This window comes from Acomys russatus, chromosome X (genome assembly GCF_903995435.1).
Source record: "Acomys russatus chromosome X, mAcoRus1.1, whole genome shotgun sequence".
NCBI lineage: Eukaryota > Metazoa > Chordata > Mammalia > Rodentia > Muridae > Acomys > Acomys russatus.
In genome coordinates this window covers 49,315,983-49,865,575 of record NC_067169.1, presented here as the reverse complement: position 1 = coordinate 49,865,575, position 549,593 = coordinate 49,315,983, and the positions used below count along the sequence as shown (strand labels likewise).

Here is a 549,593-nt window from a genome sequence, read left to right as displayed (position 1 = left end):
GTGGGCCATGCCAGGAAAGGACTGGGGGGGGGGGGGGCGGGCACATCCTGCACAGGAAGAACAAGAAAAGTGTGAAGGGGGAAGTCTGTGGCCTTGGACATCCTTCAGACAGGAGCTCTGAGCCCTGCATCAGCATGTTCAATTTCCAGACCAGTTCTAACGCCAGCAGTCTTGCCTCAGTCTGGCACCCTACAGAGGGCACAGCCTTCTGGGTCTCAGTGTTCCCAACTGTACAGTGAAAGGCAAGGCTAGGGGGTTTCACTGTGTCATGAATTTGACTCCTGTTATGGAGTTAGGTACAAGGCAAGACTGGAAAAACCCTATTGTGGACAAGAACATATCTCAGAATTCCTGAGCTGCCCCTGAGAGTCTACAGAAATTCAGACCACACCCCCCCCCCCCCCCCCCCCCAGACAGCAAATGTCATTTCATCCACCCGCCTGCCTCAGGACAGAGCAGCTCTTCCCCAGCTCACATAGATTGGGTGTATACATTTTAATGAACAGCTTCTGAAGAAATGATGACTTCCTTCCTTTATCTGTACCCATGCCAAGAGCCCGTCAAGTCCTAAAATCTAAACTTGAGCCCTCTAGATAGTATGAAGTCAGTTCTATTAGCAGAAATAGAGCAGTGGGCAGTTCTGGAGGCTTTCTGGGCAGGAAGCCATTTAGAAAACAGTGATCTTTCCACAGGGCACCCACCCTTCCCTAGACCTCAGAAGGCAGGGTGCCATGGCTGGTGTCCAGAGGCTCCCGGAGACCCCATGACAAAGAGCCAGACTTAGGTCTCTGGGGAGCGGGGTGTGTGTCACCATGAGGCCCAGAATAACTTACTCCCCGTGGCCTCACTTCCCTTTCAGAGGCTAAGTTGGCCTGGCAAAGGGCCAAGTTCTGAGACCCTGAAAGATCCCAAGCCTGCTTTGAGCAAGCCTCTGCCTGCCTTTGAGGACTTTCCTCATCAGTGGTTTTTGCCTTGAAATTTATTCAGAGAGTCTGCTCCTATATCTGTTTATAACTTACTCTATGACCCTCAGTTTCCCCATTTATACCCCAAGGAGGTTACAGAACTCTTTTTTTCCCCCACCTTTTCCCTAACTGGTTTGAGAGTTATCTTACATGGGGCCTGGTCAGAAAGATAACCAAAGCTAAGGCAAATGGCTCCTTCTCGGCCACCTCCAGTTGAGTCCAGGCTTAAAGCAAGAAGCTCCTCTACATGACATGGCAAGCAATGACAGAGAAAGCATTTCTTTGACTGTGTACCCTCTGTCCCTTTGTCGAGAAGCCTGGGCACAAACAAGTATGCAGCAACTGCTATGGGATAGAGTGTGGCTGCTCTCAATGACTGCATAGTCTCTTGCTCCCTGGAGTTTATCTCTGTCTTTGGAACCAGCCCCTGGGAGGAAGTACATCCTCTGCAGCTTTGGGTATTCACTCAGCAAGCAATAGTGCACAACATTCCACACTGGCCTTGGAAAGCCACAGATTTCCATTTCAACCCTGACCTTCCACACGGGTATAGCCTTGAAGTGGCCAAGTCCGTGAGCTCCAGACATAGACTGCCTAGATTCCAAACCAGTTCTGTTACTCTCTAACTGGGTGGCCATCTGTACAGCAAGAGATAATAAGAGCACCTGTTTCGTTGGGGAGGTAAACTGAATGGGGTACAGGATTTAGAGCTATGTCTAGCGTAATTTAAGCTCTTTACCAATGTTATTTGCCGTTTGTGAAGAAACAGATGCTTTGGAGCCTGGCCGACTTAAATCTTGAGTTTATCTTGTGGCAACGTGCCTTTATCACAGCCCCATCCCTCTCTAAGCCTGGCTGTGGCTTGTCACTTTGCTGTTAGGAGCTCATGAGATAACGTGCTTGGGTTCCACTGAACATTCTTTACATGTTAGTCCCTGCCTCCTTTTTCTGTCCTAGATGCTCCTGATTCCTTGCCTCTGGAAGAACAAGGTTAGCCTTGATTTGGCATCGTCCTTAAGTGAGTTCAAATCTAATCCTTGTTTACTTTGGGTTGTGTGATCACCCTAGGACGAAGCCTTATGTTTTCTGGCCATCCTGGGAGCATGCAAATCTCTAACCATTTCCCAGGGGTGTCATCATTATGAACAGGGAACAAGTAGACTTAATGTGAAGTCGGGGGAGGGGTGTCTCTAACCATACAAGATCTCTGTTCTTTTTCTCCTCTCTACACACAAGAGGGCTCTAAATTCAAGTGGGCTTCCTTACCTGACAAAAAGGCCTGCCATGATGGGTCAGCAGCATGGCCAGTTAGCCTTCATTTTTAGGGTGAGCAGTTTTGCAGAATGTAACCATTAAGGAAGGTAGACTGGAGTGGCTGGACAGCTGTGCACAGGCAGCCAAGGAGGCAGCTTCATCTAGCACTCATCTTTCCCGCTGCCTTATGTTGTCTTCCAATGACTGGCACTGCAGTCTCTGGATAAGATACAATGGGGTATCCTGTCTAGTGTCCCAATGACTATTTTATGTCAAGAAAGCCAAGTAAAGGAAGGCCCACTATAGCCAAAGGTGGAGAAGACGAAAGAGAGGTCTTGTTTCCAAGGTAACTGTGTGCAGGCTCTTGATCAGATCAGAACTGTGGCACTAGGGAGTGGGTGGAATAGAATACAACAGGATGTCAGAGAAATGCAAAAGCAAGACTGCTTTACACTACTAAAAATGAAGGGCTCCAAGGAATTGTATTTGGCTTGTATCTAGCAGCATTTATCATTCTATGAATCAAGATGAAAACACTTAAAGAATATTGACTGACTTTTTAAACATATTTGAAATTCTTTTTTTTGTTGTTGTTTTGTTTTTTGTTTTTTGTTTTTGTTTTTGTTTTTGTTTTTTTGTTTTTTGTTTTTTGTTTTTTTTTTTTTTTTTTTTTTTTTGAGACAGGGTCTCGCTGTGTAGCCTCGGCTGTCCTAGACTCGCTCTGTAGACCAGGCTGGCCTCAAACACACAGAGATCCGCCTGCCTCTGCCTCCCGAGTGCTGGGATTAAAGGCATGTGCCACCACTGCCCGGCTTATTTGAAATTCTTAAATACTAACATAAATATTAGAGCATATCTTATATAATCTATACATAATGATATTTACAGGACAAAGATAAAGCTACTGAGCATCATTGTTTTACATTTCTGAATTTAGTATCTTACATATAGATTCTCATAGCAGCTTCTGCATTCAACCCATTGACAATGTGGTTTAGATTAAAATATATGAAGAACTCCTGCATTCTGCAGATAAGTAATTTACAATGGGAGACCTCAGTGTTCCTTAAGACGTTCCCAGATCCTCTGGTTCTTTCAATCTTTCTGCCCCTTCACAATGTTCCTTGAGCCTTAGGTGTGAGAGTACTTTGTAGATGTATCCATCGGGACTGGGGTCCACAATTCTGTATACAGAATGCTGTGAGATTGTGTCTCATAGTAACATCAGAAGCTCCACCAGCAAAGTTCTACCCATGGCCGCCCAAACGTGAACTGAGCAGGAGGACAGCAATGAACATATGAATCTGCATGAGGAAAGGCCCATGAGGCCTCAAAAGCACACAACGAACTACAGGCAACTGAGTAAAAATGACAGCAGGGAGAGGTGGCCCTCTCCAGGAAAGAGCACATTAGTTGGTTTTCCAGTGCCCAGTGGTCAGCCTTGAAGCCGTACATGCAAGTAACATTATATGGACTCAACTGCTTATATTTGGGGATACATGGATATATAAATACATATAAGCACACAATAGCCATTGATTTAAAAAAAAAAAAAAGACCATGAATTTGAAGGCAAACAGGAAAGGACATATGGCAAGCTTTGGGGGGAAGAAGGGAAGGAAGAAATGTTGAATTTAAAACACAATCTCAAAAAGAGGGAGAGAGGAAGAGAAATGAGGAGGTTTTGTAAAGAAAGGGCTTCCAGAGATTCTTGAGCCACACTCAGAGAAACACTGTATTAGAAGATCCAAATTAAACCACATCAGAGCATCCTGGAACATCTGAGCTATAACTCTTTCAGAGCAACCAGTTTGAAAGCTCTTATTGTACAAAATGGGAACACATGACCCGACTGAGGAAAGGGGTTACCCAGTTGCACACAGCAGGCCAGTGGCAGAGCTCAAGCTTGGCTGGATCTAGGTCTCCCGCTTCCTAGGAAAGTTGTTTTCTGACTGCTTTTTAATGAAATAAACCTTTTAATTCTGTGGGTGAAATCTGTGGCATGGTGGAGAGTCCTGCATTCTGCTGACAGAGAGGCTTGGATACCAGCACCATGTCTGTAACCGATGAAGCAGTTACAGCTTTATAAATCATCAAAAGATCAAAGCACAAGCTTCAACATAAAAAGAGAGAGTAAAGTTGGAGGCAGTGAGAAGGCTCAGTAGGTAAAGGTGCTTGTCACCGAGCATGACAACCTGACTTCTGTCCCTGGGACTGGCATGGAGGGAGGAGAGAAGCAGCCCCTGCAAGCTATCTTCTGACCTACCACTGCTGTGGCACTGAGCAAGCCCTAAACTACACAACCAAGTCAGTAACTGCGATTACATGTTTAAAGAAAAAGTAAAAGTAAAAGCTACATTTCATTAAAAACATTTATCTATTTATCTATTTACTCCCTATCTTTTATTTTATCTTTTATTGTAATTCACACCATAAATATTTATTTGACACCTACAGTGTATTAGGCAAGGTCTGTTGTATGAAAGAAGAAACTTTTGAAAGGTTAGATTTCCTTTTCTGACCATTGCTGGAGGACTAGAAATGTACAAGTGCTTCTACAAGACAAACATTTGTGCTACAATCTCCAAACAACAGCTTTCCTTCTCTGGAGAGAAGCTATAATAGCTATGCTATTACAGACAGATGCTCAAAGGCAGGAAATTCTCCTTTGAGAACAGCTGTCCAGTGTACATGCATCTTCAATAGGAAACTACTCAGATTGGCATCCAGTACATTCTATCAACAGATGACATGATCTTATATCCAGACCCATTGCTTTTAGTCATTAATTCATCTGGTAGGACTTAGTGTTCAATACCTTGAAGATACAGAGATGATGATTTGTGTTGCATGAACTTTCCTGGAAAGTTAAATTCCAGCAGCAGTCTAAACTTACCATTCCATCCAAACCTAGCTTGGAGAACCAGTGAATTTACTAGACTTTCTTACGAAAACATGGCTGAAGGGATGGTGACAAAACTGTGGGCATACCCAAAGTAGCCACATAACTAAATTATGACGCCCAGCATGGATGATGAGTTCCTCATAACTGCATAGAGTGAGCTCCTGCTCCAGTGAATGCTTCCCTCCTTAAATCCACTAGCACCTCCTGAGACCATGTGCAATGGAACGCGTTTTAATTCCTTTTCTATTGCCGTGACAAAAACCCCATGACCTAGACAACTGCTGTAATATGTGTCCCTTCTATATGACATGGAAGCTGCACCCATGAAATCTCAAGAATATGATCACTTAAACAAAACATGAGCAATGACACAAGTTGACACACAAATATGTATGGAAGAGATATAACAAGGCCCTACCCCTAGATTAAGAGCTACAAGCAATTAATAATTGTTGAAAGAAGGAGAATCAGTCTTTGGGATGAACCCATTAACTGGTTATCCAGTACCAAGTGGTCAGCCCTAAAACATATACATACATTAAATGAACTCAACATGTTGTACCTAAAATATATATATTTAAGTACATATATATGCACTCATATATATGTTTACTCGTATATATACACATATACATATATACATACACATATATAATAATTAAATAAAAAGAAGTCATGAATTTAAGAGGGAATAGGAGGACTTGAGAGAAGTTAGAGAGAAAAATACAGTAGAAATATGTAAAATTTAAAAATAAAAATTATTAACCAGGCAGTGTTAGAACACCACTTTAATTCTGGCACTTGGGAGGCAGAGGCAGGCAGATCTCTGTGAGTTTGGAGCCAGACTGGTCTACAAAGCAAGTCCAGGACAGCTAAGGCTACACAGAGAAACCATGTCTCCAAAAAAAAAAAAAGTGTTTATGTATAAAAACAAAAATCCATTTTAACAGGCAAAAAAAATTATGTGAATAAATTTTGTAATTAAAAATACACAAAAATATATAACACCTAAAATATAGATATACATGCATATGTTTATACAGTAGTGTGTAATTGCAGATATCCATATTGGAAGAAAGAAAAACTGTACAGGAAAGTTTGTTTCTAAAAATATGAGTGTAACCAGAGATTAACGTATTAGCTAAGTAAATCAGACTGGGAAAAACAAACAGCAGGGCTGGAGAGATGGCTCAGAGGTTAAGAACACTGGCTGCTCTTCCAAAGGTCCTGAGTTCAATTCCCAGCAACCACATGGTGGCTCACAACCGTCTATATGAGATGTGGTGCCCTCTTCTGGCCTGAAGGAGTTATATGCAAGTAGAACACTGTATATGTAATAAATAAAATTTAAAAAGCAAAACTATAACAACAACAAAAAACAACAAAGAGTGCACAGCGGCCGTTAAGCACAGAGGGCAGCATTTCACAACCATTTGTAACAACATTCAACATTTCTTGAGCACTTACTTTATGTATATTACTTCTGGTCTAAAATACCATCAAAAACCTATTTGGTTTTGAAAAGCAACTCTATACAGAAACTATTCTTAGAATTGCCACTTTACAGATGAGGAAAGTGAGTTTAGAAGAGGTCATAATTGTGTTGTTATATTACAGCACAGTTTATTCATTTACTTGCTGGTGGACACTTGAGGTTTCTTTCTTTTTCAACTTTTATATATGAGAGCTGTTATGAACATGATTTTACTACTCACAGATAAGTACCTAAAAGGATAATTGTTGGATCAGAGACGAAATAAAGACATGTTTACCATTAAAAAAAAAAACTGAAGGTGGCGAGTTTTATCCATTGTCACATAGACAAGTTACAGGCCAGAGTACACATAAAGGCCCCTGGAATCCAGAACTCGGTGCTGTTACACTTCACCCTCTGCTCAGATGCGACCCCTGCAAGAGTAAAGGGCTGGCTCTTGTTCCATGGGAGAGTTAAACCAAGTAGACAAAACTTTGATCTAAAACTAGAAGCCAGGAACATGGAAGTAGAGAGATGTGAAGGGTGTTCTCAGAGCCTAGGTGCAGGGCTGTTCAAAGGATTTAAAAGACTTAAGGGAAGATGTGATATTTGGGTTCAAAGACAGGTAGAATTAGGGAAATAATGATATAAGTAGTCCAGACAGAGGGAATAGCATTTTCAAAGATCTAAAAGGAGGAATTACATAGTTACATATGAGAAACTTGACTTAGGTGCTGTATTGAACAAATAAAACTATAGGATTGCCAGTTAAATTTGAATTCTAGAAAGGTAACATATCCATTCTTAATGGGTCTGAAACTCAGTTTAACTAGTTTCCTTTGTTTTCTATGCCAACTCCAAGGGTGCATAAATGGCATGGTAAAATGAAAAAATTTAGTTCAGAAACAGATTGTAGTAGGCCTCCAATGTCAAGAGAAGTGGGAGTCAACTTGACCTTGAAAGCATGTCTCCCTGATCCTGGTTTCCCCCTCCCCCATCTGTAAATGTGAGAACACTAGACTATACCAGTACTTCCTACATATAGTGCATACTTCTTTGAACAATATACTTGTTGCAATGATTAATATTGCCAGCTTGGTAGGATATAGAATCACAAAGGTGACAAGTGTCTGGGCAAAGCTGTGAGAGTTTATACAGATTAGGTTAATTGAGGTAGGAAGACCCACTGTAAATGTGGGAGACACCATTCCATGGGTGGGGATCCCAGACTGCACAAAAAGGAGAAAAACTGCTGAGCACAGGCGTTCATTCACCACTTTCTGCTTCCACAGTGTGGACAGAGCATGGCGAGCTGTGTCCGGCTGCCCGACCTTCTCTGCCAAGATGACGTACACTCCTGGAAACTGTTAACCCAAACAAGCTGATTTTCTTATTCTGGCTTCTCTTCAGGTCATGTAAATATCTTGCCTTTTAAAAGTTGTTTTTGCCAGGAATTTTGTTATAGCAATGAGAAAAATAACTAAGACAGAGAAAATGGATATGAAGAGTGGGGCCATTGAGGCGATGATCCTGAACTTGTGGTTCTTAGGTTTGTGGAAATGGTTTGTGAGAGGAATGTAGAAAAGTTGAGGCTTTGGGGGTAGAAAAGCCCTTGACGCTGTAAGTAGAGGCTAATGGGCCATTGTGATGGTAATTCAGAAGAGCTGAATATGTAGAGAAATTCACACCATGGCAGCCCAGCTCACAAGGCTCAGAAGGGAATGAGTCAGGTTCAAAAGAAGAGATCATTTTTTAAATTTAATTGTATTTATTATTATTATGCATCTGATGTGTGTGTGTGTGTGTGTGTGTGGTGTGCATGACCACGTGACACAGCATCTGTGTGGAAGTTACCGGACAATGTTGGGGAATTGGTGCTTTTCTTCTACTGTGAGTTATAGGGATTAAACTCAGATCCTCAAGCTTGTGTGGCAAGCATTTTTATCCACTAAGTGTGCTTACTGGCCTCAAAGTAGCTGTAACTGTTACAGACATTAGCTTTGTTAAAGAGAAGCCTTAGAGCAGCTGCTCCGCTGGTAAAGGCATGTGCTGAACAAGCCTGGAGACCTGAGTTCAATCTCCAGAATTTAGGTAAAGGTGGATGGAGAGAATCAACTTCCCAGCGTTTTCATCTGACCTCCGTATGCACTCTGTGACACATATACTCGTGTACACAGATGCACAGACCCACACAATAATCAATCAATTAATTAATTAAAGAAAAAGAAAGAGAAACCTGGACTAGGCACTGAGACAGTAGGAAAAGTGCCCTGGAGAGATATTCATGGGACCTTTATCTTGTGAAAATGCAAATTTAGTTGATAAGAGAGTCTAAACTGAGAACTGCAGTAGTTCCCTGCTTAAAACAAAACAAAACAAAATTCTCTTGACAGTATCTCCTGCCTTACAGAAGCTTCTCAGCCTCATGAGGTCCCATTTATTAATTGTTGACATTAAGGCCTGGGCTGTTGTGGTGGCACTCAGAGGAAGGATAGCAGGCTACCAAGAAGAGACTTGATACCCTATGAGCATATAAAGGGGGAGGAAGTCCCCCTCAGTCACAGTCGTAGGGGAGGGGAGTAAGGGGGAAATGGGAGGGAGGGAGGAATGGGAGGATACAAGGGATGGGATAACCATTGAGATGTAATAAGAATAAATTAATAAAAAATAAATTAAAAAAAAACAAAAAACAAAACAAAAAACCAACAAGCTGGACATAACGACACACACTTTTAATCCCAGCACTCAGGGTGCAGAGGCAGGTACATCTGTGTGAGTTTGAGGCCAGCTTAGTCTACATAGTGAATTCTAGGACAACCAGAGCTACACAGAAAATCCTTTTCTGAGGGAAAAATAAACTAGGAAGATGTTTCTCTAGGGTTGGCACACAGAGACTGCATCAATTAAGGCCTAAGAGGGTCAGGTTGCATCTGAAGCTGTCAGCAGAGCTCAGCAGGACCACCCATATGTGCTGGTTTTATAGACATGAAAGATGAAAGAATGAGGACATCATGCAGGTCTGTGTCAAGGTTCCTGAAGGCTACTGGGGCAAGGCAATGTGAGCGGGGTCGGGTTCCCTATAGGAAGCTGTGAATGCTAAACCAAGGTTCAAATGGAGACCCCAAGATGATGGAGATGCCAAACCCACCCAATGTCTCCTGAAAAAAATTGGAGATAGAGTAGGGCTGGCCTAAAGAAGAGGCTAATGATGCACCAGGCAGCAGAGATGGAAAGGTGGGGCTACTCAAACCATTTGAAACTCAGATGATTTCATCACAATTCCCAGATGCTGGGCATAGAGATGTAGGATTTGGTGTCACCCTGCTGGATTTTGGTCTTGCTTTAGTCCAATTTTTCCTTGTTATATCCCCCTTTCCTCTCTTTTGAATTGGGGTTGTTTATTCTGTGCTATTGTATATTGGAACTATGTAACTTATTTTTTATTTTATAGGTACTCACAGCTAAGAAATGGCCTTGTGTCTCAGATGATACTTGGACTTTTCAACAGTTGTGGAACTGTTAAAGACTATAGGGACTTTTGAGGTTGAACTGCTTTTATTTTGCATTGTGAGATGGACAAGGGCATAGGAAGGAAAGGGGTGGGAAGTTATGGATCATAAGTGATGATCTTGGGTGTCAACTTGTGACAGTTCATATTGTCTGTTGGACAGAATCTAGAACAACAGAACAGATAAGCCTCTGCGCATGTCTGTGAGGGCCTTTCTGAATTAGGCTGAGGGGCCAAACCCCACTGCAACTGTGGCCAGCACCATTCTGTGGGCTGTGGTCATAAACTGAATAAAATTAAGAAAGCTAACATAGGGAAAACATTACTCATCACTCTTTGCTTACAAACTGTGGGTGCGATGTGATCAGCTGATCATCTCCTTCTCCTCTTGTCACCCCTCCCCTGCCACGATAGAATTTATCTCCTAGAGCTATAAGCCAAGATAAACCTTCCTCCTACTTAAGTTGGTTTTGTTGGGTATTCTCTTGGAGCAAAACAATTTACAAATACAGGTGCCTAATGCACTCCTCATATAGTCTTAGTGAGAGCCTTGAGTATAGTTTGACTCTGGTGATTCTGGTGAATAGATGAGTTTCCAAACCAGCCAGTTGACCCTAAGAGCCCTTCTAGTCCAACTGTGCTTTGCTACTAAGTCAAGACTTGATTATATAAGGGATCGATGACACCTTTACTCAAATAACTCCATAAGTCTCTTCTGCCCCCTTTTCACCAATGACTTTGGAACTCCCTTTTATTTGTCTCCCAGGTCCTAGAGGTCACCATGTTAAATCTTCCCAGCAGGGTAACTTCTGGCATCTGGGAAGCAGCCAATCACTTCCTTTCTGCAAAATGTCCCTTTCCTGCCCTCTGCCACAGTTGAATGTTGACCAGCAAGTCCTCCCCCAGCAGCTCTTTTCTCAGCTGTGAGAGAGCCAGTACATTGAAAGGTAGAGGCAGAGCAGGTGCTAGAAGGCCCACAGTTCAAGTTCTTCTGCGGTTCCTTGCGAGGCTCAGGAGCCCGGTACCATGAGCGCTCCTCGGAGACACAGCTATCTCTGTGAACTCTCAGAAAGGGTTGGGTGGAGGGGGCAGCAGTGTCTGAGTGTCATGCAGGGATACATGCTAGGCATCCCACACAATGAAGTTCAGCCCAGGAGGATGCCTGCCTTCCCGGTGACTGACACAAACCAGCTCACAGAGCAGACACAGATCCTGCCACGGGGCGGGGGGAGGGGGGAGGGCAGAGGGGGCGGGGACCGAAATAAGGCTCTCTGGAGCCTTGAGCGTCATGAAAGCAAGGCCCGCATTCAGACGGATGTCCTTCAGTGCGAGCCTCGAGATCTAGGATAAGGCACTTTTGTGATTCTGTGCCACTATTGCCCTATCTACTAGGGATGCACAGTTTGGGGAAGCAAAAATACCTGGAATACATAGAAGAATAAAAATATAAACAACAATAACTGTGATAAAGATGGCAAAAATCTGATAGCAATAAGGAGAGAATATAATGAACAACCACAGCTGTGGCTACTATGCACTGAGCACTTACAATGCTTACAATGAACGCATTTTATGGACTGCCTCTTTTAACACTCACACAAATCTTGTGGCTTATGTAGTGATGAGAAGTTTAAGGAGGTTCCAAGAGCTTTGCCCCAACCCATACGGTTGCTATGTAGTAGGGCCAGGCTTCTAATTCTGGTAGGCTTGATTCTGAATCAACATAAGCAGCCTTCATGCTCAACTGCCTCTTGCAGGGAAGTTCTTTTAAAAAAGAAATGTAAATCAAGCCCCTTGTAGTTCTTCTTTTGAGAGGTCCCCATTCAGATCACTTGCCAGTTTTTATAAGAGACTGCATGACTCACAGATTCTGTTGCTTTTGAAAGTTTTGAATTCTGTATACATGCTGGGAATCAGTGATATTATCAGACGAAGAGCTGGCAAATATTTTTCCCATTCTTTAGGGTGTCTCCTTTTGCTCTACTTGCTTCTTTTGCTTTCCTGCTCTCATCCCAGTTAGAATATCTACTTCCTCTTCAAATAAAATGCTGGCAAAAGTGTCAAAAAGGAACTCATATCTTGGTAATGAAAATTAAATTAGTATTGCCATTATGGAAAACAATATGAAGGGCCCTCTGAAATAAAGATGAACTGCTTGTTCGTTGGCTACAGTGCTTTCTTTTTCAAGCATTAGTGCCCGAGTTTAGATCTCCAGCACCAACACATACCCAAAATTACAGTACTGGGAAGTGAAAACAGAGGATCCATAAAGTCACTAGCCGGAAATTCTAGCCGATCAGTGAGCTCGAAATTCAGTGAGAGACTGTCTCAAAAATGAGAAGAAGACCGATAGAAGAAAATAGCAACATCAATCTCTGACCTCCACAGACATCCCCAGAGGTACACACACACAGACACACACAGACACACACAGACACACACACACACACACACACACACACACACACACACACACACACACACTACAAGGCCTGGAAAGATAGCTTATTAGTTAAACTATCTTAACTAATTGGTAGTTGAATGAAAAAATGTCCTCATAATTTCAGGCGTTTGAACACTTGGTCCCCAGTTGGCGGAGTTGTTTGTGGAGGATGTGGGGTCTTTGGGAGTTGCAGTCTTTGTGGAGGAAGTATGTTACCAGGGTTGGTTTTGGGTGTCTTATCACTCCCCTTCCTGTTGTTTTCTGCTTCGTGTGTGGGTTTGAAGATGTGAGCTCCCAGCTTCCAGTTCCTGTAGCTATGCTTGCCTCTTAAAGCTGTGTCTACCTACCATGATGGACTCTTAACCTTCAGGATCTATCTATAAGCCTAACTAAACTCTTCATTCTATAAGCCCCTTTGGTCCTGCTGTTTTTACCACACCAATAGAAGCATAATACAGAGTGCTCACTGCTCTTACAGAAGACCTAATTCAGTTCCCAGCACCCACGTTTGGCCTCTTAGAAATCCTGTAACACCAATTCTAGGCGATTGAACATCTTATTCTGACCTCCCTGGCTTCTGGTACACATGCGCACATATGTACACAGACACTCACAAACATACACATAAACAAAAATAAAAAGAAATTTAAAAAAACCCTTCCAAATGTTTCAGAGATCCTATTACTGGAGAAATATCCAAAGGAATCAAAACTAGTATGTCAAATAGATGCTTATACTTTCATGTTCATTGCAGTGCTATTCACAATAGCTGAAAAAATGGAAACAATCTAAGTGTCTATCAAATGATACATTGAAAAAAAGAAAATGTGGTAGGTGTAATACTATTCAGCCAAGAAAAGAAGGAAATTTGGTTATTTGCAGCAAACTGGGAGGAACTGAAAGGTATAACATTAATAAAGTAAGATAGACATAGAATGATTGGTAATAAATGTCTCATCTTTTATTCACAATCTAAAAAGAATCTACTTGAAAGTATAATCATTCTGGCCAGTGGTGGCACATGCCTTTGATCCCAACACTCTGTAGGCAGAGGCAAGCAAAACTCTGCGAGTTTGAGGCCAGCCTAGTCTACAGAGTGAGTTCCAGGATAACCAAGACTACACAGAGAGACCCTATCTCAAAAACAAAACAAAAACAAAGAAACAGAAAAATATAATAACATTTCATATTTTGGACTGGAGAGATGCTCAGCACTTAAGAGCACTGTTTGATCTTCCAGAGGTCTTGAGTTCAATTCCTGACAACCACATAGTGGTTCACAACCATCTATATTAGGATCTGATGTCCTCTTCCGGCATGCAGGTGTAAATGCAGATAGGGCACTCACACTACACCACACACACACACACACACACACACACACACACACACACACACACACATTTTTTAAAGGAGAAAGTAAAATCGAGAATACTAGAGGTTAGGAAGAAGAGGATGAAGGACAAAAGGAGGTTGGATTTAATCAATGCACTTTGCATGCATGCACATAAAGTCACACTGAATATTAATATATACAATTAACACATCATTTTCCAAGTCCCCAGATACCTCTGCTAATTCATTTTCAATTCATTGGAGTGTCTCCAATAGTGGGGATAGGCTAGTCATGACGCACACTTTCTTCAGTCTCCTAGACTACTGAATGGCCTTAGCCAACCAGCTATGAGGGTGCAGCTTGTGGCTAAGGACAAGGCCTTCTGGGGACAACTTAAGACTATGGCAATTGCAATTGGCTTCTTGGTACAGATCCTGTACACTACATAAAATATTCTTTCTAGTATCCTGGATACCTAGTGTTCAGATGTAATGTTAAACTTTGATTCCAGGGGAGCAGAGATCACTGCCATGAGAGCCAGGACAAAGAGCAAAATGGGGTCCAGTGTAAATAAACACAAATCTCTCTTTCCCTCTTCTCTCTATCCTCTTCTTCCTCTCTCTTACAAAGTCTCACAATGTAGCCCAGGCTGGCCTTGAATTTGAGATTCTACTGTTGTAGCCTACTGAGTGCTGGTATTGTACCTATGATCTACAACCTTGAGCTCTAGTCATGGAATTCAGGACCAATCTCTTTGTGTATCTTGAGTTCCCCATTTGTGCATTTTATTTATGCAAGGAGCCAATATTTATCCTCATAGCCAGTCACTTTTCTAATCACTAGCAACACAATAGTAATTGGTCTGGGTACAGTTCCTGCCCTCCTGGAGTTTGTATTCTAGTGGACAGGATAAGCAAGAAGTAACTGAATCTATAGTAAAAACAAAAGTACAGATGATAAAGGCCATACAAGATGTGGCAGTGGAAGAAGATGACAAAGATCAGACTAGTGGCCTGCTTCAGTGAGGATGTCTTTAGGAAAGCCGAGCCTAGCAATCTGGGGATGATGGCCCCTGCCTCGCCTTGCTGTGGTCAAGATTGGACTATCAAGTGCTGAAGACTGAAAATTGGAAAGAATGAATCTTACTTCTAGCCCTAGTGCCTAGAAAGACCTCTTTTGCCTTTGCTTTTTTAAAGATTTAATTTCTTTAATGGGGTGGGGGCCTGGCAGGTGCCCAGAGAAATCAGAGGTATAAGTCACCTCTGGAGCCCAGGATTAACAGCTTATATGAACTGACCAACGTGGGTGATGCCAATCAAACTCCCAGTCCCCTGGAAGAGCTCTTAACTGCTGAGCAGTCAGTGTCTTTAGTCCTACCTTTTGTGGTTTTGTCTCTATGGAGGACTCCCCCCTTCTTCCAGCCCCTGCCTTAAGGATACTTCCCTTCCTCTGTTAGTTCTGCCTGGTAGTTCCTCTTTACACAAAGGACACTTCCCGAGGAAGAAGGCAGAGCAGATACCAGAGGCCTGAGTGTGCGGTCCTTGTGCCAAGGAAGTGGCACTTCTGGAGCCCCATGCTTCCACCCAGGAAAGCCAGAGAACCAGTCCAGAGAGGGTGGGGGGAGCTGCAAGGATTGTCCCTAGACAGCTAGGAGGCACTCCTAGGAGGAGAGTAAGAGTGATTCTTAGAGGCCATTAGACTAGAAAATGACCATCAGCTCCCTTGCTTAGTATTGCCCATGGAGAAGCAGGGAAAGACCCCAGTGATGGTCCAGCCTAGCGGTTCATAAATACCAGAGTTCAGCAGGCAGCACCAAGAACTGGATGCAAAGACACAGCTGTGATCCTGCCTCCTGAGGTTCTGCCCCCTTAGACTGGGTGTGGGATCTGGGCATCCTGTGTTTGCAAAGAAGCTTCTCATAGTATGCTAATAAGCAGCCCTGGCTATCAGCCATTGCTTTGAACTAACAAGGCCCATGCAGCAGGAAGGGAAACTGAGAGAGCAATAGATGTGTGTTTGAAGTCACAGACATCAAGGCCTCAGGGCTAGAATTAGAGCCCCAGTATATTACAGCTCAGCTGAAGCTTCCTTTGATGCCATCCAACTGTCTCTTTCACCTCCTGTCTTTCTTTTCACCAGCCCCTCCAGAATCCCTATGTTCCAGCATCTCCTAGCAAACCCAGGGTACAGGATACATGCTGAGTAGGTTCTGCCATAGGCAACATCCTCTTAACTACCTATTAGAAACAGCACTTGTACTTCCTTTCCCTGCATCCCACTCTTTTGCTGACCTCTAGTGGCAGGACCAGGTAATGAGCAGAGAGGCTAGTTTTCTTAGAAGTTCTAGGAACTTCCATAGTCTTGGACAAAGCTCCACATCCTCTATGCCTCAAATCTAGATGGAGTCTCTGTCCTTCCCACACCCTAGAGCAGCTGTTCTCAACTTGTGGGTCGCGACCCCCCCAGGGAGTCCTTTCACAGGGGTCGTCTAAGACACAGATATTTGCATTACCATTCAGAACATTTGCAAAATTACAGTCAGGAAGTAGGAACAAAAATTGATTTATGGTTGGGGCTCACCACGACATGACGAACTGAATTAAAGAGTTGCAGCATTAGGAGGGTTCAGAACCCCCTAGAGTTATTCATAAAAGTAAATGATAGGAAGGAAGCGAGGAGAAGCTGTAAAGTGCCACACAGTTGGAAGGGGCTCTGTGGAGCAGGGTGTGGGGACACAAGGAGAGTGTTGTACTTGTCACCCCATTTCCACCTTTGTCATACAAAGAGAACTCTAACTCCAGGATGCCTGTAATCCCAGCCTGTAGTTCCAGGCGGAGGCAGGCAGGTCTCTGTGAGTTCGAGGCCAGCTTGGTCTACAAAGAGAGTTCCAGGACAGCCAGGGCTACACAGAGAAACCCTGTCTCAAAAAGCCAAATCAAGCCGGGCATGGTGGCACATGGCTTTAATCCCAGTACTCGGGAGACAGAGGCAGGTGGATTGATGTGAGTTGGAGGCCAGCCTGGTTTACAAAGTGAGTCCAGGACATCCAGGGCTACACAGAGAAACCCTGTCTTGAAAAAACAAAAAACAAAACAAAGCAAACAAACAAACCCAACCAACCAACCAAACCAAACAAAACCAACCAAACAAGCAAAGAGAACTCTAGAAATCCAGCTCGGCTTGCACATAACCATTTGCCAAGGGAGACGTGTAAATTAAATGCAAACTGATGCAGGATTTTAAAAAAACACATGAGCTCCCCAAGAAGACCAACAAGGACGACTAACCTGAGACCAGGGGGGCTTGTGGAGACTGAATGGACAGGACCCAGGCCCCCTACACAGATGTAGCCGATGGAGGCTTCATGTAGGTCCACTACTGAGAAGAGTGGGGACTGTCTCTGACATGGACTCTGTTGCCTGCTTTTTGATCACTTCCCTCTGGTGGGCCTGCCTTGCCAGGCCACAGGGGAAGAGGACCTGTTCAGTCCTGACTTCACTTGCTGTGTTGGGGTGAGTTAATAAGGGAGTGCACCCCTTTCTGAAAGGGAAGGGAGGGGGAAGTCAGGAAGTAGGAGGAAGGATAGGAGGGTAGGAGAGTGGGACTGAGAGGATATGAGGGAGGGGGCTACGATTAGAATGTAAAGTGAATAAGTAAATTAATTAATTAAAATTTTAAAATAAATAATAAAAATATACAAACACCTATGTTCAATCTAAGGCAGGTCTTGGTGACCTTCACCAAGAAATAAACAAGTTAATAGACATGAAATGGTTTCTGCAAGTTGGAAACACCATGACAGTGTGTTACTATTATCAAATGTAGATCACATTACATCTCCTTCTATAACCTTCTAACTTTGGATTCTTCAGTGAGGCCTGACTATCTAGAAGATAAAGGCTTCTGACATTAAAAAAAAAAAAAATGAGCATATATTGCCACACGGTGAATGAGTTCCTTCGGTCTTCCTGAGGTCCTCAAAGGATACCATGCTGCACCATGGTCCAGCCTAGGTGGAAAGGGGCCTCATAGCTTTCCCATACCCTCGGGAGGACAAAGACTTAACGTGGCAGCCCAAAGAAAATGATCCAGGGCTAGAGAGATGGCTCAGTATGGAAAGTGCTTGCCATGGAAGAAAGGATCTAAGTCCAAATTCCCAGAAATTATGTAGAGTGGGACATAGCAGTTCATATCAGTAACCCAGGGTCCTGATGCTGAGATGGAAGGCAGAGGCAGGAAGACTCCCAGGAAGCTTGCAGGCCTGCCTCTCTACTATAGACTGCAGTGTTGTTTTTATTTCCTGGTGGTAGTTGACCTTATGTGATTCAGGAACTACTTTACTATCAAGAAGATGCTATGGACAAATCATGAATAATAGAGCAGAAAGACAGTGCTTGGATCCAAACTGTTCTTAAAGCCTATGTCTTGAATGCTTGGTCCTCAAGGCACCAGAATTGAGAGATGGGGCAGCAGGGAGATGACTGGCTCATGAGGACTCCAGTCACATGAATGAGTTCATCCATCTATGCATTCATAGCTCATTGGACCACTGAAAACTTTAGGAAGTAGGGTCAAATTGGAGGATGTGGATCATTAGGGATGTGTCCTTCAATTAGATATTGGGTTTTGTTTGTGGGTTTGTGTTGCCTTTCTGTTTTGCTTTAAAGTCTTACTATATCGATCAAGTCAGCTTGGAACTTGCTACCTAGCCAGGCTTTGAACTTTAAAGAATATATTTTCTACCTCCCTCCCTCTCCTCTCCCCCCTGTCTCGTCTTCCTTTCCTTCCTCCCTCCCGACTTCCAGGCTGCCAGGAACTAAGCTGTCTTGACTCCATTGCAGCTCTTCACAGTCAATCCTGAACTGAAACTGTGGGCCACAATAAACCTCTTCTTCTTTAAGCTGATTTTCTCAGATACATTATTACAGTAAAATAAACCTGAGTGATGTAAACAAGAAGGCTCCAGGCCCTTGATGCCATTACTGAGTCACTGGACCTGTATGGGAAGCATTTTTGTTTGGACATCCTGCCATGAGCCAACTTTTACTCATGATCTCTTTAGTTGGGAATTCACTTACTTGCAGTTGAAAACACCTTAACTAGTTAATATATACGGTATTCTAGCAAATATCATCAAAGGTGATATTTGGCCAAATCCCTTGTAGTACTATTTGGTTCCTGATATGTATGAGGATGAAGAAGGAGAGGTGGAAGAAGAAGAAGAAGAAGAAGAAGAAGAAGAAGAAGAAGAAGAAGAAGAAGAGGAGGAGGAGGAGGAGGAGGAGGAGGAGGGGGAGGAAAGGTTGGAAGATACTGAGGAAGAAGGGGGTGAAGATGAAGGTGAAGAAGATGAAGATGATGATGAAGGAGAGGAAGGAGAGGAGGATGAAGGTGAGGAGGACTGATGGATTCAAACATTTTTTATTTTTTAAAATTTTCTCCAGTCTTTGAGAGCAAGTTGCAGTCATTTCCCTCCCCCTCTTGTGCCCAGTCGCCCCATTTCGAGGTCCCTCTTAACACCATGGTTCTCAATTTGTTTGGGGGAAAATACCTTGAGCAAAATACAACAGGAAAAGAACCTCCACTTTTCTGTTTTTAATTCATTTTTATCCTTTCTTGTCTCAAAAACTGTGGATTCAATATTAGTACTATGCTGTGTGGGAAAAAGAGAAGCCCTCCAGCTCTTTGTCTCCACTGGAGGGTGGTAGACCCCTGTGTAGTAGTGAAAGAATTCTAGCTCTTTTTCTTTCTCTGTATACTGGGCTCAGAGATTTCACTGTGTCTCTATGCGAATTCAGACAGTTAGCATTCACCAACATTTATTTCCTACTTTCTCTTGTTTAATAAAAAATAAAATAAAATAAAAAAGGGGGTATAGAAGGTCAGCAGAATCTGTCGGGTTTTATTTTGAGTTGACATTTTCTGTTGTAACTTTATTTTGAATTTTTTATTTAAAATTTTTTTCAGTGGAATGAAAAAGCTCATTTTAAATGTTGAAGTGTACAAGTTGCTTTGTTACAATAAAACCAGTGTGTACACAAATAAACAAAATAAAAGGCAATATACTGACTTGGAAGTTGTTTGTGGGCCTGCTTCTTCCATTAGACTGTGAGTCCCATGGGGGCTAAGGCTATATATGATTCCTTTCTGAATGAATGTGCTCACTACAATGCTTGGCACGAAGTAGAGCCTGAGTGTGTTTGGTTCAATGGATTGGTGAATGAGTGAAGAAATGAATGGCCAGGAAAAGCCAGCTAGATGGGTAGCTAGCCATTTCTCTGAGTCCTGATTCATCTCACACTAGATGGTTTGAACTCTCAAAGTTCAAGGGAACAAAGAGAGTCTTTGTCTAGGACTTCAGCTCACTCATGTTGTAGCTCTACCACTGTTACCCTGGTCAGATTAGGCCTCTGTCCCCATTCTCCTCACTCTCAGGCTCTATCTTCGACTCAAAGTAAAGAAACAAAGGTGTGGGGCTGGAGAGATGGCTCTGAGGTTCAGAGCACTGGCTGCTCCTCCAGAGGTCCTGAGTTCAATTCCTAGCAACGACATGGTGGCTCACAACTAGCTATAATGTGATCTGATGCCCTCTTCTGGCCTGCAGGTGTATATTCGGGCAGAGCACAGTATACATAATAGATAAATAAGTAAGCAAATAAACAAATCTAGAAAGAAACAAAGGTGGCCACATGGTCAAAGGAGAAGTAATTATCTCAAGGTTCTTGACCTTTTCTCCTCCTCTGCCTCCTACCTTTGGATAATGATATAAATTCTTAGCTATTTACTCTAGTGTCATACCTGCCTGTCAGCTTCTCTGCTCCCTGAATGATGGTCATGGACTTACCCTTTGACATTGAAACTGTAAAATCTTTCTTCTCTAAGTTACCTTGGTCAGGGTACCTTATCACAGCCATAAAAAGCAACTAGGAGACCAACACCCTGACCAATCAGGATGTAGTCCAAAGAATGTGTACCTGCTAAATAGCATGTTTAAGCATAAGGGTATTCCTGCAACAGCGAATCTTTCCCTAAGCCCATGCTCTTTGACTCCATCGTTACATCTTACAAATGACCTCTGAAAGGTTGCACAGCTTTCTTATAGTCACAACAGCTAGGGAGTAATGCAACTAGAATTTCAACCCATTTTTACCATTTTAAATGCATAGTCATTCTATTAATTCTGTTACTCTAGAGCACTGCTTCTCAACCTGTGGGTCATGGCCCCTTTGGAGGTTGCATATCAGGTATCCTGCATGTCAGACTGTGATTCATAGCTGGCTGTGCCTTTAATCCCAGCACTCAAGAGGCAGAGGCAAGAGGATCTCTGTGCATTTGAGGCCAGCCTGGCCTACAAAGTGAGTTCATGACAGCCAGGGCTGTTACACACAGAAAACCTGTCTTGAGAAACCTAAAAAAGAAAAAAAAGAATAACCCCAACAACAGACCCCAACAACAAAAACCAGATTATGATTCATAGCAGTAGCAAAATTATAGTTACGAAGTAGCAACAAAAGTAATAGTTTTATAGTTGGGGTCACCACAACATGAAGAACAGTATTAAAGGGTCGCAGCATTAGAAAGGTTGAGAACCACTGTTGTAGAGCAAACTAATGAATGTCTGTCTGGTTAGCTTTTTATCAACTTGACACAAGATGAAGTTATTTGAGAAGAAGGACCCTCAACTGAGAAAAAAAATGCCTCCATCATATTACTAGTAGGCAAATTTCTAGGGCATTTTCTTGATTAATGATTGATGTGGGAGTGCCCATCTCAGTAGGAGTGGTGTCATCCCCTGGCAGGTAGGTAGTCCTAGGTTCATTAAGAGAGCAGGCTATGCCAGACATGGTGGTGCACACCTTTAATCCCAGCACTCGGGAGGCAGAGACAGGTAGATCACTGTGAGTTCAAGGCCAGCTTGTTCTACAAAGTGAGTCCAGGACAGCCAGGGATATTACACAGAGAAACCTTGTCTCAAAAAAAAAAAAAAAAAAAAAAAAAGACAGAAAGAAAGGCTGAGCAAGCCAGGGTAAGCAAGCTAATAAGGATCGTGTGTGTGTATGTGTGTGTGTGTGTGTGTGTGTGTGTGTGTGTGTGTGTGTGTGTGTGGTGTGTGTGTGTGTGTGGCCTCTGCTTCTAGGTTCCTGCTTTGGCATTTCCTTGTACACCAAATAAACCCTTTCCTCCCCAAATTGTTTTTGGCGATGGAGTTTTATCATAGAAATAGAAACTCTATCTAAGGCCAAGCCTAATTCTTCCCATTTGAAATAGGAAAACGAGATATTCTTCATAGTATCCTTGACAGTTTCACACTCACACAATATATATTTTTATTATATTAACTACCTAGTACCCTTTGTTATCTTTCCTTTTCTGCCTGAGTCCCTCCTTCTCAACTAGTCTCCCAGGGAATGCACCATTGAAGAAAATGATATCCCATCTCACAGCAACTATTAACAATCGATAGCTTCTCAGGAAGGGGTGGGGCTTCATGGCCATGGTCTCTGTCCATGATGGAACATTGAAGGGCCTAATATTGTAAAGGTACCCACAGCTGCTGTGTGTTCAGGATCGCAATAGCTATGTAATATCTGAATGGCAGTATTTCATGGCACTCTGCCCCATCTTTCAGCTCTTCGATTGTTTCCTCCTCTTCTTCCATGACGTTCCCTAGTGGTAGTGGTGGAGGTGCTGTGTGTTCATGTTATAGCTGTCTCATTTAAGGCTTACCATTCTGCAGTCACTCACTCACAGCACTTTGTCCAAAGATAAATCTCTGTATTGAATGTCACCTACTGCAAAAGTAGCTTCTCTGCCCTGGGGTTTTATTGGGGTTACTTACAGGAATATGGATGAGGAATTGCTTACAAGAGCAGAAATGACTCAAAGACAGAGCTGCATCACCAAAACCCATCCCAGTGTGGCGACGGCTCACAAAGCTGAAAACCAGGAGCACAGCCTGCAGGAAGCTCAACAAGTTGGAGAGTGTCCTTTTCCAGGCGCCTCCCTTGGTCCAAAACTCTTCCAGGAAGCTCAGCTGGTTTCTTCCTCTTGCAAACAGCCATTCTGGTCTCAGAGTCTTCTTTGCAGCTTTTCTCCTCCACGAGTCATTTATCCCTCTTTTCTACACTTTGTATCCCGCTGCTGATATCCCTGAATTATTTGCCTCCATGGCAAAGAGTAGTGAAAGTCTTCCTGGTAGCAGGCCTTTACCTTCCCTTTGTGTATGTATGTATGTATGTATGTATGTATGTATGTGTGTGTGTATGTATGCAGTGGTATCCTCTAGAGGGCAGTGGGGGGACATTCTGTCCCTATCCCAGTTCTCCTTTAGAAAGGTCTGGGTCTTTCTTGGATCTGGTCACCTGAAAGGACTTGGGCATTGAGAAGTCCTTTGCTCATCTGCCCATGTGATATGATGACCTTTGGCCATGTCAGTAGCTTCTAAATAGATGTTTCTCTCACTGCAAATGAAAACACAAGGAGCACAGCATCACCCAGTGATCATGAGCATCCTGGAGACACATCTGAAGTTCTCTGAGCATTTTCTTGTCCATGAAATGAGTAAATGTACAAGTAATAAGTGCACTATGAAATGCAGAGCCTTTGGAGTTGGCAGTAATGTACCGTACATGAACAACAGCTGTTAAATTGAGAATAGTTTAACACAGTAACAGGGACTAATATACTATCTAAGTGCCAGTTACCCACATTTAACAAATATTTCCCAATTTTCCTTAGCCATTTTTACATCATTTTTTTCTCCCCTTGCCCATGTATTACCTTGATATTAGTTTACAAAGTATCATTTTCTTGGAAGATAAGCTATCTCTATTTTTTTCCTTTTTTTTTCTTTTTTCTTTTTGTTTTGTTTTGTTGGTTTTTTTTTTTTTTTGAGACAGGATCTCTCTGTGTAGATCAGACTGGCCTCCAACTTACAGCAATCCACCTGCCTCTGCCTCCTGAGTGCTGGGATTAAAGGCGTGCGCCACCACCACCCAGCCCTCTATCTCTATTTCAATTAACAGCATTTAGGGATTTTGAACATGTTCATGTTATATTTGTCAAAATATTAATTAGATTACAGCGTGTAAATGTTTATTGTGCATACAAAAGACCAGCTCCTGAACCAGGAGACTTTGAAGACAAAGTGGTCAGAAGCACTCCGTAGCCAGCCCAGCATACTTTCTAAAGCATAAAGGAGGATGTATTTTGACCTATTTCCTATTACATATTATACATTAAGATTCTTCGAGGCAAGTAGAACAAGGCACTATTGTTCAGGCTGATTGGTTTAACTTCACTCAGGAATGCAATACTTACCTTTTGTGTTTTGATTATGACTGGAGTTATCGTTTTGGGGAAGTCATGATGACTTCTCTTAGGGTTATATGATTGTGGACTGCTAGCCTTGCACTATGGCTAAATTATGGCCTCCACTGTTATTTTGAACACTTCCTCCTAGTTTTTCCCCTTCCATGTAGAGAAATCCAGTTTCACAATTTAAAAATGCAACATAAATACACCATTGTATAAATATATTGCAACTTATTTTCTATACTAATTATTGGATGATTTAATATTTCCCACAAATGCTTTGACAATGGAAAAATTTGCACTCATATCCTTATACACAGATTTATCTTCTGAGATATACCTAGAATTGACTGTACTAGGCCTTAGATATATGCATTTTCAACTTCACTGAATGTCGTATACCCATTTTCTCTGAATTGAAACACTCCCTCCAGGAGGGAGAAGAGGGGGGCTGTGCCTTAGAAGACTCCTGAAACCTAGTGAACCTTAGAAGCTCAGAAGCAGCCAGGCTTGGTGGCATATACCTTTAATCCCAGCACTTGGGAGGCAGAGACAGGGGGATCGTTGTGAGTTTGAGGCCAGCCTGGTCTACAGAGTGAGTCCGGGAGAACAGCCAAGGCTAACAAGGAGAAACCCTATCTCAGGAGAAGAAGAAGAAGAAGAAGAAGAAGAAGAAGAAGAAGAAGAAGAAGAAGAAGAAGAAGAAGAAGAAGATTGACAAGTTCTCTCCCTCTGCACAGTTATGTAAGCCACAAGGAGTTGCTGGGGAACAGTAGAATGGCACTGCCAGCCAGTTATGCAGGGTGCTCCAGAGACCAGCCAGTTATGCAGGGTGCTCCAGAGACCAGCCAGTTATGCAGGGTGCTCCAGAGACCAGTCAGTTATGCAGGGTGCTCCAGAGACCAGCCAGTTAGGCAGGATGCTCCAGAGACCAGCCAGTTAGGCAGGGTGCTCCAGAGACCAGCCAGTTAGGCAAGGTGCTCCAGAGACCAGCCAGTTATGCAGGGTGCTCCAGAAGTACAGTTTTGTTAGGGTGAACTGTTGAGGCTGCAGCTGCCTTTGAGTCACATATGCTCCTGTGACTAACCCTGTAAGTAACCTCAGTGAACTCACTGGTTCACCTAAGCAGACACGGATGAATGTATTTCTGTGCCATTAATCAATGTCCTACCCAGAGTGAATAGACATTAATTCACATCTTCCCAAAAAAAGTCAGTCATGTATCAAATATTTTCAAAGCAGTCTTCAAAATATTTCTACCAGCTTGTATTAGGGGTGGATGGGGGCTTCTATTTCACTATATCATGCTTGGCATTATCAAATATTTCAAAGAATTTTTTAAATTTTATTTTTATTTTATGTGCATTGGTGTTTTGCCTGCATGTATGACTATGTGAGAGTGTCAGATCTTGGAGTTACAGGCAGATGTGAGCCACCATGTGGTTGCTGGGAATTGAAGCCAGGTCCTTTAGAAGAGCAGTCAGTGCTCTTAACCACTGAGCCATCTCTCCAGCCCTTCAAATAATTTTTTTAATGTAATGGACATACATAACATTAAAGATAAATAGTCCATATGAGCTTTAATGAATTGAAAACTCTGCCTCTCCATGCCCCTATTCTAACTTCCCAAACATGTAGTTTTTCTATTTCTTTCAGTTACATCTTTTGAGCATTGCTATGTATGTTGTTATACATTTAAACATCATCCACTTAGCTCCTGCTAGGATCTCATTCACTGATACTGGTCCTCCACCTCTATTTCCCTTCACTGGCTAGTCTCGCCTTTTGGCACTGTGGGTGTTGGCACAAAACCTCATCTCCAGAACTGGCAACGTGCTTTAGTTGGGAAAGTGCTTGTCTAACATGCACAAAGCCTTGGATTGAAGCCTCAGCACCACCTGAAGCCAGGGTGGTAGCACTTGCCCATAATCCCAGCACTCTGGCAAGAGGCAGGAGGATCAGGTGTCCAAGGTCATTCTTGGTTACATAGGGAGTTTGAGGTCAGAGTGGGCTACAGGAGATCCTGTCTCAAAAAAAAAAAAAAAAAAAAAAAAAAAAAAAAGAATAAATAAATCTGACCTCCAGAGGATTGCTCTCGGGTGAAGGTGAGGGCACTGAAATTGTGCCCCTGCCCCCTTCCCCTGCCTCTGCAATGGAATTCCTGCTCTAGCGCTGCTGGGGGATCCACTGGAACCTTGTCTCTAGCCGAAGTCACATCTTCATTCAACTTCCTTCTGCCTTCTCCCTTTTCTCTCCTTCCCTTTTGCCCGAAAATACTCCCATGCTTCTTCTTTTCTTTTTTTTTCCAAGGGGCTAGGGATAGGCTTGGTCTACCCTGGGTGAGTGTGCACTATCTGTGCAGACTTTAGAGAGAAAATTAGGCCTCGGGTAAGCCTAACGTGCCCAGTGCCCTGTGTTCAAACCCCACTGGCAAGCAAGCCAGTCTTGGTTTTACTATTGCCTACCACATGGCAGCAATTCTAAATGATGAAAAAAAAAAATCACTCCTCAAGCAACAAAAGCTTGTATTATTCTAAAATGTAAAGCCTTAGACACAACAACGGTTGCAGCCGCTGCTGTGTTTTATTAATGTACGCACAAGTATCAAATTAACATGATTTGTTTTGCTTTTCTTGAGAAGGGCTCTCACTTACGTAGGGCAGGCTGCTCTGAAACTAAAAAATGCCAGGATTAAAGTATAGGCTCCTTCTCCTGGTTCAAATTACACATGTTTGTTGGAGATCCTTTCATGAGAAACATTGTGCTGTACATGGAAGTCAGTTTTAAGAATTCCATTTTGTTAGTGAGCCTTCAATGAGCTGCTTCAGCAGCATGGATCAGAAGGACTCAGAAGTGTCTGCTCACCATTTACCATGTCCCCTGGAGGGGGAGACCTGGTGGCACTCAGAGGAAGGACAGCAGGTAGCCAAGAAGAGACTTGATACCCTATGAGCATATACAGGGGGAGGTAATCCCCCTCAGGCGCAGTCATAGGGGAGGGGAATAAGGGGGAAATGGGGGGGAGGAATGGGAGGATACAAGGGATGGGATAAACATTGAGATGTAACAAGAATAAATTAATAAAAAAAAAAGTGTCTGCGTCCGCTTTAGACACAGTTTATGTTCGCGACTCCTATAGTTCATTCATAAGGAACATCTGAAAAGCTGTCATATCACTATGACTATCAATAAAATGCCATGAAACAGAGAGTTCATTGCTTCCTTCCCAGCTACCATCAGGATTGCTAATGAAAATAATTTAAATAATTGTTCATATAGCGGAGAAGGTATGAAGAAATGATTCTCTGCCAGCTGCATATGGGGTATATGCCTGCAATCCCAGCACTCCCGAGGTAGAGGAAGGATGATGTTATGTTCAAGGCCAACCTGGGCTACATAGAGAGACCCCATCAGGGAAAAAAAATTCTCACCTCTTTCTTACCCATGGGTGTTATTTTGTTATTGTTCTTTTAAAGACTCAGAGACAGTTGTTTAACCTTGGAGGCTTAAGAAAACAAATGGCAAGCTGGGCACAGAGGCACAGGCCTGTAAATCCCAGCACTTGGGAGGCAGAGGCAGAGGCAGAGGCAGGCAGATCTCTGTGAGTCAAGTCCAGCCTGATCTACAAAGCAAGTCCAGGACAGCCAAGGCTACACAGAGAAACCCTGTCTCAGAAAAAAAGGGAGGAGGGACTTGAGAGATGGCTCAGTGGTTAAGAGCACTGTTTGCTTTCCCAGAGGTCCTGAGTTCAATTCCTGGTAACCACGTGGTGGCTCACAACTATCTTTACTGGTATCTGATGCCCCCTTCTGGCCTGCAGATGTATGTGCTGCTAGAGCACTCATACATAAAATAAATACATTTTTTTTTTAAATGGCACAAACACAGGCCTAACTTAAGGTCTTTCTGAATATGCATAAGGCTTTCATCATGCTTACATTGTATGCGTATACAGAATCTTCTAGCTTCTCAGGAACTGTCAGAGCTCCTCCAAGGTCCTTATGCACATCTCATTCTCAAGGTTTTCATAATGAGAAACAAAGTGCAGCTGTGTGCTACAGCTGGCACATTAGCCTCAAAGGCACAAATATGTTGAAAGTAAAATGATTGTGTGTGTGTGTGTGTGTGTATGTGTGTGTGTGTGTGTATGTGTGTGTGTGTGTGTATAATGTAAGCACTAGTCAAAAGAGCTTCAGTGACTATAGTAATATCAGAAAAAAATAGCTATGACAAAAATTGTTACCATTACTCACTTAGTGTACGGTAGCTCTTTGGCATTCAATAAGCATGCTACAATCTATATAACCATAGAAGTTAGGTATATAGTAAGGGACTAGTCAGGAACGGGAAGACTAGATAGTTATGGATGAATGGGGCACTGGAATGGGAGGATCAAACAAGGAGAAAGAGAGAGGAGAGGGTGAGGGAGGGAGTATGGGAAGGAACAGCTAAAACTAAAGGCCACCTGATGGGTCATATCTAGATGAATGAAATTAGGTCCTTGAATCATACTATGTTTAAAAGCCAACTTGAAATTGAGCAAAAACTCAAACACAAGACCTGAAACCATAAAAGTATTACAAGAAAACATGGGAGTGTGTTTTGTGACAATACTTTTCCTAGGAAGACATATACAGGATACAGGCTTTTGATATATAGCCCAGGATGGCCTCAAATTTGGGATTCTCCTGCCTCATCCCCTGAGTTCTTGTATTGCGTATATGTACCACCACACTCATTTCCCTGTTTTCTACTCACAATAGCATATCATCTACAAATAGTTATACTTTCACTTTCTTCTTGATCTGGACAGCTTTCACTTCTTTTTCCTATAGAAGTGTTAAAAATATTTTAACCTTTTTCTTAGGATTTTTTTTCTGTTAGACAATTCATAGGAATCTTCTAACAGGTTAAAGAAGTTCCCTTCTAGTCTTAGTTTGGTGAACTTTCTAGTAAAACAATGGTAAATGTGTTTTTCTATTTGGAGACATTGATATGATTTCAGTTCTGTCATGTTATATTACATCAGTGGTTGGGTGGGGTTGTTTTCGTATCTTGACTCAGCCTTGTATCCTGGGATAGTACACTCTTTCATGGTCAATCAGTCTTTTTTATGTTATTGGCCCAGTATGTTAGTATCCTGTTGATTTGTGTTTGTATTCTTAAGATACCTTGGTGCTAGATTTTTTTCCCTATGATGTAATTTTCTATTTATTGTAACTGAATAATAAACATCTTATTCTTTCTTCTTTCATTTACTTGGAAACCCCTGTTAAAAATTCATGCTACTATTTGATAGAATTCATTATTGGAGCCATTTTGGCCCTGGGCCTTTCTTTGTAGAATGTTTCTTAATATTTTAAAAAATTGTCTTACTTGTGGCTTATTCATATCTTCTCTTTCTTTTTTGGTCATTTTTGGTACTTATGTAGGTTTGGAAATTTATCTAATTCATCTAAGCTATTTAATATATATGAAATATATATGTGCATATAGTCTTTTTTTTTCTGTAAGACTACTAATAATGTCCTGAAGGTTCCCTTCTAATCTCCACACATGCACTGGGGCATGTGAGTGCCCTACTTCCCTCAATAATAATAAGATAAAAATTTAAAAAGTAGAATTGTACCAGATGCTGGTGGTGCATGCTTTTAATCCCAGCACTCTGGAGGCACAAGAAGGTGGATTTCTATGAGTTTGGGGCCAGCCTGGTCTATTGAGTGAGTTCCAGGACATCCAGAGCTACACAAAGAAATACTATATCAAAAAATAAAAATATAAAAAAATAGAAATGCGCTACCTAATTTATATGCAGTAATTACTAATATCAATCCATTATTATTGCTGAAGATATTTTATATGATTTTTCAGGCTTTTAAGTTTATTGAAAATTTGAAAACTTTTCTTGCATTTCAATCTACCCTGGTCAACAGTCCAAGTTCAACTGATATAAATAGGTATTCTGCTTTAGTTGTGTGTGTATAATATAAATATAGTATTATTCAACTTTTCTATTTTCTTTTTATTAACTTATTTATTCACTTCACATCCAGTCATATCCCCTTCCCTCCTCTCCTCCCACTTCCACGTTCCCTCCCTCATGCCCCCTCCCCATATTCCTCTGTAAAGGGGAGCCTCCCTACCCATGCACCCCAGCTCATCAAGTTGCATCAGGACCGAGTTCATCCTCTTTCCCTGTGACTTGGAAGGAGTCCCTACAGGGGGAAGTGATCAAAAAGCAGGCAACAGAGTCCATGTCAGAGGCAGCCTCCTCCCCTTACTAGTGGACCCACACAAAGCCTGAGCTGCCCATCAGCTACATCTATGTAGAGGACCTAGGTCCAACCCATGCATGGTCCTTGTTTGGTACTTCAGACTCCACAGGCCCCTCTGGGCCCTGGTTAGTTGGATCTGCTGATCTTCTTGTGGAGCTCTTGTCACCTCTAAGTCCTCTTATCCTCCCCCCACTTTCCCACTAGACTCCCAATGTTTCATGCTATGTTTGGCTCTGAGTCTCAGCATGTTTCAAACAGCTGCTGGGTGGAGCCTCTCAGAGGACAACTCTGCTAGGGTCCTGTCTGCAAGCATAGCAGAATATAGGTAATAGTGTCAGGGCTCTCTTCCATGGGGTGGGTCTCAGGATGGGTCAAGCATTGGTTGGACATTCCCTCGATCTCAGCTCTATCTCTTCTATCTTTATCCCTGCACATCTTATTGGTAGAGTGAGTTTTCTTTTCTTTCTTTCTTTCTTTCTTTCTTTCTTTCTTTCTTTCTTTCTTTCTTTCTTTCTTTGTTTTTTTGAGACAGGATTTCCTTGTGTAGCCCTGGTTGTCCTGGACTCACTTTGTAGACCAGGCTGGTCTTGAACTCACAGCAATCTGCCTGCCTCTGCCTCCACCTCCCGCGTGCTGGAATTAAAGGCATGCACCACCACACCTTGCTAGTTTTATTTTCTTATTAAACTTTCATTTAGCTGTTATATCCACAATTGAAAACGTGGTATTGGCCTCTCCAACCTTACTGTTAAATCGTCTATTTATCTTTTCAATTCTGGAATTTTTGTTATCTATATGTTGGGGTTATTTGTCAGGAGCACAGGGCTTAGAATAAGAAACTACAGAGAGCGATGTAAGAGAATCAAGGTGCCAGCAATAAAGTTTTCCATTTATGGTCAATTGATTTTAGACAAAAGCGACAGTGCAATTAAACAAGGGGAAGAATAATCTTGTCCACACATGTTCCAGCACAAATGGATATTCAGATGCACCAGAATTAAACATTTACTGCACATATACACAAGAATTTAACTCAAAATAAGCCAAGGACGTCAAAGTCAAACCTATAAAACTCTGAGAAGAATACATCGGTATTCTTCTTTCATTTCACTCAGGCACTGATTTCTAATGCATGCTATCAAACACCTGTCATCTCAGCACTCAGGGTGGGAGAGGCAGGCAGATGGCTGTGAGTTCAAGACCAGCCTGGTCTACAAAGAAAGTCCAGGACAGCCAAGGCTACACAGAGAAACCCCGTTTTGAAAAAAAAAAAAAAAAAAAAAACAGTAAACAAAGCACTAGCAACCGCATAAAAATAACAAATTTGGCTTCATCAAAGCTAAAAATATGTGTATTGAAGAACTGTATCAATACAGTGACACGACAGCTCACAGAATGGCAGAAAATATTTACCAATCATATCTCTAAGGGCCTCATACACAGAATACGTAAAGAAATTTAACAACACAAAGAAAAATTAACCTAATATGAGAATGGGAAGAATCTAAATGGGTGTTTCTCCAAAGAAAATATCTGAATAAATGGCCAATAAACTTAGAAAGATGTTCAGCATCAGCAGTCCTTAGGGAGATACAAATCAGAGCAGATATGCTTCACACCTATGAGAATGGTGAGGAAGAAAAGACTGTTGACACTTGATTTTTAAACTCTATTTTATTTGGGCTATTGATCCCTCTACCTCCCTTCCTCCAACCCCTTAACCCTGAGTATGAGAAAGAATGTTAGTGGGGAGAGAGGTATAGACCTCTTTAGTTCTCCCAGCTGTTTAGGGTCAAATTGAGTTCTTTTGGGGCAATATCAATCTCCATCAACAGCAAATGCAGCAAGCAGTCTCCTTCGAACCGCTGTGTCGAAACGTTTCACTCCATCCGCCATACTGGTCTCTGGTCTCTCCAAACTGTTATAGGCCTCACACCACTACCTCATACCACACTTTCTCCACACTTCCTCAGAATCCCAGACCATGCCCTTCTCTGAGCCGAAAGAGGCAGGCTGTCACCAGCTGCAAAGACCAAGCCCCACACGAGACAATTATCAGGTGTGGACAAACTAAAGCCCAAACTGAAATCCCACACTTGGGATTAAAACAAAAACATATTTACATAGGATAACTGAGTTTACAAAGAAACCAAAACTTCCATTACAAAAGATAGCCTGTTGACTCTGTTTCTTAGCAATTAAACTTTATTATGCAACCCAACTAGCTTATACAAGAAGGAAAAAGATTAAAGGGACAAAAGAGTGAACCTTCCGGTAGCCGTTCCACCGGATGGGTCCTTAGGTGTCTCTCTGGCCTGCGTGCTGGTCCAGCTCCCCCCCCCCCCACGCTCTCTCTGCCACCGACTTTGTTATTCTCTCTTCCCCAACTCCTTCAGTCACGTGGGAAGGACCGGCTCCTTCTCCCGGTGAGGGTCCATTAGAAAGACAATAGTCCAGGTGGGGTTCCCAGGTCTGCTTCCTGAATTCCAGACCCAGGATGGGGTATTCATGGGGTGCCCCAAGGGTAAAGCCCGCCAAGACTGCTCCCACCTGTGACAAAGCTTAATCCTTCCCACAATAGCCAATGAGAAAAGTGTAACAAATGTGTGGGAATATCAGAATCCTTAGCCATGGCTGGTGGTGAATTAGTGCAAGTACCATATCCAGGTGAAGGAAATTAGGTCCTTGTGTCATACTATGTGTAAAAACAAACTTGAAATTGAGTAAATTGAACCCACGACCTGAACCTATAAAGCAACTAGAAGAAAATATGGGTATGCTTTGTGACAATACTTTCCTGGGGAGACTCAACACAAGTATCTACTCACCCAGATAGGAAACCTGTGCCAGACCAACGTGTGGATACCTCCTAAGTCCAACTTGGTGAACCAACTTGGTTTTATTGGGGTTATTTATAGGAATATGGGTGAGAGGTTACTTACAGGAGCAAAAATGACTCAAAGACAGCTGTGTCACCAAAGCCCATCTGGTATGCGTGACACAACTCACAAAGCTGAAAGCCTGGAGCACACTGCACAGGCTGCAGGCAGCTCAACATGCTGGAGAGTGTCCTTCCCAGGTAGCTTGGTTAGGCTAAACTTCTTCCATGCACTTCAGTTGGCTTTTGCTTCTCTCAGGCTGCTTTGCTTCTCTCAGAGTCTTGGCTTTGCCACTTGGTTTGTCTGAGACTGACTGTTAGACATCTTCATTGTTTACTCTTGGAATGGAGAACCCTACTACATCTGGTTAATTTCAGTGACTTCCTGAAACTGTCGGAGTGCTTTATCTTATGTCTTCAGGCACTTCCTTCAAGAATAAAGTGTTTCGGTCGTAGAGAAATCTTCTATACAAGGGGAACCTCTATGTTGTTGATCTAGACACTGATATTTTTCTATTATCCCTAAAGCACCAGCAACAAAGGCAAAGATAAATTACATCAAATAAAAGCTTCTTCAGAAAACAGGCAGCAAGCAACAGAAGGAAGAGACAACCTACAGGTGGGGAGGATTTATTCACAAACTATATGTGATAAGGGATTAATATCCAAAATATACATCATCATCTAACAGGGAGATTCAAAGTAAAATCACAATGATATACCTCACCTTTGTAAGAATGGGCATTTTCTAAATGAGTAAGAGTTAAAGTAGAGCCCAGTGTGAGGTCCAATATGTACTTGGAAGGTTTTGACAAAAGTATTGTGATTTCAAGCTTAACATGTGCTACAGAGTGAAACCCTGTGTAAAAACATACACTGCAAATGCTGATGAAAATGTGGAGAACATTGAATTCTCACACACGTGTGTGTGTGTGTGTGTGTGTGTGTGTGTGTGTGTGTGTGTGTGTGAGAGAGAGAGAGAGAGAGAGAGAGAGAGAGAGAGATATTGAGGGGGGGGTCAGGCAGACAGACAGACAGACAGAGACAGAGAAAAAGGTGATGTGAGGGCTCATGGCCCATGGTATGGAGTCAGTTTTCTCTTTCTATCTTTATGTGTGTTCCAAGGATATTGAACTCAAGTTGTCAGGTTTGTATAACAAGCACCTTTATCCCCAGAAGCATCTTATTAGGCCCATCTCATACACTTTTGATGGGAATGGGCAGTAGAACTGCCTTAATACAGCCAGCATGGAAGTAATTCACAAAATTAAAAGTAGAACTAACCATATGCTCTAGTAATCTCATTATTGGGTATATATTCAAAGGATATATAAAATGTCTGTATCAAATAGCTACTCTGTGTTAATTGGAGATTATTATAAATAACAAAAATATGGAATCAACTTGCTTGTTTATCAACAGGCCAAGTTAAAATTGTATACTCTTTCTTTTTTGATATTTTATCATTTAGTTTTACTTGTGTGTGTGTGTGTGGGGCGGTATTTTGCTTTTGTTCATGTCTGTGCACCACTTACATGCCTGGTGTCCAAGGTGGCTAAAGAAGAGATTTTCAGGTACTTGTGCACCATCATGTGGGTGCTAGGGATTGAACCCTGCGTTCTCTGGAAGAGCAACCAGTGCTCTTAAAAGCTAAGTCATCTCTCCAGATGCTAGTGTGCTAGTTAACATTGGGGATGTAGTATTTAGAGTCTTGCTTTTTGTTTGCTTGTTTCTTTTTTTTTCTTTTTTTTTTTTTTTTTTGGTTTTGGGTTTTTTTTTGTTTTGTTGTTACTGATTACTAATGCACAATGCCTGAATCCACCAATTTTTTTGGAGTTCCCATTGGAAATAGCTATACCTTAATAATAATAACTATTTTTCATTTTTGGCTAGATAAGAAAAAATGCTCCTATACTTATTATTTGCATGCCCTCTGCATATTAGGTAAAGAAGGACAAGAACCCTTTAGTTTTCAAAATAAGTTAGATTCATTGCTATTCACTAATGGTAACTAACATCTACTAACACATATGATCTTAGCTAGACTAGTCAGTAGATCTCGATCTCTCTCTCTCTCTCTCTCTCTCTCTCTCTCTCTCTCTCTCTCTCCCTCTCCCTCTCCCTCTCCCTCTCCCTCTCTCCCTCTCCCTCTCAGATGTCTATGTTTGTTCCTCTCCAGCAGGCAGTAGGAGGAGAACAGCATCACACGTCAAAACTCTTTCCTACATATCCATATTTGAATAAAAAGGTGCAGTTTTCATTTATGTTTGAAAATAGGCCATCCTAAGGAGCACAGGATGACCCCATGTTACCTCATTATACTGTCAAGGTGATTCCAGTGGGATCTGAAGACAATACAGCCATGGGTAACTATAAGCATGGTCTAGAAGAGTCAGCATTACTGTTATGAAAGCTAGTTTAAAACATGACACAAGGAAAGAAATGAAAGTATTACAAACTGAAGCACCAACCAAGGACAATGTATGCAAAGAACCTATATGCCCTGTTCAGATGTAGCCAATGAACAGCTCACTCTTCATGGTGGGCATAGGGAGAGAGCGGGAACTGCTTCTAACATGAACTCTGGTGCCTGTTATTTGAACACTTCCTCTTGGTAGGGAGGCCTTGTGCGCACACAGAGGAAGGGATGCAGGCTATCAGAATGAGACCTGAGGTCTGTGGTCAGCTAGAGGAGAGGGAGTATCTCTCTCCCCCTGCCACCCCCCACAGGAAAGGGGAATAGAGAGAGGGAGGGAGGGTGGGAATAGAAAGATAAGAGCAAGGGGATAACAGTTGGAATGTAATGTGGATAAATTGTAATAAATAAATTTAATTATTTTAAAAAAATGAAAGTATTAAAAAGCTGATCCAACCTGGGGAGGGAAGGGTTTATTTGGCTTACATATCACTGAGGGATGCCAAGTCAGGAGTTCAAACTGGGCAGGAATCTAGAAAAAACAGCTGATACTTAAATCATGATGGAGTGCTGCTTATTGCCTTGCTTCTTATGGCTTGCTCAGCCTACTTTCTTATAGAACCCAGGACCACAAGCCTAGGCACGTGCCATCACTTCTTAGCTGAAAAAAAAAAACTATTTTCAATAAGAATAGTAACAACAAAAGACATTTTAAAAGAAGATGCCCTACAGGCTTGTCTACAGCCAGATCTTATGAAGGCATTTTCAGATGACTTTAGCTTGTGTCAAGTTGACATGAATCTAGCCAGTAGAGAAAATATGGGAGTTTCAATGTGCCATCCAGCTCAAAGAATGATATGGAATCTAGAAAATAAATAGAGGCCATTTAGGTTCACTTATTCCTCCACTTTCAGGCTCTTGCTGGGTTCAGACCACAGACTCTATCCATCACCCTGGAGAGTGATGATGATGGTGTGTGTTGGAGGACTATTAGTGTGCTTTTTGTTTGTTTGGTTTTTTCGAGACAGGGTTTCTCTGTGTAGCCTTGGTTGTCCTGGACTCTCTTCGTAGACCTGGCTGGCCTTGAACTCATAGCGATCCACCTGCCTCTGCCTTCTGAATGCTGGGATTAAAGGCGTATGCCAGCACACCTGGCATCTCTTGGTGTACTTTAAAAATCTATTTTTATTTCAGTTTCTTATATCTCTTTTCCCTTCTCTACCCCAATCCCTTTCAACACTAGGTAGGAGAGAAAGGCGTAGGTTTCTTTAGCTACTTCCTGCTATTTAAAGGTCATTGGGTTCCTTGGAGCACTACCAATCTTCATTTCCAAATATCTCCAACTTCTGCATCACTTCTGCAACACTTCATCAACAGCAACTAGGAGCAGCAGGGAGGAGCAGCAGCATTCATCTTCCTTCTCTGAGGGCCCTGTCTCTCTCTGGGCTCTGACATTTACTCCCTCTCCAGAGTCTTCAGAATTAAACTAAATGCATCTGGCAAAGACCACACTCTTTTCAGAGCCACATGAGGCAAATAGTCTGCTGTTGTGGACAATCTCATATCCCATACCTAGGATTAAAACAAAAACATGTTTACAAAACATAACTGAGAAACCAAAATTTCCATAACAGAGGACAGCTGTGAAGTTGATGATATCATGCTTGGATCATGGTCATCATCTAAAGCAGACTTGATAGGTATTGTTTATGGATTACTTGTGGAGTTTAAAGAAAATAAGAATTCAAAGATGCCTTTGAATTTTTTGTCTTTGTTTTGTTAAGAGTCCCAGGAACCAGGCTCTAGAGGATGGCTCCACATACACAAATTGGAAGACCAATTGTAGTCCATAGGTTATTATTTATTGCGTTTTTGTACAAGGCAGCCTCTATACTAGTTTGTGATTATAAAGTAATTAGGGACAGAGTTTACAATTATATCTTTTTTATTTTTTAAAGATTTATTTATTTATTTTATATGAGTGCTCTATATGCATGTATACATGAATGCCAGAAGAGGGCATCAGATCACATTATTGATGGTTGTGAGCCACCATGTGGTTGCTGGGAATTGAACTCAGGACCTCTGGAAGAGCAGCCAGTGCTCTTAACTGCTGAGCCATCTCTCCAGCCCCTTATTTTTTTATTATTTTTGCTTTTTAGATTTAGATTTTCTCTGTGTAGCATTGGTTGTCCTGGGCTCTCTTTGTAGACCAGGCTAGCTTCAAACTCACAGCAATTTGCCTGCCTCTACCTCCCTGAGTGCTGGGATTACAGGCATGTGCCACTGTGCCCGGCTTGTATTTAGTTTTTATTCCATTCTATGTCCCATTTCTCCCTTGGTCCACTACTTTCAAAATAAGTCTGTGGGAGTTGTAAAAAAAAAATGAAATGAATGAATGAATGAATAAGAGTTGAGAACATCGAACCAAGAAGATAAAAGGAGAGCTGTTTGTATAGCAGATGACTGGAGAGTTCTTGGTACTTGACTTGTGGTATAGAGAAGTGTAGATGTTGTAGGATCCCATTATGTTTTAGGTGGTTTTTCCTCCCAATTCTTAGCTCCCGGAATAACAACTTATGAGACTCACTAAATGTTATACAAATACTTAGGCCATATAGCTAGGCTCTTCTCTGACTAGCTCATCGCTTTAAATAGCCCATTATACTAATCTACATTCTGCCACGTAGCTGGTTGCCTATGCTCAGACAACATCCATCCATCCTCTTCACATCTTTATGGCTGAATCTTGCATACCTACCTCTATCCCAGAATCCCTTCTGCCTACCAGATGTCTCACCCCTATTTCCTGCCTAAGGTATAGGCCAGAGGTTTTTTTAATTGACAGGTGTTGCATCCATACAATACACAAGAGATTCCTTCTACACATAGAGGTATGGTCAAGCAGACAGAAAAACAGTTATGGTTGCACAAGAATGAAATAATTTGTTTATAGGAGTGACATCTTTGAATTGAGAGTAGGATATGAGGTCCAGTGCACAGTAGGGAGATAGAGCTATGCTAAGGGCACAGTGGGCTCAAACTTTGTACAAGAAAAGGCAAAGAGAATGAGAACAGATGGTGGTAGAGTCATGGGTTTGGTGGTGGGGAAATGGGCCTCATACTGTTTCTTTTTGGACAAAACTCCAAGAAGTGAAATCATTTCTAAAAGCAAATAAGAGAATGGTAGATATAGAGGCATTTAGAGCCCCGAAAAGGTAATGGCCTGTGTAGTAATAAAAATCTTGGAGTTTCTTCCTGTGGTACCTCAGATAATCAAGAATATATGGCATAATATGTAGGAATCTGTTCTTACAATCTTTATAAACTGGCTCTGAGTGGTCTGGTATTCCTCCTATTCCTCATGCACACTGGTCTGTTCATGTCTCAAGCTGTTGCTGACTTGTTCTTTCTTCTTTTAAACCCCTTTCCCCATGGTCACTATTTCACTATAGTCAGGCCTTCATTAAAATGTCAGCTTCTCATCTGTGCTTGCACACATCTGTAATCAGTCCTCAGGAAACAAAAGAATCAGAAGTTGGCCAGGTGGGTGTGGTGGTGAGTACCTTTAATCCCAGCACCCAGGGAGACAGAGGCAGGAGGATCTCTGTGAGTTCAAGGTCAGCCTGGTCTACAAAGTGAGTCGACCACAGCCAGGGCTGTTACACAGAGAAAACCAATATCAAAAAAAAAAAAAAAAAAAAAAATCAGGAGTTGGAAGACAGCCTGGGATATTTGAAAGATGTTTTTCAAAGAAACAAACAAACAAGAATTTCAGAGAAGCTTTTCCTGACCACTCTAAACCAGAAACCACTCTTTTTCTCGCTTGCTGTCGCCTTACTATGCCTTCTAAAACAGCTTTGTTGAAGTACAATTGATATACAAAATCATATATGGTATACAATTTGAGGAGTTTCCCAATACTTGTGACACCATCAACACAATCAAAGTAATAAATGTATCAACTATCTCCCAAAGTTTCCTTTTGTCCGTGTGTGTGTGTGTGTGTGTGTGTGTGTGTAAAGAAAAGAAAAGAGGAGGGCCAGCCTGCCAAAAAGGAAGTCTTACCTAGCAAATATGCTAACTACTTCACGCTCTCCAAGAGCTGAGGCCTGGTTTCTGTAGAGCCTTTCACTGTGTGATGAAGACTACTTCATCCAAAACCATTTGGGCAGTAGCAACGGAGATGCTATGGTACCTGGAGGAAGGAAGGATCAGCCAGCAGAGATGCAACAGGGCAGTAGAATGTCCCTTTGATCCCATTGCTATATTCAGTATCTATTACTGGGTAACAACTGACCACCCTAAGCCAAAACATCTTTGGGGGCGGGTTGAGACAGGGTTTCTCTGTGTAACAGCCTTGGCTGTCCTGGACTCACTTTGTGGACCAGGCTGGCCTTGAACCCATAGAGATCTGCCTGCCTCTGCCTCCTGAGTGCTGGAATTAAAGGCGTGCACCACCACACCCAGCCCCTATACTAAATATCTTTAGAAAACATTATATGGGTAAAAAAAATCAGGAGCAGCTTAGCTGGGAGGTCATGACTCAAGTCTCGTGTATGCTGGACTCAAGCTGGATTTGGCAAGAACTATAGGCACTTAAAGGCTTGAATGGAGCTGGAGGATCTGTTTTCTTGATGGCCCAGCCATATTGTTGTTGCCAGAAAACCCCAGGCCCTCACCATGTAGACCTCCACAAGTTACTCAGATGTCATCATGGCATCCTGAGGTGTGATGGCAGGTGTTTGCAATCCCAGGACATAGATAGTAGAGGCAAAAACATCAAGAATTCTTAAGCATCCTGGGTTACAGAATAAAGCCCTGTCTCAAACAAACAAACAACATGTCTCCAAACATACTCTGGAGTGAAACATCTAATGCAGGGTACACAGCAGCCTGCACGACCTTCTTCATGAACCCCACTGCACCCCACCCTCATTCTCTGAAATCAGAGTCAAATAGGCTGCCCCAGCTGTCTTTAGCACATTCATCAGACGCAAGATGTTCCGATTCCTCACATCCAAGAGGAGAGAAATTGGTGTCTGCCTTTGGAAGGAAGGAATGAGAAAGAAATTGGGGACATGTTTTCTAAAGCCCTGCAGTCCTCCCATCACAGCGGTAGGGCAAAGACTCCCATCATCTCCAGCAGGGCAGGCACAAATCTCAACCCGATGACCTATGAACAAATTATCAGCCCCAGGCCATGGCCAGCGTGGGACAGTAGGGGACCAGAAGATAACTTCACTGGGTATTAGTGAACAAAATGAGGTGGGAAGCTGGGCACCGTGGAACACACCTCTAATCCCAACACCAGGGAGGAGGTTCTGGACTTTGAGATCAGCCTAGCATGTGTAAGACCCTTGGTTTCACTCTCCACCCCCCCCCCCCAAATGAACCATTGTTGGGCTGCAGAGAAGGCCCAGTGGTTAAGAGCCCTTAACACTTGTTGCTCTTGCGGAGGACCTGACTTCAGTGCCCACCACCTACATCAGGTGGCCCACAACTGCCTATGAGTCCAGTTCTGAAGGACCTGATGCCTTCGTCTGGCCTCTGTGGATACCCAGACACACGTGTGATGCATATTCACACATAAATAAAATAAAGCACTTTTTAAAAGGAGCCATAGTTGCAGAAACAATTCTGAAAAGTACATGGGGGAAATGTTAAGTTCTGGGTCAGGTTGTTCTTTGCCACTCGCCTGGAAATAATTAGCCACCTGATTCCTGATTCTGGCCTCTGGGCTCTTGGGTCCATCCTCTGGCTCATTTTTCTTTCCAAGTGACAGAACATCAGTGTTTGTGTTCACAGCAGCATGGGATTATTTCAGCTCTCTTCTTACCAGTAGAGGTTGAAGGGCCCAAGGTCTATTCTTGTTTTCTACCGTCTCTATCCCTTTTGGTCCATGCTGGAGCACTTTTCTAAGTATACTTGTCTTTAAAACTCTATGAATCGCATTAAGGTTTATTCCATTACACCAAAGCTTCATTGAAAAAAAGAAAAAGATCTTTGAGCTAAGCTCCTCCTCACCTGAGGCTTTGGCAGATACCACTGAACAGTAAAGTGCCTAAGCTTCTTAAGCACCCCGCTGACTGAGTCTTAGAGGCAGGACCTTGGATCCTCTTATGGTCTTAGTGGTAAAGATTTTACAGTCTGACCTTTAGCTTTAGTTTTAGAGCATACTTTCCTAAGAGTGCCCTGAATTTGATGTTTCTTTTTTTTCTTCCCAAAGCCATTTCTTATTTTAGCACTGTTCACCATCTAGGAATGAATCTTCAGAGCCAGTGCTTCCGGACTCTCAGCTTAACAGTCCTCCATTCACTTTATCTCTGTCCTTGCACATTTTGCTCTCCGCAGCAAGAAGAGACCAGGCAGCACCTTACATGCAGTTGGTGGGAAGTTTCTGTAACTGGATCATCCATCTCATCAGACACATTTCCTATGTTCTAAGAAGTTTCCGGTAACAACATTGTTAAACTTTCTGTCACTAAGTAACAGCATTCTTTTGTTTTCCAATAGTTTTTGCTTATATGTATACCCTTATCGGCTGCCTCCCCCAAAGCTCAGACTGCTACTAACTGTATGTTCACAAAATTGTAACCTTTCATTAACTCTGTCCTGAAAGGCCTTCCAGCTTCTGCCAGCATCCCAATTCTAGGGAGCCCTGTGTAATAGATGACTCCAAAATTCAGTGGCTGATAACAACAAACACATATTTGCTTTGTTGTATTTTTTTTTTAATTTATTTATTATTATGTATACACTGCATGTACACCTGATTGCCAGAAGAGGGCATCAGATCACATTATAAATGGTTGTGACACTATGTGGTTGCTGGGAATTGAACTTAGGACTTCTGGAGCAGCAGCCAGTGCTCTTAACCACTGAGCCATCTCTCCAGCCCCTGTTGTGTTTTACCTGCATGTTTGTGCACCTTGTATATATGCCAGAGGAGAGAGTATCAGATGCCCTGGAACTAGAGTTATGGATGGTTGTGGGCTGCCAGGTAGCTGCTGGGAACTGAATCTAGATCCTCTGCAAAAGGAGAAAATGCTCTTAAGCACTGAATCATCTCCTCAATGCTTGTGTTTTTGTTTTTGTTTTGTTTTTGTTTTTCACAGTGCTGGAAATTTAATCCAGGGCCTGGCACATGCTATCCAAGCATTGCATCATTGAGCTCCACCCTCACTTCGAATTGTAAATGCTATCTCAATAGTTTCTGTTAGTTAAGAATTTGGAAGTGGCTTAGCTGGGAATTTTGTCTAAGGGTCTGTCACATGGGTGCTTGAATGGTGATGGAGGATCTGCTTCCAGAAAGACTCCTTTCCATGTTGTTGACACGAAGTCCTCACTGCATAGTCCTGTCTTCGGGCAGGTGTAGGATCCCTATGACATGGCAAATAACTTCCTTCTAGAAAAGAAAGCTTGAAACAAGCCAGCCTGCCTCTAAAAACCTACTCTTTGAAATTGCACACTTTCACTTCTGTTTTAAGCATCATTAGGAGCAATTCTGAAAGAAAACGGAATGTAGGTTTCACCTCTTGAAAGGAAGAGTGTCAAAATGTTTGCAGCAGAAGAGGGCTTCTTTCCCCCTTTTTATTCATTTTACACTTAATTATAGCCCCTCCCTCCTCTTCTCCCAGTCCCACCCTCACACCCCCTTCTCCATTCCCCTATCCCTTTATCCTCAGAGAAGGTGGGGCCCCCATGGGTACCACCACACCCTGGCACATCAACTCACAGCAGGACTAGGCGCATTCTCTCCCACTGAGGCCTGGCCAGGCTGCCCAGCTATGTGGAAGGGATCCAAAGGCAGAGAACAGAGTCAGAGGCAGCCCCTGCTCAAACTGTTTGGGGACCCACATGAAGAACAAGCTACACACTTGCTACATATGTGCAAGGGTTCTAGGTCCAGCCCATGCATGTTCTTTGGTTGCTGGTTCAGTCTCTGTGAGCCCTCATGGGCCCAGGTTAGTTTACTCTGTAGGTCTTGTGGTAGCCTTGGCCCCTCTGAATCACTCAATCATTCCTCCCACTCTTCCACAGAACTCCACGAGCTTGGTCTATTGCTTGGTGGTGGGTCTCTGAAGCTGCTGGATGAAGGAAGAGCATCAAAATTTTGCAGCAAAGGAGAGCTTTTTTTTTTCCTAAATAGATGCCTCACTATGTACGCAACTCTCTTGTCTCTCTACCTCTTCAGTGCTGGAATTACAGGTGTGTACCAATGGCCCCTGCTGTTTTCTCCCAGGTGTTATGGCCAGAGCCGGTCTGCAGAATTCTCTAGTCTAAACAGGGTCGGCATGGGGTGTGGAGGGAGTAAAGGCTCAGAGAAGTTGGTTTTTTTTTTTTTTTTTTTTTTTTGGTTTTTTGAGACAGGGTTTCTCTGTGTAGCCTTGGCCATCCTGGACTCACTTTGTAGACCAGGCTGGCCTCGAACTCACAGCGATCCGCCTGCCTCTGCCTCCCAAGTGCTGGGATTAAAGGCGTGAGCCACCATGCCCGGCTTCAGAGAAGTTGTTTTGATTGAGAAATCATAATAATTTTCATGACTCAGTAAAGCTAGGTGCAGTGGCTCATGCCTATAACTTCAGTGTTTGGGAGCAAGACCCTGTCTCAAAGCAACAAGAACAGAAACAAATAAACAACAACAAATTACCAAACCACAGCAAGCAAAGTCAGCAGAGTTTTCAGCTCAGGTATGACTAAAGGTTGCCAAAGGAGAAAAGATGGGACTCAGGTGATGCTATGTCATGGAGGAGTAATTCTCTGCAACATCACTTGTCCTCTTACCCAGAAAATAACTCATTTATACCAAGTGCCAGTGTCACCCAATATTTTGCATACATCAGCCTAGTTAAGATGCATGACACTGTTTGCATTAAAGGGTTGTATATTATCACTTTCGTATGTATGATATATATAGATCATAGGAAGTGTGGTAGACTGAATGAAAATGGCCCCCATAAACTCATAGGGAGTAGCATTATTGAAGATGTAGCCTTATTGGAGGAAGTGTATAATTCGGGGTGGACTTTGCTGCCTGTGGATTTGAATGTAGAACTCTCAGCTACCTCTATAAACACACACACACACACACACACACACACACACACACACACACACACACACACACACGTTCCTACCCCTCCAAATCCTACCCTATCCACCCTTCTTCCCCCAACTTTATTTTTTTTTACATTTATTTTGTTGGTATGTACATGCATATGTGTGGGATGGGTGTGCCATGGAATGCATATGGAGGTCAGATGACAACCCTTGGGAGTCAATTGTCTCCTGCCACCATGGATCAACTTTAGGCCTTCAGGCTTGACATCAGGCATCTTTACCCACTGACCCATCACACCAGCCTAGCCCTTAGAAACATATTTTAAAGATGCAGAAGCACAGGGGGCTGATCTGACTTGCTCAAAACGGTCCTGTGTGGTTCTGAAACGTGGGACCACACTAGTGAGTTTTTATGAGATCAAAATTGACCTGGTGATTAAGAGAGCATTGGAAGCCAGGCAGTTGTGGCGCAGGCCTTAATCCCAGCACTTAGGAGGCAGAGGCAGGTGGATCTCTGTGAGTTCAAGGCCAGCCTGGTTTACAAAGTGGGTCCAGGACAGCCAGAGCTGTTACACAGAGAAACCCTGTTTCGAAACAAAAACAAACAAAAAAACAGAGAGAGAGAGAGAGACAGAGAGAGAGAGAGAGAGACAGAGAGAGAGAGAGGAGAAGAGGAGAAGAGAGAGAGAGACAAGAGAGAGAGAGAGAGAGAGAGAGAGGACAGGGAAGAGAGGAACAAGGAGGGGAGAGAGAGGGACAGGAGAGAGAGAGAGAGAGAGCAGAGAAGAGGAGAGAAGAGAGAGAAGAAGGGAAGAAGAGTAGAGAGGAGAGAGAGAACAAGAGAGAGAGGGGGAGACAGAAGGAGAGAAGGGGAGAGGAGCAGGAGAGATAGAAACAGGGGAAGAGGAAGGAGAGAGAGACAGACGAGAGAGAGAGAGACGAGAGAGAGAGACGGAGAGAGAGAGAGAGAGACGGGAGAAATAGAGGCAGAGAAGAGAGACAAAAGACGAGAGAGAGAGAAGAGACCGAGAGACAGAAACAGAGAGAGAGAGACAGAGAAGGAGAGAGAAGAGACAGAGAGAGAGACAGGGGACAGAGAGAGGGAGAGACAGAGAGAGAGGACAGAAAGAGAGACGAGAGAGAGACGAGAGAGACAGAGAGAGAGAGAGACAAGACGGAGAGACCACGAGAGAGGAGAGACAGAGAGAGAGAGGGAGACGATAGAGAGGCGAGAAGACAGAGATGGGGACGAGAGAGACGAGAGACGAGAGGGACAGAGAGAGAGAGACAAGAGAAGAGACAGAGAGAGAGAGACAGAGAGAGAGAGACCAGAGATGAGACAGATGAGAGAGCCAGCGAGGCATCGAGCCTCTCAGGAGACTATCCGGCAGAGAGCCGCAAGCTCCGCTCCGCGACAGAGAGAGAGCATGCACTCACTCTCGCACGATCTCCGAATCGAGAGAGATACAAGAGGGATACATCCGAGCTAGAGACTAGCCCGCAGCTACCTGCTTCAGCTCTCCGACATCGAGCAGGGAATCCGAGAGAGACCACGATCAGCACACGGCCTAGTCTCCGAAGAGAGACAGAGAGAGAGAGAGAGCACTGAAAGGTGTTTTCAGTCAATTAGCCAAGGCTGCTCCTCTGTGCATCTAGAGGATGGACTGAGCTTCCTCACAGAATTTCACTTGAGTCAAGAGTAGCTTGCTTTTGCAGAGCATGGTGGCACTTGCCTTTAATCCTGGCACTCAGGAGGCAAAGGTAGGCGGATGTCTGTGAGTTCGAGGCCAACCTGGTCTACAGAGAGAGTTCCAAGACAGCCAGGGCTATTACACATAGAAACCGTGTCTCAGGAAGAAAAAGAAAAAGAAAAAAAGAATAGCTGGTGAAGGAGAGATAGACCTGGTTTTTAGGATCCCAAGCGCAGGATTGGAACAGGTGAGGTTAGTTCACTAGACAAGCAACCACCTCGTGCAGGAGCTTAATTGTTGCCAGCTGAAAAGAGCCCATGAACTGACTCTGGGAGGATATATATAAATGAGCCCAAAACTGGAGGCGAGGCTTTTTGGAGACTTGGGATACATTTGACTGTTCATCGCTGCACTTCAAGATGCTCCTAGAGAAAACTGCTGGAGGAGAAGGCTTCGTGGCTCTGGCTCCTGCTGAGGTTCTGGGTTCTGGTTACCCCAGGTTCCAGCAGAAGAAATACTGCGGCTCACGCCCAAAGATTCGTTCCCCAGAACTGATATCCTTAAAGTTTTGTCATTGTGTCCATTAATCCTCATTTCCTATTGTTTTGGTTAGTCGGGTTATAAGTGACATATGCTCAGTCACTAAGTTGTTAATAAAATATATTGGTTAAGAAAATTGAGCCTACAAACTGGCTTTTAAGCAGAGGGGAAATGGGGCTGCAGAGATGGTTCAGAGGTTAAGAGCACTGGTTTATTCCTCCAAAGGTGCTGAGTTCAATTCCCAGCAACCACATGGCGGCTCACAACCATCTACAGTGACATCTTGTGCCCTCTTCTGGGGTGCAGACATGTAACTAAATCTTTTAAAAATTGATTTCAGTGAAGCACAGTAAGAAAGTGGACCGGCTGCAACCAATATCCAGTCCTCCTTAAGAGCAGCATCCAACTTGATGTGGAGCAGTGATATATATAGGCAAGAGTGTGTTTTCAAGCCTGTCTCTACAGCCAGAGATGCCCCAAATACATCTCCTTAGCAAACAGACCCTCTCTGTCAGCGTCTAAGAAGGTAATTCAGCCACACACACACACAAAAAAGCTGCCTGTTTGTTGTCTTTATGTGTTTAAGCATTGTGTGGGTACAACAAATTAGGCTCCTGCAGCCTGCAGCAATCTTGGTCTGTGCCACATCTAGGAGGGAAACTGGAAATGATGACACAAAGAATTGAAATTTGGGTTCTAGATGATACCAGGGAACTGCCAGAGCTGTTTGTAACTTGTCATCTTTAGTTTTTTTTTTTTTTTTAAAAAGAGTTTACTCTGCCTGCATGTAGGTATGTCAATTACGTACGTGCCTGATGGCTAGGGATGTCCTGTTTCTGATCCAGTTCCTGGATCCCCTGGAAATGGAGTTACAGGATGTTTGTTTTTGGGTTTTTCAAGACAGGGTTTTTCTGTGTATCCTTGGCTGTCCTGGACTAACTTTGTAGACCAGGCTGGCCTTGAATTCACAGCCTCTGCCTCCCAAGTGCGGGGAATAAAGGCGTGCACCACCACTCCCAGCTTTAGAGCTTTTTTTGATGAGAAATAAGCCTTTAGATCACCCACTTCTGATTCAGAACATCCTCCTTGTGAGTTGAACCTTGTGATGTATATGCCTTGTAATCTCAATATTCAGGAGGCCAAAGCAAAGAATGCCTCAAAATACTAAGGGTCAGGGATACAGCTCAGTGGTGGAGTGCTTGTTTACCATGCACAAGGCCCTGAGTTTGACCCTCAGCACTGTAAGATAGCAGCATCCTTATGGGGTTAAGTGTTAGATGAAAACATGTGAAACCGAGGTATATAATATACTTCTAGTTCTTCACTCTTGCCCTTTGATGCCACTCACGCATCACAATGGTCCAAGATAGCATGCTCCTTCAACACTGACACCTGTAAGCTATGGTTACTACCCGGCAGGCTTGTATCTGCAGTATCAAAAAAACATCACTTTGCCAGCCAGAGGAAGCACCTACTCAGCTGTTCTCAGAAGCACACATTCTTCTATGCTTCCAGCTTCCAAATTTTACAGGGACTTTCCCCTACCCCCACTTTCCTCTTAATCCAATTGTTCTCCATGTACTTGTATATTGCTTTGAAGCTACTTTCAGCAAGTTATTATGCTGAAGGACGTCTACTTCCTAGCAAACTCCATTTCTATACTCTCATAAATTTTTAAAATTCAGTTTACATCTGATTGTTGCCCCTCCCTCCTTTCCTCCAGGTCCCAATCTCCCTCCCTCTTCCCCCATCATACCTCCCCCACTCCTCAGAAAAGGGGACCCCCACTCCCCAACTCACCCTAGCACATCAAGTCACATGATGGAGAGCATCCTCTTCCCCTGTGGCCCAGTGAGGCAGCCCCATGGGGAGGGAGAGTGGGAGGTTAGTGATAGAAAAGCAGGCAACAGAGTCCATGTCAGAGACAGTCCCTGCTCCCCTTACTAGCGAACCCACCTGAAGCCCTAGCTTCAGGGATCATTTCTATAATTTGTTACTACTCCCTAAGTTTTCAATGACTATTTGCTCCAAGAAATCTTTTTTCACTCTTTGATGTCCTAGTTGTTCTTATGGGCTTGGCACTGCATTTGATTACAAAAAAGCTGTTATGAATACAGGAGATACAACGTATTAAGGGTTAATATAGAGCCTGACATACCATATTTGCTCAACAAATGTGACCTCCTTTAAACTTGTTCCACAGTTCTACACATTTGATATTGTTTCTTTAGAATACATGTATCACCTTGCCATCAAAAGTGCAAGTATTTCTGTGCCTTCAGTACACAGGCAGACACCAATTTCCCTTTTCTAATGTTTTTATTGCCATGTACAACATTCATAAACCATTTTACAGGTTTCTTTGCACAGGTCTATTGTTCATAGAAAAGATCAGGATTAGAGTACCAAAGATGACCAGAAATGAACAAGCATCATTAAGGCAAAATCTTTATTCTCATCACATCTATCCAAATAGAAAGGCATTCAGTTCTCCAATGACTTTAATTTTAAATCCCAGAAATATAGCCAGTACCCTATGTAATGACTTACACCCTTAGACTATAAACACCTGAAGAGATGGTACATTTTGAGGCATTAACCATCGCTTTAGAAAATTAAAAGCAGTAGTTGAGTCTTCAAACTTTAAGAGAAACAGACTATGTATAGGTGGAATGGAACTTTTAAAGTAGTAGTTTGATTCTTCACACTTAAAAAGAAAAACAGATTATGTGTGTGTGAAAAGAGGAAAAGGAGAAAAAGGAGGAGTAAGGGCAGCAAAGCTGTCTAAGTCTGCCTGCTTTCCGTGCTCAGATGCCAGAGTTCCGTAACTCTGGAAAAAAAAAAAAAGAACAAGATATATCTGCCTGCATTCTGTTCTAGGGAGCAAAGGGTAGTAAGAGGAGACACGCCCTAGGAAGGACCGTGTTCATTCCATGTGCCTAACAGTACAACACAAACTGCATCTCATCTAATGTGCTCTTACCATCCGTTCACTCCTGTATGACCTTGCGCAACCACTTAACATTTCTGTGCCTCGGTTTTCTACTGTAAAATGAGAATTACAGCACTTTATGTTGAGGAGTAGGGGAACTAGAGCAAGCCTTAAGACCAGTGCCTGGCCAGATGAGCAGATAGAAAGCAGACCAGTGGTTGGCAAGAACTGAAGGGGATTAGAGAACAGGAATGACTGGGTTCTCTACAGAGTGATAAAGATGGACATTCTCAAATTAGATAGTGGTGACAGTTGTGTTATTCTGTGAACATAGTAAGAACTGCGAAGTTGCACACTTTGAAAGGATGAATTTTCATGGTACTGTGTACTTTAATAAAGCTATTACAAAACATCTTTTTAAATTATAATGGTAAATTGGCATACAGTGAATTCCCAATTACTGTTAGCTACTAATAATCGGAGTGCTAGCTATTAATAATCATAAAATTATTATCCCTGTCAGTCCCATATTTATAACAAAAGCACACAGAATCTAGAGAAGGATCTCTAATTTACATCCAGGGATCCGTCAACATTCATACATTTACTTCCATCCAGCCATCTCAGAAACTGGCAGTCTAGTTAAGGATCAATTCAGTGCTCAAACCATACTAGAACATCAACCAGTATGACTTGATGGTACCCAAAAATACCAACTGAAAATTTTTCATTTTCATCTCCAGAAATAAGCAGGCAGATCAAATGCAGAAAGTCACAGATTATATTACATCTCCAAGTACAGGCTTATTAGTTTTATAATCACATTTTGGGGAGTACTATTTATAAGACAGAGTCAACAGTAAAATGCTTATCAGTCTCATGCTATGTAAGTTTGCCCAACAAAAGATCCCATAATGAAAAGGTCAAATTCAACTTACATAACTTTGAGGACAGAGAGACAGACAGACACACACACACACACACCCTTACTGATGACTTTTAAGAAACACATACAACATTCAAATATGTTGTTATCAGTAGAGTTCTTGTAATCTGAATGCCAATTAAATCAAATCTTTACCCTTCCTATTGCTAAGACAGGTAATAACAGTGTCACACGGTCTCAGATGTAGAAGCTGCAGGTGGTCATCCGAGCTGGCTATGATACCCACGCACATTCTGCAGGGATACTCAAAAGCTGGAATTCACCAGAAGCATGAAACTTCTCCATCTTAGACTAGGAGTTCCTCTGCTGGATGTTTCTGCCCTTCCAGTCTTCATTTCTACAATCAACCATGTGCCTTTGCAGCAAACCAGGAAAAGCTATATTACAATTTCCAGAGTCAGGACTTCACTTGTCACAGAAAGCAACACACTTTTTGCATATATTAAAAATATTTATACCCTTTGATCATTCATTCAATTCCAGAAAAATGTAACGAAGCCTACAGTTTATCCACTTTTTTTCTTTTTTGGCAATGCCAAGGATTGAACCTAGAGTGCTGTGCATGCCTGGCAAATGCTCTACGGCTTCAGGCCTACAGTTCCCTTTCACACCACATAAAACCACTCATCAAATCACTCAAGAGCGACGATTAACACACAGGGTCAATGTGCCTTCTATTGAATGTGTCTAACCCCCCCCCCCCAAAACCATTAGAGTTTGTGGTCTTAGGAATTTTAGAGTAAATGTTTCACCTGAGTAAAATCCAGTAAAGATTAAATTTCCTTTGAGAAGTATGGTCACTTTTTTATTATAATTACTTGGGCAGATTGGAAAACAACTTAGGAAAGATATTTCAGTAGAATATTTAAAATTTGCAGATAATGGAAAGAGATAATTTATGACAAATTTCAAAAATTAGGCTTAGTTTTAAATTTTTCCTTTACTAACTCAAGAGTGAAACACCAGATTTATCCTCACAGGGTTTATACTTTAGAAGATAAATTACAACGAATTCATAAACCCCCAAACCATTAGACAAGGCTGGGACAAGGAGGATAAACTCAGTAATGCTTCGTAACTTGTCCCATGAACACATTTGGCCTAGTGTTGCTCATTTGGTTACTCTGAGAATGGGAGAAATTATGTTTTTAGAATTATATATTATATGAAGATAGTCTTTAAATACCAAAATTAATAAATATTTAAATTCTATGATAAAGAAAACACATGGAATAAGAAATTCTATCTCGGTAAGTAACTGTGTATTTACAATGAATGTTCTCTGACTCCTAATCTTTGTCTATTAGAGTTCTTCAATGTGAAACATATAGAAGGCATCAGTTCTTATACAGGAGTCCTGTTTAGCTGAGAATCAGCCTGTCTCAGATGTTCTGTTCCCTGAAAAACCTTCACACTTGTGTGCATATATATGACAGTACAGGTAGGTGCACATGTGCAAAATGTACATATCTAAAGGGGAGCTTATCGGCTTTACAAATAAAGTCTAAAACACACAAAATAAATTGCTATTCCTCAGCCCCCCCCAAAAAACTCCTCCATATGTAATGAAAAAAGCCGCTTAGCCTACTACAGAAGGGCAGCAGCTGTAAACTCAACTCACCTTTCGTCATGTATATAAGTGTCCTTCTGCTACCCAGCCTTCAGAACACTAGATTCTCTATGTTCATTTGGTAAATGCACTTCTGATGTACCCTTCCTTTCTAGCTGAGGCTGGACCATACAAAATAATAGGTATAATGTTATACATTACCTTATATATTAGCTATACCTTAAAAGAAGGCATCCACATGACAATATGCATTACAAACCATGAACCTAGATGTCTACGATCTTCTGCTACTTAGAAAAGCTCAAACATTGGCCCATTGAGAACTTCAAAAGACAGTTGCATATCTGACTGCTAACATTGTATTTTCATGATGTGGAAGAAAAATTAAAAACTAGAATGTAAAAACTGGGCGTGGTAGTGCACCCCTTTAATCTCAGCACTCGAGAGGCAGAGGCCGGCGGATAGCTATGAGTTCGAGGCCAGCCTGAACAACAAAACAAGCCCAGGACAGCCAAGGCTAACACAGAGAGACCCTGTCTCATAAAACCCAAACCAAACCAAACCAAAAAAACCCAAACCAAACCAAAACTAGAATGTTAGCCAAGGTCCTATTACACATGACAGAAAGCTGAGTCCTTAGATGTCGTTTGCTTAAAAACAAACCAAGTATAGCAGTACCTCTGATCAAAATCTGAAAATTAGTTAATGCATGGTTTTTCCTCCCACATCTACAAACCTCATTCCTAACCTTTGCCGTTGCCTTCTCATATTTAGGGGAGAAAAGAAAAAAGTGGATACAGACTATTATTTATGAAAAGAGGCATATTCTAACAGTCATAAGGCAATGTGTTTTAGAGCTGCACCTGAACAAATATTCTCCAAGCTGAAAGATGGTCACCAACTCTTTTGAATTTGTAGAGTGGATCTACTTGCTCAAGTCACTGGTTGTCACACAAATGAACCAGTGACATTATCCTTCCTGCCTTAAGGAGGCATGTTACTATGTGTGATATGCACAAGTATTTGAAAGTAATAACATTAAGAGGAAAAGGACAGCCTTGCAAATATCCGTTCCTTATGTAAATGACAACAGTGCTATATGGCTCCCTTTTAAAACCTCAAACACTGAACAAGAGAGTGGGGAAGTTGCTGTTGGTAAACCATTATCTTTCAGGTGAGCCTTCAGTTCATTGGGTTTCAGTGTGCGGATTCGGACTTATGGAGTGAATGTGAGTATCATCCAACTGATGACGAAGTAGAATAAAAAGACTGGATACACAGCCAGAGCTTTGCGGTTTGGAGGTTGGCTATCAGCGAGAAAGGCTGTAGATGCTAAAGAAAACAAAACAAAAAAAAAGAGTATTTAATATAATCATATTATCAGAACTACTACTATTTACTAAACTGCAATGTGATTGGTGTAATCAGGATCAAAGAAGTACACTAGAAGTTCAGTGTCATTTGTGGCCCCTCAGAGAAGAATTCAAGTTCAGTTACGGAGCAGGAGTGTGTGGCTCAATGGGAGAGCACTTACTTAGCATGGGTAAGGCCCTAGGTTCCATCTATAAGGACACATACATAAGCAGAGTTCACAGATCTGTCATCTTACAATAGCCGAGGGCAGCTTCTTTCAAATACTAAAGCTACAAAAGTTTTTTTTTTGACTATTTTGAATAGAAACGCTTCTTAAGCAGGTCTCTTGACCTATTCTGGAAAGATGCTGAGGTATGCTTAGCAGCTTTAAATATATGTAAGGTTATTTGCTCCTATGCTAAATGGTCTTATACTGTTCCCTTCATTTTTGTGAGCTAATTGGGGGGGGGGGGTCTGTTTTGTTACTGTTGCTATTGTCATTCTTTTTCAAACAAGGTCCTGAACATACTAGGTAGCTGAAGGTGACCTTGGACTCATAATCCTCCTGCTTCTACCTCCCAAGTGCCTGCAAGTTATCATTTCTCTTTAAAGTGCTATCATTCTATCCATCCACGAAAAGCCTACTCATCTCCTTACTCAAGAATAAGCCTATAGGCTAGACAGAGTGGCACAGGCCTGAAATCCCAACAATTTGGGAGGCCAAGGCTAGCCTGAGTAACACAGAGATTCTGTCTCAAAAATTGTGGCTATGTGCATCTGTTCATTTTGTTTAGTTCGGTAGTACAGTATCTTGAGCCCAGGGCCCAGAGATAGTAGGTAAGCACTCTATCACAAGGACGTAAGGATCACTTTATTCTCAGCGTTTGTTTTCAAGTTTTCATTCTGAGACAGCGTATTGCTAAACTGTCCAGGCTGGCCTTGAACTTGCAATTGTTTTGCCCCAGTCTCCAAAGTAGCTGGGATTATAAATGCACACCACCATACCTAGTGACTTTCCACATCTACTAAGTTCAGACAGCCAACTCACAACACATGGACACCATCACCTTCAATCTTTATTTAGAACCTAGTGTACTACTTTCATTTGACAGCAGCATTTCACTGTTCAGACTTGGCTCTTTAACTTTTTTTTTTCAGTGTTTTAGAACTATACATTTAAGCACATACTCACCAATCACAGACCAACTAAACATCACCAATACCACAAAAAGCCGAATCATGAAGTTTACTGGTCCTTGCCCTGCCAAAAGCAGCAGGCGGCAAATCAGCATTGCAACAGTCAAAGGAAGTATACAGTATCCCAGCACACAGAGGCTCTGAAAGAAGGAACTACAAACAACACACATGCACAGATCATGAGTATCATTGAGTAGTATCAAGACATAGCTTACTGTACAGATGTCTTATAGGTTCTATGGACTATTGCCTCCTTCCTGATTTCCTTTATCCTAAATGGTAACTTCATGTCTCCTGTATCATACACTTTCATTTTCTCTATACTCTTCCTGTTCCCCTAGGCCCCTTTAAGAGTCAACTTTTGTCTGGGCATGGTGGAGCACGCCTTTAATCCCAGCGCTTGGGAGGCAGAAGCAGGCAGAGCACAGTGAGATGGAGGCCAGCCTCCTCTACAAAGAGAGTTCCAGGACAGCCAGGGCTACACAGAGAAATCCTGTCTCAAAAAATGGAACCAAACCAAACCAAACGAGCCAAAAACAAAACAAAACAAACAAATAAAAAGAAAAACAAGAGTCAACATTCTATTATCAGATGATATATTTTTAATTCCTAGAGATATTCCATTGATCCTCTAATATAGTTCTAAATCTGTTCTAGTTAGAGATCAATTTGAGAATGTGTTTTTACCATAGGTTCCTCCCAAAAGTATGTATCTTCTTAGAATAATTTTGCCTATAACTTCAAAGTTTAGAGAGAAAATCTGAAGCTTACCAGTGAACTCCAAAATTTATTTCAATTGAAGTGTCTCTCTATTCTAGTGGTATTAAGGTAACTTTTTATTTGGTCCTTAAGTCAAATTTTCTTTAAAAAAAAATCAAAACAGCACTGTTTCCCTAAAATCCATGATATGTTACCTAGCAAAGGGGGGAAAAGGTGATACACATGATACTTGCATGTTTCCGCCAAGAAGTTTTGAATTGAGTGTGATGGTGACTGCTCCAAACCAGACGACAACAAATACTTCTGCAAACTGTGGTCCTCCATCTTTTTCTCCATCCATAGAATTTTTCTGTAGCATCCTAAGAAAACAACATGAAAACTACATAACCTTTTATAGAAAGCAACAAAGGCATGCATTCTTGCCAGATTGCTATGGTATACGTCATTAGAACATCCATACTCTATCTGTCCTGTAATGTGTACTTTGTGTAGTAAGGAAAACACTAACAGAATCTGGCAAGGTCTCCTTATTTAAACATCCAAATGCTCTTTGACCATTCTGGAATGTTTAACTGGCTTACTTCAGCCCAAGCAGAAGTTACTGAACTTAAGGGCCAATTGCTGTTGTTGTTCATATAACCTGTAAAGTAGCTTAAAATTTAGTTTGACAGTATCTTTAAGTTGGGATGCTTCACCTAAGACTATGTATTTCTGAAGATGGGTTTGGTGGTCTGTATCATATTCCCAATACTGGGAAGGTTGGAGCCAGAAGGTTCTTGAGTTAAAAAAAAATGTACGTTTCTGGTCAGGATTAGCTCGGTGGTATAGTATCTACCTAGCATCTCTGAGGCCCTGGGTTACATTCCCAAGCAAAACAAAAAGGAATCTGTATTTATGTGAAGTGGGATTTTTTTTTCACATGTGACCTCCATCCCAACACAGCGTTGGGTGTAGCTGGCATAGCAGTAAGGCCTTTCTAGCCATCAGAGCAATATTCTGTGTGCTTAGGTTACTTTTCTAGCTGTTAGCAAATCTGAATGTCTGTTTACATGCTTGTTTTTTAAATAAGGTCTGTCTTTATGGCCTAGGCCGAGCCTCTAACTTGTCATCTTGCTGCCTCAGCTTCTTGAGTACAGGATTACAGGCAGCATCCTCAGCTATGAACTTCCAATTCCTGTATTAAGGTTTTAGAGCGCATACTCAGTAACAGATAGTCATGAAACGTATTTAGTTGCTGAGTTTTAAAAATCAGAATGTAAATATCATTACTAAAGGATTTTGCTTTGAAAACTGAGCAAATACTGAAGTATCACTTAAATATTCTATGTCTAAGAATTTAATAGATGTAAAATGTTTTGAATTCTGAACTTAGAATACTTAAAATTTGGTATGTTTTCATTGAAACCTAATATTTTAAAAAAGTCCATAACCCCTTACTACATAGGAAAGAGAAGTCATATATTAAAACTTATCTGGCTAAGTGGCCTGCAAGAATGTGGAGGCTTTTGTTTTCTTTGGCTATGTGTATTCCATTTCAAATCCTGACCATCAAGTGCAAAGAATGAGCTGTAAATCTTTGTTGTCTATTACTTGAGCATGGTATGCTGAAAATAAAACAAAACAAAACAACTAATATGGGAGGCAGGTGACCCAGACACTGATCCTAGTTCTGTCACTTGACATGTCACTCAATTTCATTTCAGGCCTACTGTTTTCTCTGCAAATAAGTGTAGTAAAACTACATAAGCGCCAAGGTTGATCTTTCAAAATCTATATATATGTATATATGTTCATTCAAGAGCCCTTAACATATCCTCTCAAGGCACAGAATTAATTCCTTTAATATGATTATGATTATTAAAAGTACAAAAAAGCGATACTGCATTATAATCTAAATGAGTATATGAGCCAGGCGTGATGGCGCACACCTTTAATGCCAGCACTCAGGAGGCAGAGGCAGGAGGATCTCTGTGAGGTTCAAGGCCAGCCTGGTCTAAAAGAGAGTTCGAGGACAGCAAGGACTACAAGAGAAACCCTGCCTTGGAAAAAAAAAGTTTTGGTATGGTGGTACATACTTATAACTGTAGCACTCAGAAGGCAAAGGTAGGAGAAGCACAAGCTTGAGGCCAGCCTGGGCTACTCAGAAAGTTCCAGAATATTGTGGGCTACATAGCACAGCTCATGTCTTAAAAAAAATAAATGGATGAATAAATTAATAGAAAGATAGACAGACAGACAGACAGACAGAGGCTCTAAAGGCCTAGTCAAAATTTTCCTTAATTCTGGAACTGCATTAAAAAAAAAGTCTAGCTCAGCTGGGCAGTGGTGGCACATGCCTGTATTCCCAGCACTCAGAAGCTGAGGCAGGCAGATCTCTATGAGTTCAAGGAAAGCCAAGGTCACACAGAGAAATCCTGTCTCAAGAAGACCAAAAATAAAAAATAAAAAAAATAAAAAAATGCCTAGCTCAAATGAGAAAGGAAATGTAAATACTTACAACGCAAGTGTTACGCAGAGTATTAATGGGCCCCACAAATCCCCTACAAGGAAATGAAAGACAAGCTGCTAAAAAACGAAAATGCCATATTTCCTATCTTTATCCTAAGACTTACCTTTCAGAATTCTAGTAGCAAGTTTTACCTAAGCCTTCGCCATCTTTGTCTCCCTACCTGTCTTCACCTACCCTTTAAGGTTTGTTTCCTTCATAAATTACCTTGTCTTAGTTTCCTAATCCCCATTCCAGCACATTGAAGGCTATGGACAATCTGTCCCCAACACGGACATAATATTCAAATAAAAATTCTGCCTGTGCCTTCAGGGCCTGAGGAGAATCTGAAGCTCATCAAAGGACTTAGGCGACAATCACCTCAAATTCCCAACTAGAGTCGAATCATATTACCAAGTTCAGCTATGACTATTTTTTAAGTTCACATTTATTGATGAACTTAATATAAGGAGCCAAGTCTTTCAACTTATAAAATCCCATTGTAAACTCTGCCGAAAATTTCATTTATACAACTGCTGCTTCCGGTAAAACAGCATCAGCTTTACTACTTTTGCCTTTGCTTTATAAAGTGATATGAAGCAAATCCTTCAAAACCTCATATACTCACAATCTCTTAATAGAGCATTGCTTTTCCTTGGATATAAAACGTGCATAAATTTCTTTCCCACAGCTTTCAGATCACGCATCTGAAAGAGAAAAACAACTCAATGTGCTGTACCAATCAAAGTTACCACAAAGTCCCCTCCATTTGCCAAGAAGACGGCAACAACTCACTCAGAGGGAGAATCTTACATTTCAATTGAAAAATATATGAAAACTCAAAGAACCAACCAAAACCATCTCAAAGTATTAGTAGCTATTTCCTCCCATACCGCTGAAGGGCTCTTTCAACGAGTGCAACTTACGATGGTATGGCGGACAGATTCATTTAGTGTGGAGCTGTTCCGTTCGTGAGCACGAGCACTCACTGGGATAGTAATCTCGCCTTCTATTGGGATGTCTTGGGAAATTGATATATCCGAAAGGCCAGCAAACTGAGAAAAGATGGGGGAAAGACAATTAGGCTTATAATTGCAAAGTGTCTCGAAAGCATCACCGTTGCCTAGCGTTGGGGCAGGATATTTCTTTAGGGCTTTGCATAATAGCTAAAAGTAAATGTCAGCTCAACTGACATCAAGTACTACAGTTAATTCTCAAGCACCCCCTTTAAATGAAAGGTGGTAGAATAAAATGAAAAAAAAAAACACTGAAAGTAAATGCCAGACTCTTGCCTTCAAATATTGTTTCTTTCAGGCATGAGTTCTGGGCCAGCCTGGTTAACACAGTTAGGCCCTGTCTATACATACATATAAACATTCATACATACATACAAGCATACCTATTTAGAGTCGGACGTGGTGGCGCACGCCTTTAATCCCAGCACTCGGGAGGCAGAGGCAGGCGAATCGCTGTGAGTTCGAGGCCAGCCTGGTCTACAAAGTGAGTCCAGGATGGCCAAGGCTACACAGAGAAACCCTGTCTCGAAAAACCAAAAAAAAAAAAAAAAAAAAAAAAACCTATTTACATCCATCATAGGCTTCACAGAAATGAAAACAGCCTGGAGTCAAGAGAAACTAAAAACAGCGAGGTTACCTGTATACCTGTAACTACGTCACAGTAAGCATACTGTCTGCATTGGTTTGTGGACTTTTGCCTATTCTGTGATGAGTTTCATCATTTTCCAAATTAGTAAACTGGGGTTCAGAATGATTTTACTCACGGTCCCAATTGATACATAAGATGACCCAAATTAACTTGTCCCTTCAGCGCTAGGGATCAGACCTATAGGGTCTCGCATGCAAAGCAATCATGTTATCACAGAGCTACAATCCCCAAACTCAATACAATCTTTGACAGTTTCATTCCTGGGGCCTAAAGACTGCCTGGAACACAGCAGATGCTCAATAAATATTTTTGCTGAATAAAGAAATGAACAAGTAGTGTGCGTAAGCAGCAGAGCTGGGACTAGAATCAAGATCACTTTGCTCTCAGTTCATTTCTCTACTGTTAAGCTGCCAATTCGAAGCAAAGGAAATGGAATCATTTATTGAGCAAACACTGTATAAGCAAATACCGTTTGGGAGGTAGACCAGGTATAACACGGACTTCCTTATATTCCTCCATTCATATAAGTTATGTCCTTTCCGCTTCCTGAAAAGTCTTAAAGGCAGATATCTTCGTTTTAGTTTAAGAGATAAACACCCTTCGCTGAAATGAATTGCTCAAACTCACACACGCTTCAGTGTGAAAGGACTCTAGTACACGTAAGTTTGACTGTAAAGCTCTGCGTTCTTAAATAATATGCGTTGTGGCTCTTACTCTCGTATGTCTTGAAAAAGATGACAACGACTTGGAAATATTAACTAGCCTGCGAGGGCCACTGAACAAGTAATGATTCAAGTTAAAACCAATAAAAAGACAAGGTCCTGTGGGAAGCAGTTTCTCATTACTTCTGTAGTACTTGACAATGGCTGGTGACAAGTCTGGATAAAGTAACAGTGGGAGAAAAAAAAAACTTCAGAAAGCACCCAACATTGAACACAATGGAGGAGTCAAGGAATCCCTGGAGTGTGCAAGGGCAGGAGAGATTCACAAAAAGTCGCGGAAGGACCGCGGAAGGAGCGGGAAGGCAGTTAACCGAGAGAACAGGTGCTGTTGTAATGACTGGTTGTAGAAGCAAGGGCCTGCAGGGACAAGAAGCTCCAGCTCTCTCAAGCCTCGCCCCGTTCCCGACTTCCATACAGAGAGCTCTGCCTCACCCTCGGTCCCTTCTGTCACAGTTCTCTAGCTCACCAAAGGCTTAGATGGTGATGTTTCCTGTTCTCCAGGAGACTCCTCCGCTTCCGCCATCTTGACACGCCTTCGTCCCGGGTGCTCCCATGCGTCTTTGCGAAACCTGAGACGTGGAGACCAGGGCTGGTCGGCACGCTATTGCGTGAAGAAGGCGTCACCGAAGCGCCTGAGCCTGGCTGCTGTAGCTCAAGGCTGACCCCTATGGGCTGGTAGCCTCTGAGCTCAAGGCCGAGCTCCTCGTTGCTCACTTTTGGGGGCCAGTACCGCTAGATGGCGCTCCGCCTTACGAGCTCGACTGCCCGAAGCGTCCAGGGTAGTCCAGCCAAACACGAGCCCAGCGGCACACAGCTGAACCTAGCCGAGCCCACTCGGGCACAGCTGAACAGAATCGAGCCCAGAAGCTCCCAACCGAACCTAGCCGAGCTCGGTGGCGCACAGCTGAACCTAAAGGAATGCAGCAGCCGAACCCAGTAGCGCATAGCCGAACCTAGCCGAACGCAGCCGAGTCCAGCGGCACACAGCCGAACACAGTCGACCACAGAAGCTCCCAGCCGAACCTAGCCGAACACAGCCGGTCCTAGCCGAACGCAGCCGAGCCCAGCGGCACACAGCCGAATACAGTCGACCCCGGAAGCTCCCAGCCGAACCTAGCCTAACACAGCCGAGCCCAGCAGCGCACAGCCGAACCTAGCCGAACACAGCCGAGCCCAGCAGCGCACAGCCGATCCTAGCCGAACGCAGCCGAGCCCAGAGGCTCACAGCCGAACACAGTCGATCCCAGAAGCTCCCAGCCGAACCTAGTCGAGCCCAGTGCGCACAGCCAAACATAGTCGATCCCAGAAGCTCCCAGCCAAGCCTAGCCCAGCAGAGCACAGATGAACCTAGTTGGCTCACAGCCTATCCTAGCCGAATGCAGCAAAGCTCAGCGACGCACAGCCAAACACAATGGATCCCAGAGGCTCCCACCCGAACGTAGCCGAGCCCAAAGGTGCACAGCCGAACGTAGCCGAACTCAGCCAAGCCAGGCAGCACACTGCCGAACGCAGTCTAAGGCAGAGGCTTCCCGCCAAGCGCCAAAGATACAATCTCCCTTCCTCTCCCTAAAGTGTTAGGGACCCGAGCGCTTTCCCAATATGTTCATTCAAGCCTTCAAAACAAGGTAATTCCCACACTGTATAAAATGTTCTTAGAGAAAAGAAAAGGGATGTTTACACATTCATTTCAGGAATCTAGTATAAATGTGGTATCAAGCCTGATAAAAAAATATAATTTAAAAGTTTTCTATCAGTCTCCTTTTTAAATGTATGCACAAATATAGAATTAGCAAATAAAGTCTGGCAGAAATATAATGCAATAATTTTCCTTGAACAGATTGTGTGTGTGTGTGTGTGTGTGTGTGTGTGTGTGTGTGTGTGTGTGTGTATAAAAGTGTTTGTGCGTGTATTGAGGCCAGAAGTCAAGGTAGGTGTCTTTCTCAAGCGTTCTCTACCTTATTTTGAGAAAGGGTATCTTATTAAAGCCAGAGCTAATTAGCTGGCTGGTGAAGGGTTACTGTAAGACTCTGGTCTGGAGAGTCTATACCGGGAAGCATCAAATGAGAGAGGGGGAGATCGGTCAATGCAAAAGCAAGAGGTTTATTGCCGCAGCGCGCTGGGGTCCACTTGCACACAGGAGTCAGGCGACCCCGAACAGAAGAATTTAAGGGCAGATTTTGGTCACAGTTCCTGGAGGGGAAGGTTAGGTGAGGCTGTGGAAACTTCCTTAGGCAGGTTGGGTGGAGACTGAGTCTCCAGGGAAGTCGTTTTATCTCTCAGTTAATCTCTCCGGTGGAGTTTCTGGAAACTGCTAGCAGGTCTAGTTTATGGCAGTGCGTGGTCATTCCCGGAACGCAGGAAGACGTGAAGTCACCTGGAGACAAGTTCTCATACAGAACATGGTATTAAATGCAGGATATAAATTACATATAGGATATGGCATTAATGTTGCCCCTACAGTCCCAGCGCTCCACCTGGCCCTGGCCTAACACTGGGATTATAGATTTGGACACTGGAGCTGGGGAGTCCAAATTAAAGCCCTCATGCTTGTGCGGCAGGACCTTCTCCCCAGGCTCATTTAGATTTGTTTTTCTCAGAAATATAAAGTGGACTCCAAAGCAGGAAATGCAGTAGTAATAACTGATCATTTAGAAGGTAAAAGGAAAAAAAAAAAACTCCTTATCTTGATATCTTGATGCTGAAAATATAACTTTTTTTTTCTCGTGCTGAGAATTAATTCGAGGACTTTATGAATCTTCCGGCAGATGATCCACTACCTAGTTACATCTTCACTTCTCTCTTTCCTAGAAACAAGAATGTTAATGCAATAGGAATAAGAATAAAAATTTAACATAACAAAGGATAATCTGTCTCCAAAGCAAAACCAACATCTTGGTAGACCTGACTTTCACCGGAAAGCCACAAACAAGTAGAAAATGCCTGTTATCACAACTGTTATCATACTGGAAATGAAGGCCCAAAGGTACAGACGTCAACGTGTTTTCCAGACTAAAAATAATATGAAAGTTTTTGTTTGTTTGTTTCTTTTTGCTTTGTTTTCCAAGACAAGGTCTCTCTGTGTAGCCTTGGCTGTCCTGGACTCACTCTGTAGACCAGGCTGGCCTCGAACTCACAAAGATCTGCCTGCCTCTGCCTTCCGAGTGCTGGGATGAAAGGCGTGCGCCGCCACCACCCAGCTATAATATGAAAGTCTTAATAAAGAATATGCACTCTAGAGCTGCCAGGCAAGATGTGCCCACTAATGCAATCGTGACTGTTAGTCTGTAACTGATTATTTGCTGATAGGATTTGAGACCTGCCCCACAGGAGGGAATTCCTGGCTGATACCATACAGCTAGGAAACCTGCTCAGCAGGTCACAGGCCTTAGAGGGGAACCTGAAAGGATGTAATTTTAAGATTCAGCCACAGATCAGGCAGCCCCATCCCCACTTTATCCCTGACTTACTTAGTAGTTAGACCCAGATGATACCCACTGTTCCTTAAGTCTCCTCCTCTACCCCTTTTACCTGTAAAATCATTCCTTTATTTATTTATTTTTTTTACAATAGAAACAAAAGGCTGGACTATAAGGATGTAGCGTTAATAGCCAGCCATGCTCAAGCCACAATATCTGTAGCAGCTATTTCCTTCTCAGCGGTAAGGACAGGCATCCAACTGAGACACTGAGCTTCTCTAACACACTAGGGCCACAGCTTGTCACCAGAGGAAGTGACTTTGCATCAAAGGAGCTGTAGGTGTCTACACACACATCCATCCTCTTGCCTGTCTTTGCCTGGGGATCAGAGAGCCTGACTCCAGGCCTGAAACTGACCTCACTTCTGCCATGCAGCCTCTCATCCATCTCTTCAGAGACCGCCCCCCACCTCCCCCCACCCCCCCCACCTCCACTCCTCACCCCTCCCCTACCCCCCACCATGAGGTTTCTGGTTTGAGGAGCTGCATTCTCCTCAAAGCCTGTCCACCATGCTGTTGCCTGTCCTTCCATGGGGTTAAAGTATTTTCTAAGAAACACCTTACTTCCCAGTAATCCTTCTCAGCGTCCCTCTTGAGTACAACCTCTGGAACCTTTCAGGACCTCCAAGTGTTATTTTGCTAAACAAACATAGTGATCCCAAGAAACTCCCTTCTGTATATTCTGTTTATGCCTGCAGCTGAGTGATGCCTCAGCTTGGGTTAGAGACGTTTTTCTTTTCTTAATGATTTTTCGTTACCGGAGAGACTCATAACCAGTCGAATTGCAGTGACTAAGTGCCTGTTGGATGCTAGGCCCTATATAGAGCATGGAGATCGCGCTCCTGAGGCTCAGGGAATATCCCAGAAGGGGCAGAAAGAATGTGAGGCTGAGGGAAGGAGGGAGGAGGTCTGTAGAGTTATGTCTTCTGGGAAGAGCAGGGCTAGTATACTCATGAACTCCCAGTAGCGGGGATTACCTGCATAAGACCTGCACAGGATTGGACCTCTTAACAGTCCATCATAGATAAGGAATGCTTCACAAGGCCCCACCCCTCCCTGAAGAGCTATTGGCAATTAGTGGTTGGTGGGGGCAGGGAGAGACAGCTTCCTCGGTGGTATAATCGCTGGTAAATTGCTCCTGTTCCTGTATATAACCCCTCATTCATGCTCACACAAACTGCCCTAGTTAATCTCGCTGAAAACCATCAACAAAAAGCCATGCAAACAGAAGGGGGATTGGTTGTGAAGAAGAAAAGGATAAAAGGGAGTGATAGGGAACAAAGAGTGGGGTGTAGTGAATATGACAAAAAATTATATATATATATATATATATATATATATATATATATATATATATATATATATATATTGGTTTTGACAGCATTTATAAGACAAGTTCAATTCAGACAAATTCCCAGTGTGAGCAAGGCAGTGCTGGCACATGCTTGTAATCCCAGTACTCGAGAGGCAGAGGCCAGTTGATCTCTGTGAGTTTGAGGTCAGCCTGGTGTACAGAGTGAGTTCCTGGACAAACAAACAAACAGACAAACAACGAAATTTCCCAGTGTGATGGTGGGTGGATATGAAGTCCTACCCCTAGCTGGAAAGATTAAACCACATTAGAATAATAGTTTTAAAAGGGGGAAAGGGATAAAAACACTACAAAATCAACAAAGTGATATAAACCAACCTTTAACTAATATCTCTATCTTTTTTCTAAACAGGGTTTCTCTATGTAAATTTGGCTGTCCTGGACTCATTTTGTAGACCAGGCTGGCCTCAAATTCACAGGGATCCACCTGCCTCTGCCTCCCAAGTGCTGGGATTAAAGGTATGCGCCATCACACCAGGTTGATATCTCTGAATATTCTCAGCCTCAATTCTCTAATAAAAAGACACAGACTAGTAGATTGAATAAAAACAAAAACTGAACAGGAACCAATTATCTGCTGTCTCTACGGAGCACATCGAACCACAAAAGATGATACTACTTTAGAGTAAAGGCATAGAAAGGAGTATTCCACACAAATGGATTTAGGAAGCAAGCGGGTGTCACTATTATAATATATGACAATGTAAACTTAAAGCTAAAATTAGTGAGAAAAGATAATGAAGGTCATCTCATACAGATGAAAGGAACATCCTACTGATCAAAAGAACATTATGATTCTAAACATACATGCCCCAAATACAAGTGTACCCAATTTCATAAAAGAAATGCTACAGGAAGTAAAGTCACAGATTAACTACAACACTGTAGTAGTGGAAGACTTTAATATCCCATGCTCACAAACTGACAGGTCATATCTACAAAAAATGGAGAAATAGGTTAATTAAATGACATTATAGATCAAATGGATTTAACAAGCATTTACAAAATAACCCATCCAAACGCTGCAAAATAGACATTTTTCTCAGCAGCCCATGGAGCTTTCTCCCAATAGATAATATATTAGGATACAGAGAAAGTGCCAGAAAACACAGGAAGTTGAAGTAATTGATCATAACGCTATCTCTGGTGGGACTCTCTTCTTTGCAGCTGTGAACCTAAATCTCCTTACAGCTGTGTTCCTACATTTTAAATCTGTTTCTTCAAGGAAATTTATGACCCTGAGATAGGCACTGTGGCCATACATGGTTCCGCCAGCCCATCAGGCAACGTGGACTTTGGCCATAGTTTCAATGGCCATCCAGGTGGGTTGCTAGGGTATCATGTTAGCTCAGGAGAGAACACAGCCCTGGTTACTCCCTGGGTCTGCCTAAGTGCTTGTCTCTTATACCGAGAGTTTAGCCATTTAAAAAAACTTTTAGGCCTCTCAGAACTCACAGCGATCCACCTGCCTTTGCTTCCTATGTGCTGGGATTAAAGGTGTGTGGCACCATGCTTGGCTGAAACTATATTCTTGTCTCTCACTCTGCACAAAGTCAGCTCCAGTGGATCAAGGTATTCAACATAAGACCTGAAACCTAAACTAAGGACTATGAAAAGCCTATGGAAACCCAGTAATCTGTAAACTAATTTTTATTATTATTATTTTTTTTACAATTTTAAAAATTAATTTATTCTTGTTAACATCTCAATGTGTAAACTAATTTTTAAAAGCAGCTTAAATGGAGGTACCCTGCATGGGTGATAAAGGTGCTTCCCAGAAGCACAGGTTATTAAATAAATATTCTAGGGCCAAGTGTGGGACATTTCTCTATGAGTTGTTAATTATAAAGGTCCCAAAAATCCCCAGAATGATACAGGCTATTATTGCTCTTGATCGCCCACCAGAGCTAGATGATGAGACCCTATTGCTGAAGGTACTATATACTTTGGTGGCATAACATGGAGAAACCAAACTGGAACTAACCAGGAAACTTCCTTACTTCCGGCTAGGTTTAACACTGCGGGCTTCTGGGAGACAAATTGTCAGGAGCTGTTTGTAAAGGCTCTCTGTCCATAAGCATTGCTCTCATGCTCTCTGCTCTAGCATAAGAATCACAGCCAGGCATGGTGGCACACGCCTTTAATCCCAGCACTTGGGAGGTAGAGGCAGGTGGATCGCTGTGAGTTTGAGGCCAGCCTGGTCTATTAAGCGAGTCCAGGACAGCCAGAGCTGTTACACAGAGAAACACTGTCTCGGGGGAAAAAAAAAAAAAAAAGAATCACATAGATTACTGAGACTGTGATTAAGCAAACAAGATGTTCTGACAAGTATACACTCAAGGTCTTCAGACTATCAGAAAAAGTACACTATTGCCTCAAGGATGAGAGTCGATTGAGATTACACCCCTTTTCCTGTGAGAATGTCCATATAATCTCCTGAGAGCGACCTTCTGCTTTGTTTTCCCCATGCCTGAGATGTGTATAAATTGAACTGGTGAATAAAACTGAGGTGTCATGTGGTTTTGACTGCAGGCTTTCTCGAGCCTATCCTGTGTTCCCAACTATTTCTTGCCTCAGTTTCTTATTTCTGTTCTTTTATTTCTCAATCCTCATTCCCTGGTCTAGGATCTGTTCGCTATTGTCCAGAGTGGGCTCTGGCAACAAGTCATCACTGTTCTTACCCAGTTGTGGACCCCGAATGTTACGATACTGACTGATAGGTAAGAGGCATCCATTCATTAATGAAATAGTGGCATGAATGTTATAGAGAGAATTAACCAGGTTCAGATTAGATTTCACTTGCTTCACAGGAGGGTACTCATGTCTGGTACTGTAAATCTGGTCAAAAGGCCATGGCTGGGAAAGTCATAAGCCTTAGGAGTGGGAACTATTTACTTTTATCTTGCTAATTGGATATGTTGTCACACCAACATCTAAGTATTTTACATTTATACCTGTGGGTATCAGTTTATACCACCTGCTCTCAACTTTGGCCAGAGATGCTTCTTTGAGTAGTGGCCAGAGGTTAATATAGAGACTCATAATTAGTCAAAGTGTTGAAAATAAATGACTGCTGAGTGCTCAGTCCTAAGTGGAGCAACTGTATCACCCTTCCAAGGCTCAGGGAACATTTTGAAAGAGGTGTGGAAAAAGTGGAAAAGGAAGAGGACTGGAAGAAGGGCTGTAAAAGTATTTTCTGTACATGACATGGCCATTGTCTTCATAAACGTGAAGCATCTGTGGTTATCTATACAAGACCTGAACAAAATTGAATCCTTCAGCATTCCATTCCTGATTGTTGAGGAGCTCATGACACTCCCCACACCCCTGCCACCCAGATGAGGTGGCAGTTAATGGCTGTTGCAGGAGGGGAGTAATTCTTCAGGTTGTTGGAGGAGGAGGGTAACTTTTTCCTTACTGGTAAGTTGTCCACGATGCAGTCAGCGGCCCTACAGTTGTGCAAATACAAGCCAAATAAGAGTACCAGAGAGTGGGAAGGGAGAAAGAGAAGGAAATGGTAATGAGTATGACCCAAATGCATTATATGAATATGTATATATACACACACACACATATATATTTATATGAAATTGTCCAAGGACAAATAAAAAAGAAATGTTCCTTAGAGATAGGATTTTGAAGTGAATGTTGGGACCCATCCCTTCCTTTCTCTTTTGTTGGCTATTCATACCAACTCAAGCAAAAGCCTTCCCTGCTCTGGGTACATACTCCCTTTGTAAACTTTGTATGCTTTATAAACTTTATAAACCTTCAGGCACACAAATGGCCAGGCCCTGCCCCCAGACTTCCCTAATGGTCCTAACAGCCTTTCCCTAATGGTAGTAATGGCCATTTCCAGTCCCAAGATGGAAAAGTGGCCAGGCCCTACCCTACAGGAAAAAAAAAATCTGTCAGTCCCTGAACTTGTGCCAAAATCAGGCCCGGTAATTCCTCCAACCCCAGACCACCATAGAGAGCTCTACCCCTTACCTCTCACCCCAAAACCTATAGGAACCCTGTGTTCTGCCAAGCTCTCTGCTGCTTTTTGCTCAGGTGGAGGCAGTCACCCTCCTGGGCTTTTCCCTCCCAATAAATCTCTTGCATGAGTTTGTTTTGTTTTGTTTTGTTTTGGCACAGTGTGACTCTGTGGTATCCCTTGGCTCCTGATTTCCAGGATACCTTTCTATCTGAACTGTAACACGTCTTTCACTTTCTGGCTGCCATTAGGTGAGCAGCTTCCTCTGCTATGTGCTTCCACTGTCATATACTGCTTCACTACAGGCCCCAAAGCAATGGGACTACCAACTGTGCTTGAAACATCTGGAACTGTGAAACAAAGTCAACATCTCCTTCCAGGCCTATACATACCTGTAATGGTGGTTGCTAACAAGGCTGAAGCAGTAGGTTGCTTGTTCAAGGCCTGCCTAGGCAACTTAGAACATGCCTCAAAATAAAACTTTTTTTTCCAGACAGGGTGTCTCTGTGTAACCTTGGCTGTCCTGGACTGGATTTGTAGACCAGGCTGGCCTTGAACTCACAGAGATCTGCCTGCCTCTGCCTCCCAAGTGCTGGGACTAAAGGTGTGTGCCACCACGCCCGGCAAATAAAACATTTTTAAAAGGACCAGATATGATGGTACATACTTCTGATGCCCACCACTCAGGAGGCAGATGCAGGTGGATCTCTGTGAGTTCAAGCCTGTCTTGTCTACATAGAGAGCTCTAAGCTAGCCAGGACAACATAGTTAGAGTCTATCTTGAAAAAGGAAAAAAGTTAAAAGAGGGGGGACCTGAGATGTAACTCGTTGGTAGGTTATTTGGTTAGTATGTACAAGGCCCTGGATTCTATCCTCAGTACCACAAAAGTCAATTAGTGAAGTAAACATTTCTTCCTTTTACGTTGCTTGTCTTAAGTATTTTGTTTCAGTATGGAAGACGGAGCAGTATAAATCTTCATAAAAGAAATAAAAAGTTGTATACTGTAACTCATTCCGTTGTTCTACAGAACATTAGGATTCATTGCCTTTGCCTAATCATCTTTCTCTTTCCCTCTTCTAAACTCTGAGTTTTAAAAAATTATTTTCTATGTATACGAATGCTTTGCCTGTATGTTATGTCTCTGTACCATGTGTGTGCAGTGCCTTTGGAGGCCAGGAGAGGGAGTCAGATCCCCAGGGACTGGAGTTAAGGATGGTTATGAGTCACCATGTGGGTGCTGGGAATTGAATCTAGGTCCTCTGGAAGGGCAGCTGCCACTCCCCAAGACCAGCTCCAGGAACGGTGAAGAGGAGAGAAGAGAGGTGGATCCGAGGTAGAGAGATTGAGCAGGCGGTGAATGGCTGGTTAAGGAAAACAAACCGTTGGTTGAACAACTAGCTAGAGGAAGCAGTTGTTGAGGAGAGGTTGAGGAACAGGGAAAAGAAATACTCGGAGACTCAGGCATATGCAGTACAAGCTGAAGGTCTTAAAGCCCAGGAGAACCTCACTTCCTGTCTGTCTGTCTGTCTCTGTCCGGCTTGCTGTCTGTCTGACTCCTTGCTCCTTGTTTGCTTACTTGCTTCTTGTCTTTCTATCTATCTTCTTGCTTGCTGTTGCTCATCTTCCTATCTCTCTTACTGTTCTCCATCTCATTCTAGCTTACTCTCTCATGCCTGTTACATGTTTGCTCCTGTTCTCCTTGGGCCAACCCCAGTATTTTATTGAAATGAAGTTCAATTTTTTTCATTACAGATTACATCATGACTTTTTTTTTTAACAATCACTAGGGCAATCAAAAATCAGTAACAAGGAAATACAAAAAGTTCTGTAACCTACAATAAAGCATATAACAAAAATCAATCAATTTTCAAGCAATGGTCAGCATAACCTGATTTTTAAATAATACACGAGAAAGTTTAATCATAAATTTCCCTGCGCTAAAGCCAGTGTGTTTACAAGATGCTCATAGCAACATAGCTTGAGCTAGATCTTCTCTAAAGAAAAAACTTGACCTACTTCCTGTTCCAGACCAAGAGGTGTGCTATTTAAGTCTAGGCTAACTGCCAAGGGGGTCCTCTATTGTTAAATATCTGTAAAACATGACGTTTCAAGTCCACTTTCTATTGCTCTCAACACAGATTCTAAGGAAACATTTCTACAGGTAATAGTATCTTTGTGAGTTCGAGGCCAGCCTGGCCTACAAAGTGAGCCCAGGACAGCCAGGGCTACACAGAGAAACCCTGTCTTGAAAAACAAAACAAAAAACAAACAAACAAATAAAAAAGGATTGAAGGAGTAAACATGTTGCTTTACATGAAAATCCCAAATGTTCTATTTACCAATGAAGACTCAGGAGCCAGATGCTGGGGTGAAAACCTGGTAGCTCAGAGAGGCAGAGAAAGTACCCAGCTGACCTTCCTACTCAGCTCATGTCCCAATTGGAAAACAACAACAACAACAACAACAACAACAAAACCCCAAAAGGTTCGCTAGCTCAGCTGACAGCCCAGGAGGAAGAGGCCAAAGGCTTGCTAGCTCAAAGTCCAAAAACCAAAGGCTAAGGAGCTGAAGAGCTCAAAAGCTAAAGAGCTCAAAAGCTCTTTCTGATTCTACATGCTGTCCTAAATACCCCTCAACTCTTTAATCCCTGTCAGATGGTTTCTTGCTCTACCTCTTGACCTAGGGTTAACTTTATTAAATCCTGTGTACAGGTAGCTCTTGGATTAAAGGTCTGTGTAAGGCTGGCTGAACCTCACCTTAATCGCCTATTTACAATAAACAGAAAGGTCGTGGACTAAAGGTGTGTGCCAGGGCTCAACCACAAGAAACAGGGATTTACAGTTCAACCTCAGGGGTCACAATGGGCTCAGAGACCTGCAAAATAAGCGGGCTCTTCACATAAACAGAAAATCATCTGGAAACTTCTGCCGCTTTGGAAGGACTCACTAAGGTTCTACTTGATTTCATGATAGTGTTACTTAGTAAATTAAATAATTTGTCACGTCAGCACTGCAGGAAAATTTTGGTTTGGGAGCAGAAGTTTGTCGGTGTCTACTGACAGGTACTGTCAGTTAGCATTTATACTACAGTGGGAGCATCCCTAACCTCAGGAGTCAAAATCCAAAATGCTGCAAAATCTGACACCTGTGTCCAGACATTCTGCCCAAAGTGGAAAATTCCACATCTGATCTTGTCATGGGCTGCAGACAAAACACAGACACATTAAAATGTTATGAAAAATTACCTTCAAGCGATGAGAAATGTAAATGATTTTTTTGTTTAGACTTACAGCTCATCTTCAAAATATTATGTAAATACTCTAAAATCTGTGGAAAATATTACTAACCCCAAGCATTTACTTTGAAGCACTCAGTAACTAATGGGATGTGTTCATTAACCTTAAGCCTCGCCTCAAGGCTTAAGGAACTATGCAGAAGAGGAGGTGAAAAGACTGTAAGAGCCAGAGGTGGTAGATGGTATCCACGAAACAATGTCTTCCACACAGAACAGGATTAGTGCACATATGAACTTGGAGACTGTGGCAGCACACAGAGGGCCTACAAAGGTTCAAGTCAGAAGGGCCCAGGCACTGAAAGTGGGAAGTGGCTATGTGCTCTCACCCCTAACAAACAAGCTATCTGTAACTAATACCTGTTTGCAAAGGAAAATCAGTTTTCTCCAATGGAATCGCTCTGGATATGCTGTGTCCAGGAATAGATGGCCAACACAAAGCAAATGGTATTCTTGTCTTATATTGTTTTGTTTGGGCTTTATTTTTGTTTGTTTAATTGGCCCTTTGATTGTATACTTTGGTTTCTGCACGTGTGTGATTGTGTATGTGCCTGCGTGTGTGTGTGTCTTGTTTGGGTTTTTGTCTTTTTTTTTTAGGGAGGGAGGGTTAGAAGGGAGAGAAAGAGAGAGAGAGAATTAAGTTGGGTGGGTAGGGAGGTAGGGAGGATCTGGGGGAGGAAAAATCATGATCAAAATATATTGTAGGAAAAAAATCTTTCAATTACAAAAGTAATCTGAATGCCAGGCGAGGTGGTACATGCCCATAATCTCAGCACTCAGAGAGGCAGAGGCAGGTGGATCTAGGCCAGCCTGCTATACAAAGCAAGTCCAGGACAGCCAAGGCTACACAGAGAAACCGTGTCTTGAAAAAATAAAACAAAACCCAAAAACAAAACAAGTCATTTGAACCTTAGGCTTGAGTCAGAAGGTTATGAGAAAGCCAAAGTCTTGGTTCCACAGGCAGGTTCCTCAAAGGGCCAGATCCTGTTTGCTCTTCCCTGAAAATAAAGATGATAATAATGCTAGTAAAAAAAAATTATTTACTCAACCTGTAGTAAAATTTCTTTAAAACTGACAGTCTTTGTCATTTTGGCACTTCTGTACTTAGTGAAACACATCGTATGAAGAAAAATAGCTTTAGATTATAAATCTTATTCAAATGGTGGTTCAAAAATAGGGATCAGTTCTGGACAGAGGATATTAGGAATGTAAAAAAATACCTTCTGAGGTGAAAACTTTATTTGGCTTGAAATATACAGTTTGTTTGTTGTTGTATTTGAAACGCATTGTCTCTACATAGCCCTGGCTGTCCTGGAAATTACCATGTAGACCAGGCTGGCCATGAACTCAGAGAGATCTGCCTGACTTTGCCTCCCCAAGTGCTGGGATTAAAGGATAAAATATACAGTATATTAATAGTGATTTTAAAATTCTTATTTCATAATTCTTGGAATGGAAGCATTACTGACTTTTTTTTTGCTTTTTGTTTTTTGGTTTTTTGAGACAGGGTTTCCCTGTGTAGCCTTGGCTGTTCTGGCCTCACTTTGTAGACTAGGCTGGCCAGGAACTCACAGAGATCCCCCTGCCTCTGCCTTCCAAGTGCTGGGATTAAAGGTGTGTGCCACTAAGCCCAGGCATTACTGACTTTCTTAAAGGAAGAGTATAATTAAGGAGTGTGCCTATTTGCATTTTTCTGACCTTAGCCTCCTGGCAATTGGCAATTATCAAGATTTCTTGCATTTTTATTTATTTTTTATTTTTAAATTTTTTATTAATTTATTCTTGTTACATCTCAATGTTTATCCCATCCCTTGTATCCTCCCATTCTTCCCCCCCCCCCATTTTCCCATTATTCCCCTCCCCTATGACTGTTCCTGAGGGGCATTACCTCCCCCTGTATATGCTCATAGGGTATCAAGTCTCTTCTTGGCAACCTGCTGTCCTTCCTCTGAGTGCCACCAGGTCTCCCCCTCCAGGGGACATGGTCAAATGTGAGGCACCAGAGTACGTCAGAAAGTCATATCCCACTCTCCACTGAACTGTGGAGAATGTTCTGATCGTTGGCTAGATCTGGGTAGGGGCTTAAAGTTTACCGCCTGTATTGTCCTTGGCTGGTGCCTTAGTTGGAGCGGGACCCCTGGGCCCAAATCTGCCTATCCTAATGTTCTACTTGTAGGTTTCTAGGACCCTCTGGATCCTTCTACTTTGCTATTCTCCCATGCTTCTCTCATTTAGAGTCCCAACAGGATGTCCTCCCCTCTGTCCCAGTTTCCTGGTAAGTGAAGGCTTTCGTGGGACATGCCCCTTGGGCTAGTATGCAGATATAAGTGAGTATATACCATTTGATTCTTTCTGCTTCTGGGTTAACTCACTCATTATGATCATTTCTAACTCAATCCATTTATCCACAAATTTCGGGAATTCCTTGTTTTTAATAGCTGAGTAGTATTCCATATTGTATATGTACCACAGTTTCTTTATCCATTCTTCTACTGAGGGACACTTAGGCTGTTTCCATGTTCTGGCTATTATGAATAAGGCTGCTATGAACATGGTTGAGCAAATTTTCTTGTTCTGTGCTGGAGCATCTTCTGGGTATATTCCAAGGAGTGGAATAGCTGGGTCTTGAGGAAGGCCTATTCCCATTTTTCTGAGATAGCACCAGACAGATTTCCAAAGTGGCTGTACTAGTTTGCATTCCCACCAGCAATGAAGGAGTGTTCCTCTCTCCCCACATCCTCGCCAGCATGTGGTGTCTCTTGAATTTTTGATCTTAGCCATTCTGATAGGTGTAAGATGGAATCTCAGAGTTGTTTTGATTTGCATTTCCCTGATGACTAAGGAGGTTGAGCATTTCTTTAAGTGTTTCTCAGCCATTTGATATTCCTCTGTTGAGAATTCTCTGTTTAGTTCCAAGCCCCATTTCTCAATTGGGTTATTTGGTTTGGTGGTGTTTAATTTCTTGAGTTCTTTATATATTTTGGATATTAGACCTTTGTTAGATGTAGGGTTGGTGAAGATCTTTTCCCAGTCTGTAGGCTGTCGCTTTGTTCTCTTGACAGTGTCTCCTGCCTTACAGAAGCTTCTCTGCCTCATGAGGTCCCATTTATTAATGGTTGACATTAAGGCCTGGGACGTTGCTGTTCTGTTTAGGAAGTTGTCTCCTGTGCCAATATGTTCCAGGCTCTTCCCCACTTTTTCCTCTAAGTGACTTAGTGTCTCTGGTTTTATGTTGAGGTCTTTAATCCACTTGGATTTGAGTTTTGTGCAAGGTGACAAATATGGGTCCAGTTGCATTTTTTTACACATAGACCTCCAGTTAGACCAGCACCATTTGTTGAAGATGCTATCCTTTTCCATTGAATGGATTTGGCTTCTTTGTCAAAAATCAAGTGACCATATGTGTGTGGATTCATATCTTGGTCTTCGATTCGATTCCACTGATCAACCAGCCTGTTGCTGTGCCAGTACCATGCTGTTTTAATTACTATTGCTTTATAGTACAGTTTGAGATCAGGTATGGAGATTCCTCCGGAGCACCTTTTATTGTACAAGATTGTTTTAGCTATTCTGGGTTTTTTGTTTTTCCATATGAAGTTCAGAATTGAACTTTCAATGTCTTTAAAAAATTGTGTAGTTATTTTGATAGGGATTGCATTGAATCTGTAGATTACTTTTGGTAGGATGGCCATTTTTACTATGTTAATTCTCCCGATCCATGAGCAAGGAAGATCATTCCATCTTCTCAGGTCATCTTCAATCTCTTTCTTCAGAGTTTTGAAATTTTTTTCAAACAAGTCCTTCACTTGCTTAGTTAGGGTAACTCCTAGATATTTTATATTGCTTGTCGCTAATGTGAAGGGTGTGGTTTTCCTACTTTCTTCCTCTGCAAGCTTGTCATTTGTGTATAGGAAGGCTACAGACTTTTTTGAGTTAATTTTGTATCCAGACAATTTGCTGAAGGTGTTTATCAGCTTTAGGAGTTCTCTGGTTGAATTTTGAGGGTCACTCATGTACACTATCATATCATCTGCAAATAGAGATAATTTGACTTCCTCCTTTCCCATTTGGATACCCTTGATCTCCTTTTGTTGTCTTATTGCTCTGGCTAGAACTTCGAGTACTATATTGAAGAGATATGGAGAGAGTGGGCAGCCTTGCCTTGTTCCCGATTTGAGAGGAATTTCCTTGAGTATCTCACCATTTACTTTGATTTTGGCTATTGGCTTGCTGTATATAGCCTTTATTATGTTGAGGAAAGTGCCTTGTATCCCCGATCTCTCTAAAACTTTAAAACATGAATGGGTGTTGAATTTTATCAAATGCTTTCTCTGCATCCAAGGAGATGATCATGTGGTTTTTTATTTTCAGTTTGTTTATATGATGGATTACATTGATGGATTTCCGTATATTAAACCATCCCTGCATGCCTGGAATGAAGCCTACTTGGTCATGATGAATGATATCTTTGATGTGCTCCTGTATTCGTTTTGCAAGTATTTTATTTAGTATTTTTGCATCTATGTTCATAAGAGAAATTGGTCTGAAATTCTCTTTCTTTGTTGAGTCTTTGTGAGGTTTAGGGATCAATGAGACTATGGCCTCATAGAATGAAGTTGGTAATTTTCCATCCATTTCTATCTTTTGGAGTAGCTTGAAGAGTATCGGTATTAGCTCGCCCTTAAAGGTCTGGTAGAATTCTGCACTGAAACCATCTGGCCCTGGGCTTTTTTTGGTTGGGAGACCATCGATGATTGCTTCTATTTCTGTAGGGGAAATGGGACTATTTAGCTTGTTTATCTGTTCTTCACTCAACTTTGGCAAGTGAACTTGATCAAGAAAATCGTCCATTTCCCTTAGATTTTCAAATTTTGTGGCGTATATGCCTTCAAAGTAGGATCTTATGATTCTTTGAATTTCTTCAGTGTCTGTTGTTATGTCTCCCTTTTCATTTCTGATTTTGTTGATTTCAATACTGTCTCTCTGCCTTTTAGTTAGTTTGGCTATCGGTCTGTCTATCTTGTTGATTTTCTCAAAGAACCAGCTCTTGGTTTTGTTGATTCTTTGTACTGTTTTCTTAGTTTCTAATTTGTTAATTTCAGCCCTGAGTTTGATTATTTCCAGGCATCTACTCCTCTTGGGTGTTTCTGCTTCTTTTTTTTCTAGAGCTTCCAGTTGTGTCGTTAAGATGCTTATGTGTGATGTTTCCAATTTCTTTTTAAAGGCACTTAGTGCTATGAATTTTCCTCTTAGCACTGCTTTCAATGTATCCCATAAATTTGGGTATGTTGTTCCTTCATTTTCATTGAATTTCAGAAACTCCTTGATTTCTTTCTTTGTTTCTTCCCTGACCCAGGTGTCATTTAGCAGAGAGTTGTTTAGTTTCCACGTACGTGTAGGCTTTTTGTTATTTCTGTTGTTGTTGAATTGCAGCCTAAGAGCATGGTGATCTGATAGGATACAAGGTATTATTTCAATCCTCTTGTATCTATCGAGGCTTGCTTTGTGACCTACAATGTGATCAATTTTGGAGAAGGTTCCATGGGGTGCAGAGAAGAAGGTATATTCTTTCTTGTTTGGGTAAAAGGTTGTATAGATATCTGTTAGATCCATTTGACCCATGGCATTGGTTAATGATGTTATTTCTCGGCTTAGTTTCTGTTTCAATGACTTATCCTTCAGTGAGAGTGGGGTGTTGAAGTCTCCCACTATTATTGTGTGGGGATCGATGTGTGGTTTAAGCTTTTTTAGCAGAACCTTTACAAATGTGGGTGCCCTTGTATTGGGAGCATAGATGTTCAGAATTGTGATGTCATCTTGGTTGACTTTACCTTTGATGAGTATGAAGTGTCCTTCCTCATCCCTTTTGATTAATTTTGGTTGAAAGTCTATTTTGTTCGATACTAAAATGGCTATGCCTGCTTGCTTCTTGTGACCATTTGCTTGGAATATTTTTTTCCAACCTTTTACCCTGAGGTAATGCCTATCATTATGGGTGAGATGTGTTTCTTGAATGCAGAAGAATGTTGGATCTTGTTTATGCACCCATTCAGTTAGTCTGTGTCTTTTTATCAGAGAATTGAGACCATTGATGTTGAGAGATATTAATGACCAATGACTATAAAGAGTCTTAGTTTTGATGTTGGTTCCAGTCGAGCGTTTGTGTAGTTGTGTTTTTGCCATGGGATAGTTATCTATTTCCTGGGGAGTTTTGGTTGTAGCTTGACCCTTTGGGATGGAGTTTTCCTTCTAGTACCTTCTGTAAAGCTGGATTTGTGGATAGGTACTGTGTGAATTTGTTTTTGTCATGGAATATTTTGTTTTCTCCATCAATGGTTATTGATAGTTTTGCTGGGTAAAGTAGTCTGGCCTGGCATCTGTGTTCTCTTAGGGTTTGCAGGATGTCTGTCCAGGCCCTTCTGGCTTTTATGGTCTCTGCTAAGAAGTCATGTGTAATTCTGATAGGTTTGCCATTAAATGTTATTTGGCCCTTTTACATTGCAGCTTTTAATATTTTTATTTGTTCTGTATGTTTTGTGTTTTGATTATTATGTGACAGGAAGTTTTTCTTTTCTGGTCAATTCTATTTGGTGTGCTGTAGGCCTCTTGTATGTTTATAGGCATCTCCTTCTTTAGATTGGGGAAATTTTCTTCTATGATTTTGTTGAGAATAGTTTCTGGGCCTTGGAGTCTGATATCTTCTTTCTTCAATGCCTATTATCCTCAAATTTCTTCTTTTCATGTTGTCCTTAGTCTCTTGGGTGTTTTGTGTCAGGAGTTTTCCAGATTTGGCATTTTCTTTAATGGTTGCTTCAAGATCTGTGATTGTATCTTCTAGACCTCAGATTCATTCTTCCATCTCTTGGATTCTGTTAGAAAAGCTCACCTCTGTGTTGCTCGCCTTCTTCTCTGAGGTCTCACGTTCTCGTTTTTCTTCTGTCTGTGTGTTTATCATTGACTCCATTTTCATTTTCAGATCTTGAACTGACTTTTTGATTTCTTTCATCTGATTGTTTGTATATTCCTGAGTTTCTCTTCCATTGCCTCTTATAGGTCTTCAGAGCGTGAACCGTTTTCTTTCTTTCTTTCATCTGGTTGTTTGCATTTTCCTGCAGTTTTTCCAGTTCCACTCTATGTGCTTCTTTTATGTCTCTCACCTGTTTGGCTGCATCTTCCTGCATTTGATTACGAATCTTATTTGTTTCCTCCATTACCATCCTCATTACTAAGGATTTGAGGCCATTTTCTTGTATTTCCGTTGTATTTGAGTTCTCTGGGTTGTTTTCTTTGGGATAGCTGGAAACTGGAGACGTCGTGTTGTTTTGGGGTTTTTTGCATATGCTTTTTCGCTGTCCTTTAGACATCTTGCCGTCTTTGATTTTGTTGGGTAGCTTCCAGAGTTGGATGGAGGGAGTCTGATGATAGATTCAGTTGTTTTCTCACGATTTCCCTAGGCTGGGAGCTCTAATGCTTCACTGGTGTGGATGTTAGGAGGTTAGCCCTGTTGTTTTGGACTCTTACAGCCAGTGATCTTCAGCTCCCCTGTGCTGTGGGTCCTACAATCATTCTGGGTCTCCGAATGAGCGTTGGGTCAGGCCAAGGTATCCACAGCCTTCTGTGTCCCTTGCCAAGTCCAGCCAGGAACACTGGGCCCAAACCACGGGCTGAACTCAGCTAGATTCTCAGGGCCTGAACTGTCTGCCGAGCTCTGCTAGGGATTCTGGGCCCAAAAATGCACACAGGGTCCAGCCAGAATTTTTGGGCTGGGACTACGCACCAAGCTCAGCTAGAGGCTTTTGGCCCAAAGTGCGTGCTGTGGTCAGTTATTGACTCAGGGCCCGAACTGTCTGCCAAGCTCAGCCAGGAATTCTGGATTCAAACTGCACACTGTGTCCAACCAGAATCTTAGAGCCGGTGGAACTGAGCACTCCGCCCAGGCTGCATCACAGCAGGAGAACTGCGGCTGCGCTGAGTTAGCGCCGGTGGTGGAACTGAGTGCTCTGCCCAGCCTGCATCACAGCAGGAGAACTGTGGCTCGGCTGAGTTAGCGCCGGTGGTGGAACCGAGCGCTCCGCCCAGACTGCATCCCCGCAGGGGAGCTGCTGCTGAGCTGAGGTGGTGCCTAAGGTGGAACTGAGCACTCCGCTAAGCCTGCACCACAGCAGGGGAGCTGTGGCTGCACTGAGTTAGTGCCTTAGGCAGAATTGCTTGCTGGGCTGAGCCAGAACCCGGGACTCTGGGGCCGAACTGTCCGCCGAGTCCAGTCTGGGTCCCAAGGCACCACGTGACCGAAATCCTGCCCAGAGTACCCTCTCTCACAGCACACCACACCAATCGCCTCCACCGGAAGGCTATGAGGTGCAAACCTCAGCCACCACTGCTGATGATGCTAGTGCCGCTGGTGCCGCTGCTGCTGCTGCCTCTGCCGCTGCCACTCCGGTCCGAGAAAATCCACGCTCCTCCTGTGTGCAGGGGCACGCAGGTCCTCTGCACCCTGGTCCCTCCGAACCATGGAGCACTCCCGCTGCCGTGGTGTGGGGACCTCGGTGTTCCTGGCTCAGAAATCTGTGCAATTCTCTGATTTGTTCACTGGAGCCTCCAAATACGGTCCACACTGCTCGCCGCCATCTTGGATCCAAAAACTCTTGCATTTTTAAAACCCAATTTTACAAGTTTACTGCACGTATTTTCCTTGGCTTCTAAAATTAGGTTCTCAAAATGCAAGAAGTCATGATAATTGCCAATTGCCACGAGAAAGATTGTCATTCTTTTGACCATACAAAACATTACCTACTGGACTGAATAGTTTCCAGACTGAGCACTGCCACTTTCTTAAGGGAGTTGCTAAGGAGAGTACTGTGCTTTAAAGTGGACTGTGAAAAGGCCAAGTGCCGTTCCTATCTTGGGTTCAGTTTTTTCTTGTATCACTAGACACACTAGAATGGTGAACCTGCTGTGTATCACTGATAACTTACTGATGACGTAGCTACTGCTTAGGTTTTTATTCCATCTGTTTGCAACTCATATGGTAGAGACATCATGGAAAACTGGAAATTAAAATTTCAAATTTATGAAGTCACACTTCATAACTGATAAAGGTTTAAATTTGAAAAAACAATGCATTCAGTATCAATGGCAGGAACTGAATAAAATGTCAAAAGTGCAGAGCTAAAGATCTTTCAGTGGTAAAATGGACTTCAGACTATTAAACACAGCTTTTCTAAATTCGTGGTCCAGTAGCTTTATTCACTGCAGAGATTTAATTGCTTATTAACGTTTTCTGCTCCCTGGTATTTAATTTAAGTTACAGGAACTGTCAAATAATCTTAATTAAAAATGAAACTAAGTATTGAAATAAATGTGACACTCTTTTATAAATAGTTCTTTAAAAAATGCTAGAGTGCTCTGTCTGCATGTACATATACATGCCAGAAGAGGGCATCAGATCCCTTTATAGATGGTCTTGAGCCATCATGTGGTTATTTTGACTTTAACTCAGAAGCTCTGGAAGAGCAGTTAGTGTTCTTAACTGCTGAGCCATCTCACCAGTCCAATTTGACACTTTTTTTAATTAAAAAAAAAAAGAATATGTAAGTATATAAAATATTTATTTGAAGTTTTTGTATGTATGTGAGTATTTGTCTGTGAGTATGTATGTGGACCATGTATGTGGCTGGTGCCTGTGAAGGTCAGAAGAGGGTGCTAGAGGCCCTGGGACTGGAGTTATAGATGGTTGTAAGCCACCATATAGGTGCTGGGTACTGAACCTGGGTCCTCTGCAAAAGCAATACATACTCTTAATTGCTCAGCCATCTCTCTAGCCCTGCCTCTCCTATTATTTTTAATCAGTTAGTTAATTATACAGTGCTCTGTCTGCATGTGCACCTGCTGGCCAGAAGACGGCATCAGATCACATTATAGATGGTTGTGAGCCACTATGTGGTTGCTGGGAGTTGAATTCAGGGTCTTTGGAAGAGCACACAGTGCTCTTTTGTTGTTGTTGTTTTCAGGTTTTTAAATTTAAGTAATTTATTCAGATTACATCTCAATTGTTTCCCCACACAGTGCTCTTAAGCTCTGAGCCATCCCAGGGCCTTATGCATGCTAGACAGTTGTTCTACCACTGAACTAAAACCCATGCTCTCTACTATTTTACAGGCTAATTTCATATACATTGATGCTAAGTTCTATTAGTATTTCTATTTCATAAAAAGTGGGAATCAAAAGAGATAAATGGTTTGCTCTATATTATAAAGAAATGATGCTAGTGACAAAAGTGAAATTAAAACTTAGGTCATGAAAAAGAGACACTGAACAAAAAGAAAAAGAGATACTGAAGTGGTTTTGTTTTGTTTTGTTGATAGAGAATTCTCTGTTGTGGTCCTGGCTGTCCTTGATTCACTCTCACTAGACCAGGCTGGCCTCAAACTCACAGCGATCCACCTGCCTCTGCCTCCCGAGTGCTGGGATTAAAGGCATGCACCACCATGGCCTGGCAGTGGTTTCTATTTTTAATCTACAACAGAGTAGAAAGAACTCAAACTCAAGAAAGTGAGTCATGGTCAGGCCTATAATCCCACCACTCAGGAGGCTGAGGTACGAGGATTATCATAAAAACAAAGCCATCCTGGGCTACATAGTGAGGTCTGACGTGAACAAACACACCCAGAAATTCAATAACAAAAATGTAAATAAATCAGTTTTTAAAGGGGGCAAAGGAAAGGCTGGAGAGATGGCTCGTGGCTTAAAAGCACTAGCTGCTCTTCCAGAGGACCAGGCGTTATTTTCCAGCATCCACATGGCAGCTCAAAACCATCTGTAACTTCAGTTCTGGGAGGTTCTTCATGAAAATAGAAAAGATCTTAATTTTTGCTTTTATTTTTGTTTTTGTTTTGAGGCAGGGTCTCCCTATGTAGCCCTGACTGTCCTAGAATTCACTGTGAAGACCAGGCTGGCCTTGAACTCACAGAGATCTGCCCTGTCTCTGCTTCTGAAGTGCTGGGATAAAGGTGTGTGCCACCATTCCCAGCTCTAGAAAAGATATTTAAAAATTTGTTCAAAAGCACAAAAGATCGATGATAGCCAACAAACCATAAATAAAAAGTATAATGTTATAAGTATCATCATACTTGAGTCCAAATTACACTACAATACAGAGCCATTGCAATAAAACAAAGATGCTATTGACACAAAAGCATACACATCAATGTATCAATGCATTGGTGTAGTAAAACAGAGGGCCACAAATAAGCTCAAGCAACTCCAGCTAACTCATTTTTGAGCAACCGTCTCCAAAATATACATTGGAGAGAAGACAGCAAATAGTGCTGGGAAAACTGAAAATCCACATGTAGAAGAATTTAAAGTAGATTCCTATGTCATAACTAGAAATAGATCAACGACATTAATGTAAGACTAGAAATTCTGAAGCTGCTAGAATTAGGGGAAACACTTAAAAACATAGGTATAGGCAAAGACTTTCTCAAAAAGATTCTAATCACTCAGGAGATAAGGAGAACAATGGACACACATAATCTGGTGAAAATAAAAAGTGTCTATACATTAAAGGTCGCAGTTAACTGAATAAAGAGATAACCTACAGAATAGGAGAAAATTCTTGCTATCTATACATCTGACAAAGAACTCATATTTCAAATCCACAAAAACATTACAAACTTAAACAAAGAATCAATCAACTTGATCAATAAATGGGCTAACAAAATGAATAGGCACCTATCAACAGATAAATTTCAGCAGGGCATGGTGGTGCACACCTTTAATCCCAGCGTTTGGCAGGCAGAGGCAGGTGTATTGCTGTGAGTTCAAGGCCAGCCTAGTCTACAAAGAGAGTCCAGGATAGCCGGGGCTACACAGAGAAACCCTGTCTCAAAAACAAAAACAAAAACAAGAAACAAAAACAGATAAATTTCATATGGCAAGTAAACATGAAACATTCAACTTTACTAGCCATCAGATAAATGAGAAAGAAAAAAAAATTATCAGTACAGTTATACCTTGCTCCAGTCAGTCATTAAGAAAACAAGTAACAATAAGTGCTGGTGAAAATGCAGACAGAACCCTATATACACTACTAGCAATAATGTAAACTCATTCCGAAACTACAGAAGTCCACATGAAGGTTTGCTCTTTATTTATTTATTTATTTAATCTCTTTATAACTTGATCCTAGCCTCTCCCTCCTTTCCTCTCAGTGCCATCCTTAAGGCCCCTCCCCCCATTCCCGCCTCTTCTCAGAGAAAGGAAGACCCCTAAGGGGCACCAACCCACTCTGGCACTTTAAGTTGCAGCAGGACTAAGTACATCCTCTCCCACTGGGGCCTGACAAGGCAGCCCAGTTAGGGGAAAAGGATCCAAAAGGCAGGCAACAGAGTCGGAGACAGCCCCTACTCCCATTGTTGGGGGACCCACAAGTTGACTAAGCTGCACATCTGCTACATATGTGTAGGGGGTCTAGGTCCGGCCCATGCATGCTCTTTGGTTGGTGGTTCAGTCTCTGTGAGCCCCCATGGGCCCAGGTTAGTTGATTCTGTAGGTCTTCTTGTGATGTTCATGACCCCTCCAGCTCCCTCAATCCTTCCTCTCACTTTTCCACAGAACTCCATGAGCTCGGCCTGCTGTTTGGCTGTGGGTCTCTGCATCTGTTTCCATTAGCTGCTGGATGAAGCCTTTCAGAAGACAGCTATGCTAGGCACTTATCCAGTCCCCTCTCTCCATGTACTTCAGATGTCAATTTTATTTCCTGTTCTGAGTGAGATTCAAGCATCCTCCCTGGGCCCTCCTTGGCTTCTTTGGGTCTGTGGATTATAACATGGTTCTCCCATACATTATTGCCACTATCCACTTATAAGTGAGTACATACCATGTGTGTCTTCCTGGATCTGGGCTACCTCACTCAGGATGACTTTTTTCTAGTTCCGTCCATTTGCCTGCAAATTTTATGATGTCTTTGTTCTTTTTTTGTTTTGGTTTTTTGTTTTTTTTTTGTTTGTTTGTTTGTTTTTTTTTTTTTTTTTTGTTTTTCGAGACAGGATTTCTCTGTGTAGCCTTGGCCATCCTGGACTCACTTTGTAGACCAGGCTGGCCTCGAACTCACAACGATCTGCCTGCCTCTGCCTCTCGAGTGCTGGGATTAAAGGCGTGCGCCACCACGCCCGGCGATGTCTTTGTTCTTAATAGCCGAGTAGTATTCCATTGTGTAAATATTTCTTTCTTAAGCTCAAGATAATTATTAGAGTTTAAAAAGGAAGGCCCAGCAAGCTGTAAATCATACAGCTGCCAGAAGGAGGAGCATGGAGATCATGAGCTTTTAAGTCAGTCACTTGGCATAAGGAAGCCCAAAGCATTAGTTAGGGAGTTACAAATCATGTGTAAGCTTTGGCCAGCACCCAAAAGAGAAGAAAATAAGTTATGCCTTTTGGAGTTGAAACGCAAAGAGTAGGTGTACCTAGTAGAAGCTTCTGGCAGTTCAGCTCATAGAAGCAGAATGGTTTCTTTTAAAATTAAAAAAAGATCTTACATTTGATTCAGAAAAGCCATCCCTGAGTATTTTTCCCAAGGCTCCCCGTCAACATACCCCAGAGATGCTTGCACATCAATGTTTACTGCTGCAGTATTCACAATAGGTAAGTTATGGAACCAATCAAGGTACCTACCAATAGAGGAATGGATAAGGAAAATATAGACATAAGGGAATTTTCTTTCGGCCAAAAAGAACAAGGGCCTGCCATTTGTAGTAAGTGAATGCAACTGGAGATAATTATGTTAAGTAAATCAAGCCATTCTCAGAAACAAAAATATCACACAGATATATAAAGTCGTATATATATATATATATATATATATATATATATATATATATATATATATATATATATATGTATGACATGAAAATAGAAATAAAACTGTGAAAACAGAGAAGACTAATGGAATGGAGGGGAGAAAGGAGAGAAAGAGAGCTCAAATTCGATATATATGAACAGAAGTTTAAATATTTGAAGAGGGGGAGGAGAAAAGGAAGGCACAGAGAAACCTACTACTTTGTAGACTAACAAAGAATTTAAAGAAGAAGAAAATATATAGTTGTTACAAGCTGCTTTCTCACAACCTCACCAAACAGGAAAGACTAACTCACAGGGGACAAAAGGCCACAAGCCTTATTGTGGGGCCTCCTACCTGAGAGCAAATTACTCTTTGTTTCCTGGGTGCATGCTCCCCCTCACCTTCCCACAGCTTCTCACTCGCTGTCATCTGTCCACCTCAAATTCCATGCCTTTCTTTTATTTTGTAGCTCAGAATGTTACTTAGGCCTCAAACATTTTGGCTTCTTTTTAAGCCTCTTGTTTCATCAGATTTTTGTGCGTGCATGCATGCGTGCATGTGGGGGAGGGTGGAACCTTTAAACAGTATGAGGAGAGTCCTTTCTCTTCTTTATGTCTTACCTTATCTTCTTTCTTTGTGCTCTCTCTCTCTCTCTCTCTCTCTCTCTCTCTCTCTCTCTGTCTCTGTCTCTCTCTCCCCCTTCCTATTTTCCATTGGATTTTTGAAACTCTGGCATGCCTGGTACTCGGCTGGCCTCAATGTCTTGGCACTCCTCCTGCCTCGGCCTCCTGAGTGCTGAAACTACAGGTATGTGTGAACATACTTGGCCATTTATTTTCTTTATCCTCTATTTTTAGTTCACAATAGTTTCAAGATTATATAAACATTAGAAGTACAATGCAGGCCAGGTATGGTGGCAAAAGCCTTTACCCAGCACTTGGGAGGCAGTGGTGGGTGGATCTCTGTGAATTCTTGCCTGTCCTGGTCTACATAGCAAGTTCCTGGCCAGCCAAAGCTACATAGTGAGACCCTGTCTCAAAAAAAAAAAGTTTAGTTCAAAGCTTTTTCTGATCTATGTGGGATTAGGTTCCAAGCAAGAAGCCCCATCGGAGGTGGGCAGGGTTTTACACTGTATAATCCTTCTTCCTTTGTAAAGAATGGGGTTTTTGTTAGTACATACTGTATACATATTCCATCACTTATTAAAGTTCAATTTTGTCTTTCAATATGTCCACGTATAGTAATAATCTGAACCACAAAACTTTTGCTTTAAGAACATAAGAAAACAGCATATTCTGAGCTTCAAATGTGTAACCATGGCCCAAGGAAATAGATTCGAGTTACAGGGAACAGAACCTTACAACATGAAAAATGTTATATTAACTTTAATGCTCACAGAAAAGAAATCCATGTATCGATGTGTTTACAGAATTTTTAGGTAGAGTCACAGCAGGTAAGTGGGCTAAGCAACGTGGGAGAATCCATGATATGTGGAAGTTGTCTTTATAGCATCCTTGATTCTAAGTTTAACAGAGGCTGGAGATGCATCAATCTATATGATATATCTGCAGGAATTTTATCTAAAAATGGATGTTAGGTCACATTCAGAGGTTGATAGGCTGTGTCTGTTAAAAATGTCTAAAGGCTGAGTGTGGTAATGTAGGCTTGTAATCCCAGTAAAGAAGGGGGGCTGCTGAGGCTGGAAGATCATAAGTTATAGGGCAGACTCTCTCTCTTTAAACAAATGTGTTAGAGTCTAAGATATTTTGACCTGCAACCTTCCATCTCTACACCATCACCAAAGGTCAAAAAGTTTGCAGCTACTTCAGAGAACTTCAGTTCACAAATATAAACTTGGCTTCAAAGTGTCCAGTTTCACCCAATGGGACTCTGTTCTGTATCATTTGCTTTACTAATAAGATTCTGCTAGACTTAGCTAATGGGGACCTCTTTAATGTAGTTCCAGTGTTTTCTCTACTTTTTATTATTTATTATTTATTATTCTCTACTTTACTATATATTTGATCCCTATTACACTAGGGATCAAAATCTGGGTCTCATGGATTAAGTGAGTCACACCCACTGAACTATGCTCCCAGCCTACTCTGACCTTTTAACCAGATTCCTTCATTATTCAATTAATTTTTGCTTTCTGAAATAAGAAATATTCTCTATTCATATTTTCCCTGTTCCAGCTGCAAGATCAGTTATTTATCCAGGATTCCTGCATCTTTTTGATGATATTTAGAAGCTGAAGAGAGGTATTAATCCTCTCAGCCATCCCAGTGGACATATCTAGATAATTTCCATTTCTCATATGATATCTGGGACTCAACCCTCTGGACCTGGTGAGTATGCACCAAACACATCTGGGACACTGTGACCATCCATACCCTGGTTACTGTCATTTAGATCAGGGTCAGAAACGCAGCCTCCGGTCACCCTGAAACTTACCCTTCTTAATTCCTTTGGATCTAATTATTCTGGAAGGAAAAATAGAAAATGGAATGTGGTGGGTGGAGTAAGGAAGGCAAATGACAAAGAAGAATGTATAAAATGGCAAGCGGAAGTGAAAGATTTAAAGGAAGCAGTAGAGGAAAATTCTTTGCATTCTTAATTTCAGTTAGTACTTTTTGTTCTGTTATTTGGACCTATCTTTCAAATTTGACATTTTTCCTTTTTAATATTTATTATGGAAAAAGTCTAGCAAATAAGAAATGTCTAGAAAATAGGAGAATGAGCCTCTGTTTTGTTTGTTTTTCAAGACAGTGTTTTCTCTGTGTAGCCTTGGCTGTTCTGGAACTCAGTCTGTAGAACAGGCTGCCTGTGAAGTCAGCCTGCCTCTGCCTCTGAGTGCTGAGATAAAAATCATGTGACACCACACCTGGCTGAATGAGCTTTTTTAGACCCATTGTCATTTTTATTAATTTACAACTCATGGTCACTTTTACTTAATTTATTTTCCCTACTCTTTTTGTCTTGGATGATTTTATACCAATTGCAGATACCATATTTTTTTAAAAAGTATACATTTATTTTATACCAATGTTAGATTTATAGAAAAAATAAAAGGATAGCACCAAAGGTTTCGATATACTCAATGCCTATTTTTCTTTATCATTGAGATCTTATATTTATTTATTTATTATTATTTTTATTTTGGTTTTTCGAGACAGGGTTTCTCTGTGTAGCCTTGGCCATCCTGGACTCACTTTGTAGACCAGGCTGGCCTCGAACTCACAGCGATCCGCCTGCCTCTGCCTCCCGAGTGCTGGGATTAAAGGCGTGCGCCACCACGCCTGGCTTGAGATCTTATATTTATTAATACAGTACATTGTTTTTCCCAAATGGCATCATTGGCACGAATCATGTGGAAAGATAGGTTGAGTTGGTATAAACATTAATCCTCTTATTTGCCCTTAGCTGAACAGTATATGTGAAGGGGATAAGTTCAGAATTTTGTCCTGCCATGGTACTGCCTGGGCAAGGAGCCAGATCTAATGACTTATATAAAGATGATAATTGAATATCTGGAAACCTGGGTTCCATCCAGGGTATAACTACTACCACCAGTGAACCATGTGGTTGCTGGGAATTGAACTCAGTACCTTTGGAAAAGCAGTCAGTGCTCTTAACCTCTGAGCCTTCTCTCTAGCCCACAGAAAAGCTCTTTAAAAAGCTTTTTTCAAAAAAATTAATTCTAATTTTTGCCACACCCAGAGCCATCTGATACTCATTCATAAGGTCAGCCTGTAGGCCCTGTCAGTCAAACTGACAGAGTTACTCTTTCTCCATGGGGTCCTCAATTCAGAAACAGAGTTAGATGTAATCGTTGATCCTTTGGGACATGATGTTCCTGAGACTTTTGGTATTGGTGAAAGAGGGGTAGTTTCTCTTTCACTGTCTTTTTATTTGCAATGTTGGCATGGACCAGGTTGCGAGGTGGTGGTGGTGGTGGTGGTGGTGTGTGTGTGTATGTGTGGAATTTGACATTTTCTTTTTTTTCTTTTTTTGTTTTAATTTTTTATTAATTTATTCTTGTTACATCTCAATGGTTATCCCCTCCCTTGTATCTTCCCATTCTTCCCTCCCTCCCATTTTCCCCTTATTCCCCTCCCCTATGACTGTTCCTGAGGAGGATTTCCTCCCCCTGTATATGCTCATAGGGTATCAAGTCTCTTCTTGGTAACCTGCTATCCTTCTTCTGAGTGCCACCAGGTGAATTTGTCATTTTCAAGTGTCATGATGTTATTAACAGCCTGGTGAAATATTCATGAGGCAGGAAAAAAAGATCTCAATTTATGGTTGGTATACACAGTAGATTCAGGGTAGGGCCCAACACAGTCATGGAACAACAGCACTGCCATCTACTGGGTCTATCACTTGTCAAATTCCTTCTTAGTCTGCAAGGCCTTCTCCAGGTTATAAAACACCTTGAAGACCATATCTAGTCAAGTGAGAAAATGATCTTGGGGTTCTTTATCTAGTTTTTGACATTTTTGTCAGATGAAATGGACTAAAAGAATAGCGAGGCCTTTGGGATACTCTGGGAACTAGTTAGTGTATTTATGAATACCTTCAGTAAGTCTAGAGCCAAACAGGTGTGGGTTCTCAGCTGGGCCTGCATTGTCCCTATGAGGCACCTTCCACAGGTCACAAGCATAGACCTTATTGGCCACTGCTTGACCGGTGACCAAATGCACATCTTTTCTGTAAGAGTATAGAAGATAATTATAATATAGTTATATTATGAGAACAATACAATAGAATGCAATATAATAATATAACTATCTTCTATATCCTTAAATAGATAATATATTATTATATACTTAAATTAAGTCAAAGAAGATAATGAGGGTCCAAAATTATTTTGTGTGGGGGGGGGGTTGCTTTGAGACAGGGTTTCTTTTTTTGTGTAACTGCCGTGGCTATCCTGGAACTTGCTCTATAGACCAGGCTGGCCTCATCCACCTGTGTCTGTGTCTGTCGTCCCCCCACCTCTGCACAGTGCTCGGATTAAAAACGTGTGCTCCCCCACTCTCTATCCTGCTTCATTATTCTTTAATAAAGGTGCAAAGATTTCTGCTGTAATACTCAAATTTGGCTTCCAGCTGGCTAATTCCAGACTCAGAAAGGGACTGTGGACTGGTTAGCTTTCAACTCTTCACCAGCTACCTCAGGGTTGGAATATAGGCCTTCCTTAGCAACAGAAAGTGTTTGTTTCCTAAAGGTATTCCCAGAAGTGAGTGAGAGCGGAAGAGAGAACACCAGGGCCACCAGGAGAGGGGACAGGGGATCAGTAAGATAAGGTGGGACAAAAGAAGACCATTCAGGAGATCTTTATCTAATAATGAAGATCTCAAGATTCTGGCCAACCATGTATAACAGGTTTCTCTCAGATTTGGATCATGAAAAAAGAACACAAAAACCTGAGCAGGGAGAAGGAAGGGTTCAAACTGCTGGGATGTAACTCAGCTGGGAGAGTGTAGGCCTAGAATGCCGAGGGCCCTGGGTTTCTTCTCCAGAACTGCATTAACCAGGATGTGGTGGAACACAAGTCTGCAATCCTAGCACTTCAGAGGTGGAAGCAGGCCAATGAGGAGGTTCAGGTCACCACACTGTACCTGTAGAAATAGAGAACAGCTTTGGTACACTGATTCTCTCCTTTAACCATCTGAGTCCCAGGTACCAACTCCAGTCACCAAGCATGGCGGCACTCACCTTTACCCACTGATCCAGTTAGATCCATTTAGCAGCAGTCTTTCCTCCATCCCTCCCTTCCTCAGTCTTTTCCCTTCCCTTTGTTTTTTTTTTTTTCTTTTCTTTTTGAAACAGGTCTCATGGTAACCCAGGATGGCTTCAAAATCCCTTATGTACCTAAGGATGATATTCCTTGTAAGCTCCTTGAGACTTGAGAGTGGTCTGGCCCTGTAACAGTTCAGGCTGGCCTAGCCCCTTGGAGGTGCTCTTGAGTGACCAGCCTTCACCGCCCCTCTCCCCAGACTATACTCTGCCTTAATAGCCATTTCCATCCCTTCATGATGCAAGAGACTAAGCTCTGCCCTACAGAGAGAGGAAAAAAAGCCCAAGATTGGTTACAAAATCCCATCAATCCAAGGCCACCTTGGAAAGCCATTGCCCTCCCCAAGAAACCCTGCAGAAGACCTGCCTCCTCCTCACTTCTTTGTTTCTTCTTGCAGGAGTCTTTCCCAATAAGTCTCTTGTGTGCGGTTTGTTGTATAGCGTGACTTTTTGCCACTCCTTGGCTCCCAACTGCCTGGACACTTTCCCTTCAGAGCTGTAATGCATGTATTGGGGATGCCTTTTTCTTCAGAGCTGTAAAGCTTGCCCTGCTGCCTTCACTTCTCAAGTACTGGGAAACAAGCATGTGTCACCTGCTCAACTTTACTCCAGTTCTTTAGCATATATCCCAGTGGGAAGTCTGCAAGGGTGGATAGGGAGCATTTCTTTTTTCTCTTTTGTAAAAATTCTTTTTCAGTGGTTTTGAAAATTTATTTCTGAGTACAGATCTTAATGCTTAATGTGTTGTTGTTGTTGTTTTCTTTTTAGACGTTTATTTACTTTGGTGTTAGGAGTCAGACTTAGGGCCTTCTGTATATAAAGAATGCACTTTTTAACTATAAGACCTCTGGCTCCTGAGTTTGTCTTTTGCAGATAGTGTTGTATGACAGACATTTCTTGAAAAGACCCAACACACACACACACACACACACACACAAACACAAACACAAACACACACATACATAAACACACACACACGCAAACACACACATACATAAACACACACACACACAAACACACACATACATAAACACACACACACACACACACACACACACACACACACACACACACACACACACATCACAGAAAGGGAGCTCACAAAAGGCCAATAAGAATTTCATCAATGGCTGGGCGTGGTGGCTCATGCCTTTAATCGTAGCACTCGGGAGGCAGAGGCAGGTGGATTGCTGTGAATTCAAGGCCAGCCCGGTCTACAAAGCGAGTCTAGGATGGCCAAGGCTACACAGAGAAACCCTGTCTTGAAAAAACAAATAAACAAACAAATAAAAAGAATTTCATCAATGCCCAATTTGGTAAAGCACAAGTTTTTTTCTTGGGGTGGGTGAAGGGCAACTTAGCAGAAACAGGGATGACTGGAAAGCAGCTCCATAGACAGAAAGCCCTCTGCAAACTGCAAGAGGACTCCTGAAAACTGTAGCTCTTGGCTCTGAACATCTTTCTGCAATTGTGCTGGTCAGAGCCTCCATCCACAGCAACTGTGACTTCCTTTATTCTTTGCCTAAGGGCCCTCCAGCATCTTCCAAGCTTCTAGTCTTTCTAGATAATGTGACCATAAGTTTAGCTCCTGCTTACCCATGAGGCTAGTGAGCCTCCCCTTCCTTCCAAAGGCAAATGTTTCAATTTGAAAGGAATGTTGCATTTCTAAGGAGCATGCCATACACAGGCACCTGACAATTTCTTACTTTCTTATGAAGTTTTTATGATTTTTCAAACAATGGCTTTATTTTTCTCCACATTTGTGCTCCCCCTACAGTAGCAGGAATGGAGCCTAGGGCCTTTTCTTTATGAACGTATCTTGGCTAAAAAAGCTTTTTACTAAGCTAAAATCCTAGCTCCTAAAACACATTTTTCTTTTGAAACAGGCTCTACCAATGCAGCTCAGTAAGGACTTGAACTTGAATTACTCTTGCCTTAGCCTCCAGAGTGCTGGCATTGTAGGTATGTGTCCCAATCTTGGCTCTAATTTTAAGTCTGTTTTCAGAGTAAGGCAACACTCTTTTTTTTTTCTTTCCTAAAAAAAAATCCACTTTTTGGCTAGACTTAATGGCATAAACCTACAATCCTAGCACTTAGGAGACTGACACAGAAGGATTTCCATAAGTTTGAGGTCAGCATGGGCTAAAGAGTAGATATATCTCAAAATGATAAGAAAAAATATCCTTTTTCTCTTGACTAATAAGAGCACATTTATGTTTATTACAATATTAATCTTCTGTATCCACACTTTCACTTGTAAACTATTTTGTGCCATCTATTTGGATTTTATTCGTAATTGTATTTGTTTGTTTGGTTTTGGTCTGTTTTATATTCCTGCGCTCGAGGGACCCTCCTGGCTCAGCCTCAGCAGCAGGGAAGAGCACTATTGCTTACTACCTCACTCAGCCTAAGGTTTGGTCAATAGAAGGTGTTGAATTTTCTTGTATTGACAGAGATAATCTCATGGCTTTCCTGATTTAATCTCATAATGTGATAATTATTATTAGAAGATTTTCTCCTATGAATTGACCCTTGCATTCCTGGAGTAGAATGGTTCAGTAAAGCAGTGTAAAGTAAGGATTATGGTGGGGGGTTGTTTTACCTTTCTCTGGAGTTGTGCTTCTGTTTCTCAGTGCTTTTCCACTGTCCTGCCACCATTTCTAGGTTTTTAAAAAATTGTTTTTGTCTTTTCTTCGTGGGAGAGGAAAGGATTTATTGCATCATGTTACCATCTATCATAGAAGGAAGTAAGATCAGGAACTTAAGGCAAGAACCTGGAGACAGCAACTGAGGCAGAGGCCATAGAGGAATGCTCTTTACTGCCTTGCTCCCCATGGCTTACTCAGCCTGTTTCTTCCTTTCTTTTTTTTTTTTTTCTTTTTTAACTTTTTATTGATTCTTTATGAGTTTCACATCATGCACTCCAGTCCTGCTCATTTCCGTGTCCCCTCATATCTGCTCTTTGATCTTGCAACCTCTCCCCCCAAAGTAAACACACACACAAAACAAACAAACAAACAAACAAAACAAAGCATAGAACACATCTCATCGTGGAAGCTGTAGTATGATACAGCGTGCCTCAGAATGTACTCCTCAATGCACACATCTTCACTTACAGATGTTCATTGCAATGAGTCACACTGGTCTGGTTCGAGGTCTCTGGCTTCTGTGACACCATCAGTATTGGATCCTCCCCAGGATTCTTCCTAGTTATCTAGTTGGCCTGTGTCATAAAGATCCTGCAGCTTTGGATCAGCAGGACCGGCCCTTTCATGAATCCCAACTGTTCACAAATGATACAGATTTTGGGGTAGGCCAGCACAGCTCTGGACTTGGGCCTGTGTGGTAGCTGAGTAGGTCAGTGCTCTGCCTGGCTCTCCCTTATTGGCACCACCAGGGCAAACTCTCCAGCACTGCTAGGCCACACAATGCCACCACTGACAGGAGAAGGAGTCAGCGCTCCTTTTCTCCTGCCCTTGGGCCGGCTCACCTGCACCCATGCCTCTAGAGCCAGCTCCACTGTGCTGCCCAGTCAAGACCCAGGGCCTACTCTCCAAAGTGCTGAAGCTTGACCAACAAGGGCTGGGACAACCTCTCCTGTTCTCACACCCTCAGAACTGGTTCACCCCTGCCTTTGCTATCAGGCCTAGTTCCACTGTGTCACCCAGAGGAGGTGCAAGGCCTGCTCTCAGGAGTGCTACAGCCAGTGAAAGGGCAGGGCTACCTCTCCCACTCTCATACCCCTGGTACTCCAGATTACCACAGGTGACCAGAGGAAACATGGGAGGGCATCAACCCTGCCCTCACAGCAGATGAGTGGCGGGACCATCTCTCCTGGCCTCTTGCCCTTGGGGGCAGCTCACGAGGGCCCTCGCCACCAGGGTCAGCTCTGCTGTCCACGTGAGGTGCAGGGCCTGCTCTCCCGAATGCTACAGCTGGAAAGGGGGAAGGAATAACTCTTCTGAGCTCGTGAGCCTGTGGGCAGCTTTCCCCACTGCCCGAGTAAGCTCTCCCACACTCAAGCCCTTGAGGCTGGGACACCTATGCATACCCCTGTCACCAGGGCTAGTTCCACTGTGTTGCCTGGGCAAGGTGTGCAGGGACTGCTCTCCCAAGGGCTGTCTTGGGAGAGAGGTGGGGCTTGCTATCCAGAACAGCTTAGCCAGTGAGGGGCGGGGCCAGTTATGTACAGCCCCTGAACATCCACGTGGTCCTTAGTGGCTGCCCCTGACCAAGGAAGTCCCCATGTTCTCTAATAGTAATATGAGCTACAACCCCAGATGCTGTGTAGCTGCAGACCTCAGACATGGCCCTCAGCAGCTTGGGCTGGGGCCTCACCATGTCACCAGATGGCAGGGCTAGACACTCACAACAGGCTACTCTGGTCTATCCTTGAGTTTCTAGTTCCATCTCTCTTCTTTTGTTTTTTTTTTTTTTTCTTTAAAAAATTATTTATAATTTATATATTCACTTTGCATCCCAATTGTGCCCCTTCCCTCCTCTTGTCCTGGCCTCTCCCTTCTGCCCTCTTCCTTCTCTCCCCTCTCCCCTTCTCCTCAGAAAAGGGGAGACTGCGCCCCACCAATCCACCCCAGCACATCAAGTCACAAATAGGACTGAGCTCCTCCTCATCCACTGAGGCCCGACAAGGCAGCCCTGTTAGGGCAAAATGATTGAAAGCAGGCAACAAGAGTCCATGTCATAGACAGCAACTGTTCAACTTACTAAGGTACCCCACATGAAGATCAAACTGCCCATTGGTTACATATGTGTAAGAGGCCTAGGTCCAATTCATGCTCTTTGGTTGGTGCTTCTGTCTCTGTAAGCCCCCATGGGTCTAGGTTAGTTGACCCTTGGTCTTCTTAAACTCACAGATAGAAGGACCTGGAGGGAAGGGAACAAGAATGCTGTAACTGATGGGCAGTCTACATAGTGAGTTCCAGGACAGCCAGAGCTACATAGTGAGACCCTGTCCAAAAGAATAATTTCTTAAAGCTTTTCCCAATTAAAATGGCATTTCAGTACAGAGACAGACTAGCACAAAACTAGGAATGAGATTTTTGCTGAACCTGGTGGTTTAGGCCTGTAATCCCAGCCACTCAGGAAGCCTAGGTAGGAGGGCCATGAGTCCAAGGTCTGCCTGGACTACTGGGTGAGTTCAAGGTTAGTTAAAACAACTTTGCACAAGTCTTCTTAAAATGAAAACCAAACTGGTTGGTGGTGTAGGTCAGAGGACACTTGTTTAGCATATACAAAGTCTTGGGTTTTATCTCCAGTACCACTGGGTGTAGAAAAAGATGCTCTTCTTGCTCAGAGCTATTGGGGCAGATTCTAAGTGTACTTGGATGTGTTGTTTCCTCTATCTGACTTCAGTTTCCTCATCTGGAGAATAAGAATGATATGAATGCATCCTCATAGTTATAGAGACCACGTAGATACCTCTGACATAGCAAATGTCACTGTTTGGATTTAGTTTCCTTGTATTATTAACATTATTAACTTAAAGTTCAATTTGCTTTGAGGCAGGATCTCTATGGCCGAGGCCAGCCTGGAGCTCAGGATGCAGATCAAGCTAATCTCAAATTTATGACAACCTTCCTCTTCTGCTCAAAATTGTCCCAGAGAAATCTAAAAATAAGTAGCTCAACTTGGTGGCCTAATCAAGCTCTCTGATGGTTGAAATGCAAATTCACTGACCATTCTTAGCAAGGCTGGGTGAAGCCAGTTTCCTTCCTGTGGTTACTGTCAGTACTATAGGGAAAGCACATGATAGGGCAAGCATGACAGGCACTTATTGAGGCTTTGCCAGGATGCCTTGCTGTGCGTTTGACCCCCCTTTGTGGAGCTTTGGAGGTTCCCTAGACCTCATGAATGTTAGTAGCCACCCTGACACTGAGTTATACTTTTTGCCTTTCTTGTGCCAGCGTCCAGCACCTGTGCAGTGTGTCCACTGCTTGTGTGTTGTGTGTTGTTCACTACGTGTTGAGTGTGCTCTGTCTATGTGGAATGCATATACTGTCTGGTTGTGTATGCACTACCTGTGTGTTGTGTATGCACTGACTATGTGGTATTTTGTCCACTGCTTTGTGGTGGGTGTTTGCTGACTGTGTTATGTTTATACTGTGTGTGTGTGTGTGTGTGTGTGTGTGTGTGTGTGTGTGTTGTGTGTTATGTGCTCACTGCCTGTGTGCTGTGTTTTCCACTCCTTAAGTGATGTGTTTCTACTAACTTAGGTAGAATGTCATCTTGTAAAATTTCTGGCATAAAACTTACTTGTAAATTTTTAAAAAAGAGCTGTTAATACTGCCTTAGAACTGTATGTTAAATTGATTTTTTTTTGAAACAGGTTCTTTCTTAGGAGCTCAAGACTGTCTTGACCTCAGTATGTATCCTATGATGCCTCAGACCTTGTGCATTTGTCCTGCCTTACTCAGCCTTCTATGTGCTGGGAGTTCAGTCAGCAGCTGTTATACCTTTTGTTGTTATTGTTGTTGTTTTGTTTGCTTTTTGTTTTTCAAGACAGGGTTTCTCTGTGTAATAGCCCTGGCTGTCCTGGACTCTCTTTGTAGATCTGGCTGGCCTTGAACTCACAGAGATCCACCTGCCTCTGCCTCCTGAGTGCTGGGATTTAAAGGCCTGCACCACCACGCCAGGCTTATACCCAGCCTTTTTAAAAAGTATAATTTATTCATATTATACTCCGGTTGTTATCCCCTCACTCTTATCTTCCCATAAGCTTTTTATTTCATTAAAAATGTTCTGGTTCTGAGGATCAAACTCTCTCTGCCACTGAGATGCACTCCTACCTTTCTGGCCATTGAGATATCCTGTCAACAGGCTGTTCACTCAGTCTACTCTTGGACTTAGGATCCTCCTCTCTCAGCCTCCTGAGTAGCAGGGATGTGGGTCTGCACCATCATGCCAAGCCTTTGAATTTTGTATCTTGGTATTTTACTGTGAGCATAACTGCACATTAGTTTGCAACCAGTGTGACATATTATTCTGAGCATGTCTTTTTGTTGTAAAAGGAAGAGAATTAGAGTTAGAAAGTAGTTGGGAAACAATTCAGCTATTTTTCTGATGCTATCTTTCTAGTCATTCTGTTAGTCACAGGCAATATGTTATGTGACATAAATGAAAATGACCTCATATAAAGCACTGTGTAAATGCTAGTTATTGAATTGCAATTGATTTCATTATTAGGCTTAAATCAGACAAAAGATGGAATTAGTATGAAAATAGAAAACCCAAATGGGTAATGGAAATTGTCACTCAAGTCATTAATGAAAACCATTGTTGTGTGAGGACTATAATGTCTCAACAAGTTTTAAGTGGATTAAGGCCTACCTTAATATGTGAACCTGGATACTGGTATTGTGAATTCCTCTATTTTTGTTTTGTTGTTGTTTTGGTTTTGTTTTGTTTTGTTTTGTTTTTTGGTTTTTCAAGACAGGGTGTCTCTGTGTAATAGCCCTGGATGTCCTGGACTCACTTTGTAGACCAGGCTGGCCTAGAGCTCACTGCGGTCTACCTGCCTCTGCCTCCCAAGTGCTGGGATTAAAGGGCTGTGTCACCAGGCCTGGCTGTGAATTCCTCTATTAAAATCACCTTTGGAACTTAGTGCAAATGTAAAGGTTTAGGGCTGGGATGTAGCCCTCAATGGGATGTAGAGTACTTCCTTGACATGTGTGAAGTCCATCCCTAGCAGTGCAAGAAAAAAAGTAAATGAAATAAAAATTCAGATTTTCCAAGGCTTTCCCCAGACGTCCCTTCCCACACATGGGTTCTCTATCTCTCCTCTCCTCCCCTTCACTTCCTTCCCCCTTCTCTTCCTCTTTGTCTTCCTCTTCCACAAATTGCCCAGGCTGGCCTGTAACTTGTGACCCTCTTGCTTCCTGCTCTGCTATAGCAAGAATTTTATGTTCCAGCCACCTGCCAGTCACCTCCTATTTAATTGTTCCTCATTATTTTCAGGTCCAAGCCCACATCTCAAACAACATTATAGTGTGCATTCCAGTAAACACCAGATGCAAAGTGAAGCGCAAGGATCATTAGTAGAATATTAAAACCTAGATTGTGCTCAGTTTGTAGTCAGTCAGTAGGTCTGTCTCCCCTCCATTCCTCCTCTTCGCCATCTTCTTTTCTTTTTTGAGAGAGAGTCTTACTATGTAGTGGCCTCAAAACTCTGACCTCCCCATCTCCACCTTTCTACTAGTGGGATTACAGCTGTGTACTACTACATCTGGCTCTACCTTTTGAAATAGTGTAAAATGGAGTCTCATGCTGAGCTGTAATGAAATGGCAGGTATTGATACCTTCTTCAAGGTTGGAAAGGTTACAAAACATTCAAAAGTAATATAACTGTGTCTTTATCACCCCCATAAAGCTTCTTAGAACCAATGCAACTTCCCCCTCCCTCTAAACTCTTGCTAACTGGGAAACAGATTGAACAGAAAATACTCAGGTCTTAAGCAATAAGTGGTTTTGACATGGCTCTGCTGATGTGAAAGTGTACCAAAACGGAAGAATCAAATGAATTTTTCAAAATGCTGGAGAAGCTGGGAGGTGGTGGTACATGCCTTTGATCCCAGCACTCAGGAGGCATAGACAGGCAGATCTCTGTGAGCTCGAGGCCTGCCTGGTCTGCAGAGTGAGTTCCAGGACAGCCAGGGCTACACACAGAGAAACCTTGTCTCAAAAAACTAAAAAAAGAAAAAAATATGCTGGCTAAAGGTGCTTTCTGCACATGCTTGGCCACTTGAGTTTGATTTCTGGAACCCACATAAAAGTGAAAGGAAAGAAGCAATTCCGCAGAGTCATCCTCTGACCTCTACATGTATGTTAGTGTGTGCCTCTGTGTGTGTACATGTGATCATGTGATTGATGTGTGTGTGCTTCAGTGATACAATGCTTTCCTGGTATGTGCAAGGGCCTGGGTTTAATCCCCCAAACCACAAAGAACAAAGCAACAAACACACAAAATATCTCCCCAGAGTTTTGGTTACTATGTATTAAACTGTGTTAGTAAAAGCAGGGTCTTGCTATGCTGCCCAGGCTGATCTTGAACTTCTGGCCTCAAGTGAGCCTTCTTCCTCAGCCTCCTCATAAAATAGATACATTTAAAAACTACAAGCAGAAAACTTTTCCCCCACCAAGAAATACTGAAGAGGGGTACAGATAAGAGAATAAGTGGAGACTTGCATGTGCAGAAAATCTGAAAGAGAATTTCTCTTTCCTTGGAATATTTGCTGCGTGTAGGCTCCTAAAGTTTTTCAGTCTTGGCTTAAGCTAAGGAAAGAAACTAGGCCAACTCAAGTTAAGGCAGGGAACAGATCAGCGCCAAGACTGGACTGGGCATGGTGCCAATGGTAGTAAAGGCTTTAAGCCAGGCTGGAACTAAGGGCAAAGCTAGCAGTGTGGTGGGGCTGCAAACAGGCACAGTGTTTTATGGCCTGCTCTGTTCGAGGCTGGAAATTCTAGAATTGAACATGTGGTCATGGGAGTTAGTCTGTCACAGCTCTTCAGCTTTGTTAATCCTCAACATTGGATAACTTTGAATCATTTTCTATAGTCACCAGCAAGAGAGCAAAAGCTACTCCCCCCTCCCCCCATATTGACATTCCATGTATGATCATCCCCCAAAACTTGAGGGGCTGGAGACTAGATGCTTATGTGTTAGCCTGGATTCTTTGAGATTGGATTATTCTCTGGTAACCCAAGCCAACTGGTTTAATGCCTGATTTTCAGGTGTTTGTATGTAAAATGAAATTGACAACAGGACCATCTTCATAAAATTGTTGCAAAAAGAAAATTAGACCTTTTTTTCAGAAAGTACTTGACACGAGATATCAGTTTTTGTCAGGCCCCCTTTCCTTTATCACTTATGTTTTCACACCAGTTTTTGTTACACATAAACTTAACAGAAGCCAGATAACATTCTTAGCTACTTTATTAGCTTGTAATAGAGGGCTTGAATATTCCAGAACACAGACCTTTAGATTCTTTAAGTATAGAGACTAGAAAACACTATTTTATGTGTCCAAGACACATTCTTTTAAAACATACTTAATATTACTGAAGCAGAAAAAATGTGATTTGGAAATTTACCTTTTTTTCCAGAGTCCCAGACAAGTTTTTTTCTTTTAGTTCCTTTCATTTTTTTATATACAGAGAAGAGTGAACAACTAATAAGCATTGTAAATAAATATTTTAATGAAGCTAACCATGGTCTTAAATGGAGAAATGAATCAGAAGCCCACACAGGTAACACAGTTTGCCTTTCTTTGGAAAGGCAATGTCTCTTTCCTAAAGCCCTATTACATCTGGCTTCTTTGTTGTTTGGGTGTTTTAAAAGTGAGTGTCTAGGTAAGACTCAGCTGGCTTGGAGTTTGTGATCCTCCTGTTTCAGCATCTTGAGAGAGTGCTGACATTAGAAGTATGCCTGTCTTTCGATATGCAATCCACATAACCACAGAGGTTATGTGTAGAGTAAGAGACTGGGAGGAAAGAGGACGCTTCACTTAGGAAGGGGAAATAGAATAGTTAGTTATGGAGAGATGGGCATGGAGTGGGAGGAGGCTGGAACAGGAGAATTAAATGGAGAGGAGGAGGAAAGAGGGAGAGAATGGAGGGAATATGGGCAGGGACAGCTAAAACTAAGGGCCATCTCAGGAGCCAAATAGAAATCTACTACAGTAAACATTTCTTAACATGTATGTGTTAAGAATATGTATATTTAACACATATATTATAATATATATGAATATATGAAATAAATCTAAATAGAATCACCAGATAATGGGATGACAAAGCCCAACTAGACACCTCCACCAAATGAAACCTCCATTTCTAGGAAAAGGTTACTGCTAATCGAGTTATTGGCCAAAGGAAATGGAAACTCCCACCTAACTCAGGCTATTGCCAAGGCTATCGATTGCTCTCCAAAAACTGACTGTAAGGCCCTATTGCTGAAAAACAACACCTACAGAACTCATTGAACACGGAGAAGTTGAGTTGGTGATGACCTAGAGCCTTTACCCCTACTCACTAAAGTTCATGGTATTGGAAGATACTCTGCATGACACCAGAAGAGAAAGATTACACCAGCCATAATCCTTTCAATCTACAATGGTGACCTCCCTCCATGATATGCTGGTACAATACTGGCACAAAAGTTGTGGGAGTAACCAACCACTACCTGACTGAATCTAAGGCTCAGTCCATGAGATGGAATCCATGTCCGACACTGCTCAGGTAGCCAGGAAGCTGAGAGTAGATAGACTGTGGGCTTAGACAAAAACCAAATACTATTTTTCTGCCAAAGAAATGTAACCATATAATGATTCCTAGCAACATTCTGCTATACCTATAGATCAATGTCTTGCTCAGCCATCATCAGAGAAACTTCCACTTACAGTGAATGGGAAAAAAATACAGAAACCTGCAACTGGGCAATGTGGAGAGAGTGAGAGACCTTGGAATATCCAGTCCCAAATGGGATGTCTCCATCAAACCTATCCCCTCAGGGCTCAAGGAACTTTGCAGAAGAAGAGGAAGAATGTAAGAGCCAGTGGGACTGGAGGACACCAAAGAAACAAGGCCTTCTTAACACAGCAGGACTGACACACATATAAACTCACAGAGGCTAACATTGGTCTGTGCCTGCCAGATGGGGTCTCAGAGCTGAGAAGAGATGTGGACACAAGCTCCATTCTTAACTCATAAGCTATTTTCAATTGATAACCACTAACAAAGGAAAGATTATTTTTCTCCAATGGAGTTTCACTGGTTATATAAATCATACTGAAGGACAGGCCCCCATGCCCAAGCAACTAAAAAATGAACTCAATGGTATTTTGAGGGATGTTTATTTCACAATCCTTTGTCTGGGCATTTAATTTTTTTACCCTACTGTTCTTTTGCTTATATGTTATGGCTTCCAAATTGGAGTGTTTTTTCTTTTTTATTTATTCTTCTCTCACATGTTACATCCCAACTGCAGTTTCCCCTCCTGTTTTTATGTTCCCCTCGCCCCCGTATGTGTGTGAGTGGATGTGTCTGTATGTTCATGTAGTGTGTGAGTGGATGTGTCTGTATGTTCATGTAGTTTCCTTGTTTCTTCTTTCTTTTTCTGTTTGTTTTATTCTATTATGTTATGTTTGTTTTCTAAAGAAATGAAGAGGCATGGAGTTGGGTTGTGGGGGGTAAGGGAGGAGGATCTGGGAAGAGATGAGGGACTGGAATCTGTGATCAGAATATAGTGTATGAAAAAATTCTGTTTTCAATAAAAAAGAGACAATAAATAAATAAAATCAAAATTTAACAACAACAACAACAACAACAACAAAGAAGTGTGCTTGTGTTCATATGCCACCACAGCAGGCTTCACATCTGGTTTCCTTGTTTCTATTTCTTTCAAGTTGTCAAAATATTATGCAATGGCAAGAGGCTGATCCTGACCCAGATGACTGCTTCATTAAGTCAAATGGTTTTGCTTCTGATTCCAGCAGAAATGGCAGATACACAGATGGTCACAACAAACTGATAAACATCAAGGTCCAGCTGGATAGACCAGGTCAAAGAGCATGAAGTCTTGATGACATCCTGCAATTCCACATTGGAGTGGTCTGCTACTATGAATGACTCCAGGGTTTCAGGTTCTGGTTCTTTAACCCCAGAGGGGGTAGTGACTTCACACTCTACGAACATGCAGGAAGTTGAAAGAACATATTAAACCAGCACAAACCAGGTTAGGGGATTAGAAACTCTGTAGGGAATTGAATCTATAGCCTTGGATGTACCAGGCAAGCCTCTAATCCCAGACTAAAACTTTTAAAAAATTCACTTTAAAGCCTGATCACAGCCACTCTTCCTCCTCTCCTCCCAGTCTCACTCTCACACTCTCATTCTCCATCCCTTTATCCTCAGAGAAGGGGATGCTTCCAGTGGGTACTAACTCACCCTGGCACATCAAGTTGCAGCAGGACTAGGCACATCCTCTACCACTGAGACCAGGCAAAGCAACACAGCTAGGGATAAGGGATCCAAAGGCAGAGAACAGAGTAAGAGGCAGCCCCTGCTCAAATTGTTTGGGGGTCCACACAAAGATCAAGCTGCACATCTGTTACATATGTGTAGGGGACCTAGAATCAGTCCATGTACATACTTTGGTTGGTAGTTCAGTCTCTGTGAGCCCCCATGGCCCCAGCTTAATTTACTCTTAAGTCTTCTTGAGGTGGTCTAAACCCCTCCAACTCCCTCAAGACTCCCTAAAGTTTGGCTGTGAGTCTCCACATCTGTTTCCATTAGCTGCTGGATGAAGCCTCTCAGAAATCAGTTATGCTAGGCTCCTGTCTGCATGTATAGCAGAGTATCATTAATAGTGTCAGGGCTTGGCTCTCACCCCATGGGTAAGTCTCAAGTTGGGTCAGTCATTGGCTGGCCAATCCCTCAACCTCTACTCCAATTTATTGTACGGAGGACAGATTTTGGGTCAAAGGATTTGTGGGTCGGTTGGTGTCCCTACCCCATCCACTGGAATTCCAGCCTTGTTACAGAGGGTGGCCTCTTCAGGCTTCCCAGCTGGTGGAAGTCTCAGCTAGGCTTACCCCCATAGACTCCTGGAAGCCTCCCCTGTCCCAGAGATCCCCTCCCACTGATTTCCATTTTTAAAAGATTTATTACATATACAGTGTTCTGCCTGCATGTGTGCCTGCACACCAGAAGAGGGCACCAGATCTCATTATAAATGGTTGTGAGCCATCACGTGGTTGCTGGGAATTGAACTCAGGACCTCTGGAAAAGCAGACAGTGCTCTTAACCCCCGAAATCTCTCCAGCCCCTGATTTCCATTTATTTGAGTCAAAATGTACATTTTTTTCTGGAGAAGAATGACTTTTAGTTGTCTTATGATGATAATGAAGGGTGTCATTTTGTATGTGCGTGCGCGCAAGCATGTGTGTGTGTTTTATCATTAGGAATATTTTCCTAAGACTATCATTGTGACTAATCTGATGGCTTTCTGCCTTTAGTGTTATTCATCCGAACAAGAAGCATGGAAGAGTACTTAGAGATAACTCATATAAGGACTGTTTATGTACTATTTGTGCCTGCATATTTTATCTATAACTTCATCTTTAGAATTAAAAATGATTTATTTTATTATTTTTAATTATGTATATGTGTGTGTTTGCATGGGGACGGGTCCCCAAGGAGACCAAAGGCCCCCAAGGAGATGTCCTAGAATCGGCATTTCAGATAGTTGTGAACTGTCTGTCCTCTGTGGGTATTGAGCACCAAAGTCCATTCTTTTGCAAGAATAATATGTGCACTTAACTTCTTCTTTTTTCTTTTCTTTTCGCTTTTCGAGACATGGTTTCTCTGTGTAACCTTGGCTGTCCTGGACTCACTTTGTGGGCCAGGCTGGCCTCGAACTCATAGAGATCCACCTGCCTCTGCCTCCCTAGTGCTGGGATTAAAGGCATGTGCCACCATGCCCAGCTGATGTGCTCTTAATTTCTGATGAATATTTAAGCCCTTTCTTAGAAACTTTGTTGTGTGGTGCTGGGAATGAAACTGAGAGATTGGTGCATAAAATTCCTTAGAAAGTGTTTGAAGGAGGGATTATTCCAAATTATGTGATTAGGTGACATCACTACATAGGGATGGCGCTACACTTGAATTTAAGCCTGTATTGCTACACACTGGGTTCTGCCGACACTATCACAGCTGCAATAAACTCAGGAACCACACTAGCCTTTATTAAGATCATGGGCATAGTGTTTCTTCAGCACGAGGGAACTGAGATTAACAACCAACCAACCATGAGTCTCTCTGTGTATCCCTGGCTAGTGTCAAATTATCCATCCTCTTGCCTCAGTGAGTAGTGGGATTATAGGTGTGGACCACCGTGTCTGGAGAGAAATGTTAATTTTTCCCTCTAATGTTTAATTATGAAAAAATTAAGCTTATAGCAACACTGAAATACTTTATTTCATATATTTCCTCTAACATCTTTTGATCATTTCAGAGTAAAATACAGCTGTGCCTGGTTGCATATACCTATAAACTTAGCATTTGGAAAGAGGATTCTAGAGGCTACCAAAAATGAGATCCTGTCTCAAAAAACTAAAACTGACCAAACAACAACAAAACATTCCAACTAAAAAAGATGGGAGGGATTCATTTTGCTTCCTTTGTCAAACGGTGGCAAATCCTCTTGCCATGTTCATCCACACTGGTATTCATTTTGTTGCCACAGATTCCTATCACTAGTATGTAGTGGAGCAGATAAGCCTGCACTGGCTGTCAGAGACTGGACCATCACTGAGGTCTTTGGAGCATCCCATTCCTCATGTAATACGTTTGGTTATTGTCTTTATCTTGGGTATGCCTGTGTGTATCAGTTCATATGGGTGGCTATGACAAAATATCATAGAAAAGAGTGACTCCTAACTAACAAAGATGTATTTTATATGTTCCTGGATGCCAAGAAGCCAGTATTAATGCATTTGGAAGCCATCTGTAGGACTACTGTTCTGTTTGGTTTTTTTTTTCCTTCCTCTGTGGTAGAAAGAAAAAAGGATACTTACTCATCCTATTCATTAAGAAGCTTGTCCCATGACCTAATCATATTCCAAACTTCCCACTTCTTAATACCATCACTAGGAAGTTAGTAATTTAACACATTGTAACAGAACATTATGGGTTCATGGTGTCTTGGTAAGTGCAAAGTTCATAAGTAAGGCCAGGACGTAAATGAATGGATAACAGTTTATTATTATAGAAGCAAGTACAAGAGCACTGGGAATAATTACCAAGGCAGTATCTTCCCAAGCAAACCAAGGAAGAAGAGTCTTAGGTGCCTTGCCAGTAATCAGAGCACTCAGGAGACCAGGTAGGAAGATTGTTAGTTCATGTTCAGCACCGGCTATATAGGTAGACTTTGTCTCAAAGGTGCTTAAAAAATTCCAAGTGGCATTTGTTGGAGAAATTTACATTTATTCATACAGGTATGTAGGAAAATTTGTTGTCACATGTAGGGGTGGGGACATTTGATTCCTATAGAGCATGCTTTTAAAAGGGGTGATGAAAATGTCTCTCCTAGGGGTTGGATTTAATGTTGAGAGACCTGAAGGAGTTCACTCTATGGAAGCAGGAGGAAAGGGGCAGGTGGGTTCAGTCCTTGTGGCTGGTTCTGGGTGAGTTTCTCTGATGGGCCTTATTAGCAACAGAAAACAACTCCAGAGACATAGCTCTTAATTTTACAAACAGAGGTGATTGTCCCTGACAACACATGCCTAGAGGCTAACAATAAGAATTTGGGAAGCTGCATATATTCATTCCACAGCTAAGTACGTCTTCCAAGGACTATGGGGTCTGAAAGAGAACCGATTTCCACATCTACAAATTACTTTGGAGGTAACTTCCCCAAGAACGTCTCTCCTGGTTTGCCTCCCTACCTCCCTTCTTAAACCCTTCAAAGGGAAAACATGGCCTCCACAGCTCAAGAATCTTACAAACTGCCCATGTGCAAAAGTCTTCGAGTTGAACAGACTAACCGATACTTCCAATATTGAGGTTAAAAAAATTAAGGCTCTTTTTAGAGGATTCTTGTTTAACTCAAGGTTGTGTAGCCTACAACTTCCCCACCTTTCTTATAGGAGTTACATTTCCAAACATTTCGTTTAGTAGCAGCAGTAGTAATAACTATGTATGATATTTTAGAATTTTATATGCATAATTGAAATTATAATAATTCAATTCAGAAGACTTTTTTTCTTTTTCTTTTTTCTTTTTTTGGTTTTTCAAGACAGGGTTTCTCTGTATTGCCCTGGATGTCCTGGAACTCAATTTGTAGACCAGGCTGGCCTTGAACTCACAGAAATCCATGTGCCTTTGCCTCCTGAGTGCTGGGATTAATGGCATGTGCCACCATGCCTGGCTCCAAGAGACTTTTATTTATGGGAGCCTTATAGCCATCACAAGGAAATAATTTAATTTGTATTTTTGTCATATTTTTTGTTGGCAAGAAATTCAATATGGTAATCAATAGCAGACTTTTAAGTACAAAAATATATTATGAGAGGACAAAATTCTTTGAGGAATATGTAATATAAAATGTCAAATAGAAATCAAATGGCAGAACAATGTAAAAATTTTCAGGGTTATGTGAAAATTTTCATTTTGTTTTGCTTTGAATGTTAGAAGCTCTACCCACAGTGCATTTAAAGTCTACTTTGGGTACTGTCTCAGAAAGATAACATTTCATTCCCTATGTTTGCTGTTTTGCTTTGCAGTACTGGAGACCAAACTCAGCCAAGTGGCACATACGTATAATCACAGTTCTAGGGACACAGAGGCAGAAAGATTGTCATGAGATTCAGGCTCTTAAAAAATCCAACAAAACAGGAGGCAGAGGCAGGCAGATCACTGTGAGTTTGAGGCCAGCCTGGTCTACAAAGTGAGTAAGTGAGTCCAGGACAGCCAAGACTGCACAGAGAAAGCCTGTCTTAAAAAACAAAAACAAAAACAAAACAAAACAAAAAAACAAACAAAAAACAACCAACAAAAGGGGCAAGAGTGGTGGCACATGCCTTTAATCCCAGCACTTGGGAGGCAGAGGCAGGTGTATCTCTCTGAGTTCAACGCCAGCCTGGTCTACAAAGTGAGTTCTAGAATAGCCAGGGCTACACAGAGAGACCCTATCCTGAAAAGTAAAAGAAAATAAAATCTTGGTCATCTGAGGTGAGTGATTTACAAACCAAGTTTAATCCTTGGAACTTGTAACCTTTAAAACAATAACAGTAGGAAATAGGGCTGGGGATGGAGATGACTTCTTAGAACAGTTACCTAGTATTAGCAAGATACTAGCTTGGACTCTGGTGCTGCAAAACAAAGAAACAGAAAAGTACAAAACCTGGTGAGCATTCAGTGCTCTAGGACTGCAGTTGGAAAGTGTGGAGGCCTCGCGGCCATAGCTTTTCATTTTGTACACCCCATGATTCCTCCCTGTGGTCTCTCCACCACCCTTTGGGATGGCTGCTCCTCCAGATCTACTTCTCTGGGATGTGACCATTTCTTAATTTTCGGAGGAAGATCTCTCCCCGGTTTCCTCATTCTGAGATATGTTAGTGCTTGTAAACACCATCTCTAAAAACCCAGCCAGGCAAGGTACTTCTAGCATGGTCACTTATTAACTAGCTATTTGTTCTTGGGCAAGTCAACTTCTCTTTGCCTCAATTTCTCCAACTGTAAGTGGGTATAATCATACCAACCACACAGGCGTGGTTTGAAGACTTGTGAGGTGTTTTGTTGTCATTGTTTTAATTTTGTGTTTCTTTGAGACAATGTCTCCCCTGGCTGGACTGGAGCTTGATGTGTAGAGCAGGCTGAGCTTAAACTCACAGATCAGCCTGCCTCAGCCTCTTGAATGCTGGGACTAAAGTGGTGTATCATCACCTTGAGCCACTTCGGAGATGGTTTATAGGATTTTACATCAATCGATTGGCAGGCCAACCAATGGCCTTCCAGGGTATCCATGTCTAAATTCTTAGAACCTATGAAGATGTTACCTTACATGACAAAAAGGACTATGTAGATGTGGTGAAATTAAGGATCATGTGATAAAGTGGTGATCCTGGATTATCCTATGAATTTAATGTAATTCCAAGAGTTCTGAAAAGGAAAAGGGAAGGCAAGGGAGTCTGGGTAACACTAATGTGGCATGAGAAAGGACCTGGCAAACCATTGCTGCCTTTGAAGACTGACAAAAAGGTTTGAGGTCAGCTTTTAGAAGCTGCAGAAGGCAAGGAAATGGATTCTTATCTAGAACATTCTGGCATCTTGGCTTTAGCTTAGTGACGTAAATTTCCAATTCTCACTCCCACAACTGTAAAAGAACACATTTATGTTAATTTAGCCACCAAGTTGGTGGTAATTTGTTTCAGAAGTAACCAGACATTAATACAGGCAGATTAGCTAGTATTACTGTATTCCCCACTTTTTGTTCTGGTTTTTACTGATATAATTTAATGTAGATACTGCTGCAAAATCAAAACGGATCTTTTTGCTCAAGTGCATGGTATTTCTAACTGCAGCTGCTTTTTTTTTTTTTTTTTTTTTTGGTGTTTCGAGACAGGATTTCTCTGTTACACAGAGCCCTGGCTGTCCTGGACTCTCTTTGTAGAGCAGGCTGGCCTCGAACTCACACAGATCAGCCTGCCTCGGCCTCCCAAGTGCTGGGATTAAAGGCATGTACCACCATGCCTGGCTCTGCAGCTACTCTTAGTTTGAGAGATGTCTTTTAGAGGAGCCCAGGTCCCCCTACAATAGACATAGGACAAGGCCTTTTGGACTGCAAGGCAATTTATAGTAACTTCTTTTTAGATTCTCTATTAACAGACAGGAAATCATATGCTTTAGTTATCAGCCTGTGCATTGACTTGGGTCACAGAAACCATTCTCTGAGTCCCTAGTCAGAAAGAAGTTCAAATCTAGTTAAGGCCTGTTTCTTCAGCATGGGGTTCTGAGCCTAACAGAGATCCTACAGTAGGAGCCAAACCCCATGAGAATTACTGATTTATACTAGGAGACACAGGAAAAGGAGGAAAAGAGTTGGGTCAGAGGAAGACTAAAAGAGGAAGGATAAGAAAGGCTAGTCCAACCAAATACTGGTGAGAGAGACAGCCTCCCATTATCCATCACTTTGGGTTTTTGCTGCAGGTGAGGAAGCTTTGCAAGCACCCTCAGGGTCCCAGGCAGTACACCTGCCCCTTCAGGATTGCTGTGCCTGGAGCAGGTTTAGGGAAGTAGACCTGGGAAAGCAGCCACCCTGGAGGGGCGGTGGGAGACCGAGGGTGGAGTCATGGGACTTGCAAACGGAAAGACTACATATCCCAGGCCGCCACGCTTTCCAGATGGAGTCCTAGGGCGCTGACTGCTCCCCAGTTTCCGTAGGGAAGCGCCTGGCTACTACTGCTTTTGTGCGTAGCGCCTTCGCCCTTCTCTTCCCACTGCCGCTGCCCTGTTGTTGAGAGGAAAGCTACATTTCCTTGCTGCTAGGCTTAACCATTTAAGTGCCGAACTCCACAGCGTGCCGGCTCCCAGGAACAAGTAGGCGGTCTCTGCAGCTACCGAATTGTGGGCGACAAGCCCCGAAGACCCAAGGAAGACAACCGAAGGGAGCCTGTGCTGTCGATCGGTTTCGGAGTTGGGGCTCGGCCCGCGGGAAGCGGCGGCATTGGCTTTAAGAAGGGGGAGGGGGAGGCGCGGTCCTCCGCTGGGGAGCCGGGTAAGGAAGCCCAGACGAGCTCGAGAGCGCTGAGAGGCGGCCCCCGCGTCCGCGCTTTCCCTGCCTCCACCCTGGGCCGCCCGGAACGCTGCGCTGCGCTTTGGGGAGGCGCTGACCAGGGGGCGTGCTGCTTGCTAGGTTGCACCCTGCCGGCGTCTGTCTGCGTTGGTAAGCACTCCTGGTCACCCGCAGCCACCGCCGCCGGACTACGAGCTCCTGCTATACACCAGCGGGCGCTCCCAAGAGTTTCATTGGAACAGGTACCTGTTCTCCCAAAGGAAGTGGGGCTAAGAGTAGCTTAAAAGCGGATCCTGAACACAAGCCACTAGGTCTATTTTGCTGATTATGCCACTGATGCTCTCGCTCTTTGTCTCTAATCTCTAGCCCCTCTGCTATCACAACCATGGGGCATCCCCCGCTGGAGTTCAGCGACTGCTACCTCGACAGCCCGGATTTCCGCGAGAGGCTCAAGTGCTATGAACAGGAGCTGGAGAGGACCAATAAATTCATCAAAGATGTGATTAAAGACGGCAGCGCGCTTATCAGTGCTATGAGAAGTAAGTGGAAAGCTTCCATGAGCTACTTCTCTGAGTAGGTGGTTCTGGCCTTTAAACCTTTCCATACCACAGGGGGAAGGGAGGATCTGCAATGACTCTCAGTCCAGATCGCAGAGTCTTGTGGGTTTCTGAATATTCGAGAGTGGGGTCAGTAGAAGTGGAAAGTGGTGAGGACAAGCAGAACTTTGGGCCTTTCCCGTTAGTGGCCCTGTCTTTGTAAGACTTAAACTGTGACTTGGACAGGGACACCCCCCCCCCCCCGGCTTTGCAATTACTCTTACTTAGCAGATCCTTATTGAAAAAGACAATCTTCCTAACTTGTCAGACATGGCCAGCATCCCTGTTTGGTACATGCTGAGCAAGGAACTACCCCAGCACCCCCTAAGGAACTGGGAATTAAGGCTCAGAAGAGCTCTAGGGTAATGATATTTGTCCTAGGCGCTGCTTAGTGCAGAAAAGTGTGGGACAGTAAAACTTTACTCTTCCCAAATCATATTCTAAGGATTATTGGTTGGCTTCACATACCACTGAATCCTGCTTTGGTGTGGAACAAAGACCTATCTAGTTCATGGTTCAAGGGGCCCAGCTCCCCTGGGTATAAAAGACGGGGCTAGGTGTGGGACTGCTGCACAGAAAAAGGCATTACCTAGCTTCGCTTTTTCGGTGGTCAGAGCTTCCTCACTTGTGGGACTGTTTTTCCGTCCTCTGTTTGTGTGTTTTTATTTCTGCTGGTTGTCAGGAGGCTCGGAGAAAAAGAAAGAACAATAAACATCCCCAAACGAGAGCATAAGCAAGCCAACTGTCTGTGCCAAAATATATACCCAGAAGAATGGAGGGTAATTATTAAGTAGAGTGATGATGAATTAAAATTTCTCTCCTTGGCTGGAAGATAGTTGGGAAAGGTAAAGTCATTGTGAAGGAGTCTCTCTATGCCTAGAACTTTGTTTTGAATGGGTTTCCCCTCACCCCATCCCATGTCTAGTTTGTGTGGTCCCTTGTGCCAGGCTACTACAGCCAAGCAAGAGTGGAGGGAGACCTGCAAGCTTTGGTGCCTGGAGACCTGCTGCAAGCCAGTCTTTCTTGTGTAGCAGTTCCAGTTTGTGATTGTCTGATTTGTTGTTGTCTGGCCCTTGGGTCACACTCCATAAACTCTTCAAGTTCCTTTGAGTTCTTTAATTTGAGTTTGATCATTTAATGCTTTGTTGTCTTGTCCCCTGGTCAATAGTAAGCTTGTGTTAGCACCTTAGAAATGGAATATTTAAAATGCTGATCCTTGCAGACTTGTAGGCCAGGCTTTTGGGTGTGTCTCCTCTTAATAGAATTCATTGAGAGGTTGAGGATATGGAGGTTGTGCCACAGAAATAGAAACTTGAGGACTCTGTGAAAGGAAAAGGGGGACTGTTTGCATTGTGGATTTCTTCTTATTGTGAATTCTTGGTGTAGTAGTCACCATTAAAGATGTGCTGGATAGGAGGTAGTTTTGTGACATGTACGGAAAACTGAAATTGTGTTAAAAATGGTCAACTAAGCTATATCCGGGTGATTAAGCTGTGTAAGAAAAATATCAGTTCAACAGAATATTGTGGCAAAGGAAAAATGAATTTCCTCCAGTGCTTTGTATGCGCTAGCTACATACACAGGTCTTGGTTTTGGGAGACAGAGTCCTAATATGAAGGTTGGGTTGGCCTTGAATTACTGATCTTTTTTGCTTTAGCTTCTCAAGTGATGGTTTACAAGCATGCCATGGCATGCTTTGTATGTTGAGCAAATGTTTTGTAAATTAAGAGACACATAGTGGGTTTTCTTCTCTCAATGTTTTCTGGGACTTAGAGTGGAAAGAGTTAGCAATCATGCAGGCTTAAATCTTTGCACATGGGTTACAGATCTGAAAGCTATTCTAGGATAGAGGGGGATCTTTGACATTTGTGGTGATTTTCTATTTCAGACTCAATGCAGCTCAAAATAGGATGGGGAGATATTAAAACCCCCATGAATACTAACCCTTGCGCCAGTGCTTTTCTTTTTCTTTCTTTCTTTTTTCTTTTTTTCGAGACAGGGTTTCTCTATGTAGCCTTGGCTGCCCTGGACTCACTCTGTAGACCAGGCTGGCCTCGAACTCACAGCAATCTACCTGCCTCTGCCTCCCGAGGTCCGGGATTTAAAGGTGTGTGCCACCACGCCCTGCCTGCCATTGCTTTTCTTTAAACTCCGCAGGTTGTAAATACCTGAGTAGCCGGAGGCAAAGATGGGATGTTTCCTACTATCTTTACCACAGTAATATTTGTCCCCCACACGCTGCTTCTTCACGCTGTGACAGCTCAGCAACTGTTTTTTCAGGGTAGCTAGGGTGGTTGCAAAACACAGGTGTGCTCCTCCTAAGTGAAGGAAAGAGGAATTTATCTCACTGGGATTGTATTTAGAAGACCTGGGTTACAGTCATGGTTTTCCTGTTTTGGGATCTGGCACAAACTGTTTCAACCATGAAATGTAATTCAAAAATTAAGAAAAATATCTTTAAGGAGAGAGAGATGTTAAGCTATCCTATTTTGGTAAACACTGGATAACTTTATGGTAATGTACAATAATGTATTTGTACAACATGAAATTGATGGTGGGCTTGGCATGTAGCTCAGTGGTAGAATGTTTGCCTATCATGTGCAAGGCCCTACATTCCATCCATAGTACTGGAATAAAAAAAAAAAGCTGTTGCCATAATAATGGTGGTAGTGATGTACGAGTCACAGTGTACTTGTGAGGCTCAAGAAAATTAATTCTAAAAGGGTTTTGTAAAGTAGAAATGGCTAAATCAAGTACATTGTTGGTAGTATATCTTTTGGTCACGAAAGCAGCTGTTGATGAATGTATAGTTTCCGGTAAAGTTCAGAAAGGAAGTACATAAATAGAAGTAGTTGAAAACAGTCTTTTTCCCTGTTACCATGTTGGAAAAGGCCACTCATCTGGGCACACACAGCTCAGCAACGAGTTTTGTATTCATGCTCAGGGATCCATCTTAGCATCTGGAACCTGGCACTAAAAGGCAGGACAGTGATTGACACTTAACTAACTTGGCTATCAGGCCAAATAGCTAGCATTCCTGCAAACCCTGAGACATGGCATGTTGAGCTGCAAAACCCAACTGTAATTTTCCTTCAAGTTGTTAACCCAGGTGAAACTTGAGGTCAGTACTTTTTCACTCTGTGTGATTTTGCATAGAGCTCTGGATAAAGCTTTAAGCAATAAACATGTGTGACTATTAGTGCATTAAATGGTGTCCTGCTTGAATACTGTGCTGGATATGGATAAGGGGTGTGGTGTGTGTGTGTGTGTGTGTGTGTGTGTGTGTGTATGTGTGTATGTGTGTGTGTGTGCCAACTTGACACAGCCAGAGTTGTCTTAAAAGAGGGAAAGCCAACTTGTCTGTAGACAAGTCTGTGGTGTTATTTTCTTGGTTGATATGTAGGAGGTCACAGCCTAAGTGCTACATCTGTGCACTTGGTACAGGGTGATGTAAAAAAGCAACCCAGGGGGAAAAAACCCACAACATGCAAGGCGTGGTGGCTCACGCCTTTAATCCCAGCACTCGGAGGCAGAGACTGGAAGATCGCTATGAGTTCGTGGCCAGCCTGGTCTACAAAGCAAGTCCAGGACAGCTAAGACAAACCCTGTCTCAAAAAACAAAACAAAACCAAAACCAACCAACCAACAAACAAAAAACCAACCAACCAACTAACCAACCAACCAACCAAACAAACAAAAAACCAAAAAAGAAAAGAAAAGAAAAGAAACCCAGAAAGCAGCATTCTTTCCATTATCCTGTTTCGCTTCAGTTCCTGCTTCCAGGTTCCTGCCTTGAGTTCTTGCCCTCACTGGTGGATTATGACTTGGCAATTATAAGCAGAAAGAAACTTTGCTCTGCAAGTTGTTTTGACCAATGGCTTTTTGTTATTGTTGTTGTTTGTTTGTTTGTTTTATCACAACAACAGAAAGCAAACTAGGACAGATACTTGGGTTTATTTAATTCAGTGCCTAGAGGTAATTGATGTTCCAAAGAGAACCAGCCTGCCTCTTTTGATGGATACTTCATCCCCCCTTAAATGTCATGAATTTATAATATTTAGAGCATATGACAATTATAACTTTAATAGAAAACAAATCATCATCACTCTGAAATACGATGGTAGGATTGTCTGCTTTTCTGTGGTCCTTTGCTGCTGCTCTCTCTCTCTCTCTCTGTGTGTGTGTGTGTGTGTGTGTGTGTGTGTGTGTGTGTGTGTGCGCGCGCGTGTGCACGCGCGTGCTCACATATGTGCTGGGGATAGAATACAGGACCTTGTTCGCCGTGGACAAGGCCTTTTCTACTAATCAGTAAACCCATGCCTCTCCTTTTATTTCCTTGTTGACAGTTTTAGTCCTTTTGATGCTATTGAATATTTACTAAACACTGAGGATAGGCATTGTTCAGTATAAATGACATGGCTCATTGCTTATAGCTCCCAGAAACCTGAGACACTTCATGTAGACTATATATAGCTCCTGGGCCACATGCCATTCATTCAGTAAATACCTGTGCACATTCTATGTCCTAATCTTTGCTCAGATGGCTGTTGTATACACAGAGTGAGTCACAGATGGATATTGACCTCAAGAAGTTCCAAGACTAGTAGGGGAGATATAGGACAGAGAATTTACTGCTATATGACTTACTAAAGTTCAGAGCTTTCCAGTTGGATGGTGGACATGATTGTATGTGACATTAGAGAGCTCATTTCTGGATGGAAGACAGAGGAAGCAAAGGAGGAAATAGTATCGGAAGCTTGCCAAAATTAACAGCACATTGACTTATTAAGCAGTTCATGAATGCCAGTGATTCCTTAATTAAAAATGTTTTTAAATGTTATACTTTATGAACAGGCTATGCCAAAAGAAAGTTTGGCTATGCAAGAGTGTAGTTTTAGTAAGATCCACTGAAAGATTATCAAGCAGAAGGAGTTAACACCCTCACACAAATGTTTGTGTCTTTTTAAATTTTTAGATGGGTCTCATTATGTAGCTGGGGCTTACTTTGAATTCACTATGTAACTCAGGCTGGCCTTGACTTCATTCCCTTTCTTTGTTAGTTTCTTAAGGGCTGTGATTACAAGGGCGTGCAGCAAACTCCACTGTATTTGCGACATTTAACAGGTTTTCCTTTGTTTTTTAAAAGACAGGATCTCTTTTCTTTAACCCAGCCTTTGCCTAGAATATGCTAAGTAGCCCAGGCTGACTTCAGACTTTTTTCCTGCTTCAGTTTCCTGAGTGCTGGGTATACATTCAGCAACGACATCCAATTTTAGAGTATAATATTTGAGGTAATCTCTCTCTATTGCTCAGGCAGGCTCCCACCTCAGCCTCCTGAGTGCTGGGATAATAGGTCTGTATTACATCCCTGTCTATATTTTTTATATGGCTCAGGAGCAATAAACTTTGTCTGTAAAGAGTCATATTAATCATATTTTAGGCTTCAAGATCATGTATTCATTCACAATTAACTCTGCTGTTGTACGAAAGCAGCCATAGAGAAAGTGTCAGTGAAAGAAGCATTCTAGGAAAGCTTATTAACATTGAAATGAGATTTTTCAAACACTTTTCACATGGTGTCATGGTGTTTTATTCCTTAGAGTTTTGTCAAACGCTAAAAATAACACTAGTGGAGGCATGTGCCATGTGCCTATAACATAGCACTCAGGAGATAAAGGCAGGAAAATGGAGAGTTCAAAGCAAGCCTGGGTCAGAGTGAATTGTAGGGCATCCTGGGCTGTAACAGAGAGATCCTGTGCCTAAAAAAAAATCAAAAGAAAACTTCCCTAAAAATATGAAAACAATTTTCAGTGCTGGCGGGGGGGGGGGGCGCGGTGTGACATATAAAAATACTAATCCGGACTTGTTTTACCAGCTGCAGACCTTTGGTAAAACTATTTCCATTAAGTGAATTTTTACTGGCAACCCAGCAAAAGTAATTATTGACAGACTATGATGTCATATCTCATATTATCTAGTAAATAATTCTATTTTGGTGTGCTACAGATTAGATCTGCTCTGGATTCATGGATCCCAGGTTCAAAGGAGAAACGAAAGAAGTATGAACCTGCTGGAAGTGGGTTAATAGGGCTGGAGTGTCTAGGGGAAAATTTAACAGTCTCACCACCTTCAAAAGGCATTCTTAGTTAATTATTTTTAAGTGTTCATTTTCAGGTCATTGTCATCTTCTTCTTCTTCTTCTTCTTCTTCTTCTTCTTCTTCTTCTTCTTCTTCTTCTTCTTCTTCTTCTTCTTCTTCTTCTTCCTCCTCCTCCTCCTCCTCCTCCTCCTCCTCCTCCTCCTCCTCCTCTTTCTCCTCTTCATCTTCTTTGTCTTTGTCTTCTTTTTGGTGTGACAAAGTCTTCCTATATAACCCAGGCTGGCCTTGAAGTTGTGGCAATCTTGCTGTAGCCTTCTAAGTTCTGGGATTATAGGTATGTACCATAACACCCACATATTCTGTCTTTATTGTTATAGCTAAAGAAACTTTCTTTTTCCTTTTGGCCATGCTACAAATTGAACCTAGGGCCTCACACATGCTCTAGAAGTCCTCTGCTACTGAGCTACGTCTCCAGCACAATCAAATGTTCTTTGTAGGCATGAATTGTAGTCTTTGAGCAAAATAATCTAGCTTTATTAGCCAACAAGCCTTAGCCTCTTCTATACTAGAGAAAAGAAGCATGACTGTCTTTAGGGAGAAAGGTTTTTGAGGACTAGAACCTGTTTTTGCTTTAGCAGATGGAGGACTATAGCATAATGGTAAAGGATACTAGACAGAGCATCCAGATAGTTTGGGTATGATGTGGTTTGTCTCAACAAAAATGGAGAAGGAGTAGCTTTATATTTTAAAATTTCATTATGTCTTGTAGCTTAACAATCTTAGAAAAGAATGATTAAACTAATTATGTAAATCACATTTACATCAATTTTCACAAAAACTATTTTTGTGCATATGACAGTATTTAAGAAAAATAAATAAAATTGAGTCTTTCAAAACTAAGGATAATACCATGTATATATAAAACAGGTGTCAGAAAACACTCATAACTGTTATGCATATGTTGGTTTGGGTTAATGAAAGTCCTGTTTTTAAGAATCCAAAATACCTGGGTATGGCCTGTATCACCATCCCTGTCTATATTTTCTTTGTATAGCTTAGGAGCAATAAACCTTGTCTGTAAAGTATAGTACACATATTTTAGGCTTCAAGGTCATGCATTCACTCACAAGTAACTCTGCTGTTGTGTGAAAGCAGCCATGGAGAAAGAGTCAGTGAAAGAAGCATTCTGGGAAAACTTACTAGCATTACTTATGCCTATAATCCCAGTTGGTGGCAGGAGGATCAAGAATTCAAGGTCATCCTCAGGTACATAGTTTGAGACTAGCCTGTGATTCATGAGCCCCTGCCTTAGAAAACCAAAACCAAAGCCAACCAAACAAATAAATTGGGGACTCTAGCCTGGGGTAGTGACACAAATATGTCATCCCAGTACTTGTGAGGCAGAGGCAAGCTTATAAGGAGCTCAAGGTCATCCTTGGCTATGCATAATTTGAGGCCAGCCTAGGCTACATGAGACTTTGTCTTAAGGGGAAAAAAAAGTTCTAAAGACACTATCTTAGTCTTCTCATGTTGCTGTGATAAAATACTTAGGCAAAATTAACTTAAGGGCGAAAGGGTTTCTTTTAGCTATGACACAGTCCATCATGGGGAGGGAAGTCAAGGCAGAAGCAGCTGGGCACATTGCACTAATAATCAGGAAACAGTGCTGAATGTGAAGTGCTGCTCAGGTCCTTTTCTCCACTGCCCATGGATGCTCCTGTCTACAATTCAGATGAATCTTTCTGAATCACTTAAGATAAACCAAGATAACTCACCTCAGGCATGCAGAGTAGCTGGACCATGGGCACTGTGGGAACGATGATGGAAAAAATGGGACAACTTTAGGGGCGGGGGAGTAGTGGGGCAGTAGGGTACTAATGATTTTAGCTTGACTTGCCTGTTAAAGAAAGTTTTCCAATCAGGCTTAAGGATGATGAAGGAAAATTACTTTCCGATATAGCCCATACCATTTGCTCAGTCTGGCATCTGCTTCTCTAATCAGCACCATAGAATTTTCCAAAAAGCACACGAGGATCTGGAAAGAGACACAGTTTTCCAGGGGAGTACCCGGCACATCTCAAGCTGTTTTTTTTCCCCCTAGTCAGCCAGAGGATCCTTATGAGGCTCTACCAGGCTTACATCAGGTCCTAGACCTTGGGCAGTGTAAAGGCAATTAAGTTTAATTCAACAAGGATTTATTAATCACCTACTATGTGTCACTACTGCCCTAGAGATTAGGGATACAGTAGTGAATACCGCTGCTGTAGACTCTGCTCTCTTGGAGCACACAAATTAATATCTATATATGTTGTTCCAGTTTTGAGAAGGGATATGAAGTGGAAGTTCAGGGTTACTTATTTAGTCTGTCATATCCTTTGAAGTTGAGATTTGTGGGGTAAGAAAAAGGAAATTGACTATGGTACTGTATTACCTATTAGCAAGAAGAAGAAACCAAGGAGGAAGAGTACTTAAGTCAAACAGACCCATATTCCACCACTTTGATAACAGCCTTGGTAACGGGCAAGCCATTATTAAAACTCTTTTTTTCTCTCTTGATGTTTTAAGACAAAGTCTTACCATGTAGATCAGGCTGGCTGTCAACTTAAATATTTTTTTTCTGTATGCATCTGTGTTATGTACCTGTTTGTGTGCATATCTCCTTATTTTTAAAAATTATTACATGTTAATTTATTTGGTGTGTATGTGTGACTGGATGGACATGAGCTTGGCACAGAACACATGTGGAGATCAGGCGACAGTTGCAGGAGTTCATTTTCTCCTTCCACACGTGGGTCCTGAGGATTGAGCTCAGATCATTGGTCTGGGTGGCTACGGCTTTATCCACAGAGCCATCTCAGTGCCCACCATGTTAGTTTTTGAGAAAGGGTCTCCCTCTGAACTGATGCTCAACAATTTTGCTAACCTGTCTGGCTGATGACCTTGCGGGATTCTTCAGGCGCTGCCCCCTCAGGGCTGGTGACACAGATGCACACTGCCACATCTCACTTTTTTTTTCTTGTTTTGTTTTTGATTTTTCAAGACAGGGTTTTTCTGTGTAACAGCTTTGGCGCCTGTCCTAGACCCACTTTGTAGACCAGGCTGGCCTCAAACTCACAGCGATCTACCTGCCTCTGCCTCCCGAGTGCTGGCATTAAAGGCCTGCACCACCACTGCCCGGCCACACCTCACTTTTTATGTGACTGCTGGGGATCTGAACTCAGGTCCTCGGGCATGTGTGACTGTCACTTTAATGACAGTCCCTGGTCTCCAACTTCTGTTTATCTTGCTTCAGTTTCTAAAGTGTCGAGACTGCAGATATAAGCACCACACAGTGTTTCTTTTTCCTCCTTCTGTGTTGGAGTTCCCCAATTTTTCACCCTAGAGGCAGGCAGTGCTGATAGTTAGTCTATTCTCTGAAAGATGACTTTATTATAGTACTCCTTTCAATTTCTTCTTCTCTAGGAGTGGGGTCCATGATAGGCAAACCTTAGCCACTCTGGGACAAGCTTTCTTCAATATTGTATCTGAGTGAGATGAAGCATCAAGGTTCATGCCTGTAATGTCAGTACCTGGGGACTGTAAGTTTGAGGCTAACCTGGGCTACATAGTAAGATCCCATCATCTTATTTAAAAAAAAATTCCCCCCCCCCCCGGGATGGGCTGTAGACTAAAGAAGCCTCCAAAGCCACTTCTGCCTAGAAGCAAATGGACACTGTCCTTGCACAAGCAAGGTCAAATAAAAGATTTCACAACCCTAGATATCTATTAGAGGCAAAAATATATGCAGTGGTTTGTTGAAGAAAAACTGCCGACTCTCTCTAACAGCTGTGTTGTAGCCTCCCATTACCTCCTCCTTAGCTTTAGTGTGGTACTGAAAACAGAAGGTTCATAGCAATGGCAGCTTTGCAGCATCTGAGGAAGTAAGACAGGATTTTGGCTCCCTAGAAAGTCTCATACCCAGAGCCTTGTCATATTACCTCACTTTTCACGCGCTGCTTATCACTGCACTGCGCATAGTTTGCTTGGTGAGACCAGCTCGAGCTACAGGGTGTTAACATCACAGCTACCTGAGACTTCTGTAGCAGCGAGGGCAAGAAAGAGCTTGACTCAGAACATGAAAGAAGTAATTGAGAGTTCCAACCTGTATGATATGCCATATCATTATTCTAATTTGACAAGGCAGTTGGGCAGGAAAAGTAAATAAAGAGCATTCAGATGGAAGAAAGTGCTAAAGCCATCTTGGTCATCATAAGACCCAATACTGTGTAGTCCAGTGGTCCTCAGCTTCTCTAATGCTGTGACCCTTTAATATAGTTCCTCAGGTTGTGGTGACCACCAAATCAAAAATTATTTTGTTGCTACTCTGTAACTGTAATTTTGCTACTGTTATGAACTGTAATGTCAATATCTGGTATACAGGATATCTGATATGTGACTCCTGGGAAAGGAGACCCACATTTTGAGAACTGCTGGTGTATATAGACAGTCCTAGGGAGTTTGCAGAGGATTACTCAAGAAAAGTGTAGCAGGGTTGTAGGATGTAAGCGCAGTATACAAAAATCAGTCATTTTTTCCTATGTTGACTGATCTGAATTCACAAGAGCACCAAAATAAAAGCTTTATAAATGAAAATTAAATTTTTTTAATTCATTTATATATGTGTTTATGAGTGTGCGTGCACACACAGGTCAGAGAACAAGATGTGGAAGTCAGTTCTTTCCTTCTACGATGTGTGTCTTGGGGATTGAACTCAGATCTTTAGGCCTGGCAGTAAGTGTCTTTATGCACTGAGCCATTTTGTTGGCTTAATTACAAATAAATTTAAAAGACTTATAGTACCTTTACTCTGAAAATTACAAAATATCTTTGAGAGCTAGGGGATAAAGTATAGTGGTAAGAGGGCTTGCCTAACATGAACAAGGCCTCAGGTTTGATTCCCAGCCCCCTAAAAAAAAAAAATCACTGAAAGAGATTAAGACCTACTGAAGGGGAAGACTCCATGGTTGTGAATTAAAAGGCTAATTTGAGATGGAAGACACCGAGCAAACAAGGTTTTCTGGATACAACAGGACTGATGCACATATGAGCTCAGAGACTGCGGCAGCATGCACAGGGCTAAGCCAGATGGGGTCCCAGTGGTATGATGGGAAATAGACACAAGCCCCTGTCCCTAACCCAGAAGCAATCTCCAGTTGATAAGTGTTTGCAAAGTAAAAATTGGTTTTCTCTGGTGGAGTATCACTGGGCATACAAACCACACTTAAGGCCAGGTTTAATGACCAGCAGTACATGGCCAACAGAAACCAAACTCAATGGTATCTTTGGAGATTTTTGTGTCACAGTGCTTTTTCTGGGCATTTTTATTTTTATTTTTTTGCCTTACAGATTTTTATTTGATCATATTCTGTGGTGGTTTGAATAGTTTGACCTGTATAGACTCATGTGTTTGAATGTTTGGCCCACAGGGAGTGGCACTATTCAGAGGTGTGGCCTTGTTGGAGTAGCTGTGGCCATGTAGGAGAAATTGTGTCACTGTGGGGGTGGGCTTTGAGGTCTCCAAGTCTCAAGCTCCACCCAGTGTGGAATGAGAGCCTCTTGCTGGCTGGCTGTGGAAGCCAGTCTCCTCCTGGCTGCCTTTGGATCAATATGTAGAACTCTTGGCTCCTCCAGTACTAGGTCTGCCTGGATGTGCCATGCTTCCTTTCATGATGATAATGGACTAAGCCTCTGGAACTTTAAGCCAGCCCCAATGAAATGTTGTCTTTTGTAAGAGTTGCCTTGGTCTCAATGTCTCTACACAGCAATGGAAACTCTAAGACATATAGTATGTGTTTTGATGGTTTTTCTGTGTATGCCATGTGTGTGTCTCACCATCTGCATGTGTTTCTCATGCTTTTCCTTTGGCTCCCCCCCCCCCCAGCCATTTGTTTGTGTGTTTTGTCCTATTCTGGTTTGATTTTATTGTATTTTATTTTCTTATTCTTTTGTTTTGTTTTTTCAAGACAGGGTTTTTCTGTGTAACCTTGTTTGGCCTGGCCCTGCTTTGTAGCCCTGGCTGGCCTCCAACTCACAGAGATCCACCTGCCTCTGCCTCCCAAGTGCTGGGATTACAGGCATGCGCCACTGTACCTGGCTTGTTATTCTTAAAAAACAAAAAACAAAAAAACGGTTCATTTTTGTTTCATGTGCATTCATGTTTTGCCTGAATTTATATCTGTGTGAAGGTGTCAGATCCCTTGAAGTTAGTTAGAGTTACAGGCAGTTGTGAGTTGCCATGTGGGTGCTGGGAATTGAACCTGGATACTTTGGGAAAGCAGCCAGTGCTCTTAACTGCTGAGCCGTCTCTCCGGCCCCTTTTATCCTTTTTAGATGACTTTGTTTTCTAATTAGAGAAGGAAAGGGTGTGGATTTTTTGTGGTGAGGAAGTGGGGAGGATCTAGGAGGAGTTGGGGGAAGAGAAACAATAATTATATTGTATGGAAAAATTGTTTTATATTTTTAGAGGACAATATTTGTTTTTCTTATTTTTTCTATTTTATTATTTTTATTTTATTTTATTTTATTTGGTTTTCTGAGACAGGGTTTCTCTGTGTAGCCATGGCTATTCTGGATTTCACTCTGTGAACCAGGCTGACCTCAAACTCAGAAATCCTCCTGTCTCTGCCTCCCAAGTGCTACTACCACCACACTGGGCTAAAAAAAAAAAAAAAAAAAAAGACAATATTTGTCATGATGGCCATATAACCCACCTGATCTATAGATTTAACACTGTCTCTTGCAAAGATAGCTTTCCTGTAGAAGTTCATTAGCATCTTATAACATAGCCATGGCTATTCTGGAACTCATTCCGTAGACCAGGCTGGCCTCAAATCCAGAGATCCTCCTGGCTTGAGTCTTTAATCCTGGCACTATTTGTTAATGCAGAATCAGGTGGATCTTTGTGAGTTCACGGCTAGCCTTGCTTACAAAGGGAGTTCAGGACTGCCAGGGTTCTGTTACACAGAGAAACCCTGTCTCAAAAAACACAACACAACAAAAACAACCCAAAGAACCCAAAGCAACCCCCCCCCCACACACAGAGAGAGAGAGAGAGAGAGAGAGAGAGAGAGAGAGAGAGAGAGAGAGAGATATGAATAAATAAATGCAATAAAATGGAAACAAACAGTAACAAAGACAAACATTTGACCAGTTGAGTCCAGTGAAAGGGTGCTTGTAGCCAAGCCTAAAGACCTGTATTTGATCCCCAGAACCCACATAGTGGAAGGAAAGAATCCACTTTTGCACCCTTAAGCTTGGCTTAAAATCATTTTTTTTTCTGGCAAGTGCAAATAAAAACCACAATATCACATCTTATCCACTAGTATGGCTATAATAACAAGATGAGGTATTATTGGAGAATTTACAACTGTTATTTATTGTTGCACGCATAGCATGTTGTAGCCACTTGGAAATTTTAGCTGCTAGTATTTGGCAAATCTTCAAAAATGATTAAGCAATTAGCCCATAAATGAACAATTCTACTATATCCTCCTCCTCCTCCTCCTCCTCCTCCTCCTCCTCCTCCTTCTTCTTCTTCTTCTCTCTCTCTCCCTCTCTCTCTCTCTCTCTCTCTCTCTCTCTCTCTCTCTCTCTCTCTCTCACACACACACACACACACACAGAATTGTTATTATCTATAATTGCCAAAGATTGGAAATAACCTAAATGTCCATTAACTGAGAGGTGAATAAATATACAATGGAAAGCCATTTATAAAAGACTACATATTATTTATGATTTCATTCATATGGAATATCCAGGAAGCCAACCTACTAAATTAGTACCAGGCTAATGTTTGCTCAGGGTTGGTGGGGGTGGGGGGCTGGGGGAGGGTGGGGGGTGGGGTTAGAATGTGTTGTGATTGCCAATAGGTGAGGAGTATATTGTTTAGAGTTGTGAAGATTTCTCACTTGCAGTATGATGGTGGCTGTACAGTTCGTGAGTATACTAAAACCCACCTAGTTGTACACTGGATGAATTTTATGGCACATAAGTAGTATCATGAGCTGTGTGTAAAACACACAGTGACTTGTGTTTGGAAAAAACAAAAGTCTTTTAAACTTACATCTGTCTTCAGCTCTCCCGTCTATCAGACTATCAAGTTTGTTTTGAAAGAGTCCCATCTGTAGCATTGCCTGCATAGCCAGGGAAGGAAGCCAAGAGAGAGAATCACTCCTTCAGTGACCAGGAGCTAGAGCTCAATTAGGGCGTAGCATTGGATTTTCTGGTTTCCCATTCCAGGCACATTCTGCACTGTACCCTGAAGCTGGTACCTTGCTTCAGTCTGCCTGGATGCCCTTTGTTGGGGCTGGGAGTGTTTGTTTGAAATGACCATTTGGCAGTGAGATATCGTGTTCTTTATTCTTTGCCTGTATGTATCATGGCTGAGATCAGGTGTTTCCTCTGTTGAGCAGTCTCACTCCACTCTAATTAGCATCTGATGGTGTTTTCTTTCCTTGTTATAGAAGAACGATAATAGAGTTTGGTGGTGTGACACCTGCCCTTTTTGTTCCTTCCCTCAGAGTCTAGAGCAGATGCTAGGGGCCTCCCATCTTCTCTGCTCATCAATTGACTTAAGGCAAACAGCTGCCTTTTGTGTAGTGTGTAGTATACACTGGGAAATGTGTGGCGTTACTCATGGGTGACAAATTCCTCTCTCCGCCATACCTTATTTTTGTCTTAGGGCAGCGTGGAATTTCTCACAACTGGTGAGCAGTTGTAGGCTCAACAGTACAGTACCATATTAGGAACTTCACAAAAGGCGGTTGTTTTGCAAAAGGTTTTCATTAAGGACTTCCCAGAAGCAGGAGGACCACACTTCAGCTTCCAAATCTCTTTCCAGAGCTAGGCTGTCGTGGAAATGCTTTTCTCAGTGAGTGGAAAAAGATGTATTATGCATGTGGCAGTGGACAGCTGGAGACTAATGCCGAATTCTCCCATCCCTAATTTGTTAGGTGGGGGAAGGGGAGGGCAGTAAGTAACAACAGTCTACAGAGGTGCTTTGCAGTTGACCCTTACAATTATCTTTAGAGCAGAAAAATCAGAAACAGAGTTGTAAGGTGAATCCCTGCAGAGTTGACATGTTGAATTTCTCCCCCCTCTCATAGTTTAATGTATTTTAATAGCAAACTTATAGGAACAGCACAGAATACAGACAACATTAAAAACATGTACTTGCATGTAGGACAACTCAGTTAGAAAAGTATAGTGAATGGATGGAGTCTGCTGTATGATAAAAATGCTACAGACACCATTCAGTTGCTGTCAATAAGAAATGTACTTATTAAAAATAAAAACAAAAACAAAAAGCAAAAAAAAAAAAAACAAAAACAAAAACAAAACTAATGCTGGCATTAGCCAGAAAATTTTAACAGGTTTATTTAGAATTGCTATAAAGTTCAACTGTTGAAATGTGTTCACAGAAACATTTTGCTTGCATTAATGCTTTACATCTTGCATTTATATTAAAAATTCACACACAAATGAAAATGGAAAAACTGCCAATACCTGATTTCTGTCCCCCATTTTTCCACTCGCAGTCATATACTTAGGTACCTTTTGACCCCATGGAAAAAATACCTAATATTCAGAACTGCTGATGATAGGAAGAGGAAAAAAAATTTTTTTTGAAAATGAAATGTTTTCCCTCATAGTGGACTCTTAAGCACGTTCTCTGCGTATGCAGCATGCTAGCTGGATATCTTTTGGCATAATTGTTACACGTTTGGCATGGATATCACACAGGTTGATGTCTTCAAAAAGGCCAACCAGATAGGCCTCGCTTGCCTCCTGCAGAACACTGATAGCTGCACTCTGGAAGCGCAGATCTGTTCTGAATTCCTGAGCAATTTCTTGCACCAGAAGCTGGAAGGGGAGCTTGAGAATGAGAAGTTCAGTAGACTTCTCTGATAGCGACTGATTTCATGGAGTGCCACAGCACCAGGCCTGTAACGATGAGGTTTCTCTACCCCTCCAGTAGAGGGCGCACTCTTGAGAGCGGCTTTTGTAGCCAGTTGTTTCCTAGGTGCTTTACCATCGGTGGATTTGCAGGCACCTTTGTAAGAGCCATGGTAAGGGCACTTCCTAATTACCTGTCTTTTCCTTTAGCTGGCACTCGGCAAGCGAGAGGCAGCGCTGGTGTTAGCGGTGGCGGTGGCAGCATGGCGGTGGTGGCGCACGCCTTTCATCCCAGCACCCGGGAGGCAGAGGCAGGCAGATAGCTGTGAGTTTGAGGCCAGCCTGGTCTACAAAGCGAGTCCAGGACAGTCAAGGCTACACAGAGAAGCCCTGTCTTGAAAAAAAAAAAATAAAGAAAAAGAAAAGAAAAGAAAGAAACACCAGGATGGCCATCTCCCATTCAGTTGATCTGGTGAAGCCATCCTCAGAAGTGCATGCCTGACTTTTCGAGCTCTGTGGGATCTTATGAATGGTATTAGATGGGACATTGTATTAGTTGGCAGGTGACTCAGCCAGGGCTTGCACAGTTTTGCTGGTAGAATAAAAACGCAAAGGAAGATGAGGTTTCTTGGCATTTTGTTTGCTTTTCCTTTGTGAAAAAAGATGCCGTTTAACCATTTTCATTCTTTCTTTAAAAAAAAAAAAATTATTTTGAGATGAGAATCTCATCATATTGCCCAGGCTGGTTTCTCCATCAGTCCTCTCACCTTAGCATCCTGAATAGCTGGGATGTAGGGGCCACTGTCTCTGACTGCCTCCCCTCCCCTTCCCCTTCCTTCTCTTTCCTTCACTTCCTTTTCCTCCCCCTTCCTTTTCTCACAGTGTCTTACTGGGTAACCCAGTAATGCCTCAACCTCCTGAGCCTTGTGCTATTACAGGCCTGTATCACCATGCCCCCTTCCCCTAGTTTTTCCACCAATGGGCAGTGTCTTGCCAGAAATAACCACATGCAGTGCAAATGGCCTTTGTGACACTTCATTAAACTCTTACATATTAAGAGTCTTACAACTCTTACAACTGTTACAACTGTTACAACTCTTACAACTAAGAGTCAACACATACCCTAGAGCCAGTTAATTGCAGAGTCAGTACTGAACCTGCTAACCTGTCCCATGGCCACGCTCTGCGTCCAGCCTTGCACACTGGAAGTGTCTGCTCTTCGCCCGCTTCTCTTTTGCTGAGCTGCATTTTTATTTTTAGAATGATTTTCACTTTGTGAGAGTTTCTTTGGTTGCTTCTAGCCAAGAATGCACTTCCAGTGTGGGCCTGCGTACAACCACACATTTTACAGCTCTGTGGGGATGGAGTGGAGGAAGGTTCAATGAGCCTGAAGTTAAAGCTGGAGGGTTTTCTTTCTTTTCTTTTTCTTTTTGTTTTTAGGTTGATTGTTGCATGCCAAACCCAGTTTGATAGATGACGCAGAGAACTTCTCTAACTGACCACTCCCAGTCCGTAAGGGAGGGAGAAAGAATTCTAATATAGGCCAGTTAGAGTGTATGCATAACAATGTTTGTTTTGGGTAACCAAGTTCAAAGAGTGTGTTGATTTGTGTGTGTGCTATCCTGCATGTGTTTTTATTTTTCCGAGACAGGGTTTCTCTGTGTAGCCTTGGCTGTCCTGACACTCACTTTGTAGACCAGGCTGGCCTCGAACTCAAAGTGATCAGCCTCCTGAGTGCTGGGATTAAAGGTATGTGCCACCCCGCCCGGCTCCTGCATGTGGATTTTGATGTAGCTCAGAGTGTAATCTACTATTTGCAAGGTATTTTATAATGCTGTATAATTATATTTATAATTGGAAAACTTTAAATGATGTTTTTAGTCATTCTTTGAGAATTTCATACGATGTATTTTGATCATATTCTTTTTTCCTTGTCCCCCAACTTCGTCAAGCCCCCCCCCCCCCACCTCCCTACCCATCTAACTTCACGTTCTCTCTGATAAGGTCACTTAACATACATTCTTCTCTTTCACCTGAGAAGGAAGTGTTATCACCTGTAGTTCATAGATGAGGAAGCTAGTGTTTTGTGACCTTAAGTGTGTCTTTAAGATTGCTGCACGAGCCAGTATCACTTTTTTTGAACATTTCCACTGTGTGCAAATTGTTTAGCTTGGGGATTAATATACATTGCTTGAAATCAAGTCTATCTTTAGATGGGTTTGTGGCTCTATTTATGCCACACACAACAGTGACTCATAAAATTAAGAATAGGAGCTGGGTGGTGTTGGTGCATACCTTAAATCCCAGCACTTGGGAGGCAGAGGCAGATGGATGGATCTCTGTGAGTTCGAGGCCAGCCTGGTCTACAGAGTGAGTTCCAGGACAGCCAGAGCTGTTGCACAGAGAGACCCTGTTTCAAAAAGTTAAAAAAAAAAAAAAAAAAAGAATAAGAATAAAGTCACAATGGTGCACACAGGAAGCAGAGGCCGGCGGATCTCTGAGTTCAAGGTCAACCTGATATACAGAGCGAGTCCAGGACAGCCAAGGTTACACAGAGAAACCCTGTCGCTAAGATCTACCTCTCCCCCCCCCCCCCAAAAAAAAGAAAAGAAAAAATAAGAACAGGCTTCTGGGATGTAGCTCAGTGGTAGCACATGTGCTGAGGGCCTGTGTGTTATCTCCTGCACCACACAAAGCCCATGTTTCTTTCGAGTATTTTCCAGTTCAGTGGAGTTTCACCTGTGATCTCCCAACCATATTAGTTAATCAGGCAGGGCATTATGTTGCTGCCCAGGTAAAGTAACCCAGAGCAAAAGTCCCCGTTTTTATTGATGATGAAATTAAAGTTGAGTCATTTGCTCAGAGTTACTCAGGGCAGCAGTCTGGGCTCTAAACCCTAATCTGGATTCTGAGGGCTTTATTTTTTTGCCTCCTAAGTCATTCTGTGTTAGGAGTCAGCAGTTATGCCTTGTTCAAGTTTGTGACAGCTTTGTCTTTGTCCTGTATAATACCTTGTTATTGTAGTTACTAGATTTCTCCCAGGTCTCTCTGACTTTGTTTCACACTCAGTCTTCTGCTCCTTGAGCCCAGTCTCCTCATAGCATCTCCTTAGGCAGCTTTCACACTTCTGGCACTCCCATCAGGGTATTCTGCTGTCAGGCCTGCTCCCTGCAAGCCCCATAGGAGGCCCTTTTAGGCGCCTTGCCTTACTGTGCCTTGGGTTTTCATGTGCTCCCTTGGGCACTGCCTTGGTTTGACAGTTTATCTGCCCTACTTCAAACTGTGATTTCAAGTCTTTCAGACATTTTGCTGCCACATGACAGGCTTCCATGCAAAGAGCTTATAACTATCTGCCAGCCTTAGAGGTATTTAGGACTGTTCTTTGCTTCCCTCTTACCCATGTGCTTTTGATCAGTTCCTGCTTCCTTGGCACTAGGGGGATAATTGGCATGGCTTTGGAGCAGCGCCCACTGCAGTAGGCAGCTTTGTGCTAGCGAGCCTATGCCTGGCATCATTACTGAGGCAATTGGTGCTTTTGGGTCAGGTCTAACAAGTCCAGCAAGATCTGCCTGATTGAAGCATTCAGTTGCTCACTGGGCAAGGTGCACTTGCTTGGTTTGTCTTCTCTCCAGGGAGAATTTTGAGGAGAGAAAGAGAGGTGGGGGAAGTGTGTGTGTGTGTGTGTGTGTGTGTGTGTGTGTGTGTGAGAGAGAGAGAGAGAGAGAGAGAGAGAGAGAGAGAGAGAGAGAGAGAGAGAGAGAGAGAGAGAGATGTGTGCTGATCTCACTTTTAAGTCGTTAACTGCTGTTGCTAATGTGTGAACCTTCCGTAGCTTCTGGGTATTCTGGAAAATTCTGGTCATTTGTGGCTCTCAAGTTTCTCATGGCATGCATCTGAGTTCATGGGCCAGGCAAGAGTTAATAACATGATGTTTAATTTTTACTTTTCAATTAACATGTAAGAACATGTATTTATGGGCTACAGCGTGATAGTTCATTCCATAGATACAGAACACACTGATCAAATAAGGGTAAGTTTCATTGCGTTACAATATTTGCTATTTGGAGACACTGAGTACTGGCTTCTAGTTTGCTATAACATATGTCATAACACTGTGAGCTATAGTCACCTCAATGTACGGCAGAACAGTACGTATTCCCCTTGTCTGTATTTTGATGTTCATCATCTGACTTCCCCCATTTTCCTTCCCCTCATAGTTTCTAGTAATTAGTCTTCTGTTCCCTTCATTTAGAGGCAAACTTTTTAGCTTTTATGGGCTTGTTTTCTTGTGCATGGCTTATTTCATGCAGTATATTGACCTCCAGTTCCATTAATTTTGTCACAAGTTATATAGCACTTTGTCTTTTATGACTGAATAATAATCCATTGCATACAGTTTTCTAAATACCCTGATGCTCAAAAGACAGATATGGTGGAGCATGCCTATATTTCTAGTGCTAGAGGGGCAGAGGTAGGGGGATTGCAGCAAAGTGGAGGCCAGTCTGGGCTACATAGCAAGTTTCAGGCTAACCGGCGGTATGGAGTGAGACTCTGTCCCCAGATAATCAAGAAAAAATGGTTAGTATAAAAAAATCCTATCGTCCAATGGCTTTGTTCTCCCCACTGAACCTGTGAAGATTATTGTTTTCTAAGGGTGATGAGAAACTGCATCTTTGCCATTCATTAGCTTTGAAATGTTCTGTAGCTTTTTCTCTTTGGGGATAATTGGTTGAGGGAAACGTCCTAGCTTTTTGTTGTTCCTCTTTTGCTCCTTGTTGAAAGTCATGCGAATAAAGGAGAAGGGGTAGAGTTGTCAGATTTTTTTCCCCTGGAGGTCCTTTTTCTCTTTTCGTACTAAAACAGGAGTCAGCATGATATAACATGTGGCCAAATCTTTTTTTTAATCTTTATTTTATTTTATTTTTTAATAGAAGAACATTTATTGAGGTTTTGCTTATAGTTTCAGAGAGTCCATGACCATCATGGTGGGGATCATGGCGGCAGGCAGAAAGTCATGGCTGTAGAACAGTAGCTGAAAACTTACACTTAAAGACAACAGCTATAAGTCAAGCAGAGAGAGAGAGAGCCAACTGGTAGTGGACTTTGGGAACTTCAAAGCCCATTTCCAGTGACACATCTCTCCAATAGGGCCGACGTGTGGCCAAATCTTACCCAACACCCATTTTTATAAATAACATCTACTTTTTTAGAAAACAATTTTTAATGTATAAGCTTACTCCTCTGATTTTATATCATTGGTGGTTGATATGGCAGAATGCAGAATTAGTCCATTGAATCCAAGAAACAGTAGCACTCACAAGACTGAAACAAATGGAGCAATGTTGACTGACTGTGGCTGGGTCTGGCAAGGCATCTAATTCCTTGAATGTGTCTGGTGTTAGCTGGGCTTGTGTAGTGAGGTGTGCAAGGGAGTGCTTCTGGAAATAGCCTACTTCCTCATACAATATGAATGTTTGGTATCCAGATGACACTCGTAGGTGTTTTGCCATTTGAATGGGCGAAGTGTTTGCCCCTAAGCAATGTTTTCCAAGTTCCCACCCTGAGGCATAACACAGTGTCAGTTCTTAGTTCTGAAAAATAAAAGGAGTTTTGTTTTCCCTAGTGCCCACTCAAAATCACAATGGTTCTTTAGTATAAAAGTGTTTTCTTTCTTTCTTTTCTTTCCTTCTCTCTCTCCTTCCATCTTTTCTTTCTTTTGGATATAGTTTAGTTATGTAGTCCAGGCTCTTCTCGAATTTGCAGTCCTTTTGCCTATCATGATCTGTCTTTGGGTATTTGGGATCATTTATGAGGGTCCTTTTGTATGTATCTGTTGCTTTGGAACTTTGAGCTCTGGGATGAACTGTCTGGTTAAAGTGATATAGAAACAACCTGCCTCTCTGCTCTTTAATGTTACACCCTCTTTTGTCATAAGCTACCAGGGGCTCTTTTGTCTCTTTGATAAGTTTGGGAGCTTCTGGTTCATTAAGGGGCCAGGCAGTAGCTCCCTTTATAGTTAACAATGATGTAATATACCAAGAAGTGAAGGCGATGTGACAGGAACCACAGAAGTCACCACAGGGCACACTGCCCAGGCAGGCTGTTTGCAACTGGCCAGATAATATTTCACTGAGGCCTAAAGCAAAGGAATGCCATTGGTAACCTTTCAGTTTCTTCAGATCCTATTTATTCCTTGTGTTTGACTGTATAGTTTTTATTTCAGTGGAGTTATTTTGGTATGATTTGATAAGGATTTTCTCTTGAAGTGTGGCAACTTATGTTATTTTTGATAACTTTACCTATGGGGTGAGCTGGACTCTAAAGATTAGCTTGAGGGAATAATCACAGGTTCTTCTTTGTAAGCAGAGCAGAGAGAGTGGACAACTGATTTTAGAAGTGGTTCTGGGAGGTCACAGAGTCAAGCCTTCTTCCCAGCTTCAGAGCTGGAGAAGTCATAGAGTTAGATTGTTGCCTTGTAGATTTTTTTCCTTCAGTAGCTTCTGTACTTGGAGAGCACTGGAAACTATTTGGCTAGGGGATTTCTAACTTTTAAACCTCAAGGCCTTATGTAAGTCTTCAATTTTTGTCATCTCCTGTACTTATAGGACATTTGGGATAGAAGTTATTTGAAGACATGGTATTGGCTAAAGGTGAGGGTCTAATCTTCTATTTCAGCATATTTGCTATCTAGGAAATTAATCTTATCAGCAAGGAATGAATGACATGGTTTAGCATAATAGCCTTGCAGAAATTAAGATTTCCTTTGGAGGCCTGCAGACCTGGGCTTTGGGTTTGCCTGGTGACAGTTGATTAGCTATGTACTGTGTGTGTGTGTGTGTGTGTGTGTGTGTGTGTTCACATATGTACATGTGTGCTTGTGGGTGTGTGGATGCCAAGTATCTCACTCAATTAGTTCCCACTTTGTTTTTTGAGACAGCGTCTTTCTTTGAACCTGGACACCAATCTATTTGGAGCTAACTCTTCTTTTGTTGTTTTGAGACAGAGTCTAACACATACCAGGTGGGCCTGGACCTGGATGAGGATGAGGATGCAACCTCATATATTTGGCTAGGCCTGCTGCCTTTCCCCTCCCCCAGTACTGTGGATCCAGATGTGTGCCACTATGACTAGGCTTTGCATGGGTACTGGGGATCCAAACTCAGGTTTCTGTGCTTGCATTGTAAGCACTTTACCCATTGGAATACCTCCCTAACTTCCATCGGTTTCTTAAAGTCACAGTTTTCTTAGGTATAACTGGAGATAGTAGTACCAGCTTCAGTTACTGAATATGTACATGAGATAATGCAGTTGAAAATAATATCCCCTCAGCCCTGCATCACTGCATTTCTGCTGGGGACTGAATCCAGCACCGTGCACGTGCTAGACAATTGTCGAACTATATCCTCAGACCTAAAAGTTCTTAACAAACTATTTAAGTATTTACACATGTATTTATGGTAGTGTTTATGTTATAAATTTAAATGTGTAGCATTGGGATCATAACGGCTGGAGTTATATGTGCATCATTCTTTGAAAATTCCAGAGTACATTTTAGGAAGTGACAAGCAAAGGAACATGAGTGTAAATATCATACTGCCATAGGGCCCTATGATACTTGAGTGACAGTGAAATAGGAACTGATGAGAGCGCCTTCCTAGGGCTCCACATCAAGGCAGCCTTATCCTCACACAAGGTATTGATTTTGTGTTTTCTTTCCTGTAAGCCCCGCCCCACCATTTGTAGTGGGCTAGTATGGTACCAGTGTGGTCCCGAGAACAGGAACACTCTTTGGGTGTTGACAAAGTTCCTAACACAGTGCCTGGCCCTTAGCATTCTTTATTTTATTTGAATGCATTAGAGAGGGAACCTTTGAAAGACTCTAAGTTGAGACCCCAAACAGTTAAGTGGCTTGTCAAAGGATTTGCAGAGACAGTAGCCATGTTCATAACAGGATGGGGCTGTCTGCTTTGCTTCTTAAGCATTATCCTTCCTTTTCTAGGCTTTTGATCCTGTCTCTTCAAGAGAGAGATTTCCTTCCCCCTCATCCGCTGATGGCTTGCTCTTCTTAAACTGGGAGATTGGCTTAAAAACCGCAATAGGAGTGGCATGTAGTGGGATTGCTTAGTTAATGAAAGAAATAGTAACGATCTGTTCACAGTAATTTTTAGGGGGGGAAAAAGCTAGTAAACCCAGGAATAGTTGACCAAGAAGAAACCAAAGGAAGGAGATCACATCAAAATTTTGCCTAGTGCATTAGAGCTGAAGTTGAACCAAAGTGCCTTGGTGTGGTCAGGGAAGGGTACAGAGCTGGGGTGTGGATTTTCCAGGCAGGTGCTGGTGTCTGGGAGGAAGCGCATATTAGCAGTAGTGTGTGCTGTGGGTATAGAGGGAATGAGACCTCCCCCAGCGCGCCGTCTTTGAATCTGCCTACATTCTCCAAGGATGTGATATTATCTTGCAGTTGCTTTTCCTGATAAAGCCATAGGGCTGGGCTAGTAGACACTAAATGCAGTGTGCAGAGAACTTCTTTCAAAGAATAGACAGACACCATCTCTAGAAAGCTGGCCTCTTTGTGAAGGTTTTTTTTTTTTAAACCATGTCCCAGTTGTTATAGAAGTCATTTAAAACACCAGAAAGAGAGTCATAAACATCTATTCTGCGCTAGACCTAAACATGCTGGAGACGAGTGACTTCACTCTGATGGAAGACTGTTTCGCTTGCTTGTCTCTCCCTTTGCTTCTTGCCTGGCTTAGAATCCTTGCAGCAGCAGTTCTTCCTAGTGGTGGGGCACAGTGGCCAAAGTGTGATTTTCAACTAGGAATATTCATTCCTTGCCTACTATCAGAAATGCTGCAAAAGGTTATACTATTAGACAGTAAAAATAAACCCTTTCAAATGAAAGTCCATATCAAGTTTCCACTTTCTCTTTTCAGGTCTCAAGTACATAGTTCAGATGGGACTCTTGTTTGCCTCTTTGTTTGAATGACGTTAAGCAAATTCTCCTCAGTTTTGAAACAGTCTTTTTGTGGAGAGAGAAGAGGCTATGTTAAACAGTGTCTGATAAATAGCTGTTTTGTTTATTGAGTCAGGGTCTCATGGTAGCCCCGGCTAGTCTGGAACTCACTATGTAGCCATGAGTGGCCTAGAACTCCTGATCCTTCTGGCTCCGTCTCCCATGTTTTGATTTATAGGTGTGTGCCGCCAAGCCCCATTCCTCCTCTTCCTTCTCTTCCCCTTCTTCCTCCTCTTCCTTGTCTTCTTTTGGAGATGGAGGTTCATTGTGTAGCACAGTCTGCATCTGTTTGTTGATTTTCCTGCCCTTGGAGTGCTGGGATTATAGGCATGGGCCACTATGCCAAGCTGATAAATAGTTTTTAAAGTGTGTCAAAATAGATACAACGTGAAAGGTACTGTCTTCGCCATTTTTTCTCCCCAGCCCAATGATGGGTCTGAAACTCATCTAGTACATGCTACTGACCTGTGTCAGATCCATTTTCAAGTGTATAGGTTCAGGGGCATTAAATACATCCACAGTGCTGTGCAGCTATCAATATGATGACTTGTCTAGAACACTTTTCACCTCATAAAGTCAAACCTACCCTCATTGAACAAATGGTTCTGGTTGCCCTCTTCCCTGGGCTTCTGACAGCTGCAGTTCTATTTTGTCACTAAGAATTTGACTAAGAGTAGCTCATATAAGGAGAACTATGCAGTATTTGCCTTTCTTTCTTTCTTTCTTTCTTTCTTTCTTTCTTTCTTTCTTTCTTTCTTTCTTTCGTTCGTTCTTTTCTTTCTTTCGCTTACAATAATATTGTAACCTGTGTTAGATTTTTGTTCCTTTTGAAGGCTGAATTGTGTGCACATACAAAATTGTAATTCTTCATTCACAAGAAAAAAAAATGCTGCTGTGAGAGCATGGATATGCAAATGTCTCCATCATTTATTTTGGGTGTTTGCCCTGCTGTGATATGAATGTGTCCCTTAAAATTCATATGGTGGATACTTAACTTTTTAAAGCAATAGTACTGAGAGGTATGGCCTTTGAGGAGGCATTCAGACCTTAAGGTTCTTGATGGGCAATGTCTCCCCCTTTCCCTTGTGCTTTCTGCAGCATGAGGACAGAGCGTTTTGTCCTTCTGGAGGATACAGGCTTAAAGATGCTGTCCTCAAAGTAGAGCCAGACACCACTCCAGTACCAGCATTTTTTACTTCCCAGAGTCTAGATTTTTTTTCCGTTTTTTTTTTTTTTTTTTGAGATAAGGTTTCACTGTGTAGCCTTGGCTGTCTTGGACTCACTTTGTAGACCAGGCTGGCCTCGAACTCACAGTGATTCACCTGCCTCTGCTTCCCAAGTGCTGGGATTAAAGGTGTACACCACCACTCCTGGTGAGAGTCTAGAATTTTTCGTTTGGGTTTTTTGAGACAGGGTCCTACCTCTAATCCAGGCTGGCTTAATGAAGTCATGACAAACTGTGTGTCTTAGGTTTCAAAGTGTTGGGACTCTAGGTGTAAACCACTACAACTGTCGCATGCCTGGATTTTTTTTTTTTTTGTCAGTGTCTAGAATTGTAAGAAATTGATTTCTTAGAAAATATAACTATTTTGAGGTCAGTACTATGTAGTCAAGGTTGGCCTTGAATTCACCATCCTCTTGACTCTACTTTCTGAATTATTAGATCTCAAGCATGTGCTAATAGGCGTGGCCCAAAGAATTAAAATAAACTCCCGTGTTTGTTGTCTTTGGTATAGTAGCATAAATGTACTAAGGCATACCTCAGAATTCCAACTGTTGTCTAATACAGTAATTCCATTCTAACTTTTTTGAAGAACTTGGTGCATAATTTTAACAGTTTCTACAGAATTCATATAACATATGTAAATGATCTCATAAAAGCCCTGGATTTGTGATTTAGAGACTGAAGATCCATTTAGCCAGACATTTCTGTATTGGACAATGATATTAAGAAATAATTTATCAGTTGAGTGGAGAGTGTGATACGACTTTCTCACGTACTCTGGTGCCTCACATTTGACCATGTCCCCTGGAGGGGGAGACCTGGTGGCACTCAGAGGAAGGACAGCAAATAGCCAAGAAGAGACTTGATACCCTATGAGAATATATAGGGGGACGTAATCCCCCTCAGGAACGGTCATAGGGGAGGGGAATAATGGGAAAATGGGGGGGGGGAGGAATGGGAGGATACAAGGGATGGGATAAACATTGAGATGTAACAAGAATAAATTAATAAAAATAAATAAATAAATAAATAAATAAATCTTAAAAAAAAAAAAAAGAAATAATTTATAAGCTGGGTGTGGTGGCGGGCGCCTTTAATCCCAGCACTTGGGAGACAGAGGCAGGCGGATCGCTGTGAGTTTGAGGGCAGCCTGGACTATAAAGTGAGTCTAAGACAGCTAGGGATACATAGTGAAACCTTGTCTCAAAAAACAAAAAACAAAAAACGTAATTTATAGCTATACAGAGAAACCTTGTCGCGAATCTCTCCAAAAGAAATATTTTATGGAAAAGAGTGATATTAATTTCCACAGTGGTAAGACACGAAGAAGTCCTCATTTCTTTATGTCCTGATCTCATATTAGTTTTTTTCTAAGCCTATCTTAAATTTATTTATAATTCTAACTGAAGTAACATGGAGTAAAGAGTACTCTATATTGGCTTCATGAAATTATGGCATTGCTTAATTTTTTGTTGTTATTTTTGCTTTTTAAATTTTGTATGTGGTATGCATGCATGTGTATCTGTGTGTGTGTATGTGTGTGTGTGCGCGCGCACATGTGTGTGTGTGGAAGCCAGAGGTTGATGCCACCTTATGTTCCCCACCTTATGTTTTGAGACAGGGTCTCTCACAGAACTTGGAGCTGACTGATTCAACTAGACTGTTGGCCAGCAAGTCCCAGAGTTCCTTTTGTTTTTGTGTTCCCAATGCTAAAATTACAGGCATGTGTAATGGTGCCTTCCCAACTCCTTTTAGGTGCAGGAATTGAACCTAGGTCCTTGTACATACTAAAACAAGCGAACCAAGCTTTGTTCCTCACTGCCAGGGATCCAAACACAGGACCATTTGTGTAGTAAGAACTTTCCTGACTGAGCTGTCTCCCCAGGTCCCAACATGCTTACATATATTTTAAAAAACAATTATTTGAGACTTCAAGAAGGTATTTTTTCAAGGTCTGTGCTAAAAGAAGTGACCTCATTTCCACTTAACCTTGTATGGTTTTAAGCATTTCTGTTTTCAGTCTTTAGTCCTCATGTTTTTATGTGAAAGAATCTTTTTTTTTTTTTCAGTTCATTTTCACACTCTCCTTTTGGTGGATCTGTGTTTTAAAAATAATTCAATCATTTTTTGTTTTTCGTAAGCGTTTGATGTTTTGCCTGCATTTCTATCTGTGTGAAGGTGTCAGATCTCCTGGAACTGGAGTTGCAGATAGGTGTGAGCTGCCACGTGGGTGCTGGGAAATGAACCTGCTGAGTCATGTCTCCAGCCCCATGTGGATCTGTTGTTATTGTTTTTGTCCTCCAGCAATACCTTCAGTGGTCTCAGGGCATTGCTGTCATGTCTATAAAGTTTATAATACTCTACCTAGTGATGGTTGTCATTTTGCTGCACATCTAGTTTTTGGAATCAGTCCCTATGTCCTTCTTTCCTGGGTTGTAGACAATCCAAATGTTCTCAGGGAATACTGTGTTGCCCACATGGAGACATCTAGGGCGAGGCTGTGGCTCAGCAGAGAGAACATCCAGATCTCTGCTAGCCAGGGGACCTTAAGTACAACTCACCCTTTACAGCTCCTGTTTTGCGTACTTGAAATTAGATCAAGAACGCTTTCCTTGAACTAGGTGTGGTAGTACATGCCTGGAATCTCAGCACATGGGAAGCTGAGGCAAGAAGAGCTTCCTGAGTTCCAAGACAGCTTAGGGTGCAGACTTGAGACATTGTCTAACACACACACACACACACACACACACACACACACACACACCAGCTCAAGCACCATATAATGAAGCAGCAGCAACAAATAATGATGATGAAGCAACAGGAGTGGCTATGGTGTGGTAGTACATGCCTGCAATCCCAGCATGAGAGAGGGCGGGGGGAGGGGGCAGGCGGAAAGAGACAGAGACAGGCAGAGAGAGGCAGAGACAGGCAGAGAGAGGTAGAAACAGACAGGAAGAGAGAGAGACAGGCAGAGAGAGACAGAGACAGGCAGAGAGAGACAGAAACAGACAGGAAGAGAGAGAGAGAGAGAGAGAGAGAGAGAGAGAGAGAGAGAGAGAGAGAGAGGGAGAGAGAGGCAGAGAGATTGAGTTTCAGGTTGTTCTGAATTGCACAGTGAGATTTTTGTCTCAGAAACAAAGAATCTTTCTGAGAATCTAACAAGATAATAAAAGATTTTAAGTTGGTAAGTCTGGAGTGGTGGCATATTCCTGTAATTCCAGCACTTGTGGGGGCAGAAGGACCCAGAGCTCAGGGTCGTACTTGACTACATAGTGATGTTGAGGCCAGTCTAAATGTATGAGACACCATCTACAAAGCAAAAGCAAAAGTTATTTCTTAATTTTGATGTGCCTGTGGAAAATCATAGTTGAGATTTTAAAACTGTAGTAGGTCTCAAATAATTGTTTCCCTGGCTTAATTTCATCTTATTTATAAGTCGTGGATTAGTTGCCACTTTGAATAGCTAATTTAGTCTGCCTAAGAAATGTACTCTTCCTGCTGTATTTGCTATATTATGGGAAGGCTATTATATATTCGTCTGGTAATGTAGTTCAGTTGTAGAGTGTCTAGCATGGACAAGGTCCTTGATTTGTTTTTTAAAATATTTTATTAATTTATTCGTATTACATCTAAATTGTTAGCCCATCCCTTGTATCCTCCCATTCCTCCCTCCCTCCCGCTTTCCCCTTACTCCTCTCCCCTATGTCTGTGACTGAGGGGGACCTCCTCCCCCTGTATATGCTCATAGGGTATCAAGTCTCTTCTTGGTAGCCTGCTATCCTTCCTCTGAGTGCCACCAGGTCTCCCCATCCAGGGGACGTGGTCAAATATGGAGCATCAGAGTTCGTGTGAAAGTCAGACCCCACTCTCCCCTCAACTGTGGAGAATGACCTATCCCTTGGCTAGATCTGGGTAGGGGTTCGAAGTTTACTTCCAGTATTGTCTTTGGCTGGTGCCATAGTTTGAGCAGGAAGGTCCTTGATTTGATCCCCAGTTTAAAAAAGAAAGAAAGAAAGAAAGAAAGAAAGAAAGACAGACTTCTAAATCTTACCATAGAGAATAATAATGGAGAATTTTGAAGTTGGTTTCTCAAAACATTTCTAAATAGCTAAAGTGGTCCTAGGCATTCTCCCAGGGAGAGGATGATGTCCTAAGTCTGTTGGCTCTTAATAAATACCTGATGAATGCGGTTTCTACTTCTGAGAGATTTAGAGGCAACTAGCTTGATTGCCAGCAATTCTGGCTTTGGGGAAGCCTAGGGAAAGGGTCAAGAGTTGGAGGCTAGTGTGGGTTACATATTGAGATGCTGTCTCAGAACAACCAACAAGCCTTTAGAAGCAGAAACTAGATATGAAGAAGAAACTAGAAACAATTTGATAAGAAAAGGAAGTGGCGCTTGAAAACAAAGCAAAACAAAACAAACCAGAAACAGGAAAGGAACCTGCAAGTATCTGTGTATAAAAGCTGACTTAACATCTGCAAAGACAGCCAGGCATGATGGTGCACGCCTTTAATCGCACCACTCGAGAGGCAGAGGCAAGCCGATCGCTGTGAGTTTGAGGTCAGCCTGATCTACAATGCAAGCCCAGGACAGCCAAGGCTACACAGAGAAACCCTGTCTTGAAAAAAAAAAAAAAGATCTGCAAAACCTGGACCTTTAGAGCCATTTTATGTAGGGGTCAGTAGTACTATGTAGCTGACTATTTCACAATGGTCTGAGATGGTTGATGGCATCAGAATGTTGGAACTGAGTCACCGTCAACAGTCTAAGAAGGGAGGCAGGAAGTTCTTAAATGTAACTGATCTACTTAAGCAGTTGAATTACAACATTGTCAGTGTTGAAAGGCATAACATGCTTATTTAAATTGGAAATTAGCCTAAATTATTACCTGATAATTCTGGAGCAGAGGCGGGCACTATTAATACTTTGTTGACTAGTAGATTACCAAAGTATTGTTACTGGTTTTGCCATTAGATAGTTTTATATTCTTATACCTAATTTATGTGTAAGAGGTCATGGACAAGGTGCTGTTTTGCCAAATTTTTAATGTCATTTGGAGATTAATACTTGATTCTGACCTTTGGTTATGTCACCAAGCATGACATTTTCATGACTACATCTATGTGTATCTTTCATTTTCAGTGCTGGGAATTGAACCGAGGGCCTAGTACATTCTAGGCAAGCATTGTACCAGAGAAGTAAATCATCAGCCTTTGAGATCCAGACATTTGATAGGTCTTTCCTGTAGCTTTTGTGTCATTATTATTTCTATGATGAGATAAAGTATTTTTGCCCCCATTTATAGATGGAAATACTGAGGCTTGTGACAGGGTCAAGGGACAATAAATAGATTGATGTCAGTAAAAGGAAATGGATTTAAATCAATAGATCTTTCTAGTATAAAGCAGTGGTCTTGACCTTCCTAATGCTGTGACCCTTTATCACAGTTCTTCATGTTGTGGTAATCCTGCCCCCCCGCCATAAAATTATTTTTGTTGCTACTTTATAACTGTAATTTTGCTACTGTTATGAATTCTAATGTAAACATCTGATATACAGGCTATCCGATATGTGACACCCAAAGGGGTTGCTACCCATAGGTTGAGAACCGCTGCTCCAAAGCCTTGGTTTTCTCCAGGTCTTCAATATGGGTATCGTCATTCTTCCTTGCATTTTGCAACAATTGTGGAAGCAGCTAGGCCATATAGACATCATCACCTTTGATTCCCATTTTACCATGTTAATTTAAGTGAAAAAATGTCAGATGACTATCTCAAGGGACACCGATGGCCAACACAGGAGAAAAGCATTTCACATGGGATGATGGAAAAATAAGTACTGTATATTTATGTAGCACTGTACATTTGTGTATATTTATGTAGTGTGTATCAGCTCTATGACTATGTTTGCATCTCATACCAATTCATTTTATTTTATTTTTAAGTGTGTGTGTATGTATGTGTGTGTGTGTCCATGTGCACCTACATTTGTGCATGGATGAGAGCTGATGCTTGTGAAGGTCAGAAAAAAAAAATTCATTCTCTAGAACTGGAGTTACAGGTGGTTGTAAGCCACTCAGTGCGGGTCCTTGAAATTTAACTCAGGTCCTCTACAAGAGCAGCACACAGTCGTCACCACTGAGCTCTCTTTCTAGTCCCACCAGTTCCCTTTTAATGATGGTAAATTTCTTACTGTGACAATTCAAGTAGTATTAAGCATACAGTTCAGTAGCATAAATATAGTCAGTCCCCACAGCGTTTGCATCTTGCAGTACTGAAACACTGTCCTTCCTAATACTAATAATCTCTCCCCTTCAGGCCTTTGTAAGTTTCTTTCTGTTTTCCATTTATGTTGTTTTTACTATTTTATTTACTTTATGTGAGTAGAATGATACAATATTTGCCCTTTTGTGACTGGTGTATTCTGCTTAGCATAAAGTCTTCAAAGCTCATTCACGTTATAGTGCATGTCAAAATGTCATTCAATTTAAAGGTTGCATGTATCCTTTCATGTATGTGCCACGTTTTGTTTATTGGCTTGTGGACATTTGAGTTGTTTCTGCCTTTTAGCTATTGTGAATGGATTAATACTGCAGTGAACTGGGATATGTGAATACCCCTCTGAAGTTTGGGTTCAAATTCCATTGCCTAATATGGGTTAGCTAATAGTTATATTTAAAATTTTTAAGTAAACATGATACTGTTTTCCATAATCACTGCACCATTTTTTTTTTTTTTTTGGTTTTTCGAGACAGGGTTTCTCTGTGTAGCCTTGGCCATCCTGGACTCACTTTGTCGACCAGGCTGGCCTCGAACTCACAGCGATCTGCCTGCCTCTGCCTCCCGAGTGCTGGCTCCACTGCACCATTTTGACACCTCTTGGCAATTCTTTGAAATCGGTAATCTGTTACTTGTATAAGTAAGTCATTTGGCTTCTTTATCTGTACAAAAATCTTAATGGTAACAGTCTTCCCTATCAAAAACAAACTGCTGTGGAAACTCACAGAGTGGTGCCAACTGGGAGTTTTGCCATGTGTGCCTTGTGTGCAATGCTAGGCTTAAGGAAACTGGTGAAGTGAAGTTCTGGGGGCATATAAGCATTTTCCTTGCACCTTGGTGGTACAGCTGATCCATTTGCTCAGGCCACTCCTGGCCCACCAAGCAGTGTGTAACATGCGTTACCCAGAGCTTTACTTAGAATTCTGAAGGCTGCCTCTTGGGATTAATCATTGCTCCTTTGACTTGTTCTGCTGAGCCCAGGGTCACACACAAGGCACACAAGAAAGAGTCAGTTGGCACCGCTTTGTGAGTTTCCACAGCAGTGCATCTGTGATAGGAAACTCTTTAGAAACATGTTTATTTATTTAGATTTGTGATAAGGTTTTACTAATGTAAGCCCAAGCTGGTCTTAAAGTAATGACACTTTTGCCCACATTCTAGGCCCTGAGATGATGGCCTTGCTGCAGCCCCACCCAACTTGATCTATTTATTTTAAGTTGAAAGGCATGGTTCCTCTTGAGTCAGGTAGTGAGTAAGGTGCTCCCCTGAGCCTGGATCACTGCAGATTGGAAAGATTTCTGCAGACTGGAAATGGATGATCAGTTCAACATCAACCCCTTTGAAAAGAAAGCATGCTCACATGGGTGTAAGACATTGCTGCTCTGGAGGGAAACTCTTGCTTTTAAAAGGGCTTTCACATTCAGCTCTAATAAACACTACACTTCTTTAAGAATGCTTCTTTCCGGGAGTTGTGTCCCCCTGATTTTCATTTGTTTTTTAAGTAGCAATTTATTATATAGCCCAAGCTATCCTCAATTTTACAGAAATCCTTCTGCCTTTGTCTCTTGACTGATAGGATTACAATTTCTGGCATGTATTACAACTGCTATGTTGCCACTCTTGCATGGCAGGGCTTTTTTTTCCCCTCAGAATATCCCTATCCTGTGCCTTATTTGGGAGTGTTTAACTTGGGTTTTTAATGTGCCTCTCTTCTTCCTTCATTAAAGATTGCCTTGCCGTTTGATTCTCTGTCGCTCACGGGTTCTCTATCTGGATTCTGAGGCTTGTGGTCTGAAGACTTCCAAAACAAACTCCTCAGCGCATAGGTTCCTAACTAGACTGCTGAAGTCTGTGAGCCTGAAACGTTGAGGAGTTGGCTTCCTTTCCCCCAGAGCGCACAGCAATGCTTGGCAGCAGGCAGTGCATCTTTGGCTTTCATTTCTTCCCTCATCTTCTCACCTCACTGCCTATCATTTAGTGTTGGCTTCTGTGGTTCTTTCTAGGCAGGCTGCTTTGGATGCTCCTGTACAATTACAATTCTTTCATAGGCATTCTGTGATTTACAGTTATCTCGTATTGTTTCTTTATCTCAGAGAAAAAGCATATATGGTGTTGGCGTTCAGCTACCAGTGGCAAAACTCCCCCTGGTCCTGTTTGGAATCCATCTTGACTCTTTTTATTATGAAAATGAATGAAGTCGGTTGGCACTTTGCCAGCATGCTTCTGAGTACATCCTCAGGCTTATTTCTAGTTCTTTTTGTGATGAACATGCACTGTGCCATATGTAGTACCACATGTGAGTCTTGCTGGGCTGTTTGACGAGAACAGGCCACAAAGCCTTTCTACAGAAGATATGTGACAGGATTTATTTACACTTGGGTTTTAATTGTTGCATCCATTCTGGCATTTGGTCGTTTTCTTTCCTTTGCTTTGAGCAAAAACCCAGCTAAGCATTTTTCTCCCATCCCACTGACTTCCTTATTTTGGTTTCTGGTATTGCTAGCCAGACGTGAAACTTAAAAGACGGCCTGTCCATTAATCCTCCCCTCTTCTGTCCCTCCCGACTTCCTTCCTGTCTTTTGCCCTGACATCTCATATGCAGTAGAAGGCCACATCTGGTAGTTTTCCCTTCAGCAGTTTTTTTTTTTTTTTTACAATTATCTCTATTTTCTCTTGCCCACTTGCCTCCTGCTGCTTTTCAAACCCTGGTTACTTTTATCTGAGAAAACAGCAGTTCACTACTATTTTCCCTTTTTAATTAATCCGATACAGCCTGTAGATGAAGTGCTCCAAATCAAAGAATGGAGCACTCAGCACGCAGCTTTCAGAAATACTCCATGACCTCTCACACTGTTGACTTCTTCAGGAAAGTAATTGCCCCATCCTCATGATTTTCCACAATAAGCCCAGCTGCCTTTGCAGTTAGCTTGGGAAAATTTGAATATGTTAAAAATCAGAGAAGACTAAAATTAACCTGTGTGTACTCATATCCAGTGTCAACAATTAACTAATTTCTGTTCAGCCTGCTTTATTGATATCTATTACCTAGTACCTTCGCCTTGGGTTTGGATTATTTTGAAACAATTCTCAGATATCATTTAATTTATGAGTACTTTCCATTAAATGCATTTGTTCAGCTGGGCATAGTGGCACACACCTTTCATCCCAGCACTTGGGAGGCAGAGACAGGAGGATCAAGGCTAGCCTGGTCTACAAAGTGAGTCCAGGACAGCCAGAGCTATCACAAAACCAAAAAAAAGTATTTGTTCATATATATGTGTACTTCTGGGGACTAAGTCCAGGACCTTGTGCAGGCTGGGCAAGAACTTTATTGTTGAACTCCAGTCACAGCTCTGAAAACAAATTTTATACTATTAAATTGTAGCAATGGTATCATAGTGACTGATTCCAGCCACTGTGGAAATGAACACTGAGAGACAACTTGGAAAATAAGCAGAGCTGATGACCTCACTTGGGCTGGGGAAAACATAATTGGGCATCTATCATCAACAGGGATAATAAATGTTGGTAAGAGTGTAAGTCAGTGGTAGAATGCTTTGTCAGTGGTGGTGCAGTGGAAGATCCAGTCCAGCACTGTCACTACCAGCATAAAGAGTTCCCTTAGGTTTTAGGGACCTACACTCCTGTAAGTCTGGATCCTTGACTTCACCACACCCAGTTTATGCAGTGCTGATGGTCAAACCCCAGGCTTATTAAATGCTCTACTAACTGACTCTCATCCCCTTGCCTCTGTGTTGGAATTCTTGCTTCTCTGCTGGTGCTGGGCTTTGATGAGGCTCCTAAATGAGTGGCTATCCCCCCCCCCCAACCCCGCCAAACTTTCCTGTGTTTTTACCTTGCCTCATTCATTCCTGTGCTGTTTGATGATTTTCATGAGAATTTGTAAAGAAATGTTTGTTCACTCCAGGCCAGGAGGGCATCATCATGTTGTGGGGTCCACTTAAAGCCAACATAACTTAAACACCAGGTCAATACAGATGACAAACATTTATTGTAATCAAGCCGCTACTGATCAATCAGAGCTGCAGAAAACAGACTTAAGAACTGAACTACGGCCCTGAAAGGACATTGTACAGCATATTTAAAGGATGAAACTGTAGAGCTAGGGGAAGTAGGGTGGGTTGTAGCATGGTCCAGTCATATTTTGACATAAAGGGTTGAGCAAGGAGTTTCTATAAATCAGGATAAGAGTAGGTTCCTGGGCCTGGGAACATGAACTTAGTTTGACTCTGTAAGCAAGATGGAGAAATTGTTCGTGAGTTGTCTGGACTCAGGCAGCTGTCTCCTTACAAGTTGTCCCTGAGATGGCTGGACTCAGACAACTGTTTCCTTACAACAGATGCTGTTCAGCTATAGGGAAGTCCCCAGATCCCCTATGGCTTGGGACCTTGAACTTAGTTTCTTCCTATGATTAAATGGAGTCTGAAAATGAAATGCTAACACTAAGAATAAATTTCTTTTGCTGTGTTCCCAACAAACAGACCAAAGGTTACATCCATGCCCGGCTTGGTGAATCAATGTGCTTTATTCAGGTTACTCCCAGGAACATGTGTGAGGGGTTGTTTGCAAGAATCTGAGTAACTCAAAGGTATTTCTATCCAACTCTTTTAGTCTCTCCAAGACCACTGGAGCTGAGGTCAGTAAAGAGTGGTGACTAGATTTTCAGGGAAGTATCTAGTACCTCCCCATGCTCTCCTTCTAGGAGAAAATGTTAATTTTCCTTACCAGGGACTTAGATTTAGCTACATTCTTCTCCTTATTTCACTGTCATGATTGTAGAGCAGTGTATTTTGGAGGTCACTACAGTACCTCTGCCTTTATATTGGCTTATGGTCATGTCGCACATGAAGGAAATAGCTACACTACAATGATCTGCTGGGCATGTGTGACACCTCTGCCTTCTCCCCTCCCAAAATGTTAACAGTTTTAGCTCTTATAACTTTGATCATTTTTCTTTCAGCAGTACTGAAGATCAAATGCAGAGTTTCACACATGCCAAGCAAATGCTCTACCAGTGAGCTCTGCAGCCAGCTCCTTTGAACCATTTGAATTATTATTATTTTTGCATATGGTAAGGCTTCAGCTTCATTCTTTGGTATGGAGATGGCCAGTTTTTTCCAGTACTACATTTTGGGAAGATTGCCCTTTCCCCATAGAACGATCTTGGGATATTTGTTGAAAATTAATTACCCATACTCTGTGGTTTGTTCCATTTGTTTATATGTCTGTCATTATGCCAGTACCACATTGTTCTGATTAGCATAGCATTTTAGTAAGTTTTGAAATCAGATGTGTGATTCCTTCAGTGTTGTTCTACTTTTTAAGGTCGTTCTGTTTATTTAGGGCCTCTTGAGATTACATGTGAAGTTTAGAACTTTTTTCATTCCTGAGCAAAGCACTTAGGGCTTGCCTCGAGTCTAGGGTGGGTGTTGTCCTCCTACAACATTACTTCTAATCCATGACATGCTTTTAATTTTATTTTTCAACACAGGGTTTCTCTGTGTAGCCCTGGCTGTCCTGGACTTGCTTTGTAGACCAGGTCTGCCTTTGCCTCCCTGAGTGCTAGGAATAATGGTGTGCATCACCACACCAGGCTGTCTTTAATTTCTTAAAACAGTGTTTTGTGCTTCTTCTTAAATGTGTTTTTACATCTCCTACTTTAAATTTACTTGTTTTTGTTTAATGCTGTAGTGAGTGAAATTATTTTCTTTATTACTGAAGGATCTTGCAGTTTTGCTGAGTTTATTAGCTGTGACATTTTCTAGTATAGACTCTTTAGAGATTTTTTTTTAAATAAAAGATTGTTATTTTGTGTACACAGATGATTTTCAAGTTTCTTTTTATTCCTTAATTGCTCTGGCTAAAACTCTGTATATGTGGAATAGGCAAAGGTGAGCATCCTGGTCTTACTGCTAATCTTATATTTTTGGTTGTGAGCCTAGCCTTTAACGGCTGAGCCATCTCTCCAGCCCCTTACTGCTAATCTTAAGGGCCAAAATGTTCAAATGTTCTTGATTGAGAATGATATCATCCATAGATTTTTTTCAAAGATTTATTTATTTTCTTTGCTGCAAATGAGTGTTTTGCCTCCATGTATGCCAGAAGAGGGCATTTTATCTTCTCAAACTGGAGTCATAGGTGGGGGATGGTCTGATGTATTTTGATGCTAATTAATAAAAGGCCATCACACCTGGGCAGGGCAAATGAGATAGGCATGGCTAAGGTTCCTTGGCGTGGGGAGACAGAGAGAATCCTGGGAAGAAGAGAGTTTGGAGAAGACAGAAGAAAACTGCCATGGGTTAGATGGAAGAGAAGAAGCACATGGCCGGCATGGATGGAGATTTGGCCCAGATGAAGAACATTAGCAAATATTTGGGATTATGGATGGGAGGTAGCTTGATAGAAGGTATTAGAAGCAGATGCCATGGGATTGGAGCAAGGATCCCAAGCCTGCCCCACTATGGGAAGTAGTATAGGGGATTAATGTCTGCCTTGCCCCAGGTTAACTAAGGCTATTTTAAAATATAACAGGCATCTGTGTCTTGATTGATTGCTAGCGGGTGAGAAAATACTGCCGTAATAATAGTTATAGGTGTAATAATAAATGTTATTAGGTCATACTGGTAAATTAACAGCAGCACCCACAACCATGTGGTTGCTGGGAATCTAACACAGGTCCTTTGCAAGAGCAGCCAGCATTGTTAACCACTGAGCCATGTCTCCTCCTGTTACCTCTTCACTTTTCCGCTTTCATTTTGTTCCCAGACAATTTTCGTTACCTGTGAAATTTGGAAATGATGTAGTGAACACACATCCCTTGGCCTCTTTGGAACAATGGGACCGGAGGCAAGGTGGTATGGGTAGTGGGCGTTGTTGTTGCCGGAAAGGAGGGAGAGACTATATTATAAACAGGTCCTTTGAGTTGTTCCTATGAGTTGTGTTGCTTTTGGAGTCAATCGCTTTAAAACAGGAATTCACGACTTTCATCCTGAGATGTTAGATTCAGGACTTCTGGGGTGGGGCCAGGAATCTATGCTGTTTAAAAAAAATCTCCCAAGTGAATTTGCAAGCAGATTTCTAAATTACCTGACCTCTCTTTTGTTTCTTTAGTACTCCACTGCCCCCCTCTACCCCCTGCCCCGGCCGGCAGGTCTAACAATCCTCCTGCCTTAGACTTCCAAGGCATATAACACACTGTACAACAGCACACCTGCTTCTTGTGGCACAGTCGCCTCTGTTGCCTAGCTTATTATCTTGAAGATCAATCTGATCAAACAACACATGCATTTTGATGGATGAGTCTCTTCACTTCCCTCTCAAAGTGCACTCAACTCTTTTGCATTAATTTTCTTGTTTCTGTCACAAAACACTTGAGAAAACAACCCAAGAAGAGTTTATTTGGGTTCGCAATTTGAGGGTAAAATCCATCCTGGCGGGCTGGAGAGAGATGGCTCAGAGGCTAAGAGCGCTGTCTGCTCTTCCAGAGGTCCTGAGTTCAATTCCCAGCAACCACATGGTGGCTTACAACCATCTGTACCTTCTAATGCCCTCTTCTGGCATTCAGGTGTATATGTGGATACGGCACTCATATACATAAATAAATAAATAAAATATTTTAAAAAATCCATTCTGGCAGAGGAGCCATATTGACAAGAGAAATTCTTAGCTGTGGGGCCGTAGGAGCAGCGGGAAACTGGTCACATTACACCCATAGTCAGGAAAGAGAGATGAATGCTGGTGCTTGTTCGTCTCCCTTTCTTTCTTAAAAAATAAAGTCCAGCCCAGGACATAGTATCATCCACACTCAGGATGGGCAGAGAATTGGTAGTTACACTTGAGTTAAACCTCTCTGGAAACACCTGCACAGACATTTGTCTCCTAGGTGATTTTAAATCTAGTGATATTGACAGTGAAGATTCATCCTCTCATACTACTATTATCTGCAAGTAAATTAAATGTTAAAATTTATCATTATTAATTTTTTGTGTTGCCAGGGCCTTGGCCATGCTAGATAAGTATTGTATCAATGAGCTATACCTCATAATCCCTAATTCCAAAGTGTCATATTATGGAGCCCTGGGCAGGTTTGTGTCTACTCTGCAGCCTTGACTGGCCTCAAACTAGCTCTGTAACTGTGGTTGAACTTGAGCGGTCGCTTCACTTGATGACACCTTCTGGGTGCTGGGATTATATGCCTGGGCTATCATTGCTGCCTTATGTGGCTCTGAGGATCCAACCCAGGCCATTGTTGACCTTAGTGAAGCCCTCTATCATATCCCTAGCACCTTCATGTACTTCCTAAGTCAGGAAACTTTGCTTTTTATTCAAGATCCATTTTAAGTAATTTGTTCTCATCTGGGGAGCTCTTTGCACCTCACTCCCAGCACTTTATCTTGTATTCTACTCTTTTAAAGTGCCAGATGGAATCAAGAAGCTTTTTTCTTCTTACTCAATTTGTGAAATGCCTTTACTTCTTTATTAACAAGTTAATTACATAAAGCAGTGTGCCTTATGGTGACATTTTCTTATTTGTATATAAGATGCTTGATTATATTTACCCACCTTATACTAGTGGATTTCAACAAAGGTTAGGTAGATTCATGAAAGTTAATAACAGTTGTAGAAATGTTAACTGGAAGAAGTCAGCTGGTGGGTGGTAGGGAAAATAAAGGCTTCATCCGAGCCAAATATGGATATTAGTTCCCCTGGCATATATGAGAATTTTCTGGTAGCAAAAGATTATTAGAAATAAAACACTGCTGAACAATAAGGAAGGTTGTGCAATATTGGGTTTGGCCTTCTTTTGAAATATTAGACCGTAGAGTTTGGATAACAGCCCAGTGAAGCCATTGGCAACAGTGCAGATTCAGGATTTTTAAATTTCTGGAACTTTAGGCTATATTCTGGGAGACTGCTGCCAAAGTGGGGCTGGCCACAGAAGCCTGTCGTTACTGCCATAAAATGACTGGCTTTTGCAACACATCCTTAAAAGGAATTGGTTTATTCACTGTAGCCTCTCAATTTCAGGAAGGGTTAATGTTAGCTTTGGTTAGCAATGGTTTTGGATAGTGTTATCAATATTTGTGCCCAGAAAAATCAGTAAAACCATTTTTTCCTTAAAGCCATATTCTAAAAGACTCTATGTAGATGCTGTTATTTCCCATAGACATGGATGTATTCTCTGCGTGCTCGTATCAGGAAGTTTATTGCTTCTGCACTGAATTTTGTAGTTAACTCCTTGGAAGTCGATTCTTCATTCTGACTGATTTACCTTCAATTTGACAAGTAGTAGAAACAAAGACCTCATTGTTTTTAATTTCTGAAACAGTTCACACTGAGATTTGTAGGGGGAATTTCAGAGCAGGCATTAAAATTAGTAAATGAAATGATGAAGCAAAGTTTCCTCAACCCCACCCTTTTGCCTCCTGGGATGAAGCTGATGAACAACCACACATGTTCTTATATTGGGGTGTGGAGAAGGGACAGTTCTACATCTCCCCAACCTTTTCTTATGTGCTCCCAACTCAGTTTTTCTTGGATTTCAAATGTGAACAACAGAGTCTAGTGGAATTTACTCTTTTGTATGGACTTTTAAATGAATAGTCATTAAGAAACATCTGGTTGCAGTTGCAAAAGTTTCTCTCTCTCTCTCTCTCTCTCTCTCTCTCTCTCTCTCTCTCTCTCTCTCTCTCTGAGAGTAAGGTTCTCAGATCAATTCTTAGTCTCAAAGTGCAGAATTTTACTAGAGATTTTCTTTTTCCCTTCCCTTCCCTCCCTCTCCCTCCCTCCCTCTGTCCTATCTTTTGAGACAGAGCTTCTCTGTGTAGCCCTGACTGTCTCACTCTGTAGACCAGGCTGGCCTAGAACTCAGAGATCCATCTGCCTCTGCTGGGATTAAAAGTGTGTGTAACTATACCTGGGTAAGAAAGAGATTTTCTTAAGCAGGCATTTTAGGTAATAAAGTACACAATTCTTTTTTTTCTTTTATTGTCTTCTGTTCATTTATTGGATTTAATGATGCTTTTTATTTCATACCTAGAACTTTGTACATCCTCTACCACTGAGTCACACCTCTAGCCCTCACTGTGTAGAATTAATAAGACAAAAGATAAAGTATTTTCCTTTTATTTGTTTACAACACAAATTTTTAGAGCTTGATGAGATCTTAAGTATTTTGTTCAGTTTTTTTCCTTTGGGGGGAGCAAAAGTAATATGCTCTTGGTATTGGGCAAGCTGTGTTCTCCTAGTGATTTTTCTGGGCGTTGCTATTCATCTTGTGTGTCTAGATGTTAGATCTACACTGTGATCAATCCTGGTAGTTGTCTAGGAGCAGTAATACTTTGAGAACTTCTGATCTAGTCTAAACCTCTCCAATTTCATAGATAGAAACTGAGGACTTTTGAAGAGCCTACTCAGGATTGCGCAGCTTGAAAGAGGACTCTCTTGAATTCAACCTTAGTGTCTTTTGTGGTAATATATTTAGAGGGGCCCATTGAATTGCTGAAGTACAATGGGAGAGTCAAGATTTCTGTGATCCTGACTACTGGGAAGGTCTTGGCTAGGCATAAGTATAGTCAAATGGTAGACTGTGGAATTTAAGTAAAGAACAATATAGGCTTTTTTGCTGATTCATGTTTTATTGAACAGTGGAAGGATAGGAGAAATGGAGTTATTTCAATTCTTTTGTATTTGTTAAGTTTGTTTTATGGCCCAGCACATGATCTATTTTGTACAAGCTTCCATGTGCTGCTGAATAGAATATGTAGCTTTTAGATTTTGTATTGATTCTTTGTGAATGTTACATCATGCACGCCAACACCACTCATCACCCAGGCACCTCATGCCTGCCTCCCACTCTTGCAACCTCCTCCCCAACCAATAGACTCTTAATTTTACTAATTCAGGAAATATACTACATATGCCGTGTGACAGAATGGGGGAAATGCTACTTCTCATTAGGCTGCTTTCAATTCTATTTAATAATTTTTGGAACAATGTCTTAACTTAGCCCAACTCACTATGTAACTGATGCTGTCTTTTTGTTGTTGTTGTTGTTTGTTTGTTTTTTGAGACGGAGTTTCTCTGTATAATATTTCTGGCTGTCCTGGAACTCCCTCTGTAGTCCAGGCTGGCCTCAAACTCATGGAGATCTACCTGCCTCTGCCTCTGCCTCTGCCTCTGCCTTTGCCTCTGCCTTCCAAGTGCTGGGATTCAAGGTGTGCACAACCACCGCCCGGCTTTGATGCTGTCTTTTAACTCACAATAATTATCTGGCTTTAGCCTCCTGAATATTGGTACTCTATAGGCCTTTGCTTTTTAAAGAATATATCAGAGGAGATGGTGGTAGGAATGAAATTAAGGATCTAGAGCAGGCGTTCTCATCCTGTGGGGTGTGACCCCTGTGGGGTTTGAATGACCCTTTCACAGGGGTCACATTTGAGATATCCTGCATATCAGATATTTACATTATAATTCATAGCAGTAGCAAAATTACAGTTATAAAGTAGCAACATAAATAATTTTATGGTTGGGGGTTACCACAACATGAGGAGCTGTATTGAAGGGTCACAGCATTAGGAAGGTTGAAAGTCACTGTTCTGGAAGGGTGACTGTTACAGTAAGCTGAAATGCGATGAAATCCTTGCAACCTCTTCTGTTCCAACTGTGCCCTAATAGTCACTAGGAGTAAAGTAAATGACCAGCTTTTCTATTTGTAATTGCAATTCTCCCCAGTAGTTGTCGATGACATAGAAATTTAGCTTCACTTACCAGTTAGTGTTGCTCAGCGTGGGTGGTGCCTGGTAGATTTGTCCTTAGGGAACTCATTAGGAACCTACGCCTTGCTTAAGGTGGAGTCAGTGCTCAGCTCTGTTACCAGCAAGGCTGAGGGAGAGGAATCAACAAAGAAATCTGTGCCATGGGGCTTCTTCTGCCCGAGAGTAACAAATGTGATGAGGAAAAGCGTTGAGAGAACAAGTTGGAGCCCTCTGAGGATCCCTGGAGATTCGCCCTCTTTAGGACAGTTTGTTGTTTTCCAGTTATTTTCCCTTGTTTTTCGAGCTGAGCTTCCCTTGGAGGATTCTCCTGCAGCACTGCCTGTGGAATTTCTTTTTGATTGGACCAGGATGTGTTTTGAGTAGACCTAGGCGTGTTGTACTTGGTCTGACATGAGAGGTGATCTGCTTTTCTCCCCCTCCATCCCTGATGCTGATTAATATCATTTTTAATGCAAGCTCCATGCTTAGCGAGATACCGTCACCCTCCTCTCGGGTGGCCCAAATGCTGCATCATCTTGCCTATCCCAACGAATGAAAGTGAACTTTGTGTATTCTAATAAGCTTTGGGAAAATATTACTCACGGTTTGCCTTTGTAGAGAGACCTATTTTTGGTGGATGTTCTGCAGTCTATTTTAACTTACTCATAGATAAGCCTTAATTTTTAGTTAGAGTAAAAAATACTTGGGTTCGCTGACGTCTGCTTACACATATTGCTGGATGTGGCTTATGTTTTCCTCCATTGTCACTTCTTTGGATCCCCTAACTTCTTTGGATCCCCTTCGCCCTCTCAGTGACTCCCTCTCCTACAGTTCCTGCTTCTGCTTTTCAGGACATATGCATATACACAAACACGTTTTGCATATTAAAGACAATGTGATATATATTGTCTTTCTTCCCCACATTGCCCTTTCTTATTCCTCCTCCTTCCCTTTCGATCCCATCCTTTCCCCACTGAGAGGAAGATAAAAGTGGGTGTCTTCTGCCTTCAGAGATCTTTTCTTGTTTTAAAATATTTTCCTGATGACATAGCTTGGTATTTTATGCATGTTTCATATTAGTATGTCTTCTAAGAGATTGTTGCACAAGTCTCAGTAACGCCCAGTCACTCAAAACAAAACCCCAAACGCCTTCCATTCTCCCTGTATGTAGAAGATCCTGGTACTGTTATTCAATATTTGTGGAGGTTTTTGCTTCTGGCAGTCACTGAGTGGTTGGTTTTCCATCTCTCTAACTTTGGCTTTTCTAAAGACTTGTATAAAAAGAATCACGGAACATGTGACCTTTCGAGATAAATTTTTCCCACTCAGCATAATTCCCTTATGACCCATATAAATATGTCAATAGTTCATTCTTTTTTATTGTTTAATAGTATTCCTGCCTGTGTTTGCACCAGTTTGTTCACCCATTCCCCTTGAAGGATATTTGGATCGATTCCAGGTTTTTCTTTTTTCTTTTCTTTCTTTTTTTTTTTTTTTTTTTTGGTAATTACAAATGCAGCTGCTGTCTTTTTGTGACTATTTCTATAAAGAAATTGGCTGTGGATTCTGGGCTAATACACAAGAAACTACCAAACTGTTGTCCAAAGTTAGTTGTTTTATGTTACCACTTGTATTGTATAAGAGTTGTAGTTTCAGTCGTGCTAGTTGGTGTGTAGTGAGTGGAGTAATATCTAAGTTTTCATTTGCTTCGTTTGTGTATTTTTCTGTGTATTTTCTTTGATCAAATACTTTTCCCATTATATAATTGAGTTGTTTTCTTACTTTAGAGTTTAGTGAGTGCTTTATATATTCTGAATATGGATTTCTTGTCAGACGTATGACTTGTCAGTATTTTCTAACAGCTTATCTTTCAAAAAAATCCCCTCAATGGCATATTTCACAGAGCAAAACATTTGTAATTCATGTTTTGTTGTATTTTTATGTATGAGTGCTTTGCCTGCATGTATGTATATGGAGGTCAGATCTCCTGGAACTGGAGTTATAGACAGTTGTGAGCCACCATGTGGATGCTGGGAACCAACTGAGTCCACAGCAAGAGCAACAAATGCTCTTTACCCACTGAGCTCCGGATTTGTGATTTTGATGAACTCAATTTGTTTCCATTTCCATTAGTGGACTGTGTATGAAGTAATGTTTAAGGACACTTCGCCTAGCTGTAGGTCACAGTGAATTTATGTTATCTTTAATTTTTACTGGTCAGGTTCATTCTCAGGCCCTCACACATGCCAAGTAAGCTTTGACTTTTGTCTAGAATTTTATAGGTTTAGATTTTTAATTTCAATGTGTTATTTACGTTGAGTTGACAAATTTGGAAAGACTGAGATTTAAATGAAAGTTTTTTGAAGCCTGAGTCATTTAACTTTGAGATCTTAGAAGTCACTTAAACCTTCATTGTTCTCACGTTTATCCACTCTAAAATGAGGATAAGGCAGACTTAGTATTATATAATCCTCTGGTCCCAGGTCCTCAGAATGCTGAGTTGAGGAGCCCAAGAATTTGAGGTCAATTTGAGATACATATGGAGACCCTGCCTCGAAATAAAACCCAAAAAATGAAAGGCTGATAGGATCTGCCTATTAAGGTTTGGGTAGTATTCGCAGCTATAGGTATACTCCTAGCTCGCAGTAGCCACCGCGCTTTAGACTTTCACATTATGAAGCTTGGTAAGATATACTACATTGTCCCTTTTCATCCCTTCCAAGGTCATTGGGGCATATAGGCCAGGGCTGAGGTCAGAACCTGGCAGTTGGAGGCTTGGGATGATGACTGTCTCCACTTATCAGCAGGAAGAAATAGCAGTTTCTAATTAGGGCACCTGAGGCCAGGGAGAGTTGGACACAAGGCAAGAATGTGTTGCCCAAAACAAAATGTAAAAGGAAATTTGATGTCATTGAACAAAGGGGTAAAAGCAACAGAGTTCAGGGCCATGACTAGGAAGGAACTGGGTGTCAAGCCCCCTTTTATGGACTGCTATCCTGTGTAAAGTGATTGGCCTGGCGCTTGCCCTTCAGAACGCCCTTTCATAGCTATGATTGGTGTTTGGAGCACTTACCCTTTGTTCTCTGAAGAGAGTCAGGCTAAGATGTGTTTTGCTGTGAGCGCTACTACTTTCAGGACAGAGCCTGGCAATGTACCGGGACCCCTGTTGGGAAGCTTTCTAATACTTCTGAGCAGGGTGAAAAGGCTGAAGAACCCTCTCCGGAAGCTGACTGTGTGGGTCTGTGGTGGGTCTTGTCTGGGAGCCATTTCAAAGGCTGGATGTCACAGCCACTTTATTGATCCTCACCATGTTTCCTGGCACTTTATGCCACGTAAGCTCCCTGGAAACTCTTCTTGTTTCCTCAGAGCAAGAACTGGCAGCTACAATGTTTTTTTTCCTTTCTCTTTGTTCAGTGTTTTGCCAACCTAGGTGAATAAATCTTTTGTGTCCACATGTTCATGATACACTGTAAGGAAGTGCTCTTAACGGGAAGCCATCAACCGTTTAAGCAGAACTCTTTGTTTATCAAGTGAAATGTTTAATGTGCACTGAGTGGCATCACTGAAAATTGTCCCTACAACTGAAACGGTCATTCAGCTAAGAGGCACAACAAGACCAATGCATTTTATTGCCTAGGATTAAGGAAATAAATACTATGGTGTTCATATGCAAACCTCCAAGACAATTATGACACATGACTTCAACATGTTGCATACTAAAAAGTTCTGTCATGTTTTCTATTTTATTTGATCTGAGAACAAGAATGGTAGCAGTAGGGCAGGTATATATAAGCTCTTAGGTGCAGTTGAAGGGTGCTGTGATGCTGCACATAGTGGTTGATAGAATAGACTTTAAAGAGACTGAGTGTATTTGACATTTTTGGATTAAATATATATGGTATTAATTTGGGATTTTCTCTATGTGTATGTATACTATTCACTGACATTATTTGAATTTATAATATAAAACTATCAATGCTATTTTTGAAACTTTTCATTATCCCCAACAGAAACTATAAGCAATTAAACAATTCCCCCTTCCCTTCAGATTCTAGTAACCCCAAATCTACTCAGCTGTCTGTGTGTTTGTTGATTCTAGATATTTAATAAAATTAAAATAACATTTTCCAGGTTTATCCAAGTTGTATGTATGTAAAATGCCATTTAATGTTTTTCTTTTGTCTGTTCCTCCTCCTTTTTAAAAATAGTCCTGGATATCCTCAAACCCTCTATGTAGCCAAATTGGCATTAAACATACAGAAATCCTGCTTCTGCTTCCTGAGCATTGGGATTAAAGGTGTGCACCACCATGCCCTGCCTTTCTTTCTTTCTTTTTTTTTTAATGCTGGGGATTGAACCTTAGGTCTTCATGTATGCTAGGCAAGTGCTGTCTCTCTCCCCCCGACCCCCGCCGCCCCTCTTTTCCTTTCTGCTCTCCTCTTACATTTTCTTGGGCTAGATTTGTTTTTTTATTAAAGTTAAAAAAAATTCACATTAAATAGTCAAAACACTAAGAATGTAACTTTTATATAATTCCTGATTGTGTCATGGTTCTTCTTGCCATAGGTAATATATTGTATATATGTGTAATAATATAAATGTATATGTACAAAAATAAAATAATTTTAAAAATCCCTTATAATTTTTTTTCATATTATTTCTACTATATTTACATCACCTTTTCTCTCCTCCTTCTCATTCCGAGTTCTTCCGTGCCCTGCCCCACATGCTCCCCCTCAAATTCATGTTCTCTTTTTCTTTAATTATTATTTTTATATACATATAAACATATAATATATACATATACATGAATAAATATACAAATACAACTGTTTGAGCCCATTTAATGTATTTGTTGTTAGGGTTGACCATGTCGATTGCCTATAGCTGGTCATGTAGGGGTGGGGTCCCGTGACATTTCCTCCACCCATGTTGGCATGTCAACTGGTGTTGTCATCATTCGTATCTTTTTTAGACAGCCATTTTGTTGCTATTTCATGGGGGATGCTTCCTTGTCATATATAGAAGATACAGTCTCATAGCTGACATCTAGGCCCTCTGGCTTGTGGAACCTTTCCACCTCCTCTTCCATGATGTTCCCTAACCCTTAGGTATAGATGGGATTTAGATGTATAAATTGGTTCTGGGCACCCCACAGTCCGTTGGTCTCTATATTCTGACCAGTTGTATGGCTTTCTGTAATTGTCGCTTTCTGCTGCAAAAAGAAGTTTCTTTGATGAGAGGCGAGTCACATTTATCTGCAAGTATAAGGATACATATTTAGAATGCATCCTTAGGGGGCTGGAGAGCTGGCTCAGAGGATAAGAGCACTGTCTGTTCTTCCAAAGGTCCTGAGTTCAATTCCCAGCAACCACATGGTTGCTCATGACCATCTACAATGTGATCTGGTGCCCTCTTCTGGGGTGCAGGCACACTTGCAGGCAGAACATATACACAATAAACAAACAAACAAATAAACAAATATTTTAAAAAAGAATGTATCCCTATGTGTTTGGATTTTGACAGTCCATTTATAGTATGTTTTAGCTTGTAAATTTTGAGTTATTTGGGATTTGTTGTGCTTCTTGGTCTCCTCCTTTTCTTCTTGGGCTTTTTCAATACAAGGATTCCCTGTGTACCCCTGGCTATCCTAGAACTCACTCTGTAGGTCAAGCTGCTCGCAAACTCAGATATCCTTCTTTTCAGCTTCCAGAGTGCTGTAATTAAATTCATACATTCATGCTTAAAAATTAATTTTGGCATCATTATTATTATCCCATTCTTTCTTCAGATCTTTTTATACCTTTCTTAAGTTTTGATTTCTAAAAGTTCTATAATATGCATTCTGTTCTGATTAATGATGCTCCTTAGACTTGCTATTCTTTATCATATATATAATATTGTTCTCATTTTGTTCATGTGTCATTTTCCTGATTCCCTTTAGTTCTGTGTATTTGTCATTAGCTCTTTTTATATACTGAAGACATTTTGACATCTTTGTTTTATAAGTGTAGTAACTGGACTTTCTCAGGGGTGAGTTTTTGGTTTTTGTTAATTTATTCCTTTGATTTGACCATACTTGTTTCTTTTTGTGATGTGTAATATTTTTGTCATTAATTTTTAAAGATGTAGATCATTATAGACTCAGGATAGTCTAAAGGAAAATCTGCACATACCACCACACAAATATGCCATAAAGTCAAGATCATGATCTTTATAGAGGTTTTCTCTGATCTTTTTACAAGGCAAACACCATCTCTCTGCCATCATCAGAAAATGGCTTGAATTATATTTCTACTTAATATTATTTACCAGAGCTGTGTTTATGGCTTGTTGTCCTAATCCATCCCAGGATGAACACAGTGGAGGCTATTAATTTTATTTTGAAATAGTTATTTTTGTTCAATATATTCTGAACACTGTTTCTCCCCACCTCATCACCTTCCAGATCCTCCTTACCTCCTTACCCATTCAAATCCAAGCCTTCTTTTTCTCCATTAAGAAAACAAACAGGTGCCAGGAGTGGTCACACATACCTTTAATCTTGAGGCAGAGGCAGAGGCAGAGGCAGAGGCAGAGAGGCAGAGGCAGAGAGGCAGAGGCAGAGAGGCAGAGGCAGAGAGGCAGAGAGGCTGAGAGGCTGAGAGGCTGAGAGGCAGAGAGGCTTAGAGGCAGAGAGGCAGAGGCAGAGAGGCAGAGGCAGAGAGGCAGAGGCAGAGAGGCTGGGAGGCAGAGAGGCAGAGGCAGAGAGGCAGAGGCAGAGAGGCTGGGAGGCAGAGAGGCAGAGGCAGAGAGGCTGGGAGGCAGAGAGGCAGAGGCAGAGAGGCAGAGGCAGAGAGGCTGGGAGGCAGAGAGGCAGAGGCAGAGAGGCTGGGAGGCAGAGAGGCAGAGGCAGAGAGGCAGAGGGCAGAAGCAGAGGCACTTGTATCATAAAACTGATGCAGTATCATCATCATTTAGTTTCAGACTTTGTATTTTGCTTGAGAGTACCCAGAACCCAGAGAGGGCAAGTGACTTGCTTACGGATATATAGGAAGTTATGCTGTAACCTAATTTTGAATGCATCTCCCTGTTGCTTGTTGTATAGTTCGTGATTATCAGGGGCCTAGTTCTCTCTCTGATATAGTAGTTTGCCTTACAAATACTGTCTTGCTAAGTTCTTCCTGTTGCATGTATCAGATATATGCTAATAATGTGCTCTCAATGGGAAGAAAAGGAGGGAATAATGTGTGTGTGTGTGTGTGTGTGTGTGTGTGTGTGTGTGCATGCGCGTGCTATTTTGTTTTATTTTTTGCTGGTTCTGGGAATCAAACCAAGGCCTTACACATGCTAAGTAAACATTCTAACAGTGAAACGTACCCTGTCTCTTGAGGTTTTTTTGTTTTTTTTTTTAAAGAAGATTTTACTCAAATTGGACAGGATGAATTGGATGGGTATAGGATTCAAAATCAATTAGTCACTTTCTTGCCATGAGATTTTTGGGAAGTCATTTTAATTCTCTGAGCAGAATAGTTTTAGAAATAAAAAAATAGAAGTGAATTTTGTTTCATAAAGCCATTTTAGCAGCTTTATGATATGAAATTATATTCCCTCTAAGTGTAGTGATGAGTACATGGCAGGGTTGCACCAAATACTATGCTTTGATTTAAATTTTTATGATATTCTTTGTGCAGAATAGTTTTAGAAATATAATAAATGGAAATAATTTTTATCTCATAGAGCTGATTTAGAGTAAGAAATGTTATCTAAGTATAGTGATGGGTACATGGGGGGATAAATTTGTACCAATATTACTTTTTTCTACTTTATTTTTATTTTGTTTGCTCATGTCTGTATTGGAGGGTGTGGGTCAAACATCAGCTTGTTGGTTCTCTCCTTACACTACATGGATCTGGGGAGTCAAAGTTATGTCATTAGGCTTGGCTCCAAGTACCTTTCCATGCAGAGCCACGTATCCAGCCCTCTTTTCTACTTTTTTTTTTTTTTTTTTTTTGTGAGTGGTCCACTGATACTCTTCCGTTCTCAGCTTAAGCCTTGCTTGTAATTATGGTGTATAAAATTAGAACAACACTGGTCTCTGGGGTGAGTTTGTGACTGAGGGAAAGGTAGCAGCTGGAAGCTGTAATTGTCCAGGCAGGCATTCCTGATGCCTGACTGAGAGCTGTTTGTGAAAAATGAAGCGATAGCTTCCTGTCAGCTTGTACATTCTGAGATGCTTGCTTCCTGTTGGTGGGTCCTTCAGAGACTGTAGTAAGCATGCCCTGCTCATGTACCATACTGATCTCGTGCTAACCTTTCCAACATGCTAGACTCTTTAGTCCTTCTCCACATTGAAGTTTTATTGTTTCTGCCTGGAACATTTTCTTGATTGCCATGCCTGGAAACATGCTGACCTAGCCTTTAGCTCTGTGCTCACATGTCACTCTCTTGGAAGGTCTTGTGTGGGATCCTTCAGCAGATGGAAGGAGGACTCTCTCTGGAATAGCATGTGATAACCGAGTTTAAATCCTGTTTTTCTCTAGTAGAGGTCATTGGAGGGCAGTGGTTAGTGAAGGGAGCACATTGACTTATGCTTTGTACTATAAAAGTCTTGCCTGTGGAGAAGTACTGAACATGGAGGCGGCTGAAGTCCGTCGTGGGATGCGTGACCTTACTAATCAGCATCCTTACAGGTTTCCACGGTGGGAGTTAGAGAGAACATAGGTAAATCAGTTGTGGGTAGTTGAGAAGCTTGGAGTAGAAAATTCTTCTGAATTCCAAAGATCATGGTCCCATCCACAATACAGGCCTAGTATGCTGTAGACCAGTAAGACTTTTGGTAATTGTGGAAGTGTTGTCTATGGGTTCCAATTAGCTACGCGTGATTGTTTAGCTCTTGAAATGGGGCTAATGTGACTTAAGAAGTGAATTTTTAATGCTTTTTTAAAAAACATTTTTCTTTATTAATTTATTTATTTGTTCATTGGACATCCCAATTGCAATCCTACTCCCTCTCCCTCCTTCCTACTCTCCCACCTACTTCCTCCATATTCCCGCCCCCCGCCCCCGACCCCTCTCACCAACCCAACTTGACACTATTAATGATACTTTGCTATCCTTGCAAACAGGAACCTAACACAACTGTCCTCTGTGAATATTTTTAAATGTTAATGAATTTCTGTTTAAATAACATGTAAAAAACTAAACTCCCATCCTTAAGCAAATGCCTAGGGATTCTCTTTTGATTTTAAGTTAATTGATCCCTCAAATGCTCTTATTGTTCTAATTAACTGTTATTACATGTGAAACTTCAGGCAAATTTGATTTAGCACTTATTTGAGCAAGGAGTGATTCATAAATCAGGTATTGCTTAACCAGGAGAGGTTCAGAGAACTCCACCCAGCAATGTGGGCAGACATTGTTTATAGAAAGAAGCAAAGAGGTGACATTACAGAAACAGCTGCTTGGTTAAGGATGTGGAGAGGTGTTTACTTTAAGTGGACTGGTCTGATCCATTTGCAACCTGTGATTGCCGAAGCTTAGCTGCTGTGGTTGGCCGAAACTCAACTACCTGTTACAAAAATAAAACCTAACTTTAGGTTACAAGTTGTTTCCGTACTAAATTAGGTTGCAGTTCTCTGCTTATGAAGGCAGAGTTAAATACAATGTAATTGAACATAGTTAGAGAATATGAAATCCATCTGGATGGAAACAGGAAAATGAACTCTTATCTGGGCATGGTGACTCAGAGCCTGTAGTCCGAGCACTTCGAAGGCAGAAGTAGAAGGGTTACTATGAGTTCAAAGTCTGGACTACATAACAAGGGACTTGCTTCCCTCCGCCCCCCAAAAAAGTCAAGTAAAAATTTCAACTCTTCCTTTAAATAATATTCATTTGATTTCACATGCACGAATGTTTTGGCTGCATGTATGTAAGAGTGCCACATGGGTGCCTGATGCCCAAGAAGGCCAGAAAAGGGAGTCAGATCCCTTGGAAACTAGTTCAACACAGTTGTAAGCTGCTCTGGGCGGTGCCGGGAATTGACCTCCAGTCTTTTGAAAGAGCAATATGTACTCTAATGGCTGAATCACCACTCCAGCCCTCAGATGAACTTTTTTTCTTCCTCTTTCTTTCTCTCTCTCTCTTTCTTTCTTTCTTTTTCTTCTTTCTTTCTTTCTTTCTTTCTTTCTTTCTTTCTTTCTTTCTTTCTTTTCTTTCTTTCTTTCTTTCTTTTTTTCCGTTTTTCAAGACAGGGGTTCTCTGTGCAGCCTTGGCTGTCCTGGACTTGCTTTTTAGACCAGGCTGGCCTCCAACTTACAGAGATCCACCTGCCTCTGCCTCCCCTAGTGATGGGATTACAGACATGTGCCACTGTGCTGGGCTCCAGATCAACTTTTCCAAAGACAGTTAATATGTATATATGTACACATATATCTCCAGCACTGGATATCATTATTTATATTTGGTAAGGTTATAGACATTACAAAAGTTGAAAGGTTAAATAGAACCAGTGCTTGTTATCATTATTTTTAAAATTGAATTTTCCGCAATAAAAGATGAAACAGATTTTGATAAATGGTGGAAGGAAAATGTTATTGCTGTGGCTAAGACACAAATATGTTAAAATAATGATCACAAAGGAAGTTGAAACTCATAGGAATATTACAGTCTGGAAATCATCTCATTGAAGACATTTGCTATTGGACTGAAGGCATAAGAGATTACAAAAGCACTCAGTAGCCAAAGTGACTATTAGCATGTCAAGAAGTCCCAAAGAATATCCATGACAATTGTTTTATGAATGGATGTTAGAGATCAGTAAAAGGATAATTTATGGTTGTATTTGTTTTGGGTGACGGAAATTAAATCTGTGGTCTTAAATATGCCAAGAAAGATCTTATATATGTTAAAGTTTTGAATACTTCAGTATGCCTCTGTGAGGACTCTTTTATTGTAGAAGATAGGTAATTTTATTACAGAATAACAAAATACACTCTCAAGAGCAAGAGTGGGTAATGGACAAAGGGGATGTGCAGAGGAAAACACTGTCACAGAGCAAAAGTACACCATTGCATAGACCTACATTTACTCTTTATTTTAATCTCTTGAGTAGACGGCTGTAATCCCAGCACTCTGGAAGGCAGAGGCAGGTGGATCTCTGAAAGTTTGAGGACAGCTTGGTCTACAAAGTGAGTCCAGGACCATGTCTCGAAGAACAAACAAACAAACAAAACCACAAAAAGAAAAAAAAAAAAAAAAGAAATCTAGGGATTCAATTCCAAAGCTGTTTGTCAAAGGGACAGTGGTGTGTGAAGTGGTTTGAATTGGGTTTTGTAGATCATGTATAAAGCAGATGAGGCATTAGCATACTTTCAGAAATACATATTGCACTTAACCTTGATTAAATATCCTCCAGTCCTTTAGAGGGAACAAAAATGGATGGTAGACGGTCATACCATTGGAAAACACTGAATTCAGTGATGTACTTTAGGCAATTTAGCACGGTAGTTCAGAACTCTTATCTTGAATATATGAAGGCAGAAACAAAACTGGCTTAGAACCAAAGACAGACATGAGACAGGAGCAAACAGTAAACCCGTGTGCCTGCTCCTGTTTCATGGATAGGTAAGGTCACGTCTGTGTTTATTTTCCTATGGGCCAATGTTTCCAGTGTTTAACTCAGGAGTGCTGACTTCAGCTGGCAATTCCTGGGAACTTTCTGCTGGCAGGAGAAGACAGCATGGTGCAGTGGGGGAAAAGGGCCTTTCCAGAGAGACACTAATTGGTGGTTCTGAGGGCCCTGGAGGTAAGTTTTAATTAGTGTCTCTGTTGCCTTACAGAAGAAGAGGTCTATCTCATTTTCCCAATGGACTAGGCAGCCTTTGTAACCCATAATCTTTGATAATCTGCTCACCTTCATTGAGTCTAGGGGCAAATCGTCTTAGAGACTGGCTTTCCTCATCTGGAAACAAATATGAATATAGAAAAAAATGACATCCATAAATTATCCATCTCAGAAGTGCTGAGAGCTGAATGCCTGCCTTCCGAGGGAGATGAGTCTCTGGATGCAGCTCTTTAACAGGTTATTTTTGCATCTGATTTACACATTCCGTTTTTCTGGAGGGCTGTGGGCAGGAACAGTAATGGAGGTAATATTTACTTCCCAGAGAGTTAACTACAGAGTTAGTAGTCTGGGAGACAATCAAAAGGAGGAAAGATCATTACAACTTTGAAAAGATCTCAGGAGGCCATATCAGGGAATGACTTTAGTGGCTGCCACGATCAAGTAGAAAGCTCATTGTACTACCTGTGGCTTCAAGCTATGCCTGTGGCTCTCCCATCAATGATGACAGTGATGGTCAAGATGGAGGTCAGCTTGGCCTGAGGACTTCTTCATTCCAGAGAGAGAAAGGAAGAGGAAAAGGAAGAGGAGAGGCTGCAGGGGAGGGAAGAAGGGCCATCTGAGGCTCTGATATGGGAGTTCTATCTTTTGGCTTTGTAAGCCCTCTTGCACCTGGTATCCTACCTTGTCCCTTTAGGGGCAAGGAATCTTAGAAGTAGGCTTGCTATTTGGGTAGTTTTTTTCCTCACTGAAAACTTGCCAGCAGATACAGCATTTTATTGGCCAGTCTAAAAGGAAACAGCTGGGGATTTTGAGTCGCCCTACAAGGCTACAGGAAACTAGCATAGGCACCCATAGCTTTAGCTTCCTTTTTGTCTCTTCTGTTCCTTCTGTAGGTCCCAGTTACAGAAAACTAAATGTTCTATATGCAAGAGGGGAGATACTTGTCTGTTTTCCAGTGATAGTGGGAAAATGGCTAGTTTTTTTCATTTACCAGAGGGAATCCCCTATAGGTATTCTTTGTAGTCAGATTCCTTGGATAGAATCATATGCTTTCTTCTTTAGCCTATTGACAGGATGGTTTGCATTGATTTTTAAGTGATAAACCAGCCCTACATACCTGACATATATAGCACACTTGGTTGTGGTATGTACTTTGTTTTGCACTTTGTTTGATTCAGCTACTAATATTTTGATAGTATTTTTTGATATTTTGACATTTTTGCTAGTAATTTTGCATTTGTATTCATGCGACCTATTGGAGTTCTCTCTCTCTCTCTCTCTCTCTCTCTCTCTCTCTCTCTCTCTCTCTCTCTCTTCTCTCTCTCTCCTCCCTCCCTCTCCCTTTTCCTCCCTCCTTCCCTCTGTCCTTCCCCCCTTTTGTCTCTGCATGTCTCCCTCCCTCCCTCCATCCTCCCCCACTTTCTGACAGGGACTTAATGTCTAGATCAATCTGGCCTTGAACTCATACTTATCCTGCTTCAACCTTTCACGTTCTGGGATTGTTGCTGTATACTTGTAAATCTAGTAAAGTAGACTAATTTCCCTGTCCTGTAATGCTTCCCAAACTGTCTTTTTCTACCTCAGGTCACTCCTTTTAAGAGTGTTGAGTTGATTTACATAATGCTACTGGACTAGTTTGTAAACGTCAAGTACTTAATGTATATATGCACAGAGATAATCGTTCTAATCACTTTATCAATGTTAACTTATTTATTTATTTATTTTTTTCTGAGGCAGGGTTTCTCTCTGTAGCCTTGGCTGTCCTGGACTCTGTAGGCAAGGCTGGCCTCAAACTCACAGGGATCTGCCTGCCTCTGCCTCCCAAGCACTGGGACTAAAGGCGTGCGGCACCAAGCCTGGCCATATTACTTTATTTAATACTCACAAGAAAACCTTTAAGATTGGTGCTATTTGGACAGTAAACTGTGCCAGGAGGCTTGTGTCCCAGGAGGACCTGGGAAATGATTATACGTAAGAGGGTAACCATTGCTGAACAGAAAGGGTGTCTCAGTTTTTCTTTTTAAAAGCAGAAATGTTGTGTTAGTCAGGGTCCTTTTAAGGAACTGAACTAATGGAATAAAAAATGGGAGTTGTTAGACTGGTTTAGAAGAAATGGTCTGAGAAATCCAACAATGGTGGTCATAGGGCATGAAGGCTGGGAATCTGGTAGTTGTTCAGTCCATGAGGCTGGGTGTCTCTCTGGCACTGAAGTCTGAGAGGATTTCTGGAGAGCTGCTAGTCTTTAGGGACATTGGAATCCTGAAGAAATTGGCAGCCATAGGATAGGCGGACTTGCCAGCGAGAGTGAGGGCAAGCAAGCAAAAGGCAGAAGGTTCTTCTTTCATGTCCTTTGATGTGGGCTGCCCCCAGAAAGTGTGGCCCCGATTTATGGAGGGTCTTTCTTCAGATAATATGATTAGGAAACTCCTTCACAGGACTGCCTAGCGGCTTGGGTCCCAGATATTCGAAATGTACTTATGTTGACAACCAAGGTTGGCCAGCACAGATGTGTTTGAATTGAACCTTGGGTTAAACAGTGAAACCCTTTGAGGTGAAGAAATGGCTCAGCATGTAAGAGTTATTGCCGTGCATATATATGAAGACCTGAGTTCAGATCCTAAGAATCCATATAAAAAGCCAGGTGTGTACAAAACAGTGTGGTGTGCAGACAGGAGGATTGTTGGGGATGGATGGCCACTAGCCTATCTCTAAATTTAGTGACGAGACCCTGTTTCAAAAGAATACGATTAAGGGTGGTAAGATGGACACTTGCCGTCTTTCTTTGTTCTCTGCACACATGTATGCATATCACACACACACACACACACACACACACACACACACACACACACACATACACGAACTTGCTTGCACATGCAAACAAAAAGGAAAGCTTGGAAGAGCCAAAAGGGCACACTACTTAGTGCTGCGGCTCATCATGCCTCTAATTTCAACATTAGGGAGTCTGAGGTAGAAAGATTTCTGGGAGTTTGATTCCAGCCTGAGTTACATAGTGAATTCCAGGGCAGTCAGGGCTACAGAATTATACCATGACTCCAAAACTGAGAAGAAAAAGTCACAAAAGGGGTTGTTACCCTATCAAATCTTCCAAATGAAAAACTTTCTTCCAAACCGCAGCCCATGACTGCTATTATTAGATAATAGGAAAAGAAATGGAGGCGGCCTGTAAGTGAAACACTATCATAGATAGCTTTTGACAGTGGTATTTTTAGATTCACATTGTATTTCTACTACACAATAATCGTGCGACTTAGGATAAGTTAACTTATTTTCTCTAAGCATTACTTTCTTAACCTGAAAAGTGAAATTCTGTCTTCTTAAATGGGCAAATTGCAGGAGCCATTTAGATTTAGATTCTAGATCTCTTTTAGCTATTGTTTTGTTGAGGCAGAGTCTCACTATAGGGACCAGGCTGGGCTGGAGCTTTTTGTGTAACTCAAGTGGGCCCCAAACTATGGATCCTCCTGTCACTGCCTTCTGAGCGCAAGAATTGCACTAGTTTACTACCATACCTAGCTTATAAAAATGTAATATTTATTTCTGAGGTAGTCTCACTGTCTAGTTTGTATAGTTCTGGGTAATCTGAAATGTGCCACATTAAACCTACAAAATTCCTACAAAATAATTCTCCTACAAAATAAAACACAGAATAAACAAAGACTGACACTTTGGTAGCATGAATTCATAAATGTGATTATGCTCATAAAAGTGTCTGACACTAAAGTAAATATGGTATAGTAAGAATCCTATAAGAGCGTAGAGTTTAGTGTTAGTATTATAGAAAGCTGTGACATAGTAATTGCCTGACTCTTCTGTTCTATTCCTCTAGCCAGGCAAAGTTTGAAATTCACAATTTTCCTGGATTATCAACCACATTTATAAAGAGGATACATTTGAGAAAAGAGTACACGATCTCCGAAGGTAGATAGTCTTGAAGACAATGATTTATGGGTAATGACAGAAACAATGCACACTACTCCTGTGTTTTACCACTCAGCCACATCTCCAGCCAAATTATTTCTTAATGTAAGTAACTAATGATCGCTTATTATTGCTTAGGTCTTGGAATAGTATATATATATATTTCAGAATAACCGAGTTGTCACCTGATTTTTAAATGCATCCATCTCAATAGAAGTATCCCTACTAAGTCAGTAGCCATACAAGAAAGATAAAAAACATCCACTTTGCTGAGAGGTTAAAGAAAGCTATAAAAACATAGAAGTAGCTGTGAAAAAATACAATATACACATATTTAGATATAATTCATATGAAACAAGTCACCCATCAAAACTGTGCAATTCCATGGCTTTTAGTATATTCACAAATTTTTACAACCATTTACTACAATCAGTTTTAGAGCATCTGATACCCAATAAGAAGTCACTTTTCAATTAGCAGTCTCCCTCTCCCCTCCCTCCTTTTCTCCCTTCCTTCTGCCTCTCTTTCCTTTCACTGTTCTTTTTCCTGTTTCTGTCCAACACCCTTCCCTGCTTCTTCCCCTCGCTTAGAGATCAAACCTTAGGGTTTGATCAAATGCTAGGCAAACTTTCAAACTCCAGGCAAGCTCTCACTCTAACCTTTCCATTTTATTGAAATAGGAAAATACTTCATCCTGAAAGCATTTGGCCCCTTGTTCTTGCCATAGATAGCTTAACAATCAAATACGAACAGGAGAGAGAGAGAGAGACAGACAGAGAGAGAGAGAGAGAGAGAGAGAGAGAGAGAGAGAGAGAGAGAGAGAGAGAGAGAGAGATATTAAGCCATGTTTATCAGCTAGAAACTCAAGTTATTGAATGTCAGGAGCATGTTCGGATTTTATTGGTCTGCATTCCATAGCTGACACATGCCTTCCACTCCAGAACTGCCCTCTATCTTGCCTCTGTCTTCTGCAGTTTCCACTGCTGGTTTCTTAAAATGAGTTCACATTCTTGCAGGCCCCAGATGCAGTTGCCAGATTTTCTGATGCGGTTAGAAAGGTTTTCCACTTTCTCTAGTTACTGCCATGCAAGATTTAGACCTTTCAGAGTTTAGGTGGATTTCTGCAGAGCTTGAATAGACCCAGGCTGAATAATCCATAGGGAAAAGTGTTCACTCAGATTCTTCCGCGTGATTCTGGTGACAGATTCAGCTCCTGGGGCCCAGGATCAGGGTGTGTGTAGATAAGGTCAGGCTCCAGACTCATAATTATACGCCCTAGGTTTTGACAGAATGGTTTATTAGAGGTAGGAAATACTAAGGATAGCTTGAAGTTTTGTTTGTACTTTGAGATAGACATCTGGTGTTCTACTTCATTGTTGCTTTTGAAACTTTAGTTATCCCTGCCTTGGCTATAGGCATTGTTCATTGTTTAGGTCATTGTAGTGGGGTTTGTTTGTTTGTTTTTGTTTTTGTTTTTTTGTCAAAAGTGATATATTTGCTTTGTTTGAATAATCATGAATTTAAAATATCTACAAGTGAATCATAAAGAAACAGGAGGCTTTGTAATCATATAATTTCATTAATGTTCTTAATAATTTGCATGTTTGTTTGATAGCTATGTAGGGTTTTGCTATGTATCTGGTCTGAAACGCGATCCTCCTGTCTCAGGCTCCTGGGTGCCATAATGCTTGGCAAATTCTTTGTCATTGACATCTATTTTGCTGATTTCTCAATCACAGTGTTCTGGAATGATATCTTAAGTTATATCACTTGTGATGCAACTAGAGACAATAACATTAGGTATATTACTTCAGTCTCAAAAGAAAAAAATCACATGTCCTCTCATTTGTGGGTCCTAGATGTTATGAGTTCTTAAACTCATGTAGGTACTGATGAGATGAAAATAGAAGTGAAACTGTTTGTGGATCAAAGTGGAATAATGGGAGGGGAAAAGGTGGATAGAGAGATATGGAAGATATGTTCAAAGTACATTATATGTGTGCTTGATAGTGGCCTTATGTGACTGTGTATAATAAAAGAAAATATTGAAAGAGTGGGCTGTATCCAGCCCCATTGGTTGGCCTGGGCATATATAGTGTCTTAGTTAGGGTTTCTATTACTATGAAGGACACCATGACTATGGCAACTCTTATTTTTCATTTTTATTTTTATTTTTTTTGACTATGGCAACTCTTATAAAGGAAAACATTTAGCTGGGGCTGGCTTACAGTTGAAAGACTTAGTCCATTATCATTATGGTGGAAAGCAAGCATGGTGGTGTGCTGGCCAACATGGTGCTGGAGAAGGGGCTGAGAGTTCTACATCTGGATCTACAGGCAGCAGAAGGGGACTGTGAGTTATACTGGGCATAGCTTGAGCATGTCTGACCTCAAAGTTCACCTCCACAGTGACACACTTCCTTTAAGAAGGCTACACCTCCTAATGATACCACTCCCTAAGGCTAAGCATTCAAACACATGAATTTATGGGCCTCATTTCTTTCTTTCTTTTTTTTTTAAATTTTTTTTATTAATTTATTCTTGTTACATCTCAATGTTTATCCCATCCCTTGTATCCTCCCATTCCAACCCCCCCATTTTCCCATTATTCCCCTCCCCTATGACTGTTCCTGAGGGGGATTACGTCCCCCTATATATTCTCATAGGGTATCAAGTCTCTTCTTGGCTACCTGCTGTCCTTCCTCTGAGTGCCACCAGGTCTCCCTCTCCAGGGGACATGGTCAAATGTGAGGCACCAGAGTACGTGAGAAAGTCATATCACACTCTCCACTCAACTGTGGAGAATGTTCTGACCATTGGCTAGATCTGGGTAGGGGTTTAAAGTTTATCTTCTGTATTGTCCTTGGTTGGTGCCTTAGTTTGAGCGGGACCCCTGGGCCCAAATCTGCCTATCATAATATTCTACTTGTAGGTTTCTAGGACCCTCTGGATCCTTCTACTTTGCTATTCTCCCATGCTTCTCTCATCTAGAGTCCCAGTAGGATGTCCTCATGGGGCTCATTTCTAATCAACCCACCATACATAGTAACTACATGGTTGTATCGCTGTAAGGATAGAAACTGCTTCTTTGAAGTGATGTCTTTCAGATGCTTGTGGCTTTTTAGATATGTGTACCTTTGGGGACTTGGGAAGTTTTATGAGTAGTTAAAGTGAACACAAACCCAACTCAAAGATAATGCATGCTTTTTCCTAATATATGGAATATAGATTTTTATATATGTATATATGACATGAAAGTAAAAGGGAATAATTTGAGAGTAGAAAGGGAAACAATAGGAGGAGGAAGAAAAAACCAAGAGAGGGTAATGAGGAGGGGATAAAAGAGCAATATACGTGATTTGTATGTAATAAAGTGCCATAATAAAATCTGTCATTTTGTATAATGTATATATACTAATAAGAAATAACTTTTTCACAAAACTTTGCTGAGTATGTTGGTGTATACCTGTGACTCCAGATTTTGGGAGACTATGGCCGTAGGTCACACATTTGAGGCTAGCCTGGACTACATAGACAAGCCCTGTCTCAAGAAACTGAGAGAATGGTGACATGTTAAATCTATAAGGAAGGGTTGTTGAACTTTTATTCTTCTCTCATCCATTACATGCTGACCGCAGTTTTGCCTCCCTCCACTCCTTTTAGTCTCTCCCTTCCTATACCTCCTCTGTCCCCTAGATCCATTCCTCCTCTGTTTCCCTTCAGAAAAAAAAAAAAAGAAGAAGAAGAGAAAAGAAAGATCAGGCCTCACAGGGGTCTCCACTGAACATGGCCTAACAAGATACAATAAGACTGGGCACAAATCCTCATATCATGGCTGGACAGGGTAACCTAGTGGGAGGAAAAGGGTCCCGAAGTGTAGGCAAAAGAGTCCGAGGTACCCCCACTCCCACTGTTGGGAGTTCCACAAGAAGGCCAAGCTATGCAACCACAATATATATGCAGATGACCTAGCTCTTATCCATACAGGTTCTGTGTTCGTGGTTTTAGTCTCTGTGAGCCCCTATGAACCCTGCTTATTTGATTCTATGGCCTGTGTTTTCATGGTGTCTTTGATTCTTCTGGCTCCTATAATCCTTTCTCCTCCCTCTTTTGCTGGGTTGCCCTGGCTCCACCTAATGTTTGGCTGTGTGTATCTGCATTTGTTCCCATAAGGTGCTGGATGAAGCCTCTCTGATGACAGTTGAGCTAGGCACCAATATGTGTGTATAGCAGACTATCATTAGGAATCATTTCATTGACTTCTTTTTCCCCCTCAGCCATGTTTGGTCTATCCTCAGTCTCTGAGCTATCCAGCTTCTGGGTCCTGGCCATGTAGGCAGTATCAGACATGGCCTCCCTCTCGTCCTCTCGTGGTGTGGGCCTCAAGTTGGACCAGTTTTTGGTTGGTCACTCCCATAAGTTCTGTGCCACCATTACCCCAGAACATGTTGCAGCCAGGACAAATCGTAGGTCGAAGGTTTTGTGCTTGGGTTGATGTCTGAGTCCCACTGCTAGGAGCCTTGTGTAGTGAGAGAAGATGGCCACTTCAGGCTCTGTATCCTCCAGTAATAGGAGACTGCACTAGGGTCACTCTCGTGGATTCAAGAGTTTCCACTGCGCTAAGTTTCTACATTGCCCACAAATGTCTCCCAGTTTCTGTTGTTTTTCCCAGTACTCACTGCCTCCATTTCTTCCCCCAACCTGGCCTGATCCCTCCTGTTCCCATCCCTACCCACTTTCAGTCTACCTACAAAATCTATTGTTTTTCCTCTGCCCAGGGAGATTCAAGCACACACAGTCCCTTTGGGCCCTCCTTGTTACTTAGCCTCTCTGGGTCTGTGGATTGTAGCATGACTGTCCTTTACTTAACAGGTAATATCCACTTATAAGGGAGTACATACCATGTGTGTCTTTTTGAGTCTGGGTTATCTCAATCAGGATTGTCTTTTCTAGTTCCATCCATTTGCCTGTAAATTGCACAATGCCATTTTAAAAACAGCTATAAGGGAGTTTTAATAGTAAATACTCTTCTTAAACAAGCCACAGAGAGCAAAACCAGAAAAGGCAGAGGACAGGCTCGTGAAGTACGTGCACTGTTATATTTGGAGGCATTCCAGATGAAAGAAAATAGGAATAGAGTTCTCTGAGCACTGAATAAAAAGCGCAGTTCTCAGCAATGATTAGCTGGCGAGAGAGGTGACCAAGAAGACAAAACTCTGTTAATAGGAGGCTGGATCAAAGAACAATAGAGTCCACTGAGAAATGAACTGGCAGAGAAACAGCAGTAAAATGATAGAGAAAACAAAGACATCTGCATAAATGGAAGCACAGCATGTTCATCAGTCTACTCAATAAACATTCTGACTAGGGCTGGAATGTGGCTCAGTTGTAGAGAGCTTGTGCAGCAGTAGGCAGGCACTAAGAGAATGGAAGCCTCTCAGGGTCATCTCAGAAGGATGCTAAATGCGCCCTTTGAAATTAGCAGATCAATGCAGGACAGGAATCAGTGTAATGTGTGACTTTACATAAGAAGAAACTGAAGCCAAGAAAGGGACTATGGCCTTATTGAAGCTGTATCCCAGGCCAGAACTTTTACTGTCAACCTCAGATGCTTTCTCCAAAATTCTCTCTATATACTATACATGGTATTAGTTGCACAAGAAAAAATCTGATGTCCCCACCATTAAATTCTAAATTGTGTTAATCACAAACAGCTGGCAATATAAGCTTAACATCTCTCTCACTGTTATTAATTTATATGCACCAACAACCTTTCAGGGTGTTTTTCAGTGCTAAGTGTGGTAATGTATACTTCCAGTTCAAGTACTAAAAGATTGATGTAGGAGGATTATGAGTTTCAGGTAGCCTAGGTTATAAAGTAAATAACTCCCTGTCTTAAAAATATATTTAAAGGTATACCTGCTTAATCTAGTGTATTTAAGGAATGGTATCAGTATAATTTGGGGGGAAATTACTAAGCTTAAGCATCTCCAGTAAGCGGTTTTACTTTCTGGATAGTCAGTTTGAGTTAACATTTATTTGGTAGCCATCAAGAGGTTGTATTACTTACAGGGAATATAAATGATGTTCATTTCTGCCCATTTTCCGGAAAATGGCAGAATTTCATTCTTTGTGTCAGAGAGCATTAACTGTCAAATACAAGGTAATTCTAAAAGTTCTATAATTAATAGTGTGTGAAAAGAATTTTACCTGACGAAATAAAATTTATTCTAAGTGATACTGAAGTTACATGTTATGAATATAAATATCTTTTGGTGCAATACACCAATCTTATCTGCATATAGCAAATTAAGACTGTATATAAAGTAATATTTTCACTGTAATTAATAGTATGCAAAAAGAATATTTACTTTATTAACTAAAATATAGCCTAAGTTAACCTAAAATCACAGTCCAGGAACTTCAAGGTTTTCTGGTACAATACACCAGTCATATTTACAATTAGCAAACCTAGATTTTTTATAAATAATTTTCACCCAGCAACAAGAACCAGTTAATCCTTAATAGGGTGAGACAGATTTAAAACACACTAGAACTAACTTTTAACTTTGCCACTCACACTTAAGCTACTCGGTTATGCACTGGTACTACAGTTTAAAGTCTCTTAAAAAGACAGAGGTTTCTTCATGTAAACTGGGTATAAACTGGACATATATAACAAAGGGCAAGCCAGCCAATATTTCAACATGAACTCTAAGTGCATGTTGAGATGTTTTTTTAAAACCAGAAATATTTTTTCCTAAAAGCTCCCCCCTTTTATTGTTTTAGAATTTCCCATTCTTAGGGTATTTTTTACCTCTTTTCCTGGAGACAAAATAAATGTCTCAGATCTTTACATATCTCTGTTTAGAAGGGGATTGGATCCTGGCTAATATCCCCTTAGACTCTTTGTTCTGAAAGGAAAATAAGTAAAGAAAACAAATATTATGTAGGGAGTCCCAATGAGACTTGATAGACTGAGGTCAGATGTTAGGGGAGGAGGGCTCCCCCTTTCTGAGGACTAGGGGAGAGAGGAGGTGGGATAGGCAAGGAAGGGTAGATTGGGGGGGTGATGAGGGAGGGGCTACAATCAGGATGTAAAGTGAACAAAATAAAGAGAAAGCAAAGAAACACCCCCCCCCCAATTACATCAGAAGGGGGAAAAAACAACAATAAAAACCAATCAAGAAACCAAAAATCATTTCAGACTTTTTATGTCACCCCAAATGAATGAGACATTTTCACTACGCTAGTAGCCAAAGAAGCGCTCACCATACCTTTTCATTCTTGTTCGTATAAGGATGTAAGCTAAGGATATTGACTAAAGGTACTCTGCAGTTAGTTACTTTAAAGTCCCAGTTCTTCAGACAGCTTGGGTGTTCCAGGCCTACTTCCTGGACTTAGCTACAGGTGAGCTTGTTTCAGGCTTGAAGGGCACGTGTTCTGCTTAACCAGTTCCAGGGCCCTCAGTGGCAGTCCAGCCAATCAACACTGGATTTTCTTCTGCAAGTCTCTCAAAATGGCATCCACCCCATCTGCAGAGCCCCAGAGAGCCTTCAGCACTGTGCTCCCTCTCGTTGGCCTGCTCCAATTGGAACTTGGTGTTAAAGCGCACTAGGGCTTTCGACTCTGTCAGGACAAGTCCATTAGAGGAGGTGAGCTCCTTGATTCTAATCATGACTTCCTGGGTGAAAGTCTGTGGCCAAAATACCTGGGAGACCAGGCCCTTCTCACAAGCTTCCTGTGCTGTCAGCTTCTGCCCATTGAGTAACATTTCATAGGCAGAAGCTTCTCCCATAATCTTGGGAAAGGTAAAGCTGGAACAGCCATCTGGACTCTGGCCAAAGTGGATGTAGGGTGTTTGAAAGCAAGCCTTTTCATGAGTCCAAACCACGTCACTAAGAGGCAACATAGAAGCTCCCAGTCGGATGGCTGGGCCGTTGACTGCTGCAATAATAGGCTTCTTAAATTGAATGAAAATATTCACAAAGCTTTTGATGGCTTCTGCCCTCTTGATGCTTTCTCTTTTCTTGTCCACCAAGAGACGCTGCTTAAAGTAATCAAAGTCAAGGCCAGAACAGAAGACATGGCCAATGGTACCAAGCAGTACCAGATTGCTGTCATCAGCAGCAGCCTTGTTCAGAGCATTCTGAATTTCGTTCATCACTTCCAGGTTAAGTGAGTTATTTTTTGATGACTTTGTGGATAAGAAGATGTGGGTGAAGCCATCTTGCTTCCTCACCACAGTATCTCTGAATCTGGAGGACCCTTCTGTCAGCCTTACACTGAAATGGAGCTGCTTTCCAGGAGGCTTTTTCTTGACAGTCAGCGGCTGTTGCTGGGCCATCTCTTTTGTAGGGCCAGTGTTCATGTTCGTTGTTTGTCTAAGTGGTTGTCCCATGTCCGTTGATAGAGACTGTCTTGTGGTAGTGCCGGTTTCGGTAAGTGCCAAGCGTGTGGCCATGGCTCTGGTCACTAGGCCAGATGGGACTTGATTTTTCCTGGCAGTGGCTACGGCTGTGGCAGGTATTTTGTCAACAGCCAAGCATGTGGCCTTGGCTTTGGTCTTCAGGCCAGACAAAGACTGAGGTTTTTTGGTCATGGCTGAGCGCATAGTCATGGCTGTGGTCCCTGGGCCTGATGAAGGCCGTTTGTTCCTGGCAAGAGCCAAGCGCGTGGACGTGGATGTGGTCACTGAGCCAGACGAAGCTCGTGTTTTTCTGGAGCTGGGCACGCGTCTGTCCATGGCTGTGGTCACCATGCCCGAGAAAGACTGGCGCTCCTTAGCGAGGGTGGAGCGCATTGCCATGACTACTGTCGCAAGGCCCGAGGCCTGCGGGTTTTTTTGTGGATTTCTACAGGTCTTAACTTTCTCTTGGCGGCTCAGTAAAGCGCCCTTGGCATTCTCTGTGTCTACTTGCTCTGTGAGCATATCGTGGTGACCCTGTTCACAAGCTCGTTTCTTAGGGCCCTGAGCTGGAAAGTCAGGCACCCGCTTCGTTTTCTTAACTGCAGGGCACCCTGGACCGCGGATCTCCATGCTGGAAGGCATGGAGGCCTTCTTCTTGGCCTTGGAGAGGCGGGGCACAGTTCCGGAACTTCAGTTCCTATTTGAAAGCTAGTCTTTGGACCTGGTGGTCTTAGGAAGGGACCTTTGGGGAAAGGCAGGTATTGGCTGACCTGAGGATCGATGAGCTCTTGGCTGTTGCAGGCGGAAGGTCCTGTTTGCAGTGGCTAAGTCGCTGGGCTGTTGCTCTGCTGAGGTCACAGACCGGATGTGTTCCTCTCAGCAGTCTACTTCTGGTTTGCAGGTGATGTCCTCGCTGTTCTATCCTCTCCATGGGGCTAGACTAATCTGGCTTCCGTTTTTTGTTTTTCCCTTCCTAAGTGGTTCTTTTTCCCCCTCTAAGCCACCTTAGTGTTTTGCATATGTATTTACTTAAGCAGTTGAGAGTGAGGAACAGGTGAAAAGAAACAACCATTTCTCCACTCAAGACAACAGTAAGGAACCGAAAAAGCTCATCTCTTTTACTCATGTTTGTCCGGAGGTACCAAATTTATTCATTCGTCAATTCATCTAGTTGAGGAAAATTTGTTGCTTCGAAGGTGTCTAATTTATGAATAATGCAGCTATAAATTTTTTTTGTGCAGATATATTTTAAAAGTTTTGACCATTTTTTTTTGCCTAGAAATATTTTAACTAAACAGTAGCATACAAAACAATGAGTAAAATAAAAATTAAGTTGTTCCCTTTACACATGGCATGGATTTGCCTCAGCAAAGTGTCTGTCATCTTTGTCCACGGCCATGCTACCATTCTCTATCATTTCAACTTTAGTAGGTATGCCACCAGAGTACCCGTTAGTCATACATTTTTAATGTGATGAAAAACCAAGGACTGTGATTTCTATGTTTTGTTATGCTGAGGGTGATTTAAACTATTCCTATGAATATGTTCAGATAAGGTGTTACTATGTAGACCAGGCTGATCTGGAACTCATTATGTAGCCTGGGCTGGCCTCAAATGAAAGATCTTCCCACAACAGCCTCCCAAGGCTTGTGATTGTAGGTTTGGCCCACCATGCCAAGTTATTGTTTAGTTGTATAAGAGGTGCAAATTGTCTTCCCAACTGGCTGTCCCATCTTGCATTCCCACCGACAGTGAGAATTGTCAACATTCACATCCTCACTGACATATGACGCATAGGTATGAGCATAGGTCATCTTAACTATTTTTTAAATTAGGTTATGTGTTCGCTTAATTTTTTTTGGTAAGTTTCATGATCTTAGCTTTTTTGTTTTTTTAAAATATATTTTATTAATTTAGTCGTTTTACATCTCAATTGTTATCCCATCCCTTGTATCCTCCCATTCCTCCCTCCCTCCCATTTTCCTCTTACTCCCCTTTCCTATGACTGTGACTGAGGGGGACCTCCTCCCCCTGTATATGCTCATAGGGGATCAAGTCCCTTCTTGTGTTTCCTTAATCTAAATCTTTAAGATTTCTCTGCATGTTTTTCCTACCAGTCTTTTTAATAAAATAAATTTTTTGCAAATATTTTCTTCTACTCTGTGGCTCATCTGTATCTTGACTTTGTCTTTCCTAGATCATAAGCTTTATAAAAGTAGTGGAAGTTCATCTCTTCAACTGTTTCTTAATTCAGTTATTCATTGACATTGTTTATATGATATGATTACTATACATAAAGATATTTCAGTTTTCCCTGAAGTTATTTTTTATAGGTGTTTTATGTTTCATTTTCCTTTAGAGTTAGAGAATATACTTCCTAGGACTTCAATCCTGTTAAACTTATCAAGGCTTCTTTTTTGTCCTACTGGATTATATATAACCAAGGAAGTCTCCTTGTGAACTTGAGAAGACTGTAGATACTTAGTAGAAGTACTGAAGATCTTTTATATATCCATGTTGTATCTAGCATGTTTACACAGTTGCTATTGTCTTATATTTCTTTTTCAATTTTCTCCCTGGTCATTTTAAATGTCAATATTATTTCTATGTAGCTTTTGTTTGTTTGTTTATTCCTAAGTTGCAGTCTTGTTTTTGTTTCAGTGCTATTGGTCAGTGTTGTGTTTGTAATTGCTAATGTCTTTCTGATAGATTTTGTCGGTTATTATTGTAAACTTTCTTGCCTCTAGTCACAACTCTGTCGCTTTTGTTTGTCTTTTGAGAAAAATTTACTTTTCTTTACATGTATGTGTGTTTTAATGTCTGAGTTTATGGTTTTTGAGTCTGTATTGCTGTTTAATAGGCATTGTGAGTTTGTATGTCCAGCTGGTCTGCTGTGTCCAGATGTTTTCTTGTAGCCATCATCTGCTTCTGGCTGTTACACTCCTTCTATCCCCTCTTCTGCATTGCATTGTGTTCCAGAGCTTTTGAAGGAGAGAGCGTGGTATGTATGTTCCACTTAGGGTTCAGCGTTCTGCAGTCTCTTATTCTCTGCACCATGGTCAATTGTGGTTCTCTGTGTCAAGTGTACCCTATTACAAATAGAAGCTTCTCAGAAGAGGGCTGAAAAATGCACTGATTTAGAGGAGTAACAATTAGTCATTAGGAGATGGTCTGTACTAAGAGTATTTAGCAAAGTGATAGTGTTGGGTTCTCTACTAAGGCTCAGAACCTGTGTAGCCATGGGATTGTGTTTGACGCAACAATGACGGACAGGTATGGGTTTCATCTTGCTGAGAGGAACTTTAATCCAAACAGATAATTGTTGGTTTCTCCCATGATGTTTATCCAGTATGGCAGGAGTGTGTGTAACCTGCTAGAATAGTCGTTCTTGAAGCTCACAGAGTTCATAGACGCATATGACTAATGATTGCTTTCCCCTTATGGTAATATGTTTAGCACCTTTCAGCACTGTGAGAGCTAGCCAGTGAAGCTTCTAGGTCTGTACAAGCTTGATTTCTCCATGTTCTGTGACTCAAGTATGAGGCATCATCACCAATATGATCCTGTTACCAAGTTCTGGAAGGCAGCCAAGAGAAAGAGCAATGTCCTATAATGTTTTGGGATCTATGGAACCTTTCCATGAAAGTCTCTTCCTATGGCCTTTGTGCTGGTTTGAATAGGAGTGGCTCTCACAGGCACATATATATGAATGCTCAGCCATTAGGGATTAGGATGATTTGAGAAGGGTTAGCTTTGAGTTTCCAAAATCCAGGCCTATTGGATCTCTCTCCCTGCTGCTAGATGTAGGACTTTAAGCTACTTTCCCAGTACCATGTTTGCTTGTATTCCACCTTTCTCCCTGGCATGAGGGTAATGGACTAAACCTCTGACAGTGCAAGCGGACTCAATTAAATGCTTTCTTTCATAAGAGTTGTCATGGTCCTGGGGTCTCCTCACAGTAATAGCCGAGGGAGTAAGACAGAAGTCGGTATCAGCGAGTGGGGCATTGCTGTGACAGGCCTGAGTGTGCTGCTTATTGGCGGAATGTGGGATCTTGGGATTTTGGATATGGAAAGCAGCTGAATGCTTTCAGTAGGGCTTAATGGACCATCTTCATAGGAGAATGGAAGACACTGCTGAAGATGATTTGAGCTGTGGGGTCCCAACTCAAGAAATTTCAGAGGGTAAGAATACTACTATGTGGCCCAGAGACTGTTCCTGTCATATTTTGGGATAGAATGTGGCTACTTTCTGCCTTTGTCCTAAAATTTTGCTGAGGCTAAATTGAAGAGTTTTGGATTAATGGCATTGGCGGTGGAAATTTAACTATAGCATCGTATTGACTGTGTCATTTGGTTATTAGTAGTCATCCATAGGTAGATGTATAACGAAAAGGAGCAAGCTAGACAAGGAGAAATATAAAGTGTACAACCTTAGGAGGAAAGGAAGTATAGTGGAGCCAAGTCCAGTGCTCAAAGGGATAAAACGTTTGAAGAAAAGTCTGATGCTAAATGGAATGAAGGAAGTAGTGACATCAGGACAGGGCCCCATTCTGCTAAGCTTCAAACTTGTGAAAAGAAATTAGAGAAAAGTGCAATCAGTGAAGAAAATCATCTACAGAAATATGATGAAGATCTAATTGGCGGAGGGGGACCAAGTTCCACCATAACAAGCAGAAGAACTTGAAAGCTTTGTCCACATGGCTTTGGCTTTAGAGTCAAGGACAGAAGAAAGGGGTTGTGGAGTCTTCCCTCATAACTAAGGGAAGGCATAAAGGCCAGGCATGTGTCAGGCGTGTACTCGCTTGGAAGTCCAGAGAGCAGCTGTGTGAAGCGCTGACTGTGAAGCCTGGATTGTGTTGGAGACCTCAAGATAGCTGGGTACCAAGAAGGGACTTGATACCCTATGAGCATATCCAGGAGGAAGAAGTCCTCCTCAATCATAGTCATAGGGGAGGGGAGTAAGGGGAAAATGGGAGGGAGGGAAGAATGCGAGGATACAAGGGATGGGATAACAATTGAGATGTAATATGAATAAATTAATAAAGTATATTAAAAAATGTTAGAGATGCCAGAGCCGTGGGCTTGTTGCTGAGGAGAACTACTAACAGGGCGTGGAACCAGCCCAAGAAACAGAAGCGTGGTTCAGTCAACAAAGCTGAAAGGAGTTGCAGGCCTGAAGAATGTTTTGACTTCAGACATGGAGATGCCAAATCTGGTTTGCCCTGTTGGTTTTCAGTCCAGCTTTGGTCCACTATTGCGTCACTGAGCTTTTTTTGTCCTCCTACATAATGGTAATGTATATTCTGTTCCACTGTATGTTGGAAGTGTGTGAGCTGCTTTTATATTTAGATTTTATGAAGGGTTATCATTAAGAGAATGCTTTGAGTCTCACAGACTTTGAGCTTTGTACTTTTAAACATTGTTTAGGTTGTGATGAACTATGGAAGCTTTTGAAGTTGGCCTGAATGTGCTTTTGTGTTGTTCTGGGTAAGAGCCTATGGGGGCAGGGCATAGAATGTGGTGGTTTGGGTATGAATTGCCCCTCGGTAGACTCATATGTTTGAATGCTTAGTCATAGAGAGTGACATTACTTGAGAGAATGATCAAGAAGTGGGATCTTGTTGGAGTAGGTGTGGCCTTGTTGGAGGAAGTGTGTCACTATGTGTGGGATTAGTGATTCCAAAAGTCCAAGCCAGGCACGGTGTTGTCTTCTCTTCCTGCTGCCCGTGGATTTAGATGTGGCCCTCTCACCTACTGCTGCAGCACCATGTGTGTCTGTGTGCTGCCATTGCTCCCTGCCATGAAGATGGCAGACTCAACCTCTGAAATTGTAAGCAATTTCCAAATAAATGCTTTCTCTTATGAAAGTTAGTATGGCCATGGTATCTTTTCATAGGAATAGGAGGTAGACTAAGACAGTTCGTTAGCCATTTTCTGATGTTTGTAGCTCTCCAAAATGAAACATATATCTTAAGATTCAAAGCTAACATCCACTGATGAGATAAAACATGTGGCCTTTGTCTTTCTGGATCTGAGGTATCTTATTGAGAATGAATGTTTCTCATTCCACCCATTTACCTGTGAATTTCATACTTTCACTTTAAATTCATTTCAGACTTTAATATAAAAACTTTGGAAATAAAGACTATATAACTCAATGAACTTCTATACAGTCAGAGTTGTCATCCCGAACAGAAGCTGTGGAGCTGCGCATTGGATTTTATGCTTTCCCCATCAAATATTTTATGCCCTTATTTATCAATATCATTTTCCTTTCTTTTTTGGTTAATATTGAAATAATATCCCATTGTGTAAATATACCACGTTTTATTTTTCATCACTTGATAGACACCGAGGCGGTTTTCATCTCCAAGGTAGTAATGACTAGAGAATCAATAATCATTGATGAACAGGTATAGGTATCTCTAGATTGGGGTATGAAATCCATTCTTCATATACCTGAGAAAAGTTTATAGCGCCAGGCATTGGTGCACAACTGTAATGCCAGCACCCCGGAGGCAGAAGCAAGCAGATTTCGATGAGGTGGAATCCAGCCTGGTTGACAGAGTGAGTTCTTGGACAGCCAAGGCTATATGGAAAAAGCCAGTTTCAAAAAAAAAAAAAAAAAAAAAAAAAAAGAAGGTAGAGAGAGGGAGGGGGTTATATAGCTGCATCATATGGTATATCTATATTTAGTCTTTTGGAGAAACCTCCATAATTATTTCCATAGTGTCTGTAGCAGTTTGTACTCCCATCAGCCATTATTAAGTGTACCTTTTCCTCCACGTTCGTGCCATTATTTATTATTTAGTGTTTGCCATTCTGACTGGAGTGAGGTCAACTTTTAAAACAGTTTTAATTTTTATTTTCCTGATGGGTAAGAATGTTGAAAAAAATTTAAATATTTTTCAACTGTTTGTATTTCACCTTTTGAGAGGTGTATTTGGCTCTTTGCACTATTAAAATGTGGATTGTTTGGGGTTTTTTGGATGCTTAATATTTTGACTTCTTTCAATATTATAGATTATAATCCTCTTCAAGATATATTGATGTAAACATGCTTCTGGACTCTATAGGCTTTCTCCTCACTTGAGTTATAGTGTTGTTTGCTGTACAAAAATGTTTTAGTTGTATGAGGTCACAGGTATTAATTGTGGGTCTTAATACCTGTACCATCAGAGTCAAGTTTAGAAAATCTTTTCCTATGCCTTTACGTTCTAGTATATGGCCTCATTTCTTCTCTATTGGAGCCAAGTTATCATGTGCTCGATCCATTAGTAGAGTTCTGTGGAGGCCAAGAGATAAGGCTCTAGTTGAAATCTTGTATATCCTGTCATCGGTCTGAACATGGTTGTACCATTGGTTGTTGATGCTGTGATTTCTCCAGTGTGTGTTGTTGGCTTCTTTATCAGAAATCAGCAAGTGTGGGCTTATATGAGGGTCTCAATTCTATTCCATTGATCAGTGACTCTGTTTTTGTGCTAGTACCTTGCTGGCTTTAATATTATAGTGCTATAGTATGACTCAGAGTGTCTTGTAGGGGTCAAGCTAATCTTTTCTGTGTCATCTTGTTTTAATATATATCCTCTATCATACCAGCTGAACTGTAGCTCCAGTCCCTTTCTCTGTATTTTTTTGAAATCAGAGCCTGGGTAGTGATGGAGTAGTGTCTGAAGTGTTTCCCTGTGATTAAACAAAGTTCCAATGGAGATTGATTGCTATAGGGAGACAGAGTTTGTATAGGCAACAGGGTCTCTTAAAATCTGTATATAGTCACAGGGCCAACTTCTATTCTGATTACTTGACGGTTTCACCTTCCTTTTTATTTCATTTTTAATTCCCACAATGACAGCATAGGGGTTAGACAAGAGGTAGGGATGTTAGATTTCTTTTTTTTTTTCCTTTTGTATTTTGTGGGCACACAAAAATTTTTAAACTTTTTTTGTTTACTGAAAGGCAGAGTTTTTGATATGGAGGCATTGCCAAGGAGAACGAGAATATTCTCCTGGAAAACTCAGAAAGGCCCATTACATAGACAATTGGGAAGGAAAATTAATCTTTTCAGATGTTCGTAAGTATACACTGGACCCAGGAAGCTCTGTGGTCTGGTGGGCAGATTAAATTGTCCAAGCAATATAACCTTTCCCTGGACTGTAGCCAGATTCTGACTTTTGATGTTAACTAAGTATCACAAAAATGGTGTTGTCTCAGAGGTCATCGTACTTGGAGTCCAGTGCCAGCTCCAAAAGTCACAGGAAGCAAGAAGCATGGCCCCCCAGGTGCTGTTTGAGTGCAATGCGTTTATACTTTCTTTGACTTTTCCTCCTGTTCGCACACCATGGCAGATTTCATAGCTGCCACAAATTAGTAGGAAACTTGACCAAATTGTCTCTGTCTTGGAAAGAGCACAGGAGCCACAAAGAACAGCCACTTGTTTCTTGTTATTGTTATCATGAGCACTGTCATAATTAGTGAACATTTATACAGCATAATGGCTTTTAGTACAGCTGTGAATATATAATTAAATTCATTAAACCATGCCAATGAGAAATTATAGGTCATGTGAATTATTTATCAGTATTTATTTTGTTAAAAGGACAAAGGTGTTTACAGAATTATATGATAAAAATGACTGTCTTCACCGTCCTTTTAAGGGCTGTCTTTTCACTGCCTTGGTGTGTCAGTTTGTGCATGTGTTTTTCATTTGTCATCCAATTTGCCTGTTTTTCCTTTCCATGGGTCGTTTGGTGTTCTATCTAAGAAGCAATCGTCATTTCCATTGGCATGAATATTTCCCCTAAAGCTTCAGAATTTTGTAGTTTTAGCTCTTGTGTTAGAGGTTTGATTAGTTTTCAGTTATTTTGTATGTATTTTGTATAAAAGAGCTCAACTTCATAATTTGGTATGTATTTGTCATGGTTTACTCAGTATATTTTATGTTTCTATATTAAATATGCTTTGGCCAGGCATTGTAGTACATGAATTTAATCCCAGTACCCCAGAGGTAAAGGCATGTGGATCACTATGACTTAAGGCCACCCCCATCTACACTGCAAGCTCCACGCCAGGCTACAAAACCAATTCTTGCCACACTTGTTGAAATTTAGTTGGCCATACATAAGTCTTGGGCTTTCATTTTAAACATGTCCTTATTGCAAGTTGTATATTGATCCAATTACAATTCTCTCACTGTAAGTTTTGAAATCATTAAGTGTGAAATTTTAAAGATTTTGTTTATTTTGAGTTCTTTGAGGTAACAATTGGATTTTAGGGTGATTTTGTTCTTTTTGTAAAACAGACTTTGTGATTTTCATATGGTTTGTGTGGCATCTGTAGGTTGCTTTCATGAATGTTTTCATCTTAAAGTTATTAAATTTTCCAATCCATGACCACTGATGCCTTTACACCTATTCACGTTTTTAATTTTGTCAGTAATTTGCAATGTTTACAGATGTTTTGTCTCCTTATTTAACCCAAAATATTTTATATATTAGACTATTCTAAATGGAATTATTTTCTCAACTTCTTTTTCAAATTGCTCGCTATTAAGAATATGGAAGTACAATTAGTTCTCATGCTCTGATGTTGTGTTTAATGCCTTTGCTGAATTTATTAACTCTTAATACTTTCATTAGCCTTTGGGATTTCCTGTATACTAGTTCATGCCTCTTGAAGACAAACACTGTTCCTACTGCCTTTGCATTATGAATGCATTTTATTTCTTTTGCTTGCAAAATGTCCTTGGCTAGAACTTCCAACACTGTTTTCAATAGAAGTGGAAAATTGTCCTCACTAGTCTCACTCAGCTGTTGACTCTCTTTGAGGTAATAGTGACCAGCCAGGGGAGATGATGTACGGATATTCTAGTGGCAGATCTGTTATGTAGTAACCAACCACTTTCTGATTGGATTTGTTCCCCATTTTACACAAACCAAGTCATGTCTGGTACTGCAAAACTGAACAAAAGCCCATGGCTGGGCGTATCATAAATCTTATTGGGGGAAGCTGCCGCTTTTTTTTTTTTAATTTACCAAGTGTGTCCATTCTTTAGGTAATTCCTCATGCTTGTCAAAATGTCTTGTAAATGACTATTTTCATGACCATCGAATAGTGCTGCTGTCAGGATTTCCCAGGAACGCTTCTTTATGTAGAATTCAGTACCAAATGCAGAGACTCATAACTCATTAAATTACTGAGAACAAATGACAGTTGAATGACTCACCCTGAATGGGACAGTTTTATCACACTTTCTGTGCTCAGAAAGCATCATGGAAGAAGGGGATGAAGAATCTGAGAGCTGGATAATGGAAGTGGGGAGAGGTTTGAAACAACAGCTCCCAGGCATGATATGGCAGTTGGACTCGAACTCAAGAGCAGCTGTGATAACTTGTGTAAGAATTGGACCCATCAACACCCTGTTCCAGAAGTGGGAAGGGCACACGGTGCTCCACACTTTCTGAAGAGTTCTAAACACTTAACAGTTTATGAGGAAAACAAATATTATGTAGGGAGTCCCGATGAGACTTGATAGACTGAGGTCAGATGTTAGGGGAGGAGGGTTCCCCCTTTCTGAGGACTAGGGGAGAGAGGAGGTGGGATGAGCAAGGAAGGGTAGATTGGGAGGTGATGAGGGAGGGGCTACAATCAGGATATAAAGTGAACAAAATAAAGAGAAAGAAAAGAAACACCTCCCCCTGCAAATCACATCAGAAGGGGGAAACAACAACAACAACAACAACCAACAAGAAACCAAAAATCATTTCAGACTTTTTTTTTCTTCATAAGACCAAAATATAATTTTGTTTAAACATTGACATAAGCCCCACAGCTCTTAAAGGCACATTCCTGGTATATGAAAACAGCACTTACCACACTGAACAGTGTCTAGATTGCTATGCTTTAATTATTGATGAGAAAACAGCACCACCTTTGACAGAATTGATATATTAAGTGTCTATGAGATGACCTCCAATACTATTCATTTCAGACTTTTTATGTCACCCCAAATGAATGAGACATTTTCACTATGCTAGTAGCCAAAGAAGCGCTCACCATACCTTTTCATTCTTGTTCGTATAAGGATGTAAGCTAAGGATATTGACTAAAGGTACTCTGCAGTTAGTTACTTTAAAGTCCCAGTTCTTCAGACAGCTTGGGTGTTCCAGGCCTACTTCCTGGACTGAGCTACAGGTGAGCTTGTTTCAGGCTTGAAGGGCACGTGTTCTGCTTAACCAGTTCCAGGGCCCTCAGTGGCAGTCCAGCCAATCAACACTGGATTTTCTTCTGCAAGTCTCTCAAAATGGCATCCACCCCATCTGCAGAGTCCCAGAGAGCCTTCAGCACTGTGCTCCCTCTCGTTGGCCTGCTCCAATTAGAACTTGGTGTCCAAGCGCACTAGGGCTTTTGACTCTGTCAAGACAAGTGCATTAGAGGAGGTGAGCTCCTTGATTCGAATCATGACTTCCTGGGTGAAAGTCTGTGGCCAAAATACCTGGGAGACCAGGCCCTTCTCACAAGCCTCCTGTGCTGTCAGCTTCTGCCCATTGAGTAACATTTCATAGGCAGAAGCTTCTCCCATAATCCTGGCAAAGGTAAAGCTGGAACAGCCATCTGGACTCTGGCCAAAGTGGATGTAGGGTGTTTGAAAGCAAGCCTTTTCATGAGTCCAAACCACGTCACTAAGAGGCAACATAGAAGCTCCCAGTCGGATGGCTGGGCCGTTGACTGCTGCAATAAGAGGCTTCTTAAGGGCTGGAGAGATGGCTCAGTGGTTAAGTGCACTGAGTGCACTACCAGAGGTCCTGAGTTCAATTCCCAGCAACCACATGGTGGCTCACAAACACCTACAATGAGATGTGGTGCTGTCTTCTGGTCTGCGGGTGTATGTGTATACATAATAATAAATAAATCTTTAAAAAAAAAGAGGCTTCTTAAATTGAATGAAAATATTCACAAAGCTTTTGATGGCTTCTGCCATCTTGATGCTTTCTCTTTTCTTGTCCACCAAGAGACGCTGCTTAAAGTAATCAAAGTCAAGGCCAGAACAGAAGACATGGCCAATGGCACCAAGCAGTACCAGATTGCTGTCATCAGCAGCAGCCTTATTCAGAGCATTCTGAATTTCGTTCATCACTTCCAGGTTAAGTGAGTTATTTTTTGATGACTTTGTGGATAAGAAGATGTGGGTGAAGCCATCTTGCTTCCTCACCACGATATCTCTGAATCTGGAGGACCCTTCTGTCAGCCTTACACTGAAATGGAGCTGCTTTCCAGGAGGCTTTTTCTTGACAGTCAGCGGCTGTTGCTGGGCCATCTCTTTTGTAGGGCCAGTGTTCATGTTCGTTGTTTGTCTAAGTGGTTGTCCCATGTCCGTTGATAGAGACTGTCTTGTGGTAGTGCCGGTTTCGGTAAGTGCCAAGCGTGTGGCCATGGCTCTGGTCACTAGGCCAGATGGGACTTGATTTTTCCTGGCAGTGGCTACGGCTGTGGCAGGTATTTTGTCAACAGCCAAGCATGTGGCCCTGGCTTTGGTCTTCAGGCCAGACAAAGACTGAGGTTTTTTTGGTCATGGCCGTGCGCATAGTCATGGCTGTGGTCCCTGGGCCTGATGAAGGCCGTTTGTTCCTGGCAAGAGCCAAGCGCGTGGACGTGGATGTGGTCACTGAGCCAGACGAAGCCCGTGTTTTTCTGGAGCTGGGCACGCGTCTGTCCATGGCTGTGGTCACCAGGCCCGAGAAAGACTGGCGCTCCTTAGCGAGGGTGGAGCGCATTGCCATGACTACTGTCGCAAGGCCCGAGGCCTGCGGGTTTTTTTGTGGATTTCTACAGGTCTTAACTTTCTCTTGGCGGCTCAGTAAAGCGCCCTTGGCATTCTCTGTGTCTACTTGCTCTGTGAGCATATCGTGGTGACCCTGTTCACAAGGTCGTTTCTTAGGGCCCTGAGCCGGAAAGTCAGGCACCCGCTTCGTTTTCTTAACTGCAGGGCACCCTGGACCGCGGATCTCCATGCTGGAAGGCATGGAGGCCTTCTTCTTGGCCTTGGAGAGGCGGGGCACAGTTCCGGAACTTCAGTTCCTATTTGAAAGCTAGTCTTTGGACCTGGTGGTCTTAGGAAGGGACCTTTGGGGAAAGGCAGGTATTGGCTGACCTGAGGATCGATGAGCTCTCGGCTGTTGCCGGCGGAAGGTCTTGTTTGCAGAGGCTAAGTCGCCTGGCTGTTGCTCTGCTGAGGTCACAGACCGGATGTGTTCCTCTCAGCAGAGTCTACTTCCGGTTCACAGGTGATGTCCTAGCTGTTCTATCCTCTCCATGGGGCTAGACTAATCTGGCTTCCGTTTCTTTTTATTCCCTTCCTCAGTGTTTTTTTTCCCCCTCTAAGCCACCTTATTCTCTTGCATCTATACTTACTTAAGCAGTTGAGAGAGAGAGGAACCAATGGAAAGAAACAACTATTTCTCTACTCAAGACAACAGTAATGAACCGAAAAAGCTCATCTCTTTTACTCATGGTTGTTTTTCCGTAGGTACCACTTTTATTCATTTGTCAATTTATCTAATTGAGGAAAATTTGTTGCTTCCAAAGTGTCTAACTTATGAATAATGCAAATAAAATTTTTTGTGCAGACATATTTTAAACGTTTTGACCACTTTTGTTGCCTAGAAATATTTTTAACTAAACATTAGAATAGAAAACAATGAGTAAAATAAAAATTAAGTTGTTCCCTTTATGCATGGCATGGATTTGGCAAAGTATGACTGCCGCACTAACGTGCCCGTCAGCCATGCTACCATTCTCTATCATTTCAACTTTAGTAGGTATGCCACCCAAGTGCCCACTAGTCATACATTTTTAATGTGATGAAAAACCAAGGACTGTGATTTCTATGTTTTGTTATGTTAAGGGTGATTTAAAATATTCCTATGAATATGTTCAGATAAGGTGTTACTATGTAGGCCAGGCTGATCTGGAACTCACTATGTAGCCTGGGCTGGCCTCAAATGAAAGATCTTCCCACATCAGCCTCCCAAGACTTGTGATTGTAGGTTTGGCCCACCATGCCAAGTTATTGTTTAGTTGTATAAGAGGTGCAAATTGTCTTCCCAACTGGCTGTCCCATCTTGCATTCCCACCAGCAGTGAGAATTGTCAACACCCATATCCTCACTGACACATGATGCGTAGGTATGAGCATAGATCATCTTAACTATTTTTTAAATTAGGTTATGTGTTTGCTTAATCTTATTCTTTAAGATTTCTCTGCATGTTTTTTATACCAGTCTTTTTAATAAAATAAATCTCTTGGAAATATTTTCTTCTAGTCTGTGGCTCATCTGTATCTTGACTTTGTCTTTCACAGAGCAGAAGCTTTAAAAACGTAATGGAAGTTTATCTCTTCAACTGTTTTTTCATTCAGTTATTCACTGATATTGTTTATATGATATGATTACTATATATAAAGATATTTCAGTTTTTTCTGAAGATAGTTCTTATAGGTGTTTTACGTTTTAAGTTCCTTTAGAGTCAGGGAATGTACTTCCTAGGTCTTCAATCCTGTTAAACTTATCAAGGCTTCTTTATTTTCCTACCGGATTATATATCTGTGGGTTCTCCTTGTGAACTTGAGAAAACTGTAGATACTTAGCAGAAATACTGAAGATCTTTTATAGATCCATGTTGTATCTAGCATGTTTACAGGCTTGTTATTGTCTTATATTTCTTATTCTATTTTCTACCTGGTCGTTTTAAATGTCACTGATATTTCTAAGTAGCTTTCGTTCATTTGTTTATTCCTAAGTTGCTGTCTTGTTTTTGTTTCAGTGCTATGTGGTCAGTGTTGTGCTTTTCATTGCTAATGCCTTTCTGATAGATTTTTGTTGGTTATTATTATAAAATTTCTTGCCTATAGTCACAATTTTGTGTCTTTTGTTTGCCTTTTGAGAAAAATTTACTCATTTTATTTTCTTTATGTCTATGTGTGTTTGCATGTTTGAGTTTATGTTCAGCACCTCTAAGCAGTAGTTTTGAGAGGCCAGAATAGGGTTTAGATCTCCTGGGATGGGAGTCACAGGTGGTTTGTGCTGCCACATGTCCTCGGAGCCAACACTAATTACTCTACAAAAGCAGTAAGCTCTTCATTTTATTTTATTTTATTTTTTTATTTTTTTAATTTTATTTTTTTATTATTAATTTATTCTTGTTACATCTCAATGTTTATCCCATCCCTTGTATCCTCCCATTCCCCCCCCCCCCATTTTCCCCTTATTCCCCTCCCCTATGACTGTTCCTGAGGGGGATTACCTCCCCCTGTATATTCTCATAGGGTATCAAGTCTCTTCTTGGCAACCTGCTGTCCTTCCTCTGAGTGCCACCAGGTCCCCCCTCCAGGGGACATGGTCAAATGTGAGGCACCAGAGTACGTGAGAAAGTCATATCACACTCTCCACTCAACTGTGGAGAATATTCTGACCATTGGCTAGATCTGGGAAGGGGTTTAAAGTTTACCTCCTGTATTGTCCTTGGCTGGTGCCTTAGTTTGAAGCTCTTCATTTTAAAGTCTTGGCACTAGTGCTATTTTTTCCAACATGCTGTATTAATTTATTTACTGAAAATAGAAAATTTCATTCAATGTATTGTGATCACCATCACCCCTTCCCCAATTCCTTCCTGATCCACCTTACCTCCCCATCTACACAATCCCACACCCTTTATTGCTCTCTCATTAGAAAAAAAAAAAGAAGCAGCAGCAGCAACAAAAACCTACCCCCTGGAATTGACCAAAACAAAAAGAAAAAAGAGACAAAGAAAAAAGGCAATAAACACAAACAGATAGACACACACAGAAATCTCATAAAAACACAAATATGAAACTTCAATATATAAGCAGAAGATCTGTAACATAAACAATGGATAGACACAGCAATATGAGAGAAAGAACATTAAAAAATTCCTACTGAGTTTATTTTGTGTTGCCATCTGCTGCTGTGCATGGGATCTGGTCTTAAGTGCAGTTTGTATACCCACTGAGACTCCATTGGAGAAAACTAATTTTTCCTTTGCAACCAGTTATCAATTGGAGATAGCTTCTGGGTAGAGGTGTGTGTGTGTGTGTGTGTGTGTGTGTGTGTGTGTGTGTGTGTGTGTGTGTCTTATTTCCTCTTCCCCTTTCAGCTAGGGACCCCTTTGGGCTTGGGCCCAAAGTCTCTGCAAGTTCCTATGTATGTCAGCTCTGTTGTATATGAGCTTATACAGGGGGAGGGGAGGTAATCCCCCTCAGGAACAGTCATAGGGGACGGGAATAAGGGGAAAAGGGGAGGGAGGGAAGAACGGGAGGACACAAGGGATGGGATAACCATTGAGATGTAACAAGAATAAATTAATAATAAAAAAGTAAAATAAAATTACAGAAAAAAAAAAAAGAAAGCTTTGTTTCCTTGGTGTGTTCCATTTCCACTGACACTTAAAATCTTTTTGCCTCCTTCCCTGAGGGGACGGATTTGATGAGGACATCCCATTTAGTAATGGGTATTTCAGGGTCTCTCACTTGGCATATTGTCCAGGTGTGAGTCTCTGTATTTGATCCCATATACTGTGGAATGATGCTTCTTTGATTATTGCTTATATAGACTATCATATCATCTGTGAGTAGGGATACTTTGACTTCTTCCTTTCCAATTTGTATCCCCTTGATCTCTGGCATTTGTCTTATTGCTGTAGCTAGACTTAAATTACTGTGTTGAATAGGAATGGAAAGGGTAGACAACCTTGTATCTTTCCTGATTTTAGTGGAAATGCTTTCAGTTTCTCTCCGTTTATGTTTATGTTAACTGTGGGCTGGTAAACAGCAAATATTATGTCCTTTGTATCCCTAATCTCTCCAGGACTTTTGCCATGATGGGGTGTTGCATTTTTCCTAAGGTCTTTTCAGTATCCATGAGATTATCTTGTGGTTTTTGTCTTTCAGTTTGTTTATATGGTGGATTACATTTATTTTTTTAAAATACATTTTATTAATTTATTTGTATTACATCTCAATTTTTAAAATATTTTATTAATTTATTCATATTACATCTAAATTGTTATCCTGTCCCTTGTATCCTCCCATTCCTCCCTCCCTCTCGCTTTCCCCCTACTCCCTTCCCCTATGTCTATGACTGAGGGGGATTTCCTCCCCCTGTATATGTTCATAGGGTATCAAGTCTCTTCTTGGTAGCCTGGTATCCTTCCTCAGAGTGCCACTAGGCCTCCCCAGGTGAAAGGATTACATTTATTAATTCATGTATGTTGAACATTCCTTGCATCTCTGGGATGAAACCTACTTGATCATGTAGAGTCATCTTTTGATGTGTTCTTAGATTTGATTTATAAGTAGTTTTATTGAGAAATTTTTGCATGTGTTTTTGAAGGGCAATTGGTCTATACTTTTTACTTTGTTGGAATTTTGTGTGGTTTAGGTATCAGGAAAATAGTAATAATAGTCTTATAAAAGGAATAGTTTTCTTCCCTGTTTCTATTTTGTTGGATAGTGAAGAGTATTGATATTACTTTTTTGAAAGCCTGGTAAAACTGTGTGCTGAATCCATCCGGCCCTGCGCTTTTCTGGGCGTGGGAGAATTTAATTATTTCTTCTATATCTGTAGGGGTTATAGGTCTGTCTAAATTGATTATCTGGTCCTGATTTAATTTTGGTAGGTGGTATACATTCAGAAATTTATCTGATTTTCTAGGCTTGCCAGTTCGGTGGGGATACAGATTGTTGTTATATCTTTGTTTCAACTCTAATTTTATTAATTTGGATCTTTTAGTTAATTTGGCCAAGAGCTTACCAATCTAACTGATGTTCACAAAAATCCAACTCTTCAGTTTCATTGGTTCTTTGTATTATTTTTGCTTAAGTTTTATTTATCTCAGCCTTGATTCTGATTATTTATTGCCATCTACTCTTTGTGAATGTTATATATGCTTTTTGTTCTAGAGCTCTCAGTTGTGCCATTAAGTTGCTAGTGTAAGTTGCTAGTGTGAGATCTTTACAATCATTTTACATAAGCATATAGTGCTATGAACTGACCTCTTAGAACTACATTCATTGTGTTTCATATATTTAGGTGTGTTGTGTTTTCACTTTCTTTTTTTAAAGATTTATTTATTATGTAAATAGTATGCATCAGATCACATTATAGATGGTTGTGAGCCACCATGTGGTTGCTGGGAATTGAACTCATGATCTCTGGAAGAGTAGTCAGTGCTCTTAACCGCTGAGCCATCTCTCCAGCCCTTCACTTTCATTCAATACTAAAATTTATTAACTCTTTCTTAAGTTCTATCTTAATATATGTTTTTCATTCAGTAGTACATTGTTCAGTTTCTACAAGTCCATAAACCTTCTCTTGTTTCTATTGATATTCAGATTTAATCCATTGTGGTCAGATAGGATGCAGGGTGTTATTTCCTTCCTTCCTTCCTTCCTTCCTTCCTTCCTTCCTTCCTTCCTTCTTTCTTTCTTTCAAAATAAATCTGTTGATATTTTCTTGGTGACAAAGTATGTGGTCAATTTTGTAGGAAGTTCCATGAGGTGCTGAGAAGAAGATATATTCTTTTGTTGGGAGGGGGGCGGAAATGCTTTGTAAATATATATCGTCAAGGTCCACCTAGTTTATAATAGCAGTTAGCGCTAATATTTTTCTCTGTGTAGTTTTTGTCGGGATGACCTGTCTATTGGTGTGAATGGGGTATGGAAGTCACCCAGTATCAGTGAATGAGGGTCACTATTATGACTTAAGCTGTAGAAGTACATCTTTTACGAATTTGGGTGTTCATGTGTTTTGTGCATAGATGTTAAAAAATTGCAATGTTCTCTTGGTGGATTTTTCTGTTGAGTGTGTAGTGTCTTTCCCTATCTCTTCTGACTAGTTTTGGCTTGAAGTTTATTTTGTCAGATATTAAAAATGGCTACTCTGGCTTATTTCTTGTATCCATTTGTTTGGCATATCTTCTTTTCCATCTTTTCATCTATCCTTGGTGGTAAAGTGTGTTTCTTGAATGCAACAGAAGGATGGATCCTGTTTTTAAATCTATTCTGTGTCTCTTTTGTTGTTGTTCATTTGTTTGATAATGTTCGTGTAACCCTGTCTGTTCTGGAACTTGATTTGTAGACCAGACTGGCCAAGTTCAGAGAACTGCCTTCCTCTACCTTTTGAGTGCTGGAATTAAGGCCTGCACCACCACCACCACCACCGCCACCACCACCACCACCTTGATCTGTGTCTTGGGGGAATTGGGACTATTGATGTTGAGAGTTATTAGTGAGCAGTGTTTATGGATTACTGTTATTTTGTTATGGTGTGGGCTTCCCCCCTTTTGATTTACTGGTTTGGGATGATTTATTTTCTTGGCGTGCTTGACCTTTTCAGATTCAAGTTCTACTTCTAGTACCTAATGTAGAACTAGATTTGTAAATATGTACTGCTTAAATTTGGTTTTTATCTTATAATGTTTTGCTTTTACCAGCTATTTTGATTAAAAAGTTTACTGGGTCTGGGCTGGCATCTATGGTTTCTTAGGGACTGCTCAGGCCCCTTCTGGCTTTCAGAGTCTCCCTTGGGAATTTTGGTGTTATTCTAATGGGCCTGCCTTTTTATATTACTCATTTTCCATCCTTCGCAGCTTTTACTATTCTTTCTTTCTTCTATCCATTTAGTGTTATGATTCTTATGTATTGTGGGGAATATCGTTTTTAGTCCAGTCTCTTAGGGATGCTTTGTGTTTGTTGATAGGCCCCTCTTTCTTTGGGGAAATTTTCTTCTTCTTCTTTTTTGTTTTGTTGAAAATACTTTCTGTGACCTTGACCTGGATTTCTTTTCCTTCCTTTATTTCCATTATTTGTAGATTTTGTCTCTTCAGAGCACCCCAGATTTCCTGCATGTCTTGTTCCTGGATTTGTTTAGATTTAACATTTTCTTTGACTGAGGCATCCGTTTCTTTTATCTTATCTTCAGTGCCTGAGATTTTCTTTCTATGTGACTTCTGAAAATTTTCTTTTCTCCCCCCTCCTCCCCTGAGACAGAGTTTCTCTGTCTTGCCTGTCCTAGACTCACTTTGTAGACCAGGCTGGCCTCAAACTCACAGTGATATGCCTGCCTCTGCCTCCCAAGTGCTGGGATTAAAGGTGTGTGCCACCAAGCCCAGCTGACTTCTGAAAATTTTCATTCCTAGTTTTCTGTTAGTTTGGGTTTTCTTTAGTGTTTCTATTTCTGCTGTTGTTTTGAATGGTTTCACAATTTTCACTCCACTGCTTGGTTGTGTTTTCCCAGACTTCCTTAATGGATTTATTCATATCTTTTTTAGCATCATGAAACATATTCATGAGAGCTATTGTGAAGTTCTTACCTTCTGCTTTAGCTATATTGCATTTCTCAGGGCCTACTGTAGTAGGATTACTAGGTTTCGGTGGAGTCATAGTGTGTTAGGTGCTAATGACTGTGTTTTTGTGCTGGTGTCTAGGCATTTGGGTTTGAGATGATTGTGATTCTTGCTGTTGATATCGGTTCTTCTTCAGGTGAGTGTTAAGTTACTTGGTTTCTGATGCCTTCTCTGGATCTAAGGAGAGCATAGTGGCTATGGCTTGCATGGTAGGAAGTGCTTCTGTATTCCTTTAAGAATGTGTTTCTAGGTATTGAGTGATGCAGATGGGCTAGAAGTGGACCTCTCAGTAGAGGGTCCTTGAGATTAGGCAGAATCCCCAGCTGTGGAGTCTGCTACAGGAATGGGGAACTTACAGTGGAGGACAGGAAGGAGAGTGAAGATGGCATTCTGATTTTTAGGTTGGTGTGTTCAGAGGTCCCAGGTAAAGAGTATGTCCGGGTATTGGTGGCTGATACAAAGAGATGGGGTGAAGGAGGAAGGCTGCATCCTGGAGAGGTTCTGCAGCATGCCACGTGTGTTCTGGGATGGCTTGATCACTCAGCCAGACAGTTTATAATTGACCTTAGCTTACCTTCTATTTTTCTTTTGGCTTGTGCATGGTTAGTCTATCATAGATGATTAGAGACTTCTCAAGACTATTTGTGGGCATTTACAGATCTCAGTGCATGCATCTATTTGAATGCAAAAATATAGTTCTATATTTCTAGTAATAGCTTAGTGCCTTTCAAAGTACCCAGAGAGCATGCCATTTTCTTCTGGTATTCTCCAAAATTTTAACCAAATATTTTGATTACACTCCTACTAAACATTTTGCCGAGCTGCTTCATGTTACTACACTTTTAAAGAATTGTGGCTGATTGTTTTTGATACTGTCCATAGTGTCTTTTGGGCAGAATTAGCTTCAAGCCATGCAGTGACTCTGTCAAACTGGGTAAATAAAGAAATTTAAGAGGTTGGTACTCCCAAAACTTCCTGAGAACAGGGGAATGTGCCAACCATTCAGGTTCTGAGAATCAGATTTTATAGTTGAGAGTCTGGAGCAGGGAGGGCCTGCCTTTGTTGATCCCACAAGCTACTTTCTGTATAAAGTGAATTTTGAAATTACAGGATGAAAGACAAGTCAGACTGTCTGTTTTTGTAACCCCAAACTCCAGGATATTTGCTGGACTCCAGGGCTTTACTGCTTTCTCCAATTTCATGGGAGCAAATTTCTTGAAACCTTGGGCCTATTTTCATGGCTATAATTTTGGGGAGGGGATTTTTTTTATTTCAGACCCTGCATATATAAAGGACAAAGGGAGTCATTTTCTATCTGACCTCCTCTTGCTGGTGGAGGGGCTATTGTTTTGGGGTTCTGGAATGACTCCAGAAGGAATAATTATTTTTATTTTGTTCTGTGTGGTGGACTGAGTAATAATGATTTGAACAACTGAAAGGTAAGGAGAAAGCACCAGGTCCTTGACCTTACATATTTCCTGAGAGTTCCCTGCAGGTCCCAGAAGGGATATGAAGGGGCATATTATTCCAGATGAAATAGATAGAGGGTCTCCATGCTTGCTCTCCTGAAAGTCTGTAGCATGTCATTTTAAAAATTTAGGTAGGGAGCAAGCACCACAATCACTTAGGAAAATACTTAAAATCAATATGCTTCTCTGGTTTAGGAGAGGCTCCTTGTGATTTATCACTTATACATTGGATTTAAGTCTCTGCAAGCTAGAGAATAAAAGAGTAATAAAATTGACATCTAAAAGAACTCAGAAGCACCCTTTCTGTTGTAACCGGAAGGTGAACATGCAAGCAAGGATACCCAGGGTTCCATGTGGCAGAAACAAAAGCAGACCAATGTGGGGCAAAGCAGTTTTTAAGGTAGTGATGGTATGGTGGAATGGCTTATCTTAGGGGAAACTGGATCTGGTGAGTCCAAGAAGAAATAGCAGGCATTAGGACCCAGCGGAGCCTGGATCTCCAGCCTCTTGTCCTGGCAGGCTTGATTCTGCCTTGGCCTTAGCAGCTGCCCACTGGCAACAGCTTGTCTACCACCTATCAACTTATCATTTGACTTCTTCCCTGTGGGGACCTGGGTTTCATCTCCGGGCTACTGTAAATCTCAAACCATAAGCTTCCTTTGTTAAAAGGCCAGTGTTGTGAGCATGTGAGAGGGAAACCTTTTACATTCCCTGTAGAAATCACTGATCACATCACGTTAAAACTGTCTCAGAATTAAAACAACAACAACAAAAAAAAAAAAAAAAAAGAAAAGAAAAAGAAAACAATCTTGGAGGTCTCGTGTTAACGTCTTCTGCCCACTGTGAAAGGGGTGCAATGATAGATGCTTATCTTCATATACCTTAGTCTAAGAACAACCTCCAAGGCCTTTAGCCCACGCGTCCTATAGATGTGAAGATGCTATGTATGGAGGACGATGAAACTGGGAGTGAGGAAAAGTTTGAGCTTTTCCTCCAAGATGCCCCAATGCTGCTTAGTTGGTGAGACAATTGCCCTTAAATTCCAAAAGCTGTGGCTTCCCTAGGTATTGTATTGGATTGCAATTCTGATTTGGTAGGTCTAGAGTGGAGGAAGGCCATGTTCATTTTCTTCCAGCTCCCAGGAGTTGCTACAGTGGCAGTTCTGAGATTTACTCTCGGTGTAACAAGGGTTGGGAGGCTCACAGAACCCCTTGCTGAAAGTAGCATTTTAAAAGTTCGCCGAAAAACAAAAACAAAATCAAAACCCCAAAACCCCCCAAAAGCAAAACAAAACAAAACAAAAAAGTTTGCCAAAATAATTTCTCTGAAGTGTACCTTAATGTGATTTATTATTATTATTATTATTATTATTATTATTATTATTATTATTTATTATTATTTTACCATCACTGGATATTTCCAAATGCAAATTGAAAGCATTCATCTGGTCATGTAATCATACTGATTTTTAAAAATTCATTGCTTTTTTTGAGTTGGAGCCTTTCATAAATAAATTCTGCTTGACAGTATCATATTCCAGGCCTCCATCTGATTAATATGTAAAATACCTATGTTGTAGTATGTATGTTGTCATGGAATGGGCAGTGGAGAGTTCTGCATGTGTAAAATAGAGCTGATTGTTTCTTTGTAGGATGGTTGTTGATACTGTTGTATGCAAGACAAGAAAATAGTGTCCTGTTGTGCATAATGGAGCTCTCAAGTAGGTAGTTTCAAATCAGAGAGGAGAGGGGTTGAGGATGAAAATATGTTGCAAAAATGTCCGGGACTCCTCTAAATAGCTATTTCATTTGTTCAGACATTGTTTCGAAAGTACAGGTTAAAATTCGTTATTTCCTTGAATACAAGTTACTGCTCGTGAGATGTCCCTTTGTATTTCCCTGTGGGCTGTAACTGTGAGGAGGAACTTGCTGAGAGGAGAGCCCTGCTGACCATCCCTACTGTCCTCTTCTTTTACAGATTACTCTTCTGCGGTTCAGAAGTTTTCCCAGACACTGCAGTCGTTTCAGTTTGATTTCATCGGGGACACACTGACCGATGATGAGATTAATATTGGTAAGTCTTCAGCAGCAGGTGGCCATACAACTCACAGAAGCTACTTGGCCGCTCCCTAACTTCCTTCTGTTCTGGATACAGAGCAGCATGGAGACCTCCTCATCCATTTTGGTCTAGTGCAACGCTCTGGGAGATTGCTTAAGAATGTTAAGAAAACACCCCCTCTACTGTCATCTTCCCCTCATGCCGAAGCAGTGGAGACAGCTCTTGAACCTCCACGGAGGCCACTGGTTAGACTGAAGGGAGGCTTTTCTTGAAGTCATCCAATAAGTTAGCCATGTGATGTTGGACAAGGTATTTCCCTTCTTTGAGTCTCATTCTTGTCTCCTGCAAAATAGAGTTAATAGCTCTGAAAGTCATTGCAGAGGCAATTAGGCAGTGAAAAGAATAGGACCTTTGTGCTTGTTTTTTTTTTTTTTTTATTTTGATGAATGTAAATAAAGCAAGGACCAGCTTTTTTTTTTTATTAATTTATTCTTGTTACATCTCAATGTTAATCCCATCCCTTGTATCCTCCCATTCCTCCCCCCCCCATTTTCCCATTATTCCCCTCCCCTATGACTGTTCCTGGGGGGGATTACCTCCCCCTGTATATGCTCATAGGGTATCAAGTCTCTTCTTGGCTACCTGCTGGCAAGGACCAGCTTTAACTATGACTTTGTGCCAAATTCCTTTCCCTACCTCATTTTGTATGTACATTTTACTGGGATCTTGCCACACTTCTTTAAGCACTGTCTATGTGTGTTTTGGTTGGCAGGACAGCTTTGGCTATAGTAATAGTGACCAATGGCCTCCGTAACTTAAGATGCTTACTTTCTGGCTAAATTGGAAGAGTTTGGGATAACCTATTTGCCAGGTTAGCCATGGTGTCTTTAATCCCAGCATCCAGAGCAGAAGCACATGGATTTCTTTGAGTTGAGTGCAAGCTTGATCTATATAGTGAGCTTCAGGCCATCCAAGGCTACATATTGAGGCTCTGTATTTTAAAAAAGGATTTCCCAGATAAGAGCAATGAGCCACACAGCTGTTACGAGTGATAACCTGTTACTGAAAAGAAGTGATATCTGCAGTAACATTTATAGTATTATAAAATCTCATTGTAGCCAATTTGAATGATAAATTAATATATAAAGGATGCAATTATTTATGACACTATTCATGCATAGTCAGCAGCATATTGGGCATACTGGTATATTAACTTTTGAATGTTTTCTTGTATATTTTCATTTTCTTTAACATTTTTTCTTTCTTTTTTTAAGACAAGATCTTTCTTTGTGTCCCTGGCTGGCAGTGAGCTTTATTTTTAAGGAGTTATTTTATTTTCTTACATATTTCCATATGTGCCTGTATAGAGATATGGGTATGTGAGTACATGATGCCAGAGAGCCAGATGCCCTGAAGTTGGGGTAGTTGTGAGCATTTCTGACTTAGGCTCTGGGAACTAAAGTCAGGTCTTAACTGCTGAACCATCTCCCTCTCTAGTCCCTGGTCTTGAACCCTTGATTGTCCTGTTTTAACCTCTCAAGTGCTGTCATGGCAGGCATATAAACCATGGCTTACTCATGTATGCATTTTCTTTGCATAGAAATTACTTCATAACAAATATAAAATTTAAGCCGGGCATATAGCTCAGTTGGTAGAGTACTTGTCTGGTATGCAAGAAACTCTGGATTTGGTTTCCAGCACTGCAAAAAATTACATGTGGTTAGACACACTTATAATCCCAGCATTTGTAAGGACATCAGAAGCAAGGACATCAGAAGTTTATCCTTGGCTTCACACCAAGTTTGAGTCCCATCCTATCTCAAATATGTACGTATACATATTTTGCAGTAGGCTCAAGTAGTAGCATTTTATAATTGTTCTTCCTAAGTTTCACAAGACAGCAAGGACATAGTTTCCTCCACTGCCATTTGCTAACACATAAAAGAATGCTGGACATGTAGTAGCTGCTGAACACATGTTTACTTTCTGCTTAGCTACTTTTGAGGATTTGCCTTATCTATAGTTTTTTTTTTTTTTACTGGGTGGAGAGTTGGTCGTTTCTCTTGAGAAATAAAAACTACAAAACACTTTTGTATACAACTGAATTTAAAAAATAAACACATTTTTAAAGATGATGAATTTTCCCCCTTACTCGGAATTTAAAAATAAATGCATGCATGTTTCACCCCTGGGGGGAGAGAGAGAGAGAGAGAGAGAGAGAGAGAGAGAGAGAGAGAGAGAGAGAGAGAGAGAGAGAGAGAGAGAGAGAGAGATAGTATGATACGTACCTTTGTGAGATAGTTTTTTGTATGAGTCATTCCCAATATGACTGGATTTCATTCTACTTACACAGGTCTGTCCTGATCCAAGAGAATGTTTTACTAAGGTTATCAATAGCTCTGGAGGCGAACAGCCAACTAAGTTTGACTTACAGAACTACAGTTATTTGGTGTGTTACTTGGGCAAGAAATTTCACCTCTTTGGATGTTATTTTTTCCGTTTGTAAAGTGGGTATATTAGTTACTTTTTTCTTGCTGTGACCAAATTAAGGGAAGCAGGGTTTATTTTGGCTCAGCGTTTAAGGACATATAGTCTTTGTGGCAGGGGAGGCATGGTAGTAGGAGATGGCAGGAGGGGGGCGGGGAGATATGCTGTTATTCATTTGGCTTTTTTCATTCCTCATTTTCATTTAGGCTAGGACTGTAACCATGGGATGCTGCTGTACACATTTAGAATGGGGTTTTCTCCTCAGTTAAATATCTTTGGAAACTCCAGTCAAGTCCAGATGTGCTTACTAGGCTATTATAAATCCTATCACGTTGATAATGAAGATTAACCATGACAATGGGGATGAGATAATCAAAGATAGGTTTGTACACTGCCTAAATAAATGTTAGCAGCATCAAACTTACTGTTAATGTAAATTCTAATTTATTTTTGCCTGTTATTTATTGAATATTGGGACATATATGTCATGTGTAATTTCATAAATTCCTCTTTTTCTGTTCAAATGACCTGACATTGTGCCCATTAGCCTCATCACCAATGGACAGAGCTGAGAATTGTATACTGTCAGTGCTTCTGCTCTCACCATTCTGAATATCACCATAAATATTAACTAGTGCTGTGTAAGAAAAAGGGTATAAGAACTTAGCATAGTTCACAAGGAAAAATAAAAGTGACTTCCTGGCACTGCCAGATTTTTGTGAGTGTCTGTGGTATCCTGATGACTTTTGGCTGTGATAGCTTTGTTTCTTAATATGTGATTTATGATAGCTCTTTAACTTAGCTACCATTTGCCTGGCAACCTCAGAAACCCCTAGTTATCATTTGACTATCACTGTACCTGATCTATCCAACCTTTTTTACATTGTAATTCAACATTGTTATCTACAAGAGTCATACCTGAGAAATGCAATAGTGAATTAAAAAAATTAAACAAGCTTACAGTTCCATATTTGGTGTCATTCATAGCTATCCTAGGAGTATGTGGACCATGAGTTGGATATATCTACAGAGATGATGACTCAGTGAATTGACTTTTGTTAAAGGAGACAGGGGAGAGGGTCAGGGGGAGGAGGTTGGCCATAATGTTGAGAATCCATTGGCTTACTGTGGCCACTGTACCTTTTGCATTTGTTATTTTCTAAGCTGCGATTTGTGGTAGCGTGAAAGGAAGTGTCAGTGCTTTGGCATCTGAGACTGATACTACTGGAGCATTTGAAGCAAGGGTCTTAGTAGAATTCTGTTGTTGGGAAGGAATATTTGTTCCAGAAGATGAAACAACAGTGTGTGCCATGCTCTACTGGCCTTGAGTTGTATATCCTCTGTTTCACTGGAAAATTTGTACAAGTCCTGTTCAGATGGAATAGAGAGTCACAATGTTAGATTTTACACTCACTACATAGAGTCCCCAAATTTCCATAATGGGCGTTTAATGAGAGATTTAAAAGGCAATGTAGTACACTTGCCCATAGTAGGTAGTAGTTACCTAGGTGTCATGATTTGACCGAGAATGTACCCACCCCCCTTAAACTCATATATTTGAATGCCTGGTTTCCAGTTTGTGGAGCTGTTTGGGAAGGGGTGGGGGGTGGTCTTGTTGAAGGAGGTGTGTCACTTGGAGTTGGGATTTGAGGGTTCAAAAGCCCACCATTACCAACTGTCAGTTCTCTCTCTCCCTTTTTCTCTCCCCATCCCACCCTCCCTCCCTTCCTGATCAGATATAAGATCTCAGTTACTGCTTCAGTACCATGCCTGCTTCTCCACTGCCTTGCTCCCCACCATAGTGGTTATGGGCTCACACTCTGAAACTGTAAGCCTCAAATACTTTTTCTTCTGTAAGTTGCTTTGGTCATGGTGTCTTATCACAGTGATAGACAAGTAACTAAGACACTAAGAGCTATGGGAATGATTCTAGAGCTCATGAAGAAAGCCCAAGACTTCCCTGAAGTATGGCTTAATGTTTAGCTCTAGGTGGTACTCTGAACAGCCTGTCTCCAATGAGGAAAATTCAAGGCCAAAATAAGGACATTTGTTTCTATTCTAGCATAAGACATACGTGCCTTCATTTTGTATTGGCTCTTTCTCAGCTTTCACTATAATCATTGCTGTGACAAAATATCTGACAAGAAGCTTCGAGGAAGAAGGTTTAGTCTCGCTCACCGTTTGACTGTCTAGGTCATCCTAATAGGATGGAGTGACAGCAAGTGCTTGAGGTAACTGGTAATACTGCATCCAAAGGAGGCAGAGAGATATAAACATGAGTACAGAGTTCAATTTCACCTTTTCATTGTGTCCCAAGCCCACGGACTGGTGGTGCACATGTTTAGAGTGGGTCTTCTCATTCAGTTATTCTAATTTAGATAATCCCTCACAGACATTTTTAGAGACCAACCTAGATAATGCTTTCCAAGTGTGTTCTGAAGCTTTTCTTTTGTAATTTTCTCCTCTTCCTCTGTCTCCTCCTCCTCTTCTTCTTCTTCTTTTTTTCTGTTTTGTTTTTGCTTTTGTTTTTGTTTTTGTTTTTTTTTGAGACAGGGTTTCTCTGTTTAGCCTTGGATTTCTGCATTTGCTTTGTAGACCAGGCTGGCCTTGAACTCATAGAGATCTCTCTGTCGAGTGCTGGGATTACAGGTGTGCACCATCATGCCTGGCTTCTTGCATTTTTCTAATCCTGTAAAATTGAACATATTAACCATCATAAAGGCCAAGGCTTTTGGAGTCTTGTGGTTCTTGAACATACATACTGAGCCCCCATTATTCTCTTCTGTGAACTATGGAGTATAATATACCTCCTGTGCAATAAATAATCCACCTAGATTATAGTATAAGTAAATCATTTAGCTCTGTGTCTGGCATGCAGTTGCTGGTCAATAACTGAGAGCTGTTATTGATGGCACTGGGAATTTTGATGACCCTAATGTATAGAAAAATATATTGGTTTGAAATTGTATTGCCCAAATGGCAAGGTATCTGTAGATTCATACAAATGTCAGTGCTAGCTACCACCTGAAATAGTATATGGTTCATTTATTTCTTACTTGGCTCTGCATTGGAATCATCTGGGAATCTTACTGATTCAGTCTCATGGTTCTAGTTGAAAAGATTAAAACACTGGCTAGTAGAACCCAGGGCTCTGATTTCCACAGTAATCATGACATCAGCAGGCTTTCTGTGCCCCAAGACAGGCCTATGGCTCTTTTAGAATGTACTTTCTTGGTTCCCTAGTGTCTTCCACCTACCCAAGCTCACAGGAAACAGCTGTTTACACTGCAAATCCATATAAGGACAACAGTAGACAAGCTAACATGGGTGGGGTATAGAAAATGTTACTTGAAAATTTCATACATGCATACAGTGTATTTTGATCATATTTGCCCTGGACTGCTCACTCCAACTGCTTTCAGATCCTCCCTCTATTCCTCTCCAGTGGTTTAGTTTTTAATTGGTATTTCCGAAAAATAAATGAAAGAAAAAAAGTTACTGGATCTTTAAATTTTATAGAAGGAGGAGGGTTTTCAATTATTCAGAGAGGAGCAACAATAGCTGTCTACCTCTTCACTTTTGATCTCAAGCAGAGCACATATTCACCTAAATTAAGGTCTATTTGCTTGTTGAAGCTCCTCTTATAAGTGGAAGTTAAGTCATATTGCTTAAGACACTATGCGCTTCAGACAAAGGGCCCAGGGGCCTTGAGCTGGACCTAATCAGAAAACCATAAGGTGCTATGCTAGCTTCCAAAGGAAGATACATAGGAAGGATTCTTAACTTCTGAGGCCACTAATTTTATTCTCATAATGAGATTTTATCTAGTCTTCCAGTTTTTAAAAACAATTTTTTTATTTTTTACATATAGATTTATATTATTACACATATATACAATAAACTACCTATAGCAAGAAGAACCATGACACAATCAGGAATTATATAAATGTTACATGCTTAGTGTTTTGGCTATTTGTATTTGACAGCCTTGAAGAAAACATCTTTCCTGTCTTGGTGTGTCTAAAATTCTGAATGTGAATCAATCTCCATCACATCTTGTCATTATAAACTTAAAACATCTATCTAGACCTTAAAACATCTTAACCCCTAAACAACTAAGCTTCATTGTAAAAACTAAGCTACCTGGTCTTCAACTCCATTAGAGACTTGAGAAAGAATAAACTTGATTACCTGAGTATGCCAGGAGTGCATGTTAGTAGCTTTCCAAATGAGAAGAGGACAGAGACAGTTGCTACCTGAAGAGTCACACAAAACTCTTTATAACATTGGAACATATTCTTCAGCCTTCTGGCCCAAAATATCTGACAGACATATTTATGAGGCAGGAACTATTGAGGACTTGCTTACCTTGTCTTGGCAGAGTTTGACCCTCGACTCTGCCTGCATCTAAGCTTGCCCATTTGTAGGCAGAATTCTATCTGTGGTAGAAACGAAGGCATTTTTCCCAGTGGCTGGCTTGCCACATTTGAAGCCACCTCCATAAGGAGGTTCTTTGATGTTCATCTTCTTTGAGGTAGGCTGGGTGTTCCCAGGAGTTAACCTGTCTCATTGTCAGTGAATCTTTAAAATAATAAGAACATTTTAAAATGCCATATTCTGTATGTCTCTGAGGTTACTGTTCCAGGTTTAAAAATGATTGGTGAGGTTAGCCACAGCTTGTCTTCCCTTCCTTCTTTTGTCTACCTTTTTGACTAGTTCTCACTATACAATCAAGGCTGGTCTCAAGCTCATTCCTAGATTTTAGCTTTCCAAGTGCTGGGATTACAGGCTTGTCACGTTGTGTCTATCTTGTTATTGGGATAAATATATTTATTTTTTTTTTTTTACATTCTGACCAGAGTTTTCCTTCCTTCCTCTCCCCCCTAAGGCCCTCCTTCCCCTCCCCTCTGCTTTCCCTCCATTTCTCCTCTGTTTCCCTTCAGAAAAGGGCAGGCTTCCCATGGATAGCAACCAAACATGGCATATCAGGCTGCAGTAAGACTAGGTATCTCCTCTTCTATTCACGCTAGAAGGGGCAACCCAGTAGGAGGAAAAGGGTCCTTAAAGCAGGCAACAGAGCTAATGACCGCTTCTGTTCCCACTGTTGGGAGTCCCATGAGAAGACCAAGCTACACAGCTGTAACATATGTGTGGAGTGCCTAGGTCAGTTCTATGAAGGCTTCCTCATTGTTGGTTTAGTCTCTGTGAGCCCCTTGGTTGATTCTGTCTTTTTCTTTTGCTGTCCTTGACTCCTCTGGTTCCTACAATCCTTCCTTCCCCTTTTTTCCAGGATGCTCTAGTGTTTGTCATTCTGTTTCCATTGGTTGCTGTATGAAGCCTCTGTGATAACACCTATGTTAGGCACCAATCTATGTGTATAGCAGAATATCATTAGGAATCATATGTCTTTGGAGTACTCGGTCTCAGGGTCCTGGCCCCCCAGGAAGTGTCAGGGGAAGGGATGAAGGGAGAGAGTATTGGGAGAGACAACTGGAATTGGGGAGGGGGCCATCCCTGTGATGAGCTAGAAACCTAGTGCAATGGAAACTCCCAGGAATGTATGACATGACCCTAGCTAAGACTTCTATAAAAGGTGGCTATGGATCTTTAACCGGCCATCTCCTGTAACCAGGCAAGATTTCCAATGGAGTGGTTGGGATACCAACCTAGCCACAAAAGCTTTGACTTACAAGTTGTCCTGCCTAAAAAATGTGCTGGGATTTAAAAAAACAAACAAACAGGGTCTGTCTATGTAGCCTTTGCTGGCCTAGAACTCATGATGTAGATAAGGCTGACATAGAACTTATATAGACCTACCGCCACCTTCGCAGCGCTGGGATTAATGTTGTGTGTCACTGTACTGTTGTCTAGCTTCTTTTGTTTTCTTTTCTTTTTTTCTTTTGTCTATTTGTTTTTGTTTTGTTTTTTTTCTTTTTCTTTTTTCTGAGACAGTCTCTGTGTAGCCCTGGCTGTCATGGACTCACTTTGTAGATCAGGCTGGCCTCGAACTCACAGAGATCCACCTGCTTCTGCCTCCCGAGTGCTGGGATTAAAGGTGTGTGCCACCATGCTCTGCTTTTTTTCTTTTCATGTCTTGCTTAAGTAGGATTTTAAGTCAATCTTAATTCATAAATGTATATTTATGTGCTTTTCATAGAAAACTACCTTTGAGTACTCCTTTTTGTCTTGTTCATTGCAGCATAATTTTTATAGTGATCTGTAATTATATTATACATATAATTTTATTTTACTTCATACAAGTAAAAATTATTTAAGATAATTTTCCCAGGAAAATATTTTTAGTTTGTCATAGTTAAAATATTCTATATTCTGCTTGTGTCACATAATGTGATGGCATAGACATTATACTGTGTTCATAAAATTTTGTGTAATGTTCTTTTAAAGAAGCTATAAAATTAGTCCATTAAGTAGATACACTTAATGATTTCTTAGGCATTTGGACATTTTAATGGCTTTTAGTTATTCACCATCATTAATAATGTTGAGTGCCTACCTTGGCCCTAAAAGCTTTTCCTCTTGTGATCTGGGTTATTTTTAGGCTTGGTTTCCAAATGAATTTTTTGGGTAAGTATAAGCAATTGTACGCTATTTGATCAATGTTGTCAACATCATCAAAAAACTATGACACTTTTGAGGAAGGCAGTGCTTATTTTAACATTGTAAAAAATTTTACTTAGTCTTATTAAACTTCAATTTTCTCATCACTAAAGTGGTAAGAATGTATAATATTGGACCTGAAACACATATAACATGATATTTCCCCCACCTTTCTTAACCTTTGTTATTTTTTTCTTGAAAATTTCCAGGGAGAGTTAGTTCTTGCCAGGTTCTTTTAATATTTAGGAGCTGCCTGACGTTACCGAGGAATGTGGCAAGCAGCTTTCCTAGCCATGTTTATGGTAGTTGGGGGCCTGGGATGAGGTTGTTGATGATAGTGCTGGTCTTGGTGTTTTCCTTCCTTTTCTGTAGCCAGTTTTCCTAGCCATCATTTCTTTTATCTGAAGAGGGAGCAAGAAGTGTTCTTAAGGTACTTTTTTTTTTTTTTATATAGCACACTAATTCAGGGTCTGGTCTTCTTACTAAAGCTTTTATATTTTTTTCATTAACTCTAGTGAATCATTTTCAACATTACCTCTCATCAAGTACTGCAATTATCCATGACATTTACTAAAAGTATACCAGTAAGATGTGAATGACTGATTCTTTAGTCAGAATAATCGTTGCCCAGAACCTCCACTTTTGTGTTTGACAAAAGGGATAGGCAGGCAAAAGAAGTGAACAGAAGAATGGGGAGAGAGAGAAAGGGGGCAGGGGAACAGTTTCAAGAACAAATGAACAGGCAGAAGAAAGGACATGATGTGGGCAGGTGGGCATTTGGCTGTTTCTATTGACTCCTTGTTATATTAAATTTGTAGACTAAGCATTGAAGTACAACCTCTTTCTGACAATGTAGTCAGCTTTGTGACTTTATGATAAAGTCAGTTTTGTCCAGTGGCATTGGGCAATCAAGTTCTAATTTCTGTTTTCAACTTCTTCAAGACTAAAATGAACCCAGATCTCCTGGTCCCCACCTATGATCACAGAATTCAGAAAGCTAATGTAGAAGCATTATTGTAGTTCTATAAACCTGAACTATATAGTGAGCTTAATGGTGGCTTGAGATACATTAAGAGTTTGCCATTCAAAATAAACAAGAATGAAATGAGTTAGTTGGAGTAAGAGAGATGATCAGTAGAACCCTGTGACATTCTGATAGTAAACATCTAGAATGCAAGTTCTACTTTGTCTTTGCTAAGTATTTCTTGCCTCATGCCATATGCCTCAGTAAGATTTTGGAATCCACTTTCAACAAAGAAATGTATAGGACATTTTATAGGCTAGACAGCGAACAACAAACTTCTTTAAAATTATTTATTCAGTTGAGAGAGCACCTCACTATTTAGTTCAGGCAAGCCTCTATCCAATTCACTATATAGTTGTCAATGAAAACAAGCAAAGAAGAAGGAAAGGAAGTAAAGGAGAGAGAGAGAGAGAGAGAGAGAGAGAGAGAGAGAGAGAGAGAGAGAGAGAGAGAGGAATGAATGAATGAATGAATGAATGGATAGATAGACAACAAAACCCAAAAGTCAACCTCAAATTGTATAAGAGAGTTTATTCTGGAACCAAATAATGAGTGACCACAGCCTGAGAGCACAGATTTAGTTTACCCCAATTTCTATGTCCCAATATGGAAGCAATTTCTTTTATATTTTATAGTAACAGAACAAAGACAGCCATGAATTAAGACATCTTTTGTGGAAGTGTTTGATAGGTGGGTTAATGCAAGGTGAAAAATGAAAGGTGAGAAATTGTCTCTTCTAGGCTCTGAGATGCTATCTCATAGTATCCTTGGCATTGCTGTTAGTAGACAAATGAGTGCTCTGTTTGTACAGTCCGATTGATTTACCTAGTGCTCACAAAGCTGTTAGGTCAGATACAGAGGAAAACAATGCATGGACATGAAGAGTGTTAAAGCTAGTCCAAGAAACTTTGGCTCCGAACTTGCCAGTAATCCAAACTCTGCAGGAGGATTAGGAGTTGAAGACTATCTTTGCCTACCTAGAGAGTTCAAGGTCAGCCTAGGATTCACAAGAGCCCCTTCTCCAAGAGAAAAGAAGGATCAAGCTGGATATAATAATACATGCTTGTACTCCAAGGACTTGGCAGATTGAGACAAGGATAGCCTTCAACTCTCGATCCTCCTGCCTTCATATCCCAAGTGCTAGCTTTATAGGCAAGCATTTATCACACCAGGCTATTGATACTTCCAATTAATGAAGGCTTCAGTAATGGTTAAATTACTTAAAGTTAAGTTAATGAGTCAAGAAGAACCTAACTGGGCATGGTGGCATAGACCTATTATAATTGGGGAGGCAGGATTACAAGTTTGAGGTCAATGTAAACTATGTGAGCAAAAAGCTCCCAGAAAGAAACTGATTTTAGTTGAACTTTCTGACAGGCTAAATCACTAGTGAGATCTTCCATGATGGTGCAGACTCTGGAATACTGGCAAGTTCAGAGCCAAATTATACACCAAGTTTTAGGACCGCCTGGGCTTCCTAGTGAGCCCCCTCTCCCCCTTTTCCCAGAAAAATACGAAACCAAACATAATCATAAAAAGAAAGTAAGGATTGGGCACAGGATCTAGTTCACTTAGTGGCCCAGTACGTGTGCCTAGAACGTATACAGTCTGGTCTTAAAAAAATCTAATTATGTTGCCTCAGTAGCACTGGTGTAGAAGCCACCTTCAAAATAGAAGTTTCAGTCAAAGTAGCAAATGTACCAGGAACCATTTTCATCGTCAACCTCTTTATTAACTCGGAACATTATCTAAATGCACCAGGAGCCATTTTCATCCTCAACCTCTTTATTAACTTGGAACATTATCTAAATGAATGCAGCAACAAATGAAACATTGTTACTTTAAAAGATGGAGTAATATTTGGTACAGCAATGAGCTTTGTGGCATTTTATCTTGGTGTGTGTTCCTACTGTCTTTAAAAAACGCTCTGCAGTAACTTTGAAAACTCATTGCATAATCCTAGAACATGAGAAAACCACTATTTTTGTAGCCATTTGAGACTTTTCATTCCCCCCAGTTCTGGGAATTGTGGCTTTTACAGCTTGTCTTACTTGAAATGACTCAGAGTTTTCTTGTTTCCAAGGTTTTTTTCCCCTGAGCATTTAAAAATTAATATTGGGTGGGTAAGGATGTTGAGAGGAATGGGAAGGAATTAGAGGAGGGGAGAAACATCATCAAACTGTATTTTATTAATTTTAAAACAAATAAAAATTTTACTCCTTCTCAAGTCTCTGGTGGGGTTGAAGACTAGATATAGTTTCACAGTTAGGCTTGAGTTGTTTAGGATTTAAGAAAATGTTTTAAGGTCTAGAAAGATATTTTTTTTCACTTGATAATTACAAGATATGACAGAGAATGGTTTAGATACAAAACTTTAGGCTCACCTAGATAGGATAAATAGTATTTTCTTCAAGGTTGCCAAGTACAAATAAGCTAAAAATTTTGAATGTAAGTTTTACATATGGCTTTCCTGATTATTTCATAGCTGTTCTTACTGTATGTAGTTTATTATAAATAAATAAAGTCCATATGCATTTGGAAAAAATACCTTGCGATTAAAAAATAGATTATAAATATGCAAATTAGAGTCATATATACATATAAGGTACAAAGTAATGTAATAACTTATGAACTCAAAGTAATATCATCAAATCAATCTCATTAACATATCCATTATTCAAAAAATTATATTTTTATGATGAGAACATTTAAAATCATTGTCTTATCAAGTTTCAAATGTATGTTATTTACTATGTTCCTGGTTGGACTGTGTATTCAACATTATGAAATCAAAAAATGTGAAAAAAAAAGAAGATACTCAGTGGTAGTTTTTTAGAACTCCAATTACTGCAGGCAGCAGAAAGAATAAAGTAGCAAACAAATCGTTGGTCATTGGTCATAAGAGGTAAAATGAGAATAAGCACTTTTGAGAGCTCTGGAAAGCTGTGGCACAAAACTGGAACTCTAGGTCATGTGCGTGTATAGAGCTTTGTACGTGCCCATTGTTTGCACTTACCTAGAGAAGAACTGAGAAAGCCTTCCCCCTCTTTTAGATGATTTGAGTCTCTGCATAAGAAGCAAGTGAAGGCTGGAACAGAATTGTAAATTGCCTGACTAAATGTTGAAGGCACACCCTCAAATACATACAGAACAGTTCAACAACGGCTCTGTTGTTAGGGTTTCTGTTACTGTGAAGAGACACCATAACCATGGCAAGTCTTAATAAGGACAACATTTAATTGGAGCTGGCCTATATTTTCACAGGTTTACTTCATTAATATCAGAGTGGAAAGCATGGCAGTGTGTAGGCAGCTTGGCGCTGGAGGAGGAGCTCAGAGTTCTACATCTGGCAGGCAGCAGGAAGAGATAGTGAGCCACTGAGACTGGCTTGAACTTCTAAAACCTCAATAGCCACACACCCTCAATGAAGCATACCCTGCAACAAGCCTACACCTCCTAATAGAGCCACTCCCTATGGTGCTATCGGGCTATTTTCATTCAAACTGCCACATTTCACTTCCTGTCCCCGTATAGGCTCGTAGCCATACCATAATGCAAAAGTACTTAGTCCAACTTCAAAAGTTTCTATAGTCTATCACAGTTATCAGCACTGTTTAAAAGTCCAAAGTTCAAAGTCTCTTCTAAGACTCAAGGCAATCTCTTAACTGTAACTCACTGTAAAATCAAAATCAAAAAGCAGATCACATACTTCCAACCTACAATAGCACAGAATATACATTATCACTCCACAATGAAGGAGAGGGAGCATAGTGAGGAAATACTGGACCAAAGCAAGGCTGAAATCCAGCTGGGCAAACTCCAAACTCTGCATCTCCATGCCTGATGTCAAAGTGTTCTTCGGATCTGCAGCTTCTTCCAGCCTTATTGACTATAACACACTTCTTTCTCTTGGGCTGTTCCACACTCAGATAGCAGCTCTCCTCGGCAGGTATCCCACAGCTCTGGCATCTCCAACATCTTGGGGTCTCCAAGGCAATCCAGGCTTCACCTTCACAGTTTCATGCAAGGGTCTTTCTATGCTTTCATTCAGGGACACCCCCGATATATGCCTGGCCTCAGTGGCTTTCCTTAGTGGAAAAATGATTCGTTTCTTGTATCCTTGGCTCAAAAGCCAGAACCATATGGCCAAAGTTGCCAAGTTCTGCTTCTTGGTGGGGCTAGAACATGGCCCCCTCATTCATAAGGTTTCTCTTCATAAGGTTTCTGTTTTCTATATTTTTCCTTCACTGCATAAGCTTGGCTGTCCTGGAACTTGCTCTGTAGACCGGGTTGGACTTGAACTCTGAAATCTGCCTGCCTCTGCTTTCCAAGTGCTCGGATCAAAGACATATACCACCACACTTAGCCCTAAACTTTTCTTTAATTTCTTTTTACTTAAAAAAAAATCCTTTTCATAAGTTGAAAGCTTAGCTGGGTAGGGTCTTGCTCTGATGTCACCATCCCCTTCTCTCATTTAGCACCAGGCTTTATTTAATCTTCTACACTTCCTGGTGTCCCCTTTCTCCTCAAACTGTACATTTTATATTTTTCTTGATTAGCTTATTCCTTTTCATTTTAGATTATCATAAGCATTTCTACTAATAACTAACACATCCAGTACTAAGCTATCTGGAAATCTTCTGTGCCAAAACTGTTAATCCATAACAATTTAATTTATCTTCTGGTAGATTTTTATGGACAAGGGCAGAAAGTAGCCACATTTTTTGCCAGTATAATAGAACAATGATCTTTAGGAGATCTTCATCTTCTCTAAAACCTCTTAATCTTGACCTTGCAGCCCAGTTCAAATTGCCAACAGCACTGCTGTCTTCCCTGCTTCTAGGATGGCCCATTAAGCCTGACTTAAAGTGTCCAAATGCTGTTCTAGTCCAAAGTCCCAAAGAGTTCCATATTCCTCCACATGATCAGGCCAATCACAGCAACACCCCATCCCTAGTACCAACTTGTCTTAGTCAGGGTTTCTATTGCTGTGAGGAACCACCATGACCAAAACGCAAGTTGGGGAGGAAAGGGTTTATTTGGTTTATGTTTCCACATCATTGTTCATCATTGAAGGAATCAGGATAGGAACTCACCCATGGCAGGAACCAGAAGGCAGGACCTGAAGCAGAAAGGGGTGCTGCTTACTGGCCCTTCCTTCCTTCCTTTCATTTTCCTTTTTTTTTTTTTTTTTTTGTTTTTTTGAGACAGGGTTTCTCTGTGTAGTCTTGGCTGTCCTGTCCTGAACTTGCTTTGTAGACCAAGCTGGCCTTGAACTCATAGAGATCCACCTGCATCTGCCTCCCCAAGTGCTAGGATTACAGGTGTGTGGCACCATACCCGGCTCAGCCTGCTTTCTTGTAGAACCTAGGACCACCAGTCCAGAGATGGCACCACTCACAATGGGATGGGCCCTCCCTTATCAATCACTTATTAAGAAAATGCCCCACAGCTGGATCTTATAGGGGCATTTTCTTAATTTAGAGTCCCACCTTTCAGATAACTCTCATTTGTGTGTCAAGTTGACATAAGACTAGCCAGCACAAAGACAGAGACTCATAGTTTCAAATTGTTTAAAGGAATCTCTTAAGCTGGTCCTGGTGGTGCAGGGCTGGTTGAGGCTGGTTAGGCTGATGGTTAGGCTGATCACATGGTCAAGACCTGCCTGGGCTATAAAGTGAATTAAAGGTCAGCTTGGCCTACTTAGTGTGGTCCATATTTTCCTAAAGCCAAAAGAGGTAGATCATTTGCCTAATATGCATGAGGGGTTAAGTTTAATCTCTAATATTGAAAAGGAATAAAATAATTAATTTTATTCCCTGGACAGAGTTTATAATGGCCTAATATGACAAAGAGTACAGTCCTTATGAAGCCATCAAAATAAAACAAAATAAAAAACAAACACAAACCCCTGACACCCAGCATGATAAGAGCATCAAAGTTAGGAAAGAATCAGAATTTTGAGTTTTATAATTGCCACATTACATTAATGAAAATATTCGTGTTTTTAAAAATATGAAAATTGGGTTGAAACTGCAAAAAAGCAACACATTAACAAAGGAGGTAAAATAAATGATTAGAAACTGTTCTTGATGGGAATCTCAGATATTGATTTCATTGACAAATATTTTCAATTAGCTATTTTAAATATATTCAATTAAAAGAAATCATGCCAAAAAGCTGAAGGGAGGAATGAGGACAATTTCTCACAAAATAAAGGAAATATCAAAACTGAAAATATTTTTAGATGGAAACAGTTAAAAATATGCATTTTAAATGTACAGTAAATAAAATTCACCACAGTGGCTCAGGATCATATTTGTACAGTGACTTAGAAAGGATTACAGCTTTAAATGAAACAATACAGAGTACGGAACACACAACAGAGACATCATCACTTCTAAGTTACTGGCTTGACATCAATATGCCTGTGCTCCCTTTGTCCACGGTCAATGCTCTCTCCCTAACGAAACTTGTGCCCAGCACCTATGTGCCAGGAAGTTTTTTCCTTTTCTTTAGTTCCCTCTTCTGATAGCTGAGTGCCACTAACTGGAGTCTTTTGAAATACCCCATTTCTTTGTAGACCATAGTATAACTTATTAACTAATGATTCTGTGCCTGTACCTATATGCTCGATTGCTCACTGACTTGTGTGAATCTGCTCTTTGGGAAAATGTAACCAAAAAATCCCCCGCTTTCAAAAAATGTATATAATGCTAGACAGCTTGCTTGAAAAATACACTCAGATGCAGACTTGAAAAAAAAAAAAAAGAAAGGATTAACAATCTAAGGATAAATGAATTGGAGTAAAGGAAGGGAAATAATTGAAGGCACCTATTTGAAGACTTGGAGCAGTTACTCTATTAGGGATTAAAAAGTGATCTTTGTTTCTTGTCTACTTGATTGTCTCAGATAAAATCGAATAGAGAAATACGGGAGCTGTGAACAGCTAAAGGCAAATTTAGGGCTTAGTAGATGGCTCAGTGATTAAGAGCACTTGCTGTTCTTCCAGAGGACCCAGGTTCCATTGCCACTGACCACATGGTGGCTTACAAAGTTCTGTAACTCCAATTTAAATCAGGGAATCCAGTTAAAACATCTGTCTAGACCTAAAAACATCTTAACCCCTAAACAACTAAGCTTAATTGTAAAGCTAAACTACCTGGTCTTCAACTCCATCAGAGACTTGAGAAGGAGTAAAATTAATTACCTGAGTATATGGGGAATGCAGGTTAAAAGGAAAACAAACAAACAAACGAAACCAAAAAAAAAATTTCAGGGGATCTGATGACCTCTTCTGTCTTCTACCTAAGACATGTAAGTTTGTTCTTTTCTAGTATATGTGGAATATTCTTCAAGTGACCCTATGCTAAATTTAAAAAGTCTTCAACAAATGCAAAGAACAAAAAAATTAAAAATTGTTTCACAGCCATAGATCAGCAACCAATAACAACAAGTTTTGAAATGTATAAATGTGTACATTTCAGAAGCTATCAGAATTCTTTTTACTAAAAAAAAGCGTTAATTTAGGGGCTGGATGTGGTAGTGCAGGCCTGTAATGCTACCATTCAGGAGTCTTAGTGATGCTAATCTCAGTTACACAGCAAGAAACCAAATGAATGAATGAATACATGAATGAATATATATATGTATATCTGTATACATTTGTTTGCCCAGGCATCCATGGTTTCTGCAATTGAGATTCCACTTGAGAGTATTCTTGGTGCTTGTGATGGGATGTTGGGGAATTTGAAGACACAATAAAATCTATTTAGTTTATCTTGTGTGTAGGAAAAAATGAAATCGAGGTTGGAGAAGTGGATTGCTGTCATACTGCCAGTAAGTGGTACAATTGGCCCCAATAGGGGAGAAATGTTAGTATTGGCTACTTCACATGCATACTCCACATTTGCAACCTAATTTTGTTCTTATAGAGAGCAGCACACTAAGTAGATGATCATACCTCTTGGTAAGTAAGGCAGCTGAAGCTTAGAGGGGTCAAGTCATTTACACAAAGTCACATAGGAAGAAAATGATAGAACACAACTTCCAATCCAGGCTCACTTCTCCCTAAAATTTGTGTTTCCTCTTTTTCTTTATATTGTTTACTAAACCAAAACTCTTTTCATCTAATAGCTCATGTGATGTGCTTTCTAATATTCCTTGTTTCTGATATTCCTGTTCCTTGCTTATCAGTGATCCTGTAAAAATCTATCCTCAGGCACATCAGTAGAAATTCCTAAAAACACAAGGCAAGGAGATAGCATTACACTTAAGATTAAAGGAGGAACTTTTATAACTTCCGTTTTCTGAGACTTTCTGTTTTGTTGAGATCCTGTAGTCCAGGTTGGCCTTGATCTCACTGTGCAGCCAAGGGTCACCTTGAGCTTATGATCCTAACAGTTTTGTATGTCATACAATGAGAGCAGCCCCTGATAGATCTAAGTGTGACTAGGGGGATTAAATACAATATTAGCTGTGAAATAACTCTCTAGTTGGGAATTAGCAAAGAAAGGAAAGAAAGAGAAGAAATCTCCAGTAGCTGCTGAAGCTGTCTTCCTGCTCATCGTGCCGTTCTCTAGCAGCCTCTTGAATTAAGGCACTGGTCCCTGTGTCCCATTGCAAGGATCTTTGCCTACTGATCAATATGCATCTTTACTAATTTGCTTTATTTTTTATTCTTTCTTACCAGCGGAATCATTCAAGGAATTTGCTGAATTGCTCAATGAAGTAGAAAACGAGAGGATGATGATGGTAGGTCACTGTATTGGTAAGGGTTCTGTAAAGGAACAGAACCCATTGGATGAGTCTATCTTAAAAAGGAATGTATTTAACTTACACTATATGGGTTGTCTAGTGCAACAAAGGCTGTGTTCATTGGAGAGGCTGTGAACCTAGTAGCTGCTCAATCAATGATGCTAGATGCCCCAGAAATCCCAACTTAGCACTGAAGGATTTCTGAAGAGTTTTCGATTTTGAGTCCATGTTAGAAAGCCAAGAAGCTGGGTTCCAATCTCACCAAAGGATGGCAGCCATAGCCACAACATGGCAGATGTGTTCACCAGCAAGCAGTGAAGGTGAGCAGACAAAACACAGTGTTGCTTTTCCCTCAGACCTCTTTATATCTGGAACACCACTTTGGGTGATGGTCTTACTCTGTTCAGTTAATCCTTCCATGAATACTGTCACAGACATACCCAGGGTTGTTATCTTACTGGATCCTAGATCCAGTCAAACAGACAGCAAATTAACCATAATAAGGGTCTTTTGCAGAGCAGAACTATAACTTTATTGAAGCTCAATTAATCATTTTTTATTTTATAATTTTTTTGTGCTTGGCTGTTTTGCCTGCATATATGTTTGTGTTTCACATGCATGTCTGCTGCCTGCAGAGGCCAGAAGAGGGATTTCCTGGAATTGAACTTACATATGGTTGTAAGTCACCATTGAATTGAACCTGGGTCCTTTGGAAGAACAGTCAGTACTCCTAACTGCTGAGCCATCTCTCCAGCCCCTATTTTTCATATATCTTGTTTTTGGAATCTAAAAAGTCATCATGAAGTGTAAGATCACTTAACTTTATTTATTTGTATATCTCTTAGGAGTTTGGTACATTTTAGTTTATGATCCACTTTAAATTATTTTTTAAAGGAGTCAGGATCTTTGTGTAGTGTAGTTTTTACCATGTGGGTGCCTTTTCTCCATACCCTCTCCAGTGTTTGTTGTTGGCTGTTTTGTTGATCTTCACCATTCTGACTGGAGTAAGATGAAAGCGGGACAGAGGGGAGGACATCCTATTGGGACTCTAGGTGAGAGAAGCATGGGAGAATGGGGAAATAGAAGGATCCAGAGGGTCCTAGAAACCTACAAGAAGAACATTATGATGGGCAGATCTGGGCCCAGGGGTCCTGCTCAAACTATGGCACCAGCCAAGGACAATACGTGCAGTAAACTTCAAACCCCTACCCAGATCTAGCCAATGGACAGGACATTCTCCACAGTTGAGTGGAGAGTGGGGTCTGACTTTCACATGAACTCTGGTGCCCCATATTTGACCACGTCCCCTGGATGGGGAGGCCTGGTGGTACTCAGAGGATGGATAGCAGGGTACCAAGAAGAGACTTGATACCCTTTGAGCATATACAGGGGGAAGAGGTCCCCCTCAGGAACAGTCATAGGGGAGGGGAGTAAGGGGAAAATGGGAGGGAGGGAGGAATGTGAGATCCAAGGGATGGGATAGCAATTTAGATGTGAATTAATTAATAAAATATATCAAAAAAGATGAAATGTCAAAGTTGTTTTGATTTGTATTTCCCTAGTTGCTGGCGATGATGAACATCTTTTGAGAGGTGGTAGCACATGCCTTTAATCCCAGCACTAGGGAAGGCACAGGCAGGTGGATCTCTGTGAGTTCAAGGCCAGCTTGGTCTACAAAACAAGTGCAGGACAGCCAAGGCTACACGGAGAAACAAAACAAAATGAACAAACAAATAAACAAACAAAACCCAAGAGTTTTCTTCTTTTGAGAACTCTCCATTCAGATCCCAGGATCACTTTTCTTTGAATGGGTCATTTGTGATTTTGACTCTTTGTTTTTGGAATTCTTAGTATATTCTAGATATTAATCCTCTGTTAGATATACATGTGGCAAAGATTCTCTCCAATCAATTCTGTGGCATTCCTTTTAAAGCCAGGCAGAACTATTTAATTTTAGTAAGTCCTACTTGTCAATTGTTGTTGGCTTTAATTCTTAGGCAAATGGAATCCTATACAGAAAGTCCTTTTCTATACTGATATGGTGTAGGTGCTGCTTATATTTTCTTCTAGCAGTTTCAGTGTTTCTGATTTCACATTTAGGTCTTTGATCCATTTGGATCAAACTGATAGATATAATCTAATTTCATTCTTCTGCATGTGGATTTCCAGTTTTTCCAGTATTTATTTCTGCAATCTGAGTCTGTATTTGTTCATTATTTCTACAAGTTTTATGGTAGAACTTTTGACATATCTAATGTATAATATCATATCATCTGCAAATAGTGATAGTATGACCTTTTACTATTTGTATCCTTTTAAATTTCCTTTTATCTTGCCTCGTTCAGTAAATTTATATTGGGGGCAGGATAAGGTTTATTTGGCTAACATATCATGAATCATAGTCCGTCAAGGGAAGCTGAGGCAGGAGCTGAAACCTGGTGAACTACTGGAAGCAGGAACGGATGCAGAGGTCATGGAGGAGTTCTGCTCACTGGCTTGCTCCTCATGGCTTGCTCAGCATTATTTGTAAAAAATAAAAAAAAAATTAAGATGACAATTACAACATTTCTCCCTCCCTGTCATGCCTTTCCAACACTATGCTACTAGCTTCTCAGTGCACTGCTATTATTTTCTAGCCTCCTAGAGAAGTATAGTTGAAGATATCTTTGAGGGTAGGATATTTAGTATTTGATTCTGACTCAGCCATTAATTCACTTCTTTAATTTTGCTTGTCCTTGTCCTATTCTTTTGTAAAGAAAGTAAAAGAATCATCACTCCTGGTTGTTATGAAGCACCATAAAAGAAGTAATATGGGAGTGATTTATAAAGGTGAAGAACACTGATCATATAAGTATTGTTTTTAGTCATCTCTGCTTACTCATAAGAAATGACAGGGATTTTCTGAGTTTATGAAATTTGCTTCTAAAGACAATTAAGAAGAGACAAACATGAGCACTTGAAGTATTCTCTTTTCTTTCATTTACTTCATAGCAAAGTGTCTTAGGGTTTCTGTTGCTGCAATGGAACAACATGACCAGAAAGCAAGTTGAGGAGGAAAGGGTTTATTCTGCTTACATTTCCACATCCTTGTTGCTGTTCGTCACCAAAAGAAGTCAGGACAGGAACTCAAGCAAGATAGGAACTCAAGCAACATAGGAACCTGGAGGCAGGAGCTGATGCAGAGGCCACGGAGGGGTGCTGCTTACTGGCCTGCTTTCTTATAGAACCCAGGACTACCAGCCCAGGGATGGCTCCACCCACAATGAAATGGGCTCTCCTCCATTGATCACTATTTGAAAAAATGCCTCACAGCTGCATCTCATGAAGGCTTTTCTCAACTGAGGCTCATTTCTCTCTGCTGACTCTAGCTTGTGTACAGTTGACACAAAACCAGCCAGTACAATTGACCCCTTGTCAACTTGACACACAAACACATCATTATGAAGCCGCAGCTCATCCTTTCTTATTCATTCTCAAGATCTCACGTTAAAAACCGTAACTTTAAAAGTCCCAGAGTCTTTACCAATTCAAACACATTAAAAATTCAGTCCCTGTCTCTGAATCTGTTGCCTGCCTTTGGATCTCTTTCCCCTAACTGACCTGCTTTGTTTAGCTTCAACAGGATAAGATGCACCTAGTCTTATAGCAACTTGGTATGCTGGATGAGACCTGATAGGCTGTGGTCATGCGACAGGGAAAGAAGTCCCCTTCTGTCACAGGTCTAGGGGTGAAGGAATAGGGTGGAAGAGGCAGGGAGGATGGGAATGGGAAGATACAAGTGAGGGGATAACAATTAATATGTAATCTGTACAAATTACAATAAATCAAAATAAAAAAATCAACCAACCAAATAAACAAACTCCTCAAAAGTTTTAGTCTCTTTAAAATCTCCAATTTCTTTTAAAATTCGATGTCTTTTAAAACTCAAAATCTCTCAATTGTGGGCTTCAGTAAAATAAAAAATAAACCAAGTACCTTCTTACTTCAAGAGGGAAAAAAATCAGAGCACAGTCACAAAACGAAGGAAAACCAAACTCTAACCATCAGTGTCTGTGATCCACTCATGATCTTCTGGATTCCTGCAAAGGGCTTGGGTCACTTTCCCAGCTCTGCCCTCTGTAGCACGCACAGTTTGTCTTCTAGGTGCCAGCTGGCTCTGCTTCACTGCTCCTGCTGTCCCAGGGCACTGGTATCTCCAGTACTTCTAGGGACTTCTGCTGCAACTGGCCTGCACTTTCACCAACTGAAGCTCCTTTCTCTCTGATCACTCTACCTTGTGTCAAGTTGACACAAAACCTGCCAGTACACAAAGCTTTACACTACTGGAACAGGAATCATCATTTGAGATGCTGTTTTCCTTACTCTTCCTCCTGGTTCTTTGTCACACATTTATGTTTTGCAGTTTTATATCTTTCCTAAAATTAGAATCCAAAACGCATTTGTTATGACAAACAATAAGGAAGATCATAGCCCGAGAACATGGCAATGGTCCTTGTCCGTTCATCTCCATAAATGAATGTAGATTGTGGCAGGAACTGTGAGAAGAGAAAAGTTGGTGGAGCTTCTCAGCTGGGATCTTCTTCAAAGTAGCCTTGGGTAACTGTGGTATCTCAGAAGTGGTGTGTAAGCGTCTGGATTTCAGACTTCCTGTATAATGAGGAAGCCTGTCTGTATACTTTCCTTACTCAGAACAGAGTTGTTTTATTTTGGTGATGTACAAAGTCTATGTCTGAGAGGCCCATACCACTGCAAGCAATGTTTTTACTGAAGCCATTTTTGGTAGTTTGCTGACCATCAGTGATTCTTGAGCAATCCTGTGGCATTAGAGTGGATCCTACCTCAATTTAGCTAGCCAGTATTCAGATTTCATTTTTTCTTTATTCAGTAGGTACCTGATTCTATAAACTCTTAGTGAGTTTAGCTTGGGGCTTCTCGTGATTGGGCTTCTCTGTATGCAGATACAGAGCTGTTGGTTTTCATGGAGCGCTCACAAAAATTAATGCAGTGGTCAGAAAGGTAGTCAAAGACAACACTTACTAACAAGGATTCTTTGCGTTGTTGCTGAACTTCTTTTTTTTTTTTTTTTTTTTACTTTTTAAAAAAATTTATTCTTGTTACATCTCAATGTTTATCCCATCCCTTGTATCCTCCCATTCTTTCCTCCCTCCCATTTTCCCATTATTCCCCTCCCCTATGACTGTTCCTGAGGGGGATTACCTCCCCCTGTATATGCTCATAGGGTATCAAGTCTCTTCTTGACAACCTGCTGTCCTTCCTCTGAGTGCCACCAGGTCTCCCCCTCCAGGGGACATGGTCAAATGTGAGGCATCAGAGTATGTGAGAAAGACATATCCCACTCTCCACTCCACTGTGGAGAATGTTCTGACCATTGGCTAGATCTGGGTAGGGGTTTAAAGTTTGCTGCCTGTATTGTCCTTGGCTGGTGCCTTAGTTTGAGCGGGACCCCTGGGCCCAAATCTGCCTATCATAATGTTCTACTTGTAGGTTGCTAGGACCCTCTGGATCCTTCTACTTTGCTATTTTCTCGTGCTTTTCTCATCTAGAGTCTCAATAGGATGCCTTCCCCTCTGTCCCAGTTTCCTGGTAAGTGAAGGCTTTCGTGGGACATGCCCCTTGGGCTAGTATGCAGATATAAGTGAGTATATACCATTTGATTCTTTCTGCTTCTGGGTTAACTCACTCATTATGATCATTTCTATCTTAATCCATTTATCCACAAATTTCTAAGAAATTAAAGGTTAGGCAATGAAAGAAGTAAAGGAACAAGGGTTCAGCAGGTTTTATCCCCATATGTCCAGTTTTGTTCTAGCAGAAAATAGTATTATAAGAACTGGGTGGCAAGGGTCACAGTATCTGCTTGTGGTGTGGAAGAATTGTTGTTGTTGCCAATTCAGCTAAGGGAAACAGATAGAACCTCAATTCACTGAAGCATATACAAATACATAATTGGCCTGGATTGTCCATTAGGAGTTGCATATACACTTGCTTGTTCAGGACAGTCCTCCTTTAAACATGAAAAACTAGCAACTTTACCATCGTGGGGCCACCTGAATATGCAGGCCCAAATGGTCATTTATACAAATCAGTTGCTATGTGGCACTCTCTGTGTGAGTGGCATGTGTACTTCCTGTTCATAGTCAGACTTCCTCAATGTTTCACAGTCACGTTTTACGTTATCTTTATGAAACTGGAACTAGTTTTAAAAAGTAGTCTATTGCTTTATTGAAACCTATTCTAAAACCTAGTGGCTTACAGTAAAATTATTTAAGTATAGGCAGTATTTCAGGCAGGGATCATTGGGTATTTCTTCTTCTCCATATAGTAACACTCACTGAACACATGGCTTGTTTTAGTGGTTCTAACCAGTGTTCCTCACAGGCTTGGAAGGCTGGGTTCAGCTGGTAAGAGATCTTGACCGGAATGTCTGCATTGAGTATCTGCATTTTAGACTCAGGGCCACTCAACTTTTTTACAGTGCTACCTCATGGCTTGCCTTGTATGAGGAGTGTGCAGTCAGACTTCCAAGATAACTGAGTACCTTTTGTTGGACAGTTATGACCTAAACTGAGAAATTGCTTAGTTTTGTTTCTTGTTGATTGATTCAAAACAGTAACAAGCCCCCTCACATTCAGGGTGGGGACTCAGGTCTTATCTTTCAATGGCAGGTGGGTTTTAAAAAGTAAGATTAGGTTTTAATATTGTTACAATAATAAAGAAAAAATTGCCTCCCTGAATAGTTCTTAATTTGTCTCTATGTGAATAAGCAAAACCAATATTCCTCATAATCCACAATTCAATGATGTATAGAATGTGTTGGATAAGAGAATTCCTTGTGCCGGGCGGTGGTGGCACGCGCCTTTAATCCCAGCACTCGGGAGGCAGAGGCAGGTGGATCATGTGAGTTCGAGGCCAGCCTGGTCTACAAAGTGAGTCCAGGACAGCCAGGGCTACACAGAGAAACCCTGTCTCAAAAAACTAAAAAAAAAAAAAAAAGAGAGAGAGAATTCCTTGTGTAGTTGTAGTTTTCACTGGGTAAGAGTTCAGTGCGAGTTTTGACATGAATTGGGGACCTCTGTAGAAAAACCTCCATAGAAGGAGTCATGCAGTATGACTGTATGAACTTTTTTTCCTTTGGCTCATGAATACAGTTCGATATAGGGATTTTATGTGTCATACTCAGAGGATGTTATTCGTATGACTAGGACCAAATAACATCTGAAAAGATGGTTCATAAATCTTATAGATCAGTAGAGATGTGATGAGAATTTGGGAGACCATGTATGTTAGAGGTTTGCTTTTAATAAGAGGCAGCAAGGGAGAGGAATAAATTTCTAAGATTTTATTTTCTAAAGAAATAAATAGAAGTACTATATTTGTATGATTTCCACTCGTCCTCCCTGGCCCACAACTTCTTCCATGTTCTCCAGACTCCCTTTCAAATTCACAGCCTTGTTTTATTTAATTATACTGTTACACACACACACACACACACACACACACACACACACACACACACACACACACACACACAGCCCTATAGAGAATACTGAGATAGGAATAAACCAATGCAAGAGGCTATAGCAAGAAAACAAATGTAGCTCTAATTTCAGAAATACAAAACAGAACTAAGAACACAACCAGATTTTTAAAAAGGATAGCAATCAACAGATGCCTTTCGCTAATAGCTTTAAATATTAATGTCATCAAAGTTAGTCAAAAGACATGGGTTAAATGAATAGGTCTCCTGGGAAGTTTTGAATGCAAGTTGTAAATGAACTATTTCGTTCAGTGTGACTTCTTACTCAGAGGGAGTTAAAATGTAACTATCTGTTTAAAGGATATGATAAGCCTAAAGCTCACTTATACCAAATCTAGGCCTATGTTAAATGAGACCTAGGTAGCTGAATAATGATAAAAAATAAAATAAGATTAAATAAAGCAAATAAACCAGACTAGAACAAAGCAATACAAAAACAAGCTGAAAAAAAAAAAAAAGAGCCAAAGAAAAAGGACAGGAACCGCATACAGATGCAGAGATTCACACAGGGGAAAAAAAAAAAAAAAAAAAAACCAAACTCAGAAGCCATAATATATAAGCAAATGACCTGTAAGGTAACAATAAATAGGTAGATAGGTAGGTAGGTAGGTAGGTAGATGGTAGATAGATGAATAGAAAGCTTTCCCTGGAAACCCACTGTCCATGCTGTCCCGGTTATTGGGTAGGCAATCTTCACTCTCTTTCCTGTTCCCCGGCACCAATCCCAAGTCTTATCCCCAGCTTTGTAACAAACCACCGTCACAGTGGACTCTGCTTCCACTCTACCTTCAACCCAGGGGAATCATGTCTTCTACAGATTGGATTTGAAAATGGGGTCCATCGTTCTGTTGCATCTAAGAAACGCACCTTAAAATCAAGGACAGACATTATTTCAGACTAAAAGCATGGAAAAAGATATTCCAAGCAAATGGAGTAAAGAAACAAAGTGGAATAGCCATTTTTAATATCTAACAAAATAGACTTCAAACCAAAACAAATCAGAAGATGAGAAAGGACAGTATAAGCTCATCAAAGGAAAAAATGAACCAAGAGGACATTACAATTTTAAACATATACACCAAACACAGGGACACCCAAGTTCATAAATCATTACTACAGCTAGAATCACATATTGATCCTCACACACTTACAATAGATGACCTCAACACTCCACTTTCACCAATATGGTTCTTTGCCCACGAGGCAGTGTCAGGGTGGTCTCCTTCTCATGGCATGGGTCCTAAGCTGGACCAGTCTTGGTTGGCCACTCCCCTAATTTCTGTACCAACTTTCCCACTACACTTATTGTAGGCAGGGTACATTGTAGGTTGAAAGCTTTGTGGCTGGGTTGGTGTCCCAGTCCCTCTACTTGGAAGTCTTGCCTGGTTACAGGAGATGACCAGTTCAAGCTCTGTATACCCCCATCTGCACTGCTTACTAGAAGTTAGGGTTACCCTCTTATTCCTGAGAGTTTCCATTACACTAGATTTCTACCTTGCCCTTGAAATGCGTCCCAATTCCAGTTGTCTCACCCAGTACTCTCACCCTCCACCTCCTTTCAACCTAATCCCTCCAGTTTCCATCCCCACTCAGCCAAGGTATCTGTTCTATTTTCTCTAGCTAGGGAGATTCAGGCACCATCTCCCTCCTTGAGCCATCCTTATTACTTAACCTCTCTGGGTCTGTAGGTTGTAGCATGATTATCCTTTATAGCTACTACCCACTTAAAAATGAGTACATACAATGTTTGTCTCCCTGGGTCTGGGTTACCACACTCAGGATGATTTTTTTCTAGTTCCATGCATTTGTCTGAAAATTTCATGATGTTATTTTTTTCAGGTTTCATATATTTATTTTTTAAATATTTTTTATTTTATATATAAATTTATATTACTACACACATATAAAATAAACTACACACAACAAGAAGAACCATAAAAATCAGGAATTATATTAATATTACATTCATAGTGTTTTGGCTATTTGTATTTGGCAACCTTAAAGAGAACATCTTTCCTATCTTGTGAGTCTAAAATTCTGAATGTCAATTAGTATCTCTCATATCTTATCTCTGTCAACTTAAAACATCTATCTAGACCTAAAATCATCTTAACACCTACTATTTTAAAGATTCACTGACAATGAGACAGGTTAACTCCTGACAACACCCAGCCTACCTCAAAGAGGATGATGAGCATCAAAGAAGCTCCTTATAGAGATGGCTTCACATATGGCAAACCAGCCACTGGGCAAAATCCCTTTGTTTCTGCCACAGATAGAATTCTGCCTAAAATGGGCAAGCTTGGATGCAGGCAGAATCGACGGCCAACCTCTACCAAGACAGAGCAAGTCCTTAATAGTTCCTGTCTTGCAAATATGTCTGTCGGATATATTGGGCTAGAAGGCTAAAGATGATGTTCCAATATTATATAGAGTTTTGGGTGACTGCTCAGGCAGCAAATTGCCTCTGTCATTTTTTCACTTTGGAAGCTGCTAACCTGCACTCCCTGTCTACTCAGGAATTTAAGTTTTATTCCTTCTCAAATCTCTGATAGGGCTGAAGACCAAATAGTTTAGTCTTACAATAATGTTATTGTTTTTAAAGAATAAATCATTTTTAAAATTTATTTTTAACTCATCTCCCAAAATAAAACATGGATACATAGGGAAACCATATTCTATTTCAGTATGCATATGCCTTGACAAATGTTCAAATCAGATAAAAAACACATATTTCTTTAAGCATTTATTGTTTCTTTATGATGTAAACATTAATGATTAAAAGCTCTTTTAGTTTTTTATTTGTTTGTTTTTGTTTTTCGAGACAGGGTTTCTCTGTGTAGCCTTGGCTATCCTGGACTCACTTGTAGACCAGGATGGCCTTGACCTCACAGAGATCCACCTGCTTCTGCTTTCCAAGTGCTGGGATTAAAGGCATGCACCACCATGCCCAGCTGCTCTTCTAGTTTTAAAAAATATACAGTATACAGTCATTATCCCTTACTCTGAAAATAGTATCTAAAAATTTTCTCTCTAATTATAACTTAGCAATCAAATTTTTTTCTTTTTAAAAAATTTTATTAAATATTTTTACATATGCCTTTATATTATTATACTTATATACAATAAGCTAACTAAAGCAAGAACAACCATGAGACAATCAGGAATTATATATATGTTACATTCATAGTGTTTTGGCTATTTGCATTTGGCAGCCTTAAAGAAAACATCTTTCCTATCTTGGTGAGTCAAAAATTCTGAATGCAAATCAGTATCTATCATATCTCATTATTGTTAACTTAAAACATCTATCTAGACCTAAAAACATCCTAATCTCTAAAAAACTAAGTTTAATTGTAAAACTAAACTATCTGGTCTTTAACTTCATCAGAGACTTGAGAAGGAATAAACTTGATTACCTGTGTATACAGGGAGTGAAAGTTGGCAGCTTCTGAAATGAGAAGATGGCAGAGATAGTTTGCTGCCTGAAGAGTCATCCAAAATTCTCTGTTACATTGGATCATCATCTCCAGCCTTCTGGCCCAATATATCTGACAGACACATTTGTGAGGCAGGAACTATTGAGGACTTGCTTACCCTGTCTTGGCAGAGGTTGGCTGTTGACTCTGCCTGCATCCAAGCTTGCCCATTTTTAGGCAGAATTCTGTCTGTGGTAAAAACGAGGTCATGTTTCCCAGTGGCTTGTTTGCCACATTTAAAGCCATTTCCATAAGGAGGTTCTTTGATGCTCATCATCTTCTTTGAGGTAGGCTGGGTGTTGCCAGGAGTTAACTTCTCTCATTGTAAATCTAGCTTTGAAATAAAAACATCTTTGAATTCCATATTCTGTGTGTCTCTGAGGTTTTTTTGAAGATTTGTCTAATTATTTTACCTTATCTTTCTATAGTATCATGCCTATACCTCGGATATATATTCTTGTGATAAAAATAGACTGGTGATTGACATGACCATGATTTGATGAACTAACAATTAATTTGTATAACTTACTTATCCTAAATAGCCTGCAATAGCACTTTCAAAGTATTGGAAGTAAACCTTGTATTATAATTGAGTTGTATGGGTACAATACTGCACATTAGAGTAGAAATACACACACACACAGACACACAGACACACACACACAGACACACACACAATGTGTGAAGAATAACCTTACATTTGAATTCTGTACTAATGTATCTAAAATTTAAAAACTTATTTTGCATCTATGTTCAAAATTCTATACCAGTGAATTAAAAATAACCTTGTGAGTAATAATTAAGGCCTTAAGTTGCAGAGTAGATTCATTAATCTACTTCTTGTCCTATCATCCCTTTATATTTCTATATTCCCCCTTCTTTCTTTTCAACCTCTATATCCAAACCTAAGAATGAAAGATAAAGGAAAGGAGCGATATCCCTGGGTCCAACCTTCTTTTCTCTGAATGATGTTATTTTTTAACAGCTGAGAAATACTCGATTATGTAAATGTACCACAGTATCTTCATCAGTTCTTCAGGTGAGGGACATCTAGGTTTTTCCAGATTCTGGCTATTATGAATAAAGCTACTCTGATCATATTTCAGCAAGTGTCTTTGTTGTGGTGGAGCATCTTTCGGGTATATGCCCAGGAGTGGCATAGCTGGGTCTTAAGATAGAGCTGTTCTCAATTTTCTGAGAAAATGCCAGATTGATTTTCAAAGTGGTTGTACAAGGTTGCACTCCCACCAGCAATGGAAGAGTGTTCCCCTTTTCTCCATATCCACAGCATGTACTGTCACTTGAGGTTTTTGATCTTAGCCAATTTGATGGGTGTAAGATGGAATCTCAGAGTCGTTTTGATTTTCAATTTCCTGATGACTATGGACATTGAACACTTGTTTTAAGTGCTTCTCGGGCATTAGAGATTCCTCTGTTGAGAATAGTTTAGATTTCTATCCCATTTTATTTATTTATTTATATTTAAAGATTTATTTATTTATCATGTATACAGTATTGTCTGCATATAATGCCTGCAGACCAGAAGAGGGCACCAGATCTCATTATAGATGGTGGTGAGCCACCATGTGGTTGCTGGGAATTGAACTCAGGACCTTTGGAAGAACAGCCAGTGCTCTTAACCTCTGAGCCATCTCTCCAGCCCCTTCTATCCCATTTTTAATTAGATTATTTGCTTTGTTGGAGTTTAATTTCTTGAGTTCTGTATATATTTTGGATATTAACCTTCTGTTAGATGTAGGATTGGTAAACATCTTTTCCCAACTTGTAGACTGTTGTTTCATTCTATTGACTGTGTCCTTTGCCTTACAGAAGCTTTTCAGTTTCATGAGGTCCCATTTATTAATTGTTGATCTTAGAGCCTGAGCTATTGGCATTCTGTTCAGGTAATTGTCTCCTGTACCAGTGAGTTCAAGGCTCTTCCCCACCTTTTCTTCTAGCAGATTTAGTGTATCTAGATTTATGTTGAGATCTTTGATCCACTAGGACTTGTGTTTTGTGCAGGCTGGTAGATATAGATCTATTTGCGTTCTTCTACATGCAGACATTCAGTTAAACTAGCACCATTTGTTGAAGATGTTTTCTTTTTTCCGTTAAATGGTTTTGTCTTCTTTGTAAAAATTTAGATATTCTTAGGTGTGTGGGTTAATTTCTGGGTCTTTGATTTGATTCCATTGATCAACCTGTCTGTTTTAATGCCAATATCATGTTTTTTAAAAAAAATTACTACAGCTCTGTAGTAGACCTTGAAATCAGAGATGGTGTTACCTCCAGAAATTCTTTTATTGTACAGGATTTTATTTTTTTTTTTAGCTATTCAGGTTTTTTTGTTTTTCCATATGAACTTTAGAATTGTTCTTTCTTTTTTTTTAAATTTTTTATTATTAATTTATTCATATTATATCTCGATTGTTAGCCCTTCCCTTGTTTCCTCCTATTCCTCCCTCCTTCCCACTTCCCCCCTTCTCCCCTCCCCTATGTCTGTGACTGAGGGAGACCTCCTCCCCCTATATATGCTCTTAGAATATCGAGTCTCTTCTTGGTAACTTGCTATCATTCCTCTGGGTGCCGCCAGGCCTCCCCATCCAGGGGACGTGGTCAGAAAAGGGGCACCAGAGTTCGTGTGAGAGTCAGATGTCACTCTCCACTCAACGGTGGAGAGTATCCTGTTCATCGGCTAGGTCTTGGTAGGGGTTCGAAGTTTACTGCCTATACTCTCCTTGGCTGGTGCCTTAGTTTGAGGAGGCCCCCAGGACCCAGATCTGCCTGTCATAAAGTTCTTCTTGTAGGTTTCCAGGACCCTGTGGGTCCTACTATTTCCCATTCTTCCATGCTACTCTCACCTGAAGTCTCAATAGGATGTCCTCTCCTATGACCCACTTTCCTGGTAAGTAAGGTTTTTCATGGGACGTATCCCTTGGACTAGTGTCTTGATATAAGTGAGTATATACTGTTTGTCTCTTTTTGCTTCTGGGTGAACTCACTCATTATGATAATTTCTAGATCAATCCATTTGTCCACAAATTTCAGGAATTCCTTGTTTTTAATAGCTGAGTAGTATTCCATAGTGTAAATGTACCACAGTTTTTAGTCCATTCTTCTACTGAGGGACACTTAGGCTGTTTCCATGTTCTGGCTATTATGTATAAAGCAGCTATGAACATGGTTGAGCATATGTCCCTGTTGTGTGGTAGGGCATTTTCTGGGTATATTCCAAGGAGTGGGATATCTGGGTCTTGAGGAAGCCCTATTCCCATTTTTCTGAGAAAGCGCCAGATAGCTTTCCAAAGTGGCTGTACTAGTTTGCATTCCCACCAGCAATGAAGGAGTGTTCCTCTCTCTCCACATCCTCACCAACATGTGGTGTCATTTGAGTTTTTGATCTTAGCCATTCTGATGGGTGTAAGATGGAATCTCAGTGTCGTTTTGATTTGCATTTTTCTGATGACTAACGAGGACGAGCATTTCTTTAAGTGTTAGAATTGTTCTTTCAAGGTCTGTAAAGAGTTGCATTGGTATTTTTATAGGGATTGCATTGAATCTGTAGATTGCTTTTGGCAAGATGGCCTTTTTTTACTATGGTAATCCTACAGACTCATGAGCATGGGGGATTTTGTTTTACATCTGATACCTTCCTCAAAAATTTTAAATGTTTTTTAAAATTTTATTTTGAAAGCAGTTTAATTATATATCCATTTAACAAAACATCAGCAACCAATTTTCAGAGCCATGTTAAAGGTGAATCCATCATTGTTCTTTTTCTGGCATATACATTTATATTATTACACATAAATAAAATAAACTACATACAGCAAGAAGAACCATAAATCAATCAGGAATTATATAAACATTACATTCATGGTGTTTTGGCTAATTGTATTTGGCAACCTTCCAGAAAACATCTTTCCTATTTTGGTGAGTATAAAATTCTGAATGTAAATCAATATTTATCCTATCTCATCTCTATCAACTTAAAATATCTATCTAGACCTAAAAATGTCTTATCCCCTAAACAACTAAGCTTAATTAAAAAGACTAAACTATCTGGTGTTCAACCTCATCAGAGACTTAAGAAGGAATAATACTTAATTACCTGAGTAAACTGGAAGTGCAAGTTAGTAGTCTCCAAAATGAAAAAATGACAGAGACAGTTTGCTGCCTAAACCAGTCACACATAACTCTATAAAAATGTTGGAGCATCCTTCTGGCCCAGTATATCTGATAAACATATTTGTGAGACAGGAACTATTGATTTAACTTTTTAAAGTGGAATCTATCCAGAAAATTGTTCATTTTTCAGGTTTTCCAAATTTGTAGATTACAGGTTTATGAAGAATGACCTAATGATACTTTGGGTTTCCTTGGTGTTCATTGTTATTTCTCCCTTTTTCCATTCCTGGTTTTTGTTAATTTGGATCCTCTGTCTCTGCTTTTTAATTAATTTGGGTAAGGGTTTGTCTATCTTGTTGATCTTCTCAAAGAACCATTTTTTGTTTGTTTGTTTCATTGATTCTTTGTATTGTTCACTTTGTTTCTATTTCATTAATTTCAGCCCTGAGTTTGATTATTTCCTGTGGTCTACTCCTCTTCGGTGTGTTTGCTTCTTTTTGTTCTAGAGTTTTCAGGTGTGCTGTTAAGTTGGGAGTATGAGATCTTTCTAATTTCTTTAAGAAGGCACTCAGTGCTATGAAGTTTCCTTTTAGCACCACTTTCATTGTGTCACATAAGTTTGGGCATGTTGTGAATTCATTTTCATTGAATTCTAGGAACCTTGTTAATCTCAACATTGTATTCTTTTCTTCTTTTATTTTTCTTTAGGTACAGAATGCTAGTGACTTGCTGATCAAACCCCTGGAAACTTTTCGGAAGGAACAAATAGGTTTCACAAAGGTATAGTTTTCACATTAAATATATAAGGTCCTTTTTATTAGTAATTGTATAGTTGTTTGAATTATCACTCATCATTCTGCAATGATATAGCAGTTAACTATATGGGGCAAGAAGATGCTTGGACATCCCAGATAGCTGATTATGTTATTTTAGAGTTTATTTCTGTGAATGTTTCCAAAAGAAATTGGCATTTAAATTGCTTGGCTTTGCTAATCCTTTTGGGTGGGTGTAATCTAATCCATTGAGAGCCTGTATAGAACAAAAGGGTTGAGAAAGGTTGAATTGACTACTAGGCCACATGATTTTGGACCTGGAACCTTTGCTCTGACTATTATTGGTGCTTAGTCCTTCAAACCCAAATCAGAATGCCCAGCACTAACTCTCAGGCTGTTGGACCTTCACACTATCCTACTGGTATTCCTTACTATTTCCATGTGGCAGGTCATGAAACTTCTTAGCCTCCATAATTATATGAGCCAGCAAACAATAAATTTCTCTCTCTTTTTCACTCACACTCTTGGTCTCACTCTCTAACTAGTATAAAAATTAGTAGTAGGATGTGTGCTCCTGTAACTAATGCAGTCATGTGCCACTTAGCAATGGGAATACATTTTGAGGTATACATCTGTAGCTGATTCTATCATTATGTGACCATCATAGAGAATACAGAACTAGATGATATAGGCCACTCAATGTAGTAGTTTCTTGATATATTAAGAAATGCAGTAAGCAGGAGATATTTTAGGCTACACCAATATGATAGAGCATACTGTTTAACATAAAATATTTTATAAGGCTTATATACTAAAATAATGATAAAAGTATAGCATAGTAAATTATAACTTAGTAATATAGTTTCTCATATCATGTATTAGGAACATAATTGGATGTGCTAAAGCTTTTATGCTATTGATAGCACAGTACACAGTACAGACTTAAGTTTATGCCTGATGCTCTGATGCTGCTATGGCTATAAGGTCATGAGAATGTCAGGTCTTTTCTGCTTTTTTAATGATCTTTCTCCTTTCCCTTCCCTTTCTCTGTCTTCTCTCTTCCTCCATTTACTCTCCTCCTCTTCTGTACATCTCTCTCTTACCCTTTGTTTTCTTTACCTTTTCAGACAAAATATCAGTTTTGCTTAGGAAGGACTCAAATCCCTGATCCTTTTTTATGTTCCTGAATGCTGGGCTTGTAGGCTTGCCCTACCACACCCAATTCTATTCATAATCTTTTAGGGCCACTGCCATGTATACAGTCTGTTGTTGGAAAATGTCAAATATCCTTATGTAGCATATAGCTATATCTAAAACTGTGAAAGCATCACCAGAACCAAACACTTGGTGGGTTGTGAGTCTTTTCAGGCACACATTAGAGATAGCTGACAGTGCAGTGGAATGGCTTTTATATCTGGCGAGGACTCAAGAATAAACAAGGAGTGTGATAGAAGATCTCCCACTATCTTAGATTATACATTATCAATTATGTGGTGTTGTAAGAAATGTTGGCATTAAGGATGATTCTGATGAAATGTAGTAGAAATGAGGAATATATTATCGGACGTTTGGGGAAAGATACTTCTTGCTATAAAGTAGCATTTCCTTGAAATGAAATTGGGTATGTAGCTGAGGAGTTTTTTAAAAATACATTTTAATTTATTTGAAAATCTTGTACAACTTTACAATGTATATTGATCATGTCTGTTGACCAATACTTTCCTCTTCAACTTCCCCTAGTGTTTCCCAGGTGATTACCCTCCCAACTTCATGTCCTGTTTTGTTGCTAACTGCTACCTGAGTCTAATAAGCGTTGTGTGTATAAGCTTGGGTGTGTGCGTACCCAATGGGGCATGGAAAGCCTACCAGGGCCATGTCCCAAAAGGAGATCAGCCTTTGCTTAAATGATGAGAATTTTAAGCAGGGAATGTAAGAAGCAGCTTATTTTCATCTTCCTGCTAATAGTAAAATTCAAGGAGAGAATAACTGAAGAAGGACTTTTAAAACAAAACTGGTTTGGACCTTTTAAATAATTGGATCAGTGTATTCATATTGCAAAGAACAAGAGAACAGATTATGAGGAGAAGTTCAGATCAGTAGGGTTGGGGCTGCAGATGAACCAATGGTTAAGAGCTTGGTATTGTTCTTGTAGAGGAGGGGAATTGGGTTTCCAAAACCTATGGCCATTCAAACTTGCCTGTAACTCCAGCTCCAGGCAATAGAACACCCTAATCTGGACTCAGTCGACATCTATACTCATGTGCACAGACAAATAGACATACATTACACACAGTATAAGTAATTTAAAATAATAAAAAGGAATCTTAAGAAAATGATTAGCATGGGTATGAGCCAAGGACCTAATAAACTATCTCAATGAAAGACTACATAGCTAGAGATTATACCATCACTACCACCTGATACTAAAGGAAACAGAAGTTAGAATGGATCATGTCTTGCAAAATATACTGTTCTTCAAGAAAAGCAAAGGTGTCTCAAAGGTAATTTGGAAACTACTAGGGTTCACACTCTCATTACAGACACTAGGGACATGCCTAGTTTCTTCTCAGTTATAAATAGAAGTTAGTTTATGGTAGTTCAACACTAGGATGCCCATATGCCATGCTTCTAGAGATGAGCCACTGCAGAAGGCATTGTGGGTCTTCCCTCCTCCTCCATAGAAGCTATCATAGTGAACAGTGTTTAGGGCCAACGTTCAGAAAGCTAAGAGTGATATTTCCTTCTTAGGAGCTAGAAACCATGGCACTCAACCAAAGATCTCAAGGAGTTTGACTTGTCTGATTTGCAACTTACTTGGTCTCTATCACTCCTTCCTTCTTTTACATTTTTGTCTTCTATAATGGGGATGCCTATCTTATGCCTATATCTGCATTTTTTAGAAGGATGTTGGTTGTTTGATATCAGGCCCACAGCTGAAGATAACTGTACCTCAACTATCAACTGTATCTAAGTCGTGTTGTGAAATGAATGGGTTAAACTTTGAACTTTACTGCCAGTTGGGGTGGTGCATGCCTCTAATCCCAGCACTCAGGAGGCAGAGGCAGGTGGTTCTATGCGAGTTCAAGGCCAGCCTGGTCTACAAAGGGAGTCCAGGACAGCCAAGGCTACACAGAGAAACCCTGTCTTGAAAAACAAAATAGCAAAGCAAAACAAAACAAAACAAAACTCCAACAATAACAACAGTAACAAAAACCTTTGAACTTTAGAGACTGGAATGAGGTGACCTGTGAGGTTGTTGTGATGAAGTGGCTATGAGAGAGGAGTGACGTTGTTGAGCACAGAGGTGGGCAGAATGCCTGGTTTGCATCTCCCCAATTCTAGCTAGAAATCCCAAACTTTGTAACTATTTCAGTTTCCTTTTAAGATTTCAGTTACTTCATTTGGAAAATGCAGCATATGAAAATAATAGCCATCCCTGGGCTGAGTGCTCTGCATTTTTTCTGTAACCACAGCAATCCTTCGGTGCATCTGGCAGGGAAGTAAATGAGACTTATACAAAACAAATTCAATGACGAAAGCTATAGAGTTATTATCCATGGCCTGGATTGGGACACAAGGATCCTTTTACCTTCCGATTTTACTCATTTTTGAGATAGGATCTCACTGAAGACCAGGCTGTCCTGGAATGTCTTTCTCTTCCTCCTTCTTCAGCCGCCCCAGTGTTTGAATTATAGATGTACACTACCATGCCCAGTTACATCCTTCTATTCAGATGTGCTGTCTAGATCTGTGTAGACTCTAGGCTGCACATGATTCTCATGCCTTAGATGCTTGAGTGCTGGGCTTACAGGTAGGTGCAAATGCACCCTGTTTGGCTTACCATTATGATAGCCACTAGATATTTACATTTCAAGTCCTCAGTGTTGTTAGCCATATTATAAATGCTTAGTAGTTACAGGTGGATACTAACTATCTAGTTGGAAAGTTCATCCATTGATCTTGTCCATTGCACAATGCTATATCAGATAATTTCAGCTTCATTATTCCTGGATCTCTTTCACTTTTCAATATGTCAAAAAGGATATGAATAATTTCAGTTTAATTTTTTTCAGCCTAGTGAACAAAACTATTCCCAAGGTATATCCAGCATATAGCCTGTATATGTTAAAATGTGTAATCTTGAACAAGTATCCAGTTCTAATTTTTGAGATACGAATACACCTTACAGTGGTGATTAATGGGATGCCATGGCAATTGAGTTGGATATGAACGTAGCAGGAAAGAGACTTACTGTGATGTCAATTAGAATCTACAAGGTAATTGAGATATAAAGGCTATGAAATGGAAAGTTGAGATTATAGCCAGTGGTATAGTACTTGCCCAGTGTATGTGAGGCCTAGGTTCTATGCCCACCTCACACATAAAAATGAAAATAAAAATGAAAAGAAAGGGTAAAATAATCAGTGAATGCACTCCTCGTGCTTGGTATTGTGAGTGAAGGTGATATGGGCATTCAAACATAGTAAATAGTCTAGATCAGTCCAGAGATACTGTATTCTACTAATTTCCTGTGTCATCTAATTAGTATTAATACTTATTTGGTGAAGGATATAATTAAAAGACAGAAGAGGCTTTGAAATTACAAGTGTGATATAAAAATGATTGTCATCACGGGAGCAGGTGAGCTGGCCCTGCCTTGATGACATGGGAGCTGGTGAGCTGGCCCTGCTCTGATGACATGGGAGTGGGAGAGCGGGCTCTGCCCTGATGACATGGGAGTAAGAGAGCAGGCCCTGCCCTGAGGACACGGGGGTGGGATAGCCAGCCATCCCATGATGACACAGGAGCGAGAGAGTGGTCCTTGCCCTGAGGACATGGGGGCAAGTGAGCCAGCCCTGCCATAATGACAGAGGAGCGAGAGAGAGAGTAGACCCTGCCCTGAGGACAAAAGAGCAGGCCCTGATCCAGGGCTCTGAGTGGACCTCACCCCAACATCTACCCCATGTATGACCTGCTGGAACACATGAAGGGGCTGGCCCTGAAGATTCAAAGATTAAGAATCTCCTTGACATACGGCAACAATGGGATATCCAACAACAGTCCCAGTGAGGATCAGGTAATGATAGTGTAGGCTTCAAACCAGACCCATGACTCGTAGCAATGAACATTTGAAAGTAAACATATGTGGACAAAAGGCTATACTGCGTGATTCACTACAGCTTCTGTGACAAGATTTTTTGTTTGTCTCTTTGTTCTATTTTACCGGGGGGGGGGGAGGGAGGGATTTTGGTGCATGACATGTAAATCATAGACATTCAATAAAAGTAAAAAAAAGTAAAAAATAATAATTGTCATTTGTTAAACTTCATGGTAGTTATTATCTAACACTGAAAAAGTCTGAAGTGGTCATGTGTTTTGAAACCTACATATCTGACTTGCTTTCAATCCTGGATGAGACTAGGAGCAGAAAAGTAAGGATATGCTTTAGTGGTTGACTGTCTATCGTGCAGATAGGGAAAATGCGTGGGAAGTTTTGTGTGTACCAGGCCTACTGGGTTGATGATTTTATCAATGCTATCTTCTCGCAGCAATTTGTGAGGTAGGACTTAAACAGTTTATTGTCATAGTGAAGAGACTGAGACTCTGAAAGGTTAAAACACCCACCAGTCTTTTTCTACCCATCTTTGTCAGTCAGGCTGGCCTGCACAACTACAAAGACTCACTATCAGAGTTATGTTTCAAATAGACTACCTGGAATTGCCCTGATAGTGAAATTTAGTGTAGAGGAAAGTACACTTAACTAAGGGCCCGAAAATGAAGTTGTTGGTCTCTTGTTCTCTTTGCTTTTGATTTTTTCCCAGTTCCAAATTCACACCTCCATATCTGCCCTATTAGTTAACATGGTGTTAAGCTTTCTTGGTAGATAACACTGCAGATGGCCGGTAATGTTTTTTAGGGGCTGCGTGGTGGGGTACTGCAGTGGTGGAGTTCTACATCGTGCATCGCTGACCTTGAAGCTTCTGTTGTTCCGTAACATCCTGCAGCTTTAGCAACCTTGAAAAGGCCTCACGCATTCATACATTACATTAACTTTCCTCTGTAGTTATCCCTACAAACATCACTGGGCCTGTTTGATGCATGAAGCATTAGTAGAACACATTAGATGTCCTTGCTGGGCCTTCAGATATCTGATTATGTTCAGGGCATTCCCACTGAGCCAGACAAGTTCTGGGAAGCTCACCTTCACCTTACCATATACCCTCTCTCTCTGCAGAATGGGTGCTGGTTATCTCTGCAGTGATAGCTCCCTCCTAACTAGTGAGTATAAACCACCAAGCCAAACAGATTTCACTTGTCCCCAGAGAGTTATATTACTGTGTTCCCAGTGAGGTCTGTTCCTTATCCAATTTGTCTTGAATATTTTCTTCAGCCTTAAATTGTATAAATACTCTGTTTTAATGGTCCCTCCTTTTGTATTAGCTGGGATAGATCTTAGGATCTTATACATAGTGGGAAAATGCTCTACTAGATCCCTGTTTAAAAGGTTTTGTTTTGAAACAGTGTCTTAATGCATTGCTGGCCCTGAATTCACTCTCTGGTCTAAGGAAGACTAAAACTTGTGGTTCTACCCCTGACCCCCAGCCTCAGTCTCTAGAATAGCTGGAATTACAGGTCTCTACCACCAGGCCTAGCTTGTTGTTGTTGTCTATCCTGATTGGCTGAAACAAAATACACAAAACTGTGTTGCTAGCTGGGTTTGTGACTTCACTAGTAGTTGCTAGGTACTATCAGCAGTGACAGAGAAACACAGCCAGTGCTGTTCACCACCAGCATCCTGAGGAGATCCCTTCCCATTAATGGACTCCCGTTCAGGTAAAGACAGATTTTTGACTATGTTACAGAAAAGAAATACAAAATGAATCACTACAAGTCAACATTAGTGAATTTGAAAATATTTATATAGGGAGACATGCAGGAATATGACTATGATCCTAGGACAGGCTGTGGGCTTCTCCAGAGACTCTCACTTTATAATGGCTATTTATTTGACCTCAGGAGGACATGGAAGAAGGAAATGGAACGGGAAAGGGAAATGGAAATGTAATACTATTTTAGTTTTAAAAAAAGGTTATATTACTCAGGGAATGTGATTTACAGTAAGGTTTTAAGATTAAGCTGAGTGTATGTAAAGTTAAAAGTTAAGTAAAACTATTTGAGATAATAGATTTACTTTTCTTAGAGAACTTTTGTCAATGAAATGATGTCCCTTTCATTTTTATTAGAGATAAGAGAGGATGGCTAATATGGTAAAACTCAAGGTTACAAACATTCTGGCCCTAAGTTAGCACCAATCATTTATTGTTTTTAACATTCATATTGGAGATATCTTTAGGATAAATATATTACTTTTACAGATACTTTTTAGTTGTAGGTTGTGTTGAAGTCTCTTGACTCTGAGTCAGCAGGAAAGACTAGATCCTGTGGTCCTGGAGCAATGGGCTTTTTTTTCCATCTCATGTCTTCTTGATTTTCTTTGCCTTTGTATCCTGCCTCAGTGCAATGACCTGCCATCACACTCACTTGCACACACGCATACGCACTTGCACAGGCACACACATTCTCACTTAATCCTTTGAATGACCCTGGAAACTAGAGGCTGTTATTGTCTATTAAGAGAGGAGGGCACTAAGGTTCAGTGCGGTAAGGTATATAAGATCACTCAACCAGGAGTGGTATTGCTTAGAACTGAGCGGTTTCCTGGTTGTAAGTGTAAGGCTCATTTAACTTTATATAATTTCTCATGTGTATAATAAGAATAATGAACTGGAGATATACTGGGTTAATTTTCCTGGAGAGATGTGTACAAATGTCTGTATATTCCAGATAAGGCAACAACAACAGATTAAAATAACACAGTCACGCAAGCCCAGCTATGTGAACCAATGAGTTTATTGGACTTACTTAGAAGAAATTGGTTAAGGGATTACTTATAGGCATAGGGTTACTCAAAGATAAGAATATTATGGAAAAAAAAACTCCCTGTCTTTAACATGAGTTAAAAGCTGCAACATGAAAAAAAAAAAGCTGCAACATGGAAGAGTGCGGATGCTGCATTGCTGGTATCCCGCCTTCTTTTGACTGTCCACCTTTTGTGTACTCTAGCAGTTCTTCCAAGACTACTTGTATCTGGAGATAAGAGGAAATTGTTGAGGATCAGGTTTTGCTGTACTCTAAATTACTCCATTCTGTGTAGAAGAGTGGTTTTCAAACTGTGCCTTACACCGAGAGTCTCCATTTTACAAGTAGCTTTGGACTCCATTTTGGGGAAGAGAGATGATTCTGTACCTGGGTAAATATGTGAACGGCATCACCTGGCCCCACCCATGCAGCATAGACTGATAAAGCAATTGTGTTACTTTTGAGAGTATAAATCTGTTCCAAGTGGATTAAGACCATAGAGGCACATGGTGTGTGAAAATCATATCTTAGAAAACATACCCAAGAACTTACCAGACACACCAGATAATGGAAGGGTATGTCTCCCTCAGCTGGACCCCATAATGAGGTAGACACCCAACATTGTGATGGTGATAGCTTCTACCAAGTATCTTCTGGCTGTGAAGTGTACATGTTTAGAACTGGCATGCAGATAACTCCCAACTATCTCAGGGTCATATACTTGGATAGGTCTTCACTGTTGATGTGCCCTACTTGAATTGACACTTGTTCATTCCCATGTTCACTTGCCAGGATCTGCTGTTTTGGCCATCTGCCTATTTCTTTATCTGGAACTTGTAATGCTCTTTTTGCCTCTGTAGCTGGACCCAACTATACAATGTAATTTCTGATACTACTACCCAATTCTAAGGCCAACAAACAGCAGCTAGTACCCACAGCAGTTCTCCAACTTCTTTAGCTTGGTTCCATTCATTATCTTATCAAATACAAAGACTTTTTCATTACTGTCAGTTTCCTGGCTTTCCTTCTTAGGTTATTTTGAAACCTGTAAAAGTCTTTATATCCTTCACCCCTTGCACTCATTTTATTGTATATATAAATATAGCCATATATCTCTATATATCTGTCTATATGGTATGTAATGTGTGATCTGAAGGTTAATGTCAGAAATTAAGAATGGAATAAAAAGGCCTGTGTTGGCCTCAGTATAGCAATCACAAAAATCAAATTTCTTCCACCAAAATGGCTGTATCTTGTGAATTAGTTGGTATCCAGTGAATTCTGACATTGTGGAAGGACACAAATGTGTTCAGCTATGTTTCTGCTATAGTGCACTCACAAAACTCTTGAGTATCCTGTTGTTAGAACTAATAGGTCAAACATTTTGGAGGTCATATAGTAACCTCTTTTTTTTTATGACTGTTAGTGGTCATATCAGGCTTGCCCACCTAGTGGGACAGTTTCTCAATAGAGTCATGTCTAGCTTGTGCCAGCATGACAAAACACTAGTCACCATACTCCTACCCCAACTTCATCTCTTCCTTTTAAAATTTAATAACCTATCAACCTTATTTTATGCTTTTTATATCCTCCTTGGTATGGGAGCATTCACTAGAGTGTGGCTGACCTAGCAGAAGCCAAAACCTTAAAGAAAACTGACTCCTTCACCTAGTTGAAGCCATCAACTGTTCATAGCTACTAAGCTAGGGCTGAGGTCTCATGAGTTCTTTGATTCCATCCTAGAATATTGATTGGCTTGATTTTGTTCAGGCCACCACAGATGCTATGAGCTCATGAGTGCAGTGGCCCTGCGATACTCAGAAGACACTGCTTCACTCTGATACTCTCTGATGGCTGGCTCTTACAATCTTTTTGCACTCTCTTTTGTGTGAATGGTCCCTTAGCCTTGGGGAAGGGGACATGATTATAGATGACCCATTTGTGACTGAACACTGCCACTTAATTTATGCAGTTTGATAAGTTGTGAATTTCCGAGTTAACCACAAAAACTTTTCTAAACAAGGTCTGGAAGCTGCATTTATTCATGAGTAGAGAGATGCAAATTTAGAGAGCAGTTTGTGACTCTGTTCATGTAACAGAATAATAGTAGTAGATTCACTCCTGAGGCCTGTTAGCTCTCCAACCATAGATTGCCTGGCATACGTTTTCTCCTGTGGCATGGACCTTAAATTCGACCAGAAAGTAGTCGTTTACTTCCAAAACATTTGCATACATGTTTAGCAATTTATCTTTGTCTTCTCTATTTTTTATTTTTGGAATATAAGTTTTCAAAGTATTTCCTGGTGATTCTCTGGATTTTATTGGAACTTGTTATACCACTTTTCACCACACATTTTATTGATTTTAATCTTTCATTCGTTAAGTTTGACTCATTTCTTCACTGACTTTTCTTCTAGTGCTGGGAATTGAATCTCGCATATGCTAGGCAAGAGCTCTGCCACTGAACTACAGCTCAGTCTATTGCCTTTTGACTGTAGTTTTATATGATAAAGATAGTTGTATATTCCTTTGCCTCTGTATTGCCCACAGTGGTTTGACAGTTGCACCTTCACTTTCTAGCTTAGGATTGGCTGTAGTACCCTGACGCTTGTCTAGACCTATTACTGAAATCTTCCTATAAAATCAACTCTTCCTATAAAATAGATTATCACGTAGTTTATTTTACAGTGACAAAAGGCAGTTATTAAATGTGAGTTTTTCACTCATGTTTTTTCTTCTGTATTTTTTTTTCAAGACAGGGTTTCTCTGTGTGACAGCTCTGGCTGTCCTGGAACTCGCTCTGTAGACCAGGCTGGCCTCGAACTCACAGAGATCTGCCTGCCTCTACCTCCCAAGTGCTGAGATTAAAGGCGTGCGCCACCACCACCCAGCTTCTTCTGTGTTTTATATTGGGTTAATAGATGTGTTAGTTTTCTTGTAGCTAGGAGATGCCAAGAATTATCTTGATGAGGCTGTAGAATGCTTGCTGAACATGCATGAAGCCCTGGGTTCAATCTCCAGCACCACGTAAACTAAATGTTGTAGTGCATTCACTTAATCCCAGCACTCAAAGTTTGGAGGCAGGGCATCAGAAGCTTAAGGTCATCTTCTCTACATAGCAAATTTGGGGCCAGCCTGAGCTACAAGAGACCCTGATTAATGAAACAAAAAGAAAGGTGTTTACCTTCCTGCCCTCCATAGTTTCTTGTCTATTAGGCTGAGCTATTTACTTTGTCTACTCATTTTATGTTTTCTCATTTTTTAAAGACAGCATCATGTATATCACTGGCTATCTTGGTATTGATATACAGCCTATGCTGTCCTTGAACTTATGACTATCCTCCTGGCTCAGCCTCTCAAGTATAGGTAATAAACATGCATGCCACAATATCTTCCTTGCTCTGGGCATTTGTTGCTTAAATTCTTTCCCTCTCACTGCATACCAGATTTTGGATTTTCCCCCAACCCTGTTTGTACATCATAGTTATCACACGATTAAGAAAACTCTTCTTAACACCATCTCTCTTCCTCCTACCATGTAACTTCCCCATCTCTGACCTAAGATCAAGAATGACAAGCAAGGCTTAGTTTAGCTCTGTTCATACATAATGAGTCTTTCATCCTGCAGTGTAGAATGCTGGACTGTCCACTAGAGATGGCAGAATAAAGATTCAGTGATCCCTTCTAGACACATGACAGGGAGAGTATTTGTACCCTTTGATTCATATTTTTTGAGTCTTGTCAGAGTTGCCCACAGTATGATGTTTTCATTCTTAAGGATCCTCTTGGCAGAGAGGAACAAATCCTGAATGAGGCTTTTGTTTAGATTTGTGATGAGACCAGGGCCAAATCTTCTGACTAAGACATCTGAGTATGCATTTAACCCCCTCTGAGAGTTAAAACTGGCATAGAAGCAATGATACAGTGTGTTCTTACTCAATAGATGGCAGGCAAGAGATCACCAACAGCAGGACCTGAGTTTGTCACTCTTCTTTCTGTTTCTTCTTCATGAACAGAGTTTATAGAAATAGTTTCAAGAATGGGCTGTTCTGGTGGTAGATGAGGCTGAGAGAATTCAAATGATAGGAAAAAAAATGATGCTAGCACTCTGTGCAAATAAAGCCAAAGGTTGTTAGTGCTGGCACTCATTCCAAAGGCCACTGTTCATCTTTTTGGAGCTTGTGGCTACTAGAGTGCATGGTTTCCAAGAGCTAAGTTTATGACCCTAATCTATCAATGATTTAGAAATCATCAACAAATACTTTATAAGCCTCATAATAGAATAGTTACTATTTACTAGGGGCTTGATATATGTTATATTTGTTAAGTATTATCTATAGCCTACAGATCAAGAAATCAAGATACATACTCATCAAATAACTTGTTTGAGGACACATAATATTAAAATAGATTTTTGGTACTTCAAAGACCTTTCTCTTTCTGTCTGCTGTGTTCCTTTATTTTGGGGAGACACAACTAGCCTCCTCTTTATCTCAACCACAACAGAGTTGACAGCAAAGTATCAATTTCATTAAAGTCAACTTGGCAAACCAAGGGATTCTGTTAGCTTACCAACAAAACATAGGTAAGGGCTTATTTACAGGAATATGGGTGGCTCCCAGTAGCTGCTTAAATTCCTACCACATCATGAATGACAACTTTATGAAAGCTAAATCCTAGAGTCTCCCCTGCCTCCACTTTATTTATTTTCTATTTCATGTCTATTACAACGTCATCCAAGATGACTTGCTGCTGGAATAGGACAAATCAGAGTATTAGCTGGATTCCTAGATGAGGATTTGGTGGCCCTTTCCTTTAGCCTTTTCTTTCAGAGTGTCAATAACTCTATTTCTATTACCATTGACTGGCCTGTAATTGCAATGATTTGTAATGGCCACGTGGCCAAGGGACTCTCTATGTGAAGATAGCAATGGAGATAAGCATTCTATGCCATAAAGGAAATTATCATACTATGACACTGTCACACTGAACTTTGAACTTAGCCTTTTGGGGTTGGTATGAGAAGTCTGAAAAGTGGTTACTGATGTCTATGGATAAATGAGTGAATAAATCCATTGTGACAAATTTTATTGCTTTACAGGTCTGAGAACAAATGAACTAAAGCTGTTGTGTGCCATTAATATGACAAATACATGCTAGGGTTAAAAAGAGTGCTCTAACACCCAACATGCTATATGGCTCCATTTCTCCAACACTCAGAATCATAGGGGTAGTGTAGCTTAAATTTAGAAATACAACCTGCTGAGTGCCTTTAGTGTTGCTCATATGTGTTTGGTTTAGGGCTGGCCACTTGAGACTGAGTAATGAAACAGGGGCCTTATCTTTGGAGAAGATTAATTCTTACTCTCTTGTCGGCCATCAATTGCTTTTTATCTGGAGGACTTTTCCTGTCCACATTGGCATGCTGACCAGTGCTATCGTTGTTCAACTCTTACTTAGGCAGCCATATTGTTGAGATTTCATGGGTACAGCTTCATTGTCTTAGAGTCTTCCAGCATTTGCAATCTTTCTAGCCCTTCCTTTGTTATATTCCCTAGGCTCTTAGGTGTAGGGGTCATGCTTTAGCTGCTTCAACCCTGGCCTGAGTACCTCCTGGTCAGTTGTTCTCAGCTTTGTCCAGATGTGAATTTCTGTAATGGTCTCCATTTGCTGAAAAAGAAGCTTCTTTGACGAGGGCTGAAAGCTACACCCATCCAAGGGTATAAGGATAAATGTTTAGAATGCAGTTAGAAATTATAGTAGTTTAGGAAGGTGGCAATCGTGAATTCTCCTCTAGGGCCCATGGCTTCACCAGCCACATGTACTTGCCTAGGTTTGCAGCACTGTGCACAAATTCTATTTCTTGAGTGGGCCTTAAGTTCAATTTGATAGCTACTTGTTAGCCCCAGGATATAAATAAGTTCTACTAGTGCACCTTTCAGGCTTTCTTGCTGTTTTGATCATTGTGCTTCATAGGCCTCATAGTAGTATCAGACTATTGATTACTTTTCTCTCTTGGTAGCTTGCATGGCTTCTTTTTTTATTTTATTTTTTATTAATTTATTCTTGTTACATCTCAATGTTTATCCCATCCCTTGTATCCTCCCATTCTTCCCTCCCTCCCATTTTCCCATTATTCCCCTCCCCTATGACTGTTCCTGAGGGGGATTACCTCCCCCTGTATATGCTCATAGGGTATCAAGTCTCTTCTTGGCTACCTGCTGTCCTTCCTCTGAGTGCCACCAGGTCTCCCCCTCCAGGGGACATGGTCAAATGTGAGGCACCAGAGTACGTGAGAAAATCATATCCCACTCTCCACTCCACTGTGGAGAATGTTCTGACCATTGGCTAGATCTGGGTAGGGGTTTAAAGTTTACCGCCTGTATTGTCCTTGACTGGAGTTACTCTAAGCAAGTGAAGGATTTGTTTAAAAAAAACTTCAAAACTCTGAAGAAAGAGATTGAAGATGACATGAGAAGATGGAATGATCTTCCTTGCTCATGGATCGGGAGAATTAACATAGTAAAAATGGCCATCCTACCAAAAGCAATCTACAGATTCAATGCAATCCCTATCAAAATACCTACACAATTTTTTTAAGGCATGGCTTCTTTTGATATTATGAGAGTTAGCCCTCAGGGAGAAGGCTTCTAAGTCAATTCCAATTGGATTCTTCCAAGTTCTGTGTTTGGTGTTTGTGTTGAATTCAGCAATAAGGTCTTAATTTCAACTTCTAGGAGGCAAGAGAGGGCAATGGCAATAGCCTGTATTGTTATGGGAGTCTGCTTGGCTCTCCTGACCAACATCTTTAAATGAAGCACTGGAATTTTTGTTACATTACTTATGGCATTGAGGGGAACATTGTTATTCCAAGTTGCCTAACTTCATTTAAAACGTGTATTTACATATACATACCTGCATGCATGCATGCATTCATACATATGTACATACATACATATCAGTAATTTTAAGTAAAAATAAAACAATATAATTTCCCATGGCTGTTCTAAACATCCTTAGTGCTACTTATCCCCTTTCCTTTCCTCTCCCTTTGTGTTTCCTTCCCTCCCTTCTCCCTAGGTAACTACCCTGCCCCACTTTTCTCTTTTGCCCCTTCATGGCATCCATGTCCTACTTCCCCCATCTAGAACTCCACTACCACGATCCCTGTTTATTCTCCTGGTATCTCCACTTACTCCAAACTATATAATCTTATTTGAAGATTCAGAGCTAGGATCCACATATAGGGAAGAACATACTGTGTTCTGGTGCCTTTAACTTATATTGTTCATTGATAGTTGTTTCCATGTTTATGAGTGCAAAAACGCTGCTGTGAAAGTGCTTTATATGTCTTCTTGTGTACATTTTAAATCCTTTTCTTTCTCTCTCTCTCATTTCTGCCCTGTAGGATCTGTGCATTGTTACTAGATATGGTATCAAATGATCCGTAGTCAGTTGCCACAGTTTGAGTATCGCTTGCCACCATCAATTTAACAGAGGTTTTTGTTACATCCAGGACAAATATATCCTAATTTAGAACAATGCAACAGAATTTGGTTCCTCAAGTGCTTTCTCTCTCTCTCTCTCTCTCTCTCTCTCTCTCTATCTATCTATATATATATATGAAATCCCTTGAATGGACAAATGTACTCTGCAGCAAATACAAGCACGTCTATTTAACACAGTGTGATCACAAATGTGAGGTGCCTAGGTCAGAGTCGACCCCTTGATAAGATCCTTTCACAAGTTGCTCTATCCCAGAACCATAGAAAAGTAACAATATTTATCCTAAAGAGCAGAGTTAAAAGAGAGTACCATCCCCATAATAAACGATACAAAGCACAACATGATCTATGCAGTAAGGATTTGTATCATAGAACATTTTCCTTCCCTTACATAATCAAAATGAGACTGTTAAGTCTACCTTAATCTTCCCAGTCACCATGCCATTTAAGCTCCATGACATTTTATAATTTGTGAGAGTTCTCTTGCTTGGGTGCACAGGGCCTGTATGATCTTGTTTCTTTGTTGTTATCATAGGCAGGTTTCAGTGTTACTGTTGAAGTACAAGAAGAGGTGGGAAATTATGAGCATATAACCTTTTGCTTCATATTGTAATTTGGAGATTCTTCCCCTCCCACCCCCAAGGAAATATCCAGTGCATATGTGAATTGTTTACTAGACAAACTTCCTGGTCACATGTGCTTAGCTGCTGCACACTTGACATGTTTCTACTGTGATTGAGGAATGGGGTTTTAAATTTTATTTAATTCTAAGTAAGTGAATGTAAGTGTGCATGGCTAGTGGTTACTATATCAGTCAGGTAAAATGTTTATATTGTTAAGTAGAAAAAATGCATAGGCACTAACATTCATTTAGTTCTTACTATGCACTATGCTGCAATGTGTAGTAAGAACACTGCATTCTCATGATATCCCATGAAGAAGACATTTGTTATTTCATCAGTGAGGCAGCAAAGGCTCGGAAATGATAAGAACTTATTCCAGGCCACTTGGGTTACAAAATGCAGAGCCAGAACTCTACTTCAAAGTCTATATCCAGAAAGATTCATTTATTTTCTTCTACTTAGTTCTATTTTCATACCAGAGAAGCATAAAATTAAATTACTTAGCGCAATTAGTTCTAAACTATTAACTGCTAGTTTTCATTAAGAAATGGATCTGTGGAAATTCTGGTTTGTTTTCTGGGAATTTGGTAATGTTTAGTATGTTAGGAGAAATAATAAATATTCAGGATCAAAGTGACTAAGTGAGTCACTTTCCCCAAATGTTTTGCTAATGTAGGATTAGATCATGATTTAGAATTCTCCAAGGAATAGAGTGAATAAGATGTGTGTAAATATGGTCTCTGATGTATAATGGCCTGACTTTATAATAATTTTTTACTTTACTGTGTTGCTAAAGCAATATGCATTCAGTAAAAAAAAAAAAAAAAAAAAAAAAAAAAAAAAAGCATACTTAAAATCTGACCTCTAGTGTTTCTCAGAATGAAAAAATGCAGTATAATGCCCTGTTGTGACGTTGGGTGGTGGCAATCTCGGGTCATGGCAATCCCTGTCTCTGTCTCTGTCTCTGTCTCTCTCTCTTACACACACACACACACACACGCACACACGCACACACACACATACATACACCAAACAAACAAACAAACAAGCAAAACAAAACAAGTCCATGGGGCTGGAGAGATGGCTCAGAGGTTAAGAGCAGTGTCTGTTCTTTCAAAGGTCCTGAATTCAATCCCAGCAACCACATGGTGGCTCACAACCATCTACAATGAGATCTGGTGTCCTCTTCTGGCCTGCAGGCACACATGTGGGCAGAATACTGTATACATAATAAATAAATCTTATTTTTTAAAAAAACTAAGTCCTACTTGACGACATACTATATTACTAACCCCCCACCCCTTTACTTGATGGCTGAGCACATGCCAGGAAAGTGCTCCTCCACAAAGATAAATCCCAGGCCTTTAAGTTCTTTAAACATTTTTGTGCCAAGGTCTTGGTACATTGTCCAGGTTGGCCTCAAACTTCTGACCACAGCCATCCCACTGCTTTTAGTTACAGGGACTTGCCAGTACACCTGGCTCTGTGTTTGATTTTCAGTAAGAGTTAAGTGTAGTCAGTGAATTTCTGACTTTCAAAAATTTTTCAGCTTATGATGGATTTATGAAGACATAGCCCCTTCATAAGTTCAGGAGTGTGGGGCGATTGTGGGGGGCATGGAAAGGTAGAAGATTAAGGAAATGGTTGTTTGAGTTAATAAGTTCAATAGTTGCAGATCAGCTTTTCGGGTTGGAAACCTAGATAAGAGAGCATATTGTGATTGAGGTATGAAGATATCTTTCTTTGTTGATTTGAAAACTTTATTTCCTAAAACTCCTACCAACTGGATGAGTCTCACACTCATTTTGCTAGGTAATATGATTTTTGCAAAGTACTTTGACTCAGTGTTAATTGTCTACAAACTACCTTAAGAGCAACTCTTGGACTAGTATTTGACCAGACATTTGGGCAACAGGGCCTAGCCACGTTGATGCATAAAATTACCCAATACCATGCCAACAGTTTTTGTTAGTTCTGGAGGGTACGAGGCTCCAAGTTTCCGTAAATCACCTCAAAGTCTTCTTACTACAATTGTCTTAGATGTTACAGAAAGGTCATAGATTCCATAGGTTAACATATTACATTGTCATTTTCCAGTACCCCATGTAAGAAGGAAGTGCTCCATTAATATAGACTTTTTATTCTGTTGTCTAGAGAGACAAATGTCTTCCCAAATCTGCCAGCAGACTTTGCCTTATATCTCATGGGTTGAGTTGTGGGCCAGCTCTTAGGTCAGCAATTGGCAAAGACAAATGGGAATAATTATACTCCCTTGGCTTAGGAGGCAGGCTCTCCTTGCCCTGAAAATGATGTTTGCTTGCTTGATAGCTAGAGATAGTAAGGAGGAAGGCTGTTATGCTGGCTATGAAGTCTGACTGTTAATCATGGAATTTTACTATGAACAAAGATGTTATAATTTAACTAGGAACTTTTAGAGTATCGTCAAAAGGCAGGAAAGAGGAAAAAATCTATCATTTTAATAAGCACTAAGGAGTTTTTCTTTTTCTTTTTTGTTTTGTTTTTTTTGAGACAGAGTTTCTCTCTGCAGCCTGGTTGTCTTGGACTTGCTTTGTAGGCCTCAAACTCACACAGATCCACCTGCCTCTGCCTCTGCCTCCCTGAGTGCTGGAATTATAGGTGTGTGCCACTGTACCCAGCCAAGCTGTTTTCTTCATATCCTAACTTCTGTAAAAATAATGGGTTCAAGACTCAGCAAGGGAAATGGACCTTTCTAAGGTTGCACAGAATAGGGCCTATATTCTGACTCCTGTCTTCTTTCTTTTAGATCACACTTAATGACCCAGAATTTAGCAAGTATATTAAGAGCTTATATGGAAGGTTCCTGCTGTCCTGTGACACTATCTCTGGCGAGATATGAACAACTTTCTAATTACCCCATATAGGGACTTGACCAGGGACGAAAGTGTAGATATTGCCAAAATCTAACTTGGTGAACCAATGAGTTTTATTGAGGTTACTTATAGGAGTATGGGTGAAGGATTACCTAGGTAGCAGAAATGACAAAAACAATGACATCACAGAAGTCTACCCCAGCATGGGTGACAGCTTAAAAAGTTGCATATTGCACAAACTTCAGGCAACTCAATGGACTGGAAAGTGTCTTTTCCTAATGGTTACGTTGGCCTGAGGTTGGCTCATCTCTGTTAATTTAAGAAAATTGGTTTTCTTCCAGGTTGTTTGGCTAATCTCTGATTCTTCTGGGCTACTCTGTCTGAGCACTTCTAGGTATCTCGGCTGATCTGAATATGTCACTCAGCAGTCTTTACTACTTATATACTCTTAGGGAAGGAAGGACCTAATGAACCAAGTCAGTTTCAGGGACATCCTCAGCTATTTTGAGTTGTATGTTCTGGTCATAATCAGCTTCTCTACAATATAAAATATTTCACCTTTTTTGACTGTAATACTGTAATTTTGCCTTCTTGTAAACATCCTTTGTCTTAAAGAGCTTCATAATACCTACATAATACCTGTCTAAATAATATAGCTTTATTGTTATCTTTAGTTTTAAAAAAGTGTAACTGGATTTGACCTATTATCACTTACCTATTTTGTATTATATTACTACTTGACAGAAGTAACCACACTTTTCCCCAAGATGTCCCCTAGTTACAGTGTTTTTTTTTAAACTTTAAACTTTCTTTTAAAAATTCACTTATTTATTCACTTTACATATGGAACACACCTCCTACCTCCTCTCCTCCACATTCCACCCAACCATCCTTTCCCCCTTTATCCCCTCTCCCCCACCCCCTTCTCCTCTGGTAGAGTTCTGTTTGTATTTAGATAACTCATACTTCTGTGAGAAGACTTAAAACTTCAGGTAGGGGGATACTGCTGCAATAACCTTCTAGGCCTAGAGCTATTACTATCACATAATTCTATCTTGTCACCAGCCATTTTCTTTTAGACAGAATAACATGCGTCTGTTTTATGCTCTGGTCCCACTTCTCCCATAACATACTGTGCCTCTTTAAGGGGCACTTATGTCATCTGAAAATGGATTTTGAATAATAAGTTTTAAAGGTCCTTTCTACTATTAAAAATAACTGCAACCTAAATGAATAGTGATAGATCCAATTCACTTTCTTTATCTGAAAATGATGAGAAGAGTGAGCCATATAATTTATATATTTAAAAAATTCAGTGTTTAATACAAGCCAAGACTAGAACTTGGCTAGGTCTTCAAACTGCCACTTTAAAAGCCAAGGGATACATTTTTAAGTTTAAAGGATATTATAAGCCAAGTATCTATCTAGATAACGTAGCTAATATAACGTTTTATTTATTTGCCCATGTTTTAAACAAAGCAGATACTGTGAGTTCTGTCTTTTAGCTGGCAGTGTGTTGTCAGTCCCGCCAGGCACAACAGTCCTGGAGGACATCCATATCTCAAAAGATGGCTTTCTCTGAAAGAATCTTTTCCAGGAAACTAAATTCTGCTGACAGATATGTGTATATTCCCCAGGAGACCATGACCAAAGATTGTATTGTTTGTGAGATAGGGTTTTACTATGTTTTCCAGGCAAGCTTTGAGTTGATGATCTTCTTGCCTGAACCTCTAGAGTGCATTACCACACCTGGAAAACCAGACATATATTTTGCTTATTAGTTTGTATAGCCTTTGTGTATTTGAACTGTGATGTACTTAATTCCTTATATGCTTCTTATATCCTTTGACACTTAAAGAAGAGTCATTATTAGGTAGTAAGGGGGTGGATAAAAAGCTTTTAACCCCATTCAGAGTTTAGGTTTGGGTGCTCCAATTGTATATAGAGGCTCAGGTGCCAAGCATGTGTTCTACCACAGAGATAAACTCCATATCCCACCAATCAGATTTTTATAATCAAAGGGAAATATTTTAATGTAATATTTTCAAAATATTTACTTTCTGCCTTTGACAATATCATGGACGGTACCACATTTTTAACCGTCGTCTTTGTCCTTATCAAACATTCAGTTTGTATGTCAAGTATTTATCATGCATTATCTCATTTGAGATTGCAATAACCCCATGATAAAAATATTATTCTTGCCTTCATTTTGCACATGAGGTGATTGAGGATGGGAAAGAAGATCTTTAAGAAAGCTGGTATTTGAACTCATTGATAAGCTCAGATGAGCTTTGAAATGTTGGTACATGGTCAAAGTCACTTGAACCCCAATTTTCAGTCATTTTAGACATTTACCATGACCCCCAAATACTTTTGTAGAACACTAATCAAATCTTACATGTTGGTTACCTATTATAAAACTGGCATGATAAAGTACCTTAACACTGTCAGTGACACATTTCAGTAAGCATTTACTCTATCTAGTTCATCCATACATTGGCTAGAAGAGCTAACTCCAGTGACTTCAGTTGAGTTTGATGGGGCTTTCCTCAAGCCAGGGGCTTTCTTTCTGTTTGAGGGGAAAGATAGTGTTAGTATATCCTTCTGCTGATAATAGTAGCAATGCATGGTCATTGAGCAGAGAAATGAGATATTTGAAAGTAGACACAAAGCTGCTATAGTCACTTCACAAATTCGGTGGCTAAAATTCGTCATGCGGACAAGCTCAATATCAGGAGTGAAATACGTTGTGCTTTAGTGCAAGGCAGTGTAATATCACATGGCAAAGTGCATGCATATAGGCAGTGGGAGGTTTTGGGATCAGCTATTCAGTCGACTATGGTCTGGCTGAAAGTCAGAGGTAATGAGGAGTAAGAGGACAGACTTAGAATTTATTTTTAATACAGTGTTTCATGTATATCAGATTGGCCTCTAATCCACCCTGTTGTTGAAGATGACTTTGAAATTGTGATTTTCTTGTCTCCACCAAGTGCTGGGGTTACAGCCATGCATCATCATGCCCACAGCCATGCATCATCATGCCCAGCATATACCGTTCTGGAGCTGAAACCCAGGCCCTCTTACATACTAAGGAAGCACTCTACAAACTGAGCTGCATATTCAGAAGAAATATGTCTTTGGAAAAACATTTTTGATAGAAACATAGAGGTATAATGAGAAGACGATAGAGACTATGGAGACTCTTCTTAACCATGATTCTTTCCCTCTTTTCCTTTAAAATGTTTTTAATTGAAATAGAGTTAAATCATCTTCCCCTTTTCTTTTTCTCTTTCCAAGATACCTTTCCTGAAGCTCCTGGCCCCAAATCGTTCGCCCCCCCCTTTTTTATTTCCTTGGTGATACTTGGAGTGTAACTTAGGGACTTATGCTTAGAAGGTCTAATTCTCTTGTCCCTGCCGAGATATGGGAATCACACATGCTAGGCAAGTACTTTATATCTCCACTATGTCCCAGGGTCCCAACATTGACTTGTTTGATATGACCTTCTCAAGAGAAGGTCTTTTACTCTACAGATACTTTATCATCTAATGTCTGTATGATCTTGCCCTTGAATTATTGCCACTTTATTTTGAGATAGGGTCTTACTGTGTAGCTCTGACTGGGCTGGAACTCACTATGCAAGCCAGGATGGCCTCGAACTCAGAGAGAACCACTTGCTCTGTCTCTTGAAGTGCAGTGCTGGGATTAAAGATGTGCACAACCACACCTGGCTATTTTCACTTGAGTAATTAGCTTAAGTTTTCTCAAGTAGTTGGTAACAGTTTAGACTAGAACCTTGAGGCCTTTTTCTCATTCTAGATATACATCACAGAAGGGGAGATATTTAGAGGTGGGGGAGGTTTTCAGTTCTCTGATTCTCCTAAATTAACTATTTTTCTCTAAGTCTGTTTCCCACATTGTCGTGCTCATCTGCTTCCCATTTCCTGAAAGATCTGAATGAAGAGAAGTAGATCAAGATCATGGCAAGAGGGGTGAAAGTTCAAACTGAGGAAGTGTTTGTTGCATGCAATCGTGTTTAACAATTCTGCACTATAAGGGGAAGTTGGCAGCACTGTGTGCCACTCCCGCATGGCCTTTCAAAATGGCATTTGTTGCCATTTGATATTGTAATTTATGTTATTCATGTAAGAAACACAGTGGCCTCTTTTAACTTTGAAACATTATAAGTATATACATATGTTTGCACATTCATAAAATTCTCATATAGTATTTAATTTGAGGTAAAAATCACGTATTGCTGTTTCACAGATGAAGACAATCAAATCAATAGCAAAATCCTAAGGCATAGATAAGTGGCATAGCTCCTGAGTCCAGGATACTGTGCAGCTGTATGAGAGGATCACAGCACATCAGCAGAAGCGAACAGACTAACTTCTCTGCTTACTAGTTCTGTGACATGGAATCATTTTGCCTTTCCTCGCTGTAATTTTACACTCTATCAATGTTGTAAAGATTAAATGAGATCTGATAGAAAATGTGCTTGATGTTGAAATGTTAGTTCCTTTACTGTGAGCCATTAATATGAAAAGGGAAACTGTCTTTATAATACTCTCTTTAACTTCTGCATTGTAAGTTAAACATTTGTGGTTTGAGGCTCAGATATTTGAACACTTGGCCTTCAGTTTGTGATACTTTGGGAAAGGCTATGTAACACTAAGGAAGTGCAGCCTTGCTTGCTGGGAAAAATGTCATTGGGGGTGGTCTTTGAGGGTTTATGACATCACCCCAGTTCCAGTTTACTCTGCTTCTTATTTCTGCTTCACATTTGCCTTTAAAGATGTGATTTCTCAGCTTCTTGTTACAGCTACCTGCTTCCATGCATAGCCTGGCATCATGGACTCTTATCCCTCTGGAACCATAAGCCAAAATAAAACCATTCTTCCATGAGTTGCTTTTGGCCATGACATTTTGGCACAGCAACAAAAAATAACTAATTCAACTGTGTAAGATTTGTAAGCCTTAGACTTACATCTCTGAATAACCTATTTAGCTTTGGAACTTTTGAGAAACGATCTTGCTGTTATAGCTTGGCTACTCTGGAACTCACAATACTTATTCCTTATCCTCTTGAGTGCCACCATTTCCAGATGACTTAATTTTTATTGTGCTTCAAGACCTGCTCATACTGCGCTCTCTGTCAGATCCAAGGAAGACAGCAAAGAGGCAACTTCTTTCAATGTAGGTTTTAGTTTTTAGGTGCCCATTGAAAGTCAGTGACACTCTCTGCATTTCTGTCAGATTGCTGAACTATGTTACTTTTATCCTTACCACAAACTATTGCTGAGGGCGTGAGGGTATTTCTTAGTGTTAGAATGTAGAGCATTTGGCTTATGTGCTTGTTAGTTTCATGTCAACTTGATACATGTTAGAATCATTTTTGGGAAAGGGAACCTCAATTAAGAAAATGCTCCCACAATGGACTAGCCTATGGGCAAACCTGTGGTTCATTTTCTTGTCTAATAACTTATGTGTGAGGGCCCATGCTCAATGTCTGTGGCACTGCCTAAGGGTTAGTGGTCCTGGATGCTATAAAAGGCAGGATGAGGAAGCCAGTGAACAGCACTCCTTCATGACTTCTAGAGCAGCTCCTGACTCAAGGTTGCTGTTCCGATTTCCCGCAGTGGTTGACTGCCCCATGAAATATAAGCTGAAATAAACCCCTTTCTCCCAAGTTGCTTATGGTCATGGTGTTTATCATAGCAATAGAAACCCTAATACGTATACATGAGGCTCTGTGGGTTAAGCAAACCTAGCATCACTATCACTCCCACCACAAAAGAAAATCCTGAATCATTGTTTCCTGTTCTCTCTCTTTTTTTTTTTTTTTTTTTTTTTTTTGTGGTCGTTACTTTTTAATAAAGCAGAATAGTAAAGCCTTTCTTTGTACTCTGGTGAAGGGTCCTATATGTTCCTGTATGCGAAGGCCCTCTTTCTTGCTGATAACAGCATCACCATCCTATACAAAGATAATATCTTGAGTGATTAATATCTTGCCCACACAGACCTCCCTGTGCTGCATGCTGGGGCCCCAGGCACTGGTGCAAGTGGGTGGAGAAAAATAGGCTCATATCCTCATCCAAGTAGGAGAAGAGAGAGAAACAGCTGTCAGATCCACAGCTGGTCTTGTCAACCCAAATGATCCCAACTTTATCTGGCCAGAAAAAGACCTCCTCCATCCATGAGAGATTTACTGAACCAGAACCAATGTCTTAAACCTTTGGCAGTTCCTCCAGTGAGGACAGCAGTTGACTAGCTCTGCCTGCCTGGACACAGTGTTCTCTAGAGATTTGTCATGCTCCTGACATGCCTTATCCAGCTGCTTCTTTAGAGCAGGTTCTCTTGGTGGAACTACGCATGACATTTATACACTTTCTGTTGGACGCTTGTTTTTTTCAGCGCTCAACTTCAGTACATAAAATAAAGAATGCTTCTCGCAGTGTTTGGCTGAGAGTCTCAGCATCTGTTTCATACTGCTGCTGGGTGGAGCCTCTTAGAGGACTCTGCTAAGCTCCTTTCTGCAAGCATAGTAGAGTATCGGTAATGGTAGGCACTCTCCCATGGGGTGGGTGTCAGGTTAGGCCAGGCACTGGTTGGGCATTCCCTCAATTTCTGGTCTGTCTGTTCTATCTTTATCCCTGCATGTAGGCAGGAAAAGTTTTGGATTGAAGTTTTTGTGGGTGGGTTGGTGTTCTCCAGACATTGGGCAAGCATAGGGAGCCTAGAGGAAAAGTGGAGAGAAGGATAAAAAGACCTAGAGGTGACAAGAGCTCCACAAGAAGACAAACAGAGCCAACTAACCAGAGCCCAGAGGGGCCTGTGAAGTCTGAAGTACCAACCAAGGACCATGCATGGACTGGACCTAGGCCCTCTAGGTCCAGATGTAGCCAATGGGCAGCTAAAGTTTAATGTGGGTCTACTAGTAAAGGGGAGCAGGGGCTGTTGCTGACATGGACTCTGTTGCCTGCTTTTTGATTACTTCCCCCTGACAAGACTCCCTTGCCAGGCCACAGGGGAAGAGGTTGAGCACAATCCTGATGGGACTTGATGAACTGGGGTAGGTGGGTAAGGGGGCTCCCCTTTTCTGAGGAGTAGGGGAGAAGAGAAAGGAGAGGGAGAGTGGGACTGGGAGGAGAGGAGGGTGGGGGCTACAAATGGGATGTAAAGTGAATTAAATAAGTGAATAAATAGTAAAACACATTTGAATCTGGCAGTGGTGTGCAAATTTTCTTTTGAATGTATTCATTTATCAAAAAAACCCCACCAAATGATGACTAAAAAGAAAGATAGAACCTTATAATGATAAACAGTAATTTCAGCCAGACATGATGGTGCATGTCCATAATTTAAGCACTCTGGTTATTGAGGAATGAGGATTTTAAGACCAGTGTAAACTACATAGCAAGTCTCTATCTCAAAACAAAACCAATATAGAAGACACAGTACTCTCCATGGGTTATTTGTGTCTTATTTACTTTGACTGTTTATGAAGAATGTTGTTAGATTAATGTCAGCATTCATTTTTATGACGTGAAAGAAAAATGGGCTTTTAAGGTCTATTTCTAGTCCTTACTGGAATATGAGGGCCTTGAAAGCTGGTCCCAATGGCCTTGCCTTGTCTACATCCATCAGAGCTATGCCCGTGTCTGACACAAGGTTATTTGCTACATTTTATCTAACACAGTTAAAAGAATTTGTACAACTAGAGTGCTGAATTTATGCTTAAAAGCAAGCCTTAAAAGTAAATGGGAAGTTGTTGTTTGCCTGTAGCTTTCGTACTTTGATAATTTGTTCTCCTTATGTTTTGTGTAGCAGTTTTAGTGCGTATACATGGTATTATAGAGTTTTCATATGCAAGCAAGCAACAGTGTTTCTTGTTTCCCAATTGTGCTAGAATGAATGAAATATTTATATGATGCATATAATTCTACAATCCCATTCATGGCAATTATATGTACCCTTAGCTTCTTTTCCTTCTATTTATATATTTTTCCTTTTCTAAAATTTTCATTCTCATGCTCATGTTTGTTTTTGGTTTTGTGAGACAGGTTTTCACATAGCCCAAACTAACCTAGATACTCTGGTTCTGTCTCCTGAATACTGTGGTTAAAGATATGCACCATAGCAGATGGATGTTATCACATTATGTATACAGTGCTGAGGGATCAGAGAGGAGGGATTCCCAAGCCCAGACTAGGATATACGGACATTGAGAAATAGAATATACATAGACATAGAACAGACTCCATTGATCTAAAGGACATTGACATAAAGGAATGGGATCTTGAAGGATGAGTTGTGGTTGGCCAGTGAAGTAGAAGGAGGAAAAGGAGACATGGAGAGTACACTTTGTACAAAGACAGAAGGCTGTCACCATCTATGCTAGATAGTTTTATGCCAACTTGACACAAGCTAAAGTCATCAGAGAGGAAGGGATCTCAATTAAGAAAATGCCTCCATAAGATCAGGCTGTAGGCAAGCCTGTAGGGCATTTTCTTTTTCTTTTTATTTTTTTATTAATTTATTCATATTACATCTCAATGGTTATCCCATCCCCTGTATCCTCCCATTCCTCCCTCCTTCCCATTCTCCCCTTACTCCCCTCCCCTATGACTGTTCCTGAGGGGGACCTCCTCCCCCTGTATATGCTCATAGGGTATCAAGCCTCTTCTTGGCAACCTGCTGTCCTTCTTCTGAGTGCCACCAGGTCTCCCCCTCCAGGGGACATGGTCAAATGTGAGGCACCAGAGTACGTGAGAAAGTCATATCCCACTCTCCACTGAACTGTGGAGAATGTTCTGACCATTGGCTAGATCTGGGTAGGGGTTTAAAGTTTACCGCCTGTATTGTCCTTGGCTGGTGCCTTAGTTTGAGCGGGACCCCTGGGCCCAAATCTGCCTATCATAATGTTCTACTTGTAGGTTTCTAGGACCCTCTGGATCCTTCTACTTTGCTATAACTAATGATTACTGAGGGAGGGATAAGCCCATTTTGGGTGATGCCACCCCTGGGCTAATGGTCCTGGGTTTTATCATAAAGCAGTCTGAGCAAGCTACGAGAAGCAAGCAAGTAAGCAGCATCCCTTCATGGTCTCTGCATCAGTTCCTGCCTCCAGGTTCCTTCCCTGAATGACTGACTTTTGATGATGTACTGAGTTGTGGAAGGCAAATAAAGCTTTTCCTCTCCAAGTTGCTTTGGCTATGCTTTTTCATCACAGCAATAGTAACCCTAATTAAGGTACCATATCTCTCAAGGTGTATAAACTGAGTTATTTGGTCAGTGCTGTGTTTAAGTAGTTTGTTTTATCCCTTAATGGCTGGCTGTCCTTGGATAAGTAACTTAATGTCTCTGAGGTTTGGTATTTTCATTTATAAAACAATAGAACTATCTAGAACATCTTATAATGGTATTATAACAAGATAAGGACATTATCAGAACGGAAACAAATTACTTTTATGAACATAAATGCAAATTCCTAAATAAAATGCCAGCTATCTGAATCTAACAGTAATAAAAATGTATCATGAGGGGCCTAGAAAGACAGTTCGGTCCTCTCCCAGAAGACCCAAGTTTAGTTCCTAGCATCTACATCAGGTGGCTCACCACTGCCTGTGACTCCAGCTCCAAAGGATACAATGCCTCTGGCCTCTGCAGTGCACATACCCCCCTCAAAAAAGTAAAAAATATTAAAAATAAGTCTTCAAAACCTACCATAATTAGCTAGTGCTTATCTCAGACCCATCCCTCAAAAAAGGGGATTCCCTTCCTTATTAATATAAAGAAAAAAATCATGTATTTATCTTAGTAAATTTAGAACTGAAAAGGAATTCATTAGCTCAGTAGTGATTGCATGATGTAAACATTAGTTAGTAGAGAAACTCTAAGATATTACTCTTAACATGGGGAAGATGATAAGGGAACCCATTCCTGTAGTACTATTTAACCAGATTCTGCAGAGCCTGACTGGTGCTCTAGGGATGGAAATTAAGTAATCTGTTAATTTTGGAAGAAATATATAAATTGCCATGCTTTCAGATGACATAATTACTTAATGAAAAAAAATATTATCGTTGATAATCAGATCAGCCCTTATATGAAATTTAGACAACATTTCAGTTACGAGTCATTTATGAAAAACATCAGTATTATTTTCTACATTTGTCATATTTGACCAATATAAGTAGTGGTACCTTTTGTGTTTGTAAGTACTTTAGAATATGCAGAAGACATTTTTAAAACAGGAATAGTTAGGATTTCAATGAAGAAAAATTAAACTCTAGTAATGATATGGATAAAATCTAAGTATATGTGATAGTTCATGCTATCAAATATTTTGCCTTAATATTTTACAGATGTTAATTTAACTCAAATTTATCTATAAATTCAAATTTAGTTTGATTTTTCTCCTAACATTCATTTGAATGTCTTAAGAATTCAGCAATGGCCAACCTTAAAAAATAAATTCTTACCAGCATGAAACACTTTCATGTTGATAACACATTAATCAAAGTGGTGAAAACAGTCTTAGAGTGCCTCTATTACCAGCATTTTTCTAAATTACCACAATAGTTCATTAAGCTTGAACATTCTGTGACTTTTCTAGCCCAAAGCTCCAAAAGACCTTACTCAGTCTCCCCTAAAACATGGTTAGGTCAGTCTTCGCTATCTTCCACTCTCTGACACCAGTTTCTATTGCTGTGATAAACACGATTACCAAAAGTGACTCGGGGTTGAAAGGATTTCTTTGCTTTACCAATTACAGCCCATCACTCAGGGAAGCCAAGGTGGAACCTGGAGGCAGCCACTGGAGTAGAAGCAATGGAGGGGTGCTGCTTACTGGCTTGCTCCTCATGGCTTGTTCAGCCTGATACTTATAAAATCCAGGACCACCAGCCCAGGGATGGCACCACTCGACAGTAAGCTAGGCCCTCCCACATCAACCATTAATCAAGAAATTGCCACAGAGACATGTTTACAGGCAGTCTGATGGAGACATTTTCTCAACTGAGAATCTTCTTCACAAATAACTCAAGATCTCCTCAAGCTGAGAAAAAAAAATCATGACAATGAGCCTGTGACAAATGTATCTTGTCAGTGTTTCTTTAGAAGCCTTGTGACTTACACTTGCGCTGAGCAGGAGAGAAGTTCATTACATATCTTCCCCAAGGAGCATTGAAGGCTGAATCTTCCACCTTCATCCCCCATAAAGTTAGCTGTAAATTCTTGTTTCTTATCCTAATCTTCCAGGATTTCCCTCCGGTCAGCTTTTAATATGCAGCAGTGAATTCTTTTTTAAAAATTATTTAGCAAAATAGCTGCAGATTCCTGTTGTCTCGGAGTGTGGGCTATTTGAAGCCATTCAGATCCATATGGATTAACCATTCCGGATATATTTACTTCACATTTGTGTTTCCTTGTTCTTTTTTTTTTTTTTTTTTAAGATGAAATGAATGATGACCATATGTGAAAAACACAGAAGGGAAGAAAAGGTGTTTAGCAACAGAGGCCCCCTTTGAGTGCCATTTTTGGAGCAAGAACTTGCAAGAGGCTTCAGTTCTACCAGTTGACACTGTCTTTTGTGTAGGTAGAAGGATTTGAGGTTATATTTGAGGAAATCAAAACTGCTGAGACCAGTGCAAAACAGCACGTTCTGCACTGGTTTTAGTCAGTCTTTACTTTCCATGAGCTGCTGGGACTGACCATAGGAAACTTGAAACTGTATCTTACGTTCTCATTTGTAAGTTCATAATATTAAATGATAGAATTTTAATGCAAAGCTTCTCTTTCATGTCTAGGAGAGAAAGAAGAAGTTTGAAAAGGATGGTGAAAGGTTTTATTCATTACTGGACCGACACTTGCACCTGTCATCCAAAAAGAAAGAATCTCAGTTGCTAGAGGTATGTTCACAAAGTCTGTCTGTGACTCTAGCTCATGCTGCACCTTAGACACCAGTCATTTCCGCTTGTGAGATTTCTCCATAAAATGACTCAACAGGAGCCATGGAAACATTTGCAGGGAGTACCTAAGACCTGGGCCCCAGGCCTTCTGAGTCTTGAGCCAGTTCCTCCACTAACTTCCTTTGTTAAGGAACTTTATTCCTGGCTTCAGTCCCACTGTGTGGAAGAGTGATACTCAAGCATCTCCAGTGTCACTTTCTTTTTTTTTTTTTTAACACATTTTTATTGAAAGATAAAATAATTCATATTACATCTCATTTTCTATCCCATCCCATACATCCTCCCATTCCTCCCTCCCTCCCACTTTCACCCCAATCCCCCTTCCCTATGACTGTGACCAAGGGGGACCTCCTCCCCCTGAATATGGTGCTAGGGTATCAAGTCTCTTCTTGGTAGTCCGCTATCCTTCCTCCGAGTGCCATTGGGCCTCCCCAACAAAGGGACATGGCCAAATATGGGGCACCAGAGATCCTGTGAAAGTCAGTCCCCAGTCTCCACTTAACTGTGGAGAATGTTCTGTCCCTTGGTTAGATCTGGGTAGGGGTTTGATGATGGTTGCATGTGTCACTTTCAATTCCAAGTTTCCAAGTGTGTGATTCTAGATTCTACGTTGGCATAGGTTTATAGTAGTATTGTATTTATAGTAGCATAGCAGTATAGGGCTTCCTCGCGTACAATAAGAGCGGACATTTCCCTTTGTGACTTTTGGACTAGTGCCCAATTGTAAGTGAGTATATACCATGTGAGTCTTTCTGCTTCTAGGTTAACTTACTCAGGATGATCATTTCTAGTTCCATCCATTTGTCCACAAATTTCGGGAATTCCTTGTTTTTAATAGCTGAGTAGTATTCCATAGTGTAAATGTACCACAGTTTCTTTATCCATTCTTGAACTGAGGGACACTTAGGCTGTTTCCATGTTCTTGCTATTATATGAGGATGTGGGGAGAGAGGAACACTCCTTCATTGCTGGTGGGAATGCAAACCTGTACAACCACTTTGGAAATCTATCTGGTGCTATATCAGAAAAATGGGAATAGGGCTTCCTCAAGACCCAGCTATTCCACTCCTTGGAATATACCCAGAAGATGCTCCAGCACACAACAGGGACATATGCTCAACCATGTTCATAGCAGCCTTCTTTATAATAGCCAGAACATGGAAACAGCCTAAGTGTCCCTCAGTAGAAGAGTGGATAGAGATAGTCTTCAGAAGTGATTTGTATAGAATTGATATATTCTCAAAGACAAGATAGGGTACTCCAATGCAGTGGACTTACTTCTTCACTAATGCAACAACAACAACAACCAAAGGGAAAAAAAAAAAAAAGAAAAGCCATGACCAAGACATCAAAAAGTGGAAAAATATTTATCGTCAGCAGGCAGGGAGAGCACAGGGATGATTTCCAAAGTGATGCTCTCTGAACAAAAGAAGAGTGAGGATACTTTTAGAGAGGCCTGTTAAAGATTTAGTCCTTGCCTGGCCCCTTGTGAACCCAACTGGTAGAAAGCTTTATATGCTTCTCTAAACGGTTCCCTAAATGATAATAGTGGCTTTCTGTGCATGAGATGCCTGTGCAGACAGTGTGGCTCTTCTCAAATACCTGTTCCTCAGACAGTCTAGAATTATAACACAGGGCCAGGCAGGGAGTACCTGTTTTACCAGGCCCAGTGAAATCCTAGGGGCTATCATCAGCCTCTAGAGAACCTTTCCTGGCAGCTGTTTTCTGCGTAGTTATAGCTTAGGAAAGGAATGTTAAGCATCCTTTGTGAAACTTCTATTGAGCCTCTTGGAAGCTTATATGCAGTTTCTTCTAGACAGGTTCCTTACAGCTTTTTTCTTTTTATCTTTTCACTGAAATAAATGCTGCCTGGGATTATGACTATATGTTGAATCCCCAGTCCTGTGAGTTCTCTTAGTGACTACCAAATCTGAGGGTAGTCATAGAGACTCATGGGGATACAAGCCCTATGTTGGAGATTTTGCTATGAAAGTGTCTCAGAATGTTCTAGAAGTTTTATGTGCTATGTAGGTGTCCTTGCTGACACTGTGCGGGGATTTTGATGTTTTCAAGCAGAGTCTCCCCTAGAATGTCCTCAGCTTCCCAGAGGTCTCTCTGCCTGTGCCATGTGCTCGGATGGTAGACATAAGTCACCATATCCAGTCGTTGTTCATTTAAAAGTGAAGTTGGTTCAGTCTACCCAAACTATTGCACTAACCAAGGACAATACAAGTAGTAAACATCGAATTCGTACTCTGATCTACCCAGTGGACAGGGCATTCTCCACAGTTATCTGGAGAGCGGGGACTGACTCTGACATGAACTCTGGTGCCACATATTTGACCACCTCCCCTTGGTGGGGAGGCCTGATGGCACTCAAAGAAAGAATAAGCAGGGTACCAAGATGAGACTTGATAGCCTATGACCATATAGTGGAGGAGGAGGTCCCCCTTGGTCTTAGACCTAGGGGAGGGGAATAGGGTGAAAGCGGAAGGGAGGGAGAGAGGAACGGGAGGATACAAGTGATGGGATAACAACTGAGTTGTAGTCTGAATAAATTTATAAAATGTGAAGTAAGGGAACTCGATTTCGTCACTTTTTTTTTTAATGAGGAGGTTTTATTTTCAGAGGTATTTTATTTAGCTAGATGTGGCGGATAATGGTTATAATCCTAACGCAACAGGCTGAGGTAGGAGGATTGCTGTGAATTTGAGGGCCATCTGGGCTACATAATAAGTTCTATGTGGTGGAACTATCTTAGAATTGATGAAAAGGAAAGAAGGAGTGAAGATTTAGAGGAAAGGAGGAAGAGAGGGAGGGAGAAGGCTGCAATTGTAGCTCGGTAGTTCAAGACCATAGTTGGCCACATAGAGAGTCTGGAACTAGTCTAGGATACATGACATCCTGTCCCCTAGAAGCATAGAAAGAGTCATATCATTGTTAATTCATTTTTCAGTTTTATTGCTACATTGCTTCATCTTTCATAATGGCGTGAGAGAAGTTGGGAGACACTGCATAGGATAGGTCCAGACTCTGCCAGGGCAGAGGGGGCAAGGAGAAGTATGTACAGGGCTATATTCCTAGACAAGTTTTTAAATTTAACTTTGTATTTGATAATTGTACATTAACGTGTGGTTATAACAAATAATGCAGGGAGATTTCATGCACCTTAAAAAGAAAGAAAGGCCAGGCATGGTGGCGCATGCCTTTAATCTCAGCACTTGGGAGGCAGAGGCAGACGGATCACTGTGAGTTCGAGGCCAGCCTGGTCTACAAAATGAGTCCAGGACAGCCAAGGCTGTAACGCAGAGAAACACTGTCTCGGGAAAAAAAAAAAAAAAAAAAAAAAAAAAAAAAAAAGAGAAAAAGAAAAAAGAAAGGAAGAAAGAAAAAAGAAAAAGAAAAAGAAGATGAAGGGACAGTATAGAGATCAAGATCCCTGGCATACATTTTTATTATTATTAATATCTTGTGTTCATTTATTACAGTTGGTGAGCCAATAGGATTTATGGTCTTTAGGCTATGGATTGTTTGTTTTTACTTGTTGGGTTTGAACCCTGCACAGGCTAAGCAGGCACCGCGACACTGAGTTACACCTCTTTTATTCCCATTCTGTTGGATTTGGCAATTGTATGATGACAAGTGTCTAGTGTAGTGTCATGGAGTATAGCTTCACTGTTATGAAATTCTATTGGCTCCATTCTCACTCATCTAAAATCCCTGGCAGCCATTTATCTTTTTATGGACTTCATATTTTTGTCATTTCTATAATGTCATGTCATTGGAACCCTATAGCCTGGAGCCTTTTCATATTGGTTTCTTTTATTTAGCAATATGTATCTATTCATATTTTTATAACTTGGTAGCCCATTTCTTTTCAGAGTTGTCATCTGGTTGTACCACATATGTATCCTATATCCTATAGAGTACAGTCGTATCACATTTCCATTGTCATTTGAAATTTGCCAATGGCATGCAATTTAAGCATCTTCTCATATGCTTAGCAGCCACCTGTCTTCTCTGGTGAGATGTCTGATCAAATACTTTGCCTCTTTCAAAACTGAATTGTTTTCTTGTTGCTGTGTTTTAAGAGTTCTGTGTATGTTAGGTGCCAACCCAGTATCAGATACACATTGTACAATGCTCCAGGTATGTATCATCTTTTTATTCTCTTAGCAGTGCTTTTGGCATAGCACGTGTTCTTGGCTTAATGAAAATTTACATGCCCATATTTTCAATAAATCATGATTTTGATGTATTTAAAACTCTGGTCTACAAAGAGAGTCGAGGACAGCCAAGGCTACACAGAGAAACCCTGTCTCGAAAAACAAACAAACAAAAAAAGTCTTGCCAACCTAAAGTCATGTAGATTTTCTGCTTTCTCATCTTGGAACAACTCAAGGTGGTCTCAAACTTGTGTCTTGCTGCTTAGACTCTTAAGCACTGTTGTAAGTGTGTATCATCACACATGGCCAGATTTTCTCTGACATTATCTTCCAAGAATTTTAAAACAGGGCCCCCTAGATTTGACCAGGGAAATAGCAACTATAAAATCTCAACAATATGGCTACTTAACAAGACTGGCATAATTGTAACATCCTTTGATATGACAATGTGGATAGTGAAAAATTTAAAACTAATTAAAAAAATTTTTGTTGACATACAAATAAGTATATAAGTGACATTTTTGCACATATGTCATTACTATTTTCTTATTTGTTCTACCTAGTTCTCCATCCTCCTCTTGCTGATATTCTTCCTCCCTCAATAGCTCCCCCCTCAGCTTTCAAAACACATGTTCCACAATCCTTTCTTGTACTCTCCTGCTCCCTTGGACCTCCTGTTCACTCCTAGTACTTTTCTACTTCTGTTTCCTATGAAAGCACACATACACATAAATTAAGTCCAAATTCTGATTTAGACTAATGATATGGTATTCCCCCCCCCCTCCACCGACTTTGTCTTATTTCACTAAACCTCATGATTTCTAATTCTGAAAATGGCATGCCTTCATTTTTCTTTATTGCTAAATAAAATTCAAGCATATTTATGCATTTCATTTTTTAATCTGTTCATTTGTTGATGGGTATCTAGGCTGGTTCCATACCATGGCTGTTAGGGATAGTGCAATAATAAACAAGGATGCAGAAGTGTTTCTGTAATATTCTGGATTAGAGTCCTTTGGGTGTATACATAGGTGCTGCATAGCTGGTTAATATGGTATTCCTTTTGTTTTGCAGAACCCTTAGTTATTATCATTGAAAACATTTCTCCATTCCATTCTTTCTTCCATCGCTTGTATTCTGAGTTCACATCTGCTACACATTTTGTCTAGATGTTTTCAGATGTTTTATTTAATGTTGTTTATTCTCTTTGTTTTGACCTTTGTATTGAAGTATACTCAAACTGCTGATTCTGCTCCTCCCACACACACTGTATTGTCAGGACTCTTATTTAGGGCCCCATAAATGCTTAGGTGGGTGCTGTACCTATGAGCACTAACCCCAGGCCTAGACTTACTCATTCTTTCCTCAATCTTGTTCATACTGGTGAACCCAATAAAGCATGCTTCATTTCTGTTATAATGTTTTAGAGTTCTGGCTTCTCCTTTGGATACATGCTTCAAAGTTTCATCTGCCTTCTAATATCACACATCTGTTGCTGAATGCTGTTCTCTTTTTCCCATTAGAACTCTTTTCACTTTACTATAGTTGTTTAAAATTCATGGTCTTATAATTCTACAGCCTCTGCCTTCTCTTAGTTTCTGATGCTTGTTCTCTTGCTTTGGATTGTGTTTTTTGACTTTTTGGTTTTCTGCTTAAAAGGCAGAGAGAAATGTTTGGCTAAAGAAACTTAAGTAAATGCTTAGTGTGAGCTTTCATGCTTATTTGGCTAGAATGTAGGTTGGGCTTAGTTTGCTCATGCTGTAGTTCCTTTGGATCCCTTGCTTTGTCTTTGTATTTTCTTAGCAATTTATTCTTAGATTGGCTGTGGTTCTTCACTGAGAGTTGTGATCCCCACACTGTTAAGCACCTTTTGCTCCTATGTGTCTGTTCTCATGAGTTCTGATTCTCTTCATTCACCTACAATCGAGTTTTTGCAGCAACACTTATCCCTATGACTTTAATTTTCTGTTGGATTTAAGAAGAAAGCTTTTCCAATTTGTTGAGCTTTTTCCTTGATATGAAAAACCTGCTTTATGACTCTCAAGCTTTCCACATGCTGGACTAGAAATAGGAAGCCTTGAGTCCTTTTAATCTCTTGCTTTCACATCCCCTCTCTGTAAAATAAAGTAAAATGGAAATAAAGAACAATGGAAATAGGATATTTACAGATGACTCTATGTTTCTTTAGCTGTAGAATCTGACCAGTTCTATCATCCTCCACTTTTAAAAAATTAATTAAAAAGTTTTTACATATACATTTATATTATTACACACATATACAATAAACTATAGCAAGAAGAACTATGACACACTCAGGAATTATATAAATGTTACATTCTTAGTGTTTTGGCTATTTGTATTTGACAGCCTTGAAGAAAACATCTTTCTTGTCTTGGTGTGTCTAAAATTCTGAATGTAAATCAATCGCTATCACATCTTGTCATTATCAACTTAAAACATCTATTTAGACCTAAAAATATCTTAACCCCTAAACAACTAAGCTTCTTAAGCTACCTGGTCTTCAACTCCATCAGAGACTTGAGAAGGAATAAAATTGATTACCTGAGTATGCCAAAGTACAGGTTAGTAGCTTTCCAAATGAGAAGATGACAGAGACAGTTTGCTACCTGAATAGTCACCCAAAACTCTCTATAATGTTGGACAATCTTCTTCAGCCTTCTGGCCCAATATATCTGACAGACATATGTGTAAGGCAGGAACTATTGAGGACTTGCTTACCCTGTCTTGGCAGAGTTTGGCCATTGACTTTGCCTGCATCCAAGCTTGCCCATTTTTAGGCAGAATTTTGTCTGTGGTAGAAACAAGAACATTTTAACCAGTGGCTTGTTTGCCACATTTGAAGCCATCTCCATAAGGAGGTTCTTTGATGCTCATCGTCCTCTTTGAGGTAGGCTGAGTGTTCCCAGGAGTTAACCTGTGTCATTGTCAATGAATCTTTAAAATAACAAAAACATTTTTAAATGCCATATTCTGCATAGCTCTGAGGTTTTTGAAGACCTTATCTAAATCTCCTATCTTATCTTTCTATGGAATCATATCCATCTATCTGCCACACCTAAGATGTATATTCTTGTCATAAAAGTAGACATGGTCATGATTGACATGACCATGATTTGATCAACTAACAATTAACTTGTATAACTTCTTTATCCTAAACAGCCTGCAATAGCACTTTCAAAGTAAACCTGGTACTATAATTGAGTTATATGGGTACAATACCTCATATTAGAGTAGAAAAAAATATATATACACACATAATGTGTGTGAAGAATAATATTATGTTTGAATTCTATACCACTGTATCTAGAATTAAACTTATTTTCCATCTATATACAGAATTCTATACCAGTGAATTAAAAATAACCTTGTGAGTGACAATTTGAGGTATTAAGTTGAGGAGTAGATTCACTAATCTACTTTTTGTTCTATCTTCCCTATATATTTCTATATTCCCCTTTCTTCTTTTCAACCATTGTCTCCAAACCTAAGAATGTAAGATAAAGGAAAAGAGAGATATCACTAAGTCTAACCTTGTTTTCTCTCTAAATAAGACAAATAATAACTTGTAACCAACTCCCATTGATAATAACCCTCTATAGCCCAAGAAAGCAGGGCTATAGACCCCAACTCCGCTTAAAGGTTCTCTTAAGGTTTCTTCCTGCTGATTTGGGATGAATAATACCTTTGTATGGGCCCAAATAAAACTGCGGAAATGCTTAAACAAGCTAGGAATAGCATTTGTGGTCCAGTTTCTAAATGTTGAGAAATTCCAGGCTTAATTAGAGTCCTGTGTGGGACAGTCTGAAATGATGGACCAATTGGGATTGGAAGCTTTCTTTTAAAGTGTCCTGGGAGCTGTCTTGTTCTGATGGGTAACAGTAACTGAAACACTTGGTGCTGGAACATGAAGGATGTAGGATGTAAGTGTCCAGCATGATGAAAGGAATGAATCCTGTCAGGTCTGATCCAATGTCAGTGTCTGGATCTTTTGTTCTGAAAACATATTTCTCACAAGCATTATACAGTCCTAAAATTATAAGTGTGTAAGGTGTGTGTGATGCACAGAACAATTAAGGCTGGTTTTCTGCTCTTTGTATGAGCAGAAAAAAATACATCTGTAAATCTTCATTCATGAAGAATGGCATCTAATAGTAATTCATAGGGGTTCTGTAGCCAGTCTCAGAGCTATTCCCATATAGTGAGATTAGTAATATAAGTTAACTGCTTGTTCTGCAGTTTAAATTCTTCACATCTCAATTGTATCCCCCTCCCTCATTCCCTCCCAATCCCCCTCCCTCCCATATTCCCTCTCCTTCCCTCCCCTAGTCCTCAGAAAAGGGAGCCCTCCTCCCCTAGCATCTGACCTCAGCCTATCAAGTCTCATCTGTACTACCAGTAAGCTCTTCCTCTATAGCCTGGCAAGGCTGTCCTGCCAGGGGGAAGTGATCTCAGTTTGGTGGCCAGAGTGCATGTCCAAAGTAGTCCCTACTCTCCACAGAGGGAATCCTCCACTTTCAAAACTGACTATGACCATTTGTGACATTTGTTGCCTTCTTTCTACAGGCAGATCTCCAAGTGGATAAGGAAAGACACAATTTCTTTGAGTCTTCTCTTGATTATGTCTATCAAATTCAGGAAGTCCAAGAGTCAAAAAAGTTCAATATCGTGGAGCCAGTAAGTTCTATCTTTTGGTGAACACACACATACACACACATACACACACACACACACACACACACACACACACACACACACACACACACACTTCCAAAAAAGTCCAAATGACAACTTTTTTTATTTCTATGTATTGCATTCATCACAGAAAGTTTAAAATAATGCATTGGATGACCAAAAATCCCTTATATAAAAATAATCTGCATTGGTTTTATAGTATTTTCCTTTCCACATTGTTTGTGTATATAATATACCTCTTTCTATGTGACTGATACATATTTTGAGTGTGAATATGTGTACACATATGTTAATGCCCACAAAGTTATAATTCTGCTATTACTATGTGAAAACAAGTCTGCATTCATTTATTGAGGAAACTTCAAGATTGTGCTATATTCCAGGCACTGTGTTAGACACTGGGTATATAGTAGTAAGCCAGAATGTCAGTCTCTTTTTTATGAAAACTATCTTCCCACAGGGTAGAAAAAAAGGCATGGAACTATGTACATGTTCAAAATAGGTGTGAGTTGTGATAAAAACTATGAAAGACACAAATTATGTCTAATATGGCAAAAGTTTACATCAGTGGGGCAATAAAGATCCAAGTAAGTGCCGGGTAGGTAGAGAGCTAAGGGAGCAAAGCATGTAGCCAAAGCCAAGTAGAGATACAATAGTAACAGGAGCTCTAAGCCAATTTCTGTGGTGAACATAGATTTAAAAACCTCAATAAACTAGTTACAAGCTGAATACAGGCATAGATCTTCACATATGAAAGCTAATAATGTAATACATCATATAAATGGTTTTAAAGATAAAAATCACATGGTCATCTCAATAGAGGCAGAAAAGGCTTTTGACAAAATCCAGCATACCTTCATGAAAGAAAGGAAATAATGTTTAGACATTCTCAAAAAAGACAAGAAAAGAGATTGTGTGTCTTCAGATACTGGCAGAAGAAAAGGAGAACTGCAGGAAGTGATGTTTGACGTACTTGTAGTATGCACACCAGGAGGCGAAGGCAGAAGAGGCATGAATTTGACGTCTGCCTGGGATACAAAGCTTGACTCTCCCAAATTAAATCAATAAATACTATAATGGTCTAGGTAAGAAGATGCAGTGACTTAAATTATTGTGAGGGAAGTAGGAACAGTAAAGGATAGCTAGTTTAAAATATTTTGGAGGTGCAGGGATATGGCTCAGTGGTAGAATGCTTGCCTAGCATGTGCAAGTGCCTGAGTCCTATCTCTAGTACTTGAAAGGCATTTTGAAGGAAACACTAGCAGAAAATTCTGTTGAATTGGACTTAAATACGAGTTAAAGAGAAATTAGGGCTGATTTTGTAGTTTCTGGTTTGAATGACTGATGAGTGATGATGTCATTTCCTGAGATGAAGTTTGGGAGAAAAACAGGAAGGATTATGAATGTAAGTGTGAGTGTGGTTGACATATGCCTCTACCACACAGTTGTCATAAATGTACATGTATGTGTACATTGTGTTGTCTTTATGTTTATAGCTGGCTGAAGTCTAGTATGTGCACACATGTTTATATATTTCATCTGTTTGCTTCCTACAAGAAATGGAGCCATGTATACTTCTATTATACTTTACAACCATTGAACATTTAAGTATTTATAATTTGATAAAGGAAAGTTAAGTTTTCTCTTAGTTTTGTTTACATAATTTGGTTTTTTAATGGAATTGAATGATTGTGATGGATATGTATGCTATGGCATTTATGTGGAGATCAAATGATAACCAGAGTCACTTCTGTCCTTCAGCTTTACGTGTGATCTGAGGAGTGGAGGCAGGTCATCAGGCTTGTGCAGCAAGTGTCTCTACGCACTGAGCCAGCTCACTGGCCATGGCTTGAATGTTTTGAAAATTAAAAAGTGGACTACTCATCATTTGTATGTCATCTTCTGCAATAAGCAACTACAGTTGGCTAGTCCTGAGCATATATATGTTGAATAACTTTTACCCAAAATGCCTGGGACCAGGAGTGCTTGGGGTTTTTTGGGGGAAAATGGAATATTTGCATTCACATAATGAAATATCTTAAACGGGTCCCCAGTTTAAACACAAAGTCTGTTTATATTTCTTATGCACCTTATTACACTCATAACCCAATGATTTTATACACTATTTTTAGTGTGTTTACATTTTCCACAGTGTGCATGAGGCCTGTCACATGAGGTCAGATGTAAACATTTCCAATTTTGGCATTACATCTGTCCTTGAAAATTTTCATTTTAGATTGGATATCTTTGGATGAGCGATGCTATGATGTTTTAGAGAAGAGGTGTAGTCAATTCCTGCAGTATCTAATTCCTGAGTGGCTGTGTATGAAGTTTAAAAAGGACCCGGATTTGTTATTTCCTGTCTGAGACTGAATGCAGGTGAAATCTATCATCTAATCTGAGAATAGTTACATGTGTACCTGCTTGTGCTCCCACGACTGCTCCTACCAGTGTGCTGGGTAAACACTCTCGACGTTCTGCCCTGACTTCACGGTCCTTTATTGCATCGGATGGGACATGCTGCTGGTAGATAAGTTAGTCTCTAAACATGATTTTTTTTGTGTTTCCCTTAGGTCTTGGCCTTTCTTCACAGCCTCTTCATTTCCAACAGCTTAACTGTGGAACTTACACAGGATTTCCTCCCATACAAACAGCAGCTGCAGCTCAGTTTACAGAATGTGAGTTCACATGGATGTTTTCACCTTCTTTGAGTTTGAGGCCCGGCACTCCTAACTTTGGAATTATAGGTTACTGCACCGCAGCCAATTTGTCCGGACAAAGTGGTGTAGAGTACAAACATTTGACATATGGGCACGTTCTTGCATTTTTCAGTTTTGACTCTTCCCTTGCGTTGAGGTTTCCCACTGTTCAAACCCATCCTCTATTCAGGATCTATTCACCTCAGTCCAGGCAGGATTTATTAAGTGTTGGTACTTTACTGTATCTCTTGCAGATATGAATCCAGCTGGAGGCTTATTTAAATGTGAGGCTTAGGCCTTAAGCTACTTCCCAAGTTAGCTGAGCCACTTGCTGTGGGCTTTATTGTTGTGAATACCCTTTGTCTTCCTCCTTCTCTGACCACTTAGTGGAGTTAAACAAATGAATTTTAAAGGACAGCTCCATCTTTGTGTACATGCTAGTTCTCATAAATGAGTATAGACACAGCATTTGTATGTATTGAGCCATGAGAATTTACTAATTTATCACTTGATGGGTATTTATGGATACCTTGAAAATACAACCTGTTTAAGATACTGTGAAAGTCTCTGGCACACCAGCATGAGGCATCCCGGCTCATTTATCTTGAAGGATAACAAATTTTCCTAGAGTAGAAGCATAACTACAGCTAAGTCAGAGTCCCTCAGAGTACTTGTTACTATATGGACTCAAGCTAACATGTTTAAAGAAGTATAGAGAATGTGACAATTGGTAGTCTGAGAAGATGTCACTAAGATTAGGTGACATTGGACTGGGTGCTAGCTATATTGCATGACATCCTTAGATGTGGTTTTAAATTAAGAACTGCCTATAAGATGCTTGCTTAGGAAGATTGTGACATACAGATTTACCTACTTTTTTCTTTTTGCATTTATTCCTTCTTTCTGGGTTCTCTCCTTTACCTGAACGCGAGAGTACCTAGTTTCTGCTGACTTACAAACTCTTTCTACAATCAAGTTGACTCCTCTGCCATGTGTAACTTGACAAATGTGAGCTAATACCAAGCGTTTGCATGTGTACTCATGGCCGACTCATTGTTAGAAGTGTTGACAACCAGTGTAATCCATATCTTCTTCACTAACATAAAGAAGTTGCCATGATACTATTATCTTTGAAAATCTTGTCTATAGTTACCCTTATTGTAAAGTAAGGGTCAGTCTAATCTCCGAATTTTAAAGTTCCTTATTTCCTTGAAGCTTGAATTAACCTCACTGGGTAAAACCCATTGCTTCTTGTGATATCTGTGTGTTGGTTTCGTTTATAGTACATAGTACCATTAAACTCTGGGCTTGTTTTCTAGTTGCTACTATTCAGCAGTTTTCTGTGTCTTAGCCCATGCTGTGAACAGAGAAATCCCATGCTAAATCTATGACCGATACATACACAGTGCTGTTGATGATGGTGGTGATAATGATTATAATGATTTCTTAACAGACGAGAAATCATTTCTCCAGTACCCGAGAGGAGATGGAAGAACTTAAGAAAAGGATGAAAAAAGCTCCTCAGACACGCAAACTTCCAGGACAGCCAACCATTGAAGGCTATCTCTACACACAGGAGAAATGTATGTGGGCATGTAGGGTCATTCCTTGGGTTTCAGGAGGCTTGCCATGTTATCTTTCTGAACAATGGGAACCCAGGTTGTAAGAGATCCATGCCAGATGCAACTCCCTGGAGGGCAGAGTGGGAACAGTAAAAGTGCAAAAGAAAGAAACTTGAAGGAAGGCTAACTTACTCGGTCTGTCGCTAGAGTAGTAAGATCTAAAGTTTTCTCTGAGCTTTAACATGAGGGATGGTTAATTGTATCTGACTATAATGTTAATTGTGTACGGGGTGAACTTTGGGTCAGAAAGGAGGCAGAATGAAGATGATATTTATTACATATACTATGTGCAGTGTTGTAAAAGCCTCTTTCCATTTAGCCTTTGACTCCACATTATGCTCATTTTACACTAGAGACTGCTGAGGCTTACAACAGTCACTAGCTCTAAGGTGACATTCAGAGGTATCCTAGGCCAAAACTGGAGACTCTTTCCAGTGAATCCTATCCCACCCATCACCCTCAGACCCTGAAAAGTGGTGGTTCTCAAACTGGAGGTGTGACCCCTTTAGGGTTTGAAACCACCCTTTGACAGAGGTTGCCTGAGACCACTGGAAAACATATATTTTACAATTCATAACAGTAGCAAATGGCAGTTATGAAGTAGCAACACAAATAATGTTAGGGTTGGGGTGAGCACAACATGAGGGCCACAGCGTTCGGAAGGGCGAGGACCACTGCTGAACAGTACAAAGAAGTGAGCAGCTGCCTAGTTTCCTCCTCACTCTGTGTTAGTAGAACTTTCCATATAGACCACCTAAACTTTCTACAGTAAAGTACACCTGTCCCTAGTTGAGATCTTCTGCTACATACTGTGCGGTGCTTCTGTGCTTAAGGTTTCTAACTTGTCAACTGGCTGGCACTCTGCTGAGTGAATGCTTACCAAGCATCGTTTCTGCCAAATGCTATGCAGCACACTGAGAGAACAAAACCAAAACGAATCGCACGTGTTTTTCATTTCTCAAAGCAATTCGCGGACTGACAGGAGAGATAGGAAAGTATATTCCTGAAGCGTTTTGAGCACTTTCTTTGCCGCATATATGTAGGGGTTTCTCTGAGGAATTGGAAGTTTTATGTCAAACTTGAATGTTGGGTGAGAGAGAGGGACAGGTTACAAAGATGAGCTAAGGGTAGCTAGAGAACCGCAGGTGTGTGCTGCTATATGAGTAGAGACACAGGAATGTTGAGTAACATACCTCATGCTTAGGTCTTGGTTTGTCAAGGGCAGTCCTTGTTATCCTGATGTGATTCTTCATTCTTAAATATACACTGTGTGCAATCAGTTCTTAAATACATGTGGAGTTTGCAGTACAAACTGTATGGCCGCTGAAAATAATTCAGTGCCACAGGAGCATAGAGGTGAGGGTGCACAGTGATAAGGCCAGATTAGTCAATTTGGTCAAATTATGTAGGGCTTTGAAGGTAGACTACGTTGTTTGGAAAGAGTAGGAAAACCGTGAGTGATTTACAACAAGGGAAATTACATCAATAGAAAGGTATTTTAAAGTAATGTTTTACCAAAATGGAGACGAAGGATTGGATAGGAGTACATCAGGGATGGGGAAATGAGAGAAGTCTGCTTGAAATGATTAATGGGAGAAAAAAAAAAGTAAATTTATATTTTATTGGAAAGTGTTATAAATATTAAGAACACAAAACCATGTTAATATCCTTTACCTAATTCATTGCTAAAGGGGTAGGAGAAGTGGAGATAGTTGAAGAAGAGACATGTAAGGAGACACAACTCAATGGCAGTCAAATGAGAGGTTTCAGGAGAGAGGAACACTGGCAGGGGCTTCCAGCTTCTGGATGCATAGGCGTCTTTATTCTCAGGGACTGTTGCAAGAAGAGTAAGTTTGGAAAGAGCTATGAATGCATATGGGAAGCAATTGGTAAGGGTTACTATCTCTGTGGGTGCAGCAAGTAGCAGGGTAGGTAAAGATGGAGCACAGGCAAAGGGCAGAGATTGTTTGCAAAGGGTAAGCAATAGTCTGGGAATGGGCATTGTATGTGTAGAGACCTTGTATTCAATCTCAAGCACTGGAGAAAAAAAAACAGTAACATCTTCTCCTTTGGGAGCTGAAACATTCTGTTAGTTCACTCTCTCCTGTCTTTGTAGGGGCTCTAGGGATATCCTGGGTGAAATACTACTGCCGGTATGAGAAAGAGACCAGGACACTCACCATGATCCCTACGGAACAGAAGCCAGGTGCTAAGCAGGTCAGTTCTTGTCACTGCTATTTTTGAGCTCATCTGTGTGACTATCTCAGAAAAAAATATTGACATAGTATGAAATAATGAAGTCTATAACTGTCACGTAAAACCATGGTTTTACATGTCCTCCTTGGCCCTAAGTTTATGTGGACCATAGCTAAGACCAGGCCTTTTTGTTGTTATTTGGCTTGGTTTTTGAGAAAGGGCCTTGTCTGTGATCCAGGCTGGCCTGGAACTCATTGTGCAGGACAGACCTATTCCTGGAACTTGCAACAAGTCTCCTGCCTCAGACTCCTGAGTGATGGGACTAACAGCCGTGTTAAATCATATGCAGCTCCTATCATCAGGGTGTGTTTTTACATTTTCTGCCTATTTAATATAACAACTGCGTATCATTTGTACCAAGAACATATCCAAAACATGGATAATTCTAAGTAGTGACTTTTAACAAGTATGAATTAATTTGCAGAATACCTTTATTAAAAGTATATGTAGAAGGAGCTAATTATTCTGTAAATATTAATACTAAAGTTTAATACGGGAGCAATTTTCTTTAACCAGCTAGTTCCCCAATAATTGACACAGGGCGACTATGATTTATTATTAAGCTATATGCACTATGCTGGGCAGATTCTGAGCTATTCTAACCCTTAAAATCCACATAAGAGTCAACCCCTTGCCAAATCTGATGACTCTCTGGTGGCTTCTGCATCAGTCTGTCCTCATGATGGACGTTCTTTGACTTTGTGTTCCTAGTCCATCCCATCCAGCAGCTGAGCTCCTTCCTCCTCCTCTCCTGCTACATTTTCTCTTCCCTGTGGTCCCTCAGAGACCCCAAAACTGGGAACCTAAGTCCCACCTACCTCTCTTCTGCCCAGTCACAGGCATCAGTAACTTTATTAACTAATCAGGGATAATTGGGGAACATTCCTTATATCACATGGATACAGGAGATAGTTCAACAAGATAGTTCAACATTCAGAACAGTGCCTGTGCCAGGCCTGTAAGCAGATCTCAGGACACTGAAATTAGCATCTGAAAACACATTATACAAGACTTTCCTTCAACAAGTGTGTATATATATATGACAAATTCTGTACTATAGCCCAAGAGGAATTTGCTGAAGCCTGTTGACACATTTACCTAAGGGTGTAACCCTCTTAAATATACATTTATATATAATATATTATATGTAATAAGTATACATTTATTAACAATATATATATATAGAAGTTAAGATTACTTACACCCACATTAAAATATTTGTAAGTAGTTCATATCCCTTCTTCTCCTCTTCAGGCCTTCTTCTACTTCCCAAAATGCCAAAGTAAGGTTACCACTGAGAGGGTAGTTTACTCCCCTGAAAGAACCTGCTCCTTTCTATTCATGGACATTTCAATAGGTTATCATGTCATTCACTTTCTAAAAGTACCCCTTTCATTTGTTCTCACACATGCTGTCAGCCTGCACCTTTTAAATATTTACATATTGTTGGAAGCTTTAAGTACACACACATAAAGGCCCAGTTTACGTAGACAGGAATTTGGAGAAAAACTATCAATTTCTATTAACAGTACCTTCTGTAGATGTCCAGTCTGGTATAGTTTGTACATTGAAAACTAGACGGGACTGATTTTGATTGCAGACTATTGACAACTATCTTTTGCTTTGGTCTTTAAACACAGAGCCTACTGTTAACTATAGGTTTAAGCTGGGGTACACCCTTAGGTCACTGTGCCACCAGGCTTCTTGGGCTACAGTATAGAATTTCTCCTTAGTCGGCCTGAACTTGTCTAGTGTAGTTGAGTATCAAGTGCTTATGAGAAATACTAGCTGCAGTCTGTTGTTTTCCTGTGTCATCTTAGGGCATGGGGCTTGTTGAGATGGAATTTTGAGTAGCCCAGGATGACTTCAAACTCATTTTGATGTAAAGAATGACCTTGAACTTTTTATCCTCCTGCCTCACTTCCTGAGTCCTGGAATTGCCAGTATGTGTCACCATGACTAGTTTATGTGGTACTGGGGATAAACCCAGAGTTTTCTGCTACTTAAAACTGAGGTACTTTTTAAAGCCTCGTTTTTTTATTCTACACAAGTTATTATCTGGAGTCTACACATTAGCTCTTCTCTCATAGAGAGTAATATCATTTAGGGTTTTTCATTCCTCTTCAAAAGAGCATTTTGTCCAGGACAAAATCAGTAAACAGCATTTTTACATCCCTTTAGCATATGCGAGCAATTTAGTTTTTCTTTCCTCCTTGTTTCATTGAGTGGATGCTTGCAAAATGGCAATTGTGCGAGCCTAAGCAGGGTTTTTGTTTTTTTTTTTTTGTGAGCTAGAGTCTCTCTATGGAGCTCCAGCTGTTCTGGGACTCACTATGTAGACTAGGCTGGTCTTGAACTCACCGAGATCCACCTGCCTTTACCTTCTGAATGTTAGGCATAGGCACCTGGCCCTGAGCCTAAGCAATTTTAATGTGGAATCCCTTAAGAGAAGGAAAGAGGAATTCAGTTTCCCATTAGAAGGCAGTACTGGAGTATACGTAGTTATTGAACTCATCCAATTTCTATTTGAAGTTAGTTTCTTGTCAGTCTTCTGATACCACTCCTAGTCATGCTTCTGAAAGGTAAATAATATAGATAAATGATGCTATGATGATGACAGTAGTCGTCATCATAGTAGGAGGAGGAGGAAGAGGAGGAGGAGGAAGGGGAGGAGGGGGGGAGGAAGAGGAGGAAGGGCAGGAGGAGGGGAAGGAGAAGGAGGGGGAGGAGGAGGGGTGTAAGAACAACCTTTTCCTAAATGCCAGTTGTCTTCCAAGGACCTATTCTACCATGCACCTATTTCCTCTCTCAGTAGCACTGTGGAGATGGAGGAATTGGCCCTTTCCTTACTGTGACACTTACCAGTTTCCCCTACTAGCTTAACCTGTAAAGTCTTATTTATATTATAATACTTAGTTTATCTGTCTCTTCCAAAGCAGTAGTGATAGATTTTGAGTTTGAATATAACTGGGTTTCTGGGCCTGATGAGATGGCTCACCATGTCAGGGCATTTGATGCCGAGTGTGCACTTGTGCTGCCTCCACCCTCCCAACTCTCCCATACATGAAAGAGCTGGGTTCCTTGGGTTCCTAGTTCCTTGGTAAACTTGCCTTTTGACCTCAAGTTAATTGTTTAATATTACGCAAGCCCACCTTCCTCATCAGAAAAGTGAATAGGTTAATGGTTGAGTACATAAACTCTTTTGAGCCCTATTTATCAAGGACTAGAGATTTATATAGGAATAGGATTTTATCCATTAAGGATTTCTCAGTCAAGCGAGGCACTGGAGACAGGGCATTTTCACAAAAAGCACCAAACATGGAGTAGACAGTGTGGAGTTGGAGGAAAGTTGAAGAGTTGCATATTGAAGGGTTAATGGAGTTTTAAGTTCATGTAGTGGAAGAATAGCAGAAAGGATTGGCCAATGAATGCCTGAATTCACTGCTAGCGGAACACCTGATAATTAGCTAAAGAGCATCAAGGTCTGGGATAGTTTATATATTGGGTTTTATTTTTACATTCTGTATTTTGAGACAGGACCTCACTATGTAATCTAGACCAGCCTTGAACTTCTCCTTCTCACTCAGTTTGGAGTTTGGGGACTGTAGGTCTGAACTGGGTATAAATCTTTGCTCTGTGAGCTGTTTACTTTTTGACTCTGAGTAACTTGCTGTTTGTCAGTGATGCATATTATTTTGGATGGAATAGTGCCATAAGTACAGACCTGAAGCTTAAGCAGTGTTTCTGACTTTGAGACAGAAGGCCAATAGTGTTGTTCTTATTTAGTAAATTGTGGAGTTAAGACTCAGAGAGAGAAATTGACTTCACAGGGTCACAGAGCTAGTAAATGGCACAACTAAGGCAATATACCAAATCTTAAACTCCCCAGTTTAATGCTATTTGGGCATTACCAATTTGCATAACTTTAAGCAATTTTACCTCTCAGATTCACGTCTACCTAAGGGTTATGGTGAGGGAAATTGGTTTTAAACTATTTTAGAAAACAATAAGTAACTAATTACTTTAAAATACTTTGTATAGTATGTGGGTTGTTGTGCCAACTAAATCTTACCTCTCTTTCAGTGCCACATTGTCCCTGTTGAGATAATAGAGGAAAACAACAGTGGAGAATTGGGTAGTTTGTCTGTGGCCACCAAGGGGTTTGGCAGATTTGCATTCCCACAGGAAAATTATGAACTACACTACCCTTCATGTATCAAATATAAAAATGTTGCTTTGATTAATAAGTACATTTGCTTATTTCCATGTTTTTTCTAGCCCCAAAGAGCCCATTTTTATGATTTTTGTCATCCTGAAGGAAAGCATTGCCACACCCAGTAGGAAGCTTCTACACTCAACTTTTCTCACACATCCTATGGATGGTTTCAGATAGCTACTTATCCAGTCACAGCTTCCTACTCAGAAGCCTCATGAAAAATTTATTATATATACTTAATGCCATTTGTGCAATCCATTTCTTCGGCACTGCCCTTAGGCGATGTATACTGAGCTTCCTATTGACTGTGCTGTGCTTGGGAAAGGGCGCTGGCCTTCCCTGAGCTTTTTTCTCCTGATCTTGGCCACGGATGCTTGAAACAGTGAGAAGCCACAGAGCATGTTATTTCACGATTTGAAGGTAAGGGTTCTCAGTGAGTTAACATATTGCTCCTTTTGTTTTTGTTGACATCATACAAGCGACCTCGAGGACACTACAGGAGAAGGAAGAAACTTATATGGATTTTAAATAAATGCTTGTTAATGCTTCTCTCATATCAGGGACCCGTGGACTTAACTTTGAAGTACTGCGTGAGACGGAAGACCGAGTCAATTGACAAGAGGTTCTGTTTTGATATAGAAACTAATGAAAGGTAAGTTGGGATGCTGTGAGTTGTCGGGGTCACTATGTACCACCCATGATTCTGCCTGGCTCTTTTAGTTTCCTCTCTCATTTCTTGTTGCTGAGCAAGTTATATGTAGGCCAGTGCTATTCCTGCCTCCCAGTCTGCCCTTCACAAAGGTCCCTGTTAGAACAGCTCCAGAGCAATTATTTTTTGTTTTGTTTTGTGTTGTTTTTGTTTTCCATATATCTCCCAGCCACATTTATCTCACTAGCTCTTGGCAGAAAAAGTCTCCCCTACAATTTAATTTGCTGTCATATTTTTTTCACAGTGCTGTGAAACTGGTAGAATAATCATGCTTGTTCTTTTAAAGATACTTTTAGTATAACTTAGGAAGAAGATTGACACATTTAGAAAGACAGGACGAGGGGTAGAGGTAGTATTGGGGAGGGTTCCAACTTACTGTAAAATGATGCAAGCCTTTTCAGAATAATTTATTGACACCAAATATTAGAGCCATTGCTTGCAAAGTTGGGTCATTGCTATATTGTTTCTTTCCAATGTCATCTATTCTCCCTTGAACCAAAACAGTTTACCAGAAGCTAATTACACCTTTATTCTTTTTTTAAAATTGAAAATATATACTTTCATATACTATATTCTGATTATGGTTCCCATTCCCCAAATCCTCCCGGATCCTTCCCACCTCCCAGTCCCCCCAAAATCTACATCCTTTCTTGCTCTCTCTCATTAGAAAACAAACAGACATTTAAAAAATAAGGCAAAAATAAAAACGAACAAACCTCAATCGACAAAACAAACAAATGAACAGATCAACAAAGAGCCAAAGAAAAAGCACAAGAAACACATTTAGACTCAGATGCATTGGCAGGCAGAAATCCCATAAAAACACAAAATTGAAAACCATAATATATAAGCAAAAGACACCTTATCCTTTAAAATCCCTTAACATTATTTTGGTGATAGGCATACTTGCTGCTTAAGAAGTTTCTCCAAGCTGGGCATGGTGGCACATGCCTGTGATGCCAGCATTCAGGAAGCAGAGGCAGGAGGATCTCTGTGAATTCGAGGCCAGGCTAGTCTACAAAGGGAGTCCAGGGCAGCCAAGGCCACACAGAGAAACTCTGTCTTGAAAAAAAACAAACAAAAAAGTTTCTCCAAAAGTCAGTTTATTAATATGCTACCTGATTTTATTTCCATCCATTATTTCTATATATCAGGCACAGAGTAATAAGGAAAAATTAAAGAAAATGATTAGATGGTTAGAAAGGACCTTAATCAAGAAATCATAATATTGTAGAAAAAATAATTGGGAACTGAGACCAACAAAATAGACTAAGAGGTTAGAAGTTTTTTCCTATCTAAGAGTAAGTAACTATTAGTCTATTGCATTATTAAAAACTGGGATATTTTTGGACCCTCGTAATATTGGTTTGTGGGTCTCTATGACCTCTTTGTTTTTTAAAAAAATAGATAATCTTCGTTCAAAGAACTGTGATAGTTAACGTTATCAATAACCATGTGAGTGGCACTCATTTTCCTGATAACATCAGGCCCTGTAGGATGAGAACATTAACTCACTGTGGACTCTGACTCCCTGTGTGGACCTGTAGCTTCTCAGGTTCTACAGCATCAAGGTGCTTAAAAGTGATGAAATTTTCCATGTCTGATTCCATGGTGATTCCTTTTTTAGACTAAATTTTCCAGATACCTATAAATAATATCCCCAACTCAAAGCAATAACAAACAGTTTGGCTCTGGGTGAGACACTGGGTCCCTTTATTTTTATATTTTTTGCATAGCGTGCTATGCTTTGCTCATTGTAGATAGTAAATTTGGTGTTAATTTTTAGATATGTTGCTTTTTCATTCCCAGAATAATGAGAGAGTTGTAGAGTAGAACTAAAGTTATGATGTATCTGGGACTTATTTACCATACTATTTGCACGTTAAAACCCATTGTCTTTCTGAGTCCCCTCTCCCCATTTTATGTGTGAGAACACCAAGACTTAAATATAGTAACTGTCTCTGTAGCAAGGCAGAGCCCTGATCTGTGGGTCCCCACAGTCATTTCCTTTGTTATCTTACTCCATTATCGATCAGAATAGTCAATACCATAACGACCAGATGCTGACACAGCTCTCTGCAAGTGGGACCTGGGCAGGTCTGTGGCAGCTACTTCCCTCACTTGTCCTTCTGATCTCAGAAAGAGCCAGGCTTCCCACCAGGTATCATACACATTGGAGTGCCAAATAAAGGTCTCTTACTCTCCCTTTATCTCGCTCAGGAAGGTAGAATTGCATTAAAAACCAATGCTTGTATCACTGTTTGAAATCATAGGCTTATAGCAAAGACGAGTGCTATTGCTTGACAAGTGACTCCTGCCTGTGAGGCCTTGTCCTCGGCCTTTTAAATGTCCTTTTTTTCTTCCTAATCTTCTTTATTTTGTAAATCTCAAACCACAAGTGTTTATTTCTTTTTTTAAATATATATTTTATTAATTTATTCATATTACATCTCAATGGTTATCCCATCCCTTGTATCCTCCCATTCCTCCCTCCTTCCCATTTTCCCCTTATTCCCCTCCCCTATGACTGTTCCTGAGGGGGACTTCCTCCCCCTTTATATGCTCATAGGGTAAATGTCCTTTTTAAAATTTTATTTTAGTCTTTGCCACATAGAGTAGCTGTTGCTATTACCTGAAGTTCACAAAGGAAGACAATGAGGCAGAGTTAACCAGCTTGACCAACACAGCTACTAAATAGTAGAGCCAGGGCCCAAGTCCAGGTGTTTGAAGGAATGCTGCCCCTTATACATTGCACTCTACTGTGTTTATGCCATCTATTGGTTCCAGATGGGCAAGTGGAACTTCCCAGAGGACAGACAATTTATCTAAGTTTGTAATGAATCCTATGTGAGGGAGCCTGGACTAGATCTTAATCCTTTTTCCAATCTCTTGTCCTGAATAGTCTTTGAATTTCACTGTTTGTAGCAGTAAAGAATCTCCAAATGCTTCCTTAAGAGTCGTACATACATTTATTCTTGTAGCCTTTCTCTGAGGTCAGAAGGCAGTTGGGTTCGATGAGTGGCTCCACAGTGTTTCTTGTTCAGCCTCGTTACTTTCATGTCTGTTGTGCATTTACTTGCTCTCCTTCTTTTAGACTTTGCAATTTGGCTGGTAGCTATCTTTATAGAGAGCACTAAGCCTTCTAATCCTGCCAGATAATAGCCCAAAAGGATGAGGTTCCAAGAGAAAGATAAATTTGAAAGAGTATAGTTTCTATAGCCAGGTGTGCTGGCTTTTGGTTAATTTTATCTTAAAGATCACTTGGCTTGCTAGGGAAAGTGCATCTCAATGAAACACACAAATATGACAGGAATCCCTTGATGCTAGCACTGAAGTCATGTAGAGATGTAGAAGTGGTAGCGCAGAGAGGCATTGTGATTAACCCAGCATCTTTGAGTGTTCTTGTTATTGCTCTTCCATTCTGTGAGTGGGGCAGAATGACGTGATGCAAAAAGGTGTGAGGGAAGCTTCTCGTAATGATGTTGCAAATAGAGATGGTACAGCGGCTTCATGCCTGCAGAGATATGGTCAACCCAAGCATCCAGTTTGCTTCTGAAGGTCTAGATGTATTATAATGGGAATACTAATCTTTATAGTGTCTCTGGATAAAAACACTCTCTCCATTCTGTTCATTGCTTTAATGCCTGAGCATGGATTATACATAAGCAGCAGAAAATTCTTTCCTGAAGTTCTAAGATTGGAAGTCCAAGATCAATGTGCTAACAGGTTTGGGGTCTGGGATTCTTTTTTTTTTCCCAAGACAATTCGTTGCTTCTTCATCCCCCAGAAAGAACATGGAAGAAGGGATAGAAAGAAATGGACTCACCATTTCAAGCCTTTTAAAAAATGAAGGTGCTTTGTCACTTCCTGAAGGCCAAGCATATTAGTATTGTCACATCAGTGATTACATTTCAATATAAGATTTTTAGGAGGGTGTGTGTGGGTGTGTGTTTATATTTTTAGACCATAGCAAATGGTTGACAAGGAAATAAAATAAAACAAAATTTGAAGCAATTTGCTGTGGTCAAGAGGTCATAGAGTAGAGTTGTTAATAATCTGGTTTCTGAAGTACATTACAATCATGTATGACAATGTTCCAATAAAATCCATCATTTTGTACAATGAATAGTCACTAATTGAAGTTATATATGAAAAATGATGAAAGAAGCACAAGATACCATTCTCTCAGGTGATTTTTCTGGTTTAAACTTGTTATTTTCTCATCCCAGACAAGGTACCATCACTCTGCAGGCGCCTTCAGAAGCCAAAAGAAGGCTATGGATGGAAGCCATGGATGGCAAAGAACCTGTAAGTTTCCTCAGACACTGGAGGCAGGAGGTGGGGGCCAGAATGTGCAGAGAACCTCAGCAGCATAGGTCAGTGTATGAGTGCCCTCTAGTGGTACCAGTGGAGAAATGGTCATAGGTTCTTCAACAGATTCTAAATCTTAGCGCTAAAAGGAATTGTCACTTCCTCAACTCTTGTTTAACCTGACTTGAGTTTCAGCTGTGAGGGACTCCTCTAGTACTTGTCTGGGAGTGCCTCCAGAGGAGGCACTAATGCTCTCTGCCACAGTATTCGACTCTGTAGCTAGTCCTTCAAGCTCTTAAGAATGAAAAGTAATCCTTTTTGGTATTATACAATTGATTTGTCCATAGAGAAGGGTGGAAAAATAATTGTTGTGGATGTAAGTAAGCCCCCGTTGAGCTTTCCTCTGAAATGATTTTTCTGACCTCCCTTGCGCCACCAATTCCACTTGTTCTCCTGCAGAACTCATCTGGGAGAGGAGAAGGGGCTGCTGTCCTTCATCCCCGGGTGTTCCATTTAGGTCGCAGTTAGGCAGGTACAAAGGGAAAAAAAAAAAAAGCTTTAGAAGAGGCAGGAATAGTTCCAGATCTATGGCAGAGCAGAAATCATTGGAAAGTATTGCCATTTCCATGCCTTTCTAGTAGCTTCTTTTGGTGGCATTTGACATAGCATGAACTTTGCGGTATTGGGGCTACACATGCCTGCTCCTGGTTTTGCTGTTACATGGCAATGACTTAAGCGAGTTATTTTTCTGTCTGTCACTCAGCTTTCTTATTATTAATGAAATGGGTTTTCATGGTTTCTATTCTACGTACCTCTAAGGATTACTTTGAACAATCAAATGAAAACCATTCTTCAAACACTAGAGTGCTGTATTAGTTTTGGGTCATCTTCCCTGGTTTGAAGGACGACTGCAGGACTACAGCAGTATTTGAGTGCAGCCTTCCCTCCTTGCTCTCTTTAAGTGAAAAACCAGCCTGTGGGGAAACATATTCTTTCTTTGTGTCCTCCATTCTCTGTGGAGTAAGGAGACATAATCAGCGCCAGTGAGATGGCTTAGTGGATAAAGGTACCTACTGTCAAGCCTGGGACCTCCTGAGTTCAATTACCTGGACCCTACATGGTAGAAGAAGAGAAGTGACTCCCACAAGTTGTCCTCTGACTATCACATGTGCTGTGACATGCACACCCCTCTTCTAACACAAATAAAAATATAAGTGAAAGGTTAAGATGGTAGCCAGCTCTGAGATTACATTTGTAGTAGCTAGAAGTAGAGTGAGGTTCATTTCTCCAAAAGAGCTTGCCTCTTCCATGCCTGTGCTGTTTCTCTAGGAGGATGCTATAAGCAAGGCATTTATATCTATGGCCACCTCTCTCCTACACTTGGTCTCAGATCAGAAGCTATCAGTGGCTTATTGTGGAGGATGATGCTAAAATATAGAGTGATTGTGGAGGACTTCACTAAGCCCTTGTTTATAAAACTTGCAGCAAATGCTGATCGATGCAGCCACGCCTCTCCCTGAAACATTTATGAGAAGACATACAGATGCAGCACCTTTTCTTTCAAAAAGGAGAGACTGGGCTTAATTGCCCCAGCCTCACCAAATTCGCTGCTCATGCAAGTCATGTGTTCGCCTTTGCTTTAAGTGCTTAAAAGGATCAGGGATTAGGGCTTGAGGAAATATCTGTTCCATCCCTGATCATTGTATTGATGGGAAACATGAAATGTAGAGAATGAAAAGAGCACGCCCAGTCTTCTAATGACTTACAGGCACAACCAAAACAAGTCTCAAAGAAGCCAAAGTCTCCATTCTGGTCATGTACATAGTTATCAGACTATATTCAAGATGACTCTGAGATATTCTCTAATCTCCTTCAGAAGACCTCTTTATTTATTTTTTTAATGTGTTATTGCTCCACCACAAGATGCCCTAAGCTTTACCTAAGCAGGTGTCTAAGGTGAATCAGCTGCAGCTCCGGGTGTAGGAACTGAGTGAACACCTAGGAAAGATTTTAGGGATTGTGTTTCCTAGGTATCTGGGCACAGGTAGCTCTATTTAGCCTCCCTTTCTGTTAGTACAGCTCTGACATCTCTAATGATTTGGGCAGCCTGTCTAGAGAATGAAATTGAATCATATTTGCCCTACTTCTCTGTAGTCAGTCACAATAACTGAGCCTTTTTTGGGTTCTCTTTTGTAGATCTACCACAGCCCTATAACAAAACAGGAAGAAAGTAAGTAATTCCAACTCTTAACTCTACTGACATTATAAGTTCAAAGCTATCCCGTTGACAGTAAATGCTAGTATTGATGACATGTGCTTTTCATGCCAAAGTGGGTAAAATGAAACCTAGCCCTGATTTGAAATTGCATATTGATTGAACTAGGGAAGTCACTTCATTGAAACCTGTGGTGTGAATGGTCCTGATGATACAGAGAAATCCATTGTCTCCCCCTTGTTCTAGACAGATGATCAATATTATGTGGATTTCCAGAGTAGCACTTCATTTTTGGTATTGCCCATGCTTAGGGCAGATGTGACATAAAGGGCTAAACAGAAGCATTTTGTATTAAAAAAGTCTAAACCTAACCCTGAGCTTGGCATCATTCAGCCTAAGGGCTAAGGGTGAATGGAGATTGTGCACCTGTCCTACTAGTTCTCACCGTCGTTTCCGTCCTGTGACTCTTGAATCTTGGGTAGGAAGTGCTTGTTATGCTGTGAACTAACTCTCCTTTCCTCAAAACAGTGGAGCTGAATGAAGTGGGGTTCAAGTTTGTCAGGAAGTGCATCAATTTTGTTGAGACCAAAGGTAAGATCTAAGCTGTCACCTTAAAGTTGTTGAATTTGGCCCCTCCGCTTTTATCCTAAAGAACCTAATCTAAAGTAAGAGGGGCATTATCTATTGCTCAGCACCCACCTTTAGGATGACAATGTTTTATGAAGCCTATGTTTACTGCTCGAATTGCTGTCTCGGCTGAGGAGAATAGATCCTATCAATAAGGCAGATTAAAGTTTCATACAATAGCCAACTTTATTCACAGCCTCTGATAATTTTTTCCTCTAGGGGTTAAGAAGAATGACATGAGTGAAGGGCACAATCACTAGGATAGACCCCATGTGGCAAAAACATGGTTTTCCTTAGAGGCATATAAACAAATAACACTACCTAGTTGTAATGAATAATAGGAAGCAAACTCACTCCTATCTGCTACACCTGGGAGGGGCACACAAATACATTCCAAGAAGGATTCCATGGTTTTTGAAGAAACAGAGGTCACACGACTTTTGTCTTGTTTTCTTGGAGTTTTCTTCTCAAAAGCACTCAGAATTCCTTTCGAACTACTCCATTCTTGGACTTTGTTCTGACAGCTTGTATACTGGACCCAATTTTAAAAATTCCAGCCAATTCTAAACTGGCAATCACCGTAGCTTTCCTCATCCAACCATATATGCATAATTTGTGACCCCCACTTTTAGAGAGCAAAACCTTGCAATGATTTCGAACACATTATGATTTAGTACCTACTGTTCCCCTAGCAGTTTCGTGATGGTTCCGTCTCAAACGACCAAGAACTGAGCTTCTACCACATATCATTTTAATAGCAATTTAAAAATTGATAGGGTCAAATCTAAACTCAGGGGCATGTAGAATCAGCCTGTTTCTCCACGGATCGTTAATGCTTTTGTTTCCTTCTATGGGTATTTAGAATGCAGGTAGCTGTGGTGTGTTTTCTTTGAGACATTGCTTCAGCCTTTCTTAGTGCAAAAATGGCCTTGTGCGTCAATTTTTTCACATTCCAACTCTCTCTTCCTTTATATCACAGCTTGAGAGCAACTGGGAGGTTGGTGTCACCTCTGTTTTTTTTTTTTTTTTTTTTTTTTTAATCGCTAGCTCTCTTCTAACATGGCATGCTGTTTCTCAGCTACTGGCTGGGGCTCTCTGAAGCACACGCTGCAGAGTAATGCAGGATAGGTACATTCAAATGGAATCATGAATGAGATTTGGGTACATGATGAGGACCATAGGGATGTTCCTCTGTAACAGGGAAGGGCTGGAGAACTAGAAGAGAGAATGAAGCCTCTTGGTTGTCTGGGAACTCATAGCGGTGTGCACAGGCTTCCTTTCTCTGCTTCAGGGGAATGTGAAAACTGGAGCCCTGCGAACTGATGGGACCTGCTTTTCCTTTCTAGGGATCAACACGGAAGGGCTGTACCGCACCGTTGGCAGCAACATCCAGGTTCAGAAGCTGCTCAATGCCTATTTTGGTAACCATTTTATATATTTTAAAATTGGGAGTTGTTTAGACGGAAACAAGTGTGACTGAAAGAGAAAGGACCCCATTTCTCTGGAAGGTTGAAGAACATCTTAAAATTGAGTTGTTGTCTTGTTCTGTTGCTCAGGCAATCATCCTGCCTCAACCTTCCAAGTAGCACCATGCCTGTCCTGTCAAATATTAAGAAATGTTTTCAGAGATGAAACCGACAAGTATATGTCACGCCTTGAATCAGAGACCATCTTACATTGAAGATGCCTCTGTCACCTCTCACTCCTTTCATCCCAGTCACTCCTTAGGCCCTAGGAAATCCACATCTACCATAGCCTCTCTGCTGGAACTTCTCTGGCCATGGTGATAATGTACGTGCTTGCCAAATCCAAGTAGTACTCTTCAGTTTGCCTTACTTGCTATCCTGGTTGAGCACTGTCTCCTTACTTGATTCCCATGATGTAATACTCTCCTCCACTTTTTAACGTTTTGTATACGCTTTTGTCAGTGCCTCTTCCAGGATCTTTTGTCCTCTACTACCTTGCAAAGTTTTAGAGGCATTTCTCAGAGTTCTGTCTTGGAATTCCATCACTTTTTCCTCTACTGAATGATACTTTTCTTGGATATTGGGTTATATTTGCCTTTGAAACGTGTGTGTGTGTGTGTGTGTGTGTGTGTGTGTGTGTGTGTGTGTGTGTGTGTGTGTGTGCGTGCGTGCATCTACGTGTGTCTTGTCATCTTTATTGGCTGTTGTCTGTTATGACTTATGGAGTATCTTATTTTCATTGAGTAAAAGACCCCTGAGGAGGTGGCTTTTTTTTTTGTTGTTGTTTTTCGATGTTTTGTTTTCTGTGGGTAATTATCTAGTTTCTCGGCCAGTTTGTCAGGCTGGATATGAGTATTCTCTACTGACCTGCCTAGACTTGGTAGTAAGCCTTGATGCCTCTTGTCTCCTCGTTCTTGCTGACTACAACACAAAGTTTGGGCTGGGGAGATGGTTCAGTGGGTAAAGCACTTAGCATGCAAGCATGGGGACCTGGCTCAGGAGCCCAGAGCTCATGTATGTAAAAGCCAGGAAAGGTAGGGAGGAGCATCTATAATCCCAGTGCACCTGTGGCAAAATGGATATTGGGGAAAGGAGAATTCCTGGAGTATGTGGGCCAACGAGCCTGATGGATGACACATTGAAGAAGAGACTGTCTCAAAAAGTTTAGACTGTAAGGAATAGCACCCGAGAGTGTGCCCTGACCTCCACACGTGAGCCATGGAATGTACAGTCCTACACTCACGCACTTACAACCACACACACAAAACCAAGCATACAAACTATTTATATGCATATGATACAGACACACACACACACACACACACACACACATTTAAAAGCAACACAAATGTCTACCAGTTCTGTGAATTCCTGGCATTTTTCAGTGTAATGCTCTGTTACTTTATTTTTTGCTTAGCCTGTGGAGTTTCCCTCCGGGTTTATTATTTATACAAGGCTTTGTATTTAGTAGCTGACTCAGCTTTTAGCCACTGCCTTCTCTACATAGCTCCTTCTTCTTTGGTACTGTGCTGTGCACATTTTTTTCTTGTAGTGTTGGGAATAGAACTGAAAGCGTTATACATTCTAGAAGAATCTTCTTCCAGTACGGTCCATCCTCAGCCTGTACCTTGGAAATGCTACTAGCTAAGATTTCCAGAAGTTTATTTATTTGTTTATTTTTCAGTCTCTCCAGTTGAGCAAGACTTTAGCTTGGTTTCTACCGCCTTTTGTTAGCCAGAAAGTATTTTCAGGTAGCAAGCTGTGGCCAGTCATAGCCCTGTGTTTCCAGGTCAGTAAATAAAAACAGTAGCTTCTTATCATTTGTCTTATTTTTTATAAAGATTTATTTATTTATTATTTATACAGTATTCTTCCTGGATGTGTGTCTGCAGGCCAGAAGAGGGCAACAGATCTCATTAGAGATGGTTATGAGCCCCCATGTGGTTGCTGGGAATTGAACTCAGGACCTTTGGAAGAACAGCCAGTGCTCTTAACCTCTGAGCCATCTCTCCATCACTTGTCTTATTTTCTAATAGTTATAGCCAGACTATAAGTCTTGTGCAAGTTTCCCTACTGTATCTACGAGTGAAAAATCCCTCTGTGTCTAACACCTATGTACTGAAATCTCAGAATTTTCATTCTTGACATCTTTTGAGTTCTAAGAATGCACATGCTGCCAATTACTCCTGCACTTCTCAGCCATACTTTGGGCCTAACACACATAAGAATGTATGCAGACTATTATCATAGTGTCTGTAGATGGTCCACAGATAACTTACATTTTTCCATGACTAACGTGAAACTCATCTTTCTTCTTCACTGCAAGCCCGGTCATCTTCCTTCTGTGAGTGATGGTGAGGTATCTGTCAAGCTTGCTTTTCACAACGTGTCAGAAAACAAATTGGGTGGAAAGCTGAAGCTTGGATAAAATGCATGGCTTTCATCATTCCTTTAAGTATGGCAAAGGGGGATGGTGGAGACAGGTAACATTGAGGTCATCGATCAGGTGGCCTTGACATGGAATTTCCCCTGGTTATCTTGGATGGCTCAGTGCTTTAATGAGGAATTCAGAAAAGATAATACCTGAGAGATAGCACGTGAATATTCCTCCCAGTACTTCCAGAAGATAAAGAACTGCCCCCCCCAAAAGAAGTTGCAAAAGCCACGGAGAGATGCAGCACCGCTACAACTCCATTTACTTCTTCTGTTTTTAGGAGACCTTTTCCACTTAATTTGTTGACTTTATTCTCATGGGCTCTCATTATAACCATTACTCATGTTTTTTCCCCCAGCACAATGTTGTAAAACTGTTCTAGCCTCAAACCAGTTTCCTTGTGTAATCAGCTAAATTGCCTGTAACTATTGGGATATACAGCAACCATTCTATCCCTTTTTATTAGTCCACTGACCCTATGCATGGCTTCATAAAATTAAAATGTCATTCTGCTTATTCCCCATAGACTAGGAAATGCCTGTGTGGCTGAGCAGAACCTTGCCATGAGCTTTACTCTAGTACAGTGTAGACACATATATTTGCATTGAAAAGAAATGTTGAGATAAAACTTTTCAATAATGCATAACGGGACCATTTTACTCCCTACTGACTACTGCCTTAGGTCTGGAAAAAAAAATCAGTGCTGATTATTCTATAATAATTGGTTTCCTGACAACTGGAACCCTACAATATGGGATGTTGTTCTGTGATCTCAGTCTCTGATTGACATTGTACCACAGGGCTCTGTCATGGAAAACTGGACTTTCTCCCATGGCTTTCCCTCTCTGTTCTAAGGACTTACATCTGAGAACTCATCTAGCTTTAAAATTGGAATTGTGGCAGTCTTTTATACAGAATAAAGATTCTTGGAAAAGAAACGTGGCTCTTGAGGGTAAGAGAATTGAATTATATTACTTACTGAACATGCTTGAGACATGCTGGAGTTTAAAACTTTGCTACAGTAGAGAATTAGCAATTGCCAGTGCTGCTCATTTGAAAGTCATTCGTCTTCCCTAACAAATGATCTGCTATTTCCTTTATTTGTATATATTTTCTCAACCCAATTCATTAAAAATTTTTTTGTTATTTTTGAGATTGTAATTTAATTACATCTCTCCCTTTCCTCCCTCCAAACCCTCTCATATCGCTCTTCCCATTCTTATTTAAATTCATGACTGCTTTTTCATCAGTTGTGTATATGTATGTATATTTATATACACATATATATCATACATACATACATACATATTCCTAACTATAATCTATTAAGTCCACATAATGTTACTTATATGTAGGTTTTCAGGGTGGATCAGTGGCACTGGACAACCCAGTGGTGTGTTCTTCCCTCAGGAGGACCACTTCTTCCACTCGCAGCTGGACACAGTTGCCTGTAGTTCACAGTATCTCATAGGCTTTTCCCCATCTGGTTTGGCATACTCATTGTCCTCTTTGTTAAGCTCATGCTTGGGCGATGATGTTGATGAAGCTTTACAGATGTAGCTTCTGATATTACAAGGAGACACACTGTTAACAATGAAGTCTTTAATCTTCTGGCTCTTACAATCTTTTGCCACAACCCAGCCCCCATGTCTTCTAAGCCTTAGGTGTGGGAGTGTCTTGTACATGTATCCATTGGGACAGGGCCTCACAACTCTACGTTTTGATTGGTTGTAGTTTTCTGTAGTGGTCTTTTTCTGTTGCAAAGAGAAGTCTCCTTGATCAGGGATGAAGACTACTCATTCATATGGGTAGAAGGACACATGTTTCTGTATTTATCTTAGGGAATATGCTGAAATAAATCCAATAACCATGATTTCATTAGCACTGAGTACCAGAAATGGTAGCCCTCTTGTTGAGCAGGGGTTAGGTCCAATTAGAGAGCAGTTGTTTATTGCCAAGGTATATGTGCAAGTATCTGTGGGGTAAGATGTCCTTTGGGCATATGCCAAAAAGTGGTATAGCTGTTACTCTCTTGGTTTCTGTTGCTTTCCTGGAGTCCCTATATCCTTTTTTTGAAATCACTACATGTAGATGAACTATGCCTGAACACATCCTGTGTATTATTGAGTACTTTATGCATCAGATACTGTGTGGGGGCTACAGTGGTGCATAATGGCAAATCTCTGGCCTCAGTGAGCTTAGAATCTAGGCTCACTTACAGCTCATAGATGATCATATCTTTTCCTCTCAGTAAATTAATACTGCCCCTGTTCTAGAGTCCTGTTACCTGTTATCTGTATTAGTGACAATCAGATTATAAAACCATATAGGTGAGATGCCCATGCTGGTGTACTGTGCACACACATATATACACTATATATATGTGTGTGTGTGTATATATATATATATATATATATATAATATATACATATCTACACAATATATATATACATACATACAATATTTACATATGTATATAGCGTATATATATGGAGGATTTTGAAATTGGTTTACACAATACCACCTGAGTGGTCCAAAGTGGCTGTCTTCACACTGGGCAGGCTGAGAAGCCAAGGGTGAGTTGTCAGTCAGTCAGGGTGCATGTCTCAACAGTTCCAATCTGGCATTGAAGGTCTGCAGGATTTTTGGAGAGCCATGTAGCTTCAGAGTCTGTTATGGGATTAAAGAAGCCTGATTCTGATGCCAGTGAGGATGACAGTGGCATTAGCAAAATGGATGGACTCATCAGCATGATATAAAGGGAGGCAGCCACAAAGCAAAAGAGGCCTCCTTGTAGCTTCCTTCTATGTAGCCCACAGCTAGAAAGTACCACTCTCAGTCAGCATGGGTCTTCCCATTTCAGTTGATGTAACTAAGAGCATCCCTCACAGGTCTATCCAGAAGCTTGCCTCTTAGTTGATTCTAGATCCAGTCAAATTGATAACACATATTAACCTTCATAATAACGATGTCCCCAAAGTCACAAAGCTTACATACAGTGCTGACCACAGCATTATCAGCTGTGGTTCCGTATTTAGTTATTTCACAGATATTCTGAATAATAGTATAGATTGACACATCCAGCAAGACTTGGTCTTTGGAACCCTGACTGCAATGATGTGATGATGAAGTAATGACAGACACTGAAGAAACAGGACACAAATATGGAAACACTGGGATTGGGTGAGCTGTGTTCAAGTGACAGCGCCTGCTCTGATGCAGAACACCTACTATGCCTCAATATGGAAGCTCACTGTTTCTTATGTACAGCACTCAGAGTGTTTATAGTGTGTAGCACAAGGAGGATGAGTTAGCTAGTTTTGCTGTGAGGTTTCTGTAGGGGAGCAGTCTTAGGTTGCAGTGGTCTAGGAAAAGGAAGCTGACATTGCAAGTTTTTGGCACATACTGTCAACATCCCCTACATGAACAGGAGGAGGGCTTTTCTGAATCCTTGAGCTTGATCTAGGAAGGGTTTTGCTAGTCCCGTGAGTCTGAAGTGTTGGGGTCTTTGACATTGGCTGTGCTTATGTTAACAATACATTCACTCAGGAATTCATCATTTCTCACAGTATAATTGTCAGATAATTTTTAAACAAAGTTCAATATACTTTTCAAGTGAAAACAAAGCAAAACTTAGAGATCAACAGACTTTATTTGTTCATTTTTAATTAATTGATTACTTTCATATCCCTACTGCGGTTTCCACTTTGTCCTCTTCTCCCAGTCCTCCCCTCATCCCCAACCACTCCTCCTCTGTTTCTCTTCAGAAAAAATGGAGGCCAACCATTGATAGCAACCAACCCTGACATATCAACCAACACAATTTATTGATTAAAAGTTCCCAGTGAGTCCCGCTATCGTATGAGTACAATTCTTGCATGGTTTCATGGGTTGATCAGTCAGAATGTTCCGTTCCATAAGAAGTGTATTTGTAAAATACTGTGGAGCACTACAAAGAAAACAAATCAAGGTTGGAAGCATGAAACTCACAATAGTAGACTAACCCATAAGGATTTCTTTTTAAAGGTATTTTTTTTTTGAAACAGGGTTTGGCTGCATAGTATAGACTGACCTTGAACCCACATATAGCCCAAACTGACTATGAACTCACTACTTAGCCCAAGCTAGTCTTAAGCCTGCCACCTTCTTCCTTCAGCCTATTGAGTGCTGGGATTACAGATGAGTGAAACAATAGTTGATTAACATTAAGAATTAGAATAAATTAATGTATGTTTTAACCATGTATAAAATATCCATAGATCTTGAATATATATGTATATATATATATATATATATATGTACATGTATATTTCTGATGTTAAATCAGACCTAAGGCATTCTAAGTGCTAGACAAGTTGTTTAACACTGAGCTATGCTCCTATCCTCACTGAACATATTGCTTATTGTACCTATAATATTATATTGAAATTATCTTTGGATATGTGTCTCTTCCAGTAGATTTTTTTTTCATAGAACAAGAACCGTCTATTACATAGCTATCCTTGATCCTAATGTGAAGACTATATGCCACATATTGTCACTACCTATAGCTATTGTGAATCCCTGTAAATATCATAAGTATCACTCAAATCTGAAATGACATGCGATTAAGACCTGGGAATAGATTATAAGTAACAAACCAATCATATTCATACACAGGAGGAAAAAACTCCCAATGATACCAAAACCTCAGCCAAAAAGGATTTTTCATTTAATCCATGGGATTGGAAGCGATAAAAGGAAGCGGCTCCATCCTTTACTGGAGAGTATCTCTTTTCTATTCCTCTCAGTCCCCTGTCATTCAGTGGTGATGTTCATTTGTTTGCCAGGTGCATGTGGCTTTCCTTGAGTGGAATCTCTTCTTTCCTGCTAGGTCCATGGTCCATTCTTTTTGCAAACTTCTTTCAGATTTCTGATTTGTTCTTATTATTCATGCTATGCTTTCTTTCTAGCATAGCAATCACCACTTTAGATCAAGAAATAAATGTTATCAGCCAGGTGGGGTGGTGCAAACCTTTAATCTCAGCTCTCGGAGGGCAGAGGCAGGTGGGTCTCTGGGAGTTCAAGGCCAGCCTGGTCTGCAAAGCAAGTCCAGGACAGCCAGAGCTACTATACAGAGAAATTTTGTCTTTAAAAAAAAAAAGAAAGAAAGAAAAGAAAAAGAAAGAAAGAAAGGTTTTCTGTGTAGTCAGACAGTTTTGTTATTCCTTCTTATCTGTCTACTTTGGGGATTGTGTTAATTACTAAAGTTCCACTTTGATATTGTAAGGGAAGAAAATATTTTCCCCTACTATTCATAAGTTCTTATTTTGAATGGACCCCTGCAACAATGAAAAAACCAACCAAACAAGTTAATGACCATGTATATTCCTTATTTTTTTTTTATTTTTTGACCATGTATATTTCATATATACAGGAGTGACATCCAGGAAATGAGTAGTTCTCTAAGAGGTTTTGTTTTATTTTATTTTATTTACAACCTATGCAATATCTTTAGCACTGTACAGGGAGATGACAAGGCAGAAAGAAAGGACTTTGAGATTAGGGGCAACAGTTGTGACAAGGCAACTCTCTAGCCAAGGCCAGTTCGTTGCTTGTTCATTCCTCTGGCTCTGTGTTCTGGCTGACAAGGTCTAAAATTTGTTCTCTCTGGAAGAGTGCATGTGGGATTCCTTTTTCCTGGAAATCTATGTCCTGCTTTTATAAATGTGGGGAGGGTGTAGGGCCTTGCTACATATTTGTTTTTCTTTGTTTACTTGTTTCTTTCTTAGGCGATGTTGAGGATTAAGCCTGGGGCTTTATACTTGCTTTATCACTGAGCTTTTTTTTTTCCTTCAGTCTTCTTGCTTGTCTTAATTGTTTTCTGTTGTACAGTGCTTCACATTTGGGATGCCATAGTCTGTTCCTCAGTAGCACAGTAGTCTCAACTGAAAGCTAACTTTATTTTTCACGTGTGTGCGATGCATTTGTGTGTGTGTGTGTGTGTGTGTGTGTGTGTCTTTCTCAGTGTGTGTGTGTGTTTTGTGTATGCTGCTGTGCTTGCCTGTGCATGTGCTTGTAGAGACCAGATACTGACATCACAATCTTCCTTTCTACATTATTAAGATTTATTTATTTTATGTATATGTTTGCCTTAGTGTATGTATATGTACTATACACATGTGGGTACCTGTGGAGTCCAAAAGAGGTTGTCTTATCCCCAGGATTGGGAGTTACAGACAATTCTGAGCTTCCTGATATGGGTATTGGGAACTGAAACCAGGTCCCCTGCAAAAACAAGTGCTCTTAATTACCTAGTTGTCTCTCTGTCCCTATCATTATTGAGGCAGGGTCTCACTGGGGACCTGGAGGTTGGCTGAATTGACTGGCTAGAGATTTCCTGGCATCTGCCTGAGTGCTGCTGTGCCCAGCACTGAGTTTTCAGACACATGCTGCCATGCCCACCCTTTTACATGGATGCTGGAGAGCCAAACTCAGGCTCTCGTGCTTGCATAGCAAGCACACAGCCCACGGAGTCTCCATAGTTACCCCCACAACCTCATTTAAAACAAAATGGTTAATCACTTCTTTTTTTATTAGCAACTTGTTACTTTGTCCGATTTCTATTATTGTGAATGTCCCAGTGTAATGTTGTCTTTGAGTTTATCTGTCCTGTTTCACCATGGAAAAGGTGTTTCTTCTGTTTCTCAAGGAAGGGAACCATCTCTTAAAACTTGGTTGCAAATGACACATGCACGCATATTTGCAGCGTGCAGGATTTTAATGCTATATGACTGCGGATAATTATACCCTCCATTACTCTCTGAAATACTCAGAAAATCCTCAGTTTGAGTCAGAAACTATTGCCATCAAATTACTTGAATGATCCTTAGAAATGCTTCATAAACGAAGATGAAGCAAAGTTTTTAAGGCAAGGTTTCTGGTTTTAGCATTAACTTCGGTCCTACCAAGGAGGCCTCTGGGCTAGCCCATTATATAGTCCTCTTTAAAGTGCTATATCTCTTATAAAGTGCTAATACCCAAGGTGCACCCAGAACCTTATCCCGTACACGCTTGTTGTCTGCAGGTTCCTCGCACTTACTCAGTTTGACAGTTGAATTACTTCCTTCCGGGATGAATTACCTGCTTTAATGGATCCAGCCACCAGGCTTCTGATATGGGTTCTAGACAGGGAACTTTGTGAACTCCATAGGTTTGTTTTCAGAACTGATATTTAAATGGAGTTGTGTTTCTTAAAAACATGGTGGAGTACCACTGCCAAATTTTGCAAGTGAAAATACGAGTCTCTCAATTCAATTAAAATTTTAGATAAACAGACTTACTTATGTGTGTTGGGGGAGCCATTGTTTATGTGAAATTCAACTTAACTGGTCATTCTAAATTTTATCTGGTAATCAGTCCACAGGACTATATCTAGTTCTCCTGTGTAAAGATTTTGCTATTTAGGATAACAGCAATGTAAAGCCACAGAGGTGTTGTATGGATCAGATTTGCATCCTGATAACTTGATGATTCCGAAGCCTATTCAAATAGACTGCTAACCAAATGAATTCAAGTTTGTTATTTAGAGCACAAAGTAAAGCCACTACCATGACAACACTGTCCCTGTAACCTCATAGAAAGGGGAATCAAAGGTTGGGGGTGCATATTTATAATGCTTCTGGAATCTGGTTTCAGCAGGTCTTTCTTGGGTTACGATTGGAGAAGTTTAATGATATGATTTTTATACTAACATATCACAGCTTGTGACTTATGTCTTCAAGGGCTTTGAAGTAAACTTTGAGGAGTTAATAGGCATCTGACAAGCTCGTTTTCGAGCTGTTCTAAGAAGTCACTGTTTATCCAGATGAGAGCTACTTGATAGCTTGTTGTTCAGATAAATGGATTTCCAGGAAGTTTCTGAAATGAAGCTGCTGGCAATTTCCATGTACTGGCAGGAATTTCTTGGAATAGTAATTCAAGTTAATGCAGAGAATTAAACCATAAACTCATACTATTCAAGACAGTCAATTGTATGGCTGTCTGTAGTTTCAGTTCTTATTCCCTAGTGGTTATTTTTCACCCTAAGGTGCCTTTCAAACTTTTTATTTGAATGTACCTTTAGTCTTAGTAATTTTCTATTGTGTCTCTAATGCAGAATTATCTACCATTTTCATTTGTTAATTAATTCCCCCAAGCTTAACAGGTATGCATGTCCTTGAAACTTGATAACCCTTTTGTTGTTTTGAGATAAAAGAAAATAATATATAGGCTCCCAATAAATTAGATAACATCTCTGAAGAAAATGTAAGTCTATTCTATGGGCAATAGACCAGATCATGTAATTTTGCCTGTATATTAACACTCCCCATAGAATTAATCCAGCCTCCACTGAGAGTTACCTGCTTTTAAATTTTTTTTTGCTTTTTACTTGTAATTGTAGTAAAGCATATGCAATAAAACATCCATATTGACCAGTATTCAGCAAGGTTAAATATATCCACATTATTATACAGTTAATATCCAGAGATCCTGTCATCTTGCATAGTCAAAAATCTGAACTTAACAACTTTGCCTTTTACTTTCCCTTAACTCCGGGCAGGTGCCGGTCTATTTTCTGTTCGTGAATTTAACTATCTAAGAGTCAGGGGACCTCATATGTGTGGAACATTTAACACCTGTCTGTATTTGACTTGCTTCTTTAACTTAATATAATCTTGTAAAGAGTCACTTATATTGTACTGTGTATCTAAAATTTTATCCCTTTTTGATGTTGATAATATTCCACACTTTATATACATCACAGTCTGATTGTTCATCTGTTGGTATACAGTTGAGTGGCTTCAAGCTTTTAGTTGTTATGAATAATGGTGATATAGAAATGGTTGTATAATTATCCATCCCATCAAGATTGTACTTTTAATTCTTTGCATTTATAAATACATATGGAATTGCTGAATGCTATGGAAATTGTATTTTTGTTTTTTTTCTTGAGAAGTCATAGACAGATTTTATAGCATCTCTGCCATATTTCTTTTTGAGGGTTTATTTATTTTTATTTTATGTATATGAGTGTTTTGCTTTTATCTATGTTAGCTATGTTTGCAGTGCTTGTGGAGGCCAGAAGAGGGTGGCAGATCCCCTAGAACGGGTGTTATAGACAATTGTAAGCTACAATGGGGTATTTTTTGTTGCTGCTTCATAGCTAATTTTGCTACTTTTATTAATCATAATGTGTTTTCTGATGGTCTAAGGTTATCCCTGTGAACGGGTCATGAACTACAGGTTGAGAACTGCCTACCTAAAGGATATGGGACAGTATTATATTGTGGTTTCAAAATTGTATTTCGAAATGTTGCCACTGAGCACCTAGTCCTCTTCCTTATGGAGCCTCCCAAATGTTTTTTTCTTTTGGTTAGAATTATTTGGTACCTGTCATGTAGGCCAATCCATTTTCAGTTCATTTTTGTTGATGGTGTATGGGACATGTCCAACTTCATTCTTTTGTTTGTAGATAATGCCATTTGTTATAATGCTGTCTTTACTCCCTCTAAATGATTAAAATACCTTTGTCACAATCATTTCAGCATACTTGTGAGAGCTTCTTTTGAATTCTGCTCTATTATATTGTTCTGCATGTCTCACTGTTTTGATACCTCTAGCTTTGTTAAAGACAAGATGCACTGGATCATTAAAAGGATGCTTTTGTTCCTCTAGTGTAGCAGGGAAAACATTCATTGTTGAGGAATTTCTCAGGAAGAAGTAAATTTGAGGTTTTATAGAAGCAGACAATCAAGGGAGTCATTGTGAGGTTTATATGAGTCATGAAGAAGGCTGGACATGTCTCCTATATGGAAGGGTGGGGTGATTCTTTGAAATTATTTGTTTTTCAGAACACAAAGGCAAAGGGGATCTCCCAATCATTGTGAATGTTTCCTTGGGACATAGAGTTCAGGCAAAGTTCAGCAAATTGCTATATCAAAGTAAACTTTCTTTCTTTTTTTCCTTTTCTGTCCTGGATTTTGAATATAGCATGATCTGTTGTTTTTCTATTTAGATGTTTCAATAGGGAAAGAGTCATGTTTTGGTTAAATAGTTACATTTTTTTTTTAGTTACTTTACAACTTATTTTTCTAATTAAATGCATTGTAAACACTGTGTGCTCAGATTATTCGTAGCTTTCCAAAACAATGCTATGTGACTCAGAACAGACTTTTAAAAACATGTCTAGGAATCACTAAGATTACCATATAAAATATGTGCCTAAAACTACAGTTTTAAAATTGAAAAATCTTACACATAATGATCGTTAGCCTTGCTTCTTTATCCTGGAAGAGAGTTTAATGGCTAGTTGTCTGACCTATGATTAGATGTCTCAGTCACAGGAAACTCATTCGTACTGGCACATGACCCATGGCTCTTGTCTGTCCAGTTCTTTCCTGCCAGCATAGCCACTCTCTAAGGGAGCCTTAACTGGATTAAAGTTAAGTATGGGTGTGTCATTCTGGTGAGACAGAGAAGATGCATCAGAACACAAACCATGAAATAAGAAAACAATTTATTACTCACAAGTTCCTAAGATAAAATGGGGACTAATGGGCATTATTGATTGTAGGGGCAATGTGCTCAACCTTCAGATAAAAGCTAGTTTGGCCTATAGGATGAGGTCTTTATTTAGGCCCAGGGCAATAGCCAAGCAAGTTTTCCATAGAGAATTCCAAATGATGGGTTTAAAGCAACCAAGTGGAAGTTTCATGTAGTTTTACTGTGGAGGGAAGGCTGTCACCATGGAATTTAAGAGCAGTCTGCGCAGGGTCATAGAATGAAGGGTAGATTAGGCCTCTTATGCCATAGGCATATAGATAGCTGGACCACCACACTCAGAAGCTTGGAGGATGTGGAGAACTGGTATAAGAAGGTTAAATGTTTGAAATGGATGCTGAGCCAACATAAAATTATAAGATTTCATCATAAAGTTATGAGACTATTGCAAATACGATTGCTATGAAAGTTCTAGTACATATCTTTAAGTGAACCTGTCTTTTTGTTTTATTTTCCAAGACACTGTTTCTCTGTTCTGCCTTGACTATCCTAGGACTCACACTGTAGACCAGGCTGACCTTGAACTCAGAGATCCACCTGCCTCTGACTTCTGGAGTGCTGGGATTAAATGTGTGTGCCACCTAAGTGTGCACGGCTAAGTGAACATGTGTTTAAGTGAACATGTACAGGAACATCGGTTGCCAATTCACTTAGAAGTAGAATTGCTGACTCATAGTATGTACATATGTTTAAGTTTAGAATCAATCTTTTTCTTAGATATTTTTATGGATAAAAGCACTACTGATTTGAATTGTATAATTGTGTATAATTTTTTTCATTAACTTTCCTGAGTGATCCATCCATTCTATAATTCTGTTGTAGAAAATTTGGTGAGTCCTATTAAGATGTACCTCCAGCCGGGCATGGTAGCACATGTCTTTTAATCCCAGCACTCCGGAGGCAGAGGCAGGTAGATTGCTGTGAGTTCAAGGCCAGCCTGGTCTACAAAGGGAGTCCAGGACAGCCAAGGCTACACAGAGAAACCGTCTTGAAAAACAAATAACCCAAACAAAAAAATCTACCTCCAGTGTTCTGCTTTCTGAAAGTATGTTTGCCTTTTCTGAGTATTCATAAAATTGGTCTTAAATATGACCTCTTTCACCTAGCATGCTGTTTTCTAAGACATCAGTGATAAACCTATGCTTCTCGAGTTCTTTCCTTTCTGTTGCTGAATAGAATTCTCATGTCTAGGTTGCTACATGTTGTTATTCTGTTCCCTGGTTGATGATCATTTGAACTATTTCCAATTTGAGACTATTTTGGATAAGTGTTTGTGTCGTAGTCATGGTGTGGGCGTCCATTTTAATTTTTATTGGATAGATACCTGAGAGTGAAATTACTCGGTTGAATCGTTAATTGATGTTTTAACTTTCTGAGAAACACAAAACATTGTTCTCAAGTAGCTGCACTGATTTCCTTTTCTACAGCTGCTGCCTTAGAGTTCTTGTTCCTTCACATCTTCACCAATATTTACTGTTGTCTGTTGTACATTTATATAAGACTTCACAAGAGTCTGAAGCGCTATTCCTCCATGGCTTTAATTTGCCTTTATGACTGATAGTGCTAAGCATTTTCTATGTGACCTTTAGTCGTTCATTGTCTAGGAGTAAGGAAGGCCTTGTGAGATTCCCCTCTTCCATGACAGCATGTCTATTGGTGTTGTTACTGTTCATCTCCTAGTTCTGCAGCCATGTTGTTGAGGTACCTTGGATGTAGCTTTCCTGCCATTTATAGGAGACACAGTTGCACACCAGACTTCCTGTTCTTCTGACTCTTATAGTCTTTCCATCCCCTTTTCTACTCTATTACCTGAGCCTGAGGTGCAGAGGTTATGTTGTAGGTATGTTCATTGGAACTGAACGTCACACCGCCAGTTGATCTCTGCATTTTGGCCAGTAGTGGTGTTTTGTAGACGTTTCTACTGCTGCAAAGAACAAATTCTTTGATGAAAGGTGGGAGCTTTACTTATCTTTTGGTATAAGGAAAGCATGTAAAATGCCATTAGGAATTATGCTAGTTTAGTAAAGTGGCAATAGTAGGTTCTTCCCTAAGATCCATGACCTCACGAGGCCCAGGTAGTTGGCTAGTATTTTAGTATCAGGCATGATGTCCTTCCTATTGAGCAGGCCTTATGTACAATCAATCACCAAGATATAAATGCCACTATTATAACTTTAGGGCCGTCTTGCCACACTGGTCATTGTCGTGCCTCACAGCCATGACAACTGGGTAAGACTATTGATTGCATCCCTTATTTCTGGTACTCTGAGAGCTAGACTTCAGGGAGGTGGCCTTCGGGTCAGATCCTGGTGGAATCTTTTGAATTCTGTGACAAAAATGTGTGATAATTTTGCCATTAGGGACTTAGATCTCTGGGAGGCAACCAAAGGCAGCAACAATAGCTTATATTGTTTGGGAAGTCTATTGGACTGTGCTGACCAACATTTTGAAAAGAGGTTTTTCATGCTGGTTATTGTGGGGAGTATTGTCAGCTCAAGTGATAGAACTTCATTTCAACTGTATATGTATACATATAGTTTTATGTCTTATATGTAATTTTAGGTAAATATAAAATATTAAGATTAATTAAGGCTTGGCGTACAAAAATTTGAAAGTTGTTGATTTCAAATTTATCTTTTTTTTCTCTCATATGAACTTATCTTCTTTATGGAATATTTGATACACACAAAATCTCAGACTTTTTTTCTTGTTTTCTGTAAAGGGGATTAGTTACAGATTGAGGATGTACCTCAGTAGTATGGGAGAATCCTTCCTAGTATACGTGATGACCTGGGTTCAGTCCCTAGTACCACCACCACCACCACCACCACCACCACCACCTCCATCACCACCACCACCACCACCATCACCACCACCACCACCATCACCACCACCACCACCACCACCAAGAACAACAAAACAACCATTGACTTGAGTTTGCATTTACAATACTTTACTGATGAGATTACACATTGTCCTGTGAGAGATTTCTCTTGAACAGTGAAGCTCCAGGGCTTTTCACTTCTCTACCCCTCCTTTGTATGCACTGGCACCCTCTCCATGCAAGGGGTGTTGCTAATACTTCCCCACCTCACCTTGCAATCATGAAACCAGGCTGCTCTGGATATGTTTGTAAAGAAAAACTTACCACTTAACTTAGTTCCCCTTATATGTTTGATTTATCACTTGAGCTATCCAGTCATTCTTGTGTGTTTATCTCTAGATGATATTTGTATATGGCATGTATTGAAGATCCAGGTTCTCCTCGCAACCCTGTGCTGAGTATTGAACTCTGGGCTTTGTGTAGGAGGCTAGGCAATTACTCTGAGACTGAGTTATATCCCCAGGTGTTTTGTTTGTTTGGCTTTATTTTCTCCAGTGCCAGATTTACATGTATTTGCCACCACAACTGGCTTGAAGGCCCCCTTTATTTTCTTTTTCTTTTCTTTTTTTTCTTTCTTTTCTTTTTTCTTTTTTCATTTAAATGATCAAATCATCTCGATAGCATAGTAGTGTGAGACTTACTCTCTACTGAATTTTACCTTTGGGAAAATTTAATTAGTTGTGAATGCAAGAATTTCTTTCTAGACTCTCAGTTCTGTGCTCTGATTTATATGTTTGTCTTTACATAAATAGGTTTAGAAATCAGGAAATGAAAGTTCTTTTAGTTTTTTTTTAACCTTTGCAAATTTATTTCAACCATTGCATGTGTTCTGTTTAACTTAACGTTCTTGTCCATTGCTATAAAACAGCCTGTTAGAATTTTGATGGGAAGTGTATTGGATATGCAAATTTATGTTTGGGAGGATTCCTGTCCTCACCCTCTCAAATGAAATGAGAGGCCATTTATGAAATTTAATTTCCTTTTAAAACATTTTCTGTTTACAAAACAATTTTACCCCAAAATATCTCATTCTTTTCATGTTAAAGTGGATGAAGTTGTATATGAATTCTTTTTAATATTATTCGTTAGTCATATATAGGAATGCAGTTGAGTTTGCTCAGTGCTAAGCAACACTGGCCCTTGTACCTGTTAAGCAAGTGCCCTATGACTGAATATAAACCTCCTAACAGTTGAGTTTTATGTATTGACCTTGTGTCCCATAATCTTGCTGAACTCATTTGTTAGGTTTGATAATTTGTGTAAGAGTACTTTTTATGATTTATCTACTTATAGGACCATGGCATCGGGAAATAAAGCTTAAGAGCTAGAGAGATAGTAGCTCAGTGATCAAGAGAGCTTATTGCACAAGTGTAAGGACCAAGGTTTAGACCCCAGCACCCATGTAATAAGCTAGGCATCTCTGCAAATGGCTGTAACCTCAGCACTGAGTGAATGGGGCAGAGACAGGAGGGTCACCTTACTGGATTCAAGCCTAGTTGAGAAGGTAAGAGCTCAAGTGCAGGGAGACACTTTCCTCAAAGGAATGAATTGAGAGTGATAAACTGTGATACCTTCTTTTGACTTTTGTGCATGTACCTGTACACACGAGTGCAGACATTCAAATAGGCACCTATAAACATGTGCATACACACATAAAAATAAATACTTTAGAAAATAAAATAAAATGTGGACAATTAAAAAAGGAAAGACTGGACATCTTTGTCTTTTCTCCACTCTTAAAAAACATTTATTCCATTATGTCATTTATTAGGTGAGAAAGTGCTCTTCTACTTTAAGTATGTTAGTATTTGTTTTGTCATTATAAACTGATGCTGAATTATGTCAAGTGAATAGGTGGTATTATGGCTTTGTCATTTATTTTATGAATATGCTTTATTGCATTATTGAATTTTCAGATATTAAACCACTCTTGTCTAGCTGGATAAATCCCAGGTGGCCATGTTAAACTCTTTTGTATGTTTTAGATTTATTTCCTAATATTTTGCTGCAAATACTTGCATTTATATTTAGAGCAAATATTGCTGTACACTTCTTAGTGGTGATGAATTTTTGGCTTTACTATGATTCTGTCTTTGTAGAATGAGTTGAGAAGTAGTTTGCATCCTGTTTTCTAGAATAACTTGTTGATTATTTTCATTGACATTTTTAATGATAAAATAACCTAGGGAAAATTTCTGGGCCTGGACTTTTCCTCATGGCAAGATTTTGAATGGCTAATTAAACTTTTTATAGGGATCATTAAATCCTATATGTCTTTATAAGCTTTAATATGATTCTTTTTAGGATTCTTTCCATCTCATTTAAATCTAATTTGTTGGTGTATATTTGCTCATATTTCTTTATAATCCTTTTAGTTCCTTTTAAATTATTAGTGTATATTTTTTCAATATTTATTTTTATTTATATGCATCTCCCTGCCAGTTGTATGAGTGACCACAGAAACCAAAAGAGTGTGTCATATACTATTCAACGTCCCCTAACCTTGTTTTTCTTTTTATGAGTTTGTTACAGATTCTACAGTAAATTCAATGGTCATTATTTCAGTGTGTTTGAATTATAGTTATTTATGGCAAGTTTATAGGGCTGAACTGAACACACAAATACACATCTATGTACTGGCTTGTGTTATTTGAATGATATTACAATGCAGTATTCTCCTACCCTTTACTTTTGTCATAATTATCCTCTAGCAATATGTCCATGTTGCTGTGCAAAGCCCTGTTCTTGATCATTGTTGCTATACAGTATGATATTATGTGAATATTTCATAAATCCTTTGTCCATTCTCTTCTTAATTGGCATTTATTGTTTATTTCATGTTTTTTGGCATTTGACTTTTATAAATAATATTTTATAAATAAATTAATAAAACAATTTGACTTTTATAATTAATGCTACTATACATCTTCTTTCTCATAATCCTAATAGTATCCATATCAGGATAAAGTTGCAGGGGACTTGGATATACATGCCTTAATTTTCATGGATAGCAAGTTCACCAGAATTATAGATCTGGTATAGATTCATTGTGTTGGTCAGTGGGGAGTCACAATATAATGAAGTTGATCTAGAAATAAAAACTGAAAGGGACAGTGGGAGACAACTAAGGGAACCTGGGATTATACAAAGAGGTTAAATTCACAGGAGGTGAAAGAGGGCTAAGGGCAAATTAGGAAAGACTGAATGGAAGACAGGGAAGGAGGAGGAAGGTCTCATTCTTGAGTCCCTGTCTAGTGTGGCAGTTTTAATTCCCTGGTAGAGAGAGGTTCTATGAATCTGAAGAGTCAAAACGGACAGGATATGGGCTAGAAGGAAAGGCTTAAAGGGGCCACCAGGAATAAGTATGGCAACCCTGGGTCTACATCATGAGGCTGAGTATGTAGGACATAGGGGTGGGCTAGGAAGAGGGGCTCCTGTGGGCAGGTGGCAACAGGATAAAAGGTAAGCCTAGTGTAAAGTAACTGCTATATTAATTATAAAATTTACTACTATTAAATATATAAAATGATTGAATAACTGTAACATATACATGACACATAGTTGAACTATATTAAAAAGTAGCATCTTTCATGCTGATGTTTCCTCCCACAGCAGAACATTTTATTATTTAGTAATTATATTTCTTTTTTAAATTTATCTTTAAATATTTTTATTCTTTGAAAATTTTATACATTTATATAATGTATTTTTAGCATATCTTGTTATCACTACTGCCGTTCAATTCTTACTAGTGCCCCTACATCCCTCTCCCCCCTAACTTCTTATTCGATAGAAATATATTTACACAGCAGTTTGATGTTGCATCCACTTAGTAAAATAATAGTAGTATGTTCATATTTGGAGTCTATGAGCTCCCCTATCACACGTTCCTGAACAGATTTATAATAGCAGAATACACTTTCTCCTAAGAAGTGGGCCTTAAGTTGAATCAGAAACTGGCTTGTTTCCAATGTACTCTTCATGCCACTATTGCAACCATGAGTGGAGTTCCAAGTTGGGTAAAAACTCTTTGTAATGTTTCTCCCCAGAAGCCTGCATAGCACCATTTAGGAGTATGAAAGTAGTCATCTGGAATGCATCTCCCTGATCAGTAATAACTTGATTTATACAAGTCTTGTGACCAAATGCATGGTATCTTTAACAATAATGTCTTACCATCAAATTCTGGTGGACAACCAAGAGCAGTGGGTTTTCTGTCCACTTTCAACCAACAAGTTGAGTAGAGGTATACTTCACCTGGCACTGGGCCTTTTATTTGGCAACCGTTGGATTTTTAGATGAGCATTATCTTCTCTATAAAGTAAATTCACTTAAACTTTCTCTCTCTCTCTCTCTCTCTCTCTCTCTCTCTCTCTCTCTCTCTCTCTCTCTCTCTCTCTCTCTCTCTTTCTCTCTGTGTGTGTGTGTCGGTCTGTCTGTGTTTGATGATCATCTTTTGTGTTATCATTTTTCCTCTCCTTTCTTCTGTCCTACACTTCCATCACTCTCCCCCACTTAAACCCCCATTATTTTCATTTCCCTCTTCTTACAATCTGTATTCTATTTACCTGGAACTTTCTTATATCTGTTGAGCTGTTGTTCTATTAGTACTTTCAAGACTCTTTGGCTTTGTCTTTCAGAATATTTGTAATTTCTCTAGTTTTGGATTTTCTTTATGTACTCTACTTAGATTTGTTGGCTTTTGCATGTGTAAATAGTTTTATGCAATTGTGGCTTTTTCATTATTAGTTATTAAAATATTGCTCTGATATCTCTTCTGTCATTTCTTGTAAGCTCAGTAGCATCACATTTTGTGATTTCTCTTATTATTTTTTTTTCTGTTTTAGATTAGAAACTCTTCATCCATCAAGTTTATTGCTTGTTTCTCCCTGTAGCTTTAATCTACTATTGTGCCTCTCTAGTAAAGTTTTTATTTCACTTTTTTACATTTTTTGTTAATAGTTGTTTTGTGACCAACATTTCAATATTTTTTGAGCCTAACTGTATATATCTATTTTTGATTCTCCTACATAAAGAAGCTGGCCTGTGATTTAGAGAGCCAAGAAGCTTCCAACTTAAACCCTTAATTGTTTACCACAAAATATTCACTAAGCATCTGGGTGTGGTGGTACGCTTGTAATTTTAGCACTTAGGCAGCTAAAGCAAAATGATTAAAAATTCAAGTCCAGCCTGAGCTGCTTAGATCCTGTCTCCAAACAAAACAACAACAAAACAGCAAGAACAAGACCTGGGAACTGGGCTCAGGAGCAAAGTGCTTCCCATGCAAGTGCCAGGATCAGAGTTTAGATCAGCAGTACGCATGTAAACGCCAGGAAGACATGATGGCCCACACAGGCAAGCTTTAGATTCTCATGGGAGAACCTGGTAGTATATATCAGGTGGATAGAGATGGAGGGGAATACCTATTTGTCATCCTATGGCTTCTAATACACCCCAGCACCTGCACACATACATGTGCCTACATACTTTGAACATGTAAACATGCACACACACCACAAATATACTCACACAAAATATCCAACTACAAAAAGAGCAATGATTTTTTTCATGTGCTTGGTAATCTTTCATTAGCAGTTTCCTCTTCTCAATTTTTAAAAAAAAACACATATTATTGGCTGATCTATACTGATGAGATTTCATTATTTTCTGAGAGCACCCTTAATCTCAAACTCCTTTATGAGAAGCTGTGGAATTCTCAAATTTTTGTAACTTCTTATCTCCTTGGAGTGAGAACCTGGATACCACAGATCATGGATCTTGGGTGGCAATAATGAAATCCCTTTTTCATACACTCTAAGAACAGGGCATTGTATGGTGGGTGCAATAATTTGTTTTCTTGGCCTCTTCTTGCCTGTCTGTAATCGGGCCCTGGCACAGGCGTGACTGTAGCCCAGTGTTTCTCACTCATTGTCTATTACTAGGGTACTTTCTTTGTATAATACTTTTATGTGTACATGTGAGTATATGTATATATGTATGTGTACCACATACATGTCTCGTGCCCACAGACATTAGAAAAATATGTCACATCTACTGGAACTGGAGGTGCAGACATTTGTGAGCTGCCATGTAGGTGCTGTGAATTGAACCCAGCTCCTCTGCAAGAATAGCAAGTTATCTTTACCTCTGCTTTAGCCCTGGGCTATTTTCTAGAGACTCTAAATTGTTGTTCTTTAAAAGTAATTTTCTCTATTTGAGGATTGGCTTGCTGTAGTAAATTATTCATGAAGCTCTTTGTACCACTATTTCAGACATATCTCTTTTAGTTTGGTAAAGATTTTGATATTAAAAAAAAAAAAGACTATAATAGTTTAACCAGTCTTTCCAATTGAGAGTAAGATTTTTCCTTCCCAGTCTGTATTTCATGCACAATTACTTAGATTTCCCTTTTACTCATTCTTGTGTCATTGTGGTATAGATGCACAGATTTTGCATGTGTCCAGGTTCTACCTGCCATTTGCCCTTTGAATTAGCTGTTTTCTCTTTCTGTGGTCATTTTTATGTCTCATATTTCCACAGATTCAATCCATATTTCTTCAGATTCCTACATCCTTTTGGAGCACTTTTATCACAGAGACCCAGTCCACTATTTTAAGAACAACTCCTCATCTATTTTACCACCACTAAATCCATGTCATATACTTTGCTTATTTGTTTATCCTTCCTCCTTTGTCACTAGCACTCAGGCTCCACAGAGAGGGCTTTGACAATTTTGTGTGCTGTAATAGTCCTAGAGCCACATGGTGCCTTGCACATAATGGGCCCCCCTCCCCCTGCTTTTGTGTGTTCATTTGTTAGTCATGGAACCTAGGACCTCATCCATGCTAACCACATATTCTACTATTGAGTGATACCCCTAGGGCACATAGTAGACTATTAATAAATATTTTTAGAATGAGTAAATGGGTTAGGCTCTGACAATTTTATGGATCTGGAGACAAGAGCTATCCAAAACAATTTTCTGTGATGATGGAAATATTTTTTATCCATGTTCTCCAATATGATAGTGCCTGGGTTCATGAAGCCATCAAAGTCTGAAGACATAGCTAATACAGCTTAGGAAGTATGGTTTTAAATATTAATTTAGATTTTAAGCCCCCAATGTGAATATGGCTGCTTAAGAGCATAGTTTTGGAGAGCTGTCTGCCTTGGCATGGGGTCCTTTCAAAGCTTACTTATTTATTTTTTAATTTTTTAAGAGCCATGAAAACCAAAGTTTACTCAAAGAGGAACATTTTATTAGAGTTAAAAAAAAAATCCTCCAAAGCAGACAAGTTGTAAATCTCAGCAGCTGCCCGGAGGAGGAGAATGAGGAATGGAAAAATGCCATGCTGCTTTAAGCCAACATGGGGTCAGCCACATGGCAGACAGTCAGCCACATAGCAAGGAGGGAGCTTTAGACAGAGCATGAAAAAGCACAAAGTACCAGAAAAAATACTTAAGAGGTAGAAAAAAACCACGTAAGAGGTAGAAAAAGAAAGTGGAAGTTGTACTTTTCACTTGGTCAGACTCAATGTAAGCTCATGGTGTCCTATAGGGACTGTGTTAGGTTGGAAGGAAAACTTATTTATTTATTTATTTTTTAAAAATTAATTTATCCATTCACTTTACATCCTCTCTTCTAGGTCTCACCCTCCCTCCCTCTTCTCCTATTCCCCTTCCTGTATTCCTCAGAAAAGGGGAGTGCTGCCACCACCAACCCATCCCAGCACATCAAGTCACATCAGTATTGAGTTCATCTTCTCTCCCTGTGGCCTGGCAAGGCAGCCCCTCCAGGGGGAAGTAATCAAAAAGCAAGCAACAGGGTCCATATGGCAGACATCCCACTCCTCCCCTTACTAGGGGACCCACATGAAGCCTGAGCTGTCCATCTGCCACATCTGTGATGGGGGCCTACATCCAGTCTATGCAGGATCCTTCAGACTCAGGCTCCTCTGGATTGTGGTTAGTTGGCTCTGTTGGTCTTTTGTGGAGCTCTTGTTATCTCTAGGTCTTTTTATCCTTCTCTTCACTTTTTCACTAGACTCCTGATGTTTTGTTAGTACCATGCAGTTTTTATTACCATTGCTCTATAGTGTAGCTTGAAGTCAGGGATGGAGATACCTCCAGAAGTTCTTTTTATTATATAGGATTGTTTTAGCTATTCTGGTTTGTTGTTGTTGTTGTTGTTGTTTTCCACATGAAGTTGAGAATTGTTCTTTCAATGTCTGTAAAAAAATATGTTGGTATTTTGATGGGAATTGTATTTAATCTTTAGATTGCTTTTGGTAAAATGGCCATTTTTACTCTTAATCCTACCAATCAATGAGCATGGGACATTTCCCCATCTTCTGACATCTTCTTCAATTTCTTTCTTCAGAGACTTGAAGTGCTTGTCATACAAGTCTTTGACTTGCTTGGTTAGAATTACATCAAGATACTTTATATTATTTGTGGCTGTTGTTGTTTTCCTAATTTCTTTCTCATTCCATTTGTTGTTTATATACAGGAGGACTACTGATATTTTTTAGTTAATCTTGTATCCAGCTACTTTGCTGAAGGTATTTATCGGCTGTAGGAGTTCTCTGGTGGGATTTTTGGAGTCACTTAATGTGAACTATCATATAATCATATCATCTGCAAATAGAGATACTTTGACTTCTTTTCTAATTTGTATCCCCTTGATCTCCTTTAGTTGTGTTATTGCTTTGTCTAGGACTTCAAGTACTATATGGAAGAGATACAGTGAGAGTGAGCAGCCTTGTCTTGTCCCTGATGTCAGTGGTATTGATTTAACTTTTTATTCATTTAGTTTGATGTTGACTATAGGCTTGATGTATATTACCTTTATTGTGTTTAGGTATGAACTTGTATCCCTGATCTATCCAAGACTTTTAACCTGAAGAGGTGTTGGATTTTGTCAAATGCTTTTTCTGCTTCTAAGGATGATCATGTGTTTTTTTCTTACAGTTTGTTTATATGGTGGATTACATTGATAGATTTTTATATATTGAACCACCCTTGCATGTCTAGCATGAATCATACTTGATCATGGTGGACATTTTTGATGTGTTCTTGGATTTGATTTGCAAGTATTTTGTTGAGTATTTTTGCATCAATGTTCATAAGGGAAATTGGTCTGAAATTCTCTTTCTTTGTTGGGTCTTTGTGTGCTTTAGGTATCAGGGTGACTGTGGCCTCATAGAATGAGTTTGGCAATGTTCTTTCTGTTTCTATTTCGTGCAATAGTTTGAGGAGTATTGATATTAGCTCTTCTTTGAAAGTCTGGTAGAATTATGTGCTGAAACTATCTGGCCCTGGACTTTTTTTCCAATGGGATTCTTTTAATGGGTACTTCTATTTCCTTAGGGGTTATAGGACTATTTAACTTGTTTACATGGTCTCTATTTAACTTTGGTATGTGAAATCTATCAAGAAAATTGTTCATTTCATTTAGATTTTCAAATTTTGTGGAGTATAGGCTTTTGAAGTAAGACCCAATGATTCTCTGGATTTCCTCAGTGTCTGTTGTTATAGCCCCCTTTTCATTTCTGATTTTGTTGATTTGGATACTCTTTCTGTCTTTTTGTTAGTTTGGCTAAGAGTTTTTCTGTATTGTTGATTTTCATGAAGAACCAGCTCTTGGTTTCTCTGGTTCTTTCTATTATTTTCTTAGTTTCTAATTTATTGATTTCAGCCTGGTGTTTGATTATTTCCTGCCTTCTACTCCTCTTGGGCATATTTGCTTTTTTTCTAAAGCTTTCAAGTGACCCTTTAAGTTGGTAATGTGAGTACTCTCTAACTTCTTTAGGAAGGCATTTGGTGCTATGAACTTTCCTCATAACACTGCTTTCACTGAGTCCCTCCCATATGTTTGGGTATGGGACTTTTTAAAAATTTAAGAAATCTTTATTTCTTCATTGACCCAGTGATCATTGAGTAAGGAGATGTTCAGTTTCCATGAATGTATAGGCTTGTTATTTCTGCTGTTGTTGAAGTCCAGCTTTAATCTATGGTATAGTGGGTTCTTTCTTTCTTTTTTTTTTCTTTCTTTCTTTTTTTATCGGTTAAGGTTTGCTTTATGACCAACTATATGGTTAATTTTGGAGAAGGTTTCATTCAATGCTGAGAAGCATATTCTTTTTGTTTGGGTGAAAAGTTCTGTATATATCTGTTAGGTCCATTTGATTCATGAAATCTATTAGTTTCATTATTTTTTTATTTAGTTCCTGTCTTGCTGAGCTGTCTGTTGGTAAGAGTGGAGTTTTGAAGTCTCCCACTATTAATATGTGGTGATTGATGTGTTATTTAATCTTTAATAACTTTTTTAAAAACAGATATGGGTGGCCTTGTATTTGGTGCATAGATGTTCATGATTGATGTTCATGATTGAGATGTCCACTTGGTGGATTTTTTATTTTGGTGAGAATGAAGTATTCTTCCCCATCTCTTTTGATGAATTTTAGTTGAAAGTCTATTTTACTAGATATTAGGATGGCTATTCCAGCTTGCTTCTTGGGTTTGTTTGCTTGGAAAACCTTTTTTTCTGAGGTAATGTCTATCTTTATTGCTAAGGTCTGGTTTTTGTATGCAGCAGAATGTTGGGTCCTGTCAGCCTATGTCTTTTTGTTGGAGATTTGAGTCCGTTGATGTTGAGAAATATTAATGCCCAATGATTATTAATTCCTATTGTTATGATGTTGGTGGTGGCTGTGTGTTTGTGTGCTGTTGTGAATTTATTTATATCCTATGTTTTCTTGGTTGTAGTTAACTTTCTAGGGTTTGAGTTTTTCTTCTAGTATATTCTGTAGGGCTGGGTTTGTGCATAGATACTGTTTAAATTTGTTTTTGTCAGGGAATATCTTCCTTTTTTCCATCTATTGTGATTGAAAGCTTTGCTGGCTATTGTAATCTGGGCTGACATCTGTGGTCTTTCAGGGTCTGTAGGACATCTGTCCTGGCTCTTCTGGCTTTTATAGTCTCTGTTGAGAAACCAGGTGTAATTCTGATAGGTCTGCCTTTATATGTTACTTGGCCCTTTTCCCTTGCAGCTTTTAATGTTTTTTCTTTGTCCTGTGCATTTAGTGTTTTAATTATTATGCAGCAGGAGGATTTTCTTTTTTGGTATAGTTGTTCCTGGAACCTGCTGGGATTCTTGGGCCTGTCGGGGGTGCGGATCTTAGGTCTTAGGATGGGGGCTGTATATCTTCAAGTAGCCTACAGATCTTCTATGTTGGATATATCCCAGTTGTACCTATAGGCAGGGAATTAGGGTATAGATTTCTAACCTGTCTGGTCATGAGGTCCTCCAGGTCTCCTCAAGACAGCTAGTAGATAGCTGCATGAACCATAGGCTGAATCTGCATGTCTCTGGAATCCAAAATCATCCTCAGGATGTAGGGAATAGCTGGGTGATATCATGCATGTCTGGCAGCTGGGATTCTCTCCTTTATGTTTGGGAGCTCCTGAATGGACACTGACTTGTCAGAGTTCACAGTGTGGTAGGTTTCTGGTTCTGCAGACACTGTTCCTGGCCGGCACTCAGACTCCACTGGAATCCACCATCTTGGAACAGGATCTTGTCTACTCTTATTGTCCAGTTGGCCCCACTGGGGGATGGGTAGAACCATGGACTAGAGGCTGGGACCCTGTCCCTGGTGTCCAGGAGCTGTCTTTGGAGAGACAGGAAGAGTCGGTCTGGACACTGGAGCTGTGTGTTTCTGGAACTCAGGAGTCATGTTCAATAGGCAGGGGACTTGGAACTGTGCGTCTCTACCTACTAGGATGTCTCTTCCCATTTGGGAAACACAAATGTTGGAGTCATAAGCCAGATTGCTCACTTGGTCCATGGTCTCTGATCTTCTGCTACTCAGATACTGTATTCACTGGGCACTGCCATCTTGGAGTTCTTTTTTAAATATTTATGTTCATTAACTTACATTTTCCTATATATTCTGCATGCTTTACGTTTCTTGCTTCCTTTTGCTTACAATTATTGTGGGATTCCGTGGAATTGTCTACTGATGATAGCGCATTCTAATTTTGTCTTCAGAAAAAAACTCTAGTCTACTTATTACTTACTACTTATTACTTATTTTTTATTTCTTATTACTAAAATATGGACTTTGGTATATCCAGTGTAATAATTTCAGGCAATAAAAGTGTTACATATAACATATGAAAGAATTCTGAAATTAACAGAAAGAAAATTGATATCATGTCAGATGTAGGACTAAGAGTGTAGCTCAGTTAGTTGTTGATTACTATTCATGCATCTCTAGGTTGATCCCATGCACCACAAAAAAAGCATCAAATGATGTAGGTTTGTATTTGTATAAATTTTATGTATTTTGCTAATCTACATGGAATGAAGATTAGTGGTAGTCTAGGGTAATTGAAAATAAATAGAGACTCTTTACTAAAGGGTATGCCATTTCTTTCTTTTTGAGTGATGACAGTGTCCTATTATAGTCCTAGGTATCAAATTTTAAACTTAAAGCCTATCAAATTACAATCTTAAATATGTTTATGTTCATACACTTACTTAAGAAATACTCTACTCATGTTCAATAAAACTTAGATTGGTGTCTACATTTCTTAATAGGGTCTCTCTTCTCATGTGGCTCTGTCTAGTCTTGAGCTTACTAAATATTGGAGATTGACCTTGAATTTTCAACCTTCATGCCTTTATTACCAAGTGTTATGATTACCAGTGTGCACTACCAATTATAATCTGAACTAACCACGGTTAGGCTTCTCACAAGAACACCAAGCTACACAACCATAACATATGCAGACCACCTAGCTCAGACCCATGCAGGCTCTGTCATTATCATGAGCTTCTTCTATTAGTTGCTCCAATTAGTTGATTCTGTGGGCTATGGGCTGTATTCTCCCAGTGCCCTCAATCCACTGGCTCCTACAATTCTTCCTACTCCTCTTCTGCAGGGTTCCTGATGTTCCACAGTTTCGCTGTGGGCCTCTGTACCTGCTCCTATCAGTTGCTGAATAATGCCTCTCCGATGACAATTGGACTAGGCAACAGTCTATGAGTGTAACAGAGTATTATGGAATCGTTTCATTAACTTTGTCTTGCAAGTTGTGTTTAGTTCTATCCTAGGTCTCTGGGCTATCCAGCTTCTGGTTCCTGGCAGCGTCAGGCATAGGCTCCATCTCATGGTATGGGCCTCAAATTTGACCAGTCTTTGGTTGGCCAGTCATACAATTTCTGTGCCACCATTACTCTTGCAGGCAGGCCAAATTGTTTTTGTTTGTTTGTTGTGTTTTTTCTGAGACAGGGTTTCTCTGTATAGCCCTTGCTGGCCTCAAACTCAGATGTTCACCTGCCTCTACCTCCTAAATGCTGGGATTAAAGGTATGCACCACCACAGCCCACCTAAGTAGAATGTTTTGTAGCTGGGATGATGTCCCAGTCTCACCACTGGAAGCCTTGTCTTGTTAAAGAAGATGGCTGGTTCAGGCTCTGTATCCCCATTACTAAGAGTCTTTGCTAGAATTACCCTCATAATTCTAGAGAGTTTCCACCACAATAGCTTTTCACACCGCCTTCCAAATGCTCCCAATTTCTGTTGTCTCTCTCAGTACTCTCTCCCTTCATCCTTCCCCACGCCTGATACCTGCTGTTCTCATTCTCACCCACAAATCTGTTCATTTTCCCCTTCCAAGGGAGATCCATGTGTCCCCCCCCTCCCTTGAGCCCTCCTTGTTACTTAGCCTCTCTGGGTCCCTGGATTGTAGCATGGCTATCCTGTACTTTCTAGCTAATATCCACTTATAAATGAGTACGTACCACATTTGTCTTTCTGTGTCTGGCTTACCTCACTCAGGATGTTTTTTTTTTTTTCTAGCTCTGTCCGTTGCTTGCAAATTTCATAATGTCATTATTTTTAACAGCTGAGTAATAGTGCATTTTCTGCTTTCAACATTCCTTATTTACCTATACTTCTTTGTCTAGGGTTGATACTTCTTGATTTTTCCCTTGTACACTTAAACATACCTGTTGTTGTCCTTGTTCATCTCATATTTAGTCAGTCATGTTGGTGAGACTTTATGACATTCTGACAAGAACACTTCTTTTTTTTCCATTTTATTAATTTATTCATATTACATCTCAATTCTTAGCCCTTCCCTTGTATCTTCCTATTCCTCCCTCCTTCCCCCTTCCTCTCCCCTCCCCTATGTCTGTGACTGAGGGAGACCTCCTCCCCCTATATATGCTCTTAGAATATCGAGTCTCTTCTTGGTAACTTGCTATCCTTCTTCTGAGTGCCTCCAGGCCTCCCCATCCAGGGGACGTGGTCAGAAAAGGGGCACCAGAATTCGTGTGAGACTGACAAGAACACTTCTGACATTACTAGGAGACACAATCTCACAGCAAACTTTTGGCTTCTCTGGCTCTTAACAATATTTTTGTCCCCTTTTCCACAATTATCCTTGAGCCTTAAGTGCAAAAGTGGTAGTTGTAGATGAATCCATTGGGACTGAGGCAAAAAAAAAACCCTCTGCATTTTAATTGGTTGTGGTTTTCTGTGATGGTCTCCATCTGTTGCAAATCGAAGCGTCTTTGCAGGGTGAGACCTACACGTATTTGTGAGTATAAAAACAAATATCTAAATTTTAGAGATAACTGGTTTACTAAAGTGGTGGTTGTAGATTCTGCTCCAAGATTCATGACTTTATTAGCTCAGGGTTTCAAGAACTGGGCATGAAATCCTTATTGTTAAGTAGAGCTTAAGCCATTAGAGAACTGTTAGTTACTGGCAAGGTATCTGTGCCACTGTTGCACCATTAGGGTTATTGTGCCATGCTAATCATTTATATGGTTTATAAGAGTCATAACTGAGTAGGACTATTAATTGGAAGCTTGTGAGTACCTTCAGTACCATGAAAATTAGTCCGCAGGGGAGAGGATTTCAGGTCACTTCTATCTCAGGGCCCTCTGGGCCCCAATTTACTTTTAAATAATAAACTATTAATAAAATGCAGTAACTGTTAGTATCATTTCCAGGTTTAATCTTTTTTCAAAATATTTATAAAATGACTGTCACACTTTGATAGTCTGTTCTTTCTCGATAAGATCAAATTCACAGTTAAGCATTTTAAAAGGTAAGCAGTTGAGTAGCATTTAGTATAACAGCAATGTTATACAACCATCACTTCTATCTAATTTCAAACCTTTTTCATTGCTCTTGAATGTAAATGCCATACCACTGTTTGTCTGTTCCCTTTCCCTGAGAACCATTGATCTCTCCTCCACCCTATGTCTTTTTAAAAATTGATTTTAGGCAGGGTCTCACTACGTAGCCCAGTCTTGCTTTGAATTCATGGCAGTTCTGCTTCAGCCAACCAAGTTCTAGGAATATGGATGTGAGCTACAAGGCTTGTCTTAATTCTTCCTTTGTGGATTTGTCTTTTCTCAATATTCTAGATCTTGATGATTTATATATTATGCAATAGTGGCTACTTTATAAGACATTTCTAAATATTGCTCATGAATTTCATCTACTTACTAGCACACTCTGTATTTTGTGTTTTATGATGGATCTAATGGTGCTGGATATATTGTGATAATTCAACAAAGGCAAATGATTGAACTTCATGATCATAGAGAATTAAAATATTGAGGATCAAAGCCAAATTACCCCTGGCTGTTTTTACTTCCTATGAAAGACATTCATTGTCCACCCCTATATTTAACCTGATATCTTTGTGACTACCAAAAGTTTTAAAATGTATTCTTAGCAGACTGTGAGTTTCCACCAATTCAAAATCTAAGAATGTGATCAGATAGCATCTGAGGCTCATAACAGATTCTCCTTCTTTGGTATAACCCACCAACCAGATGCTTCCTCCATGTGAAGTGTGAAGATTTATGAGTTTTTCTGTTGTGTTATTAACAATAACCTTATAAAACTGTTGCCATGTTGTAACTTGATATTTATTTAAGGTAACCAAAAATCTATATTCTTGGTCCATGGTCACTCATATTTGACTCCAGAATAAACCACTTTTCATTTCTTTTGAGGCAAGACCTGTATTTTTTACATCGACACACACACATCCATGAAGGACACTTGAGATATAAATACCTTTCAGTGCTTATAACTAGTGCTACTGTAAATGTGTGTGTGTGTGTGTGTGTGTGTGTGTATACTCGCATTCCAATTTTCACTTCATATAAAATTTAATTACTGTTTGTGTGTGGTATATGTGTGAGATCTATGTTTACATTTGTGTGAGTGTGCAAATGGATATTAGTAGAGGATGTCTGGTGTCCTCCATTACTCTGCCTTATTACCATACTCTCATTGAATTTGGAGCTAGGCTGTAAGACAAGGTCCAGAAATCCTCCTATATGTGCCCACTGCCCATAGTTCTAGGATTGCAGACACATATATTTTTAAAGGACTTGCTAGTGTTTTGTAAACCAGCTGAACAATTTTATATGTTAATTAATTTTCTGGATTCTATCCTCATGTGTTAGAAATGTTTTTATTTGAGTTTCTCTGAGATTCACAGCTTAGTTCTAGTTTGGTAATTTATTTTCTTCACTTTCCACTTGTTGAATTCTTTATGTATTGTGTGTATTTTGTCAGATGTATAGCTAGCAAAAATTGTCTCCCACTCAGTAGGCTTCCTTTTGCTTGAATGATTATCTCCTTAGTTGGGCAGAATCATTGTAGTTTTATGAGGCCCCACTTGTCAATTGTTGGCCTTTATTCCTGAGCAAATTAGATCTTTCTTAACACCCATATCTTGTATTGTACAACCTATTTTTCCTTAAAAGTTTCAGTGTTTCAGGTTTCACATTGAGGTGATCCATTTGGAGTTGATTGTGTGTGTGTGTGTGTGTGTGTGTGTGTGTGTGTGTGTGTGTGTGTGTGTGTGTTAGATATAGGTCTGTTTTTATTCTTCTGTATATAGACATTCAATTATTCCAGCACCATTTGTTGAAGATGCCATCTTTTGTTTTGGGAATCTTTGTGAAATATCAGATATCTGTAGTTAGGTGTACTCATGTTGGGTCTTCTATTTTTCTTCGCAGGTTTACATGTCTGGTTTTGTGACAGTCTCATTGTTTTATTACTATAGCTTTATAATGCTTTTTGAAATCTAGAATGACAGTCCCTTAAGTATTGTTTTACCCCTTCAGGATTGCTTTAGTGATCTGAGGCTTTTTGTGATTCCATGTGAATTTTAAGAATTTTTTCCCCCTATTTCTTTAAAGAATGTTGTTGGTATTGTGGTTGGAATTTTGTTGAATCTATTTTCACTATAGAGGACTTTTACTTCCTTAGTGTGGTTTATTCCTAGATATTTTATTTTGTTTGAAGCTGTTGTGAATGGCAGTGTGTTCATCATTTTGATCATCTTTTTATTTGCTTGTTAGCCATTAGAATATTTTTTCTTCGTTATTCTTCATGTTTAGAGATTTTCATGATGAATGTAAGAGGTAGAGTATACATGAAAAACTATTATTATAAGAAAAATCATATTAATAGAAAAATCTGAACTCTCAGATTAATGGCTTCATACTATTATGAACAATGTACCTGATTGTTAATTTAATGCACACTGGTTAAAACTTTGGCAAATATCTTATGAATTGGTTTGAATCATGTTTATTAGAGCCTGCCACTCAAAATAATGATAGTTATTTCAACTACTTACAAGAGATTTGGAAAGGTTATTAAATATAAGTGAATTTTTATTGAAACAATTGTTTAAATTGTATGAATTTTAAGTCTGAAGCTTGCAGGTATGAGGAGTTATTTACTGGAGGGATTTTGGCAGAGCCTTTAGCATACAATTCTCAACTATGGCTTTGTTATTCTTCACAATGGTATTCCTGAATTTGAGAAATGTGCCAAGTAGCCTCAGGACCTCGTTATGCCTGGTGTTTGGGACTTTTCATGTTTCATTACAAATACTGCTCTATAAATATATTTAAATCTTTTCCACAAAAATTAAAATTTGAATTTATGACTGTATTCAGTTAGATATTGTGTAACCTGCAGTTATACAATTCTAAAAGAAATTAACATATTATGAGAAGCCTATAAAAAGTGTTTGGTAACCTAAACAGTATTCCTACTGTGTGCAGTGGATATTAACTCTACATTTTTGTATATTATCTCATCATATTGTGCATTCATTTGAGAGTTTTAGCCTTGCTAAGTAAATTCTTAGTATGGTGCTCCTTATGCTCCTTATAATGCATGATTTTGTAATGTCTATTTTATATAATGCAGATCTAAATGAATTTACCTCTTTTCATTCATTTCATTGGGGATCCAAGACCATATAATTTTCATTTTCCTTCTTACATATGGATCATTACTGATTGATCTCTTACTTCCTAGAAAGACTTTGGACTAAGCCTTTAACTTGCCTAAGCAAGGTATGAATGGTTACCTTTTATAGCATTTGATTTCTATTGACAGCACTGGAACATATAATAACCCTGGTAGGCTAAAAAAATAAAAAGTCAGTGTCCTTTCTGCTCACACCAAAGGGGGTCTAATAACAACCATCTCAAACATAGTTATAGACATTGTGGACAAGAACAGACCAGATTTTGGATCGAATATCAGTCAGTGGCTACTTCTTCCTTTTTCATCCGTATTTGGTGTCTTTAACAATTTTTCTGTTTCTTGTTTCATTGTTTTCAATCATTTAGATTTCTGTGTTTCTTGTTCCATGTTTTCAATTACTTAGTTTTAGTTCCTGGACTGGCTCATTTTTCTTGTCAACGTGACACAAATTGGTGAACCTCAACTGATGAATTGCTTAGATAGGCTTGCCCTGGAGGCCTATCTATGTATCTGAGGGGCATTTTCTGGATTGCTACTCTATGGGTAGGGACCAGCCCACTGTGGCAGGCACTCTTTTTAAGCAGGTGGGCCAAGGCTGTATAAGAAAGGTATCTGAGTGTGAGGTCAAATGAGCAAGGTAGTAAGCAGCATCCCTTTATGGTTTCTGCTTCCACACTTGCTTTAGTTCATGTCCTGACTTCCTTCAGTGGTGGACTGTTGCTTGGAAGTATAAGCCAAACAAATCCTTTCCTCTCTCAAGTTGCTTTAGGTCAGGGTGTTTTATCACACAAACAAAAAGCAAACTAGAACAGTTGACGTATTAAATAGTGGGTTTCAATATGACATTTTCATGATCATTTGCTCATTGTACCTTCATTACAGTCTCTTTTTCGCTTTGTCCTCCTCCGTTCCTTGTTCCTCCCTTGTCCTCCTGCATATATTTTTCTCTATATGAGAGAAAACACATATCATTTGTATTCTCCCCTCTTGTCTTCTCCTTTCCTGCTTCTCTACCTTCTTCAAAGAGTCCCTTTTCCACTTTCCTAATGTGTGTGCCATATATAAGAGAAGAAATATTTAACTGAGTGTGAGTTCTTCCACTTAACATGATCTAAATCTCATTTCAAGTCCTTATCTTCCATCACTGGCATTTAGAATCAATGACTTTCCTGGCCCCATTTCCATAGAGTATCTTATGGCAATCTTCTTTAAAATGTTTCTCTTTATTTAAGCTGTAGTCATAGCCCCAATCCTTTCTTCTTTCTTAACAAGAGTAAGAAGAATAAGTCTTTGAATTTCTTAACTGAGGGATGACCCTCAAGTCAGAAGCATAGGAGCTCATTTAGATACCAAGTTCCTTAGAGGTCTTTGGTTCCAGGAAAATGCAACACAAATTACATTTATAGACATTAATTTTTTAGATAGCCATGAAGCTTAATCAAATTGATTTTTAGCTCAAGGGTGGTAATTTGCCAACCCCAAACTTAAATAGGAAATATCAAAACATGTATAAATCCCAGAAACATAATTTGACTAATAAAAGAAAGGTTCGGAAGGATTCATACATTTTATTACTATTTGGGTAGAGCTTAAACACTTGAAACAAAGAAAATAGTGTGTGTGTGTGTGTGTGTGTGTGTGTGTGTGTGTGTGTGTGAGCTCTGCGATCACAGTGCATCACATAAATAATAAATACTGAATTCCAGCTAAATATTGATAGTGATTGTCTCTGAGTAGAAAGGGATTGGTGCCTAGAATGTATTGATTTAAATATAATATTTATTTAACTTCTTTATAGAATAATCTGGGAGAAATCAGTTATGAAGATATGATTAGCACATGGGTGTTTTTAAAAAAGTTTTTCTCTTTATGTTTGAGATAATTTAGAAGTGAATAAGACACCCATCATAAGCCAAACTAAATATGTCTGTAGATTGAATCTGACCCAGATGCCATCTTTACCACCTTGCTACTTATGGAAGCAAGTATTCTCTATGGTAGAAAATGAAGTGTATTTATATCAACAGGTTGGAATCTATTCCACATGTATCTGGAGGCTATTAATGCAATAGCAGTTCAGGATGAGTGATCTGGATTTTAACCAAGATGTAAGCTGGTTTTCATCAACCTTTATATACTTACTTCCCTTTGTAAAATCATTGCATAACTTCTTGACAATATATACACATCATAGTTATTTCTTTATGACCTTGTTTTCTATCATTCTTATATTAAGTTTTTTATTCCCCTTGTGGATTCATAGACTCATATACAGCTTGTTCTGATTAGATCTAATTATTTCTTAATCCAATTGAGCATTTCTATTCATCATGGAAGGCTGTTCTCAGATTTGCCGCTAGCTATCTCAGCACTATGTTAGAACCCCTGGAAAGCATTGTGCCTTTCTAAGAAATAATGTGATGGTTCATAATCATTGTCTGTCTTGTGCCAAGATCAAGTTGTCATGCTTTTCTTTTGACCTTGAACTCACTTAGTTATGAGTTATGAAATGATTCATATATTGAACCTTCAGAGGGTAGAGATTTTATTTTATTTACTGTATACACTTAGTTTCTTGAAACCGTACTTGGAACAGAAAAACTACTTAATATGTGCTGAATAAATGTGTCAATAATGACGTTATTCTTTTCAGTGGACACAGTTTTATTGTGGTTTCTAGGGTGATGTGGGATTAGTCATAATGCAGTTTAGATACCACAGTGAGAAAGGAAACCTTTAGAATTCTGAGTGTATGATTAATTAACTTGGAGTTTCATCATGGTTTTCTTCTTCTTTAATTATAATTTGATTTTTGATTTCTCAATGTTTCCATTTTATTTTTTCATAAATCTGAACACTTAAATTGCAATTTGTAGTGCCCTTTAATAACTGAAATGTCTCTGTGTGTCTGTGCAAACTTTCCTCACATTTAATTCCTATATCTGTGCTTTGTCATTTCAGCGTTGAATTTAGTACATTATACTCAGTCATCATTGCCTATGCTATGACATGCTTAGTTTAATTGCTGAAAGATTGAAAAAGAAATTGTATCTCTTCCTCATCAAGTCCCGGAAATATGTCTCTCATATTCCTTGAAGGTCACCAAATCCACCTCCAGCTTTTGCAAATAGAGAAACTAGCAAGATTGCATACAGTCATTCTCATGGCTATGATTTATCATGATCAAAAGTCAAACCAAAATTAGCAAAGATGAAATGTGTATGTGGTAGAATCCAGAAGAAAGGAGACACAAGTTTTCAAGATTCTTCTCCTGTTGGGGTTACCTGAGACACTCAGTTCTTCTAGTATTGGTTGTGATAGAACATGGAATGCTGTGTCTGCATGGGGCGATATCAGACTGATTAGCTAAGACTTTTATCAGCGCTGTTCATGAAGCTGTATTAACATGTTTTTGTCTCCAAGACAAAAATTTGTAACTACACTGAAATTTTCATAAAATGAATTAATACTAAGCAATTGCATCATGTTGTAACTCTGCCCAGGACTATGTTCTCATGCTGTCAAATTGTGTACCTGGAAATTGGTGATTACCTTCCAATGGCTAAAGATAAGAAGTAATTCTCGTGCCAGCATTTTCCTTTCAGATACTTTCAGTGTGACCCTGGCAGTGGTTCATCTTTTACCCTTTTTGGTAGTGATTATGTCGTCACTTACCCATGCTTTCTTTTGTGGATGGGCCTTTGTTACTGTTTTCTATAATTGAAGTTTTGTTGCTACTTGGTATGATTTCATGATCCCTTACACCGTAGGCACCTTCAGTTCTCTCTACCTTTATCATTAAACATGGCTGAAATCCTTCCTCTAGAGCATCATTCGGAGCTACTTCCTATTCTACTATAGATATTACCATAAAATATAATATATAATTTTTAAAAGTTATTTCTATTGATGACCAGAGTTAGTGAGTTTGCCTTCTTTGCAGTTAGGTTATATGTGAGAAATAAAGTATGATGTCATACAATATTAAAATATCTTGTTATCTGGACATAGTGGCACACACCTTTAAGTCAGCACCCAGGAGGCAGAGGCAGGCTGAGTTCAAGGCCAGCTTGGTCTGCATAGATTTCAGGACAGCCAGAACTACACAGAGAAAACCTATCTTGAAAAACAACAGCAAAAACAACCCCCACCCCTCCCAAAAATCTTCTAGTTTACTGAAATAGACTTGAGAGTTCAGGAATTTTTGTGAAGGTCACAGATTCCCTTAGTAAAAGAGAACTTAACAGTTTTAATCAAGGGTAAAGGAATTTGCTTGTAAGTGAACTTTGTAAATTTACCCAGAAAGTTTGTTGCATGCAGTCTTCAAAAGATAGCCGGGCGTGGTGGCGCATGCCTTTAATCCCAGCACTCGGGAGGCAGAGGCAGGCGGATCGCTGTGAGTTCGAGGCCAGCCTGGTCTACAAAATGAGTCCAGGATGGCCAAGGCTACACAGAGAAACCCCGTCTCGAAAAACAAAACAAAACAAGACAAAACAAAACAAAACAAAAAAAAAAAAAGATAAGAGAACACAGATTCTACCCACCCACATATTTGGGGAAACTAAGGAATTAAAATTTGATATTACCAAAATATCATTGCAAGAGAATAGATACCAAGAGCAGTGACAAACTCAGAGTTTTGAAAATTGTGGCATTTCTATTTGACAATGTATTATTTTCTATATATATAATCCTGAATGGCCAGGATCTGGAAGCTGAATGGCTCAGAGACCTAGGGTAGAACCAAACACACACACACACACACACACACACACACACACACACACACACACATACACACGCACACATATACACTCGCACGCACGTGCACGTAAGCATGCGCACACAACTGAATAATGCAAATCCAACCTTCTCAGTCCATATAATGTTATATGTATGTATGTTTTTAGGGCTGATCATTTGGTTTTGGAAACCAATTGGTATTCTCTTCCTACTTTCAGCATTCCTTAGTAGTTCTTTGTCTAGAGCTTTCCTTCATTAGCATATCTATTGTCTAGAGTTGAGGCCTTATGAGCTTTCCTTCTTCCATTAACATATGTATTGTGCCATCTTTGTTCAAGTGTTATTTAGGTAATCCTGTTGTTGAGACTTCATGGTATTTCAAGGAGAGGAAATCTCACAGCAGATTTCCAGTTCCTTTAGCCTTACAATTTTCATCCCTTCTTCCCAAACTGATCCCTGTTGGAGTTGTGATATATATATATATATATATATATATATATATATATATATATATATATATATATATATATATATATATATATATATATATTAATTAGAGAGATTATGATTACATCAGTTGGGAGTTGATCCAAACTCTGCATTTTGATTGATTATAGTTTCTGTAATGGTCTCCATCTGTTGCAAAGAGAAGTTTCCTTGATGCTGGGTAAGGACAACACTTATCTGTGAACACAAGGACAAATACTTAGAACGTAGTTAGGGATTAGGCTATCCTCCAAGATCTATGACTTTACTAGCCTTGGGTAGTTGACCAGGTTTCTAGTATCAGGCATGATTTCCTTCTTGTTGAGTGGGTCTTATATTTTAGAGAGTTGTTGGTTACTGCCAAGGTATGCTTTCCACCATTGCACCCTTAGGGTTATCCTGACATGCTGGTCATTGTTGTAGTTCATAGACATAATACCTGGGTACTACTGTTGGTTGCTACCTTCCTTTGGAAGGTTGCATGTTGTTTTCTTGTACCATGAAAGCATATTTGGGGAAAAGGCTTTCAAGTCAGATCCAGGTCAGTTCCTCTAGGTTTTGTGTATGAAGTACATGGTACCTTTATTGATGGGGTCTTACCTTTCACCTCTGGGTGATAACTAAGGACAGCAGCAATAACCTCTAGTGTTTTGGGAGTCTCATAGACAACTCAAAAGAGAGCTTCTCATGCCTAGTGTTTTTTATTAGATACATTTACAGCTCTTGTGGGAGTATTGTCAGCCCAGATGCAAGTCTTTTATTTAAACTGTATGTATTTGTAGAGTTTTATATGTGCTATAGATATTTTAGGTATATAGTTAATAGAATGATTCCTTATGACTTTTCCTGATATCCTTACTATTATGATATCTTCCATTTCTTTTTATATCTTTCCTCTTCCCTAATTAAAACCCCTCTTTTCTTCCTCAAATCACTTGTACCCTGCTAGTACCTTTCTATTGCTTCTCCCTTTGTAACAGCGTTTGTTAGTTATTTTTTAATATAATTGTGCTTGTTTTTCAGTTGCTTTCAACCTATCACCCAAATAATTGAGACTCTATTATATTGTTTTAATAAGCCTCACAACACAATAACTGAACAGTTACTAGTCTATTCTTAACACTCTAGGATAATATGGCTTACTCTTTGCAAGAAACAAAAACAAAACCACCCAAGATACTTGTACTTTGTGGCTTTCTCTGTTCCAGCTCCTCTCCTGATGTCTCCTGGTCCTCAGTCTGTGGCTGAATCCCCTACTTTCTCTTATAACTCATCCTCACCAGGCTAGCAGGAAGTCCCGCTTTATTCTCTCCCCTGCTCAGTGATTTATTGGCACATATGGGGACAATTGGGAGTAATGTTTACATAAAAACATTGAGACAGAAGATTTTCAGAAGAAGGATTGCAGCCAGATATGAGGGGGAGTGGTTCAGAAATCAGCATTTAATCACACAATAACTTTATGCTCACAAGCATTTTTTTTTTTAACTTTCCTGGTTTCTGCAATTACTCCAGATTATATACTCACATCTGAAGATTTGGAGCTAGAAACCTCATATGAGGGAGAACATGTGACATTTGTCTTTCTGGGTTTGGGATATATCATTCAATATGATCTTTTCTAGTTCTGTTCATTTACCTGCAAATTTCATTTCTTCTTTATAGTTGAATAGTAACCATAGTGTATATATACCACATTGTCATCATCCACTTGTTAGTTTAAGGACATTTAGATTGTTTCCATTTCCTAGTTGTTGTAAATAGAGCAGCAATGAACATGGCTGAATAAGTGTCTGTGGAGTAGGATGTTGAGTCCTTTGGGTATATGCTGAGGAGTAGTATATCTGGGTCATATGGTAGGTTTATTTTTTCACAGTTTGGGGACTCTGTACACTGACTTCCGAAGTGGTTGGACCGGTTTGCAATCCTTCCAGCAGTGAATGAGCGTTCCCTTTCCCCCACATCCTTTCCATATTTTGCTGTCAGTTGTGATCTTTGCCATTATGGTTGGAATAAGATGAAATTGTCATCTGGGTAGAGATTTTTTAAGGCCATATTGTTTTCTAGGTGTTCTTGTCTTTAAATCTTGAATCTATAAACTGAGTCCTTAGAGACAACTAGTGGCCAACTGTATTCTTTTGTAGGGCCTTGTTTTGTTGGAAGTTTAATTTAATTTTTGTAGGTTATACAAATCTAGATGTTTTTTGCTTTACAGTATAAGTTGAAAATACTAGAAGTCTAAATCCTAACTCACTGAACATTGTCATTTAGCAATAAGCACCTTAGTGTGTGGGTTGCACTGTAGTTATAGTAATTGGAGCTGGGCACCTCACTGTCACTTATTCTTAGCAATCTGTATCTGTCTGTCTGTCTGTCTGTCTATCTATCTATCTATCTATCTATCTATCTATCTATCTATCTATCTAGATATACAGGTATTTTCTGATGATTCTTTCCTGCATTTTTGTCATTAGTTTTGTAAAATTCTTAATTATTCAGCTCTTTTTCTTTTCTGCTCTTTATTATCTCTTTTTTCTTTTCTCTTTCGTTCTTTTTTCCTCCAGCACTGGGAATTGAACTCAAGGCCTCACACATGCAATAAAACACTCTACTACTGAGCTATATCCAAAAATCTCATTTTTTCTTTCCTTTTTACCTTTTATTTCATCATGATGATTCTTATCACATATATATTATATCTTTCATAGCTTTAGTGATTTTTTCACTTTTCATCCTTTTTTGTTTATATTTCCATTTTAGAAGTATCTATTGGCATTTCTTCAGACTCACTGATATTTCCATCAGCTGTGTTCAGTTCTTAAAGGCATTCTTTCTTCCCCTTATAGTGTCTTTTAGCGTTCGTTTTTATGCTTCTCAGATTTTGCATCTATGTTCTATTTGATCCATCTCTTCTTTTATGTTCCCCTTTTGTGTATTATAGCCCTTAACATTAATCACAGCTGTTTCAAGCTACTGAGTTTATATTTCCAAAATTTCCATATCAAAGTGTGATTCTTTTGTTTCTTCTGCATCTTTAATCTGTGTTTTCTGACTTTTTGTAAGCTAGACATGATATAATAGATGAAAATAATGGAGGTTTACTTACCTTTGGTATGACACTTTCTGTTTGGTTCAGGCAAAGTTTGTGTTTTTGACTGTCTTCTATTACTGCTTTAGCACAGAGGCTTAGTGAAGTGTTCTTTTCTCTTAGTCAGAATGGGTACTGTTAGTGTGAAGAAGGCTTATAATAATGATAAGGTGTCATGGGAAGTGAGTCAGAGCTCTTACGGTTCTTTGTCTTCAGTACACTGTACCCCTGGCCTGTGACCTTTCTCAGTGCCCCTCAGTTTATTTTTGATGTCCCTTTTAAGGAGAGACAGACTGGACATAGAGTTGAGCATTTTCGGTAACTACTTAGCTCATTCAGATAGTAAAACTAAGAGGGAATTCAAGCCTTCAGCATTCCCTAATGGAATTAAGCCATTCAGTTGTTTTTGACTCTGCAACTCATACATATTGGGTCTTAGCAATTTTTTTTTTTAATTTACAGATTAGGTTATCCTGTGTTGGTATTGGTTTCCATGGTGTTTCTGTTCTTGAGCTTCCGCCAGAAAGTGCTGACTCTAGCAGGCTGTTTGTCTTCACAGTTTGGCAGCAGCAGTTTTCTTCTCTACTTCAGAAACTACAGAATCTACAGTGTTGTTCAGTTCCTTCAACAGTTTTTCCTCATAGTCTGTCTAGAAGTGATGATTTCCAAATTTTTTAATACTGGGCCAAAATACAAGAAAAAAATGAAAGCAGAATAGATTTCTTTTTTGGAAAGTTTTGGTCTCTTGAAAATGTATTAGAGTAACCATCTTCTAATGAATATAGTTCATTTTAAGAAGAAAGTAACAGGTAAAGTCTGTTGGAAGATTAACTATTTTTTGTTTTTGTCTTTCTTAGATCCAAAATGTCCAGGGGATATTGATTTTCATAATAGTGACTGGGACATTAAGACAATCACAAGCTCCTTAAAATTCTACCTCAGGTATGCTCTACTTGAACTGGGATTTTGCTTTTCATGATTGGTGAAATTTGTCTTGATAGAGATTGGAGTATAGTCCCATGTTCAGAAAGTTGGAGAAGATTGCTAAATAGAAGAACAGAGTAAAGAGAATTTTTGTTTGATGAGGCATATAAGAAGTTTTTTGTTTCTTTGTCTTTGAGTCCAGGTCTAACTTTGTAGCCCAGGATGTACTGGAACTTGATACAGTCATCCTGCCTCAGCCTCCTGAATGCTAGAATTATAGTCTTGTGCCACCACCTCAAGCATTAGAAAACATATTTGTATTATGAGATTTATTATAGAAAGCATGAAGATTAGATTTGTTACTGAAAAAATACTTTTGAAAAATACACTTGCTTTAAAACTACCATCTTGTAGATACAGCTCAGGGGTGGAGCTCTTGCCCCAAAGAAAAAAGGAGAAATAGGACAAGTTTATATTGTGCTGTCATGTTTTAACCCATATAAATGGAAATATAAAAGAAAATGCAATGTTGGAAGTAAATGAAGTGACAACAGTAAGAAAAAAGATTAGTTTACTAGAAAAAATTGGAGATACACAGTGCTAATGAAATTAAAATCCTATTTATTGGCATAAGTATATGTTCTTTAAAATATTTGAATATGTATTTATATACATTCAATATATATATATATATATATATATATATATATATATATATAATGTCTTTTACCCCCTAATCCCTGTTTTCAATGGCTCATCTTTAGATTGCATTGATAATTTAATAAAGAGAAAGCAATCTTATGTGAATAATTTCCAAAGGCTTGGGATAACGAGGGTAGTTGGTGAGTAAATGGTGTACTGTCTATATTCTCCTTGAAAAAGGAGTCAATATAATCAAAGATGTGTTTCAAAGGCTTGCTCCAATTTAAATCTTTCTAGCTCAAGTCTAAATCAGCAGAAGGAACAGGCAAGCCTGAATCTATGAGTGGACAACACATTTCATGAGAGTTGAGCATCAGTGGGGCTGTAATCTATGATAAACTGTAATCACTATTGATGTATTTACATTTAATTTTTAAAGAAGGAGAGTTTTTTTTGGCTTCTATCCAGTCCATTGTGTCAGGGAAGCGACAGTAAGAACATGAGGTTACACTGTATGTGCAGTCATGATGCAAAGTGGATTTCTTTTTCTTTTTCTTTATATAAAGATTGGTATCAGGGACAAGAATTATAAGAACAGTCTGTGCATGGAATCTTTTCACTGGTTGTGTATGATCATGAGGGAGAAGGTAATCAGGTTTGGGCTAATATACAGAATAGGAATCAATTGAGAGTAAAGTGAATGTGCTAGACCATGGAGACTGGATTAGCCATAGAGAAATAATTTTTATTAAGAAATTAGATGTAGGGCCCTTCTTGGGCCTTTCGGTGACAGGAGTGGAAATTATGATGCTGTGCTGGGGTCTGTTCCTGACAGACTGTCAGGAAAACAGCAATACAAAGTTTTAGGACATCTTTGTCCAGTAGTTGATACCATTGAAATAGAATCAAATTAATGGCCAAAGTGAATTTGGCCATTTTACATGAAAATGTATGTATTTCATATAAAAATATTCCTTTTCTATTTCTGTTGTGAAGTGGAAAGATTTGACTCCCATGAGCCTATGTGCTTATTTGCAGAAGTGAGTATAGCTGCTGTTTGTAGACAGATTAAGGCATTCTCATGCAAATGTCAGTTAAAAATATGAGACATGTACAATATGAAAATTGCCTTGCCTCTCTAGACATTTGAGTTTTCCAGCCCTCTAGAGTTGCACAGAGGAAAAGAAGCCATGATAAATTCCGAGAGAAGGCAGCCCAGGAAGGCCACAGTGGTAGAGAAAAAAACAAATCAAGCAATTCAGCAAAATCTAAAAGCTAAGTCTCAAGGAGGCTTATTAGTAACATCAAATGCCACAAAGAGGTCAAGTAAGGTAAAGAATGACAGTTATGTACAACATTGAGGCAGTCACTGATGGGACTGGTGAGAACAACTTCTTTGGAGCAGTTAGGGTGAATCAGAGTTTTGTAATGGATTAGAGAGTAAACCAGGGAATGCTCGGACTAAGAAGCAGAAATGCTATGCACATTGCTTTCTGTAGACACCTGTCTGGAAATGTGTACACATCTCAACTGCCCCTGTCGAAGCTTCTGCCTCTATGGTTAGGGATTTCGCAAGTGTTAGCCTCATCCCAGGACTCATCACTTTGTTCCAATCCTACTCCATGGAATCAATGGAAGGATTAAATAGAACAGATATGAAAGTGCTTTGAAAATTCTTCAGACCCATCACCTTGCAAACACATGGCCACATTTAGAGTATGTCTATTTTAGAGCTGACAGGACTGGCTTTCATTGCCTTTCACGTTGGGGAGCTAAGTGGACCCTTGCTAGCAGCCTCAGCCTATATATTTGCAGTTCTTCTCTTAAACATGGGTTCCCCTAGGGAAGCTTCTGTGAAATGTGTATAATGAGGTTAAGCTGTAGGACGTTACTGCTCAGAGAACTGAGACTCCAAGCTGTAGTTACTCCTTCCTCCAAAAACACTGATCGTCTCCATTCATTGCAGGAATCTTTCCGAACCTGTCATGACTTATAAGCTTCACAAAGAGCTCGTGTCTGCTGCCAGTAAGTATTTGTTTTACTAGTTAAATTGTATTGTCCTGCTTTCTTAGTGAGTTTATAGCAATAAACTAGAAAATTGCATTCAAAAATAAACTCAGAATTTTCCCACTACTGAATGAGAATATTTCTGCTTGCAAACTTTCACAGGTAGATAACTTTTTTAATAGCCAATGTTAGTTGCATAGTTTCTAGAAAACTGGTTAACATGAAGCATGTGGTGTGTGCTTCAGGGCTCTTTCGGTGATTGACATTGAAAGACAGAAGCCTCAGTACCTCACATAATAATAGGTGGGAAATGGTTTCTTTTCATTCATTCATTAATTTTTCTTATTCACTTTACAATCTGATCCCAGCTTCCTCCCTCCTTCTCCCCTCATTCACTCTTCCTTTTGCCCTCTAGGTACCCTAGCACATCAAGTCTCAGCAAGACTAGGCACATCCTCTCCTACCTAGGCCAGACAAAGGAGCCCAGCTAGGGGAAAGGGATCCAAAGACAGGCAACAGAGCCAGAAACAGTCACACCTACCCCCTTGCTCAGATTGTTAGGGGACCCACATGAACCTGCACATCTGCTACATATATGTAGGGTCCTAGGTCCAGACCATGTATGTTCTTCGGTTGGTGGTTCAGTCTCTGTGAGCCCCCATGGGCCCAGGTTACTTTACTCTATAAATCTTGTGGTGTCCTTGACCCCTTCAGCTCCCTCAATCCTTCCCTCCACTTTTCCACAAGACTTCCAGAACTCGACCAATATTTGGTTGTGGGTCTCTGCAATTGTTTCTATCAGCTGCTGGATGAACCCTGTCAGAGCACAGTTATGCTACTCTCCTGTCTGCAAGCATAGCAGAGTATCATTAATAGTGTCAGGGTTCGTTGTATCTCATAGAGTGAGTCTCAAGTGGGGCCAGTCATTAGTTGGCCATTCCCTCAATTTCTATTTTATCTTTATCCCTGTACATCTTGTAGACAGGACAAATTTTAAGTCAAAGATTTTGTGGGTGGGCTGATGTCCTCTCTCCACTGGAATTTCTGCCTGGCTACAGGAGGTGGTCATTTCAGGCTCCATATCCCCTGCTGCAAAGTGTCTCAGTTAGGGTAACTCCCATAGATTCCCAGGAGCCTCCTCTATCCCAGGACTCTTGCTTATCCCAAAGATGCCCTCCACACCAATTACCATTCTCTCCCAGCCCTTTGCCTAACTCTATCCACACCTGATTCCCCACCCCAGTTCCCCTATCTACCCTTTTGCTCCACATATGCTCCAGCATGTGCTTGAGTTTTTTATCTTAGCCATTCTGACAAGTGTAAGATGGAATCTCAGAGTTGTTTTCATTTGCATTTTCTGTTGACTAAGGACCTTGAACATTTCTTTAAGTGCTTCTTGGCCATTAGAGATTCCTCTGTTGAGAATTCTCTGTTTACCTCTGTACCCCATTTTTAAATGGATTTGGTTTGGTGGTGTTTAATTTCTTGAGTTCTTTATATATTTTGGATATTAGTCCTTTGTCAGATATAGGGTTGGTGAAGATCTTTTCCCAGTCTGTAGGCTGTTGTTTTGTTCTATTGACGGTGTCCTTTGCTTTACAGAAGCTTTTCAGTTTTATGGTGTCCCATTTATTAATTGTTGATCTTCAAGCCTGAGCTATTGGCATTCTGTTCAGGAAGTTGTCTCCTGTGCCAATAAGCTCAAGGTTATTCTCTAGTTTCTCTTCTATGAGGTTCAGTGTATCTGGTTTTATGTTGAGATCTTTGATCAACTTGAACTTGAGTTGTGTGCTAGGTGATAAATAATGGATCTATTTGGATTCTTCTACATGCAGACGTCCAGTTAGACCAGCACCATTTGTTAAAGATGCTTTCTTTTATCCACTGCATGGTTTTGGTTTCTTTGTAAAAAAAAAAAAAAAAAAAAAAACAAATGTCTGTAGGTGTGTGGGTTTGTTTCTGGGTCTTCAGTTTGATTCCATTGATCAACTTGCCTGTTTTTACGTCAAAAGCATGTATAAAAATTATTACAAGTACACCTTGAAATCAGGGCTGGTGATACCTCCAGAAGCTATTTTATTTTATAGGATTGTTTTGGCTATCCTGGTTTTTGTTTGTTTGATTGTTTGTTTGTTCTTCCATATGAAGCTGAGAATTGCTCTTTCAAGGTCTTAAATAATTGTATTTGAATTTTCATGGGAATTGAATCTTTAGATTGCTTTTGGTAAGATGGCAATTTTTACTTTGTTAATCCTACTGATCCATGGGCATGGGAGATCTTTCTATTTCCTGATATCTTCTTCAGTTTCTTTCTTCAGAGACTTGAAGTTCTTTTCATACAGGTCTTTCACTTGCTTGGTTAGAGTTACACCAAGATTTTTTATATTATTTGTGGCTATTGTTAAGAGTGCTGTTTCCTTAATTTTTTCTTCAGCACTTTTGTCATTTGTTTTGAGTTAATTTTGTATCCAGCAACTTGGCCCAAGTTGTTCATCATCTATAGGAGTTCTCTGGTAGAATTTTTTGGGTTACTTATGTATACTATTACATCATCTGTGAATATCGATATTTTGACTTCCTCCTTTTCAATTTGTGTCACCTTTATCTCCTGCAGTTGTCTTATTGCTTTAGCTAGAACTTCAAGTACTTTATTGAAGAGATTTAGAGAGAATGGGCAGCCTTGTCTTGCCTCTGATTTTAGTGGAAGTACTTTAAATTTCTCTCCATTTAATTTAATGTTGGGTATTGACTTGCTGTATATTGCCTTTATTGTGTTTAGGTATCTGCCTTGTATCCCTGATCACTCCAAGACATTTATCATGAAAGGGGTGTTAGATACTGGAGGCTTTGCTTGGGGTTTTTTAAAGACAACATGCTGTAACTGCAATTCTTCTTGCATCTGAGACTGTCTTGTCCACAAGCCTCCACTCCCCACTTTCTAATTTTTTCATTTCTCTAGGCCTAAATTTTGTTACTTTTGCTTGTTATTTTTTTCCTTGCCATTGTTGGTTTTGTTTCTATTTTTTCTCATTTATTGCCTGTATGTACCTATTTATTTATCTGTTTACTCTCTTTTTCTCTTCATCTATTTTCCTCTCTCTTTCCCTCCCTCTCCGTTGCTCTCTTCCCCCCTCTACTTCTCTCTCCCTTTCTACTTCTTCATGTATTCAGGTTTGTGTGTGTGTGTGTGTATGTGTGTGTGTGTGTGTGTGTGTGTGTGTGTGTGTGTGTGTGTGTGTGTGTGTGCTTGTAGACATGTGAAAGCTTCCTTCATCTAGTCACTTGGAAACCAACCATCTCTCTTTGTTTTCTCTGCCAGAATCTGACAATCTGGATTACCGTCTGGGGGCTATTCACTCCCTAGTATATAAGCTACCAGAAAAGAACCGGGAGATGCTGGAACTTCTAATCAGACACTTGGTAAAGTAAGTAACTGCTGAGTTTTCAGAAAAAGTCTCTGTTGAGGTCTGGCACACATGGTAGAACTAAGGAAAAACTGTGTCTCAATTCATTGATCACCATTCCCCAACTTTTTCCTGGGTCATCTGAGTCTTCTCTGAGGGAGTTCAGTTTTGCCTTTACCCTGGATGTCGCCTAGAATTTTTTTAATATCATTTTTTATTAATTCATTCATATTACATCTCAATTGTTATCTCATCCCTTGTATCCTCCCATTCCTCCCTCCCTCCCATTTTCCCCTTACTCCCCTCCCCTATGACTGTGACTGAGGGGGATTTCCTCCCCCTGTATATGTTCATAGGGTATCAATCAAGTCTCTTCTTGGTAGCCTGCCATCCTTCCTCTGAGTGCCACCAGTCCTCCTCATCCAGGGGACCTAGAATTAACAGGCCCCTGGACTATCTTAGCTGAAAGGCAGCAGTAAGGTAGTGTTTGTGCACCAGGACCAGACATGACTTTACTGTCTGAGAAGCCTAGTTTTGGATCCCAGTTCTACAACTTACTTAGCTGTCTAATCTTAAGTATCTCTGAACCTTGGTGTGTTCATCTCTATGATGAGAATACTGATGACTATGAAGTGGGAATGTTCTGGATTCAAATGAACATAGGAAAAGCAATATGATATATAATGAGCTCTTAAGAAGTGCAATTTTTGCCAGGCACATTGTCTCTCTCTCTCTCTCTCTCTGCGTGTGTGTGTGTGTGTGTGTGTGTGTGTGTGTGTGTGTGTGTGTGTGTATGTATGTGTGATCCTAGCATTTGGGAGGATAGTGTAGAATGATTGTTGGTTTGAGGCCAAACCTGACTTATTATGTAGTAAGACCTTGCCAAAAGAAAGGGGAGGGGGAAGAAAGGAAAAGAGGGATGGATAGATGGAGAGAAGGAGGGAGGGAGAGAGAAATGGATAAAAGGAGAGGTGTTAGGATTCTGGCCAACCTCCTGGAGTGGTATGTAGACATCAGGGAACATAGAAGGGGTACATGTACTCCATGGTAATGCTTCATGGAAAAGATTCCATTTTGTGAACAAAGGTTCATTTGTTTGCATCAAAATAAAGGCAGAAAGCATTCTGATCAGAAGTTATCAAACTTGAGGTGCTTATTTCAGTTCTGTTGCTAGATCATTTTATTAGTCTGCCCCTCTCAAGCAATATTCTGGTGTTTTAAGCAATAATGTGCAAATAAGATTATAAATTTTAACGCATCTTAAACTTATACTTAGAAGTAATCCTGTCTACACACTCCCAAAATTCACCAATGCTATAACGAACCTTATCTAGAGAGGATATAAACACCTAAAATTCAGATCTTTAGTCATAGTGGGAATCTCAGACTAAGGAACCCTCTTGGCTGCCCCTGTGATAATCTCAAACACTGCCTATCTGGGCCTCAGATGTTCCTGTGATGTGAGCTATCTTCAGAAATCTCATCCAGCTTGTACCTTACAAGATATTTTTTATATTTCTGCAGCAAGTAAATATTAAAGATGCTGATATAGATAATAAGCATGGCTAACAAAAATAGATTTTGATTTAGTGTTGATGTCTGCATCTCAGGCTAATAGAGAATATTAAGAGACATGTTCTCTCCAAAATGTACTTCGATGTAATCTTAGTAAAAATGAAAAAATCAACAAAGAAATCAGTTGCACATTAATTTGAAATTGCTCTAGGGAAAGTAAGTTTGAGTTCAATTTCTAGGTCTAGCTATAATTTGTTATGTGACCTAAAGTATGTCCTGCCACTCTTTGGCCCTCACTTTGTTAATGTAGACTTGGATGGACCTGAATCGATTAATTTTAAAGGAGTCTTTCAGCTGTGACTTTCTGACAATCTAATATATGACAAGAGCCTAAGGACTTGAGATGATGTTTCTGCTGGTAGTGAGTGTTGAAATATCTGCCTCTATATTCTCATCTACCTGGTTTACTAAAGCACTCCTGTTCTTCAAATTTGTTGAAACCAAAAGAGATGCGTAGACATAGGTCACAGAAATATAATGATTTAAATGTTAATACTCAATTTCACCATAGTAATAAAATACAGGCTAAACTTCCACTGAGCTCTTTATTCATTGACAAATTTCAATTAGCTTTTCTATCAATGAAGTCATGAGAAACAGGCACTTTGATTAATTGTAATATTAGTTCAGTATGCTCCCATAGGAGGAGTATTCAAAATTATTTAATATGTATGCATATTAATCTACCAACCACAAATTTTTGCTTGTACTTTAAAAATACATCTTCACATGCAAAACAATATATGTACAGTGTTGGTCACTGTAGCAAAATTTTAATAACAAAAATTAGACACAGTACAAATGTCCAACAATGGAGACTTGTTGAGTGAATGAGGATATATTCAACCATATAGTATTTTGTAGTCATAAAAAAGAATAAGAAGTATGTCTATGCAGTTTCTTTCCATGGAATGCATTATACATTTTAGGTTATAAAACAAGTAACAAAACCAAAACACCTAAGTTGTAAATCAGTGGGTGTAATATTCTAGAATATCCTGATAGATGAAAAATTAAAATGTAAGAACATACATACATGTTAAAAACTTTTGTCAAATGAAATGTGGTTAAAATAATACCTTTAATCTCAATGCTTGGAAAGCAGAGTCAGGCAGATCTCTGAGAGTTTGAGGCCAGCCTGATCTATAGAGTGAGCTGCAGGACCGCCAATGCTACACAGAGATCCTGTCTCAAAAAGCCAAAAAGTAATTCTAGTGATTCTAAAAGTTAAATATAGGGTTCTAAATGACTCAGGAATTCCATATTATGAATATATACCCAAAATAAATAAGAACAAATGTCCAGAAAAAACTTAGAGATATTTATAACAGCATTATCCATAGTTATTCAAAGGTGAAAAATCAACCAAGCACCCACCACCATGTAAATGGATAGACAAAATATTGCATAGTAATAAGGAGTAACTGGTATTAGATGTGACATTTATTTATGGGTTATTGAAGTTTCTGGAATTAGACACTAATGACAGTTATACTATTCTATGAATATACTAAAAGCCACTGAATAATACCTATTCAAATGGGGAACTTTATGGCAGATATATCTCTACAAAGTTATGAAAGTTATGAAAATGGCCACACATGGGGAAGGTATTGACAACATGGAGAGGATAGAGACAGGAATTACGTGCCTCTAAGTCACTTCCTGATATAGTTTTTATATCCAATTAATATTAATTTGTACAAATCCAAAAATAATATTAAAGCAAAGCAAATCTTAGGAACCCTAAAACAGAACACTAAAAACAAGATAAATGCTTATCAGCTTGATAATAGATGCACACAGAAAAAGCAGCTATTTCAACTAGGTTGTCAGCCCATGCCTCTGACTCATTCTTAGTGACACAGCCTTGAAAAACTAGAAGAGCCACAATGAAATTGTGAACGTCATCCAATAGGTTTATTAATAGTCATATAAATGTGATCTAAAATGCATACATATTTAGCAAGGAAGGAACAAATATACATTCATACATATTTGTATGTGTTTATACACTAATTTAATATAAGCTAAGATTCATGAGGTGAGAAAAGGATAACTGAATACAAAGTTAGAGATGATCAGTGGAGTTTTGCACTAATGAAAGTAAAGGGAATATCTATGAATTCATTATTCAAAGCAAAACAAAAACATCTTTTCCAACATTGAAACAAGTCTTTCTTTTAAAAAGGTGAGTAAATACTATTCCTTTTTCAAGGAGACCAGAGTGGCTTAGAAAAATGGCCACTCCAGATCTGGGGTTTGAAAACACAAGGTGAGCCTGAGTAAATTATAATACAAAGAAAAAAGTATGCTTGATAGTGATGACACTAATGACATTTGGGAAACGTAAATATCACTAACACATTGATAATAACATACTGAAGAATCAGAAACTCATGGGGGAGTTGGTAAAGAAAGAAAAACTATTATAGAAGAACAGCAGCTAATGAATATGGGGGGAGGGTGATAGCAAAATCATTCGCTTGTAACTGTACTACCCTGTTTCTTTTTTAATTCTAATTTATGTGTGTTGGTGTGAAAGTGTCAGGTCTTAGAGTTACAGACAGTTGTGAGCTGCCATGTGGGTGCTGGGAATTGAATCCGGGTCCTTTGGAAGAGCAGGCAGTGCTCTTAACCACTGAGCCATCTTTCCAGCCCCCTATACTACCCTGTTTTAAGTACTGATCCAAACTGAAAATAATGAGAGACAGGTATCATTTCAATGTATTGAGTTTGACTACTAATTATAAATGGACAATGTGGATCTTTGCAACATGGCTCTATGACAGATATTGCTCTTTAATCATTATTTAATGTTAGCATCACTAATGATAATGCAAGTTGACCTTAGAAGCCTCCTAATTTGATGGAGTGTGAAATATAGAGCATAAATTATGAAATATTTAATATGAATCAAACTAAGAAGCAAAAGCTTACAAACATAGAGAGTGCTTGACATTCTAGAAGACTATTGACTTGAACTTATAAAAAAAAAAGTCAGTATTGTGGGAGAAAGAGGTAAGGAGCCTAAAAAGCAAATGCAGTGCATGACCTTTTTTTTACCCACATGTAAAAAACTCAGTTTGAAAGAATTTTTTCCTTTGACACTTGAGAAAATTTGAGTATGGTGCAGACATCAAGTGCTATGGAATTATTGCAAATTGTATACATGAAAATTTTGTTATGGTCTAGTATGACATTTTGCTTTGTCTTTGAATATGAATGCTGGGAGTTTAGGGATTTGTTTCTTCAGTAAATTTAGGGATTTGATTTATTTCCAGAGACTTCAGAAAAAATACACAGAGACAGCAAATGTGGCAAAGTATTGACTGCGGAAGCTCAATGTAGCCGGAGGGCATGTCCACAGTACTTGTCTTAGTCTTTCATCACTGTGTCAAAACATGTGAACGAAATAACCTTAAGACAGGGGAGATTTATTTTGGCCTATCCCTTCATCATGGGAGAGTGGGAGGTGATGTACATGGCAAAACAGAGCACCTCATATCATAGTAGCAAGGATTAAGAGGAGGAAAAGATGAGGAGACCTGGTGGCACTCAGAGGAAGGACAGCAGGTTACCAAGAAGAGACTTGATACCCTATGAGCATGTACAGGGGGAGGAGGTCCCCCCCTCAGGAACAGTCATAGGGGAGGGGAGAAAGGGGAGAATGGGAGGGAGGGAGGAATGGGAGGATACAATGGATGAGATAACCATTGAGATGTAATATGAATAAATTAATAAATAATAGTATAAAAATTAAAATTAAAAAAAAGAGGAGGAAAAGAAGAAGAGGGAGGGGAAATGGAGATAATGTGGATATGAATATGCCAGTTAGTGGGCTTTGTCCATTTTTCCTTTCTACTACACATGTCCCAAGGCTATGGGATGTTGTTGACCACATTTAAAATGTCTCTCTCCACCTTAGTTAAGACTCTGTTGAAATGGCCTCAGAGGTGATCTTTCTAATTCTAGGCGTTTCTCATTCCATCAGTTGTTACTGAAGATTATTCATCACAGTAACTATAGCCAACAATTTTTTACGTGTGTTTGAAAACCTTTTAAACCATATATTGTAGACAGTGTAAAATTAAAAGATAGGATTAGTACTGTTTAGAAAACTTACATGGGGAAAAAGAAAATGTACAAGCTTTCAAAATGCATGTAATTACTCTGCTTGCCAATGGTTGCTTTCATAGTGTATCTGGTGATTATATCTGTGCCTTTATAATGTGTAATAATAAAAAATAGGCTCCTTGCCTATTTTCTAAGTTAATAATAGGCAAAAATAAATAGACTTCTGCAAATTTGGAGTTCCCAATTACTCAGCTCTTTTTTGTACCTGTAGTTTCCATTAATCACAGGTAAGAGATCACTAGTAATCTCCACTCCAGCAATCTCATCATTCATTCATGAAATACTACAATGGAAGCAAACGTCATGCCCAATTATACCATTCATATATGTGTTTATCAGTAAGAAGACACAAAAAGAGGTGTACAGCTTGTTCTGTAAACTCAATGAAGTACTATTTCTCTGTACTTTTGAGATGTTTTGACAACATTTTTTTTTTGAAAATTTTACTCGGTGCAGATGAGAAAATGCAGTAGTATAACTGGAGTCAGACAATGGCGGAGACATAAGACTCACAGTCTTGGGCATTTCTTGCTATTTGAAAGGTTCAGGGTTATTAGCCTTACTGAATTCTTATTTTTGTAATAATATTTATATCTTTTCAGAAGCCATACTGTAGAAATTAGGAAGTATGGAAAAGCAAAACAAAAATTACTTTATTCTAGTATTCACGGTTATTATCATTACTGATAATATAACATTATTCTAAATCCTTTTTTAAGATTTATTTATTTATTATGTATACAGTGCTTTGCTGGTATGTATACCTGCACACCAGAAGAGGGCAATAGATGGTTGTGAGCCACCATGTGGTTGCCAGGAACTGAACTCAGGACCTCTGGAAGAGCAGTCAGTGCTCTTAACCTCTGAGCCATCTCTCCAGCCCCTATTCTGAATCTTTTGTGTATGTGTGTTTATATATAAACATTTTTGCATTTGTAATAATATGAGATTATGGTGTTCTGCTTCCCTTCCTACTTTTTGGAAGCAGTCTCTAATAATTTTGATAGACATGAAGACTGAGGAAGGCTAGGAATTCCTGGGTCCCCTTCCTCTGTCCCTTATGTTCTGGGATTAAAGGCCTGCACTACCATGCCTGACATCTTCTACTTACCTGTTGAAGTTATTTTTATAAAGCAATGTTTGTTTCTCTTAGTTTATTTCTTAACCCAGCTATTACACAAATAAGTGAGACTCTTTTATAATACAAGGCTTCACAACACAGTCTGAGCAGCTTAAGTCTGTTCTTAACCCTCTATGCTATTTTGTCTTACTCCGAGAAAACATCCCAGTGATACCTGCACTTTGTAGCTTTCCTCAGCTCCAGCTCCTTCCTTTTGCTCTCTCTTGGACCTCTACCAGTGCCTGAATTCCCTGCTTCTTCTCCTAACTCCTCTTCCCTTGGCTGGCAGGAAGTCCAGCCCTATTCTCTCCCCTGCTCATAGATGTCTGTAAGCTGCTCTATTGACATATCAGAGGGACAATTGGGAAACATTTAGGCAGGAAATCAGAATTTAAACTACACAATAACCTTATGCCTATATGTACCTTATTCTACAGTTTCTGCCTTTCTAGACTATATTAACACATTCCTAGTTGACATTAAAAACTGCTCTTTTTTGTCTAACTACTATATTACCATATATTCTACATAACTCTTATATCCTTTCATCTCTTTAATTTATCACTGCCAACTGTGATGACACTGGATTATTGATGAGACAACACCATTGTCCTGCACATATTGTTATTACTTATTATATATGTAACAGACAAGTTCATTCTAGACACCAGGTTGCCTTCATACTCATGTTCTCAGTGCTGGAATTACAGGTGCTTGGTTCCTACTTACTAGTTTTACTTATTTTCTTCATTGTCTTATTTTTAGCCTGCCCCCTTATTGTCATTGTTTCTTGTGCATAACATGTTACCCTTCCAGGCTGAATGGATTCAAATGAACTGATTCGTAGCTACAGCAAATCATAGGTGGTTATTATGTACCTTATATTTCACCACAATCTGGAGATCCATAGTATTGATTTATTCACTTTACTGATGTTCACATTATCCAGTGCTGTAGTCTTCTGTCTTTTCATAGAAGGCCATGTGACTGTTTGTTATTCAATATCTGTATCTTGTACACATCTGGCTCTTGAGAAATCATTTTTACCATCTGTTATGTTAATTAATAAAGCTTTTGTTGTTGACTGGAGATGGTGTTTGTAAAATTATATTGTAGACCTGTGTCTTCTTGTCAGTCCTTTCAGTACAATTAGTCACTCTTAGAGTATAAGTATATGTATTCATGATTACAATAATACAGTCATAAATGCATGAGAGTACACATACAAACTAAAGAAAACAAAATTTTTCATAGATTCTGAGGGCGCTTTTATTTTCCAAGTTGTTATCTGCATTCTGGAAGCATCTTAGAATCAGCAGTTTATTAAAATTACTGTTAGATAGTTTTGATATAATTATCGTGTTCTTTGTATACATCAACTTGCTAACAACTTCTCTATTAGCATACTGTCACAATTACAGTTAAATTATATTCAATTTTTAGTTTGTTTTGTATTTAAAGTGTCTTAAAACATTATATAATGATTTGACACTGAAATTGTTTTCCTTTCTTATCACTACATCAAGTAAAGGTTTGATTTTTGTGTGGCGTTGAAGAACTCTAGGACATTGTACTATGTTAAATTATATCATGTGTACTATAGCTAACATGCTACTGATGGAGAAAGCCAAAGCTGTCCGTCTACCCTTAGAAGAGGGCACCATTTTGGGAAAAGGGGGACTGGTCATTTATGGCACTATCTCTTACAACTTTTCCTTTTGAATAAATTTGTATCATGTATTAAATGAAGGAAGCAGCAAAGAAACTCTTATGTGCTCATCACCCAGATTTAGCTATCATGAACACATTTATTTTATCTATAACCCCAGTTTCCACCTGCCTGATGTATTATATTTTTAAATAAGTCCATGAGAACTCCTTTAAACACATGCATAATAAGATTATAATAGCTGAAATGAAATTAGTTATAATATCAAATATTATGAGCTCAAATTTATAGTGTTCACAAGTATATGGTTTCTTTCTTTACATGAAGGTCCAATTTGAATGCATACATAGCAGTCTAATGAAAGGATTTCCAAGTATCTAATTTCTACCAGAATTTGGCTAGACATATGCTAGGCTTTGTAAACTATATGGCTACCTGTATCACATCTATGCAGTTTTATAATTATAACTTTGAAGCAGCCATGGATACTATTTAAATGAGTAGCAGTGCTTTTAATAAAAACACATGGTAGTGAAATTTGATTTGACTGCTTGATGTATAGCATTGCTTCTCAAACTTTATTGTATATTAGAATCACCTGCCGCATTTTAAAGCACACAAAGGCCCAGGTTTGATGTGGTGTGCAATACTTTTTTTTTTTTTTTTTTTTTTTTTTACTCAATATTTAGGTTTCCTGTACAACTTCCCTTTTTTGTGATTTGTTAAAAAGGAAAGAGTTACTTGGCCTTTAAAGTTTCTTATAGTTGAGAGTTGAGTATAGAGGCTTGTTTTGCTATGATTCCAGTCCACCTCCTATGGTGTGTGTGTGTGTGTGTGTATGTGTGTGTGTGTGTGTGTGTGTGTGTATGCATGTGCGTGTGCATGTGCATGTGTGTTTAGAATGGGGAGAATACACATAACTGATGGTTCAGGAGACATGTAATGTGTGGCTATCTTTTCCATTGTTTTGGAGCACAGGGTTTTTTTTAGATTCATTTCCTGGCAGACTAAAATACACTTTCGATCACCTAATAACTTTTTCACCTTACACATGACAGAACAGATTCTTAGGGATGGGAAAAGATAGGCACAAAGCCACATAGTACATTAGTAGTAGAACCAGAGACGTGATTGGAAGTGGCCTCCTTATTTAGGAGTCAAAGTACATTGAGTTCTTAGAATCACTGAACCTTAAAGCTGCATGATACCAACAAGTTCACATAAATAGCTCCCAGTTCTTCTGCCAGGTAGGCAGAGGTCTCACTCAACTGAATAGCCCAAGAATGAAATTCAGAGTACAACTATGTTTTATTTGTCTTAGACTATTTGGGGGAAAAAATTGAGCTCGAATTTTTAAATTTTTAAGTAATTTACATTAATGCCTGGATTTCAGGAAATGAACTACACTGGGCCTTGTATGCTGCGGTTGAGTAGCGGCGCCTTCTTTGAAGTGATAGCAGTTGCTGATTTGCTACAGACTCCAGCCATCTCTTGCTTTTTTTTGTTATTATTATTATTTCTTTGAGAATTTCATGCAATGTGTTTTGATCATACTCATTTCCCCCCACCCCAGCTCTTTGTTGATCCACCTCTCCTTCCCTACACAGTCAATTTTATGTGTTTTTTTAACCTCAGGACCAATTTGGGCTCCCCAAATATTTGTGGATGTGTGGCCTTGCATTGGAGTACACTCAATTTATCTGGGCCTACGCTCTTATAAAAAAAAACCTGACCCTTCATCTTCTAGCATTTGACAGTTGCCAGCAGCCCTTCACTGAGGCGTAGAATTTCATGCCCAGCTTCCTTTTCTGTGTTTGAATTCAGTCTATCCAGGCTTGAACATGCCTTGTGCTTGATGTTACAACCGTGGCGAGTTATGTGTGCAGCTGCCCTTTTGTGTCAGGAGAACACTTTTTTCTTGTAGTTAGCTATCACCTCTGGCTCTTACACTCTTTCCACCCCCCTCTTCTGTAATGATAAGATTAGAAATGATAAAGGTCATTTCATAAAGCAAGAAATAACACTGAATGGTAAAATGGTAGTTTAGAGAATGTGTGCTTGTTTGAGGGGATCAGATACTTCTTCCAGGCCAACATACCTCATTGACATCACCTCTTTGCTCCTCAAATCATTATAATTTATTTATTCAGATCTTCTACAGTGGAGACTGCCACTTCTTTCATATACTCATTCTTCTCTTTTAATTTTTTTATTAATTAAATCAGTTCTTGGGCATTTTCATATGTGTTTGTAATGCATCCTGAGTATGCTCTTCCTACCCTCTTTTGTCTTTTTTCTCATGCCTATCATCTCCCCACCACTTTCGCATACCAGTCCCTTTCCCAGATTAATAACATTTAGGTTTGTTTTATGGCTCACTTAGTTAACCAGGGCCATATGTACAACCACTGGATGAGGACTGTCCATTGGAGCTTGAGGGGTCACTAGTGGGCACACAACTGATGATAATGCCTCTCCCTCTCCCTAAATCTATCAGTAGCAAATAGTTTAAAGGTGACAGATAGGGCCACTTGAGTCCCTACTCCCTCTGATCTGACAGTGACAAGGTCTTTCTTGAATAGATTCTGTGTAGACATACCCAGTTGTTATGTGTCTGTGATTGCAATAGCTATTTCTTGCCCAGAAGATAGCATTTCACAACACCCTTTCCTGTCTTCCGGCTCTGACCTTCCTTCCACTCCTTCTTCCACAGTCTCCTTAGGAGGAGATGATACTGATATTTTGTTTAGGGATCACCCCTTAACTGTCATTAGTTCTCAGCACTTCTTGTGGTCTGCATTCACCCCCATTCCCTAGAAAGTGAGTGAGAGAGACTTCTCTGACTAAGGTTGAGAGTAGTATTTGTCTATGGCTATAACATAAATATTTAGAAGGCAGTCTGATGCAATGTCAACTTAGCTAACCATTCATTCTGATGCTGAAGTTTTACCCATTTGTTCTAGTCCTTGTGCATTAGAAATAATACTGAAACTCCCATATCATTTGTCATTTACCATGTTCTTAGGGTTCATCCATCTCATTAATCTACAATTTGTGTTGTGACTTATACCTCTATTTTTTAAATTAACTTTACTGGAAAGTACTTACAAAGAAAATAAAACATCATGTAGTAAGATTAGCCAGACCCAAAATATATACATCTTAAGAAACCCCTGTATTTTGTGCTTTTGCACATAAATTGTAACTCTCAGTGTATCATTGTTCTTCAGACCACTTTTTTCATTCATCATCTTGGGCATCGCGCATTACTTCTGTATATGGTCTATATAGATTTCTTGTTACATTTTGCAGGCTGACTCCAAACTCTTGAGCTCAAATGATTCTCTTACCCCAACCTCTCAAGTACGTAGGACTACAGACCTAGAACACTGTGATCAGCTCTTCTTGTCCTTTTTAACTGCTAGGTGGAGGTTAGTACAGAAACTCACAACTGGTCAAAAGGCAGAGAATAGGTGCCTGTGGAGCGTGACCTACTACTCAAGACTTAGGGACCATAGTAGAAAGATTTTAAGAGCAAGAGAGTACGGAAACATGCCAGAGCTGCTGCACTCATGCCCTCACAGCCACTGTGGTTTGCCTGTATGTGATCAAACCAGCCAACATCCCAGCACAGAGGGACAAGGGGTTCATTAATGACTCCATCTCCACCTTTGGTGCTACGGACAGTTGATGGCTTCTAGAGGAGGGAGAATCGGTTTCCTTTAAGGTTGTGGCTCCTGGTGGGACTCCAGTAGAAAGCCCCACACCCAGAAGTGTATGAACAACAGAAATCGAGTCAAACGGGTTATTAAAAAAAAAAAAAAAAAAAAAGAGGACATGAAGTTTTGTGAGTATGGAGAAGTTGGGGGATTAGTGGGGTATAAATATAATCAGAACACACTATGAAATTCTTAGAGAATAAATTTTTAATGAAATGAAACAAAAATGTGTGCATTAAAATGGTTACACATGGAAAACTGTATAGGGCTTGGGTGTAGCTCAATGATAGAGAACTTGCCTAGTGTGCCTGAGGCCCAAGGGTTCATCCCTTGTGTCACTAAAAAACTGTATAAGAGGCGAGGTGACACTTGCAAAGAAACCTCCCCACGCTTCACTAGAAGGCCATGAAAGGCGAATATTTTAAATGGGATAGCAGGAAGCTCCTTCAGAGCAACAGAAGTAAGCTCAGCTTAAGGTCCTCCTGTAGAAGTGTCTGTTGTCCAAGCAGAACTACGGAAGTGGGCAGTAAGATTCAGTGGAACAGTGGGCACAGCTGAATACCAACCAAGTACAGGTTTGAATCCCCTGCCTTTCCAAACTGACATTATTGAGCACTTTATCGTGGGTGGTTCAACATACCCTTCTTTTTGCAGTTGTGAACACTCAGTGAAGTGCTCTGGTATCAAATAAACCTCATGGCGTTGTTTTTGCCTAGTAGGCAGTGGTTTAACCATTCCAGATCACTTGGTGGCAGCATGGAGATTCCTTTCTATTTTAATAACTGAACAAACTCTGTCACTAAAGAATAAAGGTTAATTGCACAGGCATTTAAACTGTTGAAAAGGACTGATCAGCAGCCAGAAATATCAAAGGCTTAAACGCTGGCAGCTTATTACCATCTGAATGGCACCCAGCCTTTGTTAAGGGCTTAAGAAACTTTATTATAAAGATTGTCTAAGGATGCTGTCCCCCTTAATTGCCCACTCAGTGTCATGAACTTGCCTGTTGATGGGTCAGCCTCTCAGGGCCTTTGGCTTGGGTGGGTTGGGTATTAGTATTTGGAGTGGGCAGCTGGCCTGTTCCTTATTCTAACCTCTACACCTGACAGCCAAACTGGCCAAAGGGCTGTATGCCATTCACTTCCCTGCCTCTAGTAGTTTAAAAGAGCTTTAGAGGAGTTCAGTTCCTATAAAGATAATTAATTAGTAACTGTTGTCTGCCAGGAACACAGTTGGAAGTTGTTTACCACCTAGTAGAAGAAGCAGATAATTAAACTGACAATTGCAATGCATTCTCCTGGCCACTAGTATCAGTTGAGGTGAGGACACACAAACAACACTAAATGGACTCAGCAAGTTGTATTTATAAATTTATACATCTGTTTATATGTAACAAGAATAATCAAAGAAAAAGAAGAGATAAATTTAAGAGGGAGTAAGCAGGGTATGGAACAAAGGGGGAAATGGTGAATTATATTTATTTATTATTTAGTTTCCTTGCATGTATTTTTTCTTTTTTAATTTTTAATTTATATATTCACATTACATCCCAATTAGCTGTAGCCCCCTCTCTCCTCTCCTCTCAGGTCCTCCCTCCCACCCTCTACCCCTCTACCCCTCTCCCCTTCTTCTTCCACCAACCCACCCCAGCTCATCAAGTCACATTAGGACTGAGTTCATCCTCATCCACTGAGGCCAGGCAAGGCAGCCCTATTAGGGGGAAATGGTTGAAAGCAGGCACAGAGTCCATGTCAGAGACAGCACCTGCTCAATTTACTAGGGAACCCATATGAAGGTCAATCTGCCCAGTGTAGGGGATCTAGGTCCAGTCCATGCATGCTCTTTGGTGCTTCCATCTCTGTATGCCCCCGTGGGTCTAGGTTAGTTGACTCTGAGGTCTTCTTGTGGCATTCTTGTCACTTCCATGTCCTATCCTTTCCCCCACCCCTACTCTTCCACAGGACTCCCCAGGCTCTGCCTAATGATTGGCAGTGAGTCTCAGCATCTGATTCGATGTGCTGCTTGGTGGGGCTTGTCACAGTGCGATTATCCTAGGCTCTTGTCTGTAAACACAGCAGAGTATGGTTAATGGTGTCAGGGATTGGCTCTCTCCCATGGGGTGGGTCTCAGGTTGGGCCAGCCATTGGTTGGATATTCCCTCGGTCTCTACTCTATCTTGATCTCTGCACATCTTGTAGGCAGGGTAAGTTTTGGTTCAAAGGTTTTGTAGGTGGATTGGTATTCCTCTCCCACCACTATAAGTCCTTCCTGGCTAGAAAGTGGCCTCCTCAATCTCTGTGTCCTCCACTGCTAGACGGCTCAGCTAGAGACATCCCCATATCCTCCCTGTACCCTACCCTGTGGCAGGTCTCCAGCTTGTCTCAGTGATGCCCCCACCCATGTTTTTTCTTTTCTCTCCAAACCCTTTCACCCCACCTCCCCACTCTCTCCACGTCAATCCCCACATTTCCTTTCCCAACACCCTTTCCTACCCACTTCCCTTTCTACATCCCCTTCCACCATGTATTCTATTTTCCCATCTGAGTGAGATTCAAGAAGGGCCTCCTTATTGCTTAGATTCTTTGGGTCTGTGAAGTGTAATATGGTTATTCTATAATATATGGCTAATATCCGCTTATAAGTGAGTACACACCATGTGTGTCTTTCTGGATCTGGGTTACCTCACTCAGGATGATTTTTTTCGAGTTCCATCCATTTGCCTGAAAATTGTTTTTAATAGCTGAGTAGTATTCCATTGTGTAAATGTACCACAGTTTCTTTATCCATTCTTTGGTTGAGGGATATCTAGGTTGTTTCCAGATTCTGGCTATTATGAATAAAGCTGCCATCAACATAGTTAAGCAAGTGTCCTTGTGATATGGTGGAGCATCTTTTAGGTATATGCCCAGGAGTGATATAGCTGGGTCTTGAGGTAGTACTATTCCCAATTTTCTGAGAAAGCACCAGATTGATTTCCAAAGTGGTGAACAAGTTTTCACTCCCACCAGCAATAGACAAGTGTTCCCCTTTCCCCACATCTTCACCAGCATGTGCTGTCACCTGAATTTTTGATCTTAGCCACTCTGAGCACTATAAGATGGAATCTCAGAGGCTTTTGATTTGCATTTCCCTGATGACTAAGGGCATTGAGCATTTCTTTAAGTGCTTCTCAGCCATATTTTAATGTTCTTTTAAAATTTTTTGTTATTATTATAATTTATTCACATTACATCCCAATTGTAATCCCCTCGCTCTTATCTTCCTGTTCCCACCTTCCCTCACTTTTCCATTCTGTTCCCCTCCCCATGACCTCTGACAGGTGGGGTCCTCCTCTCCACCTTCTAACCATAGCCTATTAGGTCTCATCTGGATAGTCTGCTTCCTCTTCCTCTGTATTCTCACAGGGCCTCTCCCCTACCCAGAAGTGATCACATCGAGGGCACCAGAGTTCTTGTCAGAAGCAATCTCCCGCTCCCAGCTTCCCCGTGTGGAGGATGAGCTGTCCATTGGCTACACCTGATCAGGGGTCTAGGTCCTCTGCTTACCATGTCCTTGGTTCATGCATCAGATTCTGCAGCCCCTGCCCCTGTCCAGATCCGCCAACCTTGATAGTCTCCTGTGGAGCTCCTGACAATCTCCCCATCCCTCAACTCTTGTATACAATTCACAACTCTTCGTGGCTGCATGTCACAGTATCTTTACTGACCCCCTGCTGGGTAGAGTCTCTCAGAGGACATCTATATTGGGCAAATATCCATTTATAAGTGAGTATATACCATGCATGTCTTTCTGGGTCTGGGTTACCTCACTCAGGATGATCTTTTCTAGATCCATGCATTTGCCTGCAAATTACAAGATTTCTTTGTATTTGATAACGGAATAGTATTCCATCTTGTAAATGTACCAGAGTTTCTTTATCCATTCATCAGTTGAGGGGCATCTACGTTGTTTCCAGATTCTGGCTATTATGAATAAGGCTGCTATGAACATAGTTGAGCAAGTGTCCTTGTTGTGTGTTAGAGCATCTTTTGAATGTACACCCAGGAGTGGAATAGCTGGGATTTTAGGTAGAACTATTTCCAATTTTCAGGCTCTAAGATCAACAATTAATAAATGGGACCTCATGAAACAGAAAAACTTCTGTAAAGCAAAGGACACTGCCAACATAATAAAATTACAGCCTATAGACTGGGAAAAGATCTTCACCAACCCTACATCCGACAAAGGGCTAATATCCAAAATATATAAAGAACTGAAGAAATTAAACACCACCAAACCAAATAGCCCAGTTAAAAATGGGGTACAGAGCTAAACAGAGAATTCTCAATAGAGGAATCTCAAATGGCCGAGAAACACTTAAAGAAATGCTCAATGTCCTTAGTTATCAGGGAAATGCAAATCCAAACCACATCTTACACCCATCAGAATGGCTAAGATCAAAAACTCAATGACAGCACATGCTGATGAGGATGTGGAGAAAAGGGAACACTCCTCCATTGCTGGTGGGAGTGCAAACTTATACAACCACTTTGGAAATCAATCTGGTGCTTCTCGGCCATTTGAGATTCCTCTGTTGAGAGCTATTTGGTTCATTGCTATTTAATTCCAATCAGCCTATTTTTATGCCAGTACCATGCCATTTTTATTACTGTTGCTCTATAGTAAGTACAGGTTGAGATCAGGGATGGAGATTCCTCCAGAAGATCATTTATTGTACAGGATTGTTTTAGCTATTCTGATTTTTTTGTTTGTTTGTTTGTTTTTTGCTTTTTCATAAGAATTTGAGAATTGCTCTTTCCAGGTCTGTACAGAATTGTGTTGGCATTTTGATAGGTATTGCATTGAATCTTTAGATTGCTTTTGGTAAGATGGCTATTTTTACTATGTTAATCCTACTGATCACGAGCATTGGAGATCTTTCCATCTTCTGATATCATCTTCAATTTATTTCTTCATAGACTTGAAGTTCTTTTCATACAGGTCTTTTACTTGCTTGATTATACTTACACACCAAGATAGTTTATATTATTTTTGGCTATTGTGAAGGGTGTTGTTTCCCCAGTTCTTTCTCAGCTTGTTTGTTGCTTGTATACAGAAGGGCTACTGACTTCTTCTTTTTTTTTTTTAATTTTTATTTTTTTATTAATTTTTTCTTGTTACATCTCAATGTTTATCCCATCCCTTGTATCCTCCCATTCCTCCCCCCCCCATTTTCCCATTATTCCCCTCCCTTATGACTGTTCCTGGGGGGGATTACCTCCCCCTGTATATTCTCATAGGGTATCAAGTCTCTTCTTGGCTACCTGCTGTCCTTCCTCTGAGTGCCACCAGGTCTCCCCCTCCAGGGGACATGGTCAAATGTGAGGCACCAGAGTACGTGAGAAAGTCATATCACACTCTCCACTCAACTGTGGAGAATATTCTGACCATTGGCTAGATCTGGGAAGGGGTTTAAAGTTTACCTCCTGTATTGTCCTTGGCTGGTGCCTTAGTTTGAGTGGGACCCCTGGGCCCAAATCTGCCTATCATATTGTTCTACTTGTAGATTTCTAGGACCCTCTGTATCCTTTTATTTTGCTATTCTCCCATGCATCTCTCATTTAGAGTCCCAATAGGATGCCTTTCCCTCTGTCCCAGTTTCCTGGTAAGTGAAGGCTTTCGTGGGACATGCCCCTTGGGCTAGTATGCAGATATAAGTGAGTATATACCATTTGATTCTTTCTGCTTCTGGGTTAACTCACTCATTATGATCATTTCTAGCTCAATCCATTTATCCACAAATTTCTGGAATTCCTTGTTTTTAATAGCTGAGTAGTATTCCATAGTGTATATGTACCACAGTTTCTTTATCCACTCTTCTATTGAGGGACACTTAGGCTGTTTCCATGTTCTGGCTATTATGAATAAGGCTGCTATGAACATGGTTGAGCAAATTTTCTTGTTGTGTGCTGGAGCATCTTCTGGGTATATTCCAAGGAGTGGAATAGCTGGGTCTTGAGGAAGCCCTATTCCCATTTTTCTGAGATAGCACCAGATAGATTTCCAAAGTGGCTGTACTAGTTTGCACTCCCACCAGCAATGAAGGAGTGTTCCTCTCTCCCCACATCCTTGCCAGCATGTGGTGTCGCTTGAGTTTTTGATCTTAGCCATTCTGATGGGTGTAAGATGGAATCTCAGAGTTGTTTTGATTTGCATTTCCCTGATGACTAAGGAGGTTGATACTGACTTCTTTTTAAAGGTAATTTTGTACCCAGTTATTTTGCTGAAGGTGTTTATCAGTTGTAGGAGTTCCCTGTTAGAATTTTGGGGTCACTTATGTATACTGTCATATCAGCTGCAAATAGCAATACTTTGACTTCTTCCTTTTCAGTTTGTATCCCATTGATTTTTTTTTTTAATGTTGGCTGTTAGCTTGCTGTATATTGCCTGTATTGTGTTTAGGTATGCATTTTGTATCCTTGATCTCCCTAAGACTTTTTATATATATTTTTAAAGATGGAAAATTCAAAAGAGGTTTTAAAGAAAGCAGGAGAGATGGAGACCAAGAATCCATTGTTTTCCTTGTGCAGAGAGGGAAGGCTGCCTTCCAGAATGCTGCCTTTTACTTATAAAGTCATTCTTCTTCATATTCAGGAAATGAAGCCAGAAAGGTTATTTTAAAAAGATGAGAGGAGAGTGAGTTGCAGCCATCTGGGAGGAGGTAGATACTTGTCACCTAAAGTAAATCTCCAAGAACAATTAAGCATTCTTTACATATGGAATAGGGGACATTCATGGAAAGGGTTGGCGTAAGAGAGAGATAGGAAGTTCTGTCTGCAATAGTGATGATGTAGCCAGAAAACCCTAACCTATGCAGTTTAGTTTAACACTTGTCAGAGGTTAGCAATGCCTGTAATGGGGGTTCTTAGAAAGATAAGATCATTGCGCATTACCATGCTGAAGGAATGTCCCACTATTTATTTTCTACTACTCTAAAGTAGACACTATCTACACAAGTGGGAAAGCTGAAGCTCAAAGAGGTTGGAATGAAAACCCTCTGTTGCATAGGTTGTGAGTGGCACTATTGGGATCCAAACTGAGGTCAACTTTAGAGCCTAGGCTATACATAGTGATTAGAAATAGGCCTCTAAAGCCCCTTTGTCCCTTCTATAAGTGACAGGTACTCAGTAATGAGAATTCAAGCAGAGTAAGTAGAGATCTGATAAGCAGATTGCAAGACCTGCTTACTCCCTAGCTCAGCAATTGTGACTCCAGGAAGATGCTTTTCCTTCTCTTGTTTTATAAGATGAAGGAGATAGTCAGGTGTTCATCAACCATAGGATCCTTTTTCAGCACTTGCTGTTTCTTTTTATTTAATTTAATTAATTTCCGTTTCTATTTCTTAATCTATGCAACTTGAATGGCTAGATTCCTCAAAAGCATGACTACTAGGCACCTTTTCACTGTTGCTCTTTAAGAGAAAAAGTGGAGTGATAGGAAAGCCCTCTACCTCTGCATATACACCTGATCTACTTTGCTGTTCTGTAGATCTGCTGTTCCCCTTGCCTTCAAAGTACGCTTTGCCTGCCTTTCCCTTGCCTCCTCACATCCTTTACATCTGTCTCTGAACTCCTTCAGGGTTGCTAACTCAGTTCCTCATCTCTCATTTTGGCTCCTACTCACATATTATGCGTTACTTGCTAGTTATTTCTATTGTTTTTTTTTCTTTCATATGTACTGTAAGTCCTTCTTTTCCTACCTTTTGGGGTCTCTTATCTCCTTAAGCACCTAACATAGTCCTGGTTACTAGAATAATGAATCTTTTTCATCATTTTCTTTCTTTCTTTTCTTTTTTTTTCTGGCAGTGTGTGTGAGCACAGCAAAGAAAATCTTATGACACCTTCCAATATGGGGGTAATCTTTGGGCCCACCCTGATGAGAGCTCAAGAGGACACAGTGGCTGCTATGATGAACATCAAATTCCAGAACATTGTGGTAGAAATCCTCATTGAGCACTTTGGCAAGGTAATTGTTTCCTATTCTTATTATCGTCCCTTCAAAGAAGTGACATCTGTTCTGTGTGCCTTTTAACTGTGTCTTTCTATCTGCCTGTCTCCATCTCTCCTTTTCTCTTTCCCTTTTTTCTGTTCTTTTACTGTTTAGTTTTTTAAAACAGATTTATTTTTTATTACATATGCAGTGTTCTGCCTACATGTATGCCTGCACAACATAAGAGGGCACCAGATCTCATTATAGATGGTTGTGAGCCACCATGTGATTGCTAGGAAATGAACTCAGGACCTCTGGAAAAGCAGCCAGTGCCCTTAACCCCTGAGCCATGTCTCTAGGCCTGTTGTTTGGATTTTTAAAAGCAAAACGTGCTTTAAAAAGGCTTGGCTACCCTGGCATTTACTGTGTAATATAGATCAGCCTAGAATTTGTAATCCTCCTGACTTAGCCTCCAGATTGTTGGGATCACAGACACAAAGTTGTGTGTCATATAATTTCATTCAAGTGGACAGTGAAAAGAAATCCTACTGTTAAACAATGGCAAGTTTTTAAAAGATCTATAGATTAAAACTAGGGCCTTGTATATGCTAAGTAAGAATAATCTATCCTCAATCCCCTTTTCACTTTTAGCTTGAGACAGAGTCTTACTAAGGTGTCCAGATCATCCTTGAACTTACTCTGTAGCACAGGTAGTCCTTGAAGTTATGATTCTCCTGTCTCAGCCTCTCAAATAGCTGGGATTAGAGGCCTGCATCACTAAACTTGGCAACAATGATATTTAATATTAAATTGAATACTTAGCATTTCATCTATTAATTAACTGTTGGTTGAACATGTATTGTTTTATTATTAAACAAATGCTAGGACTATCAAAGAAGAAAAAAAAATACTGGCTGCTTCCAAGGCATTAACCATGATGTGTGGTGATATATTTATGCAGAGGAAAATGATGAGGAGGAAAGTGATACATATACAATGAAACTATAGATTAGAAGAGCTATACCTCCTTACATAATCCCAATTCCATGATAGATACTACACCCTGATCAAGTGACAGATTAACAAGAGAAAACTATATGTATTTATGCAAGTTTTATATGACTTGAGAACACGAGGAAAGTGGTCCTCAGGCTTCCTAATGCTGTGACCCTTTAATACAGTTCCTCATGTTGTGGTGACCCCCCAGCCATAAAACTATTTTTGTTGCTACTTCTTAACTAATTTTGTTACTGTTATGTATCATACTGTAAATATGTATTTGTGAGGGCCTTAGGCAACCCCCGTGAAAGGGTCACTTGACCTTCAAAGGGGTCGTAACCCACAGGTTGAGAACCACTGCTCTAGAATGAACCCCCCAACCCAGGTGAACTTGTACTAAGTTTGATGAAGTAGCGGATCATAGAGAAATATGACTAAAAGACAGAGAGGTCTTATCCAGCACGAATTCACTGGAGAGAGGCCTATTTTGTTCAGTTGGGTTCTTTTTGTTTTGTTTTGTTTTTAATGCTTCTGACTCCATTCTATGTTTTCTCTGGAACTTAAATTGTACAATCTACTTTAGAGGAAAATTAGGAAAAAAAAATTATGGCCTGCTTCAGTAAAAATGGTCAGCAGAAAATCTGAGAACCATTGTTTGCTGTTTCCCCCAATGTCAATCCCATATTTCAGGGTAGCAAGTCTTGAACCCCTTCAAGACCATAAATAAATCAGCATATTTATTTTAAATTGCATCTCATTTTAGGATAAAGTATTTGATATTGCTCATAGCTTATAAGGTAGTATATATTACAATTGGGTCAAATGAAAGGGGTAGAACATAGGGAGATAAAAGTGAACCTCGAAATGTGGTTGAGACAAGCAATACATCTTATCAAGTATTGTGTGCTTGCCTCAGATGCTTTATATTTGTACAGGCTTTTGAACAGACAGTGTCCTCCATGGAAGCATTATTTAATAGGAACTTTATTTGGATTGTGGAAGCTGATACAGTCTGTGCCTATCCACAGTTCAAGTCCAAGTTTGGTCACTTGTTAGCTATATTAGGTAGGTATAGGCTCAGGTGCTGATGTGTTACATGTAAATATACCATGGCTCTAATATAAGAGATGTTTGTTTCTTGGTTGTAAAATAATCCAACTAAGGTGACTTGATATAATCAGGCGTCCTTGTCCTTTCTTAGTACTCCCAGAAGCCTAATATCCTGCTTTCACCCCAATCGTCATTCATCATCTACATCCTAGCTGTTAAAAAGACAGAAGTAGAGTTTCCTTTCAGGTTATGATGTGGGAGTTGGACACAATTTTCATTACATTTAATTTTCTGAAATTCAATCTCACGATCATATTCACTGAGAGGAGAGGCAGGAAAGTAGTCCTTGTTTCTTTTCTTTTCTTTCTTTCTTTTTTTTTTTTTTTTTTTTTTTGAGTCTTGCTGTGTAGCCCAAAGCAGCCTCGAATCTGTAGTTAGCCAGCTCAGCCTCCCAAGTGCTGGGATAAAAGGAATATGACACTGCTGTCTTAGGAAGGTAAAGTAAACACTTTACCAGCACATTCTCAGCTACGATTTAAAAAGGAATAGGAGAATGTATATGAGGAAATAGCTAGTGTTCTCTGCCATATTGTCTGTGTTACCTCAAAAACCTTTTATAACCTTTTTTATTTTTGGCATTGGAAATTCAAAGAGGATTATAACTACCTATATGATAACCACATAGCTTATTTCTTTAGGAACTGGCAGAACATAATGGATGGCAAAATGCAGTTAGAAGTGAATTTCAGTCTTCCATAGCACAATAGGGTGACTATCACACATAAACTATGCTGAAAGAGAAGAATTTGTGAGTTTCTAAAACAAAGCAATGATAAGTATATAAGAAGATGGAAATACTATTTGATCTTTATGCACTATACATAGACATTCTGCATATTAAATTATAGTACCACATATAGGTGTATAATTATTATGTGTCAACTCAAAAGTGTTAACAACAGATAGTCTGAGAGTTAAAGTACTTTATTGTGTACTACTACTGCATCTCCAGGCATGATGTGTAGTTGCAGTCTGTGGTCAATATAGGGCTCCTTGGAGTTACTATCTTGTAAAAAAGTTGATAAGACCTCCACAGGTACTATATTAATCAGAGCTTCCAAGAGAGACAGAACCAGTGTGTTCCATATACAGATGTTAGAGAGGAGACCATTTAGGGGAATTAAGTAGCAGCACAGGCCATCTATGGGTTAGAGACCCTGAGATTCATGTAGGTAGCATCACTCAGTCCATATCCAGAGGCCCAAGAACCTGGCAAGCCAACAGCATAAGTCATCTTAGTCAAAAAAGGCTATAGATACAGGCATTCTGGTGTGGGTGATACCCTGGTGTAAGAAAAGGACTGCAGAAGTCAGTGGGCCTACAGTCCTGGTCTCCAAAGCATCAGAAGAAAATTCTGGTCCAGAAGTTAGTTTTCTGTATTTCTATGGCCCCAACAGGTCAGATAGATGAGTTCTCGACACACCAAGGATAGATTTTCCCCATGTGGCCCACTTCTACTCACATTATAACCTCTTTTGGTAACACTCTCATTCTCAACAATGTCTCTAGAAGTTCCTCAATCCAGTCTGTCTGACACTTAAAATGTCTGACCATAGATTCTAAAGATGAACAAAAAGAGAAAAAGAGGAAACGAGTTTCAAGCACATAGCCTCATAATGTGTTATTGGAACATGAAGTGGAAATAGGGGTAGCAGACTGCATTGGAGGGAGACAGGAATCAGGCCTGAAATGCAATTGACTGCCTAGTTGATGAGTTTCAAATATGTGAATTTTTGTATTCTGCCACTTCTGGGAAAACATTGCTTATGAGTACAGAAATGCTATGGGTCAGCCTTGTATAAAAGAGGCTGTATTGAGGAGGGGGGAGAGGAGAGAGAGTAAGCAATGCTATACTCTGAATACAAAGAAATTATAATATGAGTTTGGGCAGAGAAAAGAAGAAAAGAAAGACAAAAGTATTATAGGATTTCGTGATTAGAAGTGGGAGATGTGAGAGAGGGAGATTTCTGATGCCCAGAATCCTTATTTGCCTGATCAAGTGAATGCAGCCACTTTATTGTAAGGAATATAGAATAGGGAAATTTGGGCAAGATGAAGAAAGATTCAGTTTGAGGAAGTTAGGATTGACAGTTCTAAAGGTGTACAGAGAATTTGGCTGTGTGAATACAAAGCAGGGGTCAGTGAACCTAAAAAAAGCACCATATAATAAATATTTTATGCGTTGGAGGCTACAGAACTTTGTCACAACTGGCCAATGTTGACTACAGAGTAGGGAAGCAACCATAGACACTGTGTAAACAGGAGTGACTGTTTTGTACTAAAGGCTAATAAAATAGGCAATCAGGCCCAGTGCCAATAATTAATTCAACCCTGGTCTAATGACTAGTTATCATTTATTCATAAGTTGACTTATTCACACAACATAATTATCATCGATCTATCGATTGACCTGTTGTCTGTCTGTCTGTCTGTCTATCCATCCACCCAGTTTTATTTAGACATAAGAAATAGGAAAATCTATGTAAAAGAAGATGGGTTCAAAAAGATAACAAGGGAGGTAGTAGGACTTAGAATCTACTGGGGAGATTTTGGCTTTGCTACTACAAAAAGTGGATTTTCATCAGGAAAGTAATATAATTTTACTTATTTTTCATAGGAATATTCTAGCTCATGTGGGAAAAATAGCTATAATAGACAGAAATATAAGTAGAGAGACTAATTAGGAGGTCATTTTCTTTTATTTTATTCTTTAAATTTTATTCAATTATTTAGTCATACAATATATCTTGTTCATGATATTTTCCCTCCAACTCTTCCCAGATCTTCCCTACCTCCCAACCAAACACAGTTCATGTTCTTTCTCATTCTTTCTTCCCTCTCTATCTCAAAACAAAACAAAAATAAAACCCAGAAAACAAAAATTAATTCAAATCAAACAAGAAACCAGTAAGACAAAAAATAACAAAGCAAAACAAAAAACCCACAAAAAATGTACTTTGCTTTGTTTTGGTTAACTGGACTGCCCTGGAGCGTGGTTCATATACCCAGTGAGACTCTATTGGAGAAAACTCGCTTTCCCTTTCCCAGTAGGGATGGATTGCAGTTGCTTCTTGGTTATGGATGGGTATTTTTGTCTGCTTCTTCTCCTCAGTGCTGGGAGTTAGCCCAGTCTCTTACTTTCTGTCCATTATCCATTTGCAGGTCTCTGTGTTACCTCCCATTTACTGCAGGAAGTTTCTCTGATGTGGGTTGAATGAAGCAGTGATCTGTGGGTATAGTGCTATCTCATCAGGGTCATCTAATTGCTTTATTCCTTTAGCAGAAAAATGCTAGTTTTTCCCCTTAAGCCCATGACTTATCTATGTAGTTTCAGGTTCTTGGCCAACTTTATCAGTATCTGGTGTGGGTATTCTCTCATGAAGTGAGCCTTACATCCAATCAAAAAGTGGCTGGTTACTCAAAAGAAATGAAAAATTTGAATATAAGCCTATCAAAGCAATTACTGGAGTTATATGCTAAAACTACAGAATGCTGAGAAGGGATGTCACAGAAAATATAGGTATATTAAGAGACACACAAGTGCAAATAGTCCTACAAAGTTTGGATAAATTATTTTTCACAAAGGTACAAAAATAGCTGAGGATGTAGTTCCATGGTGGAGCACTTGTCTCACATAACTCAGGCCCCAAGCTCAATCTCCAAGTTCTACAAAAGGATTTTTCAAAAGGCAGAATAGTCTTTTCAATAAATGCTGTGGCAAATTGTGCATATATTGGTAATGAAAGTGAACCTCAACTTAAATCTAATAGCATATGCAAAAGTTAACTGAAATGAGCACTTGAATTAAGTCATAGGGATAACCATTAGAGATGAACAGTCCGAGGGAGACCTGGTGGCACTCAGAGGAAGGATAGCAGGCTACCAAGAAGAGACTTGATACCTTATGAGAATATACAGGGGGAGGAAGTCCCCCTCAGGCACAGTCATAGGGGAGGGGAGTAAGGGGAAAGTGAAAGGGAGGGAGGAATGGGAGGATACAAGGGATGGGATAACCATTGAGATGTAACAAGAATAAATTAATAAAAATAAAAAAAAGAAAAGTCTAAGGTTATATTTGGGAATAGAGTTGCCAACGCATCATCCACATAGTGAAGATTTGGGTTAGGAGATATCTGTGGTAGTTTGAATGATGGATGTCCCTCATAGGTTCAGATTTTTGAGCATGTGGTCAACGATTGGCACTGTTTGTGGGAAGTTCTTGAAGCTTTAGGAGGTAGAGCCTTGCTGAAGGAAGGACATCTGTCACTGGAGGTCAGCTTCGAGAGTTTGAAGCTTTGTCCTCGTTGCCTCTTTTGTAGTTTGCTGTGCTCTCTCTGCTTCCTGTTAGTGGCTAGAAATATCTTTCTGCTTCCTCGTCCTGCCACCGGTTCTCGCTGCTTGCTGCCATTCTTCCTCACTAGTGGGGCTCTTCTTGCAGAGCCATAAGCCTGAATAATCTCTTTTTTCTCGAAGTCGCCTTGGTCATGCATTTGTTCACAGCAACAAAGGTAACTAATGCCGTAGCCGAAGTTTGGCGTCTCGTAGTCAAATTATGAATCTTGTCTGAGTGAAGACTTCCACTCCAGGCAGAAGGGAGCCATGGAAGTGCCTCAGTATATCCTGACTCACCACATTTTCTTTTTGGTTTTTCTGAGACAAGGTTTCTCTGTGTGGCTTTGGCTGTCCTGAAACTCTCTCTGTAGACTAGGTTGGCCTCGAACTCACAGAGATCAGCCTGCCTCTGCCTCCCGAGTGCTGGGATTAAAGGCGCGCACCACTAGGCCCAGCTACCACATTTTAAATGCTCTCATTCATGTGAGTCGATAGAGGAATGATGATGACACGTTTAGTAGGTTATCAAGCAACACCCCCCTCAATTGCTGTAAACTTTATTCTGTACATTTTAAAGAGAAAAGGAAAAGTTCAAATGTAAATGATCTGCTCTTTGGTGAATGACCTTAGCCCCAGTTGGGGTTCATAAATATGTATTTCACTGTGTGTTTGGTCAAGATCCCAAACTACATACTGTAGCATTATAGGAAGAACAAGTATAAGTAATGGCTGTTATTCCCAGGTTCCACTAGGAGGTCATTTCTGCTCACCAGTGCTCAGCGGTAGAGTGAAGTTCTTAAACCTTACTAGCTTGTAGATATGTATTAAGTGATGGTATTTCTGTACTTTTTTTTACAATACTAAAGATGTCTATGACTCTGTTTTCAAAAAGCAACAGTGATGACCAAGATCCCTTTCTGATTTACAAATGTATTTCATGTGAGAAATCCTATGTAGATATAGGAAATGGACTTCCAGTTTATCGTACATTTAACAAATTGCCCTTTTTGAAAAAGAGAAAAGTGATGTGTGAGGTTGTTCCAGAAATGATGGACCTTATGTAGGTGTAACTACATAGACTAGCTGTGGGGATTAAAAGAGATAATATATGTGAGAGTCCAGGCTGCTCTTCAAGTACTAGGGATTATATGTTCCTGCCAAATGGTTCAGTTAATGGGATATGACTTTTCACTTGACATATATTATAATTTCAGTAATATTTTTTCCACTTACATTTGCCCTTTAATAGAAAGGGGCTTAAAGGCACTGGTTTTTAAGTTTCTCTATCAGCCTGTCTTTTAAGGGTATCCAGATAGTCTGGAGGTAGAACTTAGATGTATCAGTCAAGCTGATGCTTAAAGGACTCCATTCTGAGGTCTACCTTAGCATTGTTTTAAGTAAGCTGAAAGCTCTCTAAATTTCCAAGTAGGACAGCAGATAAGTAACGAGGGAAAGGAAGTTCTCCCCCTACACCACTCCCTCAAACAGCACTATCATTTATTCTGAAGTTCTCACTCTCTTTAGCTCATGGTGTAGTGTGTATCAGGGTGCCCAAACCTGATACAAAGAGGTAATTTGGACTGACCGAGGAAGGGTGATTTTTGTTTTCTGAACATTTTGTTTTGGGGAGTTGCTGGGACTTACAGGGGAAGAGAGGTCAGCTGTGATGGTAGTTCTTAGTGATTTAGTTCAGATGACAGAATGTTATTTCACAGAAGGAGATAGAATATGGGATGGATCCATTTGAATACTAGAACTAGAAAGTGGCTTTAAAGATCTTCTGGCCCAGGCACTTTATTTTCCATAAAGCCCTTTCTCTTTGCAAACTGCATTGCTCCAACTCATGGCCCACACCTTCACAGGTAGTTTATAAAATATCTCATGTATCAGTCTTGAGTCCTTGCCTATCTAGTATCTCAAGTGTGCTCAGAAAATGTATCTTGTCAGCCACATAGCCAGGCTTTAGCACTTTCTTCACTTACTGCTCCTGATCCCACTGTTAGTGTTAGAAACCAGTTAGTCAGCTTCTTCAGACTTCGATTTTTGTGCGCTGCACCTGGAATCAGGCTGTGTGCAGTGAGATGCACAGTACTCTTAGTTCACATACGTTCCAATCTGACTCCCAAATGATGCAGAGTACTGATTTTCTAGATCCAGAGATACTGAGGGTGTTAAGTGACAAAACTCAGACAAAATCTGGGTTAAGGCCATATCTCAATGTTTTCAGGTGAAATGTTAAGAACAGTGGTCTCAGTTGTGTTTGTCTTTGCATAACTGACTTGATTTAGCGATTGTTACTTTTGTTAAGTTCCCTCTGCATTGCTAATCTGTGTATTCTATTACTTTCAATATACATGTATATACACAACACACACACACACACACACACACACACAAATTATTGGGGATGTAACACAGGGCATCACACATACTATGAATGCTGTACCACTGACCTGCAGATGTACTCCAATAGTTCCATTTTAGTGGGTGGGTAATTGCTTTTCAACTATACACAGTGTTGCTTCATGGTCGTAGTTTCTGGGAAAGAAATTGTTTTCAAGATAATTAGGAAATCTACTGCTAATATATGTCAAAATGGATTTTACTGTCTCTAAAGATGAATGGTTAGAAGCCATGGTTGAAGGGATGGGAATGCTGAGTGGTACAGTCCTTGTTGCAGATGGTTGAGGGTAATTCTTCTTGGAAACTGGCCAGAGAAAGCAGGATTGTTTTTCGTACTAAGTTTGTGAAAACTCAAATACTGCCTATGTTCCCAAATGTCCAAATAGGAACTTATCCAGGAAAAAAAACCTCACTGGTGTTGTAGCAACATGATAGATTTGAGGAGGCAAATAAGAGTCCTTTTTAAAAAACAACTCTGATTTATGTATTTTTCTGACACCCAATCCAGCAGCCGGGAAGACACAGACCACAGCCCTGGGCTGTTCCTTCTTTCTGAAATGTGAATTCGGCTCTGCCGCCAGAGGGCAGCAAGAGAACAGAAAAATGTGTTTCTGGCTCTCTCCTTCGTGGAGTGACAAATGACAGATACACACACACACACACACACACACACACACACACACACTCACACAATAGATATATAGATTAATATTAAATGTAACCAATGAATACAAATTATGCATTTTAGTAAAAACTTGTTTTTATATTTTAAAATGTACCTCTCTTCATCTACTTACTTATTTATTCATAGTGCACACACACACACGTGTGTGTGTGTGTGTGTGTGTGTGTGTGTGTGTAGCATAGGCATATAGTGACGGCGAGAGAATCTAATTAAGCCAGGTCTGTGCTTCATTGTGTTTAATTTCTGAAATGATAAGGTTAAGCTAAAAGTTATTAAAAATAACATTTTTATTAGCTTGTACATGTTAGGACATTTTCAGAATCTAATATGTCGTTAGCTGAGAATTTGGCAAACATTTTCAAATTAATCTTCAGAAAAAATATCTTTAAGTATGAATATTAAGATCAAAATGTAACCTGAAGGAGAATTATTAAGATTGAGAAATTTCAGATGTGTTCACTAGTTATAGTGACTCTTTAAAGATATGATTTCCAGATTTTTAACCCTGGCTGAGTTGAGATCTTCACACGGTCTCCAGAAGCCGAGTTCTCTTATACTTTGGAGCAGAATCAGAACTTGTTGCAGGTGAATAAGCGCGTCCAAACCTGATGAGACGGTGTGTGAAGTACAGGGTGCCTTTGGGAGTGCTGTTGGCCCCCAGTGTTCACAGACACGAGATGCTCATTTTGAGTCACTCTTCCCATTCTGGTCACCCCTGATAGTTCTCTTGAAGTTTCAGCAAAAGGTGACAATACAGTCTCCTTCCCCCTTCTTTTCTCCAGCTGCTGCTATAGCCACTGCAGCAATAAAACCAGTAGCTAGCATTTAATGAGAACTTACCATATGCTAAACCTTAATATTTAATATCCTATTGAGTCTTTCCAACAAGTCTATGAGGTGCTCTCCCATTTTACTGATAGGTAAACTAGAAAAGCTAATTTTGTTGTGGGCAATCAAAATCAAATATCTGCTTTTCTTTTGTTCATATTTAGTTTACATATCCAGGTGGAAACACACATAAATAAAATAATCAGATTTTTAAAACGTACTTATTGTTGTTATTTCGTGTTGGGGATGGATCTCAGGGCGCTGTACCTTCAAACTGCTTGATAAGCATACTCCCAGGGAGCTACATCCTTAGCCCTTGAACATCTAAAAAGATATCTGAAATCATATAGACCATTTTTTCCCCTCAGTAGGCAATGATTGTTCCGTAGGATTTATCTCTGCCTCTGTCATTGCTTTGGAGTGCTGAGTCGCAGGTCAAAGTCTAGACGATATAGTAAGACTGAGGTCAGGATGCTAGAGGGCCAGATGACCGACTCTGGCAGCCAGACGTGGAACAGCCTGCTTTCTGCAGTCAGGCAGTTGTGCCAATAGGACTTTAAGAGGCTAGGGATGAGTGGAGAAGCCCTGAAAGATTGTGTGGTTTATTTCTCTTCTCTGAGATTTTGTGGCTGATGATTGGGTCACTGCTACTTATTTGGATTAAGACAAAGAACCCAGGAAGTGTCCAGGTTCCTTCTCTGGCGTTTTCAAATAGTTCTAGTGATGAGAGAGTAATGCAAAGAATGGAAAAATAACTTTAGAACCAGACAGCACTGGGGTGTGTGTAGTCCTAATTGTATCCTTTGCTAGCTGGGTGGTCTTCAGCATGTCAGTTTATCTCCCTGAGCCTTGTTTACCTCCTTTTAAAATTTGACCATGTCCCCTGGAGGGGGAGACCTGGTGGCACTCAGAGGAAGGACAGCAGGTTACCAAGAAGAGACTTGATACCCTATGAGAATATACAGGGGGAGGAGGTCCCCCTCAGGAACAGTCATAGGGGAGGGGAATAATGGGAAAATGGGAAGGAGGGAGGAATGGGAGGATACAGGGGATGGGATAACCATTGAGATGTAACAAGAATAAATTAATAATAAAAAATTTTTTAAAAAAAGGAAAAAAAAAGAAAATAAAAGTTCTCCTTTGTATGAGGGGGGAAAAAAATAAAATGGACAGTAATGATTAGCCCTATTCAGAGTCACTAGAAGGGTTCAAAATGCTAAAGGCGTTATATATTTTGTATATAGCACACTGCCCATCTCTGTATCCTCTCCCGCCAGTGTTTTATAGTATGGACAGGAAGTGAACTTGGTCTTAGTGGTGGCATTCTCCTCTAATCTTTTTCTTTGCCGTCTTTTAATTCATCGTAGTAAAATAAGCTTTTCTTTTTTTTTTTTATTAATTTATTCTTGTTACATCTCAATGTTTATCCCATCCCTTATATCCTCCCATTCCTCCCCCCCCCCATTTTCCCATTATTCCCCTCCCCTATGACTGTTCCTGAGGGGGATTATGTCCCCCTATATATTCTCATAGGGTATCAAGTCTCTTCTTAGCTACCTGCTGTCCTTCCTCTGAGTGCCACCAGGTCTCCCCCTCCAGGGGACATGGTCAAATGTGAGGCACCAGAGTACGTGAGAAAGTCGTATCACACTCTCCACTCAACTGTGGAGAATATTCTGACCATTGGCTAGATCTGGGAAGGGGTTTAAAGTTTACCTCCTGTATTGTCCTTGGCTGGTGCCTTAGTTTGAGCGGGACCCCTGGGCCCAAATCTGCCTATCATATTGTTCTACTTGTAGATTTCTAGGACCCTCTGTATCCTTTTATTTTGCTATTCTCCCATGCGTCTCTCATTTAGAGTCCCAATAGGATGCCTTCCCCTCTGTCCCAGTTTCCTGGTAAGTGAAGGCTTTCGTGGGACATGCCCCTTGGGCTAGTATGCAGATATAAGTGAGTATATACCACCAACCCTACATCTGACAAAGGTCTAATATCCAAAATATATAAAGAACTCAAGAAATTAAACACCACCAAACCGAATAACCCAATTGAGAAATGGGGCTTGGAACTAAACAGAGAATTCTCAACAGAGGAGTATCAAATGGCTGAGAAACACTTAAAGAAATGCTCAACCTCCTTAGTCATCAGGGAAATGCAAATCAAAACAACTCTGAGATTCCATCTTACACCCATCAGAATGGCTAAGATCAAAAATTCAAGCGACACCACATGCTGGCGAGGATGTGGGGAGAGAGGAACACTCCTTCATTGCTGGTGGGAATGCAAACTAGTACAGCCACTTTGGAAATCTATCTGGTGCTATCTCAGAAAAATGGGAATAGGGCTTCCTCAAGACCCAGCTATTCCACTCCTTGGAATATACCCAGAAGATGCTCCAGCACACAACAAGAAAATTTGCTCAACCATGTTCATAGCAGCCTTATTCATAATAGCCAGAACATGGAAACAGCCTAAGTGTCCCTCAGTAGAAGAGTGGATAAAGAAACTGTGGTACATATACACTATGGAATACTACTCAGCTATTAAAAACAAGGAATTCCCGAAATTTGTGGATAAATGGATTGAGCTAGAAATGATCATAATGAGTGAGTTAACCCAGAAGCAGAAAAAATAAGCTTTTCTTAGAGGTTCTTGGACCTTTATTTGTTGATATTTCCTTGTGATAAAGAAGCTCTTAACTGCCACAGCCTAAATCATCCTAGCTTGGCCCAAAAGGAGCACTCCACTTGATATCTGTCAATCCATTCTTAGAAGAAAACACATAATTATTAGTTTCACTCAGAAACATTCTTAGCAGGAGCTGACTGCATTCTTCTATTCGCTTAGAGTTCTCATTCCAAGGCAACCAACCAGGGAAATGGAGAAGCAGGGCATGGATTACAGACCGAGTAAATACAGTCAGTGGAAGGCAGTAGTGATTTTCTATAGTGGATGCTGTGCTTTAAAGGAAAAGGTATCATATTGGGCCTTAGGACTTGGGCTTTCATCACAATTTTACCTTCTACTAGTTTTGGAGCCTTGGGAAAGTCACATCTCCTTTTTGCATGTTAGTTTTCTCATAAGTACTGTATATGAATAGGGCTAGATAGCATTCTACAATTTTATATCTAAAAAAAATCTTAAAGGCTACGTGTTGCTGAGTCAAAAGACAGTCCTAATGACAGCCCTCTTTTAAAAATTGGCTCTTGTTTACAACAGACGTGACATTTTCAAAGTTCTGTACATACTCTAAGCAAACTTGATGACACACTTGATGTTTAAAGTGGTTTGTGCCAAATGCTAAGAGCTTATTATTTTTGACCTCATTGCCATCTTTGTTTCTAATGTAGTTCAAAATACAGTTTCTGCTAATATTGCCAGACCCAGAAAGCTCAATCTAGTATCAGCCAGAGTATAAAAGGAGAGTTGGTGGAAATCTGGGATTCATCAGGGCCAAGTATTGTAGCTTTGATTTATAGAAAGTCAATGTAGTTTTGTTGTTGTTGATCCCTCCCCCCACCTACCCCACCCCCACCCCCATCTCTCTTGTTCTGCTACAGTCTGATATATGCAACTCAGAATCCCCATCTGGGGCAAATCTCCATATTTATTCAGCTCTGTGAAAATTTGCAAGAGTTGAATTGGATCTCTTGTCTTTGGCAATTGGAAAGTGACCATCTTATATTAAAATTCCTTTTCACACCTAAATACATGACAAAGAAGAATCTGCAGTAGGAGAAAGGTATCACCAAACTTAGGCAAACAGTTTATGGCCCTCAATTTCAATGAAGGTTAATTCATTTCTGGATGTATCTCAAAACCCGGATTAAGTCCTCAGAAAACTTTAGGAAGAAGAGGAATGTCCAGGAATTGGACATCTGACTCCAACCCCAGGCAGCAGCCAACAGCTATCAGAATGGAAAACCATCTTGGATATTGATTTCTTTTAGAACAGGCCTTGAGGATTCAACTCAGTGGGTATTTCATGTGTCCACAAATAATCACTAGTTTGGCCCCAGAATCTATTCTGACCCCTCTCTGAGACTGTCTTTCTATACTCTATCTCACTATACACATAGACCACAAGAGCCTATGTGTTCTTACCTAATTGCAGAGGGAAATCAGTCAGTACTATGGTCTCTCGAGTTTTGATGCATGGGAAAACAAGCTCTGCCTGACCCTGCTCCCATTCAAAGAATTGTTTGTTAAATTTTAAATGTTTCCTTCTTATATAGTAGAAAGAGTGTTAGCCTTGAAGTCAAACACTTCTGAGTTCATAACACAGCCTTGCTACTTATTATCAGGTGGCCTTGAAAAATACAATCTCTTTATTCCCAGCCAAGCCCTTGGCCTCAAATACCCTCTTCAGCCTTCTCTCCAAGTTGGTCTCGTCTGTCTATTAGTTAAGAATGCCCGTTTCCTGTTTCAGTTCCATGAGACCCCAGAGTCCAGAGAAAGGGAAATAAGGACCAATGCCCTGTCAGATTCTAGTGGTGGTTATTTTTCTCTCATTTATATTTCCAACAATTCTCTCCTCTTTTAACACTGTCAAACAGGTGGATAGACAGATTAATTCTATGCTGACCATAATATAGTAGTTTGCTAATCATATATTTCAAGCCCACGTTTTCTTTAGAGAGAAAAGAATTTTGGGGAGAGTTACTAAGTAAGTTAATATAAAGTACTTAGAACTGTGCCTAACAGAAAAACAGGTTATAGGAGTTTTCCATGAAAACAGACCCTGACCTATCATTCGACCTGGGGGAAAGTTTATATTATCAAAGCTACACTATAGTCTCTTTTCTGAGTTGGTACCTAGAACCACTGTTTCTGTCTTTCACTGCTATTGCTGTCACCTTCACAATGATAGCAGAGGGTATAAGAGAGTTTGCTTGGTTCCATATCCTCCATTATTGACCCAGTAAAAAGGCCTTATAGCCTGTGAGGTTCGAGTTTATTTCTTCTAATTAAAAGATATACTGTCCTTAGACTAAGTCCTTTCATGGGTGGTTAAGAGCTCAGTGGTGGGATTAAGCAGAGCAGGCTGGGGGTTCTTTTCTTGTTCCTCTCCAATTCCCTTTTCCCAATGGGAAAAAAAATAAAATAAAAATTTTCTCATTAAAATTGGGCTGCCAACAGTAAATGAAGAGTTGGGGCTCTTGATTACAGAAACCAATAAAACATACGCTAAATAATCCAAAGGAGGCTCTTACATTCTTCCTCTTTCTTTAAGCCTCTCTTAAGAGAAACTAAGCATTCTCCCTCCCAAAGTTTTTCTTCTCGAGCTCACAAGTTAAGTCAGTAGGCTGTAGTATTGTTGTTCTCAAGGTCCTCTTGATAGTCATTCAATAGATGTTTCCTAAATTTATACTGTATAACAATCCAAATTCAAGGCACTGGGAATACTGCTTCACAGTGTATATTCTCCTGGGGAAAGACCAGTATTAATCAAATGATACTGTACACTCTAAAAAAAAAAAAGGAAACAAAGCAAGATAAAGGTTGATATTTATAAAATACTAAAAGAAGGCCTTTGACTGTGAAAAAGTTAGACAGAGACCTCAGTGGAGCCAGTTTATGTGCCATAGGAGCTATCTTAGGGAAAAAAGGTTCTACGAACACTGAAAACCATTACATGGGCCCCGAGGCAGAAGTATATTTGATGTGTTGAACAATAAGGGGCTGCAGTGGAATGAGCAAAGTAATCATTTGCTCTCTCTTCTCAAGGCAATAGAGTTACACATATAGTTTATCCTGAAAAAAGAGATGCGGGCCAGGCAGTATACAACTAATTCCACTACTCCAGAGGCTGAGGCAAGACGATTGCTATAAGTTCAAGGCCATCCTGAGCTACGTTAGTGAGTTCCAAGATAGCCTGGGCTGCGAATGAAGCCCTGTCTCCCAAAGTAAACGAAACAATGAAAAAGATACACAACGTGAGGCCTTTGGAGGGCTCCCAGAACAGAAAGAGGTAAATCAGTTCTTCTTACCACAAGAATTGCCAAAATTTCCACATTAAAGTTTGGCTCTATGGTTTACATCTGCAAACCAGCTTCGGAGAGGATGTTGCAATCCATGATGACTTTGGGGTTATGCAGGCCACACTTTAATTTCAGAGTGGTCACACAACAGGATTTATATAGCCCTTTGCTCTTCTGGACTTCGCTCACTTTAAACAGAATACAACTTTAGGCTTACCATGTGCCTTCTCCAAGGCCTGCTGACTGGTATATTGGTAGCACGGATCTCAGAAGGTTCCTGTTCAGTGTCTCAGTCACCTTGGCGCTGCTTCATACATAAAAGCAGGCTTCAAGGAAGTGCTTTTGTCAAGGAGATGGAGAGAGTTTGTGTAACGAGGGGAGGGATAAAAGATCATTTGATGTGGCAAAGACTTTGAAGAGCCCTTGAATCCATACCCTCTGTTCTGTGTACCACAGATTCATTCCAGCCACACCATTTCTTCCTTCCCTTCATCTCACCCCACCCACCCGTGACTGCATACATTTTTTTCTGCCCCTGTCCTTACCCAAGTAAACATAGATGTCAGTCCTTCTTAGTGTTGGTAATAGTAGTAATAATTACCATATATTGATAGCCTATTATGTTGCAGTCTAGGCTCATCATCTCATTCAATGCCCATAACTCTGTGAGGTAGTTATTTTATTTGCTTTGCAACTGAAGCCTGAGGTTTTACCTAGGGTTGCATAGCTAGTATATAGCGAAGTCTAAACACAACTGAACCTGACTCCAACCAGACTGAGGAGCCTTTGTGTGATACTTTCTTTTCTTTTCCAGTTGGAAAAAGAACACATGATGAAACAGTGTCTGTTCTTTAATGTGTTACTGGGCCTGGTAGCCAAGATTTATCTATTCATTGCAAAAACTATCACTGAGCTACAACTTCCTGTTTGGTGCACCATCATGGCCCCAGCTTTTACACATGGATAAGTGGGGAATCTCTGATATCAGGAAAGGAATAGGGATGCCAGGGAACTCTGTATCAACTAATACTTAGGATGTAATGTTCACTGTAGCCAGTAGAAGTACATTGGTGGTGATTTCTCCATCATTATCACCACCTCCTCCTCCTCCATAACCTTCGTGCATATCTTTCTATCCATCCTCCTTTCCCTCGTCCTTTTCAGTCCTTTTACTTTGGGTGAAATATGAGGCTATGTAGTCCATAGTGGCCTTGATTCTGCTCTCTTAGTCTCTCAAATCCTAGGACCACACCTGCACACCAGTACACCTGGCTCCAGAACCTCTTTCATAGCAGTTAATTCATGAGGAGAGTCCTGAAAGTCAAAAGAGTAGATTAACTGAGGTACCAGCAAACTCCCCATATTAAAAACTTCTATTAAAAGGTATTGTAAATTGAGTGGTTTAAGTAAAGCCGAAGTTCATTTTTTTTTCTTGTGTAGATACCTAGAGGTGACAATCCCTGATAGGACACCTCACCATCCTCATTACATGGATTCAATTTCTCAGTTCTAGTTCCACTTGTCTTTTTGTGTGTGTGTGTGCTATCCAGAAAGAAATGGAAAAGAGGCAGAATGAAATATATACAGCTTCCTTATAAAAGCATGATCCAAAAAGTTGTAGGCATCATTTTCACTTATATCCCATTGTTTAAAACATAGTTTCATGGCCCCACTTCACAACAGGAGAGGCTAAGGAGTGTAGGCATGGGTCCCAGCTAAAACACAAGGGCATGTAATTAAAGAAGAAAGGGAGGATGGGCATTGGGATAAGCAATGAGTAGCCTCTGCCACAAGGAGGGATGTGGTCTGCTAGTCATCGAAACTCTGGATACATAGATGAATGAGAAAAGCAAAGAGCTGAAGAAGTGTTGGGAAGCCAAAGCACTAAACAACTAAGAGCGTAAAGAGCTACCATAAGTCAGTGTAGCGGTGGCATGAAGGAAGTGAAGCAATACAGGAAGATGTACATTGGGAGCAGTGACCGGATTTTGGAGTAACTCCTGCTAATCAAGGAATTTAACTTGGACTTTTCCCTCAAAACAGTGAGGAGCTACTGAGATCTTTTAAGCTGAAGAACAGAACAGTTCAATTTGAGTTAAGAAAGATCACCCTATATATAGCAGAATAAACAAATGTAAGAATGGAGTGACTGAAGGCAGAAGGAACAATTAGGCTATGTAGTAGTAATCAGGAAGAGGTATGAAACTCTGGGATAAGGCAATACTGATGAAAAGTCAAAGTGAGGGTTAAAAATTGGCTTTTGGATCTGGCAAATAGGTTAGTGGTGATTATTATAAAAAGTATTTGGGGCTGGAGAGATGGCTCAGCAGTGAAGAAAACCTGTTGCTTTTCCAGAGGATCCAGGTTAAATTCCCAGCTCTCACATGTACCTCCAGTCCTGGGATTCCAATGCCATCTTCTGGCCTTCAGGCATGGCATCCATGTAGTGCACAGACAACCACACAAACACACACAAAAATAAATAATGAAATTGAAAAACATTCTTAAAGAGTAGAGGTGTGGGTGTGGGCCACATTGAGGAGCAAATAAAGGATGAGCAGTGAAAGTCAACCAGGTTAGGAAGTAAAGATGACAAAGCATATGATGCCAGGTTGGAGAGATTGGTCCAGATGAGAGAGCATTCAGCAAATGTGAATGCTACAGAGAAGTAGTAATGTACAGAAGTGCCAGATGATGGAAGAAAGTCCCTCCAGAGCCAAGAAGAGATCATATGGGATTGGGCACACAAGTAGAGGTTTCTGTCTCCTGAAATAGAAAGTGGGGAGGAGATAAGGCGAGTTTGTGAGAATTGATGCCAGTGAGAAAATAGAAAATTGAAAACACTTCCTTCTAAGGACCTCCATTGTCTCTGAGGTGTGAGACAGGATCATTTAAGAGGAGATAGCCTTTGCATCTGAGTGAGAGGTAGCAATGGTGAGGCTGTCTCCAGGAATTATACTCATTTTACTGCTATCTTAAGTGTTTGGTGGATGGGTGGATGGATGGTTAGATGGATGAATAGATGGCTATTTTAAGAAAACCACCAACACACTATGTATTCTCTTTCCTTACTTTTCTGAACCTTTTCAAAGTGTATTCAGAAACTCAGTCCAGAGTATCATTTTTCTTGGATCCTATCCACATTTAGTAAATATTTGCCATTCTTATTCAGTTTTAATGGAGTAAGGCCTTTTTTTTTTTTAACCTTGGCTTTATTTTGGCAGGTTGGGCCAATAGTTCTTATAGTTCTTGGTTGTGGGGAGGGTCCTCTCTATTATGTGAATGACATGTTTAACAGCCTTTCTTGACTGCATACCACTCCCCCTTCTACAATTGTGACAACAACAAAATATGTCTATAGGATACCCCGAGAGACAGAATCACCTCAGTTGAGAAATTTTCATCTTAAAATAAAGGGGAGAGAGAGAGAGAGAGAGAGAGAGAGAGAGAGAGAGAGAGAGAGAGAGAGAGAGAGAGAGAGAGAGAAACAGAGAGAAGAAAATTAATGCTAGAGGAGTACTTATATTTACCAGTTGGCCATTATAATTGTATTTGAAGGTAGATGTAATGTCTTTGGGTAGATTGGCATATTGAGGCCCAGAGAAGCTAAATAACTTTACCTAAGATGACTAGGAAACAGATGATACAGCTGAGATTTGAACTCCAGCATGATAGATTCCTAAACTTCAGGTTCTTTGTTAAATGGTAGTAAATATTAATACATACATATAGTGTAAGCATATGTTTAAATTATGCTGTCATATCCATATTGACCTATCAGCTACTTTAAAATATTTACTAAATCTTTTCATATCATTTCCTATGAGTCTACATAACTCTTCAATAGTTACATAATACTCATCTCTAGATGAATCAATATTTATGTGGCCATTTTCATGTTATGTGATTTTTAAATTTTTATTTAAGGAATGCTACATTAAAGTTCTCAGCATATAATTATGTCAGTCTTTTTGCTCAGTATGAGTATTAGAAATGGCAGCTATCAAAAGAACATTTAAAGTCATTGCTTGGATGAATTCAAATATAGCTAAAGCAAAGAATTCTGTCAGTAGAGCTAGTAAAGATGACTTTCATCCATTTATTTACCAGTTTAGTGTAATATATTAGTCTAATTGAGAAACATGATATATTGTTCTTTTAATATGCATGTTATGATTGTCAGTGAAGTTGTTACAATTTCATGTCTCAGAGGTATTTATTTTTTTCTTTTTCATATGTCATTTTAAATGCATTTCTCTATTCTGTTTTAGCAGGTTGCTTATTTCTTATTATTTGATATTAGCTTATTCACTATTATGATGCTTTGTATTTTCCCATGATTTGCCTTAATATGTACTAATAGTATCTTTTTTTCCTACCTGAATTATTTTTCATAATAGCTGCCATTTATGTTTTGCTTAGGAGAGCATAATTGGATTATTTTTAAGGTTTATACTAGAGCTCTAATATTTAAATTTGGCTATTATGGTTGCTAAGCTTAGAACTCTCTTTCATATGACACAAAATAACTTTTAAGGGAATATGTTAAAAGAAGAAAACAGTAGTTAGAAAAATAATGGTGACAAATTTTAGGCTCTTAATGCAGAGATAGTCTTACTAAGCAAATGTTTATAAAACAGAGATACTTAAAGCTTTTGATGGATTTATAGATTGTATGATGCATTTTATACAGCTTTACAGGAGTAGAGAATTATAATTTATGTAAGATAAAGCACATTTACAGTGTGTACAACTTAGTAAATTTTGTCTTATCTACATATCTCTGAAATTATCACCTTCTTCAAGTGAATGGGCATATCTGTCTCCTTCAATGCCTGGTTTTCTTGACGGTTCTTCTCTCTATTTCCTACTTTATCTCACCTTCCTCAGGAAACTACTGATCACTTTCTGACAACACAGGCTGATTTTCATATATGGAACCATGTAGGTTCTTTTGCTGTGGATTTTGTATTCATTATAATTACCCTGATACTAATTCAGATTATTCTGTAAAAGTTTCATGTAACTGAAACATGTATGTACTGTTACTTTGCTCTTTCTTCTTTGTCCAGCATAATTATTGTTAGGCTAGTAATTCCACAAATCACTAGTTTATTACTTTTATTCCTGTGTAGAATGGCTTTCCATATGCCATGATTTCACTATCATTGAGATGTTTGCAGCTTGAAAACATTACAGGTAAAGCTTCTATACACATTTGACATTACAGATAAACCTGTTATGAACATTTGTGTATAAGGCTGTATGACTATTTTTCTTTCTTTAGATCAGTTGGCAAAGCATGTTTAACATTTTCAAAATTTGTCAAACTGTATCATCAGGAAATTTTACAATTTTATGTTCTGTAAAAGGCTTTGAACTCTCTCTCTCTCTCTCTCTCTCTCTCTCTCTCTCTCTCTCTCTCTCTCTCTCTCTCACACACACACACACACACACACACACACACACACAATGTTTTGTGATGCTGGGGACTTAATCCAGGACCTTGCATGTGCCAGGTCAGCACTCTACCACTGAGCTACTTACTCAGCCCCAAATGCACCTGTTTTGCATTCCTACCAAGAGTTCCTGTTCCAAACTCTACCATATCCTTCCCAATGTGATAGTTTCTGTCACTTGGTCATTTCTAACCTTCATAATTTTTGTAAGTGTGTAGTATTATCTCACTATAGTTTCTTTGGGGGGGTGGCATTAACCCAATGATCTAATGATACTAAGTTCTTTTTATGTTAGCCATGCCTTTTGTATTCTTTGATGAAATTTCAGTTCCTAATATTTTGCCTGTTTTTAAATGGTATACCTTTATTCTAATTAGTGAAGTTGAGGAATGCTTTAACCTAATTCGTGGCTATATATTTCTTTCTTTTAGCAATGTCTTCTAGAAGAGTACACACTTTTAAACTTGATAAAGTCTAACATATCCATCTTTGTTTATAAATCAATTTTAGTTTGTGAATTCCTCTTTTGTAAATGTTTGTATCTAAGATATCTTTGTCCATCCCAAAGTCAGAAGGACTTTTAAAATAGATTTTTAAAAAATTTAAGCCTATATGATTGGGCATAGAAACAGTGTATGTTTGTGTCTATGTATGGTATAAGATATATATTAATATTCTGATCATTACAACCCATTATTTATGAATTCTCCATTATTTCACTATCATCGTTGATTTTTCTGTACTGAATTGTTTTTCTGAAAAAAAAATAATAATCTATATAGTTATTAGACTTTATTTAGACTTTCTATTATATTTCATTGATCTATCAGTCCATTTTCCCACCAGTACAAATACCACACTGTCTTGATTATCATAGGTTTATATAATAAGGCTTGAAATCAGGTGATTGCAGACCGCCAACTTCATTTATTTTTTAAAATATTTTGGTTAGGGTTTTTTTTTTTTTTTTTCATTTTCCTATACATCTTTATACAAACTTATTTCTATAAAAAAGCTTACTTCTATTGGGCTTGCACTCAATCTGAAATATTTTGAAATTTTTGGTAACTAGGAAAACTGTCTCCTCTCTGGTGTTCTCCATGGTAAGCTTTTATTGCCTTGCCTTTCCCACCTCTAAGAAAGGGTACTGCCAGGCATGGTGGTGCGTGCCTTTAATCCTAGCATTCGGGAGGCAGAGGCAGGTGGATTGCTGTGAGTTCGAGGTCAGCCTGGTCTACAAACCGAGTCCAGGACAGCCAAGGCTACACAGAGAAAAACAAAAAACAAAAACAAAAACAAAACAAAAAAAAAAAAAAGAAAGAAAGAAAGAAAGAAAAGAAAAGAGTACTCCACTTGGGCTCCTCTTTATGCATGACTGTCTTTATAGTTTACTGCCATTTATAATTGTGGTATTTATCACAAGATTTGCTTAGTTTATTTTGTCTTCTCTCAGAAGCCACTAGATGCCATTGCTACATTCTCAGTGGCTCAGAAACTATTGGTGCATGTCTTTCTTCTATCTGGTTTTCTTTTATTTACTTTTTCTCGTGGTGAACTGAAAGAAAATAAGGCCGCATTGCCATATCTTAGAATGAAATTGTTGAAATGTTGTTTTCCAGAGGTGGTGGGGGCATAAATGTAATTGATTTTTGAGCCACCAGGTCAAGGCACTCTCATGGGTCTCGAAGACATAGCGGTGAGCATAGTAAACTTGCTTTCATAAAGGTTAAAATCTAGAAAGAAAGGAAAGAAGGAAGGAAAGAAGGAAAGGAGAAAAGAAAGAAGCTTAGTTAGGGTTACTATTATTGTAATGAGACACCATTACCAAAAGCAAGATGGGGAGGAAAGGCTTTATTTGGCTTACATTTCCACATCACAGTTCATTATCAAAGGAAGACAGATCAGGAACCTGGAGGCAGGAGCTGATGCAGAGGTCATGGAGGGGTGCTCCTTACTGGCTTGCTCTACATGGTATACTCAACCTCCTTTCTTATAGAAGCCAGGGCCACCAATATAGGTTGATTCCACAATGGGCTGGGCCCCCCATATAAAAAAACTAATTAAGAATATGCCTTATCACCAGATGTTATGGCGACATTTTCTCAATTGAAGTTCCTTTCTCTCAGATGACGACAGCGTGTGTCAAGTTGACATAAAACTATCCAGCACAAAAACTAACAATAAAACTACTATATGAATCAGCTAAATAATTCCTGAGCATTTGCCCAAAGGACTCTATACCCTACCACAGAGATACTTGCACATCCTTGTTTACTGCTGTTCTGTACAAAATGGCAAGAAAATGGAACCAGCCTAGATATCTATCAACAGATGAACAGAGAATGAAAATGTGGTGCACATACACAGTAGATTGTGGTCAACCATAAAGAAAAATGAAATCTGCAGGAAAATAGATGTAATTAGAAAATATAGGGGGCTGGAGCGATGGCTCAGCGGTTAAGAGCACTGGCTGCTCTTCTAGAGGTCCTGAGTTCAATTCCCAGCAACCACATGGTGGCTCACAACCATCTATAATGTGATCTGATGCCCTTTTCTGGTGTGCATGAAGACAGTGTACTCATATACATAAAATAAATAAATCTTTAAAAAAAAAAAAGAAAATAAATTGAGGCAACCCAGATTCAGAAAAAGAAACCCTACTTATTCTCTCTTATCTAGAGAGCCTAGCAAACATTTCAAGATGTGCATTTATGTGGGAGTGACTATGTATAGATGCCAGGAAACTGGAAGGGGGCCTGAGAGGAGAGAGAGGAGAGTTCAGTCGAGAGGAGCAGGGAGGGTAATAGACCATGTGTGGTCTGAACATAGAAGAGGAATACTGAGTATGGAAGTGCTTACGCAGACATTGGTGGGAAGTGGGAGATGCAGAGAGATGAGGGAGAGGATAAGAGGGGGAGCCAACAAAAACTAAGTATATATGAAATTGTCATAAGGGAACTTGTTGCATTCTAATAACAGCAGCAACAACAATATCAATCTAGTTAAGAGACAGGAAATAAATTAAGTAAATATATATATATATATATATATATATTATGTTTAAAAGGGGATAAGAAAGGCTAAAGTTAAAACAACAAGAAATAAACAAAAGGTCCGGAAGAAAGGAATAGAAACCGTTGGGTAGAGGAAGGTATAGATTCATTAAGCTCAAAAGATTTTATGAGAAGGATGTTTTGGACAGGAATTCTACAAAGTTCAGTGAGCAAGCTGTATGGATGGTTGGAGAGAGAACTGAGTCCTCGTAGAATGAATAGTCAGTGCAAAGTCCCTGGTATGAATAATCTATAGTAAGGGATATTTGTAAGTATTACAGTTGTGGAGTAGAAGCTCACTTCAAATAGTAATATTGATAGGAAAACCAAAGGTATGACCTGTAATTATGCGGCTCAATACTCATCCACTTTCTACTGTTTTATTTTCTCTTCCTTTCAAGCATATAATATGCGTTTACCCATAATTATACACCCAATGTTCCTATCTACTGTCCCACTTCTATGCAGGCCTTCCACACAGGAACAATTCTAATGCCAGCTACTCCTGTACTCCTCCGGCTCCTCTTCCGTATAGCATCCAAGGCACTTTGGGTTTTCTTCTCAATTTTATTTTACTTCTACGTTTTATATAATTGACATGCCACAGTATGAAATTTTTTGTAGGAGAACAAAATAATATGAGAAAAGCACAGTTTCGTCTCTCTGTTCATCAGCATTGGACAAACAACTTATCTAGATCTAGATGCATATGTGTATATGTACAGGTGAGTGTGTTTAGTGGCCCTTTGCCCTCACCTTGACCCATACAAAGTGGCTTGGCAACTCTTTTCATGTCATTCTTATCACACACCTTTTTGCATAGTTGCTGTTATCGTTATATTCCCATTGAGAGAGGATGCTGAGGTGTAAAGGTAGATGTCTTAACCTGAAGTCTTGCTGGAAGTAAGCATAAAATCCAGAGATGCATTGCTGCCTTTCATCTGCACTCATTTCTCCACACTGAGGGGGCCAGTTCTATACCTTCTTCATGATAGGAGATGTCTGAACACTTGCTGGTAGTTAGAGGGAGTAAGAAAACTCCCCCAGTCTCATCAGCCATTTTAGTATTCTCATGGTTGACCACATACAGTGCTAGAACGCAGCAGTGAGTACCTTGCCTAATTGTCTCCTGGATATCTTTCTTCCTTCTCTACAGATTTATTTAGGTCCACCTGAGGACAGCCAGGTGCCTCCCGTGCCTCCACCACGAGTGACACCAAGAAGGCACAAACCAATCACAATCTCAAAGCGTTTGCTGAGAGAAAAGACGGTGTTCTATACTTCTTCCCTGGATGAAAGTGAAGGTCAGTGATTCGCTTTTGCATTATGATTGCATACAAAGAAAATATTGACAGGGTGAGATGGAATTGCGGCGATTTCCTCCATGTGACAATAGACCTTTCCTACATCTTTGGCTTATAAGCAGTCAGGAGAAGCAACGCTTATAGTTTGTATTCTAAGAGAACATTAGGTTATTGGCAGTTGATGGGGCAAGGGTGAATCTTTAATGGAAGCTACATGCCCTCCTGCAGGGCTAGCGGTAAATCCAGGTTAGTCTTGAGTATGTTACCTAGTGTAACTTCAGTATGTTACTCTAGTATATTGAAATATGTTAGCAAGGTTCTTGCTGATGGTCTGAGATTGTAATTGAAATACAGCTACCATGGATTGTTTTCCCTGACCCCTGCTTACCTCTTTGAACTTCCCTTATGTACTTTCTGTCTCCTTTGCTCTCCTCTCGTTCCATGACACTTGCTATTCCTGATGGCTGTCAAGTTTACAAATGCCACCTCCGTGTAGAGACCTTTTCTGAGCACTCGAGTTAAACAAATCTTCCCTTCCTATCCCTTTATGATGCATTGCTTTATTCATGTCATCTGTCACTACTTGACGACATATTTAGTATCTATTTTCCCATAAGAATGATGTATTTTTATCACAAGGGGTGTCGACAATTTCTCCTATACACTGTGTGTGTTTAGTACATGTTTATAATGTGAATGAATGGATGTGTTAGGAATATGAAAAGAAAGGGATTATTTGGTTTAAGGGATCATTTCCATAGAGGAGAAAGAGAAAATGAAAAATGGATGAGAATGCAGAATGTTTGTTTTGTTACCCCATAATTAAATATTTTAATGGAATACATTTGTTTATTTACAATTTTCCCAAATAAAACCTTTATATTAGCAGAAACTTTTTTTAGTACTTTATCCCCTACACCAGCACAGCACTTGCTATGTAGTAATTGCCCAAATAATGACTGTATTAAATGAATGAACTGGGGGTTCGTAAACCTAAGCTCTAATCTTATTTTGGTCACTAACCTGTTAAGTACCTTGAACTAGCCACCTTCCCTATCTAGGGCTCAATTTGCCATGCTCTATGATGAAGACTTTGTGCCAGATCTTCAGTGGGATTGCAATCTACCTATTGACTTTTTATTTGGTATTTTTGGATTAATAAAGAATGCCCAGGCCACAAAATTTACCCTTTTCAATTATAAATCTCAGTAATTTGTATTTTGTGTAACTACCTTATTCAAAAATATTTGCATTCTCCTAAAAGAAAACCTTCCAATTCCTCATTCTCTCTAGCTTTTGGCAATTACTTTCTATTCCTCAAGACTTAACTTATTCTAAAAATGTCAGATCAATGGAATCATATTATGTGTACTCTTTTATGGCTTGCAAATTATTCTGGAGTGTATATACTTTCTACTGCTACATGGTCCTCCATGGTGTGACTATACCATTTTGTTTATCCATTCCACAATGAGCGAGCACTTAGACTGTATTTGTGTGCTAGCTATTATGAGTATTCAGGTTGTTGGCTGATGTCTGACCTCAGATGTCTCAAGTATATTGCTGAGTCATATATTTACTCTGAAGTTAAACTTTTGTTAAAATTTTTACTCCTCCAAACTATTGTTTGCCTGAACAATTTTGATTCATGTATACCTTCTGCCTATTTCTCAACTGGTCAACAAGTAACACTAAGTTATCATTATGATAATTGTCTAAATGAGAAGAAAATAGACAGTATTCTTTAAGATCAGTTGTCTAGTCAGTGTGCAAAATTTCCCATTATCTCATTACCAAAACTAGGCTCCAAGTAAGGTGAATATATCTCCCTTTGTTGAAGAGAGGCAGTACCCTTAACTACTGAACTCTAATACAGCTTTATTTACATGTCTGTTTTTGTTTATTTTTGTGGTGCTGGGAAAGGAGCCCACAGCCTTGTATATTCTATATAAGTGCTATATTACCGACCTGTTACTCCTAGCCCTATGTGTCCTATTATTAATGAAAATGTCAATTTCTATGTAGTAGATATTATTAATTTGGGGAATTCATTGACCATGGAAACTGCAAATAGATTAAAGTTAGTTTTCAAAATTTTAACTATACACCTATGGGGCTTATTTTTCTAGAAAAAGATTTTCTGGCTGTTATTGTGTTCTCAGAAGCTATAACTACATTCAAAATCACTTAAAAGCCTATTCTAATGGTCATAGGAAATTATGGACCACAAAAGGCTAGAGGAAGAATGTAAATTGGCTATTTGAGAATAACTTTATATGGATGAAGAAAGATTAAATTGTTAGGCTTATTAACTTGAAACTTGAGAAACCTTAAAAAATTGCTTTTAAGAGAACTACTTGAGAATTAGTTGAAGCATTTATTTAGAAAGAGTAAATTATGCAATCAATTGGGCACGGTGTCCTTTTTGAGCTGCATATTCCCTTGAATAAAGCAGCTTGGCATACCAGAGTTTACTCAATTGTGTTGGTGAAAGTCATATGAAAATCTTAAATTGAACCTCATTTGAATGAGACCTGTTTCTCCATAGGAATTGGGCAAGGTGGAGACTGTTCTTATGGGATGTAGTCAGTATGTGATATAATAATGATAATTTTGAAAATGTGTACAGATTTTCACATTTAAATATGTATGTAGGCATCAAAACAAAACTATTTTGAAGGTCATCATTAATCTTTCCTCTTTGTACCAACTTTTTTTTTTCAGATGAAACACAGCATCAAACTCCTAATGGTACAATCACTAGCCACCTGGATCCCCCCAAGCTACCACAGCACCTCAAACTACCCATGCAGAAAAGTGGGGAAACTGACCCTGGAAGAAAGTCCCCAAGCAGACCTGTTTCTGACTGCCAATCAGAGCCCTGCCTAGAGGCGGATATGGGGAAGGCGGTATTTAGGTTGCAGGATGGAGGGACCAAGGCAACTCCAAAGGCCTCTAATGGACCTGTGCCAGGCTCCGGACCGACAAAGACTTCCTCGTTCCCTATAACGAGACCAGCTCCCCGGCCAGTAGTTCACCACAAGGAAGGTAAATGTTTAGGAATCCTATGGGAGGGGGAACTGAACCAAACTACTTTTCACCTTAAAATCTTTCTAAGGTTGGAGGCATCCTCCCTCCCTCCTTGCTCCCCCTCTCCTTTTTTCCCCTCTCATCATACTTCTTCCCATTCGGTGCTTTCTTTTTTAATTTTTGATTAAATATTTTTATTTTTTACATATACATTTATATTATTACACATATATACAATAAACTACCTATAGCAAGAAGAACTGTGAAACAATCAGGAGCTATAAATTTTACATTCATAGTGTTTTGGCTATTTGTATTTGACAGCCTTGAAGATAACTTACATCTTTCCTATCTTGGTGCATCTAAAATTCTGAATGTAAACCAATATCTATCATATCTCTTCTTTATCAACTTAAAACGTCGACCTAGACCTAAATATGTCTTAACCTCTAAACAAATAAGCTTAATTGTAAAACTAAGCTAGCTGGTCTTCAACTCCCTCAGAGACTTGAGAAGGAATAATATTGATTACCTGAGTATACAGGGGTTACAGGTTAGCAGCTTTCAAAAGGAGAAAATGACAGAGACAGTTTACTGTCTAGACAGTCACCCAAAACTCTCTGTAATGTTGGAGCATCTTCTTCAGCCTTCTGGGCCAATATATCTGGCAGACATATTTGCAAGGCAGGAACTATTGAGGACTTGCTTACCCTGTCTTGGTAGAGTTTGGCCATCAACTCTGCCTGCATCCAAGCTTGCCCTTTTTTAGGCAGATTTCTGTCTGTGGCAGAAATGAGGACGCTTTGCCCAGTGGCTTGTTTTGCCACATTTGAAGCCATCTCCATAAGGAAGTTCTTTGATACTCCTCATCCTCTTTGAGGTAGACTGGGTGTTGCCAGGAGTTAACCTGTCTCGTTGTCAGTTGAATCTTTAAAATAATAAAAGACATGCCATATTCAGTATGTCGCTGAGGTTGTCTAACTATTTTACCTTATATAGCTATAGAATCATATCTATCTGTTGTGCCTAAGATGCTTATTCTTGTGATAAAAATAGACTAATAGTTGATATGACCATGGAAACATATCAGTGCTTTCTTAATTTTAATTTTTAATTTTTCTTACTTTATTTTTATTTATTTACTCAGATTATAACTCAATTGTTATCCCATCACTTGTATCCTCCCATTCCTCCCTCCCTCCCGCTTTCACCCTATTCCCCTCCCCTAGGTCTATGACCGAGGGGGACCTCCTCCCCCACTGTATAGCTTACAAAGCATTAGTAGGTTTCAGTATTATATTTTTATACATATTTCATTTGAGTTGATTCTCATCCCCATCTCCTATCTCTTTCACCCTCCCTGTCCTTGCAGTATATTTTTGCCCTCAATATTTTCTGTTTCACTTTGCTCCATTATCTTCCCCACCCACTTCCTTAGAACCTCTTGTTTTCCAATCACTGGGTCTCTTTCTAGTTGCCTGCCCTTTAGTCATATTTGATGCCACCTGTGGAGGTGTATTTTACAGTTAAAAACTAAGATATGTATATGAGAGACAATATACTGCCACTGTCTTTCTGAGCCTGGGTTAACTGGTTTAAAATAGTTTGTTTTCAGTCCCATCTATTTTCCTGGCAAATTTCATTTTTTTATGACAGACTAAAATTCCTTTGTGTACAGGTACCACACTTTCATTATCCATTCATCTGTTGATGGACACCTGGGCCTAGTTACTATGAATAGAGCTACAGTGAACATGGACTTGCAAATGTATTTGTAGCAGGATATAAGAGTCCTTTGAGTTTATGCTTAAGAGTGGTCTTGCTGGATAAAAAGGAAATTCTATTGACCTTTGTAATTCTTCCTTTGAAAAGTGTTTGCCATAGTCAGAGTTCTATTGCTGTGAAGAGACACCATGGCCAAGGCATCCTTTACAAAAGGAAGCATTTAATTGGGGGCTTGTTTACAGTTTCAGAGGTTGGGCCATTATCATTATGGTGCTGAGCATGGCACTTCACAGGCAGACATGGTGCTGGAGAAATAGCTGAGAGTTCTACATCCTGATCCATAGGCAAAAAGGGAGAATGGGCCTGGCATGGGCTATTAACACTCCAAAGCCTACCCCCTATGGCACATTTCCTCCAACAAGGCCACACTTCTTCCAACAAGGTCATACCTCATAATCTTTGTAATCCTTTCAAACAGCTCTACTCCCTGGTGATCAACCATTCAACTCTATGAGCCTATGAGGCCCATTGTTATTCAAACCATCACAGTGTCTGTTCAAGTTGTTGGTCCACATTTTAATTGATACCTGTTTCTTTGGTGGTTACTTTTTAAAGCTTTCAAACTATTTATAAATGGCCAGGCATGGTGGCGCATGCCTTTAATCCCAGTACTTGCACTGTGAGTTTGAGGCCACCTGGTCTACAAAGCAAGTCCAGGACAGCCAAGGCTACATGCAGAGAAATCCTGTCTCAGAAAAACAAACAAATAACAAAAAACAATTTATAAATATTACTTCCTTGTATGTTGTCTAGATGATGAAGACCTTCCCTCATTCTCTAGGCTATTTCTTCTATCATTTTTTTGTTGTTGATTTTGGTCTGCACATGCTTTTTTAAGTTCGTGTGGTTCCATTTGTCAATTCTTGGGCTATATCCTATTTAGAAATTTGTTGTGTATAGATATATACCCTTAGGGTGTTTACCCTTTGTTTCAGTGCTCCCAGTTTAAAATCTATGTCTCTGATCTATTCTGAGTTAATTTGGTGCAAGCTGAGAGATATGGAATCTAATTTCATTCTTTTGCAGGTAGTTATTGGGTTTTACTGACATCAGTTGTTGAAAGGGCTGTGTTTCCTTCAGCACATGGTTTTGACATCTTTGTCAAAATTTAGCTTTCCATAGCCATGTAGGTTTATCTCTGGTTCTTAGGCTGCATTCTTTTGGCCTGTGTGTCTGGTGTGTGCCAATAGCTGTTGTATACTATATCTCTGTAGTCCAGTTTGAGATCAGGTAGTGTGATGTCTCTGGCTATCTTCTATCTGCTTAGATTTGGGCTGACTGTGTCCTTTTCTATTTCCTACATATTCAAGGGTTGTTTTCCTCTCTCTGTGAATAATGGATCTCAACAATGTAAGCCATTATGGTCTCATACATGATAGCCTCCTGCCTCAGCTTCCTGACTGTTGGGATTATAAGCATGCACCACTGCACCTGGCTAGAGATAGTTTTAAAGGGAATGTGTTACTGTTTACTAGCACAGTGCTAGAGCACAGGTGGGAAAAATGCAGGGTGGAGTGAGGAACCTGGAAGCAGGATAGGAGAGAAATGTCAGGGATGGAGTTGGTGTTTGAAATGCACATAAAGCCTTTTACACTTGCTGGAGTATCATCACCAATTTGCTTCTAGAGAGGAGAGAGACAGAGACAGAGAGATGGGGAGGGAGGGAGATATTTTAAAGTATGCATGAAAGCAGAGGGAAGTTGGGGTCAGAGGGGAACAAGCCTGTCCAGATAAAGTGGAGAAAAGACATTCTGTTGTCTGTGGCAGGGAACAAACAGCCTTAGCACATGCTGACAACATTGTCTTTGAGCAGTTTAGTAAATGCAATTTTGTGTGGAGGCCAGCAGGATTTCCACAGAGCAATTCACACTCTCTAATTCTCTGTTTTTGGCCCTCTAATGCATTTGTATGCTCACATTATTTTCCATGTCTGTACCTTGGGTCTTATATCTTTAAGATGGGAAAAAGGATCACCTACCAATAATGTGTAGGATTAAAAGGGATAACAAACAAAATACCTGGCTCATAATCCGAAGATGAACTATGTTACAAATTCTCTCCCTCAGTCATGTTTTCCCTCCCTACAATTTGCCTCTGTGGGAGGCAGCCAACAAAGGCCAGACATCTCTGGAGACATCTGCTTCAGTTTAGAAGTCATATATTGATCATCACATTAACCAAGAAGAGAGTTGGGTAACTGCACTTCTACCCCCATGGTAAACTTTGCCCTGCCCATTGTCAAGCCAGATCCTGTCTGCTCAGCACACACAGTAACTTTGAGCTTTCCACATCAATTCTGCCTCCAACATCTTTGGATCTAGAATTCAATCCCAGTGCCATCCTTCCTGTTACTTCTCTCACACTCCTGTCCTTTGGTCTTCTGGCAGCAGCAGCTGTGAGCTAATGGCATCAGTTAATAGAAGAACTGATCTGACTTGTCCAGAGTTGTCCAGGCTCTCTGAGTGTGAGCTTCAGCATTGCCAGACTTCCCCCACCTCTTAAATCAGTTAGCAACAAGCTGATGTGGCACAGTTTTCCTCAAAGCCTCTGGCCTCCAGCTTGCCAGAACCAGGATAGGTTGGGCCATGATGGAAGCCTAGCCAAATCTCTAGTATATTTGCCTCTTTACAGCTTTCCCACCTATCACTTCACCTCTGCTTCCCTCTCTCCCGCCCTAACTTCGTCTCTGCTTGTGGTAAATTTCTGGACACCAGAAGAGTTATCAGTTAATCAGTTGCTGCAAATAGATCTTCCCCTGAACTGCAGCTGATGATTAACCCCATGTGCTAACGAGCAACCCAAATAGCAGGCGTGGGGGAGAAAGTTGTCTCTTCTGTTCACAGCCTCTAACTAAACAGTCGTTATTCTTTTTCAGCTTTGTTGTTGAAAATGCTTCATGGCTTCAGTTATTCGAAATGTGCCACTGCCCTACCCTGTCCCCACCTTTACCCCTTTCACTGATCTAGAATGCGAAAGAACTCCATCATTCTCCACATGTTTTCCCAATGCAATTAGAAATATCACAGGCATGGGACATGTTAAATAGCTTACTTCCATGACAATCAACTAGCTTAGTAATACCCACTGTATTGTGATGATGTAATTTTATTCAGAAACATTTTGTATCCCAGGCATGTGCCAGGAGGCTTTTTCTTCTTCTTCATTGTATATTCATAGTGTCAGTAAGCCTGTGAGGTGGGTTTTACCCTACCCATTTCAAAGATAGAAAAATTGACCCAGACATGAAACTTGCCAAGATTGGGTTATAAGATGCAAAGATGTTGCTGGAAGCTAGGCTTCTTTGATCTTTGGGATACTTTATAACACATATTTAATTTTAAAGATTTATTTTTATTTCGTGTATATGAACACTTACCTCCATGTATGTTTGTATCATGTGTGTGCCTTGTGCTCATGGAAGTCAGAAGCGAGTCTTGAGTCCTTTGGAACTGAAGTTGTAGATGGATGTGAGCCATGGTATGAGAGTGGGGATGCAAATCTGATTCCTTCACAAGAGTAGCAAGTATTTTTTAGCCATAGAACCATCTTTCCAACCCTACAGTCTTTTTTTTTTCCTTAATTTTCAACCTTAGCCCCCTTCTTTTCTGTCAGGCACTTACTTTGGGGTATACAAAATTAGCATGTCTCCTTTTGACCATTTGATGTTGTCTTTTAAGTTAATTTTTTAAGTTAGCATGTAAATTAATGAGTGGCTCATCATGGCACCTTCATACACATGTCATGTATTTCTCTCTTTTATTATCCTTCCCTGACTCTCTTCCAACTGGTTCCCTTTCTTCCCCCAGTTAGCCCTCCCTTCATCTTTCCTTTTACATTTATTCCATTATCTTCTATATTTCCCATTTCCCTTAGAAATCTTTCTCTATTCTCCCAACTTTCTGTTTTGTGCCCCCTACACACATAGATAAATTCCTTTCCGCTGCACATACATCTATTGAAATCTAGGTTCTGTATGTAATGCTACTTTCTCTTATGAGTTCTGACTTTACAAAAATGCAAATGTCTAGCTTGTACAAAAAGATTTAGGACCATTTGGGATGATGAAGAGGATAGAAGCTATATGCCTTTTGCTTAGATACACTTGCACACTTATTCAGACATCACACTAAGAAAGGGGAAAGACCAAGATGAAAAGCTGTGATCCTGCTTTCCCACTGTTCATGGTGAAAATGGCTCATAGGTTATAACTGTTCCAGATATGTTCTTGAGAGATATTGAAAGAATTCCAGGAAGAGCATAGGGTAAGAAGCCCTTCATTCTTCTTGCAGTATTGGCATTAAAGTGTGTAGCATGCCACATATAGGGGCCCCATGGCATGTCAGTTTAACAGCCCTGCTTAGCTGCTTTCCTCTATCTGATGATAGCTCCTGGGCTTGGAGGAAGGATGCTTGCAAGACCTTTCAGTCACATAGCCATCAATTCTTCACTGGGGTGACTAATACTGTAAGTGGCATTTGTATCTGCTCTAAAAGTATTAGGAACAGACTTGCTCCTACAGTAATGGGCGTTGCTGGCCATTATCCACATTTTCTTGTTTGGACTTATTATGCTTTAGTAATCTACTGTTTAGTTTTCACTCTCTGCCTTTCCTGGAGTCTAACTGCAAAGTGTTCCATAAGGATAATTAATGGCTAAGGGGCAAGGAAGGCTCTATGATGGGCATGGAGGAGTGTCATAGAAAGCAAGAAAGCATTATAGAAGACTTGGGGGGAGCTATTAGAAGAAACAATCTTCTCCCTGCTCTGTACCCCAAGGTTGGGTACAGACGAGTTTAGGGAAAGGTCCAGAAAAGTTGCTTAAAGTCAAAAACTGATGACTGTTGTGTTTCCATAAATCTGCACATGTGAAGAACACATGTCACCATCATTTGACAGAGGATAAGGAAGGAAATAGCAAAATGGTTTTGAATAGAGCAATCAAATTTGTAGTGAAACCCATGTTTTGGACCAAGATTCAAAAATAAATTTAAAAATTGCAATTTGGTGGAATACCATAGGCTAGAGAGAAGTTGTGGTTCAAACCCCATTACTTTCCTTGATGTGTGTTTTAAATTTGACTATGTCTCTGTGGGATTTCAGGTAAATCATAACCTCCCTGAACCTCTCATTTGTATAAGAGGATCATAATTGTGCCCATTGGATTGCTATAACAAGGAAGAATGACATGTATATACCTGTCCCATTCCAACTACCTTGTAAAAGGAAGTAGTTGTTTGGCTTTGATGGCAGGCTGTTGTAATTAAGTCAGCTTTACTTTTTATTCTCCCACTCTAAGTAGTGTGGGATAGCACCTCAATTACAGGCAAGGTGTGTGTGTGTGTGTGTGTATGTATGTGTAGGTATATGTGGTCTATAAAGCACCTAGTTACATAGTAGAGACTCAAGAAGTGACAGACTACAAGACGGGCCATCTGCTTTTCTGTATTCTAGAGCCTCAGAGAAACCTCAAACCTAAAATTCGGGCATAAGAAAAAAGCTCAGAACTAGATTTTTTTTGTCTTCAGCCTGCCTATAAATGTGATAAACACTTAGAAAGAAATAACAGCAACACCATTGTAAAGGGAAGGGGCAAAAAAGTATTTTTAGCTTGTCCTAGTCGAATTCAAGTCTAGTTTGGTCCATGGATGTTCTGATAGTCCTACTCCAAGATATTTTTCCATACCTCACTTCTTTGAGTACCACGTCTGGTCCTCTAATATGACTGCTGAGTCACAGTACTCTCACTTACTTCTCATGTCTATCACTTTTCATCCAAGCTGGCTTTCTGACCCCAGGGAGACTGTGTCAGATCGTTTGCATGCATTCCTTGTTGGATACAAATGCTCTCACAAAATTCCCAGTATATGGAGTACTTTAGGTATCCGAATACTCTTGAAGCTTGGGGATATTATGTTTTTGTGTCACACAAAGCTCAGTTGGAAGCCTAAAAAGGGAAAGCTTTCTTCGCTGTCCTTCTAAAAGACCAAACTGCATTTTTCTTTACTCAATAAATATTTGTTGAATATCTGCCAGTTACACGCAGGGCAATTTACTTGGGTCTCTGGGGAATACCGAGATGATTCCCACCTGGATCTTGCTCTTAAGTTGCTCCCATTCTAATAGGGGATAAAAAGCCATGAAAACAAAGAGCCAAAGTACAAGATTCAAAGTACAAGACAACCAGTGCCTTAAGAGCTACAGAAAGGAACTTGGAGAATCTTAAGCTTCCTAAGAGACATGGCACTTAAGCGGATGCAAATTTGGGCATGTGGGAATAGGATAAAGAGCATCTTGGAAAGATGATTTATTGCAAGACATGCACACAGAACAATAAATAATAATGTTTGTCTGGACTGTAGCGTCTGTGAAGAAGAATAAAGCTACATCAGAAAAGACTGCTGAAGCCAAATGGAAGAGGGTAGTGAATGCCAGCTTAAGCATTTTGGGTGTTTTCTGCCGGCAGCAGGGAGACATGAAATTGAAATCTTCTTCTTGAGAGGGAAAAAGGAAGGTGGACAAAAGGACACGAGAGACAGATAAAGACACCGAGGCTTCCAAAGCCTTCCCAAAGCAGCACACAAAAGTCAGCAGAAAGAGGTAAAGGTTTACAGACTGATACCACCTGCTGATTCCTCTGCAAAACAGTCCAGTCTTTATATTGTACTGGCAGAGGAATGAACTGCTGACTTACACAAGCTAGTTTTTCTATGAAGATGAGAATCCAGGTTTCTTGACTCCTTTCTGTGCCTTGCCAGTTTGACATTGTGGCTTAACTGTGACTGAGACAAATTGGAGGCAAGAAAGAACAACACCGGGGTCTTTTAGCCAAGAAAACTCTTTGCTGCTACTTCAAAGAATGACTTGTAATGAATCATCAAGTTGGAGTTGCATATAAAGGGCCTAATCAGACAAACAATTAATGGTGCTTACTTTCCAGGCCCTGGTTAGATGTCCATTTGGATGAGGCTGTAAAGGTAATGAATGTGGTTCCCATTTTGAGGATGATATCTGCTGTACTCATCAAGAGAAATGAGCCCCAGCATAGGCATGACTTCAGGTAGAAATATTTTCTGGCTCTAAAAGTATAGTGTTCTTCCTATCAAGCTCCATACTCCAGTAACTAGTTGAAATGCGAGATCATTGTCATCTCTGCTCATCTGTGACCTGCAGCAAGGAAACAGTGTCATATGGCTTACACCTTTACACTTCACACTGCCCATCGTCAGATTACCCAGAGAGCATTGAACTACTCATGAGCAAGTTCTACCCCAGTCAAACTAGGAACTCTGAGAATGGGATCCATGTACTGATATTTACAGGTTTTCACATGTTCTAATGTGTAGCCAGGGTTCAAAGCCACTGAACCACTGATAACTGAAACTACATAGGTTTCAAAAAGTACATGCACATGGATCTATTCATGGTAAATTTGGAGGTTCCTTTCTATTTTGGACTGTCTTCCTCAACAGTAGAAAAATCATAACACTTGTGCAGAATTATGGCCAATCTCAACAATGAAAAATGTGTAAAAAAGCACTAAGTATAGTGTTACTCTTCTTGCAACTGAACCAGTGTTTGATAATAAAAGTAGCTAGGACTGGAACTGTGTGAGACCCTGGGATTAATCCCTATACTGCAAAATTAGTCAGTAAAAGTAAATAGTAACTACAGTTTTATTTGTCATTTTTCTTACTGTTATTATTATTATCATTTGCAAGTTCATATTGCTACTACTAACAATACAGCAAGCACCAGGGAAAGAAATAGATATGAACACAGGAGATAAGAATTTCAATCATTACTCTATCACAATCTAATCATATAAGTAAAGGCTAGATGGACTTACCCTTCAGAGCCTCAGTCTCCTTCACTGTAAAATGGAAATGGCATGAAGTCTCCATTCTTTCCTTCTCAGCTTACTATGAAAATTATCTAGGAGCCTGTTTCAAACAGTATAAACTTGTTAGGAAAAAGTGATTATTATTGCTTCGATTCTTTTTTTTCTAATGCGACTGTAGAAAATCAGCCTGATATTAAGGGAGAACAACATGTCCATAAATGTCAAGATAGAGCCTAGATGGGGAGATAGATGTTCTGTCTGTATGCAGGAATAATATTTTTCTCACTCCTCTACTACTGCACCACTTATGCTGTACTGTCACAGTCACTCGAATCTCTTCTCTACCTTTCCCCCTAAGATTTCTCAGGAGATAAACTTTTTAATATGTAGGTCAGATTTGAGCTGGCTCTTATAAAACAAAAATTATATTATTTTTATTAATTGTTTTAGAATTGCACACTTACAGGTTCTTTTTCTTTTTTTTTTATCATATTTACCGTCTGACTCCCTGTAACTCCTTCCAGATCCCTCCATCCTCTCACCCCTTCCAAATTTGTTTCCTCTTTTCTGTTTTTCTTATATCCACTGAGTCTGCTGTATGTGTCCCACATAATCCTGAATGTGGGGACCATCCACTAGAATGTGTTTGCCATATTAAGGGCCATACTGTAAAGAAAACTGACTCTCCCTTCTCTAGCAGCTCTCTGTGGGTTGTCAGTATCTCCTCAGCTAGGTGTGGGCTTACTTGTCCCTCCTTTCTCCATCCTGGAATGTTGACTAACTTGATCTTATGCAAGTCTTGCACATACAACCACAGCTGCTGTGGATCCATGAGTGCAACAGTCTTTCAGTGTCCAAAAGACATTGCATTGCTCTCATAATCTTTCCATTCTTTCTTCTGCAATAGTCTCTGTGCCTTGGGAAGAGGGAATATGAAACCACAGGCACCTATTTTCAGCATTTTGACTAGTTAGGATTTTCTGTGTTACCTTTTATCCACTGAACATGTAAACTGCACTCATGATGTCTGAGAGCTATATTGATCTGTGTATATAGAAAAACATATTAGAGGTCACTTTAATTCTCTGTCTGTATGCCAAATGATAGTAGTAGGTTCATCCCTTGGCCAAGTGAACTTCCCAACTATGGATTTGAGGACATACTTAAAGTACCAGGCATGTGCTTCTTCCTGTGGTGACACTAAGTCCAATCAGAGAGTAGTTGGTTACCCCTGTAACTTCACACCTTTATTGTACCTATGAGCATAACTTTCCAGGCCAGTTTCTATTTAGTTTATAGGTGTGACTGCTGATAATCTCCCTATCCCAGAAGCTTATATAGAACCTTCTGGTATTATGAAAATTATCCATCAGGGATGAGGCTTCCCTATCAGTAATAAGTTGATTTCTACATGTTCTGTGCCCAAAGCATGTGATATCTTCAGCAATAGGATCTTATTAAGTTGTGGTGGGAAACCAAAAGTAATGGCAATAGACTATGTTGTTCTTGGGTCTCCAAGGTACCTGTGACTAACAAATTGTGGTAAAGTATCTCATACCTGGCACTGGGCCATTTATTTGCTAATCTATGACATTTGGGAAGAACTTTATTTCCTGGGTATGGTAGCTCCGATTAAATTATTTATTTAGGAAACTTATAAAATGGTATATATCCATATGGTCTTTTCAGACATCCTTAGTGTTACATTTCCCCCCTTCTACCCACTCTTAAGGAATGGATATAGTACAGATGATGTGAGCTCAGGGGTCCATAGAAGGAAAAAAGCAGAATAGTCTAACACTTACTTACCCCTGCTTGTTTGCCTCATTTGAAGCCACCTCCATAAGGAGGTTCTTTGATGCTCATCATCTTCTTTGAGGTAGGCTGGGTGTTGCCAGGAGTTAACCAGTCTCATTGTCAATGAATCTTTAAAATAATCAAACCATCTTTAAATGCCATATTCTGTATGTCTCTGTAACTTGGGCAAGCCTGGAACTCACTATGTAGATCAAGTTCAGGCTCCTGTGTGCTGGGATTACAGATGTGAGCTACTATGCCCAGATTTATGGATTCATTTTTTTCTTTATATTATTTTACATAGATATTTTTGTCTTGGCCTTGTCAAAATTCTTGTCAGTTTATATGTAATATGTATTGGTTAATTGCTTGTATGAATAAATTGTTTGTTTAGATTTTGTGGTTGAGTCTCACATTTTGCTATTAGGGTGTTTTTTTGTGCCAGTTGGTTTTTCTTATTTTATGTTGGATGAATTCCTTTGTGCTTTTTCTTCATAGTGGAATTACTGGATAAACAAGTATGAATTACTGCCTATGCATGATTTTATATTTTGTCCAGATTGTTCCAGAATGCCTGATGGGTATCTAGATAGAGTAATTCCAATTTATAGACCCACCAGCAGTGTGTGAATACATCTGTTTTGCCCTAATCCTGCCAGGACCATTTCATAGAAACTATATATTTATTTCTTCCGAGGAATCTGTAAGCCAGAAGTGTGGAGGTAGGAAGGTGATTAGGAGAGTATTTTAATGCTGAAAGGTACCTGAGATGTTTTGAGATTTACTTTATTTTAAATTTTGTGTGCATATGTATGTAGATGTACACACAAGTGCAGTTGCCCAGAGTTCCGAGGGGAATGTCGGATCACCTGGAACTGGAGGTACAGGTGCTTCTGAGTCTCCTGACGTGGGTGCAGGGAAGCTGACTTGGGTGCTTAGCAAAAGCACTTAGGATTTTCAGCTGCTTAGCCACTTCTCCAGGCTCAGGAGCTGAATTTTAGTGGTGATAAATTTATCAACTTCAAGTTCCTCATCAATCACCTACCATGTAGCGGGCACTGTAGGAAACATTCTGGTTCCTACCTTCATGCCTTCCATTTCTGTAAACCTGAATTATGTTGCTGCTCTCAATTATAAAGCCAGGCAAATGGAGAGTTAGGAAATTCATAACAAACAGAGAAGGTACATGAAGTTTATACAACTCGACTTTATAAATGTAGGCTTTCAAAAGGTCAGCAGCCAGAAGAATTTTATGCTTCCCACATCGAAAAGCTTTTGTATGCTGACTGAGTTGAGGTGTCACTGCTCTGGCACACTGCTCTAAAAAGGCCAGACAATCTCCTTGAAAGTGGAGCTTCCGTGGGAGAATTGGTGCCAAAGGGTAAATTGGCCTAAGAGATGTTCTGTTGGTCAATGTAAGGACCAAGGTTGGCCAGGGAGACAGACATGCAGCTGCATGGCTCCCATGTCAAAAAGCCTTTGTATGCCATTATAGAGAGTTTGGGGTGGCTGTTCAGCTAACCCACTGTCTCTGTCATCTCATTTGGGAAGCTGCCAACCTGTACTTCCTGTCTATTCAGGTAATTAATTTTATTCCTTCTCAAATCTCTGATGGGCTTGAAGACCAGAGAGTTTAGTTTTACAATGAAGTTTAGTTGTTTAGGGGTTAAGATGTTTTTAGGTCTAGATAGATGTTTTAAATTGATAGAAATGAGATATGATAGATGCTGGTTTACATTCAGAATTTTAGACTCAACAAGATAATAAAGATGTTTTCCTCAAGGCTAAAACTCTATGAATGTAACATTGATAAAATTCCTGATTGTTTCATGGTTCTTCTTGTTATAGGTAGTCTATTGCATATATGTGTAATAATATAAATATATACGTAAAATTAAAAAATGTTTAATAATAAAAAAGAAAAATACAAAACAAAAACCAAAGGAGAGTTGTTGTTAGCCAAAAAAAAAAAAAAAAAAAAAAAAAAAAAAAAAAAGTATCAGAGAACATGGCCCAGGCAACCCCAGTTCAGGTACCTACTAATGCTTTGTGTTCTCTTTGGCTGGCTATTCATGCCCTGGATATTTTTTTGTTTTGTTTTGTTTTAGGAGACACCGACTGTTTCAGCAAAGTTCGGCCCCTAGGAGAAAAGCAAACAATCATTCGTCCTCCAGTGAGGCCCCCAGACCCTCCTTGTCGGGCCAGTACTTCACAAAAGTCAGAGGCAAAGCCAGAAACAGTGGCGAGCAATGCAGGGGAAATCCCATCATCTGTGTAAGTAATGTTCTCCTTCAACTTGACCTAAGGCTTGTGCTGGCCACTACAAGTGCCTTCAGGATTACTATCTCTGCTTTCTATGTGTATACAGCACATGACTGTGGAGCATCATAATCTAGGCAACTATCCATTGTCATCCATGTCTGAAATATTGCATTCAACACCCAAAGCAGTGCTATTTCACTAAAGAGGAAAACGTCTGCAAGGCCTTATATAAAGACCAGTTTTCTGAGCTGCCCTGATAATCTGCAAACTAAAAAACTACTTTCAGTTTTTTTGTTTTTTTTGTTTTTTTGCTCTAGGAATCTTTTTCTTATTTTGCGCTATTGCTACTGGTTTTAAAGTAATTTAATGAACACATTTTGGTGGGGGAGGTAATTGTACTCATGCTTGGAGCTTTTTTCTTTCTTGCTTGGAAGGAAAGGATACATTTATAAAAAAAAAAAGCCTTCCAAAATGATTCAGGTCCACTAAGTATCCTCTTACAGGACAGGAGGTGAGCTGACGACCAGAGGCCTTCTGGTGACTAGGCAGTAAGCTGGGGCGCCAGAAAGAAGTACAGCTAACGGACCCGCATTCCTTCACCATAACCAGCCTGACTGGGCCCTTCTTCCTTCTTAGACTCTCACCTCCTGATCTTTCTTTTTCTTGTGCTTCTTGTTTTCTATCATTGTAAAATTGAGGTAAGAACAAAGCCTCTACAATTTCAGCTCAATTAGCAATGCATATTTACAAAATGCCCTGAACCACATTTTGAAACAACAGATTGTTTTCATTTTTTGAAAAGACACGTCTGAGTGGGCTGTTATTTGTTGCCTTGGGGTACCTATAGCTTCTGAGCCATTCCTCATTGTGATATATGGTTTCTCCCAAATCCTTGCCTTTCTGCCAGCAAAAGTAAGGCCTGGTGTTGGTGACTTATCCGGTATGGAGGGTCATGTCCTTTCTATGGTCCTTGGTGCTCACATGTTTTCCACCGCAATTCATCAGACTTGGTTTGATTCTGTTTGCAGGGTGGCATCCAGGACCAGATTCTTCGAAACAGCTTCCCGGAAAACTGGAAGGTAAGAGAGAGGAGACAGAAGAGAAAGCAAGTGCAGTTTTGAATAAATGCATCAAGAGCGTCCCTCCAATTTCTGCTCTTCCCATCTTTTCTGTTTCTCTGCAGTTCTTGTTCTTTCTCTCCCCTCTCTTTTCCCTTTCCCTCCTTCTGCAGTTATTGTAGATCAGCATCTATTTCTCATCTGTGCCCTGTCTTTTTTTGCACTTGTTCTTCCTTGCATCCCTACAATTCTGTTTCTTTCTGAATATTTTTTGTTTTTCTCTGCCTGTGTACTCTTTATGCTTCCCTTCTTGATTTTCTTAACTTGTGTATTCCTTGATCTATTGTCTCTTTCCTTAATCATTTCCATTTGTCTTCCATTTCTCTTTCAGAGACATACATGTGCACATATAAACACTGTTGTATATACACATGTCCTGTCCTAGTTAGGGTTACTATTGCTGCAGTGAAACACCATGACCAAGGCAATTTATGGAGGAAAGGGTTTAGTTGGCTTAAACTTCTGCATCACTTTCATCATTGAAGGAAGTCAGGGCAGGAACCTGGAGGTAGCATTTGATGCAGAGGCTTGCTCCTCATGGCTTACTCATCATGCTTTCTTATAGGACCAGGACCACCACCCCAGGGGTGGCAGCACTCACAGGGCCCTTCCCCATCAAGCACTAATTAAGAAAATGCTCCACAGTCTTGTCTTATGGAGGCATTTTCTCAATTAAGGGTCCCTATTCTCATGACTGCAGCTTGTGTCAAATTTACATAAAACTAGCCAGCACAGGTCCCAATCTATTTTGACAAAAAATTTAAACCCAATGAAGGTCTTTTGTTTGGTTTTTCAAGACAGGCTTTCTCTGTGTAGCCCTGGCTGGCCTTGAACTCACATTGATCCTTCTGCCTCTGCCTCTGGAGTGCTGGGATTAAAGGCGTGCACCACCTCGCCTGGCTGTAATGAAAATCTTTTTGTTGTTATTTCACTTATTTAGGCTCCATAGTATATAAGGTCAGTTGACAAAGGCAATGAGAATATAACATTCTATTATCTGTGGATTTGGAGTAAGTGTGAGTAGTTGGCTCAATCAATGATTATCAAACTGACTATCCATCTAAATCTATTGTAAAATTGTAAAAAAAAAAATTAATAATAAAATCATCCCAGATCGCTGGCTTCTACTCTAGGTTCACTAAAATAGATCTTTAGACTGAGGCCTGAGAACCCATTTTTCCCTTCTTTTGTCCCTCCCTCCCTGGTTTCCTCTTTCTTTTCTTTCCTTCTGTTCGTCCTTTCTTCCATTTGTTTTTAAAATTTCTCAAATGCTGGTACAAACTGTTCAAGCCCTGGGCATTTGGAAGCATTTGGGCAAAAGCACCTAGAGGAATGATTGCTTTAGTCTTCAGGGTGTTTGCTGTGAGTTTGTTCTATGTGACTAATCAGAGAGTTTTAAAATTGTTCTTCCTGGCAAAGACCAAGAATGAACTTTTCTATGTAGTCAGTTAAAAGCACAACAATGCACCTTTACCATCAATGGGGTGAGGATAGGTTTGACATCCTCTTACCAAAACCATGGGACCTAATTATCCAAGATCTGATTCTACATGAAGAGTTACCTTAGTGTAGCTTGGCAGCCACAGGCAGCTCTGGAGTCAGCCAAATTCTGTTTTAAAAAAATAACATCATTCTGCCATAACAGATGAAAGTGAGGTCAAGGCCCTGATCCCTGGGGCTTGGTAAATTAGAGATATGAAGCAAAATTTGAGGGATTGATCTGTAACTGAGGACGTGCTGTCAAGGCTTCAAGAAGAGAATATTTAAGAGGCAGGAACAAAATCTAGTAGAATTCTTAGTGCAGACTAAGTTTCGTGGGGAAAACTGTAGCCAAACTGATTTTGAGGACATGGAAAGATTGGTAACATTGCCAATGGGCTGGGATTTGTCAGCCAGTGCTCAGGGCAGACTTAGACCAACCACAAACCTAGAAGGCCTTGGCCCAAGTGGGCACTTCAGCCCATGCTATTCTATCCACACTTTATCTGGGCTTCTATAGCCTAAACTTAATCATGTTGTCTGTCCTAAGACTCCACCTTGGAAGGAATGTAAGACTAAAATATGCCTGCCTTCAATATGCCATCATGGCTACTCATAGGTTCTTCTTACTCAGAAGCCATATAGGAAAAACCATCCCTCCCACCTTGAGTCCACTACTCTCACTAGTGTAGCCACGTGCTGGCCACTGAGCAAGATGTTGCTCATTATGTGGCTAATCCCTACAAGATCATTGTTGCCTACTTCTTTTATCATCCCAAAGACCAAATGCCGAGTTGTTTAGATATTATCTTGCCCCTTTTAGCTTTCCATTTGTACACTTGACTGTAGCCTTCCATTTTGATAGCATCTGTTCCTTATTCCCTTGCCCTCTTCAGTGATTAAAAAAGAAAACCTCAAAGGAAAAATTATTAGAGCTTTGTCAGGAAAAGCAGAGAGAATATTTCACAACGTAGGACAGCTTCAGAAGTGATTAGTGCTCCACTTTGTCTATAACGGAGGGGTGAGGGGAGAAATCTTAGCTGAACATAAGACCAGGAAAATGGATTAGAGCCAGGCTGCAAAGGTCTTGTATGACATATTAAGGTGTTTGCTCTTTGTATTATAGTCTACTGGGGGCAAGTCCTGGAAGATGTTTAAGTGGTGGTGCACATTCTGAGCTGGCTGAGTTGTAAAAAGATCACTCTAGTGGTAAAGATTGGAAGCAAGGAGACCAATTAGGAAACAAATCTTGCTGGCAAGAGTTGATAAAAGTCCTGACCTAAGGCGTTGCCGTGGGAATGGAATAAAAGGACAGATTTGAGATCAGTTCAGTCATACCCTGCTGACTTTTCAAATGTGAGGCATTGTAGAAGTGCTGAGAAAGAAAAGTCTAGCTTGGGCAATGTGATAGATAGTACAATGATTAATCATAAAGCAACAGGGTTTGTGAGGTGGTTTGCTGTACTCAATTTCAAACAATGGCTCTGAAGACAGTGTGAGACCTCCTCCAGGTAGAGATTCCAAGTAAGTAACTGTAACTTAATCTAGTTGTCAGTGTGGGACCCTATAGATTTAGCAATAGAACTGTTAGGTATAACTATTGTATTCTATTGTATAGAACTCTAGTGTGGAACATCCATATATACTGTAATATGAGAAGTGACACTTTGGAAAATTTCCAATATTTGGTGGTAATTGAAACCATGAATAGGAATTAGATAGTTTAGGCAAATAGTTACAAGTGGTTTCAAGAGATGAGAGAAAAATAAAAGGCTGTGGATATAGCTGTGGGAACCAATTCTTATATGGGATGCTCTGGCCATATTGTGGTGGGATTTATTCTCTGTGTTTGTCTCCTTCCCCATTTATTCTCAGCTGAGTTGAGAAGGCTAATTTGCGGCTGATGTAAGTTCATCAACAGTCCAAGTTGAGCTGGTCTGGCTTTTAGGACAGAGGAGTCTACCTTTTACATGTTACTCTCCCTGGCTTCTTACCCTTCTCACCAGTAGTGATAATCACAGGATGGAAACTGTGCTCTTGGGCCAACTCCTCTATTGTATCTATTCGCCCAAAACATGTTTTGACAAGTGAAAGGTGGCCTCATGGCTAGATTACTGGGTTCTCCACCTCTGCCCAACCTAGAAGAAGGGAATTAAATGTAGCAAAAGATCTGAGCAGAATAAATTCCTAGCAAGGAAATTGCCTAACCAGAAAATTTCATTAATCAAGTGACTTTTTTTGCCATTAGCCTTTTTAGTCCTAGTTTCAAAGGCTTTATTGAAATCTCTTTCTTTTTGCCCACAGTTCTCAAGGAAAACTTCCTGGAGATGATAGTTGAGGCCAAAGGTATGTTGTTTCTACCAGTCATTGCAAAATATTTTTCAAATAAGCCTTTTTTATGACATCTACGATTTTGAAGACTAGAATGCCACATGAGTCCAGAGGGTGGGAACAGAGTCCATTCTCCTTCCCTTCTGTTCTTCCTCAACCACATTATTTTCACTTTGCTTTTCAATTGAGTTAATTGGGAATGGCTGACCATTGGGCCAAGAAGGTTTTCTTTTCCTAGTCTCAACTTCTGTTTGTTAGATGAGATGATGGAACTTTCTAACTCTCAGTTAGAAATCCTCTGAGTCTGTTAGGAAAAGAGCAACTTCCCTTTCGACATTATGACAGATGTCAGTGTGTCTGTAGTGGGACTTCATTCCTTCAGACCATGTCACTCTTTCAGTTCTTCCTACCTGAACCATCATCATCCATAGCCCTTTATATTGTTCTAGCGCACAGAACTTTCATATCCATGATCTTATTTGATACACATCACATGCCAGAAGTAAGGAGGATACTATGTGTTCTAACTCAACAAACAAAGGAACTTAAGTTCAGAGTGGATAAGTGACTTGCTAAGGTCACAGGAGACTTGGGGGTCAGGGAAATGTCTTTCTCTGCGTAGGACTTTTGATTGCTTGGTTATCAGATCTCTGGCATAACATGAACCAATGTGCACATTAACGAGGTCCAAATAGCTGGAGTTTGGCTTGCCATGCGCTCCTTAGCCTTCTATTTTATTCCGGTCAATGCCAGCCATCCATGGCCCAGAGATAGATAAGGCTCTCCTTATCAGCTTTAAAATGGAAGGCCTGGTCAAAGGAAGTTTGGAGATACTGAAAGGACCATAAAGTCAGTGGCAACCGTGTAAAGGAGAAGAGTAGGGCGGCAGTCTCAGAAGTTCTACTACCAGGATTTGCTTCCCCTGTCCATAGTTTTTTAGGGAATTGAAGGTGTGGTCAAAGGCACAGTCTCTAGTCCTATTTATAGCAGTCTTGGGCCTGTTGCATGGAGTCCTCTGAGGTATAAAGTCCCTTTTCCAGAGTAAGTCCAGTTACAGAGTAAGTAAGTAGAGAGACCCCACTGCTCAATACTTGTTAAATATTTGCCCAGGTGTAGCTGACTTCCTGCTTTCTTTTTTTCCTTTTAGGTTCGAAAGGACTTGGCCTTGAGGGACTCTTTCCTGAAAGGGTCTACTTCAAAGCCTTGTGAGCTATTGGTGCTGAAGAGCAGCTCATTTCTGGCTTTGTATCGTCCATGTCTGGGAAGCTATGAAATAAGGAGCACATGTAATAGACACCTGTGTGTTTCTCCTTTTTATTTTGTCTTCATCTCCCCAGAATCTTTGTTGTGAGCAGCTCCTAGGACACTGGATGGCCGGATTCTCATGAGCTCCAAGCTCTACTGAAGTGAGAATACCCACTGGCCTGTATTGAAGAGGAGAGCCTCGTTTTTCCCTCTTCTCTGAACTTGTTTCCTTGAAGGTCATTGGATTCTTCATGATTCAGGGCTAAAGATTGATCTTAGTGTGTGTGTGAGGGGGGAGATCTTACCTAATCTAAAGACCACTTGAGTTGGGGGCCATTGTTTACTTTATGTGGAAGGGAGGAGGGATGTTAGCTGAATATTGGAGAATTGGGTCATGTCTCTTTCCGAGGATATGGACACTGACCAGTACCAGATTGGCACCCTGGTACCATGACATGTTACTGAAATCCAATGGGGCCAGGCTGCATGAATGATTCCCAGTGTCCTACCCCAGTATGGGCTTAGGAAGGTAGCCTTTCTGCTTTTGCCTCCAGCTTCTGAGGCCAAATCTGCTAAGCATGTTTGCATGTCAAAGCCTAGCCTATCTGGATTTTACTTCCTCCTCCTTTCACCCAATAGCTTCCTTTCCAGCAATCAACAAATAAAACAAAACAGAAAACATTTCTTTAAAAAGGGTCAAATGTTAGGAGAAATTGTTAAGCATCACTGAGTCCAAGGAATTGCTGCTCTTGCTTCTTATTTGCCTCTAGCTTATACACTCTTTTATTTCTTGAAAAACAAGCAAACAAAGTTACAAACAAACAAAACCAGATCTTAACCAGGTGCCCAAGGATTCTGGAACTCCATGATGCCCCCAAGATGACATATACAATCCCATGAGGGTAATGCCTTTTCTGAGCAGATGGTTCATAACATTCTACTGAATTTCAAATGGGACTGCAACCCAATAAAGGTTAAGAACCACAGCCTTTGAGATAAAAGACTCTTTACAGCCCATAAAGGGTTGGATTAGAAGGAACTTTCAAAAGCATTTATACTAACAACAGCTTAGTTTACACGAAGAGCAAGTTAGCGACCACAACAGGACAAGAGCCCAGGTGTCTGAACTCCTACATAAGGTTCTCTTTAGTACACCACATTTATCTAGGAAGAGGCCTTGTAGGTGGTGGCTTTAATGGCCCTTTTAGGAGGTATTGGCTTTTATCCCCTTTCTTGAGCCTCTCATATTTGCTAGCAAGTAGAAAGTTTCAAGATATAAGCCCCTGGTCCCTTTCATTACTGCTAAAGTCATTGAAAGTGCACTAAAACAAAGGCGGTGCAGCAAGTGAAGAATCTGAGGACTAGACATTTCGGAACCCTGTTTTTCAGAGTGCTGATGCTTCTGTTTCTGCGCAGATGCCTGGGCCACAGCCTCCGAGGCTTGCGGGGCTCTTATTGAGCTCTAGTCTTAGAGCTGTATACTTTGTTAATGAGTGAAACCAAGCATATGTGCATAATGTGATCACAGGAGTGGGTCAGTAGGGCTTCAGATCCATGAAAGATTATAAAGACAGTTTGGAGCTGGTTTTTTGTGAGGGAAAAATACCATGGTCAGTACTAAAAAATGTTAGAATACAATAGAAAGACAGAGAAAGACATTGCAAGCCCAATAGAAGTTTCTAGAAACTTTGCACTGTGATTGTTGTGTTATATGGGACATGGATGAACACTCAACTGGGGAAGGTGGGGACCACCCATTGTGGAGGCCAGGAAGCAGTGGGGTGGGGTAGTTCAGCTTCTTCCGTCAACTCTCTTGAAATAATGAAGCAAAGCATCTCCCTTTGGCATTCTGCAGTGAAGCATACTGTCATGAAATGGGATTGGCTTGGCCTGTGCTTGATGCACAGATACTCACAGGCGGTTATCAGCAGAGGTGATGGTGTGAGTGGCAACTCTGGGAAATTAGCAGCAGCACTGCCAAGTTGATGAGAGACCTTCTCTCCCGTTGCCTCTCTCCACCCTCATGGCCCACTCAGGCCCTAAAACCTCTCCCCTTCCCTCCTCCCAAATAAATCTCTCCATATCAGATCTGTTGCGTCTTTCTATATATTTTAATGATAAGAGAACTGTTACGTCTTGAACTGATAGTGACAACAAAAGTGCTAACCCTTCTTAAGCACCCACTACACACTAGGTCATTGAAATACCTTATTCTTCAATCCTGATAAGTCATGCAAGTACTCCTCTTCTTGTACAGATTAAGAACGTACCCGGGTTGCATTAGGTTACTGGCTCCCCTACACAGACATAGTAAATACCAGACATGTGATTTACAGCCAACCCTCTCTGCCTTTGCACCCTGTGCAGTCTTCCCTGTGTCATTCTGAGGTAGGTACACATTCTGAGGCGGCCACATTACCAGAAGTGGATTGACACTTGACTCCTGTGTTCCTAACAACTATGGAAAGGAAAGCAGTGAGGGAGGGAAGTGGTACAAGGCCACTTAGTGAGGGAGTAAAATGTACGCTGAAAGACAATCCAGGTTGGATTGTCTTTTCTCTGAGTTTACCCATTTGGTAATATTTTTAAAAAGATCACCCAACCTCACCTTGTGAATTTGTTATGATTAGTAGCTGTGAATTCTTTGCCTTAGGCGTTTTGTAAAGGGAAAGGCTTTTTCTAGGGCTTGCTGTGCTTTCCCAATGTGTCACAGAGACATCCACACATGTAGGACGGGCGGACAAGTTTGCTGTGCCTCTGTGGAATTTGATGCCCTAGAGTCAAATCCCTACAAAGTCTTTCTGTGGTGAAAGCAAAAATCAGGAGGTCATTTAATAAAAGAAATTTTATTAGCTTTTTGTATTTCAAGTTGAAAAAAAGGTGTTATGGAGTATCCAGCTACCACAGGGCAAAACTAAGTTTCCAATTTAAATAGTGAAATAGTGTCATGTAGAGTACTTATGAAATAATGGGCTACAATAGAGAAGCATCTTTCCCTTTTCAAGACGTTCCTTTATTCTGTAAGAACTACAAAAAAGTAAAGGAATTAGTTCAGCAACTTATCAAATAATTGCTTTTGAGAGAACATAGATCAGGGAAGCTGTTATTAAAGTAGCAGCAGACAAGTGGCCTTGACACATTAGAAGCCTACAAAAGCTTTAGAAACAACAGCAGCAGAAAAACTCCGAGAGAAGCAAGATAACTTGACAAGATATTTTCAATGAAGAAAAGCCTTCATTTTCATAGGGAAATGCAGTACTTTATGTCAAGGACACTAATAGAGGCCTTAAAAGATTGTCTATATGAACTGTGTTTGTGAAATCAGAGAAAAGAATGAGATCCCTGAGCCCACTGATGTGATTTTCAATAAAGTGTGCAGATTCTCTTGTATAAATGCCCCCCATCTGCAGTCTCATCCTGAAAATCATCTTTGAGCCTATCAGGAATGATGACCCACCCACTACCTACCACTTACGCTTGTAAAAACCTAAAGAGAACTCAGCACAAGTTCTTTTGGCCCTAAAAGTCTTCATCTCTTCTCCACTTTGCAACAGAGCTTTATCATTCTCTCAGGCCACACAGCACCAACAAGTGATAGCTGACAATCCTGTGTCGTAGATAAGAGGCTTAAGGCCCAGCTAGGTAAAAAATGAGTTGTCCATAAGCAGACACTAGAAATAGATTTTTTTTTTAAATCCAAGACTGGGAACTAGAGATGGCTTTCTATTTACCACACTGCCCCAAGTAGTAGTGTAAACAAATCCCAGGGCTGGAGAGATGGCTCAGCAGTTAAGAGCATTGGCTGCTCTTCCAGAGGTCGTGAGTTCAATTCCCAGCAACCACATGGTGGCTCACAACCATATATACATGTAGTCCCATGGAATTCAATGCCCCATTTTAGTATACAGAAGTACACAGACAAAATAGCCATATAGATAATATTCATAACTAGATAGTTGTTTAAAAGAAAATGAAGCCCAAATGTAACTGGCTTTGTTTCCAAACAGGATTAATGATAACATAAGTGCCAGCATTGGCATTACCAGGGGACTTCTTAGAAATGTTGATTCTTGGGATCTACCCTACACAATTGGAATAAAAATCTGTATTTTAACAAGACCCCACAAGAGAGTTCTATGCACATTAACATTTTTAAGAAACACTTGGCTTAATCTGAACTCATCTGCTGAGGTTCATAACTTCCTGCTTCTTGCATTGGCTTGCACGTGGCCTGTAACTTTGTTGACAAATGAATGAAGTTTCTCTATGTCCAAGAATAGCAGAGGGAGCCTAGGGAATAAGCCGACTGAAAGTTACTTGGCTGTCAGACTGCAGCGGAAGCGGTTAGAAAGAACTCTTCTCAGGATCTCTCTGGTCACAAGTCAGCTTTGTCACTTCCTCTCTGAGATGCTGAGGACATCCTTCTCATTGTCTACCTTTTGTCTCAAATGATCTTTTCAACGTTTATACACAGGCCTTGATATAATAATGAAAACGGACAAGTCTGCTGCTGGTCTTTGGCCAGTTCAGAATTTTCATTTCACATAAGAAAGGCAATACTGAGAGGAATTTTAATCATAGCAAGGCACCATCAACAGAAAGGCCAGGAGGAGCATAGCTAGTTAACGGGCTGGCAATTAGTTTTCAAATTAAAATATAACAAATAATGCTGAGATTCAGCTGCTTCATGCCAGGTACTCGATTTATCAACTCATGCTGTGGCTAAAGCTTTTTTGCATGATTTAATAAAAAGACACTGTGCCTCAGGCCTTTTGGGGGATGATTTGGTGGTGGGTGGAAGCACTTACAAACAAAGAGGAATTTCCTGCTTCCTCTCATCTGCTACTTACCTCTCCCGGTGAGTCTAATGACCATTATTTGAAAGCCAGTGACTACAAGGTAATTTCTTACAGATAAATAAGCCCAGAGAGAGAAAAGGACTTGCAAGGCCACACATCATAGCCAAGGGTAGAAAGTAGGTGTTGATAGTACCAGCAGACAGGACTTTCCTTGGGTTATCTGGATGCCAGAGTCCACTCTAGACACCTGCTCCCAACAGCTTGACACCCCCCCGCAGAAGAGGACTGCTATGTTTGTTATCCGAGAGTTTTGTTTCTATTAGGCATCAACGTTACTTTGAGTCTCACACAGCCCTTATCACCTTATCAGAGCAGGTGTGATTTCTTCCCATTTTGTTGAGCTATGAGGGGTATCACAGCATAACAAACAGAATGGGCCTTCATTCTTTCAATGCCTCCCATGCTGCACTGTTTCTCTAGGGAAGAAGAGGCAGGCCTGCTGACGCCTGGTCTTTCTGCTGGGGAATGTCATGAGCTCTACGTTCTCAATTGCTTCCATTCAATTGTTTCAAACCAGGGTGATTATTTTTCCTGTTGGAGCACATAGCAGTTGCATGACACGATATTTTGCAGAACGTCGTAGGTTATTTACATCATCTTGTCCTCACAACAGCCACTTCAGGGAACCAAGTCATATTTCCCAACTTGAGACACTTGCTGCTCTATTAGGGGACCTGGGTTCCCATTTCAGCATCCACAGGGTGGTCCACAACTGTCTGTAACTCCAGTTCTAGGGAATCTGACATAGTCTTCTGGTTTCTGAGGGTACCAGGCAAGCAAGTGGTGCACAAACCTACATTCAGGTAAAACATGCATAACTAGTAAATCCAAATTTTAATTATCCAAAATTCACCACTCCCTCATCCATATGTTTTCATTTCACTGTTTCTGTTGATCAGAAGTTTCTCTATAGAATTGCTGGATTCTTTGAGTGGTTATCATCCGAGATACACACTTCTCCTTTGAGTTCAATCAACATAGTTGGCATAATTTAGTTTCTTTTGGTAAGACTGAATGAAATCTTCAATATTTTTAGTTTTTTTTTAATTTAAAAATTGATATACAGCATATTTTATCATATTCTTTCCCTTCTCTCTCCAACATCTCCCAGACCCTCCCCCACCTTCCTGTTCATCCCTATCCACTTTCATATTCCGCCCCCTCTCTCTCGCAAAACAAAACTCTCATTAAAAAAAACCCAGTAAGATTTAAAAAAAATAATAACAAAACAAAACCTCACTTAATCTTTAAACCAATTCCCCAACTATTCCTTTTGTTTCTGCTTCTGTTTTTCTTTTGCTTCCATTTTGCCTCTTCTCCTTAGGACTCACCTCATAACAATTATTGAATCTGCTAAAATCAAAATTGTTTCCATTTCTTAATAGTAACACCAACCTTATTACATATTAATATTCCTTTTGTAATGAATTACAAATTTAGATATGGAATTAGGGGACATAGTAGATGCTTGCAAAAAGTATGAAATAGCTACCTACAGAATCTCTGCCTTTCGTTTCCCTGAAGATCTGAGGCGCGAAGTGTATTTTCTATTGCCACATCATTTGGTTATAGCAGTGGACACTTTTCTACTAAATGAAACTGTGCTTTTATGGTCTTTTAATTTTCCTTGATAGTAATTCCTATGAAGTACCCCTCAGCAGTAGCCCATTTTATAAAGAAGAAGACTGAGCACAGAATGTTATAAACATTTACCCAAATTCTCATAGTAGAGATATAGTGAATTTAGGATTCAATTCCAGACCATTCTTTTTACTATCTATTGAAAAAAAATCTAATTTATTAACCTGGAAAAATCCCAATAGGTGGGAAGAGAGGCAAATTATTTTAAGCATGCTCTAAGCTTGTTCCCTGTGTCCTCACATTTTGATAACACAACTAATACAGATGAGATTCTTGAAGAATTCTATAAAATATGGAGACTCCTTAGCTCTTATAAGGCAAAATGGAAGTGCAAACTCTTTGTTCAGAGACTCAACGGAGGTGGGTAAGGCCAAAATGAAGAAGCACCAGGATCGTGTTTTTAAGCTTTATTTTCACGTGAAGGCTTTTCATTAAATATGGGAATCTTCTTATTGAGGTGTGTGTTGTCTGTCACTATAACAAACAGCAGATAATCAACTTTGTTTTGTCTCACTTTTAGAGTTTTCAATTCATGGTCATTTGGAACTATTGCTTTGAGTGGAACATCATGGGAGAAGGAGGTGCACATGGCAGAGCTAAGCCACTATACTCATACAGCAAAATAGGACATAATAGCAAGATGCTCAAGTCATACTCTTATCCACGAAAGCCCATCCTTAATGATATGATGACTTCCTATTAGTCCTCACTCATAAAGCAGCCACCACTTTCTAACAGGGTCATAATGGGGACCTAGGCTTCAACATGTGGGCCTTTGGAGAACATTCTATATCCAAAGAGCTTACACTCAAGATCTATTAATTTCTCTGAACTCTATAGTCCGACTATGCAGGCCCTAAGAATTCCTGCCAACATGTCACCTAGAAGTGAAGATGAAATGAAAAATTTCCAGCTCTGACAGCATAGCTACACAGTGGCCTTCTTTCTCTATGACTACCTTTTCCACTAGTATTGTCAATCCTGCATTTATTCCTGGTTTCTTCTTTCCCAACTACTACTACCCAAAGCACTAGAAGGTGCCATCCTACTATTGTTAATCCCAGACACATCATGGTGTGAGGTAGGTGGGGCATGACAAGCCTCAATCATGACTGGCCCTCATCTCCTCCTTACACTTAGTATTATCCTGTAAGAGACAGAATTTTTTCTCACTTCTAGGCCTGAGATTGAGGCAAACTCAATGTGACACTGAGTCCCTCTATTATTCCCTTGACTTATTTTCTAGACATTGTTGGTCAGACTCTGACCTTTATGTTCCCACCCCCAGAAGCAATGTCTGAATGTCTGAATGTCTGTCTGTCTGCCCCCCCCCTCCATTGAGCATAATCTTTTCCTTCAGTACTCATGTTTCTCTGGATTTCTATGATTAATAGTAACAGACCTTTTCCCAGAAAATATCAATTGCAAATAGCTTCTTTTTAGGAATGGTTAGGATGAGACTTTGCATTTACTTCTGCTTTTCAGTTCTTGCATTTTGTGTGGCTTGAATCTGTACAGGTCTTGAGAATGCTGCCACAGTCTCTGATAGTTCAAATATGAATCAGTCCTGTTGTGTCTGAAAGACACTATTTCCTTGAATCATCCATCACTCTGGCTCCTACAATCTTTCTACCTCATCTTCTACATAAATCCCTAATCCTTGAAAGGAGAGCAATGATGTAGACATACCCATTTAGGTCAGTGCTCCAAAGTCTCTGTCAGTTTTCTTTAAGTCACTGAGTATTTTAACCACACTCCATGTCAGGCTCATCACAAAACAAACCCCATGGGGTTTTTGTATTTTGTTTGTTTGTTTTGTTTTGGCCTAATGGTTTCTTTTGTTTGTTTGTTTGTTTGGGTTGAGACAGGGAGAGAAAGAATGTGAGGTTGGGCTTGTATAGAGGTGGGTAGTATCTGGGAGGAGTTGGGGAAGAAGAAAACATGATAAAAATTTATTTCATGAAAAAAAGTAACCTTGAGATAGACTGTGTACCTAATAACTGCCACTGCCGCAAGTCATTTTCACTCAAATATGTGTTGTTGGCCTTTAATAAGCACTCAGATTTAGTCATTATCACTATTAGAAGTGACAGTGGTGTTATAGGAGCTTTCTAGGAATGGAGCCTTCTTAGCATTGAGCTCTGCCACACAAGACATTCATAAATGCTGACCACTACCTAGTCTTTTGATTCTTCGATGTGTTTTGACTCCTGCTTCAACTGGAAAATTTCAAGTCTCTCAGCCCATGACTGACTATACTGATTCCTACCATCAAACTGTGTCCAGATATGCCTATAGCTGGGTCAGTTAGTTCATGCTTTACTACCATGGAGAGATTTTCTGGCCATTACTCAGGCCCACCTAATTGGCCTTGTGCATTTTCCAACAATGAGACCTTGAGGATTCTTAGGTCAGGAGTGATGGCGCATGCCTTTAATCCCAGCACTTGGGAGGCAGAGGCAGGCGGATTGCTGTGAGTTCGAGGCCAGCCTGATCTACAAAGCGAGTCCAGGACAGCCAAGGCTACACAGAGGAAGCTTGTCTCAAAAAAATAAAATAAAACATGACAAGGGCTCTTTTTTATTATAGCTTAGCTCCTAGTGGTGTGGTATGGGTACTTTCAACCTCCCGACAATACCACCTGATAAGCTGGGAAGTAACTCTGTTCCCCATACTCTATTCCTTTCTTCTTGTACATTTTGCACTCCTGCTGTCAATAACAGTCGTTCTTTGGTGTTCATGAGCGGGAACTCAGCAAGGGTGTAGCTATGTTCTGGAGAGGAGAAAGGAAATGAGAAATAGTCTACTACTAGTTCATTTCATCCATAGTTGGAAATTAATCTTAGTCTCTCGACTATGTAAATTATATCATATTTTTCCTGAAGTGAAGATGACGTCTCAAAATGTTTTAGGAAATGAGTCTAAAGAAATTTAAATACTTTTTAAAAGCTCTAAGAAAAAAGCACAGACAAACAAGAGAGTTATGTCAGTCCCATTGTGACAAAAGAGAGGGAAGACTTAGCTCTGACATGTAGGCAAGAGATGAGAATAAAACTAAGAGATTTTTGAATTTGTTCTACTAGAATTCAGTCTTGACTGAAACAACCTACAAGGAGGTAGAATACTCTCTAATCAAATAATGGAAACAGATATCCTTAAGTACAAAGCATAGAGTGGAAGAAACTTAAATCCTTGGGACTTCCCAATGGTCTGTGATATGAGTTAGAAAAGTAACTTGGTGAAAGAAATACTATCTTGTGTACACACACACACACAAGAAGGGGGAAGGAGGGAGGGAGATAGTTTTATTTGAGCATCTTGCCACCTCAATTTAGTCCCATCTTATACATAGAGAGATGAGATTCAGAAAAAAAAAATCATTAGTTGCTCAAAGTCATAGTAAGTAAATCGTGAAAATAAAAGCCTATGGGACTCCTGAGGCTGTAAGCCTTCCAGTGTTGAAAATGCCTGTTGTTTTAATAAAATATCCTGAGAAAAGTGACTCAAGGAAAGGTTATTTGGTCTCACAGAATGTGGGTACAATCCATCATGGTAGAGGAGACACAGTGGAAGAAGCTTCGGACAGGCAATCACATTGTGTCTGACATTGTGTCTGTGGTCGGGAATCAGGAGTGATGATGCAATTGCTAAGCTTCCTCCTTTTCATTCAGACCAAGGCTCTAGTCCAATGGATGATGCTACCCACAGCCCAATCTAGAAACTTTCACATACATGCCCAGATGCTCATCTACGTGATTCTGTCAGTGCTCTCAGAATACCTAGTATCTCTCAAGCTTAGTGTTGGACTTGTGATTGGGAAAGGAACTTACTTGTGTACTCTGGGCTGCTGAAGTTGAACTATGGGGGCAAATAAATGTGTTCAGTGCCTGGAATAAGTTAAAGATGGGAGATGTACAGGGCACCTTTGACCTTGTGTTTGGAAAAGATGCTCTCTTCTCTGCTAGAAAATTGTAAATACACATACTGCTCTCAGAAATCCAAGAGGCATCCCTAAACGTGACTGTCACAAGAGTACTCACAGATCCTGGCGAGTGTCCAAGAGAACACCTAAGATAAAAAAGTCTTTTCCTACGTGACTGAGTGAGAAGGAGTTAAGAAGGCTATTTAATAAAGGGAAGGAGCTTTGAATTTCTAGTTCAAATTAGAGAGGTGTTAACATTTTCAACTTCTTGAGAACTTGAAAATGTTAACTGTTAGCTGAGAGACAGTATTAGTCAATGGAAAGGAAACAAGCCCTTTCCTAGGTACTCTAATGCCAAATTTCTCATTAAATTCTTACAAAATTCTTGGAAAATATAGTGTCAAATGTGAGGAAACTGAGGCTTTGCAAGATTACATAGCTTAGTTCAATATTCTTATTTGACTCCATTTTTCCCTAATACCCACTCACCAATCACACCTTTCATTTTCCATATTAGTTCCAGTTCTCCAGAAACTAGAACCAATAAGAATTTTTTCAGAGGGGGGTGGGAGGGAGAGTATATTTTATCACATCCTGGGAATCACACCATCTCTCTCAGCCTTAGTTTCTTCACTTGTAACAATGGGGTAATGACATTTACTTTTGAGTTATAGTGATAAACCAATGGGAAGCATTCAAGGTTGCTGATTTTCATTTTCTTGAAGTTTGGTTTCTAGGACCATTCTCAAAATCAATCTAATGGGTCTGGTACTTACTACACATGGCTGGGACTGTGGATGGCTGCAATCATACTAACTGAAGGGCCAGGTTCCCAACAGGGGACCTTAGAGGACTGTCATTTCATCTATCAGAATTAGCCACCTTCTCTCTTTACCCAGTCATTGAGGAGACAAGGTCAGTAGGAGATACATTTGAAAGAAAGAATGACATTGTCCTAAACAAAGAAGTCTCATTTATATCACTTCATGTACTACTAAGAGAACCCTATGTCCATAAATCTGTCACTATCACCTTTCACTAATGGATGGGCCACTGGGCTTAATCTGCGATGCCTGCTTACCTCCTAGATTTATGGAATTGTAGACTTGAAAGATAACCTAAATGGTCATATAGACTGATTAACAATCTCACTGCTCTCACTTGTGACAAAATACCTGACAAAAACGAGTTAAAGAAGGAAGGGTTTATTTTGGCTCAGTTTGAGGGTACAATCTATTATGGCAGGGATGTCACAGGGACAAAAGTGTGAGGCAGCTGACCACATTACAGCTACAGTCAGAAATCAGAGGACTATGAACGTTGGTGCTCAGGTCCCTTTTCCAACTCAGTTAGGGGATGGAGCCACCACATTCAAGGCAGATCTTCTGTGTTAGTTAAGCCTTTTTAGAAAAGCCCTAGTAGACATACCCAGAGCTGTGTTTCTATGATGATTGCAAATCTAGTCAAGTTGACAATGAAAACCCAGCATCATAATCATAATCAGAGTATTGACACATTCAGGCTTTTGACTTAGATCAACATGGCTTGAAATCCTGTCTCTTCCATTCAAGAGATTAACTGAGTATGTTAGTCTTTGAACTTTATAGGTTTTTTTTTTTTTTTTTTTTTTTTTTTTTTTTTTTTGCCTGTTTTGGCAGTGCTGGGGATTAAAACTATGGCCTCTCTATGTTAATTGAATTGTATTCCTGTCCTTTTCAGATGAAAATATCCTTTTATTAAAAAGTTGTGAAGATTCAATGAGACATGGAAAAGCAAAGAATCTGACCAATGGAAAATTACTAATTTTGACACCATGGATGCATTGAGTAACCAAAATTTTCAATAGTTTTCTATTGGCAAAAAAGAAAATTGAATTATTTTGTAAAGCTCATTGAGTTACCTCAACTTGTAGCCTCTTGGGTACAGAAACCAGGGCCACTGGCCTGCTTCTGTTACCTTTGCCTTCTCTCCTATAGCTACCATATATGAGCGAATCTCCGTCCACATTGTCCAGGCTGATATCCAAATTGGCAGTACTTTCTGGGGCTCTACATAGCATCCAGCCAGATTGGCAAAATGCCAAGTGAAAAAAAAAACATTAAGGAAGATGAGTCCTTCAGCACTTCCTTTAGTGAGACAGTCCTGACCACCCATGTGCCCAGGTTAGTGTTTGTAATCCTGGAACCATCTGTTATTAGTAAAGTTTGCATTGGTACATATTGCCAGCTTTCTCCCTGAGCAGCTCATCAAAGGCAATGAAGATGCTGCTAATAACTATGGCTGTGGACACTATACCCTTGGATAGGAGATCATTGATCTAATATTGGACAAAATTCACAAGCTAGTCGACCAGTACATAGGTCTTCAAGATACCTTTGTTTTTCACAGCTTTGGGGGAGGAACTGGCTCTGGATTCACCTTCTTGCTCATGGAATCACTTTCTTTTAATTATATAAAATAACCCAAGCTGGAGCTCTCTATTTGTTAAGTCCACTAGGTTTCCACCACTATTGTTGAGCCCTACAATTCTATCCTTAACACTTGCATCACCCTTAAGAGTACTGATTGTAACTTTATAGTAGACAATGAGGCCATCTAGGATACTTGTCATAGAACCCTCTATTTTGAGCACCCAAGCTATGACACTAACCTTAAATGCCTTATTAGCCAGACTGGGTCTTTCATCTCTGCTTTTCTGAAATTTGATGGATCCCTGAATGTGCAACTGACAGAATTCCAGACCAATCTAGTGCCCTACCCCTGCATCTGCTTCTCTCTGGCTACATACACCTGCCATCTCTGCTGAGAAAGCCTACCAGGAACAACCTTCTGAAGCAGAAATCCCAATGCCAGTCAATCAGATGCTGAAATGTAACCCTCACCATTTTAAATACATGATTTGCTGCCTGTTGTACTGTGGTGATGCAGTTCCCAAAGGTGTCAGTGCTGACATTGTCACCCATCAAGAATGAGTGCAGCGTCTAGTTTGTGGATTTGTGCCCTGATGGCTTCAATGTTGGCATTTAATTACCATGGTGAAGACAGGGCTAAGGCAAAGTGAACTGTGTGCATGCTGAGCAGCATCACAGCAGTTGCTGAGGCCAGGGCTCACCTACACCACAAGTTTGACCTGATATCTACTGAACATGCCATTGTGTACTTGGTAGGTGGGTGAAGGCTTGGCAGTTTTCTGAGTCTTGTGAGGACACTGACACTAGAGGGTGGGGAAGGAGAGGCATGCTAATCCATTCCTTTCAGCATGCCAAACTTACAGAACTTCAGCTTCAACACTAGCGGACAGGCATTCATGTTTTCTGATTAGGTTATCTCCATTCTCTGGCTGTATCTACCTTCTTTATATGGACCGGTGAGTTTATTCTATGATGTCTTGAAGTAAGAGCTTTAGGAAGAAAACCTGTCTTGTATAGGTCCTTCAAGCTTCACCCGCAGTTTGTCATACAAAATGCCACAAAAGACTCTTTAGTGTATGCCTCTTCTCTCCTAACTCCCTTCTGTCCTTTTTTTTTTTTTTTAACCTTTCTCATAGCTGCACATTTTACATTCTCTGAAAATGGATCCATAGATATTCACACATACACACACACACACACATGCACACACACACACACACACACACACACACACACACTGTTGGTGAAAACAGAATCAGCAATTACAGGCATTTGGGCAGTAAAGTGTATCAAGAGACAGCGAAACACTTAGGATCTATGAGAGACAGGAAGCTATTTAATTCTCAGCATCAAGGGGGTAAATGAATGGACCATTCTTACCTTGTCTAAAGACCTGGCCTTGTGGAGAAATCCCTAGTAGGAGCTATCCTCAGGGAATATTCCAGTCAGTAGATATATGAGTCCCAAAGCAAAGGAGGAATGGGGAAATCAGGACTTCTCTCCCTCTTGTTCTGGTGATTCCTCCCATTAGTGTTAAAATCAGTCTGAAGCTAGGAGATACGATTGTCTAATTGATATAGCTCCCAAAGACAATTTGCTGGGCCACGGAGCACGGAAAAGATGCGCAGAGATTGGATCTAGTGGTACGACTGAGCACCCCAGAGTAACCAATATGCTGATTACTTTCTGTTACCACCTTTGACATATGAGTTCCTCACCCTGCAGTGATCTGTGACCAGAGCATTAACCAGTCCTTCCCTAAGCAAGCTTATAGTCACTCCTTCCCAAGTGATACGCATTTTACCATTGAGAATACTAATTGCAACTCTGTTTCTCCTGCTTTCCTCATTCTTCTTTAACTCTGGGCTCTAATCTCATAGCACAGAATCTGGCTCACAGGTAGCCAGTATGGTTGAATCGTGGAACTGAGCACTGAAGGACCACTCAGGTGCAAGCTCAAGAGGGACATGGGATGGATTGTTGGGGGTAAGTCACTTATTAGAAGAGTTAGTAGTGCCATGGACAGACAGATAAATAACAGCTTGGTGGAGGCTCTGCGAAGAATTCAGGCTGCAGTGCCAGAGTCAGACAGCTTGGTGAGGATTCTGGAGAGTAGATTCAGGCCCATGTGGCAGATTCCTGATCCTTCCTTAGAGCTCTCTGAGGAAAGAGGGGTTTCACAGCTTGAAGGTAGCGGCAGGCTCTCTTATTTCTTGGCAAGAGACAGAGAATAGGGTGGGGCATCATGTGTGGCCACTAATACCCCTTTCATGTCTGCTGAGAGATCTTGGTACCTGGAAGCCTATTGGCTAGTGGCTCAAAGACAATGTCTCTCAGGGTGCCTGTCAGTATCTTCGAGAAAGGAAGGGCTGCTACAAATATAGTGGCCCAAGCAGCAGCTGGATTCTACCATTACATTGTTAGAATCAAAGGTTCTGTCTATGGAAAGGCTGGAGTGCTTGAAAGGGGCCGGTTCTGCAGATCCAAAACTGCAGGATCTCTACAACACTGGGCAACAACAGAGTATCCGAGAACAGTCCTAATGAGGAGCCAGTACTGATGTTCCTCAGATGCTGTAGCAGAAGCCAGAGGCCTTGATCCAGACCAATGATGCATTGTAATGAACATTTGCAAGTAAAGATGTGTGGACAAAAAGGTATACTGTGTGACACACCACAGTTTCCACAGTGAGATGTTTTTTTAAATTGTTTTTAATGTTTTTGTTTTTATTTTTTGTTTTTTTTTTTGGGGGGGAGGGAGTTTGCAAGGGCAGAGGGCAAATATCGAGGGATAAGGAGATGAGTGGGACTGGGGTGAATGATGTGAAATTCATAAAGAATCAATAAAAAGTATGTTTGAAAGTACTTAAAAGGTTTTGCCATGAAAACATAAAAGTGCCCATCATATTCTAGGTTGCTGCTTCTTTCCTAACCAACCAGATGGTATGGCACATTATACTTTAGACGGAGTTTCATTCAGACACCTCAAAGAAATTATATTTTGGTAGTTGCCCGAAGCTTTTAAACCACTTATCCTCAAAAGAAAAATCCCAATATTTACCATTTGACAAATTAGAGGAAAAGTACAATGCTTTGGCACACACAGCTACATTTTTCACAGTTTCTGAATGTTGTTTTAAGCCTTGCTTTGAGTACTTGTCCCAGCCTAGGATATCAAATAAAGATAGTGGAAGTGACAAGCTGTTGTGACAAAAAAAATTAGCTCAAGTGGGCCTCTTAAGATGAGAACAGTTCTCTTTAGGTGGCCTCTAGAGCACCTGCAGGCTCCATAGCCACTCCATTTAACGATAATACTGGCAAGAAGAAGAATAGAAATCAACATTAGTAAAGGACAAAAGGACAAGGATGTCACCTATAAATCCTGTATCTGTTATCAGCATGTAAAGACTGATAGGCTGTCCAAAGTCAGGAATTATTTCCTCAGCTGGGCAGTGGTGGTGCACGCCTTTAATCCCAGCACTTGGGAGGCAGAGGCAGGCAGATTGTTGTTAGTTTGAGGCCAGCCTGGTCTACAAAGCAAGTCCAGGACAGTCAAGGCTACACAGAGAAACCCTGTCTTGAAAAACCAATAAAAAAAGAAAGAAAGAAAGAAAGAAAGAAAGAAAGAAAGAAAGAAAGAAAAGAATTATTTCCTCAAAAACTTTCCAACTTAGAATGTTTTTTCAGTCCTGGACATTGAACCCAAGTCCTTTGTGTATGTTAAACAGACGCCTTACCACTGAGCTACATCTTCCATCTCCAGAACCTTCCCTCATAGTGTAAGCCTTCCACTTCCTCTCACACTTTGCGTCTCTGGCACAGCTTCTGTTGAGGGAACCAATGAAAGAATTCTAGGAATTTAGCTTTAGCTTTGTCATTCACTAACTGTAGGCTGTAGTGGAACTCCTTTTATTCTTTCTGTAAAGATCTGAAAATATAGCTGAAGGAAGACCCCAGACTCAAATAGTATGTAAAAACAAAGACCAGAAACAGCCTGCATGCAGGGGTCAGGCATTCATACAAAATGGTGGCAATCATAGGGAGGAATTCACAGGCTCTTTTAAAAGCCTCTAGGAGAATCCTCTCTGACTCTAACTGGGATTGGCCAGAGCCTGAGGAGGCTATGTGATTCTAGCCATGGGCCTTTTAGTAATGTCTGGTCCTCTCATTTGCACCAAGGTTTCTTCATATGCAAAGTTAGGATAATGGGTGATTATGAATTCAACCTAGTAAACTGCACAGGAGAGAAAAGTATTAACCAAGTGTAGTAGAAAAACAGGTTCTAGACCCAACATGGCGTTTTAAATTAGACATACTAGTGTGGTTGAGAATATTAGTCAGGGTTCTCTAGAAGAACAGAACTAATAGAAGGAGTGTGCATTAAAAGGGAGCTCTATTAGAATGACTTACACTATACAGACTGGGTAATACACAATGGCTATCTTTACACTGTAAAGGCTGTGAGGACCTCTTACTTACTGAGTCCACAATGCTGCGTTCTTCAGCAGTCCCCCTGTGGGACTGAAGACCTGGTGGGCCACTCCTCCTCCATCCATGTTGGAGACCAAAGAAGCTGGGGTGGAATGGTAGGGAGCAGCAGGGGCAGCAGCAAGACAAGCAAGCGAAACCTAGTTTTTCACTCCAACTTAGGCCTTCAAGATCTTCTCCCCTCGGGCAACCAGGAGCTCCTTACCCTGCCTACAAGATGTGCAGGGACAAAAATCAAGCAGACATAGAGGAAATATGTAACCAATGTCTGGCCCAGCCTGAGACCCACCCCATGGGAGAGAGCCAACCCCTGACACTATTAATGATATTCTGCTATGTTAACAGAAGGGAGCCTAGCATAGCTGACCTATTGAGTGGATACACCCATCAGCTGATGGAAACGGATGCAGAGACCCAGAACCGAGCATTGGATAGAGCGCAGAGAGTCTTCTGAAAGAATGAGGGGAGGATAGAAAGACTCAGAGATGACATGCACTCCACAAGAAGACCAACAGAGCCAACCAGAGCCCAGTGGGGTCTGTGGAAACTAAAGCTCCAACCAAGGACCATGCCTGAACTAGACCTAGGCCAAAGTGACCCCCATTCTGAGATATGTAATCCATTTTCCCGAATGCCCTTTGCCCTGGATTCACCTTAGTTACAGGAAATGTTAATTAACTATGAGTTTAAACAGATATCCTGTGACTGCCACATCCTGGATTAAATTCTTTCTTAATCATTCCCTGGACTTCTGGTTGTGGTGCTTTAAAAGGAGCCTATCTCCTTCCCCTAGGGCCACAACTTCAGCTTCTGAGCCTAAGCTGTGACTCTTGCTGCTTAGAAGCACTCCTTGAGGTAAATAAAGTTATTTCTGGTTTCTCACCTATCACCTATCTCTAAGGGTGGTTTCCTTTCTCGGGGAGGCTGGGCTGAGAATCTGGTCACAGAGTTTTCTTCAGCCTTCTGGAGGCTAGATGAGGGAGGCGGGGCTCTGCCCTGAAAACCCGGTCACAAGGAAGCCCTTCTGGGCAGGGAGGGATCTTTAAGGCCAGAATCCCCAGCTCTAGGGAGCAAAAGGCGGTTGAGTTGAGCTGGGGTTGAGACAATGGGGAAGGGAGCCTCTGACTTGTGAAAGACCAGATAACCGACTGCACTTGGTTGAAATAAAGACAGTCAAGAGTTAAAGAACTAGATTTTAATCCACTAAAGCTTAATGATAAAAGAAGGAACGACAAAGATAGGGAGCTACAGAAGGAGAAGCGGGGAATGCGCGCCCCCATCCCAGATCTGGGTTTTTAAACCAAGGGTAACTGAATTGCAGGAGCCACACACAGGACACTTCCTGGGGCTTGTCTCCAGGGCGTCCTTGATATGTTTTTCTTCAAAGAGACAGCTTTTGACACCTTTTGGCTTAGGGTTTATTAGTCTCTTAACACATTTGGGGGTCTGGTGGGTTGTTGCCAGTAGCGGTTATGTTCAACCTCTTTCCAAGCAGGAAGCTTACCAGGAGGGAGCATCTCCTCTGCCTACAGACAAGGGCCCACAACTTTTGACTCTAGGTCTTGTCCAAACGTTCTGCATTTTAAATCAGGCCACTGTGTTGAGCCTTAGCTCTCAGTTTCCCAGAAGATTTCATCAGACTTCTCAGAAAAGCCTCAGAAAAAGGCAACCAATCTGCTACTGCCCTAACATCTGGCCTGGGTCTAAACTAGATATGAGGTGACCGTTCACAAGGCTGGAATCAATTAGGAACATACAAGTATCCCTTACCATGAACCCAAACAAGACTAACAAAGGTTTTGCATACTATTTGAGTCTGGGGTCTTCCTTCAGCAATTCTAAGACCCTCACACTACAAAGATGTAGCTGATGGGCAGCTCAGGTGTCATGTGGGCCCTCCTAATAAAAAGATTGGGGGCTGACTCTCTGACATGGACTCTGTTGCCTGGTTTTCATCACTTCCCACTAGTGAGGCTACCTTGCCATGCCACAGGGGAAGAGGATGTAATCAGTCCTGATGCAGTGATATGCTGGGGTGGCTGGGTGACTGGGTGGGGGGGAATCCCCATCTCTGAGGAGTAGGAAAAGGGGATAAGGAGAAGAGAGAGTGAGGGGCCTATGACCCAGATGTAAAGTCAGTAATTAATTAAAAATTTAAAATTAAAAGAAATAGAGCTCCCAGGCACATACCTCATGGTTGATTCACGATTCAGAAAAGCTGACAATGAAGATTAACCACTACAGTAGGCATGGCAGTGTAAGGAAGAAGCTGCAAGTGACCTGATAAAGATTCAGCCCTCGGGGGCTGCAGAGATGGCTCAGAGGTTAAGAGCACTGCTTGTTCTTTCAAAGGTCCTGAGTTCAATTCCCAGAAGCCACATGGTAGCTCACAACCATCTATAATGAGATCTAGTGCCATCTTCTGGCCTGCTGGCTCACATGTGGGCAGAATACTGTATAACAAATAAATATATAAATAACTAAGTAAATAAATCTTTAAAAAAAAGATTCAGCCCTGTTGCATGCAGAGAGGGGGTTGGGGTTGGGGTTGGGATGGGGTGGGGTGATGGATGTCAGACATGGACAGAGAAGCTTTAGCCTGTCTGTGAAGAGTCCTGAATGCTTGTAGACCATTTGAATAATAATCAGGGAAATGACATGAATGTTACAAAAGAACTGTCATCACATATTTTGGTTGCAGGAACATTTTACACTCTTAATAAATTGTTGAAAATCACACAGAGCTCTTGCTTCTGTGATTTATAGCTGTTCATTTTTGCCATGTTGCTCATTGAAACCAAGAATTCAAAAACTGATTGATTCATTTAAAATTAATGCAAAGAAACAAATCAATTACATATGTTGAAAATGGATTGGTTGAGGGAAACGACCGTATTTTCTAAAATAAAATAGGAAAAGAAATATATATATATATATATATATATATATATATATATATATATATATATATATATATATATACATGTGTATATAAACTTTTTGTTGTCTAACTTTATTAATAGAGTGTACCTGCTTTCTGTGGTGTTCTATTTGAGCATCTGGTTTTATTTGAAGAAATAGGATTACCTAGCATGTGAATATTTTTCTTTGAGACTACAGACCAAGTTTTTAGTCTCTTAAAAGTTAGCTGCCATGTGGAAATAAAAAGGATATGAATGGCTTAGCATATTCTGCTACATTAAAATTTATTTGTCTATTTTATACTTTTAATGAATCTTCCATAACTCATTCATACATTAGGGTATGCATGCTTTAGTAGCAACATGGATTGGTCATTTGGAAAATATTTGGCCACTAAAACATGCCAGTCTTGCATGTACATTCACTATATAATGTTTTAAGTTGTGGCTTAATACCACCATCAAACTCATCAGGAAAATTAGCACATAAACTTTTAAAGTTCTTTTAGAATTTCAAGCTCATAAAATTTTCTAAAATTCTAATTTTTACTTGAAAAGCCAACTTTTGCCATTGACAAAAATATTGTCAATTGTTTTCTTTAATGAAACAAGATTACCTACAAAGCAAGTCCAGGACAGTCAAGCTAACAGATAGAAACCCTGTCTGAAAAAAAAAAAAAAAAAGAAAAGAAAGAAACAAACAAACAAGATTACATCATTTATTTGTGAAAAATGCCTGCCAAATATTCAAGTTTGAAAGATTATAATTCATCTGTCATTTACTGCCATTAAAAAAATTGTCTTCCACAAAAAAAGCTCAAATTTAATATACAACTCACAGGTCCCTTTACCTGTAACAAGCATCAACTTATTGTAGAACAGAGGTATATTACTGCAAGTACTCTCCATTGTGTCAAGCAAAGTATTAGCTGTGTATTCAAGGGGTGAAATTCAACAAAATTAATAAATTTACTGCTCAATCGAGGACATTTGTTTTAAATGCGTTTTTATTAACTCTGAAGATTTCATATAAACATGTAATATATTTTTGTTGTTGTTGTTGTTTTTCTACACAGTTTATCTGTGTAACCCTGGCTGTCCTGGACTCGCTTTGTAGATCAGGCTGGCTTTGAACTCACAGAGATCCACCTGCCTCTACCTCCCAGAGTGCTGGGATTACAGGAGTGTGCCACCACGCCTGGCTGCATGCAATGTATTTTGATTATTTTTAACCATACTCTTCCTCCTAACTCCTCTAGGCAACATCCTGTATGCCACAGACCTTCCTTAGAACTTCATGTCCTCTTCTTTTTAAGGAACTTATTGAGTCTAATTAGTGTTTTCCATATAGGTATGGGACACTCCATTACCCTACCAGGAACTACACCTATAAAACAGTGATCTGTGTTTCTCCAGCAGCCATCACCGATCAAGAGCTCCTCAGCTAGGGGTGAGCCTCCTGAGAGCCTCCTCTCTCCATGCTGGAATGTTGATTGGCTTGATTTTCCCCCATGTTGTTCAGACAATCACAGATGCTGTTAGTTCATTAGTGTAGTGGTTCTGTCATGTATAGAGGCCTCAGTATTTCCTTGGCCAAGAAGACCATGAATTATGCTTGAAAAACTGGTAACATAAGATGTTCTGAAGAAAAGAATGTTAAAGACAGAAAGACCCATTAGGAAACGGCTAAAAATAACACCATGGAGAAATAGTAACTTTAGAGGGAGTGTCTGAAAATGCAACAGAAAAAACAGTTGATTGGATATTTTAATAATATTTTGTATCGGTACCTGTCACCCTATATGCACTGAACTAATGAAACCTCTAAACTTACCATTTCTTTAAGGTTGTCAAATACAAATAGCCAAAACACTAAGAATGTAACATTTATATAATTCTTGGTTCTGCTTGCTATAGGTAGTTTATTGTATGTATTTGTAATAATATAAATGAATATGTAAAAAATAAAAACTGTTTATTTAATTAAAAAGAAGAAGATAAAAGCCCAAAGCCAGATGGTTTTAGCATAGAATTCTACTAGAAATTCAAGGAAGAGTTAATACTAATACTCTTCAAATTATCGCACAAAAATAGAAACAGAAGGAGCATTGTCTAAATCACTTTATAAGGCCCATAGTTACCCTGATACTCAAGCCACATGAAAATTAAACAAAGAGACCAATTTCCATTAAGAAAATAAATGCAAAAAGGTTCAATATAATGTTCATAAATCGAGTCCAATAACACATCAAAACATCATCCAATGATCCATCCATGTTGGAATAAAGTAGAGTCTATTCCAGAGATGTCAGAATGGTTCAATATTTGCAAAAATCAATAAATGTAATCCACCATATAAAAAAACTGAAAAAAAAAAAGACATGGCCATCTTATTAGATGAAGAAAAGGCCTTTGGAAAAAATCCAGCACTTTCATGATAAAAGTCCTGGAGAGATTAAGGATAGAAAGACATACCTAAACATAATAAAGACAGTTTAAACAAACCTATAGCCAACATGAAAAACTAAATAGAGAGAAATTCAAAGGAATTCCACTAAAACCAGGAGTAAGACAAGGTTGTTCACTCTCTCTACCTATTCAATATAGTGCTTGAAGTCTTAGCTTGTCCAATATGACAATTGACAGAGATCCAGATAAAATTGGGAAAAAAGAAGTTAGAATTTTATTATTTTCAGATATATACATACATACATATATACTATGACCTTCAAAATCCCACCATGAAATGACTACAGCTGATAAATGCTTTCTAGCCTGATGATGGTGGTCCATGCCTTTAATCAGAACTCCAGAGGCAGAGGCAGTCAGATTGCTGAGTTTGAGGCAAGCCTGGTGTATAGAGTTAGCTCCAGTACATCCAAGGCTACAAGACTAAACAGCGATGGATTAAAGGGGGTTTACCAAGAGAAAAAGCCACTGGGCTGGGCAATCCAATACTCAGGTTGAGTGGTATATGTGATAAAGGAAAGCAAACTGTGGATCATTAGCTCCCAACAAACATTCATTCAACATCTACTAAGGTATGTTAATCAATTTTATCCAAAAATTCACAAGGGTCAAATCTTGGCACAAACAAGTTATGCTTATTACCCCTGTTGGAGTTCAGAAGAATGTACAGCATGGGGAAGCCGGGTGTGATGGAAACATGTGCTAGAAAGAAGCTACCTCAGTATTTGGGCTTTGTCTGGTGATTTTGGCAAGGATTGAAGGAAGTAGGGGTTCCTTCCAGATTGGATGCTGCCAGAAAGTAGGGGCAACTTTATGACCCTGTTTCATTCTGTACTTAGACGAAATTATGAAGTGCTCTTGTTTTGTTTCATTTTATTGTGATCTCAGAATAACCTTGTCTAAGGTTGTTTTCTTTGACATTGTTTATGCTCAACAGGAGAACAAAATGGCCTGGCATGATGTCAGAGCAGTTTTAAATATTGTTGAGGTCTATCTGAATGCCAGATGAGTTCTGAATGTCAGAAACTGATTATTTTTCTCAGTTTAACCTTATGACTAAAGATATATAAATCCAGGCTGCAAGACATTAATGTATAGTGTCCAGATTTTCACCATTGCCAACAGTTTGTTTATTAAGCTCAGAAAAATTTCCTTTGGTTGTTATCTATAGGTGAACCACCATTAAGTTTTCTTTTGTTGTAGGATGAACTTTTGGATCATCAGGCATTACTGGCTCTGTATTATTATTATTTAAGGGTCTGAACAGGTTATATTAGACAACTATAACCTAGTAAGTTATCATAAACATCTATTAGTCCTTAGGAAGTATTGAAGCCAGGATCCTAGCTTATGTAATTCAAGCAGTGGAAGTATTTTCCAGAATTCAGTAGGGCCTGTTTTAGACATCCAGGTGATTTTTCTTTTACTTTAGTTACAGACTGTTCTGCTTGAGCTTAAGTGTTTATATAGATGCAACAAAAAGGTTTACTGGAGAACAAACTTTCTCTTACTTGGTTCAGAGAAAATAAAAAGTTATATAGTTATCTATGATAATTCTAGTTAATGAGTTTAGACAAGCTTCTTGATTTCTAGAGAAGGGTATTATTATTTCATGAGTTCAGCTACAGTCAGAGACAAGTTTTGACTTACTCACCTTTTCTGTTGTATTATTTCAATTTGGAAAATTATATCTCATGTGACAAAGTTTACTCCTCTAGGAAGTTTTCTAGAATTAGAGCTCATTTTATTTTGGCAGCTTCAAGGCATTTTTGATAGAAACATTTACTAGATGGGTGGTAGTTTCAGATATGTAAAAATCTCTAATTACTCTTAATAGAAAGAAAGAAATAGTGTGTACTATATATGCAGAAACCTGATGCTAATATTAAGGAACAATATCTTGTAGCACAGCTTTTACTGATATTATATATATCATTTAGTATAATAGAAGTGAATTAATGTTACGTCATTTGTGAATGGATTTCTTCAGTGGAATCAAGCAGTTTCTGTAAACAAATCTTAAATGTTTCCAAAAAGAGAAAATTGTCATGGCAGGCTGATCCCAATAAACGTGTCTATTTTTGGCTCAGTTTTGCTTGTAGGATTTTAATGACCTCAACATTTGGTACATGGGAGGTGAAAGCCTAATTTTTACAAGACTGAAGATGAAAGATTGATGAGCTGTTTGAAAACCCTGGTTAATTGGTAAGAACAGCTATCAAATTTTTGTCAGGAGATTCAGAGGAGTGGTGATAGTTCTAGAATCTTGCTAGATTCACAGCCAATGGATATGTTCTTTGAAAATTTAGAGAGATCTTTGCTTTAGAAAGTATACACAGGAAACTATTGAAGAAACAGAAAAATTAATCTTGTTCCACTGGCTTGGGCAGAAGTTGCTTATTTCTGAAATCAGTGGATTATGAGGAATTCACCAGCATTCTGTATATGATTTCTATATATCTTAGATATTATATGCTATACATATTCTAAATGGAATATATAGTTATTCAGTGGTCAGGAGTAAAAATAGAAATGTTTGAGCTTGATGGCTAGGCATCTAGATCAGTGGCAGATCACATGCTTAACATTCATGATGCCGTGGATTTGATCCCCAACACACACACACACACACACACACACACACACACACACACACACACGACATAGAAATTTTGATCAGGGAAACATGAATGCAATGAAGACCTTGACATTTTATTGATATGTCAGTCATTAACTACATCTGAAGAAAGGTTCATTTGATTTTCTTGCATTTTTCAGAAATGAGTGAAGGTTAAGGTCATAGAGTTTAGATACAAGCTTTTAGATATTTAGATTGGTGTTTTGAAAATGCATCTAGTGTTTTTTGACAAAGTTTGAGGAATGGCTTGACTACCTAGTAGTAATAAATAGCAATTAAATCTGTTTGCTATAATAGATAAATGTCATGACCTATAATGATTTTTATAAGGAGGTAACCTGTGGACCCCAGAGGACATCAAAGCAAGTACTAATAATTTAGAGATCTGAAAGTCAAATAATTGCTGATATGATTTTTAGTTTTAGTTTTAGAATTTTATTAGTCTTCTCTATTTTTGAGAACTATAGATGAAAATTTTCAATACTTTTCCTGAGAAAAGTAAAAAAAAACATATAAATTTCCTTCATAACAGTACTAATAAAATTGTGCCACAAGATAAGTGAAATTATCCAGGTTGGAGAAAGTAAATCAGTTTTTGGAGGATGAGGAGAAAAAAATGGGGTGGGGTGGGATAAGGACAAAGACGGAGGCTAAGGGCAGAAATGGGTTGGTCATAGGATGGTAGCTTTCTAGCTGGGGAATAGATTTAATCTGCCCCAAGAATAAGCAAATAATAGCCAGAAATTTTATTTGTTTATATCTCTGCCTCCACACATCAGGATGTAAGTTCTCAGCTACTGCTCCAGTGCCATGCCTACGTGCCTGGTGCCACACTTCAAGCCACGATGACCAAGCACTAGCCCTCTGAAACTTTAAGCAAACTCCCAGTGTTGAAGAAAGTTAACTCAGAACATGGCCATTCTGGCAAAAGATCACAGCTGAAGAACTTTTAGGTCTGTGTGCTCCAGCTGGACTACAAATATGCCTTTAATCCAGGAAACAGAGGCAAACAGATCTGAGTTCAAGACCAGCCTGGTAATAGAGCAAGTATCAGGTAAAGAAAAGCTTAGCTCCAGGTGTGGTGGTCTCGCCTTTAATCCCAAACAAAGGTAAAGTTAGTTTGTAGATGTCTAATTGAGTGGCAGAAAAGGTGACGAATCAGCCAGCCCAGAACTCAGAAAGAACAAATAAGGGTGAGCTCATTAAGCAGTAAGTCTAAGAGGCTAAAACATTCTAGGCCTAGATTAGATTGTATGGAGGGTAGAAGGTTCCAGGACTAGGCCTAGCTTGGCAGAAGGAGGTGGTTAGCCTCCCAGATAACAACTGTGTCAGAAGAATAAAATTATTTTTACACGTCAATTAAAGACTTTCTTGTATTAATTGCCTTGATCACAGTCTCTCTTCATAGCAGTAGAAACACTAAGACACTATTGCAGGAGATAATTGAATAATTTTCATTTGGAGGTTGGTGTTCAAGGACATTCTCCACAGTTGAGTGGAGAGTGGGGTATGACTTTCTCACGTACTTTGGTGCCTCACATTTGACCATGTCCCCTGGATGGGGAGACCTGGTGGCACTCAGGAAGGATAGCAGGTAGCCAAGAAGAGACTTGATGCCCTATAAGCATATACAGGGGGAGGTAATCCCCCTCAGTCACAGTCATAGGGGAGGGGAATAATGGGAAAATGGGAGGGAGAGAGGAATGGGAGGATCCAAGGGATGGGATAACCATTGAGATATAACAAGAATAAATTAATAAAAATTAAAAAAATACTCCATATTTACTTTTATGAATAGAATGTATTTTCATTATCTAAATCTTCAAAGTTAAAAATTATACTCATGAAGTTGTATATAACTAAATAAAATAAGTATAATGATTTTCTGTCCATTGGCTAGATCTGGGTAGGGGTTTAAAGTTTACCGCCTGTATTGTCCTTGGCTGGTGCCTTAGTTTGAGCGGGACCCCTGGGCCCAAATCTGCCTATCATAATGTTCTACTTGTAGGTTGCTAGGACCCTCTGGATCCTTCTACTTTGCTATTCTCCCATGCTTCTCTCATCTAGAGTCCAAATAGGATGTCCTCCCCTCTGTCCCAGTTTCCTGGTAAGTGAAGGCTTTCGTGGGACATGCCCCTTGGGCTAGTATGCAGATATAAGTGAGTATATACCATTTGAGTCTTTCTGCTTCTGGGTTAACTCACTCATTATGATCATTTCTAGCTCAATCCATTTGTCCACAAATTTCTGGAATTCCTTGTTTTTAATAGCTGAGTAGTATTCCATAGTGTATATGTACCACAGTTTCTTTATCCATTCTTCTACTGATGGACACTTAGGCTGTTTCCATGTTCTGGCTATTATGAATAAGGCTGCTATGAATATGGATGAGCAAATTTTCTTGTTGTGTGCTGGAGCATCTTCTGGGTATATTCCAAGGAGTGGAATAGCTGGGTCTTGAGGAAGCTCCATTCCCAGTTTTCTGAGATAGCACCAGATAGATTTCCAAGTGACACCACATGCTGGCGAGGATGTGGGGAGAGAGGAACACTCCTTCATTGCTGGTGGGAATGCAAACTAGTACAGCCACTTTGGAAATATGGAGTAATTTAAAACTTTTGAGTATTTAGAAAGTTATCCTTGGTCCTGAACAAACCAAAATAAAATGTTAACTATGTTTAGTAAACTAACAGTTGATAGAAACACATGAAAACTTTAAAATTGAACACTTTTATTACTTCATAGCTTCAATTACAAAGCTATTATAAAAATATACTTTTGATTGTCCACAAAAACAAACCTTAGTAAGTTTCCATCCTTTCAATAATTTTTATGGTTTCTCTAAACCACAGTTTTCTAGGCTATATACATAAAAACTGGTTAAATTTCAGTTGATCTTCACAGTCTTATGACCAAGAAAAGAGAAAATAGTGCTGAAAGATAAGAGAGAGCCAGCTAGCTAACTAGTTATGCTAATTAATATTGTAGAGAAAATATTGTAACATATATGTATTAAAGAGTATGCACCATAGGAATTTTGACATAATTTGTCTTCTTGACCATTTTATTAACCTGAGAATTTAAAGACTCTACACTCATTAAGCTTCAGAATAACAAGGGGGGGGTCTTCTGTGGTTGTTAATAAAATAGCATTTTTTAAAGACAGCATTTTCTTTGTTTTATTTTTCTTCGTTTCTTGTAAATTCTCATTAAAATAGTCACTTAAAAGTCAAAGCTTGTAACTTTGCCCAGTAATTTAATGCCACACTTGCAGTTTCAGGCTATAACCAAACAAAAAGCAGGAGAGATCGTCAAATACATTAACAACCAAGTTAATACTGGGGCAGAAGAGACTTCTCTGTGTTAACAGCCCTTCCCAATCTTCTGGAGGATTTGAGTCTAGTTCTTAGCACCACATTGGGTGGCACACAACAGCCTGTTATTCTAGCATTAGAAAACCTAACATTTTTCTGGTCTCTTAAAGAAATACACACACACACACACACACACACACGCACGCATGCACATGCACACACATATACAGGCATGCATACTTACACATAGGGCTTACACAGACATATACATACATACATAAGGAAAAATTGAAAGCAAAACCTCAATGTAGTCTAAAGTGCTAATTAAGGAAATGGTTCTCAGGTTTTTCCATTAACCTTAGCTCAAGTATATTTTAAGAAAGCAATTAGAAAGCTCCTAATATCCATTAAAAAAAGCAGTTTTATTTTTGTTTGAAGTCACCTTTCAAAGAGCAACTTATACATATCAGTGTTTCCCCAGTATAGCCTCTATAGTGCCAATATTTTCCTATATAAAATAGAATCAGTTTTAAATCCATATCTATATCTATATGGAAAATCACATGAGGACTGCACCACATCCATAGGAATGGTGCTTAAATGACATGCATATCCTGGAACTTTGTATTATGCTAGTCATTACTGATCAGAGGCTGCTTAAAACTTCCTGATTCTGGGAGGTTGGAAACTAAAATACCAGAAGTTCTCAAGGACACAAAAACAAGACTGAAGTACTCCTTATAAGGTTTCAAATTTGTGACCTGGGGCAAAGTTTGTTCAAAGGACATTGGTCTGAGAAGGAACTTGCAGAACAGCTGAAACTCAAGGCTAGCTGGAGGACAGACTTTCAGAGCCAGGGTCCATCCAGTTACTATAGACCTTTGCTCTTAAAAACAGATAACATTCAAGACTAGTAATGCAGGCAGAGGGACAAAACATTTGACAAACAAGTATTGCAAACTAGAAACAATTCAACAAGAAGTAGTATATATAGTTTTTGAAAATAACCAAAATTTAAAAGAAGGATTTGTTTCTAAGAAAACAAAATAAAAACAAACTCAAAAGAGTTCAGTGAAACAGAAAAAAAAAAAAAAACAAAAAAAAAAACATTCAGTATCCCGTTACTTGGTTTTTGTTCTCTTAATGAACTACCTGAGACAGGCTGGATAAACAAGAATGAGATTTATTTAACTTACAGGTTTGTGAGGTTTAATGTTCAAGATGTCTTGGATTTACTTATCTAATGTCTGGTGAGGTCAGTGGATGGCAACCCACCTGGATAGATGTCTCTGTAGAACTCAGTGGTCATATAGGCAGACAGAAAGTCTGTTGTAAGGCACTATTCTCTGAGACAAACTGCCATCATCTTCATTAGATTAAATGTGCCTACTTGAAGTTCTCCTACATACTGCTGACATGGTTAGGTCATTGGATTCTCAGTTGAGTTTCTAACTACTCTGTACAGCCATATGCATGTACTGTAGCCTAATTTATTCATAGTCTCAGGGGCTCTACAAACAGCGAGAGTCTATAGGCTGGGGAAGACTAGGGGAAAGGTGCTATATTTCCATAGCCAGGTGAGAAACCATAATCCAAGCTGGGTGAGGACTTTCTAGTGTGGCTGTTTTTCAGTTACCCATAGTCTTGTCAGTATTTCCTCACTTATTCTCTGTAAGTATTCCAGTACACTTATTGACCCTTGAGATACTATGGAGAAGTTGTGATTTTGTTTGTCATTAGGACCTTAGGAAATGGGGATAGCTATTCTAGCAACACATTCTAAGAGTACAAGAGTCTTGAGGCTTGATCCTCTATAACAAACCTACCCTGAGAACAACCTTGAGGTGACAGGGAATGACATCTTCTTTCAATTTCCTACTAGGTCTCACCTCTTAAGTTTTCAGACATCCCTAGGAACCAAAATTTTTTTGTGGATCTTTGAGGGGCATCTAAACAATATCTAAACCACAGCACTTCTTGTAGGTTTCTAGGCTCCTCTAAGGTCCTTCTATTTCCCCATCTTCCCATAATTATCTCACCTAGAGTCTCAATAGGACATCCCACATCTATCCCAATCTCCTGGTAAGCCAGGACTTTCATTGGACATCCCTGTTGGATTAGTGTCCAATTATAAGTGAGTACATACCATGTGAGTCTTTCTGAATCTGGGTTAACTCACTTAATATGATCATTTCTAGTTCCATCCATTTGCCTGCAAATTTCCTTGTTTTTAATAGCTGAGTATTATTCCATAGTGTAAATGTACCAGTTTCTTTATCCATTCTTCAACTTAGGTTGTTTCCAGGTTCTGGCTATTATGAATAAGGTTGCTATAAATGTGGTTGAGCATATGTCCTTGTTGTGTGGTGGAGCACCTTCTGGGTGTATTTCAAGGAGTGGAATAGCTGGGTGTTGAGGAAGCCCTATTCCCAGTATTCTGAGAAAGTGCCAGATTGATTTCCAAAATGGTTCTATATGTTTGCACGCCCACCAACAATGAAGGAGTATTCCCCCTTTCTCCACATCCTCACCAGCATGTGCTGTCACTTGAGTTTTTGATCTTGGCTATTCTGATAGGTATAAGATGGAACCTCAGGGTCATTTTGATTTGCATTTCCCTGAAGACTAGGGATATTGAGTATTTCTTTCAGTGTTTCTCAGCCATTTGATATTCTTCTGTTGCGAATTCTCTGTTTAATTCTGAGCCCCATTTCTTAATTGGGTTATTTGGTTTGGTGGTCTTTAATTTCTTGAGCTCTTTATATATTTTGGATATTAGACCTTTGTCAGATGTAGGGTTGGTGAAGATCTTTTCCCAGTGTGTAGGCTGTCGCTTTGTTCTGTTGACAGTGTCTTATATACATGCAGTAAATATTGAACCCCTACTCAGGTCTAGCCAATGGACAGGACATTATCCACAGTTGAGTGGGGAGAAGGGACTGACTCTGACATGAACTCTGGTGCCCCCTATTTGACCACTTCTCCTTGATGGGGAGGCTTGGTGGCACTCAGAGGAAGAATAGGAAGGCTACCAAGATGAGACTTGATAGGCTGTGACCATATGGTAGGGGAGGAGGTCCCCTTCTGTCACAGACCTAGGGGAGGGGAAGAGGGAGGGAGGGAGGAATGGAAGGAGACAAGCAAGGGGATAACAATTGAGATGTAATCTGAATAAATTAATACAATAAAAAAAGAAAAAAAGCAACAAAGTAAAAAAAAAAGTAAACCACAGCATGAGGAATTTGTTGTTTAGAAAAAGATATTTGGTATTATGAGAACATAGGAAAAACCAGAAAAGATTGCAAGAGGGCCATTGCTTAAACAATAGATGTGCCTTGTTAAGCAAGGTCCCTGTTTTACTATGCCTGAGTCTTTCTGCAATTCTGGAAGCCTCTTAATATTTAGGACATTCTCTTATTTTTATTAGTGCCTGAAAATTTGGTATAATGTATTTTGATCATATTTAGTCCCCTCCTCCAATGTCTGCCAGATCCATTCATCCTTCCTTACCAGACCAATATTGTCTCCTTTTGAAACTACAACTTGTGATACCCATATACTCAATGTGGCCTTCCACAGGAGTATGCTCAACTTACCAGTGGCTATGCCTTTAAAGTAAACTGACTCTCCCTCTCTCAGCATCTATTAGTTGCCAATAGATCCTTATATAGGGGTTGAACTTCGTGCTCACTTCCCCTCTCTGTGCTGAGATTTTTGTCTGGTTTGAGCTTGCACAGGTCTTATATATACTGTTAGAGTTGTGGCTAATTCATATGGGAAACTGTCCTCCTATGTCAATAAAATAGTTTCTTTGTAGACACCCACTACTTATAACTCTTGCAATCTTTCTACTCTCTCTTATGCAATGATCAATGGGTCTTGGGGAATAGGAATGTATCTTAATTAGGGTTTCTACTGTTGTGAAGAAACACTATGACCACTGCAACTGTTTTTCTTTCTTTCTTTCTTTCTTTTCTTTCTTTCTTTCTTTCTTTTCTTTAATCTCTTTGCAGCCTGATCCCAGCCCCCCTCCTACCCTACCCTCACCCCCATTGCCCCTTCTCCTTCTTCTCAGAGAAGGGAGGGCCTCCAAAGGGGTATCAAACTACCCTGGCACCTCAAGTTGTCGCAGGACTAAGTGCATCTTCTCCCACTGGGGCCCAATAAGGCAGCCCAGCTAGGGGAAAGGGAGCCACCTGGCTATAGGACACGGTGAGTTCAGGCACCATGTGGAGCAAGGGGAACATTCCTCCATTGCTGTTGGAAGTACAAACTTGTACAAACATTTTGGAAATAATGGTGGTTTCTCAGAAAATTGGGCAACAGCCTACAGACTGGTAAAAGATCTTCACCTACATCTGACCAAGGCCTAATATACAAAATATATAAAGAACTCAAGAAATTAAACACCATCAAACCAAATAATACAATTAAAAAATGGAGTACAGAACTAAACAGACAATTCTTAACAACGGAATATTGAATGGCTGAGAAAGACTTAAAGGAATGCTCAATATCCCTAGTATTTAGGGAAATGCAAGTCAAAATGACTCTGAAGTTCCATCTTATACCTATCAAAATGGCTAAGATCAAAAACTCAAGTACCAGCACATGCTGGCGAGGATGTGGAGAAAGGGGAACACTCCTCCATTGCTGGTGGGAGGGCAGACTTGTACAACCACTTTGGAAATAATCAGGCACTTTCTCAGAAAATTGAGGAAAGTGTTACCTCAAGACCTAACTATGCTACTCCTGGGCATACACCCAAAAGATGTTCCATCATACAATAAGGACATTTATTAAACTATGTTCATAGCAGCTTTATTTACAATAGTCAGAATCTGAAAATGACCTAGATGTCCCTCAACTGAAGATGGACAAAGAAACAGTGCTACATTTATACAATGGAATAATACTCAGCTATTAAAAACAAGGAAATCTTGAAGTTTGCAGGCAAATGGATGGAACTAGAGACAATCATCCTGAGTGAGGTAACCCAGACTCAGAAAGACACGCATAATATATACTCACTTAAAAGCTTATATTAGCCACATAATACAGGATAATAACACTAAATACACAGACCTAAAGAAGCTAAATAACAAGGAGGACCCTAGGGAGGATGCTTAATTCTCATTCAGAAGGGCAAATAGAATAGACACTAGGAGCAGTTGAAGAGAAGTAACAAGAAGCCTACCACAGAGGTCTTCTGAAAGACTCCACCCAGCAAGGAATCGAAGTGGATGCTGAGAGTAACAGCCAAACTTCAGTGTGGAGCACAGGTAATCTTATGGAAGAGTTGGGGGATAGAAGGGCCTGGAGGGGACAGAAGCTCCAAAAAATCTGGGTGAAGGAGGGGGTGTGCTGCAGAGACTGATGCACCAACCAAGAACCATGCAGTTGAGGACATAGACCCTCTCTCAGATGTAGTAGATAGGCAGCACAGGCTCCTAGTGGGTTCCATAATATGGAGAGTAGGGACTAGTTCTGACAGGGACTCTGGTGCCCACACATTGATCACTTCTTCCTGGCGGGTTAGCCTTGTCAGGCCATAGAGGAAGAGGATACAGGCAGTGCGCATGAGACTTGATAGGCTGAGGTCAGATGTTAGGGAAGGAGGGCTTCCCCACTCTCAGGACTAGGGGAGAGGGCAAGAGGGATGAGAGAGGGAGGGTGGGACCAGGAGGTAATGAATTGGGGTATAAAGTGAACAAATTAATAAAAAAGAAACGAAATTAGAAATTGTTCCACCTTAATTCCTAGCTATACCATTCTTGGACATATACCCAAAGGGTGCTCCGCCATACCACAAGGACAATTGTTCAACTATGTTCATAGCAGCTTTATTCATAGCAGCCAGACTCTGGAAACAACCTAGATGTCCCTCAACCAAAGAATGGATAAAGAAACTGTGGTATATTTCCCCAACGTAACACTACTCAGCTATTAAAAACAAGGCAAATGGATAGAACTAGAAAAGATCATCCTGAGTGAGGTAACCCAGACCCAGAAATACATCCATAGTATATATTCACTTATAAGTGATATTAGCCAGAGAAGCCATGTTCTGAATTCTAATTCCTCTAGAGATTGTTACTCTCTTTAGCAATTTAGAAACTCATATTTGGGCACTGGAATGCTTGTGAGAGACCACGGGTTGGCAACAAGCCTATTTCAGAAATATATTGCATTCAAGGAAGGGAGAAACACTCTGTAAAATGTAAAAAGAATTTATTATAATTAGTAAGGGAAGATATATTCTTCTAAAACCCCCTACAGAAATATATCCATGGTATGTACTCACTTATAAGTGGATATTAGCCATAAAGTACTGAATAACCATGCTACAATCCACAGACCCAAAGAAGCTGAGGAGGGCCCAAGGAAGGATGATGAATCTCACTCAGAACACAAAATAGATATTTGAAGTACATGGCAACTTTTATAAATGAAGCTGGCTTACAGTTCATAGTTTTAGTCTACTATTAATCATGGCAGGAAACATGGAAGTATGCAGGCAGACACGGTCCTGGAGAAGAAGCGGAGAGTTCTACATCCAGATTAGCAGGCAGCAGGAAGGGAGCTGACTTGAGTTTCTGAAGCTTCGAACCCCATCTCACAGTGACACACTTCCTCCACAAGGCCACACCTACTAATAGTGCCACTCTCTATGGGCCAAGCATTTAAACACATGAGTTTATGGGAGCCAGTCCTATTCAAACAATCATGTCTCTCAAAACAGAATGTCATAGAGATATTCTATTTAGAGCCGGGCATCCCTCTGCCTCTCATTCTCAGACCCTTGTCCAGTTGTGAGTCTTTGTGTTAATCAGCATCTATAACAGAGAAAGCTTCCCTGGTGAGAGTTGAGAGATGCCCTAATCTACGAGTAAGTCATTAATAATCAGTTTAATAGTATATCTATTTAGAAGAATAATAGTAATAGAGTATCCCCTAGGACCTATGAGTTTTTTAGCCACAGGTTCTTGGCCCTGATAATGGTGTCTAGTATGAATTGCATCTTGTGGGGTGGGCGTTAAATCCAAAAGTGGTTGGTTATCCCCAGTGGCATTCATGCCATTAATGCACCAGTGGGCTTCTCTTGACAGGCTCATCATTACTGTAGCTTTCAGGGTTCACAGCTGGGGAAGATTGATGATTACTTTTCTCCTTCAACAGAATGAATGCATAGTGTCTTCCAGCACTATGGAAGCTATCAGAAGAATGAGTGTAAAGGGAGCTAGATAGAATCACATTACATGTTTCTTCATATTTCACAAAAGATGGCAGTATCCTCTGGTTGAGCTGGAGGAATGAGAGTACAACCCTCTGGTTTCTATATACAATTTGGAATAATTATCATTAGAACTCATCATTCAAAAAATGTGATTATTAGAGTAAGAGTTAGGGTTCAGTAGCCAATAATGTATATTTCAAAGCAAGTAGAAGCAAATATTTCTAGAGTTTTCCCTGTTAAAAAGTAATGACTATTTGAGGGAATAGATTTACTTAACCATAAAGCAAGTTTTTTTTTCCTGATAAAATATTTCATCTTGGAGGTAAGGGCTCTTAAGACACAAGATGGTCTAACATTCCATGCTTCAGGGAAGCTAATTAAACCCAGGAAGTAACCAACTCAAACGTTTCACGATGTTCTTGAAACTGATAAAATTCACTAGGGTCCCCCCTCCCTAAACTTATATAAGGAATTAAGCCTGCTGAGGAGCCTCTCAGACAGCCAGATTGTCTGGAAGAAGCAAAGAGCAACAAGTTGCCTAGAAGAGGCTCAGACCAACTGAGCTACATATAACAGACATTCTTCAAGCTATTGAACAGCCTTCAGGTGTTGCAGTACACTCTATGTTTCCAGCTTGCCTGAGATGTCCCCCATGCTGAGGTTTCTCCAGGTGTTGCAGTACACTCTATGTTTCCAGCTTGCCTGAGATGTCCCCCATGCTGAGGTTTCTTTTGTGATGCAGCTGTCTTTAAGTCACTGCCACTCCTGTAAATAACCCCTCTCCCATATTCTTATAAGTAACTCCAACTAACTTACTGGTTCACCAAGTTGGAATTTGGTGGTATCCTTACATTGATCTATGTTTGGTGGGTAGAATTTTGCTCACCTATCCCCAGGAACAGTGTCACACAAAATTAATCCAATTTAAATACTGCATGGCTTATACATGTATCAAACCATCACATATACAGCTTTCATGTTTTATATGTAATTTTAAACAAGTTTAAAATAATTGAAAAAATGAAAGCAGGCCCTAAGAGAAGAGCAAGAGTACAGATATTAAATACAGAGGAGCTGTCACACCAGTGGCTATCAAGAGAGGAAAGACCACTTACAATAGATGTCCATATTGATGTGAATTTAACTTATTATTCCTATAGAATTCACATGTCATAGATGAGACATAGACTTTAAATCGTTTTCCCACAGGTGCGTAGCTACTTAGTGACAGAGCTAAGATTTTTAACTCAGATGGTGTAATCATAAAGTTATGTGTGATATGTGGGATGGAAATGATTCAAGAGCCCAGTCAGTTAGTTTTACATGTTAGTAATCACTTTGTATGCTGCCACATCCTGGGCATAATTCATTTAAAGTTAAACCTTAACAAGTAATCCATTTGAAAAATGAAAAAGAGCTCTCTTGGAAGAAAGTGTGGTCTCTGAAGTTATAGAAATTGTTTACCAATGTTGTAGAGCACTAGACAGGCTGTAGTTGTATTCAGCAACAGTGGAGAAGAAGCAGTTCTAAGTACTGGGCTCTTATTTAGAAAGATATTGGGCCTGCCATTTGCTTCATGCCTTTGTAGGAGTATGTGATAGGAGAGTACTATAGCTCAGATTAAAAGGCACAGGGCAGAAAAGCAAAACCAAACCCCACAAAGCATTTTTCTACCAGACCACAACTACCTATCCCTTTAGGGGATCCAGACTTGAATGGATAAATTTGTTTAGTGCTAAGTGGCAGAATCAAGATTCTTATACATATCCATTAACTGGAAAGTGACACACCAGATGCTTACAAAGTACAGAAGTCCATCAACAATATGGAACACTGCCCCACATTACATTTGTAGTATTGTGGATTAGTTCTCTGGACTAGAGAAAAGAAAATAGGCTATATCTATGTGGTTAGTTACATATTCTGATCTGAGATGCTATATATGACATGCTAAGTAACTATGTTTGTTTGGAAGAAAGAATTTTAGTTATAGGAGAATGGTTTAACTACATAAGGCAAATACTACATTGGGAAAGTAGAACTTGACAAAATAAAACAAACCAAATGGGTGGGTAGTTCAAAGTGATCTGTCAGAAGAGGTGACATTTGATCTAGGACTTTAATGATAAGAAGAAACCAGTTCTCAGTTATTAAAAATACTGGTGTTATTGAGAAACATTCTGAATAGAGAGAACTGATTAGGAGAAGTCCTGAAACAGGATGGAAGTTGGTGTCTTTGCAGAATGCTTGTGTTGCTGCAGAGGGATGAGAGAGAGAGAGAGAGAGAGAGAGAGAGAGAGAGAGAGAGAGAGAGAGAGAGAGAGAGAGAGAGAGAGAGATGTGGGGTGAGGGTGGGGAGGGAAGAAGAGAGATGAAGGGAAAAATTATTTAGGCTCTTTCATGCTCTTTTGTGTAAACAAAATAGGAATTATACATAGGAATTGTAGGCACTAGATGAATATAATTATCTGATTTGCAGTTTACAAAAAAGTAATGGACTGGTAAGATGCCCAATGGTCAGTTTTTTCCTGCATTTTAACAAGTTTTGGATTTCTGTAATGGTCTACTATCTAAAAAGAAACATCTTTGTTGAGAGATGGGCACTACCTTTACCCTTGGGTATAAGGATAAATATTTAGAGTGCAGGTAGAAAGTATAATAGGAAAGTAGCAGTCTTAGGTTTTCTTCTACGATCCATGATTTCATCAGCCATAAGTACATGGCAAGAGTTCCCTCCTGTTGAACAGGCCTTAAGTCCAATTATCCAGCTGTTAATCTCCCCTAAGACAGAAGGGCTATTAATGCACCCTTGAATATATTTTTTTTCATTCTGGTCATTGTTATGGTTCATAGCTTTATAGCTTGGTAAGGAATTGATTGTTTTCCTTCCTTGGCAGCTTGCATAAAAATTTCAAATACTATGAGAGCTAGTCCTTAGGGAGGAGGCTTCAAGGCTGATTCTAGATCAATTCTTCCAAGTCTTGTGTCTGGAGTATGTGTTGTATTTATAAATAGAATCTTTCTTTCAATCTCCAGGAGGAAAGCAAGGGCACAAGCAATAGCCTATAGAATTTTGAGAGTCTTTTCAAATCTTCTGATGAACAACTTGAAGAGAGGTTTCCCAAGCTTGGCATCAAGATTTGTTTTTGTTAGATAGTCTATGGCTCTTTGGGGCAACATTATCATTACAAGTGGCACAACTTCAAACTCCTATATCTATATAGTTATAGATATGTAGATTTGATATATACAATGCACATATATGTGTGATTTTAAGTAAATGTAATGATTCCCCATGGATTTCAGACATCCTTAGTTCTGTTTATCCATTTTCTTTCTCTCTCCTTCTGTATTGTCTACCCTCTCCACTTCTTACTTAAGTCCTCTCATGTTGCTGTTTTTCTCTTTATTGCACTTGTCTATGCCTCTCTTCAGAGCCCCCACCCTAGTGGCTACACTATGTTATATACTCACATTTAAAGATATGAAGCAGAGATGCACAAATAAGAGTGAGCATGTGGCAGTTGTCATTTGGGAATCTGTCATTTGTTTACCTCACTCAGTATAATATTGTCTAGCTTTATCCATTTTCTTGGAAATTTCTATTGGGGTTATTGAAAGCTGAAAAAAAATCACAAGCCAATATAAAGGAAAGCCCATCAGAGTATTATTTGTCAATGGAAACTTTAATAGCCAGAAGATCCTGGAACAATATACTTCATGGTCTAAAAGATCCAGCATAATGATCCAGCGTAATTAAAGAGAAAGAAAAAATTCATATCATATAAATAGGCTAAAGTAATTCGTACTCACCAGAACCTCCAGCTCTACAGAGAGTACTGGAAGTAATACTTTGGACCAAAGAGAAGAATAAGCACATCTATGAGATGATAGAGAAAAGTGTTTGTAATTACTAAAACGAAAATAGGACTAAAAACAAAAAGAAACAAACAAAATAGTAACAGCAGCTACATGACATCAATCCCCATGTACTGCCTTATTTAAGAATTTTTACTGCTGTGATGAAACACCATGACCAGAAGCAACTTGGAGAGCAAAGGGTATATTTCATCTTGTACTTTCAGGTTACAATAGTACATCTTGAAGGCAGTCAGGACAGAACCTCAAGCAGGGCAGCAGCCTGTAGGAAGGAACTGAACAGAGGCCATGGAAGGATGCATGCTTACTGACTTGCTTCCCTTGGCTTGCTCAGCATCTCTTTTTTTAAACATCGAAGCCCATCTGTCTAGCAGTGACACCACCCACAGTGATCAGTCACCAATCAAAAAATACACCATAAACCTGCTCACAGGCCATTCTGGTGGAGTAATTTTATCAGTTGAAATTCCCTCTTCCAAAATGACTATAGCTTGGGCCAAATGAACATAAAACCAAGCAGGACATACTTCTTTCATTCAGCAATTTAAATATCAATGGCCTCAACTCTCCAATCAAAAGACATGGAATGGCTGAATGAGTTAAAAAAAAAAATTCTATTTTGTGTGTCTATAAGAAGTTCATCTTCAAAGATAGGCACCAGCTACCTTAAAGCGAAAAGATGGAAAAAAGTGCTTCAATCTGACAAAATATACCTCAAAGTAAAACTAATCAGAAAAGATAAAAAGGTTACTTCATTATATTCAAGATACAATTAACGGAGACCATGTTACAACCCTAAACACATGTGTACCAATCTCCAGTGCACTCAACTTCATAAAGTGTACTACTGGACTTAAAGACACAGATTAACCAACTCAACAATGGTAGGTGATTTTAGTAACGCACATTATATAATTAAAATGTAATCTGCACAAAAATACCTCTGCCTTATGTACTATACAAGGAAGGTATAATCATATAATTTCATAGTCAATTACCTCTATTTGTTCTACTTCTAGCTGAATATTCTTCATTAAGATAAAAATTTACTATGATGGTTAATTTTAATTGTCAACTTGACATAATCTTGAATCACTTGAGAAGAAAGTCTCAATAAAGGATCATTTAGATCAGTGGTTCCCAATCTTTCTAATGCTGTGACTCTTTAAAACAGATCCTCATATTGTGGTGACCCACAACCATAAAATTATTTCAGTGCTACCTCATAACTGTAAATTTGCTACTGCTATGAATCATAATATAAATATATGATATATAGGATGTCTAATATGTGACCCTTGTGTTATTGTTAGATGCTCCCAAAGGGGTCAAGACCCAAAGGCTGAGAACTGCTGATCTAGATCATGTTGGCTTGTGGGCATATTTGGAGGGATTAGCTTGATTATGTTTCATTGAATTAGGGAAATCTGTCCACTGCAGTTGGCAGCATTCCATAGGTGGGGTAACCCAAACTGGATAAAGATATAGAAAACCAACTGAGTACTAGCATGAATGCATTCTTTCATTCCTCTTCATGTCTATGGAAGCAATGTCATCAGTGTGGTTTTTTTTAAACTTTTTCCACCATATCTTCCCGACATTAATACACTATAATGTGGGACTGTGAACTAAAATAAACTTTCTTCTTAATTTGATATTGTAAGGTACTATATCATTTCAGTTTCATAGAAATGAAACTAAGGCACTTAGCTTGGTACTCATTTTAGTAATATGACTCCTTATGGCTCAGAGAGAAAGGATCTGCTACTGGGAATTTTATTTTTAGAAATTGAGAAGTATGTAAGTTTATGCTATCAATGGCTTTGTGTAAGAAGGGAGAGAGGAAGATCTGTCATGAACTTTGAGAATGATCCCAGGAAGAAAGAGTTGTTTTAAGATGTCCTTATTGATTTTGATTTTAGAATAAGTGAACTGGGGAGGAAAGACACAAAATCTTAGAATCTAATTACTTGTTTGCCTTGTAAGGTATCAGAAAAAAATTTGAGCAGAGGGAGTTGTGTGAAGAAAAGTGAGATTTGAGGTCAAATCTTTCTGTTGAACCCCATTTTTTGTTGAGCTAGAAGAGACCTCACAGAAGAAAGGAAACTAGTTTTTCCAGTACATGCAGACTCCTCTTTATCCTTTCTTTGCTATTTCCTACTTGGTTTTCTACTAGAGAAGGTAGAGGAACCAGTCCCCAAGTAGATAAGTATGTTTCTTTAAAGAGAAAGCTGTAAATCTGAAAATATTCCAGACCTGAAAGGCACTTTAAGTCATGATTCATAATAGTTGATCTTATAATTATCTTATTTTTTAATGTGGGTATAGATGGAAAATAAGTTTACTTTTTTACAGTATTTTTATTTTTTATCTTTTTAAATATTTTTAAATTAAATTTATTCAGATTATCCCATCACTTGTATCCTCCCATTCCTCCCTCCCTCCCACTTTCACCTTATTCCCCTCTCCTAGGTCTATGACCAAGAGGGGATCTCCTCCCCGACTTTATGGTCATAGGCTATCAAGTCTCATCTTGGTAGCCTGCTTATTCTTTCTAAAAATAAGGACAGCTATTCTATCTTTCCTACATTGGAGGTAGGGTGAAGATTCATGGTAAACCATAGAAAGTTTCCTAGTTGAAAAGGGCATATAAGGCCTTGAAATATACTAGCTGGATGTGCTACCTATGCATTAGGAGGAAGTAAAACTTTCACATTGGGAGTAAAAAGGGCACAAAAATATGAGTTATTTGAGATAAACATAAAGAAAAAGTGGAAAGGAGTTACAATATTCCAAGTTCATTTTCCAGGTCCTAAGGATCCCTGGGTTACTGTGCAGACTCATGTTACTCCCCTGACCAGACTGCTACATTGGTATTGAGGCATTCAAACTCTTCAAGATGATGTGATTTAAGGCTCTAGGGCCACATAAACATCATATAGTTTAAATGAGTTCTCCACAAATTGTGCATTAGAAACTTCAGGACAAAGGATGGCCAATTGTAACTCTGTTTCCCTCTTTACTTGGTGACATCATTAAGATCATCTTTATATATTTTATAAAGTTTCCATTGCACTAGGTTTCCATACCTAACTCCTCAGATACCTCTCAAGGTCTTTTCATGTATCCCCTTCCTCAACCGACTTCCCCTCTCCTTCCCCACCTGATCCTCCTCTTCTCATGACTCCAACCCCCAGTCCATCTATAAAATCTATTCTATTTCTCATTCCCAAGGAGATCCATGTCTCTCTCATCCTAGTCCCTTCCTCTATACCTAACCTCTCTGTGTCTAAAATGTGTAGCTTGGTTATCATTTATTTGATAGCTAATATTATATATAAGCAAACAAACATATACCATATTTATCTTTATGGATCTGGGTTACTTCACTCAAGATGATTCCTAACTTGGCATCTCTTGTCACCAAATGAAGCTTCCAGTAGCATCACTGGGTCACATCCAATTGAGTTGATGGCTAAAGGGGTCCCATGGAAAATTTCTAAACAACACAGACTGCATACTCCGCAAACTGAAGACAACACCCACACAACTCATTGAACACGAAGAGGTCAAGTTGGTGCCTACATAGAACCTTTGCCCCTATTTTCTAGTGTCTTTTACATGGGAAGGTACTCTGAAGGCTACCAAAAAATGTAAACACCAATCCAATGTAAATACAAAACCTTTGATTTCTTATGTTGTCCTGCCTGCAAAATACGCTAGAGCAATGGTGGCACAAAACTTGTGGGAGTAACCAACCTATGTCTGATTTGACTTAAGGCTGACTCCAGGAGATGGAACCAAAGCTTGGTACTTCTTGGGTGATCAAGAACCAAAGACTAGATAGCCCAGAGATCTAGGGTAATACCAAAATTTACTGGTCTTAAAACAAAAAAGTAGTGATAAAATGATCCCTTATGATATTCTTCTATACTCATAGATAAAGTGACTTATTAAGCTATCATCAGAGTAGCTTCCTCCTGCAGCAGATGAGATCAAATACAGAGACCCACAGCCAGATATTACACATACATAGAGACCTTGGAATACACAGCTCTAAATGGGATGGGTCCATCAAATCCCTCCTCTTGGAACTCAGAGAACCCTACAGAAGAGGAGGTAGAAAAAGCATAATAGCCAGAGAGGGTGGAAGATACCCTCTACTATAAAAAGAGCCTCCAAATCAGCTGAGCAAAGTTCATTTGAAGTCATAGAGACTGAAGCAGTATGCACAGGGCCTGCATGGGTCAGCACCAGGTTAGCTGTATATATAGATTTCAGTTTAGTACTTTTATGAGACTCTTTGAGTGTGTGAAAACATGGGATTTCTGATTCTTGTGCCTTTTCTCGAGGATCTATTCCTTCTGTTGGGTTACTATGTCCAACTTAGACATGATAGTTTTTGCTTCATCTTATTATATCTTATTTTTTCATGTTTGATTGTCATTATTTAGAAGCCTGTTCTTTTGTAATGTGAGACAGAAAGGGATATCTGGATGGAAGGGGAGGTATGGAGGAACTAGAAGGAGTTGAGGTAGGGAAAACTGTGCCCAGGATATATTATATTAGAAAAATCTATTTTCATTAAAAATGTTGAAGACAAAAAAAAATGAAAATGTATAAAGATGGTGGTGGTGGTGGTGGTGGTGGTGATGCTGATGCTGATGCCACTGACAGTGGAGCAAAGTGATGTTATGGCATAATTTGTGCAGGCTCAATTGATGAGGGGGCAGTTGCTAACTGTGCAAGGGGAGCCTGGGTTACAAGTAGATCAGGTCAAGTCTCTGACTAGAATGATGAAGTTACCCAGGGGAAACTAACCCTGGGAAAGGATGACAACATAGGTACATAGCAGAGTGCTTGTTTGGTATGTGTAAAACTTTGTATTCCATCTCAGCTGCCAAAAAACAAAAACAAAAACAAACAAAACAAACAAAGAACAACAACAACAAAAAACCCACAAATAAAAACTTCTGATGAGAAAGGAATAAGAGGGTGTAAAGAGTGATGAGTATGAGGAAAGCACATGAAAGGCATATGGAAAGATGTCATAACAAAACCAACTAATTTGTACATGATTTTTTTAAAGTCCCTGAAAAGTGTTTGGATAGAGCAGGATTAAGTCAGAAGAGATCACATTCAGCAGCAACTTGATTAAAAGCTGTCAAAATTAAGCCAAGAAGAAATTCTAACTCCAGATTCCAATTTACCACTGAGTTTCAAATGTCTCCCCCAGTTTCAGACTGAAACAGGCAGAAGACATCTGTAACTTCGCCAAGAGGTGACTAGGCTGAGGACAGAGCCTCACAGCTATTGCCATTCTAAACTCGTTTTCTTAAAAAAAAAAAAAATCCTGTTTGTCATGGTTGTGTTCACTCTGAATCTTTTGATCATGATAAGCCAACATGATTTCTCAGCCTGTTCAAGAGGAAATGTTGCCCATTGAAAATTAATGAATTGACTCTGGTTTCTAAACTTGTCTCTGGTGGTTCAGGGAGTATAAATCAATTTCTTAGAGCAATTTGCGCCCAGGGAATCTGGTGCCATGGTGTTTATGATTCTATAAAACTTGAAGAAAAGCTCTCAGGATGAAATGGTGATTCAAAGGTAGTGATTTGAGGGAAGTACAGCTATGGCCTTGCCATTTTACTTGGCTAAGTGGTAGGCATTGCCCTAGAATTACCTGAGAAAATTTCCTAAGATAGAAATATGACAGTTCCTGGTGACACTGAATTTTAGTAGCAATAGCTTGTATAAATTTTGTAGGAATTAACCTAGAAGTCATTGTATAGTGTAAAGGACTGTTTTCTTTTTTCTTTTTGAGATATGATATTGCTATGTAGTTCAGGCTGGCCTTAAATTCATGACAATATTCCTTCCTCAGACCCCTTAAGTGTTGTTATGACAGGTAAATACCACACTTCACTAATGAATTACTTTTGAGGGCATATTGTATCTCATAATAACTACATGACCCTGGATACACACACACACACACACACACACACACACACACACACACACACACACAAACACACACACACACACTGTGTGTATTGTCTAAATAGAGAGATCAATTTTTAAGGAATCAGTTATTGATATATTAACAGTAAGCTCTGAGAATAAATTCAATGAAACGATTGTCCAAGATTGCTGAGTAGTAAAGAAAATAATTTATGTATAGGACATTAACTTAAACTTTGAGAAAATGACCAACATGTAATAGATGTTCCACTTTTATTACCTTACTCCTAGGGGAACCACAGTTGTGGTATAGCATTGTGATACAGAAAATTATGGCTAAAATCCTTCTGTGTTTTTGGCTGCATGGATTAAAAGAGGTAGTTCATGGACAAGGTGTCTATTAGAGACTGAGGAGGGACTTCCCAAAGGAGGAAAGTATTTATTTCAGCACTGTTTATAGCAGCTAAGATATGGAATCAACTGAGGCATTAACTGACAGATAAGCAAAGATGATACACACACACACACACACACACACATACACACACACACAGGAGTATTATTTGATCCTAAAAAAGAAATATTTTCATTTCTTTTACAACATGGGAAAATTTGAAGTCACATGTTATGCAAAACAAGATAGATGCAGAAATACAAAGCATGCAAGTTCTGACTTGTATGTGAAAGATACAAATGTTCATTTCAAAGAAAAAGAAGATATTAGTGGTCACTGAGCAAGCATGTAATACAATTGAATATAGCAAAGGACACAGAAATAAACACAGTCATCTCTAACCATCTTATTATCAGCAAAAGTTCAAAAAATATACACTAGAGGACTGACAGCCTCCTCAATAAATGCTGATGAAATACCCTGGATATCCAAATATAAGATGATGATACTTCACCCCTACCTCTTGAGGACTTTCATGTCGGACCTCAAACTTTGAAACTATTCAAGGAAAGCTAGGGAAATACTTCACTTCACAATGTAGGCACAGGCCAGGGATTTTGGAATATGACTGACTAATAGTTCAGTAAATGAGAGAAAATTTGGTAATTGGGATACATGAAATTGAAAAAATTTGTGTTCAGCAAAGAAAGCAATCAATGGGGTTTTAAACAATGCAAAAGCATTTGCTAGTTTTCCAAGACATAATAAAATTAGAGAAACACAGGCAATTTGCTAATGGTGAAAGGATAAATATATAGATCAAAGAAACCTAACACTTAGACAGTTTACTTTTGATGCCACTCAATTGAGGAAGTCGTTCCAATAAGTGATTCTGTGGTTCTAGAGCAATTGAGTATCTGTACAGAAAATGAACTTTAACCTTCAGCTTGCACTATATCTGTGATTTTCTGTTTTTCACCAATCCTGCTTCTCATTACCTCACTCCAAGCAGTAAGAAATAACTGATATTTTCTTTGGAATTATAATTTTTTGCCATTTAGAGAACTTTAAGCAGATGTAGTGGGACAGAATCCAATCATTTCATGGTAGGTTCTTACATTCAGCATAATTCTTGTTACATCTGTTCATGTTGCATGTACATTACATTTCTTTCTACTGATAGGCAGTATTTCATTGCATGGAAGTACCATTGTCTATCAGTAACTGCTAGATAGTACTATCCTTCCAGTCTTTCTCCATACATTTACAGACATAAATGTTTATAGCTATGTGGTATGTAAAGAGATGTATCATTCAGCTGCCCCTTTAAGAGAACTTGCATCAGGGGTCAAAGTTGACTGACAACCTGAGCTGCACCACGTATGGATTCACTACATCATGAAGATTGAAGTCGTGCTTCCTCAAGGATATTCAGTGCTTTACACTAAGCATGCGCTGAGTACTAGAGATGAGTTCTCTAATGGACTTTTGCTCATGGGCTCTGAATTGGCATTGCCAAAGTATTCTCATATTTTCAGTACCTCTCATCTCTTACATGTATCAAACCTACATAAATACAGAAGACTATCCTTGACTACTGCTGCCATCTTCTTTATCATACCCAAGTGTTTTGATGACTCATTCCTTTAACACTGTCTTGGCATCTGCTTTTATGACTATGAATTCACAGTGTACAGCTATATTGCTTTATTTTATGGTGTTCAAAAATGCAAATTGTTTCACAACATTAGTACTGCTCTACAACTTTTTGTTAGTCAAAAAAAGTAGTTTATGATCTTCACCAACCCTACATCTGACAAAGGTCTAATATCCAAAATATATAAAGAACTCAAGAAATTAAACACCACCAATCCAAATAACCGAATTGAGAAATGGGGCTTGGAACTAAACAAAGAATTCTCAACAGAGGAATATCAAATGGCTGAGAAACACTCAAAGAAATGCTCAACCTCCTTAGTCATCAGGGAAATGCAAATCAAAACAACTCTGAGATTCCATCTTACACCCATCAGAACGGCTAAGATCAAAAATTCAAGTGACACCACATGCTGGCAAGGATGTGGAGAGAGAGGAACACTCCTTCATTGCTGGTGGGAATGCAAACTAGTACAGCCACTTTGGAAATCTATCTGGTGCTATCTCAGAAAAATGGGAATAGGGCTTCCTCAAGACCCAGCTATTCCACTCCTTGGAATATACCCAGAAGATGCTCCAGCACACAAGAAAATTTGCTCAACCATGTTCATAGCAGCCTTATTCATAATAGCCAGAACATGGAAACAGCCTAAGTGTCCATCAGTAGAAGAATGGATAAAGAAACTGTGGTACATATACACTATGGAATACTACTCAGCTATTAAAAACAAGGAATTCCCGAAATTTGTGGATAAATGGATTGAGCTAGAAATGATCATAATGAGTGAGTTAACCCAGAAGCAGAAAGAATCAAATGGAATATACTCACTTATATCTGCATACTAGCCCAAGGGGCATGTCCCACGAAAGCCTTCACTTACCAGGAAACTGGGACAGAGGGGAAGGCATCCTATTGGGACTCTAAATGAGAGACGCATGGGAGAATAGCAAAGTAGAAGGATCCAGAGGGTCCTGGAAACCTACAAGTAGAACACTATGATAGGCAGATTTGGGCCCAGGGGTCCCGCTCAAACTAAGGCGCCAGCCAAGGACAATGCAGGCGGTAACTTCAAACCCCTACCCAGATCTAGCCAATGGTCAGAACATTCTCCACAGTTGAGTGGAGAGTGGGATATGACTTTCTCACGTACTCTGGTGCCTCACATTTGACCATGTCCCCTGGAGGGGGACCTGGTAGCACTCAGAGGAAGGACAGCAGGTTACCAAGAAGAGACTTGATACCCTATGAGCATATACAGGGGGAGGTAATCACCCTCAGGAACAGTCATAGGGGAGGGGAATAATGGGAAAATGGGGGCGGGGAGGAATGGGAGGATACAAGGGATGGGATAACCATTGAGATGTAACAAGAATAAATTAATAAAAAATAAAATAAAATAAAATAAAAATAAAAGTTCCTAAACTGAAAAAAAGTAGTTTATGATGTAAAAATGTAAGAGACAAAGGAAGGAGTAGAGTGCTGTGGAGTTCTGCCTTTTGAGCCATAGTTTTTTGAACTCAACAGTAGTTGTGATTAACTGTACAAAGTCTACAAAATGTAGCCACTGGAAAAGTGCCCATGCCTCTGTACATGATTTCTCACCTATGTCCCTGTAAGCAACCATGACGATGATCATCTTGTCATCAATAAATAAATAATGTGGAGAAGAGAAAGGGTATAAGTAGGAAGGGAGGGGGGACAAGAGAAGGTAATGGAGAGTGAATATGATCAGAGTAGTGTATGTGTGTGTGTGTGTGTGTGTGTACGAAAAGGTCATAATACCACCCCTTGTGTATGATTAATAAATGCCAATAAAATATTAGTATATGATTTTGGTAGTATCTCCTTATATTTGTTTATTTATTATTTATTTATTCTCTCATATATTATATTCTGGCTCCAGTTTCCCCTACTTCCTCCTCTCCTTCCAGTCACTCTTCCCTTACTTCCTCCCTCCTGCAGATCCACTCCTCTGTCCTTCAGAAAAAACAGGCCTCCCTGGGATATCAACCAAACATGGCACAACAAGTTACAATAAGACTAGGCACCTCCCCTCATATTAAGGCTGGATGAGTCAACCCAAGGGTTCCAAAGGCAGGCAAAAAGAGTTAGAGCCAACTGCCCTGCCCCCATTGTTTGAGGTCCCACAAGAACACCAACCTACATAACTATAGCATATATGCAGAGGACCTAGGTCAGATCCATATATGCTCCTTGATTGTCACTTCAGTCTCTGTGAGCCTCTATGGGTCCTGGTTAGTTGAATTTGTGGGCCAAATGTTCATTATTACAAAATAATAAGATGTAGTTGACTATTAGAAATTACAAATTAGGGGCTGGAGAAATGGCTCAGAGGTTAAGAGCACCATCTGCTCTTCCGAAGGTCCCGAGTTCAATTACCAGCAACTACATGGTGGCTTACAACCACCTGTAATGAGATCTGGTGCCTTCTTGCCTTCTTGTGGTGGGCAGGCACACATGTGGGCAGAATATTGTATAAATAATAAATAAATCTTAAAAAAAGAAATTACAGATTATAGTTGATTACTACAAATTGGTATATCTTCATTTTGAATACATGACCCATAGAACAGATATTTCATGGTTTGTCTTACATTTCTCTATTACTGTTTCCAGTAATGTAACCAATTTCCTTATGCATACTTCTTTATGCATGTGTGAAAATACTTCTTTTAATTATTTAGAAGAAAAAACTCAACAAATTATATATCTATGAACATTATCAGATTGTCTTCCAAAACTTTACACAGGTTTATATTTTCATTTGTAGTATATGAGAATATGTTCCACACATGTTCATCAGTGTTAATATTAGCAGCATTTAAAGTGAATGTATATATATATATATATATATATATATATATATATATATATTATATATATTTAACTTTGGAAATAAAAGTAACAAATAAAGATATGTCCTACCACATATTAAAACTTATTATGAGTCTATAATAACTGAAACTTTATGATTTTCAATGTAAAATACAATATAAAAATATGTTGTTTTTTTTTTTTTCGTTTTTCAGCACAAGGTTTCTCTATGTAACCCAGGCTGCCCTGGAACTTTTTTTGTAGACAAGGCTGTCCTTCACCTCACGGAGCCTGCCTTTGCCTCCTGAATGCTGGGATTAAAGACATGCACCACTGCTGCCTAGCAAAATATTTAAAGCATGAACAAGTGTTCCCAATTTATGAATTAAATTAAAATAGTATTTCCAAGTTAATATGAAATATTACCTGTATCATATATCAATTCACATCAGTATCTGCATTTATATCTATTTTAATCTGCATTTCTAGTTTCTATTCCTGGTGTCCTCTCAATTTACTCCATTAATTAAAAAATTTAGCGTCAATTATAAAGTTTCAGTTATTATAGACTCATAACAAGTTTTTATATCTGGTAGGACATATCTCTCTTTGGTACTTTTATTTCCAAAATTTCTTGGCCATACTTATGCAATTTCTCTTCCAAATAAGTTAAAACGATCTCATTAATTTTTATGTAAATAAAACAAATTAGATTTATTGAGGCCCATTAGAATTTATAGAGCCATTTAGAGAGCACAGCCATTGTGTTAATACAGAGTTGGTCTGTCCATGTCAATGCATATTTCTATACTTATTCAAATATTAAAATACTCTTAAGTAATTTAATAGGTTTTTGCTCCATATTAGTACTACATATATTACTAGGTTTATGCCTAGACTTTTTATTTCAGGCTGGTTGACATTATAAATATTATCTTTCTAGAAGATTTTATAATTGGAAATTTCTAATGTATATTGATTTGATATCTGAACTCTTTCATGCAGGCATGTGCTGTGAACTTCTTTAAAAAGTATTTTATATTTAATTTTTATTTGCATATATGTTTATGGGTGGGTTCACATGTGCTGTTACATATTGTGTAGATCTGAAGAAAACTTTGGGAAGTCAATTCTCTCCTTCCATCATTTGGGTTTGGGAGATTACACAGTTAATTGTTATGGCATCAAGCACTTTAACCTATGGAGCCCCTGACTTACTTAGGGTAACTACTACTGTGATGATATGAGATGGCTTCAACTGTGGCAAACAAGCCACTGGGCAAAGTGTTCTCATTTCTACTACAGACAGAATTCTGCCTAAAAAGTAGGCAAGCTTGGATGCAAGCAGAGTCGACGGCCAAACTCTGCCAAGACAGGGTAAGCAAGTCCTCAATAGTTCCTGCCCCACAAATATGTCTGTCAGATATACTGGGCCAGAAAGCTGATCCAATGTTATAGAGAGTTTTGGGTGACTAATCAGGTAGTAAACTGTCTCTGTCATCTTCTCATTTTGGAAGCTGCTAAACTACACCCTCTGTATACTCAGGTAATCAATTTTATTCCTTCTCAAGTCTCTGATGGGGTTGAAGACCAGATAGTTATAGTTTCACAATTAAGCTTAGTAGGTTAGGGTTTAAGATGTGTTTAGGTCTATATAGATGTTTTAATTTGATAATGATGAGATATGATAGATATTGATTTACATTCAGAATTTTAGACTCATCAAGACAGGAAAGATGTTTTCTTCAAAGATGTCAAATGAATGTAACTTTTATATAATTCCTGATTGTTTCATGGTTCTTCTTGCTGTAGGTAGTTTATTGAATATATGTGTAATAATATAAATGTACAGGTAAAAATACTTAATAAAAATTGTAAAAAAAAAAAAAGAAAGAAAGAAACATGATGGCCGAAAGGAATTTAGGGGGTAAAGGGTTTATTTGTCTTACACTTTCATAGCACTGTTCATCATCAAAGGAAGTCAGGACAGGAACTCAAGCTGTATAGGAACTTGGAGTCAGGAGCTGATGCAGAGATTATGGATGAGTGCTGCTTACTGGCTTGCTCTCCATGGTTTACTCAGCATACTTCATTACCGAACCCAGAACCACCAGCCCAGGGGTAGCACCACCCACAATGGACTGGGCCTTCCCATGTCAATCACTAATTAAGAAAATTCCCTACAGGCTTGTTTGTAGCCTGATCTTAAGGAGGCATTTTTCTCAACTGAGGTTCCTTCCTCTCAAATGACTCTAGCTTGTGTCAAGTTGACATAAAACTAACAAGGACAGTCTCTTCACTGGCCCATCTTGTCAGTTTTTAAAAAGCCCTCTCATAGTAGGCCAAATCATATGTCAAATGAAATTCTACCTATAACTAATGAGTCAAACTATTGGCTGAGCTCTGTTTAGCACATTTCTATAGGAAGCTGGATCCAATTCTCTTTCCAGTAGAAAGGAAAACAGACTTATTTCATTCTATGGATGATTACTGTCTAAGAGCATCTGCTCCCTTGTTTTATTCATCTTGTGCTCCATGGAGCCCCTTTCCACCCTGAAACTTGTTGGCTTATGCTAAAGCTTACAGTCTCCAGCTTGCTGTGCTAGCGCTTTACTAAATAGTAGATGCCTACTGCTGCTACTGTTTTATGTGCTTTTGCCTCATGCTTTCTGGACTACACCCAGGTCATTCTTAGAAGGTTGTATTTCTAAGGTTTTTGGCACAGAGTAGGTGCTATAGAAGTATTGGCTCCTGGTTTTTAACTTCTCATGTGGTAATATTACAAAATAAAATCGGGCTGGGGCAAGTCTGGGGCACCAGTTAATTAGTAGAACAATTACTGAGAATGTATGAGGCCCTGGGTTTGTCAGAAATGAAAAAAAAAATGGCTGAGAACAAGCAGTACTAAAAAAAAAAAATAACAAAAAATAACATTGAAAGAAGTGTTCAAGTACTCAAAGTAAGTGCAGGCTTCTGTATATTATAGTGTTGCATTATATAAAGAGGAACCCTAGAGGAACACTGAGGTTTCTTCAACTTTTGAAGGGAGGAAGAAACAAACAAGGTGTCATGGGTCCAAGTCGTCAATAGCATGCGGTTTAAAGATAGGTTTTTTCTTAGGCATAATTCAGGATGATCTACCAGAAATTGGAGATCAAGAGACTCAATCTTTATATGATTGTGAGGAGCCTGTGTTAGAGCAGGTGAGAGGGCCAGTTTCTTAATTACAATGGTGTTTTCTGATATCCCCAAACCAGACCAGCCTGAACCCGGGGAAAAGAGAACCAGGGGGATTACAACGAGACCACTGAAATGGAGTAGAAAGTATATGTTGGCCTGGAGTGTCTATTCTCTGAGCAGTATGTTCTTTGAGGACATAGCATGATGGTCCACAGCTGGTCAAGGAAACAGACTTGTGGGGTTCCAGCCAAGATCTTTTCTCATCAGAGGCGAAACTATAGTCAGTGCCAATATCTCTTCTAATTGCAGGCAGATGTGACCAGACATCTATTTTATTTTTAGTGACTAACTTGAAGTTCTGAAATGTGAACTGTGTTTACTATAGTTTGGAAAGTGGAACAGATATTTGAACGCTTAGCTCTTTAGATCCCAGCCCACTATCCTAATAGGCTCCCCTATCCTCACACCCATTCACATCTGTGGTTCCTTTCTGCCTGTGGACATGTGTCTAAGATGCTGCCTGAATCTTTGGATAAATCCTATTCTGTTTGTCTCCATCAGTTTATTCTACAAGCTCCAGAGCTAACTGTTGGGGCCTTTGCAAAGCTTTCTTACTGTAAAGTATGCTTTTATAGGTAATATTAAAGTTTTCTTTATGTGCATCCTCATTCCTTTTTTTTTTAACTTCTTTTTTCCTAGAATCACCTCCAATAATTAATTTATTATGGATACTTTCCTATTGTTTTTATTATTTTAATATTTTGTCTTAGCTTCGTTTCGCGTTGCTGTGATAAAATATATTGACCAAAGCAGCATAGGGGAAAAGTGCTTATTTTGCTCTCAATTCTAGGTTACAGTTCATCAAGGTAGGGAAGTCACAGCAGCTGGTGTAAAAAGAAAGGATTGGTTACATCTATAGCCAAGAACAGAGACCCCCTACTGACTTCCTTCTCCAGAGCTGTAGGAGTGTCACGGGGGGGGGGTCGGGGGGGGGGCCGGCGGCGGTGGCCAGGTAAATAGAGCATAGCCTGCACCCTGCCAGTGCAGACAGCTAGTGTGTTACCTCACAGAGGATTTGACAGCTAGTGTGTTACCTCACAGAGGATTCAGCTTTGCTGCGCTCAGCATACACATGGGTAGCCATTTGTGGGCTCATCGAGGATGGGGAAGGGTGTTTCTCCAGTCCCTTCTGGCACCCCTGTGGTGGGGAGGATGGAGACTTGAAAACCCGGAGCAGAGTTGAGGGGGTTGCAACCTTGCTACTCTCAGGGCAGAGGTGTAGCAGTTTCTTCCTGCATTGGTGGCATTCCAGCGTCAGGTTCCTTGTTTTGAAGCTGCTTGTTGTGGCACATGACTCCTAGATCCAACATACATGACATTTCCTGTAGAAAAACAGGACAACTATCTGGATTGGCCTGAGAATTTCACAGAGGCGGGCTTCTTATCAGCACAGTGAAGCAAGGATCCAAGTTTCCAGGGTGGAGTTTTCATTGTGAATATAGAAAACAAAGGAGTGACAAATGTGTACAGTGATGACCTGTTGTCAGAGAAATAACACAACAGTGAAGAGACAATGGCCGCTGGGGTCATATTTAAATTGGCTAAGATTACATTCAGAAAACTCATACCAAAATACAGTAAGTTATCATTGACTTTGATTCAATTAATAGCCGACCGAGTCTGAAACCCCAGCGAGTTCTCTCTCGTTAAATCACAAGATGAGGACTCTCCTCTTCTAAGAAACTGCTGGTGCCTTTCATCTTTAAGTTGCACATAACTTTTTAATAGCTAGTGCAGCACAAGTAGACATCTAAGGAATATAAAACCCTGAATCTTCTTTACTGTCCCTACTGTCCCATGGATCTCCATCTGTTAAGCTATTGATTTAGTTTGATTTGGAAACTAAGGGCCTGCCCACGGGGCTGGAGTGAAGGTTTCTCCACCTTCACCGTCTACTGGCCTGGCACGAGGGGACTCTACAGAAGAATGAGAGCTCTCTGTCATCTGCTGAATCTCAAGAGCCACTCTTTGCTGCGACGTGGGCTAGGGCACCCAAATAATTGCTTTACTTTCTTAGCAGGGATGAAAAGACACACCGATGCAAACATCTGGCCCAAATGAAGCATACCCTTTCATGCCCTTGGGAAAAACAGGACCAAAAGAAACTATTTGCTGTAGAGTGGAGGGGACCTCTCACCTATCTACTCAGATAAGGTTGAGGATTGCATGCGTCCTGGCAGATGATCAGTACAATGGAACCAGGAAAATCCTCTCAGTTCCCACTTTTCCTGCCACATACACAGAATAGTGGTACACTATCCTTCTGAAGGATAGGGGCCCCTGTGGTTCCAGTTTCTTAGCCTTGGTTTGTTGCTCACATAGCTCTATTACATTTTTATGAGTAGTAAGCGGTTCCCAGAGAAGACAATTTGCTACTCGCCCTAGACCAAGCATTGTGTATAATGACAACTAGTGTTGTATGGATGGGTGGTGTGGGGAAATACCCATCCTGTATCTCCCGCTGTGTGGAAACATGTCACCCCTGTTCCATGTGCCAAGATGGCTCATTTCCAGCGGCACCCTACCACCAGAGAGGACATTAATTCCTGTCCTGCAAGAGAATCATGGAAAATTCTGTCCACCTGGAGGTGGTCCATTCTAGATCCACTGGAGATTGAGGTCCATTTGTGTCTCTGGTGTGCCTTCAGCCACACATGCAGCATCCTCCCAATCAATGTGGTTGGTGAATGCTCCACTGTGTACCTTGTTTGTAATTTCATTTAACTTCTATTAAACATGCTCGGTGCCTTTGGTAAAAATTTTAGGGCAGGTTTTCACAGGTTTTTATTTTACCTCTAGGATTTTTTTATTCTGTATTCTGGGGCATTTTGTAATTTGGCTCTTTACCAATGTTATTAAAAATCTATCAGGAGGGAGGGAGGGAGGGAGGGAGGGAGGGAGGGAGAGAGAGAGAGAGAGAGAGAGAGAGAGAGAGAGAGAGAGAGAGAGAGAGAGAGAGAGAACATAGTAGTGAAGTGAATTATGGCATGCATGCTAGTGCTCAGCTTGCTTTATTTTATTCAGTCAAGGATTCCTTGCTCGAGGGAATGGTCCCACACCAAATTAATATGTAGTCTACTATATATGCTGTGTGTATTAACATTATTAGAACTCTTGCATTTGTAAGCAAAATCTTGCAATCATAAGCAGAATCACAGAATCTTTAACAAGAATAAGAACTCTAATCTTATATTATAATGCATTCATTTGTAAGCATTGTGATCATGGGACCATTAATTGAGATTATCTTTTCCTCATTTTTTTCAAATAGAGATGATAATATTAGTTATTCCATAAGAGTATTACATGTGTGCACATATGCATTGGTTATTTGCTGCTGCATATCAAATGCATTGGGCATATGATATAATGGTTTACATAGCACATGCTGAATCAATTTCTGCTTCTGCATAGCACACCACAAAATTTACTGGCCTAAAATAAAAATCATTTTTTTTACAAAGATTTGTAATTCTGTGGATGTGGCTGAGTAGTTCTTCCTACACACTCTATTAGTTTAAGATTGCAATCATTCTAGGAGTCCAGTGGGACTGGAATGTCTAAGTTGGCACCGACTGGCAGTTGGTGTTAGAAAACTGGAGCTGTTACAATGGGTGCCTACAGATGATCTATTTATATACCATGAGTTTCTCATAACCTGGAGGTTAAATTTTTATGAAGAATCACAAAGGCTCGTATTATAAGAGGAAAAGATAGATGCTAGAAGTCTGCTTTAAACTTAGTTTTGAAGCTCTTGGGTTCAGTGATTTTCCAAGCACACAAAGACAAGATATTGGCAGAATTAATTTCTTTATCGATGTAGGGCTGAGTTTCCATTTATTTCCTGGTTGTCAGCTAGATGACAACCTTAATTTCACCCTTAGATGCCACCATAGTTCCTAGCTGTGGAACTTTGACATAACATGGAAAATCCCTTTCAGCTGTTTTATTAAAGGTTCCTTGTATACATAACATAACCACGAGACTGATGATCTTATCGTCATTTACTTAGAACATATCTCTATAGAGAGTACCTATTAAATCCCATTCACAAGTGTTGCTTACAGTCTAGGGAGAAACATGCATGCAAACGGGAACTTGGATCATTTTAGAATTCTGTATATTACAACCAGCAAAATCACATGAATAGAGAAACCACAGTAATATACGAAAATGATTTCAGTAAGGTAAATACAGTATTTTTCTTTTTGTGAAATAAATGAAGAATTAAAACTTAATTACATAGCATTTGGCAGAATGAAAGGAACTGATCATTTCTGCAGGGAACTGATCATTTCTACATATTTTGTGCATATTGCTCTTGTCTGTGTAAATCAGTATAGTCATTTTGAAGGGTAACTTGTAACTTAATTCTTATTGTTCATATTCTCTTAGTCTGCTTTTCTATCACCAGAAGCAATTATCTTAGAAGTTTCCCCAAGTAGGGCTGTTCTTGTTCTTTTTGTAATCCTCAAATGATTTACAATGATGTTAAGTGTATAATAATGTAAATCAGAATTATTATTATGTACACTCTGTGGACATATTTAAGTACTTAGAGACATGATCTTTTCAAAAGCAGATAAAATGTTTGGAATCATCTCATAAATAAGTTTCCCATATTGTGATGTTAATAGTTCCTTGGGTCTGAGTATTGCATTTCACATATGTAGCAAACACTATACAATTGTCAAAAAATAGCCCTAGTCTATGGTTGTATGAGATGTGTATGAAAAAGATTGAATGGTGGTCTTTCTGCTTCATAGAAGCACGTGTAAGGCTTAGAGGGAACTCTGGACTGGAATAGTGTTTTTGCACTGAGACAGTGTGGGGAAAGATAAGGAGACAAGTTGCTTATATTCTAGCTTCCTTTCTAACCTACCATGACACCTAGTATTTTATTTATTTTTCCTGTATGTGATTTTTCATTTTCCTATACTTACATTGAGAAGTTTGAATGATATCAATTCTTTGTCACTTTAGCTGCCTGTTCAAAATTTACAAAGAGCTTAAAAAGTGCTGACATTTGGATTTTATCCACGTTAATTTCAATATGACTTGTTGGGGGATAGGGACAAGGGGACTGGTATTTTTTTGAATGTTGAAACCCTATCATTGCTTGAAAGATCAAAATCGGACATTGAGTTTCTCTTTTTTAGTGGTTATGACAGCTATTTCTGCAAATTGGACATTCAATGTGTATGTGGATCATGGGGCTCACAGACAATGTAGTAGAGCCAGCTAACAAGGACTGATGGGAGAGTAAGCCCTACATGGGGTGGAATTGTTGTTCGCCACTTTCTCTCTCATGGATGGTAAGCACTTTATGTGCCTATCAATTGCTCTGAGATGCTGGACATGGGAAGCTTTTACCATCTTTGATCTCCTCTTTTCTTTAGTTCAGAGGAAATGCATCTAAATCCTTTTCCTCTCAGCTCAGCAATGGCAGCATTGAAAAAAATCATAAATGAATGGAAAACAAATGATAAAAAGAAGAAGAGAGGTATGTGTAGAGAATATAGCTGTGAATTTAAATCTAGGCGATGCATGCCCTATTTGACTTATGACACATAAGACACTGGATCCCACTTCTCATCTGTTCCCTTAAGATTGGAACTAGATTTTGTTGTACTTCATGATATCCAGAATTTGTCCCGGAGTAGCTTTAAGCAAGGTGTTGAACCAAAGGGTCAGTTATTTGACCTAATTACATGGCAGTCTCCTTTGCCTGAGTTTTGTGCAACCCTGTGTTTCCTGTTGCAACCTTGACCACAAGACTATTCCCTTCCCTAGCAGAGGTTTTTCTGTCAACTGGCATGGACTTATTGAACATTCATCTCCTGATACCTTGCTTTTGGGAACCTTTAAGGACTCCATTTCCTAAGAGTGCGACTTGGTCTTGTATTCATATTTTTATGGAGTCTTCATTTGCCTGATTTAAATTAATTTCCTTGGATTAACTGTACTCCTTAACCTCTTGTTTGTAGCAGGTGAATCTTGTCCTTCTAAGCTTGAAACCACAACAGGTTTGTACGGACAGCTCTAAACAATTGAATGGAGCACCCAAAGAAAAAAATTCCCTGCCAAGGATGGTTTATAGCTTTGAGAAAGATGAATGTCTGAAGAAAAGCAAGGACAAGTTGAATACATAGAAACACCAAAAGTCAAAACTAGGAAAATGTATTTTGTCAGCAAACTCTGAAAATGAGCACAGGTCAAGTGTATTAGTTTATTCTTCAGAATTATTTAAAAAAATAGCTGAACATGGGCACTTGAAAAGAGAAGGAGGCCAGCAGGTAAAAGTGTTTACTGTGAAATCCTGATGATTGATGTTTAATTCCTAGAACCCAGTTAAAGACAGAAGGAGAGAACCAACTCTACAACATTCTCCTCTGTTCAATTTGCTCACCATGGCATGCACAGACCACATATACAGAGTAATAATAGTAACGGAGAAGGGGTTTTAGCTCAGTTTCAGAAGTTGGACTAGAGACATCTTATTGTACTCTGCCAAGACATTCAGAGCTACATTACCTTATTGTAGCATCAGAATGGCAGGAGCAGATGTAAAATGGAACCAGCACTTTACAAGTAGCAAGCTTATAATTCAGAAGCCAGGAATAGTTGTATAAATGCTTGTTCTTATGTGACCTACCTCAATGAGTTGAGAGAACTACCTTAATCTTTTCCAAGGATGTGTTCCCAGTGACCAAAAGATTTCCCACTAGGCCTTACCTCCCAACCTTGCCATCCCAGATACCAAGAATCCAACACATAAACCTTTATAATGAGAAAGTCCCTTATCAAACCATAGCAGCCTGGGACAAGAAGAAAAAGCGAACATCAAAAGCTAAAGCAAGTCTGCAAAAAAGAAAGAAATCAGGACTGAAACAAAAGAATTACATTGAAAGAAATTTAAGAGGCTTGTAAGACTCATGTTATTGTCTGCTTTGTGAATGAACTGGTTTTGTTTATTTTTATTTTTCTTGGTTGGAAGACTTTATTTTAAAATGTAGTATATAAATTGATTGATATTAAAGTGACTTCACATTTTCCACCTCTGCACCACAGTTGGGAAGCTCTCCTCTCTCATTTCTGAGGGCCATTGTCCTCGTGTTTCAAGGAATGGCCCGGAATAGTCTTATTTCTCCTATGGTTACTAGATCTTCTGATTATGTGTCCCTCTGACACCACACACTTGGAAGCCTAGCATCATAGACTCATCATTTAGTCATTTACATTTCCAACAAGAAAATAAACAGGTATCAACATTGTAAGGAGGAATTGCTTTCCCACTAACTTGTGGTAGAGGGCAGCAGGGGAGTACTGAGCAAGGTAATAATGATGTGAGATCCTGGCCCTCAATTTCCTAGAAATAGGGTGTCCATCCATTGTGCAAAGAAGGCTGAACATTGTATTTAGCAGGATGGAAAGCCAGTGTTAACCTCTCTTGTAGAAGAATGTTTCTTAAGAGCATGGGAATTAGAACTAGGCAAGTAACTTCATGTCTCAGATCCTGCTTTATTATATGCAAAATGGATATTTGAATAAGACTCAGATTCTAGGATGTTGTAAAGCACCACTGATGTAATATACATGGAGTGTCTGGCAAAGGGTATGACTTAGTAAGTAAATGGAACTTGTTATTGATGTTGCTTGTTATTGGAGTTTCCTGTGATTCCTAGATCTCACTTCCTTCAACGTAAGAATCCAGATGATAAAACCCAGCCTGCCTGTCTATGGGAGGGGTGAATCAAAGATAAAAGCACTTTACCAGCTCTGACGGCCTGCCATAGCTTCACTTTAACCAGATAGAGGCAGATTGCTGCGATAAGTCGACATTCTCCCATCTGTTTCCACAAAGAACCAATATATGAGGAATTTTCTTCTCCATGTCTTTCTGTGGAAAACAGCATCGAAGCATGTCTGAATGTGGCTCTATGCAGAAGATGTTAATCAACTGGGAAAGTTGCAGATAAATCTCTCATCTAGTGAAGAATAAAAATGTGCTTGGAGGCACTGAGTGAAATTCTGTATGCAAGTATGGCCAACACATGCCTGGAAAAATATTAAGTTATGATCTTTTTCTTCTTTGTCTCCCTTGATTTTGTAAAAGATATACACAGTATCAGTTTATCCAGCTTGGGAGATGACATCTTACTAAGGGGAGCCTCTGGCTTCATGCCCAGTGACTAATTTTCTACAAAAACCATTTTCTAAAATAGTTCTTTTCGCATAGACATAACTCCATAGTTCCCATCAAAAGACCTGGTCAGTTTAGTAGAATATAGTTACAGAATTACAAAGTCATAGCATATTCGCCAAAGAATCATTGTTATACTAAAGAGTTAGAAACCTATCTCCCACTTGAGTAGATGGGCCAGGGTGGCATTTCATTGCTTTTACTGATTTTCTTCCTCAAGAAGCACTTTCTGTGTGCTTACAGTTTGGAGGATGTATAAAAAATTATGTATATATTGGTGAGTAGCAAAACATTCTTTCCTACATCAAGTCTATATTCAGGAATGGGGATCAAGAATACATTAGCAAAGAAATCAATAAATAAAACATTTGTGAATAATATTTGAAGTGCTATGTAAATAAACCCATATTGAGGTATAGAATAATGGTATATTCATGAAGAAAAAAATAAGGTTGTTTATTTAGGAGACTGTCAGAAATTACTTGACTTATTTTTTTCAACTGCTGATTTTAATTAGATTGCTTGTATGAGCATAGGCAGGAGGTGGTTATTTATAGAATTTTGGGCAACTTACTAGTGGCTTAAGAAAATGAAATTCCTTCTCCAGGAACCAGTAATTTCAGTAGTCCTTCAGGCAGGTTGGGGGCCTCATGACAAACTGTTGATGGAGCTCAGTCTCTTTTAGGTCTTATGAAGGTCTTGTGAGCTGCAGTGAAATCATGAATGTAACATCCATGCCATATCCTTAAGAAAGCTTTTCACAGTAAATATATCTACCCTCTAGTTTGAACATTCTTCCCAATCTAATTCTTGGATAGTCCATGGACTTTGAAGTGGTACTATAGATATCTTGCTTGGGGTCGAGCACTCAACAGTCACTTATTATTGATGCTTTGACAGTTTTGATTATCTGAATTAATTGCCATCCACTGCAGAAAGAAGCTTCTCTGACCAAGACTGAGTGCAGCACCAATTTATTGATAGAAACAAATATTTAGAAGTTAGGTTGACACTATATTCACTTAGTAAAATAAACAAAGCAAACTGGAGAGCGGGGACTAACTCTGGCATGAACTCTGGTGCCCCATATTTGGTGACCTCCCCTTGGTGGGGAGGCCTGGTGTCACTCAAAGAAAGAATAAGCAGGCTACCAAAATGAGACTTGATAGCCTATGACCGTAAAGTGGGAGAGGAGGTCCTCCTCGGTCATAGACCTAGGGGAGGGGGATAGGGTGAAAGTGAAAGGGAGAGAGGAACCAGAGGATACAAGTGATGGGATAACAATTGAGTTGTAATCTGAATAAATTAATTAAATAAAAATTAAAAAACCAAAAAAACCTAACCAAACCAAAACCAAAACCAAACCAAAGGAGAGGGGCGGGGAAAGAGTAGATTCCCCCTGGAGCCTGCAAACCTTTCTTGGATGGATTAAATCCATCCAAGAAAAAGAAACATGCAAAATGTGTCTTTGTGGGCCTGAGTTACCTCTCTGTATTTTCCTGTTCAGTCAATTTTCTTGCATATGCCTCAATAAAATTCCCTTACACATGTGTTTCCTATACATGGAGCAGGAGTCAAGTCCAACCAGAAAGTGGTTGTTTATTCCAATAATAGCTATCCCACTATTAAAACCAATGGGCAAAGCTGATCTGGTGGGTTAATTGTGCCATGAAGGACTGATGACTTTACATCTCCCCAGCAGCCGGCATAGATCACCGTCTGGCACTGCGAAAGCTAGACAGTAGAAAGGAAGTTTCCAGGACCCTTCTAGCTTGGCTTCTTTTTGTCCTGAAACCAAATTGCATAATGTATTCAGGAGTGAGGTTTTGCCTCCCAGTTATGGTGGTCAACCAAGAAATAAAAAGTCTGTGTTGTAAGTGGGAGGCCTTGAGTCTCCTTGAACAATCTACAGAAGTATCCCATTCCTGGCACTGATTTTTTGTATAATAACTCTTGTCTTCTGGAAGGAGCATTATCCACCATATAGGGTAACTCCCTTTGAAACTATTTTTAAAATTATGTTTCTTGATAAGCTTATAAAATATTAAGCTTCTGTATGACTTCTAAATATATTCTTAGCTTTTTAAAAACTATCTCCTCTCTTCTATCCTCCCACCTTCAACCCCAGTTCAAGTTTTATACACCAAATATTCTCCTCTACTTTCATGTCACAGGGAGTATACAAAACACCTCCTTTAGAGCCGAATTTTTCTCTTTTTCTAATGGTCTCTTAATAAATCCTTGGCTTTACAGGAACCCTATGTTCAAAAATCTAATCTGGGAATTTGGAACTATCATTTACTTTTGAGAAAAAAGAAACATGCAAAATTTGTCTTTGTCGCCTGAGTTACCTCTCTGTATTTTCCCGTTCAGTTAATTTTCTTGCATATGCCTGGATAAAATCTCCTTGCATATGTGCTGCAACTTTATTTTCCATTCCTCAGTGCATGGATATCTAAGCCAGTTCCATTTCCAGGCTATTGTGATGAACATGGGTATACAAATAACCCTGTGAAGGACATAGAGCTCTTTGAGTGTATGTCCAGGAGTGGTATAGCTAGATCATATTGATGATATATTTTTAATTTTCTGAGAGGCCTCCATAATGATTTCTATAGTCTGCACTCTCACCAACAATGAATACAGATTCCCTTTTTCTCATATTTCCAGCATTAATTATTACAATTTGTTTTCTTGAATATGGCCTTTCAACCTGGTATGAGCTAGAATTTCAAAATAATCCTGATGTTAAGGATATTGAATATTAACAATGTTTATTATTGTATATCTTCTTTTGAGAACTCCTTGTTCAGTTTTGTAGCCAAGTTATATTTTTGATTTGTTTGTTTTCTTGGTGTTTAGATTTTGAATACAATGTATATTTTAGGTATTAATCCTTTCTCAGACATACAACTGATGAATGTTGTCTCCAAATCTGTTGACTGTTCTTCACCTTATTGACCATTTCCTATAAAAGGAACTTTTATTCTCCTGTTTCAGTTGTTGTCCTGGAGGCTTACTGCTTCCTTCTGTTAACCTAGGCCTAGTCCTGGAAGCTTCTAGCCTCCTTACAATCTAATGTAGCCCATAACTATTTTCAGCCTTAATAAGCTCATCCTTACTTGTTCTGGGCTGGCTGGTTCAACTCAGCTGTTCTGGTTCAATTTCCTCTCACAGCTGACTTATTTAATCTGGCTTCTCTATCAGCCCAGAATTGCTCTGCTTGGCCTCAAACTAACGCAACAATCTGGTCTAATCTGGCCTCTTCTCATTTTCTGGTTCATTTTGTCTTCACCTGAGTTCTCTCTCTCTGCAACCCATCTCTCTATTGCGGTCCTAGGAAAACTGCCTCCTCTCTCTGTAAAACTGCCTCTTAAGTAGCTTCCCTTTCTCCTTTCTTTTCTTGAGAGCTGGACATATTCTTTTCTTGATTCATCACCTTTTCTGCCACTCAATTAGACATCATTTTCAAACCTAGGTGCTTCCTTCTATAAACTAACTTTATCTTTGTTTGGAATTAAAGGCATGGACCACCACACCTGGAGCTAAGATTTTCTTTATCTGACACTTCCTGTATACCAGGCTGTCCTTGAACTCAGGTCTGCTTGCCTCTTTTCCCAAGATTAAAGGCATGTATGTATCCAGCCAGATCACATGCAGATCTCAAAGGACTTTGGATGATCTGATCTCTTGCCAGCCGGATCACATAGACCTAGAAGGTCTTTGGATGTGATTTCTTGCCAGAACAGCCATGTTCTGGATTAACGTTCTTCTATAACTTCCCCTTTTCTGTTTAAGCTAAAACATTGTACACAGTTTAAATTTTACAATAGAAACAGTTATCTATATCACAATCTTAACAGTCTGACTGTTCTTATGAAGATCCACTCAGCCATTGATGTGATGGTCTTCCATAATTGCAGTCCTGATCATCTGTCCTTCAGCAACAGTCCATTTCAGCATCAAGCTTTTCTGTCTGCCAGTCTGATGAACTCTTTGTCCTTCTTCAGATGGTTTGATAAACTGGTTTCATCTGCATTGCTGTATTTTTACTTCTCTTCCCTGAGTTGTGACTTTCACTTGGAAGTCCCTCCCTTCTTTCCTCCCTCCCTCCTTCCCTCCCTCCCTTCCCCTCCTTCTCTAGGGTTTCACTTTGTAGACCAGGTCACCCTCTAATTCACAGAGTTCTGCCTGCCTCTGCCTCCCTGAGTGCTGGGACTAAAGGTGTGAACCACCACAACTAGTTTATAATCCAGTGTCATCTTACCTAATCTTATTCCCCCTTTCTATTTCTCAAGGTACAATTAGATCTTTATGAATTCACTCATAAACTAGACCTTTAGGAACTCTCACATGTCCAGCTCCATGCTAATTTCATTAGGTACCATAGGTTCACAGTTAAGCATCTTCTGTTCTCTTAGTTCCTTTATCCCTTATCTCTCAAGCTTTTGTATTATCATAGCTAACTTTCATGTTTTACATATATTTTCCTAACCATTTTTGAGAGGAAAAATATAAAGATTGCAATTGACAGTAGAGAGGGTCTACTCCAGTGGTCACAATTGCAATGAGTACTGCAATGGCTTTTTCAAATAATGTTTCTATCCCCTCAATGCCTAACCTTATTCGCAAGGGATCTAAAATGGAGTTTCCCATTTTTAATACAGGAAAAGTCTGTCTATATAATTAAAATTGTCTTTTGGGTGGCTTATTTTGATTCACTGTCTGAGAGACTCCTGCATTGTTCCTTGCTCTGGGCTTGAGGCTCTCACTGCTCTGAGGTGTCCAGAGTCTCTCTGGGCATCCAGCCAACCTTGAAGAACTGAATCTACTCCTGGATATGATTCCAGGTCAATTTCTCCTCTGCAGCATTCTGTTGGATGTCCTCTGCTTCTGCAGTGTTTGTGGACTTTCTTTTCCTTCAGTCATTTGGGTTTTCTTACCAACCTTGTTGGGTACCATTTGTAAAAGGAATTTCCTTTGATGTACAAAAGCTTTTTAATTTTATGAAGTCCCATTTGTCAATTTCTTTATTTGCAGGGGAATCAGAATCTTCAAAGTCTTTATATACTCTTACATCTAGTAGTATATTCCTTCCTTTCTTCTCTATTCACTTGACAGTTTGGGGTCTCTGTTAGCAGTCTTTTTTCATTCATTATTCATTTTTTATTTACTTTACATCCTAATCAGAGCTTCCCCTTCCCCTCTCCTCCCAGTGTCTCCCTTTCACTGCACCTCCTCCTATTCCCCTGACCCTTTCTCCTCAGAGAAGGGGAGACCTCCCATTTATTTCAACCACCTTGGCATATCAAGTTGTAGTAGGACTGGGCACATCTTCTTTTATTGAGGCTAGATGAGGCCATTCAGTTAGGAGAAAGTGATCCAAAGGCAGGCAACAGAGTCAGAGACAGCTCCTGCTGTTAACATTCTTAATTTATTTTTGGTAGGAGATATGAATCTAATTTTAGTTTCTACATGTAGATATCTAGTGTACCCAACATACTCTTGAAAATGCTGTTTTTCTTTTTTTTATTTTATTTTATTTTATTTATTTTTTCATTTTTTTTTATTAATTTATTCTTGTTACATCTCAATGTTTATCCCATCCCTTGTATCCTCCCATTCCTCCCCCCCCATTTTCCCATTATTCCCCTCCCCTATGACTGTTCCTGAGGGGGATTACGTCCCCCTATATATTCTCATAGGGTATCAAGTCTCTTCTTGGCTACTTGCTGTCCTTCCTCTGAGTGCCACCAGGTCTCCCCCTCCAGGGGACATGGTCAAATGTGAGGCACCAGAGTACGTGAGAAAGTCGTATCACACTCTCCACTCAACTGTGGAGAATATTCTGACCATTGGCTAGATCTGGGAAGGGGTTTAAAGTTTACCTCCTGTATTGTCCTTGGCTGGTGCCTTAGTTTGAGCGGGACCCCTGGGCCCAAATCTGCCTATCATATTGTTCTACTTGTAGATTTCTAGGACCCTCTGGATCCTTTTATTTTGCTGTTCTCCCATGCGTCTCTCATTTAGAGTCCCAATAGGATGCCTTCCCCTCTGTCCCAGTTTCCTGGTAAGTGAAGGCTTTTGTGGGATGTGCCCCTTGGGCTAGTATGCAGATATAAGTGAGTTTATACCATTTGATTCTTTCTGCTTCTGGGTTAACTCACTCATTATGATCATTTCTAGCTCAATCCATTTATCCACAAATTTCGGGAATTCCTTGTTTTTAATAGCTGAATAGTATTCCATAGTGTTTTTCTTTTTTTAATATATTTTTATTTAATTTTAATTTATGTCCATTGGTGTGGGAGTGTCAGATGTTGGAGTTAATGTGTGTTGGTGTGAAGGTGTCAGATCTTAGAGTTACAGACAGTTGTGAGCTGCCATGTGGGTGCTGGGAATTGAACCTGGGGCCTTTAGAAAAACAAGCAGTGCTCTTGACCACTGAGCCATCTCTCCAGTTCCAAAAGTGCTATTTTTCAAAGGGTGTATTTTTCATGTCTTTGTAAAAATGAAACAAAAGAAAATAACAACAAAACAGATAGCCATAATTGTATAGACTTTTATTTGTCTCCTCTATTCTATTCCTCTGAACTATATGTCTGACTTTGTGGCAGTTCCATGATGTTCTTATCAGATTATGTGGGACTCTGCTGGATAAGGCTGAAGTCTGACTTCTCCAGAGAGCCATTTGTGCTTGGTCTATGACAGTGAGCCCTTTTCTCTGCGGGGTTCTTACTCCACCTGATTTGGTAACCAAAGTCTTGTAAGGAGCATCACATAGCTGTCAGGGAAGATCACAGACATGATCCTTTCCTGATAAGAAAATCAGTTTAGCAAACTGCACCCTATGCTAAGGAGATCCTGGCTTTAAGCAAATGACCTTTAATCATACCTAGAAGTTATTCCCTCACCCATAGAATAATTAAGTAGTTTTTTTCTCCTTGTGATAGGACCCCTTGCTACGATATGCAAATTAGGTACTGTACCACTGCATGCAGATTAAGTATTCTGGCACCCCCAGCCCCATTGAATCAGACATCCTCAAACCCTCCTCCACTGCCCAAGGTTTATAAATAAAGGCTGGTTGGCTTGCCCTGTCCCTGTCCCTCTCCCTGTCCCTCTCCCTCTGCCCCCTCCCCCTCCTTCTTCCCCCCTTTCTCTTGCTTACTTGCTCACCATTCCTCCACCACAACCACTTGAGATTCCATTTATTCTGGGGGAGACCTGCTGCTGGGTGCCCCAGTGGTCAGGCAGTAATGGCGGAACTGCTTTGGCATCCTCTGAAGCCTGCTCCTTCCAGCAGCTAACTCGATGCCGAATGCTAGTGAAACACCTACCTACCTGGGCCTGCATCTCACCAGACCTTCCCGCTGGCTGGTTTCATACATCCTCCTGCTTCGTTTGCTGTGCTTAGCACAACATCTTAAGAAAGGACTGTAACATGCTTTGTCTCTTCATGGGCTTATGGAGCTCCTGAGTCTCCACTGCCTTCTGATCCTAGCAATCTCATTCTAAAAGAGGTAAAGTGTAATACTGGGTGGAGAACTCATTTCCCACCTCAGAACCTGGCCTAGCACTTGGGCCTCAGGTCTCACTCTGAGCACTCTAAGCTCCCTCTGAGCAAGAAACAGGACCTTGGGACCAACCCACTAGACTTGGAACTCAGAATATCTGCTGGATGCTGAAAGACAAATATGACTTTGTAGTATAACCTGAATTAATATATGGTAGTCTGTCCAGCATTATTCTTTTGATGTTGTATTTGCTGCTTTTGTGTTTCCATGCAATTTTGGTTGTGAGCATAGCCTTTAACGGCTAAGTCATCTCTCCAGCCCATTTCCATGCAATTTTAAAGGTTGTAAAAAATATATTTATGTAAAGAATGGCACAGGAATTATAGGGATCACATTTGATTGGATGGTCATTTTTACAGCATTAGTCCTATGAATCCATTGGCATTGGCAATCTTTGCATTTTCAAGTGTCTTCTTCAATTTCTTTTCCCAATGTTTTAAAGTTTTGATTATAGAGGTCTTGTACTTCCTTTATTATGTTTTTTTCTAAGGGGTCTATTTTATTTTTTTAATTTTATTTTATTTAGTCAATTTCTTCAGATTACATCTCAATTGTTATCCTGTACCTTGTATCCTCCCATTCCTCCCTCCCTCCAGTTTTCACCCTATTCCCCTCCCCTATGTCTGTGACTGAAGGGGACCTCCTCCCCCACTATATGGTCAAAGGATATAGAGTCTCATCTTGGTAGCCTGCTTATTCTTTCTCTGAGGGCCACCAGGCCTCCCCACCAAGGGGAGGTGGTCAAATATGGGGCACCAGAATTCATGTCAGAGTCAGTCCTCACTCTCCAATCAATTGTGGGGAATGTTCTATCCATTGGCTAGATCTGAGAAGGGGTTCAGTGTTTACTGCAAGTATTGTCCTTGGTTGCTATAGTAGTTTGAACTGAACCTCTATGCCCAGATCCGCTAAGGGGCCTATTTTCAAAGATAGTGTGATTAGGATTATTTCTCTAATTCTTTCTTAGTATGCTTCTTGTTTGTACATGGAAAAGGTATTTTGTTGAGTTTTTTGTGATAATATTTATTAGAGAAATTCATTAATAAGTTTTGTTTTTTCCTAGCTTTCTTATCAGAATGATAGTAGCTTCACAAAAACAGTTTGGAAGAATTCCTTCATTTTCTGTTTTACAGAATAATTTAAGAAAGATTAGTGTTAACTATCTTTTGAAGCCTTAGTAGAATCCTGCAGTGAATTCCATCTGGACACAGGTTGATTTTAGTTGGGAGATTTTTTTGTTTTGTATGATGTTAACCTTACTATCTTTTATAGATTGTTCAAATTATCCAATCACCTGGGTTAACTTTGCTATGTTGGATGCAGGTAGAAATTTAACTCTTTTTCTTAGATTTCTAAATTTAGTAGAATATACACTCTTAAGGTGTGTAAATTTACAGTTTGGCAAATTTCATCATTATGTGCTTTAGCATCTATTTCCAACCTCTGATTTGATTAATTTGTACTTCTTTCCTTTGGGTTGACTAAGTGAAGAGTTTTCCAATTTCGTTTTTCCTTTCAAGAAATGAACTGTTTATTTCATTGCCTTTTTGTATGTTTATTTCATTTGTATTATATTTATTTCTTCCCTAAACTTATTATTTATTAACATTTACTATTTTGGATTTTCTTGTCTCTTGCTTTTTCCAATATCTTAAGATGTCTCACTAAGTTACTTATTTAAAATTTATGTAGGTAGCCAGAGCTATAGACTTATACTTTAATACTGCCTTATTGTATACCAGGTTTCAATGTATTGCATTTTCATTTTTATTAAATTTTAGGAAACTTTGATTTTCCTTTTATTTCTTCATTGATGCATTCATCATTAGTTATGTAATCTCCATAAACTTGTGTATTTTCTGTCATTTCTCTTGCTGTTGTTTTCTATCTTTATGGCATTGTTTCAGAGTGAACATTTCTTTGTATATTACTGTGTGATCCATTTCAAAGCAAATTCTACAGGTTTCTGAAAAGTATGTGTACGTTGTAGCATTTGGATGGAGTGTTCCGTAAATTTTCATTAGGCCTATATCTATGATGCTATTTAGTTTCAATGTTTCTCTGTTAGTTTTTGTTTGGTCCAATTGGTCTGCAAATGTTGAGAGTAGGGTATTGAAATTATTCATTATTACTATGTTTGGGTTAATGGTATCTGTCAGTGATTTATACGTAATGTGTGTATGTTTAGAATGGTCCTATACTCTTCCCTAATTGTTCCTTTGTTCACTGAGAACTGACTTTTTTAAAAACTAGATTTTGATTGAGGTTTATTTTATTAGATATTAGAATAGAAATGACTATTTGTTCCCTGGGTTTTTTTTTCTTGATATACTTTTTTATCCTTCTACTCTAATGTCTTTTCTATCTTTGGTAATTAGATGCATTTCTTTTTATTGGAAATTCTCATATACTATTTTGCTTATAAACTGTTTTACTCTACTAGATCCTCCCCACTTAATTACCCACAGAACTTTATGTTCTCTTTTTCCTCTCTCAACAAAATAACACACACACACACTAAGACACATACACACTAAGACACACACACACAGAGTCAGAAACACCAGAGAGAGAGAGAGAAAGAGAGAGAAAAGAAGAAGAAGAAAAAGGAGGAGGAGGAGGAAGAAACTTAAAAAAATTAAGAACAAAATCTACTCGCAAAACACAAAGACAAAAAGCAAAACAAGATAAAAATCCAAAACAAAGCAGAATGAAACATAAAATTCATAAAATGCCACTGAGTTTGTTTTGTTTGGGTAGTCATTTTATTGCTATGTTCCTTTAGATGATAGTAATTGGTTTTCCACTACACTTGTGACCTAATCTAGTCTCATAGTCTTAGCTGCTTTAACAGTATTAGGTATGGGCTCTATCTTACGGAGTGGGTCTTAGTCCAATAAAAAAGTAATTGGTTTTCCTGCCATTTTTGCACCTGAATATTTTGCAGGAAGATCACTGTTGTAGATTGAAGGGTTTGTAGCTGGATGATATTGAAGAAAATCTTTTTCCTCCAGTAGTGTGCAGCACGTGCAGCATACATTGTAGTACCATGAATTGAGTCAGTGTGGATGAAGCTTCTAGTTAGGCACCAATGCAGTGTCTCAATGTTTGATGACATAAGTAAGTGTTGTCTTCAGCAAGAGAGCACTCCAATTAGGTCATGGCGAGAATAACCAACAGCCTTGGCAATAGCATATGATTGAGGCTTTCCATGGGCCTGTTTTGGCCAAAAGCTCAACAAGATGTAACCCATTTCTGGCATTTGAGGTTTTACTTGGTGACACAAGATGTCAAGTCGGGTTATAGTCTACCTAATTACCTGGTGACTCTACTTAGAGTACACACACACACACACACACACACACACACACACACACACACTTTTTAAAGAAGCTTCTACAGCACTAGGTTTCCATATGGTTTTTCAAATGGCCTTTGTGTTAGTTGTCACCGCCCCCCATTCCTTCCTTTACTATTCTCTCCCATATTTACCTAATTCAATTCTTTTACTCCAGATTTTTCTTTGTTTATCCATAAAATATATATTCTATTTATTTTGAATTGTAGCATACATTTTGGAAGTTCAAAAGCTAATATTCACACATAAGAGAAAAATACATTATTTGTCTTTTTTGGTCAGTGTTACCTTAGTATTATTTTTCTTGCTTGGTTCATTTACATGAGAATTTCAATTTTTAATAGCTGAATAATATTACATTGTATAAGTATACCACATTTTCATTATCCATTTATAAGTTAATGGGCAACTAGGCTATTTCCAAATTTTGGCTATAATGAATACCATAGCAACGGATATGGAAATACAAGCACCTTTGTAAGAGGTTGTGTAGACTTTCGGCTCTTTGCTCAAAAGTAGGATACATGATCTTGGGGTAGATCAATTCCCAGATTCCTGAGAAACTGCCAAAATGATTTCCATATTCACACCAGCAATGTATGAGTATTCTTCTTACTCCACATTCTTGACAGCATGAGCTTTCATTTCTTTTATTTACCTTGGTCATTCTGTCTTGTTTAAGATAAAATCTCAAAGTAGTTTTGATTTGAATTTCCATGATGACTGAGGATGTTAAACACTTAAGTGCTTCTTAGCCATTTATTTTCTCTTTTGACAACTCTCTGCCTAGTTTTGCACTCCATTTTAAAAGTTGGTTATTGTTTTTCTTAGTGTTCAGACTTTTTTAGTACTGTGCATATTTTAAGTGCTAATACTCTATTAGATGTAAATTTAGTAATTAACTTTTCTCATTTCTAGGCTGTTGCTTTGTCTGAATGATGGTATCCTTTGAGGTTCAGACGTCTTTTGGCTTCACAGGGTCCCACTAACTGTTGGTCTTAGTGCCTATGATATTGTTATTCTGTTCAGAAAGTCCTTTCATGTACCAAGGAGCCTAGTCCTGTACCAAGCCTACCTTCTACTTTATATCTATTCAGATCCAGGGTATCCAGCCTTATGTTGAGATCCTTGATCTATTTGGAATTGAATTTTATGCAGGGTGCTAAATATGGAGTTATTTTTATTTTTCTACTTGCAGCTATCCAATTTGTCTAGCACTATTTGTTGAAGACGAGTTTTCTTTTTTCTCTAGTGTGTATCTTTGGCTTATTTATAAAAAAAATCAAGTATTCACATATGTCATCAACATGCCTGTTTTTATGCCAATACCTTGCTGTTTTTATGACTAACATGCTGGACTATAACTAGAAATCTGGAATTGTGATACCTCTAGCTGTTTATTATTATTATTATTATTATTATTATTATTATTATTATTATCATTATTATTATCATTATTATTATTGTAATAGTTGAAGATTGTTTTAAGAATTGTGGTAGAGATTTGGTGAAATTATACTGAATCTGTAAATTGCTATTAGAAGGAGGTCCATTTTTCCAATATCAATTCTGATGATCCATGATTATGGAGTATCTTTCCATCTTCTGGTATTGTCTTCATTTTATTTCTTTAATATCTTAAAGTTTTTAATATACAAGTCTTTGATTTGATTGGTTACAGTTACCCCAAGGGTTTTTTTTTTTTTGAGGCTATTGAGAATGGTATTGTTTTCTTGGTTTCTTTCATTCTTTCTTTTTTTAATATTACACACACACACACACACACACACACACACACACACATACACAAATATATTTTAAAAAACCACGAAGAACCACAAAACAATCAGGAATTATATTAATGTTACAGTCATAGTGTTTTAGCTATTTGTATTTGGCAACCTTGGTGAAAACATCTTTCCTATCTTGGTGAGTCTAGAATTCTGAATGTAAATCAATATCTAGCATATCTCAACTTTATCAACTGAAAACATCTATCTAGACCTAAAAACATATTAGCCCCAAAACAACTAAGCTTAATTGTAATACTAAGCTATCTGGTCTTCAATTTCATCAAATACTTGAGAAGGGATACAATTAATTACCTGAGTAAACAGGAAGTACAGGTTGACAGCTTCCAAAGTGAAAACAATGACAGAGACAATTTACTGCTTGAACAGTGACCCAAAACTCTCTGTAACATTGGGGCATCATCTTCTGCCTTCTGGCTCAATATATCTGACATGCATATTTGTGAGACAGGAACTTTTTAAAAAATCTGTATCCCATTCTTAAATTTTTTTTTTTACTTTTACATATACATTTACATTATTACACATATATACAATAAACTGCCTATAGCAAGAACCATGAAACAATTAGGAATTATATAAATGTGACATTCTTAGTGTTTTGCCTATGTGTATTTGACAACCTTGGAGAAAACATATTTCCTATCATGATGAGTTTACAATTCTGAATGTAAATCAGTATCAAGCATACCACATCTCTATCAACATAAAAACTTCTACCTAGACCAAAAAAAAAACAAAAAACAAACAAAAAAAAAACTTAACCCCTAAACAACTAAGCTTAATTGTAAAACTATAACTATCTGGTCTTGAACCCCATCAGCAACTTGAGAAGGAAAAAAATTAATTCTCTGAGTGAATAGGAAGTGCAAGTTAGCAGCTTCTAAAATGAGAAAATGACAGAGACAATTTGCTGCCTAGACAGTCACCCAAAACTCTGTATAGCATTGGAGCATCATCTTTAGCCTTCTGGCCCATTATATCTGACAGACATATTTATGAGGCAGGAACTGTTGAGGGCTTGCTTACCCTGTCTTGGCAGAGTTGGGCCATTGACTCTGCCTGCTTCTAAGCTTGTTCATTTTTAGTCAGAATTCTTTCTGTGGCAGAAATGAAGACGTTTTGCCTAGTGGCTGGTTTGCCGTATTTGAAACCATGTCCATAAGGAGGTTCTTTGATGCTCATTATCTTCTCTGAGGTAGGCTGGGTGTTGCCAGGAGTTACCTTGTCTTATTGTCAAAGGATCCTTAAGATCATAAAAACATATTTAAATGCCATATTCTGTATGTCTCTGAGGTTTTTTTTGAAGACCTTATTTAACTATTTTACCTTACATATCTATAGAATCATATCTAGCTGTTAAACCTAAGGTATATATCCTTGTGATGAAAATAGACTAGTAAATGACATGACCATGAGTTGACCAACTAACAATTAACTTGTATTATTTAATGATCCTAACCAGCTTGCAATCGCACCTTCAAAGTATTGGAAGTAAATCTAGTATTACAGTTGAGTTGTATGGGTACAATATGTCATATTAGGGTAGAAGCACATTTTAAGTGGGTGAAGAAGAATCTTGAATTTGAATTCTACACCAATGTATCAAAATTGAAATTGTTTTGCATCAATATACAAAATTCTATACTAATGAATTAAAAATAACCTGTTTTAGGTCACCAAGAATAGACTCAATACCCTATGAGCATATATAGGGGGAGGAGGTCCCCCTTAGTCACAGTCATAGGGGAGAGAAGGAAGGGGAAAATGGGAGGGAGGGAGGAATGGGAGGATACAAGGGATGGGATAACAATTGAGATGTAATAGGAATAAATTAACTTTAAAAACCTGTTTTGTGAGTAAGAGTTAAGGCCTTAATTTGAGGAGTAGATTCAATAATCTACTTTTTGTCCTGTCATACTTATATATTGCTATATTCTCCCTTCTTTCTTTTCAATCCCTATCACCATACCTAAGAAAGAAAGATAAAGGAAAAGAGAGACATCCCTGAGTCCAACCTCATTTTCTTTCTGAATAAGACCAATAATAACTTATGACCAATTCCCAATGAATATAAACATTCATATGTCCAAAACAACCAAAATTGATTTTCTTAGTCTGGTTATCACTTGTATATAGCAAGACAACTGATTTTTGTGATTTCATTTTCTACCCTGCTACTTTGCTAAAAGCATTTATCAACTATAGTAGTTTCCTGATGGAATTTTTTAGGTCACTTAAGTATACCATCATATCATCTGCCAATAAAGATACTTTGACTTCTTCTGTTTCAATTTGTATCACCTTAATCTCCTTTACATAAGTCTATAGACTTCAAGTTTTGTATTGAATATGTATGGGAAAATTGGATGACCTTGTTTTATTCCTGGTTTTAGTTAAAATTCTTTGAGTTTCTCTTTGTTTTTGGTTGGTATTGGCCATGGGCTTGCTGTAAGTTGCCCTTATTATGTCGAGGTTTGTCCCTTGTATCCCCAGTCTTTCCAGGACTTCTATCATGAATGGGTGTTAGATTTTTTTCAAAAACCTTTTCTGCATCTAATGAAATGATCATGTGGTTTTTGACTTTCAGTCTCTTTATGTGGTAGATTGCATTTATATTGGACCATCCCTGCCTCTCTAGCATGAAGCCTACTTACTTGATCATAGTGGTTAATCTTGATGTATTCTTGGATACTGTTTGCAAGTATTTATTTGAGGAATCTTGTGTCTATGTACAAATGAGAAATTGGAAGGCAATTCTCTTTGGTTTTGAATTGGGTTGTTATGTGGTTTAGGTATCAGAATATCTAGGACCTTCTTAAAAGAATTGGATAATGTTCCTTCTGCTGGTACTAAGCTATTCCACTAAATGGATGGTATTAAACTGACTTCTGCAATTTTTATTAACCAATACATTTTAATTTAGGTACAGGAAGGTTTACACAAAAAGGACAGGTATATGTGAGAATGTGATTATCTGGGCAGCAACCAGATCTTAGGGAGCAAAATAGTTAGCAATCAAATACAAAGCACCAGACCATGGTGTTTAATTGGATAATTATCTTTCTTTTAGGATTGTTTTGGATTTGGCCAATTCTTGTCTGATTGAGTTGTGACCATGGATTGTTGTATAGACATGCTGATCCCTATATTTCTCTCTTTATCCACATCCTTAATTTTTGGCAGCTATTTCATATCATTCAAGTACATTTTCCCCATAGATTAGAGTCTACTTCTGTAGTGAATTCAATAAATTTTTTTCCAAGTTTTTGGTATATGTGAGTCACTGTTATAGGAGCTCAAGAAAGATTAGTGAACAAACAGAAAAAGAATCCTGATTTTAAATAGCATAGCTGCTGATGTGATAAAGACAGACCAAAAAAGTGAAACCAGTTAATCACATATGCTAGGTTATCTGTGCCATAACACATTGAGGAAGATGGGGATCATGAGTTCTGAGAAAAACGAACATTGAAATTTAAATATTTAAGTTAGGTTTCATTAAGTAAATGACATTTAGTAAGTACTTTAAAAGGTCAGGAAAGAGGCAGATACATAGTTCTCTAAAAAGATATTAAGGTAGAAGGAATAGTCTATGCAAAAGTTTTGTAAGTCTGTGCAACTATGACTGTGGGTCTCACATGTCCAATGATAGCAATGAATGTCACAGAACACATTTGTAGCTCACAAAATCATGTTGCAATGTCAAAAAGTTGGACATGTCCATAAACATGTCTAATGTCTGAGAAATAGCAGAGGTTAGTGTGGAAGGAGCAAAGTGAGCAGTGAGGGGAGAAAATAGAAAATAAATCAAGCTCATTTGCCCTATAAAAACCATTGTAAGTCATACGATGTTTCTGATGAATTCAAAAGAAATCTGCTGGAAGATTTCCATGTGAAAAATGACCTAATTGGTTTCTATGTTAAAAGAAGCACTCTGGTTGCTATGCTGAGAATATGCTATAGCTTACATTTGCTATGTATGGCCAAAGAACCACAATGGATACACAGAAGACATAAGAAGAATAAACAAAGGCATGGAAGTTGTAAATATCAGACTGGGGAACAATTTGTTCTGGGAAATGACAGAGGTCAGATGATGAATATTGTGTTCCATGTTAAGAAACTTGGTCGTTATAAATCCTGAATATCATCCCCTAGTCTGAAGTATATCTGGCAAAGAGTTTTCTCCCATTCTGTAGGCTTTAATTTCACTCTGCTCATAGTTTCCTTTTTTTCTACCAAATCTTTTAAATTTCATGTAGTCTTATTTGCTATTTTTGAGAGTTATTTCTTGTACTACTAGAATCCAGTTTTCTTCTACCTGTTTAGGCATTTCAAGTTTTAAAATAATCCATTTTGAATTGATATTTATGCAAGGTGAAATTTTTCCTTTTGTAATTATTATATATACATTTATATTATTACACATATATACAATAAGTTACCTATAGCAAGAAGAGCCATGACACAATCAGGAATTGTATAAATGTTTCATTTAAAGTGTTTTGGCTATCTGTATTTGACAGCTTTGAAGAAAACATCTTTCCTATCTTGGTGTGTCTAAAATTCTGAATGTAAAGCAATATATATCATATCTCATCTTTATCAATTTAAGACATCTATCTAGACCTAAAGACATCTTAACCCCAAAACAACTAAGCTTAATTGTAAGACTAAACTATGTGGTCTTCAACCCCATTAGAGACTTGAGAAGGAATAAAATTAATTACCTGAATAGACAGGAAGTGCAGGTTAGCAGCTTCCAAAATGAGAAAATTTTGCATTTAATTTCATTCTTCTGTAGGCTGAAGTCTACTTGCCAGGGCTCTTTATTTAATTGGCTGTTTTTTTTAAACTACATGTTTGTTTTTTTTCACCATTGTAAAATTTTGGTCAAGGATATTTTGGGTTGAGTTTTCTAATATTAATTCTACCACTCTATGAACATGGGTATTTTCTCTATCTTCTAATATATTCCTTAATATTTCATCAGAGATTTAAAGTTTTCATTGTAGAAGACTTTCACCTCCTTGGGTAGGTTTATTCTTAGATATTTTACATTTCTTGATGTTATTGAGTGGAAATGTATGGTTGATCTCTTAGTGTGCTTGTTATTGGTACATAAAAAGACTATTTTTAATGTTGATTTTTTTGTCCTGCCATATTCATGAAATTTTGGTCATTTATGGATGTTTCTTGTAGAATTTTTCTTATGTATATTATATCAGAGCAAATAAGAATAACTTGACTTCTTTATTTCTATCAATTTGATTTCATTCTCTTGTCCCATTGTTATAGCAATAGATTGAAGAACATTATTGAAGAGCAGTGAATATAGTGGACAGCCCTGTCTGATTCCCAAATTTTAATGGAACTATGGGACTGCTTTGAGAATTTTCTCCTTTTAGAATGATGTTGACTTTGAATTTGTCACATATAGCCTTTATTAAATTGAAATGCTTTCCCCAGTCTTATTTTCTCTAGGACTTTTATCATGGAGGCATGTTGGATATTGTCAAATGCCTTCTCTGCATCTATTAAGATGATCATTTAATGTCTTTAGGTTCATTTATATGACTTATTATATTTATTGAATTTGCATGTTGAACTATGCCTCCATGTCTGACATATATGCAACTTGATTGTGGTGTGTGATGTTACATATGGTATATTTGACTTACAGATACTCTTTTATGAATTTTTACATTTATATTTCTCAGTCATATTGACCTATAGTTTTCTTTGTTTTTGCTATTGTTCTGTCTTTCCGTGGTTTTGGTATTGTTTAAAATTGTTTTGGTATAAGGGCTTGGAAGTGCTCTTTTCAATTTTAGTTTTTGAATACTTTGAGAAGTGCTGTATACAAATCTTCTTTAAAAGTCTTGTGGAATTCTGCTGTGTATCCATCTAGACCTAGGCTTTCATTAGCTGTAAGAATTTCTATAACTGTTTTGAGTTCCTTATTTTTTTATGAGTGTGTTTAAGTTGTTAATTTTTAACATTGGTGGTTTGTATGCATCTAGACATTCTTCTATTCCTTTTAGATTGTATAACTTATGAATATAGTTTTGTTGGGTTCAGTAGTGTACATACATACATACATACGTACATACGTACATACGTACATACGTACAGTAGGGTGACATCCATGGTCTTTACCATTTGAAGTACATTGCTCCAAGCTCTTCTGACTTTTATCATTTTGAATGAGAGATCATCTCTTATTCTGAAGAGGTTTCCTTTATATATGACATGTGTTTTTTATATTGCAGCTTTGCATGATTATTCTAATATATGACAAAATATACATGAAACCAAACTAGTCAGAAAACTTAAGAAGGATAATTTCATACTCATTAAAGGAAAAATCCACTAAAGGAACATTAAAATTCCAAACAACTATGCACTAAACACATATACACTTCATAAAAGAAATTCTATTATTTCTAAAAGCCACAGATTAGTGTGGCCACAGTGTTAGCGTTAGTGTTAGTGTGGTACTGCAATACCCAAACAAGACAAAATCTACACAGAGAAATATTGGAGTTAAGTGACATTATAAATCAAATGAACCTAATAGCCATCAATAGAACAAGACACTGAAATGCTGAAGAATGCATATTCTTCTCAATAGCCATGGGACATATGTTAGTTGACTAAGCAACTCTGAACAAATATAGGAAAATTGAAATATCACACTGGGTTTTTTTTTGTGACCACAGTGGAATAAAAGTGGCTATCAATAGAAATAAAAAGGTAAGAAATTACATAATCTCATAGCAATTAGATAACATAATACTAATGATGTTCATATCAGGATTAAATCAAGGAGGAAAATTTACAGTTCCTAGAATGGAATGAATATGAAAACACAGCATACACAAAAAAATCTATGGAATAAAATAAAGCTAATCTTAAAAGTGAATTTTATATCACTAAAATCTTAGGCCAAAAATTTGAGGGGTCTCAAAATAGCAACTAAATGATATAACTGAAGGCCGTGGTAAACCAAGAATAAACAATACCTGAAAACAGTAGAAGAGAAGAGGTAATCAAAATCAGGGATGAGTAAAGAAATAGCAATGAAAAATACAAGGAAACAATGAAACTAAAAGTTGGTTCTTTGAAAAATTAACAAGACTGACAAAGCTTTAGCTAAAAAAGGAGACAGAAAACCAAATTAACATAGCTAGAGATGAATTTTGAGTACAGATTCTGAAGAATTTGAGAGACTTATATGACATAAGTTAAAAGCTGATGCTCCATTAAACTAGAACATCTAAAAGATATGGATGAATTTCTCCATACACACACACACACACACACACACACACACACACACACACACACACACACACACACGACCTACAAAAGTTAAATGAATCTGAAGCAAATAATTCAAACATATCCTTAACACTAGTGAGAGAGAAGCACTAATTTTAACTCTTCCAACAAAAAAATGTTCAGGGTCATATTGTTGCATTGCAAAATTCTACCAGACAGTCAAAGAAAATATCAATACTCCTCAGATAATTCAGTTTTAAAAAGTAGGAAACACTGCCGAATTCTTTTTACAAGGTCAGAATTACTCAAATAACAAAACCAGATGAAGACCCAACATAGAAAAAATTATACTTACATCTATGGATTTGGAGCTAGGAACTACAAATGAGAAAGAATATTTGACATTTATCTTTCTGCATCTGGGTTACTTAACTGAAGCTTCTAAGGGAAGGTAGGAACTAATAGCTCTACCTAACTATAAGGCCTAATGAAATAAAACAAATAGCATGACAAGATATACTTGAGGGTGCAACAATAGCATACTTAACTTCATGGTCATCAACAGCTCCTTAGCTGGAGTTAAGTCCTGCTCAACAAGAGAGAAATCATGCCTAGTACCAGAAACCTAGACAATTATTTGGGACTAGTGAAATCATGGGTCTTGGAGGAGAACTTACAATTGCTGTTTTACTAAACCAATATAATTCTTAACTACATTCTAAGCATTTATCCTTATATACACAGATAAGTATCAATGTCACCACTCATCAAAGAAATGTCTACTTGCAATACATGGGGATGATTACAAAAAGCCACAACAAATCAAAATGCAGAGAACAACTGACATCGCTTAGTTCTAACTGATGCATCTACAACGCAAGCACTGACAAATCTACAATACAACCCTAAATCTCAGAGATCATAATGCAAAAGGGGCACAAGAGTATAGGAGCTGGAGGTCTAGGAAGTTTGCTGTGAGATTTTTGTCTCAAAGAAATCTGTAGCTAAACTCTATTTTGGAAAGAAGGAATGCATTTTTCAACAGATTTTCAACATTCTTAGCTATTGGGTAAATGCAAATAAAAACTACACGACTTTATCTCATCCCAGTCAGAATGGCTAAGATAAACAAAAACCAATAATCACATGACAATAAGTGCTGATATGAATGTGGCAAAAGGAGGAATGTGAACTGTTGAAACTATTATAGAATTCACCATTACTGTTCCTCAGAAATGTGAAAATAGAATTATCAGATGATACAGCTTACCACTGTGGTAGTATGAATAGGTATGCCCCTCATAGACTCATGTGTTTGAACGCTTGCCCATGGGGAGGAGCACTATTAGGAGGTATATGTAGCCTTTTTAGAGTAGGTGCTGCCTTGTTGCAGGAAATGTTTCACTGTGGGGATAGGCTTTGAGGTTCACTATGCTCAAGCTACATCCAATGAGGCACATAGTTTCCTTTTGCTACATGTGGGTTAAGATGTAGAACTCTTGGATCTTCCAGCACCATGTCTGCCTGCATGCTGCCATGCTTCCTACTATGATGATAATGGACTATATCTCTTCAACTGTAAGCCTGCCCCAATGGAAAGTCTTGGAGAGATCAGGGACACAAGTCACAAACCTAACACAATAAAAAATACACACAGCAAGCCAATAGCCATATCAAATCAAATGGAGAGAAACTTAAAGCAATTCAACTAAAATCAGGGACAAGACAAAGCTATCCACACTTTCTCTATTCTTGAAGACAGGGTCCTAGCATAACTGTCTTCTGAGAAGCTTCATCTTTCCGCTGATGGAAACAGAAGCAGAGACCCACAACCAAACAAAATACTGAACTCAGAGAGCTTTGTGTAACAGTGGGAGGAAGGATTGAGAGAGCCAGAGAGTCAAGAACACCACAAGAAGATCTACAGAGCAAATTAACCTGGGCCCATGGCAGTTCATAGAGACTGAACCACCAGCCAAAAAGCATGTAGGAGCTGGACCTAGACCCTTTACACATGTTTAGCAGATGTGTAGCTGGGTCATCATGTGGGTACCCTAACAATGGAAATAGGGGTTATCTCTGACTCTGTTGCCTGCCTCTGGGTCCCTTTCCCCTAGCTGGGCTGCCTTGTCAGGCTTCAGTGGGAGAGGATGAGCTTAGTCTTGCTGGGACTTGAGGTTACAGGGTTGGGTGGTATCCTTTTAGGGTTTCCCCTTCTCTGAGAAGTAGAGGGGAGAACGGGGGAGGAGGCATGAAAGTAGAACTGGGAAGAGAGGAGAGAGGGAGCTAGGCTGTAATAAATAAATATATAGGCAAAAGAACTAATGTCAAATGGCATATTCATTAATTAGAAATCACAATAAATTTAAATGCAAATAAAATATTTAGACAAAATAAAATTTATAATGCAAAACAGAAAATCTTATACGTTAATTCATAAATGAAAAAATTATTTTCTTACTCTGAAATGGTAGTACAAGATGGTTGAATATACAATCTACTTTCTTTTTTCCCCAGCCAAAAAGGACATAAACTATGAATGAATAATTATATTCCAATGAGATTATCTCAGGGAGAGCACTGGGGTAAAAACAAAAGAAACCTGGAGACACTGGTATTCTTGTAGACCCAACAGGCAGAGGAAAATCCAATGTCTGCTACCCCCTTTCTTCACCTAATGTAAACAGGAGCTTCTCCAAGGAGGGATGAAACCATCAATCCTCTTTCTTAGTTCTTCATTCCAATGATGATGTCTTTTGTTATAAAGAAACTGCAGTTTAATGAGCTCCCATTTATTAATTGTTGGTCTTAATGCTTACACTATGTAAGCATTGTTCAGAAAGTCCTTTCCTGTTAGTTCAAGCATATTCCCTACTTTCTCTTCTCTTAGATTTAGTGCATGGTCTCTTATGTTGTTGTTCTTAATCCATCTGTAGCTGAACTTTGCACAGGGTGAGAGATAAGAATATATTTTCATTTTCTGCATGTAATCATCCAATTTGACCAATATAATGTGTTTAAGATGCTATTTTTTCTCCAGTATATATTGTTTGTCCTTTTGTAAATAATCAGGTTTTTGTAGGAGTGTTAAGTCAAATGTAGGCCTTCAATTCTATTCTACTCATCAATAAGTCTAGTTTTACGTCAGTACCATATTATATTTTATTACTCTAGCTCTAAAGTATAACTTGAGATTTGATATGGTGGTATCTACAGCAGTATTTTTGTTGTCATTGAGGATTGTTTTGTGTCTTTTGTGTATACATATGAAATTTGAGATTTTTGTTTTATAATTTGTTTAAAGAATTGCATTGGAATTTTAGTGTAGAGTGTCTTGAATCTGTATATTGCTTTTGTTAAGATTACCACTTATTCTTGCCTCATTTTTTTGAGATTAAGTATGATTATATCACTTCTTCCTTCTATTTCCCCCTTTCAAATCCTCCTATATACCTCTCTTTATTATTTTTCAAATTTATGGCCTCTTTTTCATTAATTGTTGTTAATAAAATTTGAATTTTCCAAATCAATTTATTTACTTGTGCTCTTTCTGGACTTTTTAATATAAGGGCTTAGAGCTATAAACATTTCTCTTAGGGCTACTTTTAATGTGTCCCAGAAGTATTGTGTTGTGTTTTAATTTTCCTTTTGTTCCTGAATTTTGAATTTCTTTCTTGATTTCTTTCTTAAAATCATTGGTAACATATTGTTTATCTCCATGATTTTGTATAGTGACAAGAGATTCATTTGGTGTTGTTTTGAAGTGTACTGCACTGTGGTCAGATAGGATGGATGAAGTTACTTCTGATTTTGTGAATTTCTAATGATTTGGTGACTGCTGAGAAGAATGTATAGTCTTTGAAGTCTGCAGTTAATAAGACTGTAGTAGTGTGAATATAAAATGACTCCTACAGGCCCATAGGAAGTGCACTATTTAAAGGTGTGGCCTTCTTGGAGTAAGTGTGACTTTGTTGGAGGAGGTGTACCACTAAAGGGTGGGCGTTGAGGTCTCAGAAACTCAAGCTTGATACTTCCTGCTGCCTGTCAATCAAGATGTAGAACTCTCATCTCCAGCACCATGTCTGCCTGCACTCTGCCATCTTTTCTATCATGATGCCAATGAACTAAACCTCTGAAACTGTAAGCCAACTCCAATTAAATGCTTTCCTTTAAAGAGTTGTCTTGCTCATGGTGTCTCTTAACAGCAATTGAGATGCTAAGACAATGATATTGTACATAAGAGATCCAAAGAATTCCTTGAGAAAACTTCTAAAAATGGTCAAGAATTTCAGGAAAGTTGTAAGATACAAAATCAAGTTACAAAACTAGTAGGTTTTCTAGACACCAAAAGCAAGAACACTGAGAAAGAGATCATAAACACACTCCCACTCATAATAGCATCAAAGAAAAGAGAATATCAAGGAATAAATCTAACAAGCAGTGAAACATCTTTATAATAAAAACATTAAATCTCGGATGAAAGAGATTGAGGAAGAGATTAGAAAATGGAAAAGTACCCCTATGCTCATGGGTTGGTAGAACTAATATTGCAAAAATGACTATTCTCCCAAAGTAATTTACTTAATCAATGCAATCTCCAAAATAATGCCTCACAAATTATTTACAGAAATACAAATAAAACATCCAAAAATGATATGGAACCGAAAAGAACCCAGATAGTCAAAACAATCTCAAGAAACAACAACAAAAAATGATAAAAGAATTATTATTACAGATTTCAAGATATTATTACAGAGCTATAGTGATAAAAGCAATATGATGTTGACAGGAAAAGTTAAATAGGATATATATATATATATATATATATATATATATATATATATACATATATATGTTGTATAGAATAATGGAACGGAATAGAAGACTCAATCATGAATACATATCTGATATTTGGGAAAGATGCCCAAAACACACTTATTAGAGAAAAGACTGCTTCTCCAGCAGTTAGTACTGGAAAATTTGGATGTCCACATGTGGAAGAATACAATTAGACTTTGCACAAAATCTAACTCCAAATGGATCAAAGATTTCAATGTAAAATACTGCAATTACTAGAAGATTACATAGGTAGTACCTTACAGGATGTAGGTCTAAGAAGACTTTCCAAATAAGATTCTTTTTCTTAGGAATTAACGTCAACAATTGGCAAGGGATACCTCATAAAACTAAAAAGCTTCTGTACAGCTAAGGTAACAATCTAGTGCAGAGTTAGTCCACAAAGTGGGAGATAATCTTTGCCAGATATATATCTATCAAAGTACTAATAATGAGAATGTATAAAGAGCTCAAAAAAACAAAGTCAAGAAAACAAATGACTCAAAACAAATGGCTTTTGGATCTGAACAAAGAGTTCTTACTAGAATAATTTAAAACTGGCTAAGACCTATCTCAAAAAGTGTTCATTGCTTTTAGTAATTCAAAAATTACAAATTAAAAATTTTTGAGGTTTCATTTACCCCACTCATGATGGCTGAGATCAACAAAAACAGCAACAAAAAAGATAAATGCTGGTGAGTATGTGGGGGAAAGGAGACTCTCATTCACTACTGCTATGAATATGAACTGGTATGACCTCTCTGGAAATTAGCATGGTGAAATCTCAGAAAGCTGATATATATATATCATATATATATATGCACATATACAAATTATATAAAGGACTAAAAAACAAAGACTTAAAACAATTAACTATTTGAAATATAGGATATATGAGCTGTGGATCACAACAAAAAATACTCAAAACAGAAACTAAAATTTGCTGAGAAATATCTCATATATGTTCAGTTTTTAGCAATTAGTGAAATGCAAATCAAAACAACTTTGACATTTCATTTACCCTAATCAGAATTGTGAAGATCAACAAAACAACCAATAACAAATGCCAGGGAAGAAATAGGAAAAAGGGAAGGGTGGCAGTATTACTCATTTATCCAGCCACTGCACAAATCAGTGTAAAGAGCCCTCAATAAACTAAAATAAATCTATCATATAACTTAGCTACACAACTCCTTGGCATTCCAGATATTTGCTCAGCCATGCTCATTAATGGTCTGTTCACAATAACCAGGAAATGGAAGCAAACTAAATGTTATTCAACAAATAAATGGATAATGAAAATGTACATATAAACAATGGAATGCTATTTATCTAAAAAGAAAAATAAAATCATGTAATCTGTAGGTAAATAGATGTAACTAGAAAATATTATACTGAAAAAGGTATATAACCCAGAACAAAAAAGATAAATGCTACCAGTTCTTTCTTGCTTGTTCATCATTAGATGTGAATTTATCTCCTGTAGTAACCATAGAAACAAGAAATGTAAACAGGGACCAAAAAGCATAGGTTTGAGATGTGGGGGTTCACAGGAAGGATTGGAGAGAGCTGGGAATGATTTCAATACAATACACAAATATGAAATAAAAGTTAAAAATGAAACCTGGGAAAATTTTCATATCATTATTTAGTGTTCTCTGACATCATCCTTGTGTGGTGAAGAACTGTGCTTCTTGCTAAGAAAGTCTAAACTACCAGTATTTGTGGCGGTAGTGTAGGATTATTCTCGTTTTTTTCCCCCGTATTGTTTGTTTTGAGCAGGAAGCTATTAACAGCAAATTTTCAGTCTTTAATGACTGCTCCGTTTCCTGGAATGAAAAGGGTTTGCTTCATAAGTACAAACATGTATAATTCCATCTGGCTGAAAAGTTAATGTCAAGACAATGTACGGTTTGCATATGGATTAAAAATAGATTGGACATGCTTGTGAGTCTAGAAGTGAACATTTATATATATACAGCCATGGTAAAGATCATACAGAATAGTAAAGAAAAGTTTTTTTTCATTAGTAATGCTAGGCCAATTTGGCATGTATATAAAAATGTGGTTTTATCATATTTTATAGAATATACAAATGTAAATGTATTATATAACAAATAGTAAGGAACTGTACTTTTAGAAGAAAATGCAGACTTTTTTCATTTCTTTATAGGACATACAGTTAATAAGATGGACAATACTGTGATTGTGACACTAGAAATTGGATAAAAATAAAACACAAGGGAAACTATTTGGAGTAAACAGAGATTATAAGAATAATTTTAGAAACTCAAGTCCAAATGGATTAAAGACCTCAATATAAAACCAGAGACACTAAATCAGTTAGAACAAAAAGTGGGGAAGAGCCTGGAACACATTGGCACCGGAGACAACTTCCTGGACAGAACACCAACAGCCCAGGCCTTAATGTCAACAATTAATAAATGGAACCTCATGAGGCTGAGAAGCTTCTGTAAGGCAGGAGACACTGTCAAAAGAACAAAGCGACCGCCTACAGACTGGGAAAAAATCTTCACCAACCCTGCATCGGACAAAGGTCTAATATCCAAACTTTAAAAAGAACTCAAGAAATTAAACGCCACCAAACCAAATAACCCAATTGAGAAATGGGGCTCAGAATTAAACAGAGAATTCTCAACAGAGGAGTATCAAATGGCTGAGAAACACTTAAAGAAATGCTCAACATCTCTAGTCATCAGAGAAATGCAAATCAAAACAACTCTGAGATTCCATCTTACACCCATCAGAATGGCTAAAATCAAACATTCACGTGATACCACATGCTGGCGAGGATGTGGAGAGAGAGGAACACTCCTTCATTGCTGGTGGGAATGCAAACTAGTGCAGCCACTTTGGAAATCTATCTGGTGCTACCTTAGAAAACTGGGAATAGGGTTTCCTCAAGACCCAGCTATTCCACTCCTTGGAATATACCCAGAAGATGCTCCAGCACACAACAAGAAAATTTGTTCAACTATGTTCATAGCAGCCTTATTCATAATAGCCAGAACATGGAAACAGCCTAAGTGTCCATCAGTAGAAGAATGGATAAAAAAAACTGTGGTACATATACACTATGGAATACTACTCAGCTATTAAAAATAAGGAATTCCCGAAATTTGTGGACAAATGGATTGAACTAGAAATGATCATAATGAATGAGCTAACCCAGAAGCAGAAAGACTCAAATGGTATATACTCACTTATAACTGGACACTAGCCCAAGGGGCAGGTCCCATGAAAATCTGCACCTACCAGGAAAGTATGATAGAGGTGAGAACATCCTATTGAGACTCTAGGTGAGAAAAATATAGGGGATAGGGAAATAAGTGGATCCAGAGGGTCCTAGAAACCTACAAGAGGAACATTATGATGGGTGGATCTGAGCCCAGGGGTTCTGCTTGATCAAAGGCACCAACCAAGGACAAAATATGCAACCATCATCAAACCCCTACCCAGATCTAACCAAGGGACAGAACATTCTCCACAGTTAAGTGGAGACTGGGGACTGACTTTCACAGGATCTCTAGTGCCCCATATTTGGCCACGTCCCTTTGTTGGGGAGGCCCAATGGCACTCGGAGGAAGGATAGCAGACTACCAAGAAGAGACTTGATACCCTAGCACCATATTCAGGGGGAGTCACAGTCATAGGGAAGGGGGATTGGGGTGAAAGTGGGAGGGTGGGAGGAATGGGAGGATGTATGGGATGGGATAGAAAATGAGATGTAATATGAATTATTTTATCTTTCAATAAAAATGTGTTAAAAAAATAAATAAAAAATAAAAGTACTCATCCTGCAAAAAAAGAATAATTTTAGAATATGTATTTTGAAATTTCCTACAAATCAGTTGAAAAAATATGACACTCCCATAAAAAATGGACAGATGTCATAAGAATCTTTAGGAAAATTACTTACATTCCTTAATTATGAAAAAAAGTGAAAAATAAATCTATGGAGTCTTGAATTATAATGAAGTCAAATGATAAATCAGTAAAACAGTCAACAACAACAAAAAAGTCAAAGTGGCCTGAGAATATGGCTCAATAGGTAAAGGTACATATAAATTAAGTTAAACATATAAACTAAGTAAAAATGAAAAACAAAGCCACTTGCTCTTTTCTCTTTATTTACTTAACATCTTATTTCACTCCATTTCTCCTTTTCCTTTAATTTATATAATCATGATTGTCCACTATTTTCTTCATTCCATGCCTCTTTCTTTTATCCAATTTATTTAGTATTTCTATTTATCTAAAATAGTTCTTTAACTCGAGAGAATATTGTCTCATTTTTTAAAGACATTGGTGATGTAGTAGTGGACATCGATGAATTTTAAAAGTTTATTTGTTTTTATTTTATGTGTATGAATGTTTCACTTGAATGTGTGCACTATCCTTAGAACTGGAGTTACAGATAGTTGTGAGCTTCTATGTGGATGCTGGAAACTGAATCTGTGTTCTCTGCAAGAGGACCCTTTAACCCATATCTCCAGCAATACTTTGATGGATTTTAAATGTAGTCCTACATCTTATACGGTGATTTTGTTAATATTACAACAGTTAATTTTTTTCCTATCTGTATGACAGTAAGGATTGATCCAGTCACTCAGATTATTTATATATATAATTTTGAAGATACATCTGAGCTAAAAGTTATGAAATAATGTATCATAACACTTCTATGAAAGAGGCATGAAAAAATCAAGGAAAATTACTGCTGAAAGTATTCCTCATGTACTCCTCATAACTCAAGTACTGAAATAAAACACTGAAATGTGTAAAATACTGGGTGAACAATTTAAAAACTGCTAGCAAAATTATCAATTAACTCAGAGAGGATACAAACAAACGTAGTAATTCAATCCATGGCTTAAAGAAGAAAGTTAGCCATGTATAGAATTAATTTAACAAAACATTAGCAAAATAGAAGAAAAATCTGAAAGATATTTTGGAGAAAGCAACATTTAGAAAACTCAATTAATTCAATAAAAGTCATGGGAGAAACCATCAGCAAGCAGAGTATATATTCTCAGTGATGAAGGACAGGGTCAAGTAAATATTAGAACACCCAGAAATACTAACATGAATATGACCACAACATGAAAGAAATCAGATTCTGTCAAGAATCAAGCCTTAGAATCCAAAGGATAGAAGAAAGATCTGAGATCAAAAGTAAAGGAAAATAGAACCTTTTAAAATTATACCACAAACTTCCCCAAATCTACAGAAAGAAGTAGACATTTAAATACAAGAGACATTTAGAATACAAAAAAGACATAAGCAGAGATGAACCTCTTCCTGAGTAAAGATATCAAAAATATAATGAAAAGAAATAATAGTAAATGTGTAAAGGAAAACATCAACTGTCCTACAAATGAAAATATGTTAGAATAACATCAGGCATCTCACGGTTAACTCTAAAAGCCAGGAGAATGATATATTTTAAGCTTGGAAAATAAATCACCTACAACCAAGGCGATTATCTTTTAGACTTAATGGATAAATAATAAACTTTCAAAAGAGGCACATACTAAGGCAGTTCACAATCAGCACATCAACAGTGCAGAAGATACCCAAGGAAATGTATAGAGAAGTGGGAAAAGGATATTCTCACTCATGAGAGTACATAAAAAGGTGAATCTTGTAAGAGGAAATAATAAACAAAACAAAGATAGGAAGGAACCACCATTTTTCAAGCAGAAAACTGTAACAACTCCATAATACTAACATGGCAGAATAACGTTTCAGGATATAGGTTCAGATAAGGATTTTTCTGAATAAGACCCCAGTTTCATAAAACCCAAGACCAAATGACACCTGTACTGCAAATGAATTTGTTAATCAACTGAATAGGTGGCAGCATAGAGAATGAAAGAGAAAAACATGCCATATATACATATGATAGAGTGCCTATCCTGTACAAAGAACTTAGAACATCAATACCAAGAATTTTTTTTAAAAAAATCACTAAATGGGCTGTAGAAATGAATAAAGAGGTATCAAGAAAAATGGCTAACAAACATTTTTGAAGTGTTACATATTGTTTGTTGTCCAGAAAATGAAATAAAAACTACTTGAAGATTTGATTTTATATCAGTGAGCATGACTACGATAAAGAAAACAAATGCTGGCATGATTTGGGGGAAGGCGAACTCTTAGTCCCTGAAAATATATGTGCAAAATAATGCAGACATTTTGGAAATCATTGCACTAGTTCCTCTAAAAGTTTAAAAATAGATTTGCCAGGACACCTAGCTATACCACTCCCAGGCATATATTCAAATTACTTTATATCTTACTGGAGACATACATGCTCATCTGCTTTCACCACTCTATTTACCATACCCAGGACATGGAAACAGCCTAGATGCACATCAAATGAAGAATGGGCAATGAACATGTAGTACCTATACATAATGAAATTTGTTCAGCTCTACAGTAGTTTTACATTAATTTTACATAAGTTAGAGTCATCTAAGGGGAGAGAGTCTCAACTAGATTGAGGAAAAAGCCTGCACTAGATTGGGACATAGGCAGGTAATCTTGTATGACATTTTAATTAGTGGTTGATGGAGAAGGGCTCAGCCCATTGTTGGTGAGGTCACCCAGATGGTCCTGGGTTATATAAGAAAGCAAGCTGAATAACCCATAAGGAACAAGCCAGTAAACAGCACTCCTTTATGGGCTCCTGCTTCCCGGTTCCCACACTGTTTGAATTCATGCTATTACTTACTTAGATGATGAACAAAGATATGATACTGTAAGGAAAATAAACCCTTTTTATCCAAATCATTTTGGCAGTGGTGTTTTAGCACAGAACAGTAAGTCTAACCAATTCAAGCTGTAAAGAAAAATAAAATGTATAAGTGAATAGGTGAAACTGGAAAAAATTATACTGGTTGAGGTAACCCAGACCCAGAAAGACAAATGTCATATAGTACACATAAGTGAATCCTAGCATTGAATCGTTAGATTTGAGTGTCAAATTTAGAAAGTCTGTAGAGTCCAAGAAACTGGAAAATGACTGTTGCTGAGTTGGGGAAGAAAGATCGTAAGGGAAGTGTGTAGTAGGACATATAAGATATGAAGGAGGAAGGGAAATAATGGGTATGGATGCTTAAATGGGGCTAGAGGGATGGTAGAATAGTGCACAAGAGGTTGTGGAAAGGGTAACTAACAGTAAGAATGTTTGAAAAGACCATTGCTTATGTGCATGTGCATGTGTGAGCACACGCGCACACACACACACACACACACACACACACACACACACACCTACCTGTGTGTGTTTATATAAAATAATTTAATTGGAATTACTCTACACAGGAGATGGTGTTCTTCCTAGGATAATAGATTTTCAAATGAAAACTCATTGCCAAGTTTGTGATAAAACCTTTAAATTTTTTTATCAGCAATGTTCCAGAATCTCCAGTCAATACAAACTATTGTATTTGCTCTTGGTTGTTCACTAGAAGTTAATAGTAAGTCCCTGTTGCTGAATATATTGCATACGTTTGTCATAGGACACAGACAAATCAATTTGGTACTGGATCGATAGCTTCCTCCCTGCTAGCTAACTTGAATAGCACCAGAAGATGCTATGCGGGCTGCTAGGGAAGACAATTCATTAGACTGTGTTGTCTAGCTCTGATTACAGCAAGGTACAATAATGACCATGCTGGTAAGATATACTTTTAGGTGCAATAGTTGAACAAATGTTATCGGCTAACCAACTGACTTTTGGTTGGATTTAAGGCTTGTTCCACAGGAGTAAACTCATGATTAGAACTTTAAATCTGGCCAAGAGCCTTTAGCTAAGGAGCTCATAGGCCTAAGGTGTGAAATTACTATGTTATTTTACCAAATAGACACAGTATCAATCTACTAAGTCTACATTTATATATACTCTCTAAGTACACATTTCTATATCTGTAGATTAGTGCAGCTCTCAAACTTCATCAAAGAACTTTAATTGTCCCATGTATAGCAATAAACATAAAGGCTTACAAATGTTAAAGGTACAGAGAATAAGTGTCTGTGGAGTGCTCAGCCATGAAGAGGAAATATATATTCTGATAAGGAATGTTACATAAGAGGGATACAAGGAGTTATAAGAGCCAGAGTTCAAATAAGATTGAAATTAGTGTCTTCTAGCATAGCAAGACCAGTGTATTCATGAACTAACAGCACCTTTACTTATTTGAACAAGATCAAGCCAGTCCACATTTTAGCAAGGAGTGAGAAGGACCTCATGAGTCATTACTCGTAGCTAAAGACTTCAATAGACAAGTGAAGGCTGAGAGAAGAAAGTCAGCTTTCTTTATGAATGTGGCTACTTTTGCTTTGATAGTGCTCCAATAAATGGTTCCACATCCACAAGTGTATATGGGAAGCAGAATTGGACTCATTGGGTCATTTTTTTAAGTAGTGGACATGAAATTGAGAGAGAGAGAGAGAGAGAGAGAGAGAGAGAGAGAGAGAGAGAGAGAGAGAGAGAGAGAGATGGGGGATGGGTCCAGGAGGAGTTACAGGGAAGAATATGGAACAATTATTGTCAAAATTCATTATATTCATATATGAAATTCTCAAGAAATTAATAAAGAGTATATTTAAAACAAATAGAGACTGTCAAGATGACTCAGCGGCAAAGAAGGCTTGTGTTTTTAAGTGTAGCTTCCATGATGTGTCCAAGAGACTATCCCTTGTAGTAATCTACAACTTCTTGTTCATATAATCTTTATTCCTCCTCTTCCACAATAATTCATGAGTCTTGGGAGGTCTAGTTGCAGTCTGCATATTCCATTTAGGGCTGAGCATTCTGTAGTCTCTTACTCTCTGCACCTTGTCCTACTATGGGTCACTGTGTTAGACCATCATGTTCTGTGAATATAACTTCTCACATGAGTGTTGATAGACGCATTTAATACATGGGTATAACAGCTAGTTAGAAGTTAGTTTAGTGCTATGCCCATTTAGCAATATAATGGTAGCAGATTCTATCCTAGGACCTATGACCTATCTCTGCCCATCCATGATAACTATAAAATTTCTAGTAAGTGGATGGAAGTGGAAACAATCATTCAAAGGGAAGTAACCCAGACCCAGAAATGCAAATCTCACATGCTTTCTTTAATCTGTGCTGGATATTAGCTTTGAATCTTCAGCTATGTGTTTTGTATTTGGACTACCATAGAGATCAAAAAATGATTAAGAGTCCATGAAAAGGGACTTTCAAGAGAGGGGAGATAGAATACACTGGTATGCAAAGTTAGAAGGGAATAAATGAACAGGAAGGGTTAAATTTGAGTGTTAGAGTATGGTAGGATAGAAGAGGGAACATAGGGGGGAAATAATACTAAGGACCTTTACAAAAAGACATGCAATAACAGTTTCAACAGAGGCCAAGAACTTGAAGGAAAGCAAGGAAGAGTATATGGAAGGGTTTGAAGGAAGGAAAGAGAAGGGATAAATAATGAAATTATCTAATAATCTCAAAACATGAGAAAAATCATGGAAGCCTGCAATAGTAGAAGTTTCTATATATAAAACTGTATACTGTGTGTGTGTGTGTGTGTGTGTGTGTATGTGTGTGTGTGTGTGTGTGTGTGTGTGTGCGTGCCAGGAATGAATTAGTTCTTTTGAAGTTGTTGGACAAAGAGGTCCAATGTATCCTCCAACATTATAGGATATAGCCTTTGTTTCTGGTTATTCTTCAGGAGTTGAAGATAAGATCCTATTGGTGAAAACATCAGATACTTGAGTCATAGAACACTGCGAAGTCAGGCTAGCACATACCTGGAAACTTTATTCATCCAGGATAGCTTTCATAGTGATGTAAGGTGCTATACAAATTACCAGAGAAGAAAAGTAATCATCAAATTATACCCAGCTATGAACTCTGAGGGCCACAATAATGAGTGGCTTGGCATGACATGCCCACTGGTGCAATAGAAATACAAGCCTCAGGAGAATAACTAATCACTTTCTGATAGGATTTAAATTCCTTTTTCAAGATGAAACCGATATCCAGCACCATCACTGAGCCAAGGACCTAGTTTTTTCACTGTTATATAGTAAGAAGGCAATACTTATTATCCTTTACAAAATTAAACTAAAATATTTTAACATAGTTATATCTTCATGAGTATAATATGAGACTCCAAACAAACATAGGTACTAGTTAATTCACTTCCTTATGCTATCATATGGAAAACAAGGCCAAGAAACTTGGCTAAAATTTGAATTTTATATTCTCACTTCTACCTCAGTAATCTTTCTTAGTCCTCATTTATTCTAACAACCAAATATAAACCTAGTCTGAAAGGGACACAGCCTGGTATGTCTACCTACATTAACCCCAAAGAGTCGGTAGAGATTTATGTTGTATCGCAAAGCTCAATGTAAGTCCAATGCAAAACAATGTAAATCCTTACTATATTCCTGCCCTTTTGAATGTATTATATTGGGGCTGGGGAGGTGGCTTAGTGGTTAAGAGTGCTTTTTTGATGCTCTTCCAGAGGACTTGAGTTCATTCTCAGTACTTACGTATAGTGGCTCACAAGTGACTGCATCTCCAGCTCCCTGGGATCCTCTTCTGGCTTTCTCTGGACACTATGTCATATAAACACACACACACACACACACACACACACACACACACATGTAACAATTCAATATAAGACATAAAGTTGAGAAGGAGAGGGGTCATGGGAGGAGTTGGAAGGGGAGGTGTGAAAAATGCTGCAAATACTGTACTTATGTGTGAAATTCTCAAAAAAAAAGTTTAAAAATTTAGCAAAGCAAATGGGTAGCTTGTTCAGGTCAGAACCCAGCCAGAGTGCCATTCTTCAGACATTTAGCTGCAAACAATAAGGAGGATCTCTAGCTTATGCCTCAGGTGATGAACTTGCCAAGACTAAGTTGTACTTTATTTCATTTAAAAGGATAAGTCATTGGAAATTTCATCTTTTGTGTATCTGAGTCAGACACATGATCAATCACCTGTTATGATTTGTTAAATGATTTAAAAGTGATATAAAGTAAGCCAAACTGCAAAACAACAGGAACGGCTTGCCTGCTGAGCGTTCTGGCATGAGCCCTCATCTTCCTCCAGTATACATGCAGACAAATCAATAATTTTACTGCTGTTTCTGTTTCTCTCTACCAAGTCTCTTTTGGGAACATGAAATGTGAACAGCATAAGCTTTGAGTGAAACAAGCTAGGCAGTTAAGCAGGATAAGAATGTTTTCTTTGAGGGTTCTTAGCATGGTGGTGTGATACAGTGCCGAGTATCCCTGCTCTGCGGGCAGAGACTGAATCTCCCTACTATCCAACATTAATAGTACAATCTCAACAAGCCCTTCCCATCTCTGTAAGCTTCAGCGCTCCTTCATCTGGAAAGCGGTATAAAGTGGGTTTCAATGAAACACTTCCCTGCTTCTTTTCCCCTCTGCAACTTCTATTTACTATATATCTTCTCTGTCTTCTTCCAAGAATTTTGCTGTAGAGATGCTGCCATTTTATTGGACTGTAGGTTAACTTGAACATCCTCAGGCCTTTTGAGCCCCAAACCAGTGCTTTGTGGTTTGCAGTCTACAAACTGCAAATGCAAACCAGATTTCTGCTGCATACTTACATATCCTAGTGCTTTGCGTGCCTCCAGCAGTTCAGACAGAACACTCTTAATGGAGTGGACTGGAGGGTGGGGCTTACTGCCAGTCACTGAAAGCTTCCTCTACTGGAGAACAGATGGGATCTAAGGCTGCCAGATCCTTGGTCCTGGAATAGGGGCTTGCCAGATGGCTGGTCTTACTGTGGGCATAAGCTACACTGAACCAGAGGCCCATGGGAGAGGAGAAAAAGCATTAGACAAGGAATTATATAGTTGTGCAATGGAGCCTTGCACAAGACACAACTCCTTTCTGGAACACAGGTTTTTCTTTTTAAAAGGGGGCTAATAACTTTAGATCCACGTACTTTACAGTGCAGGCTTAAAATAAATCATGAGCATGTGTGTCTTATAAGCTTCACTGTTCTGTTTACAAATGTGTTATTATTATTGCAGCGAGATTAATATACATATCCACCTCTAAAAATTTGAGCTGATAGAGCCGAAGACCAAGACAGTTTGCTAAACTAGGGTCTAACCATTCTGGGTAACACAGTGAAGGCAATTTTGTAGCTAATGCTAAATGGCAGGCTCTGGACCCAAAGTACTACAACAAATGAGCCAATTTAGGCAAGAGGGCAATAATTGCTCCAGGAGAATAGAGTTCTCATCCCAAGGATATAGAAATAAAAAAAAAAAAAACATGTACTCAGTCTTAGAGCTACAGCTCATTCATCTGTGAAAGATGGCGGACATAATAACGGACAGAGGTCTGTCTTTAAGGAGTTTCTTTGATAGGAAATGAAGTTGATTGCTCTTGGGGAGCTACAAATAGCTGCACTGCCATAAAGAGGGGCTCCTCCAAGGGTTGACTTGAGAACTGAAGTCACTTTGAGGAGAGATCTTTTTCTAGCCAGAATGGTTCAGTGAAGCAAAGCCTTTCTGCAAAGTGAGCCTCTGAACTTGCAAAGAGAGAGGAAAAACAGCACCAGTGGTCTCTAAGGAAGCTGCAAGGGGGAAATATTAAAAGAAGAGCCCTATAGTAAAGGCCTGGTGCTTCCATTTATAGAGGCTTGAGGAAAAAAAATACAACACAGACCAGAGTCCAGGAATGCAGACTAGATACAAGGCTTGAGGATGCTTAAGCCCCAAGAAACGACACTGTACACAGGTTGTAAACCTCAAACCCTCCCTTCTTCATAGTCCCTCCCAACACAACAGATCCTACAGTTTCCAGGGACTCTGCCTACAGAATATTACTGTGAAATGAAACTGTTGTGGCTGAGACAGCAGCACAATACCTTTGCCATCATCTTGAAGCTCACCTTCCACCCAGCTTCTTTGTTGATTTTCTCTGATGCATGCAATGTCTTCAGGCTTCACCATTGAATTTCAGTTTTCATCCTTTCATTTGAGTTTTTTTCCCTTAAAGGAGGTTTATGTTTACAGAAGAGGAGTGGGCTTTTGAAGGAGACAAAATCTGTCAGCAGAGCAGCCAGACAGTCTGTGGCAAAGTTGGGAAGGAAATATGGTTATCTGAATCCTAACCATGAGACTCTTTATCCCATCATTTGCCTCTAGATGGCTGTATGTATGTAAACAAATGACTACATATTTAGCTAATTAAATGGTGACCATATGAGGAGTTAACTGTCAATAAATGCTACCCGCAGCATTTCTGATTTCTTTCCCCTTAAAAGTCTTTCCCCAGTACCAATTGGTTGCCAAATTTTACTTATTTTCTTCCCTATGCAATAGTCTTCATCTTTATTTCCAGGATCCCAATACATCAGCCCTCCTTTTCTCTTTTTCTTATCCTCTTTTCCTCTTCGATGCTTCATACCCAGATTCTTTTTGTTTTGTTTTTTTTTCTAGGCAGGGTTTCTCTGTGTAGCTTTGTCTGTCTTGGTCTCACTCTGTAGACCAGGTTGGCCTCGAACTCACAGAGATCTGCCTACCTTGGCTTCCTGAATGCTGGGACTAAAGGAACATGCCACCATACCCAGCCATACCCAGATTCTTAGATTTTCTTTTTATACCAAGCCTCAGAGTGATATACAGGTACTTCATGTACTGACAAGTTAATTCCCTGTGATTATCTGGTGTTCCGTGTTACAATATGTAACTCAATCAGAAGTTATTGGAAGAGAGTACTATCATGGCATAGTACTATTCATGACTCCATTCTATCAGAATGTGGTTGGGAAGGATTGAATGGCAGTATATGGCCTGCATATTTCTTGACTTGGACCAGCTTCTTTGGATGAATAGACTGAAAATACTCCTGCCTTTGATTTTAGCGTATTTGGAATCTTAATCCCAGCTCTCATCTTCACCCATTTCCACACAGACAGCCTTTTAGGAAGCTGTTTTTGAGTTCATAGTAGGCTGTAAAGATTATATAAGCCATGTCCTTGAGCCTGTGTCTATAAGGCAGATGTTGGGAGAATAAAGAGAAGGTTCAGGGCTCTGAGTTTAGGCAAGTTATAACCAGTGTTTTTCTTTTTCTTTGCATATTCCCAGCCCAGTGTCAGGAAAGGACTGGTAGATAAAAGAACACGAAGTTTCTTCCCTATGCAAACTCTTAGTTTACGTGCCTAGACTGAAACGTCTGTTGGTCCATTATAATAACTCATTCTAGCAACACTGTTTTTTTCTTGCTAGTCATCCTTAAGAGATGTAAACTCCTGAGGGGGAATCATTTTTTATTTTTCTGCATATAGGCCTGACAAATGCTCTCTTTTGTTTCTAACTAGACACTTTACATTTCTCAGTGAAACTTTTCTAAGTTTGAAGAAAAAGATAATGGACTACTTGTCATGGCATCGATGCCTCACCACAAAGAATTCTGACTGCAGTTGTATTAATGAAGCATTTTATTTGATTGACAGAAAACCTGAAACAGTAGTTTCATTGGGAATTTTTGTGTGTTTTTCCCCACAAAATAAAACACCTCAAAGTAGATTCCTTGGTTTCCTAGGATACCTATACTTCTGATTACACACTCCATGGTAACTATCATGTGTGGCTGTGCCAATTGTGGTTGTCCATTGGTGCCCATTTGAAAGTAAATAAAAGTCAAAATTAACCTTGTGATTACAGGTAACATGTCCTAACAAAGGTGAAATTTGTCTTAGCCATAGTTAGTCATGCATATTCAAGAGAGTAAGATGGCCACATTATGTTTAATCATATGTCCTGTTACTAGAGAAGACAAGAAAGGTAAGAGAACAAAACACTTGTAGAACATCTCTAACTCAAAGAATTTTTCTAGAAATAACCTCTGAATATTTCGACTTCTACTTCATTGATCCAAACTCTATAGCATGTACTCTTTTAATTGTAGAAAAAACGGGGCAGGATGTTATTTATATAAACGCAAAAATCAGATTTCTCTTATCTAGGAAAGAAAATAGTGGTAAATACTTTTCACAATGGTCATAAGACTCAGTCATTCACAATCATAATTATCATAGGAATTAATCATTTAAAATGTTTCACAATAGTTTAAGGATTCAAGACAGTGCTAATTAGTTGGCATGGTAACTGTGTTGTTAAAAGGCCATTTCACAGTTCTATCAAGCCAGATGCTCCAGGATGATTATGAACATGTCAATAACAGTGAATTCCATAAGCATGAGTCTGTTGCTGCACTTCTTTGGCTGAGAAGTGATTTCCTTGGTCAGAAACAGTGGATAAAGTGCTCTGTAAGTTCATTGATAGCAGCTTTGGCAGATGCATTGTGACTGGAAAAGTAAGATACTTAGCATTAATTGTCAATTTGACACAGAAAACAAGTCACTGGATACACCTCGGAGAGATTTTTTTAGATAAAGATTAGCCTCTGAGAATATCGAGATTGAGGAATTGTCTTGATTGGGCTAACTGATGTGGGAAGACATTTCTTAATATCTTCTTTATGAATGGCACCATTGTCTGAGCCAGCGATGCTGGACTGTATAAAACAGAGAAAGCAAGCTGAGCATGTGCATGCCTGGAATAATTCATCCTGACTAAAGATGCAATGGGATTATTTCTTTCAAGATCCTGCTTCTGTGCCTTCCTTGCTGTGTAAGAGATTTTTTAATCACAGCAATAGAGAAGAAATAAAGACAAGAGGAAAATCTATACCCAGTAAGGAAAAAGTATTGTTCATAACAGCATGGAAATGGTCTAATGTAGTGCCCCATGTTTCTGGCTGGTTATTCTAGGGTGTGATGCTCAGTGTTGGTTTTTTCCTGTTGGTAGACTTGTCACTCAGAAGCATATACATCAGGTCAACCTGAGTGATGAGTAGAAGTCCATATTGTTGAACCTATACAAAACCTTCATTTTGCCAGAAAGACACATTGTTTGTAAGCCTGCTGGACAATGATGAAGGTAGCCAGAAAAGACAGTTTGACTGCTATCCATATAACAGGTCATCCTATCTACTTGATAACTACAGTTTTCCTCTGCTGAAGTCATCCAAATAAAATTTACAACCATGTGCACTGCTCAAATTTCAAACCATGCAAAGAACTTATTTCACTGATGTCCTTAGGATTATCCTGTAACGCTGCAGCTGTCCACTTCTGGGTTGTACCTGTATAGCATATAGAACAATATGTAAATCAAGCCACATGTTTCCCCAGTCAATCAGACAGCACACTCCATGAAGTCATAGGTGCATTATTATAGAGAGAGACATTCCAATGTTAATAGGAATCATGAACAGTTGGGCAACTCCTTTGTGTAACTTACATGTGCCTTCAGGATCTGCCTAGGCCCACTCATGCATATACCACTTGCATTTGATGATGGATTGATTCTGTGGACATCTAATTTTATTGTGTGGTGGGTTATACAATACCTAGAAAGTGATGAACAATTAAGATCATATGGTAACATGGAGCTCTATTGGCAAGTATTCAGTACTTACTGAGGGCCAGTAGAAGGCCAAGAGATATTGGCCAAAGGGAGAGTGAAGTTTGCAGATGGTGACAAGACTTTGCTTCAAAATCCCAAGGTCCTTTATGGTGATTCACCTATTGGGTCCTGCCAAAGGCTCCAAACTGCATCCTTATCCTCAAGTATCATTGTGTCTTCTGGATCATATGGCCAGTGAGAGATCAGCTTCCCCAGCAAAAAGGAACTCATGAAAAGCCTTCTGTTTGGGGACTTACTCAAAACTAGTAGGGTTTTTGATCATTTTTTATTAACTTAAAAAATTTTACATATGTATTTATATTATTATACATGTAACAATAAACTACCTATAGCAAGAAGAACCATGACCAAATCAGGAATTACATAAATGTTACATTCCTAGTATTTTGGCTATTTCTATCTGACAGCCTTGAAGAAAACATCTTTCCTATCTTGGTGTGTCTAAAATTTTGAATGTAAATCAATATCTATCATATCTCATCATTATCAACTTAAAACATCTATATAGACCTAAAAACATCTTAACTCCTATACAACTAAGCTTAATGGTAAAACTAAACTATCTGGTCTTCCACCCCATCAGAGACTTGAGAAGGAATAATATTGATTATCTAAGTATACCAGGAGTGCGGGTTAGTAGCTTTCCAAAAGAGAAGATGACAGAGACAGTTTGCTACCTGAAGAGTCACCCAAAAACTCTCCATAACATTGAAACATCATCTTCAGCCTTCTGGCCCAATATATCTGACAGACATTTGGCTGTTGACTTGCCTGCATCCAAGCTTGCCCTTTTTAGGCAGAATTCTGTCTGTGGTAGAAACAAGGACATTTTGCCCAGTGGCTTATTTGCCACATTTGAAGCCATGTCCATAAGGAGGTTCTTTGATACTCATCATCCTCTTGGAGGTAGGCTGGGTATTCCTAGAAATTAACCTGTCTCATTGTCAGTGAATCTTTAAATTAAAAAAAATTAAATGCCATATTCTGTATTCCTCTGAGGTTATGGAAGACCTTATCTGGTTTACCTTATCTTTTTATAGAATTGCTATCTATCTGCCACATCTAAGATGTATATTCTTGTGACAAAGATAAACCTGCAATTGATAGGACCATGATTTGATCAACTAACAATTAACTTGTATATTTTATTTATTCTAAACAGCCTGCAATAGCACTTTTAAAGTACTGGAAGTAATCCTTGTATTATAATTGAGTTAAATGGGTACAATACCTCATATTAGAGTAGCCACATTATACAGGATAACTACACTACAATACAGAGACTGAAACATCAACCAAGGACCATGTACGATGTGGACTTAAACCCTCTGCTCAGATGTAGTAGCACAGTCTCCTTGTGGGTCCCACAATGTGGAGAGTAGGGACTACTTCAGACATACACTCTAGCCCTCTAGCCACCAAATTTTGATCACTTCCCCCTGGCATATTGGCCTTGCCAGGCTACAGAGGAAGAGGTTACAGGCAAAACTAGTAGTTTTACAGGCCACTGGGGATATGGGCAGGAATAGTGCATACATGAGAATAATGTGATGCCTCCAAAACACATATTGTCTCACTATGCATTGTTGTTTTTTCTGGTAGGTAGGGAAGGCCAAATGTACAATTTACCCTTCACCTTTGAAGAAATATCTCTACAAGTTTCACACCACTGTAGTCCTAGAAATTTTTACTGAGGTAGAAGGCCCTTTTGTTTTAGTTGAGTTTGTTTCTCTTTTGAGTGCATACACTTTACCAATAACTCTAGAGTATTGTCCATCTCTTGCTCACCTCCTCCAATTAGCTTAATATCATCAGTGTAATGGACCTATAGGAAACTTTGTGGAAGTATATTAGTCAGAGTTATCTAGAGGAAAAGAACTAATAGAACATATATATCTGAAAATAGCATTTTGTTGGTTTACTTACATGCTATGATCCTCACTGTATAACATATTCCCACTGGAAAGCCTGAGAAGGTGGTAGCTGCTCAGTCTACATGGTGGAATGCCTCACTAGTCTCAATCTATCACTAAGGGTCTGGAAGGTTCCTGAAGAACAACTGGCCTTTGGTCCATGTTGGAAGGTAATAGAAGCTGGGTTCTGATGTGTGACTGAACAAAAGCAAATGCAGTAGCAGTGGCAATGGTAGCAACAGGGTAAATAAACTTGACATCAGAACTTAAACAGGAAAGATGAACTTGCCAGCATGTTTGGAAGGTGATATGAAAATAAATAGGCAAAAAAGAAACCCTTTTTCTGATGTACCATCTTTGATCTGGCTGCCACTGAAGGTATCAACCTCATTTAGGGTGGGCATTTCCACTTCAAATAACCTGATCAAGAAAATTATTTACATATTTGTTCAGTACTTTATCTCTTAGTTGATTCCAGATACAGTCAAGTTGACAACCAAGATTATTTACCATAGATAAAGAAAGTTGATCAAGCTCCCTGCAAACTAACTTATGCCTCAGAGATGGAGACTTAATTTACCCTTGAGGTAGGGTAGTAAAGGTATAGTGATGGCCTTGTCAGCCTAAATCAAATTGATTCTGATGATCAGGCATGCTGTGAAAGTCCTCACATGGCAGGATTAAAGTGCATGAGACAGTGGAAAGTACAAGCTCTCAGATTGCAATGTCAACTTATTTTATTGTCCTTTATTAAATACTTTAAATATATATAATGCAATTACAAGACTATTCTCCTGACATTTCATTTGTTGATATTGTACTCTAGTCATTTTCTCACATTATTTCTTTTTTTTGTGTCTTTATTTGTAATTTTTCATTTTTATGTTAATAGTCTTAATTCTTCTGTCTTAATTTTATGAATTTATTATTGTCATGTCTTGTTCTATTTTTCCCTATATGTTTTCCAGAAAGCTTAAGTAAAACATTGTAGAAAGCTAACTTAAAGAAGATAACAGCTTATTTATTAATTATTGATCTTAGAGCCTGAGCTATTGATATTCTGTTCAGGAACTTGTCTCCTGTACCAATGAGTTCAAGACTCTTCCCTACTTTTTCTTCTAACAGATTTAATGTATCTGGTTTTATGTTGAGGTCCTTAATCCACTTTGAATTAGTTTTGTGCAGGGTGATAAATATGGATATATTTGCATTTTTCTACTTGTAGCCATCCATTTAGACCAGCACCATTTGTTGAAGATGCTCTTTCTCATTGTATGGATTCCGCTTCTTTGTCAAAAATCAAGTGTCCATAGGTGTGTGGGTTTATTTCTGGGTCTTCAGTTTGATTCCTTTCATCAACCAGCCTATTTCTATGCCAGTACCATGCCATTTTTATTACTGTTGCTCTATAGTTCAGCCTGAGATCTGGGATGGATATTCCCCTGGAAGATCTTATGTTGTACAGGATTGTTTTAGTTATTCTGTTTTTTTTCCATATGAAGTTGAGAATTGATCTTTCAAAGTCTGTAAAGAATTGTGTAGGTATTTTGACAGGTAGATTGATAGGTAGATTTGATCTGTAGATTGTTTTTGGTAAGATGGCCATTTTTACTATGTTGATTCTCCTGATCCATGAGCATGGGACATCTTTCCATCTTCTGATATTAGATAATTTGGAATAGTGCTACCTCAAGACCCAGCCATACCATTCCTGGGCATATACCTGAAAGATTCTTCACCATACAAGGGCATTTGCTCAACTATGTTCGTAGCAATTTTATTCGTAATAACCACAATCTGGAAACAACCTAGATGACCCTCAAATGAAGAATGGATAAAGAAACCATGCTACATTTACACAATAGAATACTACTCAGCTATTAAAGACAAGGAAATCTTGAAACTTGCAGGCAAATGGATGGAACTACAAACAATCATATTGAGTGAGGTAACCCAGACCAAGAAAGACATGCATAGTATGTAGTGACTTATAAGTGGATATTAGCTCAACATAGATGTCGTGAGAGACTCCACCCAGTGGGGAACTGGGACATATGCTGGAATTCACTGCTGAACTCCAGGTGGAGCACTGAGAGTGGTATGGAAGAGTAGGAGTGGTAGAAGGACCCAGAGGGTTCAGGAGCCCCACAAGGACACCAGCCAAGGACAATATATGCAGTGAGCCTAGATCCCCTGTTCAGGTATAGCCAATGGACAGCTCATTCTCCACAGTTATCAGGGGAGTGGGGACTGTCTCTGACATGAGCTCTGGTGCCCTCGATTTGATCACTTCCCATTGGTGAGGATGCCTGGTGGCACACAGAGAAGGAGAAGCAGGCTATCCAGATGAGACCTGATAGGCTGTGGTCATATGGTGGGGGAGGAGGGCCTATTCTGTCAGAGGTCTAGGAGAAGGTAATAGGACAGAAGAGGGAGGGAGGTGGAAATGGGAAGACACAAGTGAGGGATAACAATCAGTATATAACCTGAATAAATTATAAATTTAAAAATGCAATTACAAAATTTAAAAATATCGTAAGTATATTCCAATAAATGAAGATATGCATAAATATATAAATAAAATGAGGAGATTAATATAGGATATTAAAACCAAATCTAGTATACCAAATAAAAACTAGTTTGAAGGCTGGATTTGAAAATTTCAATAAATCACATAAAATTTATCATGGAAATCCTCACCAACAGAATGGAATACAGTGCAGAATATTAAGAGCTGAAGACAAGGTAGAAGAATTGCAACATTTAGTTAAAGACATTAATATATTTAAAACAATATAAAAAGAATATGTAAGGTCTTTGAGAAACCATGAAAGACAAAATATGTAAATTATGGGTAAAGAAGAGCTGGATACAAAAAGTATACCAAATATTTCAATACATTCATAGAAGAAAAAAATTCAAATATAGAGAAAGAGATGTGAATCCATGTATTGGAGACTCATAATACATAAAATATGCAGATAATAGTAAAGAGTTTCTTCATATCACAGAATATCATATCATAGTTAAAACACTGAATATGCAAAACAAAAGTGTGCAAAACTGCTAGAGAGAAACATCAAGTTATATATAATGGCAGACACATCAGAATAACAGACAACTGCTCAACAGAAACTTTAAAATCAAGGACTTAAAATTATGTATTTCAAGTTCTGAAAGACTACAGCTGTAGACCCAGACTAATATATTCAACAAAACAATCTGTCAAGATTGAAAAGGAAAAAAAAAGAAAAGAAAACTTTTCCAACATATAAGCAGGCTAACAGATTTGTGACCACTAACCCACTAAGCCAACTGCAGATGACCTATGGGGGAAAAAATCCACCAGTGTTGCTATGACCGTAGGTAAAGACACGAAGAATAAGAGAACTGTAAACTCTGTAAAATTAACAAACTGTAGCAAGAAGACTACCCCTTTTAATAATAATTCTGAATATTAATTGTCTTAAGTTCCTTATAAAACACACAGACTACCATATTGGAATAAAAATCAGGATCACTTTTTTGCTTCAGAGAAATTCACTTAGTTTCTAAAGATACACTTCATCTCTAGTTAAAAATATTGGCAAATGTATTCCAAAGAAAGTGAACCATGAAACAAAAGGTTGTTGCTATTATATCTATCCAGATAAACCACAAATATAAAGAAGGCCACTTCATACTTCTAAAGGAAGCACTCCATGAAGAAGACATTATAAACCTAAACATATATGCACCAAACTCAGATTCTCCCAATTTCATAAAAAATACTAGTATCCATGAAATATAACAGATTGATCACCAACACCGCAATAGTGGGTGACTTCTATAGACCACTCTCCCCAATGAAATAGACTAAAACAGAGAAACTCTGTTTAAACATATCATAGATTAAGTGGATTTAGCAGACATCTCCAGAATATTCTACCCCAAACACTAGAGAATGTATATTCCTGTATCAGAAGTCCAAGGACTTCTAAATTGGCTACGTTTTAAGACATAAAGCAAGTCTCAACACATAAAGAAAAATTGAATTAACTTCATGCATTTGATCTAACTAAAATTGAATGAAGTTGGAAATAAACAGTAAGAAAAAGTATAGAAAACGCACAAGCTCACGAAGATTAAATAGCACACTATTAAATGATGAGAGGGTCATGAAAAGAAGAGAAAAAATTAAAAGGCCTTAGAATTAAATGAAAATGAAATAACATAACAAAACATATTGAGGGCAATAAAGACTGTGTAAAAAGTGAAGTTTATAGCTATAAGTGCCTATATTACAGAATGAAAAATGCCAAATAAACAACTCAATGATTAATAAGAAAGTTTTGGAAAAATAAGAACAACCCAATCCCCAAATTAGTAGGTGAAATATAATTAAATTCATGCCAGAATTTATTGAAATAAAAAAGGAAAAACAATAAAACAAATTGGTAAAATGAGGAGTTGGTTCTCTGAAAAGATTTATAAGCTCTTATACAAATTAATCCAAGGGAAAAAGAGAGAATACCAAAATGGATAAGGTCAAATATAAAAATGGAGATATTATAGCAAATCCCAATGAAACATAAAAATATAAGTACATACTATAAAAACCTTTATTTTACTAAACATAAAAGAAATTAATGAATTTCTATATGTGCATGACCTACCGATATTAAAGATGAGACCAGTGATTTAAATAGACCTTTAACAAGCAATACACATGAAGCAGTAAAAAAATAATCTTGAGAACAAAATAGGTCCGGTTCTTGGTGGATTCACTGCAGAATTCTACTAGGCATTTCAAGAACTTAAAGGAATGCTTCTCAAATTATTCTGTAAAACAGGACCTTGGATAAGTACCTAAGAGAGAACACAGGGAAACTAAAAATCAATTGGAAATCTACTCTCAGAACTTGAAACCCTGAACACCAGAGGAAAATGACATGTCAACCACAGTACAAAGTATTCTTTCCAGTACATAACAAATATTCCCATGGAAAGGAAGGTGACTTTAAAAAAATCTAATAATTGAATTCCTCATGTACAATTCCCAAATCAAAAACACATATAAGACTTACCATATGCCAGTATCACTTGCTACTAGTGATCCCACAGCCAGTATATACGGTGTAAAGCAAAGTAGCTACCAGTGGCCTTCCTCCTCTCCTCCATTCATGCCATACAAATCTTGAAGCTACTTCCCATAGGTACCTACATGCTTCTTGGTTCATTTCCCTCTCTGTGTTGCTAAACAAGCCCCATCTTGATCCCCTCCAGAAACCCTACAGCCATCACAGGTGACCTAGAAACTCAGAGCCCTATCAGCTGACTGACTGGAACTCTCCAGTTGCACCATCCAGTCTTGGAGACACAGAGCCAGTCAGGAGAAACTTTTCCAGTTTTCTTGACCATATCGATGCTTTAGGTATTATTTTGTAGCAGAGAAACAGAAGGCAAGGATAGAAGCTTTATAGTCCAATATCAGACAACAGAGGAAATAGAGAACCCAATCATGGTATGAATTATCTCCCTCCTGAACATCGTAAACACCTCTGCCAAGAAAAGAAAGGTGACCTGAACTAAAAAAACAAGCTCAACTAACTCCAGCTGTAAAAGTTCCAATGAAGAATTAAAGGAACATGGAAAACCAAACTCACATGTCATCTTCAAAATATGAATCTCATAGCAACTTACACACAGTTTAAAAGAAGATAAAAACAAAGAAAAGAATTAAATGGTCAATCCAAGACATGAAAATAGAATTTGATTTTTTTAAAGAAAACCTAAACAAGTAATGACTTTGAAAATGAAAAATTCAATAAATGAGTTAAAACCCTTCGGAAGGCCTCACCAGCAGAATGGATTGCATAAAGAACAACAAGAAACAAACAAAAAATGCAGAGTCAGAAGCGAAAGATAAAATAGGGAATTGGATCATTTAATAAGGAATTTTCTTAAAAAGTTGAACAGGACATGGGATAGTTTTAGGACACCAAAAACAGACCTAACTTCCAAATTAGGGGCATAAAAGGAGAAGAAAGCCATAGTAAAGGTATAGAAAATATCTTGAGTAAAATCATAGAAATAAAATTTCTAAGCAGCAAAAAAGATGCCTATCCAGGTACAGGAGGCCTATAGAACATCCAATAGACAAGATCAGAGAAGAAATTTTCTACTACATGTTATAGCTGAAACATTAAAAAACAACAAAGAAGGGGTATGGCAGCTTCAAGGGAGGAAGATCTAGTTGCTTATAAATGTGGGGATATTAGACCAATACTCCGTTATGTGACAGAAGTCTCTAAAACAAGAAGGTCCTAGAATGATGTACTCCAGGTCTTGAAAAAACACAACTTTAAAACTAGACTACTATACTCAGCAAAACTATCTATTTAAAGGGAAGGGCAAATAAATATTTTTTTATGATAAAAATAAATTAAAGAATTTAAGACTACAAAGCTATCTCTATGGAGGATACTAAAAGGGATACCTTAAACTGATAGGGAATAAAAAACACACCAAAGAGGTCACAGGGAAAAATAAACAATGCCAGGATAAATAATTAAAATCGATCTAAAGGAGCACCACAAAATCAGCAAAGTAAAATTAATTAATAGGTATCTTTCAGCGATAATTTTGAATACTAATTGTCTCATTTTAACAAAAGAACATAGCGTAGGAGATTGTAGTAGAAAAGAGGATCCATTTTTTTTTTTTTTTGCCTCCAAGAAACATCACACTATAAAGGTTGACACTTCATTAGTATAAGAGAATGGGAAACTATATTCTCCCCCAAATGGTATTCCATACTCACTTATAAGTGAATATTAGCCCAACATAGATGTCCTCTGAGGGTCTTCACTCAGTGGGGGATTGAGACAGATGCTGGGACTCGCTATTGAACCTCAAGTGAGAGGCGTATGGAAGAGTGCGGAGATAGACGGACCCAAAGGGTCCAGGAACCACACAAGAAGACCATTAAGACTCTAAGATCTGGACCCAGGGATACCCACACACTGCTGTACCAACCAAGGACAATACATGCAGGAAACCTACACCATCTATTCAGACCTAGCCAATGGACAGTTCATTCTCCACGGTTGTGGAGAGTGATGACTGACTCTGACATGAACTCTGGTGCCTCAGATTTTATCATTTCCCCTTGGTGAGGAGGCCTGATGGCACTCATAGGAAGGGGAAACATGCTGTCCAGATGAGACTTGATAGGCTGTGGTTATATGGTGAAGGAAGATATCCCCTTTGGTGAGAGGTCTAGGGGAGGGAATAGGGCGAAAGAGAGAGGGAGAGAGGAGGGGAACCGGAAGATACAAGTGAGGGGATAACAATCGGGATGTAATCTAAATAAATTATTTTAAAAATAAAATAAAGGAAAAAAGTAAGAAAAAAAGCATACATAGCTAGCCATTCTAGCATCTGATAAAATAGACTTCAAACCAAAACTACTCAGAAGAAACAAGCAGAGACATTTTATACTTACTAAAGGAAAAATTCACCAACATGATATAACAGTCATATACATGTACACACCAAATACAAATGCACCAAGTTTCATAAGAGAAGTTTCTAAAACCACAGGTTGACACCAACACAGTGAGAGTGAGTGAATTTAATATCCCACTCTTGCCGAAAGACAGCTGGGGCTTAAATGAGATGTTCCTCATAGTCTCAGGCATTTGAACACTTGGTCCTCAGTTGGTAGCACTCTTTTAGAAGCCTTAGGCGGTAGAGCTGTACTAGAGGACGTATGTAACTGAAGGTAGGCGTTGAGATTTCAAGAATCATTAAACTTTCTCCCAAATTGACCACATATTAGGACACAAACCGAGTCATTTAAAATATTTCTTTTATATTTTGAATTCATAATATAATTAAATCATTTTATCATTCTCTTTCCTCCATCCATACTCTCCCATTTACTGCTCCTTGGTCTCTTTCAAATTGATAACCTCTTTTTTCATGAATTGTTGTTCCATACATACGTGTATATGTATATACATATATATTACTAAATATGTAAATACAACATGTTTAGTCTGTGTAATGTTTCTTATGTGTATATTTTCAATGCTGACTATTTGGTATGGTCTTCTGGTAGGCCCTTCTAGGGAAAAGAGTAATTTTCCCTCTTGCAGCACTCCCAAGTTGCCTATAGTTTTTGTGTGTGTGTGTGTGTGTGTGTGTGTGTGTGTGTGTGAGAGAGAGAGTGTAGGGTTGAGGGCTTGTGGGGTTTTCCCCTCTCATATTAGCATTTCTATTGTTATTGTTGTTGTCCAACTTAAGTTTAGGTAGTCCTGCTGGTGGGACTTTGTGGCTGTAGCTTCTGATGTTGCTAGTGAACAGAATCTCAAAGCAAACTCCATGATCCTTTGGCTCTTACTATTATTCTGGTCCTTGTTCTGCAATGCTCCCTGAGCCTTAGGTTTAAGAGTTGCTTTGTAAATATATCCATTGAGGCTGGGTGCCACAACTCTGCCTTTTGATTGGTTGTGGTTTTCTGTAATGGTCTCTCCATCTGTTGCAAACAGAAATTAACTTAATGAGGGTGAAAACTTTACTAATCTGTGAGTATAAGTAAAAATTATATAGAATGTATTTAGGGATTATGCAGGTTTAGTAAAGTTGTGGGTGTAGGTTCTCCTACAAGATCCATGACTTCACCACCAATGAGTAGTTGGCTAGGTTTCAACAGCGGACATGATTTCCCTCTTGTTAAGTGAGTCATACGTCCAATTTGAGAGCTGTTGGCTGTCATGCCCTGGTGGTCATTGTTGTGGTTTATACGTATCATAAGACTGTTGATTACTTCCATCCTTTAGAGCTTACAAGGTGCCTTCTGGTATCATGAAAACTAGTCTTCAGGGAGGAGGTTTCCAGGTCATTCTTAGCACAGGGACCTCTAAAATGTATGTTGTCTTCAGCAATAAGGACTTACCTTTCAAGTCTGGTGGTAACCAAGGGAAATAGCAATATCTTGTCATGTTTTTGGAGTCTCTATGACAACCTTGACCAACATAATTCTTATTCAACAATAGCATTGGAAAACTTGATTTCTTCCCTCAGAATAATTGAATTGGATTTTCATCTTGTACAAAAGCCAATTCCAAATGTATCAAAGATTTTAATTTCAAAAATTATTTATTTATTCTTCCCTCATATAGTATACCCTGACCACAGTTTCCACAATCTCCCTTTTTCTACTGGAAGCCTTGCCTGGTTATAGGAGATGGCCGGTTCAGACTCTATATCCCACATTGCTAGGAATCTTAGCTGGAGTCATCCTCTTAGATTTCTGTGAGTTCCATTGCAGTAGGTTTCTAGCTCATTCCAAAGATTTCCCCAATTCCAGTTGTCTCTGCAGTACTCTTTCCCTTGATCCTCCTATCAACCGATCCCTCCTGTTTCCATCTCCAACTGCCCCTCCCTACTCCACCTGTGATATCTATTCTACTTCCCCTTCCAAGGGAGATTCATGCCTCCGCTCTTGAGCACTCCTTGTTGCACAGCTTCTCTAGGTCTGTGAATTGTAGCATGGTTATCCTTTATAGGGGATATTTACCTATAAGTCATTACATACCATATTTGTTTTTATGGGTCTGAGTTACCTCACTCAGGTTAGTTTTTTTTCTAGTTCCATCCATTTGCCTGAAAATTTCATGATATTATTTTTTAACAACTGAGTAATACTCCATTGGGTAAATGTACCACATTTTCTTTATCCATTCTTCAGTTGAGGGACAAATAGGCTTTTTTCAATTTCTGGCTATTATGAATAAAGCTGCTATGAACACAATTGAGCAAGTGTCATTGTGGTAGGTTACATTATCCTTTGGGGATATGCCCAGGACTGATATAGCTGGTTCTTGTGGTAGATTGAGTCTAAATTTTCAGAAAAATCACCATATTTATTTCCATGGTGGTTGTACAAATTTGTACTCCCACCAGTAATTGAGGAGTGTTTCCCTTCCTCTATACATTGGCCAACATGAGCTATCACTTGAGTTTTTTTAATCTTAGCCAGTCTGAGGAATGAAAGATGGAATCTCAGAGTTGTTTTGAATTTCCCTAATGGTTAAGGATATTGACCATTTCTTTAAGTTACTCTCAGCCACTGGAGATTACTGTTGAGAATTCTGTTTATTTTTTTTTCATTTTTTTTATTAATTTATTCTTGTTACATCTCAATGTTTATCCCATCCCTTGTATCCTCCCATTCCTCCCCCCCCCATTTTCCCATTATTCCCCTCCCCTATGACTGTTCCTGAGGGGGATTACGTCCCCCTATATATTCTCATAGGGTATCAAGTCTCTTCTTGGCTACTTGCTGTCCTTCCTCCTGTCCTCCAGGGGACATGGTCAAATGTGAGGCACCAGAACACGTGAGAAAGTCGTATCACACTCTCCACTCAACTGTGAAGAATATTCTGACCATTGGCTAGATCTGGGAAGGGGTTTAAAGTTTACCTCCTGTATTGTCCTTGGCTGGTGCCTTAGTTTGAGCGGGACCCCTGGGCCCAAATCTGCCTATCATATTGTTCTACTTGTAGATTTCTAGGACCCTCTGGATCCTTTTATTTTGCTGTTGTCCCATGCGTCTCTCATTTAGAGTTCCAATAGGATGCCTTCCCCTCTGTCCCAGTTTCCTGGTAAGTGAAGGCTTTTGTGGGACATGCCCCTTGGGCTAGTATGCAGATATAAGTGAGTATATACCATTTGATTCTTTCTGCTTCTGGGTTAACTCACTCATTATGATCATTTCTAGCTCAATCCATTTATCCACAAATTTCGGGAATTCCTTGTTTTTAATAGCTGAGTAGTATTCCATAGTGTATATGTACCACAGTTTCTTTATCCACTCTTCTACTGAGGGACACTTAGGCTGTTTCCATGTTCTGGCTATTATGAATAAGGCTGCTATGAACATGGTTGAGCAAATTTTCTTGTTGTGTGCTGGAGCATCTTCTGGGTATATTCCAAGGAGTGGAATAGCTGGGTCTTGAGGAAGCCCTATTCCCATTTTTCTGAGATAGCACCAGATAGATTTCCAAAGTGGCTGTACTAGTTTGCATTCCCACCAGCAATGAAGGAGTGTTCCTCTCTCCCCACATCCTCGCCAGCATGTGGTGTCGCTTGAATTTTTGATCTTAGCCATTCTGATGGGTGTAAGATGGAATCTCAGAGTTGTTTTGATTTGCATTTCCCTGATGACTAAGGAGGTTGAGCATTTCTTTAAGTGTTTCTCAGCCATTTGATACTCCTCTGTTGAGAATTCTCTGTTTAGTTCCAAGCCCCATTTCTCAATTGGGTTATTCGGTTTGGTGGTGTTTAATTTCTTGAGTTCTTTATATATTTTGGATATTAGACCTTTGTCAGATGTAGGGTTGGTGAAGATCTTTTCCCAGTCTGTAGGCTGTCGCTTTGTTCTCTTGACAGTGTCTCCTGCCTTACAGAAGCTTCTCAGCCTCATGAGGTCCCATTTATTAATGGTTGACATTAAGGCCTGGGCCGTTGGTGTTCTGTTCAGGAAGTTGTCTCCTGTGCCAATATGTTCCAGGCTCTTTCCCACTTTTTCTTCTAAGTGGCTTAGTGTCTCTGGTTTTATGTTGAGGTCTTTAATCCACTTGGATTTGAGTTTTGTGCAAGGTGACAAATAAGGGTCCAGTTTCATTTTTTTACACATAGACTTCCAGTTAGACCAGCACCATTTGTTGAAGATGCTATCCTTTTTCCATTGAATGGATTTGGCTTCTTTGTCAAAAATCAAGTGACCATATGTGTGTGGATTCATATCTGGGTCTTCGATTTGATTCCACTGATCAACCAGCCTGTTGCTGTGCCAGTACCATGCTGTTTTAAGTACTATTGCTTTATAGTACAGTTTGAGATCAGGTATGGAGATTCCTCCGGAGCACCTTTTATTGTACAAGATTGTTTTAGCTATTCTGGGTTTTTTGTTTTTCCATATGAAGTTCAGAATTGAACTTTCAATGTCTTTAAAAAATTGTGTAGTTATTTTAATAGGGATTGCATTGAATCTGTAGATTGCTTTTGGTAGGATGGCCATTTTTACTATGTTAATTCTCCCGATCCATGAGCAAGGAAGATCACGCCATCTTCTCAGGTCATCTTCAATCTCTTTCTTCAGAGTTTTGAAATTTTTTTCATACAAGTCCTTCACTTGCTTAGTTAGGGTAACTCCTAGATATTTTATATTGCTTGTGGCTAATGTGAAGGGTGTGGTTTTCCTAATTTCTTCCTCTGCAAGCTTGTCATTTGTGTATAGGAAGGCTACAGACTTTTTTGAGTTAATTTTGTATCCAGCCAATTTACTGAAGGTGTTTATCAGCTTTAGGAGTTCTCTGGTGGAGTTTTGAGGGTCACTTATGTACACTATCATATCATCTGCAAAGAGGGATAATTTGACTTCCTCCTTTCCCATTTGGATACCCTTGATCTCCTTTTGTTGTCTTATTGCTCTGGCTAGAACTTCGAGTACTATATTGAAGAGATATGGAGAGAGTGGGCAGCCTTGCCTTGTTCCCGATTTTAGAGGAATTTCCTTGAGTATCTCACCATTTACTTTGATTTTGGCTATTGGCTTGCTGTATATAGCCTTTATTATGTTGAGGAAAGTGCCTTGTATCCCCGATCTCTCTAAAACTTTAAACATGAATGGGTGTTGAATTTTATCAAATGCTTTCTCTGCATCCAAGGAGATGATCATGTGGTTTTTTACTTTCAGTTTGTTTATATGGTGGATTACATTGATGGATTTCCGTATATTAAACCATCCCTGCATGCCTGGAATGAAGCCTACTTGGTCATGATGAATGATATCTTTGATGTGCTCCTGTATTCGTTTTGCAAGTATTTTATTTAGTATTTTTGCATCTATGTTCATAAGAGAAATTGGTCTGAAATTCTCTTTCTTTGTTGAGTCTTTGTGAGGTTTAGGTATCAATGAGACTATGGCCTCATAGAATGAATTTGGTAATTTTCCATCCATTTCTATCTTTTGGAGTAGCTTGAATAGTATCGGTATTAGCTCGCCCTTAAAGGTCTGGTAGAATTCTTCACTGAAACCATCTGGCCCTGGGCTTTTTTTGGTTGGGAGACCATCGATGATTGCTTCTATTTCTGTAGGGGAAATGGGACTATTTAGCTTGTTTATCTGTTCTTCATTCAACTTTGGCAAGTGAAATTGTTCAAGAAAATCGTCCATTTCCCTTAGATTTTCAAATTTTGTGGTGTATATGCCTTCAAAGTAGGATCTTATGATTCTTTGAATTTCTTCAGTGTCTGTTGTTATGTCTCCCTTTTCATTTCTGATTTTGTTGATTTCAATACTGTCTCTCTGCCTTTTAGTTAGTTTGGCTAATGGTCTGTCTATCTTGTTGATTTTCTCAAAGAACCAGCTTTTGGTTTTGTTGATTCTTTGGACTGTTTTCTTAGTTTCTAACTTGTTAATTTCAGCCCTGAGTTTGATTATTTCCAGGCGTCTACTCCTCTTGGGTGTTTCTGCTTCTTTTTTTTCTAGGGCTTCCAGTTGTGTTGTTAAGATGCTTATGTGCGATGTTTCCAATTTCTTTTTAAAGGCACTTAGTGCTATGAATTTTCCTCTTAGCACTGCTTTCAATGTATCCCACAAATTTGGGTATGTTGTTTCTTCATTTTCATTGAATTTCAGAAACTCCTTGATTTCTTTCTTTATTTCTTCCCTGACCCAGGTGTCATTTAGCAGAGAGTTGTTTAGTTTCCACAAACGTGTAGGCTTTTTGTTATTTCTGTTGTTGTTGAATTGCAGCCTAAGAGCATGGTGATCTGATAGGATACAAGGTATTATTTCAATCCTCTTGTATCTGTTGAGGCTTGCTTTGTGACCTACGATGTGATCAATTTTGGAGAAGGTTCCATGGGGTGCAGAGAAGAAGGTGTATTCTTTCTTGTTTGGGTGAAAGGTTCTATAGATATCTGTTAGATCCATTTGACCCATGGCATTGGTTAATGATGTTATTTCTCGGCTTAGTTTCTGTTTCAATGACTTATCCTTCAGTGAGAGTGGGGTGTTGAAGTCTCCCACTATTATTGTGTGGGGATCGATGTGTGGTTTAAGCTTTTTTAGGAGATCTTTTACATATGTGGGTGCCCTTGTATTGGGAGCATAGATGTTCAGAATTGTGATGTCATCTTGGTTGACTTTACCTTTGATGAGTATGAAGTGTCCTTCCTCATCCCTTTTGATTAATTTTGGTTGAAAGTCTATTTTGTTCGATACTAAAATGGCTACACCTGCTTGCTTCTTGTGACCATTTGCTTGGAATATTTTTTTCCAACCTTTTACCCTGAGGTAATGCCTTTCATTATGGGTGAGATGTGTTTCTTGAATGCAGAAGAATGTTGGATCTTGTTTATGTACCCATTCAGTTAGTCTGTGTCTTTTTATTGGAGAATTGAGGCCATTGATGTTGAGAGATATTAATGACCAATGACTGTTAAGAGTCTTAATTTTGATGTTGTTTCCAGTCGAGTGTTTGTGTAGTTGTGTTTTTGCCATGGGATAGTTATCTATTTCCTGGGTAGTTTTGGTTGTAGCTTGACCCTTTGGGATGGAGTTTTCCTTCTAGTACCTTCTGTAAAGCTGGGTTTGTGGATAGGTACTGTTTGAATTTGTTTTTGTCATGGAATATTTTGTTTTCTCCATCAATGGTTATTGATAATTTTGCTGGGTAAAGTAGTCTGGCCTGGCATCTGTGTTCTCTTAGGGTTTGCAGGATCTCTGTCCAGGCCCTTCTGGCTTTTATGGTCTCTGCTGAGAAGTCAGGTGTAATTCTGATAGGTTTACCATTAAATGTTATTTGGCCCTTTTCCCTTGCAGCTTTTAATATTTTTTCTTTGTTCTGCATGTTTTGTGTTTTGATTATTATGTGGCGGGCAGTTTTTCTTTTCTGGTCAATTCTATTTGGTGTTCTGTAGGCCTCTTGTATGTTTATAGGCATCTCTTTCTTTAGATTGGGGAAATTTTCTTCTATGATTTTGTTGAGAATAGTTTCTGGGCCCTGGAGTCTGATGTCTTCTCTTTCTTCAATGCCTGTTATTCACAAATTTCTTCTTTTCATGGTGTCCTTAATTTCTTGGATGTTTTGTGTCAGGAGTTTTCCAGATTTGGCATTTTCTTTAATGGTTGATTCAATATCTGTAATTGTATCTTCTAGCCCTGAGATTCGTTCTTCCATCTCTTGGATTCTGTTAGAAAAGCTCACCTCTGTGTTGCTCGCCTTCTTCTCTGAGGTCTCACGTTCTCGTTTTTCTTCTGTCTGTGTGTTTATCATTGAATCCATTTTCATTTTCAGATCTTGAACTGATTTTTTGATTTCTTTCATCTGATTTTTTGTATATTCCTGAGTTTCTTCCATTGCCTCTTTATAGGTCTTCAGAGCTTGAACCGTTTTACTTATTTCTTTCATCTGGTTGTTTGCATTTTCCTGCAATTTTTCCAGTTCCACTCTATGTGCTTCTTTTATGTCTCTCACCTGTTTGTCTGCGTCTTCCTGCATTTGATTACGAATTTTATTTGTTTCCTCCATTATCATCCTCATTACTAAGGATTTGAGGTCATTTTCTTGTATTTCCGTTGTATTTGAGTTCTCTGGGTGGTTTTCTTTGGGATAGCTGGAAACTGGAGACGCCATGTTGTTTTGGGGTTTTTTGCGTATGCTTTTTCGTTGTCCTTTAGACATCTTGCCGTCTTTGTTTTTGTTGGGTAGCTTCCAGAGTTGAATGGAGGGTGTCTGACGATAGATTCACTTGTTTTCTTACGATTTCCCTAGGCTGCGAGCTCAAAGCTTAACTGGTGTGGATGTTAGGAGGTTAGCCCTGTTGTTCTGGTCTCTCACAGCCAGTGATCCTCAGTCCCCCTTTGCTGTGGATCCTGCAATTGTTCTGGGTCTCTGAATGAGCGTTGGGTCAGGCCAAGGTATCCACAGCCTCTGTGTTCCCTGCCAAGTCCAGCCAGGAGCACTGGGACCGAACCACGGGCAGAACTCAGCTAGATTCTCAGGGCCTGAACCGTCTGCCAAGCTCAGCTAGGGATTTTGGGCCCAAAATGCACACAGGGTCCAGCCAGAATTTTTGGGCTGGGACTACGCACCAAGCTCCACTAGGGCCTTTTGGCCCAAAGTGCGTGCTGTGGTCAGTTATTGACTCAGGGCTCGAGCTGACCACCAATCTCAGCCAGGAATTCTGGATTCAAACTGCACACTGTGTCCAACCAGAGTCTTAGAGCTGGTGGAACCGAGAGCTCTGTCCAGCCTGCACCACAGCAGGAGAATTGCGGCTGCTCTGAGTTAGCGCCAGTGGTGGAACAAGTGCTCCGCCCGGACTGTGTCACCGCAGGGGAGCTGCCGCTGAGCTGAGGTGGTGCCTAGGATGGAACTGAGCACGTCACCAAGCCTGCGCCACAGCAGGAGAACTGCGGCTGCTCTGAGTTAGCGCCAGTGGTGGAACAAGTGCTCCGCCCGGACTGTGTCACCGCAGGGGAGCTGCCGCTGAGCTGAGGTGGTGCCTAGGATGGAACTGAGCACGTCACCAAGCCTGCGCCACAGCAGGAGAACTGCGGCTGCTCTGAGTTAGCGCCAGTGGTGGAACAAGTGCTCCGCCCGGACTGTGTCACCGCAGGGGAGCTGCCGCTGAGCTGAGGTGGTACCTAGTGTGGAGCAGCAAGCTCAACTAAGCCTGCGCCACAGCAGGGGAGCTATGGCCACGCTGAGTTAGTGCCTCAGGCAGAATTGCTTGCTGGGCCGGGCCAATATCCAGGACTCTGGGGCCGAACTGTCCGCCGAGTCCAGTCTGGGTCCAAAGGCTCCACGCGACCCAAATCCTGCCCCGAGTCCCCTCTCCTGCAGCAATTCCCACCAGCCACCACACCAATCACCTCCACCGGAAGGCTATGAGCTGCAAACCTCAGCCGCCGCTGCTGGTGCCGCTGGTGCTGCTGCCTCTGCCGCTCCGATCAGAGAAAAACCACGCTCCTCCCGTGTGCCGGGGCACGCAGGTCCTCTGCACCCTGGTCCCTCCGAACCGTGGAGCACTCCCGCTGCCGTGATGTTCGGACCTCGGTGTTCCTGGCTCAGAAATCTGTGCAATTCCCTGAATTGTTCACTGGAGCCTCCAAACGCGGTCCACACTGCTCGCCGCCATCTTGGATCTGACCAATTCTGTTTATTTTTGTACTCCTTTTTAAAACTGGATTATTTGCTTGTTGATGTCTAGTTTCTTGAGTTCTTCATATATTTTGGAAATTACCTCTCTGTCAGATGCATGGTTAGTGAATATCTTTTTCTATTCTGCAGACAGCCATTTTTTCCATTTGTTGGTGGTGTTCCTTGCCTTAACAGAAGCTTTTCAGTTTCCTGAAGTCTCATGTATTAATTTTCAATCTTAGTATCTGCTCTTTTGGTGTTCTGTCCAGGAATTTGTCTCTTGTACCAACATATTCAAGACTATTTCACACTTTCTCTTCTATCAGGTTCAGTGTATCTGGATTTATGTTGAGGTCTTTGATGCACTGAGACTTGCATTTTGTGCAGGGTGATAAATATGGGTCTATTTGCACTCTTATACATGCTGACATCCAGTTAGACCAGCACGATTTTTTTCCATTGTATAATTTTAGTTTCTTTGTCAAAACTCAGGTGTTTGTAGGTGTGTGGATTTATGTTGGGGTCTTCTATTTGAGTCCGTTGAACAGCCCTCTGTTTTATGCCAATACCATGTAATTTTTGTTACAATAGCTCAGTGGTAGAGCTTGAAATCAAGGATGATGCTATTGTACTAGGATTATTTTAGGTATCCTAGGTTTTTTCCATATGAAATTAAGAATTGCTCTTTCAAGATCTATGAAGAATTGTATTGGAATTTTGATGAGATTTCACTGAATCTGTGGTTTGTTTATGGTTAGAGGGCCATTTTTACTATGTTAATATTACTGATCCATAAGCATGCGAAAGCTTTGCATCTTCTGACATCTTCAATTTCTTTCTTCAAAGCCTTAAAGTCATACAGGTCTTTCACTTACTTTGTTAGAATCACACCAAGCTATTTTTTATTATTTGTGGCTGTTGTGAAGGGTGTTGCTTCCCTGATTTCTTTCTCAGCCAATCTATCATTTGTATAAAGGAGGGCTACTGATTTTTTTGGGGGTTATTTTTGTATCCAGCCACTTTACTAAAAATGTTTATTAGCTTTAGCTGTTCCCTGGTAGAATTTTTGATTGCTTATATATATTATCATATCATCTGTAAATAACAATATTTTGACTTCTTCCTTTCAAATTTTATCCACTTGAGTGCCTTCAGTTATCCTATTGTTCAAGCTAGAACTTCAAGTACTTTATTGAATAGATATGGAGAGAGTGAACAAACTTTTCATGTTCCTGATTTTAGTGGATGTTTTTTAACTTCTCTCCATTTAATTTGATGTTGGCTATAGGCTTCTAATATGTTGTTTTTTTATTATGTTTAGGTATTACCCTTGTATCCCTGATCTCTCCAAGAGGGGTATTGAATTTTGTAAAAGGCTTTTTCAACATCCAGTGAGATGATCATATTTTTCCTTTTAGTTTGTTTATATGTTGGATTACAATGACAGATTTACCTATGTTGAACCATCTCTGCATTCTTGGGATGAATACTACATGATCATGGTGGATGATGTTTTTGATGTGTTCTTGAATTCAGATAGTGAGTATTTTATTGAGTATTTTTTCATCAATGTTCATGAGGGAAATTGGTCTGCAATTCCCTTTTTTGTTGAGTTTTTGTGTGGTTTGGGTATCAAAGTAACTGTGGTCTCTTAAAATAAATTTGGCAATGTTCTTATTTTGTGAAATAGTTTCAGTTTTGGTATCAAATCCTCTTTGAAAGTCTGGTAGAATTATGTGCTAAAACTATCTGGCTCAGATCTGCTTTTGTTGTTATTGTGGTGGTGGTGGTGAGACTTTCAATGACTGCTTCTATTTCCTTAGGGATTATATGTTTATTTAAAGTATTTATCTGCTCTTTCAAGGTCTATAAGGATTGTGTTGGAATTTCATTGAATCTGTAGATTGAGTTCGGTAAGATGGGCATTTTTACTATGTTGATTCTCCAGATTCACTAGCATTGGAGATCTTTCCATCTTTTGATATCCTCTTCAGTTTCTTTCTTCAGAGAACTGAAGTTCTCATCATAAAAGTCCTTCACTTGCTTTGTTAGAGTTCCACCAAGACATTTTAGATTATTTGTGGCTGTTGTGAAGGGTGTAGTTTCCCTAATTTCTTTCTTAGTCTGTTTATCATTTGTATAAAGAAGGGCTGCTGATTTAAAAAAAACTTTTTATTATGTTTCTTTTTTAATATATGCATTATATTATTACACACAAGTAAAATAAACTACATACAGCAGGAAGAACCATGAGACAATCAGGAATTATATAAATGTTATATTCATAGTGATTTGGCTATTTGTATTGGACAAACTTGAAGTAAACATCTTTTCTATCTGGTTGGGTCTAAATTTCTGAATGGAGATTAATATCTATCATATTTCATCTCTATTAACTTAAAATATCTAACTTGATCTAAAAACATCTTAACTCCTAAGCTACTAAGGCTAGTTGAAAGACTAAACTATCTAGTCTTCAAATTCATCAGGGACGTGAGAAGGGATAAAACTTAAATACCTGAGTGAACCTGGAGTATAGATTAGCAGCTTCCAAAATTAAAAAAAAAATGACTAAGACAGTTTACAGCCTGAATAGTCACCCCACACTCTCTATAATATTGGAGCATCATCTTCGGCCTTCTGGCCCAATATATCAGACAGACATATTTGAAAGGCAGGAACTATTGAGGCCTTGCTTACCCTGTCTTGGCAGAGTTTGGCCATTGACTCTGCTTGCATCTAAACTTGCCCATTTTAGACAGAATTCTGTCTGTGGTAGAAATGAGGACATTTTGCCCAGTGGCTTGTTTGCCACATTTGAAGCCAACTCCATAAGAAGGTTCTTTGATGCTCATCTTCTTCTTTGAGGCAGGGTGCGTGTTGCCAAGAGTTAACTTGTCTTGTTGTCAAAGAATCTTTAGAATAATAAAAAAACATCTTTAAATGCCATATTCTGTAGGTCTCTGAGGTTTTTGAAGACTTTATTTAATTATTTTACCTCATATATCTATAGAATCATATCTATCTACTAGAATTCAAACTGCAGAACAAGCAGGTAATTAATATTGCTAATCCCACTACATGGGAATAGCTCTCATTTTTTTTTCTAGTTAATTTTGTATCCAGCCATTTTTAAGGTGTTTATCAGCTTTAAGGAGTTCTCTGGTAGAATTTTGGGGTCCCTATATATGCTATCCTTATCATCTCTGAATAGCCATACTTTCACTTCTTCCTTTCCAATTTGCATCCCATTGATCTCCCTTAGTTGTTTTATTGTTCTAGCTAGACCTTCAAGTGTTATCTTGAATAGATATGAAGAGGGCGGGTAGCTTTGTCTTATCCCTGATTTTAGTGGAATTTCTTTAATTTTCTCTCCATTTAATTTGGTGTTGACTTGATGTATATTGCTCTATTGTGTTTAGATATGTGCCTTGTATCCATGGTCTCTCCATGACTTTTATCACCAAAGAGTGTTGGATTTTATCAAAGACCTTTTCAGCATCTATTGGGATGTCTATGTCTTTTTTTTTTCCTTCCATTTGTTTATATGGTGAATTACATTGACGGAATTTCATATATTGAGCCACCCCTGCATGCCTGGGATGAAGCCTACTTGATCAGGGTAAATCATGTTGATGTCTATGGTCCATGCTGCAGGCAGAGGCCATGCCTGGGTCCGTGGTCCTACTCTGGCTGTGATCTGTGTTGATGTCCATGGCCTATGTTACCATCAAAGGCTATGTGGTTGTCTTTGGTCCCGAATTCATGTTGATGTCTGTGCCCATGCAGAAGTCTGTGGCATATGCGGACTCCAGAAGCAATCTAGATGTCCATGATCAGTGTTGTCAGCAGATACCATGTGGAAGCTCATGACCCATGCTCATGCTTACTGTAAAGGACAAGGAGGCTTCTTTTGCAGTGTTATCAATGACTACAGGCTCACAGTTGAAAAAGAGAGATAGAAGGCTTCTGTGACAATCCCTGAACCCCAATTGTAACAACCTAGACAAAAAAACATTTAAGAAAATTCCTTTTTTTATTAATTAAAAAAATTTTTACATATACCTTTATATTATTACACATATATACAATAAACTACCTACAGCAAGAAGAACCATGAAACAATCAAGAACTATGTACATGTTACATTCTTTTTTTAAACTTATTTATTTATTTTATTAATTTATTCATATTACATCTCAATGGTTAGCCCTTCCCTTGTTTCCTCCTGTTCCTCCTTCCCTCCCGCTTCCCCCCTTCTCCCCTCCCCTATGTCTGTGATTGAGGGAGACCTCCTCCCCCTATATATGCTCTTAGAATATTGAGTCTCTTCTTGGTAACTTGCTATCCTTCCTCTGAGTGCTGCCAGGCCTCCCCATCCAGGGGACGTGGTCAGAAAAGGGGGCACCAGAGTTCATGTGAGAGTCAGATCTCACTCTCCACTCAATGGTGGAGAATATCCTGTTCATCAGCTAGGTCTGGGTAGGGAGTTTGAACCCCTACATGTTACATTCTTAGTGTTTTGGATATTTGTATTTGGCAGCCTTGAAGAAAAGATGTTTTTATGTACATATGCATTTATTTATTTTTATAATTTATTCACATTACATCCCAATTGTTATCCCCTAACTCTCATCTGCCAGTTCCCACCTTCCCTCCCTCTTCTGCCCTATTCCCCTCCCCTAGACCTCTGATGGGAGTGCCTCCTCCCTCACTGTTTGTCTTTGGTTGGTGCATCAGTGTGTGCAGGCCCCTTGAGTCCAGATCCTCTGGCCTTGGTGGTCTCTCTGTGGAGCTACTGAATCCACTGGGTCCTTCCATCCCCGCCCACACACATATTTCCATACAACTCTCAGCTCTCCTTTTAATGTCTGGCTGTAAGACCCAGTATCTGTCTTGGACGCCGGCTGGGTGGATTATCTCAGAGGACATCTGTGTTAGGTTAATATTCACTTATAAGTGACTATATACCGTGCATGTCTTTCTGAGTCTGGGTTACCTTACTCAGGATGACATTTTCTAGTTCCATCCATTTGTCTGCAAATTTCAAGATTTCCTTGTTTTTGATAGCTGGGTAGTATTCCATAGTGTAAATGTACCACAGTTTCTTTATCCATTCTTCGGTTGAGGGTCATCTAGGTTCTTTCTAGATTCTGGCTATTATGAACATAGTTCTGCTATAAACATAGTTGAGCAAATGTCCTTGTTGTATGGTGGAACATCTTTTGGATACATGTCCAGGAGTGGTATAGCTGGGTCCTGAGGTAGCACTATTCCCAATTTTCTGAGAAAGTGCCAGATTGATTTCCAAAGTGATTATATAAGTTTGCCCTCCCACCAGCAATGGGGGAATGTTCCCCTTTCTCCACATCCTCAACAGCATGTGCTGTCACTTGAGTTTTTTATCTTAGCCATTCTGACAGGTGTAAGATGGAATCTCAGAGTCGTTTTGATTTGATTTCTCTGACTAAGGATGATGAGCATTTAAGTGTTTCTCAGCCATTCGATAGTCCTCTGTTGAGAATTCTCTGTTCAGCACTGTATCCCGTTTTTTAACTGGATTATTTAGTTTGGTGGTGCTTAATTTCTTGAGCTCTTTATATAAAATTTAGATATTAGCCCTTTGTTAGATGTAAGGTTGGTGAAGATCTTTTCCCAGTCTGTAGGCGAAGGATGCTGAAGTGTAGCTCTTCACAGGAGAGGAGTGGGGGAAGGGCTTACTTTTTGTTAAGGAGCTGGTCACTGGGAGGTTGACCATGTTCCAGTGACTATATGGACAAAATGAATTGCACTTAAAAAAACTTTTTTAGGGGGAGAGCACTTGATTGGATATGTACTTGGGAGGACTGGGAAGAATGATTAGGATGCATTATGTGAAATTCCAAAATAACAAAAAATATATATACTAAAAAAGAAAAAATAGTTGTTATTAAAATAGGCCTGTCTTTGTATGTTTCTTGCATTCCTTTATGTCACCTTCTAATATCATTTTTTCTGAATAATTAGTGTTTTAACTATAATATGGTATGGAGAATTTCTTTTCAGTTACTGTCAATTTTTTCTATATGAATTATATACTTGAAGAGGCAGCTCTTTCCTTAGATTTTAGAAATTTCCTTCTATGGTTTTATTAAAGATTAAAGATTTTGTCTCTATATGCTCAAAATATCTAGATTTGATTTTTTCCTGGTACCACTAGGTTCCTTATATTATATTTTTACATTTTAAAAATTATCATTTTGCTATTTCTCCATCTTGTCCTTAAGCTCCTAGATTCTTCCTTCTATATGATCCATTCTGTAGCTTAGGCTTTCCTCTGTGGTTTTAAAAATTAGGCTTAATTAATTTTTAATATCAAGATTTATTTGTTTGATTTTTCTTTAGATTTTTTTGAATTAATATTTTTCTTTTCTTTTTCCTGTTTGTTTTTGAGACAGGGTTTCACTGTGTAGCCCTGGCTATCCTGGAACTCATTCTGTAGACCAAGCTAGCCTCAAACTCACAGAGATCTTCATGCCTTTGCCTCTTAAATGTTGGATTAAAGGAATGTACCGCTATGGTCCAATGAGTTAAATTTTTATATGCTGAATTGTTTTCATTATTTCATTCAGTCATTTGTTTGTGTTTTCTTGGACTTCAGTCATGAGTTTATTTCTTTCCCCTTTAATTTTTCTGAGATGTTTGTTTGCATCCTCATTAAAGTCCATGAACCCTTTGAATGTGTTTTTCATGCTGTTTTGAATTCTCTGTCTTGAATTTCATCTTAGTTGTTCTCACTGAACCCAATTTTGTGGGACTGGTGAACTTTTTCATATTGCTTATACTTTGGAAAGAAGACCTGGGCATTTGGATTTCAGATTTTGGTTGTGTCCTTTGATATGAATTGTTAGCCCACAAGACCATAGTTCTGAGGTGAAATGATGGGCTGGGTTTTTTGTGTGAATCCCAAAAGAAGATGATTTTTTTTACTATGGTGTTACAGGTGACTAAAGAGAGTCCCAACGCAGAGTAGTGAGTTGAGTAACTTTGGGATAGCCCTAAAGGGATAACTTAGGGGAGCAGGTCTCTTAAAGGGTTTGTGTAGGCAGCCAGAGTGTCAAGGCAGTGCATTGAGGTGGAGGGTTGGGCTTATTGGGAGATCCTGAAGTAGTGCATTTGAGAGGAATAGTTCTCTTGCCTGGGCCAGCTGTGTGTGTTAGATATCCAAAGACCATGCTGCGTCAGTGGGAGTGGAGTAGATAAATTCTGTGCCTTGAATTATTTGCTAGTTTGAACAGATCTTAAAGGACACTTTATTTCTTTCTATATGAAACACAATTTTGAAATGAAGATATTTAAGTGTTTCTTTATAATTTTCATGCCACCCACCATTGCCTAATTGCTCTCCTTAAGACTTCTAGTGCTATGTTAAAAAGAAATGGTAGAATGAGGGAACACTTGAATTTGTCCTTATCTTGGAGAAAGTACATGCTGTTTTTAACCACTGAATCTGTTGTTAACTATTGGTTTTTCATAATATGCTTTATCATGTTGAGTTATTGTCCTATTCTTAGGATGGTTAGTGTGTTTACCATGAAAGGATCTTGAATTTTATTAAATATTTTAAGCACTCATTTAAATAATAGTGTAGTTTTCTTCTTTCATTGTTGTTTATATTCCTTAAAATATATAATTATCAATAAAAATAATATATTTCCATACAAGTGTGTGTCAAGTTTTGATTATGTTTATCCTCTCTTTTACACTTCCATTTCTCC

General features: G+C 39.6%; 3 protein-coding genes and 2 pseudogenes across 4 annotated transcripts; 2 read left to right on the top strand and 3 right to left on the bottom strand.

Annotated features, from left to right (window-relative positions):
- Nucleotides 1–52,979: 52,979 nt before the first annotated feature.
- Yipf6 (Yip1 domain family member 6) lies at nt 52,980–61,313 on the bottom strand. The gene is made up of 7 exons (XM_051141197.1): nt 61,119–61,313; nt 59,192–59,320; nt 58,894–58,972; nt 58,278–58,320; nt 56,014–56,139; nt 55,056–55,213; nt 52,980–53,842 (listed from the first exon to the last, which is right to left on the bottom strand). The coding sequence occupies exons 1-7, from the start codon at nt 61,173–61,175 to the stop codon at nt 53,727–53,729; spliced, it is 708 nt and encodes a 235-aa protein (XP_050997154.1). The 5' UTR covers nt 61,176–61,313; the 3' UTR covers nt 52,980–53,726.
- A 51,001-nt stretch (nt 61,314–112,314) lies between these two features.
- Ophn1 (oligophrenin 1) lies at nt 112,315–419,505 on the top strand. 2 transcript variants are annotated; one of them, XM_051142012.1, is made up of 25 exons: nt 112,315–112,958; nt 113,083–113,255; nt 205,679–205,774; nt 224,581–224,642; nt 240,519–240,590; nt 271,300–271,401; nt 280,212–280,322; nt 282,914–283,018; nt 284,493–284,622; nt 286,778–286,878; nt 291,694–291,785; nt 296,072–296,150; nt 298,350–298,383; nt 298,897–298,959; nt 300,342–300,416; nt 343,870–343,954; nt 346,545–346,603; nt 349,905–350,010; nt 370,054–370,213; nt 396,184–396,331; nt 399,056–399,379; nt 412,891–413,056; nt 414,073–414,123; nt 417,946–417,987; nt 419,120–419,505. In XM_051142012.1, exons 2-24 carry the CDS (start codon nt 113,102–113,104, stop codon nt 417,977–417,979), a joined length of 2,409 nt encoding a protein of 802 aa, XP_050997969.1. In that variant the 5' UTR covers nt 112,315–112,958; nt 113,083–113,101; the 3' UTR covers nt 417,980–417,987; nt 419,120–419,505. The 2 variants fall into 2 exon arrangements, with proteins under 2 accessions (XP_050997969.1, XP_050997970.1); XM_051142013.1 differs by lacking the exon at nt 399,056–399,379.
- On the bottom strand, nt 180,892–181,598 carry LOC127184593 (chromodomain Y-like protein; annotated as a pseudogene).
- LOC127185573 (chromodomain Y-like protein) lies at nt 193,190–194,178 on the bottom strand. Its single transcript, XM_051142014.1, has 2 exons — nt 193,753–194,178; nt 193,190–193,566 (listed from the first exon to the last, which is right to left on the bottom strand). Exons 1-2 carry the CDS (start codon nt 194,153–194,155, stop codon nt 193,190–193,192), a joined length of 780 nt encoding a protein of 259 aa, XP_050997971.1. The 5' UTR covers nt 194,156–194,178.
- Nucleotides 419,506–431,396: 11,891 nt separating the features above from the next.
- On the top strand, nt 431,397–432,814 carry LOC127185270 (tubulin alpha-1B chain-like; annotated as a pseudogene).
- The last annotated feature ends 116,779 nt before the right edge of the window (nt 432,815–549,593 follow it).

Excerpts from the sequence above, each read along its gene's own strand:
- Yipf6 (XM_051141197.1), bottom strand. The coding sequence starts at position 61,175 with ATGGCGGAAGCGGAGGAGTCTCCTGGAGAACAGGAAACATCACCATCT. Across the intron at positions 59,321-61,118 it reads CATCACCATCTAAGCCTTTG|TTTGCTGGCCTTTCGGATAT; the intron begins GTGAGCTAGAGA and ends ATCTTTTCTCAG. Across the intron at positions 56,140-58,277 it reads CTCTGCGTAACACTTGCGTT|GATGCTACAGAAAAATTCTA; the intron begins GTAAGTATTTAC and ends TTGTTTTCTTAG.
- Ophn1 (XM_051142012.1), top strand. The coding sequence starts at position 113,102 with ATGGGGCATCCCCCGCTGGAGTTCAGCGACTGCTACCTCGACAGCCCG. Across the intron at positions 296,151-298,349 it reads CCATGGATGGCAAAGAACCT|ATCTACCACAGCCCTATAAC; the intron begins GTAAGTTTCCTC and ends TCTCTTTTGTAG. Across the intron at positions 370,214-396,183 it reads TCATTGAGCACTTTGGCAAG|ATTTATTTAGGTCCACCTGA; the intron begins GTAATTGTTTCC and ends CCTTCTCTACAG.
- LOC127185573 (XM_051142014.1), bottom strand. The coding sequence starts at position 194,155 with ATGAACACTGGCCCTACAAAAGAGATGGCCCAGCAACAGCCGCTGACT. Across the intron at positions 193,567-193,752 it reads TGTGAATATTTTCATTCAAT|TTAAGAAGCCTCTTATTGCA; the intron begins TTAAGAAGCCTC and ends TCTCTCCAGCCC.